This window comes from Ovis aries, chromosome 2 (assembly GCF_016772045.2).
Source record: "Ovis aries strain OAR_USU_Benz2616 breed Rambouillet chromosome 2, ARS-UI_Ramb_v3.0, whole genome shotgun sequence".
Classification (NCBI taxonomy): domain Eukaryota; kingdom Metazoa; phylum Chordata; class Mammalia; order Artiodactyla; family Bovidae; genus Ovis; species Ovis aries.
This window is the reverse complement of record NC_056055.1, coordinates 203,547,433-204,098,918: the sequence shown is the minus strand read 5'-3', so window position 1 is coordinate 204,098,918 and position 551,486 is coordinate 203,547,433. Positions and strand designations below refer to the sequence as shown.

Genomic DNA, 551,486 nt, shown 5'->3' with positions numbered 1-551,486 from the left:
ATAGGGTCCAGGCTAGATTCTCCCACGTACAATTTTGGAGTCCTTTTTTCTCTCTCAATTGGTGTGTATTTAAACAGCTATGTTTAGTTGAGCATTTGTACTTTTTATAATAATATTGCATTCTATCTTTATTTCATTTAGCCAGATTATTAGGAATTTTGGTCTAATTATAATTTTTCTGGAATATGTAGATTATCATAAACATTCAACATATATTAACATGAGAAATAATATGAAGTCTGTGTCAGAAAAATTTAAAATAATCCACATAGGTCTAATGGAATGCAGCTATAATTTTAAAAGTCTCTATATAATGAAATGCAGTGATCATCAAAATAAATTGTTAAGTGGAAAATGCTTTTGTGTGTTACTTTTTGTGGCAAAGACTTGTGGGGAAACTAGTAAGTTTTACTAATAGTTGCAATATTACTATTTCTATTTTAAAACTGTTACTGGTGTATTTTAGGATTAAACATGTAAGTGATTATTTAATGTCATTAGAAACCAAACTTATCAGCTTAAGAGAAAATAAACATAAACATCAGATTGAAGACATCAAATAAAAATTATGTACTCTTCAATTTGATTTGGAAATATTGGTACAAATGTTTTGATTTTGATTTTTTTCTCTTAAAAAAATAGCCTCTGTAAACCAAAAAGATATAGATATAATGACAACTCAATAGCAATGAGCAGTCCTGGTGCTCAATTTGTGATCTCTAAATACCATTTTCCATTAAAAAGAACCAAGGATCCATGGAGGAGTGGTGGCCGAATGTCTGGAGCATGAAATGTAGAAAGTTATCAAGAAACTCATCAAAGGCTCATCTTAAATCAATGAAGTCACGTCAAAAAGGACATAGGAACCAACCTGAAAGCATCTCATTTGGTTTAAGAGGGGACGATTTGAAAACCAAAAAAGAATAATGGCTACAAAGGATTGGCACACACCAAATACATAAAATCCATAACTTTATAGTTATTTGAAATAAAAAGGACCACTTGGAGGTTTCTAGTGCAGCAATTCATTACTTACAATATTTAGAAATAAAGGGGAAAATCAAGTACTTTCTTTGTCTCTTCTATACAGATTATTTTTCCAGGGTTATCAAGTAGTTAATGAGGGGGAAATTCTTCTTCATGGAAGAATTCAAACTAATAAATGCAGAAGAAATGACAGAATAAGAAATTTACTATTATGCAGTCCCTAATGCAATAATACTTCAAAGCAGCGATCATTAATGGATGTTAAAATGGTTAGGTGAAAGATTTCTTTTTAATGTTTGGCCACGCCAGGTCTTCGTTGCGCACTCAGGAGTTTTGATCTTTGCTGCAGCATGCAGAATCTTTAGTTGTGATATGCAAATTCTTAGTTGTGGCATGTGGGATCCACTTCCCTGACCAGGACCTCCTGCTTTGGGAGCATGGAGTCTTAGCCACTGGACCACCAGGAAAGTCCCTAGGTGAAAGATTGATAAGGAATTCTGCAATGAAGGGTCAGGTAGACACCAAGTGAGTCCTCAGATCAGTCTTAGCTCCACTAAATTTGGGACATCCAGACATTATGTGCCTCCTGATGTGATGATACAACAGAAACTGCACACCATCACTTGCGGTGTATTTTTGACTAAGGAAAAAAAAATTAACCTGAAGCCAATCAAATATCTACATCTAAAACCAGATTGCAAGAAACACAAAGAACAGAAAAGTTACATAATGCCACAAGGAAGCAAATCCCTAAATCAGAAAGGTAAGTAAAGCTGATTTCTCTTGAAGCAGCAATGGCAAAAAAAGAAAAAGTCAAGAGACAGGACAAACTAATGCAATATGTAGACCTTATTTGGATCCTGATTTGAATAAACTAACTGCAAAACAGTTTCTTTTTAAAAAATAAATTAACTGTAAAACAGATTTTCCCTCCAGCTTTACTGAGGTATAATTGACCAAAAAATCACATGTAATTAAGATGTACAAGGTGATGTTTTGATATATGTATACTTTGCAAAATGTCTACCAGAAGGAAGCTAATTAACATATCAATCCCTTCGCAACTCATGAGTATGTGAGAACAATTAAGATCTACTCTTAGCAAACGGCTCAGGCGGTAAGCGTCTGCCAGCAATATGGGAGACCTGGGTTCGATCCCTGGGTTGGGAGCATCCCCTGGAGAAGGAAATGACAACCCACTTCAGTATTCTTGCCTGGAGAATTCCATGGACGGAGGAGCCTGGTGGTCTACAGTCTGTGGGGCTGCGAAGAGTCGGACACGACTGAGTGACTTCACTTTCTTAGCAAATTTCAAGTATACAATACACTATGGTTAACTATAGACACACTGCTGTACATTAGAGCCCCAGAATGTATTTATCCTGTATATCTGAAACTTTGTACCCTTTGACCAACATTTTCCCATTCCCCCCACGTCCCAACCCGTTAATAACTGTAAAATGACATTTCTAAGACAAATATGGGTATGTAAATATGGTATTAGATGGCGTCCAAGGTAAGGAGCACGGCTGTGCTTTGCTGGAGCAGCCGTGAAGAGATACCCCACGCCCAAGGTAAGAGAAACCCAAGTAAGATGGTAGGTGTTGCAAGAGGGCATCAGAGGGCAGACACACTGAAACCATACTCACAGAAAACTAGTCAATCTCATCACACTAGGACCACAGCCTTGTCTAACTCAATGAAACCAAGCCATGCCTGCGGGGCAACCCAAGATGGGCGGGTCATGGTGGAGAGGTCTGACAGAATGTGGTCCACTGGAGAAGGGAATGGCAAGCCACTTCAGTATTCTTGCCTTGAGAACCCCATGAACAGTATGAAAAGGCAAAATGATAGGATACTGAAAGAGGAACTCCCCAGGTCATTAGGTGTCCAACACGCTACTGGAGATCGGTGGAGAAATAACTCCAAAGAATGAAGGGATGGAGCCAAAGCAGAAACAGTACCCAGTTGTAGATATAACTGGTGACCGAAGCAAGATCCGATGCTGTGAAGAGCAATATTGCATAGGAACCTGGAATGTCAGGTCCATGAATCAAGGCAAATTGGAAGTGGTCAAACAAGAGATGGCAAGGGTGAACGTTGACATTCTAGGAATCAGCGAACTACATGGACTGGAATGGGTGAATTTAACTCAGATGACCATTATATCTATTACTTCGGGCAGGAATCCCTCAGAAGAAATGGAGTAGCCATCATGGTCAACAAGAGTCCGAAATGCAGTACTTGGATGCAGTCTCAAAAACGACAGAATGATCTCTGTTCGTCTCCAAGGCAAACCATTCAATATCACAGTAATCCAAGTCTATGCTCCAACCAGTAACGCTGAAGAAGCTGAAGTTCAACGGTTTTATGAAGACCTACAAGGCCTTTTAGAACTAACACCTAAAAAAGATGTCCTTTTCATTACAGGAGACTGGAATGCAAAAGTAGGAGGTCAAGAAACACCTGGAGTAACAGGCAAATTTGGCCTTGGAATGCGGAATGAAGCAGGGCAAAGACTAATACAGTTTTGCCAAGAAAATACACTGGTCATAGCAAACACCCTCTTCCAACAATACAAGAGAAGACTCTGCACATGGACATCACCAGATGGCCAACACCAAAATCAGATTGATTATATTCTTTGCAGCCAAAGATGGAGAAGCTCTATACAGTCAACAAAAACAAGACCAGGAGCTGACTATGGCTCAGATCATGAACTCCTTATTACCAAATTCAGACTCAAATTGAAGAAAATAGGGAAAACCGCTAGACCATTCAGGTATGACCTAAATCAAATCCCTTATGATTATACAGTGGAAGTGAGAAATAGATTTAAGGGCCTAGATCTGATAGATAGAGTGCCTGATGAACTATGGAATGAAGTTCGTGACATTGTACAGGAGACAGGGATCAAGACCATCCCCATGGAAAAGAAATGCAAAAAAGCAAAATGGCTGTCTGGGGAGGCCTTACAAATAGCTGTGAAAAGAAGAGAGGCGAAAAGCAAAGGAGAAAAGGAAAGATATAAGCATCTGAATGCAGAGTTCCAAAGAATAGCAAGAAGAGATAAGAAAGCCTTCCTCAGTGATCAGTGCAAAGAAATAGAGGAAAACAACAGAATGGGAAAGACTAGAGATCTCTTCAAGAAAATTAGAGGTACCAAGGGAACATTTCATGCAAAGATGGGCTCGATAAAGGACAGAAATGGTCTGGACCTAACAGAAGCAGAAGATATTAAGAAGAGGTGGCAAGAATACACAGAAGAACTGTACAATAGAGATCTTCACGACCCAGATAATCATGATGATGTGATCACTAATCTCTAGACATCTTGGAAAGTGAAGTCAAGAGGGCCTTAGAAAGCATCACTATGAACAAAGCTAGTGGAGGTGATGGAATTCCAGTTGAGCTATTTCAAATCCTGAAAGATGATGCTGTGAAAGTGCTGCACTCATTATGCCAGCAAATTTGGACAGCTCAGCAGTGGCCACAGGACTGGAAAAGGTCAGTTTTCATTCCAATCCCAAAGAAAGGCAATGCCAAAGAATGCTCAAACTACCACACAATTGCACTCATCTCACATGCTAGTAAAGTAATGCTCAAAATTCTCCAAGCCAGGCTTCAGCAATATGTGAACCGTGAACTCCCTGATGTTCAAGCTGGTTTTAGAAAAGGCAGAGGAACCAGAGAGCAAATTGCCAACATCTGCTGGATCATGGAAAAAGCAAGAGAGTTCCAGAAAAACATCTATTTCTGCTTTATTGACTATGCCAAAGCCTTTGACTGTGTGGATCACAAGAAACTGTGGAAAATTCTGAAAGAGATGGGAATCCCAGACCACCTGACCTCCCTCTTGAGAAATCTGTATGCAGGTCAGGAAGCAACAGTTAGAACTGGACATGGAAAAACAGACTGGTTCCAAACAGGAAAAGGAGTACGTCGAGGCTGTATATTGTCACCCTGCTTATTTAACTTCTATGCAGAGTACATCATGAGAAATGCTGGACTGGAAGAAACACAAGCTGGAATCAAGATTGCCAGGAGAAATATCAATAACCTCAGATATGCAGATGACACCACCCTTATGGCAGAAAGTGAAGAGGAACTGAAAAGCCTCTTGATGAAAGTGAAAGAGGAGAATGAAAAAGTTGGCTTAAAGCTCAACATTCAGAAAACGAAGATCATGGCATCTGGTCCCATCACTTCATGGCAAATAGATGGGGAAACAGTGGAAACAGTGGCAGACTTTATTTTTGGGGGCTCCAAAATCACTGCAGATGGTGACTGCAGCCATGAAATTAAAAGATGCTTACTCCTTGGAAGAAAAGTTATGAGCAACCTAGATAGCATATTCAAAAGCAGAGACATTACTTTGCCGACCAAGGTCCATCTAGTCAAGGCTATGGTTTTTCCTGTGGTCATGTATGGATGTGAGAGTTGTACTGTGAAGAAAGCTGAGCACTGAAGAATTGATGCTTTTGACCTGTGGTGTTGGAGAAGACTCTTGAGAGTCCCTTGGACTGCAAGGAGATCCAACCAGTCCATTGTGAAGGAGATCAGCCCTGGGATTTCTTTGGAAGGAATGATGCTAAAGCTGAAACTCCAGTTCTTTGGCCACCTCATGCGAAGAGCTGACTCATTGGAAAAGACTCTGATGCTGGAAGGGATTGGGGGCAGGAGGAGAAGGGGACGACTGAAGATGAGATGGCTGGATGGCATCACTGACTCGATGGACGTGAGTGAGTGAACTCCGGGGGAGTTGGTGATGGACAGGGAGGCCTGGCATGCTGCGATTCATGGGGTTGCAAAGAGTTGGACACGACTGAGCGACTGAACTGAACTGAACTGACATTAAGAATTCATTCTCCGTGTTGCATGATGATTATGTTTTCAAAGCAATTATATGGTTAAAGATGAATACTCAAGTATTTGCAGGTGGAATTATTTAACTTCCTTGCTTTGAAATATTTCATAAAAATAATATTGGGGATAAAAATCCCAAAATTAGTAAAAATGTTGATCATTGGTTAAGCTGAGTGATGGCTATAGGGAGGTTCATTTCTGTGTGTTTAGCAATTTTCTAAACAAGACAGAAAAAGAATAACAGTTTTGCAAATACATTCACATGAAATGCACGCATTTTGATTATTTACTTATTTCCTTATATCCCTGCCTATTTTCAACAAGGTGGGGGCTAGGGGGAGGCTTTAGATAAAAGTATAGTAGTAATAGTAATGACAACAGTTACCATATCAGTGCTCACTGTATGCCAGACTCCAGGCTGATCCTGCAACTCCATGACAAAGAGTAGGTACCAGTAGTATCCTCACTTAATCATAAGGGAACTGAATCTTAGAGAGTTTAATTAACTTTCCCAAGATTAGGTTTAGGTTTAGTCACTAAGTTGTTTCCAACTCTTTGTGACCCTATGGACCATAGCTCACCAGGCTCCTCTGTCCATGGGATTTCCTAGGCAAGAATACTGGAATGGGTTGCCATTTCCTTCTCCAGGGGATCTTCGCCACCCAGGGACTGAACTCGAGTCTCCTATATTGGCAGGTGGATTCTTTACTATTGAGCCACCAGGGAAGGTCCCTTCCCAAGACTTCTAGACTACAAATAGTAGAAAATATTTAAAAAGCAGCTCAAAGACTACTAAATTCCCTAGGTTTTATTTAATGAGGACACACTGATAATTATATTTGCATAAAGAGCACAAAATCTCTCTGTTTGGTCTCATTCTTTATTAATTATTAGGCCTACATGTAAACTGGCTTCCCCATGTGGTGCAGTGGTAAAGAATCCATCTGCCAATGCAGGAGATGCAAGAGACTCAGGTTTGATCCCTGGGTTGGGACGATCCCCTGGAGCAGGAAATGGCAACCCACTCCAGTATTCTTGTCTGGAAAATTCCATGGACAGAAGATCCCTGTGGGCTACAGTCCATGGGGTCAAAAATAGTTGGGTACGACTGAGCGACTGTGCACATACATATTTAAATTAGTTATTATATTTAGAATAAATCAGTACTAGGTAAGTGACTCTAGTTTGTTAATCAGGAGGCATGTGACATCATCTTCGGTCCCGATACAAGCTAGAGTACGATTCTGAATTCTCTTGCCTTAGTTCTTCCTGGAATTCTTTGACCTGACACTTCCACATGCTGAGAGTGCGGTCTGCTGACAACAAGCAGAACTGCAAGCGCATGGCATCTGGGTTTCCTCTGCACCTTTACATGCATCTGTGATCTGTAATTACATCATACTATCATTGCCTGTTAGAGTTATTTTTTTCCTTGTACTCAGTTTTCATAATGAAGCTGATGGTGTAAACCCCAGTGTTACATTTTATTTCTACTTCCTTCAAGAAAGAGTAAATTTTAAAACTGATGAATTAACAAGGACTTTTGTGGAGCAAGATGGCCATTTTCCAAATTTCACAAGTTCTCACTGATTTAAGAAGACGACTTTGAAGCTTGGAAACTTCAGCTCAGTAATGCACAATGCCCCAGTTACAGTTTTCCAGACTTAAAATCTGTCCTGTGCTCCTGCCTCTGACACTTTTGGACTCTGCCTCACATTCAGGCTCTCCTCATATCCCAGCTTTCCCTGTTGTGGATCAAAACGGTGAGCTACAGATAGAACACTGAAGAATGCTGAGCAATTACATATGTGCAGACCCATATTCTAAAACCACCTGAAAGCAATGACAGGTTAAGAGATATTTCACAAGTAGGAAAAAAAATCTAATTGTAAGGTGTTCCTGTGACAGAATGGCTTAGCTTATGAAACTACCAAGTTACACTGAACTTTTTACCTAAGGGGCTATCCTGGTGGCTCAGATGTTAAAAAATCTGCCTGCAATACCGGAGACCCAGATTCAATCCCTGGGTGGGGAAGATCCCCTGGAGAGCGGAATGGCAACACGCTCCAGTATTCTTGCCTGGAGAATCCCATGGACAGAGGAGCCTGGTGGGCTACCTAAAGAGGTATACCTAAAGAGGATCCTTTGTCTAAAACTGCCTGAATCCTTGGGATATTTGTAGATGAAGGGAAAGTAGAATGACACTATTTCTAGTATGAGCAAAGAATAAAATTCTTCTAGAGACTAGATATTTCCCTGTTTCCCTGTTATGCATAACTAATGCATAACAAATTTGAATTTGTTATGATTGCTTGTTTGTTTTAATTTCTTGAGTCTTGATTTATTAAGGGAAAATTCCAGAAATGACTTAAACTGATGCTGCTAAGTCTGCTGCTAAGTCGCTTCAGTCACGTCTGACTTTGTGTGATCCCATAGATGGCAGCCCACCAGGCTTCCCCGTCCCTGGGATTCTCTAGGCAAGAACACTGGAGTGGGTTGCCATTTCCTTCTCGAATGCATGAAAAGTGAAAAGTGAAAGTGAAGTCATTCAGTCTTGTCCGACTCTTCACGACCCCATGGACTGCAGCCTATCAGGCTCCTCTATACATGGGATTTTCCAGGCAAGAGTACTGGAGTGGGGTGTTAAACTGATGATTTAGTGCCAAATGAAATGGGGGACATCAACAATATTATAATTTTTAAGAGGAGTGATTTCACATTATTTTTATAAAGAGTAGATCTGTATTCATACCATAATCACTTTCCATGATGAGGCAACTGTTCATATATTTAGTCTAAGTATTCAGGCTAAAGGGAGGAAAAAAATGACAATAATAAGGCAGACACATGGTTTACTTGTGTTTACTTATAACAATTCTGTAGTCAGAAACATTAAACAATTTGACCAAGGCCACACAAGAAAAGGTGGTGGAGTTCAGTTTGGTCGCTCAGTCATGTCCAACTCTTTGCAACCCCACGGACTGCAGCATGCCAGGCTGCCCTGTCCAGCACCAACTCCCAGAGCTAGCTCAAATTCAAGTCCATTGAGTTGGTGATGCCATCCAAACATCTAGTCCTCTGTTATCCCCTTCTCCTCCCACGGTCAATCTTTCCCAGCATCAGGGTCTTCTCCAATGAATCAGTTCTTCACATCAGGTGGCCAAAGTACTGGAGTTTCCTTCAACATCAGTCCTTCCAATGAATATTCAGGACTGATTTCCTGTAGGATTGACTGGTTTGATCTCCTTGCAGTCCAAGGGACTCTCAAGAGTCTTTTCCAACACTACAGTTCAAAAGCACTCAGCTTTCTTTAAGTCCAACTCTCACATCCCTACACGACTACTGGAAACACCATAGCTTTGACTAGACGGACCTTTGTTGGCAAAGTAATGTCTCTGCTTTTTAATATGCTGTCTAGGTTGGTCACAGCTTTTCTTCCAAGGAGCAAGCGTCTTTTAATTTCATGGCTGCAGTCACCATCTGCAGTGATTTTGGAGCCCCCCAAAATAAAATGTCACAGTTTCCACTGTTTCCCCATCTATTTGCCATGAAGCGATGGGACCAGATGCCATGATCTTAGTTTTCTGAATGTTGAGTTTTAAGCCAACTTTTTCACTCTCCTCTTTCACTTTCATCAAAAGGCTCTTTAGTTCCTCCTCGCTTTCTGCCATAAGGGTGGTGTCATCTGCGCATCTGAGATTGTTGATATTTCTCCCGGCGATCTTGATTTCAGCTTGTGGTAGAACCAGGATTTAAATCAAAGAAGAACAGCTCTGATGTCCATACTCTAAATCTACTTGACCATTTTCCTTCTTGATCTAAATTAAGAGTTGGGAGATAATGTCACAGCAAAGACTTTATACATCTGCTCTTGGTCTCTGTTTTTTATTAGGTATTGCCACCTAATACGGGCTTCCCTGGTGGCTCAGATGGTAAGGAATCTGCCTGCAATGCAGGAGATCCTGGTTTGATCCCTGGGTTGGGAAGATCCCCTGGGGAAGGGAATGGCTAAATATGGCTAAAAAAATTTTTAAATCTGTTCTCACCAAGCACTTCATATACATTATCTCATTTAGTTCTGTGACAGAGATATTTATTCTCCCAATTTTAAATGAGAAAACAGAATTTCCCAAAATTTCTTAGAGTATAAGTGTCAGAATTAGAATTTAAACACACTAGTATTGATTCTAGGATCCATGCTCTTAATTACATCTCCACACAGTAAGCACCCAGGTGGTATGGCTATCCTTTTCCCTGACACACAGGGGGCCCATCAACTCAGCACACTGTTCTCTTGTACATGGAAGGGAATTATGTTTCCTGGTGTCCAGAAGGGTACCCTAAACCATGTGAAAGAACATTCCCTCTGACAGGAAACATGCATCCTTGAAAGTAGAGGCTCCTCCTGTAGACTCCACAGCCATCTGCATCTCTTCCCAGTAGCCCCTCACAATTTCAATGTACCATCAGAACAACTAGTCTACTACAGAAGTGCTCATGCTGGTGATTAAAGAATAATGGTAATTTTGTATAACTCATCATTGTTAATTTCTGTGAAATGGATTAAAATGTTCTCATAACCTTCTTTAACACTGCCTTAAAGTTTCTTGCTCTGTCAGTAAAATGGTGTAGCCTTAAAACCCATCATTTTTCATGCTGAAGCATAGTACCCTCCACAGTACTAAAATTAGTAGTTTTAGAAATGCTTGAAACCCTCTCCTGCAATTCACTATCATTTTAAAATATGTGTATATTGTGGATCTGTAAATACAGATAAACACAACTTACAAAAACCTGAGTGGTCAATTTCTGATCCCCACGAACTCTGTGGCAGAATCTGAGACTCCCTCTCCCTACATCCACCCCAGGATGCCCGATCCCCTCTAGTCCTTCATTCTAGAAAGCAACCAGCCCTGTTCCAATAGCACCACTAGGTGGCCAGGATGGAAAACAGGTTGAATCGACATTTTTTCCCTCCAAACATTTTTTCCTCAAGAGAATGCCCCTCCCCAACCCCAATCTCTCCTCCACCACATACTCACCTCAAGTTTCTTTGGACTTTGTCATTTCACAGCCAAGGTGATTCCACTTCAGGTAATCTTTCTCAAATTTACACACATCCTTTTTGTTTTTGCTGTTGGCTTAGAACTCTTTTTTAAATCAATTTTTATTGGAGTACAGTCGCTTTACAATGTGTTAGTTTCTACTGTACAGCAAAGTGAATCAGTTATACATATACATATGTTTCCTCTTTTTTGGATTTCCTTCCCATTAAGGTCGCCACAGAGCACTGAGTAGGGTTCCTTGAGCTAAACAGTAGTTCTCATTACTATTTCATGCATAGTATCAATAGCATACACATCTTTCTTTTAAAAAATCTTTTTCTTTTCCTCACCCAGTTACTTCATAAGCTTTTCTCAGTCTTCCAACTGCCTTTATTACATGCATAAGGCTAGCAGTGACTAGGACTGAGTAAACCACATTTGGTCCCAGCAGGAGCCCTAACAGGCTGGGTGGGTTTATGAGGTTTGATTAACAGGGACATGCAAGAGATTGGCAATGCAAAATTTTATATCTATTATCCATCTATCTATCTCTCCATCATCTACCTATGTTTTTCCGAACTATAGGGCTTTATTAACTTTTTCCAATGCTTATAAGATATGGGAGGATATTTTGATCCAGGTATGTGTAAAAGCGCAGGTTTTTCCTGTTGCCCAGGCTCCAACATGGCTGGCAGGGGTGCTGCTTCCCGCTCTAGAACTCCACAACTTCCAACCAACTTTTTGTGCTTGACCCTTAAAACCCACCTTTCTTTAAGTACCAGCATTCATGAAAAATTATTCACTCAATACGAAGGGGTTTTCTTTCTCATTTTTTAAATTGTAAAGCATTGCAGAAGTATTGCTTATGGGTACATTTTTAATTGCAAATGCACATTATTTGAATGACATCACAAATCAAATAACATTTGTAGATTAGCCCAGGAACTAATCCATTATTTACCTCACTCTGACATGAGAAGGCCAAGTTCTAAGTTTCAAAGAACTCACTTGCAAATAAATATTTGAGATGCTGTTTTTAAATATTTATAACAATTTACAAGTTTCACTTTGTAATACACACCAACAAAGGATGCCCTTTAACTCATACTACTGCTTTTTACTTTTAAGAAAAACAGTAACCTGTGGGGCCCAGCTTGAGATCAGAAGACTAAGGTGTATCAGTAGAATGGGTTTTGTCAAGAAACTGAAATAAGGGAAGAATAAAAGAGAAAAGTATAACATTATTAGGCACATATTACATAGAAATAACTCAGATCCAGAAAAAAGCATTTCATTTAAATACAAATACTTTTTAAAAATTACACTGTGCTGTGTATGCTAAGTCACTTCAGTTCTGTCTAACTCTTTTTCACTCTAAGGGCTATACCCTTCCAGGCTCCTCTGTCCATGGGATTCTCCAGACAAGAACACTGGAGTGGATTGCCATTTCCTCTTCCAGAAGATCTTCCCAACTCAGGGACTGAACCTTTGTCTCTTAGGTACAGGTGGGTTCTTTACCACTAGTGCCACCTGGGAAGCTCCTTTTTATTATGCTTGTTCTAATGGTTACTTCTACGTCATAATATAGGATTTATCAAAATATGTCTCACCAAGTCTCATACAGCTAAGTGTTTCCATTTTAAAAATAACAACTTAGCATCTGCTTACCTATATCTGCTGGTTAGTCATTTAACTCACTGATTATTTTTGGTACGAGATGAGTAGAAGCATTTCTTTTTAAACCATTCCCCCAGATTGCAGTATGTCATCAGCAGGACTTTGCTCCTCATTTCAGTCATTATCTTCTTACATGAATTTTGGCCATAGAGTAAAATGCTCCCAGATGTCAAAGAGAGTTGGGTGCCTCTTTAACATCTCAGCTACTTAGAATCTCAGGATGCATTTCAAAACACAAAAGTCTAAGTTGTTTTAGGGCGTCCCTGGTGGATCAGACAGTAAAGAATCCACCTGCAGTGTGAGAGACGTGGGTTCGATCCCTGGGTGGGGAAGATCCCCCAGAGGAAGGCATGGCAACCCACTCCAATATTCTTGCCTGGAGAATTCCCATGGACAGAAGAGTTTGGCAGTCTACAGACCGTGGGGGTCACAGAGTTGAATACGACTGAGCAGCTAAACACAAGTTGTTTTAAACTACGCTATGGAACTTGGGAGAGAATGTGTGCAGGCAAGGGGCTTCAGTCGTGTCCGACTCTTTGAGACCCTATGGACCGCAGCCCACCAGGTTCCTCTGTCCACAGGAGTTTTCAAGCAAGAATACAGGAGTAGGTTGCCATGCCCTAAGCTGGGGGATCTTCCTGACCCAGGGATCGAACTCACGTCTCCTATGTCTCCTGCATTGGCAGGTGGGTTCTTTACCACTAGCATCGCCTGGGAAGACCTGAAAGAGAAATGCAATCTAATTCAGTAAGAATAAAATGTATCACACACATACACACACACACACACACACACACACACACATGCACTCTCTATTTTAATGGTTAAGTAAAATAAGAAACACAGACTATAACTTTTCTTTGAAAGTTCAGTAGATGTTTCTGTGGCATAGTTTAAAAATTCCTCATAGACCCTTAGTACAAAAGTACAAAGTGAAGTCGCTCAGTAGTGTGCGATCCCATGGACTGTAGCCTACCAGGCTCCTCTGTCCATGGAATTTTCCAGGGAAGAGTCCTAGAGTGGGTTGCCATTTCCTTCTCCAGGGGATCTTCCCAACCCAGGGATTGAACCCGGGTCTCCGGCATTGCAGGCAGACGCTTTACTGTCTGAGCTACCAGGGAACCCATAGACCCTTAGTTACCTATGAAATCAAGTCTAAATTCTTCAGTTTGGCTTCAGACAACCTGACTCATATCCTGCTCCACCCACCACTATTTCCCAGTCATCCCCTTCTCTAGCCACACCTGTAGCTTCAATGTGCAACAGACCTTCTTTCATGCGTCTCCCATCTGGCACATTCTTCCTTCCCCTATTCATGCCGATCCTCCAAATTGTGGCTGAGCTTCTATTTCCTCTTTCTAAACCTTCCCTTGCTTCCTTGATTCTCCCCACCTGACTCCCATCTCTTCCAAGGACGAGTTCCTGAATCACTGATTGTCTGAACATCCTAATCACTATTTTCAATGTTTTCCTAACAAGTTGAAAAGTATATTCTTGAGAGTGTGAACTTTCAGATTTCTATTAAACGGCAGGTACATTAAGTAATGACATGTACAAATTGTATGAATATACTGCCACACCCACTCATATTCACATAGGGGATGGGAGCCTAAAATCAGGGTTTATGTTATGTTATGTTCATGCTGATCCCACTCTGAGACAAGTCCCTGAAGCTTGCCCTCCCATGAGTGTTATTCTCAGTGTCTAATAGTGGCCTTCACTGGCTCTGTTACTTCTTCTCTGTCATCCTCTATCCTCCTCTTTTTGAACCCAACTTTTTAATCTTAGTTCAGTACTCTGTATTCAACATATTGGTCCAGTAAGAGTTGAAGTAGGGATCAAAACAAAGAACTTGGGGTTCGGAGGTCTAGATTAGGAGATGCGGGGCTGAGTCCCTCTGCCACTTGGAGTAGTTGGGTTCACTTGGACGAGTCAGTGGGCTTCAATTCCTTCATGTGATTCATGTCTGACTCCTTGCAACCCCATGGACTACAGCACGCCAGGCTTCCCTGTCCTTTACCATCTTCCGGAGTTTGCTCAAACTCACATCCATTGAGTTGGTGATGCCATTGAACAATCTCATGCTCTGTCTCCCTCTTCTCCTCCTGTCCTCTATCTTTCCCAGCATCAGAGTCTTTTCCAATGAGTTGGCTTTTTGCATCAGATGGCCAAAAGTAATGGAGCTTCAGCATCATTCCTTCCAATGAATATTCAGAGTTGATTTCCTTTAGAATTGACTGGTTTGATATCCTTGCAGTCCAAGGGACTCTCAAGAGTCTTCCCCAACACCACAGTTCAAAAGCATCAATTCTTTGGCACTCAGCTTTCTTTACAGTCCAACTCTCACATACATACATGACTATATAAATAGAAAAGCACTGAATAAAATAATTAACTTCAAATATCTGTTCTTTGTGGTTAGCAGTAGTCTTTTGATGCTTGACTCCATGTTTTTCCTAGCAAAAAAAAAAAAGTTAATATATGTATATACTGGCTCCTCCCTTACCTCTTCAGAGCAGTTCCTCAGAGCTATCTCAGAGGCTGGCTTCCAGGTTGTTGTCCTCAGAAAGGTTCCTCAATAAAACTTAACTCACAACTTTTACGTTGTGCATTTTTCTTTCAGTAGATATTGACAGGAGTAGGTTCAGTGGAACAATAGACAGAGGTTTTATCAAGGGTGAGTTAAAGAAAGAATAGGAGATGTGGTAGCCGGGACGTCTCATTCAGGAAGTTTTGTTGTGAAGTGGACTAGAAAACTGGGTAGTGGCTGGAAAGGAATGTGATATTAAGGCAAAGAACAGATACCCAAAACCCAAGCATTAAAAAAACAAATAGTTGATATGATGGCAAACCCAGATTTCTTATTGGAAAGAAACTGATCCTATAAGGAAAAAAAGGAAGCACATCTTTCTAGATATCATCACAGATTTAGTACTGTAATGCAAAATCTGAGTTGAATCTACTTATAAATATAAGTTCTTTTAGGATGGCACGTGTTACACTAGTTTTCAAGCCCGTATATCTCTCTTGTTAGATTTTAAGGTCCCAGACAATATGTTTCTTATTTTTTAATTCTCTAGAGACTAGCTACAGTGCCTTAAACTTAATAATTGTTCAGTAATATTGTTTCTTGAGATCTAGCAATTCAACAATTTGTTGAAGTGAAGTTCATTGAAAGCGACATAAGTGGTTGCCTCTTCTGCCAGCTAACCTGACTGACATGGGCTCTTGTTCCTGTCCTCTGACCACTGGGAAGAATTGAGGCATGATTCTCCTAATTTCCTCTCTTTAAAAGTGACAAAATAAAATCCCTATTTGATGGCAAGATGAGAAGAACTAAAATATCAAATTTTTCTTTGCTCATTTGGCCCTCCTCCATCCCCTTTAGTATGTATTGTGCTTCTGCATTAGCCAGACCTTCTTAGGGGATACGATTTCTTCTGAATCTCATTAATGGTAACAACTCCTTAGGAAATATTCTTCCTTCTAAGTATTGCAAGGGGCCGTGACAATCTATGACTCACTACTCACTTTGTACATGTAGATCTGGATTGTGTAAACTGTCAACAACATTTGATGTACATAATATAATCCTTTGTCTCAACTTGAATGGGTGGAACACTCTTCAGAGCTTTCTCAAAGACTCTCTCCCAGGTTATAATCCTCAAATTGGCTCAAGTAGAATTTTCTATTTCTTTCTTAGATTGGCTATTGATTAATTTTTCCATCAACAAAAGTCATACAAGATAAGCTCCTTCTGGGCTCAAAGGGTAAAAGGATTGAAGGCAGTGGTTTACCTGCCCTGAGGCAATCGATGGATGAGTGTGTGAATGTGTGTGTTCATGAGGTGGGTGTTATGCCCACCAGAAGGTAATGTAATTTAAATACTATTGCAATAAAATATATTTTAGAATGTACAATTTGAAAAGTGCTTTATATGTGTGTTTTCTCTTCCAAAAACTCACAAAAACCTATGATAGATATAAATAAAGGTATGACGAACCTAGTGCGTGCATGCTCACTTGCTTCAGTCATGTCCCACTCTTTGTGACCCCATGGACTATAGCCTGCCAGACTCTTCTGTCCATGGGATTCTCTAGGCAAGAATACTGGAGTGGATTGCCATGCCCTCCTTCCCAACCCACAGACTGAACCGGGCCTCCTGCATCTTCTGCTTCACAGGCGGATTCTTTACTGCTGAGCCACCTGGGAAGCCCCATGACAAACTTAGACAGTGTATTGAAAACAGAGACATCACTTTGCCGACAAAGGTCCATACAGTCAAAGCTATGGTTTTTCCAGTAGTCATGTATGGATGTGAAAGTTGGGTCATAAAGAAGGCTGAGTGCAGAAGAGTTGATGCTTTCAAATTGTGGTGTTGGAGAAGACTCTTGAGAGTCTCTTGGACAGCAAGGAGTTCAAACCAGTCAATCCTAAAGGAAATCAGTCCTGAATATTCATTGGAAGGACTGATGCTGAAGCTGAAACTCCAATACGTTGGCCACCTGATGCAAAGTACTGACGCACTGGAAAAGACCCTGATGCTGGGAAAGACTGAAGGTGGGAGGAGAAGGGGATGACAGAGGATGAGATGGTTGGATGGCATCTCCAACTTGATGGACATGTGTTTGAGCAAACTCCGGGAGATAGTGGGGGACAGAGGAGCCTGGTACGCTACAGTCCACGGTGTTGCAAACAGTCAGAAATGACTGAGCAACTGAACAACGACAACAACCCCTCCATGCTAGATATTTTTGCCTTCTTTCTATTTCTCCTCTCAGAGAAACTCGCAGGATTCTGGGCTAGATTCTCCCTACCTTCTTAGTCTCTAGATAGAGTCTGGACCTAAGACTGCTTATCTTTTCCTTGGACAGCTTCCTAAATTTTATCTCCAGCCATAATCTTTCTCCCCAACAGAAGATTTGTATCTGCAATTGTCTACCTGGCATTTCCATTCAGATGCTTATTAGCCATATAATCTAAAAAAAAAAAGAATATTTGCTACTTCCTCCCTATACTCCCAGACATACCCTTTTCTCTAGTCTTTCCCATCTCAGTAAACAACAGTGCATTTTTACCAATAACTCAGACCTTGGTGGTGGTTTAGTCACTAAATTGTGTCTGATGCCTGAGACATCATGGTCTGGAGCCTCCCAGGCTCCTCTGTCCATGAGATTCTCCAGGCCTGGAGTGGGTTACCATTTCCTTCTCCTGGGGAATCTTCCCAACACAGGAATTGAACCTGGGCCTCCTGCACTGTAGGCAGATTCTTTACCAACTGAGCTATGAGGGAAGCCCAAATCAGACCTTAATTCCTCTTTTTATCTCAAGTTCAGTTCAGTTCAGTCGCTCAGTCGTGTCCGACTCTTTGCGACCCCATGAATCGCAGCACGCCAGGCCTCCCTGTCCATCACCAACTCCCGGAGTTCACTCAGACTCACATCTATCGAGTCAGTGATGCCATCCAGCCATCTCATCCTCTGTCGTCCCCTTTTCCTCCTGCCCCCAATCCCTCCGAGCATCAGAATCTTTTCCAATGAGTCAACTCTTCGCATGAGGTGGCCAAAGTACTGGAGTTTCAACTTTAGCATCATTCCTTCCAAAGAAATCTCAGGGCTGATCTCCTTCAGAATGGACTGGTTGGATCTCCTTGCAGTCCAAGGGACTCTCAAGAGTCTTCTCCAACACCACAGTTCAAAACCATCAATTCTTCGGCGCTCAGCCTTCTTCACAGTCCAACTCTCACATCCATACATGGCCAATGGAAAAACCATAGCCTTGACTAGACGGACCTTAGTCGGCAAAGTAATGTCTCTGCTTTTGAATATGCTATCTAGGTTGGTCGTAACTTTTCTTCCAAGGAGTAAGTGTTTTTTAATTTCATGGCTGCAATCACCATCTGCAGTGATTTTGGAGCCCCCCAAAATAAAGTCTGACACTGTTTCCACTGTTTCCCCATCTATTTCCCATGAAGTGATGGGACCGGATGCCATGATCTTTGTTTCCTGAATGTTGAGTTTTAGGCCAACTCTTTCACTCTCCACTTTCACTTTCATCAATCTCAAAGCTCATGTCTAATCCATGAGCAAATACTCATGACTCCACTTTCAAAATACATCACGAATCCAACTTCTTTTCACCTTCTCCTCCAATCTAGCCAAAATATCATAACTGTTTGCCTTGATCCTCCTGTGTCTGTGGGCTCTGCATCCATGGATTCAACCAACCATAGGTTGAAAATATTCAGAAAAAATATCCAGAAAGTCCCAATAAGAAAACCTTGAATTTGCTGTGCCAGGCAACTATTTATGTAACATTTACATTGTATGAGTTGTTATAAGTAATTTAGAGATGATTTAAAGTATATGGGAGGATGTGCATAGGTTATGTGTAAATAATACATCATTTTCTATAAAGGACTTGAGTATCTGCAGATTTTGGTACCCACAGGTGTCTTGCAACCAGTGCCTAGTGGGTACTGGCTATGTGTTGCAATAGCCTCTTCCTGCTCTTCCTGCTTCTGCTCTTAAACTACTATACTTTGATCACTATGATCACAGAGCAGAAGTCATTCCTTAAAAACAGAAGCCAGATTACAGCACCCTCTGCTCAAAGCCACAGTGGTGGCTCCTATCATTCAGATAAACCTGAAGTCCTTTCCATCCTTTCCCTAGCCCAGAGGATCTGCCTCTACTTTCAGATCATTACCTACCTGATCTTATCAATCTACCCTGAAAGGGAGTCCAGGGAGGAGATCAGGAATGAGGCACTCTGTGCTCTGGGAAAAATGGGCAGAACAGGGTTTCACACAGTTAGATATTTTCAGAGAATTCTATGAACCCAAATTCTTGCATAGTCTCATCTTTTTGTTTAGTTGCTAGACAAACAACTCTTTTCAGACCCCATGGACTCTAGCCCGCCAGAATCCTCTGTCCATGGGATTTTGGAGTGGGTTGCCATTTCTTGCTCCAGGGGATCTTCTGGACCCAGGGATTGAACCCGAATCTCTTGCATTGGCAGGAGGATTCTTTACAGCTGAGCCACCAGTAAGTAGCTTACCTCCTCCCTTTCATCCTCTTCTCACTCAGCTCTAGCCTCATTCAGTCACTTTTAGTCTCTTATTCAGCTCTAGCCACATTGCCCTCCTGGCCTAAGAGGATACTCGTCTGGTTTGCCTGGAGTGTCAGATATTCACATGGTTGGTGCCTTCACTTACTTTTAGATCTCTGTTCAGATATCTTCTTATTAATAGAAAAAGAGGTTTGTCCTGTCCACCTTACATAAAATTGCACTCTTTCCTGTCTATTCCCTTACCTTTCTTTATTGTTCAAAATAACAACATTTATATAACATTTATATGCCAGGTACTATTCTAAGTAACTTATATTTAATCCTATCACCCTGTAAAAGTGACTTTACTATTTCTGTTTTTTAAAAATATTTATTTACTTGGCTGTGATGGGTCTTGCAGCATGCAGTATCTTCATTGCAAGTCATGTGAGATCTTGGACTCCCTACATCTTCCCAGGTGGCTCAGTGGTAAACAATGTGCCTCCCAATGCAAGAGACACAGGAGATGCAGGTTCGAATCCTGGGTCGGGAAGAACCCCTGAAGGTGGAAATGGCAACCCACTCCAGTTTTCTTGCTAGGATAATCCCATGAACAGAAGAGCCACAGTCCATGGGGTCCCAAAGAGCTGGACATGCTTGGCCACGCACGCATTCACGGACTCTCTAGTTGTGGCACGAGGGCTCAGTAGCTGCAGCTCTTGGGTTCTAGAGCACAGGCTCAGTAGTTGTGGCCCACAGGTTTAGTTGCTTCAGGGCACGAGATCTTCCTGGATCAGGGATTGAACCTGTGTCCCTTGCATTGCAAGGCAGATTCTTAACCACTGGATCACCATAGAAGTCCCACTATTCTTGTTTTATGGATGAAGAAACAGAGGTCCAAAGAGCTGAGATTTGAACCCAGGCTGTTTGGCTCCAGCCTGTGCTTTTAGCTACTCCACTATTTCGCCTCTTGGTAGCCCCAGTCACTGCTGTATTTATTATATCTCACTCTTCCCATATGTTTCAGTTATTGTGGTGTAATCAACCATCCCAGACTTACCAGCTTGAAGCAATAAGCTACTATTTCTTGGAAACTTGGGTCAGAAACTCAGGCAGGGCTTAACTGGGCTGTTATGTATGCTCCCCTTCACGTTGGCTGGTGTCACTCAGCTGCATTAAACTGACTGACACTGGGGAGAAGAATTGGGAGCAAAGGTAGGGAAAATATTCAATTTTCTCTTTATGCCATATTGCACTGTTTGGACTTGTAAGTTTACAAATGTAGATTAAATATGCTTTTTTAAATTTAGTTTTAGGAGGATAATTTTCACTCTCATCTTCCTTTCCCTCTTTTCTTAACTTCTGGGATACATTCCTTCTGGGCTTTTCTCCTACTTCTTAGACCTTTCCTTAACCTTTTCAGACTCTTTCACTTGTCCCTTAAATACATGGACTAAATAAACATACAGCTCTTTAGAAGGCCTTCATTCAGAAGTATCAGATCTTCATTTCTGTCGCATTAGTTGGGGAAAAAAACATAAACCTAGCCCGTATCCACAGGAAGAGGAAACAGACTCCATTTCTTGATGTCAAGAGTGGCATTTGTATACACGTAGGGAGGAACTGATGGCTGCTACGGCTGGAAACTGTCTTCCACACCACAGAGTGCAAGTTCCATGAGAGGAGGGGCTCATCTGTTTTGTCATTGTCTCTTTAGTGCCTAGAGCAGTGCCTGGCACATAATACATGTACAACAAATATTTATTTAGCCCATGTATTTCAGGGACAAGTGAAAGAGTCTGAAAAGGTAAAGGAAAGGGCTAAGGAGTAGGACCAGTAGCCCAGAAGGAATGTGTTCCAGAAGCTAAGAAAAGAGGGAAAGGAAGATAAGAATGAAAATTATACTCCTTTTTTCTCAGATTTAAAAGCTTTAAAAATAAGTTTAAAAAAGCATATTTAATCTACATTTGTAAAGTTACAAGCTCAAACAATGCGAAATGGCATAGAGTGAAAAGTGAGTTTTTTCCCTACCTTTGTTTCCAATTATCCTCCCCAGTGTCAGTCACCTTAATGCATCCTTTCAGAGCTAAAATATCAATATACAAAGACAAGGATATTTATCCTCTCTCTCTCTCTTCTAATGTATGTAATTAGTAGAATACAATTCACATGATTCAGCCTCTAGCATTTTTTCTCTTAACCTAACTTCCAGATCATTCCACATCAGTACATATAGAACATTTTCTTTCTTTCAAATGGTTGCATAGAATGGTTCCATTCTCAGGCTGTATCTTTAGCTTTCAAAATTAGAAGGCAATTACTGATTTCATTAGACCCGAAAAAGTAGAGATTGCAGATTGGGATGAAGATTGAGGGGTCAGAAAGTAAACAAGGAGAGGACAAAGGAAAAAGAAATAAAAGATGAATATGCAGGAGCAGGCTTATATCCTTAAGAATAAAGGTAACAAGGGACTGGGGGATTGAAAACACACAAAAGGGAAGCGATAAGTAATAGAGCAAGGCTCTAAGGGGACTGGAAGGGATTAACTCTGAGAGGACAGAACACTTCTAAGGAGAAAGAGAGAGAAGGAAAGGAAGGCTGGGGCTGCAGGTAGTCTTTGTAAAGGTAGCAGTTGGGAGCTAAGGAAATTCATCCTTCAGTTCAGTTCAGTTCAGTAGCTCAGTTGTGTCCGACTCTTTGGGACCCCATGAGTTGCAGCATGCCAGGCCTCCCTGTCCATCACCAACTCCTGGAGTTTACCCAAACTCATGTCCATTGAGTTGGTGATGCCATCCAGCCACTTCATCCTCTGTCGTCCCCTTCTCCTCCTGCCCCCAATCCCTCCCAGCATCAGGGTCTTTTCCAATGAGTCAACTCTTTGCACGAGGTGGCCAAAGTATTGGAGTTTCAGCCTCGGCATCAGTCCTTGCAATGAACACCCAGAACTGATCTTTAGAATGGACTGGTTGGATCTCCTTGCAGTCCAAGGGAGTCTTCTCCAACACCACAGCTCAAAAACATCAATTCTTCAGCACTCAGCTTTCTTCACAGTCCAACTCTCATATTTATACATGACTAGTGGAAAAACCATAGCCTTGACTAGATGGACCTTTGTTGGCAAAGTAATGTCTTTGCTTTTTAATATGCTATCTAGGTTGGTCATAACTTTCCTTCCAAGGAGTAAGTGTTTTTTAATTTCATGGCTGCAATCACCATCTGTACTGATTTTGGAGTCCCCTCAAAATAAAGTCTGACACTCTTTCTACTGTTTCCCCATCTGTTTGCCATGAAGTGATGGGACCAGATGCCATAATCTTAGTTTTCTGCATGTTGAGCTTTAAGCCAACTTTTCACTCTCCTCTTTCACTTTCATCATGAGGCTTTTTAGTTCCTCTTCACTTTCTGCCATAAGGGTGGTGTCATCTGCATATCTGAGGTTATTGATATTTCTCCTGGAAATCTTGATTCCAGCTTGTGCTTCTTCCAGCCCAGCGTTTCTCATGATGAACTCTGCTGTTGCTAAGTCACTTCAGTCGTGTCCAACTCTGTGCGACCCCATACACGGCATCCCATCAGGCTCCCCTGTCCCTGGGATTCCCCAGGCAAGAACACTGGAGTGGGGTGCCATTGCCTTCTCCGGATGAACTCTGCATATAAGTTAAATAAGCAGGGTGACAATATACAGCCTTGACCTACTCCTTTTCCTATTTGGAACCAGTCTGTTGTTCCATGTCCAGTTCTAACTGTTGCTTCCTGACTTACTGGTCTCATTTTCCTCAGAAACGTAGGAAGCAAACTTTTTTAATTTTTTTTAAATTTGCACCAGAACGGGTGTGTGGGTAGAGTTCAGTAAGAACTTAGCAGAGTGTGACGATTGGGAATAGCAGGAGATAGGGACAGGAGAAATTCTGAGTAGCAATATATTAAGGACAGTTCGGGGCTCACCAAGTTTGCCTTGCCACAGGCTGTATATTGTACATGGTAGTCCTGACTGAAGTTGGGACGCCCTTGGTTTGCAGTGGTACGAATCCTCGGGGTTATTTTTTTCCAGCACTGCAGCGAGTGTACAAGCTTGAATTGTTACAGGCTAACGGTTTTGCAGGTGATGGCGAATCAAGGAGGTCACTGAGCTGAAGATGTCGGAGAACACAATAGACCATTTATGCACAGGACGGTGAGACCCTGACTGCACATCTCTCGCTGATGGTCTGAATACAGGTTTGCAAGTCCAGCGATGGCACAGTGCCGAGCCGTAAAGTTTGCATCCACTCTCTGCCAAGAGTGGCGTCTCCAGAAAATCTTCACGAGGGGACTTAGGCGGGTCGAGTTGAGTCGGGGTTGGGTAGTGACTGCAAGAAGCAGATGGTCGTGAAAATGTGCGCTGGGCAAACAAGCTGGCTTTACTAAGACTGTACACTCGAGAGCCCAGTGGGAATCATAGGAGAGACCAACTCATTCCCTCCGACCAGACTCCATCCTTTGGAATCTAAATAAATAACAGTATAAACACAGTATGAACACTAGCGCCAACCCGCGCCGCATGGCGATGACGTCATTCTCGCGGGAGCAAGCGGCTACCGTTAGGGTAGGTACAGTCCATCAAAGCAGTCTGAATACATTTCACATTTTAGCCTCTTCGCCTTCAAGTGTAGCGCTTACGCTTCGGACTTCAGCAGTTTGAGGTAGCAATAAAATAACTGCGGCTCCCGACCACCCTCCTAGTCGTCTGTTACCATGGAAGCGCTCGGGTAGTTAGGCTGCGGCGACGCCACGTTACGTCACTGTCCAAGTGCATCTCAGGAGGGGTGGTTCTGCCTGGTGTTGAGGGAGAGGCAAATAGCCCCGGGGACGTTGCCCGCGGCGCCCACCGCCCCTTGAGTAATTTTGATCCCTACCAGACGCCGTTGGCATGTGACCCCACCTACTTCGGGGGTGATCTCCTCCCGCCTTCAGACTCGCAAGCCGCCCAGCCCCAGCCGAGAAGCCCCGCCCCCCATGAATCAGCTGATCTCACGGCCCGCTGAGCTGCGGGGCTCGCGCCGGATGCAGACCGCGGCGCCGCTGGTGGAGCGTCAGGTGAGCGAGCGCGGGTCCCGGGTTGGCTCGTGGCTTCGGAGGGCTGACCGGCCGGGCCCTCCAGCGTGAGGGCGGCCGGGGTCCGAGAGAAAGGCGGAGGCGCAGGCAGAGGCCCGGGAGCGCTCTGCGGGGATCCGCGGAGACGGCGCCCCCGTTTTCCCAAGCCAGCGTCCGCCCCGCTGCGCCTGCCTGTCGAGGAGCACCCAACGGCCCCGGGTTCTCCCAGTCGCCCCGGTTCCTCCCTCCTCAGACGGGGCGCCACTGCGGAGACCTCAGCCTCCTGAAATCCTTCGCGTCCCCCCTTCCCGCCTCCACCCACGCTGCCTTCCAGCCATTCATTCCGGAGGATTTATTGAATGCCCACTGTTGGCGCCGACCAGATAAACTCGGGTCCCTGGCTGCGAACCTTGGTGAGTGTCCCGGGAGGGGTTGCCCCTGGATGCAGCTCGCGGTGGACAGTGGACCAAGGGTTTCGCTGACTTGAAAAGGAGGTCGTGGAAAAAGAAAATGTGATATTAAGAATTAGGAGTTTAGGTTAATCCTTTTGCGTGTCAAGTGATCCAGCAGAGGGTGGTAAGTTCTTTTGACAAGTGAAGACAGGAAAATAACACAGGGGTTTTCGTGAGGAAATGGTCCTGACGCTGGTGTTGGTCCTCCGTGTATGTTTGGCTAAAGCGGTGGTGTATTGCTTAGGGCTTTGTTGATGAGGAAAAACACACGGGCTGAAGTGGCTTATCTAAGTACAATATTTTCTTTTGGGTTTAGAATGGAAAAGGAAATAACTGTTGAATACACACGCTAACCATTTGTCCATGGCATCACCGATGCAATGGACATGAACTTGGGCAAATTTTGGGAGATGGTGAGGTTCAGGGAGGCATGGCGTGCCTCAGTCCACGGGGTCGCAAAGAGTTGGACACGGCTGGACGACTGAACAATAGCAGGAGCAACAAACGCTCATCCTTACTCTGTTGCCTTCTGGATTTGTTGGTGGCTGTATATGTTCTTTAAAAGGCTTTAAAAAAATAAAATTGTGTAATGTGTGTTTATCTTGAACAAGTACAGAAATTCAGCAAACCTGTTGGTCCAGTATCTTTTCAGTTTATCATAGATAGGGATGATGATTTGGAGTGGCCACTTGACCTCTGAGTTAGTGAATACTTTAAGAATTTAAAAGAGCGAAAAATTTGTTTTTGCAGTAGATTACAGTGTTTTAATCTTAATAATACAAGCATAATGGTGAAGATCCTAGGCTTTAGACATGGGTGTACCTGGAGCCCCATCAACCTACATCTTTGAGTTTGGGCAAGTTGCTCATCTGTCTGAATTTCCTTATCTTTAAACTGGGGATAAAAGTACTTTCTTCATAACAGTACCTTCACATGTAATGGTTCATTTATTGTATTTTTTTTCTTTTTTACTGAACTTGGCACTGTATGTAAATATTCAATACATTTAGCCATTTTATGTCATTTTCTTTTCCACTACACCATGACCCACTGACTTACTGTTTTCTAAATGATGTGAAAGAGAACTGATTTTTTTTTTTTTTAGAAAAGAGCTATAGTTTTTAATATCAAGGGTTAGTTTCCAGATAGTTTTATGATGCAGGGGTATATTTAGAGAAAATATGATTTCAAGTTGGTCTGTAGTCAGTTTGGTGTTCCATTAGAGCCTTTTAACAGGGAAAATGCTGATGGAATCTATACCTAGTTTAAATTAATTACTTAGTTTGCAAACTGTGGCTAGTATTGGCAGATGTAAGATTCATAGTTATAAGGAGAAATGTTAAAAGCTGTTGCTGTTTCACAGTATTAAAATTTGAAAAGATAATGATGCAGAAAATAAAGTACCAAGCAAGTAATTTGAGGGGAAGAATTTGAGTGGCATTATGTAAGCCCCTTGTTTTTAAAATTGATTTGAATAATGTGAACTGGAATCCCTTCTCTTCAGATTTGAGCCTTATAGAATTTAGATCATCATTGACTTACTTTGAACATTTTGACTGTTAAAGAAGCAAAAGGTATGATATGAACCTCACTGAAAGCTGATTTTTTTCATATAATTAGATGGAAAGAGTACTATCCTCTACCTCTTCATGAAAAACATGGGTTTAGTATAGTATTGCTGGGTCCATTTTAAAAGTATTTCCAAAGAATATGACTGACTTGTAAAAACCTTTTGTAATTCTTTATTAATATGAGACTAGGTAAAGAGTGGGTTGAAAAACTATGAAGTAAGTAACGAGTGGTGACTTTTGAGCTGGTGTAAAAAAAGCCTTGCTTTAATAAAAAGTGTGAGGTTGAGCTCTTTTCTCAGACACTCAGGGGAATGCTGTGAGGATTTTAATTACTTTGTGAAATTAAACCTACCACATATTCTGATTGTATTAGGAATATACATAATTCTAGTAGACTTAGTTTTGTTTGTTTTTTTTTTTAGCAATTTTGTCTTTTAACTCTTCATGATGACCAGGTAATTCAGTCATCAGTAATATGAAAGCAGTAGGCTTAACAGGATATCAGTCCTCAAGAACATGCATGGGAACCACAAATTAAAGCAGCCAACTTGGACTTGATTCTTTTTAGCACTACATTTATTTTCCTGTTCCCACCTCCCATTCCTCTATAGATGTAATGGTGCTATCTTCACATTTTGTCCTGATATTTGCCTATATCACACAATTGATAGAACAGATGAGCAGTTGGTTAAATAGGTGAATTAATTGATCCATGTGGATAGAGCAGCTGCTGCTAAGTTGCGTCACTCGTGTCCGACTCTGTGCAACCCCATAGACAGCAGCCCACCAGGCTCCCCCGTCCCTGGGATTCTCCAGGCAAGAATACTGGAGTGGGTTGCGATTTCCTTCTCCAATGCATGAAAGTGAAAAGTGAAAGTGAAGTCGCTCAGTCGTGTCCAACTCTTAGCAACCCCATGGATTGCAGCCTACCAGGCTCCATCCATGGAATTCTCCAGGCAAGAGTACTGGAGTGGGTTGGCATTGCCTTCTCCGTGTGGCTAGAGCACAAATATTCAAATCAGTAAGGTAATGAATACTTTGTGGGGTCTCTTGTAGACTTAATCTTTTATTGTAGAGTTTTTGAAGAAAATGTAGCTTTCTCAACTCTTACGGAAAAAAGACTGGGTCAGTGTGATATGGGTAGGTTTTTCATTCTAGGGTTATTTTCTTCCACAACCTGAATTTTTGTTGAGCTGAATTCTTAACTAGGGGCAATTTCCTAAGCAAACATCTAGCAAAGATAATGATAGCAGTTCTTAAAAAATAGCAATAAGTAGAACAATCCAGCTATACTTTTGTAGGGAAATGGATAAACTATGGTTTATTCATGTAATGAAATACTATCCCCTGGTAAAAATGAGTGAACTAGATCTTTGCTTATCAACATGGGATACATCTCAAATACATAATATTGAGGTAAAAAAAACAATTGTCAAAGGATGGATACACACAGTATTATGCAACTGTGTAGAGTTTTAAAACAATATATACTGTTTATTGTTATGTGTATATCTAGTGAAAGTACATAAACGGACAAGAATATACATGGAAATAAGACATATTAACTTTAGAAATAGTGGGTAACCCTGGAAAAGGAAGGTTTGGATAGAACTCCTTCAGGTCTCTGTATAACTTTTTCTTCTGTTTTAAGAGAGCTGAAGCAGATATGAAAATGTGTTAAAATATAACATGGAATGATAGGTGGATGGATTTGTATTTTTAAAGACTTGTGTATGGTTAAGGTAGTTTGTGAAACTAGAACCTTATAATTTTTACTTATAATTGGGCTCTCTTCCGAGATGCTCTCTTTATTTTACTTTGTAGCTTCTCTCCCTGCAGCAGGAAAAGAATGTGCCAGTGCAGATCCACTGTGTAAAGCTTTTTAAAGAAAGGAGCCAGACCAATTATTCAGATTTATTTTGCTGTTTGACTTGAGCTCCTGGGAGACATGCTTTCCTTAGGATATGAGGAGTGATCCTTCTTAAGAGGCTGCAGGGGAATTCAAGTTCTAGAAACCCTTGAGAAGTGCATGATGGTGAACTCTGAGAGTGTACCGGAGTGCATTGTATCCTAAAACCCTGAAGGGAATTTGGACAGTGACTTAGATACAAAATAACTGTAGGTATCATATAGTCGTTAACGTTTACTTTTTTTCAAGTTTGCATTGGTTAAATTTAGTAATCCTAAGTTTTATACTGTGAATGCAGGTGTTCTAGTTATTGCTCAAACAAAATAATTCTCTTTCTACAGGTATTAATAAGTAAACATGATGATAATGTATTAAATGGTTGAGTTATAAATAGTCAATTTAGTGGCTGATCCCTAATATAACTCACAAGCTTAAAAAGAATATTTTCAGGCCTAATCAAGATACCTGTTATTAGCACTTTCGAAATACTCTAAGTGAAATATGTCTCCAGAACAGTATATTTTGGCATGTGTCCTCCCTGTTGTGTGTCCCCTTTTTGACCTTAAGCACTGGGTATTATTGATCGGTAAAATAAGAAATAAGTCAACATACTTTGAACTGTATTTCTAGAATGCCTATTTTTTTTTAAAAGCAGCCATTTTAATGAAAGAATAGTAGCAAACTATTAAAGGAATAAATAATTATATAAATATATATTAATATATATATACATAATTTATATCATAAGTTATACACTGTCAAGTAATAATAGGCATAAATGGTTGCAGTACCTGGGAATTTGAAATTCATTTGCAGAATTATAATATTTATCAGAATGTTTCTTTGGAATTTTAGTATTTCCAACAAATGCATTTCAAAGAGGTATGCAGTGAGTGCAAAAAAGAGCTAAGTGGATATTGCAGGATATTTATTTTACCATGTTTCCCCCCCTCCCATGAGCAATATTCATTTCAGAAGATTCTCAACAGTTAGAAGAATACAGTTTTAATAGGTTTCAGGGTAAGATTTGTTGTTGTTGTTTTGTCGCTGAGTAGTGTCGGACTTTTTACAACCCCATGGACTGCAGCCTGCCAGACTTCTCTGTCCATGGGTTTTCCCAGGCAAGGATACTGGAGTGGGTTGCCATTTCCATCTCTAGGGGCTCTTACCGGCCCAGGGATCAAACCTGTGTCTCCTGCATTGGGCAGGCGGATTTTTTTACCACTGAGCCCCCAGGGAAGCCCCCAGGGTGAGATTAGCAGGCCATAAAAAAATAAAAATAAGTAAAAAGAGAGAGACTATGAAGCCTTAATGCCCCTGATTACACCAAAAAGTCTCCATGTGCTAAGGAGAAAGGGACTGTTCTCTCCTGCGTTATCTGACATCTGTGAAGTGGCATGAAAGAAAAGCATCTTCCTTGTTAGGAAGATTATTAGCAAAGTATGGATGAGAGTTTTTATTATGAGAAGATACTTCCCTTTTGTGTCTAAAACTGACTTTTAATTATATATAAGCATAGAAACCTAATCATTTGAAAGTCTGTGGACAGGAACTTAAGATCAAGGGTTGTCTTCCACTGGGTACTCTTATGTGTAGCCAGCTTGCACCTAATGGTTCCTATCGTACAAGAGCTTACCAGTAAATAAGTCATGGTTTCTGACCTCTCTGAGTTTATATTTTGAATCAATGACTTAGTAAGTGCATTATCCCATTAGTAACAGCATTATAAGTAGTAAGTACTTTCTAGGCCATCCTACTGACTTTATTTATATGCATTAATTTACTGAATCCCTGAACTCTGGGTCAGGATTTAAGGGGTGGTCAGTTCCCATGTGCTGGTAGTGGTAAGGAACCTGCCTGCCGGTGCAGATGTAAAAGACATGGGTTCGATCCCTGGGTTGGGAAGATCCCCTGGAGGAGGGCATGGCAACCCACTTCAGTATTCTTGCCTAGAGAATCCCCATGAACAGAGGAACCTGGCAGGCAAGTCTATGGGGTCGAAAAGATTTGGACGTGACTGAACGACTAAGCACAGCACAGCACAGTTTGTCTACAGGTATTTATTGAGTACTTGTTGTAGATCAGGACTGTTTTAAGCAGCTGGGGTATAATAGAACATAAGGTGTTTTGGGCTTCCATGGAAGTTTTATATTGGTTTCATACCTGAAGTATAGTAGGTAAGAAAAATACATATGGTGTTGTTGAAATTTAAGCATTTTAAAGTTAGTATACTTTGACTAAATTATTAAGGTAAATGGACTTTGTCCAGAGAATAAAGTTTACTAAATGTGAATACATAGAATTTAATTTTCTCTTTGCATTGGGGATAATAGTTCATTGACATATTTCTGTTCCATATTTAAAATGTTTATTTATATTCTACTTTGTTCCTAAAAGGCAGTTTACAGAAATATGTAAATGTGGCAAAATAAAACGGAGAGATGGAATGAATGGAGCCCAGGTGTGAGATTAGAAAACAGCACACATACGGTGAAGTCCTAGGCACAGGTGCTGTCCTGTGGGACTCTTATCCTCCCACCACGAAATCTATAATCCTGCCTGTGTTTATACCTGCCATTTTGTTTCTTCTTGGAATGTAGACCCTTCCTCTCATGAAAGAGCAGTCCCACTGCGTGTGTGTTGTGAATGCTGTCCTTTTCCACTTTGTCCAGGATTTTGGTTTTGCCCTCTGTCCTTGTCCCCCTTCTATCTAGGATCAGTGTCATCGTCCTGCAGGCATGTTCAGTTCTCTCTCATCTTACCCTGCTCCCCCCAATACACTCTTCATCTTCATGTTTCTCTCCAGCGACTGCTCCTTTCTGTTTGCCATTTCAACACTTTTTTTAAAAGAATCATTTGCACCAACTTTATTTTCATGTCCTCACCTCCCACTTACAGTCAGCCTGCTCTAATCTGGTTCTCAGTCCCCAGCTGAGACCCCAGCTGTGCTGATCAGTCCTTTCTGCTGGAAGCGTTTTCTGCTTTGCTTTGTGTGCCCACATCTGACTCAGATTTCTTCTACCTCTCAAGCCACTTCCCACCTCAGTCCTTGCTTGTTGCTCAGTCTATCCAGGCATCTTGCAGCTTGATTCTGTGCCTTCCCTTTCTTTTGTATGGACTCCACTGTCACTATCCATTGTCTTGATCTCAGATATTGTCCATATGCTTCCCAAGTTCATGTCAACAGTTAAGACCTTTCTTCTGAACACCATACTCATATATTCAGCTGCTCACTTGATATGTACTCTTGGATTTCTCACAGGCACCTTACATTTATAGAAAAAAAAAAAATTCTTGTCTAACCAGAGTCTTACTTTCCACTTCAGAATCCTGTCCCCTCATTTTTCCTCATTTCAGTAAATGGTACCACTACATAGTTGCTCAAGGCAGAAGTCAGAGGTCGTCTTTTATTCCTCCTTCCTTATCTCCCCCCTTATATCTAATACATCACTAAGTCCTGATTGTTCTAGGACACAGCACCTCTCACCTTGTTTACCTCTTTCCACCAGATGGGTAGCCTTGTGTGAAATTAAAGAGCCCAGTCTTCCTTCCTTCACTCAGATGAAGCAAGAGAGTATTTTCAGGGAGTGTATTCCTAACAAAACTCATTTGGGCACTGTATGTGACTATTCACCGTAAAATTGACTTAAAACTTTTGAAATGAGTGATGTAAATCATTGCCATTAAAAAGTTGAGGATGCCTACCAAAATGATAGTTTTAGAATACAGGTTCCCAGTCCCTTACTTGTAACCCTTGGGGCAAGACTTGTTTTGAAACTGAGTTTTTCTGGTCTTTGGACTAAGATGCATAAACCATATATAACACTTCCTGTGGGGCTTTTGATCCCACCCTACAATCATATTAATACTTCTGTGACAGAACTTATGAAAATGTACATTAAAGGGGTAAAAAGTAAATAGCCTCACGTTAGTTCTAGTCAGGTTTTGCTCTTGGGTGAGTTCAGGTCAGATTAAGTTTTGCCACCAGAAGACTTAAATGAAAAAACTTTTAATTTTCAGAGTTTTTTCGCCTTTGGATTTCTGGCTATGGTATCATGGACCTGTCGATACTTTGCAGCTCTTCTTTCTAGTGGTAATTAGAACATTTAGACCAGATTATTTTTTTAGGCACTTCCAGATCATGGTACTAAAACCGTATCCTCTGCATGTACAAGTTAGCTTATCTCTCTGTTAAATGTAGTGGGAGGTTGTGTGTCCACCGGGATCTAACAATGGAATCAATTCATTAAGAACCAAGATTTGCTTTTTGTTTTAAAGGGTCATCTGAGAGTTTGATTACTTTACATTTCACTGTGAAGGAGATCATTTGAAGTGTTCAGGGGTATATTTAAACTGAATGTAGCTTTCTTCTGTGGCTCATAGTACTTAGTAGTTGGAGGGGATGCCAGAGTCTATTTTGCTTCTTTTACAGATGCCATTGGTGTCTGGAAAGGCCAGGTGAGTAAAAGAGGACCCCACATTATTTGACTCTGTAAATATCACACAGCTTCTGGGTCAGAGCTACTTAATATAATAAAGGCTGTTAGGGAAAGTTATTGTAACAGAAGAAAAGCAGAGTGCAGGGATCTTGACTCACCTGGGGAGAGATAGCCTCAGAAGAAGCCTCATAATTAGGCAGTTTTATAACAATTAAAAATGTTAAACAGCAGAAGAACATAAGCAAGTTTAAATGCTATTTGAATGGTTGAGGTGAGTCTTACAGATTTCCCAGAGTGCGGGGGATCATAAAAATATTAGGAAAACAAAATTTTTTAATTTATTTTTCCTGTTTGGGTACATAGTTGAGGAAGTATGTTGGGTTAACTGGATTTGGTAAATGCTACATATTTTAAGTATGTGAGGTAAAACTATAAGCTTTCCACATTTAGCTGTAATATTCCTTTTTAGTTATGTTTCCTTAGTAGTCATTTCCTTTTTTCTCATTGCCATATTTGAATTTCAGGTGGGCATATCTTCTTAGAAGTATATTAAACACCATTAAAACAAAATTAGATCTATAAATATTGATAAGGATGTCTGTGAAATAGTGTACTAGCTTTTGGTTGCTGCTTATAGCATTCCTACAAATTTAGTGCTCAAAATTACACTAACTTATTATCTTAGAGCTCTTTAGGTTAAAAGTCAGACTCAAGTCTCTCTAGGTTTCAGTGTGTCATCAGGGAAGTATTTTTTTCTGGAGGCTCTAGGAAAGAGTCCATTCCCTTGCCCCTTTCGGCTCCTAGAGGCCACCCATGTTCCTTGGCTTTTGGCTGATCCCTTCCATCTTCAAAGCCAGCAGTTTAGCAGCTCTCTGACCCTGTTTGCATCATCATATCTCTTTCTCGAACTCTCCTCTACCTCTCTTTCCCACTTTTAAGGACTCTGTGATTATACTGAGTCCACCTGGATAGCTATTAATAGAATCACCTCCCCAACTTAAAACCAGCTGGTTAGCGGCTTTACTTCTCCTTTGCATGTAACCTGATATACTCCCAGGTTCTGGACATTAGGATACATGGACATCTTGGGGATCATTATCCTCCCTACCATAGATAGAAAGTAACAAAGGAATGTTGCAAAACAGTTTGTAGAGTTTTAATTTCACTTGGATTTGAAAAAATGATTATTGGTGAGAAATCATATCGCATAAGGAGTAATCTACTTTAAGAAAGCCCTGTATTCAAAAAAAAAGGACCCCAAAAGGGCGGATATGTCGGCTGCTTCAGTCACTTTACCGAAAGGTTCTCCACAGTTTTGATTGCCAGTTCAGCCAAGAGGCAGCCAGTCAGTTGCATTAAGTGTGTCTGTGCACTGCTGCTCCCTCCCGGAGCAGTTCTCTGGTTTCTTCCAGGGCACTGTTACTTGTATCAAGGGACCAGTTACTCTGTGATCTCTGATAGATAAGCAAAGGTTAGACCTGTCCTCAGAACTTTTCTGTATGCTGTGAATGGTTCAGTTCAGTTCAGTCGCTCAGTCGTGTCCGACTCTTTGCGACCTCATGAATCGCAGCATGCCAGGCCTCCCTGTCCATCACCAGCTCCCGGAGTTCACTCAGACTCATGTTCATTGAGTTGTAGTTGTACCTTTTACTAAAAGTTAATTACTGTCACACACAAAGCGTAGTACCACTTAGTAATCATTTATTAAGTGTTGTTGTTCAGTCGCTAAGTTGTGTCCGATTCTTTGTGACCCTAAGGACTGCAGCACGCCAAACTTCTTTGTCCTTCACTATCTCTCAGAGTTTGCTCAAACTCATGTCCATTGAGTTAGTGATGCCATCCATCCATCCCATCCTCTGTCATCCCCTTTCTCCTCCCGCCTTCAATCTTTCCCAGCATTAGGGTCTCTTCCAATGAATCGGCTAAATCTATTCAAATATATCTTTCATTTACATGGTACGCTTCATCCGACTTGGAATGATTCAGAACCTTTCTAAAATAAACACTAGGTAAAGAGTAATTTCCTCCAGATACACAGATGGGAAACAGTAAGAATTCACAGGCAACCTGGAGTAAACAGATGGATCTTACATCTCTCCTGCCGGTGTGGGCTGTTTGCAGAGCATTGTGATCATGCCATATCCTTTTGCAGGACAATAATAAATTTGGCCCCAGTATTTTTATCACTCACACATCTAAAATTGCCCTTATTTTCATGAGCTTTGGTGCCCTTAAAAATGTGAATTTCTAAGTTGAAATGCATTGAGTGTTTCTGTCTGCCTGTTCCTATTGCTAACTCTAACTTTATTAAATTTTGAGTTGCTGAAATGATGGATCATGATATTGGCACTGTTATTTTCATATAACTTTTCTATTAATTGGCAGATGATATTTTAAAATTCAGATTTCTTTCTTCCAGCCCTTTGGATTATGGTTTTGAATTAAGATTGATTTGGGGAAAATACTGCTGGTTCCAATAAAGGGAGAACTTTGTCTAATGATGTAATTTTATGTGTGAGCATTGCTGGAAAATGTAAATTAAAACTGCTTCAATCTGATACATTACTGGAGAGATTGTAGAAGGTCTTGTTTATTTAATTGGTATTTAAGTGTACGTATGTCCCAGAAGCATTTTAAAAGTAGGCTTAGTGTGTTTGTAGTGAATATGTAACACACTGAGTTTTCAGATTCCACTTCTTTATAATAAAACAAACGAAAAAAGTCTGTTGCCTGACAAAGTACAGCGAGGTCATAGGTAGTCTTTTCTCACTTTGAAATTACATTTGACGTTCAACAGGCATTTTTTATAAGCTAGTGGGCAGGCTCAGTCTAGAGAGTCAACTTTGGCAGGCGGGATATGAAATAGTTTAAATAGTTTTGCTGCATATTTATTGCCCAGTGAATGTGCACTTGTTGGAAGGCTGCCTTTTTTTTTTTTTTGAAAAATCTGACTGATAAAATAGCAAAGGGTTCTTTTACTGCTCTTTGTGCTTACCTGCGTTTTGCCGTTTAGGTCTTTTCCTTTTGCAAGGAGAGAATGATTTGGTGATGGAGTGTCCCCACTGACCGATGGACTCAAAGAAGAAAAGGTAAAACCATTTTTTCCTTCTCCTCTGTCTTTCTAGGAAAACACAACAAACAGTTCCACTTATGTGTAGCTTCTCTTCAGTTTAGTTTTCTTCTTGATGGTTATTAAGTAGGAAAAACGACATTTGTGTTGATTGGCAAAGAGAGAAAGATGAGTACAATAAAGCTTGTTAGTGGTTCACTGTGTTGCTGGTCCCTTTCTTACTAAAGGCACAAAATGTCTTCATTTTATCATTGTAAAGCTTTTGAAGCCATTTTTTCCTCACATAATTTCAGTTTTTTCAAAGGTAGCCTTATTAATTATAATTATATCCTTGGAAAACTTGTCATGAACGATCGTTTGAAAAAGAGGTTAGGTTTGTGGCTTCCCTTTCATAAAACCATGGATGTGCCCAATTACAACTTACAGGAATATTATTTAGCACAAATAGAGAAAATCCTAGGTATTGCAAAATAAAGAAGTCAAAGAAAGTTTCTGAACATCATTAACATTTTGGCATCAGTGTTCTAGAAAAAAGATTATGAAAAAAGAAATGTCCTATCAGTGGTGACACAAAGGAAGACGTTATGTAAAGGAAATCCAGAGTATGTTAATGTGCCCTTTTCTTGGAAAGGGAGGCAGTTAGGATATGATCATTACTACACAGCTGTGTGTTTTATGATTTTTGAGCCAGTGTCATCAGATGAATAGAATTCTTTGGCTAAAATGTAAGTAAAGCATGAAGGATTTTACCTGTTATAAATTTAACTCTTAAAAATTTAAATAGGAATTATAGAGCTTAAACTCAGCATAAAGTGAAATAAGGATCTCTACTGCTCCTGTCTTTCTCATCAGATATCTACTTGTTGGTTTTTTTTTTCCCTCTCTCAAATTAAAAAAATTTAAAAATAAGACTCCAACTTTGGATATGTTGTAACTTTAATAGCTACGGAGTTAATGTATTGAGAAGTTAGAATTTTGAAATTTTATGTTATTCAATCAAAAAACTTCAAAAAAAAGCCCAGGTTTTGTCGGCTTCTTAGATAGAAATAAGTAATTTGTGGATTTGTCCTCAGGGTCTCACATAAATAGTTGTTTTGCCTCTGCTTCTGTGTTATAACCAAGTCATAAAATAGGTGCTAACCTGTCTGACCCAGTCACCCATGTACTGGTAAAAGGTATACATCTTCATGACAGTATTAAGGACAAGAGGTATAGTTCTGAACTACAGAAACAATTAAGCAATTTTTCTTGATGTTTGTAGTTCCACAGAGGCTGAAGGATCCAAAGAAAGAGGCCTGGTCCATGTGTGGCAGGCAGGGTCCTGCTCTGTGACACCAGAGAGATTGCCAGGCTGGGGAGGAAAGACTGTTCTTCATGCTGCCCTTGGAGTGAAACATGGAGTGCTTCTGACTGAAGGTGCTGAGAACGGCTTAGCCAGCATTAACTGAAACTCTGACCAGTGTCTGAGTGTGTAAGAACAGCTGAGCTTCCTGTGTGCCCACGGTTCTCCATGGACTTTGCTGGAGCTTGCGTTCTTTTTGTTTTCAAAATATGTTCTTAACTCCCTTTATATGAAATCAGATTAGTTCTTAAATTTAAGATGTTCCCTAGCTAGAATAAAAGGGAGAATTATAGCTTAAATTTTTTTGTAGTGATAAGTACATGAAATATTAGATTTTTTAAAGATTATGTATTCAGAGATCCTGTTGCTATACCTTTGTTCATTAAATGTATCAAAATAATAATGCTAATAATAGCAAATGTCTGTTAAGCAATTATATGTGCCAGGCACTGTGCTAAGCACTTTATATGTATTATCTCTTCGAGTCCTGACAACCACCTTATGCAGTAGCTGCTGTTATTATCCCCACTTCACAGATGAGGAAGCTGAAGATCAGGGAGGTTAAATCGTTTTCCCAAGTGCACACAGCTATTTAAAGGGAGTCGGGATGGGAACCCAGAGAGTCTGATTTCAAAGCCTTCTTTTAAAATCACTTGGCTATACTGTCTTAGGTTTTCTTAGGCATAAATGGCAGCTTATATATATAATGCAGTCTATAAATCTGTAACAGAAACCTAGGCTATAATTTATATAGAGAGCTACCTTTAATTTTGATGGCATTTTGCCAGTGCAGTCATGGCAGATTTGATGTGGGTCAGGACTGCCATCAACTCCACTAATTTATAAATTTCTGCTCTATAAGCATTTGTTAAGTATTTAATAATGCTTTGGTATTTTCCTTGTAGGAACTAAGGGAAGACAAATTCTAGGAAACAGCTTAAAGCTGACCTTGGTGGTTTTATGGGGTAAACATAGATTTCTTTCTAACTTCTTTGTTATTATGTTACTTTTGTTATTATAATACATAATACTATCATTATTATTGATTAGGCCAAAATTTGGAAAAAGCCTTATTTTTTAAATGTGAACTATATTCCGTACCTACACTATGGGCTTCAAAATCTATAGTTCTGAAGCATATATAAATGGAATTCTGTTACTGTTGTTGTTTTAGCCCTTCAGTAAGCTATTTAGGAATCCTTCATGAGCATGGTATCTTTAAACATCTAGAATCAAACCTAAAAGGCTGGGAAAACTGAGGGAAAAGTAAAAAAAAAAAAAAAGTAAATAACCTATGTTCATGTGTAAGCAATATTCTGGTTTAAGTGTCAAAGTAACAAAAAATCCCCTCTCAACACAAGTGGGTAGCTTGAAATGGCACAGAGATCTCCAGTACTTTCTTTTCTAAATGAGGAAATGGTATTGATTGAATACTAGAAATTTCAAGCTTCTTTGTCTCTATTCAAGTTAGCCATTAGCTCCTAATTCAGTGAGGAAACCTCATTGACTCACTGTTTTTGTGGGATACTATTTTTAAATGATGTCTAAATATTCATTTCTTTGCAGTTTTCTCTAGAGAGCCTATCATTCCAGTGGAATAATACCAATTGAAAGTTTTGGTGAACTGTGTGATTTGGTAAACAAGTGTGATAGGTGTATCACTTGGGAAGAAAAGTTTGAAATCTCTTAACCAGTGAGCTTATTTTCTCAGTACTCTATCCAAAGTAGAAATTCCCTAAGAAAAGCTGATCTTTCTTCTAGCCACTATTGTGTTTTTCCTTACACAGATCTTGTAGTGAGTTAATTTGAGTGTATAATTGTATCTGCCATGTATCATTAGGCCAGAGATAAAATAAGCATTTTTTTATCAGTGACTGACTTGCTGCTTGTAGAGGAAGAATAGTACTCATTTCTTTATTAATTAAAAAAAAAAAAAAAAGGGTAGGTCCCTGGTCATATAGGAAAGAAAAGATAGTGGACTTTGTTTAATATTTTTCAAAATCCATGGCCAAATCTTTGTCCCATTTAAATTTATTAGCTAATATGGATCATTTATACATGCCCCCAAATTCCTGCAGTACCTGCAGTAAAACTATGACTTGATAGCACATGTGAGCATAAATAGGTTGTCATCATTCATGTCTCCAACTCACTGGTGCCTTCCTTTTTATTTCTAAAGCTGGTCAGTTACCCTTCAGTCTAAAGCTACCCAGTCATGACTTCGTTTGTGTTTTACTTTGTTTTGTTGTGATGTGCTTTTTATATGCAACTCAGAAAGGCTGTCTAGTACACAATATATATTATATATAATATTTAAAAATTTAACATAGTATAGTACAAAACATGAGGACAGTCACATATTGTTAATATTGCTGCTTTCAGTCCAGCCTGGAGGTGTTGTATAAAGGTGATTTCATAGTTTTGGCCGAAGTGAATCTCTAGTATTTTTTATGCCATTGCATATTCATCTACTGCTCTGTTAAACATTAGTAGTGAATATTGTAGATATTAGTGAATGTGTCTGTCTTGTCTTCTGCTTATTTTATCTGATCATATCATGATCATTGTTCTGTGTTTGAACTTGGAATCCACTTCTATAATAGCCTATGATGAGAGCTGTTGGTAATGATCACTGCTAGGACTTTGTAGAATGAGGCTGAAGAAGAGGAGCACCTTCATTTGAAGTTGTAGAAATTGTCACCATATTTCTGAATGTTCAAAGATGTTCTTTGTTAAAAGATTAGTAAGTATGGAATGCTATATGTTTGAACCAAATTTCTTTAGCTGTGCTCTTGAAAATTAAGAAAAGGGAAAACAAAGAAATTCTATTTTGTTAAACCTAGAGGGGACTAAAGGTTAGTTGAGAAAATGTCTAGTTAATTCACTAACTTTTTGTTTCTGTTTTGTTTTTAAACCCTCAGATGGTGAGGTCTACAGCTTTGGGACTCTCCCCTGGAGAAATGAGCCAGCAGAGACTTGTCCAAGCAACCCCATTCTGGAGAGTGCCCTGGTTGGGCAGTATGTTGTTACCGTGGCAACAGGGAGTTTCCACACTGGAGCAGTCACAGACAGTGGTGTGGTGTACATGTGGGGGGAGAACTCTTCTGGCCAGTGTGCGGTAGCTAACCAGCCGTATGTTCCAGAGCCAAACCCTGTCAGCATTTCTGATTCTGAGACCAGTCCTTTGTTAGCGGTCAGGATCTTGCAGTTGGCATGTGGTGAGGAGCACACTCTGGCATTGTCCCTAAGCAGAGAGATCTGGGCATGGGGTACCGGTTGTCAGTTGGGTCTCATCACCACCACCTTCCCAGTGACAAAGCCACAAAAGGTGGAACACCTTGCTGGGCGAGTAGTGCTCCAAGTTGCTTGCGGTGCCTTCCACAGCTTAGCACTGGTCCAGTGCCTCCCTTCCCAGGATCTGAAGCCAGTGCCAGAAAGATGCAACCAGTGCAGCCAGCTCTTGATTACGATGACTGACAAGGAAGACCACGTGATTATATCAGACAGCCACTGTTGTCCATTAGGTGTCACACTGTCAGAATCCCAGGCAGAAATCCAGGCCAGCACCACCCTCAGCCCCTCCTCTGAAACCCTTGACAGCCAGGGAGAAGTGTTTGAGAACACTCTCGTGCAGAATGAGCCACCTGCTGCTACTGAACTGAATGTTGGAAATGTCCAGACCGCAAGTGTTCAGACCACTTCCTCCCCACAAGATATCATGGGAACAACTGAAGTTTCTTCTGCAAGAAGTATACCATCATACCCTGACACTCAGGCAGTAAATGAATATGTGCAGAAACTGTCGGATCATTCAGTAAGAGAAAACTCCGAGAACGGTGAAAAGCCAGTGCCATCTCAGGTACCTGCTAAATTTTGTAAAGGTGTTTCTGGAGTTGAACCATCTGAGTTTTTCTTGAGAAACTTTAAATACCTAAGGGTTGGTACCATGTTTATTTTTTTTATTTTGACTATAATTCTATCTCGTCATGCAAGCCTAGATAAGAAAAACCCTGGATTGTTTCAAAATTACTCTTTTTGTTCAAATTCTGGCCCTTTATGATGTTGCAAGATGTTACTCTGGTCTTGTTTTATAAGTAGCAAAATCCCATTTTTCTTGTCCAAGTACTTTTCCCACCTGGCTAAGGTGGGCTCCCAAAAAAGTTTGATCTAACATGACTGTATATTCACAAAGAATTCTCTGATCTGTACTTGTAGTACTCTTCAGGTTCTAGAGAAAAATCCTTTCCTTCTTTATCAGGGAAGCTTGTTATGTGGTAGATCCCTCAATTGAGGGCAGACTTAAAATTGACTGGCATTACGTATTTGAATTCTTTTCAGTTATATCAGTGTTCCTTACTGGGCATCATTGGACAGAGGCTTTAATTTTTTTTTTTCAACTTGTTTAAACTATTTTTAGGTGGAAAACGTGTGATAAGTGGAGAGAAGCTTTTTACTAGGGGCATATAGTAAACTGTGTCTCCCTACTTCAAACAAATTGTTCTAAAGGATACTTGGTTTTTAACTCTTAGTAGAAGGCTTTTGCTTTTCTAAAATAAATCTAAATAGAAACATCTAATCATAGGGACTTCCCTGGCGATTTAGTGATTAAGACTCAAATAAAAGAGCTACCTTGTGGCATTGTTTTCAGGTTTTTGAAACCACCTTACCTCTTAGATTCTTCCTTACTGTTGTTTACTGGCTCAGGATAGAAATGTGGCTTAGGGGTATTTTCAGAAATAGTCTTTATTTCACAGTCTACTCCCTGAACCTTGTAGATATTTTTTTTTTTTTTTTTTTAGTTAAGAAGCTGTTTGGAGAAAGAAAGAGAAATCTAAACAAAGTGAAAGTAATAATTTAACAGGACTTGTGCATGCTAATAAAAAAGTTAGATTTTGACTTATCAAAAGTCATTCATCTGATTTGTTAAAGTTGAAGTTAAAAGTTTATTTTGTACTGTTTATTTGATTAATAGATTGTCATCATTGAAATTGCACTTTTCTTTGGACCCAATCATTTGGTTAAACATTTAAAGCTTTGGTTACCTATGCTAGTTTTGGTAGTGTGTGTTTAACTAAGTGTAACTCGCCCATCTTTGTAAATAGTGTCTCAGTCATACAGCTGACCCTTAGGAATTTATGTAGCCTAGGATAAGTCTTCTGGCCAGATGTAACTGAAAGAATATCACATATTTATGAAATAAGCCAAAGTATTTGGTAATGAAGCATATATCTCATTATTGAATTTTACTGACTGGGACTACTAAAATTGTGTTTTTTGTCGGAATTTCTGGGCACGTGTTTTTGTTTTATTTACTTATTTTATGAATTGTTAAATGTAATTAAGTAGAGGGGCAAATTAAGACAATAGTTTAAAGTTTATATAAGGTAGAGTTTTTTTTTTTAAATTTTCCTGAGCCTGATGCTAAGAACTCCCGAAGTCAGTCACCCCTAAATACTATTTTAGCTTCTGTTATATGCATGGATGTTAATACCACTTCAGTCTGTCCGACTCTTTGCGACCCTATGGACTATGGCCTGCCAGGCTCCTCTGTCCATAGGATTCTCCAGGCAAGAAGTACTGGAGTGGGTTGCTGTGCCCTCCTCCAGGGAATCTTCCCGACCTAGGAATTGAACCTGCGTTTCTTAAGTCTCCTGCATTGGCATTGGCAGGCGGGTTTTTACCAGCTAGCATTCGGAGAAGGCAATGGCAACCCACTCCAGTACTCTTGCCTGCAAAACCCCATGAACGGAGGAGCCTGGTGGGCTGCAGTCCATGGGGTCGCTAAGAGTCGGACACGACTGAGCGACTTCACTTTCACCACCTATGAGTGTTTGTAAATAGAGAGTGGAAGTAGCAACACGAGTTTTTCTGAACACGTTATCATGGGAACTGTGTTACCAAGGAAGTGACACACTTTGTATGTAACTTTTTTAATATTTATTTTGTTGGATATTTTAATTAAAGACTCACATAGAAGTGGCTCTTCTGAATTTAGTATTTAATTCACCAAAATGTGTTGAGTGCCTACTACATGTCAGACACTGTGCAGGGAACAGGAATTATTTCCTGTAAGAAAATCAGAAGCCAGTGTTAAAAAAATATTGGGGGTTTGGTTTGCAATTCAGGACAAATGAAGAAATATTACACACACACACACACACACACACACACACACACGTGTGCATACCCACACCTCTGGGATATTTGGGTAGCATAGGAAACAAAATTTTCACTGTGACCTGTGTTCATAAACTAAAAGCTTTTTGTGTGGGTTAGTAGGCTTATCTTTTTCAGTAAGCAGTGGTGCTTGACAGCTCAGAGTAGATTTTAACTGATCTTTCACTAAGATACCAGAAGACTTTAGTTAGCTTTCTAATACAGCTGTGAATAACACTAAGCAGATTGGATCCAAGTGTTTAATGATTAACCTACCACATTACTCAATGGTAATGAGAGCAAAGGTAATCTTTCAGTTTACCTTGTGCCTGGGTCATGGAAAATAAGTCCTGATTAGATAGTAGGAGGACATAAACTTCAAAACATAATTTGGGGGCTGATAATTTAGAGATATAACTTATTTCTCTGCCTGTGTATGCCATATATACATTTCTGTCTATAAAATATTTTAGGAAAAGCCTAAAATAGAATTTTCTTAAAATAGAATTTTTTCTCATAAATTCTTAGTAGAAATCTGTAGTTTTTCCTAGTAGTGCTCAATAATAGTAAAGCTTACACTTTTTCACCTTCTATCCAGGGCTATTAACCCATGTTAAAGGCTTTGTTTTTCATACCTTCCCTCCCCTCTCCCCTCTACTGTGTTTTATTTTATAAAGCAGCTGGGACTGATTTTTAAATACCATGATAAAATCCCACTCAAACAAAAGGAAGTACTTTTTATAAGGAACTGTATTTCAAGTACTCTCTTCCATATCAATGTGTTAAATACATGATCAAGAAGGGATACGTTTAGGTTGGAGATGAAGACCTCCTGTTTTAGAGTCTTATATTTGCGAGTAGTGATAGATGTTACATTTTCTTTTTATTGATTACTTGTTGTATAAGGGATTATATTTTTATATGCTGTTTTATGTGCGTATATTTTAGCCTCTTGTAGAAGAAGCAATTCCTCATCTTCACAGCCCACCAACCACAAGCGCTTCAGCCCTCAACAGCCTTGTGGTCTCCTGTGCATCTGCTGTCGGTGTGAGAGTGGCTGCTACCTATGAAGCTGGGGCCTTGTCTCTTAAGAAAGTTATGAACTTTTATAATGCAGCCCCTTGTGAGTCTGGAGCTCTGGCAGGCAGCAGTTCCATAGGCCCAGAAGGTCTGAAAGATAGCAGAGAAGAACAGGTTAAACAGGAGTCAATGCAAGGAAAGAAGAGTTCAAGTCTTGTGGATATCAGAGAAGAAGAGTCTGAGGGAGGCAGCCGAAGACTCTCTCTCCCTGGCTTGTTGTCACAAGGTAGGGAGCTAGCTTTTGTGAGCTGACTTCTGGTGAATCCAAGATGCTCCTGACACCACATATCATGTTATAATAAATTTGCTTTCTTAATTACTAAAGCTAACATACTCAAATATCAAAATTTATTTCATTAATTTTTTTAAGTTACATATTACTGTGCTTTAGAAATAACTTTAGACCCTCACTTTTTCATGATACATGCTTCTGCTTATGAACCTTCGTAAGCTAGTGGCACACTCAGCAGAAAAGATTGTAATCTTAGCCAGTGATGATCACTTTCTTTGTGACCCACAACTTAGTGATCAAGTGACCGAGTCTGTACTTAGTGACACTTGATGATTTTCTTCAAAACAGTCTGTCACCAGACTGGTGTACAAGATTTGCACAATGTTACAATAACCTTTGGTATAATTTAGAACACTGTAAAAGATGTCGGCATTCTTTTTTAAAAGATGAAGTTCTCTATAAAATAAAGTTAGCAGGCAAAATACAAAAGCTTTTTAGTATTCTGATTCACAACCATTTTCTCCCTTAAAAACTTTAACACTTTATGTCTAAAGTAAATCTTTTGTTACAATATTTATAGCATGCTTGAACTTAAGACCTTCATTTGGAAAAGCTTTAATTTTAATTTTGCTTTGACATGGAAGAACTATTTCTTAACCTTAGTGTAGTACTTTGTTAAGCTTGTTCTTCAGAATACCAGTTACATAGGATGTCATATAGCTATTCTGTATAAAAAATGTACAGAAAAGAATTTTGTGGCCAAATGCTTGGAAGTGGGGTAGGACTAAACAGATTTAAACACGGCTTTTAATTGTAGGACTTGTCTGTACCTTTAGCATGCTGATGTGTGTGTGACTCTCCACAGGGGTGGGAAGGAAGAATGTAGTAGGCAGTATTTACCAAACTCACTTAATCCCCAGTTTTGCAGACCTATAGAATATGCTTCACAAATACCATGTTAGTATATTTTGAAAAGTCAACAGTTTATTAAAACGGTACCTTTCTTTTCATTTGTCTGTTCCCTCATGATATTTCTGGTTTGTTTTCAGTCTCGCCCAGGCTCCTGAGGAAAGCTGCACGGGTTAAAACTCGAACAGTGGTTCTGACCCCTACATACAGTGGAGAAGCAGATGCACTCCTGCCTTCTCTGAGAACAGAGGTGTGGACCTGGGGGAAAGGAAAAGAAGGACAGCTGGGGCATGGTGATGTTCTGCCCAGGTGAGTGCTGCCAGTGTTTACTGTTAGGAATTAGTTTAAACAAATAACTTCTATCCCTTAAAGGTCTCCAAATCTCCACTTCCTCCTGGAGGAAATCTGGTCCCTTCTAGCTCTAGATTGTAATACACCATTAACTCTGATAAGAAACCAAAACAAACACCACCTGCTCCCACCAGTCATTCTTAGTCTTGAATTTGTTCCTAACAATAAAGGACTTAAGTATCCATGGTATATTTTTCCATCTCTTCTTTGATGTTCATTCATGTTAGAATGCAGAAAGGGGTGTTTGGGATAAGATTTATATGTCACTGGAACATGTGAATGGTTTACATTTTTAACTTATAAAAAAGAGCCAACAGTTTTCTTAACCTGAACGAGGTCTATCGCTGCTGCCAAAATAACTATAACCACTGTATTAAACCATGTCCATTCATGTATATCATGGAAAAACTGTTTTAAGAGAAATTCTTTTGATATTAGCAATAAATATTTGTAAAAGTGTGTAAATAGAATGATTATCTAAACCAGTTAATATAAAAGTCTCTTTTCTTCTTAGCAAAGTGAAAGCACCTAATTCATTAAAAAGTATACTCTCTGCCATATGAATTATTTAGTTGTTTTACGATTCTTAATAGATTTCGAATTATAGTGGTGAATTAGTGATTAACAGACAAATATTAAATTAAAAGCATTTTAAATTACTTACGCTTAGGAGTAGATTGAATATAAATCCAGTATTTTTATTTTAATTTTTGGGGGAAATAATTTACTTGAAAACATTTATAATTTGAGAAAGTCCATGGTTCTTCCTAAGAATAGTTCTGACTCTGAGTTTGTGTGTATGTGTGTGTGTTTTTCTTTAAGGCTTCAACCATTGTGTGTAAAATGTCTGGATGGTAAAGAAGTAATCCATCTCGAGGCAGGTGGTTACCATTCTCTTGCACTTACTGCAAAATCCCAGGTAGGAGGCAAACTGTTAAAAGCTGATCTTGATTTCATGAAAGACCAACACGATGAGATTAGACTGTCATTTATTGAGACTCTTACCTGCTGTATGTCAGGCAACTACCCTATATCTCATTTGATCTTTTCAGTGTTTTACATTGCACTGTATTATTTCCATTTTATAGGTGAGGAATGGGAGGTTTAGAGAAATTGTGTAACTTGGCTAAAGTCACATGTGTGGCTGTAGAGTTTGGATTCAACACTGGTCTGCTTGACAAAGAAGCTTTTTATAATGTGCTCTTATGGAAAAATGGAACTCAGAGTTTTCTAAGATATTGGTAAACTTTTATTTCTTGATGAAGAAAACACTTATGTAAGACATTAAGAAAACAGAAGGTATTTCTCTCTTAAAATTGTGAGACCTGAAAGTGACCTCCAGAATCATTTAAAACCATGCCCACGTACACAAATCCTTTTGAGGAAGGTAGATTTTCAAATATACTCTTAAATATATTAATATAATGATTCTTCACCAGTCCCTTTATCTTGCTATAAAAAGTCAGTAAAAGATTCTAAACACTTTAAATATTTTAAATGACATAATAGTCTCACCAAAAAGCTGTTATAGCTCATATAAATAAATATAAATATTAGCAAAGAAAAGGATAATTTGTTATTAATGTGATGAATCATCAAAAAGGCTTAAAAATAAGAAAATAGGAAGATGGTAAGTTACAAAATAAACAAAAATTGCTAGCTTTCTTATATACTTAAAGTAAAGCAGAAAGCATGCTTAAGGAAAAAAAAGAAGCTGTTCACAATTACAACACAAGTGTTAAGGAAATAGGAACATTGTTAATAGGAAAAGTGTAGAGTTCCATATTTTTCATGCATTAGAGAGGGAAATGGCAACCCACTCCAGTGTTGTTGCCTGGAGAATCCCTGGGATGGGGGAGCCTGGTGGGCTGCCGTCTCTGAGGTCGCACAGAGTCGGACATGACTGAAGCGATTTAGCAGCAGCAGCAGCAGCAGCAGAGCCCATATGACGCAAATTCAAGACCTCTTCTAAGTTATAAAAGAAAATAGGAGTAAAGAGGGAAAAGTTTTATTTTTAGATGAGAAGACTGAACATTGCAAAAATGCCATTTCTCCTAGATTAAATTAGTAGAGTGTAAATTCAGTACAATCCCCAGAATATTCCAATATAATATTTACAACTTAATAAAATGATTCCCAAAATTATTCTAGGAGAATAAGCAAAGGAGGTGAGCCACAAAAATTCTGAAAAAGAAAGCATTAGCCTTATAAAACATATTATAAGACTACAAACAGATTATTATAACAGAAATACACTATAGACTAGAAATAGCCACAGGTATATATGAGAATTTAGTCTGTGATAAAAAGTAGGCATTTCAGCATTCTGAATCAGCCATAGGTGTACATGTGTTTGGCCACAATCAACACAATTCTGTAAAGCAATTATCCTTCAATTAAAAAAGAAATTTAAAAAAAATTTAAAGAGTAGGCATTTCAGATGAGGTGGAGAAACAAGACAGTGTTCAGTCAATACTGTTGGAACCACTGGCTTCTTATTTGCAGAAGAAAATTAAGATAACTTTACATATTCTAATTCTGGATGGAGTAAAGATCTAGATGTTAAAAAATAAAACTTTACATGTGTAAGAACAGATTTAGGTGATTTATTTTTTCAGTAATCTTAGGAGTAGAATAAGATAAGACATCAAAACCAGAAATTAGAAAGTAAAGATAGATGTTTGTCTGCATAATTCAACAGTCCCACACAGCAAAAACCTAAACACAGACCAAAAACCCCCACAAATTTAAGATACATAATATATGGGGAAAAACATTATAACATATATGACCTGATCCATAAAGAAAAATTGTTTAAGAGCTTTTATATTCCATTCACCAAAGAAAAAATAGAAGTTGACCAACAAAAGATGGTCAACTACTCAGCAAATTTAAATTAAAACAAAATTTTCTTACCTATCATATTAGCAGGGATTGCATTTAATGCTAAGTGTTGGTGAGGATGTGGGGAAAAGGTATACACATTGCTGGTGGGAATGTAAATTGGAGTTTGCTGGAAGACAGTTTGTTGGTATATAGCAGAAATCAGAATGTGTATGTTCATTGACCCAAAGTTCTTTGCTTAAAAATTTGTCCTAAGGAAATAGATACATTATATATATGAAGAATTGTAATTAATTTTTATATTGAGTAATTGAAAATAAATTAATAAATGTACTTATTTGATTAGGTAATTGATTAAACTACACCCACAGTGGAGTCTCATGTAGTTATAAATGATATTGTAGCTCTATACTTATTGACCTAGAAAGATGTCAGTGCACAGAGCATTACATAAAAACATCAGGTCACAAAGCAGCATTTATAGTAGAGGCCCACTTTACACTTTGTATATTCATTATATCTAGTAGATAATAAAATTTCTGGAATTATATATGTGTATGTTCCTAAACGTAGGAGTTGTCTCTGAGTGGGTGATTCATCAGTGGTTTTCACTTTCTTTTTGTTTCTTTGTATTGTCACAGTCATTTACAGTGGTCATGAATTCCTTTTATAATCAGAATAAACAAAATAATTTTCGTTAAGCATAGTTACTGTAATCTGGTTGGGTTTTTTTGGCTATAGTAGAGCATAGGTGCTTTGTGCTTCTCCTGCAGAGATTTTTCATATATGAAAAGCTTTCTAGTCATTCCATAGGACTCCTGTCCACAGAATAAAGAATCGTGATTCCTTTTTCTTCATAGTACTTAGCTTTATTTTTTAAAATCACTTTCTGTATAAGAGGCAGTATAGGATAGTTCCTGGGATTAAATCCTGGAAAATTTGTGACCTCTCTGGGTCAATTCCCTTATAAGTTTTAAAAAAAATAAGGATTATGTGATAGTAAAACATTAATTAATACACAGAAAGTATATTAAGAACAGGGCCTGGCAGGTAATAAACTCCTGAGAAATGTTAGTTAAAATGAAGTTTCTAAAGAGTTGAAAGGCTAAGATAAGTAATTTGTGTGTAACTGTTGGTATATATGTGTTATTATAAAAGTTCAGAATTGGCATGCAAAACTCAGTGTCACATCTCTTACCTACTTCCCTGTGGTTTTCTACTAGGTTTACTCGTGGGGGAGCAACACCTTTGGTCAGCTTGGGCATTCTGATTTTCCAACAACAGTTCCCCGTCTTGCAAAGGTACTTTTGTAATCTTGATGACTTTTATAGCAACTTATTCCAGAATTCTAAGTTATAACACTTCATATTTCTCCAATTCTTGTTTTATAAAATTAGGAGAATTGTATACTTGTAGCCTGTTTGTTATCATATACATTAAAATTTTTAAAAAACTGAAGCTGCTTGTTTTCAGGCAAAGTGTTCCCTTTTTTGATGTGTTAGTTTGTATTAATATTTCTTTTTTTCCTAGCTTCACTAAGTATTCATAGTTCTGTGTTGTTTTTTTTTTTTTCAAGTAAAAACAAACAAGTTATTTTAAAGCAAATGTTTCTTGGACTGTAAGGTTGACTTCTAAGCTTTATACCACCAAATAATGCCTACTCTTCGACTTCTCACTTAAGTTTGACTTCCTTTTAAGTGTAACTTTTACCTAACATTATTTGATGGTTTGTTTTGTTTTTATGTACACAGTAGTAAAACCTTTTTGTAACCCTTTTTGTTTTCTATAGGGAAGCTAAAAGTATAGATAATTTCTTCACTGCTGTATGAATTGGCTTTAGTTTATGTAATGGGTGCAGTTTTAGAGGACCGTTTCTCATCCTTTTTTTCTGTCATAACATTCTGAAGAAATACAGAATTCATCAGTAGTATTGACTCCTCATATGAAATCTGTTTATTTGGGGAACGGATGTGTTGTGGGCAGAGAGTAGGCATGATGACAGCCCAATAGCCTAAAAGAATGGGATATGGGGCTCATGTTTTCATAGTTTGAATCCTCTCCATCCTGATGCATGCTGTCTGCCCTGAGAGTATTAGAGACTAGGAAAGGATGTTTGCTTCAGTTTCGGGAACCTGATTCAAAATATAAGCTACAGTTAATATATATTCCAGTGATTCATGTATTCAGTGTACACTGTGCATCCACCACTACATAAGACCTTTACCTGCTGCCTTTCTTTCCAGTGAACGAATTTTACTGGGAAGGAAAGTCTTAAATGAAACATTACAGAATAGTTGTTATTTCTAGCTCCAATCTTAAATATTTTTAGCATAAAATGTTTTAGTGGTCAGCTGTTCAGTTTTGAATAATGTGTCCTGAGGAGTTGGACGTGACTTGGCAACTGAACAGCAAATTCAATTTCTGATATTTTATTACAAATAAAAATATGGTAAATCATTGTTTCTTGTTTTCTGTTCATTTGAATAAATTAGAACATGCTTATATTCCTATTAAGAAAAGTTTTATAATCGAGCATGGATATGCGGCAAATACAATTTTTATTTAGCATTTTAGAGTCGGATAAGAGAGAATAGAGTTTGTTATAAGGTTTTAGTTTCATTACTGTTTTACCTATACCTCTGAAAATGCAACATCATTATTTTGGTCTTTATTTGGGGGAAGGTTTTATTTGGTTTTTTATTTGAGAAAATTATTTTGAAGTCATTTAAATTAATGTGTGAGTTAAAATCAAGGCAGAGTGAGACCTGAATTAGTTTTGATTAGAAACTAGGAAGACAACTCTTTCCTCCTGCAAAAATTTTAGTTCATTCTTTGCAAAACCAGCAGGAAGTCAATTTTATAGATAACCTGAATTTGAGAAGATAATGTTATGCCTGAAGAGGATAACTGTAAAGTAGTGGAGATGCGCATGATAGTCAGTTACACACTTATCACCTGCTCACCCAGGATGTGAACCAGATCTGGACATGGAATCTCAAGATTAGAAATTTTTTGCTTTATTGTTACACGAGTCATGGCTGAAGCTGGGTCTGCAGGATGGGGAAGTAGTTTTCATAGCAGAACACTTCCTTCAAAGGAAACCTTGTGCTGAATCCCCTACATAAAACAGTAGGACTGTCTTAGTTGAAGGATGGAGGTGGGTGGGGATAGAACCTGGCACCTGCCTTTCCATGGTGGCCCCTGAATCACTACCTGGAATCCTGGAAACCTAAAGCCATTTGTTTAAGGAAGTGGTTCTCAAACTTTTGCATATATCAGAAACACCTGGAGAGCTTGTCAAAGCCAACTGCTCAGTCCCTCCCCTCAATGGCTCTGTGGCCTGAGTTTGCATTTCTCACGTGTTCCTAGATGATTGCTGTTGCTGCTGCAAAAGCTTCTTGTTGAGCACCATTGGTCTAGGGGATCCCTGTAGATGGGCTTCTAGGGGTTTCTGCCTGTTGCAACATCCTGGGACACAGTGAAGTCATGTGAGAATTGGTGAGTTCCAAGTCAGAAAGCACTTTTAGCACCCATGGGTTTAGTTGGCCAGAATGGAATTTAGCCTAGTTAGGTTTTCTTTTTACATTGATTTTTGTGTACATAGCAGAATATGAATGGACAAAGGTGTGTCCTAGCTGTCAGAAGAGGGCTCTAGAAGTTTTTGGGTCTTTGATTATAGTACAAGCTAAGTCCTATGATAGCTCCCCAAAATAACAATTAAAATATCAAATGTATGGTTTTTTTCATTTTGAATTCCATTTTTCAGTTTTGTATAGAACAATCTAGTTCTACATTTACTGGCTGAACAGGGTTCCTTTTCACTCCTGCATCTGTTCTGCAGTTGATTAGGTATGTTTCTAGGCGAGTTTTGCCCTCTGAAATGTGACTTTTATTCCACTTGTTCAGGTAACCTAACATTCTAGTTATCATGGACTTGGAGTTGCATCTGATTCCTTCATCTCAAACAGACATGTCTTCCTGTCATTGCAGGTGAACAGTGAAAATGGAGTCTGGAGTGTGGCTGCAGGCCAGGATTATTCCCTGTTTTTAGTGGATACTGAAGACTTCCAGCCTGGGTTATGTTACAGTGGCCGGCAGGACCCGACAGAAGGTGACAACCTTCCAGAGAATCACAGTGGTACTAAGATGCCAGTCCTCCTCTCCTGTAGTAAGGTGATCCTAAGGCCCACATCCCGTAACACATGAGAAGTCTTTTGTTTCTGTTGCTGTTTGTATGTATGCCTATTGTTAAGGTCCCTGACTAATATATTTAAAATTGCAAACCACTTCCCATCCCCCTTCACTCCTCATCTCCTTTTCCTGCTTTATTTTTCTCCACAGTGCATATCATCATCTCACCCTCTATAGAGTTTAGTTATTTTGTTTATTGTCTGTCCTCTTTAACTGTAAAATTCATTAGAGTAGGGATTTTAGGCTCTCTCATTTATAGCTGTATCCTCTTTAATAAATACCTCTCATAAATATTTGTTGAAGTAAATGCTTTTATAAATAATTGTTGACATAACACCCTCACATAGGAATATTAAAAATATTTATTTCACAGCAAAGTTTTCTGACTGTGTTTATGGAGTCCTCAGAAATGAATCAGAATAGAAATTGAATAATGAATTTTTAACTGTTGGTAGAAAGTGAAAATTACAGGGGCCTGAGGTGGGCTCGTGGCAGACCTGACAGGCCGCAAAAGTGCTGTTTTCCATTGCTTCCCCTCTTCTCCTAGCTCTTCTGTTTACTACTGGTAACTTATTTTCCCTTTGTTGATCTGAATTTATTTGCTTTCCTACTGCTTATCTCTTTCTTAAACTTAATACCATTGTTCTGTTTCTCGTTTTCTTTTTCCTCACAACATTGCAAGGAAATTCACCTTCAAAGCTTGTGCATTCTGGGTTTTTTATTCTTACTGAATAACATATCCTATGGACTGTTTTTTTTTTTTTTTTAATCCTTTGTTTTTCTGGCTAAATATGTAATTGTGGCTATATATAAGGGCAAGCTCTTTCTTGCTAAAGGTAACACGGGCCAAGATTTGACTCTTGACCTGTATATAGCCTGTTGTTCCAGACATACTAATTGACTCTTTGTAGTTCTTGGCCCTGACTCCACATTCCTCATTAAAGATTCCACAGTCCAGGTAAAGGATGAAATGGGCTGATGAAAGCGATGAGGCTCAATCTGTGTCTTTTGTTACCATGAGCTCTTAATAGTGTATTGAGCCTGCAGCTTGGTTGTCTAGTTTAATAGGGATATGTGACAAAGACATCAAATGTTTTTGTTCAGTGCTATCATGAATAAATGACAAAGTCCACTTCTAAAGAAAATCTTTTTCTGTTGTGCTTTTTTTTTTGCTTGTTGCATATCTATTTTTATTTTTTAATATAAATTTATTTAATTGGAGGCTAATTACTTTACAATATTGTATTGGTTTTGCCATATATCTGTTGTACTTTTAAAATATAGCTCCTAGATCCTTGATATTTTGACAAACAGCATAGAGATGGTCTCTGCTCTCATCTGTTACATGCAAAAAGAAGTCCTGAGACATGTATTTGTATCATTTGGATCTTTGTATATTTAGAGTATTTATGGTTCTAACTGTGTGTAAAGTGAAATAAAAGGTATTGTGGCAATAAATAATACTATAGATGTTTATAGTTATATATAGATTGTGTTATATGTATATAACAACAGTATACTGGTAAACCAGCCCTAAAAAGTAAACTCAAAACCTCTGATTTGTAATGTTTTCCAGGTTTTTTTTTTTTTTAATAAATTTCGCTATTGCCGCTTTCAAACTATGAATAATTTAATAATCAACTTGCTGCAGAATTCCTGCGTAGTTAGCTGTTGGCTCTCACCAGCTGTTATGAACTAACTTCAGTGCCCAAATTACTGCTAGTAAATTAGATTTTATCTTTAATCTCTTTCTTCTCCTGTTTTAGCTTGGGTATATAAGCAGAGTGACAGCAGGAAAAGACAGTTATCTAGCCTTGGTGGACAAAAACATTATGGGATATATTGCCAGTCTCCATGAGTTGGCTACTACTGAAAGACGCTTCTATTCAAAACTAAGTGATATCAAGTCCCAGATTCTCAGGCCTCTTCTCGGTTTAGGTAAGTACCAGCCAGTCAATTATCAGGAGTCTTGTTTTACCTCTTCTTCCTATATCACACATGAAGAAAACTTTTTGTTTGAGTTGTACTCTGCTCCTTTCTTTCTAGTCTCTTCTTTTGTGCGCAGGTGCTCAACAGCTTACAAGCCATTTCCTCTTTGCTGGTAGCCCAGCTTCCCTATCCTGGCACCCCCAGAGCTCCTGTTACTATGGAAGTAGAAACATGGAGCTTTCATAAGATCCATAGCAGAGAAGCAGAGCAACTGTGGAAAAGTTGATCCTAGGAGTCAGACTTCTTAAACACCACTTCTAGCCACACTAGTTATAAGATACCTTAAAAGTGTAAGGTGAAAGTGTTAGTCACTCAGTCATGTCCGACTCCTTGAGAACCCCATGGACCCGCCGGGCTCCTCTGTCCATGGAATTCTCCAGGCAAGAATACTGGAATGGGTTGCCATTCACTTCTCCAGGGGATCTTCTGGGCCCAGAGGTCAAACCTGGGTCTCCTGCATTGCAGGCAGATTGTTTACCATCTAGGCCACCAGGCAAGCCCCAAGATAGCTTATATAACTACTCCAAATTTTTATTTTCTTTGTTCTGCTTCTTAGAATTTTATCAAGTAGAACTTCATTTGGATTTACAAGTAGTATCTCAAAATGTGAATAACTGTAAGAATGTTAAGGATCTTACCCCCCACTTTAGCAGACATTGATTAAATCTTATCCCTTAGCTGTAACCAGTGACAATGGAGATTGAAGGTAAGGAGATAATATGGAGAAAATAGATTACAGTGGTTCTTGATGGGGTGCTACTGTCCAGAAATACAATACTGGGATCTCCAGGAGGTTATAAAGGAATGCAGAATGGAGATGGGTGGGTGGGCTTTTAAAGATTAACTTTCCCTAGTCAAAAGCTTTTGTGGGTTTGACCCTAGTCTCAGAAAACAGAAAGGACCTTTTTTCTCTTTCATTCACCTGAACTCGACCCCTTGTGAGGCCACAGAATTCAGACCAGTACTCTAGTACTCAAATTGTGCCCTGTTCATGCATCATTTTTCCACATTAGGGTGACATTGGCTTGTGTAGGTCAGTCCATTGTTTTTAATGGGAAAACATCTTTTTTTCAAACAACTAGCTTACAGTCTTTCTGAATTCAGTCCCTGTATAAACTGGAGACAGCATTTGTTTTTGTTTTTAACATGTTTTGCTTTTTTAAATGTTGTAGAGTTCCTGTTCTATAAATTCTCCTCCAGTGGGTGGGCCCAGCTCCCTAGTACTTTGGCAAGAGATAGGAAGCAGTCCAAGCTGGAAGCTTCCTGGATTGCTGTGAAAAGAAAGTGAAACCTACCCTTTTCCTGTTCTGATTCCTGATTTCTATATTGGTTTCATGTGGTCTGCTCATCAGCCTCACTTCTTAGAGAGAAGTCTTGCAAATTCGGTATTTTGGACTGGGAAAAAGTAGTAACCTCCTGATGTCCTTTATAAAGTAACCGAGGCAGTCTAAGTCAATCTTAGACTTAGTCTTAATCCCGATCAAAGGCAGTCTTTTTGGAATCTTTTTCTTTGCATGGAAGGGCAGGGCTTATCCAGGGGGCAAGCAGAGCTAAAGTCAGTGCAAAAGTGGGAAATGTTGACAAAGGTATAGCTATAGAAGTGAGTTTAATTCCTGGCTGTAACTAACCAGTTGTGTAAAGGTAGGTATTTCGCTTCCTTTCCCTTGGCCTTAGATGACTTCAAGATGAGAAGAGAGTTGAATTTGCACAGTGGTTATCAAATAATGGCTGGTCTTCAGAATTACCTGGAAAGTGCTTTAAAAACAATATCCATTCTGGTGTCTAAACTCTGGTCTGCTGAGTCAGAATCTGTAGGGGTCTCATGAATGTGTTTTTAACAAGTTCTTGAAATGACTGGACACTGATCTCTGCATTTTAAGCACTGTGATTATTTGGGTTCCATAAATTATTTGGGTTCCATAGTTGAGAGTCCATTTCAACAAATTAAGAATTTTTAGTAAAGGAAAATTCATAATCTTGATCATAAGAAAGTATTTATATAATGAGTCTTTAGGTTATGTTATCATCATCATCATCGTTTTGTTCCAGAAAATCTGGGCACTGCAAATACAGTCCAGCTGTTGCAGGAGGTGGCAAGCCGATTCAGCAAGCTGTGTTACCTAATTGGTCAGCATGGAACCTCACTGAGCAGCTTCCTTCAGGGGATAAAGGAAGCTAGGAGTTTGGTCATCCTGAAGCATGCAAGTCTCTTCTTGGATAGTTATACAGAGCAAGTATCCAGTACCGTGTCATGTTCAGTCTCTGCAGGGTTATTCTGCCAAGGAGAACAGCTCCTTAATCAGAAGAGACTAGATTAGGGAGAGTTCTATAAGGTAATAGAAATTGCAAAGCAGTGCTTTAATCTTAAGACAACTATATAGCTCCACGTCGCTAAAAGTTTAGTTTGCTCTAAGAGGGGAAAATTTTAAAAAGAAATAACGCATTCTCAAATTTCCTTCTGCATTCTAGCAGAATGATAGTATTCTAAATTTAGAAAATGTACTATAATAAAGATGGCTCTTTAGAGAACAATTTTGTACTTAAATTGTACTAAAATTTGAAGAAGTAAGTAAACAGATTAAGATCAACTAATGATTGTAAATATGGAGCTCTTCCAATGCCTGCTTTTCACTGTTGTGTAAAGGAGGGTTTAAAAGTAAAGATCTATTGTAATAAAACCTAGGATAGTGATACAAGGTTCTTCTCATGTTTTTCAAGTAAAATATCCCAACTGTATTTGAAATATCCAGTATTTCTCACTTTTTCTTTTGCATTTTGCATTTTCTTTTTCATTTTGGCATTGTGATGTGAGGCATAATTTAAGTGTTACTTTAATGTGTATTAGGTTATGCTGTTGATCTGAAGTATTGATTTTAAAGTCACTCATAATCCTACTATCAGAAACAGCCATTGTTAATAATCTTAGTGTATTTCCTTACAGACTTAGGCATAAATGTGCAGATGGATTATGTGATTTTAGTTCTAAGCAAAACTGAATATATTTGAAGCTGTTGACTGTTGTCTGGGAGGAAATACCCTCACTAGAGTCTTTAACTCATCTTTCAGACATAAAAAGTATCATAATTTGATATGAATTTACTTTTTTAAACTAGATTTTTGTATGTGTGAAGGTTTCAGCTTTTACTAGTATTAATTTTTCTGTTTTCACTTGCATAGATCTTATAGGTATTTCTCTTTTTCTGCTGTAATACTTCAGGACTTATGCTTGGAAATGCTTTTATTTTGATTTCTTGGGTTTTTAAAATGTATTCATATAGACTGGGCAGGTAAAAAACTTGATTTGTGTATGAATTTTAAAAACTATTTATAATTGTGGTAAAATACACATAACATAAAATTTCTATTGTAACTATTTTTAAGTGTTCAATACTTTAGGATGTTTTTAGTAGGAATTTGCCTTCTTTGTCAAAGTCAGTTGATTTTATTTGCCAGCCCAGGAGTGTGGAAGAAATGTATGTGGTGCGAAGCAGTATGCCACGACTTCCTCTTTAACTGTAGATCAGTACTTTACCAACACTTTCTAACGCTTCTTCGCTTAAGCTCTTTTAAACATATATTCTTACCTTTCCTATTGTTTATTTCTGAAGACTTAATTGGAAAACTTAAAGTGAAGATTAGAGAATTTTTTTTTTAAATCCAACAACTTAAATCGTATTTTCTCACATTTGTTAAATTACCAAATAACATACCTAATAAAGATACTTCGAGTATCTGCTGCATAGCTTAAAGTGTTTTTAAAAAATTCCTATTAACATCTTTCCTAAAATGGCCTTTTACTCCTGATTGTTGTGATGATCATATAATATGCCCTATGTAGTTCATGATTATTAACGTCACAAAGTTCTGAAGTGAAACTCACTCATGAGATACCAAGAAGTGTTTATTCCAGATGCTTGTTCAAAACTCTGAAGAGCAAATTTACTTTTACACTAATATCTGTGTATTTTCTTTTTTGCTCAAGGTATTGCACATCTATTACAAATTTCCTGGTTATGGGAGGATTCCAGCTTCTTGCTAAACCTGCCATGTAAGCAAATACATAGTTTCCAGTTATTCTGACAACCAAAGAACATGTTTTATAGCAGTCTGTGTTTTTGAGTGCCTAAGAAGAGCTAGTATTTCAGAGTCGAGTTCACAATAACATAAGTGAAAGCCTCTTGCTAGAGCATGGATGGATAGAAAGCAATTAACGAACTCTGGGTGACTCTGAGCCGTGGCAGCAGATGTTAAATTTGGATTTGGGCAGCCTTTCCAAAGTGGTGGTTCATGAATCCCATGGTTTTACATAGTTAAAGGCAGTAATAACTTCTTTTTAAACTTCTGTTTAGAAGATCAGAATTTTAAGATATTCATTAAAAAAGAACCATTTGAGAATCCCTAGAACATACTAGTGGGCCCACAGGCCGGTAGTGACCCTGCCCACGTTTTCCTCACTCAGCTGGCTTATCACTTAGACATTCACCTCAGACTAGCCTGGTAGTTTGATCTTCATAAAGTTTTTTTTTAAAATATTGTACTATACATACTAATATACATACTATACATACTATTTATCATTTTAACCATTCCTAAGGGTACAGTTTCTGTGGCATCAGGTACATTCACATGTTGTATAAGCCGCTTTCTACACCCCAAACTTTTTATCATCCCCAACAAAAATTCTGTACCCATTAAAAATGACTCCCCCTCCTCCACTAGCCCCTGGTAACCTCTATTCTATTTCCTGTCTCTCTGAATTTCCCTGCTCTGGATACCTCACATAAGTGGAATCATACAGTAATTGTCTTTCTGTGTCTGGCTTATCTCCCTAAGCATGATTTTTCAAAGTCCATCCATGTGATACCATATATCAAAATTTCATCTCATTGTATCTGAATAATATTCCATTTTAGGAATATACCACATTTTGATTGTCCATTCATCTGTTGACAGACACTTGGGTTGTTTCTACCTTTAATATATTTATTTTTTGGGTAACAAGTGCAAACCTAGCCATATAAAGAAAGAGCAGTATTGCCACTATTGGATTAAAAACTCCCAAGAGAAAATATGCTAAACAGAGTAGTTGAGGTTTTCTGAGAGCATACTAGGGCTCCTTTTGGGAAAATTTATAGGCAAGTACTTCAGTGAGTTCAGAAAAATAATAGGGTTCACAAGAGTTGGAATGTTCCTGGACTAGTACTGGGCATCCAGGAGAAACGTGGGCAGAGGGATTGTGTGTTCACCATGTACCATCTCCATCTCTCAGGAGCTGGTCAAAGCAGAATACTTATGTAGGGTTAAGTGAATTTCCCCAGCAGAACATGGAGGAGTAAGTAGGACCATCCAACAAGCCAAATATAAACAAAAATCTGGGCCATGTTCCCTGCAGCACACTCCAAGATCTGTTAATTACATTATATAGCAGTCCACTTTCTGCCATTGAACTTAGGGGTTCCTGGAAATTATTACATATTTCTCCATCTTTCCAAGATAATATTTTATAATTTCTGAGTTAAACATCTCTTTATTCCATAGTTCTCTAAGGGATTATAAAATTACTTATTTTTGTTTTATAGCCTTGTGTGACATTGTTTTGTTTTTGAAGCCTTGTAGCTAAAAGTTATAGTGTCGTGCTTACAAAGCAGTGAGGGCAGTACTTGGCACATAATTATTGTTCATTAAGTGGCTGCTGCTGCTGCTAAGTCACTTCAGTTGTATCTGACTCTGTGCGACCCCATAGACGGCAGCCCACCAGGCTCCCCCGTCCCTGGAATTCTCCAGGCAAGAACACTGGAGTGGGTTGCCATTTCCTTCTCCAATGCATGAAAGTGAACAGATAATGATTATTATTCTGTTCCACTGACTCGTGGACTATACAGTCCATGCAGTTCTCCAGGCCAGAATACTGGAGTGGGTGAAAGTGAAGTCACTCAGTCGTGTCCGACTCTTTGTGACCCCATGGACTGTAGCCTACCGGGCTCCTCTGTCCATGAGATTTTCCAGGCAAGGGTACTGGAGTGGGTTGACATTTCCTTCTCCAGGGGATCTTCCCAACCCAGGGATTGAACCCAGCCTCCCGCATTGTAGGCAGACGCTTTACCGTCTGAGCTGCCTTTCCCTTCTCCAGGGGATCTTCCCAACCCAGGAATCGAACCCAGGTCTCCTGCATTGCAGGCAGATTCTTTACCAGCTGAGCCAAAAGGAAGCCCTCTTACTTCTTTACAGATCTTTGTGTTTTAGTGTGGTGTGGATAATATCAATGGGTTACTGATCAGCCTTAAAATTTTACTGCAAATTTTAATCATGTATGTGTGTGCTCAGTTGCTCAGTCATTTCCAACTCTTTGTGGCCCCATGGGCTATAACCCGCCAGGCTCCTCTGTCCATGGAATTTTCCAGGCAAGAATACTAGAGCGGGTTGCCATTTCCTATTCCAGGGGATCTTCCCGATCCAGAGATCAAACCCATGTCTTTTTAGTCTACTGTATTGGCAAGAGGGTTTTTTATCCCTAATGCTGCCTGGGAAGCCTGAACTTATATATATATATATACATACATACAGTTGAATATGGGCTTACCTTGTGGTCCCGCTGGTAAAGAATCTGCCTGTAATGCAGGAGACCTGGGTTTGATCCCTGGGTTGGGAAGATCCCCTGGAGAAAGGAAAGGCTACCCACTCCAGTATTCTGGCCTGGAGAATTCCATGGACTGTATAGTCCATGGGGTCGCAAAAAGTCAGACACGACTGAATGACTTCACTTCATAATTGAGTATAAAAAGTAAATACTGGTTTCAGTTTGAAATGTTTTTTCAATGATCTCAGCTTTAAAATCCACACATATAATTTGCTTTACTGTTCGCTGTTAATTGTAGTACTGGTATATATACCTTTTAATATGCCTTTGTAATAAACTCTTACTAGATGATCACAAATTGAAAAAAAAAGAAATTAGCAGTATTTAGTATTCCATGCCAGTCTTGTTAGAGCATAGAACTTTGTTTTTCTTCTAGTATTTATGCTTAGCACAAGTATTTAGAACATTTGGTTTTGCCACTTATTGCTGTGACTTCCTACTTGGAAATTAACAGGTAACTGTGTCAGCTTGTCTGCAGTTATTCCCTGTAACTGTGGGATATATGATGTATTTCCTAGAACTTTAGGCACAAGTCTGTGATGCACCATATCTATTACAGTGTTACTGTTGTTACCATTTACTACTTTTCATACTCAAAAATCCCATATTTATAGGCAGGGAAATTGTTTTAATTATATCATGTTTATTTCATTGTATTAATCATCTGTTACTTTCTTTCATAAGCACCTAAAAATGTATATTTTGAAGAAAGTAGTATGTGGTGAAATACTTCTGTTTAATATCATGCATATTGTCAATATCAAAATGATTAACTGAATCCCTTGTTTTCTCTACCCTTCAGTGATTTCCTAAATAAAAACCAGGAACTGTTGCAAGATTTATCAGAAGTGGATGATGAAAACACCCAGTTGATGGAAATTTTGAATACTCTGTTTTTCTTGCCAATCAGACGACTCCATAGTTATGCAAAAGTTTTGCTAAAACTTGCTACTTGTTTTGAAGTGGTAAGCTCACATATATACCTCTTGTGGACACTTGGGAAGCCAAGGATCATAGTTTTTTGTTTGAATTATTCTACCCCAAGATCTAGGACTCCACTAAATTTATTTTTCTTCAGGGAAATGAAAGAAGAAAATATGACTGTAGGTTTATCTAGTGTTCTTTGCTATGGATTCAATTTCCTTTCAGGGCCTTGACAAGATTAATTTTATTCATTTTATGTCAGTCTAAAGCTGAGACCCAGTTTTGCTACTCATTCAGTAGTTGTCCAACTTTTGAGTACATACTGAGTACAAGTTACAAGTTAAACAGAGTTGTTTAAAACCCTGCTTGTAATGACACACCCTTCTAAGTCAGTGTGGCATTAGCACCTGGCCTGGATTCATGGTAGATTTAATGCCAGGTATTTGGGTCACTTTGACATATGCTGTGAAAAATCAGCAGTGTTACAGGATTTTCTCAAATGGTAACTAGATCACTTTCTGTATAAAATTAGTTAGATGGAGTCCTAGAAAATTAGCATCACTCTAGGATATGAGTGTATATTAAAGCTGGTCCTAAGACAGTCACTTCTGAAATTATGCTGAACTGTGTTGTTTTAGTTTCCATTCTGAAGGGCTCTAGAGAAGCCATAATGATTCTAAGGTTTCTTATAGTTTAGAATTTTTTATATCTTGAGGTCCTTATTTAGGACCGATCTTGTCTTCAGAATGATCTAGGAATTTATGTGGCCTTTTTATGTTTGATCCTATCGTGGTCTTGTAGGTCTTTTCTTTTGTCTGGTTTTGGTGTTACCCTGAACTGATCTGATATCAGCTATATTTCCAACTGTATAAAGCAAGATTTTCTTCATTTGTTTGAACTAAACAGTCTCAACAGATTAGATGCAGTGGCAGATATGAAAATCTGGCTGTCATCTTTTAACTCACATAATAAAAAGATTTGAAAAAATGTGGAACAGTGCCACTTTTCATATGAAACATTTTTTTGTTTTGAAATTTTTGATTTTCATTAAAAATTGTTATATTTGAATTAATAAAGATTTAAAATTTTTTAAACTTTATTTTCCGGTGTGGTATATATCAAGAGATAGAGCCCACAGAAGCGAAATAGAGGGATCCTGAGACCAAAACCATTGATAATTCCTCTCCTATCCTGAGTTCTCTGCTTTTCTCCTTACTGGTAACTGCCAGTGTTTGTTTCTTTTCCCTCTTGAGTTCTTCCCCTATTCCGTATGTGCCTGTATGTGGTTCCTGTATGTGGTAGAATTTTCTGGAGACAGTCTTCTTTTTTCTTAGTTCCCTTTAGTGTACCATGTCTTTTCTTAGGCTGGCTTCCTTCCCTAAATTTATTACTACATATCTAAGCCACAGTGAGTCTACAAATTCTGGACTGTTGTTATATGTCTGTTCTCCCCCTTAATTATTGATCTCTAGGCATCTCCAGAATACCAGAAGCTGCAGGATTCCAGCTCTTGTTACGAGTCACTTGCTCTCCATCTCGGCAGGAAAAGGAAGGAAGCAGAATACACACTGAGTTTCTGGAAGACCTTTCCTGGAAAAATGACGGTAAACCATGCCAATGGTCGTTACCCCCAAAACAGCAAGCATAGCTGTAATAGCTGCCATAATCTTCTTGACTCCTCACTTGTTTACAGTAATGGTGCTGTAGTGACCCCTTTTCTAAGGGTTATCTAAGGATCACAGCCATGGTGGGGGGTCTGAGTATCAGCACCTTCCCTCATCTCTGGGAATCTTTTCTGAATATGTCTCTTCTTTAGTTTGTTCCTGAAAGTGAAAGTGAAAGTTAGTCACACAGTCATGTCCAGCTCTTTGCAATCCCATGACTGTAGCTTACCTGCCTCCTCTGTCTGTGAAATTCTCCAGGCAAGATTACTGGAGTGGGTTGCCATTTCCTTCTCTAGAGGATGATCTTCCTGACCCAGGGATTGAACTTGGGTTTCCTGCATAGCAGGCAGATTTACCAACTGAGCCACTTTCCTGTCTTCTTTATTTTCCTTTGAGCTCTGCTTTTATGAAATGTTTGGGTCCCATCTGAATTTAAGTTTATTAACACCAAGTTAAGCTGTGACCAACAAATTCTCCTAAATGTGATTTGTATCTTTTTTTTCTTTTTCTCCTTACATAAAATAATTTTGATACTTTGATTTTGTATTTGTTTTCAATCCCAGGATTCCTTGCGGAAGCCCGAGCGTCGGCTGCTGTGTGAGAGCAGCAACCGGGCCCTGTCCCTGCAGCATGCTGGGAGGTTTTCTGTGAACTGGTTCATTCTCTTTAATGATGCCCTAGTCCATGCCCAGGTAGGCTAGATTCCTCACCTCAAAAGAGGCCATGGAAGGGGCAGTACTATGAGTATTTAATTAATCGTACCATCAGGTTATTTTACAAACTGTTGTGATTTTACTGAAACACTTGAGTGAAAGAGAATGTTTAGCTTGCTTGGTGGCACAGGCTAGACTTCCAGGAGCTCTTTTAGTTTCCAAATTGAAAATGAGCGTGAAGGGGTCCATAGCCGCAAACATGGTGAGACCACTGGGGTTAGCTGTGTTATGGGGATGTTGTTGAGGTGGACTTAACCACTTGAAAGGGGTTCTGCAGCAGCAATTTCAGGGCCCACATGGGCTTTCTCAGACGTGTCTCCATATTCTTTGTTTCAGTTCTCCACACACCATGTTTTCCCTTTGGCCACACTGTGGGCTGAGCCACTTTCTGAAGAAGCTGGTGGTGTGTAAGTGTCCCCCCTACCTCGTTCCCTTCTTGTGTTACTTACCCAGGTTGCTTCCTTAGACAGATGAAAGCTCAAGAGGCCTCCCTATTGTGTACAAGAGTGCTCACCATCCCAACACATAGATAGTAAGTGGCCTAGTGGGAAGATCATGAAGAGCCAATATGATGTGTGTTGGAAGGGCTTCTCCACTGCTGACATCCCCATTGTTTAACCCAGAGCAAAGAAACTCTGTCCTTTTCCCACTGTGGGAACCAAACCCAGGGCAAGACTGCATTTACATCTAATTGACTTCTGATCCTCTTGAAATAAAAGTTGCTTTTCATATTTGAGGATTGATGTTATAATGACAGGTTGTCATACCTACTGGCCTTTATCCTTGTGCACATTTTAGGAATGGCCTAAAGATAACTACACCCGAGGAGCAGTTCACTCTCATTTCATCAACACCCCAGGAAAAGGTTAGTCTTATGGTATTTTCTTTCTGTCTTTGGCCTGGCTGTTTCTGTCTCTTACGGTAGTGAGGAAGAAACACAAATCGTTCTTGCTTGCTTAATGATCCATAATTGTGTCTGAAAAATCTTCTTTAAACCAGAATTAATAGATTTTTGTTGTTGTTTTAATGTAACAGTTTAAAACATAAAGCAGTGAATTTTAAGAGCCAATCAGTGTTACTCAATAAAGAGAGTGTTAGGAGTCAGGTGAAATTTCCACACTAAGGAAAGCTATCAAGATTTAAAGCAATGCTTGATGAGTTGTTGCCTTAAGCTTACTGGCATGTACTTTTTGCTCTTAGACAAAGTGGCTCCGGGCTATAAGCCAAGCTGTGGATCAGGCTTTGAGGGGGTTGTCTGATCTTCCACCTTATGGAAGTGGCAGCAGTATTCAGAGGCAGGAACCGCCAATTTCACGCAGTGCCAAATACACTTTCTACAAGGATCCTCGCCTAAAGGATGCAACCTATGATGGACGCTGGCTTTCAGGGAAGCCTCATGGCAGGTTAGCATGTTCATGATTTCATTTATGTCTGGAGTCAGGATGGTAGTCTAACTACTGAAAAAGTACTGATTACCAGAAACTTTAGTTGACACATATTGTTCTTTGCTTATGTATTTCCAGAGGGGTTTTGAAGTGGCCAGATGGAAAGATGTATTCTGGCATGTTCAGGAATGGCTTGGAAGATGGGTAAGGACATTGTGAACATAAGTGTGTTAAAGTGTGTTATTTTGTGCTCACAGTTATTGTCAAGACAGTAGAATTTTATGTTTTTGGAAATGGATTAGGACTTATCATGCACAGGTATGAACATGAAGAGAGCTAGGAATCCAGGCTGCAGCCTTGTTTTACCTAAAATGAATCATTTGCTTTAACAGTTGATGACCTTAATTTACACAGCTTCTATTGACATAGGACTGCTTTTTTCTATCCATTTCTCAGTTGTAAGGACTGAGAACCTTGGGTAATGTTGATGTTGAGACTGTTGAGATCAAGTGCCCTCTTTACACAAAGGACATAGAGAAATTTTCCCTTCAGTACTTTTAATTCATCTTTAATTTCTATGATCTGTTGAAGGGGAAATCTTCTAAATGATATTTATCTTAATGATGTTCAAATGATGTTATTTTTATATAAACAAGTCATGTTTTCTAACACTATAAATGTGTTTACATGATAAATGTATGGCAGTGAAGTGTTTGTTTCATGTTAGAACTAATTTATTTTACTATATAAAAAGATTATTATATAAATTGGGTAGGTGATTTTTGTGTGTGTGAAAATATAAATTTTGATGTCTTTTAATCTCTATTTCATAGAATTTCAGAATGAGAAGAGACTTGAGATACTCTTGATTTACCTGTCTTGTTGCACAGATGAGGGAGCTGGGTACCTAGACTTACCCAAAGTGATGCTGCTAACTAGGGGCAAAAATAGGCCTAGGACACAGATTTTCTGTTTTTCATTGGACTTGGGATAAAACACCTAATTACTCTGTAATGATGTTGATGTCCCATTCCTCTAAGACTTGCCAAATAGCTTAGGTAATAGAAAACCACATAAACCAATAACCCATTTACTCTTCTAGGTAGATCTTTTCTCTGTTCTTGTTATATTTACCAACATATTCATACCAAAAGTGAGTATGTCATATATGCATCTTAAAATGTTTTTATTTTCCTTGGCAGATATGGAGAATATAGAATCCCAAACAAAGCACTGAACAAAGAAGACCATTATGTGGGCCATTGGAAAGAAGGAAAAATGTGTGGTCAAGGAGTCTATAGGTAATAGCATTGGAAAGGTTGCTGACTGTTTCCTAACGAGAAGTGGCTGTTTAACACAGGGAGCTCACAGCAGTACTCTATGACACCCTAGAGGGGTGGGATGGGGTGGGAGGTGGGAAAGAGGTTCAAGAGGGAGGGCACATATGCATACTTAGGGCTGGTTTACATTGTTGTATGGCAGAAGCCAGTACAATATCATGAAGCCATTATCTTCCAATTAAAAATAAATTTAAAAGAAAAATCATGTAAACCTGAATTTTCTGTTTGCAAGCAGTAAATTTTAATTATCCTTAATGACTGAAAATCTGTTGACTCTTCTTTGAAATATCAGCCTCTCATCTATCACAGGATGAAGATATTAGCTTATTATTTAGTTCTTAAAACTGTAGAATCATTGTAAACCATAACTTTCTCATAGAATCTCCTAGATATCTTGCTTGTGAATTTATGTAATATTTATTGCATAGCTCTAGTATGGATAAAACCTGTCATTCTTCCAGAGATCACTCGTTATTTCATTTTCCCATAAGGGACACATTTTCCTCCATGTTAGCATAAAATTCCCCCCATAACATCTTCAACTTTTTAAACTTAGTCATTCAAAAATGAGATTTTTGATTGGTGAAAAATAGTCATATAAATAAACAAATACAGCTACAAATACAGCTACAAATACAGACATGAGTGTAATTTTGAATTTCCTAAACTTTGTAAAAATGAGCATCAGAATTCAGTATGCTTGTGATCTCTATCCATTCTTTCTAACCACAGTTATGCCTCTGGCGAAGTGTTTGAAGGCTGTTTTCAAGATAATATGCGTCACGGTCATGGTCTCCTGCGAAGCGGAAAGCTGACTTCCTCTTCTCCCAGTATGTTCATTGGCCAGTGGGTAATGGATAAGAAAGCAGGATACGGTGTCTTTGATGATATCACGAGGTACAGTATTCTGCTCCTACTCTCACAGTTTAGTTGAGAGGATAAGGTTCCTATTCGTCTCTAAATAAAGATGATTTTATGAAGGCTACGTGTATTAATTGGAGAACATTTTTAGTAAGAAAACAGAGTTGTCAGGTATGATTCATTCAGTAGTGAACCAGACAACAGGTTCCTTCTGTATAAGATCTGAATCATTCAGAATTAACATTGGTATGATTTTCCTTAAAGCTTCACCTATACAAAGCTTTTCGTGTCTCAAAGGGGCCACCAAATCTATGACTATTCTACAAAGAGAAACCTTTAATATGGTCAGTAGATAATAGGAATAAAAAGTTAGGAAGATCAGTGGAAATTCCCTTTTGGGATTATGAAATAGGATCTAAACACTTTTCTGTGTAGTTGTTCCTGTCAAGCCTCTGACTTGTTACCATGCCAGCCATCCAGGAATCAAACTTGGTTAAATTCAATGAACTAAACTTTGGGGAGGAATATAGTTCTTTTGCCTCTGTATTTGGTTTGGCCTGATTTGCTTCTAGACTGAATATATAATCTCCCCCGCATGTTATTGTGGGGGCTTCCCAGGTGTTGCTGGTGGTAAAGAACCCGCCTTCAAGTGCCGGAGATGTAAGAGACGTGGGTTTGATCTCTGGGTTGGGAAGGTCCCCTGGAGGAGGGCATGGCAATCCACTCCAGTATTCTTGTCTGGAGAATTCCATGGACAGAGGAGCCTGGTGAGCTATAGTCCACAGGGTCCCACAGAGTTGGACACGACTGAAGCAACTTAGCACGCACATGTTATTGTCCTAATGTGGGATTGAAAATTGTTTGCTTTAGTTACTAAAATCCATGGTTATTTAACAGGTAGTTTGTACTCATTTGATTTTTTTAGTGGAGATTAGTAAGATTTCTCTGAGTTTGAGTAGGTGGAAGAATGAGACTTCTTTTTTGATAAACCCCATTTAAGTCAATAAACTTTGGATGAGAAAAATTGTGCATAGGTTTACGTTCACCTCTTGAGTGACATTGTTCCGAGTTGAATTCTGGCATTAATTAAATATTTTAAAATTATCAAGGAAGCCCTGAAAGTATATACAGATCTATGTCTGCTAGTATGTGTGTGTTAATCACTCAGTTGTGTCCGACTCTTTACAACCCCATGGACTGTAGCCCACCATGCTCCTCTGTCTGTGGAATTCTCCAGGCCAGAATACAGGAGTGGGTAGCCATTCCTTCTCCAAGGGATCTTCCCAACCCAGGGTTTGAACCCAGATCTCCCGCATTGCAGGCGGATTCTTTATCATCTGAGCCACCAGTTCCTGAGAGGATAGTGCTCAGAGTGGGATGTGTTTTGCAGTCACATTCTCCCATGTTGGAGGAGATAGCGTTAACACTTTAATTAGTGAAATGGGACAGATACTAACCTCGGGGTGATGCTTGGTATCTTCCATGTGATCCTTGTTTTTTCCCTACCTCATCCTTATCATCATTGATTTTTTAATTTCATGTCTTTTTTTTAATTTCTATTTTTAATTTTTTTTTCTATTTCTCTGCAGAGGGGAGAAGTATATGGGACTGTGGCAAGATGATGTATGCCAAGGCAATGGTGTAGTAGTTACCCAGTTTGGTTTATACTATGAAGGCAACTTCCATCTTAATAAAATGATGGTGAGTGGAATGTTTTGCATATAGTTACAGTTGACTTTTTAAAACTCCTACCTAATTTTTTTTGTTTGTTTGTTTTTTCTTTTTTTTTTTTTTTCCTACCTAATTTTTAAGTCATCTTTTTATTAATGTTCCACCTTCCCTAATACGATTTTTCTTATCTCTCTTTTTTTAAGATTATGTAAGGCTTTGGAGGATGTGGCTACAGATACCCTAAGTTATGTGTTACCCTAAGTTGCCCTATGTTTTATGTACTGTGATTTTCGTTTTGTTTCTTCACATAGGGAAATGGGGTTTTACTGTCTGAAGATGATACTATCTATGAAGGGGAATTTTCAGATGACTGGACCCTCAGTGGAAAGGTTGGAAACTTCTTTCTCTCTCTTAATAATCTTCTACTGATTTTTTTCTTGATCTTTAAAAAGCTAACCTCCAATAAAATTTACCTGTTTCAAGTGTGCATTTTAGCGACTTTTTAGTACATATGCAGAGTTGTACAACCATTCAGTTCAGTTCAGTTCAGTCGCTCAATTGTGTCCTATTCTTTGTGACCCATGAGCCACAGCACGCCAGGCCTCCCTGTCCATCACCAAGTCCACCCAAACCCATGTCCGTTGAGTCGGTGATGCCATCCAACTGTCTCATCCTCTGTTGTCCCCTTCTCCTGCCCTCAATCTTTCCCAGCATCAGGGTCTTTTCCAATGAGTCAGCTCTCGCATCAGGTGGCCAAAGTATTGGAGTTTCAGCTTCAACATCAGTCCTTCCAGTGAATTCCCAGGACTGATCTCTTACCATGATCCAGTTTGAGATCATTTCTATCACCGTCTCCTGCCCAGTTATAGTCATTCCCTTGTTCTACTTCCAGTCCCAGATAACCTCTGATGAACTTTATAGATTTGCCCTTTCAGGTCCTTTCATGTAGTTGGAATCATGCAACAAGGGTTTTCTTTTGTGTGGCTTCTCACACTTAGCATGTTTGTGAGATTTTTACATATTGTGGCATGTGCAATACTTTATTCCTTTTTATTGCTTTTTATTGCTGAATAGCATCCCAAAACCACATTTCGTTTGTCCTTTCACCAGTTGATGGGCATTGGATTATTTTCAACTTCAGACTGTTTTCAACTTTAGGCTACCGTGTATAGTGAAGTTAACTACAACTTCTTTTCTTCTTTTTTTAAATTGAAATATGATTGATCTATAATATTGTGTTAGTTTCAGGTGTACAGCATGACTACTCAGTATTTTTGCAGATTTTGCCCCTATTATATGTTACTGCAAGATAATGGGTATAATTCCCTGTGCTATACAGTATATCCTTGTTGCTTATCTACTGTGTACATAGTACTTTGTGTCTGTTAACCCCACACCCCTAATTTGTCCATATCCTATCCATTCCCATTTGAACACCGCAGGTTGGTTTTCTGTCTCTCTGAGTTTGTTTCTGTTTTCCATTTCCACCTAAAACTTCCTGTGTGAGCATGTGTTCTCATTTCTCCCGGTTGGACACCTAGGAGTGCAGGTGCTGGGTTGTATGGAAAATTGATGTTTAACATTAAGAAATGGCCAAACTATTTTCCACAGTGGCTGCATCATGTTATATTCCTATAGTCAATGTATAAGGATTCTAATTTCTTCACTCCTTCACCAGTATTTTTTATTTTCTTTTTTTCCTCTTCGTCATTCTAGTGGATATGAACTAAAACCTTATGGTTTTAATTAACATTTCCCTAGTGACTAATAGTCTTATTATAGAGCATATCTTCAAGTATTTACTAGCAATTCATCTGTCTTTGGTGAAATGTATATATTCAAATATTTTGACATTTTAAGAATTTACTTGTTTATAGCTTATTGAATGTTAATATCCTCTGTTTTTTGATTTTCTAATTTTATGTCTTCTCTTTCTTGATCAGTCAAGTGTTAGTCTTTTTTTCTTAGTCAATCCAGTTAAATGTGTGTCAAGTTTTTGTATCTTTTCAAAGAAGCAACTTTTGGTTTCATTGGTTTTTTATCTCTTATTTTCTTTCTCATTGATTTTTACTCTAATCTTTAGTATCTTCTTGCTTTGGGTTTAGTTTGCTTTTTTCTAACTTTGTGAGGTGGAATTTTAGATTATTGATTTCAGATTTTAGATTATTGATTTTTTTAAATAATATAGACGTTTACAGCTTTAAATTTGCCTCTAAGCACTGCTTTTGTAGCATTGCATCAATTTAGATAAGTTGTGTATTCATTTTATACAGCTCAAAGTATTTTAACAATTTTTCTTGTTATTTCTTTTTCTTTAACCCATGGGTTATTTTCATATACTCTTTTTGCACATACATGTACATACACTTTTTTTTAAGAATTAGGGACTAGTTAAAAGTGAAAATGCCAACCATGTAGTGCTTTTTCTTTTTTTTTTACACCCCTCCCTTGATTTTTAAGACTGGAAATACTTCTTGTAATTCCACATTTTCTCTACCATTACCTAGGGAACACTGACTATGCCAAATGGAGATTACATTGAAGGTTATTTTAGTGGAGAATGGGGATCTGGGATCAAAATCACTGGAACATACTTCAAGCCTAGTCTGTATGAGAGTGATAAAGACAGACCTAAAGCTTTGTGAGTAATGAATATTAATTATGGATTAATTATTGAATGTTTTGTGTTGTCTTGCTTTTGTAAAAACTGGTTAATACTTCAAATGCAGAACAAGTTTTTAAAGTCTGCTTTTGTAAGCCGTGTATAGCACTAAATTGTAAACTGACACTGTTATAGATAGCTAAATCTATAGTCTTGTCTTAGATTATAGCCTCGGAGCATAAATGTTTAAACTGATGGAAGTTCTGTGTGCAGGAAAAATCTTCCTGTTAATGGTACAGGTATCCAAATTGATCAAAAGAGAACCTTTTAAAATGGAAGCCCTGCACAACTTGATTTTGAGAAGTAAAGATCAGCCCTATAAATACAGTAGTGGAATAGTATACACTGCCTGTATGGGGAAAAATCAAAGTCTCTAAGTGTATTGTGTTCTTTCTCTACATTTTTGGCACGTTTATTTTCCTTTACTGATTCCAGCTTCCGCTTTGTTTTTTTGTATTTTGATAGCATCTCAGATTCTTTGTTTTCATGGGAGCGTGATATACTTTCTGTAGCATGTTTATTCTTAAAGAGTATTTTTAGAACCCACTGCATAATGTATTTTACAGTTCTCATTGTGAGATATGCAAGGCACAGCAACTTCTTTTTTTAGCAGGAATCAGTTTTTGAAAATCAGTTCTGTAGAAATGTTGAAAGCAAAGGAGACAAGTCTGATGTGCTTCATACTTAACAGTTCATGCGCCAGTATCTAATAAACACTAAGTAGCTAAAACCACCCCTTCACACTTTCTATTCAGTCTTTAAGCAACGGAGCCACTATCAACTTAGGCAGCTTTTGTCACAGAAGTGTTTATAGTTTGTCTATTATTAGAAAGTTTCTGTTCCTTAGGATATTTGCACAAAAATAAGTGATCAATAAAAGGTTGACCTAACCTTATTAGCAGGAAGCTTGGAAACCTGGCGGTGCCGGCTGATGAGAAGTGGAAAGCTGTGTTTGATGAATGTTGGCATCAGCTCGGCTGTGAGAACCCAGGCCAAGGGGAAGTTTGGAAAGCATGGGACAATATCGCTGTGGCCCTGACCACCAACCGGCGCCAACACAGAGACAGGTACGTGGATGCCTGCCCTGCATAGCGCCTGGTGGAAGACGAAACCTAAAGCGAGTAGGTTGTTAAGGATTTCCACATACAGTGATGTACTTCTGGGTAAGGGTGGATAAAACACACCTCCCTGTGTCTTCTCCTGAACTCAACTATTAATATGAAATGCAGGCAGAATACATGGTGAGCTATTCAAAACTCTGAAGAACACGTCAGCAGATTATTGGGGGAGAACACCTGAATTCAAAGCGCCACCCAACCAGTGTAGAGTTTACAAGTTTTTAACCTCCATGTTCCTCAGCTTGAACTTGGTATAACTTGAAACTAGAAGCACACACTGTGGTGTAGGGATCCAGAAAAACCCCTCTATTTCTGGCTCAAGATGCCAGAGACTCCTAGAGCTCAGAAAGAGTGGAGGAGGAACACTGGGTTTTCTCTCTCTCCTTCTCCACTTTCTCATGCCTCAGCCTACATGCACTTCTGTGGCAGGACAGCGATGCACCAGCTGGAGCAGCCAGGAGTACTTGGAGGAGCCAGGGCTCTTCCGGTGTGGACCCTTCTCCCTCGATGGATCATCAGGTCCAGGAGTCAGGGCCAGACCTTACTGCTGTATTGGTTTCCCTCTCTGTCTTCCACTACTTCACGGAAGTGGGTAATTTCAGGCTGAAAGACTTACCTACAAGGGGAATCAGAAAATGCTGGGGAGGTCATGGAGAGAGAGGAACTTTGGAAGGCAACCCTGATAAGTTGTTTATGAACTTCTGGACTCATCCCATACCTGTTCATGTGTGGATTTGATTCTAATTAGCTAAGCAGTTTCCACCTAGGTCCCAGACTGACACTTGAGTGGTACGCATGGAACAGACCCAGACAGGCCTGCATAGTCCGTGGGAAGTGGGCTAACACTGGAACCACAGCCCACAGACAGCAGAAACAAAAATACCAGCTCTTTGAGAGACTCCTAAGGTCACCTACACATTCAGCGATTCACTAGAGGGACTCATAATATGACTCAGCATATAGTTGTACTCTCAGGTAAGAGTTGTTCCAGCAACACAGTAAGGCTCCACAGCCGATCATAAGGGAAGAAGACACAAGCAGAGTCTGGAGGAATCCATGTGCAAGCTTCCCGTGCTCTGCCTCTTCTCTGAGGGGTCACACACAGCACACTCTCCCCCAGGCAGTAAAATGCAGCCACACAAACACAGTATTTCTGCTCAGTGAAGCCCATTGGAGATGACCTGCCTCAGGTTTTTATGGGGACTGGTCACATAGGCATCTTAAGCCTACCAGCTACCAAAATCCCACACCGTAAATTGTTAATACAGTTTACAGGCAGCGCCACAATACCCTTATGTTAGGAAATGCTTCATATTCGTATAGGGGATTTAGTTCCCAGGTGCCACCCAAGGGCCAGCTTCATAAGCAGGTCCTTGTAAAGACAACAGTTTCAATTCTGTGTTTACTATCTTTTAGATCTCAACATCCTCAATAGGATATAAACAGGACCCAGAATCTCATAGCATAATACTCAAAATGTCCAGGAAATAAACCAGAATTACTTGGCAATCAAAGAACCATGAAAATCTCAACTCATTTAGGGAAAGATAATCAACAGATACCAATGACCTGCTAATCTAGATTTTGGAATTATATGACAAGAACTTTAAAGGAGCTATTACAAAAACATTCATGTGAGCAATTGTAAGTATCCTTGAAACAAATGTTAAAATTGTAAGTACCTGAAAAGAAATAGAGGATATAAAGAAGAACCAAATCAAAAATTTTGAAATGAAAAATACAGTAAGCAAAATTTAAAGAATCACTGGGTGGACTCAGTAGCAGATAGGAAACGGCAGCAGAAGAGTCAGTAAACTCGAAAATAGACTAATAGAAATTATTTAAGCTGAACAGCAGAGTGTAGAAAAAAAGTGAACAGAGCTCTAAGGACCTGGGAGTCCTTGGAATCCCAGAAGGAAAGGAGAAAAATTGCAGAGCTGAAAAATATTTGAATAAATAGTGATTGAAAACTCCCAAGTTTGGTGAAAGGCCAGCACGTAAACCTGCACATGCGAGAAGCCGAACAAACTTCATCCTAGAAAAAACCAGATATCTGTACACAGACATGGCATATTCAAACTGGAAGAAAAAGTCTTGAAAGCAGCTACAGAAGAATTATGCATTGCATATATATGGCAGTAGCAGTTCAAATGGCTGCATCTTTGTTGTCATAAACCTTGGTGGCCAAAAGGAAGTGGCACAATGATTTGGAAGTGCTGAAAGAAAAATTACAGGTGTACTTTTCATTTCTTTCTTTTCCTTATTTTCTTCCTTTTTCCTGCTTTTGTTTTCCATCTGCCATTCTTCATATTTCTGTATGTAACTTAGCCAGTCACTTCCACAAGCACTGATTAGCATTTGACTCTAAAGAACTTGCTAATCCCTGCAGTATAGAAAGAGGGTTTGGTTTTATTTTTTCCTGTATTGGGGATCAGTGGAAATTGATTATGGTGTTTCATTCATGACGTTTATGATTTTTATCTCCTGCTGTATCCGTGAAGGAAATGGAAACTCCCAGGATTGATTAAAGCTGTGAATATGTCCTTATGGGATGTAGCTGGTCAGCCTTCGCTGATAGAGCCCCTGAGCCAAGACATTGAGACTTGAGTCCTCCAGTTAACCTTGGTTAACTTTTGTTGGGTATTGCCAAGAAGTGAGAATGAATGAACTTTTGTATAAAACCACATTGCTGCCACAAAGATCTTATTTGTTCATTGATACTATTAAAATAGTATCAATGTTAATTGTGCACTGTTTCTAATTTCTCATTGATTGTAATCTAATGATAGAGTGCCAATACGAAAAATGTCAGTTGATGACTAGTGTGTGTTTTGTCTTAACCTCTTCATCCGAAGCTTCCCTTTACCCATTGTGTGCGTATCCCACCACCTGTTGCAGTGTCTATCTTGAGCTCATTTCCATTTCATCCTTTGCCCTTTGATTTGTTTTCCTTCATCCTTTAGCTCTCCCTCTCCCCTTTATTCCATTTCTATCCTCACTAACAAGTCTGTCACCGGTTTTCTCTTCAGGCTATTACACATACTACATTACAGTATTTTACAGCAGTATTACAGTATTTTTCAACACCAGGGTTTATATTGGCACAACATTTTCATTAATTTATTGTGGCTTGTGTGGAGTAACATTAAGTGCTATTTTGAATAACTTATATAAATCTAATACAGGACAATTACAAGTTATAAGCACATTTGCCTGAACACTGTGATGGTTGCTCCATTTCATCTTTAATAGAGCTTCATGTGCGCTTAAAATTATCTTGCTTTCTTAAAATATATGATAGGCTTTCTTTTCCCTTTTTGTAGTCCAGAGATACTAAGTCGTTCTCAGACTCAGACACTAGAGAGTTTGGAATTCATTCCTCAGCATGTTGGTGCCTTTTCCGTGGAGAAATACGATGACATTAAGAAATATTTAATAAAGGTAAATGAGAATCGGAACCATTCTGGTCTTGTTAATTAATGATACAGCTAACACAGTATATCATTCAGATGTACTCACAGCTTATTGTTACTCATATCCTGTTTTTGCTTTCTTCATATGTCTTTTGTTAATTCTCTGACTGCTAAGAGCACATTTCCACCTAAAGATTGGCTGATTATGATGGTAGAAATTTATAAGTTTTGTAAATGTTCAAGGGGATTCTAGACATTTAGGGTCAGAGTTTAAAATGACTTTCTGTTTGTAACATTGCTGCTGCTGCTGCTGCTAAGTCGCCTCAGTCGTGTCCAACTCTGTGCGACCCCAGAGACGGCAGCCCACCAGGCTCCCCCATCCCTGGGATTCTCCAGGCAAGAACACTGGAGTGGGTTGCCATTTCCTTCTCCAATGCATGAAAGTGAAAAGTGAAAGTGAAGTTGCTCCGTCATGTCTGACTCTTAGCAACCCCATGGACTGCAGCCCACCAGGCTCCTCCGTCCATGGGATTTTCCAGGCAAGAGTACTGGAGTGGGGTGCCATTAGCAAACTAAAAGTTATATAAAGAAGGCACTCCACCCTCACCCGATGGTTATGCTCTCTTTGCTTCCTTCTCCAACCCTGTGAAATCAGACCACAGTTTAAAGTATGACATGCGTTGATGTAGGGGGTGCAGGAAGGAGTATTAGGAGAAATCAAGGGAACTGAACAGTGACTGTTTCAACTCTTATTATTCAGTTTTCTGCAAGGTAACATTTCATTTATTTTTCATGACATTTAAGGTATGTTATCTTTCTTTTCTTTTTCCCTTTGACTGGGCCACATGGCATGTGGGATCTCAATTTTCCAACCAGAGATTGAATTTATACAGTGCAAGTGCAGAGTCTTAGCCACTGGACTGCCAGGGAATTCCCTTAGAACCTTTCTTTTAATGATGTTATTCTATATCAGTATATCCAAAGCTATTTTTCCAAAATGTTAATAGGATTCTTTGATTAAGGATTCCTACTCCATATAATTTGGGTAGAATTAACGCTTTCAGAGAAGTTGAAGTATTTAAATATTCCTGGTCCAAAAAAGTAGACTGTTGATGCTTTGAAAATTGTTTATCATTTATGAAATTGTTTATTTTGATTGTTTCCGCTGTTGGTGCACACTGACTGGCTGCACTGGTTCTCTTCCTGCTCAGGCCTGCGACACTCCTCTGCACCCGCTGGGCAGGCTTGTGGAGACTCTGGTTGCAGTGTATAGAATGACATATGTGGGTGTGGGAGCCAACCGTCGGCTACTGCAGGAGGCTGTGAAGGAGATTAAGTCCTACCTTAAGCGAATTTTCCAGCTGGTGAGGTGAGAGAGCTTTTCATGTCAGCAGGGTGTGGAAATACTAGTTTACACTCATTCTTGGGTGGCTTCACCCTGAATCTAGAGATTACAGCTTTGCGAGGAGTCACGAATGTTCCCCTTTACTGCAGAAATTATTCATCAGGAAAATGGTTTTATGCCACAGATCCTTCAGTAGATTAGTGAAAACATTTTTACTTTGTGTTCATAGCCATTGTAACTTATTTCCTCTATGCCTTTCTTACTCATTAAGTATAATAAAAGGCTAAAAATAAATTTTTAGTACCAATTTTGGTATGACATATAGGAGTCTTATTTGGAGTTAATCTCTAGGCAAAGTTATGTCTCTAAAACCTAGCCTAACCTAAAACCTGGAGAAAACAAAGTCTAATAGGAAGTTTTATCCCTGAGTATTTATGTTCTGTCAGGCTTCCCAGGTGGTGCAGTGATAAAGAACCTGCCTCCCAGTATAGGAGATGCAAGAGACGCTGGTTCAATCCCTGGGTCGGGCAGATCCCCTGGAGGAGGAATTGGCAACCTACTCCAGTATTCTTGTCCGGAGAACCCCATGGACAGAGGAGCCTGGCAGGCTATAGTCTGTAGGGTCACAAAGAGTGGGACATGACTGAGCACACATGCATTCGTTAGCTACATTGTTAATTTTATCCTGTAAAAAGCATTAGTTAAGACTCTTAAGGGAATCGGCATTTTCATTAATAATTGATATGAAGTTTGATTTAATTGGTCCTTAAGTGGATTAAATAATGGAAATCTGTTTTTACTCTTTTTATTCACTCTAGAGATGTAACTATGATGATTTTTTTATTCTTCCTTAGGTTCTTATTTCCTGAGCTTCCTGAAGAGGGCAGCACAATTCCTCTCTCTGCCCCTCTGCCGACTGAAAGGAAGTCCTTCTGTACTGGGAAGTCAGATTCCAGATCTGAATCACCAGAGCCAGGGTGAGTAGAGCTGTGTGGAGATGGTGAAGAAAGAGGATGGGAACCAAGTGATCTTACGCAGAGAATCCCAGGAAAAATTCTTTTCTCTAGATCTGTTTCCTTCTTTTTAAAATAGTTTGGTTGGATTAGGTGATCTCTGAGGTTTCTTTTAGATCTCAAGTTCTGTTAGCCAAATGCCATGAAGCTGTAACCACAGATGACTAGGCACAAAGGCTGATGAGCAAAGTAGATCATTTTGCCCCAGTTCAACAGAGAAGTCAGCCTTAAAATGGAAACACACCGGGCTTTCATTTAGATTTTGAGCCTATGAAAAGAATTCACAGGTGACCCAAGATAAAACTCTGGGGCAGTAGGTAAACTTCTCATGTTAACTCCTTACATAAAAGAAGTAATAGAACTGCTTCTTTACTCAGAATTTCCCACTTTTACTTTCCACTTCGAGGAGATGAAGCTCCATGTTTGATTCTATATTCAGTTTTAATATTAAGGGTTCTCCGTCTCCCTGTGATGTTTTGTAGCTATGTGGTAACAGGTTCTGGGTTACTGCTTCCTGTCCTCCTGCCTCGGCTCTACCCACCACTGTTCATGCTGTACGCCCTGGATAATGATCGTGAGGAGGACGTTTACTGGGAATGTGTTCTCCGGCTAAATAAGCAGGCAGACCTTGCTCTTTTGGGCTTCCTTGGGGTGCAGAGGTCAGTACAGTAATTATGAATGGGATCTAGTGGTTTTAACTCAAAATGCAAACAGCATTATCAGGAATTTGGTACTTTGATATTTAATTAAATATATGATTTGCAGTTATTACTTTATTGCCTGTTTTTACCAAAATGGTGATGTTTAAAAATCTTTATTTCTGAGAATCTTGAGATGTGAGTTTGAAATCTGATTATTCTTCTGAATATATGTAAATAATTTGAGTTTTTCCTGACTGATATTTTGCAGTTCTTCAAAGCCAAGTACATGCATTCACATTTTCAGAAAAAGTTGATTGTATTCAGTCTCTGGCATTCTTCTTTCCCTTCTTTCCTCTTCTCTTCCCTCCCTCCCTTCCCATCTACAATTTCTAATTAAAAGTTTGGAAGTGCCCTTTTTTATTGTAAGGCGTTGTTTCCTATAATCCAAGGAAACAGTCAGTAATTATACTTTCTAGAAGTGTTATGATAAAGCTGATTACCCCAGCACCCAATGATTATAGATTTGTGCTATTAGAAAAAAGTGATTGAGCCTTAACTGGAAAGTAAATGTTTTCAGTGGACTGGTTTAATAGTAAAAACTAAGTAACTGAGATAGTTATTTAAAGTGGGGACAGGAAAGTCAATCTAGTCATTAACTGTATTTATGGGACTTAACCTACCATAAGACACAAACACATATTAACAATGTATGGATTCCATTATAGGAAATTTTGGCCAGTGACCTTGTCAGTCCTTGGAGAGAGTAAAAAGGTATAGTAGATTTTTGTTTCCTTAGCAAATATGCTTTTGTTTGTTGTGGGGGATTAGAGATAGCAAAAAAATTTCCATTTTGCTTTGATAGTATAGTATACAAGCATAAGTTATTCACTTAAGACGTGCATTCTGTGATTGGTGTCATCTATGTTTATTGTCACTGCCGAAGACAGCTTTCTTCTTTGACCTTTATCAGTCCTTTTTTTTTTTTGCAGGTTTTGCCAACCACAAAAGATGCTTGTTTTGCTTCAGCTGTGGAATGTCTGCAACAGATCAGGTGATCTCTGCTTTGTTGAAAATTACATAAATCAAAGGAGTGGTTAGTTTATTAAGATATTGATGAAATCTTATATTTACCTAAACTCTAGTCCCCCCACACCCAGCGCCCCAAGATGGTATCAAACTCAGCTTGGCTATCAGAAAGACTCTTGAGACATTTGGGTTACCTTTTACTCTACAAGGCCCTTGCATTTTCAGAAGTGCTGGAGAACCTACCCAGAAATTTATCTACATGATCATATCTTTAGCCAAAGGGAAATTAAGCTTCTTACTCAGAAGAGCATGTATTAGGACAATAAAGTTCCATGTGGGTAAAAGGAGGTGATCTATGACTTAGTGAATTCTTTCATGTGAACCATTGATGGTTGGAGGCTTCTTTCCTCAAAGAATCATAGGCATACAGATGTCATCCCTTCCAGTGACTCCTTTTGCCTTATGTGTCCAGCTTAAGGCACATGAGCCCTTAGAGTATATTGTCAAACAATGTCAAATGGCTCTACGAAGAAAACAACCCTAGGCTATATTTTGTCATTTATTTCTAGTTTTTAATTATTTTTTTGTTTGTTTGTTTACAACAGCACAACGTTTACCCCATCAGACAAACTAAAAGTCATCCAGCAGACTTTTGAAGAGATCTCTCAGAGTGTCCTGGCATCACTTCAGGAAGACTTCCTGTGGTCCATGGATGACTTATTCCCTGTTTTCTTATACGTGGTGCTCCGGGCTAGGTGACCAATCTCTTCTGACTTAAATACATTCTGAAGTAGGACGTACATATAAGCAGAAGTAACTCAATATCTCTTTCTCATTGGGGCAGGATTAGGAATTTAGGCTCTGAGGTACACCTCATCGAGGATCTAATGGACCCATATCTTCAGCATGGAGAACAGGGTATAATGTTCACTACTTTGAAGGTAAAGTATAGATATTATTTAATATTTTATTATGTTAAAGTCTCTCCTTCATTTACCATATTGTGAATCTTTCATTAACCACCTTCTTTTATATAAAACTTTAATGCAAACATTAAGTGCCTTTAGAGCACATATTGTTAATATTTAAAATATATACTATAGTAAAGAAAAGTAGAATCGGTCAGTCTCAAAATACTAAAGCAAGTTATCCAATCCTCTGACTCAGTAGGTCTATAATGATGCTTAATCTCAAGCTGTGTGTTTATCAAACACGTTGGTGATTCTGATTACACTTGTTTGTGTATCTTATACTGATCATCAACATATTCTAAATGTCCAGTTAGTAGTAGCTTAGCAAATTAAGATATTTCTGCTTAATGACAGATGTTAAACAGCTTGAAAAAAAATTTTTTTGTCTGTTTTAGAATCAGAATTTTACAAAGTTTTATTTCTATTAATTATAAGTAGGCAAAGTAGACATGGGATAGGATAGGGGGACTGGGAGAAAACAGGAAAATATGAAAGCAGCTGATTTTGTTGAGCGGTCAGTATTCATAAAGGAGTTCCTTTCTTAGTCCCATGTGCATTATTATGTTTACGTAATTTCTTTTAAAGTAAATTTTAAATGGTTTTGAACTTTTCTTTCAGGCATGTTACTATCAGATCCAGCGTGAGAAGCTTAACTAGGCTGCATAACAGCTTGACAACTGGATTATCTATTCAGAGTGTTGCAGCACCATCTGGTGTCTTCCTGTAGCAACAAAAAAGAACAGTGTTGAAATTAGGACGTTGTCTTATTTTGGTTGTTATTTCTGAGCCTTGCTAGTGATTGGAGCTCTGAGCCCAGAATAAAAGACTGTATGGTGGAAAGGGAGGACAGAAAAGGAGGTAGAAATCAGGTTAGACCAGCCCCTGGCCTGTGTTGTTTCCCAAGTATCATACATCTGCTGTTGGAAAAACGAGGCTATCCCTTCCTATGGTAAAGAGTATACCAGCTCATGAACTTGTAAGATAAAATTCTCAGTGTGGCTTCTTACATTAAAGAGGTTGATGAATATTTTTGAGTTTCTGGTTTGCCTGCAGTCACCCCAGACCCCTTTGCAAGGAACACTTTGTACTTGAACTATAGTAGCCACACCATGCCTTCCAGGATTCCTTGCAGTCATGTGTGCACCATGCTTCTTTGCTGAGGGAAGGGGAAAGAGGAACTTTTAAACTGCAATTTTAACTTTTTCTAAGCTTTTCCACCAGGGCATTTATTCGTGATGGAAAGGTTCTGTGAGGTTACTACTTCTACACCCTGACCCTAAACATGGAGCACACCCAAATAGGAGTCTGCTGCTTCCTGATGAGAAAGAACATAGGAATTGTGTTCTTGGATTCCTTACAATGCTCCAGAGTGGATACACTGGAATTCAGACACTGACTCTGAGCTGCTGTGGAACCTCATTCATCCACGTGCAAACGCTGTGTTCCAGGACCTGTGAAAGCCTGAAAGGCTTTTACATGCAAACTGTTTTTTAAAATAGGACTAGAGACTGGGAAATATGGAAGCAAAGAACTGCGTCCATCCTTGACCTGGTGTTGCGGTTCCTCCCTGTACCTTGCACTGAACTCACAGAGGGGAAGGAGGAGAAAACTCACTTTGGCTTTTCCCATCTCAAAAGTATTGTGACACCTCAGCCTTTTATTGTTTTGCTTTTCACCATTTTTAAATGTCCTATTGTAAGTGGTTGGTTTACACTGTACAAATAACACTAGTAGCTATTCTGGATAACATAGGTGCTCTTCCCCATCTCATCTCCTCTACACCAGGGTGAGCGTTTGGAGTGTCCTCCTTCTTCATGTTAACATCTGCAGATGTTAATCGATTTTGAAAAAGGATTATGGTTTCTGCTCTACTTTATAATCAAGACAAGTGTTTATTAAAATACTGTTTTGGAATGTTGGCTATAATGTAACAGCAATTTTCATAATAAAAGACATTCATATTTATGAGGTGGTTTTATGATTGTGAAAGAAATGACACTGGGCCACCTAAAAATTTAAAAGAAATCCAAGTCTAGTTATTTGGGGGTGGGGGCTTTGCCTGCTGCGTTGTAATCCATGCCTCTTTGTACAGGCCTCAGAGATCCCACGGAGTTTTAGCGCTCTCTTTCTTTAAAATAGACATAAATTAATAGCACCTTTGCTGACAAAGAACAAATTAAATTTCTGACCCTAATAAACTGAGGACAAGGGTCTTAAGAGAAATGGTACTATTATTTCTTTGAATAAGATATATTTTGATAGTTACAAGTTAAATTTTTTCCCTTCCTAAACAGATTCAGAGAAGGGAAAATGGAGGATTTAAAATTCTGGCTAAAAATATTAGGCATTAGTTAATTATATACCAGTTGTAATGTCTTCTCGGGTAGCATTTACCAGGATGGGCCTCATTATTGGAAAGAGACCAACACTTAAAGTTTATGTTAAGCACTTTACGTTTCCATTAACAATTGTTATGATTTGGGGATAAAAATGCACAAGTTTCACATTTGGCTTGTAAAGACAAATGTACTGAATGACCCCTTTAGAGGGAGAGAGAGGGATAATTCTAGAAACTGACAGACTTGAAACCTGCTACTGAAGTTCTCAAATGATAGTAGGCTATCTTAATTCTAAGAGAAGAGTTACAGTTCATTCTTTTATTGGGAGTCTTGAAAGCCAGTTATTCCATTACTTGACTCTCTTTATACTTTTCAGAAAGCATATTAAAACTTTAAATTTTCAGTCCCCTCTGAGGGGAAAACCTCAAGGATAAGTCGCCAGGCCAACGCCTGCACGTAGAGATACCTAGCCTTGATGCAGCAGCCTACGTAGGTCTGACGCGTGCATGCTGTCTGCCCACAGCCCCGTGGGGCAGGTGTTAACCCCTGGATCTTGTAGACAAGCAGAGGCTGGAATTCTCTGACTATCCGAACTGGGACTCCAAACTGGAATTTCCCTACTCTTAATTCCAGTGCTTTTTCCTACTGCAGGTGCCAGAGATGTCATTTCATAGCTGGGCTACTCCTAAGTAGAAAAGCAGTTGCAAATTTTTAATAAAGTTAAGTACTTTTGATAAAATACACTGTGCTCAAGCAGTCACAAATGTATCCCATTCCTAGCTTGAGCTTCCATCTGCAACAGAGAGTAAAGGAATGCCATCTGTCTAATTTAGGATGAAAGGGCTGGTAAACATTTCAGTTCAGTTCAGTTCATTTCAGTCGCTCAGTCATGTCCGACACTTTGCGACCCCATGAATCGCAGCACGCCAGGCCTCCCTGTCCGTCACCATCTCCCAGAGTTCATTCAAACTCACATCCATCGAGTTGGTGATGCCATCCAGCCATCTCATCCTCTGTCGTCCCCTTCTCCTCCTGCCCACAATCCCTCCCAGCATCAGAGCCTTTTCCAGTGAGTCAACTCTTTCCTTGAGGTGGCCAAAGTACTGGAGTGTCAGCTTTAGCATCATTCCATCCAAAGAACACCCAGGACTGATCTCCTTTAGAATGGTCTGGTTGGCTCTCCTTGCAGTCCAAGGGACTCTCAAGAGTCTTCTCCAAAACCACAGTTCAAAAGCATCAATTCTTTGGCGCTCAGCTTTTTTCACAGTCCAACTCTCACATCCATACATGACTACTAGAAAAACCATAGCCTTGACTAGATGGACCTTTGGTAAACCTTTAACAGCTGCCATTTGGTCTTAACTCTGCCTGGCTACCAGGGGTATGTACCCTCGCTCATCCTGCTTCCAAATATTCTTCCTGCTGTCACCTCCCTGAACATTTTTCAAGAAAGAGGTAGTTCCCACCTGAGATAGAGAATGGGCTGTTAGGATCAGAACAGTCACTTAGTAGGGACCTTCCATGAACAGTTTGAAAAGGCAAAAAGATAATCACACTGAAAGATAAACAACCCAGGTCAGTAGGTGCCCAATATGTTCTGGAGAAGAGTGGAGAAATAACTCCAGGAAGAACAAAGAAACAGAGCCAAAGCAAAAACAATGCCCAGTTGTGGATGTGACTGGTGATGGAAGTAAAGTCCAGTGCTGTAAAGAACAATATTGCATAGGAAGCTGGAATGTTATGTCCATGAATTAAGGTAAATTGGAAGTGGTCAAACAGGAGATGGCAAGAGTGAACATTGACATTTTAGGATTCAGTGAACTAAAATGGACCGGAATGGGCAAATTTAAGCCAAATGACCATTATATCTACTACTGTAAGAATCCCTTAGAAAAGTGGAGTACTCTCATAGTCAACAAAAGAATCTGAAATGTAGTACTTGGGTGCAATCTCAAAAACAACAGAATGATCTCTGTTCATTTCCAAGGCAAACCATTCTATATCACAGTAATCCAAGTCTATGACCCAACCAGTAATGCTGAAGAAGCTGAAGTTGAACGGTTCTATGAAGACCTACAAGACCTAGAACTAACACCCAAAAATGTCCTTTTCATTATAGGGGCTGGAATACAAAAGTAGGAAGTCAAGAAATACCTGGAGTAACAGGCAAATTTGGCCTTGGAGTACAGAGCGAAGCAGGTCAAAGGCAGAGTTTTGCCAAGAGAACACACTGGTCATGGCAAACACCCTCTTCCAATAACACAAGAGACAACTCTACACATGGACATCACTAGATGGTCAACACCGAAATCAGATTGATATATTCTTTGCAGCCAAAGATGAAGAAGCTCTATACAGTTAGCAAAAACAAGACTGGGAGCTGACTGGCTCAGATCATGAACTCCTTATGGCCAAATTCAGACTTAAACTGGAGAAAGGGAAAACCGCTAGACCATGCAGGTATGGCCTAAATCAAATTCCTCAACGATTACACAGTGGAAGTGACAAATAGATTCAAGGGAATAGATTTGATAAGAGTGCCTGAAGAACTATGGACAGAGGTTTGTGACATTGTAGAGGAGGCAGTGATCAAGACCATCCCCAAGAAAAAGAAATGCAAAAAGGCAAAGTGGTTGTCTGAGGAGGCCTTACAAATAGCTGAGAAAAGAGAAGCTAAAGGCAAAGGAGAAAAGGAAAAATAAAAGCATCTGAATGCAGAAATCCAAAGAATAGCAAGGAGAGATGAGAGCCTTCTTCAGTGATCAATGCAAAGAAATAGAGGAAAACAATAGAAGGGGAAGGACTAGAGACCTTTTCAAGAAAATTAGAGACACCAAGGGAACATTTCATGCCAAGATGGGCTGGATAAAGGACAGAAATGTTATGGGCCTAACAGAAGCAGAAAATATTAAGAAAAGATGGCAAGGATACACAGAAGAATTATGCAAAAGATCTTCATGACCCAGGTAACCATGATTTTGTGATCACTTACCTAGAGCCATACATCCTGAAATGTGAAATCAAGTGGGCTTTAGGAAACATCACTATGAACAAAGCTAGTGGAAGTGATGGAATTTCAGTTGAGCTGTTTCAAATCCTAAAAGATGATGCTGTGAAAGCACTGCACTCAATATGCCAGCAAATTTGGAAAGCTCAGCAGTGGCAACGGGACTGGAAAAAGTCAGTTTTCATTCCATTCCCAAAAGCAATGCCAAAGAATGTTCAAACTATTTCACAATAGCACTCATCTCACAAACTCGGAAAGTAATGCTCAAAATTCTCCAAGCCAGGCTTCAACAGTACATGAACTGTGACCTTCCAGATGTTCAAGCTGGATTTAGAAAAGGAAGAGAAACCAGAGATCAAATTGCCAATATCTGTTGGATTGTTGAAAAAGCAAGAGTTCCAGAAAAACACCTACTCTATTGACTATGCCAAAGCCTTTGACTGTGTGGATCACAACAAACTGGAAAATTCTGAAAGAGATGGGAATACCAGACCACCTGACCTGCCTCCTGAAAAATCTGTATGCAGGTCAGGAAGCTACAGTTAGAACTGGACATGGAACAAGAAACTGGTTCCAAGTCAGGAAAAGAGTACATCAGGGCTGTATGTTGTCACCCTGCTTATTTAATGTATATGCAGAGTACATCATACAAAATGCTAGTCTGGATGAAACACAAGCTGGAATCAAGATATATGGGAGAAGTATCAATAACCTCATATATGCAGATGACAACGCCCTTGTGGCAGAAAGTGAAGAACTAAACAGCCTCTTGATGAAAGTGAAAGAGGAGAGTGAAAAAGTTGGCTTAGAAGTCAACCTTCAGAAAACTAAGATCATAGCATCTGGTCCCATCACTTCATGGCAAATGGGGAAACAATGGAAACAGTGACAGACTTTATTTTTGGGGGCTCCAAAATCACTGCAGATGGTGACTGCAGCCATGAAATTAAAAGACCCTTGCTCCTTGGAAGAAAAGAACCAACCTAGATAGCATATTAAAAAGCAGAGGCATTACTTTGCCAACAAAGGTCTGTCTAGTCAAGTCTACGGTTTTTCCAGTAGTCATGTATGGATGTGAGAGCTGGGCTATAAAGAAAGCTGAGTGCCAAAGAATTGATTCTTTTGAACTGTGGTGTTGGAGAAGACTCTTGAGAGTCCCTGGGACTACCATGAGATCAAACCAGTCACTCCTAAAGGAAATCAGCCCTGAATATTCATTGGAAGGACTGATGATGAAGCTGAAGCTCCAATACTTTTGGCTACCTGATTCAAAGAACTGACTTCTTGGAAAAGACCCTGATGCTGGGAGAGATTGAAGGCATGAGGAGAAGGGGACGACAGAGGATGAGATGGTTGGATGGCATCACCGACTCAATGGACATGAGTTTGAGCAGCTATAGGAGTTGGTAATGGACAGGGAGACCTGGTGTGCTGCAGTCCATGGGGTTGCAAAAAGTTGGAGTGACTGAACTGAACTCAGAGACTGTGAGTGAACTGAACTTCCAGAAGGAAATCATCTATAAGTCTCATTATTGCTGGATGAAGAGTCTTCCATTTTTTTCCTCACCATAATGTGAGAAGATTAATAAGGCAGCTTACTCTCAAGTATCAGTTTTTCCTTAGATTTCAATAAAGATGCTATTGTCTATCATGGGGTGTCTTTTCCTGAAATAGTCAACAAAAATATTCATCTTTTTTTGGCTAGCTATGTGCTGGCCATCAGAAAATACTAAAGTGAAGGTTTGAAAATGATATGTTGGACTTTTCAGTGCAAGAAACCAGTGCTCGGAACACGTAGAAAGATTTGTAACGGGAGGCTTAAGAGTAATTTAGTGGTGAGGCGGGGTTAGGCTTCCATGGATTAGATCAAAGAGGATGCACCGAGGTTTTATCTAGAACAGTGAGGTGACTTTGGCACCTAATAGCCCACTGGTATTTCCTGCTAAAGCTTTTCTCTGCATAGGAGCAGCGTCACATGTTTGCAGTCTTGCAGGTAAGAGACCCAGCCAGATGACCCCCAGTTACCAGAAGAGATCTATTAATACAAATGTCTGTCTGTCTGTCAATTTTTAAGAGCTAAAAATTCTGAATGATAATTGAATGCTTTAGTTGCATCATATCCTAAAGTCTATGGAGAATTTTTTGATTTTGAAAGAGCAGGTTTTGCTTTGAGAAAGCCTTTCTTAAGTATGGAATAATGAATTGCTGTGGAGACTAAGTAAAGCTGAACATTTGTCTTAGTCCCAATCAGTAGCCTTTTGACCCAGAGGAAGCCAGCCATTTTTGTACAGGCTGTTTCTCATTGTTAAGTTTCAGGTGCTTTTTTCAGCTTTGTCTAGTAGAAAGCATTGTTTTGAAAAATAAGCATAATATGGGTAAGGATTGTGGCATTTAATAATAATCACTATATTTTTAAAAGTTCACATGTATTGATTTTTAAAGTAACATTAGGGCGAATTTCTTAGGTGTCAATAACACTAATGCAGCTTCTAAGTTAATGATAACTGGCCATGCTTCCTGTGTTACTTAGCTCAGGATTGCCTATGGTTGGCTATTACAGTCTCAATCAAGAATTCTCTTCCTCAAGACAGAAACAGATTAAGTCTCAGCTGACGGTCATAAAAAGGCAGGCAAGGAAAGGACATCACAATCTTTTGCCAGGGACTAGCATGTTTCAGGACTAAATATGGGGGGAGAAAAAGGAGGAAAACGTTTGTCTTTACTACTTGTGAAATCTACTGAATACCCCACTGGGTGTCAGATTCCTTATCTGTAAGATTGCATTTGTTTGCCTCAAGGATCTGTCAGCCTCGATCCAGGTCTTGACAAGGAATGAGGCTGAAGGCAGTATTCTTGCAGGGAAAATCCCATGGACAGAGGAGCCTGGCAGACTGCAGTCCTTGGGGTTGCCAAGAGTCAGATGCGACTGAGTAACTGAGCACACACACACTTCAATAATTAGAACTCACTGTAGAAACCTTCTATAAAGGCTTCTCAGGTGGCTCAGTGGTAAAGAATCTGCCTGCCAATGCAAGAGACATGAGTTTGAACCCTGGGTCAGGAAGATGCCCTGGAGGAGGGCACGGCAACCCCTTCAGTACCCTTACCTGGACAATCCCACGCACAGAGGAACCTGGTGGCCTACAGGCCATGGGGTGGCACGGAGTCAGACATGACTGATGGGGCTTGGCTCACACGCACACAGAAACCACAGTCTGTCTGTAAGTTTCTCTCAGTTTCATCTCAGGAGTCTGCAGTCTCCAGTGTCCCCATATGCTGCATGGATAGGCCTGGTTGGGCACACTGTCATCTGGGCATTAAATATGGAAGAACTATGGCTCTCCCACAGTGCACACATAGCATCATTGTCTAATTCACACTGCCTTACCAAGAACATACAATTTGTGAGAAGCATTTTAAGAAGTTGCCCAAGTATGATGGCTTGGTGTTAGACTCATCTCTTTGCTCTGAATTTTGTCTGGAAAGCACCTCATCTCCCTTTTCAAACCTTACCTTGGAAGCGCTCCCCTCCAGGGAGGAAGATGAGTCGTATAAGCAACTGTTGTGCTAAATGATTCAACAGAGGCTCAAAAATTGGAATGCAGGAACAAGGCAGGATTTAAATTGAATTGGGGCTGGGTAGGGCGGGTGGTGCTGAGCAAGGCTAAAGTTTATGATGCCAAGTTTTGGCAGAATCTAGCAAACTAGGAAACTTCAGTGTGACTGGGCAAGAATGTGTATTGCAAGTCTGTCTAAGATTTCATAACAGCTTTCTGCTTTGCTCTTCTCACTGCCTTAGAATTGAGAGACTACACAATGATCTGTCTTTTCCTAGACATCCTCCCTGAGTCAACCCCACAGTCTGTCTGGATTCTAGACAGTGGTTCTCAGCCTCATCCGATTCAATACCCACATCTTTAACAACTAATGTGAAATGCTCCTTTTAAAAAAATCCCAATTTATTCATTATTATCCTCCTGTAACAAGTGCTGGCAGTGCCCTACCCTTATCCCTTTTGGCGCATTCTGCATCTACACTCTCTGAATGCACACAGGAAGCAGGCTGGAAGGCCCAGAAGTAACGCTTTCTGGGGAAAGCCCTCAACCCGTATCTGGCAGCATTGGGGTATAAATAACCCCACTCCCTGACCCTTGTCTCTCCATGGGTTAAGCACCATAGCACCCAGAGCAGCTTCTTGCTTGATAACACCTTTTACTGTCTTTCCCTCCTTGCCCTGTCTTAATACCCCACTCCCCTGCTGATGTTCTGGATCAACTTCCAAGCAAATCACCTCACTAGAAGCCTTGCTCGGTGTTTGATTCTGGGGACCCCAGACTAATGCACTTACTTACATGAAACAAACAAACAAATCCTAGTAATAATGAGAAAGAGAAATTAAGTAAATGTGGCTGGTAAGATACTATTACAATGTATAAAAATGGGATATCATTATACCAAAAGATATAATGAAGTAACACATGTTTGCACCTATAAAAGAATTCTCTAGGGAATCAGTGGCTTTGAATGCAGATAGCCGCAGCCGCAGCCTGGTGTGTTGTAGTTTGTATTATATACTGTAAGCAGCTTTACCATTAATGACATGGTTTTTTTGAAATGATGGACTTGATAAAGTCCAAGCAAAACAAAGTAAATTCATTCTTCAGTTATGGTAGTAACATTCCAGAAAATTCAATGTACATTAAAACTGTGCAAAAATACTTTGTGTTTATACATAAAGAGAAGTTGAGTTTTGGTGTGTGTGTGCTAAGTCACTTCAGCCGTGTCTGACTCTTTGTGACCCTATGGACTATAGCCCTCCAGGCCCTTCTGTCCATGGGATTCTCCAGGCAAGAGTACTGGAGTGGGGTGCCATTTCCTTCTCCAGGGGATCTTCCCGACCCAGGGATTGAACCCAGGTCTCTTATGTCTCCTACATTTGCAGGTGGCTTCTTTACCACTAGCACCACCTGGGGTCAGATAATTATAAGTTTCTGTTTTGTTTTTCTCAGTAACACGAGAGTCCAATGGGACGTTTGAAAGTTTAGGGCCTGAAGTGATTTCCCATCATGTAGGGCAACTTCTCTCTGTCAAACTAACTCAAAGAGCAGGGAGCATGTCTCCTTTGCCCTCGTTTCCTTGATTCTCGTCCTGCTGGCTGAAATGTAGGCGTGATGGCTGGAGCTCCAGCCACTGTCTTAGAGCAGGAAGATAGGAATCACACTGCATCCTGAGGAGGCAGAGCGGTGGGCTGGAAGGAGCCTATTCCCTCACAATTTCAGGAGTGGGGCAGCCCTACTAGCCCTGGGTTGGCTCTGCCTCTGGCCTCTTACATGAGCAAGATATGAGCTACTCTGTTCAGCTACTACTGTTTGGGGTTTCTTTAAACCTACGTATAGCAATATATGAAATAAACTCTAATGGTATTTTCAGCAGCAATCCATAACTTTTGCAGCTGTGACCAGTGCCATTGTTGCGATGAGAGGGAACAGGGCCAGATGGAGAGGCTAGATGGAGTCAGGCCAGAGAAGGCCCTTCCAAGCTCAGAACAGCAGTAAAATCAACAAGACAAAGAGGTGGAAAATAAACAGATATAGCTTGGTCACTTGTTTAAAAAAAGAGGGGAACAGGGCCTTCCCTGGTGGTCCACTGGCTAAGCCTCCATGCTCCCAATGCAGGTGACCCAGGTTCAATCCCTGGTTAGGGAACTAGATCCCACATGCTGCAACTAAGACCCAGCACAGCCAAATAAATAAATTAACACATTAAAAAATAAAGTATCAAAGTATTTATTTAAAAATATATGAAAATAAAAAAAGAAGGGATAGAAGGAATGCTTTGTGAGTTATCCTGTCCACACAGCTGGTGGTGGTGAATTTAGAGAGGAAGTACCACTGGGCAGGATCATTTTACCTGATGTGGATCCTGGTGTATATGTAGCACGGAGTCCAAGGGCTGTGGGGCCAGCGTGACTGAATGAGCTGTGTGCTGTTTATTGATCTGTTCCCTAGCTCTGAATCCCGTCTGAAATCTTGGGCAAGGAGGATGATACAGTCAGACAAAGGATCAGATCTTCCAGACGAAAAAGACAAGAAGGATGAGAAGCTCTCTACAAGAACTAATCCAGAGAATGGTATGTGGTGCCAAGTTCCTTTTCTAGACCAGAAAGACCTTTCAATGTCACTCTAACAATGTGATCCAATTTAGGGGCAGAAATTCTGATAGATTTATTCTGATTTCTATATGGAACTTGTTATACACTCTGAAGTGTCCTGTTGCATCTATTAGTGATACGTCCAAGCAGTTTTTAAGGCAGAAAGGAAAGAAATCGGCATAGCAGATTAGGAATCTCTTTTTTTCCTATCCCACAATGTTTTACTTCTATTTAGAATTTTGCAACCTGTTCACATTCAGAATACCATTGCAACAAATAGGATTCTCTGAAAACACCTGTAAAAACAAGCATTTGCTAAAATCTGTCCAGTCCCTTTAATAGTGGAACCCTGAGGTTTGTATTAAAAGCCTATTTATTGGGAGAGACTTCCCTGGTGCTACAGTGGCTAAGACTCCTCACTCCCAAAGCAAGAGGCCTGGGTTCGATCCCTAGTCGGGGAACTCTCACATGCTGCAGCTAAAGACTCTGCAACCTGCAACTGGAAGAGCCTGCATGTCACAACTAAGACCCAGTGCAGACACAGACATGAGTAAGTGTTTTCCAAGAGCCTGCTGGGAGAGTTTTTCAATAAGAATTTTCATAAAGGGTAAATACAGATGACCGCATTTTTGAAGGATCCAGAAAACAACTATATAATTTTGGAATAAACCAGAGGCTGTTAGGACTGGGGAGGGGAAAGCGATACAGCTCTCATAAAAGTTTTCATCTGTATGTTGTGATCTATTAGTTCATCTAATGTTAGCAAGAACTCTATAGCAAAGAAAACATACCCTCATTTTCTGTAAGGAACTAGTTCCCAGAGAGTTGGACGGTTTTCTGAAGCACACACAGTGATAATAGAGCCAGAAGGTAGATCTTTCGGCTTTAAATGCAGTGTCCACTCCTCTCCTTTTGAGCCCCTGGAGCCTCCTCATGGTCTGAATTGTCCTTCACGTTACACCTGCCCTTCTTTCTGCCCTCATCTGCCACCCCATCTCTGCCCTCTCCTGTTCCTAGGGATCTCGCACCTCCTGAGGCTCGTGTTACAGGAGCTGAACCTGTTCTACAGCCGAGATGTGAACGGAGTGTGTCTCCTGTATGACCTCCTCCACTCCCCGTGGCTGCAGGCTCTGCTCAAGGTGAGTGCACCGCTGCTCTGAAGCCGTGGTCTTGGGAGCGGCACCTGCTCATCCAGCAGCGTCACCTGTCACATGGCAGGAAAGCTCAACAGGGAAAAAGTTCAAGGAAGACCTACACAACCCCAAGTGCAGGAAGGAAATTGCTTGAGGAGAGCAGCTCCTCTCTTTTCTGCCCCCACCTTCCTCTCTTCCAGGGGCCCCAGGGTCACAAAGCAGCCACCGAAAATGGCTATCGGCAACCCTATAAGCAGCTGTCCACGACCCCTTGTCCTTGAGGTCAACTCAGGACAAATAAAAAGGCTTTAAAAATATCATTCCTCTTTGTTTTTATAAATTTGAAAATGAAATGTCCACAGCTGTGTTTAGGTATCTTAAGTTTTTCTTACTCTGAGGCTTTCTTTTATAAGTTGGCTGAAATTTCACACTATACAATAGCGTCTACTATCTGACTATAATTTTGTTCTTCTAAACAAATGTTATTATCAAGAAAGATCCTTTTGAAGTTATCTTTGGAGGATGTGTTTCCTTCACTGCGAAATGTGGTCAGCCTATGGTGCATATTAATAGTATATTTTTAAAAGAGGTGTCAATGTATTTAGTGTGAACACAGAAGTACTCCTCACAGCACTGGCTTTAAAATACCTGATTTCTTTATCCATTGTTGGACACAGATTTTTTTCTCCCATGTTTTGGCTTTTGTGTACCTGCTGAGTTACTCAGTTATGTCCAACTCTTTGTGACCCCATAGGCTGTAGCCTGCCAAGCTCCTCTATCCTGGGATTCTTCAGGCAAGAATCCTGGAGTGGGTTGCCATTTCCTTTTCCAGGGCATCTTCCCAACCCAGGGATCGAACCCAGGTCTCTTATATCTCCTGCATTGGCAGGTGAGTTCTTACCACTAGTGCCACTTGGGGAGCCCTTGACTATTACGAATAAAGCCTCAATGAACATGGGGTGCAGATATGTTTCTGAGATAGTGATTTCATTTTACTATATCCTCGGAAATGGGACGTCCAATGGAATATTATTCACCCATAAAGGGAGGAAATCCTCCTTTCGGGGGACAGCATGGGTGGATCTCAAGGCATTATGTTAAGTGAAATAAGTCAGAGAAAGACAAATACCATGTCATCTCACTTGTATGTGGAATCTAAAAATGTGGAGCTCATAGAAACAGAGAGATTAGTGTCTCACTTGTAGGTGGAATCTAAAAATGTGGAGTTCATAGAAACAGAGAGATTAGTGGTTGCCAGGAGCTGGGGGATGGAGGAAATGGGGAGATGTTGGTCAAAAGGTACAAGCTTCTAATTATAAGGTGAAAAAGTTCTGGCAACCTAACAAACCTTATTAAAGGCTGGCACACAGGCTGCCCACATGCTGGCACACAGGCTGCCCACATGCTGGCACCATTGCCCGGGCTGCTTCTCCCCTTGGCAAGCCTTTGCTCAGTACCTCATTCTCTCCTCGCTGCCCCTCTGCAGGTTTATGACAGCCTCCAGGAATTCAAAGAGAAGAAGCTCGTTCCAGCCACACCCCATGCACAGGCGTTATCCTGCGAGGTGAGGTGCTTTTTTTCATCCAGAGAATAGTAGTTTTAACATGTTGGCATTTTACTCATAGTGCTAGTTTAAATGCTCTAAATGTTTAATTGGTGACTATGCATCTAATCCTTGCTTCTAACTGAGCTTTAAAAGAAGAAAGACAATTGGCCTCCTGCCTCCCCAAATTAAAACAAAACACTTTTCTAGAGAAATGTGTCCATTTCTCTTTTTCCCTAAAAATTCGACTCAGTTATGCTATGAAAACAGGGTAATGTTTTTCTACTAATGATCTCCAATTTTACTTCTCTAGTCTGGACTTCTCCGATAAATTATACTCTTATATCCACTGTCTCCTGCCCATTTTACTGTTTAATGGACCCCTCCAATTTAACAGGTCCCAAACTGAGCTCCTGATCATCCCCACCCCAAAGCTACTCCTCCTCCAGCCTTTTCTATCTATTTTTGTTCTTGCATGGAGCTTCCCGGGTGGCGCTAGTGGTAAAGAAGCCTCCTGCACAAAGTTGTAGGTTCGATCCCTGGTTGGGAAGATCGTCTGGAGTAGGAAATGCAACCCTCTCCAGTATTCTTGCCTGGAAACATTCCATCGACAGAGAAGCCTGGTGGTCTGCAGTCCAAGGGGTTGCAAAGAGTCAGACATGACTGAGCACAATTTTTGTTTTTGTGCTGCTTAAACCAGCATCTTTGGGATCCTTTGACTTTCTCTTTCTCTCATACCCACACCTAGTCCTTCAGCTCTGGTTTCAAAATATGTTGAAATGCGCCACCTCTACTGTGTCACTGCGTGTAGCCATCATTTTCTCTTACATGGATAACTGCAATGTAGCATCCTGCCTGGTCGTCTCCTTCTGCTCTTGCTCCCTAACTATCTATTCCTGTCACGGCAGCCATTAAGACATTCTGAATTAAAGATGAGTCAGAATGTGTCACTTCCCTGCTCAAACTCTTCCTATAACTTCTCATCTCAGAGTAAACATCAAAGTTATATAGGCAAACATAGCATTACCTCTCTTTGATGTTGACTTACCGCCCTCTCCCTTATTCACTCTGCTTCAGCCTCATGAACCACTTGTGGATGTTTGAATTAGACATGCTCCTGCCGCAGGCCCTTTGTGTTTGCTATTACGTCAGTAATGCTCTTGCCTATATATCCACATGATATGCTTCTTCATCTCCTTCCAGTTTCCACTGAAATGTCAGCTTCTCACAGAGACTTTCTCTGGTCACCCCATCTAAAATTGCAATCCCCTCATAGCACTCCCTATCCACCTTCCTTGTTTTATTTTTCTTCTTAATTCTTTTCATCATCAAATAAAACTATATTTTTTTTACTTACACATTTTACTTATTATCTGTGGCTCCTAACAAAAAGGTGAATTCTATGAGTGTGGGGGTTTGTGTCTGCCTATTCACAGCTGTATTTACATCACTTAAAACAGTGTCTAGGGACTTCCCTGGTGGTCCAGTGGCTAAGACTCTGCCCTCCCAATGCAGGGGACCAGGGTTCAATCTCTGGTCAGGGAACTAGACCCTGCATGTCAGAAAAAAATCAAAGATTTCAAGTGCTACGACTGAGACCCAGCACAACCAAGTAAATAAATACATACATATTTAAAAACAAACAAACAAAAAAACAATACCTAGCACATAGTAAATGTTCAATACATATTTGCTGAAAAATGAAAATCACTCAGTCATGTCTGACTCTTTGCGAACCCATGTACCATAGCCCGCCTGGCTCCTGTGTTCATGGGGATTCTCCAGGAAAGAATACTGGAGTTGCCATGCCCTCCTCCTTCCCCACCCAGAGATCAAACCCAGGTCTTCCGTCTTGCAAATGGATTCTTTACCGTCTGAGCCACCAGGGAAGCCCAATATTTGGATGTATAAATATAATCCATTTTATTTTTATTTATTGTCCACACCACATTAATAGAAACTTTTAAAAAGGAAAAAAAAAAAAAAAAAACCTTACAGCTGAAACTCCAGGAATCAACAACTCAAATTGTTCTTAGCTATCCATGGGGAAACACACACGTGTGATTTTATCCAACCAGTCCATTCTGAAGGAGATCAGCCCTGGGATTTCTTTGGAAGGAATGATGCTGAAGCTGAAGCTCCAGTACTTTGGCCACCTCATGCGAAGAGTTGACTCATTGGAAAAGACTCTGGTGCTGGGAGGGATTGGGGCCAGGAGGAGAAGGGGACGACAGAGGATGAGATGGTTGGATGGCGTCACTGACTCGATGGATGTAAATCTGAGTGAACTCTGGGAGATGGTGATGGACAGGTTCATGGGGTCGCAAAGAGTCGGACACGACTGAGCGACTGAACTAAACTGAACTGAACTGAACTGAACCCTAGTGAGTGGAGGTGAAGTTTGCTAAACCTCTTGTTTTCATTTGACTGGATGTGATGTTGCTTGACCAGTGAGCATTTACAGAGTTAAATTCTTGAAAGCTCTTATGTTCTATCAGAAGCCAGGTCTACACTTAAACCAAAGCAAAGGGATCCAAATTTATTCTAACGCTTTTTTTTTGTTGCAACAAACATTACAATTACTAATCAAATAAAAGCCTTAAAATACAAATTATCATTTCATTTTTTAGTTGAAAAATGGAACATCCCATGGGATTAAAGCTACTTGATTTTCCAAGTAACTGGGCCTGTACCTGGAGAACTCAGATACCTTAACTTGCCCATAAAGCATTCATGTGAGCAAACAGTCACTTCAGAGGCACTGAGGGACATTGCCTTGGCACATCTGATCTTACAAAATTAAGTTAGTCCTTCTTCCAAGTCTGTGAGGTGCCAGGACAAGGGCACTGTGGTTTAGATCTATCCCCAGTCTTGGATTCTACCTGCTGTAACGAAGTTTAGTGAATAAAGAAAAAATGCTAATTTCACCTGACTTTAAAGGTGAAGAAGAAAGCTTTAGTAACAGCTTTTCTTTAGGTAAATATCATGTCAATATACCTGTTATCCAACCTGAGTGATGTTAACTAGGTGATAAAGATTATTAAAAATTCACATGTATGTTTTCCCACCAACTAGGTAGTGAAGATACTACGTGAAACCCCCAAGTCCCCTGAGATCCAAGAGCTAAGACAGATCCTCCAGGCTCCACACTTTAAGGCAAGTGCTTGCTAAAATTGACAAGGTATAACCATTGAGCACATTGACAGAGTTGGGAAGAAGAAATAAAGATGTGCTCTCTGAATAGATGTTCTTTTACTGTATGTGGGTAACCAACAGATTATGCCAAAAGATATGGGACTCAGATCTGACTGATGGGCGACTTAATCTCATCAGTCATGGAGCCAAGCCGGCTCTATTTATATGGAGGCATTCAGTATTTCCCATGGCATCTTGTTTAGCCCCTGAAAAGCCACCATTCCTCTAAAATTCTGGGGGACAATTAAGGCAGCATACATCCTTTCCAACTGGGAAATATTTTAAGTTTCAGAGATAAAGTGCATGAAGGTATTTGGAAAAAACAGTGTAATAATGAATAGCTCTATGAGGGGGTATATAAAGAACATTGGATTGCAGAACAGAACCCTACCTTACAGGTTTTGAGGCCAATTTATCAACAAATTAGAACTTTAGGAGAATATCTGCATCTGGAGCAATGGAATTTTTGAGTCAAAAAGTTTTATTTCACAAGCTAAACCTACAGAATTTTCTCTGAGTTCCAACAGAGTTCTGTCCACCAGTCTCAGGCAGAGTTGTAGAAAGACTACTTCCCCACCCCATGAAATGAAATTTTAACATACCAGAACTATTTGATCGTACCCTAAACCAGGGGACCGCTTTTTCTCATCCTGTTTCACATGGGATCTTGGGTGTTATTGACAAATTAAACCAGCAAGATGTTTTGATTACTGCCTCTCATTCTACCTTGCCTGGAGAAACTATTACAATAACTATTTTGTAGTTCAAGTCTACCGGAGCATCATGGATTACATGGGTTTCCAGGAAATCAGACCATGACAGAATACATTTTATCAGAAATGAAAGAATAATTTGTGTGTTGCTTACCCTCTCTGCGCCTTGTCTCCTTATCTGTAACATGGGGACAATAAATATACTTGCCTCATGAAGATGTGTAGAAAAGGGAACCCTAGTAAATTAATGCAGCCCCTGTGGAAAACTGTATGGAGGTTTTTCATAAAACTAAAAATAGCGCTACCATCTGACTCAGCAATTCCACTCCTGGGTATATACCGCCCCAAAACACTAATTTGAAAAAAAATCCATGCACTCCAACATACATAGCAGCACTATTTACAGTTGCCAAGGTATGAAAGCAAAGTAAGTGTCCATCAACAGACAAATGGATAAAGACGACGTCTCACACGCACACACATACACACACACACACACACACACAATGGAATACCATTCAGCCGTAAAAGTGAATGAGATTTTGCTCTTTGCAGCAACACAGATGGACACTTTGAAAGAATTATGCTAAATGAAATAAGTCGGACAGAGAAAGACATACTGTATAATAGCACTTATATGGGGAACCTAAAAAATACAACAATCTAATATAACAAAAGGAGCAAACTCACAGATACAGAGAACAAGCTAGGAGCTACCAGCAGAGTGTGAGTGGGGAGGAGCAATACAGGACTGAGGGAGTGGGAAGTATCAACTACTGTGTGTAAGAGAGGCTGCAGGGATGTACTGTACAAACAGGGAATAGAGCCATTATTTTGTAATAACCGAAAACGGAAAGTAAACTTTAAAATTACATAAAAATAAATTTTAAAAGTTAAAAGTATACGTATACCTGCCTCAGAGTTACTGTGACGATTGAGTTAATCCACGTAAAACACTTAGAACTGTGCCTGGCACGTACGTGTTGGTTATTTGTCTCTCACAGTACTGAGTCGGCATCTTCTAGGTGGGTGCATCCTATGCGTGAGGTTCATTTGCCTTTTCCTTCTCTGTTTCCAGGCCTTGCTCAGTGCCCATGACACGGTAGCTCAGAAGGACTTTGAGCCCCTTCTTCCCCCACTGCCAGACAACATCCCTGAGAGTGAGGAAGCAATGAGGATTGTTTGCTTGGTGAAGAACCAGCAGCCCCTGGTAAGGAAATCTTCTTACTGCTATCTTTTCATTTAGGATTACACCAGGGTTAATTGGGAGCTAAGTTATCTCTAGTAGTTACTTGGGCAATATTTTTTTAATAAAAATTTTCTTTAATTTAAAATAAGCAAAATATTTCAAAGGCCATACACAGAACCACTAGCAGTTTTCCTTATGCATGTGTTATTTAAACTAATAATTTCTCTTTATTCAACTATTAACTTCCCCCACCCAATCAAGGATATATTTGAGCTACAAATTATTCTCCCTTTTGGTGAGGGTTATGTGTTTCCCCTTTTCTGCTGATTTGCAGAAAGACCTACCTGTCTTTCTGACTTTATCATAGCAATCCTAATCCCAGCTAAGCATGGTTGCCGGCAGAATTTTGTAATGCTTGTCTGTTCTGTCTCTTCAGTCTGCCAGAGGAAAGCAGTCAAAATCAGTGCTGCTGTACTTTCTCCTCGTATGATTCTAGCAGAGATCAGAGCTTCATCTTAGAATTCTCGAAATTTAGTGTGGTAGGCCGCTTGAAATAACTGTTGGGCAATATTCTTGTCTATGGTCACTTATAGTGTGAGGCACTTAGGCAACATGAGGGAATCCATGATAATGGCTAAAATATATCTTAATCAATTTTGCCTGTGATTTCAAACACTTTACAGGTTGTAATGTTTTCACCAGGAAAGATTTCTGCTTAGTATTTTTCTTTTTTAACAGCTATGAGAAAAAAGAAATTATTTTATTATTTGGCTCTGTGACATGTACATATATTTCACCTAGTTCTAATGTATTTGCCTAAGTTTTTCCCTCTGTTAAGGGGAAGCTAAGTCATGCATTGGAGAAGGAAATGGCAACCCACTCCAGTGTTCTTGCCTGGAGAATCCCAGGGATGGCGGAGCCTGGTGGGCTGCCATCTATGCGGTCGCACAGAGTCGGACACGACTGAAGCGACTTAGCAACAGCAGCAGCAGCAGCAGCAAGTAATTTTCTAAGTGTATTTCCTTTGATTAGGTTGGAATCGTGGAAGTTCTGTTTATCTCTGGAAAGATCTGAACATTATTTGATGTCTATGTGGTTGGATAGAGACTTTGGCAGACTGAGCAAAATGGCCTTTCCTTTTTGATGACACGGTATACATATGGCCCTGAGCGTGAGTGAGTGATAGTCACTCAGTCGTGTCTGACTCTTTGAGACGCTATGGACTGTAGCCCGCCTGTAGGTGCCTCTGTCCACAGAATTCTCCAGGCAAGAATACTGGAGCGGGTTGTCATCTCCTTCTCCATGTTTGACCCTTGTTGGTATGAATTCCCTCGTTTGAAAGACCAGAACGACCTTGAGGGAAGCCCCCAGGAAAGTGGTCAGGTTAGGTAAAAAGTGGGTTCCACTGTGCTCTCTTCCTAGGGAGCTACCATCAAGCGCCACGAGATGACAGGGGACATCCTGGTGGCCAGAGTCATCCATGGTGGGCTGGCCGAGAGGAGTGGTAAGCTGGAGCAGCGGCGTGCAAGCATGACCGGGGAGACAGGGGACCCCTGTCTCCTGTGTGAGGTTGAGCCTTTAATAAGTTCCATTGCTTGGTTACTAAGAAGGAAGACAGAAATATTCCAGAGAAACCAACCCCAATGCCCTTCCTCACCAGCAGCAGCAGCAGCAGCAAGTAATTTTCTAAGTGTCCCTCCATTCTATGCTTTAAATTAATTCCATTCTGTGCTTTAAATTAATTTTCTTTCACTTTACATTCCCACATAAACCTAACAAGCTGAGTATCGTCATGCCACTGTATAGATGAGGACCACAAAGATTAACCACCTAACTTGCTTGAGGTCTCACAGTTTGAGTTAGGGTTCACGTCTAGGCCTGCCTCTCTCTCTATTGCCAACTTTCGCTCTCCACTTGGTCCTTCTGCTTTCTAAAAGGCACAGCTCTTCCACATCTTCAGACCATCCCTGCTTGCCTTTTCTATCTGGGAGCCGAGTTTCCTTCTTTTCACCGCTGCGCTTCTGAAACTAGCAGGTCTGTACTTGCTGTCCTTTGTCCTCACTGCTCATGACCCCAGAAACCTGGTGTGGAATTCGTACACCAACGTTCTTAGAGAAATTACCCAGAGACTTCCTAGTGCTACGTCCACTGGCCCTCCCTTCAGCCTCAGTTCTACACCCACTCCAGTGTTCTTGCCTGGAGAATCCCAGGGACGGGGGAGCCTGGTGGGCTGCCGTCTATGGGGTCACATAGAGTCAGACATGACTGAAGTGACTTAGCAGCAGCAGCACATTTGATGTTGTTGAAGATAGCTTTCTTGAAATTTTCAAGATGCTTCTTGTCTCCACTGTCTTACCTCATAATTCTCAAGGCTTAATCTTAACCCCCAAGTTTCTCTGCACTTTCTCTTTTGAAGAATACCCCCATCCCATTTCCTTTTCATCTAACATTTACTCACGACCGTGACATCTTTATTTTTATTTTTTAAATTTAAGTGGTGCTGGGAAAACTGGACAGCTACCTGTAAAAGAATGAAATTAGAACACTTCCTCATACCATACACAAAGATAAACTCAAAATGGATTAAAGAACTACATGTAAGACCAGAAACTATAAAACTCTTAGAGGAAAACATAGGTAGAACACTTGATGACATAAATCACAGCAATATCTTCTGTGACCCACCTTCTAGAGTAATGGAAATAAAAAAATAAATAAGTGAGACCTAATTAAACTTAAAAGCTTTTGCACAGCAAAGGAAATTATAGACGTCTTTATTTTTAGTGTTATCTTCTTACCAATGTTCCAGTTCCATTTTACAACATCAATTAGCGAAAATAAAAATATCACCTATAGTTAATGCCCACTGTTGGTGAAAAGGTAGAAAAAATGCAATTCTCATGTACTTTGGTGGTGGTGTAAATACAACTAACCAGTTTGCTTTATTATTACTATTAGTTCACAGTAAAATTTAAGATGTCAGAGCATGCTTAGGTTAGTGAGTTTGTTAAGTAGTGTTGGGATGGCTACCGCCATTTTTGCGAGTTGTTTGGCATCCCTCTTTGTTTTGTGTTCCGGTTTGCCTAGGGCTGTTATACGCCGGAGACAAACTGGTGGAAGTGAATGGAGTTTCAGTTGAAGGACTGGACCCTGAGCAAGTGATCCACATTCTGGTAACAGTCTCCTCCTCGCCTTATCCATGACTCACTGCCATGTTGCATCCAGCCCCTGGCGTGTGTGCCATAACTGGAGGGGGATTCGAGTCCCTCCCAGCAGCCTACTCTCTCCAGGCCCTAGAACTTGTCTGTTTCTATGCATCTTGTCCCCCTCACCTGCTCTCTTTTCCCAGTTGATCTGGACCCTGCTGGAGATGTCCCTTCCCAAGCTGTTCTTTCAGCCTCAGGAAGACGGCCCAGGTCCTCATCACCTGGGTTGCTCTGCTGGAAACTGAGCCCAGGGTGGGCAGAGTGAGACTGTGGAGGAGAGTCTGAACTTGAGCAAACCACCCCTTGCTCCCCTAACATTTTTATGCAGTTTCTTTGAGGCAGCTTTGAGGTAGAAAAGAAGTCCCCAGAGGGCAGCATATGGGGAGGGGGACATCTTTGCTGGCCCTGCCAGTCCTTGTGGTTGAGATGGGGATTTATGACCTGATTATATGAGCTTTTGGTTTCTTTTCAGTTCTCATTCCCATCCTTCAAACCATTGCCCGGGTCACTGTTCAGCTGTCAATATAGCCATAGCGTCATGCCCTGCCCACCTCTCCCCATGCACACCCCCGCTGTGGGGCTTGAGGTCGATTATTATATATTACATGTACTAGTGGTTCTCACACTGGGTTCTTGTGGGAACTCTAGATTTTCATAGATGTGCCTTAGGGACTGAGATGAGAAGTAGTATAATAAAGAGTAAGTGTCACTTCAGTCGTGTCCGACTCTGCAACCCTATGGATTGTAGCCCACCAGGCTCCTCTGTCCATGGGGATTCTCCAGGTAAGAATACTGGAGCGGACTACCATTTCCTTCTCCCAGGGGATCTTCCTAACCCAAGGATTGAACCTGAGTCTCTTGCATCCCCTGCATTGGCAGGCGGGTTCTTTACTACTAGCGCTACCTGGGAAGCCCCCAGTAAGGAGTATATCAAGCACCTAAATATTTTGCAAAGGGCTCAGACGGTAAAGCATCTGTCTACAATGCGGGAGACCCGGGTTCAGTCCCTGGGTTGGGAAGATCCCCTGGAGAAGGAAATGGCAATCCACTCCAGTACTATTGCCTGGAAAATCCCAGAGGAGCCTGGTAGGCTACAGTCCATGGGGTCACAAAGAGTCGGACACGACTGAGCGACTTCACTCACTCACTCACTCACTCATGCAAGATTCTTTGTGGTTTAAAATGTACTGCCAAAAGAGCTTAAAGGACTGTTAATCACAGATACACGTGTCCACCACAGTCCTTTTGGTACCAGCTGTGGAGTTACCACAACAGTGGGATCATGAGATTCCTGAGTGAGAATGAGATCTTTCTTGTTCATCTCTGGATCTCCAGTGTGTGGCATGGTGTGTGTCTCAAGGGGGGTGGGTGGGTGGAGGGGGGTGTTCCTACCTCCCTTATCAAGCTAGGAGGTTCTCTGTCTCCTCCACTATTAGTTTAGAGGCTTGTCAGTAACCCCCGAGAAGACTTGGGAGCCCTTTATCTTCTTCCCCATCAGATGAGACTGCCTGATACAGAAACAAGTGTTCAGGAAAGACTTCCTGACAGAGACATGAGGAATGAAAGTCAGATCAAGAGTTCCTCTCCCTCCTCATGCCTTGGGGGGGAAAAGAGCTTGCTGAGTGTGGTGTCCTGATGAGAGCAAGGTGGAGGGTACTAGGAGAGTCCAGCCTCAGGACCCTGGACCCCCCACAGCAGGACAGAAATGAAGCTAAAGTTCTTCTAATGTCCATTTCTGGGTGGTGATATTTAGCTGTTGAGTCCTTGTAAAAGCCCCTGTGGGAGATGTCACCATTTGACCTGCACGCATTGCTTTTAACTTTCACCTGCCAACCCCTGATAACCCAGTAAAGTCTGAGATTTGCCATTCTCTCCTCTGACATTTTCTAGGCCATGTCTCGTGGCACAATCATGTTCAAGGTGGTTCCAGTTTCTGACCCTCCTGTTAACAGCCAGAAGACGGTAAGAATTAACTGAACCTTCAGACGCACACACAGTAAATCCTCCACAACAACAGCAAAAAAAAACCCCACAAAACTTTATATTTTACTACTATCCTCTGTAATGTGTTGATCATTTGTTCAATATTGCATTGCATATTTTTCAACACTGATGACATGAGATGCAAATTAGTAAAGGAACACAGTAAGAGGAGACGGGGTATTGAGAAGTTCAGAAGTAACGTCAGGACTGGTGAACATTTGAGCAGAGACTTCTCAGAGCTAAAAGATTTTATTCCCAAAGTCACTTTTTTTTTTTTTTCATGGCTCTTAGACTCAGTTCAAGAAGGGATTTCTTCTTCTTGGTGAAGATGGAGAGGAAAGATAGCACCAGTGGGTAGAAGAGTGAGAGAGATGATTTTAAGTCTTAACAACCTGGAGGTAAGGATTCTGCTGACGATGTCGTCGTGTGCCCACCATCAGGTGTATGTTCGTGCCATGATCGAGTACTGGCCCCAGGAGGACCCCACCATCCCTTGCATGGATGCCGGGCTGCCTTTCCAGAAGGGAGACATCCTCCAGATTGTGGACCAGAATGATGCTCTCTGGTGGCAGGCCCGGAAAATCTCTGACCTTGGTACCTGTGCTGGGCTAATCCCTTCTAACCAACTTCTGAAGAGGTAAGAAAAGTCATCATTCCTGGACCCAAGACAAGTCGTCAGGAAATAAAACATTTCTCTGGTTTTTGCAATCAAGGGAGATAAGCAGTGTTACTGCAGTTAAGATGAGAGGAGAGACAAGCAGATAGATGAACACACACTGGTCTGTAAATCCAAATGTCAACTTGTCAATATGCCCTAAACATCTTAAATACCAAAGGGACCAGGATGATCATATCAACTAGAAAAGAGAGAATAGTACTTGGGAAACTAGAGTTAAACAGGTAGTTCTGACTCCCTCTATTAACCTTTCAAGGCTGAGTTGAAAGCTCAGTTTCTGAATCTCAACTCATCACCATCGCCTTGGTGCTACTGAAGTCCAAGGAAGTGATTAGAGATAGAAAGAAGATAGAATAAGAGGCCCAAGACTCAGCCAATGTTAAGAGATCACAAAGAAGAAAATGGAGCTAGAAAAAGAGACTGAGAAGGAATTGCCAATGAGACAGGATGAAAATCGAGATGGTAGAGTGTCCTGATCAACTATGTTCACCACTGCTGTGGAGACTGAGAATTGACCACTGGATTTAGCAAAGGAGGTCATCGGTGATCTTGACAAAAGCAATTTCAGTGGAGGGGTGGGCCAAAATCTGAGTAAAAGGGGATTTGAAGACATTGACACCTGAGCACGGAAAAGTCTTTGCAACATTTTGTATAAGGCAGAGCAGAGCAGTGGACAAATAGCTAGAGGAGAAAGTAGAGTGGTATGAGAGTTTTCAGGTGGGGTAGATAATGCTAATGGGGGAAATCCAGTGAGAGGGAAACTTTTCTGATACAGGAGAAAGAGGAGAGAATTGCTGCTGTTATCAGTCCTTGAGGAGGCAGATGGAGAGGTGATGAAGTCTGTAAGTAGAGGGGCTGGCCTTGTACAGGATTCTGAAGAGTTTACCCACAGTGCTCGCAGTAGTAGAGAGTGCAGAGTGTGGGCACAGCTGAGGATGAGGGATATGGTGCGAGCTTATGCAAAGTCTCTTCCATCTGCTCTTGTTTTCTTACCAACCAATGTCATAGCTGAGAGTAAAGTGGGTGGAAGGTTTTGGGAAGGAAAGAGGAGAAAGCTTGAAAAGTTTCTATGAGAACAGGGGAGAAATTGATTGGGTAAATACAGTATCATCAGCATCAAGGGCCCACTTAGGCTTCAAGTTCATAAATTTACAGTCAAATTTACATAAATTTGGTCAGCTTCCTGGGAGGACAGGTCCAGACTAGACAGAGAGTCAGACTTAGCAGTAAATCAAGAGAAGGAGAAGAGAGTATTTTCATGAAGGATCGTGACATTTATGTTAAGGAGGGAGGTGACAGTGTAGGATCAGTGGAAAGGAAGTCAGGTCAGTGGATTATAGGTTCCTATGAGGTTGATAGATTATTGGAGTGGGAAGACAGAAGTTGCTGGTAGAAGAAAGGGATGCTAGAAATCGAAATTATAGAGATTGTAGTTTTTGGAACTGAAAGGTCTAGGGGATGACAGTGGGAGGCAGTAGCTAAGGTCATTGGAAGAGAGGAGATCAAGGAACCAACAGGCCAGGGTGTTGGAAGAGGCATTAATGTGCCAAATAAAATCATCATGAATTATGATGGAGCAGTGTTAAGAATATGGGAGTGAGCAGGAATCATCTGAGAATGGCTTCCAGAAGAGTCAGGAGGAGGGTATGCAAAGTGAGAGCCTCTTCTAGGGAAGAGGGAGAATGGTTTGGAGATGACAGGGCAGAGAACCCCCACCTCCAGGCCCTGTGGGGTGAGGGCCTCGTGGTATGCTGGAGCCGGCCCTCAGAGCCCATGTGTACCCTTCCTCATGGTCAGTGACATCAGGGGTGGCAGCTGGAAATCAGTCACAGTGGGAATGTTGACACGACCGAAGTCAGCTAAGCTGTGCATCAGGATTCCCCTCCCCCTCGAGTCTGGGCTGGTTACCCACACACACCTGGGAGCAGGAGATGAAAGGGGAGCAGGGACCTCCAGGGACCTGGGTTTAGTGAGGGCAAGAAGGTGGAAGTGAAAGTGCAAGTACTAGTCACTCAATCATGCCTGACTCTTTGAGACCCCCATGAACTGTAGCCTGCCAGGCTCCTCTGTCCATGGAATTCTCCAGGTAAGAATACTTCTCCAGGGAATCTTCCTGACCCAGGGATTGAACCCAGGTCTCCTGCACTGCAGGCAGATTCTTTACCATCTGAGCCATCAGGGAAGCTCCTAGAAGGTAAAGTGTTGTGAGAGGCTTCATTAAAGCTTTGCTACCAGTTCCAGAGGGTGTGTGAAAGGGTGTCAGGGAGCGGTGGGTGGTAGATGGAACAGAGATTAAAGTGCGGAGGATAAGGAATGACCCGAATTTGGGGGCTGAGGACACACACAGGGATAAAGGCCTAATGAGATTAGTCTTCATGGTCTCAGAGCAGGGAGTGGTGTGGAGGCTCTGGTGGGGATCTTGCAAGGAGCACACAGAAATGACAGGCTTATTGGATTAGTGCAGAAATAAAGGGCAACAGAAGGAGTTGAAATCCATGTGGCTCTAAAGGGACTGTGGAGAGCCTCACAGCTTGGGAGGGAAACCAGAACACGCGGTGAATATTCTGAGACCTGCTGGAGCAGGCTAACACACCGGAGACAGGGGTGCCAGGGCTCACACGCTGAAGCCCTGGGCATGCGAACTAGGGTCATGGGCTAGGTGTTAACTCTAACTCAGTTTGGCTCTGAGAAGATGCTATGAAGCAGGACAAAATAAGAAAGACTGTACATTTGGAGAACGTATTTGACAATGTGTGTGGAGGCTTCCCTGGTGGCTCAGATGGTGAAGAATCTGCCTGCAATGCAAGAGACCTAGGTTCGACCCCTGGGTCAGGAAGGTCCCCTGGAGAAGGGAATGGCTATCCACTCCAGTATTCTTGTCTGGAGAATTCCATGGACAGAGGAGCCTGGTGGGTTACAGTCCATGGGGTCGCAAAGAGTCAGACTTGACTGAGCAACTGACACTTTGGAGGTGGAAACTTGTTCACTTGGTTGGAGGCAACAGAATTCTAGAAAACTTTCTGTCCTGGGTCTATCTCACCTGGGTTAACCTGGCTTCTTCTTCTTCTTTTTTTTTCTAACGGTGTATATGTTTTTGCACAGGAAGCAACGGGAGTTCTGGTGGTCCCAGCCGTACCAGCCTTACAAACACCTCAGATCCACCATCTGTGAGTATGCTGACATCTCACATCCAGCGTGGCTTCCTGCCCAACGGAGGATCTTTAAACGTCCTCATGCCCCAGTGGCCTCCTTGCAGCCGTCTGAAATCCTACCGTAAACATTCATTCCTTGGGATTTAGAAGACTTTTCAGTTCTCAGTTTGTAAAAATGCAAATGTTCTTGTGTCTGACACTTTCAGGGTTCACTCCCCAGCTTGAAGTCCCCTGAGATGTCTATGGCTAGTCCATGCACTGTACATCTACTGGCCAGCAAGGCTGCGTGGTGGCGTAGTGCGTGTGCCTTTGACAAGTAAACGTGGGACTGAATTACTATTCAATGAGTGTAGTTTGTTCACTGCACAGTATTTTCAGATGGCAGTGAGGCAATGGTCAGCAAAGGCATCCACGGTGGCAAACGCTTGTGAACAACTTACTGCCTTAATGAGGGATGTTAGCTTGTAGAGTGCAGCTAGAACCTACTGATCAAGGCCCTTCTGATATGCTCTCTGGCAGCAGTTACAGAAGGGAAAGAGGCACCCCGAGGAGGGAGAGGGGCATGGACATAGATTTGCCCATAGAGAGTTCTCACCCACTTTATTTCTCAGTTCTCTAAGCCAAAAATTCCTATTTTTTTCCTCTTGAAAACATGACAACTATAAAGACATTTTTGGGGAAATAAATTCTTAGAATTCCTTTACACTTGCAATATCTTCATACTACCTTCCAGTTATGGAACCATATTTGACATGGTTATAGTAACAGCTGCAATACTACCTTTTATCTTTTTTCTCTAGTGTAACATTTTATCAGAAACATTTGTCATGATATCATCTTTATGGTGATATTCTAGTTATTTCCCCTGTGCTTTGAAAAAGAGTTTGTTTACCAAACCAGATTGAAGGACTTCTTTAACTCATTTTCCTATTTTGTTTATCAAAGGCATATGGAAATTCGAACTCAGCTTTAATCAGTATCTGGTGACCAGTAGGACCACTTGTTCACGTTTAATTTGCTTGCACAGGCTATGTGCCACTTCTATTAGACTTCTGCAAAGTCCATCTTGAAAAGAGTTTGCAGCTCTGTATTATTATCCTCACATATTTCTGAGTCTAAGAACCCCAGGTATGGAACCCACTGACTTAAAGGATCATTTCTCACAGAGATGTTTTTGATGGAGGACATCATTATCTGAACTATCAAGTCATTTCTTTTTAGTTTTTGGAGATGATGTTACAAATAAATATTTGTAAATATGAAATATCAAAATGAAATATTATTTCATATCATTCTGCTCTGCTTGAAAGTTACTACAGGAAAAAAAAATCTCAGGAAAGGATACTGATTCAGAAGGTGTACACAACTTTATTACTCAAGAGTTATTGAAAAATTCCAAGCATATGTTAGTTTATAGACAGTTACTAAAGAGCTATTTACTGAAGATGCACTGCGGTTGTCATCTCTTTCCCTCCCTCCTTTCTCTCTCTTCTTTCCATCTTTTCTTCCTCTTTCTCTCTTCATTTCTCTTTCTTTCTTTTCATTCAAGGTTTGAGTACTAAAAATATAATGAATGAATAATAAGTGCCTTAATTCAAAATGAGTAGAATGCAACTCTTGCAGAGTTTATTAGGACAGAAGGGAATAGGATTTGCCAGAAACAAACAGATTCCGTTTCCAGCAAGGCTCACGAATGTATTGGTTTCTATAGGATATTCACTTAGCATTTTGTTACTAAGTCTCCACTGAATTTTTAGAGAATAATTTTGGCACTTCACTTTTATTAATGTAGGTAAATTCATCTGATAAATTATAGCATAACATATTGTGCTTTCTCTCTTCTCCCCCATGCTTCAATCATCTGTACCCAGCGATTTCTATGGAAGAAGGTAGGAAACAATATTTGTGGGGAAAAAAGCTTCATTTCCAAAGCCACCTAGAAATTTCCTGTAGCTTTCTTAATTCACTTCATTTCAATTCAGCTATTTAATAAGCTCTTTCTGTGTGCCTAATAGTGTACTAATCACTAATACCCTAATTTATAAAAAGATGTCAGTCAAAAGAAAACATATACAGGGTTTGGGTTACACTGTAAAGAGTTTTGAGTTGAACAATTTTGAAAGCTATATTCTTTTATTCTCATATATATATATATCCCAACTAAAGGTCAAAATAGTTAATCTTATTGGCACATTCCATGTGTATGAGCTTTTCCTGCATTATCTCAATCTTATCCTATACAGTATACATTGTTACTACCCTCATTTATAGATAGAAAATAGAGGTAAAATCATTTGTCCAGCATTCAAAAGCCTATGCTTTTATAATTTTAACCATGTGATGTCCTGTAGCCTCCCATAATATATATATTCATTTAGTACAATAGAGTCCTTTTTATCTGTCCGAGTGAGTGATTGTCGTAAGAATAACATGATATATGATGGTCTGAGTTTCATTGCCATAAGCCTATACATAGGGGATTTTTGCTGTGATAGTAACACGTTTTAATTTCATTTTTTCCCTCTCTATGCTCTTTTATAGACGATGACATGAAGATTGATGAGAAATGTGTGGAAGCAGGTAGCATTTCTTGATAGATTTACTACTAGGAGAGATAGAAAGCAGCTCAACTGTAGATTTTCTGAAGCAGTCAGTCAAAGGACCCATGGGCCTTTTTCTCTGGAAGAAATGTGTAAATAAAATAAGTCCCCACCCCAGCATTTTTCTGTGGTTCTGACGCTCAGAAGGGAAGCACAGCTGGAAGGATGTCTCCATGCTCCAGACCAACCTTTTAGAAAGTGTTCTAGAAAGCAGTATTTTGGAAATGATCACAGAAACACACAGTAGTGCTCTAGTGTTACATTCAGTAACATTCAGGAGAACTATCTAGAACCCTAGATAGTTTCATGCTCTTTGTGAAATACTATGGAATACTGAGATATCAAAATTTTAAAAAGCAAAATATTATTGTTTGATATCATCTTCTGGTAGATTCTAGTACATATCAATAGTCATGTGTTCCAAATTTCTGAGAGATATATTAAAACTCTTCACATTTCTATCCTTACATGTTTTGAAAATTGGGAAAAGATGTTTCAAATTTAGTGGCAAAACTAAGATTGACTCAAGAATCACTAGGATTTTGTTGGAAGACTAAATGGAGAGTCTTTAGTCTGATAAGTGAATGCTTCTTGGCTCTACGGGTTGTTTTAGAAATTAAAGAATGATGTGAAATGTTTAAATACGGAGTATTTCAAAGAGTTACATATATTTCCCAGAACAACTACAGAATAATGTTGACATTATATTTATTCTTCCAAGTATACATTATGGGTGTGTGTTTTTTAACTAGCAGTAATATTCATTTCCTTTCTATAATTTTAATGAAAAGTTTTTATTAGGTTAACCAGTCACATCTTTCAAGTTCAAAAAACTACAAAAGTATATTCAGTAAAATTCCTTCCCTCTTCCTGTTTCCCTACTCAGTTTTCTTTCTTGAGGCAATAAATGCTCTGTTTCTTTGGCATCCCTCTAGACATATACTGTGCAATGATGTATGTTTTTTCCTCTCTCCCGCACACCTCATTCTCACCTCTTTTTTTTTTTCTCACCTCTTTTTAAAACACAAATGCATGTACTCTTTGATGGTATGCTATATACACTGTTCTGTTCCCATTGTTGTTTTTTGTTTTACTTAAAATTGTATCTTTGGAGATGATTCCATCATAATATATAAAAAGCCTCCTCATATTTTTTTAAATAGCTTATTGATTAAGTAAGTTGTTGTGCATTTATATAATCACTTACTGGTAGACATTTGAATTATGTCCAATCTTTTCTATTATAAACAATTTCACACATGAGTAGACCTTAGATGTAGCATCACCAGATTCAAGGATGTATTAGTAATATTGCTCTGTATATAAATTCTAGTTTCTTAACTCTTGAAAGTGAAAGTGAAGTCGCTCAATCGTGTCTGACTCTTTGCAACCTGATGGACTATAGCCCACCAGGCTCCTCCCTCCCTGGGATTCTCCAGGCAAGAGTACTGGAGTGGGTTGCCATTTCCTTCTCCAGGGGATCTTCCCAATGCAGGGATCGAACCCGGGTCTCCTGCATTCCAGGCAGACGCTTTAACCTCTGAGCAACCAGGGCTCTTTAAAACACTAACAATAATCATTTTAACTGATGAGACATTTGCTTTATCTCAGGTATTTTTCAGTCATCCTAAACAACCCTAACCTGTCAAGCTATTTGTATACTCCTTCCCCTCATCCTGCTCCCCTTGCTTGCGGACCTCCAAAGCTTCCGGCAAGCCTCTAGCAGCAAAGCTGTATAACATCCAACCAGATAATGGAGTTTACCATGACATTCCACCTTTCCCTTCCCTCTGAGTCTCTTTTTAATCTTATTTATCCTTTTCTATTTTATGATTTTATTTATTTTAAGCTCCTGCTTGTATCCCTTCTTGTCATCACAGCCCAGCTGCTTATATATCTCATTTAAGGCTTTATTGCCACAGACACACCCCTGAGTTGGCCTTGGTTTAGGAAAAGCATTTTAAAAGTGTTACGTGTGCAGAAACATAGGGTCAGGGAATTAGACTGCTGAACTATAGACTTGCTATGGATAGTAACATAACTACACTTTTGTTTTGCCTCCATGGAAAAACAACAGATGAAGAAACATTTGAATCTGGTAAGTAAGATGCGACTTAACTGAACTGAACTGAACTGAACTGAAGTAAGACGTGAATATTTGGTACTGGTTTATAAATGTATTATCCAAATTTTGGTATACATTAAACACTTTTTAGGGATGTGAATAAATACATCAATGGTATGGTTGTGAGATATAGTAAACTTCACCTTAAGAGGCACTTCTCATTAGGAACATTTTGGAACCCTCTGGGATCACTGTTTTGGTTTTCATATTGATTGGGGGCACTACTGGCCTTCAACTGCTGGGAGTTGGGAATGCCAGGTGAGCTGCTGAGTGTGAGACCATCCTGCACCATCTCCTGAATGTCCTGCTGGACAAAACTCATTGCAAATCTGAGTAAGTAATTCTTTAATACACAATAGTGATATAAGGTTTCACAAGATGTAATATGAAAAGCTCATTGGTTTAGAAGAGTGTCATTATGGAGACAGATATTTAAACAGAATAAAGACATTACCTTGAAAGTGTTGAATAATTTATTCCACACATGCTGTCTAATCTATACTGATAGAAAATAAACTGGAAAGTAAGGTATCTATACTAAATCAATTATTTTCTTTAACATGTTATTGTCATTATTGATGACACATGGTTTCATCCAATATCTGGTCCTCAAAGTACTATTGACCTTGTTAGTTAAAAAAAAAGAAATCCCACAGAATATTTAGGCATTGGCAACCTTCGGGAGCGTGTTAACCTTGCTCACCCTCTTCTAGTGTATGATGTCTCATTTTCTTCACTTCATCAGCCTATAATTACTTTGGCATACGTTACATCTACTTCACTTATCTCAAGTTCCCCCTTTCCCATATATCCAAATAAATCTAATCTGTTACTATTTATCAGAACATGTTTTTTTTCGAGTGTCCACTTATGACTTTGCTCCTCTATTTTTCTCTACTTCATAGTAGGACTATTTTCTGATCTTCTTACTTCCTTTAAAGCCATGCTTCTTCAGTATAGGTAGGTATAAGCATCATAAGAGTACTGGAGTGGGTTGCCATTTCCTTCTCCAGGGGATCTTCCCTACCCAGGGATCGAACCTGGGTCTCCTGCATTGCAGGCAGATTCTTTACCAACTGAGCCACTAGGGGAGCCCTCAATATAGGTAGGTATAGGCAACTAATAGTTTCTCATGTCTAATAGAGAAGTCATTCCCAAAGATTTATATTTTGAAATATATACTTTTAAAAAATACAGACTTTTAAAATATAAATCACTTCCTTTTACTTTCTTTATATTCCAGTTTGAGCATTGCATAACCCACTCCAGTATTCTTGCCTGGAGAACCCCACGGACAGAGGAGCCTGGCAGGCTACAGCCCTTAGGATCTCAAGAGTCAGACACGGCTGAAGTGACAGCACACACGCATGCAGAGCATTGCACTGGTTTTTAAAAGTTATATGTGTTAGATTATATCTGTGGATTTCACTTTATAAGAGGAGAGAGATTGCTGTATATATATTAGTTATGAAAGAGACAGCATTGAGGCAGATGGAGCTTGGAAACTCCTCACCTAAATTATTTACCACTTATGTTCTTTCTAACTTTCCTGTTTTCAACTAGATAATTGGCCTGTTAGGGGTGATTTAATGATCTACACTTGGTTCAGTGTTTGGGACTGGTTTAATGCTTAATTCCTCTGGATTATAGTCATCCTTCTTTGTTCTGTTCAGCTTGTCATTTTGCTGGAGACACTCTGCATGCCAAAGTTGCAGCTGAGGCTTAGAGGCACTTGAGACATCTGTGAAAGGAAAGGCAGTGTTGCAGTGGTCAAACCCATGGACTGGAGGCTGAATGTCCAAGCATGAATTCTGGCCCATTACTCGCTAACTGGGGGGCTCCTCTGTCACTTAACCTCTCTGCCCTTCAGGTTATTGTTGTTATTGTTCAGTAGCTAAGTCATGTCCAACTCTTTGCAACCCCATGGACTGTAGCGCGTCAGGCTCCTCTGTCCTCCACTGTCTCCCAAAGTTTGCTCAGACTCATGTCCATTGAGTTGGTGATGCCATCTAACTATCTCATCTTCTGTCACCCTCTTCTCCTTTTGCCTTCCATCTTTCCAGGCATCAAGGTCTTTTCTAATGAGATGGCTCTTCGCATCAAGTGGCCAAAGTATTGGAGTTTCAGCTTTGGCAACAGTCCTTCCAATGAATATTCAGGACTGATTTCCTTTAGGATTGACTGATTTGATCTCCTTTCAATCCAAGGGACTCTCGAGAGTCTTCTCCAACACTGCAGCTCAAAAGCATTAATTCTTTGGCACTCAGCCTTCTTTATGGTCCAGCTCTCACATCTGTACATGACTACTGAAAAACCATAGTTTTGAGTCGTCGGACCTTTGTCAGTAAAGTAATATCTCTGCTTTTTAATATGCTGTCTAGCTTGGTCATAGTTTTTCTTCCAAGGAGCAAGCGTCTTTTAATTTCAAGGCTGCAGTCACTGTCTGCAGTGATTTTGGAGCCCAAGAAAATAAAATCTGTCACTGCTTACACTTTTTCCCTTTCTATTTGCCATGAAGTGATGGGACTGGATGCCATAATCTTAGTTGTTTTAATGTTGAGTTCTAAGCTAGTTTTTCACTCTCCACTTTCACCCTCATCAAGAAGCTCTTTAGTTTTTCTTCATTTTCTGGCATTAGAGGGGTATCATCTGCATATTTAAGGTTGTTGATATTTCTCCCAGCAATCTTGATTCCAGCTTGTGATTCATCCAGCCCAGCATTTCACATGATGTACTCTGCATGTAAGTTAAATAAGCAGGGTGACAATATACAGCTTTGACATACTCCTTTCCCAATTTTGAACCAGTCCATTGTTCCATGTCTGGTTCTAACTGTTGCTTCTTGACCCACATATAGGTTTCTCAAGAGACAGGTAAGGTGATCTGGCATTCCCATCTCTTTAAGAATTTTCCACAGTTTATCCTTCAGGTGCCCCATGTCTAAAGTGAGAAAAATTGAACATAAGTGCATGAAGGTTAGCCAGAATTATTACAAAGAAATATAGGGGCAGTCAGCAGTCAGTTCTCTGCTAGAACTGCAGAGGAAAGCATGCAGCTGCCCTTTGTTACGGTAGAGCAGTCCTTCTAGACTCCTCTTGCTTGAAAGAGTGAGAACGCTCAAGTACATTCTGAATCCTTCTCACTTAGGAGCTCAATTAAGGAACAACTGGCTCCAGGCTGGCATTTTTTTTCTAAGATGCTTAATTCTGTTCCTTGAGCACTTAATGGGCAGTTAAGTTTCTTGTTTTGTCCCCAACTTGTCTCTGAATGAAGTATCATGTGACCTCTTTGAATACCTCTGGATGGTATAGTCTAATTAGGAATTCAGTTTACACACACACACACACACACACACACACACTCTCTCTCTCTCTCTCTCTCTCTCTCTCTCCCCCCTGCCAAAAAAAAAAAAAAAAACAAATAAAAACAGGGATGATAGATGTTTCAAGATGTCTAGAAAACAAAGAAAAGAGTACGCTCTGTGTTTAGTTACACCTGTCTTCAAGGGGCCAGCTGGAGGTGGAGTATGTACCTGGGCCTGGGATGGGTAAGGAATGAGGATGGTGTGGCTAAGGCCGCCAGTGCCCCTTCCACCACTTCCTCCACATCACAGGGTTGCAGGCAGATGGCCTCTGGCAGAGAAAGGGAGAGAAGGCTCACATCAGTTGACTTCCTATAATTTCTCTCTTTCAATCCCCATCTGTGCCAGCCGGGTAGAGGGAAGTCTGCATGGATAGAGGGCCTTCGAGGAGAGCTGAGATGAGCAGCTTTCAGGAAGTTAGAGTCTGCTGGGCAGCAGACACAGGTCCAGGGAGTTTCTGAGTCTGGTTTGTGTGCTGTTCATCTTGCCCAGCTCACAGCTTTCTCTAAGGGTAACACGAATGCCTCACTTGTGTCATTTGTTTGTTATTTGTCTTTAGTTTGCCAACTTGATCTCCTCAAAGGCTTAACTTTTTCATGTCTGTTTCTTAACTCACCGAAACATCCAGAGGAACTTTCAGAAGGTAACTAACTATTCATTTTCATGTCCTTGGTACGCCAAATAGAGCTATGTTTGAGATCTTTCAAACATGCCTCAACATGAATACTTCACTGGAAATGTTTAAGATATGATATTTTAAGGATGAAATCAATTATGACATAATCAATGTCATAGAAAATATATTTAAATGAACAATGAAAGTAGTTGGTTTTATGACTATATCCCTAAGTAAACATTTTCTTTCAAACTTATTGTCAATTTTAAGTTAGGAAAATGTGCTTGCTTACCAGAAGATGGAATTGATACTTGTGTGTTTTCTTTATATTTTAAAATGTGTGTTTAAACACCAAAGTTAAGAAAGATCTATGTCATTTCATTCTATGAATAAATGCTCTTTCTATATTATTTCAATGATCAGAACAGAGTTGTATAAGTGAAAAGGAATACGTTAGTAAGAAGTAATTTCAAATGACAGTTTTATAACATTTTTCACCATAGTTTTGGATAATTTTTCTGAGACCCCAGTGGAAGCAGAGACAGAAGTTTAAACTAGCTCTAGATGTTACTAGTAGGCACAGTTTCCCACTCTTTTGTCTCTCAGAGTCAGAAAGAATTTGCATCTATTAAGCAAATACTAATTTTCTACAGAATGAACCATTTCATAAGGGAAGAAATAACATCCCATTTCTAACACAGAAATTAATTATTGGGCCTACAGAACACCATATTTATGAGTTAAAGCCAAAACCAGTTTATATGTTTCCTTTTTAAAAAATCAGTTTTCCTTGGGAACATTTATTTTATTTTATTTTATTTTTATTTTTTTTATTTTTTTAATTTTAAAATCTTTAATTCTTACATGCGACTTGGGAACATTTAAAAATGTATACCCAAATATATGTTTTCACTATGACTCAGTATTTCTTATAACTTTTAAGAAGCCTATAATAGATTTTTTTTTCCAACTATACTAGACAGAATATATCCAGTGTGTTGCTAAATTTCTGGAGCATGTCTCTATATAGTTCAGCGCATGTGATAAAATGGAAAGTGCTTAGGACAGTTTTGACTACTGAAATAGTGTCACTTGAAGATTCAAAGATTTATTTATTTAAAGATTTATTTCATGTACCCCTTCTAAGTAGACTTCTCTTTCCCCTTCACATATTCTGTTCCTGCCATTTGCTGTGTTCCAGACAAGGAGGAATTTGTTGGCTATGGTCAGAAGTTCTACATTGGTAGGTAATGATTAATAAAAGGTGGTTCTTTGTCACTTGCTAAGTTATATTCATACCATTATGGATAAGCCTGGCTCTTATGAAAGCTTCTTTTGCTGATGGGTGTTCTCAAACTGGTTTCTTTTTTTTTTTTTTTAACTAGTCAGTGGCCCCATTTTTTTTTTATTTTAAAAGCTCCCAGATGATTCCAGTATGCATCCAGGCCTGGGGACCAACATTCTGCTTTCCAGACCCTGCAGCCTTTCTACTGCTTCCTATCTTCTACCTTCAGACACACATATGTCAACTCTTTCCTGGACTTCCCTGGAGGTCCCTCTGTTAAGACTCTGCCCTTCCTCTGCAGGGGGGCACGTATTCCATCCCTGCTCGGAGAACTAAGGTGCCACGTAAAAAAATAAAATGGACTGTTTCGAATCACAGTCACTGCCTGTTTCTCCAGGCGAGAGGCAGGAAGCGAGTTCCCTGGCCCTGGATCTCACTGTCCCTCCGTTTCCACCCTGGCAGCGGGTTTCCGCCGCAGCATGCGCTTGTGCCGCCGCAGGGCCCACCGAAGCCAGCTGCGCGCCCCGGAATGCGGCGCCAGCAGCTGCGCCGGCGCGGTGGGCGCCCCGTACGAGGAGGTGGTGAGATACCAGCGACGCCCCACGGACAAGCACCGCCTCATCGTGCTCGTGGGTATGTGCCGAGGGCAGTCTCCCCATCCGCAGCGAGGTTCCCCTGCCTTCATTAGTCTTGCACTGGGCGTAGTAGTAAAAGTAGGACTCTGTGGGTCTGCATATTTTTTTTTTTAAAGACAAAACCGTTTTTTAATGTGTGTTTATAAATAGAACGTTATTAATTACGCTTTTAATGTCTACAGTTGAATGTGGTATGCCAAGGTGTATATGAACCTGTGTAACAACAAGGTGTGATATGATGAGGTTATAACTACGATTTTTTTTTGTCCTGTTTAGAATTTCTTTTAGAAGCATGGATGAGATGTTTCCCATCCCCCACCCACCATCATTAGTCTATATTAGGAACAAAAATGCTTAAGATCCATTTGTCTAAGAAGTGTGTAACTGTCTCCTTTAGGAGAGTTTCTAAAAAGCTTCTGGACTGTATCTTTGGTGCTAAAGAGCAGGGCAAATATAGCACTGGGATGACCTGCCTTGTGACCCAGATGTCTACAAAGCTGGTCCCTGCCATGGTAGTTGCTGTTCAGTCACTCAGTTGTGTCCACCTCTTTGTGACCCCATGGACTGCAGCACACCAGGTTTCCCTGTCCGTCACCATCTCCTGGCGCTTGCTCAAATTCATGTCCATTGAATCAGTGATGCCATCCAGCCACCTCTTCCCCTGGGTCCCCTTCTCCTCCTGCCCTCAGTAGCAGTAACTTCCTCTTGCTGCCGTCTCCTCTGTGTATCCCAGCTGTGGTGAAGGCAGGCCCCTTTGAAGCAGAACAACATACCTCATAGCCAGGACCAGCTACAGAATTTTCAGGACACAGAGCAAAATGAAAACCCAAAAGCCCCTTATTCAAAAATGAAGACAATCTGTGTGGCAAAAGAAGAGCATTAAGCCAAGTGCAGCATCCTAAGCGTGGGCTTGTGGCTTGCACAGTTCTCTGCCCATGAAGCCAGCCCTGCCTTCACTTGCACATGGGGGTGTTGACTTCTCCACTTGTGGTCAGGGATGTGTCCCTGAATTCTATCATTGTGGAAGCCAGTTTCTGGGTTGTGCTGTGATAGGAACTTCATGGGAAGAGGAAAGGCAGCTTGTCTCGAATGATCTGACATGAGGCTAGAGACTTCTCAGAGTAGCCAACATTAGGCAGTGTTCCTGGGTGACACGTTCCTGCAATTCCCTACTTCTTTTCTGAAAGTGTGGGTTACTCCACAGGTCATCAGATGAAGTATGGGTTACTCCACAGGTCATCAGGAAAATTCCCAAGAATTTTCCGGGGTTATTTCAATTCATGGGAATGGAAGTTATGTTATTTTCCCTGCAAAAACATGTGCTCTCAAGTGTCTTCAGCGGAAGGATCAAAGTGATGGTTTCACCACGTACCTCTGCTTATCCGCTTCTAATCATTTCCATATATGATGTTTTGTTTAGGACCTTCTGGTGTTGGAGTAAATGAACTGAGGAGACAACTTATTGAACTTAATCCTGACCGTTTTCAAAGTGCTGTGCCACGTACGTTTACTTTTTCTTTCATAGGGGTTCATACTGGAGTAAGATTTTCTTTTTACAGGTGCAAAAAGATCTGCACATGTACTGATCTCAACTATTTTATACCATCTTTGTTGTAAGAATGTAAGACACAGATAGTCTTCAGCATTTCTAACCAAACTTATTTTAATAGAGGAAATTGACTTACTAGCATGTAGCTAGCTAGCTAGGCTTTTGAAAAGTAAATCTTTTTTTTCCATTGCTTAGCGATCATATACATAACCTTTTAGGAAAACTAAATATTTAATAATAATGGCTAGCATTCATTCAATATTTATAATCCTCCCGGGAGTGTGCTTGGCTCTTTGAAAGCTTTATCATATTTTTTATTTTAATATATGCACATATAATTTTAAATCAACTATAGACAGGCAAGTCTGGTGTGCTGCAGTTCATGGGATCGCAAAGAGTTGGACACGACTTAGCGACTGACCAAAAAGAACAATAACTATTGTACCATCCAAGGTGAAGGAGCCTGTGGATGTGGGTGCTTCCCCTTTACCTCAGGGCAAGAGAGAAGAAGTTAGGAAAACCACTTAAAGAGCTTAATATGTGTTTCGTGCTTTTGGGAATCAGAATTATATCTGGAATATCTAAAGCATGCGAGTTTAGAAGTGGCCAAAGGCTGTTTGGGGGAGGTAGCTGCCATTTTGAGTCTGTCACTGCAAAAGAGCTGGAATTTTTTTTCCCCCAAAGACCAGATCTGGGTGGATAATGTGGAAGAAAGTCTGCCTGGGGTTGTCTTGGTTCCTGCCCAAGAGGAAGCGTCAATGAAAGGAGACCAAACCTGAAGCCCTGGGTACCTGAGGGTGTGGAAGAAATCACAAATGACTAGGTGGAATAGAGATGGATTTGAGATATCCAGTAGTGGTGGTAGAGAGGTAGGCTTTGCAAAATAATCCACTGAATCCTCTGGGAGATTAAGAGCCAGATTTAAACATCTGCTAAGTCTAAAAGGAGCCATGAGAAGCCAGCATCAGCATCAGTTAAGTAAGAGTTTTCCTGCCCTGCTTGCTCCTCCTCTCTCTCTGCGCTTAGGTTTGGAGAGTTATAAAACTGGAGGAGCAGTAGGAATGCAATGAAAGGGAAGAGAAGAGAATCAAGCTCCCTCTCCTGATTTCTGCCTTCTCTGATGTCAGGCTTCCCTTGGTGTAGCAAGTCTGAGCCAGCTGTGGGGAGAAGAAGCCTGAAATATAAATAAAGTTCATAATTTTGATTATTACATGGAAACAGAATTGAAATTATTGAGACTGAGTTTCAGGCATAAATGATATTGAACCTTTTTTTAAAAACAAACAAACCTAAGAGTAATCAGAAGAATTTGAGAATTCTATCCAGGGCCGAACAAATGAAGTTGTTTTATGATCACATCCCATAGGTTGTGCTTTCCAAGTACTGTTTACCTATGTAAGAATGGGCACTACAAAGCAAAAACTAATAAAGAAATCACCACTTGCAATAATCTGGATAAAAATAAAATGCCCACAGAATGTAGAATTGTATGTTGTCTGGATAACCATCATTCAAAATGGGAATATGTTGCCCATATTTTGCTCTTTAAATTGAGCAAACAGTTTTAAGCTCAGAATGAACACCTCAAGTCATGCACCAATTCACAGACCTTAGCCTACCATATATAAGATAGTAGGATAGAAGCCAAGGAGAAGGGGTTATCTTGGGCTGATAGTAACATAATTTTCTATCACCTGAGAATTAGATTTTTTTTCAGTACAAAGCTATAGGGGGGTAGCATAACTGTAGGAACTCTGAGGAACTAAAGAGAGGCTTGAATAAAGAAAAAAATTTTGCTTTTTGAGCTTCTTGAAATGTTCAGTTAATTCAGTTCAGTAGCTCAGTCATGTCCGACTCTTTGCAACCCCATGGACTGCAGCACGCCAGGCCTCCTTGTCCACTGCCAACTCCCAGAGTTTACTCAAATTGATGTCCATTGAGTCGGTGATGCCATCCAACCATCTCATCTTCTGTCATCCCCTTCTCTTCCTGCCTTCAATCTTTCCCAGAATCAGGGTCTTTTTAAATGAGTCAGTTCTTTGCATCAGGTGGCCAAAGTATTGTATCTTGAAATGTTGGGAACTCCTTTCATCATTTAGGGTCTATTTCAAGTTCCTTTTTGGTCATTTCCATGTGTTGGTATCATCATCTGATCTATTGATCTATTTCATCTTTCAACTTTATCAAATGTAAATATACATCTTTTATGAACAAGGAGAATTTATTGTAATGCAGGTTAAGGGACTAGCAGCTTTATAGTTTATACAGGTCACAAAGCTAGAACCATGTCTTATTCATCTTTGTGTTCTAAGAAATTAATATGATAGCTGGAATATAGGCACTCAGTATATGTTAGTTGAACAAATGGGTAAGCAGACTAGAATCACTTTTAGGTAGTCAGTGAACTCCTGTGTTCTATACCAGGTACTATTTAGGCTGAAGAATCTATGAACAACGTGGTCATATCAAAGAATCAGATTGAATCTAGACTCTACCAATCTTTTCTTTCTGGAGATCCCTAAAACTGATCACCAGCTTACTTGGATGTTAATGTATCTGAGCAAGACTACAGAGTGTCAGGGCTTTATTTCAAATCTGACACAATCTGCTGTGGTAGAAGAGATTAGTTTGGGAAGAGTCAGGACACCTAGGTGCTTGTTTACAACTTTGGTTTTCATTAGTTTTATTCACATGAGCAAGTTAGTTACTTTCTGAAATCTTTAGTTACTTATCAGTAAGCTACAGATAACAGCATTTCACCTAGCTAGGAATATGAAGGATGAAATGAGATCTTGGGAGATGCATTATCTAAACGTAAGATATTGCTGGTTTCACCACCTGAGGGCCTTTAGGCACCTTGTGTGTGCATGCTCAGTCATGTCTGACTCTTTGTGATCCCATGGACAATAGCCAACCAGGCTTTCCTGTTCATGGGATATTCCAGTCAAGAATACTGGAGTAGGTCGACATTTCCTCTTCCAGGGGATCTTCCCAACTCAGGGATTGAGCCCACGTCTCCTGTGTCTCCTGCAGTGCAGGTGCATTCTTTACCACTGAGCCACCTGGGAAGCCCTTAGGCACCATGGGGCTCACAAATAACTTACCACTTCCTGTCCTGATGTAACAGCAAGAGTTCCTTTATAGCCTCTTTAGGCTTAAATACGATATATTCTGGTCTAGTCTACACCACAAACACTTAACAAAGGTTTATGATTAGCTCATTTTGATATGGGAACTTCTACTTTCTTATCACCAATCAGGCTCCCTTATTTTGTTCTAGCATTTTATTTATCTGCTTATGTATTAATATATTTATTTTGATCATCTTTATCCAAATGCATATGGGTAATAAGTCCAAACATTTTGTAGATTCTAAAATCTTAAAAATTCCCTATTTTGACAGATACTACTCGTTCCAAAAAGAGTTATGAAATGGATGGTCGTGAGTATCACTATGTGTCAAAGGAAACATTTGAAAGCCTCGTGTACAGTCACAGGTAAGCTAGACATTCGGAATCTGGTTCTCTCCTCTCGTTGTTTTATACTTAAAATAGATCTCTTATTTTCATGCTTTGTCCCAAACTTCTGGGACACATTTTTTTAATTCTGAAAAATTAAGTAAGAAAATGTATATTGATTTACTAGTACACTAACTCATTGAGTTTGGAGAAGGAGCTGAACTGAGTTGCAAATTTCAGAGAATTTGGAGTAGTTAAGTCTTATATCTCCTAATATATATTTTTCCTGTTGAATATCCACTAATTCATTTATCAAGATCCACATATTTTACTCTCTTCTGTTGGGATTTATCTCTGTGTTATTGCTAATAATAATTTCACCTGTACAAACAGTTCTTGTTGTCTTTATCTCACCCTTGCAGAATGCTCGAGTATGGTGAGTACAAAGGCCACTTGTATGGCACGAGTGTGGATGCTGTTCAAGCAGTCCTTGATGATGGAAAGATCTGTGTTATGGACCTAGAGCCTCAGGTGGGTCTGTGGTGGAATATTTCCCTTCTCCCCAAAGTAATGAATGCATGCCATCCATTCTTTGCACATGCTTTCTTCTGTTAGGATAAGACTACTTCCCATATATAAGGACCAGGGTCTTACTTGAAAAATCAATTGTCATTATCTTGTCTTTTTAGTTGGGGGGAAAAGAAATCTAGTTTCTCAGACCTGCGCCCCCCCCCCAAAAAAAAAGCAGCAACAACAGAAAATAAAATTTAAAAAAAATTAAAAAAAAAAAAAACGAAGTGAAAAACCCCCAGAAATGAGCAGACAACCATAAAGAAAACTGAGGATCTTTTTTATTTTTTTAAGGTAACTTCTTGTGGAGGGAATGAAATGTTGCTTTATGTAAGGGGATGAGGTTCCGATGTTCTATCAATAGCTGTCTCCCTGAGACCATATGTGGAATAGAGCAGGAGTGAGTGAGTTGAGGTGAGATAAAGAACATACAATGTGTTGTCAAAATTTTTATGAACCTTGTGTTTACTTTATGTTTTCTGTAGTCACGTAAAAATAATACCTTGTATGCTAATCAGAGGACAAGAGGGTTGTTCTCTCTTGGATTGAAGCTGTGGTCAGCATGAGGATGTCAGTATGATCTGTTAGGAGACAGTGGCAAGAGGAAAGGGAAGTGAGGGGGACCTGATTGGCCTTGAGAGTTGAGTCTGTCTTTGTCTTTTGCCCATGAGATCATGTGTAGAATCCTATTCTCAGGTTTCAATAAGGGTGTCATGGCTAGTAAGAGGAAGAGCCAGGATTTGAACTTAATTTTGATTCCAGAACTCCATCTCTTAATTATTAAAATGTCTTTTAGAGTTGAGGACTTGGGAGCACATGAGAATATACTCTGGCTAAAAATAACTGCTAATATATGGTCTTAGAAATTTTGAGAACATTCATGTTGACTCTAGAAAATTAGGACTTATGTTTTTAGATTCTCAGTTTAATATTCTCTCGAGATATTTCAGCTACTAGGGCTTCTTTTTTTCTCATTTTTTTCTTCATTATTGTTTTCCCCAAACTTTATTTCTTATTTGTACTGGGATAGAGCTGATTAACAATGTTGTGGTAGTTTCAGATGGACAAGGAAGGCACTCAGCCATACATATCTATGTAAGGACTTCTGTTTTAAATGTGTATTTAATTTTTCTGTGTAGGGTATTCAAGTGGCTCGAACCCAAGAACTGAAGCCCTATGTCATATTTATAAAGCCATCTAACATGAGTTGTATGAAGCGATCTCGGAAAAATGCCAAGATTATTACAGACTACTTTGTGGACATGAAGTTCAAGGTAAGATACAGAGGAGATAGATGAGTATATTATTTTTTCCCCAGTCAGAAAATTACTGTATTATTCCACAGTATCCCTATATTAAGGAATGTGATTTTTGTTTCTAATGAATATTACCCTTATGAGTTATCCTTATTGAATGTCATTTATAGATATTAAAATAAAGTTTAATAACTACTCTTATTTTTCTCCTCTTTTTGGGTCTAGCTTTAAAAGAAAAGGCCCTCAAGTCACAGTTTGCAAAACCACACAGAAATTGGGTTTGTGTACTTAGAATGGATTATTTATTTTGCAAAGTATTTGAATTTACTTTAAAATACATACAGATGGCTAACAAACACATGAAAAGGTGCTCAACATCACTCATTATCAGAGAAATGCAAATCAAAACCACAATGAGGTACCATTTCACGCCAGTCAGAATGGCTGTGATCCAAAAGTCTATAAACAATAAATGCTGGAGAGGGTGTGGAGAAAAGGGAACCCTCTTACACTGTTGGTGGGAATGCAAACTAGTACAGCCACTATGGAGAACAGTGTGGAGATTCCTTAAAAACTGGAAATAAAACTGCCTTTTGACCCAGCAATCCCACTGCTGGGCATACACACCAAGGAAACCAGAAATGAAAGAGACACATGTATTCCAAAGTTCATCGCAACACTGTTTATAATAGCCAGGACATGGAAGCAACCTAGATGTCCATCAGCAGACGAATGGATAAGAAAGCTGTGGTACATATACACGATGGAACATTACTCAGCCATTAAAAAGAATACATTTGAATCAGTTCTAATGAGGTGGCTGAAACTGCAGCCTATTATGCAGAGTGAAGTAAGCCAGAAAGAAAAACACCAATACTGTATACAAACACATATATATGGAATTTAGAAAGATGGTAATGATAACCCTATATATAAGACAGCAAAAGAGACACTGATGTATAGAATAGTATTTTGGACTCTGTGGGAGAGGGCGAGGGTGGGATGATTTGGGAGAATAGCATTGAAACATGTATATTATCATATGTGAAATAGATTGACAGTCCAGGTTTGATGCATGAGACAGGGTGCTCGGGGGTGGCGCACTGGATGACCTAGAGGGATGAGATGGGGAGGGAGGTGGGAAGTGGGGTTCAGGATGGGGAACACATGTACCCCCATGGCAGATTCATGTCAATGTATGGCAAAACCACTAGAATATTGTAAAGTAATTAGCCTCCAATTAAAAAATAAATAAATTTATATTTAAAAAAGTAAATCTGAAAAATAAAATAATTGATTATATCATCTATTATATGAGATCTCTTTATAAATATATTAAAACATAAAAGATGTTTATTAATAATTATAGTAATAATAGAGGGGCCAGGCCAGGTGGGATTAATCAGTGATTTTCCCATATATATGTATAGTTTTAATTAAATATACTTTAAATATTTTAAGTCATAACATACACTCAGTAAGGTGTATAAATCTTAAGTGTACGGTTCAAAGAATCTTTTACAGTGTGTATGCACCCAGGTAACCATCATCTAGATCAAGACATTATATCCACTTGGGTGTGCATGCACGTGCACGTGTGTGTGTGTGTGTGTGTGTGTGTGTGTGTGTGGTAAAAAGCATATAACATAAAATAAGACTTACCATCTTGCTCATTTTAAGTGTACAGTTATGTTAATTCTGTTCATATAGTGAGGCAGATCTCCAGAACTTTTTAAACTTGTAAAACAAGGTAAATATATGGATTACTTCATGAATTTGCATGTCATCCTTGAGAAGGGGCCATGCAAATCTGCTGCTGCTGCTGCTGCTGCTAAGTCACTTCAGTCATGTCCGACTCTGTGCGACTCCATAGACAGCAGCCCACCAGGCTCCCCCATCCCTGGGATTCTCCAGGCAAGAACACTGGAGTGGGTTGCCATTTCCTTCTCCAATGCATGAAAGTGAAAAGTGAAAGTGAAGTCGCTCAGTTGTGTCCGACTCTTAGCGACCCCATGGACTGCAGCCTACCAGGCTCCTCTGTCCATGGGATTTTCCAGGCAAGAGTACTGGAGTGGGGTGCCATTGCCTTCTCCGATGCTAATCTTCTACATCATTCCAATTTTAGTATATGTGTTGCTGAAGTGAGCATGAGTTATCTTTGTATTATCCTTTACCTCTCATTATTTTTATCTTCATTATTTTTTCAAAGGCTACTGTATGGAAGTTTGATTCTCCAGTTAGCATTTCAAACAGTGGAGTCTATGGATATGTTCTCTGAGTCTTAATTAAATTCTGTTCTCAGTTTCATGGCGATCTGAAAAGTTAACAAGATTGTTTCTAGGTCTTGTGTATGGTCACCTTGTAAAGGAGTACTGCCATAAGATCTCAGTGCCCATGTTTATATTTGTATTTATGACAAGTTGTACTAATTATTGTAGACAAATAAGAAAATAATAGCAATGAATTTAATGTATTAGTGCCAAGTGAAGGCCAAATGATCTTGACTAAATAAACTTTCACAGTCATAGAAGTAGACAATATTATAGGTGAAGTCAGTCATCATGAAGAGTAATTTAGAAATGCCTCATTTGAAGAACCATGTCGTACCATCATGTTCAAAGTGGCCATTTGTGTCTACAAAATAATGTCATTCTTATCAGATTAATGTTCATTTGAAATTTATGTTTAATTTTTATTTATATTTAACTGATAAAATTTCTTTGGTTTTATGTTGTATGTGGTTTGAGAGCTCCAAGTGTTTAGATAATAGAATAAGATAATTTAAGTCCAAATAGGAAGTTGAGAGGATTGGTTGTCTACAAACTATTAACTCAACTTTATGAAAACTTGGTGTGGGAGACAGTAAGTAAGACTAAACACAGAAATATAAGTTTTGTGGTTTAGAGTGGAGAACATTTACATGACCTGTTTTTATAAACAGCTACAGTTCTGAGTATAACAACATAACTGCCTGTTATTTCTATTCATCTCATTAAGTTTGCTATTTGTATTTTTCTATGTTTCCTAAAGGATGAAGATCTACAAGAGATGGAGGATTTAGCCCAAAAAATGGAGACTCAGTTTGGCCAGTTTTTTGATCATGTGATTGTGAATGACAACTTGCAAGAGGCACGTGCCCAGTTGTTGTCTGCAGTTCAGAAGGCTCAGGAGGAGTCTCAGTGGGTACCAGCAACGTGGGTTTCCTCTGATACAAAATCTTAAAGAGGCCTTCTGCTTAATACTGGAGTTTTAACAATGTTCACCTGTTCCCTAGAGCTGGAAAAACAGCTACAATCTAAAACATCGGTGTCATATTTGCTCTATTATAATATGTGCAACTGCAAAAGTGCTGCAGTTTGTTCATCTTATTTGGAAGAAATTTGTATGGTTATGTAGAGTTATCTCTTTGGATTTCAGGGGAAAAAATGTTTTCCTTTACCTTATATGCAGCAATTGGTAGGGAACAATGTTAAGTCACCGAATATGAGGACCTTTCATAGATTTCACGTGGCCTTTGTGTGATTCAGATAAAAAAGAGCTTTCCTAAATAAAATACGTTGTATTTAATTTCAGAAACTGTATTTTACCTTATGAAACTTGTTTTATAACCATGGATTTTTCAAAAAGTACACAGTTTAACTGCAAGAAGGAAGGATTAATATACAAATCACCTCTAACATCAAAACTTACTGAAACAGCACTGTTCTCATTTTACACATTAAGCTACAAGGAAAAATTATTCTTTTGATCAGGGCTGTAGCAATCATTAATTTCCCCAAAAGCCGGTATCTATATTTATGCCTAAATTAGGAAAGAGCAATGAATTTTAGTGCTAAACACCAACGTCTGAGAAACAAGGGGATAAGGATGTTATTCCACGAACTCGAGACTTCCAGTCACTCTTCCTGCCTTTATATATGTTCACCCTCTGGATCACTCCCTTGTTGTTCAGTCACTCAGTCATGTGGACCCCACGGACAGCCAGGTTCCCCTGTCCTTCACTATCTCCTGGAATTTCCTCAAACTCTTGTCCACTGAGCCAGTGATGCCATCCAACCATTACATCCTCTGTGGCCCCCTTCTCCTGCCTTCAGTCTTTCCCAGGGTCTTTTCCAATGAGTCTGCCCCTGTCATCAGGTGGCCAAAGTATTGGAGCTTCCACTTCAGCATCAGTCCTTCCAATGAATTGATTTACTTTAGGACTGACTGGTTTGAGCTCCTTGAAGCCCAAGTGACTTTCAAGAGTCTTCTCCAACATCACAGTTCAAAACCATCAATTCTTTGGTGCTCAGCCTTCTTTTATGGTCCAGCTCTCACATCCATACAGGACTACTGGATCATTCCCTAACTTTTCCCATATCCGTGCCATCCATCTGCTCTTCCTTAACCATTGAGCAAATTGAGTGTATGCTTCAAAATATCTGTAGTTTTTTATTTAAAGTGACCAAGCATTATTTTTCTCAGAAACCCAACCAAACAAAACGAAGAAAACTGTCGTTTTTATTTTTAACACTTATGTGAGCCCAGATTTTATGTCGTGCGTCTTTGGATGGAGGGTAAGCAACTGGAGAAAATCTGAGAATTGCCTGTTTCGACACACACTCATACCCGAACCTAAACATTAAGTCTGGTGGCTAAACGCTTGCGTCTCAACCCTGAAGCCTCGGAACGCGAAGGCTGCCAAAGCGGAGGCGGGCGGAGACGTGGCCCGGGGGCGGCGGCCTAGTCCGGCACTGCAGAGCCACCGCCTCCGCTGGTCCCGAAGGCTGCAGCGTTGCGGGGAACCAGGCTCCCGCAGGCAGCAGTTGCGTCGAGGGAGCCCAGGCGGGCACAGCGCCATGAGGGCCGACTCCAGGCTCGGGGTGGAAGAGGACCATCGGGTGAGCGGTGAGGGGCGTGTCGGCCGCTGCCTTAACGCGGCCGCTACCTCTGGGGTAGGACCGACACCGATCTGCTGGGGACAAGAAGGGGCGAACCCCAGTCTGGAAGCTCGCGCATCCGCCCCTTCGGCGCTCACAGGATAGGGTTTGGGAGCGGGGCCTAGAAGTTCTTCCCAGGGCCGGACCCGAACTCCAAAAGCCTGGCAGAGAGCCAGGCGTGAAGTTTCCGGGGGTCTGAGTGAGGGTGTTGCCATGACGACGCCTAACTCACTCCGACCCCGCCCCTGCGGGTACGGGGGCTGCCAGCGAGGCCCTTTTTATCGACTCCTAGAGAGCATTTTAGCTGCTCAGCAAAGAGATTTGTTTGCCAGCAGGGATTTTTAATCCTGGTCTTCTCTCACTTCTCTCGAACAAATCACTGCAACCACTTGGGAAACCATGGGAAAAATCGTGATTGCTACTCCGCATCCGCTGGAGTCTCCTCTCCCGGGGCTCCGACTCCAACCCCCACTTTCCCGTAAGAGTAGCCCAGAAAAGCCACACAGGGTCTCCATGCCCCGGCTCACTCCCACCCTGCTGCGTCGAGCCTGGGGGTCAGAACGGCCTGTGCGGCGCAGCTTGATGACGCATTGCGCCTGCGCGCGCGGTCCACTAGGCGGGTGTGAACCCCGGAGGGGTGTGAGTTACCCGCGCCCGGGAGCCGGCGGCCGGCGGAGAGCCCAGCTTTAGACGCAATGGGAAAGAAGCAGGTGGTAAGCGAGCCTTAGTTACTTTCAGTTCAGTTGAGCCGTTCTACTTTTGAGGAACGTAGAGGTTGAGTTTTGGATGAACGACACGTCATTTTTGCGGGACTTTTGAAATGAGTTGTCGTCTGAACTGTATCTTTGGTTGGAACACGGTCCATAGCATCTTTAGAACAATACTGTTTGTAGACTGATGGAACAGTACCTATCCTTTGCCAGTTCAGTTTTGGGTACTGGATAGTGCTAAGACAGCCGGCGATGTCTTAGTCTTGTAGCGTTTTTATTAACACACTTTTTGAACGAATGGATAGCTAAATGGGACAGTTGTGGAACAAGCAATGAGTTGTTTAAAATTTAACCCTTCAAAATCAATGTCTTCTGCTAGCAGCTTGAGATACTTGGAATATTAAACTGATTACTAGACAAATTTGTTAGTGTTTTATTTTGAAAGATTCCAGAGTGCTGCTTAACTGTAATTTCTGTGACCTACAAGCACTTCTTAAAAAACGTGTTATTTTATATTGGCCTATAGCCAATTAATGTTCTGAACACTTTTCTTGTTCATGTAAAGTAGGAAATTTATAGTACATTTAGAATTTTTTTCTTTCTGCCCTAAATTGGGTGTTTCACATTGTATTCAGAGTATACTTTTTAAAAGGTTACTATGTTGTGTTCAGTTCAGTTCAGTTCAGTCGCTCAGTCGTGTCCAACTCTTTGCGACCCCATGAATCGCAGCATGCCAGGCCTCCCTATCCATCACCATCTCCCAGAGTTCACCCAGACTCACGTCCATCGAGTCTGTGATGCCATCCAGCCATCTCATCCTGTTAGTAACATTTTAAAAACGTTACTATATAAATGTTAGTATTTTACTCTGTGATTTAAAACCTCCATTGGCTTCCCATTGAATTAAAGCAAAATCTAAGTTCTTTCTGTTGGTCTTCCTAATTAGTTTGCCCATGCCTTGATAACCCTGCTTCACCTTTATTGGCCTTCTTTTATCTGAAACTCTCCAAGTCCAATCTCCAGTAAAAAATTTTGTATTTGCTCCCCTTTGGCTCCTTTCTTATTCAGGTCTCAGTTCAAATACCTCAGAGAGACTTTTCCTAACTAAAGCAGCATTCTTCATTCATATATATATAAATATATATGCTTAATGTTATCTTCTAATATTTAACCATTAGGATGTACTTTGCATAAAGCAAGGATCTCTCAGTTCTGTTTATTAATGAATGTATCCCTAACGCTTAGTGCAGTGCCTGGCCTGAAGATAGGAATATAGGAAGGAAGGAATTTTATGTGAAATTTAGAAGTGATAGAAAAAATTAAAATTGCCCATCTGATTCTCATCTGTATCTCTTGGGTTTCATTTGATGAACAGGTTTATCAAAAATTTGAAATACATGAAGTAAAGATGCTCCTAGGCCTTTACTTACAAGCAGTTTTCTGTCTTTTTCCCATAGCGTCCTCCACGAGCCCTTCCACCTGTGCCAAGGTAAAAATAATTTACAGTAATTTTATTATCTAGTTTAAAAAATGCAAAATGAATAAAGTGAAAAAATTTGACTAGTACCATTGCACAATTATAATAATTCAGAAAAGACTTCCTCAAGTTTAAAGATGAAAAATCCTTGAATCATTAAGATAACAGTTGTAATTAAACATTCTGTTTCAAAGACTGAATGTCCACATATTATCATCTTGGGTCTGTTCTGAATGTTTTAATGACTTGTTGATCAGAATTCTGATCCTCTTTTGTTTGCGAGAATAGTTTCCTCAGAGTTTAAGCTGATTTTAATCAGTGGCAACATAAGAGTTCTTAATCTGTTTAATCCACTTTATTAATAGACAGGGAGTACGTATATGTAGGTTCAGAAAATATTGGGGTTATTTTGTTAGTCTTATTAAACAGCTTATTACTTATAAATGATAAGCTTGTTTGTAAACTAGCTGATTTTCTGTGAAAGCTAATTTTATTTTAAATTTGTAATGATATAAGTCAATTTACAGTCTGACAGTTTAATAGATTTCTAATTAAAAGAGTTTCTCTTTTTGTCTCTGTCCTGATTAAATTTGTTGGTGTCATGTAAAGTGCTATTCAAGGTGAGTTAGTTTTCTGTTAATGTAAAATTTTCTAAATACAGTATTTGATGTTTGAAAGTTTTTCCCCCCTTAATTTTCCCTTAAACTTAAATCTAAATAGTATACTTTATAATGTCACAATTTTTTTATCATATTAATCTCCTATGACTGCCATTTTTAAAGGATGGCTGATACTATGTGACACTAGTTATATGGTTGATATTTGACCTTAGAAGTTAAAAAGTGTTCATCCTTGAATGGAGTCACCTAGAATATAACTGTTGTCTTGCATATAGTTCTGTGATAGGGACTACATCTTCTTTTGTCTCATTTCATCAGGATAGAGTGGGTTATGTCACGCTAACCCCCAAATCTCAGTATTTAATATCATAAGGGGTTTTTCTGGTTAATGCAAAGTCCATCGTAGAAACAATCCAGGACAGTTACCTTCCTCTGCCTCTTCACTAATGATGCAATGATCTCAGCTACTTCCATGCTGAAGTTCTGCCATCTTAACGTGAGGCCCCCTCAGTTGCCACAGCAAGGGGTGGGGAAGCTGGAGGGTTACTCACTGGCTCTTTCAATGTCTTGGCCCCCAAATGGCACAGAACACTTCTGCTCACAGCCTCTTGGTCAGGACCAGTCATAGGGCCCAGTGCAAAGGGGCTGGGAAATGTAGGGGATCAGATGAATATTTGATGAGCCCACTTTCTGTCACAGTTTATAACTTTACCGACCAGCCGTGAGCTACTTGTATTACACTATGGGCTTCCTTTAACTTTGGCAATTTCTCACCTTCTTCCCCTAATGTATAGAAGTTGACTGGACCCAGGGAAGGGAAGGGAAAGGTCTTCCCCACTAAAAGTTCCCTTTTCACTCTTCCTTGCATTGGCTTTTAGGCAGCCTTTTCTAGTGTTCTTTCTCTTTTATAGATGATATTCCACTTAGTCGTCCTAAGAAAAAGAAGCCCAGAACGAAAACACCGCTTGGTAAGAAGTTGTTCTTTGTTGTGTGGGATCACGAGTTTTTCCAGGACCTCGGACATGATAAACATCACAGATCAGGAAGAGGCAAGGCCCTAACAGTCCTAAGTCACTGCTGCGTTAAAGATAGGATCAAGTTCACTCTGAAGCAGTGGGATTCTGATGGTAATGAGGGATAAGGCAATGGGCAGGCTGAGGAGTATCTAGAAACATTTGTGGAATAGAGGGTAGTGCTGCCCCAAACCTTAACTTCCACAACTTTCTTGGACTCTTTGAGGTCTTTTATCCCCAGATAACGTAAGTTGTCTTAAGCTGTGATCAGTTCCAGACCCTTGAACAGGATACTGGATTTAGAGACACAAGGTTCTTGTATCCCTCATTCCAGTCAGAGAATCTACATTAAAATATGAGTCCCAAGTCAGGGCCGATCATCCAGGTACTGAAACTCCCATAATGAGCAAATTCATGAACTTTTTTTGTCTTATTCACTGATAATCTTGGATGTTCTGCTGGTAACTTGAACTCAGCATGTTCAGTATTTATTATTACTTCCAACGGTAAGTTTTACTTCTTTTTTTTTTAAATTTTATTACTTTATTTGACTGCACTGGGTCTTAGTTGTGGCATATGGGATCTCTGTTTTTGACTCTGCTTGGTCCTTGTTACTCCATGTGGACTTTCTCGAGTTGTGGCAAATAGGGGCTACTTTCCAGGTGCAGTGTTTAGGCTTCTCACTGCTGTGGCTTCTCTGGTGGAGCACGGGCTCTAGAGCACACAGACTCAGTAGGTGTGGTGCACAGGCTTAACTGCCCTGCAGCATGTGAAATCTTCTGGAGCAGGGATCGAACCTGTGTCCCCTGCATTGGCGGGCAGATTCTTTACCACTGAGCCACTGGGGAAGTTCAAGTTTTACTTCTTACTTACTTTACTTTTTTACTTACAAGGTTTGTTCATGAACGCCCCTGCTCTCCCAGGGACTAGGGCTGGAAACCTCAGAGACCCCTTTGAATTTTGTCATTTTCACTCTACTTTCTGCCTCTCACAAACCTGGTGCTGCTTCTTTCTTCCTTTTTATTTATTTAGTTATTGTTGGCTCTGCTGGGTTTTTGTTGCTGTGCATGGACTGTCTCTCATTGCCGTGAGCAGGGGCTACTCTTCATTGCTGTGCGTGGGCTTCTCATTGCAGTGGCTTCTCTTGTCTTGGAGCACAGGCTTTAGGTGCATAGGCTTCAGTAACTGCAGCACATGGGCTCAGTAATTGCGGCTTGTGGGCTCTAGAGCACCGGCTCAGTAGTTGTGGTCCATGGGCTGTGGTCCACAGCATGTAGGGTCTTTCTGGACCAGGGATTGAACCCATGTTCCCTGCATTGCAAGGTAGGTTCTTAACCACTAGACCACCAGGGGAGCTCAAGCTTGCTTTTTATATAGTAGATTTAATGCATTTTTCCTGCTGTCATTTCCACTGCCACAACTATGGTTAGTCTAGCACCTTTCTTCCTCTCACCTGAAGTATTGGGGTTGCCTCCAACATTGCTGTGTACCTATAGCTTCCTTTCACCCTACTTTGTCCTGTCCACCACTGCTGGATGAACGTCCTAAAGCTCATAGCTGGTCCTACCTTATGCCTGGTCGGAAACTTATATTAGCTTATCATTGCCTAATAAATGGAGTAATACATGGTGAGTGTAAGAAAAGAGAAAAATGGAGATGGATGTGTACAGAAAGGCATATAGACATGGAACGAAAGGAAAAGAGAGGCAGAGAGACTTAGATTCACAAAGATACTCGCTGAAATGCTAGGCTCTAAAAGTATACTCACAATTAAGTACAGACATGTCTTACCTATGGACTTAAAAAGGTCACTGGTGAAGAATGTAATAAAGACTGAATTGTGGGAACAGAGGTACAGCTCTATCCCAGCTACCAACTATTTTTCTTGTAAAAAAGAAAAAATCAGTGCTCTCGACAAAAGGGATATATTGCTGGCTTTTATTAAAGTTGTTGTTCAATTAGGTTATTTCAAGTTTTTCACTCCAACAATTTGCAGTTCTACATAAAATAGTGTATGATGGGGAAGAAGAGATATTTCTCTAAGATGGATTGCTAGCAGTGAAACTGATGAAAGGACCTGTGCATTATTAAGATAAGTTTCTACTAAATTGCCTTTAACAGAGCCTTAGTTATCTTAGTACCAGCAACAGAGTTTGAATGTCACATTTGCTAAGTCCTTGAGAACGCTGGAAAATATCAACTTAAAAAAATTTTTTTTTGTTAACCTAGTGGACAAAAAGTAGCTTTAGTGTTTCCATTTCGCTAAAAACTATTGATAATACTAATATACTAATACGTCTGTTCATTTGTTCACTCATTTGTATTCTTTCGTGAAGAAACTGGCAAGGGAATGTATGAAGCAGAATTCAGATCTGCCAAAATGAGTCAAAATCTGTTCAAAGATTTAATGAGGGGAGAGATTTATAAGTTCTCTGTTAACTCCAGCTATCCATGATGACTTTATCGTGTGTTAATTTATAAATGAAGGACTAAACTTGATATTTAGAGGCTGGTAATCCTCAAGGCGTAAGAGAGTTCCCTGTGGTGATGGTTTCTATAATGTTTTCACTTTTTTGACAGTCAGAAGCGGTTTTCCTCCTCCCTGTCTTTTGTTCTTCTTTCTAGTCCCAGGTTTCTTTCTTCCTCAGTCTTCCTTGCTCCCTCATTTCTTTGTTTTTTCAACTTGAAGCCCAAAGTTACAGGTAAGGGGGTAGGAAATCAAGACTTGGGGCACAATTAGTTTTGTGAGAGAAGAGGATATTAGATAGGAAACGTTCCAGTTCCCCTTTCCCCATATTTTTGAGAGTTAGCAGTCTCTGCTCAAGTTATCCTCATATCCCCTCATATCTGTTTCTCTGTAGCTAGCACTTCTTCGGAAGGTCTTGTTCAGACTGCTGTTGACAGGCCACCTGAAGGCAGCGAGCCACCAACCAAAGACTCCATAGAACATCAAGAAGCCCCTGTTCAACGGAGGCAGAAGAAAGCAAGGCTACCTCTTGGTATGTAAAGAAACCAAGGTTAGGTTGTGACAACAGTTGTGGTTTGAGGGATATGGTTAAAAACCTGTTTCTATTTTTCCCCACTCATATCCAGTTTTTTTGTTTTTTTTTTTTGCTTAAAATTTTTATTGCTAGGGTAACTCCAGAGGGTTAAGTCAGGAATATTTTAGAGGATCTCTTTTGATCATGAAGTGAAGTGAAGTGAAAGTTGCTTAGTGGTGTCTGACTCCTTGTGACCCCATGGACTATACAGTCCATGGAATTCTCCAGGGCAAATACTAGAGTGGGTAGCCTATCCCTTCTCCAGGGGATCTTCCCAACCCAGGTATCGAACTGGGGTCTTTTGCATTGCAGGCAGATTCTTTACCAACTGAGCTGAAAAGTGAAAGTGAAGTCACTCAGTTGTGTCCGACTCTGTGACCCCTTGGACTATAGCCTATCAGGCTTCTCTGTCCATGGAATTTACCAGGCAAGAGTACTGGAGTGGGTTGCCATTTCCTTCTCCAGGGGATCTTTCTGACCCAGGGATCGAACCTGGGTCTCCCACATTGCAGGCAGGTGCTTTTACCCTCTGAGCCACCAGGGAAGCTGCCACCAACTGAGCTATGAGGGAATATATGTACAGATTATGAGAGAAGGGATGCAATTTCAGAAGCAAAATAGAAAGTTTAGATCTCAGCGTGCCTTCCGATGGACAGTGTCTCTTGACAATTCTGGAGGCTAGAAGTCCAAAATCAAGGTGTCCACAGGGCCATGTTTCCTCTAAAGTTTGTAGGAAAGAATCCACCCTAGCCTCTTCCAGATTCTGGTGGTTGTTTGTAGTTCTTGGCATTCTTTGGCTTGTAACAGCATAACTCCATTCTGTGTCCCCATCTTCACTTTTTTCCCTGTGTTTCTGTGTCCAAATTTGGCCTTTCTTATAAGGACACCAGCCATTGAATTTAGGGCCCATCCTCATCCAGCATGACCTCATATTAACGTGATCACATCTGCAAAGACCCTATTTCTAAAGTCTCATTCACAGCTATTGGGGATTAGGACTTGCATATATCTTTTTCAGGAGACACAATTCAATCCAGAACATGTACATACACACACATACAGTAAAAAGAATGGAAGGATATAGCAAAGTGTCAACAGTGGTAGGATTTTTAGAAGGCAGAATTAGGGATGATTTTAAAAAATTTTCTTTCTTTATGTTTACTAAATTTTCATATATTATATGTGTAACTTTTATAATAATTAGAAAATGACAATAGATTTTATTAGAGTAAAAAAAGAAAGGACCAAATATTGTAAGATTAACTTTTTCCCATTAACATTAGCCCCAATGAATGGTTTATTACAAAATAGTTCCCAAGACTATTTGTTTTCTTAGAAAACAATAGATTCTTATTAGATGAAGAGATTACAGGAGTAGAGAGCAGGAACTAGAAAAGTCAGGAGAATGGAACACAGTTTTGAGAGGCAAGTCAAAGTGGGATACCACAGTGCCGGGGAGCAGTAAGAGGAGAAGCAGAGGGCAGAAGAGGGGAAAAGAGACAGAAATGATCCTCAGACAGTTTTACCAACGGTTTATTTCCTTTCATTCAAGAATAGTTGAATTAAAACTACTCTCTCAGTAATTCAGTTAGGGTACAAAGTTGAAAATCAAGATGGATACCAAAATACCTACTTTTATAATTCAGGAGAAAATTTATTTATAAAAGTGATAGTTTTTAGAAAATTAAGATCCCAACTAAGTCCTGGGACAAAGAGTACCTTTACTGCCATTCTAGAATGCACCTGCCACTACAGGCCTAGCTTCCTACGTTTGTTTCATTTTTGTTTAGTCCAGCACATCTGTGGTTGGCTGTACTGCTTCTATTTCCAGCCCAGGCTATAAGTGCTTTTAAAAATAGATTTCTAGGGTCTTTGTGGGCATTCCAGGGAGCCATTTCCTGTATTTCCAGATAGGAAGGGTTGCTAATGGGTTAGAAGGCTCCATTGACTTGCCTGAATTTAATGCTTTGTGTTTAGAAGAGTTAACTTGCAGGACTGGACAGGCCTACTTGCTCTAGGGCCGCTTGACTAGAATCTGGGAACTTGGCAGGTAAACAGTTTTCTCAGTTCGGTTCAGTTCAGTTCAGTTGCTCAGTCGTGTCCGACTCTTTGAAACCTGATAGACTGCAGCACGCCAGGCTTCCATGTCCATCTCCAACTCCCAGAGCTTATTCAGACTCATGTCCATCAAGTCAGTGATGCCATCCAACCATCTCATCTTCTGTCATCCCCTTCTCCAGCATCAGGGCCTTCAATCTTTCCCAGCATCAGGGTCTTTTCAAATGAGTCAGTTCTTCACATCAGGTGGCCAAAGTATTGGAGTTTCAGCTTCAGCATCAGTCCTTCCAATGAATATTCAGGACTGATTTCCTTTAAGATGGGTGGTTGGATCTCCTTTCAGTCCAAGTGACTCTCAAGAGTCTTCTCCAACAGCACAGTTCAAAAGCATCAATTCTTTGGCATTCAGCTTTTTTTATAGTTCAATTCTCACATCCATACATGACTACTGGAAAAACCATAGCTTTGACTAGACGGACTTTTGCTGGCAAGGTAAAGTCTCTGCTTTTTAATATGCTGTCTAGGTTGGTCATAACTTTTCTCCCACGGAGCAAGCGTTTTTTAATTTCATGGCTGCAGTCACCATCTGCAGTGATTTTGGAGCCCCCCAAAAATAAAGTCTGTCACTGTTTGCATTATTTCCCCATTTCCCATGAAGTGATGGGACCGGATGCCATGATCTTAGTTTTCTGAATGTTGAGCTTTAAGCCAACCTTTTCACTCTCCTCTTTTACTTAAATCAAGAGGCTCTTTAGTTCTTCTTCACTTTCTGCCATAAGCGTGGTGTCATCTGCATATCTGAGGTTATTGATATTTCTCCCAGCAATCTTGATTCCAGCTTGTGCTTCATCTAGCCTGGCATTTCTCATGATGTGCTCTGCATATAAGTTAAATAAGGAGGGTGACAGTATGCAGACTTGACATACTCCTTGCTCAATTTGGAACCAGTCTGTTGTTCCATGTCCAGTTCTAACTGTTGCTTCCTGACCTGCATACATATTTCTCAAGAGGCAGGTCAGGTGGTCTGTATTCCCATCTCTTTAAGAATTTTCCATACTTCGTTGTGATCCACACAGTCAAAGGCTTTGGCTTAAAGCAGAATTAGATGTTTTTCTGGGACTCTCTTGCTTTTTAGATGATCCAGTGGATGTTGGCAATTTGATCTCTGGTTCCACTGCCTTTTCTAAATCCAGTTTGAACATCTGGAAGTTCATGGTTCACGTACTGTTGAAGCCTGGCTTGGAGAATTTTGAGCATTACTTTACTAGCATGTGAGATGAGTGCAATTGTGCGGTGGTTTTAACATTGTTTGGCTTGCCTTTCTTTGGGATTTGAATGAAAAGTAACGTTTTCCAGTCCTGTGGCCACTGCTGAGTTTTCCAAATTTGCTGGCATATTGAGTGCAGCCCTTTCATAGCATCATCTTTCAGGATTTGAAATGGCTCAACTGGCATTCCATCACCTACTAGCTTTGTTCATTGTGATGCTTCCTAAGGCCTACTTGACTTCACATTCCAGGATGTCAGGCTCTAGGTGAGTGATCACACCATCATGGTTATCTGGATCATGAAGATCTTTTTTGTATAGTTCTTCTGTGTATTCTTGCCACCTCTTAATATCTTCTGTTTCTGTTAGGTCCATACTATTTCTGTCCTTTATTGTGCCCATCGTTGCATGAAATGTTCCCTTGGTATGTCTTAATTTTCTTGATGAGATCTCTAGTCTTTCCCATTCTATTGTTTTCCTCTATTCTTTACGTTGATAACTGAGGAAGGCTTTCTTATCTCTCCTTGCCATTTTTTGGAACTCTGCATTCAGATGCTTATATCTTTTTCTTGTTTGCCTTTAGCTTCTCTTCTTTTCTCAGCTATTTGTAAGCCCTCCTCAGACAACCATTTTGCCTTTGTGCATTTCTTTTTCTTGGGGATCGTCTTGATCAATGCCTCCTATACAATGGCACGTAGTTCTTTAGGCACTTTGTCTATCAGATCTATTTCCTTGAATCTATTTTTCACTTCCACTGTGTAATCGTAAGGGATTTGATTTAGGTCATACCTGAATGGTCTAGTTGTTTTCCTACTTTCTTCAATTTAAGTCTGAATTTGACAATGGGGAGATCATGATCTGAGCCACAGTCAGCTCCCTGTCTTGTGTTTGCTGACTGTATAGAGCTTCTCCATCTTTGGCTGCAAAGGATATAATCAGTCTGATTTCGGTATTGACCATCTGGTCATGTCCATGTGTAGAGTCTTCTCCTGTGTAGTTGGAAGAGGGTGTTGGCTATGACCAGTGTGTTCTCTTGGCGAAACTCTGTTAGCCTTTGACCTGCTTCATTTTGTACTCCAAGGCCAAATTTGCCTGTTACTCCAGATGTTTCTTGACTTCCTACTTTTGAATTTCAGTCCCCTATAATGAAGAGGACATCTCTTCTGGGTGTTAGTTCTGAAAGGTCTTGTAGATCTTCATAGAACCATTCAACTTCAGCTTCTTCAGCATTACTGATTGGGGCATAGACTTGGATTACTGTGATATTGAATGATTTGCCTTGGAAATGAACAGAGATCATTCTGTCATTTTTGAGATTGCATCCAAGTACTGCATTTTCGACTCTCTTGTTGACTGTGAGGGCTATTCCATTTCTTTTAAGGGATTTTTGCCCACGGTAGTAAATATAATGGTCATCTGAGTTAAATTCACCCATTCCAGTCCATTTTAGATCACGATTCCTAAAATGTCAATGTTCACTCTTGCTATCTCCTGTTTGACCACTTCCAATTTTCCTTGATTCATGGACCTGACATTCCAGCTTCCTATGCAACAGTTGTCTACACTGATACAAAGCTTTCTCTATAAACTGTCAGGGTGGCTCACTGTGCGCTATGCTCACAGTGAGATTTATGCTGAGCACCTGCTTTTCTTCTGGGAGTCTAGAATTTTGGTATGTGTTTGGCACGAGGTGCCTCTGTGATCACTCCCCAGTAAAATTCCTGGCTGCTAAGTGACTGATGAGCTTCCCTGGAAGAGAAAGGAACACATATGTCGTTACAACTTGTTGCTGGAAGAATTAGCACATCCTGTGTGACTTCATTGATAGAGGACTCTTGGAAACTTGGACTTGGTTTCTTTGGGACTTTGTTCCATGAGCTTTTTCCTTGTTCTGATTTTGTTTTGTGTCTTTTTCCTGTAATAAACTGTAACTGTGAGTGTAAATGACTTGTGAGTCCGTTGAGTGAATCATAGAACTTGGAGGTAATCTTGGAGTTCTGACACACCCTCGATGTTGGATGACTTGATTTTTCTTTTTTCATGTTGTTTGGCATCATGATTTCAAATTGTCTGTTGAGTGTTTAGAGGTGTAAAATTTTAAAAATTAATAAGATGGTGAAAAAGATTGGGGGCCAATTAGAATTCTTAAAGTTCTTTTGTCTTACAGAAGTCTTACATGCTACTTTTCTTTTTTGCATCATAGTTATTTAAAAACTTAATCTGCTTTATTTTCAGAATTGGAGACTGCCTTTACCCAGAAGAAGACAGCTAGTCCATCTTTATTACCAAATGAAAACGGTATCAATGTGGAGCCAGATGAGGAGCCAGTTATTCAGAAACCTCGAAGGAAGACGAAGTAAGGATTTATTTGTCCTTCTAAATATTCTGCAGAGACACCCTGATGCTTAATTTGGAGCTCCCAAACAGCAGCTTCTAAGTCTTATTAAATGCTTGTAGTTGTGTATCTCTAGGATAAGTAGTATTACGAATGTATTAGTTAAACTAATCTAAGGATAACTTTGAAAAGAGTAAGCCCACTGAGAAAAGTAAAATATTATATTTAAATAAATAAAATATTTTAGGAGCTGAATCTAAAGAAGAGGAACACAAATAGAAGATTTTATATAAGTAGTAAAAGTATTACATCAGTTCAGTTCAGTCGCTCAGTTGTGTCCGACTCTTTGCGACCCCATGAATTGCAGCACGCCAGGCCTCCCTGTCCATCACCATCTCCCAGAGTCCACTCAGACTCACATCCATCGAGTCCGTGATGCCATCCAGCCATCTCATCCTCTGTTGTCCCCTTCTCCTCCTGCCCCCAATCCCTTCCAGCATCAGAGTCTTTTCCAATGAGTCAACTCTTCACATGAGGTGTCCAAAGTACTGGAGCTTCAGCTTTAGCATCATTCCTTCCAAAGAAATCCTAGGGTTGATCTCCTTCAGAATGGACTGGTTGGATCTCCTTGCAGTCCAAGGGACTCTCAAGAGTCTTCTCCAACACCACAGTTCAAAAGCATCAATTCTTCGGTGCTCAGCCTTCTTCACAGTCCAACTCCCACATCCATACATGACCACAGGAAAAACCATAGCCTTGACTAGACGGACCTTAGTCGGCAAAGTAATGTCTCTGCTTTTAAATATACTGTCTAGGTTGGTCATAACTTTTCTTCCAAGGAGTAAGCGTCTTTTAATTTGATGGCTGCAGTCACCATCTGCAGTGATTTTGGAGCCCCCCAAAATAAAGTCTGACATTGTTTCTACTGTTTCCCGTCTATTTCCCATGAAGTGATGGGACCAGATGCTATGATCTTCGTTTTCTGAATGTTGAGCTTTAAGCCAACTTTTTCACTCTCCTCTTTCACTTTCATCAAGAGGCTTTTTAGTTCCTCTTCACTTTCTGCCATAAGGGTGGTGTCATCTGCATATCTGAGGTTATTGATATTTCTTCTGGCAATCTTGACTCCAGCTTGTGCTTCTTCCAGTCGATATTAAGAATTAAAGGTGATATAATAAGGTAGGCTATTATTTATTTTCTTGTATTAATAGAATTCAAATTATGATTATTCTAACAATACATAAAATGTTTATTTCATAGGAAATTAAGTCCCAGGTAAAATAGAATGGTATACTTTAAAGAAGCATACTGGAAGTTATATAACGCTATTGTTCATATTTGGAAATGACCCTACACATAGTGATCAGTATCTATATAGAATCATATAATTTTAAGTCTATAAAGAACCTTTCAAATCTAGTTCAGTTACTTCATTTTCCAGATGAGAAAACTGAGGCCCACAGAAAGGTAAGTGACTTGCTGTACATAACAGTTAATAACTGATCCATTTGAGTAAAAACTAAATTTTCTGACTCCAAATCCAGGGTTCTTTCCATTAGACTTGCAAGAACCTCCTTATTTGGGTCTATAAAAGGTCAGAAATCATCCATTTTTCTTAATTCTCCTTGATTACAGGAAAACCCAGCCAGCAGAATTACATTATGCCAATGAACTAGGAGTTGAAGATGAAGACATAATTACTGACGAGCAGAGTAGTCCAGAACAACAGTCTGTATTCACTGCACCCACGGGCATTAGCCAGCCTGTAGGCAAAGTGTTTGTGGAAAAAAGCAGTAAGTAGGTCCTGATTTTGGAACATGACCCCTTTAAGAATTATATAAGGATATCCTTTGACCTAGTAATTATACTTCTGGAAATCTGAATTAAGGAAATAAGTAAAAATATGGATAAAAATTTATACATAAAGCCCATCATCATATTGTTATTAATGAGAGCAAAAAACTGGAAAAAACCTAAATGCAAAACAGAAGGGGAGTGATTTCAGACAGTTTATGGCATATCTATACAATGAAGTCTTCTGCACCACTAAAAATAATGCCTAGGGAGAATTTTTCACTTCATGTTAAGATGCTAATGAAAAGTAAACATACATGCTTGTAGTTAGAGTTGAACTATAGAGAAATGCATAGGACAAAAGACTAGGAGAAAATACGTTAAAATGTTAATGCTGGTTGTTTCTAGGTTATGAGATGATTGGTAACTTAAAAAACCTCCCTCCCCCCCACCCATTTCTTTATTCCCTATTGTACTTTTACCAGTTTTCTGCAATTGGTGGTGATATTGGTGGTGGAGCAAGAAATGATACAAATTCTATCATTAAAAATAAATAAGAGAAAATACAGGATAGTATTGCCATATTAAATGAGAAATACAACATTATAGCTATATTTTCTTTTAGAAAAATAGTTCTGACATTGTATATAGCACATTGTATGTAGTGTTGGTTATAACACTACATTTGTGGTATTTAAGAAAAACCGACTGAAAGCATGATCATAACCATATATTAGTCCCATGGATATGCTGTGAACATGCTCCCTAAAGAACTCATCTAAAACATAAAGATTAACCCTTAAAATTTATAACTTAGATTTTGCATAAATTGTTTTAGAATTCTGATTCCTTAAGAGCCCACTTTAGGGATCTTGGCATTGTTGGCCAATGAGAAACCTGTGACCCAGAGAGGCGGAGTCACCCAGGGGCTCACAGTTGATTAGTACAGAATTGGGACTCGAACCAAAGTTTCATGACTTCTAGTTAAGGGCTGTTAGAGGAGGCTGGCAGGCTCCAGTCCATGGGGTTGCCAAGAGTCAGACACGACTGAGCATGCACGCAGCAAGCAGCAGGACTAGTATACCATGTGGCCATTTAATTTGCTTCAGTCTGTTTTCAAGCATTGGAGGGCCTGATGTTGAAGCTGAAACTCCAATACTTTGGCCACCTGATATGGAGAGCTGACTCATTTGAAAAGACCCTGATGCTGGGAGAGATTGAGGGCAGGAGGAAAAGGGGACAACAGGATGAGAGGTTGGATGGCATCACCAACACAATGGACATGGGTTTGGATAGACTCTGGGAGTTGGTGATGGACAGGGAGGCCTGGCGTGCTGTGGTTCATGGGGTTGCAAAGAGTCGGACATGACTGAGAGACTGAACTAAGCTGAACTGATTTTCAAGCGATATCACTCAATCCTCATTTTTATTCTTGCTTCCTGTAGCACAGAAACTTCCCTTAGTAAAGTAACTGACCATGGAACGTACCAGTGATTTGCCCAGCAGTTGCTTTTTCTTTGGGAACATTAGGTATCTCACTTCTGTCTTCCCTTCTCCAAAGTGCATGACAGCCAGGTTTGCCAAAGATAAGGGAACTTTTCCAGTTTCCTGAGGTCCATTTGTGGATTGACTGATGAATGAGAAGGAGGCTTCTTGTCTACAGAGGAAGCATAAAGCTCTGCTGACCTTTGAACTAACGGTTTCCATGGGGATCTTCTTAAGACCAGTGTATGAAACAATCTGTTTCTTTTCTGTCATCACAGAGTGCCATACTACATATGCTGGCATCTTTTCCTGAGAAATTTGAAGTGTTTTCAAATATTGACTTACCTTTATAGTAGTAGGATTTATACTTTAATACTTGTAAAAATCTCTAAATTAGAATATTTTAGACTGTATCATGTTAAAGGTTTACAGACTTCATTCTGAATTACAAGTTCATTGTTGTATTTCACTAAATAAATTGATTTCCAAGACTGCTACTTTAACATCTGTTTCGGGTTGAGAAGAAAGTACGTGGACATCATTTACTTCTCTTCAAGATTAAAACATTGTATGTTTTTAGCAACTGACAGAAAAGAGACTTCTGAAGTAGGAGCCGAATCAGGGAGAATTTTTAGACAAGAAAACAGTAAAATTTCAGTCTCAACATGAGGGTTCTTAAATGTGGAATAACAAGAAAGATCCTCAGAGTTCTCTGTTGTGAGTTGTTTTTAATTGTGTGTTGTGTTCTTAGGGCGATTCCAGGCTGCTGATCGTTCAGAGTTGATTAAGACCACAGAAAAGATTGATGTGTCAATGGACATGAAACCTTCCTGGACGACCAGAGATGTTGCACTGTCGGTGCATCGGGCTTTCCGGTGACTGATTTTGTTGGACTTTTCTAAAGACAAATGTTCCACAATTTTTTAAGTATTGATTGTTCAATACTGTTAAAAAATTGACAGCTTAAAATGGTGGGTGCATATATTTTTCAAACATTCAATTAGAGTTAAATGATCTGCCTATTAGTATAGAGAAAAGAAAAGCTTGTTTTTACCTTTTGTGAAATGTTGAACTTTGTTCTTACACATGAATAGATTCAAAGAATGCACTTTTTGCTTTAGTCTTTGGTGTATGTTAACAAAACCGTTTTCCATTCAGGATGATTGGTGTCTTCTCCCATGGCTTCCTGGCTGGCTGTGCTGTGTGGAACATTGTTGTGATCTATGTTCTGGCAGGAGATGAGCTTTCTGACCTCTCAAACCTTCTGCAACAATACAAGACATTAGCATATCCATTCCAGAGTCTTCTCTACTTGCTTTTGGCTCTGAGTACAGTTTCAGCCTTTGACAGGTAAGACTGTTGTGACCGTAGGCTCCTCTAACTTTCTTCAGAGGGAAGTGTTGAGCAAAATGTGTCCCTGAAAAACTATGACATTTTCAAAATAGAATTACAGGATATTAATATTATTTTGACTTTTTAAAGAGCCATTCTGTTTCTGTTCTTTTTGAGGGGAGGAGATGGGACTATTGTGAGCAAAAACATACCCCAGAGTCTTAACCCATTCAGCATCAACTCTAAATCCAAAATTTCATCCAAATATAATCAACTCAAAAAGTCCCAAACATACACATTGCTGTATCTATAACCAAAAGGGACCTATTGTATAGACCATGGGACTCTGCACAGTGTTATGTGGCAGCCTGGATGGGAGGGGGGTTTAGGGAAGAATGGATACATGTATATATATGGCTGGGTCCCTTCTCTATTCACCTGAAACCATCACAACGTTGTTAATTGGCTATACTGCAATACAAAATAAAAACTTAATTTTAAAAAAAGACCCAAATATCTTCCAGTGCACTGAATCAGGTATAGTCAAGACTCTGGGTACCCCAGTTTCCTAGGGCTGCTGTAACAAAAGTACCACAAACTGGGTGGCTTGAAACAATAGGAATGTGTTCTCTCACAGTTTTGGAATCTGAAAGTCTAAAACCGAGGTGTTGGCAAGGTTGGTTCCATTTTAGAGGGATCCATGGAGAGTCTATTCCTGCCTGTCCCTTAGCTTCCAGTGGTTTCTGGCAGTCCTTGCTGTCCCTTGGCTTGTAGACGCGTTACTCCAGCCTCTCCCTCCGTTATCAGATGACAGTCTTACTTGTGTGTCCACGGATCTGTGTCTCTTCTTGTAAAGACACCAGTCTTCCTGGATTAGGGCCCCTTGTAATGGCCTCATCTTAAGTTGACTACATCAGTAAAGATTCTGTTTCCAAAGAGGGTCACATTCACAGGTTCCAGGGTTTAGAAGTTCAATATGTCTTTCTAGGAACACAATTTAACCCACTAAGAAAACAACAGCTTATCACTCAATAGTATGAGTAATAAAGGGAAGTAGAATCTAATAAAATGGCTGATCACGTTTGTTTCTTCTTAATGCTAAAGGAATGATAACTAAAATAGTCTTTAGTTAAATGTTTTATGTGGCCTTTGTAGATAAGATTTTTTCATGTGTGTTAAGTATAAACTGTAGCTACTTAAAGCTTCATAATAATGTGGTAGCATTAAAATAGAGAAGAAAGAAACTGTTGTCTAGAGACTACAGTTCTGTACAGTTTTGTAAGAAGTTTACAACTACACTGTGACAAGAGGCTTTTGTATTTTCTAGGATTGACTTTGCTAAAACGTCAGTAGCAATCCGAAATTTTCTTGCTCTGGATCCAAGAGCTTTAGCATCTTTCTGTAAGTAAATAATTTGATAACTGTGTAAATTTGAATCAGAAAAAAAGTATAATTTTATTTAAAAAATGATTTTATATTATTGCTACCTAAAACAATTCACATCAATATTCAGTGGAATTTGTAATTAAACTATGGTAGGTATAATTTTGATAGAATTATTTTTTAGTGGAGGTTTAGAATTATTTTTCAGTGGAGGTTTAGAATTATTTTTCAGTAGAGGTTATCTAACTTTTTAAAGTTTATTGTTCTGTATTACTTTTGTGTTTTCTACTTGACAGTAAACAAATAGGGCTGATAGGGCATTTTAGTAACAAATACTTTTTTTTTTACCTTTTTGGTAATTTGGTGTAAATTTTGTTCTAATTATGAGAATATTAATAAAACTAATTTTAGAACCTTGAATCATTTAATTTCTTAAGTGATCTTCTAGATTCTTGTCAGTCTAATGATAAAATAGTGAGTATCTAAAGCCCCTTCTCTACCTGTATTGAAAAATAATGTAAGACTATCCAGCCTATTGAAATTGACCAAATGAAAATTTTTTATGTCATCATTTCCCAAAGCTCAGATTATTTTGACCTTAAAGTTATTTATAAATTCCAAACAAACTGGGTTGTTAAAAATACATTATTAGTAATTCATTTGTCTTTTCTCAGTGTACTTTACTGCTCTTATATTATCTCTGAGTCAACAAATGACAAGTGACAGAATCCACCTTTACACACCTTCTTCTGTTAACGGTAGCCTCTGGTAAGAATTCATAGTAGCACTAGTAATTGTTGATCGTAATAATAGCAACAGTGGGCGGAATGGTGCTATTCTTGTCTTTTCACTCCTTTACTTGTTTTCACCTATAAATAGTAATGAGGGCCTTGTTTTTGTTTCTAAAATTGTGGCCAAAAAAGCCCCCTATTCCTTTGGTTAATGGATAACTATTGTTATATACTCTTGCATTTTTAATGAAAATGTTTTGTAAACAATGCTTTAAATCTTTTTAAGTTATGGTTTTAAAATTCTCATGATATATATAGTGTATTTCATAGGGAAGTTATATTTTATGCTTGTTATTCCTCTAGATAAGGATGGCTAATTTTTTTTTAAGTTTATAAAATAGATATATCTGGATATTTGGATCACAATGAAGACGTTTCTGATGAGTATTTCTTTACCTCTAGGGCAGAAGGAATTGAGGAGCAGGTTCTTCAGCCATGGATTGTGGTGAACCTGGTGGTGGCCATTCTGGTTGGGTTATCTTGGCTTTTTTTGTCTTACAGGCCAGGAATGGATCTTAGTGAAGGTATTAAAGAAAAAAATAGTATAAATACATCATAAAATCTTCTATAATGACTTCATAAATCTTCTTTTAATGGATATAGCATTATGTCATTTATACTTTATAGTATTATAACATTTCAATAACAAAGATGCATTTAAAGTAACCCAAGAAGTATAACAATAAAGTGGTGAAACTGAATGCTGCAAAAAACAGGAGTGTGTAGGGGAGCTGGCGTCTTGGAGCACTTAATGAGGGTTTGCGCATATTTTGGAGATATTTCTCTTCTTGGACCCTTTCAGGTATTGTATAGAAAGTCTTTGCTCTTCCTTTCTCTTAGTCTCTTTCTGATCAAAGTATCTCTTGCTACTCAGTCGCTAAGTCGTGTCCGACCCTTTGAGAAACTATAGACTATAGCCCTCCAGTCTCCTCTGTCCATGGGCTTTTCCCAGCAAGAGTACTGGAGTGGGTTGCCATCTCCTCCTCCAGGGCATCTTCCCGACCCAGGGATTGAACCTGCAGTTCCTGCAGTGCTTCCTGCATTGCAGGCAGATTCTTTACCGCTGAGCCTCTGGGGAAGCCCATAAATTTGAAATAAATGATATGCTTCATCTGTTAGCCTCTGCTAGATACATATTCAAGTGAATTTACTCTTACCTCCTCCTCTGCCCAGCACAAATTCTTAACCCTTCATTGTCTAATGAAGTGCTTAGCGATCTTTAGTGTGCCCAGAGTAAAGTGAGATTTACTACTCTGTAGTCTCAGACCCCTTTTGGAACACCTGAAGGAGAATCACATTTGCAAACTGCTAGTCTTTCAGCATTGCTCTGAGAACAGCTTAGTGTTTGTATTGTAAGTTGTGTTTCCTGGTAGATGTTCCACAGTTTCATCCTTGAATCTATTTGCTGTTTTCTGGACTTTGGCTATTATTTTTATTCTTGATTTGTTAAGCAAAACATTTAACCACAATTTGATCAACTGATTACAGTCTGTGTCTCAGAAATCTTGGAACTGAGAATCTTTCCAACATTTCCATTTGTAAAAACCAAGACAAAAAATGTAATCTTGTGTGTTTTCATTCATGAATGTATCTTTTCTTGTGTTATTCACTAATTATTCCTTTTAGATATATTTAAAATATTTTAAAAATCTTCTTAGGCTTTAGGTAGTTCACAGTTTTTCATTAACTTGGTTGTAGTTTTTCATCATTCAAAGATTTTATTTTTCGTCTAATGTTTATATCAGGGGACTTTATTTTACTAAATTCCTAAGGTTTTCTTTTTTTAATATTTCTTGGTATTTTAGTAAATTATGGGACTATGCTTAGTGATAGTTTAAATTTCAAAATGCCAATTAATAACATTCTCCACTGGGATTGAAGCTACTTCAACTGGCTAATGCAGTATTCAGTCTTAATCACACAGTATATGTTACTTATATTTCCAGAATCCTGCTCTCTTTCAGGGTTATGTGAGTCAAATAACATTTCATATGGATAAAAAAATGGAAATATAAAATGAGGAAGATAATACTCACTTAAAGGGAGTTTATGGTGATTAAATGGGGTCACGTATTTAAACTTTCCTGGCACACACCTAATCTTAGTTCCAGGTCCTCCGCTATGTCTCTGTCCTATATTTTAGGCTATCATGATCACTATAGAATTAGACTTCTTTAGCCGTTTAATGATCCTGGATTCTCTAAGTGAATTAAACTTCCTGGTATGAGTTATTATATTGTCTCTACTATATATATTTTATTTTTCAGGAGTTTACAATGCATTAAAAACTTGGACGTCTCAAAATGCAAAACTCGTACATTTGTCAATAGCTCATCTTTTAAAACTCAGAGTTCACTATCAAGAAATCTTACTTGTACTCAAGTAAGAATTATATAATACAAAGAATTTATAATAATTCTTTATAACATAAAGAATTATAATTCTATTATATAATATGTCAATATTTTAAGACTGTTTATTAGTAAGTTATAAAATTCTTTCTGAGTTGCTGGGAAATCATTTTAAGTATGATTTGTTCATTTTCTCTCCCAGAGTTGATGTTCTCTTCGGATGTGGAAGAATATCCTGATAAAGGAATCAAAGCCTCTTCATAGTGCCAACTCACCTTCTGAGTAACGACCTAGTATTTAGAATTTTTCCCATTCTTGTTTTTAAATGTATTTTTATATATGTACAGATGTATTTGGAATTGATTTTTGATTATATAATACTGAAAATTTTCTCAGGATTATGGAAAATGTTAAAATTGTATCTGCAATTTATACCCAAACATTAATTTCTATAGCATTATCATCTTTATGATGAAGAAGATAATGAACTAGAAACCAACAGGTGAAAGTGTTTATTTCCTGTTTTTTCAGATTAGTTGCATTTATAATCATTATCATTAAAAGCAGTAATACAGTGCTTTTAAAAAAGCCATAACTTTAGTGTTACAAAATATCTATCAAGTTTAAACATAAATTTAGAGAATAGAGAAGAAGGGGAGGAAAAGGACCTCCATTATTTATTTTTCATGTTTCCTGACTGAATAAATTGAAATATGAATTTTGTCATTTTTGAAACTGGTTCAGTGGTTGTGTATCATGTAATAAGTAAAATATAATTTAGCTTGAAAGATGGCTAATAAAAAGGAAATGTAACTTTCATTTGAGAAGTTATATAATTGTAGAAGTTTATTTTTTTAAAGACCTATACCAGTAGTTCCCATATCTGGTTGCACATCAGAATCATTTAGGGACCTTTAAGAAACATATACAGCAAAAGAGAAGCCAAGCTGGCCAAGAGTTCGGGAGAGTAAAGGAGAGGCCTGTGCGCTTATTAAGTTAACACTCATTTGACCTCTGCAGACCTTTTCCCCTGCCTCTTTTTTTAAACGACAAGAAGTATGAGTAGAAATTCACCATACCTGTTCCCAAGTTCTTTGTCAGAGAGATCTTTGACCTTCACGGAAATCCCACTCTTCATGTGGGTCCTGCCATGGAAGAGATCTCTTCAGAACTGTATCTATTGGTGCCTCAACTGATATGAGACTTAGAGCTCAAGACATGAAGGCTTACTGTGGGAAAAGATATCTCAGAGTCTCTTGAGCACCTCAGTAAAACTGAACCTGCCCTGATTAGCAACCCACTGAATGTTGTGGAACAGAAGAGGATTGATAAGTTGATGATGGAGTTGGATGGTGCTGAGAATAGGTCTAAATTTGATACACATGCCATACTAGGAATATCTTGCTTGTCTATAAGGTATTCTCCAGCTGTCAGGAGCTGCTGAAAAGGGAATCCCCCTACTGTTACATGCGTATCTCTATGTATATATTAAGTTCTATACAGTTTTATCAATTGTGTATGGTTGTGTATCTACCAAGTCTAAAAGCTGTAAGAATCTCTCATGTTGCCCTTTTATAAACAGACAATATCCTTCCTACATCCTTTCCCTGTACCCCTAACCCCAAGCCCTGGCAATTACTAATGTCTTCTATTTCTTAAATCTTATAATTTCAATAATAAGTTGAATTATACAATATGTAATCTATTGGGATTAGCTTTTTTCTGCTCAGTGTATTCCCTGGAGATTCACCCATGTTGTAAGGCCATAGTTCATTCCTTTTTATTGCAAAGTCACATTGCAAGTTATTGAAGTTTAACCATTTACCTGTCAAAAGACATCTGAGCTGATTCCACTTTTATTTATGAATAAAACTACTACAAAAATTTGTGTATAGGTTTTTGAATGAATGTGAGTTTTACAGATTTTATTTTCTTGGGCTCCAAAATCAGTGCAGATGGAGACTGCAGCCACAAAATTAAAAGATGCTTGCTCTGTGGAAGAAAAGCAATGACAAACTAAGACAGCCTATTAAAAAGCAGAGACATCGCTTTGCCAGCAAACGTCCATATAGTCAAAGCTATGGTTTTTTCAGTAGTCATGTACGGATGTGAGAGTTGGACCATAAAGAAGGCTCAGCACCAAAGAACTGATGCTTTTGAATTGGAGTGCTGGAGAAGACTCTTGTGAGTCTTCTCACAAGGTCAAACCAGTCTATCCTAAAGGAAATCAACTGAGAATATTCATTGGAAGGACTGATGCTGAAGTTGAAGCTCTAATACTTAGCTACCTGATGCAAAGAGCCAACTCATTGAAAAAGACCCTGATGCTGGGAAAGATTGAGGGCAGGAGAAGAAGGGGACAACAGAGGATAAGATGGTTGGATGGCATCACTGACTCAATGGACATGAATTTGAGCAAACTCCAGGAAATAGTGAAGGACAGGGAAGTCTGGTGTGCTCCAGCCCATGGGGTCACAAAGAGTCGGACAAGACTTAGTAACTGAACAGCAACAAAAATACCCAGGAGTACAACCACTGGGTTGTATGGTAGTTTTATGTTTAGTTTGTTAAGAAGTTGCCAAAGTCTTTTTCTAGGGTGACCATACCATTCTACACATTCTGATGACATTTTGTGTGCGTATGAAGAATCCAAATCAATTTTTTTTAATGTCCCACCTTTATTTTTATTTAATTTTTTCTCCTGAAGGTATCATCCAATTTGTATCTCCTGAATTTCCTATAGCCCAGAAGTTAGGGCTAGAGATTTGGTTAGATTTAGGTTAGATTTTTGTTGCATCACATGAACCCTAAGGAAGTTGGAATGTGCTGGAGGACAGCAAGTCTCTGAACAGTCATTAAACATGACTCAAAATGACAACAAACATGTCAAGGATGTGGAGCTATTGTGTGGTGAGCCCTGAAGAGTGAAGAGTGAGGATCAGATTTTTACCTCCAAGAACTCTACTTTTTGAAATTAACAACTAATTCTAATAGTGTGAGTCCACTAATAGGAATATGCCAAGTAGAAGCTTGGAGATAGCAGTTAATTCTGCTTTGGGGTTATGTGTATGGGGTTATAAAACTTTACTAAAGGCTAAACTGTGAGGTGGCCGTTGAATAAAAGAAAACCTGATTCCATATAGAATATCCATAAGAAATGATCCTGAGGTGGTATAGAGCATTTTGGAGTCTCTTGTTTTCTGTATTGAAGAATATTTTGTGGCTGATTAAAGAAACTCTGAACATTTCTGATTTTGTGTGCTTTAAAAGGTAAGCTGCATGAACACTGGGGCAGTGGGAAGAGTGGATGATGGTAGGCCAGGGACCCCTGCAGCCGTCTATGTGAGATACCCTAAATGAGGTGCCATAAAGAGGAAGAATCGGGTTCAAATATTTAGGGTTTGAATTCAAAACAGAAGTTTTAAGATTTTGTGGATATGACATTGCTACACGAAATGTGTTTGGAACATAGACGTCTGAGAAGGAAGATGAATATTAACGTGTTGGGTTATGAATCTGTGGGACAGTCGAGTAAAAGTATCCAAGTAAGCTGTTAAAAATATAGCATCTGGAACTCGGGATAGTATTCGGAGGTGTACGGAGAAGAGAGAAGGTTTATGATGGATTAAACGGCAGATAGGAAACGAACTAAATTCAGTCACCGTGCTGAGGAGCTTTGCTGTCAGGCAGCAAGCTCAGACTTCCTTCAAAGGGAGGCTGAAATGGCAGTTGGAACTAGCACAGCCCCTGTTCCAGCCTGGGGCAGAGGCCGGCCTGAATGTGCAGGTCACGTGGTGTGTGTGCGTGCACAGGAAAAGAGCGGGAAAGGTGGTGAGAGGGCTGCGCTTGCGCAGTAGCAGGCAGTCGGTTAGTGCGCAGACCTGCCCAGCCGAGGATGGAGGGATGGAGCCGCCCCAAGACATGGCTGAGGTTTCCAACACAGAAGATAATCACAACAGGCGGATCCATTCCCTGTACGCAGCACCGTTATTTCAGAGAATTTCCCAAACCAACTTGGAAAATAGGCAAGCAAGGGGATTGGAATTCTCTTCTACAGCCTGGAACGTCCAGGGGCGGGACAAGACCCCTAATCTGTCCAAAGTCGAGTCTAAGGAGGGTCCTGGGTACCGGCTGCTGAATGTAAGTGGGGGGTCTGGGGGGTGGAGTCTGTCCCCTGACCCCGTAGAGGATCAGGCAGGACCAAGGGCTCAGTGTGCCAGTGGGAGGGAGGGAAACCTGCCCTCGTTTAGAGAGTTGTATCACTTCATGGGAAATAGATGGGGAAACAGTGGAAACAGTGGCTGACTTTATTTTGGGGGGCTCCAAAATCACTGCAGATGGTGACTGCAGCCCTGAAATTAAAAGACGCTTACTCCTTGGAAGAAAAGTTATGACTAACCTAGATAGCATATTCAAAAGCAGAGACATTACTTTGCTGACTAAGGTCCGTCTAGTCAAGGCTGTGGTTTTTCCTGTGGTCATGTATGGATGTGAGAGTTGGACTGTGAAGAAGGCTGAGCACCAAAGAATTGATGCTTTTGAACTGTGGTGTTGGAGAAGACTCTTGAGAGTCCCTTGGACTGCAAGGAGATCCAACCAGTCCATCCTAAAGGAGATCAGTCCTGGGTGTTCATTGGAGGGACTGATGTTGAAGCTGAAACTCCAATACTTTGGCCACCTGATGTCCAGAGCTGACTCATTTGAAAAGACCCTGATGCTGGGAAGTATTGAGGGCAGGAGGAGAAGGGGACGACAGAGGATGAGATGGTTGGATGGCATCACCAACACAATGGACATAGGTTTGGGTGAACTCCAGAAGTTGGTGATGGACAGGGAGGCCTGGCGTACTACAGTTCATGAGATCGCAAAGAGTCAGACACGACTGAGCGACTGAACTGAACTGAACACCTGAGGAAGAGTTTTCTTGTGGGGCACTGACAGTTATTTAACTTGTTAGAGTCCCATTTAATTACTGCCTACCCTGAAGGGTTGTCTGAAGAACTAAAAGAGGTAATAATATAAAATACTTAATGCAGTGTGAAGTAAAGCATTAACAGATGTTAGCTGCTAACATCATCATAATCATCACTGGGAATCATTTGTCCAAAGGGCTCAGCTCCAGAAACATCAGTTAGCTATCCTTTCAATGCCTGAGGTTCTTATACATGGACCTGCAGGGGCAAAACTGTATCATGTCTACAAAATGAATTATTGGTGTCCTGTTCTTAATTAGCTAAATTTGTATGTAAAGTATGTGAAACTCAAGTTTAATTTCCATTTAGAGAAGGCAATGGCAACCCGCTCCTGTACTCTTGCCTGGAAAATCCCATGGACAGAGGAGCCTGGTAGGCTGCAGTCCATGGGGTCGCTAAGAGTTGAACACAACTGAGTAACTTCACTTTCACTTTTCACTTTCATGCATTGGAGAAGGAAATGGCAACCCACTCCAGTGTTCTTGCCTGGAGAATCCCAGGGACGGGGGAGCCTGGTGGGCTGCCAACTATGGGGTCACACAGGGTCGGACAGGGCTGAAGCAACTTAGCAGCAGCAGCAGCGGGGGTACTGCCGAAACATAGAGGAAATGGAAAAGGGGAATCAAACTGAAACTAACATTTTCAAAGTTTGTTAGAGTGTTATTAGGAAATTTTCCATTCTTTGTTGTTCTTAAGTTATTAAAAAAAATAGTACAGTATTTATCAGGAAACAATTTGTATACATAAAGATATTGTCCTATCAGGAAACAAATGGTATACAAATTTAAGGAATTGAATTTGCCTTCTAATGCTTGTATATCATTTTTATATTTAGATTCCTGATTTATTTGTAATCTGTGGTATGCAGTCTGGATTTAATTTATTCTTTTCCCAAATAGATGTCCCAACACCATTTATTTTAAAAAAAAAATCTATCTTTGCCCTAGAGTTTTGAGATGCCATGTTTATGCATAAGATTTAAGCTTCCATATGTTTTTTTTTCTGGACTTCTATTCTATTCCATTGGTGTTTATCAATTCAAGTGCCAAGACCTTACAATTTTTTTTTTAAGAAAAGATAAATCCTTTGTTGCAGCAATCTTTAACATGCTAAATGCCTTGTGAATATTCAAGAAGGGAATATGAAATACAGCATTTCCCAAGGTCAATCATATTTAGTAGGCATTTCCCATATATTTCATGACTCTACCTTGGGAAAAGTCCTTAAGACCATTCTCTTTTATTTAAAGACTTAGAGTATGTTTTGAAGTCTGGTAGGGCTGGTCCCGTTCCCTCTTGTAGTTTTCTTTTCCTGTAACTTCCTGACTATTCTCACTCTTTATAAAAACTTTAACTTGTTGATCTCATAATAAAAGCCTTTTAAAAAACTAAAGATTGCATTACATTGATAAATTAAGTAGAACTGACATCTTTATGATGTTGATCTGACCTATCCAGAGATGTTTTTTCATTATTCAACTCTAATTTTGTGTCTTTCAGAAGTGTTTTAAAGTTTTCCTCTTAAGAGTTTTGCACACTTCTTGTTAAGATTATTCCTCAGGTGGGGCTTCTTCTACTTTATATACTTCAATTATTTATCTATATTAAGGCTATAGATTTCTGTATGTTAATTTCATGTCCTGCTTCCTTATTGAATTTTTAAAATATTTGAGTTAGTAGTATTTTAATTCTCTAGGTTTCAGATATACTATCAGACCATCTTCAAATAGAGATAGTGTTACTTCTTTTCTTTCAGTTCTCTTGCCTCTATTTGATTTTTCTTACCTAGCTGAATGGACTAATGCTACCAGTTAGTAACATGTTGAGTCATAGTAGAGACAGTAGACAACTTTGCTTGTTCCTGATCTTAGTAAATGTTTCCACTATTTCCCCACCAAATGAAATATTTGAAGCTTCAAACTTCAAATACTGGCTTAATTGCTATTTTTGTGAGTGTTTTAACAGGAAAAGTTGTTGAATTTTGCCAGGGACCATTTATTAATAAAGATATATGGAGATAATTGCATAATTTTTCTCCTTACATCATAAGGAGAAATTCATTATTAGTGAATTTCCTATTATTGAACCAACTTATTGCATTCCTAGAATTAGTCTCACTTGATTTTTGCATATTATTTTCTTTGTGGTATTAGACTCTGTTTTTATTATTTAGTATCTTTATATCAATATTTTTGTTATATTCATCTATTGGAGAAAGAAATGGCAATCCAATCCAGTATTCTTGCCTGGAGAATCGCATGAACAGAGGAGCCTGGTGGGCTACAGTCCGTGGGGTCGCATAGAGTTGGACACAAAAAACCTGTTGATGAAAGTGAAAGAAGATAGTGAGAAAGTTGGCTTAAAGCTCAACATTCAGAAAACGAAGATCATGGTATCTGGTCCCATTGCTTCATGGCAAATAGATGGGGAAATAGTGGAAACTGTGTCAGACTATTCTTTGGGGGCTCCAAAATCACTGCAGATGGTGATTGCACCCATGAAATTAAAAGACACTTGCTCCTTGGAAGGAAAGTTATAACCAACTTAGATAGCATATTGAAAAGCAGAGACATTACTTTGCCAACAAAGGTCCATCCAGTCAAGGCTATGATTTTTCCAGTGGTCTGTATGGATGTGAGAGTTGGACTATGAAGAAAGCTGAGTGCCGAAGAATTGATGCTTTTGAACTGTGGTGTTGGAGAAGACTTTTGAGAGTCCCTTGGACTGCAAGGAGATCCAACCAGTCCATCCTAAAGGAGATGAGTCCTGGGTGTTCATTGGAAGGACTGATGCTGAAGCTGAAACTCCAGTACTTTGGCCCCCTCATGCCAAGAGTTGACTCATTGGAAAAGACTCTGATGCTGGGAGGGATTGGGGGCAGGAGGAGAAGGGGACGACAGAGGATGAGATGGCTGGATGGCATCACAGACTCGATGGACGTGAGTCTGAGTGAACTTCGGGAGTTGGTGATGGACAGGGCGGCCTGGCGTGCTGCAATTCATTGGGTCGCAAAGAGTCGGACACGACTGAGCGACTGAGCTGAACTGAACTGAACCGAAGTGCCTTCGCATTCATCTCTAATTTTCTTCATGGGTTTAGGTATCAATGCTATGCTTGCTTTGTAAAAAGAATAAGAAAATTTTCGTTAATGGTGCCATTGCTATTGCTATTGCTAAGTCACTTCAGTCGTGTCCGACTCTGTGCGACCCCATAGACAGCAGCCCCACATGCTCCCCCGTCCCTGGATTCTCCAGGCAAGAACACTGGAGTGGGTTGCCATTTCCTTCTCCAATGCATGAAAGCAAAAGGTGTAAGTGAAATCACTCAGTCATGTCTGACTTAGCAACCCCGTGGACTGCAGCCCAGCAAAATTGATGCTGTTGGTGGTAAACAGTTTGAACAGACCATTTTCTATTTTAAAGAGAGAGAGAGAGAGAGAGAGAGAGAGAGAGAGAGAGCTAGCAATGAGCTATCACCAATGAAAAGCACCGGGCCCAGATAATTTCACAGGGAATTCTACCAAATTCAAAAATTAAGTATCCCATGGCACCATTGGAGAAGGCAATGGCACCCCGCTCCAGTACTCTTGCCTGGAAAATCCCATGGATGGAGGAGCCTGGTGGGCTACAGCCCATGGGGTTGCTAAGAGTCGGACATGACTGAGCTACTTCACTTTCACTTTTCACTTTCATGCACTGGAGAAGGAAATGGCAACCCACTCCAGTGTTCTTACCTGGAGAATCCCAGGCATGTGGGAGCCTGGTGGGCTGCTGTCTATTGGGTTGCACAAAGTCGGATGTGACTGAAGCAACTTAGCAGCAGCAGCAGGAGATATACATTATATTTAGGTTTTAAAATACATTTGGAGGTCTGCAAAGTAGTCTTTTATGGTTTTTCAAAAATCTTATTTCTTGTTTGTGTTTTATCCTTGTATAGTGATTAAGCTAGCTAGTGTTTGTATATTTTGTTGGCTCTGTAGATCAATTTGGGCCTCCTAGCAGGTCAGTGGTAAAGAACCCGCCTGCCGATGCAGGAGACCTGGGTTCAGTCCCTGGATTGGGAAGATCCTTTGGAGAAGGAAGTGGCAACCCATTCTAATATTCTTGCTGGGAATATTCCATGGAAATAGGAGCCTGGCAGGCTACAGTCCATAGGGTCTCAAGGAGTCGGACTCGGCTGAGCAGCTGAGCACACACACAGTCATAGATCAGTTTGAGAATCAATTCTTTAACAGTATTGAATCTTTCCAGTCATAAACATGGAATGTTTTCCATTCATTTAAATCTTTAATTTCACTCAGGAATGTTTTATAGTTTTCATTGTACTAGTCTTACATTTCTTCTTTTAAATTTACTCCTATTTTATTATTTTGATGCTATTTCTAATGTAATTGTTTTCTTTTTATTTCCAGATTTTTCATTGCTAGTATATAGAAATGCAGTTCATTTTTATATTTTGTTCTTATAGCCTAAGACTTTGCTGAACTAAGTTGTTAATTATAGTAGTTTCTCTCCTTCTTCCTCTTCTTTTTTTGGTGGATTTTTAAGGAATTTCTGTATACAGAACTGTGTCACCTGCAAATAAAGATAGTTCTAGTTCTTTTTATCAAATGTGGATACCTTTACTTCCTTTTTCTCATCTGATTGCCCTGAATAGAACCTGTAGTATGATGTTGATAAAAAATAGAGTGAACCAGAAATATAAAGTAATGCTCAAAATTCTCCAAGCCAGGCTTCAGCAATACATGAACTGTGAACTTCCAGATGTTCAAGCTGGTTTTAGAAAAGGCAGAGGAACCAGAGATCAAATTGCCAACATCCGCTGGATCATGGAAAAAAGCAAGAGAGTTCCAGAAAAACATCTATTTCTGCTTTATTGACTATGCCAAAGCCTTTGACTGTGTGGATTACAAGAAACTGTGGAAAATTCTGAAAGAGATGGGAATACCAGACCACCTGACCTGCCTCTTGAGAAACCTATATGCAGGTCAGGAAGCAACAGTTAGAACTGGACATGGAACAACAGACTGCTTCCAAATAGGAAAAGGAGTACGTCAAGGTTGTATATTGTCACCCTGCTTATTTAACTTCTATGCAGAGTACATCATGAGAAACGCTGGGCTGGAAGAAGCACAAGCTGGAATCAAGATTGCCTGGAGAAATACCAGTAACTTCAGATATGCAGATGACACCACCCTTATTGCAGAAAGTGAAGAGGAACTAAAAAGCCTCTTGATGAAAGTGAAAGAAGAGAGTGAAAAAGTTGGCTTAAAGCTCAACATTTAGAAAACGAAGATCATGGCATCTGGTCCCATCACTTCATGGGAAATAGATGGGGAAACAGTGGAAACAGTGTCAGACTTTATTTTTCTGGGCTCCAAAATCACTGAAGATGGTGATTGCAGCCAAGAAATTAAAAGACGCTTACTCCTTGGAAGAAAAGTTATGACCAACCTAGATAGCATATTGGAAAGCAGGGACATTACTTTGCCAACAAAGTTCTATCTAGTCAAGGCTATGGTTTTTCCAGTGGTCATGTATGGATGTGAGAGTTGTATTGTGAAGAAAGCTGAGTGCCGAAGAACTGATGCTTTTGAACTGTTGTGTTGGAGAAGACTCTTGAGAGTCCCTTGGACTGCAAGGAGATCCAACCAGTCCATTCTGAAGGAGATCAACCCTGGGATTTCTTTGGAAGGAATGATGCTAAAACTGAAGCTCCAGTACTTTGGACACCTCATGCGAAGAGTTGACTCATTGGAAAAGACTTTGATGCTAGGAGGGATTGAGGGCAGGAGGAGAAGGGGATGACAGAGGATGAGATGGCTGGATGGCATCACCAACTCAATGGACATGAGTTTGAGTGAACTCCGGGTGTTGGTGATGGACAGGGAGGCCTGGCATGCTGTGATTCATGGGGTCGCAAACAGTCAGATATGACTGACAACTGAACTGAACTGAATCTTAAAGTGGAAAATATTCAGTCTTTCACCATTGAGTGTGATGTTGGAGAATTTCCTGTCTATTCCTCATCTGTTCAAAGTTTTTATTTAGAATACATTTCAGAACTTCCCTGGTGGTCCAGTGGTTGAGACTCTGCACTCCCATTGCAGGGGGCCCAGGTTCAATCCCTGACTGGGGAACTAGTCCTACATGCTACAACTGAGATCCAGTGCAGCCAAATAAATAAGTAAATATTTTTTTAAAAAAAGAATATATCTTGATTTTGTCAAATACATTTTCTGCATCTAGCCAAATTATGTCATTTTGTCCTTTATTGGACAAACTTACTAATATGACTTATTATATTTATTTTATTACATTGATTTTTCAGATGAAAAAAAATCCCACTTTGTCATGGTGTATGGTTCTTTTTAATATGTTGTCGAATTTAATTTACTAATATCTTGTGGAAGATTTTTGCCTCTGTATTTGTAAGGAATAATGATTTATTGTTTTTTCATCTTGTGATGCCTGTCTGGCTTTGGTTTTAATGTAATACTGACCTCATAGAATAACTTGGGATGTGTACTTTCCTCTTCTTTTTTTTCTTTTTCCTTGAGTTTGTTAAAGATTGTAAGTATTTGATAGAATTCACCAGTGAAACAGTTTGGGCCTAAGTTGTTTTTGTTTGGTTTGGTAGGAAGAGCTTCAATAAGTTATTTAATTTCTTTACTTGTTATAAGTCTCTCCAGATATTCTTCTTCAGTTCAGTTCAGTTGCTCAGTCGTGTCCGACTCTTTGCGACCCCATGAGTCCCAGCACTCCAGGCCTCCCTGTCCATCACCAACTCCCGGAGTTCACTCAGACTCAAGTCCATCAAGTCAGTGATGCCATCCAGCCATCTCATCCTCTGTCATCCCCTTCTCCTCCTGCCCCCAATCCCTCCCAGCATCAGAGTCTTTTCCAATGAGTCAACTCTTTGCATGAGGTAGCCAAAGTACTGGAGTTTCAGCTTTAGCATCATTCCTTCCAAAGAAACCCCAGGGTTGATCTCCTTCAGAATGGACTGGTTGGATCTCCTTGCAGTCCAAGGGACTCTCAAGAGTCTTCTTCAACACCACAGTTCAAAAGCATCAGTTCTTCGGCGCTCAGCTTTCTTCACAGTCCAACTCTCACATCCACACATGACCACTGGAAAAACCATAGCCTTGAGTAGACAGACCTTTGTTGGCAAAGTAATGTCTCTGCTTCAGTTTTGATAATATGTGCCTTGATAGGAATTTTTCCATTTCATCTACATTTCTAATTGGTTAACATAAAATTGTTTGAGGTTGTAAGTAGTTACCTTGTATGGCAATAAACTTTTGCAGATGCAGTGTAGTTTAGGATTTGTGATGGAGGCCATTATCCTGGATTATCTCATGGGTCCTATGTGTAATCACAAATGTCCGTATAAGAGAGAGATAGAGGGATATTTGGACACACTCAGAAGAGAAGGCAATGTGATCACACAGGCAGAGGTTGGAGTGATGTGACCACAAACTAAGGAATGCTGGCTTGTTGTCAGAAGCTATAAGGCATAAGACTGGATTTTTCCTTAAAATTTTGGCCCAAGGGGACTGATATTAGACTTCTGGTCTACACAACTGTGAAAAAACAAATTTTTGTTGTTTTAGGTCACCAAGTTTGTAGCAATTTGTATAGCAGCTACAAGAACTAATACAATGCTATTTCTTTATAATCCTTTTAATTTTGTAAGATCAGTGGTATATCCCTTTCTTTTTTGGTTTTGGTAATTTGTAACCTCTATCTTTTATCTTCATCAGTATAGCTAAAAATTTGGCAGTTTTGGTGATCTTTTCAAGAACCTACCTTTAGTTTCATTGATTTTCTGTTTTTTTTTTTTTTAATCTTAATAATTTCTATTCTAACCTTTATTTTCTTCCTCTTCCTTGCTTTGAGTTGAGATTGCTCTTATTTTTCTAAGTATGTTTAATGCTGATTTTTAGCTGAGCACTGCTTTAGGGGACTTCATGAATTTTGTGTTGTGTTTCATTTTTATTCAGCTCATAATACATCTGACTTCTGTTGTTTTTCTTCTTTGGCTCAGAGCTTATTTACAAATGTTTTTAATTTCCAGGATTTGTGTATTTCCCACATTTCCTTGTGTTCTTATAATTTATTCTGTTGAAGTAGGAGAACATTCTTTGTTTGATTTCAATTTTGCCAAATTTTATTGAATCTGGTTTTATGGGCTAGCATATGGTACATCTTACAGAATGTCCTATGTGCAGATAAAGATATGTATTTTGGGGGGTTTTGTTCAATATTTTGTTTGTGAGGTTCATTCATGCTGTTTGTACATGTACTCATTTTTCTTGCTTTGTAATATTCCATTGTATGAACATAACACATTATATTTATCTATTCCATTGGTAAAGAATATTTGGGTTGTTTCTATTTTTTGGCTATGGTGAATAATACAGCTGTAACTGTTCTTGTATATGTCTTTTGATACACATGTTTTTACATTCTGTTGGGGATATATCTAAGAATGGAATTTCTGGGTCATTATTATGTATATATTCAACCAAATACCAAATGTTTTTCAAAGAGAATATACCAATTTATATTCCCACTGGCAGTGTGTTAGAGTTCTAAATAATCTCCATCCTTCCATTTCATACTGCCCATCTTTTAATGGTTGGACATCTCAGGAAAGTGTAGTGGTATCTCTTTGTGGTGTTAGCTTTCATTTCCCTGATGACTGATGAGAGTGAGTTCCCTTCCAAATGATTATGAGTGATCTTATAAACTGTTTTGTGAAGTGCTTGTTCCCCATTTTTCTGTTGGATTGTCTAACTTTTTCTTACTAGTTTGTATACTTTTGTGTATCCATTCTAGTTATAGGCCCTTTGTCAGTTATACTAAACATGTTGCAAAAATCTTCCAGTGTCTTATCTTTTCCCTCTGTGTGTGTATGTGTGTTCTCAGTGGTGTCTGACTCTTTGTAACCCCATGGACTGCAGCTTGCCAGGCACCTCTGTCCATGGAATTTTGCTGGCAGTAATACTGGAGTGGGTTGCCATTTCCTCCTCCAGGGATTGGAACCCGTGCTTCCTGCATTTCCTACATTGACAGGTGGATTCTTTACCACTGCGCCACCTGGGGAGCCCCTTCACCTTCCTAATGGTGTCATTTAATAAAAGTTATTAAGTTTAATGTAGTTTAATATTCCAAACTTTTTTTGTGGTTATTGCTCTGTGTTCTGTTTTAGAAATCTACCTATATCATCTTCTAATTGTTTATATCATGAAAACGTCATGAAAATCTTCTTCTGTATTATCTTTTAATTGTTTTTCCTTTCACATTGAGATCTACAAATCACTGTACCTGATTCTGTGTGTGTATGTGAGGTATGAGTCAGGTTTTCTATTCTTTTTTCTCTCTTTTTTTCCCTTTTGTTCTTCATTCTTTTCTCTCCTTTCTCTCTCTCTTTCTGCTTTTTCTTCTTTCTCTCTCTTTCTTCTGTGTGGCAATTTCTACTTACTCATTTGAGAGTGTTTTTTTCCCCACTATTCTTTAGTTCTGTCTTTGTCACAAGTGGTTTGCATAAATGTTTGTTTCCGGACTCTCTAATGAGTTTATTTGGTGCATTTATCTATTGTTATGCTAATACTAATTCCATTCTCCAAGGGCTTCCCTTGTGGCTCAGCTGGTGACCAATACGCCTGCAATGCCAGAGACCTGGCTTCGATCCCTGGGTTGGGAAGATCCCCTGGAGAAGGGAAAGGCTACCCCCACTCCAGTATTCTGGCCTGGAGAATTCCATGGACTGTATAGTTCATGGGGTCGCCAAGAGTTGGACACGACTGAGCAAATTTCACTTCACTTCACCTTATGCTAATGCTGTTAGACATTAATAAATAATGTCTTTATTTCTTTAATTTTTAAGTATGTCAACCTGTTTTTCTTCAAGACTGTCTTGGAAAAGCTCATCAGTTTCCACAGGAAGACATGTTGGAACTTTGATTTTGATTGCCTATAACTATAGCTCAATTTGAAGAAATGAATTACATATCTTTATATAGATATATATAATATAAAATAATATATGTAGATATGTATATTTATTTTTATATATGCATGTGTAAAGTATATATAACATACTTATGTATAATATATACATATTATATAATATAAATATATATATAAATATATATAATACAACTTCTTTATGCTTTTACACTCATTTATTTTGTCTACGCTCCTCTTCCCCTAGTCTTTTTTACTTCTTCAGACCCGCTTGAAACATTGTCACCTCCTGTGTTTATGCAGTGGTTTATAGGCATCCTGAATGGGGTTTGGTACCGGATTCATAACCCTTGCTTCTCTTTAGCTCCAGAGTTGTGACCGTTAGTACTTTCAGAAAAGGGGACAAGCAAATAGGGAACTAAGTATTACCTTCATCCAAGGCATTCTGGTGATGAGTCACAGTTGAAAACTATTATGGAATTCTTACCTCCATATCATATTGAAGGCAATGGGCATATCAGATGGAGCAGTTGTTCATTCTGAGCAGACTGTGCTGAGGTGGGCATACATGTGGGAACTGGCAGCTTCAAACCTCCAGAAAGATAGATTTGGAAAGAGAGACATAGTCATCTAAATGTGACTTCTTAGCAGTATTCTCCAAATTTCTTTGACTGCACAATATTATCAATAAAAATATGTGAACATCTTTAACCAATATTTTGAATATTTATTTATACTTTATAAAACGCAATGCAATTTACTTTATAGATTCTACAATATACAAAAATTAAAAATTATAAATAAGCAGTATTTCTAAAACTGATTTTTAATTCATTTTGTTTATTAGTAGTACAGAACTCAATAAGTATCACTATTTTTGAAAAACATGATTTAATACTTAGTGATGTAGTGGTTTGAAGGTCTGGTTTGAGGCAAATTTATTTCAGTATTCGGTTTCTAATGCTGTTATATTTAGAAAAGATACCTTTAAATATTCTAAATTCCAGTTGGAAGCAATGGTTTTTTCTTGAGCCTGTTAAATCACAGTACTCATTTTTCATTTCTGGCATGTTATTTAAGTTTTCAGCTCACATGTTTTGCATAAAATATTACTTCTCTGATTAATTAGTTCTGGTAAACTCTGGGAAGGGCTTTCATTTTTTTACATTTAAAAGGAAAAATGGTCTCAAGCTGCTGGTGGGCTTCCCTGGTAGCTCAGCTGGTAAAGATCTGGAGACTTCTCATGAACAGAGGAGTCCATGGGGTCGCAAAGAGTCAGACACAACTGAGTGACTAAGCACAGCACACAGCGCACAGCACACAACCTGCTGAAACTCTCCATTTGTGAATTTTTTAAACAAAAGTGTTTCTAAATTTTTAAAATGTGATACTGTAAGCTTCTAGGGCGCTCATAACACATTTGCATACACATAAAGTAACATTAGAAGGAAATATTCCAGTAGTTTTTAAAATGTTCTCATCTTAACATGAGTTTATTTCAAAAAGATAGTTATTTTCATACTCATTAAAATGTCACCACCTTACTCTGAAAGGACAGATTAAGAAGTATATATTTTAAAATATTTGCTAGTTTGTGTACTACTACTGACAGCCATTGAAGAAAAGTTTAGAAGTTGAAACATTTCTTTTTGTAAAACCAAAGTGTATGATGCATCTTTATGTTTACCAACTTTTTAAAAGGGCTTTGCCATGAAATTTCTTGTGATCAATGTTTATCTATTTGCAAAGCAAACTAAATATTCTACTACTCAAGGTAATGTAATTGATTGACCTACTTAACTAGCAAACGCAATACCCAAACTGTTTTAAAGAATTCCATGTACCTGTAGCTTGTACAATGAATGACAGTATCTGACCAATTGAATAAATTATTGTTTTTCCATGTATAAGATATGTGCAGAGAATGAGTAAAGATAAACTCCCTCTTCTCAGCATTTGTTTTTCTTATAGTGAACTGTCATTGTTTTTTTACTTGTCTTCAACACTGGCCTGAACTTCTCAAGGGCAGGAACATTACAAGCTGAAATCAGCACAATGCCAGGCATATAATCCTGCCAGTACACTAGTGAATGCTAATTGACGTAAGGATAGTGAGGTTGCCATTCGCGCTAGGAGGGGGAGAATGCTAGGAGAAGGTAAACCTGTAGGCTGGTGGGTTTTCAAAGAAAACTGTGGAATGAGGGAGAATGGTCCAGAAAGGCCATTGGAAACAAAGTGCAGAGCAATTTAAGTGAATGTAGAGGCTTTTAAATAGAAGTGCCAGGAGGGACTTCTGTTCAAGGTGGGGCCAAAGGCAGCAGAGATGAAAGGCAAGTGGAATTAATTGGAATTAAAATTCTCTGCAGGTTCAGGAGAAATTCTACGTGGTGTCAGAGGCTTTATGAGACTAGTCTTTAGAAGTTTTGTTCAAGGTTCTAAATAGAATTTTGGCAAAGAGTTGTTTTGCTCATGCTGCTGCCATTGAAGAGAGCTCTGCTCATATGAGGAAGGAAAAGTAAAAAAGATAAAATGAGGGATTGTTAAGTAAAATGCCAAATTGTTAAGGCTAAATTGAGTATTAGTATTCTAAAGAAGTTTTTCCTAATTATTTTGTAGTTATTAAGATGCACTTTCAAAGTAGACTTCCATAAGAAGATCATTAAAACAGAAAGTATGGTGTTCCATATTAAATACACATAGACTGTACACAGATTGATATTTTTGTAACAATACAGTAATTGTCATTCAGTTAGCTTAACCTATGAATTAATCATATATAAAAAGCACATTAAACCAGACAGATGCAACAATAACAAAATGATCCAAGATAAATATTAAAAAAATGTTTTCAGTACACCTCAAGTATTTGTTCTGTCCTTTAAAACAAAAATGTCAACATGACTAAGGATTTATGCATATTATAAGAATTAAACAAGTGATTCTTAAAAGACACATAACAACAAATCTTTTGGGAAATTTTTCCTTATAGATAAGACCATGTTGATTCAAGTTCAGCAATGGTTGAGAATAAATATAATTCTCCTTTTTTCAGGTTAGACTTTTAATAGACCATTTGTTCACTATTCCCCTCACCTTTCCTCTCTTTCCCCTTCCCATCCCTTGCTCTTTACTTTAAAAATCTACATTAAAATGTCTTGTAATTTTTAAATGCTAACCATTATGTGTAGTGACTAGAGCTTTTAAAAACAAAATTAAATATCAACCCACATATACCAATTGATTGAGTTATTCTGGATGAAATCACACAACAAAAAACCAAAAGCCATCTATTTATTAGTCCTTTCCAGGGTACCTACTATTCCAAAGGATGTAATTGCAGTCCCTGCAGTGGCTGATAACTGAAGGAATATTGAAATAATTTGCACCAGGATTACTGTTTGTGAGATACAGGATCTAGTCCACATTAGATTGAGATGATCATTTTTTGTTATCAAGGAGAACTCCCTGTTCATGCTGTTATGTACTTCTCTCCTATCTCACAACACATTTTGTTTCTCTGCTAACTTAATAATAAACTTGGGGTAGAGATGAGGTTTCAAGTCATAAAATATATAATACTAAAATATATAGTATCTGATACTAGACACTCATAAAATACTTGTTGAATTGAAGTGATATCTTATCTGATTATATTCTTCTTTGCCTTCTAAAGTCTCAACTTATTTACATTGTAGATGCTGAGAAAAACTCTTAAAGGGTCTGAAAATAAAGAACCAGAAGTAACACATGAGGCACCAAGTTTGGTGCCATTTGGGGATGTGGTATGTATGACTAAGTCTCAATAAACCCATATAAATGATTTATTTCATATGAAGACAATTTAATGTTTATTACATGGTATCAAAAAGCATGAATAGAAAATGGCTGTCTCTGATAACCATATTCATGAATTTTTCACTTTTATGAGTCAGATAAGCATTCTAATAATCACTGAAATTATAGAAAACATTCTGATTGGCAGAAAAACTGTTATCTGTACTAGGGATTCCCAAGATGTTATGTTTTATCAGTCCTCACCTAATGTAAAATGAAAGTGATTCAGAGAGTGACAGCTGTATTGAAGTTAATAAATGAACCATTTTGGCTTTGTATTCTTGTTTATTTTAGGTTTACTTTGAACAAATCTTGCCTATTTTTCTTCTGTATTTCTGCTTTATATCTGTGACTAGATATTGCTAATAAAAAATTTCTAATGAAAAAAATTAACAAATTGAAACTTTAAAAAATATAGTTTGGTGACAGTAAAATGAAAGAAAAATTAACTTTAAAAAAGACATTCTCTGTGTTTTTATTTTGATTGTTATAGGTCGGCTGCCTGGCCATTCATGTAAGAAACTGCAAACATTTTACGCCTAAGAGTATCCTTTCTTTTGATTTTAACGATCATACTATGATCATATGTCACTGTTTCAGTTATATACTGCTGCCTTACAAAACACTCAAAGACTCAGTAGCTTGAAACATTTACCATTTTACTACCAATCATTATCTGTGCGTTCACTAAGTGGTTCTTCTGCTTCACATTTTCACAGCTGGGGCTGTAGTTCAAAAGGGCTGGTATGTCCAAAAGAACTCATTTAAGTGTCTGGTGCCTTAATGAGAATGCCTGGAAGACTGGACTTAGCTGAGAGGCTGAACCTTTCTTCCCATGTAGTCCCAGGGTCATGTCTTTCATCATTAATTTTTATTTTAAAATATTAAAATTCTATCTTGATTACTGAAGTTTCTGGTGTCCACTTGACTTTGTACCCTGGGTGGTGCCTCTCTCACCTTGTCCTTGTCTCAGCCATGGTCGTGTCCATTGCATGTTAAAATTGTCACAGGACTAGGCCAGATTCAAGAGCAGAGGAGAATATTAAGTTCACTTTTTGAGGCGAGTGACAAAAGATTTTTAACTATCTGTAATGCACCTCAATCATCGTGTAAGTTTAAGAAAAAATATTTATCTTCTTGGATGATAGTACTAATTTATTTCTGTGTCTCTTAAACATTGTATAAAGAATTTATTTTTCTCGGTGACTTTAAGTAAGTTGAATGCTTATCATTTGATTTATTGTGGCATAAAACCAGCCTTATTATGAAGGCTTGATGGTTCTTTTTTATGTAAAGTGAATTATTGAAGAGAATTCTATATAAGCAGAGTTTTAAAGATAAAACATAAAAACAAAATTGTTTTAATTCATGGAGTGCTATGAAAGATAAAAATACTGACCAATATAGTATATGTGAAGTAGATAGTGAAGTGAATTACAAGATAGAGTGCTGCTTTAAATTTTGTTGTCCTAAAATTAAGAATAGATTATTCTGAATTATTTTATTTTTTGAATTTCCACATAATTATTAGAAAAAGTTTTCAAGTATGTGTTTTGAATGGTTACCTTAAAAATAATATATAGGAACATTTTCAAAATAATTATAATGAAAATGTGAGGATAAAAATATGAGAAGTAATCTAATGAAGAATCAACCATCTTTTCCTGATTGTGCCTACCACCAATGGGGAAAAATACTATTTTAAAATGCTTTCCTTATTGTTTAATATGCTCTATAACTTCTTTCTTTATTTGATTGAGTCTTAGGTTTTGGCCTGAATTGTTTAATTGGTTAATTTTAACAATGTGTTACTGTCAATTACAACAAAATTTGCTTCCTAAATATGTGTTTTCAGTCATTTCCCAGCATTACAGTAATTTGTTCATTCGCATCTCTATTAACAATGTGGTGAAATGTACAAAAACTTGTAGCTTGCTATCCCAAAACACTGAAAAGGACTTTATGATTACATTTGATGAAGTGAAGTATTTTTCTGTACAGGTAACGTTAATTTTCTCTTCTAGAAAAAGTAATGTATTTTTTATAATTTGAAATATTCTACACTAATATGTTTTTTCCTCAGAGGATAGGAAAAATACAAAAGCAGTGTTCTTTTATTTGATATTTTACAGTATTTATTTCTATATTATGGGCTATATTGATGTTTTTGCAGCTTACTGTAAAATGTATAATTGTGGTGTTCTCTGAGAGCTTGTTGTTGGTGATTCTCAGTGTTTATCACACATGCATGCATTCTTCTCTATCTCACTCTTTCCCTCCCATCTGCCCTCTTCCACCTGTCTTAGTCAGGGTGGGCTTTAGTGGCAAATTACCACAGACTGGGTGGCTTAAAAAACAGACCTTTATTTCTTGCTTTTCTGGAAGGTAGCAAGTTCCTTCAGTTCAGTTCAGTAGCTTAGTCATGTCCGACTCTTTGAGACCCCATGAATTGCAGCACGCCAGCCCTCTCTGTCCATCGCCAACTCCCGGAGTTCACCCAAACTCATGTCCATCGAGTCAGTGATGCCATCCAGCCATCTCATCCTCTGTCATCCCCTTCTCCTCCTGCCCCCAATCCCTCCCAACATCAGAGTCTTTTCCAATGAGTCAACTCTTCGCATGAGGTGGCCAAAGTACTGGAGTGTCAGCTTTAGCATCAGTCCCTCCATTGAACACCCAGGACTGATCTCCTTTAGAATGGACTGGTTGGATCTCCTTGCAGTCCAAGGGACTCTCAAGAGTCTTCTCCAACACCACAGTTCAAAAGCATCAATTCTTCAGCACTCAGCTTTCTTCACAGTACAACTCTCACATCCATACATGACCACTGGAAAAACCATAGCCTTGACTAGATGGACCTTTGTTGGCAAAGTAATGTCTCTGCTTTCCAATATGCTATCTAGGTTGGTCATAACTTTTCTTCCAAGGAGTAAGCGCCTTTTAATTTCATGGCTGCAATCACCATCTGCAGTGATTTTGGAGCCCCCCAAAATAAAGTCTGACACTGTTTCCACTGTTTCCCCATCTATTTCCCATGAAGTGATGGGACCAGATGCCATGATCTTCTTTTTCTGAATATTGAGCTTTAAGCCAACTTGTTCAATCTCCTCTTCACTTTCATCAAGAGGCCTTTTAGTTCCTTTTCATTTTCTGCCACAAGGGTGGTGTCATCTGCATATCTGAGGTTATTGATATTTCTCCCAGCAATCTTGATTCCAGCTTGTGCTTCCTCCAGCCCAGAGTTTCTCATGATGTACTCTGCATAGAAGTTAAATAAGCAGGGTGACAATATACAGCCTTGACGTACTCCTTTTCCTATTTGGAACCAGTCTGCTGTTCCATGTCCTGTTCTAACTGTTGCTTCCTGACCTGTGTATAGGTTTCTCAAGAGGCAGGTTAGGTGGTCTAGTATTCCTTTCTCTTTCAGAATTTTCAACAGTTTCTTGTGATCCACACAGTCAAATGCTTTGGCATAGTCAATAAAGCAGAAATAGATGTTTTTCTGGAACTCTCTTGCTTTTTTCCATGATCCAGCGGATGTTGGCAATTTGATCTCTGGTTCCTCTGCCTTTTCTAAAACCAGCTTGAATATCTGGAAGTTCATGGTTCACATATTGCTGAAGCCTGGCTTGGAGAATTTTGAGCATTACTTTACTAGCGTGTGAGATGAGTGCAATTGTGTGGTAGTTTGAGCATTCTTTGGCATTGCCTTTCTTTGGAATTGGAATGGAAACTGACCTTTTCCAGTCCTGTGGCCACTGCTGAGTTTTCCAAATTTGCTGGCATATTGAGTGCAGCAGTTTCACAGCATCATCTTTTAGGATTTGAAATAATTCAACTGGGATTCTACCACCTCCACTAGCTTTGTTCATAGTGATGCTTTCTAAGGCCCACTTGACTTCACATTCCAGGAGGTCTGGCTCCTTAGAAGGATACTATCAGAATTCACAAGGCTCCAATTCTCATGACCTAGTTACCTCCCGGACATCCCATGAACAAATACCATTGCATTGGAGATTTAGGCTACAACATGACTTTTGAGAGGACCCAAATGTTCAGGCCATAAGCACACCTTTTTTTAAATCTCCTTTTTCTTTACCTGTCTGCTTTCTTCTTATGGAGACTCTCTCTCATTCCTTTTGCACAGATTAGCTTATTTAGTTTTTATAACAACCCTTTGCTATACTCTTATATATATAGTCTTATTATCATCTTTGTTTTGCAGATGAAGAAATAGGTTCTGTAAGGTTTAAAGAAATTTCTTAAGGTTATAGAACTAGTAATTGGTGGAGCTGAGAATGCAGTCAGTCTGGCTTCAACTGGCTTCATTAAACTGTCTCTCACAACAGCGCTTGCTCTGCTGAGTTTACTTCTGTTTACAGCTAAGCTTTCTAGAATCCAAATGTATCTCAGAGCTGTCTTTAAAATGAGAGATACTATTTCATTTAGCTGCAGGATTCCTTGATTAGTCCAATTGTTTCCTGATAGTTTTATTATATCTGTTGAATTTTAGTGAAATCCTAAAACATTTTCTCTATGTCATATATATGTATATGTGTGTGTGTGTGTGTATACATATGTGTGTGTATATATATATATATATTTCAAACTTCATTTTGCTTAAGTGTTGAGTATTGAAAATATTTCTTTAAACGTGTTTAAAAAAGCATTATTTTCCTAGATGGAATCCATACTATTTATTTTACTTTGCAAATAATTTTCCTATGCTTTATTGCCAAATTTTCAGGAATTTTGTAGATATATGTTCATTTAAATAAAACTTGCAAGTAATACTGGAAAAATATAAATTAATAGAGTGCTTATTTTCATTAGATAATCAAAATATTTTTCCTATGTTTAATAGGAGATATTAGTTTGATCATAATAAGAGGAGAGTTTTAGTGGAACTCTAATGGAAAGTTTTGGAATTATCTAGTAATATTAACATAGAAAATTGGACAAGCAAAAAAAGAAATGTGAACAAAAAGCAAGACATTAATTCCAGGGAAATTAAAAAAAGTTTACAGGACTAGAAACATAATCATTGTAAGTGTATTATTAAATCCTAAAAATAGTTACATGTACATATTATAAATACTAACTGTTAGTTTAACAAAAAAGTATGAAATATATTGGAGGACTAATGGGAAAAGAAATGTGAAAACTGTGGGACGAGGCTCCTGACAGCTGATATTTTTCTTCCACAATAAGCAGTCAATAGATTGTATCTATATGACGTCAGTGTTCATAGTAGCATTATTTATAGTGCCAAGATACGGACGCAACCTAAGTGTCCATCAAAAGATAAATGGAAAAAGAAGATATAATACATATATATATACACAACAGAATACTACTCAGCCATAAAAAAAAAAAATGAAATTTTACCATTTGCAGCAACATGGATGGACTTGGAGGGCATTATGCCCAGTGAAATATGTCAGAAGGATAGACAAATACTGTATGATATCACTTATATGTGGCATCTAAAATATACAACAGATTAGTGAATATAAGAAAAAAGAAGATTTACAGATACAGAGAAGACAAAAATAATGGTTACCTGTGGGGAGATGGAAGGAGGAGGAGCAAAACAGGGATAGAGAATTAAGAGGTACCAACTATTAGGTATAAAGTAAGCTACATGGATATATTGTACACATGGAGAAGATAGCAGATATTTTATAGAACTACAAATGGAGTACAACCCTTAAAAATTATGAATCACTATATTGTACATTGTACATTGTATATTGTACTTTATATATTACACATCTGAGACTTCCTGGTGGTCCACTGGTTAAAAATACACCTGCCAGTGCAGGATCAACCATGGGTTTGATCCCTGGTCTGAGAAGATCCTACATGCTCACGTAGCAACTGAACCCACGTGCCACAGACGTTGGAGCCCACACACCTAGAGCCCATGCTCTGCAGGAGAAGCCACCTCAGCAAGAAGCCCTCAAACTACAACTAGAGAGTAACCCATGCTCTCCTCAACTAGAGAATGCGCTCGTGCAGCAGTGAAGACCCAGCCAAAGTAAATAAACAAATACGCCCTGCTGTTTGCAGCAACATGGATGGATTTTGAGGGCATCATGCTAAGTAAAATAAGTCAGGGAAAGACAAACGCTGTGTGATCATTTATATGTGCAATCCAAAAAATGAGGAAATTCCATGATGGTCCAGTGGTTAGAATCCTGTACTTTCACTGCCCAGGGTGTGGATTCAATCTCTGATCAGGGAACTAAGATCTTACAAGCCATGTAGCACAGCCAGAAGAAAAAAAGGGAAATGAACTCATAGAGAACTGATTGGTGGTTGCTAGAGGTGGGGTTTGGGGGTGAGCAACATGAATGAAGGTAATCAAAAGGTGCAAACTTCCAGTTATAAGATGAGTAAGTCCTTGGGATCTAATGAGTAGGATGGTGACTGTCGTTAACAACACGTGTGATCAGTCACTCAGTCGTGTCCGACTCTTTGCAACCCCATGGGTCTGTAAGTCGTCAGTCTCCTCTGTCCGCAGTACTTGAAATGGGTGTTTCAAAAAATGGATGCTTCAAAAATTATATTTTATGGGTGTTTTTATTCAGAAATTATGTCTGAAATTCAGACTGAAATTTTATTTTTTCTTTTCATATGTATTTTGTGTTAAGGTTCCCAGATGTCAAGATGATGAGAAGAATAATATTCGCTTAGAACTAATGCAACATGACAGTACAAAAAAGTATCTTCTCTTGTTAGGGAGTGTTCAGGTACATCTTTATGAAGTAATTCAGGTATGTATCAAATCATTTTTTCACCTTGGTATCACATTGTCCAGTTGGTGTTTGTTTTCAAGATTTATCTGTATTTAATGGACTTCTTTTGCTTATTATCTGTCTGATATGCTTAGTAAATTCACATGTGTAGTAAACAATATTTCCCTCTGGCTCAAAAAAAAAGAAATGGTTAGTTTGTAACAGCATAATGTTTTTTTAATTTTATTTCCTGGAGGGCAATAAGTAAGTGAGTGTCCAACTCTTTGTGACCCCATGGACTGTAGCCTGCCAGTCTCTTGTGTCCTTGGGGATTCTCCAGGCAAAAATACTGGAATGGGTAGCCATTTCTTTCTCCAGGGGATCTTCCCCACCCAGGGCTCACACCTGGGTCTCAGGCATTGCAGGCAAATTCTTTACCATCTGAGCCGCCAGAGAAGCCCTGAAGGGTAATGATACAACCTGAAAGACTAAGCATGCTTTTTGTTTGTTTTATTTTGTTTTCTGAAATGTTTCAAAACAAGACTCAGACCACAAACTCTCTTGTCAGTTCCAGTTTCAGTTCAGTTCTTTTTTCCCCTAATTTATTTATTTTTTATTGAAGGATAATTACTTTACAGAATTTGTTTGTTTTCTGTCAAACCTCAACATGAATCAGCCATAGCTATACATACAGCCTCTTCCTTTTGAAGCTCCCTCCCATCTCCCTGCCCATCCCTCTAGGTTGGTACAGAGCCCCTGTTTGAGTTTCCTGAGCCATACAGCAAATTCCTGTGGCTGTCTATTTTACATATGGTAATGTTACTCTTTTCATACATCTCACCCTCTCCTCCCCTCCCCGTAAGTCTGTTCTCTATGTCTGTTTCTCCATTGCTCTTCTGTAAGTAAATTCTTCAGTCCCATTTTTCTGGATTCCATATATATGCGTTAGAATACAACACTTATTTTTCTCTTTCTGACTTACTTCACTCTGTATAATAGGTTCTAGGTTCATCCACCTCATTAGGAACTGATTCCTTTTTAATATTCCATTATATATATATGTACCACAACTTCTTTATCCATTCATCTGTCGATGGACATCTAGGTTGCTTCCATGTTCTAGCCATTGTAAATAGTGCTGCAGTGAACAGTGGGATACATGTGTCTTTTTCAATTTTGGTTTCCTCAGGGTATATGCATAGGAGTGAGATTGCTGGGTCATATGGTTGTTTTATTCCAATTTTTTTTTTTTTTTTAAGGAATCTCCATACCATCTTCCGTAGTGGCTGTATAAATTTATATTCCCACCAACAGTGCAAGAGTGTTCCCTTTTCTCCACACCTTCTCCGGCATTTATGGTTTGTAGACTTTATGGTGATGGCCATTCTGACCAGTGTGAGGTGATGTCTCACTGTAGTTTTGATTTGCATTTCTCTAATAATGAGCAATGTTGAGCATCTTTTCATGTGTTTGTTAGCCATCTGTATGTCTTTGGAAAATGTCTGCTTAGATCTTTTTCCCACTTTTTGGTTGGGTTGTTTGTTTTTCTGGTATTGAGTTCTATGAGCTGCTTATATATTTTGGAAATTAATCTTTTGTCAGTTGTTTCATTTGCTATTATTTTCTCCCATTCTGAGGGTTGTTTTTTCAGCTTGCTTATAGTTTCATTTGCTGTGTAAAAGCTTTTAAATTTAATCAGGTCCCACTTGTTTACTTTTGTTTTTATTTCCATTACTCTAGGAGATGGGTCATAGAGGATCTTGCTTTGATTTCTGTCATCGAGTGTTCTGCCTGTGTTTTCTTCTAAGAGTTTTATAGTTTCTAGTCTTACATTTAGATCTTTAATCCATTTTGAGTTTATCTTTGTACATGGTGTTAGGAAGTGTTCTTTTTTTTTTTTTTTAGGAAGTGTTCTAATTTCATTCTTTTACATGTAGCAGTCCAGTTTTCCCAGCACCACTTATTGAAGAGGCTGTCTTTGCCCCATTATATATTCTTGCCTCCTTTGTCAAAAATAAGGTACCCATAGGTGCATGGGCTTATTTTTGGGCTTTCTATCTTGTTCCATTGGTCTATATTTCTGTTTTTCTGCCAGTACCATACTGTCTTGATGACTGTAGCTTTGTAGTATAATCCGAAGTCAGGAACGTTGATTTCTCCAGCTCTGTTCTTCCTCAAGACTGCTTTTGCTATTCGGGGTCTTTTGTATTTCCCTATGAATTGTGAAATTTTCTGTTCTAGTTCTGTGAAAAATGTCATTGATAATTTGATAGGGATTGCATTGAATCTGTAGATTGCATATGGTAGTATAGTCATTTTCACAATATTGATTCTTCCTACCCAGGAACATGGAGTTCTCTCCATCTGTTTATGTCATCTTTGATTTCTTTCTTCAGTGTCTTATAACTCTCTATAGTTCATTTCCTCAAGTAAGTTTATTCCTAGATATTTAATTCTTTTTGTTACAGTGCTGAATGGGATTGATTACTTAATTTCTCTTTCTGATTTTTCATTGTTAGTATATAAAAATGAAAGTGATTTCTGTGTATTGATTTTGTATCTTGCAACTTTGCTAAATTCAGTGATTAGCTCTAGTAATTTTCTGATAGTATCTTTAGGGTTTTCTGTGTACAATATCATGTCGTCTGCAAACAGTGACAGATTTACTTCTTCTTTTCTGATCTGGATTCCTTTTATTTCTTTTTCTTCTCTGATTTCTTTAGCTAGGACTTCCGGAACTATGTTGAGTAATAGTGGTGAAAGTGGACACCCCTGTCTTGTTCCTGAAGTAAGGTGAATGCTTTCAGTTTTTCACCATTGAGAATAATGTTTGCCGTAGGCTTATCATATATGGCCTTTACTGTGTTGAGGTAGATTCCTTCTGTGCCCAGTTTTTGAAGAGTTTTAATCATAAATGGGTGCTGAATTGTGTCAAAGCCTTTTTCTGCTTCTATTGAGATTATCATATGGTTTTTATCTTTCAGTTTTTTAATATGGTGTATCTGGTTGATTGATTCGTGTATATTGAAGAATCCTTGCATCCCTGGAATAAACCCAACTTGATCATGGTATATGAGCTTTTTGATGTGTTGCTGAATTCTATTTGCTAAGATTTTGTTGAGGATTTTTGCATCTATGTTCATCAGTGATACTGGCCTGTAGTTTTCTTTTTTTCTATTGTCTTTCTCTGATTTTGGTGTCAGGGTGATGGTGTACTTGTAGAATGACTTTAGAAGAGTTCCTTCCTCTGCAATTTTCTGAAAGAGTTTTAGAAGGATAGGCAAGAGCTGTTCTCTAAATGTTTGATAGAATTCTCCTGAGAAGCCATCTGGTTATGGGCTTTTGTTTTTTGCGAGATTTTTTTTTTTTTAATCACAGCTTTAATTTCAGTGCTTGTAATTGGGTTATTCATAATTTTTATTTCTTTCTGGTTCACTCTTGGAAGATTGAACTTTTCTAGAATCTGTCCATTGCTTCCAGGTTATCCATTTTATTGCCATACACTTGTTCACAATCAGTCAGTTGAATTCAGTCACTCAGTCGTATCCAACTCTTTGCAACCCTGTGAACCACAACATGCCAGGCCTCCCTGTCCATCACCAACTACCGGAGTCCACCCAAACCCATGTCCATTGAGTCAGTGATGCCATCGAGCCATCTCATCCTCTGTCGTCCCCTTCTCCCACCTTCAATCTTTCCCAGCATCAGGGTCTTTTCCAGTGAGTCAGCTTTTTGCATCAGGTGGCCAAAGTATTGGAGTTTCAGCTTCAGTATCAGTCCTACCAATGAATATTCAGGACTGATTTCCTTTAGGATGGACTGGTTGGATCTCCTTGCAGTCCAAGGGACTCCCAAGAGTCTTATTCAACACCACAGTTCAAACATCAATTCTTCGGCACTCAGCTTTCTTTATAGTTCAACTTTTACATCCATACATGACCACTGGAAAAACCATAGCTTTGACTAGACGGACCTTTGTTGACAAAATAATGTCTCTGCTTTTCAATATACTATCTAGGTTGGTCATAACTTTCTTTCCAAGGAGTAAGCGTCTTTTAATTTCATGGCTGCAATCACCATCTGCAGTTTTTGGAGCTCAGAAAAATAAAGTCAGCCACCGTTTCCACTGTTTCCCCATCTATTTCCCATGAGGTGGTGGGACCAGATGCCATGATCTTCGTTTTCTGAATGTTGAGCTTTAAGCCAACTTTTTCACTCTCCTCTTTCACTTTCATCAAGAGGCTTTTTAGTTCCTCTTCACTTTCTGCCATAAGGGTGGTGTCATCTGCATATCTGAGGTTATTGATATTTCTTCTGGTTCAGTTCAGTTCAGTCGCTCAGTCGTGTCTGACTTTTCGCGACCCCATGAATCGCAGCACGCCAGGCCTCCCTGTCCATCACCAACTCCCAGAGTTCACTCAGACTCACATCCATCGAGTCAGTGATGCCATCCAGCCATCTCATCCTCTGTCATCCCCTTCTCTTCCTGCCCCCTATCCCTCCCAGCATCAGGGTCTTTTCCAATGAGTCAACTCTTTGCATGAGATGGCCAAAGTACTGGAGTTTCAGCTTTAGCATCATTCCTTCCAAAGAAATCCCAGGGCTGATCTCCTTCAGAATGGACTGGTTGGATCTCCTTGCAGTCCAAGGGACTCTCAAGAGTCTTCTCCAACACCACAGTTCAAAAGCATCAGTTCTTCAGCACTCAGCTTTCTTCACAGTCCAACTCTCACATCCATACAGACCACTGGAAAAACCATAGCCTTGACTAGATGGACCTTAGTCAGCAAAGTAATGTCTCTGCTTTTGAATATGCTATCTAGGTTGGTCATAACTTTTCTTCCAAGGAGTAAGCATCTTTAATTTCATGGCTGCAATCACCATCTGCAGTGATTTTGGAGCCCAGAAAAATAAAGTCTGACACTGTTTCCACTGTTTCCCCATCTATTTGCCATGAAGTGATGGGACTGGATGCCATGATCTTTGTTTTCTGAATGTTGAGCTTTAAGCCAACTTTGCCCAGCAATTCTCATGCTGTTCACTGTATAGAAGTTAGATAAGCAGGGTGACAATATACAGGCTTGACGTACTCCTTTTCCTATTTGGAACCAGTCTGTTGTTCCATGTCCAGTTCTAACTGTTGCTTCCTGACATGCCTATAGGTTTCTCAAGAGACAGGTCAGGTGGTCTGGTATTCCCATCTCTTTCAGAATTTTCCACAGCTTATTGTGATCCACACAGTCAAAGGCTTTGGCATAGTCAATAAAGCAGAAATAGATGTTTTCTGGAACTCTCTTGCTTTTTCCATGATCCAGTGGATGTTGGCAATTTGATCTCTGGTTCCTCTAAGCCTTTTCTAAAACCAGCTTGAATATCTGGAAGTTCATGGTTCATGTATTGCTGAAGCCTGGCTTGGAGAATTTTGAGCATTACTTTACTAGTGTGAGATGAGTGCAATTGTGTGGTAGTTTGAGCATTCTTTGGCATTGCCTTTCTTTGGAATTGGAATGGAAACTAACCTTTTCCAGTCCTGTGCCCACTGCTGAGTTTTCCAAATTTGCTGGCATATTGAGTGCAGCACCTTCACAGCATCATCTTTCAGGATTTGAAATAGCTCAACTGGAATTCCATCACCTCCACTAGCTTTGTTCATAGTGATGCTTCCTAAGGCCTACCTGACTTCACATTCCAGGATTTCTGTCTCTAGGTGAGTGATCATTGTGAAGATCTTTTTTGTACAGTTCTCCTGTGTATTCTTGCCACCTCTTAATATCTTCTGCTTCTGTTAGGTCCATACCATTTCTGTCCTTTATTGAGCCCATCTTTGTATGAAATGTTCCCTTCGTATCTCTAATTTTCTTGAAGAGATCTCTAGTCTTTCCCATTTTATTGTTTTCCTCTCTTGCATTGATCACTGAGGAAGGCTTTCTTATCTCTCCTTGCTATTCTTTGGAACTCTGCATTCAGATGCTGATATCTTTCCTTTTCTCCTTTGCGTTTCACTTCCCTTCTTTTCACAGCTATTTGTAAGGCCTCCAGACAGCCATTTTGGTTTTTTTGCATTTCTTTTTCTTGGGGATGGTCTTGATTCCTGTCTCCTGTGCAATGTCATGAACCTCCGCCCATAGTTCATCAGGCACTCTGTCCATCAGATCTAGTTCCTTAAATCTATTTCTCACTTCCACTGTATAGTCATAAGAGATTTGATTTAGGTCATACCTGAATGGTCTAGTGGTTTTCCCTACTTTCTTCAATTTAAGTCTGAGTTTGGCAATGAGGAGTTCATGATCTGAGCCATAGTCAGCTCCCAGTCTTGTTTTTGTTGACTGTATAGAGCTTCTCCATATTTGGCTGCAAAGAATATAATCAATCTGATTTCGGTGTTGACCATCTGGTGATGTCCATGTGTAGAGTCTTCTCTTGTGTTGTTGGAAGAGGGTGTTTGCTATGACTAGTTCGTCTCTTGGCAGAACTCTATTACTCTTTGCCCTGCTTCATTCTGTACTCCAAAGCCAAATTTGCCTGTTACTCCAGGTGTTTCTTGACTTCCTACTTTTGCATTCCAGTCCCCTATAATGAAAAGGATATCCTTTTGGGGAGTTGATTAGAAGGTCTTGTAGGTCTTCATAGAACTGTTCAACTTAAGCTTCTTCAGCATTACTGGTCGGGACATAGACTTGGATTACTGTGGTATTGAATGGTTTGCCTTGGAAATGAACAGAGATCATGCTGTCATTATTGAGATTGCATCCAAGTACTGCATTTCAGACTCTTTTGTTGATTATGATGGCTACTCCATTTCTTCTAAGGGGTTCCTGCCCACAGTAGTTGATATAATGGTCATCTGAGTTAAACTCACCCATTCCAGTCCATCTTAGTTCGCTGATTCCTAGAATGGCAATGTTCACTCTTATCATCTCCTGTTTGACCACTTCCAATTTGCCTTGATTGGAAACATCCCAGGTTCCTATGCAGTATTGCTCTTTACAGCATCGAACCTTGCTTCTATCACCAGTCCCATCTACAACTGGCTGTTTTTGCTTTGGCTCCATCCCTTCATTCTTTCTGGAGTTATTTCTCCACTGATCTCCAGTAGCATATTGGATACCTACCGACTTGGGGAGTTCATCTTTCAGTGTCCTGTCTTTTTGCCTTTTCATATTGTTCATGGGGTTCTCAAGGCAAGAATACTGAAGTGGTTTGCCATTCCCTTCTCTAGTGGACCACATTCTGTCAGACCTCTCCACCATGACCTGCCCTTCTTGGGTGGCCCCACCGGGCATGGCTTAGTTTAATTGAGTTAAACAAGGCTGTGGTCCATGTGATCAGATTGGCTACTTGTCTGTGATTGTGGTTTCAGTCTGTCTGTCCTCTGATGCCCTCTCTCAGTGCCTACCATCTTACTTGGTTTTCTCTTACCTTGGACATGGGGTATCTCTTCATGGCTGCTCTAGCAAAGCACAGTCACTGCTCCTTACCTTGTTCACAATAGTCTCTTATAATCCTTTGTATTTCTGCCTTGTCTGTTGTAACCTCTCCTTTTTCATTTCTAATTTTGTTGATTTGGTATTTCTCTCTTTTTTTCTTGATGAATCTGGCTATATCAATTTTATCTTTTCAAAGAACCAGCTTTTAGTTTTATTAAGCTTTACTATTGTTTGAACTCCTTATTGCCATATTCAGACTGAAATTGAAGAAAATGGAGAAAACCACTAGACCATTCAGGTATGACCTAAATCAAATCCCTTATGACTATACAGTGCAAATGAGAAATAGATTTAAGGGACTAGATCTGATAGACAGAGTGTCTGATGAACTATGTATGAGTGTAACGTACCGGTTTGTCAAGTCGGTTCTGAGCCTTTAGGCGGAACCTACTTGAAGGCAGAGTTTGGGGTAAATACGTAGCATATTAACATAGCTTAAGACAAACATTTCCATAAGAAAAATGCATTGGTTAGCTCAAGGTTGGAGAAAAGTTAAGTTCAGGTGGAACCAGGTATCACTATGGCAGCATAGAATTTTATGAGAAACCTCTTTTTAAATTTGTATAGAGAAGGGGAAAAAATGTAACACTAGTTTGTTTCATCCTGCCGCTTATGAGTGAGAGAAAAAATGTCTGACACTTTGCAGCCTATTTCCTCCGTTTGGAGACTCCTGGCCTTCCTGCCTGTTATCCTCTCAATACCAAAGGTTTTCTTGGGTAAAAAGATCCCAACAGTCCCCAAGAGATGAGAGAAGCACTCAGTTCTGTCATGAGTCAGCCTATCATATAGAACCATGTTTACCCCTCAAAAGGTGTGTAGACCTGGTGGTTCCTCTAAGTAGAAGTAGTAGGGACATTTTTCTTTAAAACACAAATGTAAATATTAACATTTATTTCTGGTACAACCTGGAAGTTTTATTTTTTCCAAACATTCATTATTTTTGTATTTTAGCTATTAGATCATATATGCATTAAAAATCCTTACCTGATTTTTTTAAATTTATGAAATGATTTAGAAATTTACAAGTGACACCGTGACTATATCAGTAATTCTATATTTAATAATTTTCTTGTTTCTTTTTTCTAGAAAGGGTGCTTTACTGGAGAACTCCAAATGTTGAATAAAAACACAGTAAGAACTTTACTGAAACTTCCAAAGCCTTGTGTGCACATTTCGTGTAACTTTGCTCTGATATTGTTTTTATTTTTTCGTACACTTCCAGTCACTGTTTGAGTTAATGTAAACATATTAAAGAGAAAGTATAATATTTGCTCAAAAAACTTCATCTCTACTTTAAAAAAAAATGCTGCTATCTTCCTGCTAAATGGTGAACACAAAAATTAGAAATCATTGGGTAAGAGAGTAAAATGCCTCTTGTTGCTGCTTTGACTGTATAGCCTCAGGATCCTCACTTGCTGAACTGAGGAAGAATTATTTTCCTCCTTGAGCAGTCTCTAAATTGGTGTTTACAGTTCTTACTGAATTTCTTTCTAAGTACTTAAAAATTATCTTGATTAACTGATCATGTACTCTGAGAGGCTTCTCCTCCCAAAAACCAAATTGAGGACAAGGAACATTAAAGAAAGAATGAAGAACATTTGAGGTCATAACCTCTGATTCCTTCCTTCATTTCACATATGAGCAAGCTGAGGTTCAGAGAGATGAACTCACTTTTTCTAAATAAAAAATATATCTTAAAATGAAAGTGGAGATGGGAAAAGTGTGAATAAATACTTAAAACATATATACATGTCTATGAATACATATGTATGTATGTATCTCAGCATAATTGTTAGCAATTTTAAATTGATATTTTTCATATCTTAATCATATAATATTCCTTAAGTCGCTTTTTAAAAAATTTTTAAATATTTCCAGAACACCATAAATTCCTACCTAGGAATTACTTCTGTAAAAATTTTTTTAATGAAGCGATTCATGCTTTGGTTTTTTCTAATTTAAAGATTTGTGAAGTAAAAATATCACTTGCTATAACTCTCCATTCAAATATCTTTCTGATCAAATAATAAAATAAATTTGGCACGTTTAGTTTATCTGCAGGGTGGAGGTGGAATTTATGTTCTCCTATGGAAACTTTGGTTATGGATTTTCACATCAGGTTAGTTTCTCTCTTTTAAAAATAATTCTATTGCAGCTCTTTAGTCATATAATCCTCCTGAGCCTCTTCCCTTTCCAGTTTGATATGTTCTTTAAAATAAATATTTTTAAAAAGAATGACATTTTTCTCTAGTCTAAAGAAAAATGAAACTTCACCATTGTTTGTTTATACATTTTTAAACAATGATAATCTATTCAGGATGTCTTTATTTTAAAACTTTTGTGTGTTAGTGTCTGTGTACAAACATACTTATGTGATTGAAAACAAAATTAAATATTCAAGAAGTGAGTGTATTTTTATATCTAAAAATCATTAGAATGGAGTCATTTATGTTATTCAGATATTTTGTACTCTAATCACATAGAGTCCTTTCTCACCATGATTGTTTCACTGTCAACTCTTCTTGATTCATCAAGAAAGTAATATGCCCAACGAAGATATCTTTCTAACTTAAGCCTACCTCTTTAAATTTGCTGTGTATAATCCAAAGTTGCAGTGAAGATTTTTATACATTAACCTTTATCCTTTTCTTTCATTTTGTCCTTAGGCTGGATTCCTATAGTGGAAATTATTGTCAGTAATGACCTTTTCAAGGAATTGGTCTAGAAAAATCTACCCAATAATCTACCAACATATATTCTCATTAAGTATTTGAAAGAACTATTGATATCTCTGGGTATTGTCACAGCTTTGGGGCATTTATAAATCCGGTCTCATTAGTACTTCTGTTTTATAGAAGAAAGAACCCCTATACTTTACATATAATCTTTAATTTTCAGCTTTTACTACTTTTTATACTCTTGGTTTTTTAAATTAGGAATTTAGAGTCAGTAGATCAGTTTGATTAAATAAGTCTACTGCTGGTTAACTCAGAAATCCCTATAAAATGCATTTTAAAATTTTACCTATGGTATATCATAATTTTTTAAATACATTTTGGATCACAAATATGTAATGATGAAAGCTGCTAGACACGAGCTTTTTTTCTTTTCCCCCTTGATTTTTCTTCTGTTCATTCTGCCTATTTTCTTATCATGAATTGGGCCATATAGGGATCCTTAATTTTTTGGTCCTTTTGTTACAGTCACAGTTCATGAGCACTAACTTCTGAGGTAGGTATTGTGTGAATATAACATGTAACAATCCCAGAGATAAGTCCTTTTCAAATAAACTGGGCAGGTATTGCATTTTATTTAGGTGGATTCTACTAAAAACTAGGAATGAAGGCGTTATAAGGGAAAGAGTGGGAAGTTTAATAAAAGTTCTACTTGATTTTATGTCTATGAACTTTTCAGTTGCATATCCCCTGCTTACCTATCATGGTAATGTATAAAGAGTACTTGCACTGGTGAGATGAAGTTACATTCAAACCCTGACTCTCATGCCTATTCGGTAGCCCTTGAACAAATTACTGATCGTTAGTATTACCTGTACAATAGAGATACTTACCTACCTCATAGAATTATTGAGAGGATTACAGAATATTGAAGATGTAAAATTCTTGGCAGACACTTAGTGCTCAAAATTAATTCTTTCTTTCTCTCTTAATTAATTTCCTCCTTTTATATATATGGGCTTCCCTTGTGGCTCAGCTGGTAAAGAATCCGCCTGCAATGCGGGAGACCTGGGTTTGATCCCTGGATTGGGAACATCCCTTGGAGAAGGGAAAGGCTACCCACTCCAGTGTTCTGGCCTGGAGAATTCCATGGACTGTATACTCAGTGCTCAATGTTAATTCTTTCTTCTTCTCTTAATTCATTTCCTCATTTCATTATATAAATAATTATATATATATATATATATCATATAAGTCCAGGAAATAGTCATACTAGGATGAACTGAAATTGTGACTAAACAGTGTTAATATGTACTTATTACTTTTTTCAGTTAAAACCACTTCAGAAAATTATTAAGCCATCTATGTTTATGGATATTGCACCACCTCCAGAAAGAACAGACCCTGTGACGTGAGTATTAAAGTCTTATTAACAGTCATTTAAAACATGTAATCCATTTGGTGGAACATCTTTATTGTCTTAAGACATGTCCAGAATGAGCTAGTCTCCAAGGTAAAGAAAGCAGTGAATTGTTTTTGCCTCAAGTGGAAGATATTTTGAGTTTCTGGATGTAGCCCTGGAGAGAGTAGTTGAGGAGGTCTGGAGATAAGAAAAAGAAGAGAAGCGTTGCCAACTTTGTGACTAAAGGAGGGAAAGGAGTGGAACCCTAATGAGGAAGTTGGCCAGTGCAATATTCCTTTTGCAGAAAGAGGTGAGGAATTTTTAAGATCAAGGTGCCTAATAGTTGCATTTTCTGTTCTGCAGTATGGTAGCATTACGTCCATTTCCACACACTCCGTTGGTTACTTCTAAATTTTCAGCAAAAAGCTTATGGTCAAAAAATGCCATTAGTGGGCCAAAAAGTAACTTAAAATATAGTATGTAAATTAGTCTTGAAATTTCAGCAGTAAAGATAGATCAAAGAAAAATGAGCACCTGAGAGAGATATTTAATGTATGGTGCTATGCAAGAATAAGGAATAGAAAATACTTGAAATGGGATTGAGGAAATTAGGTATAGAATAGGAAATTATATTCTGAAGAGCTGATTGTCCTGTCAACACTGAGCATTATCATTAAAAATAAATTTTGTTCATTTGATATTGGTGATTTGTTAAAATGGTAAAGTTTAATGTTTTTCTTATGTTTATTGACTTATTTTGTATCCATCCATTGATTCAGTAGACACTTATTGAATGTTTACTGTACCCCAGGTTTAATGCAAAGGTAGCATGTAAAAAATATGGTAATATGAATGAGGTGGAGCCCTCCTAGAGATACACATGAGGTCTGTGGGACACAGCCAGGGAGCTTCCTATACTTTTTAGGGGAGTTAGGAGGAAAGTATGAAGAAAGGATCCGCAAAAGAAAAAGCGCTGGATGTAAGGCTTGAAACATGAGTAGTGGTGCACCAGGCTGATTTTGTAAGGGTGGTGGGAGCCATAAGAGGCTATGTTATGATGGAGAACAGTGAGTGGTGAGTTGTGGGTTGCAAAGTACACAGGAATAAGGAGGGGAGCAGTAGGAGATGAGCTGGAGCAGCAGTCAGGGCAAGATGTAGCAGTCAAGAGGTCAGGCTCTAGAACCAGACCATGTGGGCTCTCCCACGTACTAGCTGTGCAACCTTGAGCAAGTTATTTCAGCTGTTTGTGCTTCATCTATTGAATGGAGTAAAAATAACAACTACTCAGGTGAGTTATTGTAATATTAAATAAGTTATGTATAAAGCATTTGGAACATGGTAGCAAATAACAAAATTCTCAGTTGTTAACTACTTACTGAAGTAATAAATGTTTTATCATCACCATTATCATCATTGTAAGTTTATACTTCTCAAACGTGAGTAAATTTTACTGTTTTGAGTCCTCCCATGTGTGGCAGGGAACAGAAAGGCACTGGAAAATATGGTGCATCTTTCTGGAGTATTACTTTGCTCAAAGATTTTGAAAGGGAAAATGTTATCTTAAAATTAACATCTACATATTATATAGTAGAATTTAAACGTCACATAAATTTTCAAGATAGCAAAACGATTCCAGGAAATGATGTGGTTTATGTCTGATTGCATTAAGCTACACTTCCAGATACCTTCACTGTCCTCTACCCACAGGAGTTCTTTATTGGGAAAATTTGGAAATACTTCAGATGTAGAGCCGTTGAAGAATTTTAAGTGAGGGAGTCAATAGGATTGCATATAGACAGAATTAGTTTGGTATTGGAGATCAAGGACTGGAGGAAGCTGTGGCAGTAGTCTACATGAGAGGCACTGACAGTCTGAATGAAGGCAATGGCTAGATGGGTATGACAGTTAATTCTGTGTGTCAGGTTGACTGGGCCATGGGGTTCCCAGATATTTGGTCAAACATTATTCTGGATGTTTTTGTAAGAGAGTTTTGAATGAGATTAACAGTTAAATCAGTAGACTGAGTAAAGCAGATTGCTCTCATTGGGTAGGCTTCATCCAATCAGTTGAAAGCCTGAATAGAACAAAGAAATCTGCCCTTTCCGCATGTAGGAGAGAATTCCTCCTTCTGAATAATAGCCTTTGACTGAAATGGCAGCTTTTTCCTGGCTTTGGACTTGAATGGAAACATCAGATCTTCCTAGATCTGGAGTCTGAACTTCTCTCTCTCTTTCTCCACCCCGCACCGCCTTCCCCCAGCTTACTTGTTTTGTTTCTCTGAATACCTCTCACTAATACAGATTTTGATACTGAGAGTGGCTTGAGAGAAACAGAAGATTAAGGATGAGTTTTCTGAATTGGTTCTGAGTTTTCTGAAGTTATCTCTCTAATCTGATTAGATTTAAAGACTCTAATGACTCCATTTCTAGTGGTAAAAAGACCCTGATACTCCTCAGCATGACCTGGCAATAGTGATGTGAAAAATATCACCATTGGATATCCTTAATCAACAATTTATAAGCAAAGATATGAGTGACTATATATTTGATACTTTCAAACATTTTTGTCAAACTAGTGAACATAATGAGTTTGCTCAAGGATTCAAATTCCCAGCTCAAGCCTTGTGTAAATGACCTGAAATCTTCCATGTGTGTTCTGAAGGAGACCCTGATCTCCTGTAGCCATAATACTAAGATTACTAAGAATCAAAGGCAGAATTTCATCTTGCAGCTGGCTGAATTACAAGGCAAACTGAGCTCCCAGCTTCAGAAGGTGTCAACTTTTAAAGTGAGAATATTGATTGGGACTAAGTGGAATCTTCAAGTTAGAATGGGAAAATAGGAGAAAATCTTGATGAAACTGGGGACACTGAGCCCATAAATTCTGATATACCTCCTTTGCCAGTGACGTCTCTATCCTTAGCAAAGTGAAGGTGGGCTTTCTGCCTCCATCTCAGAAGATTAACTCATATTGCTTGCGGAAATAGTAATCGCCTCTTCTGAGGCAGTTGCCATGCAAGATGATGTTGATTCTCCGTAAGACTCACCCTCGCAACCCCTCTTTACTTTTAGGCTTATAACTAGATGCAAGTCCCAGCAAGCTCCTAAAGGTGAGGTTCAGAGTGTGACCCATGAGGAAGTGCATTACACTCTAAAAAGAACTGCCTGAGTTTTTTCATTTATATATCCAAAAATCCAGGGGATGTGTAGCGGTAAGGATATTTAAGGTATGGTATAATGGCGGCAGGACCATTAAGTTGGGTCATATAAAAAATTTACTGACATGGGCTAACTAAGTAGAGATTGTATGTTTAGTTTGCAGCTTGAGGGGTTACATAGAACTCCTTACAGTGTGTTGGTTACTGAAACATGGACCAAATGATAACCCACTATGAGTGAATTGAAAAACCAGACCTAGTTTAGTTTAATGTAGAGGAAGGGATTCAGAGGTTTAGGGAGATTATAGTGTTAGAGAGGATTTGTCATTTAAGACCTACTTATTCTGAGAGGCTGCAGAAGGCACACTGATTTTTATGAAGCTGAGAAAAAAGTTTGTGAGGGAATCCCCACGCTTGAAGATCCCTGTGATTGCTCTTCTCTGAGTAGACCTTGCAGTGGGAACTGCAGTCACCAGAATGAAAAGCCTAAATGAATTGGGAGGAATTGGATCCCGAGTCACAAGGTAGGTGTGGGTACAATGCTGGACAGCAGAGTTGAAGCGGCAGAGTAGTCTGTCTCATGCAGAACCACGGCACTGGATAGTCGATCATGATATTCCTGGAAACAGAATATACAGGAAGTCTACTAAATTCTTGCTTGATCTGTATTAGCATTGAAGTTCTAGGTCAAGTGAACAAAAGTAACCTGAATCATAAAAGATGATACCATGAAAATGCCACACCCAATATGCCAGCAAATTTGGAAAACTCTGCAGTGGCCCCAAGACTGGGAAAGGTCAGTTTTCATTCCAATCCCAAAGAAAGGCAATGCCAAATAATGTTCAAATTGCCGCACAGTTGCCCTCATCTCACACGCTAGCAAAGTAATATTCAAAATTCTCCATGCTAGGCTTCAACAATACGTGAACCAAGAACTTCCAGATGCTCAAGCTGGATTTAGAAAAGGCAGAAGAACCAAAGACCAAATTGCCAACATCCATTGGATCATAGAAAAAGCAAGAGAATTCCAGAAAAACATCTGCTTCATTTAAAGCCTTTGACTGTGTGGATCACAACAAACTGGAAAATTATTCAAGAGATGGGACTACCACACCACCGTACCTCCCTCCTGACAACCCTGTGTGCAGGCCAAGAAGCAACAGTTAGAACCAGGCATGGAACAACAGACTGGTTCCAAATTGGGAAAAGAGTATGTCAAGGCTGTATATTGTCACCCTGCTTATTTAACTTATATGCAAAATACATCATGTGAAATGTCGGGCTGGATGAAGCACAAGCTGGAATCAAGATTGCCAGGAGAAATATCAGTAACCTCAGAAATGCAGATGACACCACCCTTATGGCAGAAAGCGAAGAGGAGCTAAAGAGCTTCTTGATGAAAGTGAAAGAGGAGAGTGAAAAAGCTGGCTTAAAACTCAACATTCGAAAAATGAAGATCATGGCATCCAGTCCCATCACTTCATGGCAAATAGATGGGTAAACAATGGAGAGAATTTATTTTCTTGGGCTCCAAAATCTCTGCAGATGGTGACTGCAGTCATGAAATTAAAAGACTCTTGCTCCTTGGAAGAAAAGCTACGACCAACCTAGACAGCATATTAAAAAGCAGAGACATCACTTTGCCCACAAATGTCCATCTAGTCAAAGCTATGGTTTTTCAGTAGTCATGTATGGATGTGAGAGTTGGACCATAAAGAAAGCTGAGTGCCGAAGAATTTATGCTTTTGAACTGTGGTATTGGGGAAGATTCTTGAGAGTCTCTTGGACTGCAAAGAGATCAAACCAGTCAATTCTAGAGGAAATCAATCCTGAATGTTCATTAGAAGGACTGATGCTGAAGCTGAAACCCCAATACTCTGGCCACCAGATGTGAAGAACTGACTCATTGGAAAAGACCCTGATACTGGGAAAGATTGAAAGCAGGAGGAGAAGGGGACAACAGAGGACAAGATTGTTGAATGGCATCACTGACTCAATGGACATGAATTTGAGCAAGCTCTGATAGATGGTGAAAGACACGGAGGCTTGGCATGTTGTAGTCCACTGGGTCGCAAAGAGTCAGACACAACTGAGCAGCTGAACAACAAAATGTCACTGTTGTCTACCACTTAGAATAGTGGCTTAGGGAGATCAGGTGGTCAAGGAAGTTTTAACTCTGATTCATCTCACAGGGGGCCCAGTTGGTCCCCAAATCCATCCTGTAGTTATTTCCTCAGTTCTAGAATGCAGACATATTCAGCAGTTGGTGAATACCTCGCTTGACCTGTGAAATGAGGGATGTTACAGTGGGAGAGACCAAATGGAAGTCACTAGAGGTTCCAATGGTAAACCAAAAGTAATACCATATTACTGGAGGGATGGCAGAGATTTGTGCCACCATAGGGATTTGAAAGATGCAGAGATGGTGGTTCCCATCACATCCCCATTCAACTCACTTATCTTGCCTGTGCTGAGACAGATGTATCTTGGAGAATGGCGGTAGATGATTGTAAGCTTAACCAGGTGGTGACTCCAAATGCAACTGCTGTACCAGATGTGGTTTTATTGCTTGAGTAAATTAACACATCTTCAGTACCTGGCCTGCAACTCTTGATTTGACAAATGCTTTTTTTCTCCATATTTGCTAATAAAGACCATCCATAACAGTTTCTTTTCACAGGCAAGACCAGTAGTACACCTTCACTGTCCTACCTCAGAGATATATCTCTTCCCAACTCTATAATTTAGTAGACAAGACTCTTGATTACTTTCTCTTATATAAGGTATACACTGTCCCTTCCAGTGATGACATGCTGATTTGACTTAGTGAGCAGCACTACTGTAGACCTATTGGTAAGATATTTGCATATCAGAAGATGGGAAATGTTAATCAAATTTGAGGGCTTTCTACCTCAATGTAAGTCTGATAAAATTTGAAGACTTTCTAGCTCCCTGGTGGCTCAGATGCTAAAAAAATCTACCTGTGATGCAGGAGACCTGGGTTCAGTCTGTGGGTTGGAAAGATCCCCTGGAGAAGGGTGTGGCTACCCACTCCAGTAATCTTGGCTGGAGAATTCCGTGGACAGAGGAGCCTGGTGGGCTACAAGTCCATGGGGTTGCAAAGAGTTGAACACTATTGAGCAACTCGGACACATTTTTACTACTAAAGCGAAATTTTAGGGATCCAGACATGTGGCTTGTTAAGATATTCCTGCTGAGGTGAAGGGTAAGTTATTGTGTCTGGGCTCTCCTACAACCAAAAAAGAGACATACCACCTATTGGGATTCTTGAGTTTTGGAGACAACATATTCCTTTGGGTATGCTGCTCTGGCCAATTTACTCAGTAACCTGGGAAGAAAATTTATGTATATATATATATATATATATATATATATATATATATATAATTTATTATTCTCTCATTTCCTTATCATGTAACATAACATGTATTCACTTTATATCATAATACTTAAGTATTGTTAACCTTATGTCATAGTTATTTAAGTTTCAGGATATTAAGCAGAGAGTAAACATCACCCAAGGACTTTATGTCCTCTTACAGGGAAGGAGCTAGAGTTTTTGGCTACATGTATGAAGGAGAGTTGTATCATGTAAGGTGAATTATGACCTTTTTATTTTCTCATTTGTAAATAAAGCATGCTGTAAGGAGATGTTTATGGGTGCCAAGTTGACAAGGGGATGAACTTGTGATGGTTAATTTTTGTGTCCACTTGACTGGGCCATGGCATAAAGATTTGAACCTAGAGATAAGGAGAGAAATCTGGGCTCAAATACTTTGTACATCTCCTTAGAACTTCAGATCCTTCTCTCCTTTCTCATCATTGCTATCCATAATCTTAGTAGTTGCTGCTGTTGCTGCTGCTGCTGCTAAGTCGCTTCAGTCGTATCTGACTCTGTGCGACCCCATAGATGGCAGCCCACCAGGTTCTCCCATTCCTAGGATTCTCCAGGCAAGAATACTGGAGTGGGTTACCATTTCCTTCTCCAATGCATGAAAGTGAAAAGTGAAAATGAAGTTGCTTAGTCATGTCCGACTCTTGGCGACCCCAAGGACTGCAGCCGACCAGGCTCCTCCGTCCATGGGATTTTCCAGGCAAGAATACTGGAGTGGGGTGCCATTGCCTTCTCCAAAATCTTAGTAGTAGGAGTACTCAAAAGGCCACTCTCTCAGTATTTCTGACTTCCTCTTTCCTAGCTCTGTTCTCCACCGGTCCAATGTGGATATGTGAGCTTACAGTTTAAAACAGAGAATGATTCAAAAGTAGTAGCTAACATTTATTTTAGAAGAGTACTTTTGTATAATTTTGATATTTAATTTTATTACCATTTTCCAGAAATGTTATTATACCACAGCCAATAGCATATCCAGCATTCTTATCCCCAGACCTGAATGTTACTGTTGGGGCGCCAACTACCGCATCCCAGTCCAACCAGCCAGCTGTCGTGCAACTTGAAAAACTTCAGCAACAACCCCGGGAAAGGTAAAAAACCAGACCATAACAAAACAAAATTTTCATCTGAGTTATGTGTTATGTATATATTAATTTTTTCCTTTGAGACATGGGCTTGCTATTGGTCCAGAAAACTTCATCATGGTGATATTTCATATGCCCAGAGGTTATTCCAGAGTTTTGCTTTAGCATATTTAAGGGTTTGTGGTAAAAAGTCATTGACATGGGAAGAAAAGGGGTGAGAATTCATTATAAGGGAGAAAGTACAATATTTGCTCTGCCTCTTCACTCAACAATATATTTTATAGATCTCTTATGGTCTTTTCTACATTTCCTATCTTTCTTTCTCTATGCTTTAGATATTTCTTCTGATTATCTTATAATCATTGAATCTGTGTTCTTTATCTGTTGTTAAGCCAACTGAATTCTTAATTTCAGTTATTTCCTTTTCAGTTATGGAATTTTCATAATTTATTTCATAGTGCCACTTTTCTGCCAAAATCCTCAATCTTATCTTTTAGTTCTTTGAACATAATAATCATTGTTATTTCCAAGTTCATCCCTGATAACTTGATTATTTGGATTTCCTAAAAGTCTGTTTCTGTTGTTGGTTTATCTTCTCATAGTTTTTAGTCATATTTTCTGTTCTCACATGTCTAGTTGTTTTTATCAAGTGCCAAAGATTCTATTTGAAAATCTGTAGAACTACTTTGAGGATCTTGATTATATATTTTTTACAGATAATATATAAATACATTTGCATCTGGTTGCCAACTAGCCTAGGAACACTAAGCAATCCTAGATCGTTTTAATTCAGTTGAGAATGAAGTGATTTGGGCTTTCATTCCTTTTAAGGGTTTGTGGTAGAAAGTCATTGACATGGGAAGAAAAGGGGTGAGAATTCATTATAAGGGAGAAAGTACAAAAGAACATTAGTCTTTTTATGGTTTACTATAGATAGCTGGTGAGAAGTTGCTATAAAGCACAGAGAGCCCAGCCTGGCACTCTGTGATCACCTAGAGTGGTTGGATAGGGAGAGGGGAGGGAGGCTCAAGAAGGAGCAGATATATGTGTAATTATGGCTGATTTGTGTCATTGTATGGCAGAAATCAACACAGCATTGTAAAGCAATTTTCCTCTAATTAAAAAAAAAAAAAAGAGTGACACTAGTGTGAGGCAACCAGGGTACACTATTTAAGGAGGCATTTATTCTTGGGGAAGAACCCTTTAGGGTCCCAACTGAAAATCTAGGTGTTTACCATGGCTTCTCATCCTTAGCAGGGTCTGAACTCTGGTTTTCCCTCATTCTTACATATTTATCTCAGAGCTCTGAACTCTTCATCACCACAAATACTTGAAGGAAAATGGCTCCAAATTATGGGCTCAAAGTCTCCAGACTTCTTTTCTGTCTGCAATTTTGGCTCTGAAAATCCTTGCTGCCTTTATAACTGACTAATGCTTCCAAACAAAAAATTTTTAAATATTTTGTCCAGTTTTTTTCAGTTGTCCAGTGTGATGGTTTGTCTGAAATAACCTATTCTATCATTGCCAGAAATAGAACTCTTGAATATTTTAAAAATAGTGTTTATGTGTATGCATAGCTTACTGGACTTATAGATTAATTCACAAACATTGAGTTGAGTCATCAAGAAACCCCTTTTCCCCCTAGTCATATGTTTTATTCTTTTAATAATGTTTGTGCATGTGTGCTCGATTGCTTCAGTTGTGTCTGACTCTCCAAACCTATGGACTGCAGCCTTCCAAGCCCATCTGTCCATGGGATTCTGAAGGCAGAAATATTGGAGTGAGTTGCCAGGGGTTCTTCCCCACTCAGGGATCAAACTCGCATCTCTTATGTCTCCTGCATGTAGGTGGATTCTTTACCACTTATGCCATCTGGGAAGCCCTCCATAAAGTTTATTTATTTATAATTTTTATTGGAATATGGTTGATTTACAATTGTAAATTGATTGTCAACAAAGGTCCATCTAGTCAAGGCTATGGTTTTTCCAGTAGTCGTGTATGGATGTGAGAGTTGGACTGTAAAGAAAGCTAAGTGCCGTTGAATTGATGCTTTTGAACTGTGGTGTTGGAGAAGACTCTTGGGAGTCCCTTGGACTGCAAGGAGATCCAACCAGTCCCTCCTAAAGGAGATCAGTCCTGGATGTTCATTGGAAGGAGTGATGTTGAAGCTGAAACTCCAATACTTTGGCCACCTGATGCGAAGAGCTGACTCATTGGAAAAGACCCTGATGCTGGGAAAGACTGAGGGCAGGAGGAGAGGGTGACGATGGAGGATGAGATGGTTGGATGGCATCACCGACTCAATGGACGTGGGTTTGGGTAGACTCCAGCAGTTGGTGATGGACAGGGAGGGCTGGCATGCTGCGGTTCATGGGGTTGCAAAGAGTTGGACATGAATGAGTGACTGAACTGAACTGATTTACAATGTCTTGTTAGTAAACATGACATTTTTGTCTCTTGTTATGGTCTTTGGCTGATTTATTTAGTTGTCCATTTTATTCTTTTAGCACTTTGGGTGTAAGATTGCCACTTTCTTCTGGCCTACAAAGTTTCTGCTAAAAGATTTGTTCATAGTCTTATGGTGGCTTTTTTGTACATAGCAAGTTGTTTTTCTCTTGCTGCTTTTAAGATTCTCTCCTTGTCTTTCATTTTTAGCAATTTAATTTTAATGTGTCTCAGTGTGAGTTATTTGAATTACTTTTATTTGGAACCGTCTGGACTTCCTTGATCTGGTATCTCTTTCCTCTGGTTGGGGAAGTTTTCAGTTATTATTTCTTTGAGTAAGCATCTGTCCCTTTCTTTCTCTCTCCTTCTAGTTCCCCTGTAATAAATATATTGGTCTACTTGATGGTTTATTGTAAGTTCCTTAAGCTATCGTCTCTCTTTTTTATTCTTTTCTGCTTCTCTGATTGGATGAATTTCATTACATTGTCTTCACATTCCCTGACCCTGTCTTCTGAATCATCTGGTTTGTTCTTAATCTCTCTGTTGAATTTTTGTTCAGTTATTGTATTCTTCAGCTCTGTGATTTCTGTTTGATACTTTCTAGTATTTTCTGCTTCTATGTGAAATTCTCACTTTGTTCATGCATTTTTCTTCTGACCTTGATGAACATCTTTATGAGCATTATTTTGATTTCTTTATCAGGCAAGTCACTTATCTCTGTGTCATTTATGTCTGTTTCTAGAGTTTTATCTTGTTCTTTTGTTTGGAACTTATGTTTCTGGAGTTTTATTATTTTGTTTAGGACTTACTCCTCTCTTACTTCATTTTCCTAACTCTCCATATTGGTTCCTGAACATTAGATAAAACAACCACCTCTGTTAGTTTTGGTATTGTGGGCTCATGTAGGAAATGAACCTTATTATCAGCCTAGTCCAAGTTCTTGGTTGTCCTTCACACCTTTGTGACTATCCCAGTCACCTTCTTTGTTTTTAGTGACCCTCCCAAGACTTGAGGGTGTGTCAAGACTTGTCAGTGTCCCAAACGGGAGGACTTCAGTCAGCACCTACATTCAAGCTGATTGGAAGGCTGAACCCCCAGGTAGATGCTGGAAAAGTATGTAGTTAGAACCCTTCCAAGGAGAAACTGGTAAGACTTTTTTTTCCTGTTCTCTCTGTGCTGGGTCTGTGTGTATATGCACAGGGTTGGTAGCTCTTGTACCCATTAAGAACTTCTTTGTGTGCTGTAGTCCTGTGGACCGGAAAATGCAAACCCTGTTGACTATGACGTCAGGCAATCCGGGGACCTGTGCCTCCGATGGCAGCCACAAAATCTGGGATGCCGGTTGTGTGTACAAGCTCTTTCCTTGGAGACACTGGTGATCTGGGTCAGGCTAGGAGAGAAGGGAGCTATGGAGTCTGCTGACTTCCCTGCTTTCCTGCTGCTGCTGCTAAGTCGCTTCAGTCATGTCCGACTCTGTGCGACCCCATAGATGTAAGCCCACCAGGCTCCCCCGTCCCTGGGATTCTCCAGGCAAGAGTACTGGAGTGGGGTGCCATTTCCTTCTCCAGTGCATGAAAGTGAAAAGTCAAAGTGAAGTCGCTCAGTCGTGTCCGATTCTTAGCGACCCCATGGACTGCAGCCTACCAGGCTCCACCACCCATGGGATTTTCCAGGCAAGAGTACTGGATTGGGGTGCCATTGCCTTCTCCTAGAAGCATACTAAATTAGAGGCCTGACCCTCAAGCAGCAGCTTTTACAGAATTCAAGTAGGCTTTTTTTGGGGACGGACTGGGAGATGTACCAATTTGCCTATACTGTGCTGAGCCTTGGGCAAACAGGTATGGCAAACCCTTAGTGAACCCATTAAGAACTATTTATTTATTTTTTAACCTTGTGTGTCTCCTGGTCACAAGGTGTGACCTAGCAAGGTGTTTTCAGGGCCTGTCTTTAAAGTGACAGTCTTGAACTTGGAGCACTAGATGTAGAGTCCAAACTTTTCTGTCCTCAAGTAGATTCCTTCCCAATTGTATGGCATTATGTCAGGGTTAGGTTTATGATGAAAGTGTCTCAGCCTCTCTTACCCATTTTGTTGTGAGTTTTCTTTCATTTGTCCAGTGTTTCAGAGTTGCTCAGCTATTTCTAGATTTCTTTCAGCAGGATTTCTACTTCTGGATTTCTTTCTTGCACAGCTATAGATTAGGTGCATCTTTGGGAGGGGATGAATGAGTTCAGAGGCTTTTTCACCATCTTGAATAGAAATGCACAAATTTCTTCAATTCTTGGCTTAGTAAAACACACCTAGATCATCATAACAGCTTCTCCACTCAGAGTAGCTCCCTGAGCTCCACCTGCTGAACCTCAGCTTATTTGGATTCCGGTGACATGGATGGCTGTTGCTCTGTCTTCTCTGGAATGGCAGTACCACCCAACCCCCTTCTTTCTAGAAGAATGGGTCCCCCTCTGCTCACTGACTCCCAGATTTGTGATATCTTTCTTGTGTATTTCGGCAATCTAAGAATGTTATTTTGCTCTGTATTATCTTCTTCTTATAACTATTGGATTGGCCAAAAAATTCCTTTGTTTTTTTTTTTAATGTAAAAAATAAGAGACATATTTTTCATTTTTACCAAGAAGTTTATTGAACAATGTATTCACCATTTTGTTCTACTACCTTCTCCAATTTTTTAGACGACTTCATAATTCCATCTTCCCAACTCTTTTATCTTTTTGAGCAAAGAACTGTTCCAGGTGCCTTTTACAGTCTTCTAAGGAATTGAAGTTTTTTCCATTAAGAGAATTTTGTAAACTGAAATAAATGGACATTCGAAGGTGCGATGTTTGGTGAATACAGAGGATGAACCAGAACTTCTCAGCCAAGCCGTGACAGTTTTTTCCTTGTCATCAAAGAAACATGTGGTCTTGCATTATCCTGATGGAAGATTATGTGGTTCTGTTGATTAATTCTAAATGCTTTCTGTTGAGTGCTGCCATCAGTTGATCTAATTGGAGAGGTACTTATTAAAATTCATCATTTGGTTTTCCAAAAGGAGCTCATAATAGGGAACTTCCTTCCAAACCCACCATATACAAAAAATCACCTTCTTTGAATGAAGACTGGCCTTTGGTGGTTGGTTGGTGGTGGTTCATTTTGCTTGCCCCATGATCTTTTTTCTATTCCATATTATTATGCAGTATTGACTTTTCATTGCCCATCACAGTTTGTTTTAAAAATGGAATATTTTTGATGTGTTTTAAGTAGGGAATTGTGTGTGGAAATACAGTCTAGGATTTTTTCACTTAACTTATGTGGAATCCAAACATCAAAATGATTAACATAACCAAACGTGTGGATTTTCAATGCTTGATTTGGATGTTTTGAGTATGTCAGCTACCTCCCACATGATATAATATTGATTAATTTATGTCTTGATTTGATTACTATCTACTCCAACTTGTCTACCCAACTGTGGTGCATCATTGGCAAGAAATCTCTAGCACAAAGTTTCTCAAACTGCTTTTGACATGTTCAATCAGTCATAGCACCTTCTCCATATACTGCACAAATCTTTGTGTTTCTGTTGTGTTTTTACCTTTCTTGAAATAATGAAGCAGAATATGCTGAAAATGTTGCTTCTTTTCTTCTGTCCTCAATATTAAAGTGGGTACACAAAAGTTCACCAATTTTGATCATTGTTTAAATGCATACTTATTTAGCAACTGTCACAATACAGTCTAACAAAATTGTTTTGAGTGAAGGTAACCAAAGCCTTTGACTGTGTGGATCACAATAAACTGTGGAAAATTCTGAAAGAGGTGGGAATACCAGACCACCTGACCTGCCTCTTGAGAAACCTATATGCAGGTCAGGAAGCAACAGTTAGAACAGGACATGGAACAACAGACTGCTTCCAAACAGGAAAAGGAGTACATCAAGGCTGTATATTGTCATCCTGCTTATTTAACTTCTATGCAGAGTACATCATGAGAAACGCTGGCCTGGAAGAAGCACAGCTGGAATCAAGATTGCTGGGAGAAATATCAATAACCTCAGATAGGCAGATGACACCACCCTTATGGCAGAAAGTGAAGAGGAACTAAAAGCCTCTTGATGAAAGTAAAAGAGGAGAGTGAAGAAGTTGGCTTAAAGCTCAACATTTAGAAAACTAAGATCATGGCATCTGGTCCCGTCACTTCATGGGAAATAGATGGGAAACAGTGGAAACAGTGTCAGAATTTATTTTGGGGCGCTCCAAAATCACAGCAGATGGTGATTGCAGCCAAGAAATTAAAAGATGCTTACTCCTTGGAAGAAAAGTTATAACCAACCTAGATAGCATATTGAAAAGCAGAGACACTACTTTGCCAACAAAGGCCCGTCTAGTCAAGGCTATGGTTTTTCCAGTGGTCATGTATGGATGTGAGAGTTGGACTGTGAAGAAAGCTGAGCATCGAAGAATTGATTCTTTTGAACTGTGGTGTTGGAGAAGACTCTTGAGAGTCCCTTGGACTGCAAGGAGATCCAACCAGTCCATTCTGAAGGAGATCAACCCTGGGTGTTCTTTGGAAGGATTGATGCTAAAGCTGAAACTCCAGTACTTTGGCCACCTCATGCAAAGAGTTGACTCATTGGAAAAGACTCTGATGCTAGGAGGGATTGGGGGCAGGAGGAGAAGGGGACGACAGAGGATAAGATGGCTGGATGGCATCACAGACTCGATGGACGTGAGTTTGAGTGAACTCCGGGAGTTGGTGATGGACAGGGAGGCCTGGCGTGCTGCAATTCATGGGGTCGCAAAGAGTCAGACATGACTGAGTGACTGAACTGAACTGAACTGAACCACTAAGTGCTGCTTGAGCCATCTTATGGGAAAAAATGAACAAACCCTTTGGTCAACCCAATACTTCGGCCCTGATAATTCTCTATTGCTTGTCTTATATGAAATTATTTTCATGAATTTTTTGTAGAAGACTTGGTTTAAAAAACTCTTCTAGTTTCACAGAGCTCCCACTTCTGAAGTTTTTATTTGGTGTTTAAAAATACAGTGGGGCTTCCCTGGTGGTTCAGATGCTAAAGAATGTGCCTACATTGTAGGAAACCCAGGTTTCTGCAAGCCCTGTCTCAAAGCAGTGACCTGGGTGGTCAGTTTTGATTATTCTCAGTGGTTAGACTACTCCAGTCCTCTTAGTTCTTATCATGAATCCTTTGTACTCATCCACTAACGGAATGAGCAAAACCCTCCCAGTTTCAACTGCTATTCTCAAACTGGCTGGCTGGGCTTTCTTGTGACTGCCTGTTGGCTGTTTGGGGATGACTTATTCTCACGTTCATCAGATGCCCCTGTTATACCCGTTGCTTTCTCCCAGATATTCACTGATACCATGGAAGTCTTATGTGTATGGGGTTAATAGGAAAACCTTGTCACATGATTTTGTTGTAAATGTTGCCTGTAAGTTTTGGGGTATGCTGTCCAGATACTGTGAGTTTTTATGTAGATATTTGGGAAGATTCAAAAACTATACTGTCACTGCTTCTATCACCATCTTGGAATTTTCCTTGTTTTATAAAACTTTTATATTCATAATACTTTACTGTGGTATCATTTGGGGGGATTTATTTAAACAATCATCTGTAAGTAATAACAGCTGTTTCTTTGTTCCCAATCCTTAATCCGTAACTTTGTTTTCTTGTCATTCTGTGCTGGCTAGAAGCTCCAGTTAATGTCTGTTATAAATAGTGGATATCTTTATTTTGTTTAGGATCTTTCATGGCAAAGCTCATAGCATTAAAAAGCCAAACACATTATTTATGTAGTTTTTTTTTCTGATGTCTTATACCAAATAAAGTAAATTATTCCTTCTCTTCTTTGTTTTCTGTGAGTTTTTTATTTTAATCATAAATGGCCATGGGATTTTGTCAAATTATTTTTCTCTTTTAATCAGCTAAATTGTATGTAAATTATATGTTTTATTGTTAATGTCAAAATATCCCTATATTCCTGGAATAAAGCCACCTTGTTAATGGTATATTATCTTTTCCTTATACCACTAGATTTTTTTGTACTAAAATTGTATTTTATTTGTAAGATTTGCATCTATGTTTGTGAGTGAAATTAAACTAATTTTCCTTTTTTGTAATGTCCTTGTTATGCTTTATTATCAAGATCAGTGTCCTCATGAAAAATTGAGAAACATTTCCTCTTTTCCATTTAATTCTTGACAATTATAAATTTCTTGGATTAGGAACAAAATTCTTGTCTTTTTATTTATTTTAATACTGAATATATATATGTACTGAATAATTTAAAAAATACGTATATCTTGGTTACATAATGAAACATATATATAGAATAATTTCTAAAATATATGTGTATAACTTAAAAATAATAAGACCATTGCCTAGATATTTACAATATAGGGTTAAGAAATACAACATTACCAATATTATAATGTGTTTTATATGCCCTTATATGATTACATCCCTCTCCAGGAAACTACTACTCTGAATTTTATTGTAATCATTCTTTTTCCTTTGTATCCTTAAACAATATATTGTTGATTTTTTCTTTAAGAACTTTATATAAATGTATCATACTGTATATGTTGTTCTTTGATTCATACCATATATATTCTTCTGTCACTTTTTAAGTCTGTGACTGATTCTTTCTTTAGGCTGGAAAAAATGAAAAAAGAATATAGACATCTAAGTACATGGGCAGAAAAAGCTAGCTATTTAGAAGGACTTCTTACCCCAGGATTAGAACATAAGGAACCTAAGGTAATTAACACACTGCATTGTTTCATATATAGAGTTTTATTTTAAAATTATGATAGTTAAAAATAATGATCAAAAGCCTGTTCTTTATGTCTGTGTCTCCTTTACTGCCCTGTACTCACAGATGGAAAGAACAGACTTTGGACTCAGTGGGAGGAGGAGAGGGAGAGATGACTTGATGGAAGAGCGCTGAGACACATACATTACTATATGTAAAACAGAAAACTAGTGCATGAAGCAGGGCACCCAAAGCCAGTGCTCTGTGACAACATCGAGGGATAGTGTAGGGAGGGAGGTAGGGGGGGAGTTCAGGATGGCGGGGCACAGGTATACCATGGCTGATTCATATTGATGTAAAACCATCACAATATTGTAAAGTAATTCTTCTCCAATTAAATAAATAATGATCAGACACTGCTTATTTTTCCCTCTCTTGTTGTTGTTCAGTTGCTATGTCTGACTCTTTACAACTCCATGAACTGCAGCACATCAGGCTTCCCCATCCTTCTCCCAGAGTTTGCTCAAACTCTTGTTCAGTAAATCAGTGATGCCATCCAACCTTTTCATCCTCTGTCATCCCCTTCTCCTCCTGCCCTCAGTCATTCCCAGCATCAGGATTTTTTCCAATGAGTGGGTTCTTTGCGTGAGGTGGCCAAAGTGTTGGAGCTTCAGCTTCAGCATCAATCCTTCCAATGAATATTCAGGGTTGATTTCTTTTAGGATTGACTGGGTTGATCTCCTTGCTGTCCAAGGGACTCTCAAAAGTTTTCTTCATCACCACAATTCAAAAGCATCACTTCTTTGGTACTCAGCTTTCTTTGTGGTCCAGCTCTTACACCCATGCATGACTACTGGGAAAAACCATAGCTTTGACTATATAGACCTTGGTTGGCAAAGTAATGTTTCTTCTTTTTTAATATGCTTTTTAATATGCTGTCTAGATGTAGATATAGCTTTTCTTCCAAGGAGCAAGCATCTTTTAATTTCATGGCTGCAGTTACCATCTGCAGTGATTTTGAAACCCAAGAAAATAAAGTCTCTCATTGTTTCCATTGTTTCCCCATCTATTTGCCATGAAGTGATGGGACCAGATGCCATGATCTTTGTTTTTTGAATGTTGAGTTTTAAGCCAGCTTTTTCTCTCTCCTCTTTCACTTTCATCAAGAAGCTCTTCACTTTCTGCCATAAGGGTGGTGTCATCTGCATATCTGAGGTTATTGATATTTCTCCTGGCAATCTTGATTCCAGCTTGTGCTTCATCCAGCCCAGCATTTCACATGATGTACTGTGCATATAAATTAAATAAGCAGGGTGACAATATACAGCCTTGACGTACTTCTGTCCCAATTTGGAACCAGTCCATTATTCTATGTCCAATACCAACTGTTGCCTCTTGACCTGCATACAGGTTTCTTAGGAGGCAGGTAATGTGGTCTAGTATTCCCATCTCTTTAAGAATATTCCACAGTTTGTTGTAATCCATGCAGTCAAAGGCTTTAGCACAGTCAATGGAGCAGATGTTTTTCTTTAGAATTCTCTTATTTTTTCTATTGTCTAGTGTATGTTGCGGAGAAGGCAGTGGCACCCCACTCCAGTCCTCTTGCCTGGAAAATCCCATGGACAGAGGAGCCTGGTAGGCTGCAGTCCATGGGGTCGCTAAGAGTCGGACACAACTGAGTGACTTTCTCTTTTCACTTTCATGCGCTGGAGAAGGAAATGGCAACCCACTCTTGGTGTTCTTGCCTAGAGAATCCCAGAGACAGGAGAGCCTGGTGGACTGCCGTCTATGGGGTCGCACAGAGTCGGACACAACTGAAGTGACTTAGCAGCAGTGTATGTTGGCAATTTGATCTCTGGATCCAGCTTTTACATCTGGAAGTTCTCAGTTCACACACTGCTGCAGCCTAGCTTGAAGGATTTTGAGCATAGTTTCTATACTTTCATATTCTGATAGTGTGACATTCAGTAAATATTGATTACTTATAAGGTTTAGTTTTTAACAGCTTTGTTGAGATATAATTCAGATACTATACCATTCACCCATTTTAAGTGTACAATTCAGTGACACTAAGTATATTCATACAGTTGTACATCCATTGTTGTAATAAATTTGAGGGTATTACTATTACCCCTAAAAGAAACCCCATACCTCTTGGCCTATAACCTCCAAACCCTCCATGCCCCACCAGCCCTAACAGTAACTGATGTACTTTATGTCTGTATAGATTTGCTTGTTGTAGATATTTCATACAAATGGAACCATACAATATACGGTCCTTTGTGACTTACTTCTTTCACTTAGTATAGTGTTTTCAAGTTTTATTCCTATTGTAGCATGTATTAATACTTCATTTCATTGCCAAATATTTTATTGTATGGATATACCTCATTTTTTACCCACTCATTAGTTAATGGACATTTGGTTGTTTTCACTTTTTAGCTATTATGTATAATGCTGCTATGAACAGTCATGTGCAGCTTTTTGTGTAAATGTATGCTTTTGATTCTTTTGTGTATATACTTAAGAGTGCAATTGCTAAATCGTATCATAATTCTGTTTAACTTTTTCAGAAACTGACAAACTTTTCCACAGCAGCTTCATAATTTTACATTTAACCAGCAATGTATGAGGGGTCCATGTCTTCTACAAAACTTGTTATTTTTTTTTTTTTAATTATAGCCATCCTGGTGGGTTTGAAGTAGTATCTTATTGTAGTTTTCATTTGTATTTCTTTAATGATCCATGATGAGAACAACTTTTCATGTGAATACTGGTCATTTGTATATCTTCTCTGAATAAATTTTTATTTATATTTTTGGTTATTTTTTAAATTTAGCTATTTGTATTTCTATTGTTGAGCTGTAAGAGTTATTTATACATTTTGGATACTAGACCCTTATCAGATAGATAAGTAAGGCTTAATATTTAGAAGTACAATCTAATATATACATTTTGATCTGGCTGTAAAGGATTCATGGGGATTTCAGTGAATAAAGAAAATGTTAACTAAAATCACAGCCTTGAAATGGTAATTAAACATATTTTTTAAAACATATTCATGTTTTTCAAAGCCTCTGAGATAATTGGGCAGGATTGTGCTATAAGATGAATCAGTTAGCATTTGCTAATACAGAATTTGCATTTTAGGGAAATTGGGAGACTTTTCGGTTAAGGGACTTTGGACTTTGGGTTCTCATTGAAAAGTCAGTATTTTATTAGAGCCAGTGGTCACTCCACTTTATAATTCTCCTTAAAATTTTTTAAAGATCCATAGCACTTTGCAGTTGATAGACTATAATGAATTCCAGTAAACAACTGATCTATTTCCTGGGGATATCCTCTCACACCCCCTGAAATTAAACATAATGTCATTTATCTTGTAATCTTTTTCTCTCATGCATTCAGCATTCAGAAACCCTATCAATTCTTGGCTCTCCTCTCCCTGGAACATCAACTCCTAGCCAGGGTGTTAGTACTATTTAAACAGTACTATTTAACATAGTACTGTTTGCTTTTCTCACAAACCCATAGTCTTCTTGTCTTCTATAATTTTTTAAGTGTTAAAAGAAGTTATGAAGGCAGAGAAAAATGTTTTAGCTCTTTAAACATTTCTCCAATATGTTTCCTTTTTTTTTTTTTCCTTCTAGGAAAGTAATATCAATGAGATACTAGAAAGCCAATTGGAAGAGAGACCTACAGATACTGTAACATCAGGTTATATAACTAATTTACTTTTGTATTTATTATTAAGATAATTAAAACAGGGTGGTTATATCACAAAAAAGAAAACCAGTAATCTGCTTTAAGTAGATTTCATTTTTTGCTAGGGAATAAAAATACATTTCATTATAGTCTTGGTATATAGTATTTATTTTGTAACACTCCAAAGAAAAGAATTAGACCCAATAAAGAATTATTTTTATTTTTGATACTCCTTTCCTCCTTTAAGGACAAGAAAAAAGTTAAATCTTATCTATAGTCTATGAAAAGGTATGTTGTTGAACATTGTTAACTGTAGACCTACTGATTTCTTTTATGTGGAGGGTGTGTGTGTGTGTGTAAGAGAAAGGGAAAAGGGAAAAAGTTGGACAGGAAATAAAGTTAGCATTAAATCTGGGAATGTCATACAAATTATCAGTGCATGTGTGCATGCTAAGTCGCTTCAGTTGTGCCTGATCCTGTGGGACCCCATGGACTGCAGCCCACCAGGCTCCTCTGTCCATGGGACTCTCTAAGCAAGAACATTGGAGTGGATTGCCATTTCCTTCTCCACAAATTATCAGTAATATATTTAATTAATAAAAGATACTGTTCATGCAGCTTTAAGACAAATCTATTAAAAGATTCACTTAGTAAGTTAAAAATAGATGCATGATACTCTATCTTTAAAATCTTGGATTCTGCTGATGTGGATTAAATGATTTATTGTTATAAGTTTTTGCCACAGGTTATTTATCTAATTCTACTTCTCCAGCTACCTCAGACTTTGGTATATTCATTTCCTAACCTCTGAGGATCAACCAGCCTAGCAGAGCTATTTCATCTTTAATCTGCCCTTTAACTCAAGTTTTAGGTTGTAGCAGAATCATAGCTTCCCTCTTTAATATCACTGTTGCATGTTGGAGGTTAACCTTTCTCACTCACTAGTGGTTGCTATCTTTATTTTTCTTTAAGTTTTTTCAATTATCCTAGGAGTTTATTTCAGGTCCCATTGGATCCTCTGGTGACTTTCCTTTTGGCATTCCAATAGTTTCCTATAGTTACAGCTAAGTGATTTACTGATCACTATGTTCCAGGCATGTTACTTGGATTATATAAATCAGTCCTCACAGCAGTCAACTGAGGATGCTATTATTATTTATCCACATTTTTACAGATGAGAAAACTGAAGATCAAGTCAGTGAGAGATCACATAGCCATTTATTTGAACCTTGTCTGTTTGATCCAAGAGCTCAAGCTTTAAGCCACGTTGTTGCCCACATTATGTATACTTGTACCATTCCTATAAGATAAACTGTCTCTAGTCTGATTTACTTGTGAGAAAACCAAGGCTCAGAAAAATGAGCTGACAGTAGTCATGCAGCTAATAGTGACCTTAATAAATTCTGTTTTTATTAGACTTGGGCATTCCATTTTATCTCTGTATTTAATCCCTTTCCCTTTTAGACTTTTTTGCTTTGCTAAATATGTATTGTTTCTATCTCTAAAGTGAAAGTGAAAGTGTTAGTCACTCAGTTGTGTCTGACTCTTTGTGACCCCATAGACTGCAGCCCACCAGGCTCCTCTGTCCATGGAATTCTCCAGGCAAGAATACTGGAGTGGGTTGCTATTTCCTTCTCCAGGGGAATCTTCCCAACCCAGGAACTGAACCTGGGTCTCCCGCACTGCAGGCAGACTCTTTACTGACTGAGTCATCAGGGAAGGCCTGTGTATTTCTAGGAATATTTTATGTTTCTAGGAAGATTTTGTAAGTGCTTCAGTTAGCCTCTGTTGAAAGGTCCTAGTTTTTTGGTTATATACAGCCTTATTCTAATCTCTTTTTCCAGTCCCAACCTTATCACTAACCATCTGGGATTTATTTTATTTCCTCTTGATTTTTACCAAGATATACTCAGTTTTCATTCCAGTCCCAAAGAAAGGCAATCCAAAAGAATGTTCATACTACCGCACAATTACACACATTTCACATGCTAGCAAAGTAATGCTCAAAATTCTCCAAGCTAGTCTTCAATAGTACATGAACCAAGAACTTTCAGATGTTCAGGCTGGATTTAGAAAGGCAGAAGAACCAGAGATCAAATTGCCAACATCCATTGGATCATAGAAAAAGCAAGAGAGTTCCAGGAAAACATCTACTTCTGCTTCCTTGACTGTGCTAAAGCCTTTGACTGTGTGGATCACAACAAACTTTAGAAAATTCTTAAAGAGATGGGAACACCAGACCACCTTACCTGCCTCCTGAGAAACTTGTATGCAGGTCAAGAAGCAACAGTTAGAACTGGACATGGAACAACAGACTGGTTCCAAATTGGGAAAGGAGTGCATCAAGGCTGTATATTGTCACCCTGCTTATTTAACTTTTATGCAGAGTACATCATGTGAAATGCTGGGCGGGATGAAGCACGAGCTGGAATCAAGATTGCCAGGAGAAATAGCAATAACCTCAGATATGCAGATGATACCACACTCATAGAAGAAAGCAAAGAAGAACTAAAGAGCCTCTTGATGAAAGTGAAAGAGGAGAGTGAAAAAGTTGCCTTAAAGCTCAACATTCAAAAAACAAAGATAATGGCATCTAGTCCCATCACTTCACGGGAAATAGATGGGGAAACAATGGAAACAGTGTCAGACTTTATTTTCTTGGGCTCCAAAATCACTGCAGATGGTGATTTCAGCCCTGAAATTAAAAGACGCTTGCTCCTTGGAAGAAAAGCTATGACGTACTTAGACAGCATTTTAAAAAGCAGAGATATTATTTTACTGACAAAGATCCATCTAGTCAAGTCTATGGATTTTCCATTAGTCATGTATGGATGTGAGAGTTGGACCATACAAAAGGCTGAGCACCAAAAGAATTGATGCTTTTGAACTGTGGTGTCAGAGAAGACTCTTCTCCGACTTTGAACTGTGGTGTCATTCTTCAAGGAGATCAAACCAATCAATCTGAAAGGAAATCAGTCCTAAATATTCATTGGAAGGACTGATGCTGAAGCTGAAGCCCCAGTACTTTGTCTACGTGATGCAAAGGGCTGACTCATTAGAAAAGACCCTGATGCTGGGAAAGATTGAAGGCAGGAGAAGGAAATGACTGAGGATGAAATGGTTGGATGGCATCACCAACTCAATGGACATGAGTTTGAGCAAGTTCTGAGAGGTGGTGAGGGACTGGGAAGCCTGGCAGGCTGCAGTCCATTGGTTTGCAAATAGTTGGACATGACTGAGTGACTGAACAACCAATATTATATGCCTGTTTCAATGTCTTATATTGATGTATCTGAAGTGTTATCATATTATACTTTTTCACTTTATACTTGTTCATTTACTCCTCCATCTTCCTAGAGATTCATCAGCCTGTTTTTATGACTATGTAGTGTCTATGTTTGAATAGCTGCTTTGATTTAAATTGCTCTTATTCTTGGTGAGAAAAATTGTAATGATGTTTTATTAATCCATAATGTTATTTTATATATAATAAAATACTTCTATAAATTTCTTAACAGGTATCTCTCTTATAAAGGAGGAAGCCGAGACTATTCCAAGTGAGGTAAGGAACCTTGAAAGAGAACTTCTAATAGTTACTGTTTATAAAGAGGTGAAATATTTATAAACAGAAAATATTTATAGATGGAAGGAAAAAAGCACTCAAGAAGTTATTTAGTCTTCATGGTTATTTCTGATAAGCAATATTTGTACAGTTATGTGATTCATTTAAGTTAAATTATACTGTTAAAGGGGAAGTTTCAGCATTAAATTGTAACACTTTTAAGTATATATGACTATAGGGGACAAAAGGTGTTTACAAACCAGGGGGAAACAAGTTTAAAAAAAAACACATGAAGTTCTATATCTCAGATATGGATGCCACAGACCTAACTACATTCTGTACTTTTTCTCTGTAACTATATACTCCCTGTAATATGCAATCTCCATAATAATAGTCTATATTTTATAATATATTTCAGTTCAGTTCAGTTCAGTCGCTCAGTCGTGTCCGACTCTTTGCGACCCCATGAATTGCAGCACGCCAGGCCTCCCTGTCCATCACCATCTCCCGGAGTTCACTCAGACTCACGTCCATCGAGTATTATTTACTTTTAGCTAATTTTACAGAAGGTATCAATTCCAAAAGCCAGTGGACCCCTATGGAAACCAATAAATATAAAAGGTTCTTTTGTACTCCTTGACAAATAGGATTTAATGATTTCTATTCTTGGGCCACTGGCTCCCCAAATACCAGTTGAAGAGTCAATATACACTGTTTTCCATAGTCCAAGAAGAGACAAAAAAGGCAATATAGGGAACTTCTCATACAGCTAAATTTACTTGTCTTAACAGACTTTTATCCTTTCTTTTATGATACTATTACTTGTAATATTTTACTATTAAAATTTCTTTTATTATATAATTGTGATTTTTATGATATTGTTATTTGTATTATTTTGCTATTAAAATTTCTTTTGTTATGATATATTGGTGATAGTATAGTAACAGTAAAATATCAGACACCTTGATTTTCCTTTTTTGAGATGTTGCTGATTTATAAAACATGAATATATGAGAACTACTACTTTATAATGCAATATGATCATTTTATGGATAATCTCTGTAGTCCATGGCGGCAGGCAAGTAGAGAATTTCTCAACTCTTAAGGAATGTAATAATTTACAAATATCGATGGTAACTTTTATAATAAAGGATAAAAGTATAAATGACTTTAAGTCCAGTTTTGTTAGTTTTAAATATTTTTAATTGGTAATGATTAATTGGTAGCTTGTCTTATTGATATATTTTCCAGTTACTGGATAATGATGATAAGAAAGGCCTGACTCTACCAACTTTGAACCAGTCAAGTAAAGATGATTCAAGTGTTGTTGCTCCTAAAACTGACATGCCATCAAAGGAAACAGATACTCCACTGTCCACTATTCCTAGGCTGTCAATAACAGAGGAGAACCAAATACCACCTTTAGAGGAACACCAACAAGAAGCCATGCCAGTGAAAAAAATGAAAAATCTCTTCTTTCTACCAGAAGAAAAATTAAAAGATAGATACCCAAGCCTTTTGAAAAGTGACTCCTATCCATTAGAGGTAAAGTTGAAAAATATCCATATGAATCCAAGTAGAATAAAAAGGAGGAACTTGGATTTATCTCCAACAGAAATTCAGAGGCGTAGCAAAAGTCTAAGCTTAGCTTGAAAGAACACAAGCTTAGTTTCCCCAGATTCAAAATCAAAAGGTAGCTTTCAAGGCAGGGATGCAAAGAAAGACTTTGAATGAAGGTATCTGCCATCATATTAGAAGTATAAAACTAGGAAAAACAAAAATTCATTAATAAAAATTAAATACAGATAAATTGGAAATGCATTCAGATGTCTCCAAGTAGAAGTGTGTCTAAGTATATTAAATATTACTACCATACTTATAATCATCAAGTAAAGGAGAAAAAGCCCCTGAAGGAAAACTGATGTGAGAAACCAGTAATACAAACTAGTCTCATCAGTTCAGTTGCTCAGTTGTGTCTGACTCTTTGTGACCCCATGGACTGCATCATACCACGCTTCCCTGTTCATCACCAACTCCCGGAGCTTGCTTGGACTCATGTCCGTCAGGTTGGTGATGCCATCCAACCATCTCATCCTCTGTCACCCCCTTCTCCTCCTTCCTTCAATCTTTTTCAGAATCAGGGTCTTTTCCAGTAAGTCAGTTCTTCGCATCAGGTGGCCAAAGAATTGGAGCTTCAGCTTCAGCATCAGTCCTTCCAATGGACATTCAGGACTGATTTCCTTTAGGATGGACAGGTTGGATCTCCTTGTTGTCCAAGGGAGTCTCAAGAGTCTTCTCTAACACCACAGTTCAAAAGCATCAATTCTTTGGCACTCAGCATTCTTTATGGTCCGACTCTCACATCCATACATGACTACTGGAAAATCCATAGCTTTGATTAAACAGACTTTTGTCAGTAAAGTAACATCTCTGCTTTTTAATAGTCTGTCTAGGTTGATCATAGCTTTTCTTCCAAGGAGCAAGCATCTTTTAATTTCATGGCTGCAGCCACCATCTACAGTGATTTTGAAGCCCAGTAAAATAAAGTCTGACACTGTTTCTATTGTTTTCTCATCATTCTGTCTTGAATTGATGGGACCAGATGCCATGATCTTTGTCTTTTGTATGTTGAGTTTTAAGCGAGCTTTTTCACTCTCCTCTTTTCCTTCCATCAAGAGGCTCTTTAGGTCTTTGCTTTCTGCCATGAGGGTGGTGTCATCTGCATATCTGAGGTTATTGCTGTTTCTCCTGGTGATCTTGATTCCAGCTTGTGCTTCATCCAGTCTGGCATTTCACATGATGTACTCTGCATAAAAGTTAAATAAGCAGGGTGGCAATATACAGCTTTGATTTACTCCTTTCCCAATTTGGAACCAGTCTGTTGTTCCATGTCCAGTACTAACTGTTGCTTCTTGACCTGCATACAGAACACTCAAGAGGCAAGTAAGGTGGTCTGGTGTTCCCATCTCTTTAAGAATTTTCCACAGTTTGTTTCGATCCACACAGTCAAAGACTTTGACGTAGTCTGTAAAACAAAAGTAGATGTTTTTCTGGAACTCTCTTGCTTTTTCAATGATCCAATGGATATTGGCAACTTGATCTCTGTTTTTTCTGTCTTTTCTCAATCCAGCTTGAACATCTGAAAGCTCTTGGTTCACGTACTGGTGAAGAATTTTGAGCATTACTGTGCTAGCCTGTGAGATGAGTGCAATTGTGCAGTACTGTTAACATTCTTTGGCATTACCTTTCTTTGGGATTGGAATGAAAATTGACCTTTTCCAGTCCTGTGGCCACTGCTGAGTTTTCCAAATTTGCTGGCATATAGAGTGCAGCACTTTAACAGCATCATCTTTTAGGATTTGAAATAGCTCAGCGGGCATTCCATCCCCTCCACTAGCTTTGTTTGTAGTGACGCTTCCTAAGGCCCACTTGACTTTGCATTCCAAGATGTCTGGCTCTAGGTGAGTGACCACACCATTGTGGATATCTGGGTTGTAAAGATCTTTTTTGTGTAGTTCTTCTGTGTATTCTTGCCACCTCTTCTTAATATCTTCTGCTTCTGTTAGGTCCATACCATTTCTGTCCTTTATTGTACCCATCTTTGCATGAAATAGTCACTTGGTATCTCTCATTTTCTTGAAGAGGTCTTTCCCATTCTGTCATTTTCCTGTATTTCTTTGCATTGATCACTTAGTAAGGTTTTCTTATCCCTCCTTGCTATTCTTTGGAACTCTGCATTCAGGTGGGTATATCTTTCCTTTTCTCCTTTGCCTTTCACTTCTGTTCTTTTCTCAGCTATTTTAAGGCCTCTTCAGACAACCATTTTGCCTTTTTGCCTTTCTTTTTCTTGGGGATGGTCTTGGTCACTGCCTCCTGTACAATGTCACGAACCTCCATCCATGGTTCTTCAGGCACTCTGTCTATCAGATCTAATCCCTTGAATCTATTTATCACTTTCTCTGTATAGTCATAAAGGATTTGATTTAGGTCATACCTGGATGGTCTAGTCGTTTTCCCTACTTTCTTCAATTTAAGTCTGAATTTGGCAATAAGGAATTCATGATCTGAGCCACAGTCACCTCCCAGTCTTGTTGTTGCTGACTGCATAGAGCTTCTCCATCTTTGGCTGCAAAGAATATAATTAATCTGATTTTGGTATTGACCATCAATACACATAGATATCGGTGATGTGTATGTGTAGAGTCATCTTTTGTGTTGCTTAAAGTGGGTGTTTGCTATGACCAGTGCGTTCTCTTGGCAAAACTATTAGCCTTTGCCTTGCTTCATTTTGTACTCCAAAGCCAAACTTGCCTGTTACTCCAGGTATCTCCTGAGTTCCTACTTTTGCATTCCAGTACCCTACGATGAAAGGAACTTTTTTTGGTGTTAGTTTTAGATGGTCTTGTATGTCATCATAGAACTGTTCAGCTTTGATTCTTCGACATTTGTGGTTGGGGCATAGACTTGGATTACTGTGATATTGAATGGTTTGCCTTGGAAACAGAGATCATTCTGTCATTTTTGAGATTGCACCCAAGTACTGCAATTTGGACTCCATTGTTGACCATGAAGGCTACTCCATTTCTTCTAAGGGACTCTTGCCCACAGTAGTAGATATAATGGTCATCTGAATTAAATTCACCCATTCCAGTCCATTTTAGTTCACTGATTCCTAAAATGTTAATGCTCACTCTTGCCATCTCCTATTTGACCATTTCTAATTTTGATTCATGGACCTAACATACCAGTTTCCTATGCATATTGCTCTTTACAGCATTGCACTTTACTTCCATCACCAGTCGCATCCACAGCTCGGTGGTGTTTTTGCTTTGGCTCCATCACACCATTCTTTCTGGAGTTATTTCTCCACTGTTCTCCAGTAGCATACTGGGCACCTACCAACTTACAGAGTTCATCTTTCAGTGTGATATATTTTTGCCTTTTCATAGTGTTCATGGGGTTCTCAAGGCAAGAATACTGAAGTGGTTTGTCAGAACTCTCCATCATGACCCATCCGTCTTGGGTGGCCCTACACGGCATGGCTCGTAGTTTCACTGAGTTTGATAGGGCTGTAATCCATGTAATCAGTTGGTTAGTTTTCTGTGTTTGTGGTTTTCATTCTGTCTGCCCTGTGATGGATAACGATAAGAGGCTTGTGGAAGCTTCCTGATAGGAGAGACTGACTGTGGGGGAATCTGGGTGTAGTTCTGATGGGTGGGGCCATGCTCAGTTCAGTTCAGTCTCTCAGTCATGTCCGACTCTTTGCAACCCTGTGGACTGCAGCATGCCAGGCTTCCTTGTCCATCTCTAACTCCCGGAGCTTACTCAAACTCATGTCGATGCCATCCAACATTCTCATCCTCTGTTGTCCCCTCCTCTTCTTGCCTTCCATCTTTGCCAGCATCAGGGTCTTTTCCAGTGAATCAGTTCTTCACAATTTCAGCTTCAGCATCAGTCCTTCCAATGAATATTCTGAACTGATTTCCTTTAGGATGGACTGGTTGGATCTCCTTGCAGTCCAAGAGACTCTCAAGAGTCTTCTCCAACACCACAGTTTAAAAGCATCAATTCTTCAGTGCTCATATTTCTTTATAGTCCAACTCTCACATCTGTACATGACTACTGGAAAAACCTTAGCCTTGACTAGATGGACCTTTGATGGCAAAGTAATGTCTCTGCTTTTTGATATGCTGTCTAGGTTGGTCATAACTTTTCTTCCAAGGAGTAAGTGTCTTTTAATTTCCTGGCTGCAGTCACCATCTGCAGTGATTTTGGAGCCCCCCAAAATAAGGTCTCTCGGTTTCCATTGTTTCCCCAATTATTTGCCATGAAGTAATGGGACCGGATGCCATGGTCTTAGTTTACTAGGCTATACTCAGTAAATCTTTAATCCAATTTTCTGTTGATGGGTGGGTGTTTGGCCTGAGGCCAAACTTTGTAGGAGTAATGCCAGCAATGCCTTCTTCAAAATGACTTATGGCTACAGGATTGTATTCAGTGCCCCTAACTCTGCAGCAGGCCATTATTGACCCACACCTTTGCCGGAGGCTCCTGGACACTTATAAGCAAGTCTGGCTCAGTCTCTTATGGGAACATTGCTCCTTTCTCCTGGGCCCTGGTGCACATAAGATTTTGTTTGTGCCCCCCAAGAGTCTGTTTCCCTAGTCTTGTTCAAGTTCTGTAATGAAATCCCACTGGCCTCCAAAGTCAAATTCCTGGGGGTTCTCCATCCCTTTGCCAGATCCCCAGGTTGGAAAATCTGTTGTGGATTCTAGAACTTTCTTAACAGTGCGAGAATTTCTTTGGTATAATTTTTCTGCAGTTTTTGGGTCATCTGCTTGGTGGCTGTTATGGTGGGGCCATATGGTGGGGCCCAACTAGTCTCATGGGTTGGTATAAAATTCAATTGAAAGTATAACAGCGATAGCAAAATCTAAATTCAAAGGAAAACCTGAGAGGTTGTCTCAGTGGAAAAAACAATTTTTTAAGTTGTATGTTATTTCTTTCTTTCAAAAAAATTTTTATTGGCATATAGTTTCTTTACAATGTTGTGTTAGTTTCAGGCGTACAGAAAAGTGAATCAGCTGAGTGTATACATGTATCCACTCTTTTTTGGATTTCCTTCCCATTTAGGTCACCACAGTGCATTGAGTAGAATTTTCTGTGCTATACAGTAGGTTCTCATTATAGTGTCAGTTCCAATCTCCCAATTCATCCCACCTTCCCTCTCTCCCCATTGGAGTCCATACATTTGTTCTCTATGTCTGTGTCTCTATTTCTGCTTTGCAAATAGGTTCATCTGTTCCATTTTTATAGATTCCACATGTATGCATTAATATGCAATATCTTTCTTTTTCTGACTGACTTCACTCTGTCTGACAGTCTTTAGGTCCATCCGCATCTCTGAACACGGCACGGTTTCATTCCTTTTAGTGGCTGAGTGATATTCCATTGTATATAAGTGCCACTTCTTCTGTATCCATTCCTCCTGCTGATGGACATTTAGGCTGCCTCTATGTCCTGGCTATTGTAAATGTTGCTGTAATGAGCATAGGGGTGCATGTATCTTTTGGAATTATTGTTTCCTCCAGGTGTATGCTCAGGAGTGGGATTCCTGTGTCAAGTGTAATTTTAATTTTTGTTTTTTTAAGGAACCCCCATACTGTTCTCCATAGTGGCTGCACCAATTTACATTCCCACCAACAATGTAGGAAGGTTTCCTTTTTACTACATCCTCTCCGGCATTTGTTCTTTGTAGGCTTTTTAACAATGGCCATTCCGACTAGTGTGAGGTGGTACCGCGTCATAGTTTATATATTTTGTTTCATTAGATATTAGTGCAAAGGCTTATTCTCCCATTTTACCTGGAAGTTTCTGTAGTTCAAATGCAGCTTCAATAAATAATTTCTGGGTTTTAATGAAATATTAGTAAAATTCTTTTCAGCGACTGCTAAACACTTCCCTAAGTTCAACTAAATCACTTTCCTTCCTGAATGGGGGGAAAAAAAAAACTTCCTAAACTTACTGCTGCTTCTAAAATTAGTACTGTTAGTGTCCTAATACTTGTTATTAATCTCTTCTAAGAACCCATTATACTTTTTCATCACTCCCTTTACAATATATTTGTCTTATACTGAAGTACACATACAGAAAAGTACATAAAATGTGAGCATTTTAATGAGTAATTATAAAGCAACAACCATTGTAATCTCTACCTGCTGCTACTGCTAAGTCACTTCAGTCGTGTCCGATTCTGTGCGACCCCACAGATGGCAGCCCACCAGGCTCCCCCGTCCCTGGGATTCTCCAGGCAAGAACACTGGAGTGGGTTGCCATTTCCTTCTCCAATGCATGAAAGTGAAAAGTGGAAGTGAAGTCGCTCAGTCGTGTCCGACCTCAGCGACCCCATGGACTGCAGCCTTCCAGGCTCCTCCATCCATGGGATTTTCCAGGCAAGAGTGCTGGAGTGGGGTGCCAGTAATCTCTACCTAGGTCAAGAAATAAAACAGTGCAGTTACGTGAAAAGTACTTCCTCAACCACGTGCTCTTTCCTGACGACAGTCCCGTTACATCCTCTCCAGAGATAAGCGCTGTCTTGACTGTCGTGATAACATTTCCCTCCTTTGTAGTTTTACTGATTATTTTTACATCCCCAAATGACAAAGTTATGCAAAAACTTATTACATTATTGCTTATTATTTTTAACATTGAATTTGTGAGATTCAATTGTATTTTTGTATGGATGTAGCTAAGTAATTTTCCTTGCTATAACATAGTCAGTTGACTGGAACACAATTTAAATGTTGTTTGAATGTTATTTATTGTGTGTGTGTGTGCTTGCTCAGTCAGTCATCTGTTATAAACATGCTGTTATTAATATAAACATTATTGTAGCATGCAACTTTCTAGGGTGTATACATAGAGTTGAAATTGCTGATTCCTAAATAGATAATATACCCAGTTAGCCACATTGTTTACCAAGATGGTTGTTCTTGTTGTTCAGACGCTAAGTCATGTCCGACTCTTTGCAGCTGCATTGACTGCAGCATGCCAAGCTTCCCTGTCCTTTACTATCTCCCAGAGTTTGCTCAGACTCATGTCCACTGAGTTGGTGATGCCATCCAACCATCTCATCCTCTGCTGCCCCCTTCTCCTTTTGCCTTCAATCTTTCCTACTATCAGGGTCTTATCCAGTGAGTCGGCTCTTCACATCAGGTGGCCAAAGTATTGGAGCTTCAGCTTCAGCATCAGTCCTTCCAGTGAATATTCAAGGTTGATTTCCTTTAGGATTGACTATTTTGATCTCCTTGCTGTCCAAGAGATTCTCAAGAGTCTTCTCCAGCACTGTAATTCAAAAGCATCAATTCTTCAGTGCTCAGCCTTCTTTACAGTTCAACTCTCATATCTGTACATGACTACTGCAAAAACCATAGCTTCGACTAGGCTGACCTTTGTCAACAAAGTAATGTCTCTGCCTTTTTTGTGCTATGTGTGTCATAGCTTTTCTTCCAAGGAGCGTCTTTTAATTCCATGGCTGCAGTCACCATCTGCAGTGATTTTGGAGCCCAAGAAAATAAAATCTGTCACTGTTTCTACTTTTTCCCCTTCTATTTGACAGGAAATGATGAGACTGGATGTCATGATCTTCATTTTTTGAATGTTGAGTTTTAAGACAGCTTTTTAAAAAAATCTTTTTTTATATACATTTATTTATTTTAATTGGAGGTTAATTACTTTACAATATTGTATTGGTTTTGCCATACATCAACATGAATCCACCACAGGTATACATGTGTTCCCCATCCTGAATACACTTCCCTCTTTCATCCTCATCAAGAGGCTCTTTAGTTCCTCTTCACTTTCTGCCATTAGAGTGGTATCATCTGTATATCTGAGGTTGTTGATATTTCTCCCAGCAGTCTTGATTACAGCTTGTGAACCAACCAGCTCATTATTTCGTGTGATGTACTCTGCATATCAGTTGGATAAGCAGAGTGACGGTAAACAGCCATGATGTACTCCTTTCCAAATTTTGAACTACTTTGTTGCTCCATGTCCCATTCTGTTGCTCCTTGGCCTGCATATAGGGTTTTCAGGAGACAGGTAAGCTGTTCTGGTGTTCCCATCTCTAAGAATTTTCCAGTTTGTTGTGATCCACACAGTCAAATGCTTTAGTGTAGTTAGTGAAGCAGAAATAGATTTTTTTTAAATTCCCTTGCTTTTTTGATGATCCAGCATATGTTGACAATTTGATCTCTGGTTCCTCTGCCTTTTCTAAATCCACCTTGTACATCTGGAATTTCTCAGTTCACATACTGTTGAAACCTAGCTTGGAGGACTTGGAGCATTACCTTGCTCACGTGTGAAATGAGCACAGTTGTATGGTAGTTTCAGTGTTCTTTGACATTGCCATTCTTTGGGATTGGAATGAAAATGGACTTTTCCAGTCCTGGCCACTGCTGAGTTTTCCAAATTTCCTGGCATATTGAGTGCAGCAGTTTAACAGCATCATCTTTTAGGGTTTGAAATAGCTCAGCTGAAATTCCATCACCTCCACTAGCTTTGTTCACAGTAATGCTTCCTAAAAGGCCCACTTGACTTCACATTTGAGGATGTCTGGCTCTAACTGAGTCACCACACCATCATGGTCATCTGGGTGATTAAGACCTTTTTTGTATTATTATTCTGTGTATTCTTGCCACCTCTTCTTTGTCTCTGATGCTTCTGTTATATCCTTGTCATTTCTGTCCTTTATCATAGTCATCGTTTCATGAAATATTCCCTTGGTATCTCCAGTTTTCTTGAAGAGATCTCTAGTCTTTCCCATTCTATTGTTTCCCTCTATTTCTCTGCATTGTTCACTTAAGAAAGCTTTCTTATCTCTCTTTGCTGTTCTCTGGTGCTCTGCTTTCAGTTGGGTATATCTTTCCCTTTCTCCTTTGCTTTTTGCTTCTCTTTTCTCAGCTATTTGTAAGGCCTCCTCAGACAACCACTTTGCCTATTTGCATTTCCTTTCTTGGGGATGGTTTTGGTCATCACTTCCTATACAATGTTAAGATGGTGGTACCAGTTTACCTCTTACCTATAGTGTGTAAGTTTTCCTATAATATTTCCTGAATATCATGTTGATACTCTTGGACTATTAATTTTATCAATGTGAAATCTTATGGTACTTTTCTTTTTCTTTTGTTTTCTATAAACTTTATTGAGGTATTACTGTAATAATTTCCTAATTATGATTTTACTAATTATAACATTGTTATTTTCCTCTGTTCAGTTCAGTCGCTCAGTCATGTCCAACTCTTTGTGACCCCATGAATCGCAGCACACCAGGCCTCCCTGTCCATCACCAACTCCCGGAGTTCACTCAGACTCACATCCATGGAGTCGGTGATGCCATCCAGCCATCTCATCCTCTGTCGTCCCCTTCTCCTCCTGCCTCCAATCCCTCCCAGCATCAGAGTCTTTTCCAATGAGTCAACTCTTCACATGAGGTGGCCAAAGTACTGGAGTTTCAGCTTCAGCATCATTCCCTCCAAAGAAATCCCAGGGCTGATCTCCTTCAGAATGGACTGGTTGGATCTCCTTGCAGTCCAAGGGACTCTCAAGAGTCTTCTCCAACACCACAGTGCAAAAGCATCAATTCTTCTTATTTTCCTAGGGATGCCATTGTAGTTGTTGTTGTTCAGTTGCGCAGTCATGTCCAACTCTTTGCAGCCCCATGGGCTGCAGCATGCCAGGCCTTCCTGTCCCTTACCATTTCCTGGAATTTGCTCAAGTTCACATACATTGCATCAGTGATGCCATCCAGCCATCTCATCCCTTGATGCCCTCTTCTCCTTCTGTCCTCAATCTTTCCCAGCATCAGGGACTCTTCCAATGAGTCTGTTTGCCTCAAATGACCAAAATACTGGAGCTTCAGTATCCTTCCAGTGAATATTCAGGGTTGATCTCCCTTAAGATTGGCTGGTTTGATCTCCTTGCTGTCCAGGGGATTTTCAGGAGTCTTCTCTAGCACCACAGTCCAAAGGCATAAATTCCTGGCATTCTGCCTTCTTTACAGTCCAGCTCTCACAACCGTACATGATCACTGTGAAGACCATAGCCTTCACTATACAGACCTTTGTCAGCAGAGTAATGTCTCTGCTTTTCAGTACATTGTCTAGGTTTGTCATATCTTTCCTGCCAAGAAGCAGCCGTCTTCTGATTTCATGACTGCAGTCACTGTCCACAGTGATTTTGGAGCCCCCAAAGAGAGAATCTATCACTACTTCCACCTTCCCCCCTTCTATTTGCCATGAAGTAATGGGGCCAGATGCCATGATCTTAGTTTTTTCTAATATTTAGTCTTAAGCCAGCTCTTTAACTCTCATCCTTCACCCTCATTAAGAGGTTCTTTAGTTCCTCTTCCTTTTCTGCCAGAGTAGTAGTAGTGATTAGAGTGGTATCATCCGCTTATCTGCAGTTGTTGTTTCTCCCACCTGTCTTGATTCCAGGTTGTGACTCATCCAGCCCGGTATTTCTCATCATGCACTCAGCATATAGGTTAAACAAATAGGGTGACAGCAGACAGCCCTGTCATACTCCTTTCTTGATCTTGAGCCAGTCAGTCGTTCCAAACAGTGTTCTAACTGTTGTTTTCTGACTCACATACAGGTTTCTCAGGAGACAGGTTAAGATGGTCTGATATTCCCATCTCTAAGAGCTTTGCACAGTTTGTCATGATCCACAAACTAATAGATACCTTAAAACAACAGAAATACATTGTCCCACAGTTACGGAGACTACAAGTTTGAAACGAAGGTGTCAGCAAGGTCTGGCTCTCTCTGAACCCTACAGGGGAGAATGCTTCCTTGCTGCTTCTAGCTTCTGGTACTGGCCAGTACCCTTTGGCATTCCTTGGCTTATAACCATATCATGCCACTCTCTGCCTCTGTTATCACATGGTCATCTTCTCTTTGTGTGTGTCTCTCCTTTTATGAAGATATCAAAAATGTTCAATTAAAGCTATTTTATGTTCAATAGCCTTATGTTCAATGTTCAGTCCAGCCTATTTTGATAGGACCTCATCTTAATTTATTATATTTGCAATAATTCTATTTTCAAGTAAGGGTACATTCTAGCTACTGGGGCTTTGAACTTTTTTGAGGGACTTTGTGTCTCAAATCTTTTTTAGAGACTAAGTCAACCCATAACATTTACATACCATGAAATATAACCAATTTTATATGGACAAATCAATGAGTTTTGATCATGTATATTTCACTATATGAAGATCTAGAATATTTTCATCACTACACCATTAAGTATGATAATGTTTTCCTCCAGGTTTACTGAGATTTCATTAACAAACGAAATTGTATATATTTAACATGTATACCAGGCTTCCTGGGTGGCTTAGATGGTAAAGAATCTGCCTGCAATGAGGGAGACCTGTGTTTGATCTCTGTGTTGGGAAGATCCCCTGGAAGAGGGCATGGCAACCCACTCCATTATTCTTGCCTGGAGAATCCCCATGGACAGAGGAGGCTGGTGGGTTACCGTCCAAAGGGTCCAAAAAGTTGGACATGTCTAAGCAACTAAGCACAGCACAATGTGTATACAATGTGATGATTTGATATAAGGTTACCTTGTGAAATAATTATCATCATCAGGTTAATTAACATATCCATCACCTTCCAGAGTTACCTGCATGGGTGTGTAGTGGGAAAACTTAAGATTTACTCTTTTAGCAAATGCCAAGTATAAAATGCAATATTACTGTTAATAACTATAGTAACTATGCTGTATGCGGAATTATGTGCTATACTCTAGAACATTTTCCATCTTATAACTACAGTCTTGAACCCTTTGACCAGCATTTCCCTATCCCTTAAACCCTAGCTGCTGGTAACTACCATTCTACTTTCTGTTTCTACAAGCTTGGCCTTTTTTTTTTTTTTTTAAGACTACACTACAAATGAGATCTACAGTATTTTTCTCTATCTGACTTATTTCACTTAACATAATGCCTTCAGATTTCAGCCATGTTGTCACAAGTGGCATTATATCCTTATTTTTCACAGCTGTATAATATTCTTTTGAGATAGATACCACATTTTCACACATTCATCTTTCTATAGACATATAGGTAGTTTCCATACCTTGGCTGTTGTGAATAATGCTGCAATGAACATTAAAGTGCACATATTTCTTTGATCTATTGTTATAAACTCTGGTATATGGCCAGCAGTGGGAATGCTGGATCATATAACTCTACTTTTAATTTCTTGAGGAACATCCATACTGTTTTTCATAGTAGTTGTTATCAATTTACATTCTCACCAACACTGCATAAGGAATCCCTTTTCTTTACCTCCTTGAAAAATGTGTGAACTCTTGTCTTTTTAATAAGAGACAGTCTAACAGTTATGACTGTGGTTTTCAGTCTATCTGCCCTCTGATCGAGAAGGATAAGAGGCTTATAGAAGATTCCTGATGGGAGAGACTGACTGAGGGGGAAACTGGGTCTTGTTCTGATGGGCAGGGATATGCTCATTAAATCTTTAATCCAATTTTCTGTTGATGGATGGACCTGTGTTCCCTCCCTGCTATTTACCTGGTGGAGGTAATGAAGATAATGGCAACCTCCTTCAAAAGATCTCATGCATGTCCTGCTACTTTCAATGCCCCCAACCCTGCAGCAGGCTGCTACCAACCCATGCCTCCTAGACCCTCACAGGCAAGTCTGGGTCAGTCTCTAGTGAGGTCACTGCTCCTTTCTCCTGGGTCCTGGTGCACACAGGTTTCTGTTTGTGCCCTTCAAGAGTCTATTTCCCAGTCCTGTGTAAGTTCTGGTAGCTCTATGGTGGGGTTAATGGTGACCACTTCCAAAAGGGCTTATGCCATACCCAAATCTGCTGCACCCAGAGCCCCTGTCCCTGTGGCAGTCCACTGCCGACCCACACCTCTGCAGGAGATGCTTAAACACAGTTCTGTCTCAGTCTCTGTGGGGTCCCTGGATCCTGATGTGCACAAATCTGTATGCAGGTCAGGAAGCAACAGTTAGAACTGGACATGGAACAACAGACTGCTTCCAAATAGGAAAAGGAGTATGTCAAGGCTGTAATTGTCACCCTGCTTATTTAACTTATATGCAGAGTACATCATGAGAAACGCTGGACTGGAAGAAGCACAAGCTGGGATCAAGATTGCCAGGAGAAATATCAATAACCTCAGATATGCAGATGACACCACTCTTATGGCAGAAAGCAAAGAACTAAAGAGCCTGTTGATGAAAGTGAAAGAGGAGAGTTAAAAAGTTGGTTTAAAGCTCAACTTTCAGAAAACAAAAATCATGGCATCTGGTCCCATCACTTCATGGCAAATAGATGGGGAAACAGTGTCAGACTTTATTTTGGGGGGCTCCAAAAGGACTGCAAATGGTGACTGCAGCTATGAAATTAAAAACGCTTACTCCTTGGAAGGAAAGTTATGACCAACCTAGACAGCATATTAAAAAGCAGAGACATTACTTTGCCAACAAAGGTCCATCTAGTCAAGGCTATGGTTTTTCCAGTGGTCATGTATGGATGTGAGAGTTGGACTATAAAGAAAGCTGAGCACCGAAGAGTTGATGCTTTTGAACTGTGGTGTTGGAGAAACTCTTGAGAGTCCCTTGGATTGCAAGGAGATCCAACCAGTCCATCCTAAAGGAGATGAGTTCTGGGTGTTCATTAGAAGGACTGATGTTGAAGCTGAAGCTCCAATAGTTTGGCCACCTGATGTGAAGAACTGACTCCTTGGAAAAGACACTGATGCTGGGAAAGATTGAAGGCAAGAGGAGAAGGGGACGACAGAGGATGAGGTGGTTGGATGGCATCACCGACTCAATGGACATGAGTTTGAGTAAACTCTGGGAATTAGTTATGGACAGAGAGGCCTAGCATGCTGCAGTCCATGGGGTCACAGAGAGTTGGACACAACTGAGCGACTGAACTAAACTGAACTGAACAGTTATGAGGTGATCTTGTGGTTTTGATTTGCATTTCCTTGATGATTTGTAATTAGTAATTGGAGCACTTTTTCATGTTGGAGCATGAAATTAGTAATTGGAGCACTTCCCCTGTTGACTGTGGATGTCTTCTTTGAAAGACTGTCTATTCAAGTCCTTTGCCCCCTTTAATTTTTTTTCTTAATGTATATTTTATTGAAGTATAGTTGACTAACAATGTTTCAGGTGTACAGCAAGGTGATTCAGTTTTATACACGTACACATGTGTATATTATATATATGTATATACTATACGTATATATATATACACACACATATATATTATTTTTTAGATTGTTTTCCATTATAGGTTATTACAAGATACTGACTATAGTTCCCTGTGATATACGGTAAACCTCTGTTGCTTGTTGCGTATCTAATTTTTTAAATTAGAAATCTAGCATTCTATTCATACCAGTCAAACAAGTGGAATCAAAATGTCATAAATTTTTTAGTTAAGCAGAAGTTGGTAAGTTTTCTAAAACATATATATATTATACATACTATTTATATATATGTATGCACTTGATAAAGCCTTGATAAAGAACATCAAAAAGAAGAGATGGAGAAGTTGGAAAACAAACTAAGTGAAATGGGAGCACTGAATGTGAAATAGAAAAAGTGAAACAAACTGGATAAAAGTAAAAGATCATCATATAGTCCAGTGGTTTTTAAACATGACTGCTCATCAGAAACTTATCTGGAGCTTTGGAGAGAAAAAGCAATACCTACTGAATTCTCTTAACTTTTGCTTGTCTGGAAAATTTTTGATTTCTCCCTCAAATCTGAATGAGAGTCCTGCTGGGTAGAGTATTATTGGTTGTAAGTTTCTTCCTTTTCATCACTTTAAATATATCATGTCATTTCCTCTGGCTTGAGTTTTCTGTTGAGAAATCAGTTGATAACCTGATGAGAGTTTCCTTGTATGTTGTTGTTTTTCCCTTGCTGCTTTTAATACTTTTATTTGTGTCTTTAATTTTTGTCAGTTTGATTACCGTGTGTCTCCATGTGTTCCTCCTTGAAGTTTTCCTGCCTGGAACTCAGTGCTTTCTGTACTTGGTTGAGTATGTCCTTCCCCATGTTAAGGAAGTTTTCAGCTATTACCTCTTCAAACATTTTCTCAGGTCCTCTCTCTCTTTCTTCTTCTTCTGGGACCCCTATAATGCAAATGTTGGTGCATTTAATGTTGTCCCAGAGGTCTCTTGGGCTGTCTTCATTTCTTCTCAATCTGTTTTCTATTTTCTGTTCTGCAGCAGTGATTTCCACCTTTCCGTCCTCCAGATCATTTATCCATTCTTCTGCCTCAGTTATTCTGCTGTTGATTCCTTCTAGTGTATTATTCATCTACGTTTGTTTGTTCTTTAGTTCTTCTGGTTCAGTTCAGTTGCTCAGTCGTGTCAGTTTCTTTGTGACCCCGTGAACCACAGCACGCCAGGCCTCCCTGTCTATCACCAACTCCTGGAGTCCACCTAAATCCATGTCCATTGAGTTGGTAATGCCATCCAACCATCTTGTCCTCTGTCGTCCCTTTCTCCTCCTGCCCTCAATCTTTCCCAGCATCAGGGTCTTTTCCAATGAGTCAGCTCTTCGCATCAGGTGGCCAAAGTATTGGAGTTTCAGCTTCAACATCAGTCCTTCCAATGAACACCCAGGACTCATCTCCTTTAGGATGGACTGGTTGGATCCTTGCAGTCCAAGGGACTCTCAAGAGTCTTCTCCAACACCACAGTTCAAAAGCAGGTTTGTAGTAAACATTTTTTGCATCTTCTCCACTGTTTTCCTGAGATCCTGGATCATCTTCACTATCATCGTTCTCAGTTCTTTTTCTGGAAGGTTGCCTATATCTGCTTCATTTAGTTGTTTTTCTAGGATTTTATCTTTTCCCTTTATCTGAGACATAACTGTCTGCTTTTTCATCCTGAAAAGACCTTCATGCTGGGAAAATGATTGAAGGCTCGAGAAAGGGATGACAGAGGATGAGATGGTTGGATGGCATCACTGACTCAATGGACTTGAGTTTGAGCAAGCTCCAGGAGATGATGAAGGACAGCGAAGCCTCGCGTGCTGCAGTCCATAGGATCACAAAGAATAGGACATGACTGAGTGACTGAACAACAACAGCAATATCCTGATTAACTTTCTGTAATGTGGTTTCTGTTCTAGCCGCTGTGGGGTTGTGGGTTTTGGCTAAGAGGCTTTTGTAAGCGTCCCAATGGGAGGGACTGGTGGTGGGAAAAATTGGGTCTTGCTCTGGTTGGCAGGGCCAATCTTGTTAGTTGTTTGGCCTGGGGCAACCCAGCCATCGGGTTTACTGGCTCTCTGGTAGGGTTAATGGTGACCTTCCAGAGGGCTTACACCAAAGGGGACTTTCCAGGACTGCTGCTGCCAGTGCCACTGTCCCTGGTGTGAGCCCCTGCCAATCCACAGCTGTACAGAAGACCCTCCAACACCAGCAGGTTTTGGTTCAGTTTTGGTTCAGTCTCCTGTGGGGTCACTGCTTCTTTCCTCTGGGTCTTGGTGCACACAACATTTTGTTTGTGCCCTCCAAGGTTGGAGTCTCAGTTTCTCCCCAGTCTTGTGGAAGTCCTGTAATCAAATCCTGCTGGCCTTTAAGTTCAGATTCCCTGGGGATTCCCAGTTCTTTTTGTTGGATCCCCAGCCTGAGAAGCCTGATGTAGGGTTCAGAACTTTTACAATAGTGGGAGAACTTCTTTGCTATTACTGTTCTCTAGTTTGTGGGCCACCCACCTGGTGGGTATGGGATTTGATTTTATCGTGATTGTGCCCCTCCTACCATCTCACTGTGGCTTCTTCTTTGTCTTTGGATGTGAGATATCTTTTTTTGGTGGGTTCCAGCATTCTCCTGTCGATGTTCAACAGCTAGTTGCAGTTTTGGTGCTTTCTCAGGAGGAGAGGCACATATGTCCTTCTGCTCCACCATCTTCCTTTGCCCCTTTTAAAAATCTGGTTATTTGTTTGTTTGCTATTGAGTTGTATAAGTTCTTTATACAGTTTGACTATTAGTCCCTTTAGGGATGTATGGTTTGCAATATTTTCTCCCATTACTAGATTGCCTTTTCGTTTGTTGACTGTTTCCCTACTGTGCAGAAGCTTTCAGTTTAACTTGGACTCACTTGTTTATTTTTTATTTCATTGCATTTGCTTCTGGGGTCATATTTTGAAAAAATATCATTGCCAAGATCAATTCAAGGAGTTTTTTCCCTAAGTTTTCTTTTAGGAGTGTTATGTTTTCAAATCATATATTTTAACCTTTAATCCATTTTGAGCTAATTTTTTGTGAGTGATATCAGATAGGTGTTCAGTTTTATTCTTTTGCATGGAGATATACAGTTTTCCCAACTCCATTTATTGAGGAGACTATACTTTATCCACTGAGACTTTGTGGCTGTCCTATCAAATAGTAGTTGGCCAGATATGTGGCAGTTTATTTCTGGGCTCTCTATTCTGTTTTATTGGTCTTTTTTTATGCCAGTACCATACTGTTTTGCTTACAAAATAGCTTTGTAATACAGTTCCAAATCAGAAATTGTGAGACCTCCAATTTTATTTTTCTTTTTCAAGATTGCTTTGGCTGTTCAGGGTCCTTTGGAGTTCATACATTATTTTAGGATTTTTTTTTCTGTTTTTCTGAAAAATGTCATTGGAATATACAGGGATTTAATTGACTCCATAGGTCACTTTGGTTAGTTGGACATTTTATCCATAGTGATTTTTCAATCCATGAACATTAGCTATCTTTCCGTTTACTTGTGTCTTTGTCAGTTTCTTTCTTTCAGTGTTTTACAGTTTTCAGTGTAAAGGACTTTCACCTCCTTGATTAAATTTATTCACAAGTATTTTATTTTTGATATCACAGATTGGTGGTTGCCAGAGGTGCATTTTGGGAGGTGGGTCAAATGGGTGAAGGTGGTCAGAAAGTACAAACTTCCCAGTTATAAGATAAACAAGTCCTTGGTTTGTGATGTATACTATGGTTAACAATACAATGAGTATATTTCAAAGTGGCAGAGAATAAATCTTAAAAGTTCTCATCACAGGAAAAAAATTATAAATATGTGGTGATGGATGTAAACTAAAATTATGTAATCATTCTATAATATATACATATATAAAAGCATTATGTATACTTAAAACTAATACAGTGTTGTACACCAGCATGTAGGAAATATTAGCAGTTACAAACCAAAAGTATGATAATGATGGCTTTTATATTTACCTACATAGATACCTTTTCCAGAGTTCTTTGTTAATATAAGCTTGAGTTACTGTCTAGTGTCTTTTCCTTTTATCCTGAGAGACTCCGTTGTGATTTCCTGTAACAAAGAAATAATAGTGACAAACTCCTCTAACTTTTGTTGATCCAGGAATGTCTTAATTCTTCATTTTTGAAGGATGGTTTCGCTTGTTATATAATTCTTGGTTGATGGTCTTTTTCTCTCCACTTTCTACTAATGTGGTTTCTTGACAAGAATTTGGCTGTTAATTTTACAGCCAAAAACTGAAGAGTTTTTACACATGATGAGTCAGGTTTTTTCTTGCTGTTTTCAAGTTCCCTCTTTGTCTTTTCAGAGTTTCACTGTGTCTTAGTATATATATGTCTTTGAGTTTATCCTTGAAATGTGTTGAGCTTTTTGCGTGTGTATATTCATGACTTTTACTAAATTTGGGAAATATTTGGCCATTATTTCTTCAAATATTCTCCCTGACTCTTTCTCTCTCTTCTTCTTTGACTCCCATGTGTATGCTGGTACACTTGACTGTTGTCCCCAGGGTCCTTTAGGTTCTGTCATTTTTTTCATTCTTTTTTTCTTCCTGCTTTTCAGGCTCAACAGTTTTATTGTCCTATCTTCAATTCAGTGATTCCTTCTTCTATCTGCTCAATATGCTGTTGAACTTCTCAAGAGTTTTTTGTTTCAGTTATTGTACTTTCTGATCCAGAATTTTTATTTGGTTCCTTTTTATAATATCTATCTCTTTATTTACATTTTGTTCATATTTTTTCATTGATTTCCTTTAGTTGTTTGCCCATGGTTTCCTTTTGCTCTTTGAGCATATTCAAGAAAGTTTGCTTTTAAAATCTTTGTCTATCAAGTCCAATATCTGGGCTTCTTCACAGGACATTTCTATTAAATTTTTCCTATGAATGGGCTGTAATTTCCTATATGTTAGTATGCTATGTTATTTTTTGTTGAAAATTGAGCTAAATATTATATTGTAGCTAGAAATTCTCCTCTTTCTCTAGGGTATTGATGATTGATTGGTTTTTGGCTGCTCTGTGTCTTCTTGCTCTGTGTGGGCTTTCTCTAGTTGCAGCGAACAGAGGCTACCCTCTAGTTGCAACGTGCAGGCTTCTTATTGCAGTGGCTTCTCTTGTCACAGAGCACATGCTCTACGGCACATGGGGTGCAGTAATTGCAGCACTCAGGCTCAGTAGTTGTGGCACATGAGCTTAATTGCTCCACAGCATGTGGAATCTTCCCAGAGCAGGGATAGAACCCATTTCCCCTGCATTGACAGGCAGACTTTCTCTGCCTGTAACACTGTACCACCAGAGAAGTTCTGTTTTGTTTTGTTTTTGTTTTTTTCTCTTTTGGGGTCTTTGGTCACATGTTTCTTTAATGACCATCCAAATGGTTTTTGTTGTTGTTGTTGTTTTTGTTTCTGCAAAGACTGTATTCCTTGTCATTTGTGGTCAGTCATCAAAGTCTTTCTTCCATTATCTCAGCATCCAGTTAATGACCTGACTGATTTCTTAAAACACCAAAATTTAACTGCCCTTTTTTTTTTCATTAACCAGTCCCTTGTTGCTTTAAGTTTTGTATTGAATTATGAAGTTTGAATTAGTTCATCTTTCAACCTTTTGACAGTTTATTATATTTGTTTCAGTGAATGGACTAATTCTTTGAGCAATCTACCATTTTCTATGATATCACTTTTGCATTCTCTTCTAATATATGCTTTATTTTATGCTAATCCTATGAGTTGACTCATTGGAAAAGACCCTGATGCTGGCAGGGATTGAGGGCACAAGGAGAAGGGGACGACAGAGGATGAGATGGCTGGATGGCATCCCTGACTTGATGCACAGGAGTTTGGGTGAACTCCAGGTGTTGCTGATGGACAGGGAGGCCTGGTGTGCTGCAATTCATGGGGTCGCAAAGAGTCGGACATGACTGAGCAACTGAACTAAACAGAACTGGTTTTTATTTTAAGTTATTGTTTTTGTTTCCTGGGGCTTAGGGGAATAAAAAGAGGTCAATAATATACAAAGTAGTATCATGTACTTTTTGTGATGTTTGCCATTTCCTATCTCAATAAACTATTATTACCATGTTTCAAGTTCTCTCACTACCTCTATTGTACTTGTTAAATTATCAGTGAATTATTTTGCTTATTTAAGATAAAGCCAAATAGTAACACTAGATCTCATTTTATTATTATTTATAGCTATCAATAATGCTAAGTTTAAAAATTATATTGATACTTATTTTTTCTATTCACCTTCTCTGGTCTGTTTTTACTTCAGAGTTCATCTTCTTACTGTTGCACAAAGGAAAATTTAAGTAGACCTTGTAGTTTAGGTAAGTTATTATTTGTATATATACTTGTAATTTTCAAATATTTAGTGAAACTGAGAACATAAACTCATGTAAAACAATTATTATCAAGAATTTTTTTCAAAATATTAATTACATTGTGATGTTTGTGATTACTGACATGACAAAAATATGGAATTACAGTATAGTGGGAAATCAAGCAAAGCAAAATACAAATGGCCGAAAGATCCTAGATAATATTTATTTTACACGCATTATAATATTGCTAAACCATTTATTACATTTCTCTGTGTTTACAAACATTCTGGCTATGTGTAGATACACCTAATGAAGAACCTTTTCTAATTCAACGAATTGTTCTGTGATATCATTATGAAGACATACTTGACATATCAGTAAATGAGAAGGTAATAATCAAAATTGCATTCATCTCATACACTAGTAAAGTAATGCTCAAAATTCTCCAAGCCAGGCTTCAGCAATACGTGAACCGTGAACTTCCAGATGTTCAAGCTGGTTTTAGAAAAGGCAGAGGAACCAGAGATCAAATTGCCAACATCTGCTGGGTCATCAAAAAAGCAAGAGAGTTCCAGAAAAACATATATTTCTGCTTTACTGACTATGCCAAAGCCTTTGACTGTGTGGATCACAATAAATTGTGGAAAATTCTGAAAGAGATGGGCACATATCAGACCACCTGACCTGCCTCTTGAGAAATCTGTATGCAAGTCAGGAAGCAACAGTTAGAACTGGACATGGAACAACAGACTGGTTTCAAATAGGAAAAGGAGTATGTCAAGGCTGTATATTGTCATCCTGCTTTTTTATTTTTTTTATTTTTTTGTTTGTTTTTTTTTCCTTTTCATTCTTTGTCATTTTTATTTTTATTTATTTATTTTTTTTAATTTTAAAATCTTTAATTCTTACATGCGTTCCCAAACATGAATCCCCCTCCCACCTCCCTCCCCATAACAGCTCTCTGGGTCATCCCCATGCACCAGCCCCAAGCATGCTGTATCCTGCGTCAGACATAGACTGGTGATTCAATTCTTACATGATAGTATACATGTTAGAATGTCATTCTCCCAAATCATCCCACCCTCTCCTTCTCCCTCTGAGTCCAAAAGTCCGTTATACACAGCTGTGTCTTTTTTCCTGTCTTGCATACAGGGTTGTCATTGCCATCTTTCTAAATTCCATATATATGTGTTAGTATACTGTATTGGTGTTTTTCTTTCTGGCTTACTTCACTCTGTATAATCGGCTCCAGTTTCATCCATCTCATCAGAACTGATTCAAATGAATTCTTTTTAACGGCTGAGTAATACTCCATTGTGTATATGTACCACAGCTCTCTTATCCATTCATCTGCTGATGGACATCTAGGTTGTTTCCATGTCCTGGCTATTATAAACAGTGCTGCGATGAACATTGGGGTACATGTGTCTCTTTCAATTCTGGTTTCCTCGGTGTGTATGCCCAGCAGTGGGATTGCTGGGTCATAAGGTAGTTCTATTTGCAATTTTTTAAGGAATCTCCACACTGTTCTCCATAGTGGCTGTACTAGTTTGCATTCCCACCAACAGTGTAGGAGGGTTCCCTTTTCTCCACACCCTCTCCAGCATTCATTGCTTGCAGATTTTTGGATCGCAGCCATTCTGACTGGTCTGAAGTGGTACCTCATTGTGGTTTTGATTTGCATTTCTCTAATAATGAGTGATGTTGAGCATCTTTTCATGTGTTTGTTAGCCATCCTTATGTCTTCTTTGGAGAAATGTCTATTTAGTTCTTTGGCCCATTTTTTGATTGGGTCATTTATTTTTCTGGAATTGAGCTGCATAAGTTGCTTGTATATTTTTGAGATTAGTTGTTTGTCAGTTGCTTCATTTGCTATTATTTTCTCCCATTCAGAAGGCTGTCTTTTCACCTTACTTATATTTTTCTTTGTTGTGCAGAAGCTTTTAATTTTAATTAGATCCCATTTGTTTATTTTTGCTTTTATTTCCAGAATTCTGGGAGGTGGATCATAGAGGATCCTGCTGTGATTTATGTCGGAGACTGTTTTGCCTATGTTCTCCTCTAGGAGTTTTATAGTTTCTGATCTTACATTTAGATCTTTAATCCATTTTGAGTTTATTTCCATGTGCGGTGTTAGAAAGTGATCTAGTTTCATTCTTTTACAAGTGATTGACCAGTTTTCCCAGCACCACTTGTTAAAGAGATTGTCTTTACTCCATTGTAAATTCTTGCCTCCTTTGTCAAAGATAAGGTGTCCATACGTGTGTGGATTTATCTCTGAGCTTTCTATTTTGTTCCATTGATCTATATGTCTGTCTTTGTGCCAGTACCATATTGTTTTGATGACTGTGGCTTTGTAGTAGAGCCTGAAGTCAGGCAAGTTGATTCCTCCAGTTCCATTCTTCTTTCTCAAGATTGCTTTGGCAATTCGAGGTTTTTTGTATTTCCATACAAATCTTGAAATTATTTGTTCTAGTTCTGTGAAAAATATGGCTGGTAGCTTGATAGGGATTGCATTGAATTTGTAAATTGCTTTGGGTAGTATCATCCTGCTTTTTTAAATTCTATGCAGAGTACCTCATGAGAAATGCTGGGCTGGAAGAAGCACAAGCTGGAATTAAGATTGCTGAGAGAAATATCAATAACCTCAGATATGCAGATGACACCACCCTTATGGCAGAAAGTGAAGAACTAAAAAGCCTCTTGATGAAAGTGAAAGAGGAGAGTGAAAAAGTTGGTTTAAAGCTCAACATTCAGAAAACGAAGATCACGGCATCTGGCCCCTTCACTTCATGGTAGATAGATGGGGAAACGGTAGAAACAGTGGCTGACTTTATTTTTCTGGGCTCCAAAATCACTGCAGATGGTGACTGCAGCCATGAAATTAAAAGACGCTTACTCCTTGGAAGAAAAATTATGATCAACCTAGACAGCATATTAAAAAACAGAAACATCACTTTGCCAACAAAGGTCTATCTAGTCAAGGCTATGGTTTTTCCAGTGGTCATGTATGGATGTGAGTTGGACTATAAAGAAAGCTGAGCACCGAAGAGTTGATGCTTTTGAACTGTGGTGTTGGAAAAGACTCTTGAGTGTCCCTTGGACAGCAAGGAGACCCAACCAGTCCATCCTAAAGAGATGAGTCCTGGGTGTTCATTGGAAAGACTGATGCTGAAGTTGAAACTCCAATACTTTGGCCACTTGAGGTGAAGTGCTGACTCATTGGAAAAGACCCTGATGCTGGGAAAGATTGAGGGCAGGAGGAGAAAGGGATGACAGAGGATGAGATGGTTGGATGGCATCATCGACTCGACTTAGGTGGACTCTGGGAGTTGGTGATGGACAGGGAGGCCTGGTGTGCTGTGGTTCATGGCATCGCAGAGAGACATGACTGAGTGACTGAACTGAATAATCAAAATATTTAACAACCAGTACAGCATAAGCATGGAACAACTAGATTAGACAATGCTGTTGGATCAAAGTTCTGGAAGTCCCCTGCTGTGCCATACTGGGGTTGAAGGAAATGGGAAATTCCTATACTTTGGCCACCATTGAAAAATATCCTGATACTGGGAGAGATTGGCAGAGAGGGTGGCAGAGAATGAGATGGTTAGATAACATCACTGACTCAATGGACATGAATTTGAGCAAACTCTGGGATTTAGTGGAAAACAGAGGAGCCTGGTGTGCAGCAGTTCATGAGGTCACAAACAGTCAGACACAACTTGGCAACTGAGCAACAATAACAACAGAAATGTTTTAATATTTAACAATTGGGACAGTTATATGACTGTGTAATAACTGAATATACATCCAGAGGAGACTGTAGAAATCTAATTAAAATAAAGAGAGAATAAGAATATAACTCAAACACTTGACAGAAGATGAGCAAGCAAGAACATTTTATTGTAACATGAAAGCATCCTTGCGTTGTAGAGAGTGTTCAGCAATTAGGAGCTTATGGAGAAATAGAAGATGAAAAAATGTATTTTAAAAAAGACAGGGAAAATACCAGATGAAATTGTGATTAAGGAGTATAATTCTAGAAGAAAGTTTCCAAAGTGGAAATTTGACTTACCTGAGTGGTTGATGTGGCGAAATGAAAATTATTACAAATTAATGTTTTAGCCATATATGTTTTTGCATTTATCCATATGAATATATATGTATGTGTATATATGTTCTACACAATAATAACAATTCTAAGAACATATATTGTGGTACAGGTAACTACTTTAGAACATAGTATGTCAGTGTCTGGAATACTTTAAATGTCAGTAAAATTTTAAAGTACACCTAAATTATTATTTATCCTAGAAGAAAAAATGACCATTTGGAATAACATTCAGGAGTAATAAAACATCCTGGAAGATTAGGATATTTGGAAACCCGTAATGTGATTCCTCCAAAACTTTAATTCTAATATCCTTTGGAATATTTTAATCATAAAATAACTTTTGGAGTAAATCTGATAGAACAGCAAAGCAAGCTCTTCATTTTATTATTAATACTTCCAAGTATTTCTTCAAAGGGAGAAATAATGTATCAAGTAATAGAAAATATTGATGAGGGGGTAAACTGATTAGCTATGGAACTTCAGTTCAGTTCAGTTGCTCAGTCGTGTCCTACTCTTTGCGACCCCATAGACTGCAGCACGCCAGGCTTCCCTGTCCATCATCAAATCCTGGAGCTTGCTCAAGCTCATGTCCATCAAGTCGATGATGCCATCCTACCATCTCATCCTCTGTTGTCCCCTTTTCCTCCTGCTTTCAATCTTTCCCAGCATCAGGGCCTTTTCCAATGAGTCAGTTCTTCCTATCAGGTGGCCAAAGAATTGGAGCTTCAGCTTCAGCATCAGTCCTTTCAATGAATATTCAGGACTGATTTCACTTAGGATTGACTAGTTTGATCTCTTTGCAGTCCAAGGGACTCTCAAGAGTCTTCTCCCACACTACAGCTCAAAGGCATCAATTCTTCGGTGCTCAGCTTTCTTCACAGTCCAACTCTCACGTCCATACATGACTACTGGAAAAAATCATAGCTTTGACTAGATGGACCTTTGTTGGCAAAGTAATGTCTCTGCTTTTTAATATGCTGTCTAGCTTGGTCATAGCTTTTCTTCCAAGGAGCAAGCATCTTTTAATTTCGTGGCTGCAGTCACCATCTGCTCTGAAACTTCAGTTCAGTTCAGTTGCTCAGTCGTGTCCAACTCTTTGCGACCGCATGAATCGCAGCACGCCAGGCCTCCCTGTCCATCACCAACTCTCGGAGTTCACTCAGACTCATGTTCATCGAGTCAGGATTGCCATCCAGCCATCTCATCCTCTGTCGTCCCCTTCTCCTGCCCCCAATCCCTCCCAGCATCAAAGTCTTTTCCAATGAGTCAACTCTTCGCATGAGGTGGCCAAAGTACTGGAGTTTCAGCTTTAGCATCATTCCTTCCAAAGAAATCCCAGGGTTGATCTCCTTCAGAGTGGACTGGTTGGATCTCCTTGCAGTCCAAGGGACTCTCAAGAGTCTTCTCCAACACCACAGTTCAAAAGCATCAATTCTTTGGCGCTCAGCCTTCTTCATAGTCCAACTCTCACATCCATAAATGACTACTGGAAACTTAGGCAACCGTTTATCTTATAAAAGACTTGATTTTTCCATTTTAAAAGTGAAAGAACAAAACTAGATACCATCCCCTTGCAGTTACCTTATATTGCCTTGTAATCTTCATAACTTTGTAGACATTTCACATATATTTATTTAGTCTTCATACAGCCTTGTTAGGTTGACATTATTATCCTAGTTTTATAGATGAAGCAACTGAGGCATTGAATCGCTGAGTCATTTGACAATTCTGGAATAGAAGTCTATGAAAGAAGCCAGTGGTCCAACCTCCTGAAGAGTGAAGAGTCTTTATAAGCAGTGCCAAGTCAATTGGAAAGAACAAACAGAATTGGAAAGCACAAACAGAATTGGAAAGCGCATCTATGGTATATCTTTTAAAAAGTAAATGCTTAGGGAGCAAAACAGGGCTTATTTTCGTATTGTTCACTCCAGTTTGCTCTTGAGTAGGTTGTTAACTTTTCTGGATTTTTCTCATTTTTAAAATGAGAAAAATGGTTTTAAGACTATTCAGTCTCCAATTTTTCTAAAATTCTATATTTCTAAGTTTATATGTGAATAGTGTCTTTTAAAAATGATTCAATTCCTAAATACATATTTTATATGATTTTGTTATACTTTGCTTTACACTGTTCAGTGTATTCATGTAGATTAGTCTTATATAATTAACCTAATTCTTCTATGGATACATTATATAAAATAAAATGCAATATATATTAAAGAGTTTATTTAGTAAGATTCACATAGCACTCTTGCTAATAAATTCCTTGCATGATCATTACCTTTAAGCAAATTAGAGACATATGCTAGCCCAGTTCCTTTGCAGCTGCTTTCATTGATACCCTCTGGCTACTGATATGTGTGTACATATATTTCAGCATACTACCACAATTCACTGAAGAACGTGATTGTTCCACTCCATGCTTTTTTAAGCTCTTTAAGTTTATTATGTAAGAATCTTCTCTAGTGTCATGAATTGAGGAAATACAGACCTATTCATGAAAGGTATCTAGAATGTAGGGTGTGTGTCCACACAGCTTTACAGAATTGGGTTTGTATAGCAAATGTATGATGGAAGATCACCCAAATGACTGCCAGAGGATAGGCTAAAGTGAGGCTCCAAGAAGGATTGATAAAAGTGATCTTTTAAACATTGTCAAGCACTTATGGGAAGAAGGCGATGGCACCCCACTCCAGTAGTCTTGCCTGGAAAATCCCATGGATGTAGGAGCCTGGTAGGCTGCAGCCCATGGGGTTGTGAAGAGTCAGACACGACTGAGTGACTTCACTTTGACTTTTCACTTTCATGCATTGGAGAAGGAAATGGCAACCCACTCCAGTGTTCTTGCCTGGAGAATCCCAGGGACTGGGGAGCCTGGTGGGCTGCTGTCTCTGGGGTCGCACAGAGTCGGACACAACTGAAGCGACTTAGCAGCAGCAGCAAGCATATATGTGATAAGGTGCATAACAGCCAGAAAATATTCAGAATCACCTGGAGTAAAGTGATTTTTTTTTTTTTTTAGTTTTTACTTCATGTTTTGAACTGGCATTAAGATCCAGAAAAGTAGAAGTATTCAATATATTGACTACAATGTGATTAAAAAACAATCTTTTATGTACATAAAGTACAGTGCAAGTACAGTGTATGTTGACATTTAAGTTTAAAAACAATGCATGCATTTTAACAATTCTATTCAAATTAGTAGAGTTACTAAGTGACAAACTTAAGGGTGCAGTGTGTCAGGGGTTAGAATAGAAAGAGTAATGGTCAGTTTTCATTCCAGTCACAAAGAAGGGCACTGCTAGAGAATGTTCAAACCGCTGTACAGTTGTGCTCATTTTACATGTAAGTAAGGTTATGCTCAAAATTCTTCAAGCTAGGCTTCAGAAGTACATGAACTGAGAAATTCCAAGTGTATAAATGGGGATTAGAAAAGGCAGAGGAACCAGAGATCAAATTGCCAATGTCTGTTGGATCATAGAGAAAACAAGGGAATTTCAGAGAAACTACTTCTGCTTCATTGACTACACTTAAGCCTTTGACTTTGTGGATCACGACAAACTGGAAAATTCTTAAAGAGATGGGAATACCAGACCAGCTTACCTGTCTCCTGAGAAACCTGTATGCGGGGTCAAAAAGCAACAATTAGAACCAGACATAGAACAACCGACTGATTCAAAACTTGGAAAGGAGTACAACAAGGCTGTGTATTGTCACCCTGTTTATTTAACTTATAAGCAGAGTACATCGTGTGGAATGCCAAACTGGATGAATCTCAACCTGGAATCAAGATTGCTGGGAGAAATATCAGCAACCTCAGATATACAGATGATATACCACTCTAATGGCAGAAAGTGAAGAGGAACTAAAGAGCCTCTTGACGTTGAAAGAAGAGCGTGAAAAAGCTGGTTTGAAACTCAACATTCATGAAATGAAGATCATGGCATCCAGTCCCATCACTTTCTGGCAAATAGAAGGGGAGAAAGTGGAAACAGTGACAGATTTTATTTCCTTGGGCTCCAAAATCACTGCAGAAGGTGACTGCAGCCATGAAATGAAAAGATACTTGCTCTTTGGAAGGAAAGCTGTGACAATCCTAGACAGTATGTTAAAAAGCAGAGACATCACTTTGCCGACAGAGGTGCATCTAGTCAAAACTATGGTTTTTCCTGTAGTCATGTAAGGATATGAGAGTTGGGCCATAAAGAAGTCTGAGCACTGAAGAATTGATGCTTTTGAATTGTGGTGCTGAAGAAGACCCTCAACAGTCCCTTGGATTGCAGGAAGATCAAACCAGTCAATCTTAAAGGAAATTACCCTTATTGGAAGGACTGAGGCTGTAGCTCAAATACTTGGGCCACCTGATGCAAAAAACTGACTCATTGGAAAAGACCCTGATGCTGGGAAAGATTGAAGGCAAAAGGAGAAGTGGGCAGCAGAGGATGAGATGGTTAGAGAGCATCACCAACTCAATGGACATGAGTCTGAGCAAACTCTGGGAGACAGTAAAAGACAGGGAAGCCTGGTGTGGGGCAGTCTGTGTGGTTTCAAAGAGTCGGACACCACTTAGCGACTGAACAACAACAATGATGGTAAAATTAACATCAAAACTTACATTCATTTGTGCTTATTATGTTCCAGACACAGTGTTAGATGCTTTAGCCTTTAAATGACACAACCCTGTGAGAGAGGATCGTCACCCTTTGACAGATGAGGAAACTGAGAAAGAGTGAAGCAGGATAACATGTCCAAATTTAGGTGGCTAGTTAGTTGCAGAGGCTGAGTCTAGGCAATCCAGGCTTAGAGCCTGTTCCCTTAACTGTTGTACTACACAGTCACTAGAGACGTGTGTGAATAACATGTTTATCAAATACCACAAGTGCTGACTTAATTATATGATTTTTTTCATTCTTTTTCAGATGAGTTAATGCAAGACAAAGCCTGTGGACAAAAAAATACAAATAGAAAAGGAAAATCAGTAAGCATATTGATATATTCTTTAAAATTCATTGTTAACATTTTATATTATTTTGAATTAATTAATATTTACTGTGTATCCTGTCATCAAAAGGCATATACTATTATCAGTATAGTTCAGTCACTCAGTCGTCTCCGACTCTTTGCGACCCCATGAATCGCAGCACGCCATGCCACCCTGTCCATCACCAACTCCCGGAGTTCACTCAGACTCACGTCCATCGAGTCAGTGATGCCATCCAGCCATCTCATCCTCCGTCGTCCCCTTCTCCTCCGGCCCCCAATCCCTCCCAGCATCAGAGTCTTGATAAAGTCTTGGGAACTTGAATAGAATTTGTATCCTAGTTTTGTGAAAATTGTATAAATCTTAATTATGTTAAAAAAATAAAATAAATACCTTTAAATAGACAATTATTAGGCAGAGAAATGGAAAAGTATATAATACCATGATAACCATAGGATTAACTAGATAAAAGACTCACTAAATTAATCAAGATATTAACACAATCATCTCAAGAAGAATTGAGTACAGACAAGAGAGAAAGTGTTCATTTATATGAATAATTGTACTTAATTCATTATATTAAAAGTTCTTTCCACCTAAATAACCTAAAGTTTACTTACATCTTATGGAAAGATTTTAGCATTCTATGAGTAAAATATTTTCATTAAAGCTGTCTATTGGTGAAAATCATTCAAATAAAAAAAGAAAGCATATACTCTATCACTATGAATTTACTACCTTATTATAAGTAAAGTTTGCTTATGTCATGGTTTATTATAAACTTATAAATTATTATAAAGCAATATAAATAAATATAACATTAATTTTAACAAGTTATACTGTTTAATTCTGCCTCTCCCAAATTGTTTTACTAGGCAACTCACAGTAGCACCAGGAAAGCATAGACCATCTCTGCCCAGCTACCTACATAGTTTCAGTTCAGACTGTAGTAAATCCAGATTAATTTCTGGATTTCTATTATATATTTCTTCTAGTAGGAAAGGACAAGAGAAACAAGCTCTACTTTAAAAAAGTATCTTAAAATCTATTATTGATATAATCTTAATTTAATTATTTTATAAATGTACTACCCAAAACCAAGATTTTTTAGGGATCTGCATAAAACTTAAACCTTTATAACCGCGGTTCAACTCCTCTCCCTAACTAAATGTTTGTAACTTACATTGTAATACTCACTGGCCCAATTCTTCTAGCTGTGGCATTTCTCATATTAATTGAAGAAAAGTTTTGGGTCTCATGTAACTTCAAAAAGGACCAAACATTATTGGACCATATGGTATATTATATCCCATTGCCAATGCAATCAAACTGTTCATTAAAGAACAACTATGACCAGCTATTTTAATAAATACTTAATTTATTAAAACAAATATTTAAATCTCTATTTAAATATTTAAATCTCCATTTAATAAACATGGAGACAGATACAACATCTATCTCCATATTTATTATTCTACCATCTTAACGCTAACCTTAGCCTTAGCCATATGAATCCCTCTACCTATTTGTTATCCTCTCATCAACAAAAATCTAGGGATATTCTTACTAGCTGTGTCAAACCTAGCCATCTATTCTATTCTGTGAGGTGGATGAGCTTATTATTCAAAATATGCTCTAATTGGATCCCTAGGAGCAGTGGCACAAACAGTTTCGTGTGAAGTAACACTAGAAATTATCCTTTTATCAGTCCTTTTAGTAAATAGATCTTTTACCCTCTCAACTTGTATCACAAGAACATCTATGATTGATTTTTACATCATGACCTCTAGCCATAATATAATTTATTTCAATAAATTGTATTTATTCTGTAAAAACTAATTGAATCCCTTTGATCTAACAGAAGGAGAATTAGAGCTTTTGTCTGCCTCTAACATAGACTATGCAGCAGGCACATTCATTATATTTTTCCTATTAGAATATGCCAACATCCGTCATAATAAACATTTTCACAACAGTCCTATTTCTAGGAACATTCCATAATCCCCATACACCAGAACTATATACAATGAATTTTATTATCAAAACACTACTATTAATACCCACGATTCTCAACACCCAACTCATACATCTACTTTGAAAAAACTTTCTATAACTAACACTAACCTTGTGTATATGACACGTTTCACTACTGAACATAACATCAAACATCCCTCTACAAACGTAAGAAATATGTCTGAAAAAGAGTCACTTTGACAGAGTAAATAATAGAAGTTTAAATTATTTTATTTCTAGAATTATAGGAATTGAACCTACCCTTAAGAATTCAAAATTCTTCCTGCCACCACATTTCACTATATTCTATAGTAAGGTCAACTGAATAAGCCATTGGACCCATACCTTTAAAATGTTGGTTTATATCCTTCCTTTACCAATAAATCCCATTATTTTATCATTATCTTAATAACCATTATTTCAAGGACCATAATTGTAATAACTAGTTCATACTGATTACTTATTTGAACTGGATTCGAAGTATATTAGCTGTCATCCCTATTCTAATAAAAAACTTTAACCCACGAGCCATAGCAGCATCAACTAAATATTTCTTAACATAGGCCATCAGATCAATATTACTTATAAATAGCCTACCATATTGTGGTCAATGAACCAATGTAAACATTTTTAATCCAACAGCATCAATAATCATAACAATAGCTCTAGTCATAAATTAGGACTATCCCCATTCCACTTCTGAGTACTTAAAATCACACAGGACATTTCACTAACAGCAGGCTTAATTCTATTAATAAAACCAAAACTTGTACCATTATCCACATTATAGCAAATTACACCATCCATTAACCTAAGCTGACTACTAATCATATCCACACTATCCGTCATAATTGAAAGATGAAGCAGACTGAATAAAACCCAACTACAAAATATCATAGTTTATTCATCAATCACTCACATAGGAAGAATAACAGCTATCACATAATCCAACTCTAATAACCCTAAACCTACTAATTTACATTATAATAACACTCATTATATTCACATTACTCATTCACAGCTCAGCCTCCACTGCATTATCATTATCACACGCATGAAACAAAATACCCATCATTACAAGTCTTATCCTCATCATTCTATTACCAGTAGGAGGCATCCTGCCACTATCAGAATTCATACCCCAAAGAGTAATTATTCAAGAAATAACAAACATAAGCACGTTATGTTACCTACACTATTAGCCACCATAGAACTACTTAACCTGCATTTCTATATACAACTTACATATTCTACATTACTAACCATAGTTCCATCAGTCAATAACATAAAAGTAAAATGACCATTTGAATATATAAAACAAAACAACTTTTCTACCAAGAATAGCTGTAATATCTATATTACTTTTAGCCCTTACACCAATCCTTTCAGTACTGGAATAGGAATTTAGGTTAATACAGACCAAGAGCCTTCAAAGCTATAACCACATATAATTTCTTTAATTCCTGTACAGTAAGACTTGTAAAGCTCTATCCTACATCAATTGAATGCAAATCAAACACTTTAGTTAAGCTAAATCCTCATGAGATTACTGGGATTATGCACCCACAAAATTTTAGTAAACAGCTAAATAGTCTTGGGGCTTCCTTGGTGGCTCAGTTGCAAAGAATCTGCCTGCTAATGTAGGAGACATGGGTTTGATCCCTGGGTTGGGAAGATCCCCTGGAGTAGGAAATGGCAACCTGTTCCAGTATTCTTGCCTGAAAAATTCTGTGAACAGGGGGGCCTGGCAGGCTATAGGGTTATAAAAGGCTGTAGGGTTATAAGAGTTGGACACAAGTTAGCAACTAAACAATAAAATACTCTAGTCAACTGGCTTCTGTCTACTTCTGCCATGGGGGAAAAAGGCAGGAAAAGCTCCTGCAGAATTGAGGCTGTTTCTTTGAATTTGGAGTTCAGTATGTTTAATCTCCACAGGACTTCACAAAGAGAGGACTCAACCTCTGTCTTTAGATTTACCATCTAACACTTACTCAGCCATTTTTGCATGTGTTCATAAACCACTGATTATTCTCAATCAATGATAAAGAAATCAGCCACCTGTATTTATTATTTGGTGCCTGGGCTGGAACAGTGGGTACTGCCAAAACCTACTAATTAGTGCTGAATTAAGTCAACCTAGAGCATTACTAGTAATTACTGTTGCTGCTGCTGTTAAGTCACTTCAGTTGTGTCCGACTCTGTGCGACCCCATAGACAGCAGCCCACCAGGCTCCACCATCCCTGGGATTCTCCAGGCAAGAACACTGGAGTGGGTTGCCATTTCTTTCTCCAATGCATGAAAGTGAAAAGTGAAAGTGAAGTCGCTCAGTCATGTCTGACTCTTTGCGACCCCATGGACTGCAGCCCACCAGGCTCCTCCATCCATGGGATTTTCCAGGCAAGAGTACTGGAGTGGGGGTGTCATTGCCTTCTCCAAGTAATTACTAGTAATGCTCAAAATTCTCCAAGCCAGGCTTCAGCAATACGTGAAGCGCGAACTTCCAGATGTTCAAGCTGGTTTTAGAAAAGGCAGAGGAACCAGAGATCAAATTGCCAACATCCACTGGATCATCGAAAAAGCAAGAGAATTCCAGAAAAACATATATTTCTGCTTTATTGACTATGCCAAAGCCTTTGACTGTGTGGATCACAATAAACTGTGGAAAATTCTGAAAGAGATGGAAATACCAGAGCACGTACCTGCCTCTTGAGAAACCTATATGCAGGTCAGGAAGCAACAGTTAGAACTGGACATGGAACAACAGACTGCTTCCAAATAGGAAAAGGAGTACATCAAGGCTGTATCTTGTCACCCTGCTTATTTAACTTCCATGCAGAGTACATCATGAGAAATGCTGGGCTGGAAGAAGCACAAGCTGGAATCAGGATTGCCAGGAGAAATATCAATAACCTCAGATATGCAGATGACACCACCCTTATGGCAGAAAGTGAAGAGGAACTAAAAAGCTTCATGATGAAAGTGAAAGTGGAGAGTGAAAAAGCTGGCTTAAAGCTCAACATTCAGAAAACGAAGATCATGGCATCTGGCCCCATCACTTCATGGGAAATAGATGGGGAAACAGTGGAAACAGTGTCAGACTTTATTCTTTGGGGCTCCAAAATCACTGCAGATGGTGACTGCAGCCATGAAATTAAAAGACGCTTACTCTTTGGAAGAAAAGTTATGACCAACCTAGATAGCATATTCAAAAGCAGAGACATTAGTTTGCCAACAAAGGTCCGACTAGTCAAGGCTATGGTTTTTCCAGTGGTCATGTATGGATGTGAGAGTTGTATTGTGAAGAAAGCTGAATGCCAAAGAATTGATACTTTTGAACTGTGGTGTTGGAGAAGTCTCTTGAGAGTCCCTTGGATTGCAAGGAGATCCAACCAGTCCATTCTGAAGGAGATCAGTCCTGGGTGTTCTTTGGAAGGAATGATGCTAAAGCTGAAACTCCAATACTTTGGCCACCTCATGCAAAGAGTTGACTCATTGGAAAATACTCTGATGCTGGGAGGGATTGGGGGCAGGAGGAGAAGGGGACAACAGAGGATGAGATGGCTGGATGGCATCACTGACTCGATGGATGTGAGTTTGAGTGAACTCTGGGAGTTGGTGATGGACAGGGAGGCCTGGCATGCTACGATTCATAGGGTCGCAAAGAGTTGGACACGACTGAGTGACTGAACTGAACTGAACTGAGAGCATTACTTGGGGATGATCAGATTTACAATGTAATTTTAACAGCCCACACATTTGTAATAATTTTGTTCATTATATATGATATACTTCATAGGTATCCCCTGGAGAAGGAAATGGCAACCCACTCCAGTATTCTTGCCAGGAGAATTCCATAAACAGAGGAGCCTGGTGGGCTACAATCTATGGGGTTGCAAAGAGTCAGACACGACTAAGCAACTAATACACACACACACACACACACACACACACACACTTCATAGGTATATCATCTATACCTGTGATAATAGGAGGCTTTGGAAACTGGTTAGTTCCACTGATAATTGGATCACACAATATAGCCTTCCCTCATATGAACAGCATATGCTTCTGACTACTTCCACCCTCTTTCTTACTCTTATTTGCAGCTGGTGCAGGTACAGGCTGACCTGTATACTCACCTCTAGTTGAACACCTTGCTCATGCAGGAGTTTCAGTTGATCTTACCTTTTTCTTCCTTTATATTTAGCAGGTGTTTCTACAATTCTAGGTGCTATTAATTTTATTACCACAATTATAAACATAAAAGCACTCCCTATACCTCAAACATTATTATTTGTGTGATCTCTCCTAATTATAGCTGTATACTATTATTATCATTGCCAACACTAGCACTAGAATTATACTATAAACAGACCAAAATCTAAAAACAACCTTTTCTGACCCTGCAGAAGGAAAAGACCTCATTCTTTATCAATACTTGTTCTGATTTTTTGGTCACCCTGAAGTTTATATTCTTATCTTACCTGGATTTGGAATAGTCTCACATGTTGTAACTTATTATTGAGGAAAACAGAGCCTTTGAGGCATAATATATGGGTATACGGGCATATTATGAGCTATGATATCTCTTAGGGTTTATCGTATGAGACAATCATATGTTTATTGTTGTTGTGTGCTCAATCATGTCCGATTCTTTGCAACCCCATGGACTGTAGCATGCCAGGCTTCCCTGTCCTTCACTATCTCTCAGAGCTTGCTCAAACTATGTCTATTGAGTCAGTGATGCCATCCAACCATCTTGTCCTCTGTCCTCTCTTCTCCTGCTTTCAATGTTTCCTAGCATCAGGGTCTTTTCTAACAAGTTGGCTCTTCGCATCAGGTGGCCAGAGTATTGGAGCTGCAGCTTCAGTATCAGTCCTTCCAATGAATATTCCAAGGGACTCTCAAGAGTCATATGTTTATAGTAGGCATAGATGTTGACACATGTGCATATTTTACATCAGCTACTATAATTATTGTTATTCCTGTAGGAGTACAAGTATTTAGTGAAAGTGAAGTCACTCAGTTGTGTCTGATTCTTTGTGACCCCATGGACTGTAGCCTACCAGGCTCTTCCATCCATGGGATTCTCGAGGCAAGAATACTGGAGTGGGTTGCCATTTCCTTCTCCAGGAGATCTTCCCAACCCAGGGACTGAACCCAGGTCTCCCACATTGTAGGCAGATGCTTTACAGTCTGAGCTACCAGGGAAGTCTACAAGTATTTAGCTGATTGGCAACTCTTCACAGGGTAATATCAAATGATCCCCTGCTATATTATAAGCCTTAGGCTTTACTCTCCTTTTTATAATAGGTAGTTTAATAGGAATTGCTTTAGGCAACTCATCCATAGAAACCACTCTTCATGATACATATTAGGTAGTTGCACAAATCCGTTATGTCCTATCAATAGAAGTGGTATTCGCCATTATAGGAGGCTTCAGACATTGATTCCCACACACTTAACACAGCATGAGCAAAACTTCATTTTGTAATTATATTTGTAGGCATAAATATAACTTTTTTCCCATAACACTTCCTTGGTCTATCTGGAATATCACAATGATATTCTTACTACTCCAATATATACACAACATGAAATACTGTTTCATCAATAGGCTGATTCATTTCACTAACAGCAGTGATACTTACAACTTTTATAATCTGAGAAGAATTTGTATAAAAATGAGAGAGCTAACCACTGCAAACTTAGAATGATTACATAGATGTCTATGATATCACACATTTGAGGAACCCACTTATATTACTTTAAAACAACTAAGAAAGGAAGGAATCAAGCCCTCTTTTACTGGTTTCAAGCCACCACCATTATGTCTTTCTCAATAAATGCAATATTAGTGAAATATACATAACTTTGTGGAAGTTGTAGGTGAACTTGTATATACCTCTATGGCATATCCTTCCCAACGAGGCTTTCAAGATGCAGTGTCACCTGTTATAGAGGAACTTCCGCACTTCCATGATCACGTTAATAATCATATTTTTAATTAGCTCCTTAGTCCTATGTATTATTTCACTCATGTTAACAGCTAAGCTAATACATACAGGCACAATAAATGTACAAGAAGTGGAAAAAGTTTGAACAATCTTAGCAGTCATTATCCTAATTTTAATTCCCTTGCCATCACTATGAATTCTTTATATGACAGATGAAATAAATAATCCCTTTCTGACTATAAAAACTATAGGACACCAATGATATTGAAGTTATGAATAAACAGACTGTGAAGACTTTCATATATGATTCATACGTCAGATCTAAAACCAGGAGAGCTGCAATTATTAGAAATAGATAACCAAGTAGTACTATCCATAGAGATAACAATCTAAATATTAATTTCCTCCAAAGATGTTTTGCACTGTTGAGCTGTTCCTTCTTTCAGCCTAAAAACAGATGCTACTCCAGGATGCGTAAAACAAGCAACCCTAGATTATGGACAATGCTCTAAAATTTGTAGATCAAACCACAGTTTCATGACTGTTGTCCTTGAATTAGTTCCATTGAAATACTTTGAGAAATGATCTTCATCAATATTATAAATTCATTAAAAAACTAATTAAACTTTTAAGTTAAAGACTGGGTGTTAACTCTCCCCTTAATGATATGCCACAACTAGACACATCACCATGGTTTATTTCTATTTTTTTATTGTTTTCTTTTTAAAATTTATTTATTTTAATTGGAGGCTACTTACTTTACAATATTATAGTGGTTTTGCCGTACATCTATTTTATCAAAAATTCTAGTCCTAATCATTATATTCCAACTAAAAATTTTAAAAATATACTTCAAACCGAGAAGTAAAAATATACTAAAATGAAAAAACAACTCACCCTTGAGAAGCAAAATGAATGAAAATTTATTTGCCTCTTTCATTAACCCAACAATAATGTAACTTCTTATTGTTGTATCAATCATTATATTCTCAAGTATTTTATTCCCCACAGCTAACTCACTAATCAACACTGCATGGTTTTATTCAATAATGATTAGTCCAACTTACATTGAAACAAATAATAGCTATTCACAACCACAAAGAACAGACCTGAACACTAATATGTATATCATTAGTATACATATAACACTAATGTATACACTAATGTATATACATATAACACTAATATATGTATAAGTATAATATGTATAACACTAATATGTATATCAGTTCTCCTTATATTTATTGTTTATTGGATCAACAAATATATTAAGACTCATACCACATTCATTTACACATGCTATACAACTGTCAATAAGTTTAGATCTAGCAGTCCCTCTGTGAGCAGGAAATGTAATTACTGATTTCTGCCATAAAACCAAAATTTTATGGCAGAATTTTGGCAGAATTTATGGCAAAACCCCAAAATTTCTGCCATTTTTTAACTGCAAGGAACACCAGTTCCTCTTTTATTCGACCAGCGGGCTTTGCTGTATGATTAACACCTAATATCATAGCAGGTCATCTATTAATTCATTTAATTGGGGGAACAACTTTAGCACTACCAAATATTAGTAACGCCACAGCCTTCATAATATTTAAGCAGAAAAGGAAAGATATACTTATCTGAATGCAAAGTTCCAAAGAATAGCAAGAAGAAATAAGAAAGCCTTCTTAAGTGAACATTGCAGAGAAATAGAGGAAAACAATAGAATGGGAAAGATTAGAGCTCTCTTCCAGAAAATGAAAGACACCAAGGGAATATTTCATGCAAAGATGGGCACAATAGGACAGAAATGATATGGACCTAACAGAAGCAGAAGGTATTAAAAAGTGGCAAGAATACATAAAGGAACTGTACAAAAAAGGTCTTAATGACCTGGATAACCACGATGGTATGATCACTCACCTAGAGCCAGATATCTTGGAGTGTGAAGTCAAGTGGGCCTTAGGAAGTATCACTATTAACAAAGCTAGTGGAGGTGATGGAATTTCATCTGAGCTATTTCAAATCCTAAAAGACGATGCTGTGAAAGTGCTGCACTCAGTTTGTCAATGAATTTGGAAAACTTGGCAGTGATCATAGGACTGGAAAAGTCAGTTTTCATTCCAATCCCAAATAATGCCAATACCAAAGAATGTTCAAACTACTGCACAGTGCACTCATTTTAAAAGCTAGCAAGGTAATGCTCAAAATCCTTCAAGCTAGGCTTCACCAGTACATGAACTGAGGACTTCCAGATGTACAAGCTGGATTTAGGAAAGGTAGAGGAACCAGAGATCAAATTGGCAACATCCACTGGATCATCAAAAAAGCAAGAGAATTCCAGAAAAACATCTACTTCTGCTTCATTGATTAGGTCAAAGTCTTTGACTGTGTGGATTACAACAAACTGGAAAATTCTTCAAGAGATGGGAATACCAGACCACCTGACCTGCCTCCTGAGAAACCTGTGTGCAGGTCAAGAAGTAATGGTTAAAACTGGACATGAAACAATAAACTGGTTCAAAATTGGCAAAGAAGTACATCATGGCTGTATATTGTCACCCTGCTTATTTAACTTATATGCAGAGTACATCATGTGAAATGCTGGGCTGGATGAAGCACAAGCTGGAATCAAGATTGCTGGGAGAAATATCAATAACCTCAGATATGCAGATGACACCACCCTTATGGCAGATAGTGAAGAGGAACTAAAGAACTTCTTGATGAAAGTGAGAGAGAATAATGAAAAAGCTGACTTAAAAGTCAAATATTCAAAAAACAAAAATCATGGCATCTGGTCCCATCACTTCCTGGCAAATAGATGGGGAAACAATGGAAACAGTGATAGACTTTATTTTTTTGGGTTTCAAAATCACTGCAGATGGTGACTGCAGCCATGAAATTAAAAGATGCTTCCTCCTTGGAAGAAAAGCTATGACAGACCTAGACAGTGTATTAAGAAGAAGAGATATCACTTTGCAGGTCTGTATAGTCAATGCTATCATTTTTCCAGTAGTCATGTATGGATGTGAGAGTTGGACCATAAAGAAGGCTGAGTGCTGAAGAATTGATGTTTTCACACAGTGATGTTGGAGAAGACACTTGAGAGTCCCTTGGACAGCAAGGAGATCAAACCAGTCAATCCTAAAGGAAATCAACCCTGAATATCCATTGGAATGACTGATGCTGAAGCTGAAGCCCCAATATTTTGGCCACCTGATGTGAAGAGCCAACTCACTGGAAAAAACCCTGATGCTGGGAAAGATTGAGGGTAGGAGGAGAACAGGGCAACAGAGGATGAGATGGTGGGATGGCATCATCAACTCAATGGACATGAGTTTGAGCAGACTCCAAGAGATAGTGAAGGACAGGGAAAGCTGGTGTGCAGCCCATGGACCCACAAAGAGTCAGATACAACTGAGCGACTGAACAACAACAACAACAATCCTTGTTTTACTTACTGCCTTTGAATTTGCCATTGCCCTAATTCAAGCTTATATATTCACCTTTCTAGTAAGTCTTTGCTTATATGACAATACATAATGACCCTCCAAACCCATATCACATAGTAAGTCCCAGTTCTGACCCCTTACAGGAGCTCTCTCAGTGCTTCTAATAACCACAGGCCTAGTAACTTGATGTCACTTTAATTCAGTAATATTATCATCATTAGGCCTATTAACTGATACCTTAACATTATAACAGTTGTCCAAGAAAGCACTTTCTAAGGCTACCATAGACCAGTTGTTCAAAAAGGACTTCAATATGAAATAATCTTATTTTTATTTCAGAAGTCCTCTATTTTTACTGGCCTTTTTCTGAGCCTTCTATCACTCAGGTCTTTTTCCTACACCTGAATTACGTGGATGTTGACCACCAACAGTTATCCATCCTCTAAATTCACTAGAAGTGTAGCTTCTTATTGCCTCTGTCTTCTTAGCTTCTGGAGAATCCATCTGAGCCTGACACAGCCTTATAGAAGGAAACCAAAAACATACTCCAAGCTTTTTTAAAAAAACAATAAGCAAAATTAAAATGTCATCAATTCGAGTCAGTAGTGGAGTGGAAATGATAGAGGACAGAAGTAGTGAGCTTGAAAAAATATCAGTAGGATTTACCAATCTGAACAACAGAATGAAGATAAACTGAAAAAAAAAAAAAACACACATACAGAATTTCCGGGATCTGTAGAACAATAGCAATATGGCAATATGAGTTGTCAATATTGTCAATAACAATATTGATACTCATTAGAATCCTAGAAGAAAAGGAGAGAAGAGGAGAAGGAGGAGAAAGAGAAGGATAAGGCAAAATTATTCAAATAAATATTGGCTGAAAACACCCCAGCATTTGTGGAAAACGTAAACCTATGGATTAAAGAAGCTGACCAAAGCCCAAAGAGGGTAAACCCAAAGAAATTCAAGGCACACAACCATTATACTTCTAAAAATTAAAGAAAAAATGTCTTGAAAGCCACCAGAGGGAAACAGTGAAATCTATAGGGAATAAAAACATACCATGGAATATCTATTTGAATGATAGTGATTTTCTCATTTAAAATCATGGAAACCAGAGGATGTGGCCCAATATTTTTCAAGTATGAAAAGAAAAGAAGTGGCAACTGTAAATTCTATACCCAGCAATAATTCATGAGTGGGGCAAAGAAGATATTCTTAGACAAAGGAAAACTAAGAGAATTTGTTGCTAGCAAACATACCCCTAATGAATACCTAAAAGAAATTCTTTAAAAGAAAAGAAAATGATAACAGAAAAAGGCTTGGCGCTATAGAAACAAAGAAACAGCAGAATAGGCAAATATAGCCTATTCTAATTCTCATGGGTTTTTAAATAATATGTAATCATTAAATCAAAGATTATAGCACGACCTCCTGACCAAAATAATCTGCAGATGTGAAATGTAAGTAGGGGAGATACATAGGACAATTATTTTTTAAAAGTTGGGATGATTAAAATGCCTAAATGGAAGTAAGATTTCTATACTTCACTCAAAGAGGTAAAATATCAATACCAGTAGATTGAAGTAAGTGAATATGTTATAATACCTAGCACAATCACTAAGAAAACTGTAAAAAAAAAAAAACCCTAAAAAACTATAAATCAGTGTGGAATCCTAAAAAATATTCGAATAACCCACAATGAGGTAAGAAAGAAGAAAAAAAGAATGAGAAATAGCGGAAACAAACAGGAAAAAAATAACTAAATGGCAGACTGGAGTCCCAACATGTCAATAATAACTGATTTAAAAGACATGGTTGGGAGAGAGCAGCCAAGATGGCAGAGTAGAAGGGCCCTAAGCTTACCACCTCTCATGAATATACCAGTCAAAATAATCTGCAGAATAATCATCACTGAAAAAGACTGAAACCTACCAGAAAATAACCTTCTACAGCTGAATACATAAGAGCAGAACCACAGTGAGACTGGTAGGGGAAGCAGACTGTGGATATAATCAAATCCCATATCCTTTGGTGGGTGATCCACAAACTGGAGATAATCATATTACAAAAGTTCTCCCCAGGAGAGTTCTGAGCCCCATGTTAGGACCTCAAGCCCAGGGTCTGGAACCAAGGAGAGAAGCCCTAGAGGATTTGGCTTTGAAGGTCAGTGGGGCTTGATTGCCTGAAGCTCCATAAGATTAGGGAATAGAGACTGCATTCTTAAAGGGTGCACACAAAATCTCACACACACTAAGAATAAGGGGAAAAGCAGTAATTTGGGACAAGGCTGGGCCAGACCTACCTGCTGGTCTTAGAGGGTCTCCTGGGGAGGAAGGGAGCAGCTGTGGCCCACCACAGAGATATAGACACTGATGGTAGATATATCGAAGAACATTCATTTGCATGAGTTTTCCAGGCTGACATTTTGGTCCCATGATCTGGCCTTACCCAATAGACCGCAAGCTTCAGTGCTGTGATGTCTCAGGCCAAACAACAAACTGGATAGGGACACAGCCTTTCCCATCCACAGACAGGCAGCCTAAAGATTTCCTGAACCCAAAGCTGCCTCTAGACGTGCCCTGAGACATGACCCTGCCCACTAGGGAACAAGACCCAGCTTCACCAGGGAACAGTCACCAGCCCTTCTTTCCAGGAAACCTGTACAAGTCTCTAGACAAGCCTCACCCACTGGGAGGCAGACATTAGAAGCACAAAACCCGCAGTCCTGTGGACATAACATATTCATGAGTTGGAAAACTCAACATAGTAAAGATGTCAGTTCTCCCAGATTGACCTTTAGATTTAATGTAATTTTTATCTAAATACCAGTTCTTTGTAAATATAAACAAAACCATTCTAAAATTTATATAGAAAGCATAGGTCCTAGAGTAGCTAAAGTCATCTTTAAAAAGAAGAAAATGGGAGGAATCACTTTACCCATATTAAGGCCTACTAGCTGTAGTAAACCCACTCCAGTACTCTTGCCTGGAAAATCCCATGGACGGAGGGGCCTGGTAGGCTACAGTCCATGGGGTCGCGAAGAGTCAGACACAACTTCACTTTCACTTTCACTTTTCACTTTCATGCATTGGAGAAGGAAATGGCAACCCACTCCAGTGTTCTTGCCTGGAGAATACCAGGGACCGGGCAGCCTGGTGGACTGCCGTCTATGGGGTCACACAGAGTCGGACATGACTGACGCGACTTAGCTGCAGCAGCAGCAGCAGCAGCTATAGTAATCAAGCTACAGTAGTTAAGAGTAAAGATAGTGTGGTACTAGAAGAGAGACACAGAGATCAATGGACCAGAATAGACACCCCTGAAATAGGCCCACAAAATTACACCCAACTGATTTTCAACAGTGATGCAAAAGCAATTTAATGGAGGAATGATAGCCTTTTCAAGAAGAAGTGCTGAAGCTACTGGGACATCCCTGGGCAAACAAAACCAAACCCTGTCCTAAGTCTCTTACCTAAGATAAAAAACAGTAATAAAATTAAGTGCTGGTGAAATGTGGAGAAATTGCTGATGGGAATTTAAAATTATATAACAACTCCTGAAAACATTTTGGCAGTTTCTCAAAAACACTAACTATGCAACCTCCATGTACCCCAACAATTATACTCTTAGGCATTTACCCTAGAAAAATTAAGTCTTACAATCACACACACAAACACCCTGAACAAAATGTTCATAGAGCCTTATTCATAGTAGCCGAAAAGTGGAGACAACACAAATATTCTTTAATTGGTGAATGGCTAAACAAACTGTGCTACCTCTATGCCATGGAATAATACTCAACAATTTAAAGGAACACTGATACATACAACAACCTGGATGAAATTCCAGAGAATTATGCTGAGTGAAAAAAAAGCCAATCCTCAAATATATACTGTATGAATTCTTTTATATGACATTCTTTAAATTATAAAACTACAGAACAGGTTAGTAGTTGCCAGGCCTTAAGTAGGAGATGGAGGCAGGAAAGAAATGGCTGTGACTATAAAAGGACATTAGGGATCCTTGTGGAAATATTCTACATCTTAATTGTATAAGATGTTACTATCCTGATTGATATTGACATTAGACAGTTTTTCAAGATGTTACTATTGAGGGAACCTGGATGAAAGGTACATGGTCTCTCTGTGTTATTTCTTACAACTGTGTGAATCTACAGTTATTTCAAAATAAAGTTTAATGTTTAAAAAAGAAAAAACTTACCTTAAATATTTTTCTTAAGGGTGATAGTCACACCTGTGTATGAGAGATAAAACTAAATTAAGTTAAACAAGATAAATTCAGTGGGTAACCTGTAAAACATAGGTTACATAAAATCAACAGATTTAGAAAGTTGAAAGAATCTATCACCTAAGGCAACAGGATTGTAAATTGAAAGCTGGAGTTCTAGAACAAATTCCTTAAAGCCTAAGCTAATTGCTTCATCAACAAGTCACAAAATCTTCAGAACTCTACGGTAAAATAAACTTGAAGTTTGAAGTTCAGAGAAGAATTTTTTATGAACCAAGGTAGACAATGTGTTAAAGAAATGCTGTATTTTGAGACAAACTTCTGGAATGCTTATCTGAACTGGAAAGGACTAACATCTCTTTCAATTCACAGCTGATTCAGGTGACAGTCTTTCAATAGTTCCTTCACATTTTGAGAGTCCCTTCCTAAATTAAGATTATTTAAATATAGTATAATAAATTTCTATCTAAACCCTGACAGTGACAGAATGTGAAATCATTTCCCCAAAGGTCAGGATTCAAGAAAGGTAGGGGAAGGGAGGAGGGAATTTACCTACCAATGAAAGGCAGTGTTTGGTGATGGTAAGAGAATTAGGAATAAGAAATTAGGATATGGGGAAAAGAGCTTGGATTTTACAGGAAGAAATACCTAGGTTCAAACCCAAATTCTTCTACTACGATGGTCAAATAAATTTAGGCAATTTACATCTGACTTTCAGTTTTCACCTGCAAAATGATTATATTATCAAATATTTCAAAGAATTTAAAGGATTTAGAACATAATAGTCACTTGCTAAATGGTATATATTATTTTTTCACTTGTACAAGTATATGATAGGATAAATGTGAGAAGCAGAATTGTTGGATCAAAGTGAATGAGCATATTTACTTTTGATAGATAACTGCAAGATTATCCTTTAAACCAGATTTACTTATTTACCCAAAATGTAGGAAAATATCCATTATCTCACAGCCTGGTCATTTTTGTTTTTGTTAATTTGATGCACAAAAATAATATTTCATTGATATTTTAATTTGCATATTCCTGAGAATTAATGAGTGAACAGTTTTCATGTGTTTATTACCCATTTGTATTTCTGTTATTTGACTATTTATAATCTCTGCTCATATTTACAAATTGGGTTGTGTCTGTGCTTATTTATGTGTGAAAATGCTTTTTATTTTTGAATAACAAGACTTTGTTATCTATACTATTTGTTATCTACATTTGTTTTTACTTCTTCATGGTCCTTATAGAAATTTGAAATGTTTATGTAGTCAAATCTGGCAGCTTTTCCTTATGGCTATTATGGCTATTCTATTGTTTAGAATATCCTTCCCCTCTCCGAGATTATGTCAGCATTTTCCTAGATGATTTTCTATGTATACTTTCTATATTTAAATATTTAATCCATCTATATTTGATGTTTCTGGTACGAGGTAAGGATCTATTGATAATTTTGCTGAAATGGATAGATAGTTGTCTCAGTGCTATTTATTAATTGTCCATATAGTTAACAGGTTTTTGTCTGTCAGTAACCCTTCTTAAGGATATCCTGTCTGCCCCAACTCTAATTGTTGGTATATTTGGCAAACTTGACACTACACCTCTGTGGCAACAAGGATGATCATGTAATTTGATGTAAAAATATTTAGAGGTACTTCCCTGGTGGGATCTTCCCAGCCCAGAGATTGAAACCATATCTTTTGCATCTCCTGCATTGGCAGGTGGATTCCTTACTACTCTGCCACCTGGGAAGCCCAATAGTTAAATGCATACTGACTTCCACAGTGGCTGCACCAATTTATATTGGTTTGTTTCCCTCATTTTGTTTTCCCCTTTATTGAGGTATTATTGATATAACATATGTAAGTGTGAGGTGTACAATATGATAATTTGATACATGTATATATTGCAAAATGTTTACCGCATTAAGTTTAGCACCTCCATCCCCTTATATATTTACCTTCATATGTGAGTATGGTGATAACATTTAAAATTTACACTTTTAACAACTTTCAAATATATAGTACAGTAATGCTAATTATAGTTACCATACCGTACATTAGATCCAAGAACCTATTATTCATCTTATAGCATAGAGTTTGTACCATTTGACTAGTTAGAATCCACATGTAAGTGAGAAAATGTATATCTGTCTTTCTCTATGACTTATTTCACTTAGTATAATGCCTTCCAGGTCCATGCATGTAAACCAATAGTTTCTTACTTTTTTTTATCCATTCGTCAATGGACACGTAGTTATTTTCATGTCTTGACTAATGTGAATAAACCTGCAGTGAATGTGGAGTGCAGATATCTCTTCAAGTTAGTGTTTTCATTTCCTTCACATATGCCCACAGGTGGGATTGATGGATCATATGGTAACTATTTTTAACCACCCCATAGTTAAATCCATGTGTGTGTGTGTGTGTGTGTGTGTATGTGCCCAGTCACTGAGTCATGTGTGACTCTTTATGACCCCATGGACTGTAGCCAACCAGGGTCCTCTGTCCATGGAATTTGCTAGGCATGAAAATGAGCAAGTTGCCATTTCCTACTCCAGGGGATTTCTCAGCCCAGAGATTGATTGCATGTCTCTTGCTTCTCCTGCATTAGCAGGCAGATACTTTACCATTGTGTCACCTGGGAAGCCCAATAGTTAAACTCATACTGACTTCCATAATGGCTGCACCAATTTACATTCCCACCAATAGTGCATAGGGGTTCTTTTTTCTCCACAGTATCACCAACACTATTGTTCCCCATTGTTAACATCTTATATTACCATAGTACATTTGCCAAAACTTAAGAAACCAACATCAGTACATTACTAATAACCCAAATCCAGATTTTATTTGGGTCTCACTATTTTTTCCATTAACATTCTATTTCTGTTCCATGTTTCAGTACAGAGCACCGCATTATATTTAGTTGTCATGTCTTCCCAGACTCCTTGGGTCTACAACATTTTCTCTGCTTTTCCTTGATTTTGTTTCTTTTTATGACTTCAAAAATCATGATAAGCTCTGGCCAAGTATCCTGTATAATGTCCCCCAATATGTGCTCGTCTAATCATGATCAAGAGGCAGGGCAGGTGTTCTGGTATTCCCATTTCTTGAAGAATTTGCAACAGTTTATTGTGATCCACACTGTCAAAGGCTTTGGCATAGTCAATAAAGCAGAAATAGATGTTTTTCTGGAACTCTCTTGCTTTTTTGATGATCCAGCAGATGTTGGCAATTTGATCTCTGGTTCCTCTGCCTTTTCTAAAACCCGCTTGAACATCTGGAAGTTCATGGTTCACATATTCCTCAAGCCTGACTTGGAGAATTTTCAGCATTACTTTACTAGCATGTGAGATGAGTGCAATTGTGCAGTAGTTTGAGCATTCTTTGGCATTGCCTTTCTTTGGGATTGGAATGAAAACTGACCTTTTGCAGTCCTGCAGCCAGGAAGCAACAGTTAGAACTGGACATGGAACAACAGACTGCTTCCAAATAGGAAAAGGAGTACGTCAAGGCTGTATATTGTCACCCTGTTTATTTAACTTCTATGCAGAGTACATCATGAGAAATGCTGGACTGGAAGAAGCACAAGCTGGAATCAAGATTGCTAGGAGAAATATCAATAACCTCAGATATGCAGATGACACCACCCTTATGGCAGAAAGTGAAGAGAAACTAAAAAGCCTCTTGATGAGAGTGAAAGAGGAGAGTGAAAAAGTTGGCTTAAAGCTCAACATTCAGAAAACAAAGATCATGGCATCCAGTCCCATCACTTCATGGGAAATAGATGGGGAAACAGTGGAAAGAGTGTCAGACTTTATTTTGGGGGCTCCAAAATCACCTCAGATGGTGATTGCAGCCATGAAATTAAAAGATGCTTACTCCTTGGAAGGAAAGTTATGACCAACCTAGATAGCATATTGAAAAGCAGAGACATTACTTTGCCAACAAAGGTCCGACTAGTCAAGGCTATGGTTTTTCCAGTGGTCATGTATGGATGCAAGAGTTGGACTGTGAAAAAGCTGAGCACCAAAGAATTGATGCTTTTGAACTGTGGTGTTGGAGAAGTCTCTTGAGAGTCCTTTGGATTGCAAGGAGATCCAAGCAGTCCATTCTAAAGGAGATCAGCCCTGGGTGTTCTTTTGGAAGGAATGATGCTAAAGCTGAAGCTCCAGTACTTTGGCCACCTCATGTGAAGAGTTGACTCATTGGAAAAGACTCTGATGCTGGGAGGGATTGAGGGCAGGAGGAGAAGGGGATGACAGAGGATGAGATGGGTGGATGGCATCACTGACTCAATGGAGGTGAGTTTGAGTGAACTCCGAGAGTTGGTGATGGACAGGGAGGCCTGGCGTGCTGCGATTCATGGGGTCGCAGAGTCGGACACGACTGAGCAACTGATCTGATCTGATCACATTGATTGATTTGTGAATATTGAAAAATACTTGCATCTTGAGAGTCCCTTGGACTGCAAGGAGATCCAACCAGTCCATCCTAAAGGAGATGAGTCCTGGTTGTTCATTGGAAGGACTGATGTTGAAGCTGAAATTCCAATACTTTGGCCACCTGTTGTGAAGAGCTGACTCATTGGAAAAGACCCTGAAGCTGGGAAAGATTGAGGGCAGGAGGAGAAGGGGACGAAAGAGGATAAGATGGCTGGATGGCATCACCAAGTCAATGGACATGGGTTTGGGTGTACTCAGAGAGTTGGTGATGGACAGGGAGTTTGGCATGCTGCAGTTGTTGGGGTCACAAAGAGTTGGACACGACTGAGTGACTGAACTGAACTGAACTTGCATCCCTGGGATAAAGCCCACTTGGTCATGATATATGATCTTTTTAATATGCTGTTGGATTCTGGTTGCTAGAATTTGGTTAAGGATTTTTGCATCTATGTTCATCAGTGATATTGGTCTGTAGTTTTCATTTTTTGGCATCTTTGTCTGGTTTTGGTATTAGGGTGATGGTGGCTTCATAGAATGAGTTTGGAAGTTTACTTTCCTCTGCAGTTTTATGGAAGAGTTTGAGTAGGATAGGTGCTAGTTCTTCTCTAAAATTTTGGTAGAATTCATCTGTGAAGCCATCTGGTCCTGGGCTTTTCCTTGCTGGAAGATTTCTGATTATGGTTTCAACTTCTGTGCCTGTGATGGGTCTGTTAAGATGTTCTATTTCTTCTTGATTCAGTTTTGGGAAGGTATACTTTTCTAAGATTTCATCCATTTCTTCCAAGTTGTCCATTTTATTGGCATATAATTGCTGATAGTAGTCTCTCATGATCCTTTGTATTTCTGTGTTGTCTGTTGTGATCTCTCCATTTTCATTTCTAATTTTGTTGATTTGATTCTGCTCCCTTTGTTTCTTGATGAGTCTGGCTAATGGTTTGTCTATTATACTTATCTTCTCAAAGAACCAGCTTTTAGCTTTGTTGATTTTTGCTATGGTCTCTTTTGTTTCTTTTGCATTTATTTCTGCCCTAATTTTTGTGATTTCTTTCCTTCTACTCTCCATGAGGTTCTTTATTTCTTCCTTTTCTAGTTGCTTTAGGTGTAGAATTAGGTTATTTATTTGATTTCTCTCCTGTTTCTTGAGGTAGGTTTGTATTGCTATGAACCTTCCCCTTAGCACTGCTTTTACTGAATCCCATAGGTTTGGGGTTGTTGTGTTTTCATTTTCATTTGTTTCTATGCATAGTTTGATTTCTTCTGTGATTTGTTGGTTATTCAGAAGTGTGTTGTTTAGCCTCCATATGTTTGTATTTTTAATAGTTTTTTTTTCCCTGTATTTGACATCTAATCTTACTGCATTGTGATCAGAAAAGATGCTTGAGATGATTTCAATTTTTTAAAAAAAATTTATCAAGGCTAGATTTGTGGCCCAGGATGTGATCTATCCTGGAGAAAGTCCTGTGTGCACTTGAGAAAAAGGTGAAATTCATTGTTTTATGGTGAAATGTCCTATAGATATCAATTAGGTCTAACTGGTCCATTGTATCTTTTAAAGTTTGTGTTTCCTTGTTAATTTTCTGTTTAGTTGATCTATCCATAGGTGTGAGTGGGGTATTAAAGTGTCCCACTATTATTGTGTTACTGTTAATTTCCCCTTTCGTATTTTTTAGCATTTGCCTTACATATTGCTGTGCTCCTATGTTGGGTGCATATATATTTATAATTGTTATATCTTCTTCTTGGATTGATCCTTTGATCATTATGTAGTGTCCTTCTTTGTATCTTTTCACGGCCTTTATTTCAAAGTCTATTTTATCTGATATGTGTATTGCTACTCCTGCTTTCTTTTGGTCTCCATTTGCATGAAATATCTTTTTCCAGCCCTTCACTTTCAGTCTGTATGTGTCCCTAGGTTTGTGATGGGTCTCCTGTAGACAATATATATAAGGATCTTGTTTTTGTATCCATTCGGCCAGTCTCTGTCTTTTGGTTGGGGCATTCAACCCATTTACATTTAAGGTAATTATTGATAAGTATGATTCCGTTGCCATTTACTTTATTGTTTTGGGTTCGAGTTTATACACCCTTTCTGTGTTTCCTGTCGAGAGAAGATCCTTTAGCATTTGTTGAAGAGCTGGCTTGGTGGTGCTAAATTCTCTGAGCTTTTGCTTGTCTGTAAAGCTTTTGATTTCTCCTTCATATTTGAATGAGATCCTTGCTGGGTACAGTAATCTGGGCTGGGCTGTAGGTTTTTCTTTCATCACTTTAAGTATGTCCTGCAATTCCCTTCTGGGTTGAAGAGTTTCTATTGAAAGATCAGCTGTTATCCTGATGGGGATCCCCTTGTGTGTTATTTGTTGTTTTTCCCTTACTGCTTTTAATATTTGTTCTTTGTGTTTGATCTTCATTAATTTGATTAATATGTGTCTTGGGGTGTTTTGCCTTGGGTTTATCTTGTTTGGGACTCCGTGGGCTTCTTGGTTTTGGGTGGCTATTTCCGTCCCCATTTTAGGGAAGTTTGCAACTATTACCTCCTCAAGTATTTTCTCATGGCCTTTCTTTTTGACTTCTTCTTCTGGGACTCCTATGATTTGAATGTTGGGGCATTTAACATTGTCCCAGAGGTCTCTGAGGTTGTCCTCATTTCTTTTAATTCTTTTTTCCTCTCTGCTTCATTTATTTCCACCATTCTATCTTCCACCTCACTTATCCTATCTTCTGCCTCAGTTATTCTACTGTTGGTTCCCTCCAGAGTGCTGTTGATCTCAGTTATTCATTGTTGATTGACTCTTTTTTATTTCATCTAGGCCCTTGTTAAACTTTTCTTACATCTTCTCAATCCTTGTCACCAGACTGTTTATCTGCAACTCCATTTTGTTTTCAAGATTTTGAATCATTTTTACTATCATTATTCTGAATTCTTTTTCAGTTAGACTCCCTATCTCCTCCTCTTTTGTTTGGATTGGTGGGCTTTTATCATGTTCCTTTCCTGCTGAATATTTCTCTGCCTTTTCATCTTGTTTAGGTTGCTGTGTTTGGGGTGGCCAGAATTTCTGTATGCTGGGAGTTTGTGGTTCCTCTTTATTCTGGAGGTTCCTTCCTGTGGATGGTGTTGGATGAGTGACTTGTCAAGGTTTCCTGGTTAGGGAAGCTTGCATTGGTTTTCTGGTGGGTGGAGCTGGATCTCTTTTCTCTGGAGTGCAATGAAGTGTCCAGTAGTGAGTTCTGAGGAGTCTATGGGTTTGGTGTCACTTTTGGCTGCCTGTGTTTTTGTGCTTATGGTTATGTTCCTTCTTTGTTGGAGAATTATCTTGGTATGTCTTGCTCTGAAACTTGTTGGCTCTTGGGTGGAGCTTGGTTTCAGTGTAGGTATGGAGGCTTTTGGATGAGCTTTCGTCAATTAATAGTCCCTGGAGTCAGGAGTTTTCTGGTGTTCTCAAGTTTTGGATTTAGGCCTCCTGCCTCTGGCTTTCCATCTTATTCTTATAGTAGCCTCAAGACTTCTCCATCCACACAGCTTCAATGATAAGTCATCTAAGTTAATGGTGAAAAGATTCTCCACAGTGAGGGACACCCAGAGAGGTTCACAGAGTTACATGAAGAATAGAAGAGGGAGGCGGGAGATAGAGGTGACCAGGAGGAGAAGAGGGGGAATCAAAAGGGAAGAGAGCAGTCTAGCCAGTAATAAATTCCCTATTTGCTCTCCACAGTCTGGAACACTCAGAGAGCTTCATGGAGTTCCATAGAGAAGTGAAGAGGGAGAAAGGAGATGTGACCAGGAGCGGGAGTCAAAAGGAGAGAGACCAGTCTAGCCTGTGATCAGTTCCCTAAGTTTTCTCCATAGCTTAGAACACCCAAAGAGATTTACAGAGTTAAGTAGAGAAGAGAAGGGGGAGGGAGGAGATAGAGGTGACCTGGGGGAGAAAAAAGGAGAGTCAAAAGGGGAGAGAGCAATCAAATCAGTAATCACACATCTAAGTAAAAATGGGTACTGAAGATTGGATTCTTAAAGGTATAGAATTGATAACAAATACCAAAAAGCAAAGATTAAAAATCTAGAGCAGAGGTTAGACTCTCAAAAATACAATATTAAAAGATAAAAAAAGAAAATTGCAAAAGTTATATATAAAAAATATGAAATCTGCTTTAAAAATAGGGTCTTTTTTCAAGGTAACAGAAGGTTTTAAAAATGAAAATTAAAGGAGTAATAAAGAACTTAAAAATAAAAATTTTTTTTTAATTAAACAATGATAATAGTAAAATATATCTAGGAATTACTCTGGAGCTGTTGAGGGCAGTGTGTGGTCAGTTCAGTTTCAAATAGTTCCTTGTTCCACCTTATACTTCTTTTCAAGGTCTGTAGGTCCCTTCCAATGCCAGTGCTAACTATAGGGTTTTAAGCTGTTGCACTTGTCACTTCCAAAGCCATTCCCTCTTCTTTGTTTATTTTGGCTTTGTCTGTTTGCAAGTCTCTTCAGTATCTAACCTCCACCCTGACACAACAGTGCAAAAGTGTGCAAAAGTGGTCATTTATTTAGGCTCACTTGTTCAATTGTGCTGTGGGGAGGGAGGAACACTGCAAACAAATATCACTGGCGTGTGTGGGGAGTGCTCACAGTGTCTGGGCCACACTAGGTTTGCTCCCGCTCACGGCTTGTGTGCTTTCCCAGTCTACACTGCTCAGGCTACAGGTTGCTCTGTGGGAGAACTGCCTAAGGCGAGCCCTGGGCTGTGTGCACTTCCCAGATCTACACCGCTCAGGTTCAGGTTCTCAGGTACTCCACAAAGGCACAGACTCAGTTGGGCCTGCGTTTTGTGCCCTTCCCAGGTCGGAGCAGCTCAGGCAACCAGGTGCTTGGCAAGTGCAATCTTCCAAGCTGGGTGGTGCATCTTATCACCTCCCAGTCCCAGCCTCTCGGTTTCCTGGGTGTGCAGCAGGATCACAGGTATGTTGTGTGTCTCTTCTGGGTTGCTAATCTCTGGCTGCGACCCTCCTGATGGATGTCAACCGTCCAGGACCCCAGGAAGACTTGGTTAACAAATGGGAGCCTGCTCGCAGTTTGGTAGGGGATGCCATCTCTGGAGCCGAGTTTGCCCCTTTTCTTCTGGCTCTGGCTGTCACCTGCCTGCCTCCCAGCCTCCAGCGGGGGATGGGCCGGTCCGCAGCCAGCTAACTCTCTTCTGGTATTCGCTCGGTCCTTTGTTCTGTAAGAGGGCCGGCAGTGCCTTAGGTTAGAGCTTTTCATGGGAAAGTTCACTCTCTCTCTCTTTCTTCTTTTTCTTTTTTTCTTTTTCCTCTCTGGCTATCCCATGGTTTGGGTTGCTATCTCACGTTAGCTCCCTCAGATTGCCCTCAGGGCATTCAGGCCCGGTCTTTACCCTAAGCAATGCAGCCCAGGCCTCCCTGTTCAGCCCCTGCTTGCTGGTGGTGGACGTGAGCATCTGGGCTACTCCTCTGCTGGGAGTTGCAGTTAGACGTTTAATCTGTGGGTTTTATTATTTAATTTTTTCCTCCTGGTTATGTCACCCTCTGAGATTCCAAAACTCCCCACAGACCCGCCAGCGAGAGGATTTCCTGGTGTTTGGAAACTTCTCCTCTTTTAAGATTCCTTCCCCGCCCCAGACGGGTCTCCATCCCTAACTCTTTTGTCTCTTTTTATCTTTTGTCCTTACCTCCTTTTAAAGACAATGGGTTGCCTTTCTGGGTGCCTGGTGTCCTCTGCCAGTGTTCAGAAGTTGTCTTGTGGTATTTACTCAGTGTTCAAATGATTTTTCGATGAACTTGTTAGGGAGAAAGTGGTCTCCCCATCCTATTCCTCTGCCATCTTAGGACCGCCCCCCCCCCCCCACCTCGTTTAGGTCTTGATTGCCAGGTTTCTCCACTGTGCAGTGACTGTCTTTTTTGCTTTCACTGTTCAGATTTTTTGAAGTAAGTCCCTAACTCTAGCCTACCCTCAAGGGTGTATGTGTGAGGGTGGTGGGCGGTGGGCCAGAATTAAGCTCTACTTCTTGGATGGGGGAGTAGCTACATGTCTTAATTCTTCTGTGAGAAAGATTTGTTTTCCTCATTTATTTATATAATTTATTTTCATGAGTATAGTTGTGTATATATATATATATATATATATATATATATATACACACACACACACACACACATTGGATTATAATCTATGGTATTATTTTGTTGTATTAATTTTTCCGGCTTTGGCCATTGGGACTTTCAGTGTGTCCTGTGTCCCAATGACATGCCCCTGTCCTTTTATTTTTTGAGCATATTCATAGTTTTTAGTGCTCTATGATGTTCCAGGCTTATACTGAATTTTTCTTACCCAGTCATAATATCAATAGTTTCTACATGGAGTCCTGGTTATTTTACTAGAGCATATTTGTAAATCAAGCTCTGGACACTGAGTGTACTTATGGCTACAAGTGTTCACTTTCTTCATATTTGTTATTTTTTCAGTTTCCTTCTATTATTGATTTCTAGCTTCATTCCATTGTGGATGAATAGACTCAGTATGTGTGGAAGTTATTGAATCAGTTAAGAATTATAAACAAAAATTTAGAAACACTGCCTTAAATAGTAGTGCAGTGGTTTTCATGATGTCATCCTGGACCCACATGTCCTTTCTTTTTGGAATCTATTGTCAGCATATGCATGTTAGTATAGAGTAACACTAAATGAACTTTGTACTTCTAGGAATCACAATGTGTTCCAGATAGCACGAAGAAAGGAATAAAGGTTGACTAAGTACCTGTCAGCTCAGTCTGCCTCTGTTTTAAGATATACTCTTAAAAGCGTCTTCCAACAGTTTTTAGTTATATGTAGTTGGCCAGAACCTTGTTACATGGCCACTCCTGTCTTTTAAAGGGGGCTGGAAGATGTAGCTTTTTGAGTAAGGGACATTTTTGCTCCTAAAAAATTGAGGTTCTTGAAATAATATGTATTTTGGGAAAGTAACTCTCAGTCTGTGTCACAGGGAGCAAGAGACTAGTTAAGAGACTCTTGCTGGGAAGAGATGATGGTGACTTGTGCTGCAGGGGTAGTAGGTGGTGGTAGGATATGATTGGATATTTAATATATTTTGAAGGCAGTAGCCATAGGACTTAATGCTGGCTTACACATGAAGAAGAGGAAAGAAAGGTTGACACAAGTTTCTGGTCTAACAGTTCAGTAGAGATGGCACCTACCTGAGATGAGGAAAAATAGAGAAAAGCCAAGGTTTTGTGTCTTTTTTTTTTTTTTTTTTTTTTTGAGGGAGGCGGAGAGCAAGGAGGTAATCTAGAATCCTATTATGTATACATTAAATTTGATGTGCCTATTACATAGGACTGCAAGAAGATCCAAACAGTCCATTCTAAAAGAGATCAGCCCTGGGTGTTCTGCAAAGAGATGGTGTCATTTTCTCTAAATGAGTTGGAAGTGTACATGCATCTTATGATATTTTCAAAGCACCATTGTCTTACACTGCAGTTTTCATTGTGCGGTAGTAGGCACATTGGATGAAAATTTAGAATGCCTAGGATTTAATCTGGTAATTTATGGCAATAACTTCAACTGCAGATTCTTGTGTAAAACAGAGAGTAGGTCTTGATTATCTCTAAAGTGTCTTCTGGGCTTCCCAGGTGGTGCTAGTTGTTAAGAATCTGCCTACCAATGCAGGAGACACAAGAGATGTGGGTTCAGTCTCTGGGTTGGGAAGATCCCCTGGAGTAGGAAATGACACCCTACTTCAGTATTCTAGCCTGGAAAATTCCATGGGCATAGGAGCCTGGCAGGCTACAGAGCAGGGGGCCACAAAGAGTTGGACGTGACTGAGCACACACGCATCCAAAGTGTCTTCCATCTCCAAAACTTCAGTGTTTCTGTAATTTTCTTGAACACGTTGATTTAGCATAAAGTGTTTCCTTAGGCAGTAGTTACCTATTTAACAATTACAGGTTGAGAGTCATTGAAATTGTTGTCTCAATATAATATCAGATGCCACTTATTATCTAAAGCATTTCACAACCTTTTACTTTTTAATATAAATTTATTTATTTTAATTGGAGGTTAATTACTTTACAATATTGTATTGGTTTTGCCATACATCAACATGAATCCGCCACAGGTATACACGTGTTCCCCATCCTGAATGCCCCTCCCTCCTCCGTCCCCATACCATCCCTCTGGGTCGTCTCAGTGCACCAGCCTTTTAAAACTAGATTAAATTTGTTTTAACAGTTCTGTTTTCTTTTCTACTTTTGTTTCTGCTTAAAGTTGTTGAGCATTATTTTGGTTTTACAGATTCAATAGAGTATTGTAGTGTCAGGGAAGTGAAGATTATTATATATGTCTGATATAAACTTCTTTTGATTATTAGCAAATTACAGTAGTTATGAGGAAAATATTTCTTTATTTTTTAAAATGTTTAATATCTTTAATAACTATTGAATGAGTAAAATTATCTTGGGAAATATCCTTTCATTACAAGCAGTCTAAAATTAAAACTTCTCTTTTTATAAGGTGGTTTTCTCACCAAAAGAATACATTTCACCGTGTTTCAAACCAGAGTATACAGAATTCAAACCAGCATATCAGGTGAGTCCTGAGTTTTCTTATCCCAATAGCAATTATACTTAATAATAGGTTTCTCTAATACTTTGTGTAATTCAGTGGTTCCAAAACCAGACTACCCATTGGAAACACTCACCGATCTTTACAAAAATACACATTCCCAGGTCCCACCTCTGACCTAATAAATCTCAATTTGGAAATGGAGCCTGGAATTTGTATTTTAAAAAAAAAAACAACAAAAAACAGGGATTCTGATGCTGTCGCCTAGGTATCAATTAACATTTGAAAACCATATGAACTAAAACAAATACTAGGTTGATTATTTCACATTTTGCCTTTTAAATTGAATAATGGAGTATGAACAAAGAGTTTGAATAAGAGACTTCATTTTGAAAGGCTATTTCAATAATAGAATAGCCTAATCTCAGAGCTACAAAATTGCCTGTAACTATTACACTGACATTTCACTGTACTTTAGAACTTTTTGTACTGTTTTCTACAATTTCTGAGGGAGGCATATATGATATTAATCAAACAGCAAGATTCTACTGTAACATACTAAGGACATCATTGTTTAAATTCTCAAATGATCTATGCTCCCCAAATCAATCTTTAGAGAATACTTTTAATGGAATATCTATTACTTGATTTACATTTTAATAAAGTTACCCCCATTGCTACTAAAATATTTATATGGATAGGACTTAGATTATGATGTTAGCTTTTGTCTAAGCAAATTCAGCTAACACTGGAAATGGAGTTCTTAAAGAAAAACTACTGATGAGTGCCTTTTAAGTGTTCAAAATCTTTCAGATAGCAAAAAGCTCTTGAACACAACATAGTATAAGATTTAGAAATTTGAAAAATTTGCACTATGATTCTCATTATTATTCCAACTTTAAATATTTTTAAATAATTAAAGTTGGTTTTCTCTTGGTAAAAAGGTAGGAAGATGAATAAATTGGAAGATTGCTCAAAGACAGTTAAGTAGAAATCTTATTATAAATTTCAAATGTTTCAGAATTTCTTACCTTTTTTTAAATATTATAATTCCAGAAATTCAACATCAAGAATGGTTTTGATCCTTTTCTAAAGAATATAAACAACAAAATGTCAGTTCAAAAAAGGAAAGACCAAGATATGTTCAAATGTAGAAATATTTTCAGTGCAGAGATTATAGAGCATGAAGATCAAGATCCACCTTACCCAACACATTCAAAAACTGCAAGATCTGCTAGTAAAACCTGGCCCCATAATCTTGACATCATTTCAATAGAGGCTTTAGACACTAAGAATAAGTTAGCTGGTGATCCTGGTATCACCACAGTAAAGACTTCAGACCCTAAGAATAATGTGGCCCATGATCCAGGTATCATCACAATAAAGACTCTAGACACTAGGAATAATTTAGCTCATCATCCTAGTATCACCGCAATAAAGACTTTAGACACTAAGAATATGTTACAAGAAAGACTACCACATGTTTCTTTACCAGACTTTCAGGGAGACTCATCAGTGACTGGAAAAGTAACTGTACATAAATGTCGCCTCTCAAAATCATTAAGTCTTACTTCCCACATAGAAAATTTAAAACAATCAATGGTGCTCAAGTCAATTTTAAGTAAAAATCTGCAAGACCTTTCAGATAGATTATTTTCTACACCAGGTGTTTCTATGGACCGTGAAGCAAGAAAGAAAAGTTACAGCTCTCCACTTCTGGTTATCCATGATGAACAACCAAGTAGTTTGGAAGATAAAGTATTTGAAAAAATTCAAGATTTAAGTAATCGGCTTTCAGAAGGAGGCATTTTAAATTCAAAGTCACTTTTAAGTCAAATAATTAAAAATATTCCCCCAGATTCACTTTCAGAAGGCAGACCAGGAAACTCTCCTGAGGCAGAAGAGGAACCTGTCTCTGAAAAACACTTACAGCCTGGTGAGATAGATTTTCCAATTAAAAAAAAGAGTAGTTTCAAAAAGAAACATTCAAAAAGTGAAATATCTAGCTCCAAACCAGATTTGAATGGCCTTGTATATGATTATGTTATAAAGCAAATATTCACTGCACCGATCTTCTCAGAGTTGGCGAGAGGAGTGAAAGGAGCGAGTGAAACACAGATAGACTCGCAGAGGCAGTTACCCCCAGCATGGGAGACAGACTCGCAGAGGCAGTTACCCACAGCGTGGGAGAGTCCGCTCTCTCCCAGTGTTCTAGTTCCCCACTATGAAGAAAGCAATAATGAAACAGAGTTTCCACCAGCCAATTCTGTTATAAGCCAGATAATACAGGCATTTCCTGTAGATGCTCTTTTAGAATCAGGGATAATCAAAGTTATAGAATTAGATAAAGAATACCAGAAAGGTTTTTTGCTGGATACAGAGGCAGCTTTTGCTGAAGAAAAGCCAAAGGATTCCACAGAGTATTATTCAGAAATCAGAGGCAAAGCAGAACCTCTTTCAGACCAGAATTCAGCCATCATTCACCAAGAAACCACTTCTTCTTTTAAAAGAGTTGAATTCATAGACAAAGGCCAAAATACATCCCCACATGATTCAAAATACCAGTTGACATCAGATAAAAAATCAGATTTGCCAAGTAATGGTCAGAGACTTGATAGAGAAGAAAATGATACAAGTTCTACTTTAGAAAACTTAAGTACCTCATTAATGGGTAAATTTAATGACTGTGATGTAATAATGTTAAAATCTTTTTTGAAAAACATATTTAACTTTTTTTTCAAATATAATCAATCTGAAAACAGACCACCAGAAAAAGAATTAGAAAGACTAATTCAACATCCTTTTCCAAATAAGACAGAAGACCTTGAAGAAATTGAAGAGAATTTTGATAAAGCAGATAAATTGGACAGAAAACCTGTCTTGAATCCAAAGCTGCGTATATTTCTAGAAGAACTCTCAGAGTCAGAAATAAAAAATTTAAAATCTGAATTAAGTAAACATGTCCAGCATTACCTTGTAGAAAAGCTTTCAGAATCAGGACATATCACCAAAGAAGACTTACCAAAAATCTACCAAAATCTGTATTTGATGAATGAGAAAGTAGAACCAAAAGGACAAAATATTTTTCTGGAGAAATATTCAGAAACTGTAAAAGAAATCATGTCTTTTGTTAATAATTTTAATCATCATTTCATAGATAAACATTTGGAAATAAAACTAAGATCTTTTTTAAATGAAATTCTTCAAAACTATTTCCTGAAAAACCTTTCAGACAACAGTTTATTTAAAGAGAAAGAATCTGACCCTATGTGCTCAAAAGTATCTTCTCTAAGAGCTCAAAGTGCCTCAATATCTTTCCAGGAGTTAGGACAAGATACTTTAAGCAGGAGTTTTGGCAGTAGACTTGAAATAAACATGAAATATCCCTTAAATAAATCTCTACAAAGCTATCTTATAGCTTTATCAGAAAATGAAATCTTAGATCTAAAAGCCGATTTAAGCAAACACCTCCAGAGCCTTTTTATAGAAAAACTGTCAAAATCAGGACTAATCACAGAAAGGCAATTAGAGGGGATAAGCCAGCACATAAATTTGGTTAATTTTAGTTCCACACCACTAAAATGTATAAAACCAGATTTGTCTTTAAGAGATGAAAATCAGTTTGTGGCAGAGCATTCAGAAAAGCAAAATAAATATTCAAAAATTGCTCAGAAAACCACTTTACAAAAAGTTCCTGAGGATAGACTTGTAGAAACAGAGTTGACCAAAAAGGAAGAAAAAGAAGTTTTTTCCTTAGAAAATATTAAAGAAAATCCACCAATTATTCAGGAACAGAAAAGACATTCTCAAGAAGCTAAAACACTGAGATTAATTAAAGTCCAACCCTGTTCCAATGAAAACACTCAGGTGATTCCACTAAATAAGTCTTTAGAAAGACTTACAGACACAGTGCCTAATAAAAAAAAGAAAGAACATGGTTTCATGCAGTTTCCTCATGAAGAAAATTTTGAATTTAAAACAGAGACTCAAGACCAACATAATTGGAGTGGTAAATCAAAAACAACTCAATCAAAGGCTTGCTTTGAAAAGACACTAAAAGTGAAGTCTCTTGACAAAAAGGATCACAATAACACCTATAAGGTGATGGTACAGGAAAAACCTGAAGCAGTATTGTCACCAAAAAGAATTCCTGATTACAAGATGCCAAATGAAGATGAGGAATATGTAAACAAATTCACCTTTCCTTCCAGGCAAAATAATAATCTAACTTGCCTCATTTCAGAGGCTAGAGAGAAATCAAAGTTAGAAGACCAGTATCGTCAGAGATTGAAAGGAAATAATAACAATAATAAAAAACAACATTTAGAAATATTTGCACATTACAAAGAAGAAATACAAACCCTTTACACCAAACCAAATGAACTTTGCAACGAAAAATATGCCTGGGTGCCTGAATCACAATTGCTTAAAATTTTGGTAGCTGAGAAAAACTCAAAACCATCTCTCTTCCCAGAAGTACTAAAGAAAGAAAATCTAAAGCCCAAGGTCCGAAAAGAAAGAGATCGTGTCAGCAAACAAAAAAAGTCTTTTAACAAGATAGTTAATGTATTACCAACTATACCGCCCAGCACAGGAATCCATCTAAGAAAATCTGTTCCAAGGACATTGCTTCATTGGACTGCAAGAAAAACTACACATGTAATAATATTTTTCTAAGTCTTTTATTTCTTTATTTGGCAAAGTTCTTTAGATAACATAGAGTGTATGTGTCTTCATGCAAGTATGTGTGTAACCTTAATTGCCCTAAAATATACAGACCTTCAAATTTAAAAAAATTCTGACATTCAGATATCACCTTGCCTCATTCAAAAGGTAGTTAGAAAATCAAAGGACTGTTAACATACTTAGTGCCTTTGTATAAAATAGATAAAAGGGACTCCCTTGCCCCAGATCATGAATTAAAAAAAAGTACTCTTTCCTCCAGGCCAACACAGCCTGAGCAGGGTACACAGTTATGTGTATGGAACACCAGCTGTTTCAGCCCTGACTGACCCCTCAGCCAGGGGCTGTTATCCAGCCACAACCTGTGCAACCACGGGCAGTGGCTGTATACTACAGAAAGGCTGGGATTGTCTTTTCATGCAGATATAAGTATATAGTCTTTTTTCAGATCACTTTTCTTTGTTTTTAAAACAAATATGAAGCTCCTATTACATGCCAATTATTCTTCTAAGCCTTAGAGATATGCAGAATTTGGTCTCTTGAATTATGAATTACAGTTTAATTTAGCTTCTACTCTTTTCTTTTTTCCATCACCACCCCTCTGCCTTGTGCTGAGAAACATGGGAATTCAAAGCTATTTTTGATACGAACATAAAGCAATTAGGAAGGTACCTCTGCTACCTGACTTTATACAAACCATTCAAAAGCAGAGTTAAAATCTAGGAATGGAAGGGACTTACTTTAATTTTCTGGAACATTGCTCTTCTCTGTTAGTATATATAAATAGGCATGACCCACAGTTGGGAAAACACAAATTCTAAAATGACATAATATTGATAATTTGATGTGCATAACTATCTTTGAATGAGAAAATAGAAAGCAAATTATTAGCTTTAGTAAATAGTAAGGGAAATCAGTCGCAGGGTAAATATTATCAACATAGCTTATTCTCTCAACTTTGGATTTCTCTTTTCTAAATTCAGTAATTTAATGAGTGTGTGTGTGCATGTATAGGAAAAAGGAAGTAAAAGGTGTTCATAGTTTTTGGAGAGGGAAGACTTTCTGAAGTTCCTTCAGATAAGTGGAATCTTTAATATCACTTTTCCAAACAAAATAAGAAATTATGTTTACGTTTGTGTTAGGTTGCCCTAATTCTTCTTGGTCCTGCCTAAATTCTTACTTGCCAGCTGTATTAATCTACTCCCACCTTCTCACCAGATCAAAGTAGGCTTATTCCCTTGGGGTGGCCATTCCCTTGGGGTGCAAGGTTTTAAGTGACAAACTGCTCAAACTGCAAAGTTTATGCTAATCTGAGAAATGACTAATAACTCCATATGCTCCTATGGGTACTTATAGATTATTATATTTTTAATATAATCATATTATACAGATTTGAAGAAAAAGGAAAACAAAGACCATAATCCCACCACCCTAAAACAACCATCATTTAAAAAAAAATTATTATGGCATATTTCCTTCCAGTTACTTTCTTAAATGTAAAATTTGTTTAGTCTTAGAATATACACAAAAATTTTTAACATTTTAGACTCAATGGACATCAGTTTGAGCAAACTCTGGGAGATAGTGAAGGACAGGGAAGCCTGACATCCTGCAGTCATGAGGTTGCAAAGAGCCAGACATGACTTAGCCACTGAATAACAACAAAAATCACAATAAACGTAACCATATTGATGCTGAGCTCTGCATATGTGTGTATGGATATATCAAAGAAAGTGTTAATTTTTAAAGAATGTTTAGATGATTTAAAAAGTGAAATGAGTTCATAATTTATATTTGGGGTTGGGGAAGAGCTAATTTAGAGAATTAAAGGAGGGCTGGCTTTGCCTAGGAGTCTGACCCCTGAAGACAGCTCCTTTAAGATTTCTGGTTTCCAGCTCATATCTTGCATCTCTTTTGAAACAACAGATTCTTTGAAACAATAAGATTATTTAAAGTATGGTTTCTATGGTATCTGATGGCAGGTGTTGAATGTAGGGTCTGAATTTAGGGACCATCTATAAAACATTTGAATGCTCTCATTCATTATTGATATTATAAACTTTAGTCCTTGTAAATCTAAAATGTACTCAAGAAATCTAACTCACCAACTTGATCTTTTATTTTAATGTTTAGGATTGTTCGGATAGATTTGAGGAATTACATGTGACTTCATTTAAGCATCTTGAAAATGCAAAATCAAGAGCAAGGCTTTTAGAAAAGAGCCCAGATGATAGCCATAATCAGTTCAAACGCTTTGCAAGACCATATACTGCTCCAGAGGTTAACAAAAGAGGAGAAAGCTACACTGGAAAATTTACAAGTCCTCGAATGGTTTCAGCAGGCTTAGTTCATATAAATGATTCAATCCCAGAGTATGAAATCCATAAAATGCGGCCAAAAAAAAAAATTAAAAGAGAATATTGAAAAATGTTCGCTCATTTGTGATATTATCCAAATGTTAAACAGTTCAGAATGATATGTGAGGCCAAAAGAATAGCATTTCTCCAATTAGCAAAATGGTTTGGAGATCAGTCCTTTTTGTGTGATAGGAATCAGTAACCAAATTTCATCTTGTTAGAACCATTTTGTTTTAATTAAAATGAAAAAGAAACACTTTTGATGTAAATGTGTTTTTGTTTATGAACCTTAGGGAATAAACTCAGAAATACGTATTCATTAGTAAAGTTTTATTTCCCAGCTTTTCCCCTTTCCACTATTCTCTTATTTCCCAAATCTTTGCTATGCTCTAAATTATCCCTGATCACCCAGTTTCAGGGTCTCTATTTGCAGTTTAGCCTTTGGTATGAATATACTTTAACTCTTGAGCTCTAGATTCAATAGTATGCAAATCCCTGGGCCTGTAGAACATCTATTAATTTCAATATCATCTGATACTACAACTTTTTATACTATAAAGATAATAAAAAACAGGTTTAATAGTACTAAGACCTGAGGCATCTAATACACTGGAGTGACTTTCTAACTTTGACTATGAAACAGCCTCTTTGATAACACAGAACTCAGGAAGAAACTGTATAAAACAGAAACTGCATTAAAGTATCTAGCTAATCACCATAGGATTTAAACCAAGAGACTGGTTCTATTCTTACCAAATAAAATGTCTGAATATTGTTAAACTTTGGTTTACTCTTGAAAAGTAAGAATTTCAATTTATAGAATTTTTGTCAGTTTCCATTTTCTACCATAAATCATAAAGTCTATGGAGTTCAAATAGAATTTGCTGATAGAAAACATTAATTCCCTGATCACTCATTTAATAGCATAATCAAAGTAGTAATTTTGGGAGGGAGACCAAGAATTTCTAACAATTCTCAAAGTTGCCAGTGCATGTATCAATCAGAGTATGACTGGGAAAGCACAAATACCCTTGGATCTTCCAAGTAGAAGGAACATAGGGAATTGGTTTCATGGGTAATGGAAAACAAGGCTAAGAAACTAAAAGGGATGATGTGGCAATCCAGAGATTGGCAAGAGGAGAAAATACCACCCTCAGGACATCAGGAAGAAGTGTTGTGACCCAAGTCCTAAAGCCAGAAGTCAAAGAAGATACAACCAGTGAGAGACACCACAAGAAACAGGGGAGTGGGGCAAGGAGAACTGTTCTCTCCCTTTCTGCCCTCTGAAAGTGTTAGCTGCTCAGTCATGTTCAACCCTTTGCGACCCCATGGGCTGTAGCCTCATCCATGGAGTTCTCCAGACAAGAATACTGGAGTGGGTTGCCATTCACTTCTCCAGGGAATCTTCCCAACACAGGGATCGAACCTGGATCTCCCGCGTTGCAGGCAGATTCTTTATTGTCTGAGCCATCAGGGAAGTCCTGGAAACTGGGAGTGAGGGAGCATGGGATGTGTAGTTTCCAGTGAGGCAGAGCAGGGGAAGCATGGAGAAATGTATTTGACAGCTAAGAGGCAACTAAACACTTATTGAAAAAACCATTGATCTAGCTTGCAGTAAGGTCTTCCCTGGTGGCTCGGCCAGTAAAGAGTCTGTCTGCAGTACAGGAGACCCTGGTTTGACTCTTGGGTTGGGAAGATCCCCTGAAGAAGGGATAGATTACCCACTCCAATATTCTTGGGCTTCCCTGATGGCTCAGACGGTAAAGAATCCATGTGCAATGCAGGAGACCTGGGTTGGGAAGATCCCCTGGAAAAGGGAACGGCTATGCACTCCAGGATTCTTGGCTGCAGAATTCCATGGACGAGGAGCCTGGCAGGTTACAGTCCCTACAGTCAGAATCGGGCATGACTGAGTGACTTTCTCTACTACTAGCTTGCAGTAAAGGAGGAAATAACTTACTAGATGGAAATCTCAAATCACTTTGCCTCATTAAACTTTTAATGGCAATACTGTGACATAAATAAATAAAAAATCTCCTACCATGGAAATACATTTTTTTCAAGTCTTTTTAAAAAACAGCAAAAGCAGAAGACCTATGCCCTTTATTCAAAGAATCCCTTAAATATTTATTAAATGTCTAATGCCAAACATTTTGCTTAACACTATATACTCATGAATAAGACAATGTTCTCAAGACATACTCAGTATACTGGGGACATAAACACAGAATTAGAGTCACAAGTGTTGTTGGGGAAAGTACTGTAGAAATTCATGGGGGGACATTTTGGCCAAAGTGGCTGGGCTAGGTTGGATCCTTCAGAAAGCAGATACCAAGATTAGGTCACGTATGGTAAACAGAATAATAACTGTCCCCCCTTACACCCAGTCAACAACATATCTACAACCTAATCCCAGGAACCTGTGACCATGTTACCTTACATGGCAAAAGGTACTCTGTAGCTGTGATTAATGATCTGGAGATAGGCTATCCTAGAAGCTGGAAAAGGCAGCAAATTCTTGAGAGCTCGCAGAAGGAATGTAGCCCTGCCAAATCATTTTACAATTCTAACCTCCAGAACTGTAAGATAATAAACTTGTGGTTGTTTGAAGTCACTAAATTTGTGTTAATTTGTTATAACAGTGATGAAAAAAACTGATACAGCATTCCAGGATCCTCAGGAACAAAATTTAAGGCATTCACTCTCAGGGTGAGGCTGTTAATTACCATATCTACTTCTTTTGTTGTTCAGTTGTGTCTGAGTCTTCGCGACCACATGGACTGGGAACCAGCGTGAGGAATTCCACCCGTGACAAGGTCATGCGGCAGAGCTCTGATGGCAAGGCTAATTAGACCTCAGGTTTTCCCCCTGGAATTTCCTGAGCATCCACCCCCCAAAAAATAAGAATCTGCCTGCTTTTCCACTCTTCTGACATTCTCTGGAAAAAGTCAATTCAGGGCTTTAGTCTTCTGCATTTGAAAGAGTGTTTCAATCCAAAAACCCCTCTGATGGCTTTCTAGCCTGCCTGCAGGACTCATACAGCTGCGTACGTGACTGTTAGAGGCCTCCTGACCGCTGGAGGCACAGGAAGCTTAAAACATCCTAGGAATGTAGGGGCTTCCGAAGAGTCAAAATCATTAGAATAGGACTGATTAAAAGTTTCATTTGTTGAGCCAATACTGGCTGCCAAGTTTTCATATCCTTTATTTTTAGATATAGTTGGTATATAGAAAAATAAGTAGTAGACCTGGTATTAGCAACATTAGATCTTTGAGTTAAGTAACTTCTTTGTTATAACGCACTGCGCCTTTGTTCTATAGAGATTTAACTTCAGCGCTTTAAGGAGATGCAGATTAAAGAAAAACACTTCAGGGGAAACGAAATTAACATTCATTAAGGAAGAGAGCCAAAAGTGTTAACAAGCCTCTTGGCCAGAAGATAATGGATATCACCTGAGACCTTTTGTATACAAAAAGATACACAGAAAGAGTCTGAGCTGTGAACGCTACATAATTTTGTATTACCCATTGATCTCTCTGTATAATCAAAAGTATAAAAGGCCTTGAAGGACAATAGAAGGAGAGCCAGTCGCTGGACTGGTTTCCCCCGTGTCTCCTCTTTACTCTAATTTCAGGCTGAATTCCCATCTGGGGCGTGGAGGCTCACTATGTCTACTTACTTGTCCCGGCTTCTAAGATCCGTAAGAGAGAGAGCCCAAGGCGGGGCACTCTCCGATATTCAAATGGGCGCCGGCAGCCTAACGTAGATGGTGCAAGCTCCTTGTCTGGAACTTTATTGGTTTTCCACGTAACCCAAGTTAATCAGCCTCTTCTCTCCACTTAATCTTCCTACTACACTATTTCTTCCTAATCCAATCTTATATTAATAAATAAATAAGTCTTTCTTCGCCGACTCCATCCACCCTTCGAATTCCCTGTATCCACCGGGGCTGGACCCCGGCACCCTGTCCTTCACTATCTCCCAGAGTTTGCTCAGACTCACGTCCACTGAGTCAGCGATGCCATCCAACCATCTCATCTTCTGTCGCCTCCTTCTCCTCCGGCCCTTAATCTTGCCCAGCATCAGGGTCTCTTCTAATGAGTCAGCTCTTCACATCAGGTGAGCAAAGCATTGCAGTTTCAGCTTCAGCATTAGCCCTTCCAATGAATATTCAGGGTTGATTCCCTTTAGGATTGACTGGTTTAATCTCCTTGCAGTCCAAGGAACTCTCCAGAGTCTTCCCCAGCACCACAGTTCGAAAGCATCAGTGCTCAGCCTTCTTTGTGGTCCAACTATCACATCTGTACATGACTACTAAAAAACCATAGCTTTAACTGGTTATGGGATGTTTTTTTGTTTTTTAAAAAAGTTAACCATTTTTTTTTGTTTTTAAAAATTCTTTTCTTTTTAATGGGTGTACATGTGTTCCCCATCCTGAACCCCCCTCCCACCTCTCTCCCCATCCCATCCCTCAGGTTCATCCCAGTGCACAAGCCCCAAGCAACCTTCCCATGCATTGAATCTGGACTGGCGATCTGTTTCACATATGATAATATACATGTGTCAATGCTCTTCTCCCAAATCATTAACTACAAAAGTTAGCAATTTTTTAAAAATTTAATTGGGATATAATGGCTTTACAATATTGTGTTAGTTTCTGCTGCACAACAACGTGAATCAGCTGTTAAGTATCCGTATGTCCCCTCCCTCCTGATCCTTCCTCCCACCCCATGCCCCATCCCACCCTTCTAGGTCATCGCAGAGCACTGAGCTGAGCTCCCTGTGTTACATAGCAACTTCCCACTAGCTATCTATTTTACACATGGTAATGTATGTATGTCAGTGATAACTCTTTCAATTCGTCCTACCCTCTCTTTTCCCACCATGTGTCCACAAGTCCATTTTCTATGCCTGCATCTCTTTTTCTGCCCTGCAAATAGGTTCATCGATACCATTTTTCTAGATTCCATATATATATATATATATGCATTAATATACAGTATTTTTCTTTTTCTGACTTACTTCACTCTATGACAGATTCTAGGGTCATACACATCACTGTAACTGACCCAATCTCATTCAATTTCATTGCTTTTTTGTTCCTTTTAAGCTCTGTGATGACCTAGAGGAGTAGGATGGGGAGTTGGGGTGGGAGGGAGGAGATTATATACACACACATATATACCTGATTCACAGTATTGTACAGCAGAAACTAACAACATTGTAAAGCAATTATCCTCCAATGAAAAAAAAAAACACCTTATAAATACACAGAACACCTACAGTTACCAAAGGGATAAGTAGAGTAGGTGGAGGGATAAATCAGAAGTTTGGGATTAACAGATACACACTACTATATATAAGCAAACAATAAGGATCTACTGTATAGCACAGGGAACTATATTCAATATCTTTTAGTCTATACTAGACAAGAATCTGAAAAAGAACATGAGAGAGAGAGAGATACATATATCACTTTGCTATACACCTGAAACTAACACATTGTAAGTCAACTATATTTAATACTTAAAAAAAATCCACTGGCTTTGTTTCTCTGGAGAACCCTAATACAGTGAAACTGAGGCACTGTACCTTGGCCTCCAGTCACCTTTTGCAGTACACATATTGACTCTCCACACAGATTTTGGAGAATTTCTTCTATGGTTCCTGTGTCTCTTGCTGAGGGGAATTTAGATGGTTAGTGAAATGAACTATAGCTCCCCACCCCAACTACAGCCCCAGCTCAAGGCCTCAGTTGGTACTTGTCTCCTCTCTCTCCTCCACGTTGGCAAGTCTTGGAGCCTTCTTGATGGAGTAACACCCCAAACATTCTTGAGGGAGACTGGCCAATAAACATGAAAAGGTTTGTGTTTTTAACTATTCATTTGTATATTATTTATCTCATTAGTGTCAAGTCTTAAAGCAATCATTTAAAAATAATTTTTAATGTAATGTCAAGTGTGTGCAAGTAAAATCTGCTAACTGAGGTAAACCCAACTTATCACAGTCCAAAATACATACTCCCTTTAAGACAGCATATCCCCTTTGGCTAATACGGTAAAACCTCAAGTTCTCTATGTCCTTATATGTTGTACCCCCTACAGGAGCAAGAATAATCATATAAAGGTCTGGAAGATCTGCTTCCACTGAATCAAATACCAAGTTGTCCCCAATTCAAGAGTTATATATCTATTTCTCTGAGTAAGAGCTTTCCTTGGCAAAACAAATTAGAATCTATGTTTTAGCTCTGTCAAACCACACAAAGTTATTAAGTATAAACTCAATTCAATAAATCTTTATTGAGCTCCTATGGGGTGCATGAATTTAGGATCTATAATTTACATAAGTAGAAAAGTGTTACTTTAGCCCCTTTTAAAAAAAGCAAATTACAACTTCTGTGTGTATTTCAAGTGAATCATTTAATGTGAGTGAGGCTCAGTTTGATATTAACAGAAATATTAACAGAAGAAAGTGGGAAAGTATAAGCATTTTCCCTTCTAACAGAAAAGGGTTTGATGCCAGGATAAAACCCTGTTGTTTTAACAATGGCTGATCAAAAAGGCTAGGATCTGGAAGTAAAAAATGTACTTAGAAGCACTGTCCTCTGCGGGCTCATTCCCCTGAAGGCAGCAAAATACTGAAAAATTTAACTGGCTCAAAAATCATACTGAGAGATCGAAAAAGAGTTAGTCACAGCTTGGGGAAGAATTTTTTTTTCATGTCATCTGTCATCCACAGATGATATTAAATGTAGTTAGAGTAATAATTCCAAAGTTTCCCTGGAGTTGTCAGAGCACTCTGAGCTAACCGAACGGGCTATAAACTCCTGCTCCTTTGAACAGAGTGGTTTCAAATGATAGATTCTCCAGTGCACCAACTGTATTTTCAAGTATAATTCTAGTATTTGTACCTAGCAATACAGAAGAAAAAGCAGCAGGGAGAAAGTGTCAAGTATATAGGACATAAAAGGATCCGGCAGCCCTAGAATTCCCAGTTTAAGTCTTTTTCATCAGGAAAATCACATTCTGGCTCAGTCCAAGGTGATGCTGGAGACAGTGATATTGATGGCTTGTGACAAGGAGGAGGCAATAGTGAAAGTATTGAACTCTGGTTTTCTTCTTTCATCTGTTAAATAAACTCAAAATAAGGTTGAAGGCACATAAATTCAATACATTAATTTCTTAAAAAATAATAAATAACTTTTAAAGAAGTCATGTTAGAAGTGTTTAAATCATTTTAGGTATTTTCACTTAAACATGCCTTTGATTCTGATCATCTGAAAACAAGAAGTAGTACTAAACCAAATAAACTGATTTTTATCAGAATTATTTTGCCCCTCCATCATTTCTAGCCAATATAGAAAAATACCTCTAAATTAATCAAAATATAAACTTAGAATAAAGTAACACGTGATGATATTCCATTTGTTTTATTTTAGAAAGTCTATAAAATGTTTTGTTTTTAATTTTACCTTGTAAGAAAGTTATTATTAAGAATCTCAGTAACCAAACTGTCCCATTAAGCTAACAAAATGATGTGACTTTAATAGTATTAAGAAACATCTAGACAACAAAGATAAATCAGCTCACCTGTTTGAAGAAAACATGGGACAGTAAGCTGCTTGCTGATGGCCTGAAATTTTTTTGAAAAAATTATAAAAAAGAACCTATTAGAATGTAGATATTTTGCTTTAAACTGTTAGAACATAAGTTTAAAGCTATAAAACTCAATATACAAAAATTGAAAGGAAAAAGAATATATATAAAGAGGCCCAATTCTTAGCTTCAACCTTGACTAATTAATTCTAGAGATTGTCTTCAACTACTCCATGATTTCCCTCATAGCTCAGTTGGTAAAGAATCCGCCTGCAATGCAGGAGACCCCGGTTCAATTCCTGGGTTGGGAAGATCTGCTGGAGAAGGGATAGGCTGCCCACTCCAGTATTCCTGGGCTTCCCTTGTGGCTCAGCTGGTAAAGAATCCGCCTGCAATGTGGGGAGACCTGGGTTCGATCCCTGGGTTGGGAAGATCCCCTGGAGAAGGGAAAGGCTATCTATCCTCTCCAGTATTCTGGTCTATGCAGTCCATGGTGTCAAAGAGTTGGACATGACTGAGTGCCCTTCACTTTCACTCCATGACTTAACATTTATTAGGCACTAAGTAATTATAACAAACTATCCTAGGCATTAAGAAGCTAAAAAAAAAAAAAAAAATGACACACACCTTATTTCTAAAATATTAATGCTAATAGTTATCTATGATAATAATTACTTTAATACTAGCAACTAACACTCTTGTACTGCTTGGAAGTTTCTAAAATGGCTTAACATAAGCATAGTAACTAATGTCCAAAAACATTAACTGATTTTTGTAAGGGGATTCGGTTAGGAAATGATACAGTGGAGACTGAAGCCCAAGTATTCTGACTTCAAACCTAGTATTCTTCGCATTTCTTCACTGTTTCTACTTGCTTTAGGCACTGGTATTTTCTGGACTAGTCTATAGTTTTTTGAAAAAAAGACTGATAGAAGATTTGAATTTGGCATGGAGCAAATATCACATAAACTTTTATAAAAAACGGATGTTTTATGCTATTTAGATCTGACCAGTATTACCTTTTCTCAGGATCCTGTTGCAAACAGAGCTGTATCAAGCTGAGGAAGGCAGGAGAGAATGTTTTTGAGGAAGGTGTTTGCAATCTGTCACTATTTACTGTGCGAGTTCCACTGGAGACATGTACACTTTCTCCAATCCCAGAGTCTACACCTGACCGCGAATTTTTCATTCTGGATTCTGACTGAGGAAAAATACTGGCATCCAATGGACTGTAGGGAGGACCTTTCAGTTTCTGTAATAACATCTAAAAGATGAAAATTTTCCTTCAACCTTTTTCAGGCAAAATATTAAAACAATAACAATGACAGTAAGGATCCTAAGAGTTTAAAAGATGTTTAAAAGAAATTATCTAGACTGTAAGGGATCTCATGAAGGGAAAGTAGTTCAGGAATTTTGGCAGCACTTACCTGTGTCCTGTGCATGTCTTGGAAAGGAACCTGCCCACTGGCCAATTCACAGGCTGTAATCCCAACGCTGTAAATATCTGACTTTACATTATATCCATGTAAATCCTATAGAACAATTAATTTGAAGTCCTTTAGTGTAAATACCCTTTAAAAAGTTACATACATATGCTCTTTTTTGACAAAGGATGGTGAATAATAATAGAAAAAACTCATGAGAAATCAAGATACACCTAATATTTGGTATACATTTAAAAATTCCTAACAGAATAAATTTGACAAGAAAGAATAAAACAGTCTTGCAGTAGGCCTTTCATCAGTCTGAATATAAGGGCACAATTGTCTTTTTGTCAAACTCAGAAAACACTTAAGACGCATAGACAACCCAATGCAATGGCCACACCTGACCTGTCTCAGCAGTTCTGGACTCAGCCACGGCTGCACTGATGTGCTGAACTGTGGGAAATCATACACAGCCCTATGCCTCTGTCCGTGCTTAACCAAACTATGCAGGTGGAACAGGCCAGAGAGGGTCACTAGGCCATCACCAGAAATGAGGATATGGCTGGCTTTAATACTCCTAGAACAAAAAGAAACAATCCTAAATACTAAGAAATTGGCCAAGAAAGAAAGAATAGAAATATGGTCAGAATAAATTCATGTATTCCCTTGGAAATTAAATACTATTTATAAAATAATATTTAAGCATGAAGTTATAATTTAAAGTTAAATGTAATATTATCCAATAAAAGATAGCCTCTGATGGTATTAACAAAATTTATAAAGGCATGTCTAATATAAAAATTTCCTTTGTCAAATAAATTATAGAAGAGCCTTGTTTTTCATTTGAAACATGGAAAATTGGAAACTAATAGAGCAGGATGGCCAATAGTCTGGTAAAGTATAATAAAAGCTTGATTAATTAGAATACTGTCTGTTAGAAATCTTCAGTTAACCAGAATGCTGCTAAGAAACAATAAACAGTACGAAAAAAAGCTTTAAGGAGGTAAAATAAACAATAAGAAAACAAGCTTATTTAAAAGTAACTTAATTAAAAAGGAAAACAAATTTCCCAAGTATCTCAGAGGCAGCACTGTTTTCAACATTCAGCAGATTACTTCGGTACCTACAGTTTGGCAACTAGAGAACTGATATTTAGTATGATAATCTCAATGTGCTACATACAAAAACACTTAAGAAATCAAAGGTTTAGTTACACCTGTATACGATATAAACATGACATAAAGCTGAAAAGCAGGTAAAGAAGCTCTTTATTTGCTTAAGAAAAAACAAACACAAGAGCTAACTAGGATCCCACTCCTCACAGCTTATAGTTGAAACAGGCAGGTTCTTGTATCTCTCATCACTGAGACCTGAGCTCAACAGAGGGCAGGCATTCCACCCAGTGCTGAGCAAAGCACTTGGCAGAGAGGAGGTGGCCTGAACGTTTCTGGCGAATGAACCATAAAATGTTAAGCATCTACGGTAACTACTGGTCCTTTCCTCCCCCAATATTCATTTGCAAATTTCCTATCCTTCATTTTAACACTCAACTGTTTCTTCCTAAAAGCTCCCTAAAATATTTCTTCCTCTCAAATTCTTTCATTTTGTAAAATACAAATACATAAATACCTGTGAATACAGCCATTTTGATGCAGATAGTTCAACCCTCTCACTGCTCCAAAGAGAATGTTCCTTATTAAAGTTTCACTCATTCCTTCAGGAAAGTAAGTCCTCAAGAGTTGACTTGCTGAACCTGAAAAAGACCCTTGAAATCCTCAGATGAACCCTAAAAGTGACTCTGTTTCTATGTTTTACATGTTCTTATCAACAATCAACACATACACACATGCTACATTTTAGAGTCTAACCATTTTCCTATGCAAAGGTAATTTCCCTTCAAGAATCTTTAAAAAGACTTCTCTAGTGACATGCTAGAGATTAGGACAGTGAATTAATAATACTCAATATTAGTGAAAAAATACATACTGTGTAAGAATATATATATTTTTAAACCCACAGGCAATCCACAAAAGCATTCTAAAAGAATCAAACCTCTAAAATCCATTTATTTATTCAACACACCTACTGAACACTACTTCACGCTAGGTATTTTATGAGCACCTGGGGACACCAAAATGAAAAATACATACATGATCCTGCCCTTGAGAAGCTCAAATCCAGAGAAGGGAGACATACACAGATGTTTACAATGCAGTTAAATAAATTTACAAATGCAGAGAAACAAAGACAGGGATGGTGTACACAAGTAGGAAAACTACCTCTGCTTGAAGAAAAATAGCAGCTCTTCATTGAGAGAGAGAAAGGAAACAAAGGAAAAAAGACAGCTTGTTCAAAGGCATGGATTTCTTGGAGAAATCAGTGGTGGTTTCACTGATCATGAGAGCCATTCTACCTTTTTTTCTGAAGACTAAAATTCACCGTGAACCAGATATAGAAATATATCATGAAATCTAGAATTGGCCAGGTTTATAAATTAAAAGTAGCAAACCATAAATCTAAGATCACATTCATCCTTATAATTACATCATCCAGGCTAAACCATGAGTTATTTTACCTAAAATGAGTTTTCTTACCATAGGCCATAAAAGGAGAAATAACCCAAAGCCAGCTGCCAACAGTGAAAACAGTCCAGTAAGTTGTAATATTGGGATGCCGGAAAAAGTGGGATAGAATCACTGCTTTCTAGTATAGACACACAAGAGACAAGACATTTAAAAACAATGGTTTTTTCTTCATGATGAAGATAACAGCAGTGGCAGCTTATTAGTACTAATAATGGAGTTTTTTAGTACTAAGCACTGTTCTTGTACTGTCATGTCTTTCAATCTCACAGCCACTTACACAGAGTATGTGGCATTATAATTCCCATTTTATAGAAGAGAATATTTAAAAACAAGATAGAAAATTTGTTCAAGAGCACATAATTAATGAAAGTAGGACAGTCTGACTACAGAGGTCATATTCAATAACTGTTCTGTGTTATGATAGAAACATTTAAAAAATACATTAAAACATGAAGATAAAAGTCCCTTCTAACACTAAATGATAGAACCACTGTTAATATTTCAGTATAATTTCTTCCAATCTTTTTCTGTTCAATGTACATGTGCACAAATATGTTAAATACATTAAAAATTGAGATAATATCAAAATGAAATCCTTTCTCTCCTTATATCAAAAATGATTAGTGACAATGGAAATAGTATTATAATATTCCTGAAATGCAATCTGTTAAAATTTATCAATTCAGAAGCTAATTTAACTTAGCTGTATGAAAAAGAAACTGTTTGCTTTTGTTTTTTTCTATTTTCCTATTATTTGTGACTGGACTGATGAGGGATATTTAAATTAATTTCAGACCAGAGTTTCAAATATGACATTCATTTGAAGGAACTTACAGTAGATACCAAAGTTTGAATTTATTTGTTCTTTCATTGATCTGGCTTCCTTTCTTTCCAATTCTGTAATTTTATGTTTATTAAAAGAAAGAAATCTACCTTTTTCTAACAGAACTACTAATATGTGAAAAAGAAAAGTTCTTACAAATGTATCCCCTCAAATAGACATTAAATTAGACGTATCTTTTTTTTTTTTTTGTATTGTTACCTGTAAAGCTTTTAGGCGTTCTTCAGTGCAGTTTTCCAGATTTGTAATTTTTATAGTGACCAGTGTTCCTGTAGGGGTATGCCGTGCAAGATGGACAGAAGTCAAGTTGTCAAATCCTCTTCCTAAAATCAGACGTAAAACTCATGTTAAAAACCAAAGAGAGAAACTGATAGCCTGGACTTTATCAAAATTAACTTTCACTCTTCAAGAAAACACTAATAAGAAAATGAGAAGGCAAGCCACTGACTCAAAGTATTAACAATATTTGTATCTGATAGGACTCACATCCAGGGTACCACATGAAGAACTCCTACAGTTCTATAATAAATGACAAACATCCCAATTAAAAATTAGGCAGAAGATTAAACAGGCAAGCCAAAAAAGTAGAAAAGAAATGGCCAATAAGCACATGAAAAAATGCTCAAGATAGAGGAGCACAAATTAAACTCAGTATACCATTATATACCTATTGTAATGGCTAGTACTGTGACTTGATAAACAAGTCATGACATACTCCAACAACAGAATGTTACTCAGCAATCCCCTACTCCCAGTCCCTGGCAATCACTGATATAATTTGTTTGTTATGTAAATAGTATCATAAGGAGTACAGTTTTTTAGGGTCTGGCTTCTTTCACTTAGCATAATGCTTTTAGGATTCATCCATGTTTCAGTAGTTAATTTCTTTCTATTGCAGAGTAATAATAGGACTTCCCTGTAGCTCAAACAGTAAATAATCTGCTTGCAATGCAGGAGACCAGGGTTCAATCCCTGGGTTGGGAAGTTCCTCTGGAGAAAGGAATGGCAATCTACTCCAATATTCAGATGGTAAAAGAATCTGCCTGCAGTGTGGAGACCCAGATTCGATCCCTGGGTCTGGAAGATCCCCTTGAGAAGGAAATGGCAACCCACTCCAGTATTCTTGCCTGGAAAATCCCAGGGACAGAGGAGCCTGGCAGAGTAATAATCCATCAAATGTACATACCACAATTTATTTATCTGTTCATAAGTTGATAAGGTACTTGGGTTGTTTTCAGTCTTTGGTGACTATAGAAATAAAATTGCCAAAAACATTCTTTAAGTAGACACGTTTTCCTTTTTCTTTGGCAAATACCTTCAAGCAGGATTGCTGGATCACGTATGTTTAGCCTTATAAGAAGTTCCAAAAGTGTTAGCGGCTGAACTACTTCGCATTCCCACAAGCGATGTGTACGAACTGCAGCTGCTTGACATACTTATCACATTTGTTGCTATTAGTTTTTAAACTAAAAACATCTAGAATGGTAATCTATTAACAGACATCTAATAAATATTAGTTTTCTCCCTCTCTCCAGTCACCAAATTCTGCCACTTTTATTGTTGAAGTGAAGTTAATCTGAGGTTCATCCCTTTCTCCCCAGTATCAGCACTCGCCCAAGTCCTGTCCTTATTCTCCGGATAGACTGACTTCCTCACCTGCCCTACATTCTGAACCAGCACTGCACCAAAACCACTGATGGAGCTACTTCAAAAGCCTGTGCCAAGGTCCTATTCACCAGAAATGTTGATTCATTAGGTCTGATGGGATTCATACACTGGATTCATACTCAGGTGATGAGGATAATACTTCTGGTTTTAAACCACTGATCTTCTCTTTCAGGTTATTGCCTGGAACTGCTGCCAGTTGTCCTAAATTTAATGTTTTATCAAAAGAAAGGTACTACAGTGCAGCAGCTGAGAGCTTAGACCTTACAAGGACAAAAGTCTGCTTTCAAATTACTTAAATTCTCAGAGTCTCAGTATCTTCATCTATTAAATGGGAGGAGTAAACAAGTGAGATGAAAAAAATTCATATAAAATGTTCAGCCTAATGCCTACTGGATGCTATTATTATCATCATCACTATTCCACAATGTCTCTCTAGCACAGAGTGTGAACCTCTATACACCCCACATAAGGTCTTCCACAATATGTTCCAAACCTCCTTTTTCAGATGTATCCATTTATTTTTCAGATTTCTCTCCTTACTGCCTACGTTCTCTTTGTTCCTGAATCTAGGCACAGAGCAACCACCTTGACAGTCCTTCCTCAGTCACCTACTGGAGTATTTTTTTAATCTTTTTTTATTGACATCATCTGAAAGTCCTTTCTAATTTGGGGAGCATTTTCTACCAGTGCTATTTTATTGTAGAAAAAGTCAAATCCTTATTCTTTGTCACCTTGACCCTAGCAGGTGAGGGTCAATGATCTAAGCTTAGTCAACTGGAAGATGAAGTGAACAACAAAGGAAGCAGGAGCAGTCAGAATTCACTTAAAACTTACCTGCTGCCACTGCTGCTAAGTGGCTTCAGTCGTGTCCAACTCTGTGCGACCCCATAGACGGCAGCCCACCAGGCTGCCCGGTCCCTAGGATTCTCCAGGCAAGAACACTGGAGTGGGTTGCCATTTCCTTCTCCAATGCATGAAAGTGAAAAGTGAAAGAGAAGTCACTCAGTCGTATTTGACTCTTAGCGACCCCATGGACTGCAGCCCACCAGGCTCCTCTGTCCATGGGATTTTCCAGGCAAGAGTACTGGAGTGGGGTGCCATTTTTAGTAGAAATTTTTTCAGTTAAGTGTGGAACTCCCCAGTGGGGTCCAACGTCTGGTGGTAAAAGCACCTACTCATATACATTAGCAAGACTGCTCTTATGCTATGACTCTTCTTGTGGTTTTAGTCACAGAGCTTCTCTTGGCTTTTTCCAAGTATATTTTTCTAGCCAATGATTCTGTGAGTTAGCAAAATTGCTCAAAAAATTCCTTCTTTGATTAAGTAGTCAAGACTTCTTTCTGTTGTTTGAACAAAAACCGTGACTAGAATATTTAGTAAACTTTCCCTCATGCTTCAGGATCCAGCCCCTTTTTTGCTGTCTTCCTTGACTCCTAGAAGAGTCAAGATGAACAGTTGGATGCTCCATCTTCTCTATTTCCATAATGCTTAGCATAGCTCTACTACAGTACTTTCCAGTGCATAAGACAAAACTGTCTTTCATGTTTATCTTCCCAGAGAGGACGTGAACTCAAGTGTTTTACATGGCTTTATATCCCTGGCACCTAACACAGTACCTCTTTGCAGTGCTTAACAGATGTTTCTGAATAGTCAAAAAAATTTTCACATGTATAAGACTATAAACGATAACTCAGCCTGTTCCAAGCCTAACTGAAAACAGTTTCTACTACAAATGGAATTTTAGGTAAGGTTTTAAGTTAAAAGAAAGTAATTTGGTTAAAGGACTGTGACTGAAAAGATTTACATGATTTGATTTAATTCAGACAAATGATTAGAGGTTTCCTACAATAAAGTAGGAAACCTTTAATAAGTACAAATAAACCTCTAATAATACAAATAAGTATTTGTCCTACAAACAAATACTTATTCAGTGTCCTCCTCCTCTACAAGTACTTCAGTGAAAAAGTAAAAATTCTAGGAGGTAATCTTGAAAAAAATCTGGCTACTGTTTTAGGACAAATAAAATTAATAGATCCATTTGACTGACACAATTAACATTTCGTTTTATGCTGTGGGTAACAACAGAAAAAGACTGCTTACAAAATAATCATTTGTCATCAATTTCATTTCTAACGATGAGTCAAATAATTGCACTGTAGAATTATTACCTATTTCCACTTGGAGTTCATAGTGAGAAACATTGGTGGAACAGATCACTTCACTGGCTCTAGTGGATGAAGGCAGCAAGGAAAGGGTTGGCTCATCAACCTGCATTGTTTTGAAAATATGAAAACAAAATAGGTATAAACTTTTTTGGTGCCGCAACTGAGTCCCTTACTCCAATATAAAATAGTGATATTGTCTTTTCAAACATACAAATGCTCATTAGGAAGATACTGAAAGGTGGCTTAAGAGACTATTTTAAGATCCAAAAAGTATTCACAATAGCTAACAAGTTATGCCTATCAGCCTGTGAAGCAGGGTAGGGCTAGAGAAGCAGATTTATAGGTAGTGAAGAACACTTTTCAGCTCAATTTTCAGGAAGCATTGTCAGGAGCTGCTAAGAATGGCTGTTGAGCCCTTGGGGTATCTAACAAATATATCAAGGGAAGAGATGTAAAGACCTATGAAAAATATCCTATTCTGCTGTTCTTGCTTCAAGTGGTTGCCAGTTATAATCATTACACATACAGCTATTCTGCTCAACTAGTGGAGATGTTAACAGTCAAGGAACAATTTCTGTACCGTGGCTTATTAAAAGAAGCTGAAGAAGTTTTTCACAAGATGAGATGAATCAGAAGGGAGGTCAGAAATAAAAATAAACCTCAAGAGATGGGAGAAAAGAATAGAGTATAGAAGTCCTGAGTTAATGACCAAGTACTACTGAGGCCTTTCACAGGGTACTATGGAGTCAAGAGTCCTAAGTCTGCACCAGATCCCAGGGGCAGTAAAATAACATGCATGCAGGAGAAAGAAGCAACCAGCACCACTGGTGTCATATGATAGCCAAGAGGATTTCCAAAAGACACTTAGCCTTTATAGGCACCAGCAGGTGGCAGGAATCTTGTTACTACCTCCAAGGTAAAGAGAATGAAGAAAGCAGTTAGAAATAACATTACTATGTACTAGGAATTCTGCTAACCACTTTTTACATTTGATTCTACATGTTCCCTAAACTTTTAAGAGAGCAGAATATAATAATAAGAGCCTGGCAAAAGGTGAATAAAGGTGAATAGTCTTCAAGAGGGATAAAAGGCTGTAAAAAAGAAATTCTACCATATGACTGGAAATAATCCCAATGAAGAAAGAAATCTAAAAAACCAATTCAATTTCTTTAGAATAGTAGTCTTATTAAACTCAGATTTAAAGAACACTATAAGAGAGAGAATGAAGAGCATATAGCAATTAAAAAAAAATTCAAAGTGATAAGTTGTAAGTCTGTCAGGAAGGCTAGAGCACAGAATGAACTGAGACTTACAGTTCATCACTAGAAAAAATCTGGCATCAGATTATCAGATGATGGGTTGAAATCAGGCTAATAAACCTCTACTTTGCATCCATCAATTCCATTAGGGAACAGTCTTCTTTAAATTAGAAGATGTACATAATTTGTAATTAAGTAGCTGAAGACCAAAACAGATTGTTTTAAATAGGTTCAAACCTCCAGATCAAATATCCTATTATATCTAGGATATTAAGTCTACAAATACAGTAGAACTCAGATGAGAAACCAGAATGGAAACAGTCAAACATTAACTCAATTTTGAGAAAAGGGAAAAATTATAAAAGGGAAAGCTTGATGCTATTGCCCAGTAAGGTCTGGTATCAAATTACTACATACACAGTTATGGACACTTAAGAAAACAACATTAGCAGTCACAAGAAGACAAAATAGGTTTACTAAGAGTAAATCATTTTTAACCTCAGGACTCTTTTTGATTTGATAACTAGTTAGAGAATTAAAAGCAAAAATCATAGCAGTGTCCTTGTCCTTCTCAAACTTTTTAAAATAATTTCCTAAAAATTCAAAAGACTCGGCTAATGAATAGTCTAGAAAAAAGTGATGAAAACAATACCATTTATAATAGCATCAACAAGAATAAAGTACTTAGAAATTAACTTAGCCAAGGCAGTGAAAGGCCTGTACAATGGAAACTACAAAATGTTGCCAAAAGAAATTAAGAAGACATTACTGAATGGAAACATACCTCATGTTCAAAGACTGTAAGATTTAATATTATGAAAACGCAAAGCACCTCAAATAGCAAAAACACCTTGAAAAAAAATTGGAAGACTCACTCTTCCTGATTTCAAAATTTACTACAAAGCTACAGTACTTAACACAATGCGGTAATGACAGAAAAGACAGACATATAGGGCAACAGAACAGAGACCTCAGAAATCAAACCTCATATATATAGTCAAATGACTTTGACAAGTGTGACAACACAATTAATAGGGTTAGGTCAGTATTTTCAACAAACAGTACTAAGAACACTGGACATCCAAATGCAAAAGAATGGAGCTGGACCGTACTTACCAAAAAACTAACTCAAGATGGATCAAGAATATATGTGCAGGTCATATTTCTGATAAGAGGTTAATCAGAATACAAATTGAACTGAAACTCAAAACAAAATAAAACTCACCAACAACCCAATTCAAAAAAGGGCAAAGAACCTGAACAGACATTTCTCCAAGAACACATGTATATGGTCAATAAACACATGAAAAGGTGTTCAACAGCACTAATCATTTACTAATCACTTAGTTGCTCAGTCACGTCCGACTCTTTGCGACCCCATGAACCGCAGTACACCAGGCCTGCCTGTCCATCACCAACTCCTGGAGTCCACCCAAACCCATGTCCTTTGAGTCAGTGATGCCATCCAACCATCTCATCCTCTGTCGTCCCCTTCTCCTCCTGTCCTCAATTTTTCCCAGAATCAGGGTCTTTTCAAATGAGTCAGTTCTTTGCATCAAGTGGCCAAAGTATTGGAGTTTCAGCTTCAGCATCAGTCCTTCCAATGAACACCAAGGACTGATCTCCTTTAGGATGGACTGGTGGGATCTTCTTGCAGTCCAAGGGACTCTCAAAGAGTCTTCTCCAACACCACAGTTCAAAAGCATCAATACTGCACTCAGCTTTCTTTATAGTCCAACTCTCACATCCATACATGACCACTGGAAAAACCATAGCCTTGCTAGATGGACCTTTGTTGGGAAAGTAATGTCTCTGCTTTTTGATATGCTGTCTAGGTTGGTCCAGTACTTTGGTCACCTCATGCGAAGAGTTGACTCATTGGAAAAGACTCTGATGCTGGGAGGGATTAGGGGCAGGAGGAAAAGGGGACAACAGAGGATGAGATGGTTGGATGGCATCACTGACTTGATGGATGTGAGTTTGAGTGAACTCTGAGAGTTGGTGATGGACAGGGAGGCCTGGCGTGCTGCAATTCATGGGGTCGCAATGAGCTGGACACGACTGAGCGACTGAACTGAACTGAACTGAGGTTGGTCATAACTTTCCTTCCAAGGAGTAAGCGTCTTTTAATTTCATGGCTGCAATCACCATCTGCAGTGATTTTGGAGCCCAGAAAAATAAAACTGGCACTGTTTCCACTGTTTCCCCATCTATTTCCCATGAGGTGATGGGACCAGATGCCATGATCTTTGTTTTCTGAATGTTGAGCTTTAAGCCAACTTTTTCACTCTCCTCTTTCACTTTCATCAAGAGGCTGTTTAATTCTTCACTTTCTGCCATAAGGGTGGTGTCATCTGCATATCTGAGGTGATTGATATTTCTCCTGGCAATCTTGATTCCAGCTTGCGCTTCCTCCAGCCCAGTGTTTCCCATGATGTACTCTGTATATAAGTTAAATAAGCAGGGTGACAATATACAGCCTTGACGTACTCCTTTTCCTATTTGGAACCAGTCTGTTGTTCCCTGTCCAGTTTTTTTTTTTTTTTTCCAGAAAAACATCTATTTCTTTGTTGACTATGCCAAAGCCTTTTTTTTTTTTTTTTTAACTTTACAATATTGTATTGGTTTTGCCATACACTGACATGAATCTGCCACAGGGGTACATTTGTTCCCCATCCTGAACCCCCCTCCCCCCTCCCTCCCCATACCATCCCTCTGGGTCATCCCAGTGCACTAGCCCTGAGCACCCTGTATCATGCATCAAACCGGGACTGGCGATTCGTTTCACATATGATAGTATACATGTTTCAATGCCATTCTCCCAAATCATTCTACCCTCACCCTCTCTCACAGAGTCCAAAAGACTGTTCTGTATCTCTTTGGCTGTCTCACATACAGGGTTATCATTACCATCTTTCTAAATTCCATACATATGCGTTAGTATACTGTATTGGTGTTTTTCTTTCTGGCTTACTTCAATCTGTATAATAGGCTCCAGTTTCATCCACCTCATTAAAACTGATTCAAATGTGTTCTTTTTAATGGCTAAGTAATACTCCATTGTGTAAAGGACAGAAATGGTATGGACCTAATGGAAGCAGAAGATATTAAGAAGAGGTGGCAAGAATACACAGAAGAACTGTACAAAAAAGATCTTCACGACCCAGATAATCATGATGGTATGATCACTCATCTAGAGCCAGACATCCTGGAATGTGAAGTCAAGTGGGCCTTAGAAAGCATCACTACGAACAACGCTAGTGGAGGTGATGGAATTCCAGTAGAGCTGTTTCAAATCCTGAGAGATGATGCTGTGAAAGTGCTGCACTCAATATGCCAGCAAATTTGGAAAACTCAGCAGTGGCCACAGGACTGGAAAAGGTCAATTTTCATCCCTGTCCCAAAGAAAGGCAATGCCAAAGAATGCTCAAACTACCACAATTGCACTCATCTCACATGCTAGTAAAGTAATGCTCAAAATTCTCCAAGCCGGGCTTCAGGAATACATGAACCATGAACTTCCTGATGTTCAACTGGTTTTAGAAAAGGCAGAGGAACCAGAGATCAAATTGCACTGGATCATGGAAAAAACAGGAGAGTTCCAGAAAAACATCTATTTCTGCTTTATTGACTATGCCAAAGCCTTTGACTATGTGGCTCACAATAAACTGTGGAAAATTCTGAAAGAGATGGGAATACCAGACCACCTAACCTGCCTCTTGAGAAATCTGTATGCAGGTCAGGAAGCAACAGTTAGAATTGGACATGGAACAACAGACTGGTTCCAAATAGGAAAAGGAGTGCGTCAAGGCTATATATTGTCACCCTGCTTATTTAATTTATACGCAGAGTACATCATGAGAAATGCTGGACTGGAAGAAACACAAGCTGGAATCAAGATTGCCAGGAGAAATATCAATCACCTCAGATATGCAGATGACACCACCCTTACGGCAGAAAGTGAAGAGGAACTAAAAAGCCTCTTGAGGAAAGTGAAAGAGGAGAGTGAAAAAGTTGGCTTAAAGCTTCAGAAAACGAAGATCATGGCATCCGGTCCCATCATTTCATGGGAAATAGATGGGGAAACAGTGGAAACAGTGTCAGACTTTATTTTTTTTGAGCTCCAAATCACTGCAGATGGTGACTGCAGCCATGAAATTAAAAGACACTTACTCCTTGGAAGAAAAGTTATGACCAACCTAGATAGCACATTCAAAAGCAGAGACATTACTTTGCCGACTAAAGTCTGTCTAGTCAAGGCTATGGTTTTTCCTGTGGTCATGTATGGATGTGAGAGTTGGACTGTGAAGAAGGCTGAGCACCGAAGAATTGATGCTTTTGAACTGTGGTGTTGGAGAAGACTCTTGAGAGTCCCTTGGACTGCAAGGAGATCCAACCAGTCCATCCTGAAGGAGATCAGCCCTGGGATTTCTTTGGAAGGAATGATGCTAAAGCTGAAACTCCAGTACTTTGGCCACCTCATGAGAAGAGTTGACTCACTGGAAAAGACTCTGATACTGGGAGGGATTGGGGGCAGGAGGAGAAGGGGACGACAGAGGATGAGATGGCTGGATGGCATCACGGACTCGATGGACGTGAGTCTGAGTGAACTCCAGGAGTTGGTGATGGACAGGGAGGCCTGGCATGCTGCGATTCATGGGGTCGCAAAGAGTCGGACACGATTGAGCAACTGAACTGAACCACAGTTTTCTTATCCATTCGTCTGTTGATGGACATCTAGGTTGCTTCAATGTCGTGGCTATTATAAACAGTGCTGCAATGAACATTGGGGTTTACGTGTCTCTCTCAATTCTGGTTTCCTTAGTGTGTATGCCAGCAGTGGGATTGCTGGATTATATGGCAGTTCTATTTCCAGGTTTTTAAGGAATCTCCACACTGTTCTCCATAGTGGCTGTACTAGTTTGCATTCCCACCAATAGTGTAAGAGTGTTCCCTTTTCTCCACACCCTCTCTAGCATTTATTGTTTGTAGACTTTTGGATAGTAGCCATTTTGACTGGCATGAAATGATACTTCATTGTGGTTTTAATTTGGATATCTCTGATAATGAGTGATGTTGAGCATCTTTTCAAGTGTTTGTTAGCCATCTGTATGTCTCCTTTGGAGAAATGTCTGTTTAGTTCTTTGGCCCATTTTTTGATTGGGTCGTTTATTTTTCTGGAATTCAGCTGCAGGAGTTGCTTGTATATTTTTGAGATTAATTCTTTGTCAGTTGCTTCATTATTATTTTCTCCCATTCTGAAGGCTGTCTTTTCACTTTGCTTATTAGTTTCCTTTGTTGTGCAGAAGTTTTTGATTTTAATTAGGTCCCATTAGTTTATTTTTGCTTTTATTTCCAATATTCTGGGAGGTGGATCATAGAGGATCCTGCTGTGATTTATGTCAGAGAGTGTTTTGCCTATGTTGTTCTCTAGGAGTCTTATAGTTTCTGGTCTTATTTTAGATCTTTAATCCATTTGAGTTTATTTTTGTGTATGGTGTTAGACAGTGTTCTAGCTTCATTCTTTTACAAGTAGTTGACCAATTTTCCCAGCACCACTTGTTAAAGAGATTGTCTTTTCTCCATTGTATATTCTTGCCTCTTTTGTCAAAGATAAGGTGTCCATAGGTGCATGGATTTATCTCTGGGCTTTCTATTTTGTTCCATGGATCTCTATTTCTGTCTTTGTGCCAGTACCATACTATCTTGATGACTGTGGCTTTGTATTAGAGCCTGAAGGCAGGCAGGTTGATTCCTCCAGTTCCATTCTTCTTTCTCAAGATTGCTTTGGCTTCAACGTTTTTTGCATTTCCATACAAATTGTGAAATTATTTGTTCTAGCTCTGTGAAAAATACCATTGGTAGCTTGAAAGGGATTGCATTGAATCTATAGATTGCTTTGGGTAGTATACTCATTTTCACTATATTGATTTTTCCGATCCATCAACACAGTATATTTCTCCATCTATTAGTGTCCTCTTTGATTTCTTTCACCAGTGTTTTATAGTTTTCTATATATAGGTCTTTTGTTTCTTTAGGTAGATATATTCTGAAGTATTCTTTTCGTCACAATGGTGAATGGAATTGTTTCCTTAATTTCTCTATTTTCTCATTATTAGTGTATAGGAATGCAAGGTATTTCTGTGTGTTGATATTATATCCTACTACTTTACGGTATCCATTGATTGGCTCTAGTAATTTTCTGGTGGAGTCTTTAGGGTTTTCTATGTAGAGGATCTTGTCATCTGCAAACAGTGAGAGTTTTAGTTCTTCTTTTCCAATTTGGATTCATTTCTTTTTCTGCTCTGATTGCTGTGGCCAAAACTTCCAAAACTATGTTGAATAGTAGTGGTGAGAGTGGGCACCCTTGTCCTGTTCCTGACTTTAGGGGAAATGTTTTCAAATTTTCACCGTTGAGGATAATGTTTGCTGTGGGTTTGTCATATGTAGCTTTTATTATGTTGAGGTATGTTCCTTCTATTCCTGCTTTCTGGAGGGTTTTATCACAAATGGGTGTTTAATTTTGTCAAAGGCTTTCTCTGCATCTACTGAGATAATCATATGGGTTTTATTTTTCAGTTTGTTACTGTGGTGTATTACATTGATTTGTGGATACTGAAGAATTCTTCATCCCTGGGATAAAGCCCACTTGGTCATGAGGTATGATCTTTTTAATGTGTTGTTGGATTCTGATTGCTAGAATTTGTTAAGGATTTTTGCATCTATGCTCATCAGTGATATTGGCCTGTAGTTTTCTTTTTTTGTGGCACCTTTGTCAGGTTTTGGTATTAGGGTGATGGTGGCCTCATGAATGAGTGTGGAAGTTTACCTTCCTCTGCAATTTTCTGGAAGAGTTTGAGTGGGATAGGTTTTAGCTCTTCTCTAAATTTTTGGTAGAATTCAGCTGTTAAGCTGTCTGGACCTGGGCTTTTGTTTACTGGAAGATTTCTGATTACAGTTTCAATTTCCGTGCTTGTGATGGGTCTGTTTAGATTTTGCATTTCTTCCTGGTTCAGTTTTGGAAAGTTGTACTTTTCCAAGAATTTGTCCATTTCTTCCAAGTTGTCCATTTTATTGGCATATAATTGCTGATAGTAGTCTCATGATCCTTTGTATTTCTGTGTTGCCTGTTGTGATCTCTCCATTTTCATTTCTAATTTTATTGATTTGATTTTTTTCCCTTTGTTTCTTGATAAGTCTGGCTAATGGTTTGTTAATTTTATTTATCCTCTCAAAGAACCAGCTTTTGGCTTTGTTGATTTTTGCTATGGTCTCTTTTGTTTCTTTTGCATTTATTTCTGCCCTAATTTTAAAAATTTCTTTCCTTCTACTAACCCTGGAGTTCTTCATTTCTTCCTTTTCTAGTTGCTTTAGGTGTAGAGTTAGGTTATTTGACTTTTTCTTGTTTCTTGAGGTATGCCTGTATTGCTATGAACCTTCCCTTTAGCATTGCTTTTACAGTGTCCCACAGGTTTGGGGTTGTTGCGTTTTCATTTTCATTCGTTTCTATGCATATCTTGATTTCTTCTGTGTGCTGGTTATTCAGCAGTGTGTTGTTCAGCCTCCATATGTTTGAATTTTTAATAGCTTTTCTCCTGTAATTGAGATCTAATCTTACTGCATTGTGGTTAGAAAACATGCTTGGAATGAGTTCAATTTTTTTGAATTTACCAAGGCTAGATTTATGGCCCAGGATGTGATCTATCCTGGAGAAGGTTCCGTATGCACATGAGAAAAAGGTGAAATTCTTTTTTTTTTTTTTTTAAACATTTTTTTTTTTAAATTTTTGTTTATTTATTTGGCTGCTCTGGGTCTTAGTTGTAGCATGTGGGATCTAGCTCCCTGACCAGGGATCGAACCTGGGCCCCCTGCACTGGGAGCTCAGAGTCTAGCCACTGGACCACCAGGGAATTCCCAAAAAAGGTGAAATTCATTATTTGGGGGTGAAATGTCCTATAGATATCAATTAGGTCTAACTGGTCTATTGTATCCATTAAAGTTTGGGTTTTCTTGTTAATTTTCTGTTTAGTTGATCTATCCGTAGGTGTGAGTGGGGTATTAAAGTCTCCCACCATTATTGTGTTATTGTTAATTTCCCCTTTCATACTTGTTAGCATTTGTCTTACATATTGCAGTGCTCCTATGTTGGGTGGATATATAATTGTTATATCTTCTTCTTGAATTGATTCTTTGATCATTATGTAGTGTCCTTTTTCATCTCTTTTCAAGCCTTTGTTTTAAAGTCTATTTTATCTGATATAGTATTGCTACTCCTGCTTTCTTCTGGTCTCTATTTGCGCGGAATATCATTTTCCAGCCCTTCAGTTTCAGTCTGTATGTGTCCCTTGTTTCCAGGTGGGTCTCTTGAAAGATCCCTATATATGGACAACATATATATGGACCCCTATATATGTCCCCTATATATGGACAACATATATAGGGGTCTTGTTTTGTATCCATTCAGCCAGTCTTTGTCTTTTGGTTGGGGCATTGAACCCATTTACATTTAAGGAAACTATTGACAAGTATGATCCCGTTTCCATTTACTTTGTTGTTTTGGGTTCGAGTTTATACACCCTTTCTGTGTTTCCTGTCTAGAGAAGATCCTTTAGCATTTGTTGGAGAGCTGGTTTGGTGGTGCTGAATTCTCTCAGATTTTGCTTATCTGTAAAGCTTTTGATTTCTCCTTCATATTTGAATGAAATCCTTGCTGGGTACAGTAATCTGGGCTGTAGGCTATTTTCTTTCATCATTTTAAGTATGTCCTGCCATTCTCTCCTGGCCTGAAGAGTTTCTATTGAAAGATCAGCTGGGAATCCCCTTGTGTGTTATTTGCTGTTTTCCCCTTGCTGCTCTTAATATTTGTTCTTTGTGTTTGATCTTTGTTAATTTGATTAATATGTGTCTTGGGGTGTTTTGCCTTGGGTTTATCCTGTTTGGGACTCTCTGGGTTTCTTGGACTTGGGCGATTATGTCCTTCCCCATTTTAGGAAGTTTTCAACTATTATCTCCTCAAGTATCTTCTCATGGTCTTTCTTTTTGTCTTCTTCTTCTGGGACTCCTATGATTCGAATGTTGGGGCATTTAACATTGTCCCAGATGTCTCTGAGATTGTCCTTATTTCTTTTAATTCACTTTTCTTTTTTCCTGTTTCATTTATTTCTACCATTCTATCTTCTACCTCCATTATTCTACTGTTGGTTTCCTCCAGAGCATTTTTGAACTCATTTATTGCATTATTCATTATATATTCACTCTGTTTTATTTCTTCTTCTGCTGCTGCTAAGTTGCTTCAGTCATGTCCGACTCTGTGCGACCCCACAGACAGCAGCCCACCAGGCTCCCCTGTCCCTGGGATTCTCCAGGCAAGAACACTGGAGTGGGTTGCCATTTTCTTCTCCTAGGTCCTTGTGAAACCTTTCTTGCATCTTCTCAATCCTTGTCTCCAGCCTATTTATCTGTAACTCCATTTTGTTTTCAAGATTTTGGATCATTTTTACTATCATTATTCAGAATTCTTTATCACGTAGATTCCCTATCTCTTCCTCTTTTCTTTGGTTTGGTGGGCATTTTTCCTGTTCCTTTACCTGCTGGGTATTTCTCTGCCTCTTCATCTTGTTTATTTTGCTGTGTTTGGGGTGGCCTTTCCATATTCTGGCAGTTTGTGGAGTTCTCTTTATTGTGGAGTTTCCTCCCTGTGGGTGGGGTTGGACAGGTGGCTTGTCAAGATTTCCTGGTTAGGGAAGCTTGTGTTCATGTCTGATGGGTGGAGCTGGATTTCTTCTCTCTGGAGTGCAATGAGTGTCCAGTAATCAGTTATGAGATGTTAATGGGTTTATGTCAAGGCTGTATATTGTCACCCTGCTTATTTAACTTTTATGCAGAGTACATCATGAGAAACGCTGGGCTGGAAGAAACACAAGCTGGAATCAAGATTGCCAGGAGAAATATCAATCATCTCAGATATGCAGATGACACCACCCTTATGGCAGAAAGTGAAGAGGAACTAAAAAGCCTCTTGAGGAAAGTGAAAGAGGAGAGTGAAAAAGTTGGCTTAAAGCTCAACATTCAGAAAACGAAGATCATGGCATCTGGTCCCATCACTTCATGGGAAATAGATGGGGAAACAGTGGAAACAGTGGCAGACTTTATTTTGGGGGGCTCCAAAATCACTGCAGATGGTGACTGCAGCCATGAAATTAAAAGACGCTTACTCCTTGGAAGAAAAGTTATGACCAACCTAGATAGCATATTCAAAAGCAGAGATATACTTTGCCGACTAAGGTCCATCTAGTCAAGGCTATGGTTTCTCCTGTGGTCATGTATGGATGTGAGAGTTGGACTGTGAAGAAGGCTGAGCACCGAAGAATTGATGCTTTTGAACTGTGGTGCTGGAGAAGACCCTTGAGAGTCCCTTGGACTGCAAGGAGATCCAAGCAGTCCATTCTGAAGGAGAGCAGCCCTGGGATTTCTTTGGAAGGAATGATGCTAAAGCTGAAACTCCAGTACTTTGACCACCTCATGAGAAGAGTTGACTCACTGGAAAAGACTCTGATGCTGGGAGGGATTGGGGGCAGGAGGAGAAGGGGATGACAGAGGATGAGATGGCTGGATGGCATCACTGACTTGATGGACGTGAGTCTGAGTGAACTCCGGGAGTTGGTGATGGACAGGGAGGCCTGGCATGCTGCGATTCACGGGGTCACCAAGAGTCGGACACAACTGACTGACTGATCTGAATGGGTTTGGAGTGACTTTGGGCAGCCTGTATATTGAAGCTCAGGGCTATGTTCCTGTGTTGCTGGAGAATTTATGTGGTATGTCTTGCTCGGGAACTTGTTGGTCCTTGGGTGGTGCTTGGTTTCAGTGTTGGTATTGAGGCTTTTGATGATTTCCTATCGATTAATGTTCCCTGGAGTCAGGAGTTTTCTGGTGTTCTCAGGATTTGGACTTAAGCCTCTTGTCTCTGGTTTTCAGTCTTATTCTTATAGTAGGCTCAAGACTTCTCCATCCGTCACTTTCAAGGCGGTTCCCTCTGTTTTGGCTTCTTCTGTTTGCTGGTCTCTTCAATGTCTAATTTCTGCCCTGACACAAGGGTACGGTGGTGGACACTTTTTTAGGCTCCCTTGTTCAGTCGTGCTGTGGGGAGGGAGGAACATTGCAAACAAATAACACTGGCGTGTGCTCGCAGTGTCTCGGCCACACTGGGTTTGCCCCTGCTCACGACGTGTGTGCTTTCCCTGTCTACACTGCTTAGGCTCTAGGTTGCTCTGCCAGGAACTGTCTGAGCCCAGCCCTGGGTTGTATGCATTTCCCAGGTCTAAGCCACTCAGGTTCAGGTACTCAGGTACTCCTCAAAGGTGCAGACTCGGTTGGGCCTGAGTTTTGTGCCCTTCCCAGGTCTGAGCAGCTCAGGTGACCAGGTGTTTGGTGAGCATGGTTGCTGTAACTTATCACCTCCCCTGTCCCTGCCGCTTGGTTTTCTGGGTGTATAACCGACGCACCTTCTCAGGCGGATTCGACCATCCAGAATCCCAAGAAGTCTTGGTTAGCAACGAAGTCTGCTTGCAGTTTGGTAGATGATGCCTCTCTGTGGCCGCAATTGCCCACTTCCGGCTCTGGCTGCCCTCACCTGCCTGTCTCTTGCAGGGGATGGGCCGGTTTGCAGCCAGCTCTCTGCTCAGCCCTTCGTTGTGTGTAGGGCCTGGCAGTGTCTTAGGTTAGGGCTTTCCGTGGGGTAGCTATTCCACAGTCTGGTTTGCTATCTCAAGTTACTTCCCTCAGATTGCCCTCAGGGCATTCAGGCCCAGTCCTTACGCAGCAGCCCGCACCTCCCTGCCCAGCCCCCCTTGCTAGTGGTAGATGCGGGCGTCTGCACTGCTTCTCTGTTGGGAGTTACCATTGGGCACAGAATCTATGGGTTTTAATTATTTGTTTATTTTTCCTCCCGGTTATGTTGCCCTCTGAGGTCCCAAGGCTCGTCACAGACTTGCCAGCGAGAGTGTTTCCTGGTTTTTGGAAACTTCTCTCTTTTTTTAAGACTCTCTTCCTGGGATGCATCTCCGTCCCTACCTCTTCTGTCTCTCTTTTTATCTTTTATATTTTTTCCCACCTCTTTTGGCTGCTTTTCTGGGTGCCTGATGTCCTCTGCCGGCATTCAGAAGTTTTGTGGAATTTACTCAGTGTTCAAATGTTCTTGTGATGGATTTGTGGGGGAGAAAGTGGTCTCCCGTCCTATTCCTCCACCATCTTAGGACTGCCCCCTCCTGCCCTGCCCCCCGCCATGTCCAGTTCTAACTGTTGCTTCCTGACTGTATATAGGGTTCTCAAGAGGCAGGTCAAGTGGTCTGGTATTCCCATCTCTTTCAGAATTGTCCACAGTTTCTTGTGATCCACATAGTCAAAGGCTTTGGCATAGTCAAAAAAGCAGAAAGAGATGTTTTTCTGGAACTCTCTTGCTTTTCCATGATCCAGTGGACGTTGGCAATTTGTTGTCTGGTTCCTCACCTTTTCTAAAACCAGCTTGAACATCTGGAAGTTCGCAGTTCACATATTGCTAAAGCCTGGCTTGGAGAATTTTAAACATCACTTTACTAGCATGTGAGATGAGTGCAACTGTATGGTAGTTTGAGCATTCTTTGGCATTGCCTTTCTTATCTAATCACTGAAAACTGAAAGTGAAGTCACTCAGTCGTGTCCAACTCTTTGTGACCCCATGGACTGCAGCCCACCAGGCTCCTCTGTCCATGGGATTCTCCAGGCAAGAATACTGGAGTGGGTTGCCATTTCCTTCTCCAGGGCATCTTCCCAACCCAGGGATCGAACCCACGTCTCCTGCATTTCAGGCAGACGCTTTAACCTCTGAGCCACCAGGGAAGCCCGATCTAATCATTAGGGAAATGCAAATCAAAACTACCATGAGATACCAACTCCCATCCTTTACAATGGCTGTTATCAAAAAGCAGAAAATAATGAGTTTTGGAGAGAATGTAGAGAAACTGGAACTCTTACGCACTGCTGGTGGGAAAGTAAAATGGTACAGCTACTATGGAAAACAGTATGGTGGCTCCTCAAGAAATTTAAATAGAATTACCATATGATCCAGCAATTCCGCTTCTGGGTATGTACCTAAAAGAACTGAAGTCACAATCTCAAAGAGATTTGTATACCCATGTTCATAGAAGCAGTATTCTTCATAAGAGCAGCAATGTGGAAGCAACCCAAGTTTTCAACAGCAAATAAATGAAGAAGCAAAATGTAGTGTACACATATAATGAAGAATTATTCAACCGTAAAGATTAAGGAAATTCTGCAATATGCTGCAATACCAATGAACCTTGAGGGTATTATGCTAACTGAAAATTCTCAGTCAGAAAATAATAAATACAGTACTTATATTGGTACTTAGAGTAGTCAAATATCAGAGACAGAAAGTGGTTTCCAAGAGGTGGGGAGTTATGGAGATGAAGAGCAGTGATGGTTGTACAATATTATGAATTGTTTGATGCCACTGAACTATATACTTGAAAATGGTTAAGATGGTAAATTTTATATTGTATGTATCCTACCACAGTATTTCCCCTACTCCTTGCCCCTGCTGGAAAAAAAAAAAAAAAGCAGCACTTCTGGAAGTTCCCTGAGTTCTAGGCATCTCTCTTGGTAACAGCAAAGAGTCAACAACAGACACTTTACTTTCTAAACTCTACCTCAGTCTGAAGGGTAATACTTGAATGAAAACTAGGACTGGATACTGTATTCTATTGTACAAAAGGGTATGTAACTAGAAGACTTAAAGTATTAGTGAGTAAAAAGTGAAATGACAAAAATGACAACTGAAGATAAGATCAGGATAAATTTATAAACAAAACTAAGTAAGATCACTCTATTTTGTAGGGCTAAGGTATTTGCAAGGCAGGTTCTATTTTATAGAAATAATTATATAATAAAGATTTAGAGATTAAAGGTGGAAGATCCCAGAGAAACATTTATTTATTAGCATGTTTCTTTAAATATTATTTAATGTATCAGTTATTACCCAGGGATGATAAAGAAGACAGGATGCCTATTTTGGTGGGTTCATGTGGCGAGACATATACATCAATCATTGTGAGATTAACATAGTAAATGCCTTTTTATGAGGATGTCTAAGATCTGCAGGAGCATAACAGAATTAAAGATACAAGAGCAAAGGCTTCAGATGTGATATTTGAGCCAATTCTTTAAGCAAGAGGAAGAATTTTTGAGGCAGAAAATCAAAAAGGGTATTTCAAGCAGAAATAAAAGTATGTGCTAAGACTCAGTAATAATAAATGAAACTCAAAAATCAGATATATTCCATACCATTAAAAGTCCTTATAGCGCATTAAGAAATTTAGGCTTTATGCCACAGGATTTAGGAAATCAATGGCAATTTTAAAGCTGGAAAGTGGCACAAACAGGCCTGTTCAGGTAACAGTGTTGAATACTGACCTAAGTGGGAGATCATAAGAGGTTATATGTATGACTAGGAAACTACAAGCAATGAGTTTACCTACAATAGTCCAGGTGAGAGATGATGAGATCTGAGTATTAACAGCGATCAGGTGAAGGAGGGGATGGACTCATGGGCATTTCAAAGACTTGGTATATAACTAGATGTGAGGGCAAAGGAAGAGGCAGTGTGAGGATAACTACAAAGTTCCCAGTGAGGGTGATTTAGCAGATGAATTTTCATTTGCCAAAGCTGGAAATTCAATAGGTCAGTGAGGTCTAAGAGAAGATTAAGGTTTTACTCAAATTGCTATAGAGATAGCTTTCAAAACTCTAGCCAGAGGTATTCTATAGACACATCTGATACCCAGGAAAGAGTCAAAGCTGCCGGTAAAAATTTGAGAATCATCAGTCCTGCCTGATGACCAGGTCCCCTATCAACCTGAAGGATAACCTTAGGTACCTGTAGACAATCTGAAATCTGACCAACTGAAACCACAGGAGCCTGTGAGACTGCTTAGGGAGAGTCTGTTTAGGCAGAAGAGCAGAGATCAATTATAGACTTCTGGAGAACAGCTTAAGTAGAGGTAGAAGAAAAGAAAAAGAGGTAAAGGAGAACTAAAAATTATATTCTATAAAATAGCATTACAGGAGGCAGAAGAAGAACATTTGTACTCAACCATTTTCTTACCAAATTTTGATGGGTACTGGTTTCAGACTGTTTTTCAGGTCTGAGTGATTCAACTTGTGTTCGTGAAGTGCAGAAACAATCCTGTAAAGTCAGAAATATATTAAATAAGTGAAAAATCAAAAACACTGTATGGGTGGCACATGGATACAAAGTGAGGAACAGAGAGAAGGGGCAACATGCAGGAGCCTGAACTAGAGCCAAGATTCATACTGGGGGAGAAGGAAGCAGCAGCTGGGTATGCAGAAGACAAACTTCATATCTGCTGTAGTGTTACTTGGTGCTACCTCTGACTCTTGCTCTCTACCCTGGAGGAAATACCTATTCATTCTTACTGCAGGTGCTAGTATTTAACTTTTTCATCATCTTTGCAGTTTTCTTCTGAGTGTTTAGCTAGAGATTATTTTGTTGTACTCATATCATTTTTCTTGATCCTCAGATTTTTTTTCCCTCAGGTGTAGTAACCATGTTTATCTATATTTAAACCACATATTGAGTATACTTGGAACCAATGCTGTTTTCTAAAGTGATAAAGATCTCTAACCAACTCAAATCAAATTAAGAAACTTAGTTCCATTATCACAATTTACATTTTCCTGCATTTTAACTCAAGGTTCTATTATCACATACTGTCAATAAAGAAATGTAACACCTAAACATGATAGCAATGTGAAGCTGATGTTACATTATTTAGGAAGAAAATGTGCCCCCCAAAAAAGTATAAACAAGCTATATGAAAGAGATTTTTAATTAATGTCAAGCATCTCATGAACATTCATTTTTATATGAACATTAACGTATAATTGGGTCCCTGGTGGCTCAGACAGTAAAGAATATGCCTGCAATACGGGAGACCTGGGTTTGATTTCTGAGTCCTGAAGATCTCTTGGAGTGGGGAAAGGCTACCCACTCCAGGATTCTTCCTTGGAGAATTCCATGGACAGAGGAGCCTGGTGGGCGTCCATGCGGTCACAAAGAGTCAGACATGACTGAGTGACTAACACTTTCACTTTTCACTACTAAAGCATAATATCAACTGAGTCTTTAAGATAAATCCATCCATGTCTACTTAATGGTTTCAGTTACTTACTTAATCAAACCAAAATCCTTTCTCTAAAAATATGCCATAATTTCTCACTAATCAAATTAATAATTTTCTCAGCCTAAATTACTGATTAAACTGAATTCCTATAGTATGTATATTATTGATCTTACTACAATAATCTTAAATAGATCCCCATCATTTTATGTAAAATGTGCCCTCAAAGAACAGGAGCTAAGAGTGCCTAGATAGCTGTAGAATCATTTCCTTTGCAAAGTTCTATTGGTTTGTATAGAGTGAATAAAATTTATAATAAAACAGTTTTTGAAGATACTATTGTTGTTCATATAAAAAATAATCACCAGTTAGGTCATTCATATGTTATTTGGTACTTAAATATATTTTCCAACATTTACCCTGGATCTTTCACAATAATCATTAATATTTTACTTAATCAAAAGTAACTGTGAAAAAGGGTTAACATAGCAGGCCTAAAACTGCTATCCTTGGAAAGGCCTGCTTGCAAGGCTGACACTTGGCTGGTATCTAGGAACTCGGATTTTGGGAGGGTTCCCACCATTCCTTGATAAGAATGGATCACGGTGCCTAAACTGTTTGTGCAAACAACATGCTTTATGCTGAACGCCTGCTCTTTTTCTAAGAGTGTGAAATTTTGTTACTTGCTGCTCCTTTGAAAACACCATTTCCTACCTGTTAAACAGACAGTAAACTTTGAACAGGGAAGAATCCTTCCTTAACTTTATCTGAGTTGCACAAATATCTCACTGAGGAGAAAACATAAAGGTTTTGATTCAAAAGAGTCTAAATATTTCATCATTGCAAGAAGAATATAAACTGAAATTATTAACAAACTGAACAAATATAAATGACCCACTATCAAATTCTATTTTTCCAAAAAAAGCCATAATTATGAAATAATAGAGTAAGTAAGATGTCTTTCCCCCCAAATTTGGAAACCTAGGCAACCACATAGCCCTTTGAACCTCAGGATCTTCATCTATCAAATACCCCTTTACATCTCATCCAACCTACAAATCATAAAATTGTTAAATCTTAGATAATCCATTAGAGCAGAAACTATGGTCCATGAATCAAATCTGACCCACCACCTGTTTTAGTGTGTAAAGTTTTACAGAAACACAGATATTTGCATTTAACTCATATTGCCTACGGAGAAGGCAATGGCACCCCACTCCAGCACTCTTGCCTGGAAAATTCCATGGACAGAGGAGCCTGAAAGGCTGCAGTCCATGGGGTTGCTAAGAGTCGGACACAACTGAGCGACTTCACTTTCACTTTTCACTTTCATGCATTGGAGAAGGAAATGGCAACCCACTCCAGTGTTCTTGCCTGGAGAATCCCAGGGACGGGGGAGCCTGGTGGGCTGCCGTCTATGGGGTCACACAGAGTCGGACATGACTGAAGCGACTTAGCAGCAGCATACTGCCTATGGCTGCTTTGGTAACAAAAGAGTAATTTAATGGAGATCATATAGCACACAAATCCTACCTGACCCTCTAAAGAAAAAGTCTGCAGATCTTGCTTTGGAAAAATGAGGTAATATTTCACCTCAATGTATTTTCCAGATATATAAAGCTCCCCTTTTAGGTAGATAAACTTTACTTTAAACACAAAGTAAATGCATTCTATATTTTCCAAATAACCAACAATATAGTCTCCTAACTTCACAGTCCTGCCTCTCAGATTTGGCAACTGATGGAGTGAATTGGCAGATATGAGTTTGATCCTTGCCTCTAATTCTTTGCAATCTTAGACCAAACTCTAAATGAGGATTATACCACCTGCCCTGCCAATCACTAACAATTTTGAAGACTAAGAGAGATATATTAAAGTATTTGAAAATTACATATGCACCCACCACTTTTTAAAAGATCACTGCTTTAATAATTTAAATATTCAAATAAAGTATTATATTCTATATTAAGACACAATGGAAGTCCTAAAACTACTTAATCTAGACTAGATACCATGAACTTCGTACAAAACAGAAACGAAGTTAGTATCTATATATCATATTATACATTGATCCAAATGTATCTTGTCTTGCTAAGTCAAGGGGCTTATTTTTCATACTGTTTTGCTTGCTGCTGCTAAGTCGCTTCAGTCGTGTTCGACTCTGTGTGACCCCATAGACCGCAGCCCACCAGGCTCCACCGTCCCTGGGATTCTCCAGGCAAGAACACCTTTAGTCAAATGGTAATCTGTAAAAAGGGATTTCTGAAAGATTTAAAGAATAAGGCTGGATGGAAGAGGAATATCTAAGGATAGTAAATGTATGAGAAAAAGTGTGTATGGGACAAAGGAATAGAGGGAGTATATCTGAAAAGTATAGGAGAAGCTCTTTTTTAAAGAGACAAAAACTCAGTGAGAACTTATGTTTAAAGACCAGAAGTCATTCAGATCAAAATAACATTTCAGAGCATAAGAATATTCCATCAGATTACTCCTTCTCTTATGGCTTTACACTAATATCTAACTATTCTGTTGATACAAAATTAGATCCACATTTATAAAAACTTACCAAAAGAGACATTGAATCGCTTTAGTTCACAGGAAGTAACAAAAATCCATCTACTCCAAAGATTTCTGCTTTAATCTTCAAGATACTGAAATATCCTAGTATGAAAAACAGAAGCAAAATAACATATTTACATAACAATTCCTTAAAGATCTAGTTGCCAAAACCCACCACTATTTGGGCAGCTGTTCCCTGACACAAGGACTACCGACGTTTCTGAAAGGTGTTCTTAAAGAGCGTTTCTGTTTACCAAATGCCATTTCGGACCTGATATCACAAGAGATACCAGATATTACCCACTCCAGTATTCTTGGGCATCTCTGGTGGCCCAACTGGTAAAGAATCCACCAGCAATGCAGGAGATCTGGGTTCAATCCCTGGGTTGGGAAGATCCCCTGGAGAAGGGAAAGGCTACCGACTACAGTATTCTGGCCTGGAGAATTCCATGGACTGCATAGCCCATGGGGTTGCAAAGAGCGTGACAGGACTGAGCGACTTTCACAGATTTCCATCACAAAGGCAAAGTGCAGTTGAAAGGAGGTTCTGAATATTTCCAAAGCCTTGATTACCTGCATCTGTTCTTCCTTATCTGTACTACTTTTTTCAAGAACCCTAAGCAAAATGTAAAAACAATACAAAAAGGCAATTTGGGGCCCACTTTTACTACAAATGATGCCCAAGAATTTCCAATAGTTCTACTTATAAGTAAACTTTGAATCTTCCAAAGCTTCCTTATCAATTCATTACCTATTAAATCATTTAGGGTCACTAAATTTCCCAAATTTAGCAAATTTGGGAAAGAATCAGGATTAGTAACAGACTAGCAATTAATAACATTTTCTTCTTGCCATATGTTTACAATTTTTTTTTTAGTTTTCATGTGAAAATATTTTCTGTAGGTTGAATTCTTTACCTTATGATTCTTAGTGCTCATTTCCATTCTTCTTGGAATTTATTGACAGATATGAAAAATATGCTGATTATTATGCAAATAATTCCTGTCCAGTTTCACTGATGGCATATTAATCTCAATAGTTTATGAAGACTCCAACAGATGCAGAGGTTTTTAAACCTCTAGTAACTTACTAGATTTACATTCAAGAAGCTACAAAAGAGGTTTTTAAACCTCTAGTAACTTACCAGATTTACATTCAAGAAGCTACAAAAGCACCACCAAAATTTCCCAGATCTTTCTGCATAGAAAGGGTGGCAATGTTCTAAACTTCCTAGTGAGAGGTATTCCCTTACACCTACCCAATTTCTCTTTCACCTTAATTGTGACTCATTATTTCATTTTAATGAAATTCCCAAGTTCGATCAAGCCATCTGCAAACATCTGAACAAATGGCAAAGAAAAGGATTTTGTAAACCACAGAAGTTATAGACCAGCATCTAATTTTATCGTTAAGGAAAGAAGTCAATTTGCTCATGATATTCTCTACAGACCTAAGGTAAAAATGGGTGTGTTGGTGGGGGGGAGGTCCCTGACAGGGTTTGATTATTTTTGTCTCCTGCCATTCATTATAAATATAAGGCACTGATATTTGTTGTGTTACAAAAGGGATAATGCAACACCTGCCCTGCCCAGTTTCCAGGTGGTTCAGATCAAATGAAATGCTTCATCTGAAAGTGGTTAGAATTACCAAATACCGTATCCATATAAAAGCTTAAGAAGATGCTCTGAAAGGTACACTCAGTTATTACTGTTGGCAGTACCAAACGGTAGGGCTCATTTGGAAAGCAAGTTGGCAATGTTTTGATAACCATAAAAACATTCATACCTTTTGATCCTATAAAATTCTTACTTCTAGTAATCTAAAAAAATATTTAAGTAAATGAAGAAACCATTCACATGCAGAAAGTAATTACACTGCTATCTGAAACAATCAAGTATTCTTACCACAGTGTTTAATGAATGGCTGTCATGGGTCAGGTTCTGTGCTGGGCACTGGAGACACTCACTAGTGACCCAGGCAAACAAGGTCCAGACCACTTGCAGCATACATTCCCACAAGCCAAGATTAGAGATGTGGTGATTAACTGAATTTCCTAGTTCTCATGATTGTTTCCTACTTTTTCCACATAATAATAGTAAGCTCTTTCTTACACAAAAAAAATTTTAACTACATTATCTGCTACTGCTGCTGCTAAGTCACTTCAGTCGTGTCCGACTCTGTGCGACCCCAGAGACGGCAGCCCACCAGGCTCCTCCGTCCCTGGGATTCTCCAGGCAAGAACACTGGAGTAGGCTGCCATTTCCTTCTCCAGTGCAGGAAAGTGAAAAGTGAAAGTGAAGTCGCTCAGTCGTGTCAGTGACCCCATGGACTGCAGCCTTCCAGGCTCCTCCGTCCATGGGATTTTCCAGGCAAGAGTACTGGAGTGGGTTGCCATTGCCTTCTCCAACTACATTATCTATTTTTCAGGAAAACTCAGAAGAAACACACAATCTGTGAAAACTGTTAGTACTAAAGGAGTTGCCCCTGTACGGGGCTTAATCCCAGAGGATTTTGCTTCAGATGTGACAGACTATTAAGATATAAGACATTTTGAGGTCAAGGCAGCAGTTGCCCCCGGTAAGGGTGGGGGAAGGGGGCAAATTTGCTGTTATAATTTTCTCCTGCATGCTTTCACTAGGTATGAGTATCTTTTAAAAAGAATTCATAGTTGAGACTTGTATTTCTGAATGTATTCACACGTACATCACTGTGATCTCTCATACTTGTATCTAAAAAGCTAATCAGGAAAAAGCTTTGTAAATAAATTTATTCTAGGTGATTCAGATCAAATGAATCACTTTATCTGAATGAAGAATGAATGAAAAATGGTTCCTCTGAAAACTTTAATCTGAAAGGTTAACACTTTCTGGAACAATCAGAATGTGCAAATTACAGAACTCGGGTTTTGAGTTACTTTAATCATCCAACAGAGGCCCTTGTTACAGGGAATGTAAAAAAGCCCGATTTCCACTCCAGTAGTCTTGCCTGGAAAATCCCATGGACGGAGGAGCCTGGAAGGCTGCAGTCCATGGGGTCGCTGAGGGTCGGACACGACTGAGCGACTTCACTTTCACTTTTCACTTTCCTGCACTGGAGAAGGAAATGGCAACCCACTCCAGTGTTCTTGCCTGGAGAATCCCAGGGACGGGGGAGCCTGGTGGGCTGCCGTCTATGGGGTCGCACAGAGTCGGACACGACTGAAGTGACTTAGCAGTAGCAACTCTTTGTGGAGCCTTAAAATTACTGTACTTTTCAAAGCGATGCTGGGAACCCATAAAATCTTAACTATAGCGACGCACAACTCGGTAGAATTTTCCAAACTTAGCATCGTGACTCAAGCTTTCAAAAAATATTTACTAAGCGCCTACTGTGGGCCAGGCTTTTGCTAGGTACGCGCTGTCACAAATTCCAATCGCGTTTTGAGGGAAAAGGTGCTTGACACAACAAATCCACGAAGGAAAAACACAATCCTGAACTTAACTAACGAGGAGAAAACATAGCTTGCATTCAATTATATAAAAGCTTCCTTGCGAGTCCTGCTTTGGGGGACTTTGCAGCGAACTCGGAGAAGGTGGCGCACGGAGCGGGGCCGGAGGGCGTCTCGGGTTTGGGAATGCCACGCGTGGGTGAGTGTGGCCAAAGGTGAGAGCAGGGCTGGGGGTGCTGGGAACCGGGAGAGCACCGCGGGCGGCCGGACCCGCGCACCTGGCGCCGCCGACCCCAGCAGGCGCAGCCTACCCACACGCAGGTGCTCTCCGCCGCTCGGCCCGGGACGCAGGACAGAACCGGAGCTGCGCGGGTCGCAGGGGCCGCTCTTCAGGCGGAACCGGACCCCCGCCACGGCTCCGCCAGCCGCGCGGGCTCCGGCTGGAGGCATGACGGCGAGTTCTAGCCTCGAGCTTCCCGAGGCGCGCGCGGACTAAGCCGCGCTCCCTCACTTCGCGACCGGCCCCTAGCCCTTCCCCTCCCTGCCCGGCCTCCCCTCATTACCCTGGCGGCGACCACGGCCAGCGGTTCTCTTCAAGCGGCCAGCGGTACGGGGCCTGGGCGCCCGGCCCGCCCAGGGGCAAAGCGAGAGCGCAAGGCCCGCTCCCAGCGCGGGCCGCGGAGCCAAAGGGGCGGTGCGACCCGGACTGGGGTTGTGGGCCTGGAACTCTGCCCCAAACCCCCGCAGCCCGCCGGGACTGGACTCGCCCCACTCCGGCCCCAGGGTCGCTGCCCCGCCTCCCGCCTCCCGCCTCCCGCCTCCCGCTTCAGGGCTAGCAGGGAGGGGCGTGGCCTTCGAGTTAAGGGGGCGTGGCCGAGATTAAACTACAATTCCCAGCAGGTCGTGCGCTGGCGCCGTGCAGGCTGCTGGGAGAATGGGTCTCCTCCTCTCTTCCCCGATTGTGTGGGGGCTGTCATTGACCTGGCGTCGCTGCAAAACCGAAGTCGCTGAATGATGATGTTGTGAAGTTGCCCGCCCGTCCCTGCCACGCCCAGATAGTTTTTGGCAGCGGCGGCTGCCCAGGCTGCTGCTCTCCAGCTGCCGCTTCATTGGAGACTTTTCCCTGAGGGAGCTTGGGCGCTGGATGGAGGACGCCGGGTCATTCCTGTGAGTAACCTTTCCGTTTACGACCCGAACTTGCCCTTGCCATCTTCCCTTGAAGGCGGAGGAGCTTCCCCTACCCGCGCTCCTCCCGGTTCTCGGAGGTCACGCGCGGACCCCGGAATTGGGGTATCCGAGGACTGGGTCTTCCCCTTGTCTCAGCCCCGCGATGGGAAGCGGGTGGTTTCCCAAGTGTAAGTGCTAAGTGATGGGCATTAGGCTCTGGCCTCGGGGTTCACAGGAGCTGCACCTCTCAGGATTGGCAGCATCCCATCCTGTGCCGGACAGCACCCACCTGGTGCCCCATCGTTGACCGATGAGCCGCTTTAGTGTCTGGATGTTAAATCTCAAGCCTTGGTTGCCATCTGTGATGTGAGCGAGACGAGAGGGTGTGGAAAAGAGCTCTTTCTGTGTTGAGTTGGGCTTTTCTTGCAATTGATTTTGAGCCGGACACCGCACGTCTTTTAAAAGAAAGACGCTTGCCTTCAGTTTGAAGCGTAAGTAATGGATATTAGACTACGTCCTTTTAGTACCAGAGTAAAGGTAGTCTCCTAAACACTTCAGAGATTTCTAGGTCATTATAATTGTCGTGAACTCAGTTACTTGCCCAAGGACCTTTTATTTAAGCCTGCAGTTTCTGCATCAAAAACTAACTTTTCACTGGAAATTCATCAAGCAATAATGGACTATAGGGTAAAAAAGGAAATGAATTCTTCCAGTTTTGTTTATCTATTTCAGTGATTTTTCCCCCCTGGCCTTCTAATCTTTGCTATAGAATTGGAAGTCTGAGCTAAAGTGATCTCCAAATAGCATGTTTCTGCTTGGTGTGGTGATACTTGGGAAGAAATTGTGAAAGACACTGGTGAGGAGAAAGGCCAGGGATGAAGACACTTATTTATCTCAGCCGTTATCCCAGCTTTCTGTTGTTTTATCTTCTAATCAGGCAGATTTCTTTTTTTGTTGACTTCTGTCTATGTGATGGAGAAGGCAGTGGCACCCCACTCCATTACTCTTGCCTGGAAAATCCCATGGACAGAGGAGCCTGGTAGGCTGCAGTCCATGGGGTTGCTAAGAGTCAGACACAACTGAGCAAGTTCATTTTCACGCACTGAAGAGAGAAATGGCAACCCACTCCAGTGTTCTTGCCTGGAGAATCCCAGGGACGGGGGAGCCTGGTGGGCTGCCATCTATGGGATCGCACAGAGTCGGACACAACTGAAGTGACTTAGCAGCAGCAGCAGCAGCAGCAGTCTGTGTGAAGGGGAGACCTGTTGACAGCTACTTGGGGAAGATTCCAAGGTGTTTCCAAAACTTGAAAGTCCCACCTACCTTCTTCACCTCACCTCGATGACCAGAGGAGCCTCTGTCATCCCACGCTCCCTACGCCCTGACCTGAGGCTCTGCAGTTTGGGGAGAGTTTTTCCTGATGAGAATATGTCCTTGCAGACTTTCTGTTTGATGTTCTCTCCTCTCCCTGAAAGTCTGGATTTCTTGCAGCAGAGTGAGCAGGATGATCGGGACTCAATTTCTGGAGGAGATGTGGAGGCAGGGGCTCTAGCTGGAAGGCTGCCTGGGTGGCTGGGGGAAGCACTGGCCAGCTTTCTGTTTTTAAAATTAAGTCATTTTCAGTAAGCCTCAGGTACTCAGCAAATACATACTATGTGAAAGATGGTTTTAAGTTATTTTGCAGGTGTTTATTCATATGATTACAGGTGTGAGAAAGACAAACATTTGATTACTCTCAATCAGCCAGGCATATCAGTTATAAGCTCTTCATACATTTGATCCATTAATCACTAATGGGGCTTCCCTGGTGGCTCAGATGGCAAAGAATCTGCCTGCAATGCAGGAGACCTGGGTTTGATTCCTGGATCAGGAAGAATTCCCCTGGAGAAGGGAATGAATACTCACTCCAGTATTCTTGCCTGGAGAGTTCCATGAACAGAGGAGCCTGGCAGGTTACAGTCCATGGGTTCACTGTGTGGCTAGGTACCTCCCAGGCATCTCAGTTATGAGCTCTATGTGCATTTGATCAGTTAATCACTATAATAACCCCCTTGCATAATCTAAGGCTCTAAAACTGTGCTTATGTAACAAATGGAGATTCATACCTAGATCTGCCTTACTTCAAAGTTATAGGTCAGATAACTTTTACCTACTTCAGAAATTGCTGACCTCAAAGGTTGGATGATTAAAAAGCATTTTCCAGCATTATTTTCTAATACTAGTTCCTACTACATACCTTGAATATCTAGAATAATTCTTGAACCCTGCTTTAGTACTTTTGAACCAGGTGTTCTCTCTGCTTGCAATGCTTGTCCTTCGCAGAGCTTTGCATTAAGACCCTAAGAGCCCATTACAAATCCACCTGTTTACTTAGGTAAGCCTTGATAGGATTGGCCTTTCTAGTTCAAAGGTTTAGTGGTTCTGAAATTGAAAATTTGAGCCAGGAAGTGGTATTCTCTATTACAAATGATTAACATCCATAGTCACAGAGAATAGAAAAACTTGTTTAAGATTTTTTACTTCAATACCCAAGATGTTTAAACACCAAAATAAGGAATGAGACACATGAAAATTTATTATTTCATGTTTATTTTGATCTTTACTTATATCATCCATACCAATTTTTGAACCTCTTTAGTTACTATCTTGTGTGATTGGTAAGAAGTCTGAGGCATTTAAGTAATATTCACATTTAAAGTAACTATAATTGAAGGAACTAAATTACTCATGATATCCAGCCATATTTTTTCAGATTTTAAGTGATCATATAATAGTAAACATCCCCACATTAGCAGTGAGAAATGTTTATTTAGATAAGCAACTGAAGCAGAGGGGAAGTTAACATACCCGAGGTCACTCAGCTACTAAGTGGGGAAATTGGGTCTCAAACCCAGGCAATCCCAGAATCTGTACTCTAATGTTTAGTGAGCACCTACTATGTACCACCAGCTTCCCTGGTGGCTCAGACAGTAAAGCGTCTGCCTACAGTGTGGGAGACCTGGGTTCAATCCCTGGGTCGGGAAGATCTCCTGGAGAAGGAAATGGCAACCCACTCCACTATTCTTGTCTGGAAAATCCCATGGACAGAAGAGCCTGGTAGGCTACAGTCCATGGGGTTGCAAAGAGTTGGACACGACTGAGCAACTTCACTCACTTACTATCTACCAACCCTAAAAATGGATGCTTTTATTATAATTAAGTCATTTATGTCTATAACTACCTTATGTAGAATGGAAGATCAACATTTAGTGACTTGTTTAAAATCATAGGTGCATATTAGAACCAGGATTTGAACTCATGCCTGCTTTATTCAAAGCTCATATTCTTTCTTCTATGTTCCCTAAATAAGCAAATCTTTAGTAAATCTCTTCAATGGGACAGATACTGTGCTAAGTGCTAGAGATTTATTCTCTGCTCTGAAAGAATACAATCTGAAGAAGGAAAGAGACAATTGGGATAGTGTGTTTATGAGTGAGCAGCACACAGAAGTACTGTGGGAACACAGAGACAGGGCAATGAAATCTTCCTGGATAGGAAGACTTGGGCCAGTCTTGGAAAAATAAATAGGAATTAGCGTGACCAAAGAAAAGAAGAAGGCCTTATTGTGGGCTCAGTTGTGTTTCTCCAAAATTTGTAAATTAAAGCCCTAGCCCCCATAACCTCAGAATATGACTATATTTAGAGATAGGGCCTTTGAAGAGGTAAGTAAGTTAAAATGAGACCTTTAGGGTATAATTCATTCTTACCGGTATCTTTATGAAAGAGGAACTTTGGACACAAAAGAGACATTGAGAACATGTGCACATAGGAAAAAGACCACGTGAGGACACTTCGAGAAGACAGCCATATGCAAGCCTCGGGAGAAGCCTGTCTTGCTGATACTTTGATCTTGGACTTCTAGCCTCCACAACTGTGAGCAAATAAACTTCTGTTGTTTACGCTGCCTAGCCGGTGCTTGTGCTTAGTTGCTGAGTCATGTCTGACCCTTTGTGACCCTGTGGATTATATAGCCCGCCAGGCCCCTCTATCCATGGGATTTTTCAGGCACGAATACTAGAGTGGGTTGCCATTTCCTCCACCAAGGAATCTGCCTGATGCAGGGATCAAACTCACATCTCCTGCTTTGCAGGTGGATTCTTTATCCATCGGTATTTTGTTACGGTGGTCCTAGCAAATGAATGGAGAGATGTTCTAACAAAGGAATGATATACAAAAAGTCTTTGAGGTGTGGCCAGGTGATTAGATTTCATGGTAAAAAAGTGTTGAGAGATGATTCTGAAGACGAGGCAGGGGCCATTTTGGATGAATGTGTATGAGACTCTAAGGATTTTAAACTTTATCCTAAGGGAGGTAGACTGGAGGGGATTTGCAGCCATGGGGAAACATTAAGTCTGCATGTTAGAAAGATACTCTGTGAGCCATGGAAGGATGGATTAAAGAGGGTAAGACTCGAGGCAAGAAGATCAACTGGGTGTCTTACTGTCATAGGAAGCTGAACTAAATATTTTCTCAGAATATTGAAATGTCAAACTAAGTTGTTTGACATAACAAGACCATTGTTAACATGAGGAAGATTTAAAAGGGCACAGCTAACCCTTAGGGCATACATAAGATTTAAGAAGAATCTGTATATACCTATTTTGTACCTAGAGACTGGCTTTGCTTTTGACATTTTGCTTTCTGTAAATAAAGCTTCACTCACCTATCACAGAATATTTAGTATTTTTCCACTGTATTTAATAGACACTTTTATAGTACTTGTTCTATTCTAAGCCAAGTCCTCTGACAGCTTTATGAAATATCTACTCTTGCTGTGGTGGTTTAGGCGCTAAGTCGTGTCCGACCCTTGAGACCCTATGGACTATAGCCCACCAGACTTCTTGTCCATGGGATTTCCCAGGCAAGAATGCTGGAGTAGGTTGGCATTTCCTTCTCCATGAACTACTGTTATTATCTCTACATTATGCATAAAGATATTGAAACACAGAGAGACTAAGTAGCTTATCCATGGTCACGTAGCTAATAAATGGCAGTGTTAAGATTCAAACTCAAACAGGCTGTCTTCAGAGTCTGTGCTTTTAGCCATATATAATTGCCATATATTATTTATCAAGATCATTACTGTTGCCATGTATTATTTATTAAGATCTTCAGTTACGTATGAAACGAGGAGGAAATAAATTGGGTATGTTTGCCATGGAGAGTACAGTTTGTCAGAAGAAATAAGTAACAAGGTTTTTGAGGTAAGGTTTTTGAAAAACGTGTTTTAGAGGAAAATGAAGAGTATTGGGAGGCAATGCTTGCTCTGAGTTGGGGCTTCTGAGAGAGCTAGACAGGAAAAGTAGCGTTGACCTCAGATGTGAATAATGTCTAGACTTTGGATACATAGAATGGGGAGAGGACGTTAAAGAAGACATAGCATGAACAAAGTCATTGGTTTGGGAATTTCCTGGTGTGTCTAGGGAACTAATAAATACACTCCTTTGTTTTGGCTGGAATATATTATGTGATTGGAGAGGCCAGTTTGGGGGATGGGAGACAGATAATAGCAAATGTCTGAGAAAGAGAAGTCTTAGGGAGTGAGGGGCAAGGAAAATTGTATAGGTTTTTAAACCAAATGATTGAGGTATATATTAGAAGTAATAATCTTTTAGGAGAGGATAAAGTTAATCTAATCCCTACTTAACAGTTAAGTCCTATTTTACCATTTCACAAATTGCATACATCCTTCTTACTGCTTCTATATACATAGTTTATGCCTTTATTACAATAACTCAGGCATAATAATAAAATTTCTTAATTTTCTGCCTCTAATCTCTCCATTCCTGAAATTTATCCTATATTCTGACTCCAAATTTATTTTTCAAATGTCATTTTCCACTTAGAAACTTGCTCCCCCTCCTGCATTGTTGGTGGGAATATAAATTGGTGCAATCACTCTGGAAAGCAGTATGGAAATTCCTCAGAAAACTAAAAATAGAATTATCATATGATCCAGCAATCTCACTTCTGGGCATACATATGGACAAAGCTGTAATTCAGAAAGATAAAAGCACCCCTTTGATCATAGCAGCACTATTCACAATAGCCAAGGCGTGGAAACAACCATGTTTATTGACAGCTGAATGGGTAAAGAAGATATGATATATACATGCAGTGGAATACTACTCAGCCATAAAAAATAATGAAATAATACTATTTGCAGCAACATGATGAAACTAGAGATTGTCCTATTAAGTCAGAAAGACAAATACCATATGATATCACTTATATCTGGATTCAACACAAATGAAACTATCTATGAAACAAATAGAATCAGGACATAGAGAATAGACTGGTAGTTGCCAAGGCGGAGGGAGGTGGGAAGGATTTGGATTGGGAGTTTGGAATTAACAGATGCAAACTGATATATATATAGAATGGATAAACAGCAGAGGTCCTACTGTATAGAATAGGGAATTATATTCAGTATCCTGTGATAAACCATAGCAGAAAAGAATATGAAAAAGAATATACATATATGTATGATTGAGTCACTTTGCTGTATAGCAGTAATTAACATTGTAATTCAACTGTATGTCAATAAAAAATAAGTTAAAAAAAAAGAGTTAGAACACAAATGTGACCAACTGACCAAAAAATATTGTTTCATGGTAGGGGAAAAAAAAAAAGTTTTAATAGAAAAAAAGAAAAAAGAAAGAAACTTGTTCCCTGAGGGATCAAGTTCACACTTCCTAATCTGAACTAGTCCAATTTAAAACTCCAAGTACCTTCTTCATAATCATTCCCACTTCAGTTGGTCTTCACACTGCTGCCAAATTGGCTCTGTCTGCTGTTTGCTTTGGGGCCTCCTTTTCTTTAACCTTTACCAGACACCCCCATTCTCGGTACTGAAATCTTTCCATCCTTGAGGAACCCTGTGTTCCTTGAGTAGCCCTGTACTAAATGTTACTCCTGTGTGAAGTCAGGCCACTTCAGCTAGAAAAGAACTCGCCCCACTCACTATCTATACACCAGTTCTGTTCCAATACTCATTAAATACTTATTTCTTATCTGGCGGTGTTATCTTATATTCTCAGATTTCTTAAATCATCAAATCTTAGATCTAATCTAGATCATGGAGCTCATTAGAACTCTTCCCATTAGAGTTCTTAGATCTTTATCTTCCCTTCAAGACGGAGACTGTTGTATATTACTTTTTATCTCTTTTCAGTACTTGTAGTTTAATTCAAGCAGCATTTATTGAAAGCAGTCCAATAAGCAGCTTGTTGACCAGTTGTTTATAGTGATCCTTTTATTAAAATTTCTTTTATAACTGGCTTCTTACTATGTAATGTTCTGACTTTATTGTAGCTTTATTACTGACTCACATAACCTTGGGGACATTCTGATTAATTACACTCTGTATTATGGCTTATTCATGCTAGAAAATGAGCATACAAAGTCTACCTGTGGTATAGAAGTGGAACTAATTCATGCTGTAAAGATCACTGAGGTCTTTGAAGCTTATCCATATATCTCTGTCAGCTTGCCAAACTGCGAGTTCTTTTTCTTTAGAAAGCTTTCTGACAAGTCAGGAAGAATGAAGGAATAGTTCAGATAAAATAGAGTCTAATTTAAGAGTGTTAACACTATGTTGTATAACAATGAAGTTGATAGTTATGCAAGTTAGTGGTGAAAGAATTCACCCACCAGGTTCAGTTAATAGTTCATTTCAACAACAAATATTTATTGAGTTGCTTGAGCTCCTGCTATTATATATCCATCCTGGTCAGCAAGTGAGAAGAAAAGGAGAAGATAGCACCTTTCTCCTTCCTGTCTGGAAGAGGACTTCCAGGATGTAAATTGGAATACATGTTGTGAAAGAAACATTAAATGCAAAGTTAGAAAATAAAGGTGGCAGGGAGTCTACTTTAGATCAGGTGAACTGGTAAAAGTAGTTAACATGGAAGAGGGAAGAGTATTCTGGGTACCGTGAACAATTGCAAAGGCCCAAGATAGGAGACAGTGTGATGAGGAAGTGGAAGGAAATGACAGAAGGCCTGTGGCTGAGTATGAGCAAGGAGGAGAGTGGTGCAAGATGAGGGAACAGTAGTAGTCAGGGGCCAGGCGGGCCGGATCTTGGACATCTGAAGCGTGAATTTTATTCTGTATATTATGGACATCCTTGATTTTTTTTTAAAGGAGTTTAATTTTTAAAGCTTTATTCTTTTGTCTTTTGGAGAATACAGAGGAGATTAAGAATAGAGTCTGTTAGGTTCTTCATATTCTAAGAGATGATGATGGCTTGAATTAGGATGGTGGAAGAGAGGATGAAGAGAAGTGAGTGCACTTGAGATATATATATGTGTGTGTGTGTGTATATATATATATATATATATATATATATAGGTATTATACTACACAGGGATTGATAATGGATTGAATGCAGCAAGGTTAGAGTAAGGAGGTATCTGTGGTTCCGTGGGTCACTTCATGGATCATGATCAGCTGTGAGAAATGTGAGTGGCACTCAGGAAGAAGTCTGGTCTGAAGAGCCTGTTTGGGAGTTATTAACATGAAAGAGATGGTTTAATCTGTGGTGGTGAATGGTTTGTACAAAGATACATGGGAAAAAAAAATGAGAACATGGTCAAAACTGGAATTCTGGGGAATACCAACATTTAAGGATCAAAAGAAGGGAGCTGGGTGATCCAGTGGAGGCATTTGAGAAAGAGCATTCATTGTAAAATTGTAGGCTCCAGGAGAGCCACAGGAGGAAAGTTCAAGGAGGAAGTGGTCAGTAATATTGAATCAGAGGTAACCCAAGATAACACCTAAGAAGGTAGATTAGATTGGTTAGCAGAGACTATTGACAACTGAAGGGAAACTGGTTTCAGGAAAGATCAGATTGTAGTGGGGTTGAGATAACAATGAGAGATGAGGGGAAGAACATGAGAGTGCATACTCTGTAAAGAAACTTGGCTGAGGACAGAGGGCAGCAGCTAGAAAGGACCTCAGAGTCTTGGGGAAGGGAGATTTTCAAATTTTTATTTTATCTGTTTTTAATGAAATGGAAGACTTGGGGCATGATAATAGGCCATGGAAGAAGGTGAAGCTCATGGAGTATAGGGATAACCAGTAGAACAGTTTAGGCAGGAGGAGAGACTTGTAATGTACGTTTCATCATTTTTTAACGGGTTGAAATGAAGGAAATGATGAAAAATAAGTTTCTTTCCCCCTTTTGTCTTCCAGCCACACAGTTCCTCTTCTTAGAGGATTGCTAATTTGCACTGCCATCAACAAGTGTGTAAATGTATGGTTGGCATTGTGCTTGTACTAAATTCTCAGAGTTTGGAGAGACAGCTACTACAGGTTATGTGGGTTTATTGGTGGGAGGAATGAGAAAGAGATGGAACACAGATAGGGATTCAGAGAAGACTGAGAAAGATATGATTTGGAATTGTTGTTTAAGAGGATAACAGAGGGCATGTTTATGGTGTGATCTCTGTAGCTGAAGAACCTGCAACAGCCTCTCCCCACAAGGTGCTGTGATCTTTTCAGTACTTAACTTCTTCTTTACAATCAAAATGTATGTCAGCTTCGAAAAGGGATTTCTCAAAAATCCATCACTTGTGGAAAGTAAGTACATGTTTGGGTTCTGAGTGCCAAAACGCTGCCTTCAGCTCTTAATTGCTTTCACTCATAGTCTTCCATTTCACGCCACACCATGTTATGTGGTGCTTTGGGGTTATTCAGCTAGTGATATAAATCAAAACAAAGGGAGGCTTGTTGGTTAAGAAAGAACAGTCTGTCTGAAGGAAAGGAAGAGGAGACTGGAAACCAGCTACAGTGTCTCTGAGATGGCACTACTTACTGTTCCTAAAGCACATAATTTAACACCTTAAAAAAAACAAATCTCCTTTCAACCATTCTCCTCTTTTTAGCTACAGTGGCACCCCACTCCAGTACTCTTGCCTGGAAAATCCCATGGACGGAAGAGCCTGGTAGGCTGTAGTCCATGGGGTTGCGAAGAGTCGGACACGACTGAGTGACTTCCCTTTCACTTTTCACTTTCATGCATTGGAGAAGGAAATGGCAACCCTCTCCAGTGTTCTGGCCTGGAGAATCCCAGGGACTGGGGAGCCTGGTGGGCTGCCATCTACGGGGTTGCACAGAGTCGAACACGACTGAAGTGACTTAGCAGCAGGCTAAAGCACTGAGTGTGACTTTGTTTTATTTTTAGTCACAAAATTGAAAGATTACAAATGAGACTTATATTAGTAGCTAAGTTTTTTTAAAGAAGATACTCAGTATTTCTTGTTTGATACAGGACTCATTTTAAATGTGTTCATAAACAGCTGAAAGTGCTATTTGTGGAAAACATGATAAAACTAAGCAGTGAGTCAAAGGTTCAGGTTTAGCTTTCTGACAAAACTGACAACTCATTCTTTTTAGTTATTACAAGGAAAGTGGGTACTGTGTTATTGCTATGAAGATGATAAATCATCCGTTTACCAACAAACCCTTATACAGAGTTTTTCATAAAACAAATATAGTGTTTTCTTTCAAATATTGAATCTTAGCTTGGTTTTGCTTTCCCAAGCAATTCATTTAGTTGATGTTGGATTGACATGTACCAATAATCAATTTCGTTCATTCAATTACATCTTTAATTCAGTGTGTTGACATTTTTAATCATTAAGTTATATTTGGGCATGTACTGCAAGAATACTGTGTGTCAGTTTGGTTTGGGGCATACAAAAGTAAAATAGCTTCATTCAAGGAGCTTGTAGTATAGTCAGGAAAGAATTGAGCATGTAGTCTGCTGGGGGTATCCAAGTAGAGCAGTCAGTAAACACTGATTAAGTAGCAAAATCACAATAGAGATTTTATAAGATTTCCTGAACCATTTTCTCCTTGTTTCCACTGTATTACTCTGTAGTGATTCATAGTAAACTTCTCACAAGAGACAGACCTATGCTTTTCAGAGGAGACAGTAAAGATTAAAGACAGAACATATTCATAGCCAGCCTAGAAAAAAGAGCACCGGATTGAGAAAAGCACTTGGCAACAGTGTCAAAGGAAGAGAAGCCAGCCAGCTAAAGCCCTAGTGCTGGAGGGGTGAAAAAAGAGGTGCTTGAAGAGTGAGCCAAGGGTCAAAAAACAGGTCCTAGGGTTCAGTCTCAAGCAGACACCTTCTGGGTTCTCTGATAACCTGGTTATCTGGTGTCTGAGCCAACAGCAGGTTAGAAAGGGAGAGGCACACTGGCAGCAAAGGTTGATAGCCTCCCAGTGAGGGAGAAGAGAAGATTAGAAGTGGATTTCATAGCTCAAAAAAATCAGCCACTTGAGACCATTTAGCATAGGGAGAAAGAAGTCTTTAAAAGCTCGTAATCCTGGAGCATATCACCATGTGTGTGCGTGCTAAGTCACTTCAGTCGTATCCAACTCTTTGTGACCCTATGAGCTGTAGCCCGCTGGGCTCCTCTGTCCATGGGATTCTCCAGGCAAGAATACTGGAGAGGGTTGTCATGCTCTCCTCCAGAGGATCGTCCCAACCCAGGGACAGAACCCACATCTCTCATGTCTCCTGCATTGGCAAGCGGGTTCTTTACCACCACTGTCACCTGGGAAGCCCACATATCACTATAGTCACCATAAATTGCTGGTCATAGTTATGCCCCTGCATCATCAAATTCTTTTTATCCTATTCTAGTCTAACGACTTTTCTCCCAGCCCATTGCAGTTTGTTGGACCTTTCTTATTACTGTGTATTAACTTTAGGGGGAAAACATCTTATTATCAATATTTCTAAGAGAAGAAAATGAGGGTGCTGTGGGAGAGTTGGATACAAGAGTCCCCTGATATCAGAAAGTAGAGTACTCGTGTGAAACCTTTTAGAAAGCTGGAGTAAAGTGAAGCAGTTACCTTAGGACACATCTTGCTAACAGATGCACAGAATAAATCAGGATGAAGCACAGATGGTCACAAACACAGTTCAAAGCCATAGTGGCTGGATGATGAGATGCTGAATGTAGTTCCCTGGGAAGGAGCTGGATGGTGCCCCGCTCACTGCCTGGGATGCCCACTGCCTCTGTAATGGTTCTCAGGAAAACAAATGCCTTTTTTCATAAAAGCAAATCCTCTTTGAATTTTTTTTGTTTGTGAAAACAGGTACTTATGTAGGTCTTCATAAAAGCAAAGTGATGTAAAGTCAACTTTCAAGAAGCAGGGGATACAGGTATTAAAGGTTTTGTGGTTTTTTGCCATACTGCTGTCAAACCCATCTCTAGGGGATGTTTTCAACTTCAGTGTAACTGATGGGTTTAACTGATAAAGCCCTACTTATATGCTCACATTTCTTACGGAAACCCAGGAGAGACCTATGCAGATCTTTGTAAACTGGGCTAAGAAAGCCTTCCGTTTTCAAATGCTCCTAGTCCTCTGTTTCTCGTGTGGCTCCGTTTTCTCCCTACTGCAGATTGCAGAGATGTACCTTGACTACACATTGATTCATTCACTTAATAGACGTTTATTGAATGCCTGCCATTTGCAAAATATTAAGATAGAGGTGGACTTAATTTTTTGGAATAAGGATTTATTTTGATCTATTGTTCACTTACTATCTTTAGCAGCTCAGAATAAGAAACTGAAGTATTCCCAATTTATGGTAATATGTTTGTGTTCTTTTCTTGATACTGTATACTGGCCCATTTAAAGGCAAAATCAGTCTCATATTTGGAGTTGTCTTAATAAAAAAATCATGATAGACTTGGAAACACAGGTCATTTTGCTTCATTGTAAATACAGCCAACTTTGGGATCGGATGACTCATTTCTAAAAGCAAATGTAAACCACCACTGTGGTGAATTTATGATGCTGATTATAAGTTGATATTTGGAAGTCCAGTTTAAAGCTAAGAAATGTCAATTTGGGCTGAAAATAGGGCCTTCAGGACCAGTTATTGTATAATTAGAAGGTAAGTCCTAGAAACAGATGCAATTTCCGAGGAGATAAAGGAGAGGAGGGTTTTTTCCATGATAAAATCCTGAAGAACTTGGGATATTAGCTATTAAAGATAGATGGAGGAAGATAATTCCTGAATTTCCTCAGCCACCTAGTTACTGTAGGCATCAAACTCAGAATCTAATGGTCTATCTGTGTTGCAGATAGCCAATAGTCAACCCCGCCAAAAAATGTACTTGTTCTTATTTGATTCCTGAATTTCACAGCGAATCAAAATCATCCACTACATGTCAGTTCACCCTCAAAAGGTAATCTTATCTCAAAGACCTGGAGTTGACCGTAACAACTGATTTGGAAAATAATGACTGTTATGTCTAAACCATAATATAATTTGAATGTCTCTTGTGCAGTAGAATTATATTATTGAAATTGTTACATTTTAGATATGCAGAATTCTAGAATTATATATGTTTATAAATATATTTATGAGAAATATTCTGTCCTGACTGTCACTCACCCCTATTTTAAGTTATACCCTATTCCTGGTCAAGTAAGCTTGTGTGTCCCACTGATTACTTCATTGATCTGAAGAGCTGTCTTAGCTATGGTTTTTCTTGTGGCAGCTTTTGAAAACGTTTTGCTTCAAAAGGCTTTAAGTAGTTAAGTTTAAAATAACTGAAGGATTTAGGATCATCTTAAAGCCACCAAAAGCAAATTTATATTTTATTGTCAGAGGAGACAGAAATGAGGACACAAAAGAATCTTAAAAAGAGTGGATATGTATGTATATGTATAACTGATTGACTTCACTGTACACCTGAAACTAACAATATTTTAAATCAACTATACTCCAGTAAAAATCTTTAAAAAAGAAATGACATAGATTTTTTAACCTCTCCTTGAATTTCTGTGTTTAAAGTTTGAATTTACCTCATTGCTCTATGAAAGTCTGTTTCAAGGTGTCTTCTTGGCTGTTTCATTTGAAGATAAGTCTGGAAGAGCAGATTATACAGGAATATTCTTAAGTTGCCAGCATGATTATATCTGTTCTGTTTATTTCTTAACCTTATGTGAAACGTTTGTAGATTTTCAGGTGATGGTATCTTTTGATTTAATCTACTACCTAAATTTTACCAGTCAGCCTTGAAAGAAAATGCTTTCTGATTTGTTAGGGAAGGATTTATTTGGTTCTCCAAGTATCATACATCTTTTGGTCCCTGCAGAATCTATTATATAAAATGCCTCTGCTTGAGGTGTTTCCCCTCATTTTTGGTTAAGAGAACAGGAAAACCACAAACTCTATCATGCCATGTACTCTGCATTATCCATCTTTGAAGCCCTATAATTGTTTTTAATCTTTTTATAGCCATTACTTTAGTCAAAAGGGCTTCTCTGGTGGCTCAAACGGTAAAGAGTCTGCCTGCAGTGCAGGAGACCTGGGTTTGATCCCTGGGTTGGAAAGATCCCCTGGAGAAGGGAATGGCTACCCAGTCAAGTATTCTTGCCTCTCCATGGACAGAGGAGCCTGGTGGACTACAGCCCATTCAGTTCAGCTCAGTCGCTCAGTATTGTCCGACTCTTTGTGACCCCATGAATCGCAGCACACCAGGCCTCCCTGTCCATCACCAACTCCCGGAGTTCACTCAGACTCACGTCCATTGAGTCCGTGATGCCATCCAGCCATCTCATCCTCGGTCGTCCCCTTCTCCTCCGGCCCCCAATCCCTCCCAGCATCAGAGGCTTTTCCATGAGTCAACTCTTCGCATGAGGTGCCCAAAGTACGGGAGTTTCAGCTTCACCATCATTCTTTCCAAAGAAATCCCAGGGCTGATCTCCTTCAGAATGGACTGGTTGGATCTCCTTGCAGTCCAAGGGACTCTCAAGAGTCTTCTCCAACACCACAGTTCAAAAGCATCAATTCTTCAGCGCTCTGCCTTCTTCACAGTCCAATTCTCACATCCATACATGACCACAGGAAAAACCATAGCCTTGACTAGAAAGACCTTAGTCGGCAAAGTAATGTCTCTGCTTTTGAATATACTATCTAGATTGGTCATAACTTTTCTTCTAAGGAGTAAGCGTCTTTTAATTTCATGGGTGCAATCACCATCTGCAGTGACTTTGGAGCCCAAAAAAATAAAGTCTGACACTGTTTCTACTGTTTCCCCATCTATTTCCCATGAAGTGATGGGACCAGATGCCATGATCTTTGTTTTCTGAATGTTGAGCTTTAAGCCAACTTTTTCGCTCTCCTCTTTCACTTTCATCAAGAGGCTTTTTAGTTCCTCTTCACTTTCTGCCATAAGGGTGGTGTCATCTGCATATCTATAATGTCCTTTTCATTATAGGGGACTAGAATGCAAAAGTAGGAAGTCAAGAAACACCTGGAGTAACAGGCAAATTTGGCCTTGGAATGTGGAATGAAGCAGGACAAAGACTAATAGAGTTTTGCCAAGAAAATGCACTGGTCATAGCAAACACCCTCTTCCAACAACACAGGAGAAGACTCTACACATGGACTTCACCAGATGGTCAACAACACCGAAATCAGATTGATTATATTCTTTGCAGCCAAAGATGGAGAAGCTCTATACAGTCAACAAAAACAAGTCCAGGAGCTGACTGTGGCTGAGATCATGAACTCCTTATTGCCAAATTCAGACTCAAATTGAAGAAAGTAGGGAAAACCGCTAGACCATTCAGGTATGACCTAAATCAAATCCCTTATGATTATACAATGGAAATGAGAAATAGATTTAAGGACCTAGATCTGATAGATAGAGTGCCTGATGAACTATGGAATGAGGTTCGTGACATTGTACAGGAGACAGGGATCAAGACCATCCCTATGGAAAAGAAATGCAAAAAAGCAAAATGGCTGTCTGGGGAGGCCTTACAAATAGCTGTGAAAAGAAGAGAGGCAAAAAGCAAAGGAGAAGAGGAAAGATATAAGCATCTGAATGCAGAGTTCCAAAGAATAGCAAGGAGAGATAAGAAAGCCTTCTTCAGTGATCAGTGCAAAGAAATTGAGGAAAACAACAGAATGGGAAAGACTAGAGATCTCTTCAAGAAAATTAGAGATACCAAGGGAACATTTCATGCAAAGATGGGCTTGATAAAGGACAGAAATGGTATGGACCTAACAGAAGCAGAAGATATTAAGAAGAGATGGCGAGAATACACAGAAGAACTGTACAAAAAAGATCTTCACGACCCAGATAATCATGATGATGTGATCACTGTCTAGAGCCAGACATCCTGGAATGTGAAGTCAAGTGGGCCTTAGAAAGCATCACTACGAAGCTAATGGAGGTGATGGAATTCCAGTTGAGCTGTTTCAAATCCTGAAAGATGATGCTGTGAAAGTGCTGCACTCAATATGCCAGCAAATTTGGAAAACTCAGCAGTGGCCACAGGACTGGAAAAGGTCAGTTTTCATTCCAATTTCAAAGAAAGGCAATGCCAAAGAATGCTCAAACTACCGCACAGTTGCACTCATCTCACATGCTAGTAAAGTAATGCTCAAAATTCTCCAAGCCAGGCTTCAGCAATACGTGAACCGTGAACTTCCTGATGTTCAAGCTGGTTTTAGAAAAGGCAGAGGAACCAGAGATCAAATTGCCAACATCTGCTGGATCATCGAAAAAGCAAGAGAGTTGCAGAAAAACATCTATTTCTGCTTTATTGACTATGCCAAAGCCTTTGACTGTGTGGATCACAAGAAACTGTGGAAAATTCTGAAAGAGATGGGAATACCAGACCACCTAACCTGCCTCTTGAGAAATCTGTATGCAGGTCAGGAAGCAACAGTTAGAACTGGACATGGAGCAACAGACTGGTTCCAAAAAGGAAAAGGAGTACATCAAGGCTGTATATTGTCACCCTGCTTATTTAACTTCTATGCAGAGTACATCATGAGAAACACTGGACTGGAAGAAACACAAGCTGGAATCAAGATTGCCAGGGGAAATATCAATAACCTCAGATATGCAGAGGACTACAGCCCATGGAGGCATAGAATTGGAGAGGACTAAGCGACTAAGACTTTCACTTAGTCAAAAGGACGTAATTTTCTATGTTAAAAAGAAAAGATTTAAAATATGGTAGCTCTGATGACTTTATTAATATCCTAGAATATAAATTCCTGATGGCAACTGCTCTTGTGAATGAATATTTTAATATATCTATACCCAAATGTTATCTGAGTGTCCAGACAGACCCTTTAAGAACTAAACAATTGGCTCACGAGCCTTCAGTTTTATGTTATTAAGAAGCCTAAACTTTCCCTAAGATTTCTGCAGATTCTCGTGTTCTGTGACCTCTGAGTTACTGCCATCTGGATGGGACTTCTTTTCCTTCCCTTCTCTCTCTCCTCCAGAGGAGGGAAAAATATATAGTTGCTTCCCTGGGGTCATGCAGAGCCGCTTTGCCTTCCTTTGATGCTACAAGGCCTTACCTTCCACCGTAACTGCATTTTCCATGTGTTTTCCTGAAGAAAAAGCATTTCTTTCCTAAGAGGAGCTCTGCTGTTGTATGTTAAAATGATGAAATGTGTGCCTTATTAGGTTTAATTTGATAATAATAATCCTTCCAGTAGCTTATTTTCTCCATTTATAAAACTTTACAAAATTTCAGTAATTCATATCAAACTTAGTCTCCACTGTTTACAGAAGTTATAAGAAAACCTATCTTGAAAAGACTTTTGCAGTGTCAGAATTGATTATAGTATGTAACCTTGTGTAGTTCTTTTGCCAGGTAGTTCAAAGATGGTGCGCTCTTAAAAAAGATAGAGTTTCAGATAGAGGTTAAGTATCAAGTTGCTCTTTCTCTTAGAGAACAAAATCACTAAATTTTGTGAATGTGAGCAGTCTACCCTTTTGAGGTAAGCATTTAGTAATTTTGAGCTATTCATCAGATGGTAATAGGTTTGTTTAAGAAATATAAACTTATTATATGCCACTTTTAAACTCTTGTCATCTTTGAACTTTAAGCATTTTTCCCTTAAACTTTTTTTTTTACCAGATAACCAAACACCTGAAGATGTCAACATCAAGGCTTAATCTTACTTTGTATTTTTTAACCACTTTTTTGGTTGAAATCTAATTATACTGCTTTAGAGCAGCTAGGTAGTAATAGAAAAGTAACATGGCCTTTTAAGAAATTGTCAGGAATTGTGCCCCACATAGTTTACATTGCAGAGATTGCTAGTTCTGCATATACTCTCTCCAGCAAGTGTTTTCATGTCCAGGTACATGTTCAGACATTAAGGACTGAAGAGATGGAATAGTAATGATACGATAAGTAGTCTGCAAAACAACAGTAGGATTTCATAGATTTAAAAAATTTTTTTCCTTGTATCTCTATACCTTGCTCCAAATTCTCCCACTCTCTTCTCATCAAGGCAAGCATTTTAATGTTTATAGTACAGAAAACATTAATTTACGTGAATTGCATTGTGGTATCTCTCATTTTGCTTCCTGCTTTATTCACTCAGCACTGTATGCTTAATGCTGTGTTACTCCATGGGATGTATCCACATTTTACCTGTTAGTCTCCAGGGAGCAGGCCCTCACCTTACTATCACAAATAGCAATGCAGGAAACAATCTCTCACCTGTCTCTTTATGTGCTGATATGAGAATCTGTTCGAGATAGATATACCCAGGAGCAGAACTGCTGGACTGAAGGGTACGTATGTACTTAATTTTCAGCACGGTTTCTAGGGGTCTTCTGAATGGCTGTACTAGTTTGCGTTCTCACCAAGGGCTTTTTATTTGGGTAAATTTTTATAGGATTAGAAGAGTTCCTCTAAGGCCAGTAATTAGTGACAAGAAAGGATTGCCTTTGGTAAGAATAATTGTTAATAACTCCTGAATTATTGCTAGGTGGCACTCCCAGATAGATACAGAGAGATATAGAGCAATGAGATATAGAGCCATACTTTCTTTAAAAGCATGTTCTTCTTGAGAGCCAGGGCTGCTGACCATGTGGAGGAGATCTGAGTCCTGTTTCTTTTAAGTCTGTGTGCCATGACCAGGTACCATGAAATGGTGTGATTTGTATTTTATAATTCTACCTCCTTATCTATTTAGCTTTTACATTTTGTTAAACACATAACTAATGCTTACTGTATACCAAATACTACTATGTATGCTTTATAAACATTAACTCATTTAATCCACATAAAATAGGTCCTATTATTGCTCCCATTTTATAAATGAGAAAACTGAGGCACAGAAAGACTGTTTTAATATTACCAATTGGGGAATGTGGATAATTAATGAAAAGCCTGTAAAAATAAATGGAGTATATAATTTATTTTATTTCATACTCCATTATAAATAGAAAGGTGTTATTTAACTTTTCTGACTTTAACTTTTGAACACCAATGTGTGTAACTCATTGAAATGCCAAATGGAAAAAGAAAGCACATTTACTAATGTGTTTAATTTTTTTTTTAATTAATTATTTTTTTTACTTTATTTTACTTTACAATACTGTATTGGTTTTGCCATACATTGACATGAATCCACCACGGGTGTACATGCGTTCCCAAACATGAACCCCCCTCCCACCTCCCTCCCCATAACATCTCTCTGGGTCATCACCGTGCACCAGCCCCAAGCATGCTGTATGCTGCATCAGACATAGACTGGCGATTCGATTCTTACATGATAGTATACATGTTACAATGCCATTCTCCCAAATCATCCCACCTTCTCCCTCTCCCTCTGAGTCCAAAAGTCCGTTATACGCATCTGTCTTTTTTCCTGTCTTGCATACAGGGTCATCATTGCCATCTTTCTAAATTCCATATATATGTGTTAGTATACTGTATTGGTATTTTTCTTTCTGGCTTACTTCACTCTGTATAATTGGCTCCAGTTTCATCCATCTCATCAACTGATTCAAATGTATTCTTTTTAACAGCTGAGTAATACTCCATTGTGTATATGTACCACAGCTCTCTTATCCATTCATCTGCTGATGGACATCTAGGTTGTTTCCATGTCCTGGCTATTATAAACAGTGCTGCGATGAACATTGGGGTACATGTGTCTCTTTCAATTCTGGTTTCCTCGGTGTGTATGCCCAGCAGTGGGATTGCTGGGTCATAAGGTAGTTCTATTTGCAATTTTTTAAGGAATCTCCACACTGTTCTCCATAGTGGCTGTACTAGTTTGCATTCCCACCAACAGTGTAGGAGGATTCCCTTTTCTCCACACCCTCTCCAGCATTTATTGCTTGTAGAGTTTTGGATCGCAGCCATTCTGACTGGTGTGAAGTGGTACCTCATTGTGGTTTTGATTTGCATTTCTCTAATAATGAGTGATGTTGAGCATCTTTTCATGTGTTTGTTAGCCATCCGTATGTCTTCTTTAGAGAAATGTCTATTTAGTTCTTTGGCCCATTTTTTGATTGGGTCGTTTATTTTCTGGAATTGAGCTGCAGGAGTTGCTTGTATATTTTTGAGATTAGTTGTTTGTCAGTTGCTTCATTTGCTATTATTTTCTCCCATTCAGATGGCTGTCTTTTCACCTTGCTTATATTTTCCTTTGTTGTGCAGAAGCTTTTAATTTTAATTAGATCCCATTTGTTTATTTTTGCTTTTATTTCCAGAATTCTGGGAGGTGGATCATAGAGGATCCTGCTGTGATTTATGTCAGAGAGTGTTTTACCTATATTCTCCTCTAGGAGTTTTATAGTTTCTGGTCTTACATTTAGATCTTTAATCCATTTTGAGTTTATTTTTGTGTATAGTGTTAGAAAGTGATCTAGTTTCATTCTTTTACAAGTGGTTGACCAGTTTTCCCAGCACCACTTGTTAAAGAGATTGTCTTTACTCCATTGTATATTCTTGCCTCCTTTGTCAAAGATAAGGTGTCCATAGGTGCGTGGATTTATCTCTGGGCTTTCTATTTTGTTCCATTGATCTCTATTTCTGTCTTTGTGCCAGTACCATACTGTCTTGATGACTGTGGCTTTGTAGTAGAGCCTGAAGTCAGGCAGGTTGATTCCTCCAGTTCCATTCTTCTTTCTCAAGATTGCTTTGGCTATTCTAGGTTTTTTGTATTTCCATACAAATCTTGAAATTATTTGTTCTAGTTCTGTGAAAAATATGGCTGGTAGCTTAATAGGGATTGCATTGAATTTGTAAATTGCTTTGGGTAGTATACTCATTTTCACTATATTGATTCTTCCAATCCATGAACATGGTATATTTCTCCATCTATTAGTGTCCTCTTTGATTTCTTTCACCAGTGTTTTATAGTTTTCTATGTATAGGTCTTCAGTTTCTTTAGGTAGATATATTCCTAAGTATTTTATTCTTTTCGTTGCAATGGTGAATGGAATTGTTTCCTTAATTTCTGTTTCTACTTTTTCATTATTAGTGTATAGGAATGCAAGGGATTTCTGTGTGTTGATTTTATATCCTGCAACTTTACTGTATTCATTGATTAGCTCTAGTAATTTTCTGGTGGAGTCTTTTAGGGTTTTCTATGTAGAGGATCATGCCATCTGCAAACAGTGAAAGTTTTACTTCTTCTTTTCCAATTTGGATTCCTTTTATTTCTTTTTCTGCTCTTCCAAAACTATGTTGAATAGTAGCGGTGAAAGTGGGCACCCTTGTTCCTGACTTTAGGGGAAATGCTTTCAATTTTTCACCATTGAGGATAATGTTTGCTGTGGGTTTGTCATATATAGCTTTTATTATGTTGAGGTATGTTCCTTCTATTCCTGCTTTCTGGAGAGTTTTTATCATAAATGGATGTTGAATTTTGTCAAAGGCCTTCTCTGCATCTATTGAGATAATCATATGGTTTTTATTTTTCAATTTGTTAATGTGGTGAATTACATTGATTGATTTGCGGATATTGAAGAATCCTTGCATCCCTGGGATAAAGCCCACTTGGTCATGGTGTATGATCTTTTTAATGTGTTGTTGGATTCTGATTGCTAGAATTTTGTTGAGGATTTTTGCATCTATGTTCATCAATGATATTGGCCTGTAGTTTTCTTTTTCTGTAGTATCTTTGTCAGGTTTTGGTATTAGGGTGATGGTGGCCTCATAGAATGAGTTTGGAAGTTTACCTTCCTCTGCAATTTTCTGGAAGAGTTTGAGGAGGATAGGTGTTAGCTCTTCTCGAAATTTTTGGTAGAATTCAGCTGTGAAGCCATCTGGACCTGGGCTTTTGTTTGCTGGAAGATTTCTGATTACAGTATCAATTTCCGTGCTTGTGATGGGTCTGTTAAGATTTTCTATTTCTTCCTGGTTCAGTTTTGGAAAATTGTACTTTTCTAGGAATTTGTCCATTTCTTCCACGTTGTCCATTTTATTGGCATATAACTGGTGATAGTAGTCTCTTATGATCCTTTGTATTTCTGTGTTGTCTGTTGTGATCTCTCCATTTTCATTTCTAATTTTATTGATTTGATTTTTCTCTCTTTGCTTCTTGATGAGTCTGGCTAATGGTTTGTCAATTTTATTTATCCTTTCAAAGAACCAGCTTTTGGCTTTGTTGATTTTTGCTATGGTCTCTTTTCTTTCTTTTGCATTTCTTTCTGCCCTAATTTTAAAGATTTCTTTCCTTCTACTAACTCTGGGGTTCTCCAACTCTTCCTTTTCTAGTTGCTTTAGGTGTAGAGTTAGGTTATTTATTTGACTTTTTTCTTGTTTCTTGAGGTATGCCTGTATTGCTATGAACTTTCCTCTTAGCACTGCTTTTATAGTGTCCCACAGGTTTTGGGTTGTTGTGTTTTCATTTTCATTCGTTTCTATGCATAGTTTGATTTTTTTTTATTTCTTCTGTGATTTGTTGGTTATTCAGAAGTGTGTTGTTCATCCTTCCATATGTTGGAATTTTTAATAGTTTTTCTCCTGTAATTGAGATCTAATCTTAATGCATTATGGTCAGAAAAGATGCTTGGAATGATTTCGATTTTTCTGAATTTATCAAGTTTAGATTTATGGCCCAGGATGTGATCTATCCTGGAGAATGTTCCATGAGCACTTGAGAAAAAGGTGAAATTCATTGTTTCGGGTGAAATGTCCTATAGATATCAATTAGGTCTAACTGGTCTAATGTATCATTTAAAGTTTGCGTTTCTTTGTTGATTTTCTGTTTAGTTGATCTGTCCATAGGTGTGAGTGGGGTATTAAAGTCTCCCACTATTATTGTGTTATTGTTGATTTCCCCTTTCATACTTGTTAGCATTTGTCTTACATATTGCGGTGCTCCTATATTGGGTGCATATATATTTATAATTGTTATATCTTCTTCTTGGATTGATCCTTTGATCATTATGTAGTGGCCTTCTTTGTCTCTTTTCACAGCCTTTGTTTTAAAATCTATTTTATCGGAAATGAGTATTGCCACTCCTGCTTTCTTTTGGTCTCTATTTGCATGGTATATCTTTTTCCAGCCCTTCACTTTCAGTCTGTATGTGTCCCTTGTTTTGAGGTGGGTCTCTTGTAAGCAGCATATAGAGGGGTCTTGTTTTTGTATCCATTCAGCCAGTCTTTGTCTTTTGGTTGGGGCATTCAACCCATTTACGTTTAAGGTAATTATTGATAAGTATGATCCTGTTGCCATTTACTTTATTGTTTTGGGTTCGGGTTTATACACCCTTTTTATGTTTCCTGTCTAGAGAATATCCTTTAGGATTTGTTGGAGAGCTGGTTTGGTGGTGCTGAATTCTCTCAGCTTTTGCTTGTCTGTAAAGCTTTTGATTTCTCCTTCGTATTTGAATGAGATCCTTGCTGGGTACAGTAATCTGGGCTGTAGGTTATTTTCTTTCATTACTTTAAGTATGTCCTGCCATTCCCTCCTGGCCTGAAGAGTTTCTATTGAAAGATCAGCTGTTATCCTTATGGGAATCCCCTTGTGTGTTATTTGTTGTTTTTCCCTTGCTGCTTTTAATATTTGTTCTTTGTGTTTGATCTTTGTTAATTTGATTAATATGTGTCAGGGTGTTTCACCTTGGGTTTATCCTATTTGGAACTCTCTGTGTTTCTTGGACTTGGGTGATTATTTCCTTCCCCATTTAAGGGAAGTTTTCAACTATTATCTCCTCAAGGATTTTCTCATGGTCTTTCTTTTTGTCTTCTTCTTCTGGGACTCCTATAATTCGAATGTTGGAGCGTTTCATTTCATCCTGGAGGTTTCTGAGATTGTCCTCATTTCTTTTAATTCGTTTTTCTTGTTTCCTCTCTGATTCATTTATTTCTACCATTCTATCTTCTATTTCACTAATCCTATCTTCTGCCTCCGTTATTCTGCTATTTGTTGCTTCCAGAGTGTTTCTGATCTCATTTATTGCGTTATTCATTATATATTGACTCTTTTTTATTTCTTCTAGGTCCTTATTAAACCTTTCTTGCATCTTCTCAATCCTTGTCTCTAGGCTATTTATCTGTGATTCCATTTTGATTTCAAGATTTTGGATCATTTTCACTATCAATATTCGGAATTCTTTCTCAGGTAGATTCCCTACCTCTTCCTCTTTGGTTTGGTGGGCAACCCTCCTGTTCCTTTATCTGCTGAGTATTCCTCTGTCTCTTCATCTTGATTATATTGCTGGATTTGGGGTGGCCTTTTTATATTCTGGTAATTTGTGGAGTTCTCTTTATTATGGAGCTTCCTCACTGTGGGTGGGGTTGTATCAGTGGCTTGTCTAGGTTTCCTGGTTAGGGAGGCTTGTGTTGGAGTTCTGGTGGGTGGAGCTGGGTTTCTTCTCTCTGGAGTGCAGTGGAGTGATCAGTAATGGGTTATGAAACATCAAAGGTTTTGGAGTAACTTTGAGCTGCCTGTATATTGACGTTCAGGAGTGTGTTCCTGTGTTGCTGGAGAATTTGTGTGATATGTCTTGTTCTGGAACTTGTTGGTCCTTGGGTGGAGCTTGGTTTCAGTGTAGGTATGGAGGCATTTGATGAGCTCCTATTGCTTAATGTTCCCTGAATTCAGGAGTTCTCTGATGTTTTTAGGCTTTGGACTTAAGCCTCCTGCTTCTGGTTTTCAGTTTTATTTTTACAGTAGCCTCTAGACTTCTCCATCTATACAGCACCAATGATAAAACAGCTAGGTTAAAGATGAAAAGTTTCTCCACATTGAGGGACACCCAGAGAGGTTCACTATTTTTGAAGACAATGGTCTGCTTTTCTGGTTGCCTAATGTCCTCTGCCAGCCTACAGAAGTTGTTTTGTGGAGTTTGCTCAGTGTTGAAATGTTCTTTTGAGGAATTTGTGAGGGAGAAAGTGGTCTTCATGTCCTATTCATCCGCCATCTTAGCTGTGTTTAATATTATACTTCCAAAAATTGGAAAATAAAATCCAGTGGTAATGATAACCTTTATTGGATGCCATAGTTTTTCAAACTAGGGGGTGGGGAAGGGGTTCAAGACAGAGGGGACATACATATCTTTATGGCTGATTCACGCTGTTGTATGGCAGAAACCAACACAACATTGTAAAGCAGTTATCCTCCAATTAAAAATAAATTTTTTAAAAAACTTGAAAAAAAAGATGCCAGCACACCTGGGTGTATGAATTTTCCAGATAGGTAAAACTTACTTATTTAAAATGCATAAAATATTATTTCTTAATATTTTCTTTTAAATCTTGCTTTCCTAACTTATTGAAGAGTGGGCATGAGAGCATGATTTAACATTTTCCTCATGATTGGGGTCATATTTTAATAATTGTCATTGTACTTTGATAAGGATGTAGGTGTCAAACATGAAACAGAAGGCTTCTAATAATGACTAGACCTGGCTTTCTTGAAAAAGTCCCTAATGTTTTTTTCTTTTGGATTATTTGTCTAATTTTGTAAAAGGTACTGTATGGAATATACAACTACAGTTGTATAATATGACTGCTGTAAAATTAATCATTGACTCACAGATGGTTCCTTGCCTGGAAAATCTTCTTCAGTATTGCTGTGGTGGTTTTCAGTCAGTTCAGTTGCTCAGTCATGTCTGACTCTTTGCAACCCCATGGACTGCAGCACGCCAGGCCTCCCTGTCCATCACCAACTCACAGAGCTTGCTCCAACTCATGTCCATCGAGTTGGTGATGCCATCCAACCATGGTGGTTTTAGCTCTTAGCGATTTGATGTCCCTGGTGAATCAGATACATATTAGCAGTCACCCATTCTCTTGCTATTTACTGTTTGGTGAGGAAGGATAGAGAAACAGTATCCCTTTCTGCTGCCATAGTTCAGACTGGATTATTGAAACATAAATTCATTATCTTTGCAGACAAGACAGCAGACTAATTTTTTCTTTAAACCTTCTTCAGTATTTGGCTTGAAACCAAATGTCAAGTATAAGCGACATCTAAAATTACATCTCTCCAATCGCTTCTTGGCCTTTTGGCTAAGATCAAGTGGAAAATTACATCTCTAAATGTATAGGAGAGAAAGTCCTGTCCTTGCATGGTAGAGTTTCTTTCTTATATATATTTTGAAACACAAGCTTGTCTGCTTAAAACCTGTAACTTCTGAAAGTTTCTGGATAGGAGCAATGGATGCTACAGATCAAGTTCAGCTCCGCCAATCACCAGTAGATGAAATCATTTACAACTCAGCCATTGTTATTTATGGCATGTTTATTTTATATGTGTATACTTTTGAGGTATCTTGTAAATTTTATAAAGCCCCATTTTGTCTCTGAAAGCAGTACTGGTGATAGATGGATCAACATGAAAATACAAATTGTGTAAAAAACTGAAAGTGAAAAAATTACGCATGTTAAATTTATGACTGGATAGTAAAAATGATTATTAAGGACAGTCCCAGGGTGTGCCTGTGCCTTTGACAGGCAGCCAAAGGTGAAGAAATATGAATGTCTAAAATGGGATGCCTGTTTAGTCAAAGTTTAATTCCGGTTAAAGTTGGAGTTCAAGAACCTGAAGGCTGGGTATGAAGAGTGAAAGTGGCCCTGTGGAAACTTATCAAACACCACAGATGGCACTGTGGGTTCATGGCCATTTCTAATCTGCAGGTGGAACTCTAGTGTGGATTCCTTAGCTGCCAGAGGTTCCCTCCCTTCTGTTGGTGGAGATTGTGGAAGGGAGGGATTGCCTGCCTCAGTAAATGTTCATTGTAAACAAAACAGAACACTTTTTTATTTTAATGCCAAAAATATACCAGCTCAGAGGAAATGTGGACCCCAAAAACCTAAATCTCACTCATAGTTTTGGACTTTTAGACTAATGGATTTCACAGTCTTTTGGAATTCATCCTGTTTGTAAGTAGAGCTGCCTCTCTATATCTTATACTCTGGAAACCCTACTGGTCATCAAATTGAATGACACGCAAAAAAGGGGTCAAAATTTTACCAGGACCACGTAGCTCCTGGGGTGAACTCGACAGCTGCTGGTAGCGTAGGTGTGCTGGAGGTAGTGTACTGTGGCTCGCCCGTGCAGCTGGCCCTGGCATTGTGTGGTCTCTGCCTTTGTGAGATCTGTTGCTCACTATCCAGGGTGGATTTCAGAGGTACACCCCTCCACCGCCACCCCTTTTTCAGCTTTTAGCACTGAAACCTTCCTATAGACTTTCTTGTAGTTTAGTATCTGACTTTAAAATTATTGCGGGGTTTTTCAGTAAGTTTTATCTTTTGATGTAGCCAGAAAATTAGTGAGTCTCTTGAAAGTCTGTTGTTTAATGTAGGAACATGGTACATTTATTTTATGTTTGAAATTGTGCACTCTATCTTTGGTCTGGATTAAGGTTCTCACTGCCTACCAGAGCTGCTGCTGGAATTAGTGATTGTCACTGTTCCCATTTCTGCAGGCAGATCAGCAGCCAACATGTATTTTAAATTAATCCCCAAAGTATAATTTGTACAATAAAAATTTTAAGTGTATTTTTTCAATTTAAATATTTGCCACATCATTATAGTTACTGTAATTGTAGACTCTGCAGTCTTATCCAAGTGAAGTGTCCCTGAAATGCTTTAGCCTACACTGTAAGGCTGTTTTGGCCAGAGTATCCTGTTTTAAGGAAGTAGCAAGATTTTTTTTTTTTTTTTTTAAGGCACAGGACCTATATTTAGGACCTCACTGTTGACCATTTAGTTTCCATGGCTAGGCTAAACTAAGTCATCCGCCTGTTGTATTCTGCCAGCCGTATTTATATCAATGACATGTTTTGTTTGTTCTTTTTATGTCTCATTGTTAATAAAATAAGTCACTGGGCCGGTTTAGTTTATTTTCTCCTAAGTGTGCAGGAATTACAAAAGCTGGCTTCTTGTTAAATAATGCATGCTTGGTTGATTGTTTTATGAAGAAAAGTGGTGAAGTTGTTCCTAAAAAGAATGAATATAGATCCAGCATAGCAAGTAGAAAATACTCAAGGAAGCGTGTGTGTATGAACTAGGAAAGACACTGGATATGTACTGTTTGTGCTTGCCAGAGTTTAGTTTCAGCTGCATTTAGGACTGTGACACTGCAGGCTTTCTATTTATGCATCACAGAGGTAGAGAGAAAATGATAAAGGGCACTAAACTAGCATCACTCATCAGATGACAGGAAGTAAATGTGACTTCTTAGTTGCAAGAAGATATCATAAAGCGATCAACAGTAGGCTTTACAGTGTGTACAGCTTTCTGTAGGCTTGAATAATTGTAATGATAATGATAAAATAGTACTATTTGATAGTGATAGAAGTAATAATAACTAATATTTGCATAGCATTTACTTTATTCTGAGGTATTGTTCTAAGAGCTTTACATGTAGTAACTCATGGAATTTCCCAGTGACCATCTGAGGCAGATTCTTCTATTATCCTCTTGTAACTCACTTAATCTCCATAAAGGAGACATGTTATTAAGGCCACTTTACAAGTGAAGAAATGAGGTTAAGTAACTTGTCCAAGGTCATGCAACTAGTAGTAGAACTGAGGTTCAGAATCCATGTTCTTAACCTCTGTGCTAGGCTCAATAATGGCCCTCCAGGTACCTAGACCTTAGTCTCCTGGAACCTGTGAATATTACCTGATATAGCCAAAGGGATTTTGCAGAAAGGACCACATTGAGGATTTTGAGAGGGGGAGATTATTTTGGCTAATCCAGTTGGGCCTTAAATAAAAGTATGGGTGTCGATAAGAGGGAGATAGCAGAAGATTTGGCAGAAGACATGATGTGATGGGGAAGCAGAGAGAGAGAGAGATCCGGAGATGCTGGCTTTGAAGATGGAAGAAGGGCCCCTGAGCCAAGGACTGCAGCTCTAGAAGCTAGACAAGACAGGGAGAGGGATTTCCCCCTAGAGCCGAAAGAGGAAGCGTAGCTCTGCCAATACCTTGGTTTTTGGTTTTGATCCACTGAAAGTTTTTCATCCCTTGAGGTGCAGAACTGTAAGATAATAAATTGATGTTGTTTTAAGCCACTGAAATTTGTGGTGATTCATTGGAACAGCAATAGGAAGCTAATGCTGCTACTATGCTAGTTAGTTAAGCTTTTTATGGTCAGCAGCCCTTCCCCAGAATCCATGAAGGAATCAGCTTCCGGAATAATCTCCTTCAGTGATTTATGGCACTTGTTGCTTTATTACTTAATCTTTATCTCTTTCTAAATGAAGATTTTTCAGAGGTAATCTTTAGACTACATCTAATACATACTTAAACAAAGTAGCCATTCTGAGCTCAGAGTTGACTGTTGGGTCAGAAACCTAGAAATATTAAGAAGAAATCATTTTTTCTTCAGGCCCAAGTTAAAGGGGGTAGCTGGAGGGGATGAGTGTCACATTTCAGTGTCCACTGTACGTCTTTACCAAGTTAGGAATTTCTGTTATTCATTTTGGTGCTCATCATACTTGACCCTCCCTATAAAGAATAGTTGATTATTACTTCCGCCTCAACAATTATGAACTGGGAAGTAATGTGCTCAGAGTCAGAAAACCAGTAAATGAGATAAAATTCAGGCTTGTCTAATGCCAAGGTGCATACATTGTCCTATATTGCTATATATATATATGTCCTATATATCAGAATTGCTGCTGCTGCTGCTGCTAAGTCACTTCAGTCGTGTCCGACTCTGTGCGATCCCACAGACGGCCGCCCACCAGGCTCCACCGTCCCTGGGATTCTCCAGGCAAGAACACTGGAGTGGGTTGCCATTTTCTTCTCCAATGCATGAAAGTGAAAAGTGAAAGTGAAGTCGCTCAGTAAGTGTCCGACTCTTCGTGACCCCATGGACTGCAGCCTAACAGGCTCCTCCGTCCATGGGATTTTCTAAGCAAAGTACTGGTGAGGGTTGCCATTGCTTTCTCCGGTCAGAATTGCTATTCTAAACTAATCCTAGGGAGGAGTTCAGATCTAGACCAGGGCACATCCTACGGGTTTCCTTAGTTCTAAAGAGTCATAAGGAAGAACATACTGCTTCCAGATCACCCCTGACCTGGTGCACAGTGTGTAGGTTGGTCAGGTTCCTGAACTGCCCTGGGGACCTAGATTCTTCCTGCATGACTCTGGAGATGGACTTAGTTCTGTGTTCACCTGGGTTTTCTCTATTCTTGTATATAACAGTTAAGACCAAATCATTAACAAAACCTCTAAAACTAATTTAAAAGCAATTCTCTACACTAAAGATGGATGCTAGCATCCATAGTGAACACCCACATACAGTTTTTTGTGTTCCTGTGTGCTATAGTAAATATAAAAAACAAAAAATGGGAATCATAATGAAAATATGAGATTAAACCAGCCAGGGTATAACAAAGTAGCAAGCAGAAGATCCTGAAATTATCAGTAGATTTCCACAGTGGTCTTTGATTACAGTATGATTAACGACCACAGTTTTGTTTAAGAACCCATTTGGACCATATGAGAGGCATTTGCTTTTATTCCTTATCATCCTCCTCCTCCTCTTCCTCCTCCTGCCTCTCTTCTTTCTCTTTCTTCCTTCTTTCACCTTCCCTTCCCTCTCCACTTCTTCACAAGCAATTTGTAACTTGCTGCTGCTGCTACTAAGTCGCTTCAGCTGTGTCCGACTCTGTGCGATCCCATAGACAGTAGCGCACCAGGCTCCCCTGTCCCTGGGATTCTCCAGGCAAGAACACTGGAGTGGGTTGCCATTTCCTTCTCCAATGCATGAAAGTGAAAAGTGAAAGTGAAGTCGCTCAGTCATGTCCAACTCTTCTCAACCCACGGACTGCAGCCTACCAGGCTCCTCTATCCATGGGATTTTCCAGGCAAGAGTACTGGAGTGGGATGCCATCACCTTCTCTGAATTTGTAATTTATGACTTTTAAAAAATATTTTCTTAGAACTTGAAAATAACTTTTAAATATACTAGTAGGTATAGAAAATAGAAGTCTGTTCCTTACTGAAATTCTTTAGAGATAGTGATCTAATTACAAGTATACCTAAATGTAGGTGGTTCCCTATGTTAGAAGTTTGAACTAGGAAACTGTTGATTTATACAGATGGTTATTTGATGTCTGAATTATTTTACTACTAGATTAGGAGTCTGAAATCTTTTTCTATGAAAGGTCAGATAGTAAATATTTTAGGCTTTGGCTGACTATAAGGTTTTTGTCACAGTTACTAAGCTCTGCCATCGTAGCATGAAAGCAACCAGTTGATGACACATAAACAAGGGAGCGTGGCTCTGCTCCAGTAAAACTTCACTCATAGAAACTGAAATTTGAATTTCACATATTTGTTACACATCCATGAAACATTTTAACTTTGATGTTTTTCTTTCTCCCAACCGTTTGAAAATGCGAAACCTGTTCTTGGCTCACAGGTTACAGAGAACAGGTGGCAGGTCAAATTCAGTCAGTACATGTGCTGACCCTGAACTGGATGACCTATTAGACAGTAGCATGTTTATTCTTATATTTTCATTACCATTCTATTTTTTGAAATATAGCACTGTATTCATAATCTATAAATTCAGATTTCTGGAGTATTATAATTTGAAAGAACTTGATAAAAATTATATGTGCCGTAAGGACTTACATAACATGTGATTCTCAGTTGCCAGCTCAACAGTTGTCGCTTCTTTGTGGACAGAACTCTTAGCTGAGATTGTGTTCGGGTTCCTGGTGGTTGAGTTCTTCAGGGAAGGTGCTTTCTTCCTCCCTTCAACTTCAGGGGGTGGGTGTAGGCAAATCTTAATTGGTTTGATCCCATTTTAGTTCCATTGCCCTTGCAGTGGTTAATTTGGAAATGACAGATTGGACAGTAAGATAGCACATGGGGAAGAATTTAATTGCATGCAATAGACTGAGCTTGGATAGGAAAATGAGTTTTTGACAACTGGAATTAAAATTAAAGTACCTAATAAATACTTTTAGCTTTACATCATGTTGCACTGGCTTGTACAGATTACTATATTGACAAACATATTTCAAGAATATAATTGTTTATATAAGATGGAATTTTAAAAATTTATTAAAGTTTTCTGAATTCAAATATAGGAAATTTTTTCATATACCAACATAAAATTATAAACTTTTCTGGTAAAGACTGTTGTTTTTTTTTTTCCTTATACATTTTTTTCCATTTATGAAGTATGAAAACAGCAACCCTATGCCAATAACCACAGAAGTTTTTTTAAATTTTACTTGTCCATGATAATCAGAAAGCCTGGATATTACAAACCTTGGTGTATGCTCACTATACTCCATTCTTCTTCATGATTACTTACAGCCTGGCTTTGGGCCTAACCTTTTGGTTGGACTGCTTTCTAGATCATTACTGTTGATTTTATGGTCTCTGTACCCCCTTTTAAAAACCAAATATCTTTTTTGACATTTCTATATGTTTAATTCTTTTGCCCATTCTATCTCTGAAATTTTCTTTCCTAGTATTTGGTGGGATTGTGTCTCTATAGCACCTCAGTGACCATTTTCCGTCTCCTGCTGCTGCTGCTAAGTCACTTCAGTCGTGTCCGACTCTGTGTGACCCCATAGACGGCAGCCCACCAGGCTCCCCCGTCCCTGGGATTCTCCAGGCAAGAACACTGGAGCGGGTTGCCATTTCCTTCTCCAATGCATGAAAGTGAAAAGTGAAAGTGAAGTCGCTCAGTCATGTCCGACCCTCAGCGATCCCAGGGACTGCAGCCTACCAGGCTCCTCCGCCCATGGGATTTTCCAGGCAGGAGTACTGGAGTGGGGTGCCATTGCCTTCTCCCTTTCAGTCTCCTCTACTGCTTTTATTTTGGTCTTCTCTATTTCTTGGCAGTGATGCTTGTTAAAAAAAAAAACACACACACACACACAGTGTTTATGATGCCTGTAAATAGTAGGCATGAGAACGATTTAGCCATAAATAGAAGCTGCACGTTGCTAAGTAGACACTATTTAGTAGAGACTGTATTTTGATATAAAGCTAGGCTTAATATTAAACAGTTTTTTAATTGACAACAATTGGTTTTTATAAGTATGTATTTACATGTATGTATTTTACATGTATTTAATGCATTATATTGTTTTGTGTTCCTCTATAAACTGGTTCTTTATGAATGTTTTGATTCCAGTTGTGTGCATATTTTTTTTTTAAGAAAATACTATATGAGCATCCCTATGCCTACATCTTGGCATGCTCTGTGAGTATATCCATTGTATAAATTCTTACTGGTAAAATTGTTAAATTATGGTGTATATGCATTGAAAAGTGTAGTGGGCATTGCTGAATAGCCTTTCTGAAAGCTTGTATCAGTTTGCACTTTTATCAACAGTATGAGTACCACTTTCTCCATATCCCTTCCAACAACAAACATAATGTTTGTTGATCTAATGGATGAAAAATATTTTCTTTACATTTTAATTTATTTTAATTATAAGTAAGGTTGAGCATCTTTTATATCAGTAATTTTCAACTGAGAGCAATGTACCCCTGTGCCCAGGGGACATTTGATACTGTCTGGAATTGGGGGGGCTGTTAAAATTGGAAACAGGTCTGGGGACAAGATTCCTCTCACATGCTGCTAAACATCCTACAATGCACACAACGAAGTATTATCCAGCCCTGAATAGCAGTAGCACCAAGGCTGAGAAACTCTGCTTAGTATTATTCCATTTCCTCTTCTTTTTTGATTTATTATCTGTAATTCTCGAGTTATTGTTTGCTTTAGAGTTTATAATATACATTTTTTGAGTTCAACTTTGAGTAGTATTTTACTGTTTCCTATATGGTATAAACACCTTGCTATAGTAAATTTCCATTTTTCTCTTCCTGGCCTTTGTGCTATTGTTTTAATACATTTTACTTCTATATATATGTTATAGACCCCACCGTATATTGTTATTATTTTACTTTAAACAGTAGGTTACATTTTTTAAACAGCTTTAATGAACTATATTTACATTTTATGTGTATGTGTGCTCAGTCACATCTGACTCTTGTAACCCCATGGACTGTAGCCCACTAGGCTCTTCTGTCCACAGAATTCTCCAGGCAAGATACTGGAGTGGGTTGCCATTTCCTCCTCCAGGGGATCTTCCCAACCCGGGGACTGAACCCGTGTCTCTGGTGTCTCCTGCATTGGCAGGCAGATTCTTTACCACTGGCACTACCTGGGAAGCCCTATAATTTACATTAGGTTGCACATATTTCAAATATACAATTTGGTAAGTTTTGACATGTATATACCTGTGAAACCATCACCATCAAAATAATGAACATATTTATCATCCTCTAAACTTTTCTCCTGTCCCTTGGTAATCCCTCCCTAGCCCCAGGCAACGAGTGATCTGCTTTCTGTCACTGTACGTAAGTTTATATTTTTTTGATTTTATATAAATGGAATCATAAATTATGCACCTTTTTTGTCTGGCGTCTTTCATCCAGCATAATTATTTTGAGATTTATCCACGTGGTGTGTGTATCATTAGGAAAACATTCTTAATGATATATATTCCAGGTAATTGAATTGCTGTTATTAACAAGCATGCTGAATTCTAAAGTCAGTTGATGTGTTCTTTGTTTTAGGTCATGACCATCCAAGGTGTGATAATCACATGAGATCACTCTGCTCCAGATGTCATTTGACTCATCAAACAAAAATCTATTTAAAAGCAAATATCCCTTTGACCAGAACCTTTCTTTATTCAATGGCTTGATGGATTTCCTTTACTCTGATTCAAACCAAAGCTATCCTTCTCAACCAAAACAAAAAAGGATCTTGCATGAGTCAGTCCCAGGATGCCACTTTTACAGCACTGATGGGTGAAGAAAACCTCATGAATATCAATCACAGAGACTCAGAGAGCATCACCGGTGAGTCCAGTTTAATAAATGAAGTGCTCTTGCCTATATGACAAAATGCATTTAAGACCCCCATGATGAAACTCAGCCTCTCTCTCCAGCCTCGTCTTCTCAGAGACTGCTGAATTAATCTCTCCATCCTCAGGTCTCCTATCACAGTGGTCCCCAAACATTTTGGTCCACAGCTGGTTTCATGGAAGACAGTTTTTCCATGGATTGGGGCAGGGGTAGGGGGTGGTTTGGGGATGATTCAAGCATGTTAAATTTATTGTGTGCTTTATTTCTATTAATATTACATCAGCTCCTCCTCAGATCTTCAGGCATTAGATTCCAGAGGTTAGGGACCCCTCTTACTGCATTATCAATATCTGCCTTGGGTGTTGTTCCTTGTCTATGTCTGATTCCCTATATCTGTGAGCCCTGATCAGTAGAAACTGCGTCATACTCATCTCCCTTATCTCATTTTCCTATTCCCATCTTCCTATCTCCAAAAAGACAGAGTTGCTATCTATACCCTGCAGTCACTTAACAACAGTATATGCACATAAGGCTCGCAGGACATATAAGTTTGCAAAACAGGTACAACCCTGTAAGTCCTCATCTGCAAGACTAAATTTTAAAAACTCTGTATACCCAACTTTTTTTCTACACTTTGGTTCTAAAACTCATTGGTCCACAAAACCTGACTTATCCAGTTATTTCTAGATTTATCCCACTTTGTTTGAATGTTTGTTTGCTGAAAAATGTATTAATGTGTTTAAATATGGAATACTGCTACAAAACCAGTTGGAGGTGTTATATAACACAGAGTAAATGCACAGGACTACTTTTCTAAAACTCGATAAAATTCTGAAACTCATCTAAATCTGTAGGGTTTTTTCCCTGTTTTTTATTCACCAGTACTGAGATATGTGTATTAAGATGCACCCATTTTAAGTGTAGTTTGGTTTTGACAAATATGTACACTCATGTAACCACCAGTAAAATCAAGTTATAAGATATTTTTATAATCCCCCCAAAGTTCTCTCATACCCAGATCTCTCCACCTCTCAACTGCTAACTCCAGTCAATGTGCTTTTTGTTACTATGGTAACAGAAAAAATTTGCTTGTTCTGGAAGGTCATATAAATTAATCTGTCTTTTGTGTCTGGATTTTTTATGCAGCAAAGTGCTTTTGAGATTTATCAACATTGTGGTATCTGTCAGCAGTTCGTTTTTATTGCCGAGTTACAACTACTAAACTCTGCTGTTATAGCAGTAAAGATGTCATGGATGATACATAAAAGAACATATATAATTGTTTCAATAAAACTTAATTTATCAAGCCAAGCAGAGGCAATAGGCTAGAGTTGGCTTCTGGGCCATAGTTCCCTGACCTCTTCACAACAACATAACACTTGGTAACAGCAGTGTTTTTTATTTTAACCATTCTAGTAGGTGTGTATCTGGTATCTCTGTGTGGTTTCAGTTTCTTTTTCCTTGAAGACTAATGATTTTCAGTCTCTTCTTGTGCTTATCGGCTATTTCTAGGTATTTGGAATTTTCTATTTAAATCATTTGCTCATTTTTATATTTGCCCTACTATTGAACTATAAATGTTCTTTAAATATTCTATGTAAATTCTTTGTTAGATAAAGGGGTACAAATATTTTCTTCCAGACTGTGGTTTGCCTTTTCATCTACTTAATGGTGTCCTTTGAAGAGCAAAAGTTTAAAATTTTGGTGGAGCCCAGTTTATCAAGTTTTGCTTTTATAGTTCATATTTTTTGTGTTATTTCTAAGAAATCTTTGCATAGTTCAGAATCACAAAGATATCTCTTCAGTTTACCTTTAAGTTTTACAGTTTTTGCTTTTACGTTAAGGTCAACTGCCCATTTTATAATTAATTTTGAATGTATAATCAAGTTAGGGTCCAGATTTTTTTCCCCAGTTAAATGTTTAATTGTTCCTGCACCATTTGTTGAAAACATTATCTTTTATGCTGTTGAATTACTTTGGTAATTTCATTGAAAAATCATTTGATTTTTATATGTGTGGTCTGTTTCTGAACTCTCCATTCTGTTTCTTTAATCCTCAAGTCTATCTTTACATAAATACTACTATGTTTTGACTACTGTAACTCTATAGTAAATCATTTTATTACTATTTTTGTTTCTTTTCTTTCTTTTTACTTAAACTTTTATATAAATTATCCAATGCTAATTGTTACTTTTTGGAATTTAAGAAGTTATTAACAAATGAAAAGACAACACAGTGTTTGTACAATCTGGATTTTAAAGGCATTAATTTGGATTGGTCCTGTACAGAAATCTATAGTAAATCTTGAAATCAGGTAGTATACATTCTCCAACTTTGCTCTTCTTTTTAAAAACTAGTTTGGGCCATTCTTGACCTCTCACATTTGTATATAAATTTTAAAACCCTTTCTATATAAATTTTTAACCCTTTTGTCAGTTTCAGCCAAAAAAGAGTGATGGAATTTTGAATGGAATGATACACACTTGATAGAGAATTGACATCTTAAGACTGTTAAGTCATTTTAATCCATGAACATGATGTATCCCTCCATTTATTTAGGTCTTCTTTAATTTCTCTAAATAGTACTTGCAATTTTTGTTACACAGGTCTTCCACATACTTTGTTAAATTTAATCCTACTTTTTTTTCCCCTGCTACTATAAATGACATTGTTCAATTTTATTTGCCAGGTGTTATTACTAGTATATAGAAATGAAATTTATATATTGACTTTGTATTCTGCAACTTTGCTTAACGTAGTTTTATTAACTCTGTCTACATAAGTCAGTGGTGCTCTGGGTTTTCTCCCTAGTCTTTTTTCATTTGAGATAGTTACCATTGCTGTGCCTTCAAGTCTTACTTTTCTTTTCTTCTGGAGAGTGTCTAATATGTTAATGTTATCCAGTGAATTTTTAATTTCTATACTGTACTCTAGTTCTGGGGGGCTTCTCTGGTGGCTCAGACAGTAAAGCATATGCCTACAATGCAGGAGACCTGGGTTCAGTCCCTGGGTTGGGAAGATCTCTTAGAGAAAGAAATGGCAACCCACTCCAGTGTTCTTGCCTGAAAAATCCCATGGATGGAGGAACCTGGTAGGCGACAGTCCATGGGGTTACAAAAAGTCAGACATGACTGAGTGACTTCACTTTCTTTCACTCTAGTTCTATTTGAAATTTAGAAGTATACTTTTCGTTTCTCTTTTCATCAAATTCAAGTTTTCCTCTTAAATCTTTGAGCATATTTATAATGGCTTTTTAAAAATTTCTCTTTACTAATTTTATCATTTTTGTCATTACTGGACTTGTTTCTGTTGATTTATTTTCCAACTGGTAATGGATTACAAATTGCTTATTCTTTGCATTTCTAGTAACTTGTTATCAAATATTTTCAGTGTTACATTGATGTTTGAATTTTGTTGTCTTATTTGGAAAACTGTTATTTTGGCAGGTCCTTAAATTACTTGCTGATAACATCAGTTCTTTTGAGTCTTGTTTTTAATCTTTGCTATCTGAGTTTGTAGATCACAAGATCATATTCCATTATGCTTTATTCTAGCATTAATTTAATTCCACTACTAGCAGGTACAACCCTTCTAGGATCTTTTGATTGTCCCAACTTGTCATTTTCTTGGGCTCCAGAATCACTGTGGACAGTGACTGCAGCCATGAAATTAAAAGATGCTTGCTCCTTGGAAGAAAAGCTATAGCAAACATAGGCAGCATATTAAAAAAGCAGAGACATTACTTTGCTGACAAAGGTCCATCTAGTCAAAGCTATGGTTTTTCCAATAGTCATGTATAGATGTGAGAGTTGGACCATAAAGAAGGCTGAGCACCGAAGAATTAATGCTTTTGGACTGTGGTGTTGGAGAAGACTCTGGAGAGTTCCTTGACCAGAAGGAGATCAAACCAGTCCATCCTAAAGGAAATCATTCCTGAATATTCATTGGAAGACTGATGGTGACGCACCAATACTTTGGCCACCTGATGTGAAGAGCTGACTCATTGGAAAAGATCCTGATGCTTGGAAAGACTGAAGGTGAGAGGAGAAGGGGACGACAGAGGATGAGATGGTTGGATGGCATCATCTACTCAAAGGACACGAATTTGAGCAAGCTCCAGGAGATGATGAAAGACAGGGAAGCCTGGCATGCTGCAGTCCATGGGGTTGCAAAGAGCTGGTCATGATTGAGCGACTGAACAACAACACCGTTCATTAGGTTTTTACCTCTGTCTAGATGAAACTCAAGCCTTTCTTAGCTTTGCATAGGAGAGTAACATAAGAAAGCTATGAAGATGTGGAGGAAAATATGAATGTAATGAGAACAGATCACTTCGAAGCTGAGAAACAAGAGGAAACCTTGAATCTAAATGAGGCAGTGTGGCTAGAATTAAGTGAACACAAGAAAAGAACATCTGAAGGATAAAAATGTTAGGATTGGACAATTAGGAAATCACTAAATAGTACCTTGTCAGAAATACAGAAGCAAATAGGAGGTGCTAGTCTGGAGGATATTATTCAAACCTACTAAACCTTGAGTGTATACTCATTTTGCAAGTAGGCAACTGGTAATCTTGAATTTTCACAGAATTTCATTAATGCTTATTAAAATAAAATGTATAGGGAATAGTAGTTATTTTAATGAATATTAATTTTGTTCATCATTTGCATTATACCTTTGAGTGTCTAAGAGTTTGTTTTTAGCTCTGCATGTATTTATAGTCAACTTCTCTTCCTGCATATATGATGATAATAATAATATGTATGTCATATATTCATGGCAGGAAAAAAATTTGAATAGTTGCATAGAATTCGTAGTATTATTATTTGGATGTATTTGGAGTTCTTATTTAAGTGATCTGCTAAGGGTTGAGAGGAGCTTCTTCGTTTAAGGTTTTAAATGTACCTCATATCTGTGATTATATACCTCATGTTTTGGTTATGAAGCCACTGCTTGTCTTTCTATATGGATAGAATTTTCTAATATGGTCAGCCTCCTCGTATTTGATTAATGTCAGGCTCCTCATTTTTTAATTAAAGTCAAGTAGTTGAAATTTACTTTTTTAAGGTACATTTAAGGTACATTTTTAAGGTACATATTAAGAAGAGGTGGCAAGAATACATGGAAGAACTGTACAAAAAAGATCTTCACGACCCAGATAATCATGATGGTGTAATCACTAATCTAGAGCCAGACATCCTGGAATGTGAAGTCAAGTGGGCCTTAGAAAGCATCACTACGAACAAAGCTAGTGGAGGTGATGGAATTCCAGTAGAGCTGTTTCAAATCCTGAAAGATGATGCTGTGAAAGTGCTGCACTCAATATGCCAGCAAATTTGGAAAACTCAGCAGTGGCCACAGGACTGGAAAAGGTCAATTTTCATCCCTGTCCCAAAGAAAGGCAATGCCAAAGAATGCTCAAACTACCACAATTGCACTCATCTCACATGCTAGTAAAGTAATGCTCAAAATTCTCCAAACCAGGCTTCAGCAATACATGAACCGTGAACTTCCAGATGTTCAAGCTGGTTTTAGAAAAGGCAGAGGAACCAGAGATCAAATTGCCAACATCCGCTGGATCATGGAAAAGCAAGAGAGTTCCCGAAAAACATCTATTTCTGCTTTATTGACTATGCCAAAGCCTTTGACTATGTGGCTCACAATAAACTGTGGAAAATTCTGAAAGAGATGGGAATACCAGACCACCTAACCTGCCTCTTGAGAAATCTGTATGCAGGTCAGGAAGCAACAGTTAGAACTGGACATGGAACAACAGACTGGTTCCAAATAGGAAAAGGAGTACATCAAAGGTGTATATTGTCACCCTGCTTATTTAACTTGTATGCAGAGTACATCATGAGAAACGCTGGACTGGAAGAAACATAAGCTGGAATCAAGATTGCCAGGAGAAATATCAATCACCTCAGGTATGCAGATGACACCACCCTTATGGCAGAAAGTGAAGAGGAACTAAAAAGCCTCTTGATGAAAGTGAAAGAGGAGAGTGAAAAAGTTGGCTTAAAGCTCAACATTCAGAAAACGAAGATCATGGTATCCGGTCCCATCACTTCATGGGAAATAGATGGGAAATAGTAGAAACAGTGTCAGACTTTATTTTGGGGGGCTCCGAAATCACTGCAGATGGTGACTGCAGCCATGAAATTAAAAGATGCTTAGTCCTTGGAAGAAAAGTCATGACCAACCTAGATAGTATATTCAAAAGCAGAGACATTACTTTGCCAACTAAGGTCTGTCTGGTCAAGGCTATGGTTTTTCCAGTGGTCATGTATGGATGTGAGAGTTGGACTGTGAAGAAGGCTGAGCGCCGAAGAATTGATACTTTTGAACTGTGGTGTTGAAGAAGACTCTTGAGAGTCCCTTGGACTGCAAGGAGATCCAACCAGTCCATTCTGAAGGAGATCAATGCTGGGATTTCTTTGGAAGGAATGATGCTAAAGCTGAAGCTCCAGTACTTTGGCCACCTCATGCGAAGAGCTGACTCTGGCAAATACTCTGACGCTGGGAGGGATTAGGGGCAGGAGGAGAAGGGGACGACAGAGGATGAGATGGCTGGATGGCATCACGGACTCGATGGACGTGAGTCTGAGTGAACTCTGGGAGATGGTGATGGACAGGGAGGCGTGGCGTGCTGTGATTCATGGGGTCACAAAGATTCGGACACGACTGAGTGACTGAACTGAACTGAAGGTACATTTTCTTAAAATAAACTTTGTTCTTTGCCAGAGTTAGAACATGTTTCTCTGTGCCACCCACAAAGGAAATACCCGATGTCTTTAAAAAATGAGAGGGTTGAGATGACATCCTGTATTTTCTGTATTTTAAGCCCTAGTATTTTAAGCATATTAAAAAGGGAAACTTTTTTTTTTTTTTTGTAAACTGCTAAATTTGGAAGGTGTTAAATGATGAAAAGCATTTGGAATAAGAAGCCAGGAGCAAACACATAAAGATAGAGAAGCCCAAGTGTGTTCAGAGAAGTGTATGCAGGGACAGTTAGAGACGTGCAGGTGAGAGCAGTGATGTAAAAGATATTCAAGACTTTAAATGTATCACATCTTTAAAGTAAAAGTGAGTAAGTACTTATTCTAGTACCAGTGTAGGACACTGTGCTGGAATGTTAACATTACTGTTTAGCATTTAACCGGTAAATATTAATTTTTTTATATCTAGCTTCTGGGAGAATATAGTAGAATGTAACTTTTCCATATTTTGAAGAATCCTCCCACAGAGGTCAAATTCTACTATTGAAGAACAAATCGTTTTATTCCTTTTGAACTCACTATTTTCTGCTGATTCTCTGGTTGCCTTTTTTCCCCCTCAAACATTATGAGTTATTTGAGATCACGTGTCTTTTAAGCGGCTCTAAATAGGTTGATAAGGGGGAAATAAATTGAAACCTAAAGCCATAGTTATATTCCCTAAGCAATATAGAGTATAATTAAAAGTCATGATATTATTTTTACTGTGGAAGTTCTTATAGAGAAAGACCAACTGGAATTCCAGGATACAGCAATAAAAATCATTGGCGACATGATCTTGACTAATGTTTCTTGATTGTCTTATTTTCAGAGAACTAATTTCACTGATTTTTCTCTGTAGCCTAGTAAATTGGAATATATTGGATTCATTTACATGGAATCTTCTCCTCAGATGTCTGCTCCAATGAAGATGTCCCTGAAGTTGAGCTTGTAAGCCTGCTAGAAGAACAACTACCCCAGTATAAACTCAGAGTGGACTCTCTCTTTCTTTATGAAAATCAAGATTGGACTCAGTCCCCTCACCAGCAGCAACATGCATCTGATACCCTCTCTCCAGTACTTGCTGAAGAGACTTTCCGTTATATGAGTGAGTATTTGAATTTATCCATTGAACTAAAGATCATGAGTGTCTTGTTGATTTTTACAATATTTGACATCCCTAAATGTTGTTTAGTTTGTACCTATTTTAATTCAAACTGCTTTAACAACATGAAGAGATGACTCTAATTGTGTTGTGTATGAACACAGAAAGTGTATCGTTTCTAAGAATCTGAGTGTCCAGGGTTGCGAGCATACCCAGAGGTTTCCATTTCTCTCCTCTTTTCCTTCGTACTTTCCTCAGACTGAGTAGAAAAGGAAACTTTTTTTAAAAAGTAGTGAACGTGTTTCAAATTTTAATATCCCTTTATATTTGTTATCTTAATAGTTTAATATTTAGTCTGTTAAACTGACATAGTCACAGGAACTTGTCAAGTCATTAAGAAGCATAGTTCCTGGATACATAAGTAGTTTTAATGATGCCGAGGAGAAATACATGCACACTATATAATCATCTTCATTATTTACGTAAGGATTCAGAGAGAATATTTCAGTGAGAAACTAAGTCAGATATGTCCTAAATATAGATCTGTTTTATCCCACACTCTTAGAAAATGACAAAATTAAATAGAACACTCTTTAAACTTTAAAATATAGAGATTTTGTTGTTGTTGTTGTTGACCTTATTCCAAAAATCTGCATTCAGGCTGAGCTTACCTTTTTTTAATGCATTCACTATAAAGATGTTGTATGCATAATAGCTATTAGAATACAGAGTAAGTCTCTGAGTTCAATATTGATATATTTGTAAAGCTATTTTCATTTGAATTATATATGAGATTGCATCAGCTCCTAGATATTTGCCCAGTGAGTCCTTCCATGTTTTTGAAGATTCTAGCTGGAGAATGATTGTTGTGAAATCCTCATTTTCATAGCAATCATTAACTTTTAATGGTACTTTCCTACAACCATGTTACTTACTGCTCAGAAAAAGAATTTTAAACTTTGTTTACACTTGAATTAAGAACTCAAATAAAACTGTTTTTGTACAGTTTATTCTTTTAAGTAGCTGAATATTGGGGCTCTTAAGATTTTCTTAACTTTCTAGTTTGAGAAATTACTTACTTGAGATTTCTGGAGAATGCTTTTTAAAAGGAACATTTTTAGATTCCATTTTCCTTTGTGCCATGAGTTTTGAGATTTGTGAGAAAATTTCAAACTGAAATTTCATCGGGATAAATTTAGTTTGTCATCATTTTCATAAAGTGGTACAGAAAGTGCCCTTAGTTTACATGTTCTTTGTTCTATACATCACTGGAGGGGAGACTAGCTAGAAAGATGTTTTAGGTTATGATTTAATGGAGTTGGTGTTAGGATGAATTTTACATAAAAAGACTAGAAAATAAAAGGTAAACAGATTCTAAAATACTTGGTTTATAGGTAAACAAGAGTGTAATTAAAACTAGAGGTTAATAGGATGTTACAAGATCCATACTTTCAGGATCTGGAAAACTGTCCTATTCCTTTCATCTAATGGTACTATTTTCACTTCAACAGTTTGAAAATTAAACTACATATGATTTACTAAGATCATGAAGCAAATAATTAGAATTATCATTGGTTCACTAATACTTTTTCTGTGTACGTGCATGTTTAGTTGCTAAGTCATATCCGACTCTCTGCAATCCCATGGACCGCAGCCCTTCAGGCTTCTGTGTCCTGGGATTTTCCAGAGTAGGTTGCCATTTTCTCCTTCAGGGCATCTTCCCAACCCAGGAATTGAACGTGTGTTTCCTGCATCTCCTGCATTGTCAGGCAGATTCTTTTTAATCACTGAACCACCTGGGAAGCCCACTTTTTCTCTATATTGTATTTTAATTTCACTGTTATTTTAAAGTTATCAATTCTTTGGGTTAACAGTTCACACAAATATAAATAGACTTCATTATGAATTTGTATCTTATGAATGTAGAAGATAAGTGATTTACTTTATTTAGCAAATTGACCAAGGTCTTAAAAAGCATGATACAAACCATTCTGTCATCCTTTTCCACTGTTTTCTGTCCCCCCTGAGATGTCAAGATTTTTTGGTTTTGAATATTTACTATGGACACTGGCAAGTGATCCTAGGATTCAGCTCCCTGGTTCTGTTTCAGCCCCTTCATGTTCCTAGTTCCCTCACATGGTAATAGACATGTGCTCATTAAAATGAATTATGACAACTAGTAAAAAGAGGTGCCAAGCAGAGGCACTTTCTTAGTTCACACAAAGAAGCTGAAGGTACCACAAGAAGAAAATAATGAAATTTGGAAGGAAACGGGCAAAAGTTTTGTGATAGGAGCCTGTCTCACATGAATAAAAGGATACTGGTTGTTCTCTGAAGCCCCTTCCAAACCAGAAAGAGATTGCTTTCGTGTGTTTTAAAAGTAAACAGTGGATGGATCCAGAAAAATAATTCCCTCCTAGTCCCTCCCATGGGCTTCCCTGGTGGCTGAGTGGTAAAGAATCCACATGCAATGCAGGCGACACGGGAGATTCAGGCTGGATCCCTTGGTTGGGAAGATCCCCTGGAGGAGGACATGGTAACTCACTCCAGTATTCGTGCCTGAAGAACCCATGGACAGAGAAGCCCGGTGGGCTACAGTCCATGGGGTAACAAACAGTCAGACATGACTGAAGCGACTGAGCACACATGCAGTCCCTGCCATACACACGCAGTTTAAGATACTCAAAGAAGGTTTTGCTTGCAGGGTTTTCTAATTTTATTAAGAGAGTCCCACAGTGACATGTGAGACAAGCAGTGCAATCAGATCACACCATGACAGAAAGTACCATTTGTTCATGTGAAGGCTCAAAGTAGAAACCTAATCTGCTTTTCAGGGTATTTTTTATTTGGGAATAAAAGATCACCTTAGATTAAAGGTTAATCTAATAAAAGGTTAATCTCCAGAGTAGGTTAAAGGTTTAAAGGTTAATTAATTAATTAAAGGTTAATCTAATAAAAGATCACTTCTAATGCATAAGGAAAGGGGGGGATGGTTATATAAGTTTATTTAAGGCATCAGAGGAGAAGGGGACGACAGAGGATGAGATGGCTGGATGGCATCACCAACTCAATGGACGTGAGTTTGAGTGAACTCCAGGAGTTGGTGATCGACAGGGAGGCCTGGCGTGCTGCAATTCATGGGGTTGCAAAGAGTCAGACACGACTGAGCGACTGAACTGAGCTGAACTAAGGCATCAGCGTCACTTGGTACTTGTTAAAAACACAGGTCCTGTGTCCCCATCCCAGATCTACTGATTCAGAAACTCTGGGGGCAGGGCCTAGTCTGTTTAAATTAAATAAGTCCTCCTGCTGGTGCTGATGCACACAGATTTGAGAACCAGTGATCTGAAGCATCGTCACCAAAACGGGCCACTTCACAGTGACGTTAATTGGAGAAGTTGAGAAACAAGGGAGGGTGCAGAATTTTGCAAAGAAGTACAGTTTTAGAGATTATTACTTTTGGCTGGTAGTTATACTTTTCCTCTGCCCTTGAAACTCATTAACCTTTACCTGCAGGAAGGAAACACAACAGGTAATTCTCAGGAAGCAGTAACCATAAGTCTAGTCGTAGAGGTGAGCGGATTTATAATTCCTTTTGACCAGTTCCATGGAAGAATTAAGCCATTTGCCCTAAGACATCTATTGTAGAATGAGTTACCTTATCACTTACACATCATGTCCTATCTAAGTATTATTAGTGAGAAAATTGTCTCTCAAATCATTATCTATGGGGCTTAATTCTCTCTTGGAACCCCATTGAGAAAGGCTGTCCTAGATGTTACATATGATCAGCCTCCTTTTTGTTTCATCTCAGTTCTTTTGAAGGCAGTTTTTTGTATTGCAGAAATATTCTCTGTATTATAGTAGCAAAAAACACTTCTCTGGAGTTAAAACCTCAAAACATGTCTGTAGTTACCAGGAGCTATTCCAGCTTTTACTCTGTCATGCAGGAAATGTTTGCGTTTCATTTTTGCTTTTGTTTCTTCATGTGGAAGAATTGGAGAGTGATGAAAGATCAGAAATCTTTTAAAAATTAAATAATTGTGGTAAAAACTCTAACCTTGAAAAAGGATATTTGAGAGAACTATTCAGGCACCATCTCATGTAAATAACAGGGATGTCAAAATGGGTCAACATTGGCATTTTCCATCCTGAAAATGACTGGGGGGAGTTGGTGTAAAACTATGTATTATAAAGTAAGAATTAGTGGAAAAAAATAGAATTAGTGAAGAAAAAACATCTCCCCCATGTTTTTTCAGGAACATTAGATTCTCTGAATATTAAACAAAAACATTGAACATTAATTAACAATCTTCATAAACCAAAGCTGTTCTGTAAAAATGTTTATCATCTCTCTGATGAATAATTCTTTCTTAGGCTGGAAACAAGCACAGAACATTGGTAATTTCTGTACCATTTTGCATTTTTATTTTAACCTCTGAGAACTGAAGGGAAAGTAGAATTTGATAGGATTAATTATAATAAAGTTAGTCTGTTTGGCCCTGCATTCGTGGTCACAGAATTAAAGTGAAGAATTAGTCTATTGCTTTGAAAGCATTTAATCATCACGCCTAAATGCCAAGAGAACACTCAAGAACCTTGCCCTGAGTGCTTTTGGAATCATTCCAAGCAGCCTATCTTTATCAGGAGTATTGTGTTACCGAAAAGAAGACAGAACTGATTAGGCTACAGAGAAGAATCCTTTGTGTTCCTTTATCAATTGAGCAACTCTGTGCAGTTGAGGTAGCCCAGCCATTGGCCTTGGTGGTCTACAGACTAAACAAACTAGAGAATTCTGGTTGCTTTATCTAACTTTTTTGTCATAATAAATACTTAAGCATTTGAAAATTCATTTTTCCCTTTTGGAGCCTTTTAAGAAGAGCTGCTGATTTCAGTGTTGACCATCTGGTGATGCCCATGTGTAGAGTCTTCCTTGTGTTGTTGGAAGAGGGTGTTTGCTATGACCAGTGCGTTCTCTTGGCAGAATTCTATGAGCCTTTGCCCTGCTCCATTCTGTACTCCAAAGCCAAATTTGCCTGTTATCCAGGTGTTTTTTGACTTCCTACTTTTGCATTCTAGTCCCCTATAATGAAAAGGACATCTTTTGGGGGTGTTAGTTCTAGAAGGTCTTGTAGGTCTTCATAGAACCATTCAGCTTCTTCAGCGTTACTGGTCAGGGTATAGACTTGGATTACTGTGATATTGAATGGTTTGCCTTGGAAACGAACAGAGATCATTCTGTCATTTTGAGATTGCATCCAAGTACTGCATTTCAGACTCTTTTGTTGACTATGATGGTACTCCATTTCTTCCAAGGGATTCCTGCCCACAGCAGTAGATATGGTCATCTGAGTTTAATTTACCCATTCCAGTCCACTTTAGTTTGCTGATTCCTAGAATGTCGATGTTCATTCTTGCCATCTCCTGTTTGACCACTTCCAGTTTGCCTTGATTCATGGACCTAACATTCCGGGTTCCTATGCAATATTGCTCTTTACAGCATCGGACTTTGCTTCTATCACCAGTCCCATCCATAAGTGGGTGTTGTTTTTGCTTTGGCTCTATCCCTTCATTCTTTCTGGAGTTATTTCTCCACTGATCTCCAGTAGCATATTGGACACCTACCTACCTGGGGAGTTCATCTTTCAGTGTCCTCTCTTTTTGCCTTTTCATACTGTCCATGGGGTTCTCAAGGCAAGAATACTGAAGTGGTTTGCCATTCCCTTCTCCAGTGGCCCACATTCTGTCAGAAACAGTGGCTGAGTTTATTTTGGGGGGCTCTAAAATCACTGCAGATGGTGATTGCAGCCATTAAAAGACACTTACTCCGTGGAAGGAAAGTTATGACCAACCAGGATAGCATATTAAAAAGCAGAGACATTACTTTGTCCATAAAGGTCTGTCTAGTCAAGGCTATGGTTTTTCCAGTAGTCATGTACGGATGTGAGCATTGGACTATAAAGAAACCTGAGCACCGAAGAATTGATGCTTTGAACTGTGGTGTTAGAGAAAACTCTTTAGAGTCCCTTGAACTGCAAGGAGATCCAACCAGTCCATCCTAAAGGAGATGAGTCCTGGGTGTCCATTAACTGATGTTGAAGCTGAAACTCCAATACTTTGGCCACCTGATGCGAAGAGCTGACTCATTTGAAAGGATCTGGATGCTGGGAAAGATTGAGGGCAGGAGGAGGAGGGGATGACAGAGGATGAGATGGTTGGATGGCATCACCGACTCAAAGAACATGGGTTTGGGTAGACTCCAACAATTGGTGATGGACAGGGAGGCCTGGTGTGCTGCAGTTCATGGGGTCACAAAGAGTCAGACACAACTGAGTAACTGAACTGAAGAAGAGCTGCTACTTTTTATTGCAAAGATAACATTTGTTCTTCATTGAAAATTAGCAAAAAGCTGACAAGAGAACAACAAATCAACTATAATCCATACTCAGAGATCATCACTATTAACATTTTAATGTATATTATTTCAGCCTCTCTTGTATATAGATATGTATAGATATGAGTACCTACGCTAGTGTTCTTGCCTGGAGAATCCCAGGGACGGGGGAGCCTGGTGAGCTGTCGTCTATGGGGTTGCACAGAGTCAAACATGACTGAAGCAACTTAGCAGCAGCAGCAGCATAGATTTGAGTGCGTGCTAAATCACTTCAGTCATGTCCGACTCTTTGTAACCCACCAGGCTCCTCTGTGCGTGGGATTCTCCAGGCAAGAATACTGGTGGGTTGCCATGCCTTCCTCCAAGGAATCTTCCCAATCCAGGGATCAAACCCACCTCTCTTAGGTCTCCTGCATTGGCAGGCAAATTCTTTCCCACTAGCACCACCTGGGAAGCCCATGTATAGATATACCCACACCTTAAAAACAAAATCAGGACCTATGTTGTTTTATAACTTGTGTTCACAGATAAGTACTCTAATATTTCATCAGATAAGAGCCTTTTGATCTTGGTGGTACTATGGTAGAAAAAGCAACATGGTGTAAAGAGCCCATCATTGAGAATGAGCAGACCCAAGTTTTTTCTTAGGACCTTGTGAGGTGCAAGCTGCTATCACCTCCTTATTATATCTTGGCTTTGCCACTAATAGTTTGCTTTGCTGTCTTGGATGTGTCACATAATTCCTCTCAGTCAGGTTTCCTCGTATAAGAAAATGAGAACATTAAACGAGATATCTTCTTAAGGTTCAGCTTGTAATTATCAGACTATGACAGATGGTTAGCATTTATAGGAAATATATTTTAGTTTCTCCTCACTAAAACATATGTTATTCCAGACATTTCTGTAATTACTGGGTCCTTCATTTTCAATTCCCCTTTTATCATGTGTGACTTGTATCTCACAGTGTTATTACATTCTTAATTTACAGGTTTTACTTCAAATTAAATTTTCCACTTCATCAACTCTTGTCAGTCATATAATATAAGCCGTGTCCTGCAGTTTTTAAATTAGTAGTCTAATTAAAAACTGTCTTTAACTGAGTTTCCAGGATTCCTGGTTCTTGCTTTGAGTGTTAATCCTGGCTTATTGGTTTTCATCCCTAGCTTCACATCAGAACATCTGGCCTGTTTTCCTTACTACTTGTGCCCTGTGGTCCCTCGAAATGAACTCAGTTAGAATCTGCAATTGAGACTCACTGCACTGTGTTACATTTGTCTTTGCAAACATTGGCTAGTTTTTTGTAGTTTAGAGTGTAGTTATATTGACTTGATTTTTCCCCCCTCTATTATTGAGACCGGAAGTAGAAGAGACCACACACTGTATGTATCTGCCTTAATTTTTAATCTTTGTTCCTGAGCTATGCTACCAAGTTAAACTGTGAAGATTCCTTAGGCCCAAAAGCCTATTTCTTTTATTCCTGTGTGGTTAAATTACAGAGCCATTTTATCTACTTGTAAATAAAAATTCTTTTGTAATAAAAATGTTTCTTTCCAGTTTTTTTTGTTTTTGTTGCTGCTGTTGTTAGTTTTCTTTTCAGTTTAAAACTTTTCCAGCAATCTCTTAATACTGACAACCCAGCGCTTTGTTTTACTTTTAACTAGAAGTAAGACTATCATTAATAATTTGCTCTGGGTAATGGCTATTTTCATTTTGAGCAGTGAAGCTGGGAAGAAAAATTAAAGGCTCAGATTAAAGTAAAACTTGCCTACTGGTGTCTTTTGAGCAATCTTAAGTGTTAAGATGGGTCCAAGGAACTAAAGATAACTCAGTTTCTGCTGCCTAGTCAGTGTATTGTTTACAGAGAATTTTAAATCGGGGCTGTTTCATACATACCAGTTGTGTTTAAAAAGTATAGCTATGAATAGTTATATGATACCTAGCAGTTTATTAAATAATACTTAGTAAATTATCATATTTGAGCCTCCTAATGGCCTTGTGAGATGCTGTCACCTCCATATTATAAATATGAATCTGAATCTCAGAAGGGGTTCAAGATCACTCAAATACATGAATTCCACTTCTCTGCTTCAAATCTCTGCTTTTTCACATTTCATGGCAAACAGATTATAAAATCAGTCTAAATCAAACCCAATTCTGTTTCATTAATGGTCTCCAAAGTCAAAAGTTCCTGTTAGGTAAAAGACCAGGACACCAAGAGAGTGTCTAACAGGCTTTTTAATGGTGAAGCGCTCCCGGGCGGGGTTCCTGGACCTGAAGGAGGCAGGTCGAGGAAGTCCGCGCCCGGACCGTGTTGGGGGTGGTTTTTATACATTCGTTGCGAGGGATGGTCAGGCTAGATGGACGAGGGTTCGGATAGGTCGCCAGGCCAAGGCTTAACGGGCTGACAGGTCCTTCTACATGGCTGGGGTGGGGTGGCTTTAGCTGGCGAAGTGTGCTGTCATTGGTCCCCGGGATCTGGGAGTCTCCTTCCATTAGAGACCTCCCCGCCGGCGGAGGAGAGAAAGGGGCGGCCCAGCATGGCCCCCGGGGTCCGACCTTACCATTCCCTCTCTTATTATGCTTCATTGGCTTTAAAAAGGTATTGCTTATTGTGTTTTTGGAATCATTAGGGTCCTATCTGTTCTTTTCTTTGGAGCTAAATTAGTCAAGTGCAGGTCCTGAATTTATGGAGTGAAATAATGGATTTGAGTAATACAAGGAATATAATAGTATACAGTTCATTTTATAGCAAGGGCCTACCTGTGATGAAGTTTATTATAAAGAAAAATAATTTTAAAGCTAAAAAGGGTTATGATTCACAATAAAACTACAAAAAGTCCTGCAAGTCCTATTCCTTATTTATTGATATTAACTCACATGATAGCTGATCACAGATGTTCAAAATAATCACAACAGAATTCTAATTAATTTCCTTTTACATTCAGTTCAGTTCAGTCACTCAGTCGTGTCTGACTTTGCAACCTCATGGACAGCAGCATGCCAGGTTTCCCTGTCCATCACCAACTATTGGAGCTTACTCAAACTCATCCATCAAGTCAGTGATGCCATCCAACCATCACATCCTCTGTTCCCTTCTCCACCTGCCTTGAATCTTTCCCAGCATCAGGGTCTTTCCCAAGAAGTCAGTTCTTCACGTCAGGTGGCCAGAGTATTGAAGTTTCAACTTCAACATCAGTCCTTCCAATGAATATTAAGGACTGATTTCCTTTAGGATTGACTGGTTTGATTTCCTTGCAGTCCAAGGGACTCTCTCAAGAGTCTTCTCCAACACCACAGTTCAAAAGCATCAGTTCTTTGGCACTCAGCTTTCTTTATGGTCCAACTTGCACATTCATACGTGAATACTGGAAAAACCATAACTTTTAACTAGATGGACCTTTGTCAGCAAAGTAATGTCTCTGCTTTTAAATATTCTGTCTAGGTTGGTCACAGCTTTTCTTCCAAGGAGCAAGTGTCTTTTAATTTCATGGCTGCCATCACCATCTGCAGTGATCTTGGAGCCCAAGAAAATAGTCTGTCACTGTTTCCATTGTTTCCCCATCTATTTGCTGAAGAGATGGGGCCAGATGCCATGATCTTAGTTTTTTGAATAACTCCTCACAAACTCATCCCTCAATAACTTTAGATTAGGGTATAAAATGATTGGTAGTTCAGTTAATTCTCTGGCCTACATCTTCTAAAATGAGTGAGACAAAATTCCAGTCTTACCACAGAAAGAGAAGATAGTCAGGAGGTGACTACCCTGTGACCAGTTGATACTTTCTTAATTCATTGTATGATATACATTTTGTTTGTAGTAATTGGTCTGTCCTGACTGTCTAACGTGTGAACTATTTCTTTTCTTTTTCTTTTTTCACCTGTATTTTTATTCTCAATAACTTTTTGTAAAAGCCTGAGTTGTTTGTTGTGTTGTTATCTTTCAATTCTTATGAATATTTAAAACTTTGTGTTATTTCTATATCCTATAAACAGTTGTTTTAACTCTCTTAGTTCTAGGCACAGACAGAGTGGAGCAGATGACCAAAACTTACAATGACATCGACATGGTTACACATCTCCTGGCAGAGGTAGGAATGTGTCCGTTTTCTCCAGTACAAAAAGTAAACCTTGAAGATCATTTTGGAGCTATTAAATTTGCACATCAATGAAGAATGATGATGTCTTTGCCCTAGATTGTTCTGTATAAGGTTGTTACAGCTAGAATAGCTCAAACCAACTGGCATTCCAAAGTAGAATGGCTCCTGAAGTTTATTTTTATAAAGTTGCACAGCACTTAATTGTTTATTGTTGTGTTATAATGATGCTGGCTGGCTTCACTGTCTTAGAAAAGCAATCTTTAAAAAAATATGTTTTCTTAAATAAATCCTTGCTGTCACTTACCCTGAAACAGAGCTCCCATTCAAGAAGCAGCTCGTTTGCAAATAAATACCAACAGTTTGGAGCACCTTCCCTTTTCTACTTTCTTTCAGGCTATTATCTGAGCCCTCTTTGTCCATGACATTTTTAGTATATATAGTGTATCTCTTCTGAGTGGTGGTCTTAGAGAGCTCTCCCTATGCTTAAAGTTCAGTTGATCTTATGGGAATTATCTTTCTCTTTGAAGTACCCGTCTCCTCACATGTCCCCCTCACCCTTGGCAGCTCCCCAGAATAATTTTGTATATGTCACTTAGCCTATATTGAAAATGAAATAAGTGGGCCTTGAAATTTAGAGATAACCCATCTACCAGTTTTCATGTTACTACGGAACAAAAAGAAGCTTAATTTTATTTGCAGTGATTAATGTGAGCATAACCATAAACCATAAGGCACTTAGATATTTTAATATATTGATAGTTTTCCATCCTACAGAATACAAGCCTCACCCCTACCATATAGAGGGAATCCCTATGCCCTTGCTAAGTTATTACCATCTACCCAGACAGAGTAACTCTTGGCTTGGGCCTCCCTTCATCATTACCACCAATTTCTTTAGACTCCTTTCTTCTCTATACTCTAAGAAGAACCCTATAGCCTTGAAATGTCCAATCTGTTATATCCCCTATTTTATTTCATATCATGATCTTATACCAGTTGACAATAGGCTTCTTGATTATGCTTTCTTCTGAGCCTCTGGCTCTGAATGCATACAAGCTTTGCCTTGATTTTCAACATGCCTACTGTATCATTACCCTGCTCAAAGACAAATGCATTCAACAAATATATATTGGGCTTTTACTGTGGGTCAGACCCTGTCCTCATTTTTAAAGACTATATTGGTTTTCTAAGTTTCCAAAGTCATAAGTTTAAAGAGAGTTGCTGTATCCTGATTAATATGATGATCAATAAATCTCACTTAATATTAAGAAATACTCTCTTGCATTTATAACTATGGTGGTCATCCATTTGACCACATATTTTAAACACCATTTGTGTGTCAGGCCCTGTATTCGTTTGTATGTCTGGGCATTAAAATGGACCTTGATGCTTTCTAGGACATTGCTTTTAATGACTGCAGGATTTCTAAACTACTACTTAATTTTGTCTGTACTCAAGAGATGTATTTGGTGTTTTAACAGAGGGATCGTGATCTGGAGCTAGCTGCTCGAATTGGACAAGCTCTCTTAAAGAGGAACCATGCCTTGTCTGAGCAGAATGAAACCCTGGAGGAGCAACTGGGACAAGCCTTTGATCAAGTATGTCTTGGATCAAGTATTTGCAGCATGAAACAGTTAGATTTGGGAAATGGAGAATTTATTTTCCCGGTGTCCCTGAAATGATGACAATAGGTAGACAGATAATACCAGCACATATTAACTGTTGGTATCCATTGAAGTAACCAGTAGAGAAATTAAATGTTAATGTACAGAGGAGTACTCATGTGACTCTACCTTAGTCTATAAAGTCTATATTGAGTACCTACAGTACTTGTGGCATCCTATTTAGATTCTAATGGCTTCCCTGATAGCTCAGTTGGTAAAGAATCTGCCTGCAATGCAGGACACCCTGGTTCAATTCCTGGGTCAGGAAGACCAGCTGGACAAGGGATAAGCTACCTATTCCAGTATTTTGGGGCTTCCCTTGTGGCTCAACTGGTAAAGAATCCACCTGCAATGCAAGAGACCTGGGGTCGACCCCTGGGTTGAGAAGATGCCCTGTAGAAGGCAAAGGCTACCAACTCCAATATTCTGCCCTGGAGAATTCCATGGACTGTATAGACCATTGGGTTGCAAATTCTAACACTTTATCCTTACTCCTTCATGTAGACTTTTTGTATTATCTTATCTTAATGTTTTAAAATACACCCCAAAGTAATAGAACCCAAAGAAAGTATCTTTATTCAAAAACCCAAACAAGAAAAGGAAAAAAATTTTAATTTGTTATCTAGTTTCATTTACATTTTATATAAACACATCGTGTTTAGTAACAGTCAAGCCTTTGAGTTTAAACTACAAATTCCCTAGAATTAAAGTTGGTAAGTCATATAGAGTTACACAGCATAAAAATACAAACCTTTAGAGGTGGTTGGAAGATGGTGGAGGAATAGGACGGGGAGACCACTTTCTCCCCCACAAATTCATCAAAAGAACATTTGAACGCTGAATAAATTCCACAAAACAACTTCTGAATGCTGGCAGAGGACATCAGGCACCCAAAAAAGCAGCCCATTGTCTTCAAAAGGAGGTAGGAAAAAATATAAAAGATAAAAAGAGAGACAAAAGAGGTAGGTTCAGAGATCCGTCCCTGGAAGGGAGTCTTAAAAAAGAGAGAAGTTTCCAAACATCAGGAAACACTCTCACTGGCAAGTCTGTGGCGAGCCTTGGAACCTCAGAGGGCAACATAACCTGGAGGAAAAATAAATAATTAAACCCACAGATTCCATGCCCAACGGTAACTCTCAGCAGAGAAGCAGCGCAGACCCCCGCATCTGCCACTAGCAAGCGGGGGCTGGGGAGGGGGGTGTGGGCTGCATTGCTTAGAGTAAGGACCAGGCCTGAATGCCCCAAGGGCAATCTGAGGGAACTAACATGAGATTGTAAACCAGACTGTGGGATAGCTAACCCGCAAAAAGCACTAACTTAAGACACCGCCAGACCCACTCACAGAACAAAGGACTGACTAGAGCTACGCGAAAAGCCCTAACCTAAGACACTACCAGGCCCACTCACAGAACAAAGGACTGAGCAGAGCTAGCCGGCTGTGGACTGGCCCATACCCTGCCAGAGACAGGCAGGCGAGGGCAGCCAGAGCCGGAAGGGGGCAATAGCGGACACAGAGAGGCATCCTATACCAAACTGCAAGCAGGCTTCTTTGCTAACCAAGACTTCTTGGGATTCTGGACGGTCGACATCTGCCTGAGAATGTGCGTCAGTTGTACACCCAGAAAACCGAGCGGCAGGGACAGGGGGGGCGATAAGTTACAGCAACCACACTCACCAAACACCTGGTCACCTGAGCTGCTCAGACCTGGGAAGGGCACAAAACGCAGGCCCAACCGAGTCTGCACCTTTGAGGAGTACCTGAGTACCTGAACCTGAGCGGCCTAGACCTGGGAAGTGCATACAAGCCAGGACCGGCCTCAGACAGTTCCCGGCAGAGCAACCTAGAGCCTAAGCAGTGTAGACAGGGAAAGCACACACGCCGTGAGAGGGGCAAACCCAGTGTGGCCAAGACACTGTGAGCACATGCCAGTGTTATTCGTTTGCAGTGTTCCTCCCTCCCTACAGCACAACTGAACAAGGGAGCCTAAAAAGTGTCCACCACCGCCCCCCTTGTGTCAGGGCGGAAGTTAGACACTGAAGAGACCAGCAAACAGAAGAAGCTAAAACAGAGGGAACCACCTTGGAAGTGACAGATGGAGAAGTCTTGAGCCTGCTGTAAGAATAAAACTGAAAAACAGAAGCAGGAGGCTTAAGTCCAAATCCTGAGAATACCAGAGAACTCCTGACTCCAGGGAACATTGATCGATAGGAGCTCATCAAACGCCTCCATACCTACACTGGAACCAAGCACCACCCAAGGGCCAACAAGTTCCAGAGCAAGACATACCACACAAATTTTCCAGCAACACAGGAACATAGCCCTGAGCTTCAATATACAGGCTGCCCAAAGTCACTCCAAACCCATTGACATCTCATAACTCATTACTGGACACTTCATTGCACTCCAGAGAGAAGAAATCCAGCTCCACCCACCGGAACACCCACACTAGCTTCCCTAACCAGGAAACCTTGACAAGCCACCCGTTGAACCCCACCCACAGCGAGGAAACTCCGCAATAAACAGAACTCCGTAACTGCCAGAATTCAGAAAGGCCACCCCAAACACAGCAATATACACAAGATGAAGAAGCAGAGAAATACCCAGCAGGTAAAGGAATGGGATAAATGCCCACCAAACCGAACAAAAGAGGAAGAGATAGGGGATCTACCTGATAAAGAATTCCAAATAATGATAATGAAAATGATCCAAAATCTTGAAAACAAAATGGAGTTACAGATAAATAGCCTAGAGACAAGGACTGAGAATATGCAAGAAAGATTTAACAAGGACCTAGAAGAAATAAAAAAGTCAATATATAATGAATAATGCAATCAAAAACACTCTGGAGGGAACCAACAGTAGAATAATGGAAGCAGAAGATAGTGTAAGTGAGATAGAAGATAGAATCGTAGAAATAAATGAAACAGAGAGGAAAAAAGAAAAACAAAAGAAATGAGGACAATCTCACAAACCTCTGGGACAATGTTAAATGCCCCAACATTCAAATCATAGGAGTCCCAGAAAAAGAATATGAAAAGAAAGACCATGAGAAAATACTTGAGGAGATAATAGTTGAAAACTTCCCTAAAATGGGGGGAGGAAATAATCACCGAAGTCCAAGAAACCCAGAGTCCCAAAGAGGATAAACCCAAGGCGAAACACCCCAAGACATATTATTAATCAAATGAACAAAGATCAAACCCAAAGAAGAAATATTAAAAGCAGCAAGGGAAAAACAACAAATAACACACAAGGGGATTTCCATAAGGATAACAGCTGATCTTTCAATAGAAACTCTTCAGGCCAGGAGGGAATAGCAGGACATACTTAAAGTGATGAAAGAAAATAACCTACAGCCCAGGTTACTGTACCCAGGCAAGGATCTCATTCAAATATGAAGGAGAAATCAAAAGCTTTACAGACAAGCAAAAGCTGAGAGAATTCAGCACCACCAAACCAGCTCTCCAACAAATGCTAAAGGATCTTTTCTAGACAGGAAACACAGAAAGGGTGTATAAACTCAAACCAAAAACAATAAAGTATATCAACGGGATCATACTTATCAATAATTACCTTAAATGTAAATAGGTTGTATGCCCCAACCAAAAGAAAAAGACTGGCTGAATGGATACAAAAACAAGACCCCTACATATGTTGTCTAAAAGAGACCCACCTCAAAACAAGGGACACATACAGACTGAAAGTGAAGGACTGGAAAAAGATATTCCACGCAAATAGAGACCAAAAGAAAGCAGGAGTAGCAATACTCATATCAGATTAAATAGACTTTAAAACAAAGTCTGTGAAAAGATACAAAGAAGGACACTACGTAATGATCAAAGGATCAATCCAAGAAGAAGATATAATAATTATAAATATATATGCTCCCAACATAGGAACAGCGCAATATGTAAGACAAATGCTAACAAGTATGAAGGGGGAAATAAACAATAACACAATAATAGTGGGAGACTTTAATACCCCACTCACACCTATGGATGGATCAACTAAACAGAAAAATAACAAGGAAACACAAACTTTAAAGGACAATAGACTAGTTAGACCTAATTGATATCTATAGGACATTTCACCCCAAACAATGAATTTCACCTTTTTCTCAAGCGCACATGGAACCTTCTCCAGGGTAGATCACATCCTGGGCCATAAATCTAGCATTGGTAAATTGAAAAAAAATTGAAATAATTCAAGCATCTTTTCTGATCACAATGCAGTAAGATTAGATCTCAATTACAGGAGAAAAACTATTAAAAATTTCAACATATGGAGGCTGAACAACACGCTGCTGAATAACCAACAAATCACAAAAGAAATCAAGAAAGAAATCAAAATATGCATAGAAATGAATGAAAATGAAAACACAACAACCCCAAACCTGTGGGACACTGTAAAAGCAGTGCTAAGGGGAAGGTTCATAGCAATACAGGCATACCTCAAGAAATAAGAAAAAAGTCAAATAAATAACCTAACTCTACACCTAAAGCAACTAGAAAAGGAAGAAACGAAGAACCCAGGGTTAGTAGAAAGAAAGAAATCTTTAAAATTAAGGCAGAAATAATGCAAAAGAAAGAAAAGAGACCATAGCAAAAAATCAACAAAGCCAAAAGCTGGTTCTTTGAGAGGATAAATAAAATTGACAAACCATTAGCCAGACTCATCAAGAAACAAAGGGAGAAAAATCAAATCAATAAAATTAGAAATGAAAATGGAGAGATCACAACAGACAACACAGAAATACAAAGGATCATGAGAGACTACTATCAGCAATTATATGCCAATAAAATGGACAACTTGGAATAAATGGACAAAATCTTAGAAAAGTACAACTTTCCAAAACTGAACCAGGAAGAAATACAAAATCTTCACAGACCCATCACAAGCATGGAAATAAAACTGTAATCAGAAATCTTCCAGCAAAGAAAAGCCCAGGTCCAGATGGCTTCACAGCTGAATTCTACCAAAATTTCGAGAAGAGCTAACACCTATCCTACTCAAACTCTTCCAGAAAATTGCAGAGATAGGTAAACTTCCAAATGCATTCTATGAGGCCACCATCACCCTAATACCAAAACTTGACAAAGATGCCACAAAAAAAGAAAACTACAGGCCAATATCACTGATGAGCATAGATGCAAAAATCCTTAACAAAATTCTAGCAATCAGAATCCAACAGCACATTAGAAAGATCATACCTCATGACCAAGTGGGCTTTATCCCAGGGATGCAAGGATTCTTCAATAACCAATCAATGTAATACACCACATTAACAAACTGAAAAATAAAAGCCATATGATTATCTCAATAGATGCAGAGAAAGCTTTTGACAAAATTCAACACCCATTTGTAATAAAAACCCTCCGGAAAGCAGGAATAGAAGGAACATACCTCAACATAATAAAAGCTACATATGACAAACCCACAGCAAACATTATCCTCAATGGTGAAAAATTGAAAGCATTTCCCCTAAAGTCAGGAACAAGACAAGAGTGCCCACTCTCACCACTGCTATTCAACATAGTTTTGGAAGTTTTGGCCACAGCAATCAGAGCAGAAAAAGAAATAAAAGGAATCCAAATTGGAAAAGAAGAAGTAAAACTCTCACTGTTTGCAGATGACAAGATCCTCTACATAGAAAACCCTAAAGACTCCACCAGAAAATTACTAGAGCTAATCAATGAATATAATAAAGTAGCAGAATATAAAATCAACACACAGAAATACCTTGCATTCCTATACACTAATAATGAGAAAATAGAGAAATTAAGGAAACAATTCCATTCACCATTGCGATGAAAAGGATGAAATACTTCGGAATATATCTACCTAAAGAAACAAAAGACCTATGTATAGAAAACTGTAAAACACTGGTGAAAGAAATCAAAGAGGACACTAATAGATGGAAAAATATACTGTGTTGATGGATCGGAAGAATCAATATAGTGAAAATGAGTATACTACCCAAAGCAATCTATAGATTCAATGCAATCCCTATCAAGCTACCAATGGTATTTTTTACAGAGCTAGAACAAATAATTTCACAATTTGTATGGAAATACAAAAAACCTCAAATAGCCAAAGTAATCTTGAGAAAGAAGAATGGAACTGGAGGAAACAACCTACCTGACTTCAGCCTCTACTACAAAGCCGCAATCATCAAGACAGTATGGTACTGGCACAAAGACAGAAATAGAGATCCATGGAACAAAATAGAAAGCCCAGAGATAAATCCACGCACCTATGGACACCTTATCTTTGACAAAGGAGGCAAGAATATACAATGGAGAAAAGACAATCTCTGTAACAAGTGGTGCTGGGAAAACTGGTCAACCACTTGTAAAAGAATGAATCTAGAACACTTTCTAACACCATACACAAAAAATAAACTCAAAATGGATTAAAGATCTAAACATAAGACCAGAAACTATAAAGCTCCTAGAGGAGAACATAGGCAAAACACTCTCTGACATAAATCACAGCAGGATCCTCTATGACCCACCTCCCAGAATATTGGAAATAAAAGCAAAAATAAACAAATGGGACCTAATTAAAATTAAAAGCTTCTGCACAACAAAGGAAACTATAAGCAAAGTGGAAAGACAGCCTTCAGAATGGGAGAAAATAATAGCAAATGAAGCAACTGACAAAGAATTAATCTCAAAAATATACAAGCAACTCCTGCAGCTCAATTCCAGAAAAATAAATGACCCAATCAAAAACTGGGGCAAAGAACTAAACAGATATTTCTCCAAAGAAGACATACAGATGGCTAACAAACACATGAAAAGATGCTCAATCAATATCATTCATTATTAGAGAAATGCAAATCGAAACCACAATGAGGTACCATTTCATGCCCGTCAGAATGGCTGCTATCCAAAAGTCTACAAGCAATAAATGCTGGAGAGGGTGTGGAGAAAAGGGAACCCTCTTCCACTGTTGGTGAGAATGCAAACTAGTACAGCCACTGTGGAGAACAGGAGATTCCTTAAAAACCTGGAAATAGAACTGCCATATGACCCAGCAATCCCACTGCTGGGCATACACACCGAGGAAACCAGAATTGAAAGAGACACATGTACCCCAATGTTCATCGCAACACTGTTTATAATAGCCAGGACATGGAAGCAACCTAGATGTCCATCAGCAGATGAATGGATAAGAGAGCTGTGGTACATATACACAGTGGAGTATTATTCAGCCATTAAAAAGAATACATTTGAATCCGTTCTAATGAGGTGGATGAAACTGGAGCCTATTATACAGAGTGAAGTAAGCCAGAAAGAAAACACCAATACAGTATAGTAACGCATATATATGGAATTTAGAAAGATGGTAACAATAACCCTGTATGCAAGACAGCAAAAGAGACACAGATGTATAGAACAGTCTTTGGGACTCTGTGGGAGAGGGCGAGGGTGGGATGATTTGTGAGAATGGCCTTGAAACATGTATATTATCATATGTGAAAGAAATCGCCAGTCCAGGTGCTATGCATGATACAGGATGCTTGGGGCTGGTGCACTGGGATGATCCAGAGGAATGGGATGGGGAGGGAGGTGGGAGGGGGGCTCAGGATGGGGAACACATGTAACCCCGTGGCAGATTCATGTCAACGTATGGCAAAACCAATACAATATTTTAAAGTAATAATTAAATAAATAAATGGAAATTATGGGAAAAATAATGCAAACCTTTAGAATGAGAATTTGAAGTAAGGCTCTATTCTGATATTTTGAGGTTTCTTTTGTTTTGTTTTGAACCCTGAATATGTCACCTTATGTGAAATTTCCTCCTATATTCCTATTATATTGAATATGGAAATTGACCTTTCTTTTCACCTACTATAGAAAAAACTATGTTCATTGAGTTAGTGCTCTGAAATTATAGCTCAGGAAATATATGAGGTTTTTCACTCTCTTTTTAGCTCTTATTACTTTAATCAATAGAACCTAGAAGCTGATTTTATGATTTTGTTTTATGGTGAGAAATAGTTGCCCCATGAATTAGAAGGTATATTACTTGTAAATAATGTAAAATAAAGACTGTCTTGTAAATCAAGCCCTTTTGATGTGCAGGTTAATCAGCTGCAGCATGAGCTGTCCAAAAAAGATGAGTTGCTTCGAATTGTCTCCATTGCTTCTGAAGAGAGTGAAACTGATTCCAGCTGCTCTACACCTCTTCGCTTCAATGAGTCCTTTAGCTTATCTCAAGGTTTGCTGCAATTGGACATGCTGCAGGAAAAGCTCAAGGAACTGGAAGAAGAGAATATGCTTCTTCGATCCAAGGCACAGTCAAATTATTTCTCACTCTCCTTTACCTTAAAGGCTATAAAGTTTAGGTAGTATTGGGGTGAAATATGGCATAACTAAGGACTTGCTATTGACATTCCAGTGGGGGTGGGGTGGGTGGCAGCTAAGACACAAGTGATTGATTACCTTCCACTGTTACTTAGAGCCCACTGAAAAATGAATAGTAAGCTGACAGGTGAAAGAGGGGAAACCACAGCATACAATATATATGTTGTAGAGTTTACACAAATAACTAAATCATTACACCCAAGGTAAGAACTGTATTGGAAAATGTTTCATGAGCTTATATAATGGGGGAGGGTCAGAGAATGGATCAAAGCAGTGCTACTTAAACAAGTGACATTTTAGTTGAGGCTGAGGATTAGCCTATCAGAAATATATGATGGAGAGCAGGGGCTGGAGGTGGAGATGTGCAAAGGCCCTGTAAAGAATAAGGGGGAAATGTTTGTCATGTCCTATTCCATAGTCTTTATTTTGCGATAGATAAAGCTTTATGAGTTTTTGTTTTCCTTTGCAAGTGATGAACTTTTATCTTAAATTAGTATTAAAAGTTTTCTTTAGTTAATACTAGAAAATCATTAGAAGATATTATCACATACTGATATTTTTTCCCTTGAAGGCTTGTCACATAAAGACAGAAACTATTACCTATGAAGAGAAAGAACAACAGCTTGTCAGTGATTGTGTTAAAGAACTTCGTAAGTATTCATGTGTTCTGTTTTATAGCCTCTGCGTTATTCTCTGGTAGGGTATCACTAACTCAGAAATTAAATCAATGATTTCAATAAAAGCATGTCAAGAAACAATTTAAATAGTTACGGAAAATCTTGAAATATAACATTGAGCCCACAACTCTAAATAAAGTTCCATTTATATTTTTAAGAAATATATTTGTCATCATTAAATAAAGACCTATATTTCTGCCTGTTACAGCATATTAAAATGAAAGGAACCAAAACTCTTATGTTGTTGGGGCAGAAATAGTCCTGTAGAGAATATGATTGCCAAAGTCAGGAAACTGATTAGTAGCACAACTAGAGCTTAAATGATGGTGTAAAATATAACATTCAGTGAGTATTTGCTAAATGCGAACTGTGTTTCTATAAAGGAATATATTTTGCTTTCATGTATTATTACCTAAAAAAAGTAAATCAGTTGGAAAAAGATCAGCTTTACTAGAGAAAAAGTTTGAATCTCTCTATAAATGTATATAGCCTTTGTTATATTTGTTAAGTTTGATTTTCATTTCTTTGGGGATCTTATTTATATCCCTGACGATTATTCAAAAACATAGTGTCTCAGCACTTGGAAACATATATAATTCACTTGTCTTTTTTCAGCTTTATCCTTCATAAAGAAAAAGACAGAGGCAAAATCTTTAGCTTGTTTGCCTTTGCAAGTTATCTCTTTTTGGCTTCAGTGCCTCTTATTAAATTCCCAGCATTTGTCTATTTCAGAAGAACCTTCAGTTTTCTCTGTTGGTTTATTCAGGTTTATTATTTTAAATTTATGTTAAAGAAAAATCAATTCATGATAGCCCAATGCTTGTTACAAAACAGGATTTGGCCCACAAGCCATAGTTTAATGTCCTATGTTTATATTAATTTTAAAATTTTTGTTTTCCAGGTGAAACCAATGCTCAGATGTCCAGAATGACTGAAGAATTGTCTGGGAAGAGTGATGAACTGATTCGATACCAAGAAGAGATTTCCTCTCTCTTGTCTCAGATTGTAGATCTTCAGCACAAACTTAAAGAAGTAGGTTCATTCATTCAACAGATGTTTGTTAAGCACTGACCCAGTACTTATGCACTGTTAAGTGCTAACCAAAGTAAACATAGTCCCCCCCTTTTACAGTGCTGTAGTCTTTCTGACTGCTGTTTTAGTCTTCTGTCATGAAATAACTACTTTCAAATCATTATTTCTTTCCATTAAATGGAATTCTCTTTTCCTCAGAAAGTTGTGATATGAACTACTGACTCATGTTCTTTGTCCTTTAAACACCTTGATAGATTTTGTATTCTGCCCATTTTATTGCTATTGTTTGGCTTTTGAAAGGTTAGCTTTTGCTATTCCTCTAGACTGTCCCCTGGAAAACATTCTCCAGATGTCTTAAAAAGAGAGTAACCTCTATTTTATGTGGGAAGGCTTCATATGTCTCTTTTAATATGTTGTTAGCATGTGATTGAGAAGGAAGAACTGAGACTTCACCTCCAAGCTTCCAAAGATGCCCAGAGACAATTGACGATGGAGGTAATGAGATCTTCCTTTATCTTGTGTAATATGGGCGAGAGGAATGAATAGTTTCTTTCTTCTTTGTGAATAAGAATGATTAAAGATGATTACCAGGTTTGAAATAACCACAGAAGATTAAAATGCTATTATGAGATCTACAAAATAAAGCTTTTGAAAAATTCTGTCTCTAAAACTAATAATAACATGACAACATCTTTCTTAGCAGGGAAACCTTGAGATTATAAGATTTTTTAGGAATGTATGACCCCTTTACAGGTCTCTGTTAACTAACCCAACAGTTTTTAAAATAAGGCAATCTCCATTTTTAATGGGCACCTCTAGCCCTAGTGATGCTGATCATCTAGTCCACATAATACATACACTTGAAGAAATTTTTGAAGTTAAAATGTACTCTGAAAATTATGTACTGTTTTAACATGCTTATGTATTCTAACTATAAAGGAAAGTTTCTGAAACAAGGGAGAAGAAACTACCTGTTTTATGTCGATTGAGTACCCTGACATCTTTTTTTTTTTTTTTTAAAGATTGTATTTATTTATTTATTTTGGCTGTGGTGAGTCTTCATTGCTGTTTATGGGCTTTTCTCTAGTTGCAGTGAGCAGGACCCACTTTCTAATTGCTGTTGCTTGCGTCTCATTGTGGTTGGCTTCTGTTGTTATGGAGCATGGGCTTCAGTAGTTGCAACTCATGGGCTCTGGAGCTTGGGCTCAGTAGTTGTGGCACATGGGCTTAGTTGCTCCATGGCATGTGGGATCTTTTTGGACCAGGGATTGAACCCACTGTCCCAGCATTGGCAGGTGAATTCTTAACTGCTGGGCTACCAGGGAAACCTGCACCCTGACCTCTTATAGACTTGATAGACTTGATCTTGTCATTTGCAAAATTCAGAGAGATGTTGAAAAATACACATATCTAATGTTGTGCTAAACTAACTTGACCATAGCTATTATACTTCCTCTACAAGTTGTTTTTTTTTTTTTAATAAGCATTAAATACTGAATTGACAGCTATGGCTGTCTCAGTTACTTTTCACATTTTTAGGAAATCATGTTTGTATATAATTCTGGCCAAGACACCTCTAAATCTGGCAGCTGGAAATATATATACTTTCCTTGCTTAGGCTGTTTCAGAGTCTTTGTAGAAAATTTAAATTCATAAAGTTGGTCCTCTGGGTAAAATTTAAACTTATCTCAATTTTTTTTTCCTATTGTCACTTTGGAATATAATAAGGTACACTAATCGCCCTCCAATCTTTCAGCTGCATGAGTTACAAGACAGGAATATGGAGTGTCTGGGAATGCTACATGAATCTCAAGAAGAAATAAAGGAACTTCGCAGTAGATCTAGCCCTGCAGCTCATCTCTACTTCTCTCAGCCATATGGAGTTTTCTCTGGGGTAAGGGACTAAGATGTATTTAAGGAAACTTGCGTAAGATTTGATGGTCCTTGAGAGTAACAGGGTTGTAGGTAACCCCATTACCCCTTAATACTTCAATGTGTATGTATTAAAAAAAAGGACCCTCTCAAGGACATTCTCCTACCTAACCACATACAACCATCAACTCCAGGATATTACCAATGATACAATACAATCACTGTCTCATCCACAGAGCCCATTTAAATTTCGTCAATTGTCCCAACAATGTCCTTTGAAGGATACATTGCATTGGGTTGTTACAGTCTGGGACAGTTCTTCTGTCTTTGTTTTGTCATCTATGACCTTTGTAGAATGTCTTCAGTTTTTATTTGTCTGTTGTTTCCCCACAATTAGATTTAGGTAATGCATTTTCAGCAGAAATAATGCCATGTTCTCCTCAGTGCATTGTATTGGGAGGCGCACGTTGTCTTTTTTTCCCATTACTGATGATGTTAATTAACTTTGATCCCTTGGTTAAGGTAATATCTGCCAGTTTTTTTCACTGTAAAGTTAGTCATTGTTAATTAATTACTAGTTAATTGAATTAACATTACTAATTAACTTTGCAGTGATGAAAATTGTCAGATGCTACCTTAACCAAGTGATCAAAATAATTATTTTGGGGTGATACTTTGATACTGTTTAAATATTATGTTCCCCATCAAGCTTTACCCACTAGTTTTAGCACCCATTAATGGGGATGTATCTGACTCAGTTATTACTATGATGGTTGCTAAATGGTGACTTTTTCGTTCCATCATTTTTTTTTCAGTTTTTTAAAATTGGCATTCTTTTGTCAGTTAGAACTTTTCTGTCTCATTTATTTATTCATTTGTTCATTTAGGTTATGCAGTATAGACCCATGAATTCCTATTTTCATCAATGGATTATAAGCCATCATTACTCTTTTTTATTTTGATACTTAAATTGTCCCAGATGTGGTCAGTAGGATCTCCTTCAGGCTCTTGCCCTTTCCCTGGCCCAGCCCTGAGATCAGCCATTCTCCAAGGAGCTCTGGTTATTTTTAGTGAGGAATGATACTTAGAATCCAAAATCTGGGTGCTAGGTATGCCTTGCCACTATAGTTATTATTGCTTTCAGTCCCTCTCAACAGATAGAGGTAGGAAATATGTGTATGTTCATATGCACCCATATAAACACATGTATATCTATCTTTCTATTCATATCTTATGTTTATATGCATATTTAACATCATGAGTTCACACCAGTATCTCCAATTCTAGTCATTGTCAGCCCCATTGAGTCTACCATCCATGCTAATTGAGTCTTCACCTTTGACCAGGGGAAGGAGAGGATTGCTGATTTTTATTTTAAACAATTTTTATATTGTAAAAGCTTTACATGTTCATTATAGAAAAGTTAGAAACTACAGAGAACCAAAAAGAAATTGTTAAATACTATCAAATCCTGACCTCCACAGAATCACTATTAACATCTTGGTTTATAGCCTTTCAAACCTTTTATTTTTGTGTATCTGTATATGTAATACTTTTATGTATCATAATTGGCTTTTCCCATTGCTTCCTGTAAAAATATATGAAGAAAAAGTAGTCATTTCTTATATAAAAGCTGCATTTCCAGAATGTCTGTTTTCTTCCCCTGCATTTTAGCCTATAACTGTTTTCTTGTGTTTTCTTTTACTATAACACTGAAAGTATTGAATTCTGGGAATTCTACTAAATAATTGAAAGGTCGTTTATTTCTCTTAACAGACTTCTTAGTTAATCACTGTTAGTACCCTCAAACTCTTTTCTTAGGAATCTCTGGCAGCTGAGATTGAGGGGACCATGCGTAAGAAGTTGAGTTTGGATGAGGAATCTTCTCTCTTTAAACAAAAGTAAGTACAGATCGCATGTGTTGTTACTGGACCATTGGGATGGAAATTCAAAAGAAGCTACAATCCAAAGTGACCAGTATTATGAGATTCAGTAGTATATCTTCTTACTATTCAGTTCTTTCCTGATAGTGCTCCCATCTGTGAGAGCATTCTCTTATTCTGAAATTTATTTTCTAATAATTTCTCTCAAACTTCAGAGGCTTTTCAGGGTGGCTTTGTTTTTATTGAGCTGCATTTACACGCCTCTTTTCTAGAGTGCTCCAGTGGTAGGCGGTGGCAATAATAAACACTTCTTTTTTGACAGAGCCCAACAGAAACGGGTATTTGACACTGTCAAGGTTGCCAATGACACCCGGGGTCGCTCTGTCCCGTTCCCAATTCTGCCCATCCCAGGCTCCAACCGCTCAAGTGTCATCATGACAGCAAAACCATTTGAATCTGGCTTAGAACCAACAGAGGGCAAAACAACCCAGAAGAGTAACTTGGAGGAAGATCCAGGGTAAGAAACATGGATTCACACACAAATTCCAGCATTGTTCTGTGCTGTCTGAAGACAACACTGAAAGGAACCATCAGTTCTCATTCAGTAATGATGCCTTGTATCATTATTTGTTAGACAGATCACTGGAGTGAAAAGGTTTAATTAATTATATTTAAAATGAAGTTTGCATTGAACTGTAAAATTCTTTACTTCTTTCTTCTCTGGTTTGGCAAAATTTGAGTCTATATCTTTGTGTTCAGAATCAAATTTGTTTGAATCTGTTTGGTCATTGGCAGTTATGCATAGCATTAGATGATAGTTCCTCATAACCCGTGCTCATAATTTCAGCTTCTTTGGTGCCTTTACAATAAACAATAATCTTGAATACCTATTAATGAAAACTAGATTGCTCTTAATTTCCTATTTGTTTAAATTGAGATTTCTCTTTCTGTTTTTTTATTAACTCAGTTCATTGAATTTTGTTTAACTAGAAATTAAAGAGAATTACTGGAAAGTCAACTGAAAGTTTTTGAAAATTAGATGTTTGGCACCTGAGAGAAGTCTTTCCTAATGCAGAAATCCATTACCCTGGGTTTTTGATTGTATTGTCTGGTCTTAGGGGTAGATTCTGTACCCATGGTAGCCTTATGTGTTGATACTACCTCATTGTACACAGTTACCTTAGGAAAAGATCTAACAAGAACATCTATGTGAATTCACACATGGAATGCCTAAAACTTGGCTTACTACTCTTTCCTTTGGTATCAGTTGTAAGATATCTCTGAATAGTTTAGTCTTGAGAAGTGAAAAACTGTGTTGCAGAGCTATGAACATGCTGTATTTATGAATCTTGTTTTCTTTTAAATGTCTGCAGTATTCATAGAGGATTCTATGGCCTAAAGTAAATTTTTTCACATTTTAATATTTTTGAAATTGTTTATCTTTTGCAGCTAATGATATGTTGTAGTATAATGAGTAGCATTTTTAATCTCTTAGTATTACAGAAAATAATGATGCCTCTTTCCCTCAATGGTATTATAGATTCAGTGAAATAAGATAATATTTAGTTTTTTGAATACCTACACTGAATTTATAAATGGTCATTATCTATAGCTTCATAAATTAAGTGAAACAGAAATTTTAATAAACACAACATAATATAGCCTATCTGAAGTCATCTGAAATGATCTATAAAAATGTTACAGTGTAGTATTAGAGATTTGGGTTTGTTACTACTTCTGTATTCCAGCTATCTAAGAAAAATATGTTTTTAAGATCAGTCTCTTGAACATTCACCATTGTGGAAAGGAGAGCTCTTTGCTGTGTTTCTGACCCTCACAGATGTAGTCAGTGAATGTGATTTTCCCATAGGAACATCCAGAAGGCAGATCAACCAGGACCCTCTACAGAGAGCGATTTGGCAACAGCACTTCATCGCCTGAGTCTGCGGCGACAGAACTACTTAAGTGAGAAGCAGTTCTTTGCAGAAGAATGGCAGCGGAAGATCCAAGTTCTGGCTGACCAGAAAGAAGAGGGTAGTGGCTGTGGCACGCCCACAGAGAGCCTGGCCTCCCTCTACACCGACCAATCAGAGATCACAGACCTAAGCAGTGCCAGTTGCCTTCGAGGTTTTATGCCTGAAAAATTACAAATTGTCAAGCCCCTTGAAGGTAATAAATGAGGGCCATTTCTAAGCAATGTTGCTTATCGTTTTGCCTTCCCCTGGAAATGACATGTCTCTTGTAATTATAAAAACTATGCTCTTATGTGCAGGAGCTATCTTTATTATCCCTAAATCTTCACCGTTATGTGACCATGCACTGCAGAACTTTGTGGAAAAGTAATGAAGAGATTTGCATTCTCCATGCCATCAGCTGTCAGTTCTCTTCTACAGATGTTGTTTTTATACAAATGTGGGGGAGGAGAAGTAATCTTTTCTTGTCCTTTGCTGAGGAATATCCTTGATAGCGGGGCTTTCCAGGTAGCACTAGTGGAAAAGAACCCACCTGCCAGTGCAGGAGATGTAAGAGATGTGGGTTCAGTCTCTGGGTTGGGAAGGTCCCCTGAAGGAGGGCACAGCAACCCACTCCAGTATTCTTGCCTGGAGAATCCCATGGACAGAGGAGCCTAGCAGGCTACAGTTTATAGGGTTGCACAGAGTTGCGCATGACTGAAGTGACTTAGCATGCATGCACACATCCTTGATAGCAGTTTTCATGATAAGATAAATGAGATATGACAGATGAATAAAAATAATCTAGATGGAATATTTCATCTCTACCTTTTGTTTCAAGAAAGAGTTCTTTACTCAAAGAGTGTCTTTTACTTAGAGGTATGTGTGCCTGTATTTTTCTTTTGTTCAGTTAGAAAATGTTGTTAATTTCAGGTCAGTTTCTATTCTCTCTTAAAATGGGACTTGAATTTAAAATAGATTTCTTTGTTTTATGGAATATTGACAATCTTCAAATGACCCTCTGCTGTTACCATAAAAGAGTCTGCATTAGACAGAATTTTGAGTTGATAACCTAGAAGGACCTCTCAAACTCAAAGGTGTTATGTTAGTTTTATTAATGGTCAGTGCAGATATTTGCAGCTATTTTTAGGATTAAATGACTCTCAGTGACAAGTAGCAACTGCATCTGGTGCAGGCACTTGGGATGATCATTAACCTGCTTTGCAGACAGAAACAGTGGGGATATGTCCTCCTTTTATCATTTCCTTAGCTTTCCTACTCTCCCTGAGATCCTGGTGAAAGGACATTAACACAGTAGAGAAGTATACAAAAAATCACTGTAATTCAAGATGCCTTCCAACCTAGGAGCCTAGCTTTTGATTTCAAAGTTCATAAGCATAGTTCCAAAACAAAGGAATATTGATTTTTGTCACCTGGAAAAAAACAACCCCACGTTGTACATATCTTTCTTCTCATCACTGCCTCAGCATCCTAGTTCCTATTAAGCATGTTGACTTGTTTTTTTCACCCCTGCTTTAGATGTCCTTTTTGAAGTTAACTTTTGAAATAAAAAGATGATTATTCATACCTTTAGCATCTTGTTAGTTTTCCACAGAGAACTTCAATGTACAAATTTTACCAAAATATTAAGACCGAAAAAGCAGTTTTATTATTATCATTACTTTTTTACACACGTAATTTTAGCTCCTTTCAGGATTTAATATTTGTGGGAAATTTAAAACATGTTCCTTTTTTTGTTTGCATACTCAGGATCACAAACTCTGCATCAATGGCAGCAACTTGCTCAACCAAATTTAGGAACCATTCTTGACCCACGACCAGGTGTCATCACTAAAGGCTTTACCCAGTTTCCCAAGGATGCCATCTATCACCTCTCAGATTTAGAAGAAGATGAAGAGGAGGGTATCACTTTTCAGGTTCAGCAACCTCTTCAAGTGGAACAGAAAACATCAATATCCCAGCCAGTAACAGGAATCTTCCTGCCACCCATGACTTCAGCTGGTGGTCCAGTTACAGGTGAGAAGAGTATAGCTTGTAACCAGTAGTACTTTGCTTTCTGCATCACTGTATGGTCAACTGACTGTCTCTACTTAAGTCTTACTGGAGTGTACTCATCTTGAAAATAGGGTAGTAGAAATGTATAGCGTAAGTGCCTCTTCTGATTCTCTCCATGTCTTAGCCAACCTGCATAAATACATCAGGAAGAGAGGACAGCAATTCAGTCAATGGTTCACAAACCTTTAGGACTCAGCGTCTCTTTAAACTCTTTTTTTTTTTTTCAATTGAAGGATAATTGCTTTATAGTATTGTGTTGGTTTCTACCAAAAATCAACATGTATCAGACATAGGTTAACCCATGTCTTCTCTCACTTGAACATCCCCTCTACCTCCCTCCCCATCCCATCTTTGCATTCTTAAAAACCATGAAGAATTCCAGAGAGCATGTCTGTGTGGGTTGTTCAGTTCAGTTCAGTTCAGTTGCTCAGTCGTGTCCGACTCTTTGCGACCCCGTGAATTGCAGCATGCCAGGCCTCCCTGTCCATCACCAACTCCCGGAGTTCACTCAGACTCACATCCATCGAGTCCGTAATGCCATCCAGCCATCTCATCCTCTGTCGTCCCCTTCTCCTCCTGCCCCCAATCCCTCCCAGCATCAGAGTCTTTTCCAATGAGTCAACTCTTCGCATGAGGTGGCCAAAGTACTGGAGTTTCAGCTTTAGCATCATTCCTTCCAAAGAAATCCCAGGACTGATCTCCTTCAGAATGGACTGGTTGGATCTCCTTGCAGTCCAAGGGACTTTCAAGAGTCTTCTCCAACACCACAGTTCAAAAACATCAATTCTTCGTTGCTCAACCTTCTTCACAGTCCAATTCTCACATCCATACATGACCACTGGAAAAACCATAGCCTTAACTAGATGGACCTTAGTCAGCAAAGTAATGTCTCTGCTTTTGAATACACTGTCTAGGTTGGTCATAACTTTTCTTCCAAGGAGTAAGCATCTTTTAATTTCAGGGCTGCAGTCACCATCTGCAGTGATTTTGGAGCCCCCCAACATAAAGTCTGACACTGTTTCCACTGTTTCCCCATCTATTTCCCATGAAGTGATGGGACCAGATGCCATGATCTTCGTTTTCTGAATGTTGAGCTTTAAGCCAACTTTTTCACTCTCCTCTTTCACTTTCATCAAGAGGCTTTTTAGTTCCTCTTCACTTTCTGCCATAGGGGTGGTGTCATCTGCATTTCTGAGGGTATTGATATTTCTCCTGGCAATCTTGATTCCAGCTTGCATTTCTTCCAGTCCAGCATTTCTCATGATGTACTCTGCATAGAAGTTAAATAAGCAGGGTGACAATATACAGCCTTGACGCACTCCTTTTCCTATTTGGAACCAGTCTGTTGTTCCATGTCCAGTTCTAACTGTTGCTTTCTGACCTGCATACAGATTTCTCAAGAGGCAGGTCAGGTGGTCTGGTATTCCCATCTCTTTCAGAATTTTCCGCAGTTTATTGTGATCCACACAGTTAAAGGCTTTGGCATAGTCAGTAAAGCAGAAATGGATGTTTTTCTGGAACTCTCTTGCTTTTTCCATGATCCAGTGGATGTTGGCAATTTGATCTCTGGTTCCTCTATAATTTACCATATTAGAAATAAAAACTGAGAAATTATTAAAATATTTACTAACTCATTATTTTAAAATAGTTACATATTAACACAAATAATATATTTTATGAAAAACAGCTGTATTTTTTCAAGTAGTGAGAAAAATGGTTTAATTTTATAATTTTGCAAGTCCCTAATTTACATATTAATAGAAGATAGCAGGATTCTTGTGTCAGCATCTACATGCAGTCTATTACAATATGTTGTTTTGATTGAGAGTATGAAGAAAATACAGGCTTCCCAGTTGGCTCAGGGGGTAAAGAATCCACCTGCAATGCAGGAGACACAGGAAATATGGGCTTGATCCATGAGTTGAGAAGATCCTCTAAAGGAGGGCATGGCAACCTACTCCAGTATTCTTGCCTGAAGAATCCCATGGACAGATGAGCCTGATGGGCTGCAGTCCATAGGATTGCAGAGAGTTGGATGTGACTGAAGTGACTGAGCATGCACACTTGAAGAAAATACAGCCTTGCCATCATCAAAAAATCTGCAAATAATAAATGCTGGAGAGGATGTAGAGAAAAAGGAACCCTACACTGTTGGGAATGTAAATTGGTACAGCCACTATGGACAGCAGTATGAAAGTTCCTTAAAAAACTAAAAGTAAAGTTACCATATGATCCTGCAATCCCATTCCTGGGTATGTATTTATATAAATGTTAATTTGAAAAGCTACATGCACCCCAGTATCCATTGCATCACTGTTTACAATAACCAAGACATGGAAGCAACCTAAATATCCATCAACAGATGAATGGATAAAGAAGATGTGATACATATATATTACATAATACAACAGAATTATTCAGCCATAAAAAGAATGAAATAATGGTGATGGTGTTTGCAGCAATATGGATGGACCTAGATATTATCATACTAAAGGGAAGTATGCGAGACAGAGAAAGACAAATATTATATGACATTGCTCATATGTGGAATTTTTAAAAAATTAATATAAATGAACTTATATACAAAACAGAAATAGATCCACAGATGTAGGAAACAAATTTATGTCTACCAAAAAAGAAAGGAGGGAGGGAGGGATAAATTTGAAGTTTGGAATTAACAGATACACACACTACTATTATATAAAATCAATAACCAACAAGGACCTAAGGACCAAATTTACAATACAGGGCACTCAATATTTTGTAATAATTTATAAGGGAAAAGAATATAAAATAATGTATGTTTATATATATAACTGAATCATTTTGCTATATACCTGAAACACAACACTGTAAATCAACTATACCTCAATAAAATAAAAAGAACTTAAAGTTTAAAAAAAGAAAGAAAGTACAGCCTCACACAGATATCTGGTTGGAAAAGGAAAGTGTGTTTTAATAGCCTCTTCAGATATTTGTGAATATTACACCAAAACTTGATAAGTGGTAGTTTCTTTAAGGTTTATAACAATGTAAATCTAAAACTTTTCATACTTTGTTACATTAAAATCTATTAGTCTGTTCTATACTCTGAATACATCTTTTACCCATGTATGATTTTATAACATCATACACTGGTCATTTGGAAAATATTGATTCACTAAGTTATGCATATCTTCCAAATGTTGACACATTTCATTATATAATACAATAAAATCATGTAATATTACCCACCTATCTAATTGGGTAAGTCTTTTAGTACTAGGAAGCTTTCATGCTCTCAGTGGTGGGTTCAAGTCTACCAAAACAGTCATTTTCACTTCAAAGCTCAAATTTTGTCACCAGCAGCAAATCCTTTCAGCTATTTTCTTGAAGAGACAGGCAAACTACATTTTTTTTTTTTTTTGGAAGAAAATGTTGTCATGCTGTATAACACAGGGAATTCTGCTCAGTGTTATATGGTCTGAATGAGAGGGGAATTTGGGGGAGAATGGATACATGTATATGTTTGGCTGAGTCCCTTTGCTGTCCACCTGAAACTCCCACATTATTAGTCAGCTATTCCTCAATATAAAATAAAAAGTTAAAAAAAAATGTTGCCACATATTCAAATCTGAATAACTGTAGTTTTTGTATTAATTGTTCTTTTAAGTAAAAATGGTGTTCTGTCAAAAAATATAAAACTTAATTGCACTTGTGCTTTTCCTTCATGTAAGCATTGTATCTCTGTATGCTGCAAAGAAGTACTTAATACTTACTTCCCATTTCATCACATAGAATATTAAAAAAATTCAAGGGCCAAGATTTAATAATTTATACTGCTTCATCAAGGGCATTTTAATGTGGATTTGGCCTTTTATTTTTTGTTACCATAATTGGACAGCAGTGAGAAATGCTAATACCACTTGATGGTTTTGCCCTGTTTTGTGCTCAGGAGCCAATAGCTTTACCCAGTGTCACCTTTGTGTCAGCAGTGCAAATGCCAGCCCAATAGGAAAGACAGACAGCATCTTAATGTTGCTGTGAAAGTAGTTCTGACCTGTAGATCCCATCAGTTCAGTTCAGTTCAGTCGCTCAGTCGTGTCCAACTCTTTGAGACCCCATGAATCGCAGCACGCCAGACCTCCCTGTCCATCACCAATTCCCGGAGTTTACCCAAACTCATGTCCATCGAGTCGGTGATGCCATCCAGCCATCTCATCCTCTGTCATCCCCTTCTCCTCCTGCCCCCAATCCCTCCCAGCATTGGGGTCTTTTCCAGTGAGTCAACTCTTCGCATGAGGTGGCCAAAGTATTGGAGTTTCAGCCTCAGCATCAGTCCTTCCAATGAACACCCAGGACTGATCTCCTTTAGGATGGACTGGTGGGATCTCCTTGCAGTCCAGGGGACTCTCAAGAGTCTTCTCCAACACCACAGTTCAAAACCATCAATTCTTCGGCGCTCAGCTTTCTTCACAGTCCAACTCTCACATCCATACATGGCCACAGGAAAACCATAGCCTTGATTAGATGGACCTTTGTTGGCAAAGTAATGTCTCTGCTTTTTAATATGCTATCTGGGTTGGTCATAACTTTCCTTCCAAGGAGTAAGTGTCTTTTAATTTCACAGCTGCAATCACCATCTGCAGTGATTTTGGAGCCCAAAAAAATAAAGTCTGACACTGTTTCCACTGTTTCCCCATCTATTTCCCATGAAGTGATGGGACCGGATGCCATGATCTTCGTTTTCTGAATATTGAGCTTTAAGCCAACTTTTTCACTCTCCTCTTTCACTTTCATCAAGAGGCTTTTTAGTTCCTCTTCAGTTTTTGCTATAAGGGTGGTGTCACTGCATATCGGAAGTTATTGATATTTCTCCCGGCAATACATGGTACACATCACACATTGAGAACCACTGGAGTAGTTTAGCTAGAAAGTTGGATGACTAGTTCTTAGTTTGGTTTGATTTTAATATTTTTTTTTTTCAGAATGTGTTTTTCTCCTGTTTCTAAGCTGTTTTAAATCCATTTGAATTACAGTTTCAAATTCTTGAAGGATTCAGCTATGTACTGATCAGTGGATACTATTACAGTGTGTATATTTCATTTCTAGATTGTAGAATTTTTGTATAAAAGATACTTGATAAATGTCATATTATTAATAATGAACTTTCTACATTATTAACCTAGTCTTTCAATTTTGTGTTTGATTCTCTAAAATTCTCCACTTCAGTTGCAACCTCAAACCCAGGCAAGTGTCTGTCCTGCACAAACTCGACATTTACCTTTACCACCTGTAGGATATTACATCCCTCTGATATCACTCAGGTTACCCCCAGGTAAGAGGGGCTGAGCAGTTGGAATCTTTACTTCTTTCTTCAAATATGTTTTACTAAATTTCTTTTTTTAATTACTGTCTTTTTAATTCTTAGAATTTTAATGTTCTGTGATAATTTGCTTTTAGAATATTTTCACATTGTATTTTCTCATTTGATGATTATAACTCTTTCAAGGAGACAAAGAGGGAGTAGGTAGTGTCTAAATGAAGAAAGTGAGGCATAGAACGTTTGGGTGACTGGTCCAAGGATAGAGAGGTAGTAAGTGACCCAACTGAGCCTATACAGAGAATTAGCCAGACTGAACAACTGGAGGAACTGGTTCTCTGTACAAGACTGCCCTCGGTTCTGATACCACCTGCAGGTTCAGGAGCTTCCCAAAGCCATGCTCTCGTTTGATTGATATTCTAGGAGGACTCACAGAACTCTCTTAAAGCTATCATGCACATGGTTACTATTTATTACACGGAAAGGTTACAGGATAAAATTAGCTGAAGGAAGAGACTCTGACAAGTCAGAGTCTGGGAAGACTCTACACATGAAGCTTCCTTAGGATTCGTTACTTTCCTGGAATTGATGTTTGACAGTGCAGTACACAGAGTACTGCCAACTAGGGAAGCTCACTTAAGCTTCAGGGTCCAGATCTTTTACTGAGGTTTCACTGTGTAAGGCATGATTGACTATCCATATGGTTATAACTCACTATAAATATAATAACTCATCTCCAGGTCCACTGCCCCAAAGCTTCGACCCTGAATCACAGGATTTTTCTGGCATAGCCAGTCCCCACCCTACAACTATAGGCTATGGCCAAGTCCACCCCAAGATCTAGCTAGTGTGGCCAGCCTCCTTCCTGAACAAACATACTTCTAGCAAACATGGCATAGATTACCTCCCAGAAGCTGAGGGCAAAGGCAGAAACCTCTGGGCAGTCCAAATCATGTACTACACAGGCTAGAACAATAAGCAGTATTGCTGCAGTTTCTATCCTATGAATTCCCAAAAGAATCTACGGTAGTTTCCAGAGATACCTAGAACATTGCAGGGATAATGTTAACTAGAAGTAGAGAAGAATAATTATTAAAATAATTTTAAAATATTTAATTATTTAGAATAATTAAAATATTATGAAGAATGAAGTTTCTCCTTCAAAGAGCATCTTAGATTTAATTTTGAAAAATTGTATTTTCTAAAGGATTGAAGAATTGTTAAACTGTGTGCTATCATCTTTTGGTATATTTTGCTTTACAAAAGGGATATATTAATAAAAATTTCTAGAATTTATTTTCTTCAGTATTTAAATTTCTTTGATTTTTTAATCATAAATTTTAGTTATATTTCCACCGGTAACATATTTTAGAGTTAAAATTTAAGAATAAATTTATCTAAGAGTATAGTAAACTTTTTCCTATTCTGTGAAAATAAATATGTTTCAGTAAGTTAATGACTAAATTACAAATAACTGATCTTTGAAGTAACACATCAGAATTTTCATTCCTCAGATACTGATGTGTTACCTGTTCCTCTTCATTTGCTATGGGTCACTACTGTAATTACCTTAAATGCTCACTTCGGATTACTTTTTATTCTCAAACACTCCCTCCTGCCTTTTTTTTTTTTTTTTTCCTTTGTAAAGCTCTGGCTTCCCTTCCTTATCCTGTGCAAGCAGTGGTAGCAGTTCATCAAACACGGAGGTGAATTCTCCTGCCGTGTCCTACAGGCTCAGCATTGGTGAATCTATCACTAACCGACGAGATTCCACCATAACCTTCAGCAGCACCATGAGCTTGGCCAAACTTCTACAGGAGCGAGGCATCTCTGCTAAAGTGTACCACAGCCCAATTTCAGAGAACCCTCTCCTGCAGCCTCTCCCTCGAGGCCTGTCTACCCCTTCCACACCACCAAATTCACCATCTCATTCACCTTGCCCTTCTCCTTTGCCCGTGGAGCCTCAAGTGCATCTCTCTGAAAATTTTTTGGCCTCCCGACCAGCGGAAACATTCCTCCAAGAGATGTATGGCCTGAGACCATCCCGAAACCCTCCTGATGTTGGCCAGTTGAAGATGAACTTAGTGGACAGGCTGAAGAGACTGGGGATAGCCAGAGTGATCAAGACCCCCCAGGCCCAGGCAAATGGAAGAAGCCAAAAAGCAGAAAATGGTCTTCAAAGACCAAACTCTGCTGTCTATTTAAATTCAGGGAGCAATTTACTGAGTGGACTGAGGAGGAATCAGAGTCTTCCAGTCATGTTGGGTAGCTTCAGTACCCCAGTTTGCACATCATCCCCCAAAATGGATATCCTGAAGGAGGATTGAAGTTCAGCAGTTGACTGACCTCTTATCAAGTTAGCACATGAAGGAAAGATTTGCACTGTTTATATGTAGTCTTGTCTGAGAGAAAAGGAATGTCGCAGAAGGGCTGTGAATGTAGAAAGGGGAGGATGAAAGAATGGAAAACAGGATTAGCCTGAGGTCTGTCTGATACCTTGGAAGTATAAATGAATGGGTCATGAGTATTTGGAGGCAAGGGAAAGAAGAAAGTTTGAATGTAGTCCTTCAGTTGGTTTTTCTTGTCTTGAAAATAAAGTGACTAGAAAATAAATCCAGTAATATTGAAACACACCAGAAATACTGAACTTCCTAGTACACTTACTTCTGGTGAGCGTAAGCAGGAAGGACCTAGGTTAGGAGATGGGATAGAAGAAGGAGCAGTTTGGACCACTGCCTTTAGAAAGCTGTTCCAGATGGTTGCTGGGGTAAACTCGGTCTGTTACTGAGACGACAGTGATGTGGCTTTTATGTTGGCCCCTGTTAACATCTGGTTAAATTACACATCCATCAGAAAGTAAGCTCACTGCATTATCAAACAAGGAATTTCACCTTTTTCATAAGATCAGAGTAGTGGAGACTCCCTTTTTGCTTTCTGTTTTCAGGCCTTTGAACCCCTGGGAGCCCAAACGTCATCCACATTCCTTTTGCATTTGTAATTAATAAGTGTTCAGTTTTTTAAATTGTATTTTTATACAGTATCCCCCTCAAACAGTGTAAGTTGGGGATGGGGTAGGAAGGATTTATTTTAAGAAGGGAAGTGTGGGTACATTGGAACCAAGGAATCTCGTTTTCAGAATATTTCTTCTGAATAAATGCAATGACCAAGGTGTATGAACATAGTTACATGTCTTTGAAATTTCCTTGGAGGCTGGAAGGGTTAAGCCAGAAGTGCAATCAATAGGAATTTGAGAATGTTATGTGTTTATGTCTGTAAGGTTTTTTGTAAGGAAAGCTGATTGCAAGTAAACTTTTCCCAAAATATGCTATGCATGTTTTTAATGAAGAATGACATGTATTTGCACAAAAATTCTCAGGCACAGTCTATTATTATAAACTGAAGTAAAACCCAGGTGCTTGCTTTGAGATTGTTTTTTAATATAAAATAAAATTTGCCTTTTTCTTGATTTCTGTAGAATTAGAGAATGAACTTTTTAATGGTAAAGTCAAAGCTTTTGTTTTTTTCTCTGGGATTCTGTTTTTGTTTTTAACTATGTGAAATGGCAAAGTGAAACTTGGGGATTAGGTTTCAGCTTCCAGCAGTGTGATGCAAGGCTGTGAATTAGGAAGAAACAGACCTGTTTTTTGAGTATTGCTTGCCTAGATCTTTATCTCGGCTGTGAAGTTCAGAAAGAAATGCCATCACATAAAAGGCATAATGGAGAGAAGCTAGAAGGGGGCTAGGTATTTTTGAAAAGGGGAGGCATGTTACTTGATCTTTTCAGTGTTTCATTAGCAGATGTTTTGCCCCTTTGTTCTGACTTAAAGTGAAAGGCCATTTTCTGAAGAATTCTTGATGCGAGTGTTGCTCCCATCTGTACACCTGTTACAGACCAGAGGAGGGCCTTCTCTCTTCTAGAGCTGCTTCATGGGCTCAAAACGCACATGCAGTAGTAAAATGTGTGGGTTTTATGTACTTTTTAAAGATCTTTTAATAAGACTTTTCTAAATAAATTTCTCAGAATTATAAGTGAGAGTGTCCTCTCCCTATTCTCTCTCCCTTGCTCAGTCCTTCTGAAGTCAGAAGACTGTATACGTAAATGTTCAGAAAGGATTCCAGCTGGTATATAAGTGAATGTCAGTGTCCTGAATGTGAACCAGAAGAATTCCTGATGTTTCAGTTTCTAAAATACTCCCATTTTAAGTGATAATATTTGAGTTTCTAATTCGTAAAGTAACTCTGGGGTGCTTATTTTAGACAATTCTGTAAGCTTTTTATTTATTCTCTAAGAGAGTAATCTTCCTATTGCCAGTTGCCAAGAAACATCAGGATCTAGGAAAATGTAGGGCCAGAGAGTAGTACAAAGTGTTAAATTATCAGAGTTTATGTATATTATATAAACAGCTATAAATTAAGCAAGATTTGGGCATGTTGTGTATAATTAGTATATTTGTAAAATAACTGATGCTAAAATGATCGCTTTAGAGGCAGGGCAAGAGTGTATTCACAGCCAAATAAGCCTGTCTGATTAAAGAAAAGCATACTTTGGTTTTTGAAAATTAAACTGATGTTGCTGTTCCACCAGAAACACAAGGATTATAAACTGATGCTTGTCTCTAGAAATGAATCCTGTTTTGAAATTGGGTTTTGTTGTTTTCGAAATTTCCATCTAAAATCATTTTTGAATACTGCCTGAGACTCTCTATTATAATGAAATAGTGTGTAGAGGATAGTAAGAACTGGAGCCTTGTAGCAAGTTCTTTCTTAATTTATCTGTTATGCTTTAGGACAGTTCACATTTTAATTTTCTTGTATCCACTATGTAGGTACTATAATGCCAGTTTGGAAAACGCCAATCTTTCTTTTTTCTTTTGAAAGTTCTCAATGATTATACCTCAGGTATTTCTGAGTATCCTGTTGCCTACTAGGAGGGATACCTTCCCTGTGAACTCAGAATTAAAAGTTCTCCAGAATTATCATGATCCCAAATCTTATGTAAATAGCTTTACCCATGGGTCTTGGAAAAAAGTTAATGACCATTGTTAAAGTAGTTTTTAAAAAAAAATTTTGTACTCTATGTCCTTGATTTGACCTGAATAAACAGACTTTGACAAAGGGAGGCATGTTATCGGCAGCTCACAAGAGCCTGTCCTCTAGAAAAGGTGTATTTTTATACAGTATTCAAAGCCTGTTATTTTTTTCTGGTACTTAATTAGTACTTGTTGTTCAAACATTGACTCTTGACATCTGCAACCAGAGCTCTCGGTGTTCAGTGGCTCACTCCTCTGATGTCGGATGCCTGCAAGCCTGTACCCTGAGCGCAGCACAGCGGAGTCAACACTGAGTGGCCCCTTTGCCTCCACAGCTATCAGTGAGTGGCGTGGGGCCCTCTGTGGCTGCCAGCGAGATACTGTAGTATGATATCTGGGGCTTGACTTTGTCAAACAGCTCTTTGTGCACCTACCTTTGCTTTGTCGAATGTAAATCAGATAATAAACATGAGTATCTTCTTAAATTTTCCTTTGTCTTTCTGTGGTTTTGTCCCAGTTCTTTTCACAGATAATCCTGCATTGTCTTTCCTTTCTGTTATGTTGTTTTGGGTACAGAGAACAAGTTCTATTTGCCAACAATAGTCATGAGTAGTAAGTAGATATTACTGTATTTTCTTAGATGTTTTAAATAGAATCCATACTGTTTCCTCAGCAAAGCATCAGCAACAAAAAAATAAAACCTAAAGTTGTTGATATGCATATCCTTAAGACTCAGGAAGTATGAGGCAATGCATTTCTGATGGTCCACAACTGACTATTGATACTTAACTATTTAGAAACTGTTTCCAAGAAATTAAATTTGAAAATTGTTGGATTTTAATAGAAAAAATTCTTTGATGTTCTTTTTTCTCTGTCACATTTTAACTGCTATATTTTTTTAAAGCTCATATGAGCATTTTGTGAGAAATGAGTCTCCACTTCTTTGATATATAATTTAGTAATATTCCAAGCATCGTTGATTGTGTTTTCTTTCACAAATGATTATCAGTGGATGTGTCTGAAGTTCAAAAACCTAATGAAATAAGGCTAAAGATTTGAGGCTTTCAGCATTCTGTTGCCTTTTGTTTCTGTTTTTGTCATATGTTTGAGTTATGCTAGTATTGGTTTTTCTTTTTTTTAATTAGTTTTTATGAAGTAAGGCTAAAATGCCAAAAAAATACTTTTTGTTAATGAAAAAATGCTGGACAGATTTGCCAAAGATGCCAAAACACAACTGTCAGGCATGAAGTGCTTTATTCTTCAGCATAAGAAAGTGTGAGTGAAGCACATCAAAGGTAATGTGAGAAGTTAGAGAAAAAGTATAAATGTCAAATATGTTAAAAAGTTTAATTTTGTTAAATTAAATTTTTTTTTTTACCTTCTCAGCAGAATTGTTTAAAAGCAAGAATTTCACATCACATTCAAACAGTACAATGGGCCAGAAAATTACAAAGTATTTTGATTTCATTTAATTCACTACCACTTTTACAGCTATTTCATCATCTCTCAAAGCAACCACAAAATTCATGCAATAATGTGAACAATTCGCACCATGACTCATTTGCATTCCATCTAGACCTTTATACATAAATATATTTACAGATAATCAGGACCCATACTGCAAAATGCTCTTCAGCCACAATATGTAGTTCCTGCCAAGTACCACTCCGATATATGAGCACCTGTGGAATTACAAATGAAAACATGAAGCAAAAATGAATGCTCAGTATCACTGGGAAACAGTATCTCATTATGGGTGAATCCAAGCATTCTAGCTTTCTAAGAGTTTTTGAACAAGTTCCCTTTCCTCTCACCTCACTGCTCTTGCCCCAGTCCTTTCTGCATTCCAAAGCAGGGTCTCTGACCTTAGCAGCAGAACAACCCAGAAACATTGATAGCATGTGGTCACGGGTATCTTTTGTTCTGAAGATAAAGGGCAAGAGATGGCTAGAAGTGTTGCCCTGGGTCCTGATGATGTTTATGATGAGAATGGATGTTTAGGGTTGCAGATCTCACTATCCCAAAACCGAGTTCAAGATCAAGTGCCCATGTGCTCTTTAACAAAGTTAGGTGTTTGAGCATACCTGTGATATACAGAGCCCTCTAAAGTCCAGGGCTCAGGACAGCAGCCTCCCTGTCTAGGTGTGAGGGTGGCGTGCAGGCTTGTGCATGATTCCGGTGGCTCCCTGGCTAGGGGCCATTCAGAAACTACTGAACGAGTCTCTGGGGTTTATCTTGGCACCCTTAACTCATCTGGAAAGACAAGGAATGATCAAAGAGAAATGAAAATAATGACGAGCTCCTTAAGAGTAACACTGACTTTTCCACACTGGGAGTATTCTCTTATAGCCACCAAACAGAGCGACATGAATGGGAAGGAAGCTTGTAAACGATCACCAGCTGATCACATTTGCCACTTCATGAGGTCTGCAGTGTTACAGAAGATGGTGCCCATGGAGAAGGAAATGGCAACCCACTCCAGTATTCTTGCCTGGAGAATCCCATGGACAGAGGAGCCTGGCAGGCTACAGTCCATGGGGTCCCAAAGAGTTGGACACGACTGAGCACCTTCACTTTCTTTCTTTCACTTTACATTTATTCCTAGTTACTTTATTTTTTGTTGTTGACACTTTTGTCCATTATTTTTCATTGTTGATACTTTTGTCATTGCATGATACTTTTAAAAATTGATACTTTCTAATTGACTGCTGGTGGTATATAAAAATGCAGTGGATTTTTGTGCAATGATCCATTTACTTTAATAAATTATTTTAAGTGGTAAAAAAAAAAAAAAAAGATGGTGCCCATTTCCCCAACCAATGTGCAAACTAATTTTGATGATGTGTGAATTAAGTCACTGTTTCTCTCATTCATTTATTCAGCTTATTCTTGGTTATACTGTTGGTATTCTAGCCTCTTTCACCTCCATTCCAAGTACTAAGACAGATTGCTTTGGGGAAAGTTGCTGAGAACTTTAGTAGCTTCAATCCCTTTATGGGTCTTTTGGAAAGAGCCTTTTATGCAATGCCAAAGTTTCCCTAAATTCAACCAAAAAGAGAGCAGTTAACTCTTAGCTCCTAGAAATTCTAGTTAACACTTAGCTCCTAGAAGCTTTCATTTCTGTCCCTTCTGCTGTTTTAGAGCTGTTAAAGTTGTCCTCGTGTCTAAAAAGAGGAAAGGAGGGAAAAAAACACAAAGTTATCAGTGCTGAACCTCAAACAAATGGCTGGGGTTTTCCTTACTCACTTCATTTGTGTCTTTGTTTTTAGCCACTCTCCACACAAGACCCAAATCCTGTATTTAAAGGCATAAGACAGCCTTTAAATATAAACTTTCACCCAATAAACAGACTCAAAGTAAATCTCCAATCCCCTAAATCCAATCCCCTTTTTCTCTTGGTAATTTTTCTCCCTCCCTTTTAGCTTTTGAAGTCATCCCCACCCTATCTTGGGACTTCCTTGGTGGCTCAGATGGTAAAGAATCTACAGGCAATGCGGGAGTCCCAGGTTCAATCCCTGGGTTGGGATTATCCCCTGGAGAAGGAAATGGCAACCCACCCCAGTATTCTTGCCTGGAGAATCCCCATGGACTGAGGAGCCTGGCGGGATACAGTCCATAGGGTCACAAAGAGTCGGACATGAATGACCATCTAACACACACGCACCACCCAGTCTGCTCATGGTACTTGGAGTCGTGGCAGCTATCATGCAACCATGAGGCTCCCCTCTGTCAGCACACTGAGGGTAGCAGGACAGAAAGATGGAAAGAACCCAGTTCTAAAATGATGTTTCTGAGTCTGCACAAACCCTAGTAGCATGACCAGCAGAACTTGTATTTCATGAAATTAATGAACATCTTTGATTTAAGCCACAATCATTCACATGATAGTTGTACATATTTTAACTAATACCTGGCCCACAGTTTGATAAGCACTGTCATAAATATTGTTTCTCGGGGCTCTGTTCTAGATCCTCTTCTCTTCTTACACACCCCCTTTCCCTGTATGATCTCACCCACTACCTTGGCTTAAAATATGATCTACTTTGAAGACTCCTAGTGTTTCTGGCCCAGACTCTTCTTTCGAACACCCCAAACATGTAACAAACTCTGTAACAGATCTTACCTCTTGGATGTCTTCCTGGCACCTCAGACTCAACAAGTCCAAGAAACCATGACCTTTTCCCCTGAACTTGTTTGTTCCCCAGACTTTCCCATCTTGATAAATGACCCCACCATCTGCTCAATTGCTTGAGCTAGAGACCCAGGAATCATCACCACCTCCTTCTCCTTCAATCACCAAGTCCTATAGTGTCCTCTTTCTCTCCATCTCCACTGCTTCTCCCTCAATTGAGGCCACTGTTGGGTCTCATTTGGCCACTGCCACAGACTCCTAACCGGTTTTCCTCCCATGGCCCCTCCAATTGTTTGTCTACACTGCAGTCAAACTTATCTTTCTAATATGCAAAGCTAGTTAAATTCTTTCTCTAGTTAAAACTATTGCCTGACTCATTAAATTAGAAAGGGATCTTTTCTATCCACACCCAGTACATGAGGTAAGGCCCTCAATAAAAGCTTCATTGTGCTTTTATTGAATTTATTAATTGTCTGTTTCCCTCAGTTCAGTTCAGTCGCTCAGTCGTGTCCGACTCTTTGCGACCCCATGAATCACAGCACGCCAGGCCTCCCTGTCCGTCACCAACTCCCTGAGTTCACTCAGACTCATGTCCGTCGAGTCAGTGATGCCATCCAGCCATGTCATCCTCTGTCATCCCCTTCTCCTCCTGCCCCCAATCCCTCCCAGCATCAGAGTCTTTTCCAATGAGTCAACTCTTCGCATGAGGTGGCCAAAGTACTGGAGTTTCAGCTTTAGCATCATTCCAAAGAAATCCCAGGGCTGATCTCCTTCAGAATGGACTGGTTGGATCTCCTTGCAGTCCAAGGGACTCTCAAGAGTCTTCTCCAACATCACAGTTCAAAAGCATCAATTCTTCGGCACTCAGCTTTCTTCACAGTCCAACTCTCACATCCATACATGACTACTGGAAAACCATAGTCTTGACTAGACGGACCTTAGTCGGCAAAGTAATGTCTCTGCTTTTCAATATGCTATCTAGGTTGGTCATAACTTTTCTTCTAAGGAGTAAGCATCTTTTAATTTCATGGCTGCAGTCACCATCTGCAGTGATTTTGGAGCCCCAAAAAATAAAGTCTGACACTGTTTCCACTGTTTCTCCATCTATTTCCCATGAAGTGATGGGACTGGATGCCATGATCTTCGTTTTCTGAATTTGAGCTTTAAGCCAACTTTTTCACTCTCCTCTTTCACTTTCATCAAGAGGCTTTTTAGTTCCTCTTCACTTTCTGCCATAAGGGTGGTGTCATCTGCATATCTGAGGTTATTGATATTTCTCCCAGCAGTCTTGATTCCAGCTCGTGTTTCTTCCAGTCCTTTTGATCAGGGGAACTAAAGTATCTTCCACACCTCACAAACAGTGCCTGGCATGCAGATAGTAAGGACAAGATGGAAGAGTAGAAGGACATGCCCTCATCTTCTGCTGCGAGAACTCCAAAATTACAAGTTGCTGCTGAACAACCATTGACACGAAAATGTTGGACCCCACCAAAAAACAAAAGATACCCCATATCCAAGGGCAAAGGAGAAGCCTCAGCAAGGTGATAGGAGGGGCAAAATTGCATTTAGGATCAAACCCCAGAGACATTCAGAGGGCTTAAACAAAACCTTGTGTGCACCAGGAGACCCCACGGAGACTAAGCCAGACCTGCCTGTGAGTGTTTGAGTGTCTCCTGCAGAGACACGGGTCAGCAGTGCTCTGCCACAAGGGCAGGAGCTCTGGGTGCAGCACACCTGGGAATGGAATAAGCCCTCTTGGAGGAGCTCGCCGTTAACTCCACCACAGAGCTGACAGAACTTACACAGGACTGGAGAAATAGACTCTTGGAGGCCACACACAAAACCTAGTGCACACCAGGACCCAGGAGAAAGGAACAGTGACCCCACAAGAGACTGACCCAGATTTGTCCATGAGGGTCCAGGAGTCTCCGGAAGAGGCGTGGATCGGCAGTGGCCTGCTGCTGGGTTGGGGCACTGAGTGCTGCAGTGTATGCATGGGACCTTTTGAAGGAGGTCACCATTATCTTCATTACCTCCACCGTAGTTTGGCCTCAGGTCAAACAACAGCACTGCCCATTAACAGAAAATTGGATTAAAGATTTACTGAGCATGTCCTCACCCATCAGTTCAGTTCACTTAAGTTCAGTCACTCAGTCCTGTCCAATTCTGTGTTATCCCATGGATTGCAGCATGCCAGGCCTCCCTGTCCATCACCAACTCCCAGAGTTTACTCAAACTCATGCCCATTGAGTCGGTGATGCCATCCAACCATCTCATCCTCTCTCATCCCTTTCTCCATCTGCCTTCAATCTTTCCCACCATTGGGATCTTTTCCAATGAGTCAGCTCTTTGCATCAGGTGGACAAAGGATTGGAGTTTCAGCTTCAACATCAGTCCTTCCAATGAATATTCAGGACTGATCTCCTTTAGGATGGACTGGTTGGATCTCCTTTCTGTCCAAGGGACTCTCAAGAGTCTTCTCCAACACCACAGTTCAAAAGCATCAAGTCTTCAGCGCTCAGCTTTCTTTATAGTCCAAACTCACATCCATACATGACTACTGGAAAAACCATAGCCTTGACTAGACAGACCATTCTTGGCAAAGTAATGTCTCTGCTCTATAATATGCTCTCTAGGTTGGTCATAACTTTTCTTCCAATCAGTAAGTGTGTTTTAATTTCATGGCTACAGTCACCATCTGCAGTGATTTTGGAGCCCAAAAAAATAGTCAGCCACTGTTTCCACTGTTTCCCCATCTATTTGCCATGAAGTGATGGGACCAGATGCCACGATCTTAGTTTTCCAAATGTTGAGCTTTAAGGCAACTTTTTCACTTTCATCAAGAGGCTCTTTAGTTTTTCTTCGCTTTCTGCCATAAGGGTGGTGTCATCTGCATATCTGAGGTTATTGATATTTCTCCCAGCAATCTTGATTCCAGCTTGTGCTTCATCCAGCCCAGTATTTCTCATGATGTACTCTGCCTATAAGTTTAATAAGCAGGATGACAATATGCTGCCTTGACATATTCCTTTTCCTATTTGGAACCAGTCTGTTGTTCCATGTCCAGTTCTAACTTTGCTTCCTGACCTGCATATAGGTTTCTCAAGAGGCAGGTGAGGTGGTCTGGTATTCCCATCTCTTTCAGAATTTTCCACAGTTTATTGTGATCCACACAGTCAAAGGCTTTGGCATAGTCAATAAAGCAGAAATAGATGTCTTTCTGGAATTCTCTTGCTTTTTTGATGATCCAGCAGATGTTGACAATTTGATTTCTGGTTCCTCTGCCTTTTCTGAAACCAGCTTGAACATCTGGAAGTTCATGGTTCATGTATTGTTGAAGCCTGGCTTGGAGAATTTTGAGCATTACTTTACTAGTGTGTGAGATGAATGCAATTGTGTGGTAATTTGAGCATTCTTTAGCATTGCCATTCTTTGGGATTGGAATGAAAACTGACCTTTTCCAGTCCTGTGGCCACTGCTGAGTTTTCCAAATTTGCTGGCATATTGAGTGCAGCACTTTCACAGCATCATCTTTTATGATTTGAAATAGCTCAACTGGAATTCCATCACCTCCACTAGCTTTTGTTCTGTCCATCAGAACAAGACCCAGTTTCCCCCTCAGTCAGTTTCTCCCATTAGGAAACCTCCATATGCCTCTTATCTTTATCCATCAGAGGGCAAACAGAATAAAAACCACAATCAAAGAAAACTAATCAAATTGCTCACATGGACCACAGCCTTGTCTAACCCACTGAAACTATGATCCATGTCATGTAGGGCCACCCAAGACGGACAGGTCACGATGGAGAGTTCTGACAAGACATGGTCCACTGAAGAAGGAAATGGCAAGTATTCTTGCCTTGAGAACCCCATGAATAGTACAAAAAGCAAAAAGATAGTACACTGAAGGATGAACTCCCCAGGTGGGTAGGTGCCCAATATGCTACTGGAAAAGACTGGAGAAATAACTTAAGAATGAAGAGATGGAGCCAAAGCAAAAACAACACTCAGTTGTGGATCTGACTAGTGATGGAAGTAAAGTCTGATGCTGTAAAGAAAAATATTGCATTGGAACCTGGATGTTAGGTCCATGAATCAAGGTAAATTGGAAGCGGTTAACAGGAGAGGGCAAGAGTGAACATCAACATTTTAGGAATCAGGGAACTAAAATGGACTAAAATGAGTGAATTTAACTCAGATGACCATTATATATACTACTGTGGGCAAGAATCCCTTAGAAGAAATGGAGTAATCCTCATAGTCCACAAAAGAGTCTGAAATGCAGTACTTGAATGCAATCTCAAAAATGACAGAATGACCTCTGTTCATTTCCAAGGCAAGCCATTCAATATCACAGTAATCCAAGTCTATACCCCAAGAGTAATGCTGAAGAACAGTTCTATGAAGACACACAAGACCTTCTAGAACTAACACCCAAAAGAGATGTCCTTTTCATGATAAGGGGCTGAAATGCAAAAGTAGGAAGTCAAGAGATACCTGGAGTAACAAGCAAATTGATCTTGGAGTACTAAATGAAGCAGGGCAAAAGCTATCACAGTTTTACCAAAATAACACACTGGTCAGAGCAAACACCCTCTTCTAACAACACAAGAGAAGACTCTACACATGGACATCACCAGATGATCAACACTGAATCAGATTGATTATATTCTTTGTAGCCAAAGATGGAGAAGTTCTATAAAGCCAGCAAAAACAAGACCCGGAGCTGACTATAGCTGAGACCATGCACTCCTTATTGCCAAATTCAGAATTAAATTGAAGAAAGTAGGGAAAACCACTAGACCATGCAGGTATGACCTAAATCAAATCCCTTATGATTATACAGTAGAAGTGAGAAATAGATTCAAGGGATTAGATCTGATAGACAGAGTGCCTGAAGAACTATGGACAGAGGTTCATGATATTGTACAGGAGGCAGTAATCAAGACCATCCCCAAGAAAAAGAAATGTAAAAAAGCAAAACAGTTGTCTAAGGAGGCCTTACAAATAGCTGAGAAAAGCTGCTGCTACTGCTGTTAAGTCGCTTCAGTCATGTCCAATTCTGTGCGACCCCATAGATGGCAGCCCACCAGGCTCCCCCGTCCCTGGGATTCTCCAGGCAAGAACACTGGAGTGGGTTGCCATTTCCTTCTCCCATGCATGAATGTGAAAAGTGAAAGTGAAGTCACTCAGTCTTGTCTGACTCTTAGCAACCCCATGGACTGCAGCCTACCCAGCTCCTCTGTCCATGGGATTCTCCAGGCAAGGGTACTGGAGTGGGGTGCCATTGCCTAGCTGAGAAAAGAAGAGAAGTTAAATGCAAAGGAGAAAAGGAAAGATATACCCATTTGAATACAGAGTTCCAAAGAATAGCAAGGAGATAAGAAAGCCTTCCTCAGTGATCAATGCAAAGAAATAGAGGAAAACAATAGAATGGGAAAGACTAGAGATCTCTTCAAGAAAATGAGAGATACCAAGGAAACATTTCATGCAAAGATGGGCACAATAAAGGACAGAAATGGTATTGGCCTAACAGAAGCAGAAGATATTAAAAAGAGGTGGTAAGAATACATAGAAGAACTATACAAAAAAGCTCTTCATGACCCAGCTAACCACGATGGTGTGATCACTCACCTATAGCCAGACATCCTGGAGTGCGAAGTCAAGTGGGCCTTAGGAAGCATCACTACAAACAAAGCTACTGGAGGTGATGGAATTCCAATTGAGCTATTTCAAATACTAAAAGATGATGCTGTGAAAGTGCTGCACTCAATATTGCTAGCAAATTTGAAAAACTCATCTGTGGCCACAGGACTGGAAAAGGTCAGTTTTCACTCCAATCCCAAAGAAAAGGCAATGCCAAGGTATGTTCAAACTACTGCATAATTGCACTCATCTCACAGGCTAGCAAAGTAATGCTCAAAATTCTCCAAGCCAGGCTTCAGCAATACGTGAACCATGAACTTCCAGATGTTTAAGGTGGATTTAGAAAAGGCAGAGGAACCAGAGATCAAATTGCCAACATCTGCTGGATCATCAAAAAAGCAAGAGAGTTCCAGTAAAGTATCTACTTCTGCTTTATTGACTATGCCAAAGCCTTTGACTGTGTGGATCACAACAAACTGTGAAAATTCTTCAAGAGATGGGAATACCAGATCACCTGACCTGCCTCTTGAGAAATCTGTGTGCAGGTCAAGAAGCAACAATTAGAACCGGATATGGAACAACAGACTGGTTCCAAATGTGGAAAGCAGTATGTCAAGGCTGTATGTCATCACCCTGCTTATTAAACTTATAGGCAGAGTACATCATGAGAAATGCTGGGCTGAAGCACAAGCTGGAATCAAGATTGCTGGGAGAAATATCAATAACCTCAGATATGCAGATGACACCACCCTTATGGCAGAAAGCGAAGAAAAACTAAAGAGCCTCTTGATGAAAGTGAAATAAGTGAGTGAAAAACCAGGCTTAAAACTCAACATTCAGGAAACTAAGATCATGGTATCTGGTCCCATCACTGCATGGCAAATAGATGGCGAAACAGTGGAAACAGTGAAAGACTATTTTCTGGTGCCTCAAAATCTCTGCAGATGGTGACTGCAGGCATGAAATTAAAAGATGCTTGCTCCTTGAAAGAAAAGCTATGACCAACCTAGACAGCATATTATAGAGCAGAGACATTACTTTGCCGACAAAGTTCCTTCTAGTCAAAGCTATGGTTTTTCCAGTAGTCATGTATGGATGTGAGTTTGGACTATAAAGAAAGCTGAGCGCTGAAGAATTGATGCTTTTGAACTGTGGTGTTGGAAAAGACTCTTGAGAGTCCCTTGGACTGCAAGGAGATCCAACCAGTCCATCCTAAAGGTAATCAATTCTGAATGTTCATTGGAAGGACTGATGTTGAAGCTGAAACTCCAATACTTTGGCTACCTGATGCGACGAACGGACTCATTGGAAAAGGCCCTGATGCTGGGAAAGATTGAAGGCAGGAGAAGAAGGAGACAACAGAGGACAAGATGGTTGGATGGCATCACCGACTCGATGGACATGAATATGAGCAAGCTCCAGGAGTTGGTAATGGACAGGGAAGCCTGGCGTGCTGTAGTCCATGGGGTCGCAGAGTTGAACACAACTGAGTGACTGAACTGAACTGATCTGATGGAGTAGAATGAATGGATGAACTTATACCAATGTTCTAAAAGCTCTGGCTTATGACAAATCATGAAATCAATAAAGTAGATTTATAATCAGCTTTCATTTTAAATAGAAGAATTGTTAAAAATAGTAAAAGAAGGAACAGATTGGGAGTCTGGTCTTAACATGTACACACTACTGCATTTAAAATAGATAATCAACAAGGACCTACTGTATAGCACAAGGAACTCTGCTCAATATTCTGTAGTAACATAAATAGAAAAAGAATTTGGAAAAGAATGGGCATATGTATATGTATAACTGAATTACTTTGCTGTACACCTGAAACTAACACAACATTGTTAATCAACTCTGCTCCAATATAAAATAAATTTTTAAAATAATTTTTAAACATAAATGAAAATTTAAAATTATTTTAAAAAGAAAGATAAAATAGTATGTAATAAGGGTATTATTTCATGCAATTTTTTAAAATAAAATATGAAGGAAATGGCAACCCACTCCAGTATCTTGCCTGGAAAATCCCAGGAACAGAGGAATCTGGTGGGCTACAGTCCATGGGGTCGCGCAAAGAGTCGGACACGACTGAGCGACTTCACTTTCACTTTCATGTACAATACAGTGAGGTGCGGTAGAATAAAAATAAAAGTTACTGGTCTTTGATAAACAAGCTTCTTTTTTTCTGTAATGAGTAAAAGCAGTCTTCTTTTCCGGCAAAAAAAATCTGAGCTTCTTGGTAATTGAAAAGGACTCCTACCCCGGGGTCCTGGCACTTTAACAGATTTCAAAGCCTAAAATTCAAGGAAGAAAGTGCCTGCTTTAGAGTTTTAGGTTTTTGTGAGCAAATGACAAGAATTTAAAACCCACCACAGATCCTGCGACAGCCTACTAAGCCTAGGAGTGCTACTTAATTCTGTTTCCTCCGGTAGTATGTCTTAAACATACCTTGTCTCACATCTTGGAGAGTTTCTTAATGGCTGCTTCTCCAGACTTCTCTCTTAAGAGCTGAGGGCCTGAGCCAATGAGATGCTGCCGTTCTGTTTCCATAGCAATAAAAGAAACAAACCTTCCCCCACCATCTGCTAAGGAAATATCTCACAACTCCAACTCTCACTGGAGAGTCTGAGTGAAGGAGTGACTTTCTCCTCTGGTTTGACTTACATTGCAATACTAGAAGACTCAAACTGGATTGTCTTCAGAAGGGAAATTCATGCTCATGCCAGGTCAGCCTTTGTGAAAGACTTTGACTGGATTCCCTGGAAAACTGTGGATTTTCTGCTCTGGCATTTCAATCACTTGGAATGACCACTAAAGTCTCGCATCCTGGAACCCTCCGGATTTGACCTAAAATTAATTCTGATTTTGCATTGATGAAAAAGAGCTTCTCTAACCTTATGGTGACTTTAAGACTCTTGAATTGAAAAGAAACTACATGGGGAAAACGAATCTTTGGGCAGTCCAAGGTAAGCTCTTTGGAAAAATGTTTCATAAAAATTTTTTTCTTCTGATTATTAATGTGAGGCTCAGCTGCACACTGGTGACTACAGGGTCACCAATTGGCACATTCAGTCCATGAGTCTCAGGTAAAATCATCAGAAAGAGATATAGGAAAGGAAAAGAGTGAGGAGCAAGATTCTAAAACATACACACACCCCTATAGTCTTGGAGCCATAAAATGCACATCCAGCCACTGTGTATGCATTAGATCTATCCATGCTGATATGGAAATATCTATTAGATACCCTGTTGTTGTTTAGTTGCCAAGTCGTGTCCAACTGTTTTGTGACCCCTTGGATTTGTAACTTCCCAAGCGGGTCTGTCCATGGGATTTCCCAGGCAAGAATACTAGGGTGGGTTGCCATTTCCTTCTCCAGGGGATCTTCTTAACCCAGGGATCAAACTTGAGTTTCCTGCCTGGCAGACAGATTCTTTACCACTGAGCCACCTGGAAAGTCCAGATATACATACACCAAAAAAGGCAAGGCATGGTGTAGTGTGTAAAAACTTTTTAAATATTATAGAATATTTCTGGAAAGATACCCAAAAAGCTGTTAACAGTGATTCCCTCTTGGAGGAATATGAAGGCAGAGGGGTGACATTTAGCTTGTATGCACAGTTATTGAAATATAAAATACTGCCATACTGGCTGTTCATATACATTGTTCAAGCCCCTCAAATGTCATGCCTGCCTCCTTGGTTACCTCCACAATTCTCCTGGCACCCCCAGACCTCCTCAGGATTCAGCGAGTGGTTACTACCTGGTATGGGGATGGGAGTGGGGTCCTCTGTCACCCTGTTACACTCCATAACCCTCAACTATTCTGCTTGTTCCATACCCTTGTCTTACTGGTTGTTAATAATTTTGAGTATCATTCCCATGGGTATTTGGAAGCCTTTACTTTTTAAGAGCAAAAGAATATGCACCAAGGCATTGCTCATAATTGGCATAATCGGGAAAAAAGGAAACAAGCAAATGTTTATTTACAAAGCTAGCTAAAACTATAAATGGGTACATTCATAGAAGAGAAATTTACAAAGTCATGATAATATAGAAACAAATTTCAGGCTTTTTAATTTTTTTTTGTTGTTTACTTTTTGTTCCCTTGGGTCTTTGTTGCTGCACGTGGGCTTTCTCTAGTTGCAGTGAGCGGGGCCACTCTCTTGTTGTGGAGCATGGGTTCCAGGGTGTGAGGGCTCAGTACTTGTGGCACGTGAGCTTAGTTTCCCTGCAGCACGTGGAATCTTCCTGGACCAGGGATGAAACCTGTGCCCCCTGCTTTGGCAGGCAGATTCTTAACCATTGGACGACCAAGGAAGTCTTCAGTCTTGTTTAAAAGGTTTGTTTTAAATAATTAAAATTATAGATTTGCTTTAAATTTTCTTTAAAATAATCTAGTGTTAGAAAAGTGGATTAACTCAGTTCACTGCTCTGTGATGACCTAGAGGGGTAGGGTGGGGGAGGGGCAGGGAGTCTCAAGAGGGAGGGTGTATATGTAAACTTACAGTTGATTCACATTGTTGTACAGCAGAAACAAGCACAACATCTTAAAGCAATTATTCTCCAATTTTTAAAAAGGTGAGCTAAGATGGACGAGACTAGCCATAAATTGCTAGTTATTGTAGCTAGGTGACAATACGTGTGAGTTCACTGTACTCTTTTCTCTACTTCTGTACATTTTAGGAATTTCCCCACAGTAAACTTAAGTTTAAAAATAATTCTATGATTGTATATGTATATAGTTACTGACTATATGTTTAAAAAGTCATATCTAGGATGTAAGTAGAATTTGCTTTCATTTATGGAAAATTATGCATCTGTTTCTCTAGACTAGAGAGAATTCTAGAGGGCACTCACCAAAATATTTTCAGTGGTCACCTCTAGATGCTAGTATTTTGGATTATTTTTACTTAGTTGGGCTTTTCTGTGTTATTTTCTTTACAACAAACATAATTCAATTTAACACATATTTTTTTAAAAGCCTATTCTCCTACAAATTTAGAAATAAAAGCTTCTGTAAACAAAATACCTTCTTCATAATGTTCCTAAACTCAATTGCCAGTTTTAGAAACCCTAATGTATGCAAGGCAGTGTGCTGAGAACTTTCATGACATGGTCTCATTTCATGTGCCTGAGAGCCCAGTGAGGAGGCATGAATTTTTTCCCCATTTTGCAGATGAGGAAGCTGAGACTCATAAAAATGAAAGTACATTTATTGATGTCCCACAGATGATAAGCAGATTTCCTGTGCAAAATCAGACCCAACTGATTCCAAACCCAACGGAAATTTTAGTAAAGAATGTTGTGAAGAGGGATATAATGGAATATTACTAAGTCACAAAAAAAGAATGAAATCTTGCCATTTGCAATAATATGAATGGACCTAGAGACTATTATGCCAAGTGAAACAAGTCAGAGAAAGACAAACAGTATGATTTCACTTATATGTGGAATCTAAAAAACAAATCATCCCTTTTCATTTTTGCAAACATTCCAGTATATTCTATATCTTTAGAACAAAATTTCTAATTTTAATATAACATTTTAAAACATTTTAATTATTTACACTCTTTTAAAACTCAGTTTCCTTTCAACTTTTCCATATGACTTTTTAATCAGCCAATCAACTCTGATTTACTCTATTCTGATAACACACCATATTGGCCTTTCCTTTTGAATGTGAGTTATTTTCAACAAAAACCTTAACAATGACTTTTAAATTTTTTTAAAAAAAGCAAATGAACAAACAAGACAAAACAGAAACAGACTCAGATACAGAGAACAAAGTGGTTGCCAGAAAGAAGAAGGGTAAAACCTTGGGCAAAATAGGTGAAGAGGATCAAGAGGTACAAATTTCCAGTTATAAAATAACTATCATAGAGATATAATGTATAGCATAGGGAATATTCTCAATATCATAGTAATAACTTTGCATGTGACAAATGGTTACTAGACGTTTATTAGCTTATAATGTATATAAATGTCAAATCACTGTGTTGTATACTGGAAACTAATATATTGTATCCCTTAGAAGAAATGGAGTAGCCATCATAGTCAACAATATAGTCCGAAATGCAGTACTTGGATGCAATCTCAAAAATGACAGAATGATCTCTGTTCATTTCTAAAGCAAACCATTCAAAATCACATTAATCCACATCTATGCCCCAACCAGTAATGCTGAAGAAGCTGAAGTTAAACAGTTTTATGAAGACCTACAAGACCTTCTAGAACTAACACACAAAAAAGATGTCCTCATCATTATAAGGAATGCAAAAGTAGGAAGTCAAGAAATACTTGGAGTAAAAGGCAAATTTGGCCTTGGAGTACAGAATGAAGCAGGACAAAGGCTAACAGAGTTTTGCCAAAAGAATGCACTGGTCATACCAAACACCCTCATCCAACAACACAAGAGAAGACTACACATGGACATCACCAGATGGTCAACACTGAAATCGGATTGATTATATTCTTTGCAGCCAAAGATGGAGAAGCTCTATACACTCAGCAAAAACAAGACCAGGAGCTGACTGTGGCTCAGATCATGAACTCCTTATTGCCAAATTCACAATTAAATTGAAGAAAGTAGGGAAAAATTACTAGACCATGCAGGTATGACCTAAATCAAATCCCTTACAGTTATACAGTGGAAGTGAGAAATAGAGTCAAGGGATTAGATTGGACAGACAGAGTGCCCGAGGAACTATGGACAGGGGTTCATGATAATGTACAGGAGGCAGGGATCAAGACCATCCCCAAGGGAAAGAAATGCAAAAAGCAAAATAGGTGTCTCAGGAGGCCTTGCAAATAGCTGAGAAAAGAAGAGAAGCTAAATGCAAAGAAGGGAAGGAAAGAAATAAACATCTGAATACAGAGTTCCAAAGAATAGCAAGGAGAGATAAGAAAGCCTTCCTCAGTGATCAACACAAATAGAGGAAAACAACAGAATGGGAGAGACTAGAGATCTCTTCAAGAAAATGAGAGATACCAAGGGAACATTTCATGCAAAGATGGGCTTGATGGAGGACAGAAATTGTATGGACCTAACAGAAGCAGAAGATATTAAGAAGAGGTGGCAAGAATACACAGAAGAACTGTACAAAAGATCTTCATGACCCAGATAATCATGATGGTGTGATCACTCATCTAGAGCCAGACATCTTGGAATGTGAAGTCAAGTGGGCCTTGGAAAGCATCACTACGAACAAAGCTAATGGAGGTGATGGAATTCCAGTTGAGCTGTTTCAAATCCTGAAATACGATGCTGTGAAAGTGCTGCACTCAATATGCCAGCAAATTTGGAAAACTCAGCAGTGGCCACAGGACTGGAAAAGGTCAGTTTTCATTCCAATTCCAAATAAAGGCTATGCCAAAGAATGCTCAAACTACTGCACAATTGCACTCATCTCACACACTAGTAAAGTAATGCTCAAAATTCTCCAAGCCAGGCTTCAACAGTATGTGAACCGTGTACTTCCAGATGTTCAAGCTGGATTTAGAAAAGTCAGAGGAACCAGAGATCAAATTGCCAACATCTGCTGGATCATTGAAAAAGCAAGAGAGTTCCAGAAAAACACCTATTTCTGCTTTATTGACTACACCAAAGCCTTTGACTGTGTGGATATCAGCAAATTGTGGAAAATTCTGAAAGAGATAGGAATACCAGACCACCTGACCTGGCTCTTGAGAATTCTGTATGTAGGTCAGGAGGCAACAGTTAGAACTGGACATGGAACAACAGACTGGTTCCAAATAGGAAAAGGAATACATCAAAGCTGTATATTGTCATCCTGCTTATTTAACTTATATGCAGAGTACATCATGAGAAATGCTGGGCTGGATGAAGCACAAGCTGTAATTAAGATTGCCGGGAGAATATCAATAACCTCAGATATGCACATGGCACCACCCTTATGGCAGAAATCGAGAAAGAACTAAAGAGCCTCTTGATGAAAGTGAAAGAGGAAAGTGAAAAAGTTGACTTAAAACTCAACATTCAGAAAACTAAGATCATGGCATCCGGTCCCATCACTTCATGGCAAATAGACAGTGGAAACAGTGGGAGACTTTATTTTTTTGGACTCCAAAATCTCTGCAGATGGTGACTGCAGCCATGAAATTAAAAGACACTTGCTCCTTGGAAGAAAAGCTATCACCAATCTAGACAGCATGTTAAAAAACAGACATATCTTTGCCAACAAAGATCCGTCTTGTCAAAGCTATGGTTTTTCTAGTAGTCATGTATAGATGTGAGCGTTGGACTATAAAGAAAGCTGAGCACTAAAGAATTGATGCTTTTGAACTGTGGTGTTGGAGAAGACTTGGACTCCCTTGGACTTGGACTTGGATGTGCTGCAGTCCATGGGGTCACAAAGAGTCAGACACGACTGAGCAACTGAACTGAACTGAACTGAATATATTGTATGTCAAATATACTTTAATAAAAACTAGAGGAAAAAAAATATGGTTAAGGTGAATCCTTGACCACAGCTACAGAGCCCCTTTTGGCATGGAAGGTAACATATTTACTCAGATCATGGGGGAGGGGAGGAAGGGGAGGGAATACCATTTGCCCTACCATGTGCTCCAGCAGATGTCGAATACCCATCCGAAACATCGGATAATCTACCAGTTCCAACCCTGCATCTTGGGGGGCTTTCTCCTGGAAATTGGCTTCCACTGGTTTGTATGTCCTTTGCAGGCCCATAAGCTGTAGTTTCTATGGTGAACTAAGTGAGGGAGTCACAGTGCCGAGCCCATATGGACATCACTTGTGCAATATTGTCTCCTCTCTCCCTCTCTCTGTTCTTGTGGAATTAAATATCTCTTAATCTGTACTCTCATTTTAGCGGAGTTCTGGAAAAGAAATAAGATAAACAAGTATGATTAAGCCTCCATGTTTACGTGATAGTTGTTTTTCATGCAGACCTTTGTTATAGAGTTTTTTGTTTTTATGAAGCCAAGAAGAAGAGTTTTGGCTGTGCAATTCAGGCCAGTGACCAGGAAAGAGAACCTGAAAGGTTCCCTTGCACTGTAATTTGAGTAACAGAGCTGCTTTTCTAGGAAGGTCTGTGCATGACCTACCTGTTACAGGCATTTCTCTGCACTTCAGAGATAGCTAGTGTGACCTGATGGAAGAGAAAATGCTCAGGAGTCAGATAGACTTGTGTTTGTTTCCAACTTTGTGACTTGCTTCCTCCTTGCTTCCGTTACCTTTCTGAGCCTCACTATCCTCATCTGTCTAGTTGGCATAACAATAACTGATCATTTATTGTGGATCTGGCTCATAGTAACCACTCAGCAACTCCTTCCCAGGTGGCTCAGTGGTAAAGAACCTGCCTGCCAACGCAGGAGATGCAGGTTTGATCCTGGGTCAGGAAGATCCCCTGGAGAAGAAAATGACAACCCGCTCCAGTATTCTTGTCTGGGAAATCCCGTGGACAGAGGAGCCTGGTAGGCTGCAGTCCATGGGGTTGCAAAGAGTCGGACATGACTGAGCGACTAAATAACAACAACATCAAATGTTAAACAGCGTTCAAGTCAGATCTCCTGGGTGGCCAGAGGTGAGGTGTTGCGCTATGTTCGAGACCCTGTACCACCCTGACAGCTTCCAGAATCTGTCATCTGTGCTTTGGGCTTTCCCTGGGTTCTTCCCAATTCATCTCTAAGCGTTGTTGCTCTGACTCTCAACAGTGTAACTCTGCTGCTGTTTTCCCCCTTCGGTGAGGGCCTGCCGACCAAGCAGCCAAGACAGCCCCTGACCTGCCATGTACCCCAACCCCCTCATCTACTGCACCTGCTGGGATCCCTGGAACTTGGGGCCACGAAAGCTAATCAAGACCCCTCAGCCACCAAGCAAGACCTCCTCGGTGAAGCCCAAGTAAGGATTATCCAGGATGGAGTGTGGCCTGAGGGCTTGGGTTCTGTGGAGTAGGGCAGCCATCTTTCTCTCAAAAGATTTCCAAAACAGTCAGCTTGGCAGCAAAATCCCAAAGCGGCCAGAAAGCCCGGCTTTGCTCACCTGTTGGCTGCACAGCACTCTGGACAGGGCAGCAGGGGCGGAGTGCGGTTTCAATGAGGAATCTGCAGAGTAAGCACAGGAGGGAAAGGGCCATGGCAGGGCCCCCCACATGCGGGTCAAAGAGCTTCTGGAACTAGAGGACTGCAGCCCAGGAACCCCTGGTCAGTGAACAAGTGCCAGGGTCATCGGCCTGAGGTTCCCCAGACCATCCTGATTATAAAGATTCCCATTGGCAGACTGTGTCTTCCAATTTGGGGTCACTGTGGGGGTCTCCCTTTCCTGAGAGTGCTAAAGCAGTTTCCTGAATTTCCAATTTTCTCTTTCTCATGATTTCCTTTTTCACTGTCAGGCTCTCTCCTCTTCCTCCAGCTGGAAAAAAACAAAATTATGCCCAACCGATAACCAAACCTGTTGTCTCCCCAAAGTAAGTATTTTCACGTCCATGGGACAGGAACGGTTTGAGGTATGTGAATAAAATAATCTCCCTTCTGGGCCTTTACAACGTTTCCTGACTTGAGGTAACCGCTCTCAAGTGTGTCAGAGAAATGCCGGAATGCCCTGGGATTTCCCCCAAACCTCAGCTCCTACAGGTGGATTCTGTGGCCCTTTGCCCTCACTGCTTTCAAAGTCACTTCCAAAGAATTCTCAGCAGGGTGCCCCAGAGAGCCCCTCCCTGCCCTAAAAGCGTTGAATGCCCACTCACGTCCTTGACCAAAAGCCTCCCATGGATTTATGGCGTGCACTCATCCTTTTCTTGATTACTTTGCTATGTCTAAGGATTTCTGTAGATTGCAGCTCTGTTTTTATTCATCAATTAAAATTTTCATTCACATTTTTAAGCTTATCTAGTGTAATTTAGGTTTAGGCCTTTGCATCACACTTTGTATTCTATTTACTTATTTATTTGGAAACCATTTACTGAGCACCTGCTATTTGCTAGACTTTGAATTACGTGCAGGGGGACAGCAATGAACATGGCCAAAGTCTCTGCTCTCTTGGACTTGCATTCTAGTGGGGAGGCCTGGGGAGATGACCATGAACATACACATCCATCCAAAGACTGCAACCACTATGTGAAAAAATAGTGCAGGCATAGGGAGGAGGGGATGGTGAGGGTGGGGTTGTAATTTTGCACAGAGAGATCAGGGCAATCCCTGGGTAAGAGGTCAGTAGGCACTGCGCTGACCACTGGGGTCAAGCACTCCTGGCAAAGGAAACAGTGAATATAGAGGCCCTGGGTGGGAATTTGCTTGGCACATCTGATGTTTCCTGGAAAGCAAAAGGCCCACGTGGGGCCAGTGGAGGAAGGGAGGAGAGAGTGCAGGGAAATAAGCTCAAAGAAGTTGCAGGGATGCTGAATGCAGTCAGTAGAGTAACAATCACCCTCCTACCTCCCCGTAGAAGTCCACGTCCTAATCCCTGGAAACCGTCACTTTGTTCTGTTACTTGCTGAGGGGAATTGAAGGTGGCGGGTAGAATTAGGTTGCTCAGTAGCTGATAGATCATGCTGGATTATCCAGGATGTAATGTAAAGGTGGACTTACTGTAAATGTAAAATTCCTTACCTATGAAAGAGGGAGACAGCGTACCAGAGAAGGAGAGGTGATGACAGAAGCACAGGCTGGACTGATGACCTTGTTGGCTTTGAAGACAGAGGATGAGGCTGCTAGGAGCAGGGGCAGCTTCTAGGAGCTGGAAAAGGCAAGGAAATAGATTCTCCCCCAGAGCCTCCAGGAGGAAGACAGCCATACCAACACCTCGGTTTTAGCCCAGGAAGACCCGTTTCAGACTTTGACTTCAGAACTAAACATAGCAAGGTGTTGTTCTAAGCCACTAAATTCATAGTAATTTGTTACAATAACAGTGGGAAACTCACAGGGAAGTATGCTGGCCACTATAAGGACTTTGATTTTCACTCCAAAAGGGATGGTGTATTCACTGCTGGGGCCACCCACAACAAAAACCACAGACTTAAGTGGCTTAAGCAGCAGAAATGTATTGTCCCATAGTTCTGGAAGCTGGGAGTTCAGGATCAAGATGCTGGCAGGGTTGATCTTTGGTGAGGACTCTCTCCTTAGCTTGCAGATGGCTGCCCACTTGCCACCCCCTCACTGGGTCTCTCCTTTGTGTGTACACATCCAGGGTTCTGTGTGTCCTAATCTCTCTTGCAAGAACACCAGGAAAATGGTATTAGTGCCCACCTTAATGGCCTCATTTTAACTCAGTCACTTCTTTAAAGTTCATAAATCCAAATATAGTCACATTCTGGGATGGCAGGTATTAGGATTTCAATGTGGTGAATTATGGGAGGGACACAATTTAGTCCATAACACATAGGAAGCCGTCTGAGGATTCTGAGTAGAGTGATAGAATCCAGTTTGCGTTGCTTGCCACCATAGCAGAAGGTAGTTACTCTTATTCGACTCTTCCAACATCCCAGGTAAGCTCCCCTGCAAATACTCTTATGACATTTGAGTACCTGACCCTATGCTCATGTTTCTGTATCTGGAAAAAAAATATTAATTATAATCAGGGTTAACACCAGGTCTCGGAACAGTAACACTTTGCTTACCCTGAATTTATTTAACCCTGGGCACTTTCAGGTTCCCAGAACACCAATCTCCAGTACAAACAGGAAGAAAGGCAGTTCTGCAGACACAGCAATGATGTCACTAAAAAGCACGTGCATTGAAGTTTAGGCACCGGCTCATAGAAGAGTACTTGGATCTTCATATCAAGTTTCTAGGCCCTTGTTTTAGGAATGGTTCTACTATTAGGCTAGTGATGGGTTGATTTCCTACTTTTTTACTACCTATCATTTCATCACAATCTGTGTACCAACCTTCCTTTTTCCCCCGACTGCTTTCTAAGCATGCCTTTCTCTTACAGAATGAAAGTCCATTTAGGAAAACAAGAGGAGAGCAATAAATTACCTAATGTGAGTAAAACTGGGAAGAGGGCAGTGGGGCTAACATTTATTGAGACCCGCTATGTGAAGACATAGATCTTTTACACACACTCACCTCCTCGAATCTGTGCAATGATCCCCTGAGGAGCATCTGTCAAGATCACATTTAATGTGTCACTGGTAAGGGGTAGAACCAGGGCTTGAACTCAGCTCAGCCGGATCCTAGAGAAGGCATTTCATTAACCACTTTCGGCTGCCTTGTAGGGTGTAGGGTGAGGTGAGTCTCCCGCAGAAACCAGATGGTGGTAATCAGTCTGGGCCAGGGAACAGCTTAAGCCCAGATGCAGGAAACCCTCTGCTGCGCTTGGGAACCCACAAAGACAAGGGGACAGACCACCAGGGCACCTGAGAGGAGCCGGGATGGGAGGATGAGAGGAAAGGAGCAGGGACAGGAGGGTGCTGGAGAAAGAGATGGGACCAAACCCGGAAGGACGTGACACCTGCCTGGGAGTTTAGACCTAGTTCTCTTGGTGTCTGGAAGCCTTTAGGGGTCTGACACAGGTCAGGTTTACATTTTTAGAAAATGCCCTCCAGTGGGGTATGATTGGCCCTTTTCACACTCTCTGCTTATATCTATTTTCCTTGCCTCTCTTCCCCGGCTCCACCTGTCTTATATGAAGATCACACAGTCTCTTGATGGTCAGGAAAAAAAAAAATAAACAAAAATACAATAGCCCTCTAGGTGGAGAGGATGATGAACTTTAGGGGAGCCAGACTAAAGGCAGAGAGGCCAACTGAGAAGAGATCAGCAGAGCCAAGGAGCAAGATGACAGCGGCCTTGGACCACATGAGGGGCAGGGGTGTGGTGAAAAGAGGATGAGGTTGAGGCAGAGTTAGGAGGTAACAGATGCTACAGGGTGTCCTGCACAGCTCAAGACAGTACATCTGGGACCAGCCCTGCAGTCCAGTGCTTGAGAATTCACCTTGGAATGCAGGGGGTGCGGTTCAATCCCTGGTCAGAGAGCTAAGATCCCACATGCCTTGGGGCCAAAAAACCAAAACATAAAACAGAAGCAATACAACACATTCAATAACTACTTTTTTTATTTTTAAAAAAATGGCCACATCAAAAAATCTTTTTAAAAAAGACCGTACATCTTATCCTGGTCCACACTGGATGGTTGCCCTGCCCAGATGAATGATTTGGTGGAACTGACTAGAATTTTGAGGGTTTTGTTTTGTTTTGCTCACAGTTGTGCTAGGTATTTTCTCATGTGTTATTTTGTTTATTTATCAAAAAAGCCCTTTGATGAAGAGTTATTACCTTCATTTTCTGATAAGCAAACTGAAGCTCAGAGATGCTGAATAACTGTGGCTACTGGCAGAATCAGGGTTTAAACTCAGGCCCATCTAATTCCAAAACCTGAGCAGCGTCCATAACGCCCAGCTGCCTCCTGGCATCTGGAAGGAGATTACAGAAGAGGAGCAGGGCTCAGAGGCAGAGGGGGGGAGCAGGGGTCAGCATTTGGGTTTTGCACATGTTGGGTTTGAAAAAGCCTATGAGGACACCCAGGGACCAGCTGAGTCTTGCGATTTGGTTTCAGGAGAGGGGGAACTAGGGGAGGCTACAGGGGAACACCCCACCCCGTGGGTCTAAGATGTGAGTAAGGCCCTAGAGGAATACTGGAGCAATCCCAACACTCCAAGTCTGCAGTATGACCTCACATTCTACCTTGATGCCCAGGAAGTGATAAACGTGTCACCTGGCTACCGCCTCGTTCGGAACAGGGAGCAGATTTCTGTCACCTTGGGAGATGAGATGTTTGATAGGAAAAAACATTCAGAATCGGAGGACATGGGCAAAGTCAAAATTTCCAGGTAATGCCCTTGAACTCCCTCCAGCTCCCCAGACTTCTCCCCTCCTGTCCCAAGGACAAACCCTCACTTGCCACCCAGTCCACAGTGTCCCTTCACTCAGCCCTGTGCTGGCACCTCTCTGTACCCACCTCTCTGCTCAGAGCCCACTGGAGTCAGGAGGATGGACGGACGAGTCAGGCAGCTGATCTGGAAAATGACTGGGTTGGTGTCACTCATCCTAAAGGAGAGTAGTTGTTCCTGAAGGTAATGAGTAGATGAAATAGTCATACAATTGTCTGAATTTGAAGAATGAGAACTGAGAGTAAAGTCAGGACTTCTGGGAAGCCCAAGTCTGCATCTTTTTCCTTATGTCCAAAGACAACACTCAGTAATGCCTCTGAGAGATGCGGTGTGTAAGACTCTGGCCTAATTCCATTCCAGTTGAGCCTACGCCACCCCCTCTGTCATTCAAGGCTCACCCACTCCCCATCCTCCAGGACCATATAAAGTCAGTCCCCACATCCTTTTCATTTTTCGTCCTGAATCTCTAACTCATATCTCATCTTTCCCCATCTCCTCCCACATCCTCTTTCTTCTTTTCTCGACCTGTTGAATTAAGGACCTCATGTCTGCTGCACTGCCTGCCACCCTGTTAACTCCAGCTCAACCAAAGAGCGCCGAATAATCTTACAGATTTCATGAATAATCTTACAGATTTCATGGGGGCCCAAGAAACACAAATATCCATAATCTATTCTGAAAGCCACACTCTAAAATCCCTTCTTTATCCTGTTTCCAGCCCATTCCTTGTCTGTGAAGACCATTCAGGTCTTCCCTTAGTCAGTAAAGAGTCTGCCAGCAATGCAGGAAACCTGGATTCAGTCCCTGAGTCAGGAAGATCCCCTGGAGAAGGGTATGGCAACCCACTCCAGTATCCTTGCCTGAAGAATTCTGTGGACAGAGGAGCCTGGTGGGCTACAATCCATGGGGTCACAAAGAGTTGGACAAAGCTGAGTGACTAACACTTTCACTTTCACTTTCTTCCAGAAACACAAAAATCCATAATCTAGTCTGAAAGCCACACTCTTAAATCCCTTCTTTGTCCTGTTTCCAGCCCATTCCTTGTCTATGAGTCACTGTCAGCATCAATTCTATTCCCCCCAACTCATTTCCTAATCCTCTGATCTTCTCCCTCCTCCATTTCAACTATCTTTACTGAGTCAAGGTCAAACCCTAATAGATTTCTGACATCCTCCTCTTTCTCTTCTAATCTAGTGAGTCACCAAATTACCCCTACTCGCTTCTGGCCAGTCTACCCAAAAGGGCTGTGTCTGAGCTCAACAACCTTACTGCCAAATTTCCTTCTCCCAGCCCACCCTCTGCCTCTGCACCCCTACCCCATGATGATGGAGGAAGTGCAGAACACAGCCTGGCTCTCACTGGGCCAGAGCCGGTCATGCTCAGGGAGAGCCCTGGCCGGCACAGCCTGGAAGCTCTGTGGGTGATGGGTTACTTGTCCCGCAGGACTGATATCATTGCCGACCTCAAAGAACAGATCTCAGAGCTGACAGTGATCATAGAGCAAATGAACAGAGACCATCGTTCTGCCCAAAAATTGGTGAGTGGTCCTTGAGTGAGCTATGGGAAGGGGAAAGACCAATAGCTTCAGATGACCTGCTATGTTCCAGGCAAGGGGCCAAGTTCTTGACTCATGGGAGCCAGGTTGCCCAAGCAACAGCTCTGCAGATAAGATTGTGGTCACCCCGTTGTATTTCTCTGACTCCATCCTCATCCATAATTGCCAAGAACTCAAGTCCTTCCTCTAATTGTTCAGTCACTCAGTCATGTCCAACTCTTTGCAATCCCATTTATCTGCAGCATGTCCATCACTATCTTCCAGAACTTGCTCAAACTCATGTCCGTTGAGTCAATGATGCCACCCAACCATCTCATCCTCTGTTGTCCCCTTCTCATCCTGCTCTCAATCTTTCCCAGCATCAGGGTCTTTTTCAGTGAGTTGGCTCTTCACATCAGGTGGCCAAATTATTGGAGCTTCAGCTTCAGTGTCAGTCCTTACAATTAATATTCAGGGTTGATTTCCTTTCAAGACTGACTGGTTTGATCTTCAGGCCTAAGTCAATTTCCAGGAGCTCCCTGGGTATCTCTGGCATGCTCAATGCTACTATCTTTTCCACTAGGAAAAGAAAGAAAGTAAAGTCGCTCAGTCGTGTCCAACTCCTTGCGACCCCATGGACTGTAGCCTACCACCCTCCTCCATCTATGGGATGTTCCAGCCAAGAGTACTGGAGTGGGTTGCTCCACTAGGGGGCACCAGCAATTTCCACCAGAGCCTGCTATGCCCTGTGTGGTGAGTTTAATTTCAGACCTTGCTGAAACCCTTGCTAATGGCACCAGCGTGACCACTACTTTAGTTTCACTCAAAAACTGCCCAGAAGCCTCCAGTCCCACTTCCTGTTGCTATTGAAACTGTTGAAGCCCACTCTCCCGAATCTGTTGATTTCAGTTTGCAGTCATCTTGTCTCCTGGGGATTGTGGTGACACTCCCTTTAGATTTTACCATCTGCTTTATCATGGACTCTTCTTCCCCACCCCAAGCAGGGGTGCCTGGTGTCCTGAGCTGGAGTGATAAACCAGAGCGACACTTACATCTCTTTCCCATCCGCTCATGCTTGCTGTTACTGGAACCCATGTGTGAAGGGTGACTTCACACCAGGCAGCCCCTCACCTTCTGACACACCCCAGGTGTGTCTGAATCCTATAGTGACCCAACCTAGGACTCAGGCTGAGACCTTCCCTTCTGGTGATTCATCCCTGTATTTCTCTGAAAACCCTGTTTTTGTGGTCACCTTCTACAGAGAGGAAATTGAGACTCAGGAAGTTAAATAATTTGCATGAGATCACTCAACTCATCCTTGGTGGGTTATTGGGCAAAACACACGCTTTCAAAACACCAGCCCTACTGAAGACATATTTAGATTATTTCGATGAAGAGACTTCACACTGTGATTCTCACATTCCTCCTGTCACACCCCACATTGTGTGACTGCACAAAGGGGAGAAGTGCTGGCCCCCCAACCCTTATCCCAGCTGGCAGTGTCCATTCCTCCTGAGACACCAGCCAGAGGACCCAATGTGTTAGAACAGAGGGTCACCTGCAACTGAGCACTCCCTGCCTCTGGAAACACAGTCATTCTGCCAAGGACTTATTAACATGGTCTTTAAGTTCATCGAAGACAGGGCCTGAGTCTTAGGCCTGTTTGATGTTTCCAGGTCAAGCTTTTTGCACAATAAATGATTGCTCAATTGAGTTACATATTCCCAAATCCAAAGGCCATGACCTTATAGAGATTACATCCAGCCAAAGGGGGAAAAAAAAAAAAAAACAGTGAAAGGAATGGTTTCCATGTACCAACATCATGAATTGGTTTCATACCAAATGACAGAGGCAAGACTTGTTTCATTCCTTCAGTAACTATGTAGGAGAGGCGAGGGGAGTGAGTGGTACCCCATGAATGGGAAGGCTTCTCAGAAGTTGCAAGTTGAAGTGGAAGTGGGGTCCTCATTCCTGTCGTGTTAATACTGGCCTGGCCTCATTTCCAGCTCTCTAATGAAATGGATCTCCGCTGTGCCGAGATGCAGAAGAACTTTGAAAGCAAGACGAGGTATGCTTTCTGGCACAAGTTCCTGTATACTGCAGGTCCTAAGGTTCCTGTATCCTTGCAGGATTTCAGTTCACTGGGATTTCAGACAATGGGGTGGCAAGGGGTGGGGGAGATGAGAGACATGTCTTTGGAGAGCAGGGTGGTTTGATCTGAGGCCACTGAAACATAGCACAGAGGTTATTCCTGACTTTGTGCTTTATCATCCAGTTATTTCGATTATAATCTCCCTTTCAGTTGATTGCTAAGAAGAAACAATTTTCAGTTCTCTATGAGATTTCCATGGTAAACTACTATTGTTCTCAGCCCAGTCTCTCCCTGCCCCCCTCTTCTTCCTCTCCTCTCCTCAAACCGTCTTGGCTGCTAGCTCAAGGCTGGGCAAAATGGGAAGAAAGTATGGGAGGGCAGGAGCCAGAGCTGCAGAGACAAACCAAGGGGAAGAGAAAGGAAATGTGTTGTCTGTGTGAATGAGAAGACCCACAAAGTCCCTTTCTTAGTCCTGCTGGAGAAAAGTCCTCATAGGTGTTGCAAACTTGCTTTTAATTTTTTTAATTAATTAATTAACTTACATATTTTATTAATAGACTATTTTTTAGATTCACAGTAAAACATAAAGTACAGAAAATTTCCACATACCCCCTGGCCCCACACCTGCACAGCCTTCGTCATCATTGACATCCTGCCCCACCACCATGGGGCATTTGTTACAATCAATGAGCCTCTCCCAAAGTCTTCATTTAGGTTAGGGTTCACTCCTTTTCTTTTCTTTTGGCTGTGCTGGGTTTTCATTGCTGCATGCGGGCTTTCTCCAGTTGCAGTGAAAGAGCCTCTCTAGTTGTACTCGGCCTTGATTTCCCCAAAACATGGGGGATCTTAGTTCCCTGACCAAGGATAGAACCCGTGTCCCCTGCTTTGGAGGCAGATTCCCAACCATTGGATCATCAGGGAAGTCACTTTTGATACTTCAGATTCTATGGGTTTTGATACATGTTTAGTGTCATGTATCCACCATTCCAGTATCATACAGAATAATTTCATTGCCCTAAAAATCCTCTGGGCTCTGCCTGTTCATTGCTGTCTCCCCACTAACCTCCAGAAACCACTGATCTTTTGACCACTTCTATAGATGTGACTTTTCCAGAATTTCATACAGTTGGAATCATACAGCCTGTAGGCTTTTCAGACTGACTTCTTGTACTTACCAGTATGCATTTAAGGTTCCTCCAGGTCTTTTCTTGGCTTGACAGCTCCTACAACCTTGTGTTTTAATGCCCTTCTTGAACAGTGCCAACATCTGCCTCCTGGAATGGAGCCTGGCAAGAACTTAGGCTCTAAAATTATCCTGGGTGTTAATCAGCTCACAGTTTCTTTGCTGTAAGCAAAGACCCTGTTGTTGGGGGTAGTCTATGGGCCCCAGTGACTCCATTCAAAATCGTGGATGGTGAAAACAGAGGTCTCCTCAACCGTTTCTGGATGGATGCCAGAAGAATGTGTCAGGAAGTGAGGGCCCCACTGCCTGCCCACCAGCTGCCTGCATGAGGAGGGGAGCTGAGATCAGGTAAACCTTCCACAGGTGACTGTGGTCTTCTCCTGGGGCCCCACAGGGAGCTCGAGGAAGCTCACGCAGCACAACTCAGTGAGTTGGAGAAAAACTACAAGGCAGCCTTGAAGGCAGAAAAGTTGGCTGCCCAGGACAAACTAGGTAAGGTTTTGGGAGATGACCCTGGTAAGGGGGCAGAGGCTGACCATGCAGGTCGAGGGCAAAGGAATTCCCATAGCCATGGCTGCACTCTGGGTAGACTTTCAAAGTTTGCTTCTAAAGCCCAAGAAGAGGGAGTGATTGAGAATGAAACTGAAAAAAGGGAAACCATGTCAACAAACAACCTCTCTACCCTGAGAAGTTAGAAGTGTCTGCAGCCAAGTTTTGGGATTTGAACAAGTCCCTTCATCTCCTTGAGTCTCAGTTTCCCCACCTGGGAATTGAGGACAATAATACCTGCCTTTATCACAGCAGTAAGAATATGAAAGCACTTTTTAAAATATATCTAAAAGTTCTACAAATATAATACTGTTCCATCATTTTGGTGCTTCATCAAATGCTAACAGGCACACTGTGATTTGTATGACCTTATAACCTTATAAGGGTTGTGTGGGCCACTTATCCCATTGTTTATGCTGCCCTTGGGAAGGGCAAAGTGTGTATCATTCAGAATTCTGAGTTTATAGAGTAATCTCTACAGGCAGAAGCAGAAATTCTTCCCTTTTTATGTTATATTTTTTAAAGATGATATTAGTATTAATACCTTGCCAGTTTTCCAATTTTCTAAAGAAAAGATTTTTTTCTATGTTATTTTTATTTATTTTTTTAATATAAATTTATTTATTTTAGTTGGAGGTTAATTACAATATTGTATTGGTTTTGCCATACATCAACATGAATCCGCCACAGGTATACACGTGTTCCCTATCCTGAACCCCCCTCCCTCCTCCCTCCCCGTACCATCCCTCTGGGTCATCTCAGTGCACCAGCCCCAAGCATCCAGTATCATGCATTGAACCTGGACTGGTGACTCGTTTCATATATGATATTATACATGTTTCAATGCCATTTTCCCAAATCATCCCACCCTCTCCCTCTCCCACAGAGTCCAAAAGACTGTTCTATACATCTGTGTCTCTTTTGCTGTCTCGCATACAGATTTTTGTTTTAAATAAAAGATAATTGTTTTCAAAACCAGGATACACTAGGAATGTTATTTTAAAAAGACAGAAGGTTTTGCTTCTCTTTTACCCTCAGTTGTAGGTTTGCCCCCAGGGATTAGTTCTCAGATTTGAGGGTGCCTCAGAATCATCTGACTTCATATTATCAACAGATACTGAGCCTTGTCTCTGAGACCTTGACTCAGTGGGTTCAGGGTGGGGTCCAGGCATCTGATTTCTGATAAGCTTCCAGTACAACTGCTGAGGCAGCACCATGGTTTCACCACTGATGGGATGAGTTCAAGGTGTGGATGGTGTGTAGGAGGGCTCTCACATGAATTTGAATGTATTTCAGAGGAATAATGATGACTCGACTCTGTTGTTTTCCTTTTGTTCTCAGAGGAGATGGGAAAAGAATATAAATATTTGAAGAATATGTTTCATATATATCAGGTGAGATTCAGAGCTCCTTGGTGGATTATGAGAGAGAAGCAAGGCTCCTTCTTGGCTGATGATGTTGAGATGAGTCTAGAGTGCTTGCCCAGAAAATAATTTCCTGAAATCCCCGGTCTTCTTGAACCTAAGTGACCCTCACTGCACCCAGGGAGAAAAGTGAACCTACGGACTTTTATGGCATGCTTGCAGGATGATTTGGCCTCTGGACCCTAAAAGACTCCATTGATGAATGTGTTTGTCGTGACCAAATTAATACCTGCTCATTGTTTTTTTTTTTTTAAAGAAATTCAAAAATTAACAACAGCAACAGCCAAAAGAACTATCGCCACTCTAAAGAAAACCACTTTTTAAGATCTGTACTTTGTACGATCTTTAATTTTAGCAGAACACTGGGTCAAAAGGAATAAACATTTAAAAGGTCTTCAACACATTTGACCAAATTGCCATCCAAAAAGGCTGTATCACTCTGCACTAACTTCAGCAAGTGGAGCAGGGGGCACCCCAGAACATAGCCCATTTCATCAGCCAATTTGATGGGAGCCCAGGAAGCCAGAATTAGGGTACAATTCCATTCTAGGGGAATGAGAGAGTAGGAAATGGGAAGTGGATGGGGGAGGGCTGGGGCAGCAAGCCCCTACTATGGGTCCTAGGTAGCCAGGGACTTTCCAATTCTCAGCCTTGATAGTCTAGAGTCCCAGGAAACAGCTCAGTCCCAGGCAAACAAGGACAGCTGATTTAAAAAATTAGCATATTGACATTTCCCTTGTTTCCTACTGTGCTATTAATGAGCAATTCATGATTCAGAGGGAGCTGTCATGAACACATGCAGTGTGCTCAACTGCCTGTCTTCAAAGGAAGCCCCATTCCAACAGGGTAAACGCCACACAGAGTCTGCTTTGATCTTTAGGGTCTTGGGTCCCAGGGCTGGAATCATCGCCCACCAGTTAATGTATGGAGGCCCACAGCCAGGGGCTCTGGTGAGGGAAGCTGCAGAGAGCTCAGTACTGGGCCTCAGGCTGGGGTGCAGCCTTTCAGGATGCTTTTCTTCATGGTACCTGTGTCCCCCCAACAGGACAGCATTTATGATGAAATGGAGGACAAGTGGTCAAAGAAGAAGGCAGAGTGGGAGAAGGATGAGAAGCTGGAGCGGGAGAGGATACTGTTACAGCAAAGTGAGTTCAGAAACTTTGGGCTTTTGATGACAGGTGCCCAAAGAAACTGGCATTAATGTTGATCTCGACTCGAGAAAGGTGGCCTTGGTGTCTTGAAAGATGATGTGCTGCAGGGCTGGACTCCTGAATGGAAAGTGTGGAGATTTCAAGAAAGTGCAACAGGATGGAGTCTTTTAGGGCGTTTAACCACCCGAGGGGCTAAACTGTACCATCCAGAACTGTCTGGTTGCAAGTTTGGCAATCACGAGCTGGACTGAGCTTGGGGACATCTGTAGGATTGCAGACTTGTCCGACGTTCTAGGGAAAAAAAAAAAAAAAAAAAGCTCTTGAATTAGTTTCCAGTACTTTCTGGGAGAGGGGCAACATGATCCATTACATGGAGAGTCTCTATACTGCCATGTCCCCTCCAAAGGAAGCCATGTTTGATGTATTTTTCAATTGAGGTTTTTTTTTTTTTTTTTTTGAGATAAAGTGCACAGCGTGTTGATTTGATATATTCATATATTGCTATGTATTCTTAACATTTCCAACACTTAGCACAGAGCCTGGATCACACAGATTGCCCTATAGGAGACTCTCCTACCTGCACTGAGCTTTTTCATAAGTGGAAAAAGGAGAGGGAAATCTCTGAAGATTCTGCTTCCTGACCTAGAGGACTAGTTGAGGCAGAAGTGGGGCCTCTATAAACTTATTCCACATCCTAGCCCAACTTAGCTGACTTTAACAAAGGAAAGGAAAGTGAAGTCATTCAGTCATGTCCGACTCTTTGTGACCCCGTGGACTGTAGCCTACCAGGCTCCTCTGTCCATGGGATTTTCCAGGCAATAGTACTGGGGTGGATTGCCATTTCCTTCTCCAGCAGATCTTCCCGACCCAGGGATGGAACCTGGGTCTACCGTATTGTAGACAGATGCTTTACCGTCTGAGCCACCAGGGAAGTCCATGACTTTAACAAACTGCTCATTAAATGCAAATACTCCCTGGGAAAGCTCATCCTCAAGTCCCTTCCCTCCCTGGATAACCAGGAGATAGCATGAAGATCCTGGAGTCAAGGCTGGGGAATGGGGCATGGGGACTGCTCCTGCTTGAGGCTTTCCTGGAATCTTGGTGTAGCCCAGGTCATTGGAGAAGGCACTGGCAACCCACTCTAGTACTGTTGCCTGGAAAATCCCATGGACGGAGGAGTCTGGTAGGCTGCAGTCCATGGGGTCACTAGGAGTTGGACACAACTAAGCAACTTCACTCACTTTTCGCTTTCATGCATGGGAGAAGGAAATGGCAACCCACTCCAGTGTTCTTGCCTGGAGAATCCCAGGGATGGGGGAGCCTGGTGGGCTGCCGTCTATGGGGTCACACAGAGTCGGACAGGACTGAAGTGCCTTAGCCGCAGCAGCAGCCCAGGTCGTTGCCCAGACTCCCAGCTACTCATACTACAATGATACCATGTTGTCAAAGTCTATGCTAAGATGCTACAACCGGTTTTGGAAGACCAGATGTTAGCTGCTCACAGTGTACCGCAGTCCAGGCTTATCTTGTGATCCCAGGGTTTGCCTCCCTACCCAACCCCAACACCACGATGCTGAAGAAGAGATTTGTGTGAGACTTTCACCTGTCCATCATCCTGTTTAGTATTACAGTTCTATTGGCAGCTCTCCCAGCCCCTCAAAATGATTTAAGCCTAGCTCTGCCTCAGGGCTAAGTACAGAATACATTTTATTGCTGGAAAAGTCACGTTAGCCAAGAGCTGTATTTTAGGATTCAAGTATCCAAGAAAACATAGTGATTATTTCAGCAGAGGCAACGGACAAAATAATAAGTAACGGATCCAAAATAAGCTACACAAGAAGAACCAGAGGTATTAGAAATAAGGGGCTTCCCAAGTGGCACTAAGGGTAAAGAACCCACCTGCTAATGGAGGAGACGTAAGACACAGGTTTGATCCCTGGGTGGGGAAGATCCCCTAGAAGAGGGCATGGCAACCCACTCCAGTATTCTATTCTTGCCTGGAGAATCCCATGGACAGAGGAACTTGGCAGACTACAGTCCATAGAGTCACAAAGAGTCAGACATAACTGAAGCAACTTAGAACACATGCATGCACTCGAAGTGAATCCCATGCGGCTGATGTGATGGAGAACCATCGCCGCATTCACCTCATTCTCAGGCGTCTCCAGGTGAATGTCAGAGGTTCAACACCAGGCTGAAAGGACCTTGAGTTTGACCCAGTCTGGAATTTCTACTATCTTCAGATATTCTGGTTTTCTTGGTGTGTCTATTTTTCCCACATTTACGCATATATGTCATTTCCTCATCTCCACAGAACATAGGATAACCAGAAAGTTTGAGTTAGAATCAGAAGAAGAAAGGAAGAAAATAAATGAGTCCTACACAGCTATCTTTGAGAACTTCAGTCAGGAGAAGGAGGTAACTCAGTGCAAACACATCAGTGGTTGAATGTGCAGTCTGGGTGGGATGTCCAGTTCCCAGGGGTGCCTCTGTAATGAGGCAAACTCTTTGTTTTTGGCGGGTATGGTCCTACTTTTCCAGCTTCCCTGGAAACTTCTGCAAGCAGACTGTCATTATGTGGTTCTTTATCTAGACAGTCTTACCACAGGCTTATTGGAATGAAAATAGTAATTTATAAGAAATAATAGAATGATAAAACATATACAAAGCCCTATTTGCCAAAGTTCCCTATTTGCCAAAATGTCAGATTCTGAATGATCTTCTCATCCTTGACTGTAACTGAAGGGAAATGGCAGTTTGCAAACTAAACTGAGCAAGTTTGGACATGTACAACTCATGTTTGATGAGTTTTGACAAACGTGTTCATCCCTGTAGTGAAGTCAAGTGTTAGTTGCTCAGTCATGTTCAACTCTTTGCGACCCCATGGACTGTAGTCCACCAGGCTCCTCTGACCATGGAATTCTCCAGGCAAGACTACTGGAGGGGGTAACCACTCCCTTCTCCAGGGGATCTTCCCAACCCAAGGATGGAATCCAGGTCTCCTGCATTGCAGGCAGATTCTTTACCATCTGAGCCACCAGGAAAGCCCCATGTAACCAACATCCAAATCAAGACCTACGACATTTCATCAGCCCAGAAAGCATGCCTGTGCCCCTTTGCTGCTAACCCCTATCTACTTCAAAACCTGCCCCAAGACAACCACTCTTTTTATTCATATAACTATAAATTTCATTTAGTCTAATTCAATTGCTGTCATGTCCAGCTCTTTGCAACCCCATGGACTACAGTACACCATACTTCCCTGTCCATCACCAACTCCTGGAGCTTTCTCAAACTCATAACTATCGAGGTGGTGATGCCATTCAACCATCTCATTCTCTATCGCCCCCTTCTATTCCCGCCTCCAATCTTTCCCAGCATCAAGGTCTTTTCTAAGGAGTCAGTTCTTTGCATCAGGTGGCCAAAGTATTGGAGTTTCAGCTTCAGCATCAGTCCTTCAATGAATATTTAGGACTGATTTCCTTTACAATTAACTGGTATGGCTCCTTGCAGTCCAATGGACTCTCAAGAGTCTTCTTCAATACCACAGCTCAAAAGCATCAATTCTTCGGCACTCAGCTTTCTTTATGGTCCAACTCTCACATCCATACATGACTACTGGAAAAACCACAACTTTCACTAGAAGGGCCTTTGTCAGCAAAGTAACGTCTCTGCTTTTTAATATGCTGTCTGGGTTGGTCACAGCTTTTCTTCCAAGGAGCAAGTGAACAGGAGAAACAAGTATAGATTAATTTCACCTGTTTTTAAACTTCATATAAACAGAATCATACAGTATATGTGCTTTGTTGTGTAGCTTCTTTCCCCTCAATTATTTCTGTGAAATTTATTCATTCATTGTTCATATCAGTATTTTCCTTTTATTGCGCAGTAGTATTTCTTTGTAGGAATATAACACAATGTGTTCACCATTTTCCTGTTTTTGGAGATTTTGATTGGTTCTATTTTTTTATTTTTACAAACAAAGCTTCTACAAATACCATGTGTAACTATTTTTGTAGACTTACACTCTCCTTTCTCATGAGTATATACCTAGATGTGTTATTACTGGACTCTAAGATAGGGATTTATAACTAAGTACTAAGATATTTTCCACAGAAGTTATGCCATTTTTCTCTTGCATCTCATCTATATGAAAATTCCAGTTATTCTATATCATCAACAACAATTAATATTTCTAATGTCTTCCTTAAGAAGCTTTTTTTTAAACTTTGTCTTTTGGTTGCACAATGCGTCTTTGTTCCCTGACCAAGGATTGAACCCAGGCCCTCAGACCCTTAGTGAGTGTGGAGTCCTAACAACTGGACTGCCAGGGACTTTCTAAGTATTGCCAATCTTTTAATTTTGGCTATTTCAATGGGTATGACCCTTGAAAAGGGCATGGAAACCCACTCCAGCATTCTTGCCTGGAGAATCCCATGGCCAGAGGAGCCTGGTAGGCTACAGTCCATCAGATTACAACGAGTTGGACATGACAGAAGCCTCTGAGCACAGCACAGCTCAGCAATAGGTATAAAGTGCTATTTCATTATTATTTTAGTTTCCCTGATGACTTATGTCAGGCAAATTTTCATATGCTTATTGGACCGTGTATATGTCTTCTTTTGTGAAGTTTGGTTCAAGTTTTTTGCCAGTTAAAAAGAAATTGCGTTATTTACTTCTTTATCATTGGTATGTAGGAGTACTTTTTATACTGTGAATACGGTTCTTTGTCAGATATACATGCTGTGAATTCTGTGGTTTGCCTTTTCATTTTGCTCACATTGTCTTTCCACGTGCAAAAGTTTTACTTTTGATGAAAAGTTGGTTATCAACTTTTTCCTCATATGGTAATAGCTTTTTGTGTCCTCTGTGAAACTGTTGCCTATTTCAAGAACATGAAGATATTCTAGTTTTTAGAAAGTTTCATAAGTTTAGCATTTATGATTCTGTGATCTATTTTGAATAATTTTTTATATTAAAGGTCTCAGGTCATTTTTTCCATATTTATATTCATTGTTTCAGAATGATTTGTTGAAAAAAAATGTCCCTTTCTCCACTAAGTTACCTTGCTGTCTTTGTTGTATATGAGGGGGTAGAGAGCAAACTCTCCAGTCTGTTCCATTCAACTATCTGTCTATATTTAGGCCAACAAAACAATGTCTTAATTTCTGTAGCTTGAAATCAGGGAGAAAAAAATCTTCCAACTTTGTTCTTGCTTTTCAAGGTTATTTTGGTTCTTCTTCAGCCTTTGAATTTCTATATAAATTTTATAATTATCTTGTCAAGAAAGCCTAGTGGTATTCTAAGTGGGATTGCAATGAATATAAAGCTCGGTCTGTGAAGAATTGGATATTTAACAGTATTACATCTGTACCCTAACAAAAGAATACTCTTTAATGAAAACATGATTGCTTTTAATATTTCCTGATACACTAAGGTTGAGTCTGAGTAAGATTTTCATCATTTAACTTCAACATGTCATGTCACTACTTTATAATGTATGCTTTATTAAAGCAACATCTGAGCTTTGGTGAATATTGCATTCCTGAATCCTATTCTGGCTTTCTTAATTTTCTGAAAGAAGTGCCAGAACCCCAGGTGCTGACCTTTTCTAAATAAAATTCTTTTTAGGAGCTCTTAAAACAACATGAAAGGGATACCTTGCAATTAGAGGAGCTTAGAAAGACAAAAGAGGTAAGCTTTTTCATTTTTCCTGTGGAATTAGCCTCTTACAAATATATTGCTAAAATGATACATTCTCAATAAAATGGAATCTATGATAATTTTCCCCAAACCATTGAAAAACAAGAGAACTAAAGCTGAGTTAGAGCTTCCCCAGTGGCTCAGCAGTAAAGAATCTGCCTGCAGTTCAGGAGCTGCAGGAGACACGGGTTCAATCCATGGGTCAGGAAGATCCCCTGGAGGAGGAAATGGCAACCCACTCCAGTATTCTTGCCTGGAAAATCCCATGGACAGAAGAGCCTGGCCAGCTATAGTCCTTGGGGTCATGAAGAGTCAGACACGACTGAAGCGACTTAGCACATATACACACAAAGCTGAGTTCGCTGGATTCACTGTCAAAAAGGATTTTAGAACTATCTGAAAAAAGAAAGCCATTGCTGTCTTTTTAGAGCCAGATCTGAACAAATATATGAACAATATACTGTGAGATCTTCAGTGTTAAATGCCTTGCACTTCTCATAAGGCTCTAACAACAAATGGGCCTTAAAAGGTAAAATGCCAGATTCTTCCATTTAGACTCTGAAAAGTACAATACTGCCTCTTGGGAACTGTGAGTTCAAGTCTTTCCTTAAAACTCTGAGTGTATTTACCTCACCCCTACAGCCTCTCTAGGAACTTTTTTTCTGGAACAAATTATAGCACTTCCATAAAGGAGATATCAGAATGGAAATTGTTCAAACCTACAAACTGCCTTGTGGTTCTTCTTCCACTGTGAATTTAATTTGAATTCAGAATGGACCCATTTGGGGAAAGATTTGCCATTCCGAAAGCATGGCATGACATCGTAGAGCCCAGGCAGGACTTCAGCTTTGTTGGGCAAACAGTCATAATGTCCTACAAGGTAAACGGTGGACTTTGGTATGAGGTAGACTCAGTGTGTTGTAAGAATGGCTTTAATGAGCTTGACTACTAATTCTATCACTGTGTCATTTCTGGGTCTATTTCAATTAATTTATTTTGCTCCTCATGTATGGTCATATTTTCTTGCTTATTTGCATGTCTGGTAATTTTTTTATTGGATGCCAGCCATTGTGACCTTTACCTTACTAGGTGCTGAATATTGTTGTACTTCTTTAAATACCATTAACCTTTCTGAGATTCAGTTAAGTTACTTGGAAATGGGCTTCCCTGGTGGCTCAGTAGTAAAGAATCTGTCTGCCAATGCAGAAGACAGGAGTTCAATCCCTTACCCAGGAAGATCCCACATGCCAGGGGACAACTAAGCCCATGTACCACAACTGCTGAGTTTGTGCCCTAGAGCTCAGGAGCCAACAACTACTGAGGCCACATGTCACAACTATGGAAGCCCATGAGCCCCAGAACCTGTGCTCCAAAACAAGAGAAGCCACCGCAATGGGAAGTCCACACACAGCAAGTAGAGAGTAGCCCCCACTCACTGCAACCAGAGACAGCCTCCTTGCAGCAACAAAGACCCAGCACAGCCAAATAAATAATAAAAACTTAAAAAAAAAACATACACACACACAAACCCTTCAAAAAAAAAAAAAAAGAAGTTACTTGGCAACAGTTTGATTTTTCAAGCCTTGATTTTAAGCTTTCTTAGGCAAAATTAAAGCAGTCTTGATCTAGGGCTAGTTTTTCCCCAATGCTGAGTAATCTCTGTGTTTTAACAGGGTTTTTGTATTCTGGCTAGAGTGTGGCAGGCTACAGTGTATGGGGTCGAAAAGAGTTGGACACGACGGAAGTGACTAACACACGTGCATGGTGGAAACGTGAATTTCCCCAGTCCTGTTTTGGTTTAGGGACTGTTCTGCCTGCTGGTGGTTCCTTCTCCTTGCCTCGTCTCCCTCTGCTCCTTCTCGCCATTGTGTAGCTCCAGTGGCGCTGGACTGCTTACTGTTTCTTAACAGGCCAGACTTCTCCCACCTCAGGGTCTTTGCACTCGATCTTTTCCCTTCTTGGAAAGCTCTTTACCAGATATCCACACAGCTCACTTTCCTACTTTCTCCCAGTCTTTCTCCAAATGCCAACTTCTCAGAGGCTGCTCTACTTAAAGGCTCAACAACCTGCCTGACACTTTATTTTTCTACACTGACTTATAACCATTCAACCTGATAAACTCAGTGAAGGGAGGGATTTTTGTCTACTGCTTTCCTTGCCACTAATCCTCAGTTCCTAGAATGGTGCCTGCCATATCACAGACATCCAGTGAACTGCAAATTTTTAAATGAATAAATAAATTAATTTTATTCATTTTTAAATAAATGCTTCAATGAAAGAATGCCAAATGACCTGGTACAGTGCTTTGCCCAATGCCATTGCAGTAAAAGTGATGGTGCATGCATTCTCAGTCATGTCTGACTCTTTTGGGACCCCATGGACTAGCCCACCAGGCTCCCCTGTCCATGGAATTTCCAAGGCAAGAATACTGGAGTGGCTTGTCATTCCTTTTCCAGGGGATCTTCCTGACCCAGGGATAGAACCCACGTCTCCTGCATTGGCAGGCAGATTCTTTACAACTGAGCCACTGGGAAGCCCCCTGATGAATCCATATCAATACATTATTATTAACTAAAATCCAACTTACCTTAGCATTCCTTCTTTGTGTTGTACAGTAAGTCCCTACGTATGAATAAGTTCCATTCTGAGAGTGTATTCAAAAGTCCAACAAAGTTAGCTTAAGTACCCAACTAACACAATCGACTATATAGTACTGTAATCTAATAGGTTTGTAATACCTCTCATACAAATAATATGTACATAAAAAACAAGCAAACACAACAAATAAAACATTTTTAATCTTACAGTACAGTACCTTCAGAAGCACATAGCACAATACAGCAGCTGGTGTACGGGGGCGGGCATGCCTGTGTGCATCCTATAGGCTTCGTCACGTGCATCATGCCACGCAGCCTCCACTGCAGCATCATACAGAATGGTGTCTCTGCCCTAAAAGTCCCCCCCCCCATTCATTCCTTGCTTCCCTTCCTAACTCCTGGCCACCACTGGTCTTTTTACTGTCTCTATAGTTTTGCATTTTCTGGACAGTCATGTAGTTGCAATTCATACTAGATATTTAGTAAACACTTGTTTAATGAATGGATAATTGGTAGCTATTTTGACAACCCATGTGAGCTCTGGTGAGGGCTGGCTCTGGGGCCGTACCAGTGAGGTTGTTGAGAGGGGTATAGACTAGTGAGACATAGAGGGGTAGAATGAACAGGGCATAGTAACAGAGCAGGAGAAGGAGTGGCTAAAGTTGATGCTTTCACATTCTAATCCAAATGTCCTGAACAAGAGGATGAATGGGTAGACATCAGTGCAATGTCCTGAAACAATTTCTTCTTCTTACCCAGGTCATAGAGGAAGAGTTGTATGCTCAAGCTCTTATCCTAGAATCACTTAACACAACCCTCTACCAAACCCAGATGGAACTCCAGAGAGAGGTGAATCTTGGCTGGAGTGGGGGTGGGAGCTGGAGGGAGGAACCCTCTGCCATGTAGCTCTGCCCTGGGTGACTCTAATTTAGGAAAGATGGCTATTAACATGTACCTGTCTTTCAGAAAGCTGCGGTAGCAACTCTGGAGAAAACACTCCAGATCAAGCTTACTGAAGCTGAAGACAAGCTTAAGTACACCATACACTACCTGACAGAAGAAAACATTCATCTAAGGTATGAATGAGGCTGCTCAAAAAAGACGTGGCTGAATTATCTTCAGAAAGTGACAATAGGAATTCCCTGGCAGCCCGCTGGTTACAACTCTATGCTTCCGCTGCAGGGGGCCTGGGGTCAATCCTTGATCAGGGGACTATGATTCCACATGTTGTGTGGTGATGGGTGAGGAATGGGTGGAAATGAACCTAGGTATTCCCTCATGAAGTCAAGGCACAGACACTGTCAGGAGGGGGATATTCGCTGGCCACAGAAGTTACCTTCTGAGGTCAGCACTTTTAAAGTGATGTTGGGAGACTCCTCTCCCTTTCCTATGTTAGTTTTTAATGCAAAACAACATATGAGGTTTATCTGAGACTCTCTGGGTTTATTCAGTTTTATGACTGAGGATTATTTTTAAATCCATGACCTTGAGTCTTGTGATTTTCTATTAAGGGCTTTTATACCTTGAAGGCCTTCTTTATTATGGGGTGTTAATAAATGCTAGGAAGAGGTTCTGAGGGATCTATTTGAATATCTTGATGGCAAGTGCACTGTGAATTTTGCCAATATCAGTTGGAGATTTTGCCCATAAGGAAGATAGTAGTTGATTCAGGAGGAATGATCAGTGTTTCCAGAATAAGTTTTAGGTCCACGACAGATGGAGCAAACAAAAGATGTCACAGGGTCTTTTAATTCACCTAATTGGCTGTTTTGATGATTGTAGTCAAATTCTAGAATTATTTTATAGGAGGAGAAAGAAATTCCAGCAAGAAACTTCTCTAAGAAGTCTCAGCTTAATAAATGGGGAGAGATGAGGGAACTAAGGAGAAAGGGACGTGTGTCTCAAAGGACCTAAACAAAAGAAAGTAAGTGCAGAGACAGGCCCCTCTTGTGGCTCATTAGAGATCCCCACTCTTTGAAGTGTTTTAGAACTCTGAGGCAGGGGCTGCTTTATTGTAATGGGGCTGAGCACTGAGAATGTGGCTCTGATGTCCTTTAGGACTGAAAGAGATTCATCCCCAACTTGGGGAAAATTTCTTCAAACCAATTGGGAGGGAGGATTGGGAAGAGCCCCTGGAGTTCCTTGGAGCCCTATCACTGAGAACTGAAAGGATGTTGGAAAGGCTGGTTAAGAGGGCTTGAAGCAACCTGAAGTGCTAGACTCTGTAAAATCTCTTTTCCAATGTTCTGGCTCTTTGCAACAACAGGAGAAACTAAGAGGATTCTGGTCTGGGTTAGGAAATTTAATTTGTGAAACTGAAGATAAGAATTTTGGTGGTCTTATTTATGGGTGACTCATCCATGCGTGGCAGAGAGCTGGTTTGCCAGATGAACTAAATCTGAAGTGGATGTAAATTTACCATTCTATCTGGTCCTTTTAGCAGGGAAAGATTTCAGTTCAACCCATTAATAAGTAGAGTTAAAAGCTTCCTGGGTAGAATCAAACTCTTTAGGAGGACCAGAATTTTCTTTAAAAACAATCTGAAGTCAATTATAATTTGTCATGAATAGGTTTGTTACATTTTTATGTGCAAGCCTGAATTTTCTTCTAATCAACAAACTTTGGAAAAGCCCTAGGAATCATGGGGTGAAGTCACCTAGCATTTGCTCAAGCCATATAAGTTAGTAGGTCTCCTGGTTGTAATTTCTGAGATCTGTTAGGATTTTCTTAATTAGCAGGTTTCATCCAATACTGGGACTGGCTTTCACCAACAAGCATATATATAAACTATATAAGTTAGAGAAACCAGGTCAGTAAGTTTGAATGACTATAGTAAACTCCTAAGCAAATCTGTGAGGCTCTTTGGTTACTCCGAATCTTTATGGCTCACAGTTCAGCTTTAATCCAAGGAGTATGAGAAATTAAGGATTTGGATTCTCAGACTACTTAATTTTAAAGGGACAGGTTCTGACAAGTTCAGAGGGAGAGGGAGTGGGGAGAATTCCAGAAAGAAGGGAAAGTTCAGTAAAGGAATTACTATAGGGGAACAAAGGATATAAAGATGTGTAAGCAGCATAGACGGGAAGGAGGGAGATGGTGCCAGAGGCAGAGTCTGGTCACGAAGAACCAAAGAAGAGACTCAAGATGGAAACAGAGATGGAGCCTGAGACAAATAGGCCAAAGAAGATGAGCCAGAAGCTTCAGCAGCCATTTTATCTTTCTTTATTTTCCTCAGTTAACGTTAAAAATCTTATTTTTGCAGAGAGGAAATTTTAGACTCATGACATTTACCAGGCTCAAAATAAGCATTCCACACAGTTCTGGAAATTTTTGAACTATTGTGGTCTAATTTGGTTTTAAGAAAATTAAGTTTGGAGATTTCAAAAGCTCCCCATAAGGGCCATTGAGACCCTAATCTGCCTTTGATTTGGACTAGTCCATTTATCTAGAAATGCACATGAAGAAGGACCACCGTTTTTTGTTTTGTTTTGAGGACTATAGTTTCTAAACATAAAACTTGTTGGAATCCCTGGGATTGGGATTTCAAAATATCTAGGTAACAGGGGTCCCCTTTCTCAGAGGTTTCTCTGTGGAATAAAAGAATAATTTTCAAATAACTGACAGCTTGAACAGCTCAAACCAAACAGCTTTCAGCTCAAACAGCCTACCAGCTAATACCAGCCAGTTCTAATGAAACAGCTTGATCCCAAAGTAGCCAGTCCAGAGGGTTTTCAGCCAGTTTCCAGGAACCAGCCCATGTTCCAAAGGACAGGGCCAACAGCTTCAGCTTCAGTGAAATAGCTCCTGTTCCCAAAGGAATGGGTTGACAGCTTCTCAGCCAGCTTTAGTTGAAACAGTCTAATCACAAAATCAGACCAAAGTGCCAAATGAGTACTCACAAATAGAACAAGGCCTTAACCAGAAACACAAAACCTTAAAGTAGATTCTGAATAAAGTCAGAGAGCGTCAAGTGCAAAGAGGGCATGGGTTCAGATCCAGGAGAAAGATATACCTTCAAACTCCAGGGTGATTGAGAAAAACAGTGAGCTCAGTGGGCTCAATTGTGAGCACCACACCTGTTTGCTCACCAGTCCCAGAGCCACTGAGGATCATCTTTGGTCCCTGTATTGGCCACCAAATGTTGACATAAAAGAAATAGACTGCCAGTTATTCTCCAGCAATGATAGGTTTATTTGGAATCACCAGTGAATTTCAATTTGGGGTCTATAAACACAGTCTACACATGGATATCACTAGATGGTCAATACCAAGATCAGACTGATTATATTCTTTGTAGCCAAAGATGGAGAAGCTCTATATAGTCAGTAAAAACAAGACCAGGAGCCAACTGTGGCTCAGATCATGAATTCCTTTTTGCCTAATTCAGACTTATATTGAAGAAAATAGGGAAAACCACTAGACCATTCAGGTATGACCTAAATCAAATCCCTTACGATTATCCAGTGGAAGTGAGAAATAGATTCTAGGGATTGGATCTGATAGAGTGCCTGAAGAACTATGGACAGAGATTTATGATATTGTACAGGAGGCAGTAATCAAGACCATCCCCAAGAAAAAGAAATGCAAAAAGGCAAAATGTTTGTCTGAAGAGACCTTACAAATAGTTGAGAAAAGAAGAGAAGTGAAAGGCAAAGGAGAAAAGGAAAGATATAAACATCTGAATGCAGAGTTCCAAAGAATAGCAAGGAGAGATAAGAAAGCCTTCCTCAGTGATCAATGCAAAGAAATAGAGGAAAACAACAGAATGGGAAAGACTAGAGATCCCTTTAACAAAATTAGAGACACCAAAGGAACATTTCAAGCAAAGATGGGCACAGAAGATATTAAAAAGAGGTGGCAAGAATATACAGAAGAACTATACAAAAAAGATCTTTATGACCCAGATAACCACGATGGTGTGATCACTCACCTAGAGCCAGATATCCTGGAATGTGAAGTCAAATGGACCTCAGGAAGCATCACTATGAACAAAGCTAGTGGAGGTGATGGAATTCCAGTGGAGCTATTTCAAATCCTAAAAGATGCTGTGAAAGTACTGCACTCAATATGCCAGCAAATTTGGAAAGCAGCCATGGCCACAAGACTGGAAAAGGTCAATTTTGATTCCAATTCCAAAGAAAAGAAATGCCAAGCAACGTTCAAACTACCACACAATTGCATGCATCTCACAGGCTAGCAAAGTAAGGCTCAAAATTTTCCAAGCCAGGCTTCAACAGTGCATGAACTATGAACTTCCAGATGTTCAAGATGGGTTTAGAAAAGACAGAGGAACCGGAGATCAAATTGCCAACATCCATTGAATCACTGAAAAAGCAAGAGCCCAGAAAAAGCTCTACTTCTGCTTTATTGACTATACAAAAGCCTTTGACTGTGTGGATCCCAAGAAACTGTGGGAAATTCTTCAAGAGATGGGAATACCAGACCACCTGACCTGCCTACTGAGAAATCTGTATGCAGGTCAAGAAGCAACAGTTAGAACCAGACATGGAACAGCAGACTGGTTACAAATTGGGAAAGGAATATGTCAAGGCTGTATATTGTCACCCTGCTTATTTAACATCTATGCAGAGTACATCATGTGAAATGCTAGGCTGGATGAAACACAATCTGGAATCAAGATTATTGGGAGGAATATCAATAACCTGAGATACACAGATGATACCACCCTTATGGCAGAAAGTGAAGAACTAAAGAGCTTCTTGATGAAAGTGAAAGAGGAGAGTGAGAAAGCTGGCTTAAAACTCAACATTCAGAAAACTAAGATCATGGCATCTGGTCCCATCACTTCATGGCAAATAGATGGGGAAACAATGGAAACAGTGAGAGACTTTATTTTGGGGGGCTTCAAAATCACTGTGGTTGGCAACAGCAGCCCTGAAATTACAAGACGCTTGTTCCTTGGAAGAAAAGCTATGACCAACCTAAACAGCATATTAAAAAGCAGAGACAAGCCTTCTTCCAGGCCCCCTGGCTGTGCTGCTCCGACCCCGGCACCACGGGAGCGATCTGGGCTAGCCCAAGCTCCCTGTTAGCCTGGGGAAGCCGGAAGAGACCGGGCAGCGCAGCAGGGGAGAGCAGCAGAGGGTGGCGGGGCCCTCCCTGCACGCCCAGGGAGACCAGGGGAATAGAGGGAGCGAGGCTGAGTTAAGCGAGGGTTAGGTGAGCTTGGGTGCAACTTGAGCTCGGGGCTGATGGGCCAGGCCCCCACGCCGCCGGCATCACACCCTGTCCGAAGATGACAAGCAGATTCATGGCCTTGTCATTCCTGCCCTTGGGGGCCACCACGGGCGACAGTGGCGGAAAGCTGAGCTCGGGGGACGACTCTGGGAATGTGGAATCCCTCCAGAGCTGGGAGATCGAGGCATCCAGGAGCCTGGCAGAGCTGTTTGAGAAGGCTGCAGTGCACTTCCAAGGCCTGGTGCAAGTGGCTTGCAGGGAGCAGCTCTTGTATCTGTATGCCAGGTACAAGCAGGTCAGAGCTGGAAATTGCAATACACCTAAACCAAGCTTCTTTGACTTTAAAGGAAAGCAAAAATGGGAAGCATGGAAAGCACTTGGTGATTCAAGCCCCAGCCCAGCAATGCAGGAACATATTGCTGTAGTTAAAAAATTAGATCCAAGTTGGAATCCTCAGTCACCAGAGAAGAAAGGAAAAGAAGCAAAAACGGGTTTTGGTGGGCCAGTTGTTAGTTCTCTGTATCACGAAGAAATCATCAGGGAAGAAGATAAAGACATATTTGATTACTGCAGGGAAAACAACATCGACCATATAACCAGTCTTCAAAACAAAAAAAATGGATGTGAATATGAAAGATGAAGAGGGCAGAACTCTACTCCACTGGGCCTGTGATCGAGGACATAAGGAACTAGTCACAGTCTTGCTACAATATAGAGTTGATATTAACTGTCAGTACAATGAAGGTCAAACAGCTCTACATTATGCTGCTGCCTGTGAGTTTTTGGACATTATGGAGCTGCTGCTCCAATCCGGGGCTGACCCCACGCTCCAAGACCAGGACGGCTGCCTGCCAGAGGAGGTGACAGGGTGCAAAGCAGTTACTTTGATGTTACAGCAGCACACGACAGGCAAGGCTTAATCAAAAGACTGGAAAACTACGGTCGACAACAGCACAGGGCTCCAGTGGTGAAAGAAAACTGCAAAAATGACACGTCTTTTGCCGCCCATCTTTGGTATATGTTGGCTAATAAAATCAGTTGTGAGGAACTGGGGGGAAAAAAAAGGCAGAGACATTATTTTGCCAACAAAGGTCTGTCTAGTCAAAGCTATGTTTTTTCCAGTAGTCATATATGGATGTGAGAGTTGGACTATAGAGAAAGCTGAGAGCTGAAGAGTTGATGCTTTTGAACTGTGGTGTTGGAGAAGACTCTTGAAATGCCCTTGGACTGCAAGGAGATCCAACCAGTCAGTTAATCCTAAAGGAAATCAGTCCTGAATATTCATTGGAAGGACTGATGCTGACACTGAAACTCCAATACTTTGGCCACCTGATGAGAAGAACTGACTCATTGGAAAAGGCCCCAGTGCTGGGAAAGATTGAAGGTGGGAGGAGGAGGGGATGACAGAGGATGAGATGGTTGGATGGCATCACGGACTCAATGGACATGAGTTTGAGTAAGCTCTGGGAGTTGGTGATGGACAGGGAAGCCTGGCGTGTGACCATGGGGTCACAAAGAGTCAGATATGAATGAGCAACTGAACTGAACTGAACTGAAATATGGCAAGCCATGTGCAAGGTCCCACATAGCAAGGGAAGAAGAATGCTTTTATAGAGGGGAAAAAGTAATAGGGGAGGGCTATAGTAAACAGAGTCCATGACTTTTCTTTGCCTGAGTTCTTCCTAGGAAACAGGAGGAGTCTTTCTTCCTTTGGGGCTCTGCTACCATCTCAGGGCATGAGAGCTTCCCCTTCTGGCCTCCCTACTCTATTTAATGAAGACTAGTAAAGTTCCTCAGTCGTGTCTGACTCGTGACCCCATGGACTGCACCGTCCATGGAATTCTCCAGGCTAGAATACTGGAGTGGGTAGCCTTTCCTTTCTCCAGGGGATCTTCCCAACCCAAGGATTGAACTCAGGTCTCTCACGTTGCAGGTGGATTCTTTACCAACTGAGCTATCAGGGAAGCCCCATTAAAGAGTCTTCTGTTGGTATCTTTTTTTTTTTTTTACATGGGATTTAGGTGTCAGTGGTTTACCTATGCAGATGCGGCTGCATTTGGTTCTTATGAAAATCAACCTCAGGTCAGAAATTATACTGTTACTTGAAGATGCATCTTAAATCATTGAAGTAACTTTTGATCAATACTTTAACAGAGGGAAATTGTTCACCGTGTTAATTTTGTCATAAATTCTTCATATGGGAATTTGGTAATCCAAATTTCATGTCTCCCTAAATTCAAAATCATTGCAAATATTGAAAGAGACCACTCCCAACCAGTGAAGGAACAAAACCACATTTCTCTGCCTCCCAGATGTCTTATATCCCTTTCTACCCTTTACCCCTATAAATCTTCTCTTTATAGGCAAAAGATACTTGCCAAAAATGAAGAAATTTATGATGAACAATTTGGGAGATCTACCTCTGTTACTGTTTATGAGCATATTTCTGACACTTCAGAAGATGGTGACAGCGAAACACAAGAAGCATGAGAAGAAGAGTCGGTCTCTATGACCAAAGATGTAAGGAACCAAAGATGTTAGGAACCATCTCTGGTAGGCGTAAGAACTCCTGTGAGGTTTTCTCGAGAAATGTATATGGCCTTGCCTTGATTCTACTTGTGACTTTTCACAATTTGTTTTCTTCTGAGTGGCTGAGAATGTTTGAATTCTCACCTCAATTACATGGACATTCATGACTCGTCATTGAAAAGTGATCGTCTCTATACCTAGAGCTGAGGGTCTCTAGGCTTTGTACTATTTTCTCTTCCACCTTTACATATTTCATTACCAAAGACACTTATCTGAAGAACTTCTATTAAATGTTGACAATATTTTGGGGTGTGCCTTTTGTCCCCCAGACATTTCACTAGCAAGAATGATAATTTGTTGAATTGATCCCCCAAACCTTTTCTCTCTTATATGTGTCTCCACTCCCCTACTTCTCAATATGTTCCCAACCCTATGATTTGGGAAGAATTTCTGATGATTCCTGTCATCATCTCTAAACTATTCCCAGAATTCAAATGTCTAGAAGATAGGCAACATAAATAAGGGAACTGGGCTTAACATAAGAAAAAATAACCACATAAGCACAGTGATAAATGGTAACTGGCAGCAGTCTCAATGCCGGAATTGGACAGAATGGTGTGGGGATTGGGGGTATGGGGTAAGGGTTGTGGAAATTCGGTGAACCCATTTCATTGTTGCCAAACAGGAGCATGGTGTAAATGTGGTCAGATACTCTGGTCTTCAAAAGAAAGTATTCTGGTTTTTATGTGACAGCTTCCAATTTTTAAATATGGAGAAGAAGTGGGGTGTTTTTAGACAAGAAATGTTTAAAAAATACAGCTATGTGAACCAATATTGGAAGGCTCAAGGAAAACATATCTATGACCCAAACATTTTCTACCTGTAAGACTAGGTTCTATTGGCAAAAAAACAAAAACAATCTCCAAGGCATAGTATGATAAAATTATATTTTATTCTGTTAAAAATATTTATTACATTACTAATTATTAATTACTAAAGATTTAAAGTGAATTGAACATATAAAGAAAGAGCAAACATATAAAAGGCATACTGCATTTTTAGTAAAAAAGCAAATCATGTTCAGCACTGCAGAAGCATGTATATAAAAACTTTTCAGTTTGGAAAGAGTCTTTAAAAAACAAAATCATTTGGTATTTTTAAAATCTTTAATATATGAATTTTAAAATTTTTTTATTTTACAAAATATTGCAAATTAGTATAAAGGACAGCTTGGGAAAAGATCTACTGGAAGTATAAAACGAGTTAATATTAACATCATTTCTCTTAAAAGTATGTTGAATGCCGCATTTATGAATAATTCTTTTAAAAAAGGAAAATAATCTCTAAGCTTTTGAAACTGAAGTCTAAAGAGTGGTGGTTTTCACCACTGAAAATCAGAGTCTGCTCATGGCTAAGGAGAGGAGGGTCACATGTTTCCAGGACAGCTTATCATACACATCAGTAGCAATCAGGCTGGATGTGGGAACTTTATACCCTGAACCTCAATAGTCGAGGGGATTTTTCAGCTAGGTCAGATCACAAAAATCTCCCTCCATGATCTTTGATATTTCTTTTAAACTTACTGTGTTTTTTGTGTTTATTTTAGTTCATTTTTAAACCTTTTCATCAAATTAAAAATACAATTGAAATCAAGACCACAGCTATGACTGTTATTGTCTACAAAGCCAGAGATTTAGGCTTGAATTTGCATAAAAATTATGTTGTCCTGACTCTCATGATATGCCAGCTATTTGAAAATAAAAAGAAGAAGAAAGAGAATAAAGTAGCAGCATTTTAACTATTGTTCAGTTGCATAACTATTGTCTAGTTATACAACTAAACAATAGCATCAATTAAGAGGAAAGAAGAGTTTTTTTCGCAGTGTGAAAGTAGGTTGCGGCATCTGTTTGCCCATGTTTTGCTTGTCATCCTTTTTGCTTACTTCGAAGTTCACCTTGGTTAGGATGGTCAGAATGTCTTCACCCCTGAAAAATGTAACAGAACCTTGTTATTACATATCTATGGGAGGAAATCACTATCATCTACTGTGGTTAATGATAATTATTTCCCTCAAAACATCAGGCATTTGAATTCATAAGGTGTTAAACCAAGGCCTACCCCAGCTTTCTCGGTAAAGAAGTTCTCAGAGCTTCATAACTTACCTTTGGTTTATTTGGGATCTTAAGACCATCCGAAACCTCAGTGTCAACACTGGATTTGGTTTCTTTCCCTCCTGACCTATTCGTACCTTACTCACGCATTGGAGAAGGAAACGGCAACCCACTCCAGTGTTCTTGCCTGGAGAATCCCAGAGACAACGGAGCCTGTTGGGCTGCCGTCTTTGGGGTTGCACAGAGTTGGACATGACTGAAGCGACTTAGCAGCAGCAGCAGCAACTCCAAGTACTATGTCACTTACCCACTAATCTCCCCAAGGCCCCTCAACATCCTCTGCCTCAAATTGGCATTGCTTCTGTGGATTCGTTGATGGCCCCATCAAACTTGAAGCAAGTAGAAATAGAATGTCTCCTGCAGCAACTCCACCCCTTTCTCACCAGCACCTCTTATCAGTTTAGTTGGGCAACCTGTTCATTCACCTCTGTAGCTAGCTCCCTGGAACCTTGCAGGTTCATTCACTGTCTAAGTTGCAAAATGAAAATATAGCCTAGATGTTATGGTTCCCTCTCAGTCCTTTCTCTGCCATGGACAATTCTTGCTCTTCACACACTTAAAACATAATAAGACACAAAACTAGAAGCAACTTGCAGAGGAGTTCTTGCTATTTATTCGCTGGTTGTATGTCCATTAGGTGAACTAAGCCATACAAAACTATCATTTAACTATGGAAACATAAGATAATAAATGAGAAAAAGATATTTTCCCACATGTTGTGAGCTTCAAAGCAGTCAAATTATTGGCAATATAAAAGGTTTCTACTCTTGGCTCTTAACTCCCACAAAAGGGTTTGAGGTTGGTGAGCTATTATAGAAGTCTTCCCTGGTGGCTCAGATGGTTTGAAAAAAGAAAAATCCACCTGCAATGCAGGAGACCTGGGTTCGCTCCCGAGTTCGGAAGATACCCTGGAGGAGGAAATAGCAACCCACTCTAGTACTCTTGCCTGGGAAATTGCATGGACAAAGGAGCCTGGTGGGCTACAGTCTATGGGGTCATAAAGAGTCAGACACAACTGAGCAACTAACACTTTCACTTTTGACAGAGTAAGAGAATGTTAAACATTGAAATTCCAAACTTGTTGAGTGGGTTCAGTCATGTTTCTGCCTAAAAACAGAGCTGTACTATATGATTTTGCCATCTCTCCAGCTCTATGATATACTGATGGCCCTTTGTGCTAAATAAAAGAAAATCCTCTGTAAGCATCTCAGGTTCTTCCATCTGTGAACTAAAGATCTTAACACTTGCTGTCTCTTTCACTCTGCAACTGACCTGAGAATCAGCTACGTGATCCACAACTAGACATTTGGAGATGAATGTAGGATTGAATAAGCAAAAATTACCTAGGACATCTTTCTCTCAGGTTCTGACAAAGCGATTGGATATACCAGGTCCCCTTCACGATGCTTCGGTAGGAAACACAGTTGTTCACAGTGGCCATCCCCAGCAGAAAGTCAGCCTCATCTGGGATATATCTCTTCTGAGGTGACGAATCCGCTTCTAAATAGGCTTCCCTCTGTTCTGAGTCGGTCTCAACAGCTATTCCTCTCTGGTACTTATCCCCTTGACAAGCCTGAATAAAAAAGATTTTGGGTTTGCCGACAAGGGAAGGGCATTTTGATCCAGTGAAGTAGGAGGTCAGCTCATAGATGGGGGCTTCTTGCCCATCGGAGCCATAGATGGTGCCCTTGTTTCCATGGGTAAGGATGCAGCAGATGAAGCAGTCTTTGGTTTTGTGGTCCTTCTTCTGGTAGGATTTCAGAACCTCACAGATTCCCTTTGCTGTTTGGTCTCTGTAGTGCACTATCTCAAAATGAAGTTCACGAAAGGTCTTGTCCAAAGCCTCTGAAAAGTGAAACAAGAAAAATCATATTGGGCCTCCCTGGTGGTCCAGTGGTTAAGAATCTGCCTGCCAGTGCAGAGGGTATGGGTTAGATCCTGGTCCAGGAAAGTTCCACATTCCTTGGAGCAACTAAGCCTGGGGCATAGCAACAACTGAAGCCTGCATACTCTAGTGCCCATGCTCTGCAAGAAGAGAAGCCACCACAATGAGATACCTACACACCAGAGAGAATAGCCCCCACTCACTGCAACTAGAGAAAGCCCACACACAGCAATGAAGACCCAGTGCAGCCATAAATAAATAAGTTTATTGAAAACAAAAGAAAGAAAAGTCAATAGTATACGGCAGTAATTCCTAGACCACAACCTAGAACTAGAGAGAACATTGATCAGATAAGAATTTGAACCAGAATTTAAGAACAAGACCCACTATGTTAGTGGCTGGATTCCATAGGGTTCTAATATTTACTGCCACTAGCTGCAAACATTTCCCAGTTCTCAGGCAAATGAGAAAGGGGAGACTGCTATTGTCTTTTCTCAACTAGTCTACAAGATGGATAAACTATTTTTAAGGCTTACTACCTAACCAGTCTAAAAATTAACTATACTACTTACATAACCAGAAAGAAAGCAAAACAAATTTTTAATACAAAATCCATATTTATTTTATCCTGTATCTTCTCAGAGCTGTTTATCAAAATACAAGATATGAATGCTTAAAAAGTCAAGTAGAACTAAAAGACTTATTACAAAAAAGTTACCCCTTCTCTACTCTTTCCTACTACCCAGTTATATTCTGTCCAGCCACTTCTGTGAAGGCAACCACTTTCAACTTTTAACTATTTGGGGGAGGGGGGTATAAGTCTCCATTTTGTAATGAATTTGGGTACATTTCTATTTATTTATTTATAAATTTTAGACTTTTGTATTGAGTTTCTATTGTGGATGATGAGCACTTGGTGTTCTTAAACATTTATAACATTTAGTTGAAGCAGTAGAAATCTATATATTACCAGTACTATGTAAATATAATATTCTTTAATATGCTTCCTTTCTAATTAAAATAAACCAAGCTATATGATGATAAATGATGTAGCCAGTGAACTTAAGCTCTATGGCTGTTTAAAAACCTTAGCATAGACTTGCTTGAATAAATAAATGTTAACAGAAAACATTCACAGAGTCCTGATGATTAAAATCAACCTATCTCAATTTTCCAAGTGCTACTGTATTTAAAAAAATAAGTCATTACCTGATGTTATGACTCATAAACACCATTTTCAAAAATTCTTTCATCAAGTTGAAATTCTTAATATCACTATGGATTGAGTTGGATTGTTTACTTTATTGCTTTTAGTTGTCATCATATCTACATTCACATGATGCAAATTATTTTTCATTCAACCTGTAAGATCTCAATCTTAGCCGGAAAAGACTGAGCCAAAGAATTTCTGGTTAGTTTAACATTTGAAAATGCTATTTATGTTAAGAACTCAACTTCTGCTGCACTCAGAGCCCAACTTCCATAAACGGTTTATACCAAAGCAATGTCTTCACCCAACACCTAATACATTCTCCAGAAGCTCTATGCATTTAGTTGTATTAAAAATGAAGTTTAGGGACTTCCCTGGTGGTCCAGTAGATAAGAATCCACCTGCCAATGCAGGGGACCCAAGTTTGTTCCCTGGTCCCGGAACTAGGATCCCACGTGCCCCTGGACAACTAAGCTCATGAGCCACAACTACTGAGCCCTCACTCTAGAGTCCTCAAGCCACAACAAGAGAAGCCACCACCACAAGAAGGCCACTAGCTGCAACTAGAGAAAGCCTGCATGCAGCAACGAAGACCTGGTGTAGCCAAAAATAAATAAAAATAAAGTTTATTGTTGCTTATAGCCTTTTAGTAAGAGTTAATATTTTATCCTTATAAATATATTGCTTTGATTTTAAAAATTAATTTTAAAAAAGGCAGAAAACTAGCAAATATATCAGAATGTTCTTCGTGTCCACAGGGAAATATGATTATATTCACCTTTTTGAAACATGTGGCCCTGTTGATGCAGCTTTTGTTCTCCCTTTTCAACAAAAACATAGGTATTAGAAATATTTCTTTTCTGTTCTACTGTACCTGCATCCAAGTGTGTTCCATTCCTATCCTTAAGGCTGTGAAGTTCGGGCACCTGCTCCCGTGCTATGCTAAAATCATAATTGTTAAAGATCAAACAGTATCCCCGAGGTTTGCTTGTCATTCGGTAAACTGTGTCGGATGTCTGGAAAACAAAAATCCAACCCAGGAGCTGACTCTCTGGGTCAGCTTTGGTTAGGCATCACCCAAGCCCAAATGGGATGCGAATGCACTTTCCATGGCCCCACCCCAACTTGGCACTGCTCCCCTAAGGAACTAGTTTCCATTCATTCCCCTGACAAAGGATCCCCAGACTTCTTCCCCACAGTTTAGTGTATAAGTCAGTGTCCCAATATTTGAGTCTCCTGAGCATTCGTACTTATATTAATAGTGTTGTTGTCATATAATTGTCATATAGTGTTGTTGTCAAATAATATTAGTATTATTTATTCTCATCTCTGCCCAAGGCACAGAACATCTGTGTCAGGGGCTAGGATTTATTATTCATTTGAGAGAGCTCAATCAGGAGTTGCGGGACTAAGGACTATAGTAGTGCTGTCTTTAGGCTGCCCCTTTGTGACCTTGTGATTCTCTTGGCTCTCTGATCATCTCATCCACGCTCTGGGCTAGCAGCTGAGGACCTATCCATCACACAACACAGCATGGTCCCAGGATTTTTAAAGCCGATGGCTTAACTTGGCTCTGAGGACCACAGTGACTGGAGGAGACAGACAGGTTATTCTATGGGTTACAATATCTAGGTTCTAGTACTTGACAGTGACCCGGGGACCTCCTGATTTCCCCAGGGCTGTTTTAGTGCTGAGATATTTAGCATTTACTGGGAAATCCATGCAGTTCCTCAAGGTAGAGGAAAGGGCCCCAAACTAGGGGGCTAAATTCCTGGCTCAATAACCTCAAGACTTGGGACAAGTTATTGAATCTCTCTTGCCCTTGGGGTCATTGGCTGATGGGTGGGGATGACGTCAGCAGAGTGCTTTACTGTTTACAAAGTGCCACATGACTTTGGCTAATCCTTGATGTTCATACCAAGAGAGATCTGGTGATTTGCTCAGAAGTCCACTAATGAATGGTCTCTCCTAAGCTTAATTTCAAGTTTTTCTCACTAGAATTTTGGCTAATAGCAATTCCTCTGCTTCCCTGGGAAGAGTGAATGGGCTGATGAGTAAGAAGGTGGTAAAGTGTTGAAGGCTACAGAAACATAAGTGATACCAGGAAAGGCAATTCTTGGGCCTGCTCAATGGGAGGAGAACATAGAGATGACTAGATTGTGAACATTTGCTGCTTAACGCCTAATCACAAAGGAGAAACAGTTCTGAAATACCAAGCTAAACGAAGACTTTGCTTCTTCCAGTCCTGCTCAACTTTCCCCCCAAAAGCCCCCTCCCATTTAGGCTGAGGCAGCTGCTAAAGGGATCAGGTTAGAGGCTCCCTACTCCTCTGTCCTCCAACTCTTCCAACATCTTTGGTTTTAAACTAGACATTTAACACACGGGAAACCAAAGAAGATCACCTTTACCAAATTCCAAAGTCACATTTTAAACTTGTGCTTTTGTGGAATTTTTCTATAGTTCTCAACACTTCATTAAGTTTCTGTCCCTTATTAGTTTATTTGAAAAAAAAAAAAAAAAGCTCAGGAACACAGTAACTAGAATCTGCAGCACAAAAGGGAAAGAAATGGGGATTTCCTGGTACCTGCAACTCACTGCCCTGTTCTCCTGGAGAGTCTGACATGGCCAGCATCTCAGAGGAGCCCTCCTCTGGAAGCGATTGTGACATATCTGGAATGAAATGTGACAGGGAAGATATTGGTTAAGAAAGAGGTGGCACCCAGGACAACATAAGGTCCCTTTTAAAATGTAAATTCACTGACTGCCTTGAACATAATATACTGCAGTCCACAGAATAAGGGAAAATCTTACTGCTGACTCATTCTGCCTGTATTTCAAACTTGCCAGCCTGAGGTTACAGGGTCTCTGCCTTTTGACAATTCCTTTTACATCTTCCCATGTGCAGAGAAGGTGACTAGTAGTCACCGCTATTAGGAGAGCAGGTCCATTAAGATGCAGATGTGGTAAAGGTTGTAGAGAGGAGACAATGAGGCTTGTAGTTTAGTCATTGTCTGACTCTTTGAGACCCTGTGGACTGTAGCCTGCCAGGCTCCTCGGTCCATGGGGTTTTCCAGGTAAGAATACTCGAGTGGGTTGCCATTTCCTTCTCCGTGGGTTCTTCCCGACCCAGACATTGAACCCACAACTCTTGCATCTCCTCCATTGGCAGGTGGCTTATTTACCACTAGAGCCACCTGGGAAGTAAATTAACTAAATAGACCTTGAAAACATATCTGCAAGTATTACCATTTGAAAATTCATCTGGATCTCTTTCAAGTCTCATTATTCTCTCTGAATCTTAAAAGAAACATACACATATTTGATTAGAAACAGTTGTGACATAGAAGCACCTGTCAATTTAAGACTACATTTTGCTGATTCACAGCTCTCAGGTTATTTATACCTTTTCTTAATTCTTCATAATCATAGATTTTCTTCAGCAAGCTCTTGTTGACCTGCTCACAGATTCTTTTCAGGGTGTCCAAGTTATTTTCCCCTAGGATGGTCCTCTTCTCCATCTCCACGAAAATATCAAGCAAAGTCTAGAGGGAGGAGAAATCAAGTTAGAAAACAGGATGGAGTTTTACTGACTTTTAGATTATTTTTTTTTTAATTTCCACTTCCTCCAAATTAGACACCCACCTAGCTTCCCAAGCTGATCCTCTTAAGTGGACATCCTGGTCTTATAAAGTCAATCAATAAACTATCAGGGAGGGAATTCATGTTTTCTGGCCCAAAAAGACAGAAATAAGACAGAGAAGAAGTCACCTCAGATGTCACCCAGTCCCCAGGCCCAACCATCTATGGACACTTTTATGTGAAGACAGTGAAGCAGCCCAGGCACATGGCAACAGCCCTGGGAACGGCCTCACACCCTACATTGCCTCTGGCACCCACGCACCTCCAGGCTGTTGAGGGTCCTCAACAACAGCTCAGTGACCAGTGCACTGCAACACGCACACACAGACAAACACACACACATACAGCATTACACCACAGCACAGACACACATACGTACAGACACACCATACCATATACACACACACACACACACACAAACACACACACATACAGCATTACACCACAGCACAGACACACATACGTACAGACACACCATACCATACACACATACACACACAAACACACACACATACAGCATTACACCACAGCACAGACACACATACGTACAGACACACCATACCATACACACACACACACACACACACACAAACACACACACATACAGCATTACACCACAGCACAGACACACATACGTACAGACACACCATACCATACACACACACAGACACACACACACACATACAGCATTACATCGCAGCACAGACACACATACATATAGACATGCCATACCACACACACACAGACCCACACATACAGCGTTACATCACAGTACAGACACACATACGTACAGACACCATAACACACACACACACACACACACACACACACACACACACACACAGAGTTCCAGGTCCCAGGTTTTTCAGAGACTGCAGAAGTGGGGAAATGGTCTCAGGCCCACCAGTGGCTCTCCTGGCTCTGCAGGCCCCCACACTGACCTGGGCTCCCACAACCAGCCTTTGTTCCTCACTCTGTCTTGTCCCTGATAATTAATGTGAGCAGCACCTTATATTATACAAAGGCATCATATCTACAGCATTCATTCCAGACAGCATTCTTCTCCCTTGGTTAAAAAGTGAGAATTCCGGTTGCTTTTACTGACAAGAGCTCTCTTTAGTCTCAGAAATCCCCACCAGCTGACTCACCGTCAGGGCTACACCTCGGGTGAGACACCAGGTCTTACCATGTCATCATCCAGCTTACATTTGGCAATCTCCTGGCTCAAAAAAAACTTAAAGTCCTTCAATTCCACTTTGTTCACATCTTCTGAAATCTGGAAAAGCAGGATCCTATAGGGGGAAACAGAAACACTCTAACTTTCTTCAATTATTTCCCATCTGATATATGGAGTCACGTGGACTTGGTCCTCTGGCCTCCCTTTAAAATAAAACCAGCTAATGACACGATTTATGAGCTGAGTCCTTGGAAAGAGGCTCGTGTTGTGACACTGAAGACTCATGGCTCAAGCTCAACTGTCCCACTCTTAATGGAATTTAAATTCCCCAGGGACTTCCTTGGTGGTTTAGTGGTTAAGAATCCACCTGCTCATGCAGGGGACACAGGTTCAATCTCTGGTCCAGGAAGATCCCACATGCTGCAGGGTAACTAAGTCTGTGTGCCACGATTACTTAGCCCATGCTCTAGGGCCCAAGAGTTGCAACTACTGAAGCCCACAAGCCCCAGGTTCAGTGTACCATAACGAAGAGTAGCCTGTGCTCTCTGCAACTAGAGAAAGCCTGTGTGCAGCAATGAAGACCCAGCACAGCCAAAATAACTAAATAAATATTTTTAATTTTTAATTAAAAATTTTAAAAGTTCCCCAATTTTAACTTTCAGTTAATATCAGTTGAGTGAATTGTGTTTTTCCCTTGTCCTTCGCTATAGGATTAAGATCTTGTTGCACAGAAAGAAAGAAAAGCTTTGATTTTGGATATTATTCTTTTCAAAACACACATCAGTTTTAATTATTCAATTAAAACTAGTCAGTGTTCTCCCAGCCACTCCCTTCAATAGGAAGGCCAAACACCTCCTCTTGGAACACAGGCTTTTGTGAACTGAGCCTAGTCTGCCTCTTCATCTCTGGCCATGCCTTACCACCATCTCCCCATTCCTCTCCGAACATACCCAGTTGCCCAGCCCCTCACCCTTTGAATTTGGGCCCCTCATACCCTCATTACCTTGTCCATCTGTAGACTGGCTTAAGGTGGTCCTAACCCGATGGTTGGTGTCTTTAAAAGAAGAGGGAACTTTCTCCCTTAGAGCCTCCAAAAGGGAACCCGTCATGTTAACACCTCAAGTTCAGGCCCATAGGCTCCAGAACAATTAGAAAAATGATTTCTCTACTGTGTTAAGCCTTTGGCAGGACAGACAGCCCAAGCCAGTGCCGTTCTTCTGACAGTATCTGGAGTCATGGGGATTAAGCAGTCATTGGGTATTGCAGACTGGCTTATGAAGTGAAATTGTGGAAGCTGTTTAACCTTTAGGATGATTGGTTATTACAGCGGGTGTTTCCACTGTATGGCCAGGGATAGATTAGAAATGATTATCTTAAGACTTCTCTGGTGGAACAGTGGGTAAGAATCCACCTGCCAATGCAGGGAGCACGAGTTCTATACCTGGCTGGGGAAGATTCCACTTGCTGTGGAGCAACTAAGCATGTGCAGTGAAACAACCAAGCCAGAGTCTTGCAACAACTGAAGCCCACATGCCTAGAGCTGGCATTCCACAAAAGAGAAGCTACCACAATGAGAAGTCCGTGCACTGCAAGACAGAGTGACCCCTACTCGCCACAACTAGAGAAAGCCCAGGCGCAGAACTGAAGACACACCCAGCACAACCGTTAGTAAGTTAATAGATGAACATTTTTTTTTTTAAATGGTTATCTTATACCATTAAAAAAAAAAACACACACAATTATTGTGGGGGTCCAGCCTGGCCAATCCAGAATGACTGGCAGCACACACCTCACTGAAGAACTTAGTAACACAAGCCTTAAAGTGTATAATAAAAGCCTAAAACCCTGTGGAGAATTTCATAGTCATCCACAAGTAGATGGGAGGGGTTCTCGAGTGGGGAGCTGCAATGCTTTATTTAATAATAGGCAAAGTTGAGTGCATGGTATGAACATCAGCAAAGCAGAGGCATCAAGATAACAGACATGTAACAGAAAGGAGAATTAGAATGCTTAAAGCATGGCTATTTGAGTTTCAGTGGCTTCCCAGGTGGTGCTAGTGGTAAAGGACCCGCCTGCCAATACAGGAGACATAAGAGACACAGGTTCGATCCTTGTGTTGGGAAGATCCCCTGGAGGAGGAAATGACAACCCACTCCAGTATTCTTGCCTGGAGAATCCCCATGGACAGACGAGCCTAGAGGGCTACAGTCCATAGGGTCACAAAGAGTCGGACATGACTGAAGCAGTTAGCACATGTACCTATTGGTAATGTTTCACTCTGTAAAGAAAATTTTACTTTATTGGTTTTAGCATTTTTTTCCTCTGAATTCTGCATAAAGTCTCTACATTTCTTATCCTGGCCTTGGTGAAACTTCTTACCAGAGCCTCCAAAGTCACTCCATACAGACAACCTATATACAATATCAGCCCTGCCCATAAAGATGTATCCATTCAAACCCACAGCTCCCAGGTCCATACCACGGAGGTTCTCCCCACCTGTAGGCAGAGATCTGGGCCCTGCCAGGTATCTGAAGCTCCCTCTTCATCTCTTCCTCGCTGGTGTCCAAGTAGTTAAGCAGCAGATCCAGTCTATTCACTTGGAAAAGCAGCTCCTTCAAGAAGGACAGATTGCTTTCCTCCAACATTCTCTTTTCTTGGAGCCTCTGGAATAGCATCAAGGCATCCTTAATGGGTTCCTGCTTCCTATATGGGATGTGGTCCCGGCTTAGGAACTTGAGGGCAGCCAGGTCGTCACTGCCCAGCTGCTCTCCAATTTTATAGAGACATTGGGTGAGATCCATGCTTTTCAAGTGTTAGGAGAATGTAGTTGTTACCTAGGTTAAAACACAATGTTATTTTCAGATGAGGAAGAAAACTACCACTTACTGGTTTGTTCCTTCATCAAATGCTATTACATCTACTATATGCCAGACATTTTGCTAAAGATACAGGGAAGAAGAAAAACAAAATTAAAAAAAAACATACAAACAAACAGGTTCCCACTCATTATCATCTTGGAACATAACACTGTTTTGGAAAATAGATTTACAAACTAATCAGTGGTCAGAGAGTTGTAACCAGAGCACAGGAGAAATATAGAGTCTTAACTCAACCTGGGAGAAGGGCTTCCTGGAGAGGAGTCACCTTTGGGGAGAAGATGGTGAAGGACAATTCTTGAAGGAAATAATGTATGCAAAAGATGGAAGCAAGAATGTTCAAGTCAGTTCAGACAGGCATGGGGAGCTCAAAAAGTAACCCTGAAGAGTCTGAAAGAGGGAATGGTGAGACAAAGGGATGGAACTGTGGCCAGGAACCATTATAAAGGGCCCAGACCATGGGTCAAGGGGGTCAGGCTCTGTCCTGGAGATAACGGGGAACAAAGAAAGCATCGTAAGCATGACAATGATGTCATCCAATTTAGTATTAACATTTAAAGTGTGGGGGACATACATATATGTATAACTGAATCACATTGCTGTACATCTGAAACTAACACAAAATTGTAAATCAACTAGACTCCAGTATAAAATAAATATTATACTTTAAAAATAAAATGAAGTGTAGAGGACAGATTGGAAGGGTTGGAGGTGGGAAAAGTGATATGATCTGGCAGAAACAATGGTGGTGGGAGGACACGATGCAGTGTTGTCCCCCAAGGGCCTCAAGACTGGCTCTCTAGTCAAGAACCCTAGACTGGAAACGGAACTCAGAAGAACTTGGTCAGCCTTTCCACTCAAATTATGGGGTATTTTCACACGTTGCTATTGTATAGTCGATAAGTCGTGTCTGACTCTTTTTTGGCCCCACGGGCTGTAGCCCGTCAGGCTCCTCTATTCATGGGATTTCCCAGACAAGAATACTGGAGTGGATTGCCATTTCCTTTTCTAGGGAATCTTTCTGACCTAGTGATCGAACCCAGGTCTCCTGCATTGGCAGGCAGATTTGTTACCACTGAGACTCCAGGAAAGCCCTATTTCCACATATTGACTTGTTTGAGTGGGCTTCCCTGGTGGCTCAGATGGTAAAGAGTCCACCTGCAATGCAGGAGACCTGGGTTTGACCCCTGGGTCAGGTAGATCCCCTGGAGAAGGGAACAGCTACCCACTCCAGTATTCTGGCCTGGAGAATTCCATGGACAGAGGAGCCTTGCAGGCTATAGTCCATGGGCGTCTCCTAGAGTCAGACACAACTGAGTGACTAACACACACACGTTTGAGCAGATAAGAAAGGGAGAGGGTAGTGTTTCAGGAAACCACAGACAGGCTTCACACAAGTAGCCCTGAATCTGGAGTTTTCCCCCTTGAGCCCCTTGAGTCACCATGGATTTCTCCTTCACCTTCCCTGCTCTGATAAGCCTATATTCTAGGCACAAGGAACCCTTGGAGCAGGGTTCGTGTCAGACACAGCATAGTAACAAGACTGGGACATAACTACACGAGGCGGGCTACACGGTCACCGTCAAAGCCAGGCATCTCACCAGCACCTAAGTGTCTAGGCAGTGGGGCTGTGGGGTCAGACAGAACTTAGACCAGAACCCACGGTGGGCCTGGCCCAGGCCTGGGCAGTTCAGAGCCTCTTAGGGTGAAATTCTCCTCTGTAAGGTGAGATCAAAAGAACAACCTCTCCTGCAGTGTTGTGAGTATGAAAGAAAGTGAAAGTGATAGTCGCTCAGACATGTCTGTCTCTTTGCCACCTCATGGACTGTAGCCCTCCAGGTTCCTCTGTCCATGGGATTTCCCAGGCAAGAATACTGCAGTGGGTAGCCATTCCCTTCTCCAGGGGATCTTCCCAAACAAGGGATCAAACCCAAGCCTCCTGTACTGCAGGTAGATTCTTTACCTTCTGAGCAACCAGGGAAGCCCCACTTTGAGTATGTAACACCTATAATGTTTGCAGAGTAACGACCAACAACTACTGAATAAAGGCATGTTTACCTGAAAGAAGGGAAACACCTTAGCTGTGGGGCTGGACACTACCGGCCCCACAGCAGGTGGTTATAAGTGTCCGTGTAACCTGAACACTTCTCTTACCCTCCTAATTTTCCTGCTTCTTCACTGGAAACCAGTCGGAAGCAGCAATTTTCAACCTCTCCATAGTTAAAGAACTTTTCCTTGAAGGCTTACTCAAATACTCCCTTACCTCAGGGCTACTGTCTGCAAACCTTGAACTAGAAAACCTTTAACCTCAGCTCCATCACTTGCTTGTTCCCACAGACTCTGTGCCCCTGGGCATTTTGCTTGACATCAAATAATCTTAACCTGTTTGGATCTCTTTCCTCCCTGAAGCAAGGCTCCTGAATTTTTAAGCTCCCTGCATTCACTGACATTCTTGGATGAAACCACGAATCCTCACTATCACTTGAGGGCTGATAGAGTGAACCAGGACCTGTGTATTTTGTACATCAGATACTAAAATAGAAACATTAAGATAAATTTTAGTATTTTTTAAAAGTGGCCCACAGAAAAATAATTTCTTTTAAAGTAACCCTAAAGATTTTGAAGCTTTTTAGCTTTTCTTTTTAAAAACACTTCCAACCTCCCAATGCTGATTATAGAACAGTGGGGTTTTTTTGAAGGGGAAGGGTAAAAATTGAAAATATAATAAATTATAACATGTTCACAGTTGTCATTATCATACATCACATGCACATAAAGATACATTTATATAAAAAACAAACATGTACACCTGGGTTTTTTTAAATCCACTTAATAATTAGAATGAACGTTTACTCTTACCATAAACATTCTTCTTTGGCATATTTTAAATATTTCTTGAATTCCAGCATGTGAAAATAAAATTTATTTTAAGCAATTTTCTGTTTTTTTACTGTTAAAATGATATTGCACTGAGGGACTTTTTCATATATCCTGGGCATACCTCTGATTATTTCTTTTTTTAGAATTGGAATCATGGCAAAACTTTTTTTCACACTTTTGGTCTAGAGCTGGCATTACTGTTTAGACACAGTGTTTTCTTGATTAGGGAACTGTAGGGACAGTTTCTTGGGAAGACGCATTTTGTTTTACATTGGATTCATAAAGACTGCAGAGCCTAGATCATTCACTGCAAAAGCAATCAATTATCATAAAAATATTTTGATATCTTAAATATTTGGCCAGCACCTAAAAGCATAAATTCAAAGTTCAACAAATAAAACTGCTGGACATTCCAGGGAACAGACTAGTGAGTTCATTCCTTAAATCACACTCTATCGGAGCACACATGTGCTCTACAGGGTTTGTACATATCGACAGCATGATATGTAAGCTTGAACAGCTAGAAACATCCCAAAAGTCCTCCAATAAAGGAATGGCTAAGTCAACTACAGTATGGTCACACACAGAAAGTTGTGCAGCACTTAAGAAGATGTCCTCCACCTTCTGAAATTAAAATGCATAGATATTTAAGATGTGTTATGTCAGTGAAGATATAATAACCAAGAATCATATAGCTACTTTTCAGAAACACTCAAACAATACGATTAGATTTTCAGTGATTATAGACATACCTATAAAAGCAGAAAAAAAAAAAAAAAGATACAGAAATTCTGGAAAGTGACATACCAAACTCATAAAGTGCCTAGTTTTTGTGTTCACAGATCTTTGAAGAAAATACATTGGTTGCCTGAGAGGAGAGAAACTAGAGGTCTGGGTTTGGGGGAGGCCCGGATGTGGACAGGAAGAGACTTACTTTACATTCTATACCCTTTGCACAGTGTGAATCTTTACCATTTGCGTGTGTTACTTATGCAAAATGTACATGAACTTAAATTAAAAGCTCTACTTAGAGTTCTATTTTTATTCCAGTATATGAATCTGGAAAGGATATGAACTGGGTCCAGCTCTGCTTAGTATCATTAAGTCCAGTGTCCTTAGATCTTTTAACCAGTTCTAACCATTGCTAAAATATCATTTTACAGAATAAAATCAACCACAGAATCAAATGAAAGCAGAATCTCCTTTTTTCCCCTCTGCAGTTGTTTTCTGATATTATAACAATTATTTTCTGACATGATTTTCTGACTATGATAACAATGCTTTTTGTATTCATCTTAGAAAATACAGGAAAGATAAAAGAATAAAAATCACCCATAATTCTATCATCCAAAGTTAAAAGCCCTAATCAAAACATTCCAGACATAAATTGTACCAATGTTTTCAGTCTCCCAAGGCAATAGAAATAAAAACAAAAATTATCAAATGGGACCTAATCAAGCTTACAAACTTTTGTACAGCAAAGGAAACCAAAAACAAAATGAAAAGACAATCTACAGAATAGGAGAAACTATGTACCAATGATGTAACTGACAAGGGCTTAATTTCCAAAATATACAAACAGTTCATACAGTTCAACAACAGCAAAAACCCCAACTATAAAATGGTCAGAAGACCCAGAGAGACATTTCTCCAAAGAAGAAATAGAAATAGCCAATAGGCACATGAAAAGATGCTCGACATCGTTAATTATTAGAGAAAATGCAAATCAAAACTACAATGAGGTACCCCTTACACCAGCCAGAACTGCCATCACTAAAAACTCTATAAATAACAAATCCTGGAGAGGATGTAGAGAAAAGAGAACCTTCCTACACTGTTGGTGAGAATGTTGCTGCTGCTGCTGCTAAGTCGCTTCAGTCGTGACCAACTCTGTGCGACCCCATAGACGGGAGCCCACCAGGCCTTGCTGTCCCTGGGATTCTCCAGGCAAGAATACTGGAGTGGGTTGCCATTTCCTTCTCCAATGCATGAAAGTGAAAAGTGAAAGTGACGTCGCTCAGTTGCGTCCGACTCTTCACAACCCCATGGACTGCAGCCTACCAGGCTTCTCCATCCATGGGATTTTCCAGGCAAGAGTACTGGAGTGGGTTGCCAGTGCCTTATCTGAATGTAAGTTGGTACAGCCACTAATGGGATTCCCTGGTAGCTCAGATGGTAAAGCATCTGCCTGCAATGAGGGAGACCTGGGTTCAATCCCCGGGTTGGGAAGATCCCCTGGAGAAGGAAATGGCAACCCACTCCAGTACTCTTGCCTAGAAAATTCCATGGATGGAGGAGCCTGGTGGGCTACAGTCCATGGGGTCGCGAAGAGTCGAACACGACTGAGCGACTTCACTCACTCACAGCCACTATGGAAAATAGTATGGAAGTTTCTCAGAAAACTAAAAATAGAATTACCATATAATCTAGCAAGTCCACTCCTGGGCATATATCCAGACAAAACCTCTAATCCAAAAGGATACATTCACTCCTATGTTCATAACAGCACTATTCACAATAGCCAACACATGGAAGCAACCTAAGTGTCCATCAACAGATGAACAAATAAAGAAGATCTGGTATATATATACAATGAAATATCACAGCTATAAAAAATAATGAAATAATATAATTTACAGCAATCAGACATTGTCGTACTAAGTGAAGTAAATCAGAAAGAGAATGATGAATAAGATATGATATCACTTATCTATGGAATCTAAAATAGGACAAATGAAACGGATTTATGAAACAGAAACAGGCTTGTGGTTGCCAAGGGAGAGGGGGTAAGGGGCAGAGATGAAGCGGGAGGTTGCAGTTAACAGATGTAAGCTCCTATAAATGGAATGGATAAACAACAAGGTCCTGCTGTACAGCACTGAGAACTATATTCAGTATCCTATGATAAAGCATAATGGAAAAGAATATTGAAAAAAATGATGTGTGTGTGTGTGTGTGTGTGTGTGTGCGCGTGCGCGTGCGCATGTGCGTGTGTGACGGAGTCACTAGCTGTGCAGCAGAAATTAACACAATATTGAAAATCAACTATACTTCGATTTTTTAAAAAACTTAAAATAAAAAACAAAGATAGGACTTCCCTGGTGGTACAGTAGATAAGAATCTGCCTGCCAATGCAGAGGACACAGGTTCCATCCCCGGTCCAGGAAGACTCCACATGCCTCAGAGCAACTGAGCCTGTGCGCCACAACTACTAGCCCGCGAACCTAGAGCCTGCGGCCTGCAATAGCAATGCGAAGCCAGCGCACCGCAACTGGAGAGTAGTCCCCACTCGCCGCAACTGGAGAAAGCCCAAGGCAGCAGTGAAGACCCAGCGCGACCAAAAGCAAACAGATAAACAAGTAACTTTTTAGAAAAACAAAGATAACTACCTAATAATATTTTACTGTCTTTCCTACCAAATATTTTAGTACTGTTTATACATTTTCCCTCCTATTTGAACACACTGTACTTCTGAGGTATAAGTGTATTTTTCCACTGATAATATTATAAGTACAACTTGACGTGTTTTTTTCCCACAACATGGATTTGAAAATCTGTAAGTTATCTAATCATACACATAGCCAATAATTTATCTAACCAGTCTCTGATGACATTTTTTGTTGTTGTTCAGTTGCTTAGTCGTGTCCGGCTCTTTGCAACCCCGTGGAATGCAGCATGCCAGGCTTCCCTGTTCTTCACATCTCCTGGAACTTGCTCAAACTCATGTCCATTGAGTCAGTGATGACATTTAGGATGATCTTACAATACAAATCTCCAATGCAACTCTGATTATTTTATTAGAATAATTTCTTAGAAATAGCATTATTGAGATGAAAGACATAAAGCTTTTTAAGGCTTTTGTTACCTATTCAATAGCACTTTCTGACATACAAAAAAATTCCAATCCAAAGCCAGAATGACATGAGTTTGAATATAACATGATTGGCTCCTGTCCTCTATAACCAGGTCATTTCATTTTCTTTGTAATAGCTTGGCAGTGCTTTCTAAGTGATTTTTACATCACATTAAAATGGACACTTAGTAGGGAAAGTACTGGTGAGGCTTCTTTCCTGACCCAGGTTTTCCAAAACACATTGTGGTATAATATTGTCTTTGTTTAGGTCACCCATCTCTCTGCTCGTAGTACCTGGGAAGCACTATTACCTGCTCCAGATTTTATACCATTAACCACGGACCACCTCTAGATTAAGATCTGTAGGAAGAGGAACTAAAAGGCACTTTTTTTTTTTATGGGACCTGGCTTTATTGCATGAGCTCATAAGCCAGAAACTTTATTAGAGTAATATTTTAAAAAGAATAGTCATTGCTCTATTTTTCTCATCCTAAAGTAGTAAAAGTAACACTTTTTCCTTAGAGAACTTTTAAAAGAAAAATACCACTTGGAAAAATTTAGAAGTAATTTTGGGGTCACATTTGTGGGTTCTTTCCCAATTTTATTCACATATATGCATATATAATGTATGCATATACATATGTAGAATATATCAATTTGAATATATTGATTTATATTGCATGCAAGATAGAGGAGAGGGGTGGGAATGGAAAGGCCTTCAGAAGTTTTCTTTTACTTTCAATTATACAATATCTAAGCAATAAGCCCACATACATATATTTGTATTATATGATATGTAACTATATCTATTATTTTTATAATGTGTGCCCCAAAGTATTTTTATATAGCCAAATATTTGTATTATGATATGTAAATGTTTATAACATATAACGATATAAACATAAAAATATTTTTCTTGTCTCATTTACTGCAATCCTCTCTAGAAATTGCTATTATCGTCTTCACTTTATTACCATGAAAAATCAGTTCAGAAATAAACTAGTGAGAGGTATCAGGCCCAGATTAGAGCATCTCAAGAGGCTTAGTGACAGACCCTGCAAAGATTTAGATTTTATTCTAATTGCAGTTGGAAGCCAGTGAAGAAATTTAATAAAGACACATAATCAAAATATTTTTAAAGATTATGAATTACTTAAAATTTTAAAAGACTAAGTGAAGTGAAGTGAAAGTCACTCAGTCATGTCTAACTCTTTGTGAACCCATGGACTATACAGTCTTTAGAATTCTTAAAGAAACCCCCCAAAGAAACAACAAACAAAAATTCTTAACAAATCCACTAAAGCAGAGAGAAGATCAGAACCTTACAACCAAGCTGGTATGCGCTGGAGCCTGGATTTAAACCTCAGCACCTCATCCCAGAGTCCCGAATTAGCACTGCCTGTTACACCACAATTAAATTGCAAATAAATCTCATCTAATCACAAACAATCCTTCTAACAATATTCTAGCAGCATCTTAGCTCTCTCAGTCTAATGAAAAACTACCTCAAAGCTGGAGAAAATAAACCCAAAATTTGTATTCCTCTTCTGAGACAAAAATATGTGTCTCATTCACAGCTTAAGAGTACTGGAAAGTTAGTCTCAGGCCTGAAAGCCCTAGGTAATAGGATGGCCATTCCCTCCAGTCCAGGAGGATCACTCCGAATTGGGGTTCCCATTCCGAATCAGGATTCCCACTCCAAATTGGGATTCACCCAGAACCTGCCAGAGACCCACACAAGCACTGTTCACTGCAGGGCCCCAGCCAGCACTATCACACAGCCCAGAAAAGGTATCCACATTCCAGCCAAATTAAAAACCTACCAAACTGAACGAAGGTATAACTTCACCTGTAAATGCTTAATCTCACACTTCCAAACCAATGCTGGAATGAAATTCATAATTCCACCTATGAATGGTTAACTCCACAAATACTGATTATCAATCTATTGCCATTATATTACTCCCTGTACTGTTCTTTACCCTTTTAATCCCCCCACCCCCATCCCGCAAAGATAAATAAATAAACAATTGAGTGTTTAGCACTGTGTGTGTGTGTTTCTATGTGTGTCTGTTTAGGTGTGTGTGTGTTTATGTTGGTGGTCTGTGGGTCGACAGACGGGTAGCTACAGCAGCAAAGTCAGTTGAGATTTGAATTTTGGTTTCTATTCTTCGATAAGTCTGGCTGGCATAAGGGTGAGGCCTCTGTAAAGATGAATATATTTGGAGTATTCCCCCTCTAAAACTCAGGAATGCATCATCTACCAAAGCTGGAGGGGCACGGACATCTGGGATCTCTGAACCCTCACCACGGCCTTCAGAGGCACGGCTAACTCTCCCAGTTTCTTCATCTACACTCAAATACTAGGATTACCCTATGGGCCCTTGAACCTGCCAGATCCCATTCTCAGTAGCCTAGAGAGTTCTAGATTCAAAGGCCTTCCTCTCCAAAGTCCCATCAGATCTTACCAGAGGCGAATCCTGGAACCTTCACAGCAGCAGCCACTTCACGGGCCTCTTCTCTCAGTACATCTAAGACAGGAATTAGAGTCAAATGAAGAACCAACAACGTAGCTCGCTTACTTCCTGTTTTCAAAACTCCTGAGTCACCATAGGCTGAGTGAGGCAGGCCAGCCTCCAGGCAGCACCCGCATCCTCATCTCCAAGAAGGAGCCCGTGGAATAAGAGGTAGGTGCTGGATGGGGACGCTGGCCATCTGAGACTTGCCTCTGGCTATGTGACTTTGGGCAGGTCATTTTCTCTTCGGGGCTTCTGTACCACATTCCAAAAGGAAAAAGGAACTGAATGATAGCTAAGAACCCTTTCTTTTCCTTTTCAGAAATATACAGATTTTTATGGGTTCATTATTAAGACTTCAATGGTTTCCTTCAATAATACTCATTGAGCACTCCTGAGTGGTCTTGAGTTCTGGAACTATGGGCCCTCACTATGGTTCAGAGGGTCTACTGACCCCCACAGAAATTCTCATGGTTTCCCCCACCTACATTCATATACAAGATCTCACCCTCAGCAGTCTAGGTCTAGAAAACTCTAGAATCATATTGTTTCCTCCCAAAAGGCCCAGCCAAACTCACCAAAGGAAAAATAAAATCCCAGGGCCCTCACCATGGACTGGGACCTGGAGATAAAACAGAGAACAAAACTCACTTTAGCCCTGCCTTTTGGCTCTCATCAGTTGTTTTCTGATGATTAAAGTAGAGGAAAAAAAAAAAAAAAAACCTCTCTTCTTTGAAACTACATGTTCTCTTTCCCCAAATGGAGTATTAGCTTTCAGAGGGCAAATTTCACAGCCGAGAGGATTAACAAGATAGCTGAAAATGCCCCTCCACCTGCAGAGAGCTAGGTAAGGGTTCTGTGTTCCTTTTGTGCCCTTAACTTCCCTTGACTCTGCCCTGAGAACTCCGAGTGAGAAGGCAGCCACAGAATGAAAACCTGTTAGTGGCTAAATCCTATCCCAGGAAGTGCCCCCTTGCTCTTTTCTTGCAGCCTCCTAAATACATCCACCCAATATCTGTCCTGCTGTTTTATGGCTGGTTCCTATCCTAGGCTGTGATCTTCACAAAGGCAGGGACCACATCTTTCATGTCCATGTTTCCAGTTTGTGCCACAGGAGTAGAAATACCTCGAATATACAAAGGTCTCCTGCAGATCAACAAGGAAAAGAAACCCTGACGAAAGACAATGGATCTGACTATAGAGTTCCTTGACAGAGATACTCAGATGGCCAAAGTGTGCGAATGATACTCAAATTCATGACTAAGCTGGGGAATACAACGCAGGTATGAGCTACCTACTTTGTACCTATCAGAATGGCAAAGGTTTGCAAGCTGGAGCCAGCCAAGTTCTTGGTGGGCCAGTTCTTCTATAGCCCTTATATAAGTTGTAGAGACTGTCCGTCATGGAATAATAAGCAGCGGTTACAAAGTGGGAGCAGGCAAAACACATAGAACTTAAAGTACAGAGTGCTTACTTGCAAAAAATAAAAAATAAAAAGTCAAAAACAGAACAAGCAAATTACAATATGAATACTAATACATAACATGTAATAATAATTGCTAACACTTACTGGGTACAGAGCAACACCAGTCACTAAGTGGCTAAAGCTGTTATTATCAAATAAATCCTCACAGCTACCTGTTGAGGGAGTGTTAATCCCACTAATGATGAGGAAACAGAGGTACAGAGAAATTATTTTCTTGCTCTGGTCACAGAGTTTAAGACACAGTGTACACACACAAAACAATGGTACATTTCACAAAGATACAGAACAATTAAGGATATGTATCATAAGATGCGGAGGGTTGTCTTTGGGAGCCGGCTTCTCGGGTGGCTCAGTGGAAAAGAATCCAAGTGCCAATGCAGGAAAAGCAGTTTCGATCCCTGGATTGCAAAGATCCCCGGGAGACAGGAGTGGCAACCCATTCCAATATGTTTGCCTGGAAAATCCCATGGGCAGAGAAGCCTGGCGGGTACAGATTCTAGGGTTGCAAAGAGTCAGACATGACTGAGCGACTAGCAAACACACACACTTTGGGAGCCAGCGAGGAGGATAGGAGATAGGTTGGGGAGTGGGGAGATCCAAGAAAATGGATAAAGCAGGGCAGGGTCGGGGGGCCCATGGGTCCCCAAGACCAAGGGTTTATAGGGAATCGGGATCTGATTGAGTGATCAACTCAACCCTCTGCCCCAGGACAAGTGGTATAGAAAATAAACATAAAAAGGTAAATAAAGTCTTCTGGGAAATCTAAAGTAAACCAGCAGGAGACAGTGTACCTATACTCGAGGCAGCAGAGGAACTGGCGCGTCCTCAGATTAAAAAGTAGCAAAGCCAGGGGCTGTGGTTCAGATAGGAACCCACTCAGAACCTGGCACTCTGGCAGGACTGGGAGGTGACTTCCCCGGGAAGTCCTCGAGTGAGAAAGGCGGCATCCAGAAGCCAACTGGGCACCAGGCACTCACCTGCTCCACACAGTCCTGGCAACATCCCAGCCACCAAACTCTCGACGACAAGACCCCACACTGCCTAACTTCACACTTCGTATTACTGAGGCTCGTTCTTAAAACCCAGCTGGAGATAAATCCCTGGAAATGAGGCAAGCGGGAGGGGGAGACAGGAGGTGGGGTTGGAAACGCCTCCAGGAAGAAGTTTACTTTTACTTTCGATGCCTCCACCAGGCTTTTATGCCTGCCCCTGGAAGACTCACTTCCTGGTTCTCTCCTCTCTACGTTCAGAATTTGCTACCAAATTCCGCAGGGCTTTAAAAAATCTTGAGATAAAAGAAAGAGAACCTGTGAAACCATTGCCTTCCAGCAGAAGGGCAAACTCTGGTCTTCAGGAAGAGAGAAAGAAAATTCCTGAAGAGAGAGAACTAGAAAATAAACTTGATTTGGAAAGCTGGAAAACTGAGGTGACTCACTTGAACAGAAAATGTTTCTTATTTAAAGGAACCGAAGCCCAATTTCCCTACATTCAGAAGTGACCACAGACATGCAACTAAACTGCATGTCAACATGCAAACTAAAAACCAGGAAGCTGGACGTGTTTTATTGGAAAGCATTTTACTCACTGCATTTAGTGTTTATCAGCTCTCTAATTTTTAAAGAGACTTGAGACTGCCTGTGGCCAGTAAAATGTCATTCTCGCTTGAAAGGGGTCTGCAGAGAAAAATGCTTCCTCTGTTCTGTGGCCTGAATCTTAGCACTGCAGCCGTGGACAAGCTCCCCAGATCATCTGGCAAGAACTCTTCCTGGGTCCAAACAGATCTCTAGCTGAGTTGTGAGGAAATTCAGCACCAAAAGGGGGTGAGGTCCTGCCCAGCCCTAAGCAGGGGTAACCATCCTTGTCCAGTGCTGAGCCCCTGGTGGGGAGGGGAGTGTTGGGGGGAGGGGACAGTGATGTGAAGACCTCTCCTCTGGGAGTCTGAACCTCCCCAGCTTTTCTTCATCCTCCACCCTCTCCCCACCCTCTGCCTCTGTTAACTGTTTGAATTTTTTAAAGAGTTTTCTGCCTTTTTGTTTTCACATCTTCTAGATTTTAAAACTACGACACCAATAATAATGCAATATCTGTACGTTGCACCTTTACATCAATTATTTCTCATTCTCCCAACAATGTAGAGGATCCCGCATGTCATGGAGGAGGAAGCGGAGGCTCAAATGAATATATGAATTCGAACTCAGTCCAGCTGGATCCAAAACAAGGATTTTTCCACCATAACACACTATTCCCTCCCCCAAAAGTTAGGATTTGAAATGAACCATGTGGATGGAAGAGTGCTAAATTTAAACTCACATGATGACCTATGTGCAGAGGTCAGAAGGTCACCTAAGAAAAAGGAGGCGGCCTACAGGCACCAGCTAACAGCATAAAAATTCTGTGTGTGCCACATGTATAACCACCCAAACTGGTTCATTTCACTTTCTGAGTAATTCGCAGAAGTGGATGCTATTTTTGCTCTCATTTGAGCAAGGAAGCTGAGGTTTGGAGAGGTGAAAGACTTAGACAAATATCTTCAGCTAGTGAGTGGCAGGATGAAGTTTTTGTGCCTCTCTAAAACCCTGAAAGGTTAATCAGTGTCTGAACATTAGTACACACCCATGGCTCTCAACTTGATTGATCTGAGGGTTAACTGATTAGGTTTCTAAATTGCCAGTCTTCAGGCCCCAGCTCTGAAATTGCTATCTGAGCAGAATTACAGGAGATAAAACAGATTGAGCACTTAACGGAATGCCTGGACCTCCCACAGTTCTTGGTAAGTAATCAGTACCACTGTTACATAAGCTCACATCTGTACAATGGCTATGAATTACTAGACATATAGTGCAGTTGAGGAAGCTAAGTTCAGTGTCGATCAACTGACAAACTGCATGGCCAGCACATGATCCCAAGATTGTCGCACTTGAGCGTTTACCCCCGTCCCCCAATCCCTGGCTTGGAGGAAATGGATGAGCCACCACAGGCATCTACGGAGCAGTACTGAAGATGAGTGGGGAGGTTCAGGGCTTCAGCCTGTCATTTGCAAGGCACTGATCCTGTGCTCTCTTAGTCTTAAATCTGTTTTTAAAAGGAAAACCTATAAGGACTTCCCTTGCAGTCCCGTGGATAAGACTTCCTGCTTCGAATGTAGGAGGCACAGCTTTGATCCATGTCAGAGAACTTAAGATCCCACATACCTTGGAACATGGTCAGAAAAACTAAAATAAAATATTTTCTTTAATGAATAAAAGAGGACAAATAATTAACAAGTAAATTGTAACCCTCAAGTTGGTTAAATTCCTTTTGTGATTTACTTGCTCTAACCAGGTTCTTAAAACTCAACATTCAGAAAATTAAGATCATGGCATCTGGTCCCATCACTTCATGGCAAATAGATGGGGAAAGAGTGAGAGACTTTATTTGGGGGGGCTCCAAAATCACTGCAGATGGTGACTGCAGCTGTGAAATTAAAAGACGCTTACTCCTTGGAAGAAAAGCTATGACCAATCTAGATAGCATATTCCAAACCAGAGACATTACTTTGCCAACAAACGTCTGTCTAGTCAGAGCTAAGGCTTTTCCAGTGGTCATGTATGGATGTGAGAGATGGACTATAAAGAAAGCTGAGCGCAGAAGAATTGATGCTTTTGAACTGTGGTGTTGGAGAAGACTCTTGAGAGTCCCTTGGACTGCAAGGAGATCCAATCAGTCCATCCTAAAGGAAATCAGTCCTGAATATTCATTGGAAGGACCGATGCTGAAGCTGAAACTCCAATACTCTGGCCACTTAATGTGAAGAACAGACTCATCGGAAAAGACCCTGATGCTGAGAAAGATTGAAGGTGGGAGAAGGGGACAACAGAGGATGAGATGGTTGGATGGCACCATCGACTCCATGGACATGAGTTTGAGTAAGCTCCAAGAGTTGGTGATGGACAGGGAAGCCTGGTGTGCTGTAGTCCATGGGGTCACAAAGAGTTGGACATGGCTGAGTGACTGAGAGACTGAGCTGAATTCAACCAGTTTTCTTGTTTCCACCTTGAGCTATGTGTCTGCGTGATTTTAACATCAAAATGAACAGTGTACTTGGTTGTTATTCCTGAGGAAGCTGGAAAGGCTGGATGTGTTGCAGTTCAGCATGACATGGCGGAGCTGTTCCCTGCCCAGGACAGGCAGAGGACCGCCTAGTTTGACTTAAAAGCCAAGAGGTTTCCACTTTCCTGAATCACAGCTCCTATTGATGGCCTGCTCCAGAGACTTCTGGCTACTAACCAGCAAAAAACAGACTTGAACCTGAAAGTTTCTGTAAGAAAGCTAGGAATGACTAACCCTCCTGTTCACCAACTGCAGTACACTGATCTGGACTAACCTCAGGACATTAGTCAAGGACAAATACTGACAGTGAAACAAAAATCCCCTGAACAAGCATCTTCTGTGGTCGGTTACTTCTCTATTGAGTTATGTACAACTGATCCACAGGCCAGGTGGCTGCAGGCCAGGTAGTCTGCTGTGTGGATTCAACAGGGCCCCTCCTGCCCCTTTCTCAAGTTGGCCTTGGCTCTGGCCCTAGAGTCTTGAAGAGAGTGGTGGAGGGAAAAAAAGATTGCATTCCAAGCCAGCTGTTTCACCTCCTCCAGGCCGTGCAGGGAAAGACTCAGCCAATTCTCTAATAAAAGTTTTTAATGGCTGGGGTTTTATTAATAAGTTTTCGATTTTCGTTTTGGTACTGAAATGACTAGACAGTCATGAGCAGGTAGAAGAGTTTACATCAACTGGCCCTGAAGTGTCTATTGCAAAATTTACTGAGTGATGGTATTTGCCCCCTCTACTTCCACAAAGGTAACTACTGCAAACCGGAACCCATCCCACTGATCTAGAAAGGAAGAAATTGAAATAATTATTGGGCTGCGATGCCAATATTCATGTTGCCAACTTAGTTTTTTAAATTTTCTTGAAGATATGAGTGCAGTCAAGGTGAAAGTCCTTCAAGTTCCTGCTTCACCCTATGCCCATCCCCAGGAACCATTTTTTGGGAACCATTCTTTTGGTATCTCTTGTTATTGTCCAGTCACTCAATCATGTCCAGCTCTTTGTGACCCCATGGACTGCAGCATGCCAGGCTTCCCTGTCCTTCACCTTCTCCCAGAGTTTGCTCAATCTCTTGTCCATTGAGTCAGTGATGCTATCTTACCATCTCATCCTTTGTTGTTCCCTTCTCCTCCTGCCTTCAATCTTTTCCAGCATCAGGGTCTTTTCCAATGAGTTGGCTCTTCCCATCAGATGGCCAAAGTATTGGAGCTTCAGCTTTAGTCCCTCCAATGAATATTCAGGACTGATTTCCTTTAGCATTGACTGCTTTGGTCTCTTTGCTGTCCAAGGGACTCTCAAGAGTCTTCTCCAGCACCACAGTTCAAAAGCATCAATTTTTCAGCACGTAGCCTTCTTTATGGTCCAACTCTCACATCTGTACATGACTACTAAAAAAGCCATAGCTTTGAATATATGAACCTTTGTCAGCAATGTGATGTCTCTACTTTTTAATACACTGTCTAGGTCTGTCATAGCTTTTCTTCCAAGGAGCAAGGATCTTTTAAATTCATAGCTGCAGGGTGTCTCATACCCTAAGAACAAATGTCAAGAGCCATTAAAATTTTTTTATTAAGATAAGATATATATAACATAAAATTTACCATTCCAACCATATTCAGCTGTACAGTTTAGTGGCATTAAGTACTTTCAAACTGTTGTGCTACCATCCTTACTATCTAAGAGCCGCTATATTTTTTAAATTGAAGTATAATTGGTTTACAGTGTTGTGTCAGTTTCTGGTGTATAGCAAAGTAACTCATATATATGTGTGTGTATATATATCCTTTCATATTCTTTTCCATTATGCTTTGTCACAGGATATTGAATATATTTCCCTGTGCTATATAGTAGGGCCTTATTGTTTATCTATTTTTTATATAGTAGTTTGTAGCATGAGGCAGTTTTAAAGTGTTCTCCCTACTGTATCTCATTTATCTCATTGGCAAACACATGTTTTAGTCTAGGGCAGGCACAGCAGGTTTATGAAGACATTTAGGACAACAAAGTTAAGAAAGGTGAAGTGACTGAGCTAGGACTACCCAGCTACTGTATCTGCATGCAACGCGAGTAACTCCTTCTTTTAAAAAACATCAAAAGATGGGAGGACTTTTTTTCCTCCCATCAAATATATTTTTTCCCTTTTAAAAGAAGTCACTCCTCACTTTCTGCAAGGGAAATTCATTCCCCCCCCCCGCCCCCCACCCAGTGCAAAAAGGATTTCAAGAATGTCCACGGTAGTAACAGTTACACACTTTCACTTTAAAAATTTGGCAATGACTTTTTTCCTCAAAGCTATTTGTAAAAATAATTACAATATACCCATTCTCAGTAGGACAGCCAGTGTACAGACACAGATAAGCCCAGGTGAGACAGCCAAGCAGGCAAAGTGCGTATTTGGTGTTTTCCCTGGATAGGACATTGTCTCTTCCTCAAAAAGTGTCCTCAAAGTCTCACTTGGATTCCTACAAAATCCAGTTCTCGACAGACCCTGAAACAAAATGATATATTAGGAGGGTTAACACAGTTTCTTCTTTACCTTTCTTGTGATATTCTATCCAAAAGGAAAAGCAAACATGTATTTGCACTGACTTTAATTTTTGCACAAATGATTTCTATCTTTGTATACACATTTGTGTGTGTGTTCTATAATTTTTCATCTAACTTTATCATATAGCTATTTCTACATCAGTAACTTATGAACTGCCGCTGTCCTCTATTATTACTCAGTGCCTCTAAGCTAGAGTTTAACACTGCCTGGGACATAGAATATTTTACCCAGTGTTTCTGCAAACACACTGGGATTTCTCAGGAGATGAATTTGAAGAGAAAAATGGCATGTTGAACCTGAGCTTGACCCCGAGAGCCAGGCTATTTGATTCCCCCAATAGGCAGGGACAGTTAGCTAGTGAGAAAAAGGCCAGATTTTAGGAATGGGTCTCCTGCCACAGGGGTTAGGCATGTTATAAACTCTCCAAATCAGACTTTTTTTTTTTTTCTACTGCCTCTTTAAAAATATTCAAAAGGAGATTAAGTCAAAGAGCCCTGATAATAGTCATTCCAACAAACACCTTGAAGTGAAGTGAAAGTCACTCAGTCGTATCCGACTGTTTGTGACCCCATGCACTATACAGTCCATGGAATTCTCCAGGCCATAATATTGGAGTAGGTAGCTGTTCCCTTTTCCAGAGTAGCTTCACAACTGAGGGGTTGAACCCAGGTCTCCAGCATTGCAGGCAGATTCTTTACCAGCTGAGCCACCAGGGAAGTCCAAGAACACTGGAGTGGGTAGCCTATCCCTTCTCCAGCAGATCTTCCCAACCCAGGAATCAAATCGGGGTTTCCTGCAGTGCAGGTGGATTCCTTACCAACTGAGCCACCAGAAGCCCTTAGAGGTGTTGATAAAATCTATACTCACTCATATTAAACATTAACAAACTGCCCAGTGATTATGTTTCACAGAACAAAAAGAGAGGGTTATGAAGAAACACCAAAACTGGGTGATATAGTTAACTTTTTGGAGATTTACAACATTATGATACAAACTTTCAGTTTCTGAGAGAATGAGTCACCCTTCATCTGACGCAGCATGTTGTCAGGGCTCTGAATATGCCAACTCAAAATATTCCACTTTGTCCTACAGATTATTTTGAGTTGGATGCAAATGAGGATTAGCAGATACAAAAAGAAGCCTTTTGTGGTATCCCTTACCTGACTTAAAGTAGAAACTTCTGAGAAATGAAGATTGCCATGAATCCTTCTCCAGGGGAAGTCTATGACCATGAAAAAGACTAAACGTCTGCACCAACATGGACCTGCATGAACAAATTAGAAATGGGAAAGACTAGAGATCTCTTCAAGAAAATTAGAGATACCAAGGGAATATTTCATGCAAAGATGAGCTCAATAAAGGACAGAAACGGTATGGACCTAACAGCAGAAGATATTAAGAAGACGTGGCAAGAATACACAGAAGAACTATACAAAAAACTCCTAATGATGCAGATAACCACGATGGTGGGATCACTCCCCTAGAGCCAGACATCCTGGAGTCCGAAGTCAAGTGGGCCTTAGGAAGCATCACTTCGAACAAACCTGGTGGAATTCCAGCTGAGCTATTTCAAATCCTGAAAGATGATGCTGTGAAAGTGCTTCTACTCCATATGCCAGCAAACTTGGAAAACTCAGCAGTGGCCACAGGACTGGAAAAAGTCAGTTTTCATTCCAATCCCGAAGAAAGGCAGTGCCAAACAATGTTCAAACTACCTCACAATTGCACTCATCTCACAGGCTAGCAAATTAATGCTCAAAATTATCCAAGCCAGGCTTTGACAGTATGTGAACCAAGAACTTCCAGATGTAAAAGCTGGATTTAGAAAAGACAGAGGAACCAGAGATCAAATTGCCAATATCTGTTGAATCATGGAAAAAGCAGGAGAGTTCCAGAAAAACATCTAATTCTGTTTCATTGACTACACTAAAGACTTTGACTGTGTGGATCACAGCAAACTGTGGAAAATTCTTTAAGAGATGGGAATACCAGACCACCTGACTTGCCTCCTGAGAACTCTGTAGCCAGGTCAAGAAGCAACAGCTGAAACTGGACATCAAACAACAGACTGGCTCCAAATAGGGAAAGGAATACATCAAGGTTGTATATTGTCACTTGCTTATTTAACTTATACGCAGAGTACATCATGTACAATATCAAACTGGATGAAGCACAGGCTGGAATCAAGATTCCTAGGAGAAATATCAGTAACCTGATATGCAGATGACACCACCCTTATGGCAGAAAGCAAAGAAAAACTAAACAGCCTCTTGTTGAAAGTGAAAAAGGAGAGTGAAAACACTGGCTTAAAACTCAACATTCAGAAAATTAAGATCATGGCATCTGGTCCCATCACTTAATGGCAAATAGATAGGGAAACAATGGAAACAGTGACAGACTTTATATTGGGGGGCTCCAAAATCACTGCAGATGGGGACTGCAGCCATGATATTAAAAGATGATTGCTCCTTGGAAGAAAAGCCATGACTAACCTAGATAGCATATTAAAAAACAGAGACATTACTTTACCAACAATGGTCCATCTAGTCAAAGTTAATTCCAAAGAATAGCAAGAAGAGATAATAAAACCTTCCTCAGTGATCAATGCAAAGAAATAGAGGAAAACAAGAATGGGAAAGACTAGAGATCTCTTCAAGAAAATTAGAGATACTGAGGGAACATTTCATGCAAAGATGGGCTCAATAAAGGACAGAAATGCTATGGACCTAACAGAAGCAGAAGATATTAAGAAGAGGTGGCAGGAATAAACAGAAGAAATGTACAAAAAAGATCTTCACTCTCCAGATAATCACGATGGTGTGATTCATAACCTAGAGCCAGACATCCTGGAATGTGAAGTCAAGTGGGCCTTAGAAAGCATCACTACGGACAAAGCTAGTGGAGGTGATGGAATTCCAGTTGAGCTCTTTCAAATCCTGAAAGATGATGCTGTGAAAGTACTACACTCAATATGCCAGCAAATCTGGAAAACTCAACAGTGGCCTCAGGACTGGAAAAGGTCAGTGTTCATTCCAATCCCAAAGAAAGGCAATGCCAAAGAATGCTCAAACTACCGCACAATTGCACTCATCTCACACGCTAGGAAAGTAATATTCGAAATTCTGCAAGCCAGGCTTCAACAATACATGAACTGTTAATTTCCAGATGGTTTTAGAAAAGGCAGAGGAACCAGAGATCAAATTGCCAACATCCGCTGGATCATGGAAAAAGCAAAAGAGTTCCAGAAAAACATCTATTTCTGCTTTATTGACTATGCCAAAGCCTTTGACTGTGTGGACCACAATGAACTGTGGAAAATTCTGAAAGAGATAGGAATAATAGACCACCTGACCTGCCTCTTGAGAAACCTATATGCAAGTCAGGAAGCAACAGTTAGAACTGGACAGGGAACAACAGACTGGTTCCAAATGGGAAAAGGAGTACATCAAGGCTATATATTGTCACCCTGCTTATTTAACTTCTATGCAGAGTACATCATGAGAAACGCTGGACTGGAAGAAACACAAGCTGGAATCAAGATTGCTGGGAGAAATGTCAATAACCTCAGATATGCAGATGACACCACCCTTATGGCAGAAAGTGAAAAGGAACTAAAAAGCCTCTTGATGAAAGTGAAAGAGGAGAGCGAAAAAGTTGACTTAAAGCTCAACATTCAGAAAATGAAGATCATGGCATCTGGTCCCATCACTTCATGGGAAATAGATGGGGAAACAGTGGAAACAGTGTCAGACTTTATTTTTGGGGGCTCCAAAATCGGTGCAGATGGTGATTTCAACCATGAAATTAAAAGACGCCTACTCCTTGGAAAGAAAGTTATGACCAACCTAGATAGCATATTGAAAAGCAGAGACATTACTTTGCCAACAAAGGTCCGTCTAGTCAAGGCTATGGTTTTTCCAGTAGTCATGTATGGATGTGAGAGTTGGACTGTGAAGAAAGCTGAGTGCTGAAGAATTGATGCTTTTGAACTGTGGTGTTGGAGAAGACTCTTGAGAGTCCCTTGGACTGCAAGGAGATCCAACCAGTCCATTCTGAAGGAGATCAGTCCTGGGTATTCTTTGGAAGAAATGATGCTAAAGCTGAAAGTCCAGTACTTTGGCCACCTCATGCGAACAGCTGACTCATTGGAAAAGACTCTGATGCTGGGAGGGATTGAGGGCAGGAGGAGAAGGGGATGACAGAGGATGAGATGGGTGGATGGCATCACTGACTCAATGGACGTGAGTCTGAATGAACTCCGGGAGTTGGTGATGGACAGGGAGGCCTGGCATGCTGCGATTCATGGGATCACAAAGAGTCGGACATGACTGAGCGACTGAACTGAACTGAGTCAAAGCTATGGTTTTTCCAGTAGTCATGTATGGATGTGAGAACTGGACCATAAAGAAAGCTGAGGGCTGAAGAATTGATGCTTTTGAACTGTGGTGTTGGAGAAGACTCTTGAGAGTCCCTCGGACTGCTAGGAGATCCAACCAACCCATCCTAAAGGAAATATGTCCTGAATATTCATTGGAAGGACTGATGCTGAAGCTGAAACTCCAATACTTCGGTCACCTGATGCGAAGAACTGACTCACTGGAGAAGACTCTGATGCTCGGAAATAATGAAGGCAGGATGAGACGGGGACAACAAAGGATGAGATGGTGGGATGGCATCACCAACTCGACAGACATAAGTTTAAGCAAGCTCCAGGAGTTGGTGTTGAAGACGGAAGCCTGGCGTGCTGCATCCATGGGGTCACAAAGAGTCAGACACGACTAAGTGACTGAACTGAACTGAAAGTATCACACTTGGAAACCTAAAGCCCTTTAGGGTTGTAGCTTCTGTGCATATTTATTGTTCTTTGATAAGATACTATACAAACTCAAATTCTAACCACCCTTTCAGTGCCCCATCCTGAGAGTTCTCGCACTTGATGTGGTTTGCATGCATGATAAACTGTTTTTCTCTTGTATTTCTGTTTTTGGTCAGTCTAATTTTCAGGGTCTCAGGCAAAGAGCTTAATGGGGTAGAGAGAAAAAGGTTTTCCTCCTCTACAGAGCCAAGGGTTATCCCAGTGACAGAGCACAGGAGGGGCAAATTATTGCCAGGCCCATGGTCTCTTCTCATTTCTCACTCTCTTTTGTGCAAGGGTGATGAATGAACTTTTCCTGGTGGCTCAGAATTTCAGCTGAATCTCCACTGTTAAGGACAACTGTATCCCCATATATTAAAGAGGAAAGGCTAGCCACATTCTGGTGGGAGTAATAAAAGACAGTGGATTAATCATAGCTTTTACTTTGTACTTTTGGTGCTTTGATGTTTTGAGGCCTTGCTCATCCTGAGAGAATGCCCTCCCCAGGGGTCTCATTCCTAGAAAGAGCAAACACAGTGCTTGCTAGCGAGCCTTTCATATGCAAATCAACCCATCCAGAGTCCCTACTCCCAACTGCCTTCTTCATCAAGACTTGATGCACCGGCCCACTATACCCCTGCCCGATCAGTCTAGAGACAAGTACCAGACAACTAGGGGCACCCCCTACATCCCAGAGCCCATTGAAATGATGCAGACTAACTCAGCATAAGCCTGATTACCGTGGCTGGTCGATTCCTTACCACAGAAACCACCATGATAGCTCTTGCCCACATTTCCCCTTCACATCATCTGCCTCCTGATCATACAAATGGTTCTTCCCTTGCAGTCCTGCTTCATGTGCCCCTCCTCCTGGATGTGTGAGTATAAACTTCCTCAAGACGGTCATTTCCATGTCAGTATGTATCACTAACCAGTGAATTTGCTCAGTCGTGTCCAACTCTTTGCAATCCCATGGATTGTAGCCTACCAGGCTCCTCCATCCATGGAATTCTCCAGGCAAGAATACTGGAGTGGGTTGCCATTTCCTTCTCCAGGGGATCTTCCCAACCCAGGGATTGAACCCAGGTGTCCTGCATTGCAGACAGACGCTTTTACTGTCTGAGCCATCAGGAAAGCCCTATTTATCACTATATCTACCTAAAGCAAATCCCAGGAACCCTGACAACAGAGAGCCACACCTGGGTTTTTTGACACTTTCCACCCCATCCTGCATAGCCTACAAGAACAGAAGATGGAGTTTCTTGAGAGAATCAGGGCAAAAGGAGAACTGAAATTTAAGCGAGACTGGGTCTGGTGGGAGAGGAAGCATAGCCATGCATATCTACAGTGTCCTAGTGAGGAGGGAAAAGAGAAAACACACCTACTGCAACATTTTGGAACTTAACACTTAACCTGTGGGATCTGATACGATCTCCAGGTAGGTGGTTCAGTTCAGTTAAGTCACTCAGTCGTGTCCGACTCTTTGTGACCCTATGAATCGCAGCACGCCAGGCCTCCCTGTCCATCACCACCTCCCGGAGTTCACTCAGACTCACGTCCATCGAGTCCTTGATGCCATCCAGCCATCTCATCCTCAGGCGTCCCCTTCTTCTCCTGCCCCCAATCCCTCCCAGCATCAGAGTCTTTTCCAATGAGTCAACTCTTCGCATGAGGTGGCCAAAGCACTGGAGTTTCAGCTCTAGCATCATTCCTTCCAAAGAAATCCCAGGGTTGATCTCCTTCAGAATGGACTGGTTGGATCTCCTTGCAGTCCAAGGGACTCTCAAGAGTCTTCTCCAACACCACAGTTCAAAAGCATCAATTCTTCGGCACTCAGCCTTCTTCACAGTACAACTCTCACATCCATACATGACCACAGGAAAAACCATAGCCTTGACTAGACAGACCTTAGTCGGCAAAGTAATGTCTCTGCTTTTGAATATACTATCTAGGTTGGTCATAACTTTTCTTCCAAGGAGTAAGCGTCTTTTAATTTCATGGGTGCAATCACCATCTGCAGTGATTTTGGAGCCCCCAAAAATAAAGTCTGACACTGTTTCCCCATCTATTTCCCATGAAGGGATGGAACCGGATGCCATGATCTTTGTTTTCTGAATGTTGAGCTTTAAGCCAACTTTTTCACTCTCCTCTTTCACTTTCATCAAGAGGCTTTTTAGTTCCTCTTCACTTTCTGCCATAAGGGTGGTGTCATCTGCATATCTGAGGTTATTGATATTTCTCCCAGGAATCTTGATTCCAGCTTGTGTTTCTTCCAGTCCAGTGTTTCTCATGATGTACTCTGCATAGAAGTTAAATAAGCAGGGTGACAATATACAGCCTTGATGTACTCCTTTTCCTATTTGGAACCAGTCTGTTGTTCCATGTCCAGTTCTAACTGTTGCTTCCTGACCTGCATACAGATTTCTCAAGAGGCAGGTTAGGTGGTCTGGTATTCCCATCTCTCAGAATTTTCCACAGTTTCTTGTGATCCACACAGTCAAAGGCTTTGGCATAGTCAATAAAGCAGAAATAGATGTTTCTCTGGAACTCTCTTGCTTTTTTGATGATCCAGCGATGTTGGCAATTTGATCTCTGGTTCCTCTGCCTTTTCTAAAACCAGCTTGAATATCAGGGAGTTCATGGTTGACGTATTGTTGAAGCCTGGCTTGGAAAATGTTGATCATTACCTTACTAGCATGTGGGATGAGTGCAATTGTGCGGTAGTTTGAGCATTCTTTGCATTGCTTTTCTTTGAAATTGGAATGAAAACTGACCTTTTCCAGTCCTGTGGCCACTGCTGAGTTTTCCAAACTTGCTGGCATATTGAGTGCAGCACTTTCACAGCATCATCTTTCAGGATTTGAAAGAGCTCAACTGGAATTCCATCACCTCCACTAGCTTTGTTCGTAGTGATGCTTTCTAAGGCCCACTTGACTTCACATTCCAGGATGTCTGGCTCTAGATTAGTGATCACATCATCACGATTATCTGGGTCGTGAAGATCTTTTTTGTACAGTTCTTCTGTGTATTCTTGCCACCTCTTCTTAATATCTTCTGTTTCTGTTAGGTCCATACCATTTCTGTCCTTTATTTAGCCCATCTTTGCATGAAATGTTCCCTTGGTATGTCTAATTTTCTTGAAGAGATCTCTAGTCTTTCCCATTCTGTTGTTTTCCTCTATTTCTTTGCATTGATTGCTGAAGAAGGCTTTCTTATCTCTTCTTGCTATTCTTTGGAACTCTGCATTCAGATGCTTATATCTTTCCTTTTCTCCTTTGCTTTTCACTTCTCTTCTTTTCACAGCTATTTGTAAGGCCACCCCAGACAGCCATTTTGCTTTTTTGCATTTCCTTTCCATGGGAATGGTCTTGATCCCTGTCTCCTGTACAATATCACGAACCTCATTCCATAGTTCATCAGGCACTCTATCTATCAGATCTAGGCCCTTAAATCTATTTCTCACTTCCACTGTATAATCATAAGGAATTTGATTTATGTCATACCTGAATGGTCTAGCGGTTTTCCCTATTTTCTTCAATTTGAGTCTGGATTTGGTAATAAGGAGTTCATGATCTGAGCCACAGTCAGCTCCTGGTCTTGTTTTTGTTGACTGTATAGAGTTTCTCCATCTTTGGCTGCAAAGAATAGAATCAATCTGATTTCGGTGTTGACCATCTGGTGATATCCATGTGTAGAGTCTTCTCTTGTGTTGTTGGAAGAGGGTGTTTGCTATGACCAGTGCATTTTCGTGGCAAAACTCTATTAGTCTTTGCACTGCTTCATTCCACATTCCAAGGCCAAATTTGCCTGTTACTCCAGCTGTTTCTTGACTTCCTACTTTTGCATTTGTGGTATCAGAAGTGAATTAAACGGTAGGACATCTGGTCAGTGTTTGTGGAGAACTGAGTTAATTACTAATTGGTGCTGTGAGAATAAAATACACAACAGAGTTAGAGAACAGTCTACAAACCATCATCACTTCTGACATCAACTACAAGTTCAAGAGGTTCCCCAAACACCCTGAGATTTGATAACTGAAGGCTGTTACACTCATAATTGGGAGCTCTCCAGGTGGCCCTAGTGGTAAAGAACTCACCTGCCAATGCAGGAGATGGAAGAGACACAGGTTCAATACCTGGGTCGGGAAGAACCCCTGGAGGAGGGCATGGCAACCCACTCCAGTAATCTTGCCTGAAGACTCCCATGGACAGAGGAGTTTGGTGTGCTTCAGTCTGTGTGTTGGCAAAGAGTCACCACTGAAGCGACTTAGCAGGCACACACACATACACAGTCATAGTTATTATGGGGAAAGATATAGATTAAAGTTATTACCGGGAAAATATACATATTAAATAAGCCAAGGGAAGAGACAAGTTGGGCAGAGTTCAGGAAGGTTGCAAAGCTGAGCTTCCAGTTGTCCTCTCCCCATGGAGTCATGGAGGGCAATTTTCCATCCCAGCAATGAGGTGTGATGACACACACTAAGTACTGCCAGTGAGGAAATCTCACAGAAGCCTTGGTGTCTGGTCTTTACTGGGATTCTGTGCCAGCTGCCTGCATGCTGACCTCAGTTTCTAGCCCCTGTGGAGGTTGAGCTGTTACCCTGTGTCCTAAATCCCCCAACATAAATCACATGTTAATACTTTCTGGGGAAGGACTTCCCTGGTGGTCCAATGGCTAACATCCTGATCTTCCAAAGCAAGGGGCCTGGGGTTTAATCCCTGTTCAGGGAACTAGATCCCATATGCCACAACTGAGAGCTCGCATGCTCCAACTAAAGATCTCACAAACTGAGTGTTCACACACCACAATGAAGATGGAAGATCCCATGTGCCTCAAATAAGACCTGGGACAGCCAAATATATATATATATGTATATACACAGAGGCCTTGCATGCTGCGATTCATGGGGTCGCAGAGTCGGACATGACTGAGCGACTGACCTGAACTGAACTGAACTGAATACACAGTAGATTATATGAGAAAACAATACAATTCTGAAGAAAGAAATCAAAGGTCTAAATAAATAGAGAAATGTCCCACGTTCATGCATAAGAAGACTCAGGATTGTTAAGATGTCAGTTCTTCTTAAACTGATCTATAGATTAAACAGAATCCTAATCAAAATCCCAACAAGATGTTCTGTGGATATTTACAAATTGATATTAAAGTTTGTATGGAAAAGCAAAGACCCAGAATAGTCAGTACAAAACTGAAAAAGAACAAAGTTGGAAGACTAGTGTTGTACAGCTTCAAGACTTATTATAAAGCTACAGTAGATAGTGTGTTACTGGTGAAAGAATTGACCAATGAAACAGAATAAGGGGCCCAGAAATAGAGCCACACAAATATAGACAACAGATCATTGACAGAGAAAAAAGACAATCAAATGGAGAAAGGATAGTTTTTCATCAAATGAAAACTGGCACAATAACATCCACATGAAAAAAAGAAAAAACCCTAGATTTTGACCTTACACTTTTCACAAAAATTAACTCAGAATGGATCTAGATATAAATGTAAAACACAAATTTCTAAAACTTTAAAGAGGTAGCATAGAAAAAACTTGGATAACCGTGGGCTTGGTGATGAATTTTTAGATAGAACAATGAAAGTGTAATCCATGAAAGAAATAATCAACAAATTGGACTTCATTAAAATTAAAAACTCTGTTCTTCAAAAGAGAATGAAGAGTTATAAAATAAACAACCCAATTATAATGTGGGCAAAAAACACCTCACCAAAAAAGATACACCAGTGGCAAATTAGCAAATGAAAAGATGTCCAACATTGTATGTCATTAGCAAATTGCAAATTAAAACAGCAGTGAAATACCACTATATGCCTTCTAGAATCAACAAAATCCAAAACACTGACAACACCAGATACTGGTGAGAATGCGGAGTGATGGGAATCCTTATTCATTGCTGGTGGGAATGAAAAATGGTACAAACACTTTAGAAGACAATTTGGTAATTTCTCCCTAAACTAAACATACTCTTGCCACACAATTCAGTAATTAAGCTCATAGGTATTTGCCCAAAGGAGTTAAAAACTTATGTCCACACACAAAAGCCTGCATACAAATGTTTATACCAACTTTATTCATAATTCATAACTGCCAAAACTTGGAAGCAATCAATCTGTCCTTCATCTTGGTGCATGAATAAACAAAGTGTGGTACATCTATATTATGGAATATTTGGGCTTTCCAGATGGCACAGTGGCAAAGAATCTGCCAATACAACAGACACAAGAAAGGCAGGTTCAGTCCCTAGGTTGGGAAGATCCCTGGAGAAGAGAATGGCACCCATTCCAGTATTCGTGCCTATACAATCCTATGGACAGAGAAGCCTGGTGGGTTAGAGTCCATGGAATATTCTTTAGCAATAAAAAGGAATGAACTATCAAGCCATGAAATTACATGGAGGAACCTTAAGTGTACATTATTAAATGAAAGAGACCAGTCTGAAAAGACTGCGTACTGTTTGATTCCAAAAATATGACATCTTGGAAAAGGCAAAACTAGAGAGACAGGAGAAAGAACAGTGGTTGCCAGAGGTTAGGAGAGGGAGAGTGAATAGATGGAGCCCAGGGGCTTCTGCACCACCCTGTAATGTCATGGAGGATACATGACGGCTCACATCTGGCAAAACCAATAGGAGGAACAACAACAAACAATAGAGTATGTACAACCCAAAGAGTGGACCCTAGTGTAAACTATGGATTTTAGTTAATACATTAATGTACCAGTATCGGTTCATCAATTGTAACAAATGTACCACACTAATGCAAAATGTTAATAATAGAGGGAAATGTGTGGGGAGAGGAAGGATGGGGGAGAGGCATATGGGAACTCTGTACTTTCTGCTCAGTTTTTCTGTAAACCTAAAGCTAGTCTAAAAAATAGCCTATTATTTAAAAAAAAAAAAGTCTCACACGTATAAGACCACCTGGTTAATAAAGATGACGCTGCAGTGAAGTGAGGAAAGAACGGTCTTTACATGAACAATGGCAGATCAGTTGGATGGCCATTTACAAATGAATCTTTATCTCCTACCTATAGAAAATTCAAATCTAGAGGATCATAAATCTAAATATGAAAAGCAAAGCAACCAAGCTATAATAAGAAACCCTAAGAGAATGTCTTCGTGAAGTTGGACTCTTATCTAGGATACAAAAACTGCTAATCCTAAGCGGGGGAAAGGTCAACTGGACTGTTAGAATTGGGGGGTTCTGTTCAAAAGAGAAGGGAATGGCAACCCACTCCAGTATTCTTGCCTAGAGAATCCCATGGACAGAGGAGCCTGGTGGGCTGCTGTCCATAGGGTCACACAGAGTCAGACACGACTGAGGCGACATAGCCTGCATGCATGCACTGGAGAAGGAAATGGCAATCCACTCCAGTATTCTGCCTGGAGAATCCCAGGGACAGAGGAGCCTGGTGGGCTGCCGTCTATGGGGTCACACAGAGTCGGACACGTTCAAAAGAGAAAGCCATTAAGAGAGTAAAAAGGCAATCCAGAGAACAGAAGAAGAAGTTATGATCTGAAGCAATCTCTAAAATGTGCTAGTGAGTGCTGTAGAACAGCATGACTAGGATGATAAACAGATGCACCAGGGCTACCACTAGACATCACAATGGCTCCTCCTCTGCATTTCAGCCTCTTCAGCATCATGGATCAACACCTCACAGGTGAAAGTCCTTCAAATCATTCTCTGAAGGAAAATTTTCATCTTGTTTTGAAATGAGCACTAACTGAAAGACTTACTAAGACTGAGTACTAACTCAGCCCCAAAACCTAGATCAGTGATGTGGCCACTCACGATCGTCCACTTGGGCTGGTTCAGTCAGCTGTGTCCCCACCAGGCCCAGCTGGACATTCATTAAGTGCACAAGCTGGCTATGTACACACCAGGATTCCTTAAGCACACTGTCACTGTTGTTCAGTTGCTAAGTCATGTCTGACTCTTTGCGACCCCATGGACTGCAGCACGCCAGGCCTCTCTGTCCTTCACTATCTCCTGGGGTCTGCTCAAGTTCATGTCCATTGAATCAGTGATGCTATCCAACTATCTCATCCTCTGCCACCCTCTTCTCCTTCTGCCTTCAATCTTTTCCAGCAATCAGAGTCTTTTCCAATGAGTCATCTGTTCACACCAGGTGGCCAAGTATTGGAGCTTCAACTTCAGCTTCATGAATCACTGCCTTCATGAATCACTCAAAATGGTCGGGTAATAGTGGAGAATTCTGATAAAATGTGGTCTACTTGAGGAGGGAATGAAAAAACACACTCCAGTATTTTCGACTGGAGAACCCCATGAACAGTATTTAAAAAGACCTTCATACAACTTGGCAATTCCTAACTACCCCTGCATTTGGTCAGTCCATGGGGTAAGGTTCCTCATGATTTTCCTACATCTCCCATTATATTGTTCTGGAGTATTTTTCTTTGTCTTGTTAATTATCTAAGCAGTGAGAAAAGAGAGAATTAATCACCATGACTAAGGAAGTCGGGTGTTTGGATCTCAAAAACTGAAGATGTTGTTCATTAACAGGTTGGGCCAAGGAAAATTCAAAGAAATCCAGCAACATCTGGTACAAAGCAGAGCTGAGGGGAAAGGACAGAGCCAGGAAAAAAGGATGTCCAACCTGAAAGCTACAAGGACCCAAATGGGCTCTTGGTTGATTTCAGAAGAAAGTTGTCATTTTATATACATTTGCTTAGAAGAACGTGCCTGGGGCCACCAGCCTAGACAACTCCAGAGACAAATCAGTTCCTTCCTATTAATAAAATTCCAGATAAATCTTATCAGAAGGTCAATAAGATGCTTCTTTGGGGGATGTGTTCTTGCCAAGAGACACCCCCAAAACATAACGAAAGTCAAATAAGGAACACATTGCTAGTGCTCCTGTGAACACAACAGCTGGAGTTTCCACAGGCAGAGCAGAATCAGCAAATCAGTGTGAGAGTGTGGGGAAGGGCAGTCAGCAGCAAATGAGACACACCCTCCTCCATGTCTTGGCTGCATGATTGCTCATGTTGCGGATAGGAAAGAGAACTTGCTGGGAAGTGAGGTCAGACTGGTTGATTAAGCCCTCAGTCCAGTTTCTACATTCCAAAAGAAGGGAATTAGGCTGGACAATCTCTAAGAATACTTTCAGTTCAAGCACTCAACGAGTACATTTAATATGTTCTTTTCTTCGTACAAGTCCTCGACTATTTTTCTCCTAGGATTCTAGTTAATTAGAACATTCATTCATTTAAATATATATAGAGTATATATATGATATGTATAGATATAGAGAGAGACAGGGACAGAGAGAGACTCTAATTTGAGCCAGACACTGTTATGGCAGAAAGCAGTAAAAGAAACAGAAAAAGTCCTTGCCCTCGTGATGTGATTCAGTTTGAATTTTTTCTTATATTACAATGAAGGGGAGTGATGGCAACAGGCACATGAAAAGATGTTCAGCATCACTAACTGGGACTTCCTTGGTAGCCCAGTGGTTAAGAATCCACATGCCAATACAGGGGATATGGGTGTGACCCCTGGTCCAAGAAGATTCCACATGCCTCACAGCAACTACTGAGCCTGGATGCAGCAACTATTGAAGTCTGCACGTCCTAGAGTCCATGCTCTGCAACACGAGGAGCCACCACAATGAGAAGCCTGTACACTGCAACTAGACGGTAATCCCAGCTTGCCGCAACTAGAGAAAGCCTGCATGCAGTGATGAAGACCCAGTGCAACCAAAAATAAACTAATGAAAAAAATTTTTAATCCTTTTAAACAATCACTAATTATTAGAGAAATGCACGTGAAAACTACAATGAGGTACCATCTCACACCAGTAGGTGCAACCACCATCAAAATGTCTACAAACAACAAATGCTGGAGAGGGTGTGGACTGAAAGGAACCCTCCTGCAGTGCTGGTGGGGAAGTAAGTTGGCAAAACCATTAGAGAATAGTATGGAGATTCCTCAGAAGACTTAAATAGAGCGACCATTTGATCCAGCAATCCCAATCCTGGGCATGTATCTGGAGAAAACCATGGTTTGGAATGATGCCTGCACCCCAGTGTTCATCTCAGCACTGGTTACAGTAGCCAAGACGTGGAAGCAACCTAAATGTCCATCAACAGATGAATGGATAAAGAAGATGGGGTACATATAAATGATGGAATATTACTGAGCCATTAAAAAGAATGAAACAATGCCATTTGCCATAACACTGATGGACCTGGAGATTATTATACTAAAGTTGAAGTAAATCAGGCATGGAAAGACAAATATATATTATTGATTATAGGTGGAACCTAAAAAAACAATACAAATGAACATATTTACAAAACAGAAACAGATTCACAGATTTAGAGAATGAATTTATGGTTACTGGGGGGCAGAGCGGGAGGGAGGGACAGACTGGCAATTTGAGATTGATGTGTACAGACAGGGAGGCCTGGTGTACTGTGGTTCACAGGGTCACAAAGAGTCGGACACAACTGAGCAACTAAACTGAACTGAGCTGTAGAGACTACTATATTTAAAATAGATAAGCCACAAAGAAGGCACTGAGCAACTAAACTGAACTGAGCTGTAGAGACTACTATATTTAAAATAGATAAGCCACAAAGAAGGCACTGAGCAACTAAACTGAACTGAGCTGTAGAGACTACTATATTTAAAATAGATAAGCCACAAAGAAGGCTTCCCTGGTGGCTCAGTGGTAAAGAATCCACCTGCCAATGCAGGAGACATGGCTTCAATCCCTGAGTCAGGAAGATCCCCCTGGAGAAGGAAATGGCAACACACGCCAGTACTCTTGCCTGGGAAATCCCATGGACAGAGGAGTCTTGCAAGCTACAGTCCATGGGGTTGCAAAAGAATTGGACATAACTTAATGACTAAACAATAACAACAACAGGCAAGAAGGACCTACTGTATAACACAGGGAACTCTGCTCAATATGCTGTGATAACCTAAATGAGAAAAGAATTTGAAGAAAAAATAGATATATGTATGTGTGTGAGCACTAAGGTGCTTCAGTCATATTTGACTCTTTACAACCCTATGGACTGTAGCCCACCAGGCTCCTCTGTCCATGGGGCTTCTCCAGGCAAGAATACTGGAATAGGTTGTCATTTCCTCCTCCAGAGAATCTTCCTGACACAGGGATGGAACCCACATCTCCTGCACTGGGAGGTGGGTTCTTTACAACTAGAGCCGCCTGGGAAGCGATGGACTGTAGACCCCAACTAAATATCCTGAAGGGACTCTCAGGGGTGCCAAGAAGTAGGCAGACTGGGGAGGGATCTGGAGATTTGAGGAAGGACACCCTGTTTTGTCCCCTAGGCTTTCTTTCTATCTCCCATGCCAGGCTGAGAACTAGAAAGGCCTACAGCACGGAGCTGCCAAAAGGCATAGATTAAAAAGAACAAAATAAAGAACAACAACAAGAACAGAAAAGCCTGCTCTCTCTAACTGGGAAGAGAGTGGCCAAGCAGAAGGCTAGCAGGGAAGCTGCCCTTGATTCTCAAGCAATGCAGTGACAGCAAGGAATCCCCCGCCTGAGACCTGGGGCCACTGATGGAACAGCAGGCGCAGCCTGGGACCCATACTTCTCTTCAAACTCAAGGCAAGAGCAGGCTACCCTGGTGGTCCTTGGGTCTGCACCAAGGAAATATGAATAGTAGATGATGAGATTGTTAACCACATTCAGAATTCCAGGTTTGTTTGTACCCTTCCTGCTGGTTATTGAATACAAGTAAATTTCCAGAAGCCCAGGGTTTTTTGTGTGTTTTGTTTTCGGAATTGGGCCTTTTTTTTTTTTTTTTTTAACTAAGCTGTGTCTTCATTTCTCTAGTTTTGGAGAGCAGAGGCTACTGTCTAGTTGTGGTGTCCTGGCTTCTCACTGCAGGGGCTTCACATTGTGGAGTACAGGTTCTGGGGCACCAGCCTTCAGTAGTTGCAGCGCATGAGCTCAGTATTTGTGCCTCCAGGGCTTAGTTGCTCCACAGCATGTGTGATCTTCCCAGACCAAGGATGGAACTGGTGTCCCCTTCATTGCAAGGTGGAGTCTTAACCACTGGACAACCAGGGAACCCCTAGGTCCGGTTTTTAGCTAACAAATCCCCAGGCATGGAAAAAGTGGCTTCCACCAAGTAGCACAACAGAAAGATCAACAGAAAGCCTTAGGCAAAAAAAAAAAAGGTGTCTTAGGCTGGATGACCAAGCAAGGGCTTTTCCTCTAGAGATCTCTGAGTCGAGTTACTCAGTGAGTAGGTCTCAGAAGAAGAAATCAATGAGCTATCCACCAAGGAACTCGTGGCCATGAAAGGCTTGACCAGCATCCTGCTGGGTCTACACAATCTATGACTAATGTTTCTGAAAGATGACTGACCTATGACTAATGCACCTGCTAATCTCTTCACCTCTCCTGATGAACTAGAGATGAATCAGAACCTTGGAGACCTTTACCCAGACCCCTCAACTTTCAAGAGTAAACAAGAGTAGGGGTTGGGCTGAGACCTCTCTGTCCCAGTGGGGACTGGAAGCCAGGGGCTGAGGTTAGAGATCAATGGTGGGGGAAGAAGTGCACTTCTTGGGCCTTTTTAGATACTTGTACATCTGTGACTGTGGTCTTCCAACCCCAGGCACCAAGATGAACAACAAACGTACAATATGCTCTGTTTGGGGGTTGAGGCCACCTCCCCAGGACCTTTGCCCAAACTTGACTATGGATATATCCCTCCAAGCCCCTGTAAACCTGTCTTGTTATGGCCCCCACCATAACAAGGGAGGTTTATGATTTGCCTATGTGCAGCCCCAGTCACCTTCACCCTCTACCTAGGAGCTGCTGTAGTTAGGGTCATCTTACTGGGACACATGGAAGACCGTGTACCTGTCTGACAACCAGTGCTTCGTGCTATTGGATCCCCAAAGAGTGCTGGCAGCTTGGAGAAGCAAAAGAAATGACTGCCCTCACTGCTGAGCCCCAGGAAGCCAAAGCGCTATGTGAAACTCTATTCAGCAGTCCTGTCTGCCTGTGCACAAAACTTCTGGTACTTGGAAACTTACCATTGATTAGACAGGGCTCAATGCGGTGACACTTCCCTGTGCCAGCCATACTTGACACTATGACTGTCACAGACTCTATTGCCCAAGTCACAGGAACTTGGTATGTGATGGTTAACATTGCAAATGCTTTTTTCAGCATCCTTCTCACCTGATCATAAGGATGTTTCCCTCCATGTGAAATGGGTTACATTGCACCTTCAGCATCCTTCCACAAGGCTACCTAAGTTCCCTGGGCTATCCACCATCAGGTGGATCCTTACTGAGGAAAAGCTCTGCTCCTGGAAGCTTTTAATGCCTCCTCCTGGTAGGCTCAGACCAAGGCACCACCCAGCAAGGACTGGACCTATTTGTTGGTCCACATGCAGCAACACAACTAGGCTGTTAATACAGACATGTCAAAGAGTCCTAGTACCCAACTGAAATCCCTGGACATAACCTGGGTAGGAGCGTGGCTTCTCATTCCAGAGGAGACAGTTGCCAAACTTTTGGTCATCTCTGCCTCCAACAAATAGAAAGAAGGCCCAGTGACTTGTGGGACTACTCAGCTACTCGCTTGTTCACGTTCCCCATGTGGGATCTTGATGGCATGTATCCATCATTTTAAAAGAAAGGATACTGCATTTGAGTGAGACTTCCAATCAACGGAATACTCTGGAAACCCTCCAAAAGGTCACTGTGGCAATCCTTCCACATCTGCCATTTGATTCACAGGGTTCAGCAATCTCCCTGTTTGTAAATTGGAGCCTCTGGCAGAAGTTTAGAGCCCCACGTCATAGGTCCCTGATGGGTTTTTTTGACATATAAACTCCTGCAGTCAGCTGGAAAGCACACACCCTTTGAGGAATAACTGTTGGCCTATTACTTGGCATTGGTGTGTACTAAGTGCATGATTCATGGCTGAGGAGGGAAACATAGTCATGTTGTGGATTGAGCAGAGGCCTCAGACTCCTGGGTAAGAGTGACTCAGGATCACCCATGGGAAAATAGAGATACAGAAGTGGGCAGACCCTGCCTGGCTGGGCTCTCACAACTCCATGAAAAGGTCTCAGGAATACCCCTGTGCCTACCAGGCATCTTGCTGAAGAAGATACCACCTTCACCAGCCCAGGACGGGTATAGATATGAAGACTCCTTGGGCCACCCAGTGGCTCGGTTCCTGATGGCTCCTCCTCCTTAACTTCTACTTGGCTGGTATCTGATGCACCTGCCATCCAAATGCTCACCAAACTTTGGAGAAAAATGGATGAACACAGTGAGAGCTTCAAAGAGATAAGATGTATAAGAAAGTGCCAAGTAGAAATTATAACTGAACTGAAAAATACACCAGAGGGATTCAATAAGAAACTGGATGGGGTAGGAGAAAGAATCAGTGAGCTAACGGAACTCAGAGCAGCAAAACAAAAAAGGAATCTTATAAAGTGAGGATGCTTTAGGGAACTCCCTGGCAGTCCAGTGGTTAGGACTCCGTGCTGTCTCTGCTGAGGGCACAGGTTCGATCCCTAGTAAGGAACTGAATCCCACAAGCAGTACAGTGTGACCAAAACACAAACAAACAAAACAGAACAAAAAAAACTTTAAAGACTTTTGGAACAACATTAAGCAGAATAACATTCACATTTTAGGGGTCCCAGAAGGAGAAGACAGAAAAAAAAAGGCCAGAATCAAACTAAAGATTCTGTACAGCAAAGGAAACCATCATCAAAATGAAAAGACAATCTATTGAATAGGAGATGCCTGCAAACCTTATGTCCAACAGGGAGGTAATATCAAAACTACACAAAGAAGTCATACAGGGACTTCCCTCATGATCCAGTGGCTAAAACTCCTTGTTTCCACTGCAGGGGGCATGGGTTTGATTTCTGGCCAGGGAGCTAAGATCCAACAAGCCACGCAGTGTGGCCAAAACAGAATTCATACAAGTCAACAACAACAAAACAACCCTATTAAAGAATGGACAGAGGCTCTAGATAGACATTTTTCCAAAAAAGACCTACAGATGGTAAACAGACACATGAAAAGATGTTCACCCCTACTAATTATTAGGGAAATGCAAATCAAAATCACAGTGAGATAGCTCTCATAACTATCAGAATGGCTAAGACCATAAAGACAAGAAATAGCAGATGCTGGAGACAAAGTGAAGAAAAGGGACTCTTTGCACACTATTAGTGGAACAGTAAATTGGTGTAGCCACTATGGAAAAGAGTATGGAGATGCCTCAAAAATTTAAGAATATAACTACTATATGACCCAGCTATTCCACTTCTGGACACTTATCCAAAGAACACAAAAGCATTAATTGACATATATACACTACTATGTATAAAATACATAACTAATGAGAACCTACTTATAGCACAGGAAACTGTACTCAGTGCTCGGTAGTGACCTAAATGGGAAGGAAGTTCCAAAAAGGGGGATACATGTGTATGCAAAGTTTATTTACTTTTCTGTGCAGTAGAAACTATCACAACATTGTAAAGTAACTACCCTCCAGTAAAATTTTATTTAAAAAGATATATACACTCATATGTTCATTGTAACTTTACTGGTAATACTCAAGGTATGGAATCAACCTGCCAACAATGGATGAATGGATAAAGAGAATGAAACACTGCTCAGCCATATAAAAAAATGAAATCCTGTCTTTTGTAATAACATGCGTAGACCTTGAAGGTATTATGTTAAGTGAAATAAGTCATGCAGAGAAAGACAAATACCATGTGATTTCACTCATTTGTGGAATCTAAAAAAAAAAAAAAAAACAGATAAAACAAAAACAAACTCATAGATAAGGTGAACAGATTAGTGGTTACCAGAAGGGAGGAGAGTCAAGGGGTGGGGGAAGAAAGGGGTCAACTGTAGGAGAATGGATGGTAATTAGATTTGTGGTGGTGGTCACTTTGTAATATATGTACTATGCTGTGAGTTCAGTCTCTCAGCAAACTAAAATGGACTGGAATGGGTGAGTTTAATTCAGATAACTATTATATCTACTACTGTAGGCAAGAATCCTTTAGAAGAAATGGAGTAGCCATCTAGTCAAGAAAAGAGTCTGAAATGCAGTAATTGGATGCAATCTCAATGACAGAATGATCTTTGTTCATTTCCAAGGCAAACCATTCAAGATCACAGTATTCCAAGTCTATTCCCCAACAAGTAATGGTGAAGAAGCTAAAGTTGAATGGTTCTATGAAGATGTACAAGACCGTCTATAACTAACAGCCAAAAAAGATATCCTTTTCTTTATAGGGGACTGGAATGCAAAAGAGGGAAGTCAAGAAACACCTGGAATAACTGGCAAATTTGGCCTTGGAATGCAGAATGAAGCAGGACAAAGGCTAATAGAGTTTTTCCAAGAGAACACACGGGGTCATAGCAAACATCCTCTTTCAACAACACAAGAGATGACTCTACACATGGACATCACCAGATGGTCAACACCGAAATCAGATTGATTATATTCATTGCAGCCAAAGATGGAGAAGCTCTATACAGTAAGCAAAAACAAGACCAGGAGCTGACTGTGGCTCAGATCATGAATTCCTTATTGCCAAACTCAGACTTAAATTGAAGAAAGTAGGGAAAACCACTAGACCATTCAGGTATGACCTAAATCAAATCCCTTATGATTATACAGTGGACGTGAGAAATAGATTCAAGGGATTAGATCTGATAGACAGAGTGCCTGAAGAACTATGTGGAAGGTTGTTGCTGAATCACGAAAAGACTCTGGGATTCTTGCCCTCCAGAAGAGAAGAACTCAATCTGGGGCCAGAGACAAGGCTTGATCGCTAAGAGCTTTTGTGTAATAAAGTTTTATTAAAGTATAAAGGAGATAGAGAAAGCTTCTGACATAGACATCAGAAGAGGGCAGAAAGAGTGCCCCCGCCCCTGCTAGTCTTCAGCTGGATGTTATATAGTCACTAGCAGTCTGTTCTAAAAGGTCTTGTAGGTCTTCATAGAACCGTTCAACTTCAGCTTCTTCAGAGCTACTGGTTGGGGCATAGACTTGGATTACTGTGATATTGAATGATTTGCCTTGGAAACGAACAGAGATCATTCTGTCGTTTTGAGACTGCATCCAAGTATTGCATGTTGGACTCTTGTTGACCATGATAGCTACTGCATTCTTTCTAAGGGATTCCTGCAAACAGTAGTAGACATAATGGTCATCTGAGTTAAATTCACTCATTCTAGTTCATTTTAGTTCGCTGATTCCTAGAATGTCAATGTTCACTCTTGCCATCTCCTGTTTGACCACTTCCAATTTGCCTTGATTCATGGACCTAACATTCCAGGTTCCTATGCAATATTGCTCTTTACAGCATCAGAACTTGTTTCTGTCATCAGTCACATCCACAACTGGGTATTGTTTTTGCTTTGGCTCCATCCCTTCATTCTTTCTAGAGTTATTTCTCCACTGATCTCCAGTAGCATATTGGGGACCTACAGACCTGGGGAGTTCCTCTTTCAGTATCCTATCATTTTACCTTCTCATACAGTTCATGGGGTTCTCAAGGCAAGAATATTTAAGTGGTTTGCTATTCCCTTCTCCAGTGGAAACCACATTCTGTCAGACCTCTCCACCATTACCCACCCATCTTTGGTGGCCCCACATGGCATGGCTTAGTTTCATTGAGTTAGACAAGGCTATGGTCCGTGTGATCACATTGGCTAGTTTTCTGTGATTATGGTTTCAGTGTGTCTGCCCTCTGATGCCCTCTCACAACACCTACTGTCTTAGGGGACTGGAATGCAAAAGTAGGAAGTCAAAAAACACCTGGGGTAACAGGCACATTTGGTCTTGGAATATGGAATGAAGCAGGGCAAAGGCTAATAGAGTTTTGCCAAAAGAATGCACTGGTCATAGCAAACACCCTCTTCCAACAACACAAGAGAAGACTCTACACATGGACATCACCAGATGGTCAACACCGAAATCAGATTGATCATATTCTTTGCAGCCAATGATGGAGAAACTCTATACACTCAGCAAAAACAAGACCAGGAGCTGACTGTGGCTCAGATCATGAGCTCCTTATTGCCAAACTCAGACTTAAATTGAAGAAAGTAGGGAAAACCACTAGACCATTCAGGTATGACCTAAATCAAATCCCTTATGATTATACAGTGGAAGTGAGAAATAGATTTAAGGGCCTAGATCTGATAGATAGAGTGCCTGATGAACTATGGATGGAGGTTCGTGACATTGTACAGGAGACAGGGATCAAGACCATTCCCATGGAAAGGAAATGCAAAAGAGCAAAATGGCTGTCTGAGGAGGCCTTACAAATAGCTGTGAAAAGAAGAGAAGTGAAAAGCCAAGGAGAAAAGGAAAGATATAAGCATCTGAATGCAGAGTTCCAAAGAATAGCAAGAAGAGATAAGAAAGCCTTCCTCAGCGATCAGTGCAAAGAAATAGAGGAAAACAACAGAATGGAAAGACCCTTATGGGAGAAAGTGAAGAGGAACTAAAAAGCCTCTTGATGAAAGTAAAAGAGGAGAGTGAAAAAGTTGGCTTAAAGCTCAACATTCAGAAAACGAAGATCTCGGCATCTGGTCCCATCACTTCATGGCAAATAGATGAAGAAACAGTGGAAACAGTGGCTGACTTTATTTTTCTGGGCTCCAAAATCACTGCAGATGGTGACGGCAGCCATGAAATTAAAAGATGCTTACTCCTTGGAAGAAAAGTTATGACCAACCTAGATAGCATATTTAAAAGCAGAGACATTACTTTGCCAACAAAGGTCCATCTAGTCAAGGCTATGGTTTTTCCTGTGGTTGTGTATGGATGTGAGAGTTGGACTGTGAAGAAAGCTGAGTGCTGAAGAATTGATGCTTTTGAACTGTGGTGTTGGAGAAGACTCTTGAGAATCCCTTGGACTACAAGGAGATCCCACCAGTCCATTCTGAAGGAGATCAACCCTGGGATTTCTTTGGAAGGAATGATGCTAGAGCTGAAACTCCAGTACTTTGGCCACCTCATGCAAAGAGTTGACTCATTGGAAAAGACTCTGATGCTGGGAGGGATTGGGGGCAGGAGGAGAAGGGGATGACAGAGGATGAGATGGGTGGATGGCATCACGGACTTGATGGACATGAATCTGAGTGACCTCCGGGAGTTGGTGATGGAAAGGGAGGCCTGGCGTGCTGCAGTTCATGGGGTCGCAAAGAGTCGGACACGACTGAGCAACTGAACTGAACTGAACTGAACTCCAGGTGAAACCAGGTGTCATTATGACAACACAGTATTTTAAGAGAAACCTCCTGTTAAATTTGTATAGAGAAGGGAAAAAGATATCGCTAGTTTTTTTCCTCCTGCTGCTTAAGAGAGATTAAAATATCTGACTGCTGCTGCTGCTGCTGCTGCTGTTGCTAAGTCGCTTCAGTTATGTCCAACTTTTGTGCGACCCCACAGACAGCAGCCTACCAGGCTCCCCTGTCCCTGGGATTCTCCAGGCAAGAACACTGGAGTGAGTTGCCATTTCCTTCTCCAGTGCATGAAAGTGAAAAGTGAACGTGAAATCGCTCAGTCATGTCCGACTCTTTGAGACCCCATGGACGCAGCCTTCCAGGCACGTCACTTGCAACCTATTTCCTCCGTTTGGAGACCCCTGACCTTCCTGCCTGTTACCCTCTCATTCCCCCGTTTTCTTTTAGGAGAATTATGTTCCCTAGTGAAAAGGGGCGTTGTTCTTGTTCCATAACTTCTTCCAAGCTCACAAGGGGTGTTATCCCTAAATTGGTGAGGCAACATATTTTCCTAACCCTCATACTGAGGCTTTCTGATCTAGGGGCCCCAAGTAGTAGTTGGAAGAGGCTGCAGCAGTAGCAGGAGTTTGAGCAACCATTTGTAACATAAATGCTTTCATGTGACAAGAAACAAATCCAGTTACACAGTTACAGATGCAGAGAGCAAACAGCAAAAACAAAACAATCAGAATTATTATGAGTAAGATAGTTTTCCACCATGGAGAACTAGTTAATGTCTGCCAAAGTGAGGCAGTTGAGGCTTCAGGAGTATCCATAGCCCCAATCATCTTGTTCATGTGTTTAGTAAAATGAGTAACATTAGTGCTCATATCAGGTATATATGTATAGCATTGGGTATGAATAATGGCACAAGTTCCTCCTTGTGTAACTGTCAGAATATCTAAAGCCAATCTGTTTTGTAAAACCACCTTTCTAATTTGTGCTTGTTCAGCATTAAGAGCTGAAATAGGCTTTTGAGAATCTTGTAATGCCTGTTGAGTAAAATTAGTCAAAGCATCCACTCTTAGCATAACATCTGTAGTTTCCAAAGGGGGAACAAACACTGCAGCCAGATAATCATACCAGTGAAATACAGACCTTGCCCACCGAATTTTAAGGTGGAGTAAATTAGCAGGGTTTTCTGGAAGCTCTGAAAATATAAAGCCGTAAGTAAAGGCTAGACCTAGGGTGCAGCTCCCTATCCAACCAGGGGGAAGCCATGTCCATAGGTAAGAGCCACATGTTCAATAAGTCCCATTTGGAGCAAGCCAGCGTGACTGAGATATCCAGTCCCAATTAGTGCCTGGCCACACAAAAGGAGGACCCGGACTGCAGTTGGAAAACACGGGAATGATTATGTTGCATATTTCCTGAAGCAAAAATCCCAATTGTTTCCAATCACTGTAATTAAATTGTTGGCTAACTTTTGGGAATAGCTCTGTTTGTTCCCAGCATATAGGGGCAGTAGCTATTAGACGTCTTTTTTCAGGAGTTAACCATATAATCTCATCCCATATTTGATAAAGGTCAGGTAAAAACCATTAGATCTAGACCCATTTGCCTTATGTGTAGTGAAATAGTCATTAAACCAAGACAATGTATAATCAAAATTAAAAGTCATGTTATGTCCATAGTTAAAGTACAAAGTGTTGCACCAGTCCATTTTAGGGTTGTTAGACGTCATCCAATGAAGAAGAGTCATCACATATGATTGTCGTCAAAGGTATTCACAGACTTGGAGAAAGTCTTTTTTTTGGAGTGGAGATGTCCACCATGGGAAGCCTTCCACTGATGAAGAGGGGAGCACTCCACAGACCTAGCAGTTAGACTGATTGTGGAATTCAGCATAGGAATAAGCCCAGGACAGGAAGGCAGTGTCTTGAGGATCAAATGGCAGACTCAGGACTTTTTGGCGTCAGCAGAAGTAGGCTCACATAGGTTATCAGGCCCACCTGAAAGGTCCAAAGTCAGAGCATAGAAAGTAAAGACATAAAATGAAGTCACTTAGTTCCGGTCAGGGTGCCACCTCTTAACTTGAGTCTGATGTACCCACGAATCAATTCCTGGCACTTTGACAGCTGTGGGAGAAGAAAGAATAACCTGGTAAGGGCCTTCCCAGAGGGGCTCAAGGGATTGGCCCCCAGATCCCAATGTTTTTATGAGGACCTCTGTTCCTGGCTCAAATAGAGGCTTGCTTGACTCAGAGCCTGGGTCAGGAGTTGTCTCCCGGAGTTCTATTAATGCCTGTTGAAAAGCTGAGAGCTGAGTTACATAACTAGTTAATTCCAAGGCTTCAGGGTCTATAACAATGTCTGTGCATAAGAAAAGCCGTCCATAAATATGTTCAAAGGGGGACAGTCCCTCCTTTTGGGGGGCAGTTTGAGCCCTCATTAAATCTGTGGGTAAGACTTTAATCCAATTGTCCTGCGTCTCTTGAGTTAATTTGGCCAGATGTCTTTTGATAATGTCATTAGCTTTTTCAACCTTTCCTGAGGATTGAGGTCTCTAGGAACAGTGTAAGTGATATTCTATTCCTAGAGCTTTAGATACTCCCTGAGTTACAGCAGCTTTAAAGGTGAAGCCATTGTCACTCTGAAGGCTCCGTGGCAGCCCAAACCTGGGGATAATTTCATGGATTAAAATCTTTATAACCTCCTTAGCCTGTTCACTATGACAGGGAGAAGCCTCAGTCTGTTAGGGGAAGCACACTGATTGAAACCGCCCACCCTGGCCAGGCACCATGGTAACTATTTACATGAGTTGTTTCATGACAGGAGGTCCTGGTAAGGAATAGGGAACTAATAAGCCTCCACCAACCAGAAGAGTTCAGAAAAGGTCAAAAGGAGACACCACCTGTCCGACCACCTCCCAGAATCCTTCTCTCTGGCATCCATCTTGGCTGAACAAGACGTCCACCACCAGGAAGGACTCTGAGTCAGAATGATTGGCTAAGGACAACCCAGAAACTAATCCCATCACCGTAAAACCCGAGACTGCAAGCCATGTGGCACAGCAGTTCTCCTGGATTCCCTTACCCTACTGCTCTCTGCCTGGGCGCCCTTTCCCAATAAAATCTCTTGCTTTGTCAGCACATTTGTCTCCTCGGACAATTCATTTCCGAGTGTTAGACAAGAGCCCAATTTTGGGCCCTAGAAAGGCTCCCCCTTCCTGCAACAAATAGCGACTCTGGTGGGATTCTTCTTTGTTGAGACTGACATCCTGACCACTTGAGGTACTCAGAGGCCAGCTTGCCCACCAATAGACCAGACCCAGCGGCCGCAACTGAGACCCTTTGTCCCTGGTCTCCTCCTGACGCGGACAACTGGCCAGAGGGCCCCGACTGGAAAGGAATAAGAGACTTTATTGACCTCTCTCCCCTTCCCTCTCTCTTTCCTCTCCTTAACCCTTCCTATCCTTCCCCTTTTTTCTAGTCCCCCGGTCCTGGACACAGGAATCTGGTCGAAGGGCCTCAGCCTGAGCTGAGGATTGAAGACTGATCACCTCCCCTTGGCAGAGAACTTGAATTCTGGTTCTGGTCTGGTCTGATTTCTGGTAGGGCTGAGTTCCAGTCCTCCCTTCTCTGGAGGCCCAGGGTAAAGTGCCATAATGCCTCGGTATCTGCAGGTGGCAAGAAATGTCTGTAAGGCCACCCCTTTTGCCCCCCTCTCCCTCCTCCTCCCCCTTCTTCTTTCAACCTGGCTTCCTTTCCTCCCTTTGAAATCTTTGAAGATCTGAAATATTTTCCTTTACTCTGTTAGTACTTAGATCTGAAGTTCTGTGCCTCTATAGGAGGTTTTCTGAGAGAATGTATTCTTGTATTTAAGGGAGTGTCTGATGAGGACTGCCAGGTTTGGTGTGTGTGTTTTAACTCTATGTTCTGTGTTGTGATTTTTGATGACCATTTTGCTTTGTCTGGCCACCATTTGGTTTAGACCTGCCTCCATTTTGTTGAAACTTGATTTTCTTTCCCTGTACCTTGAAACCAGGGCTCTCAAGAACACTTATCTAGACCATGTCTAACACTTGAGAATGAAAAAAAAAAAAGGAAAAAATCCTTTTAAAATTTTATTTATTCCAACAGTTTTTAATAAACTACTAAATTTTATATTGTAATATCTAATTCATGACTAAGCTTAGAAAATGAAGCTGGATCTTACATGTGTCTGTCTAAATATGTCTTGGTATGTCTTTGTCTCTGGGTAATATTTTTGAGGTTAATCTATAAATGAGCTTTATTTAATTGGCTTTAAAAAAAAGTAAGTGCTTACAAATCAAATAATTCTAAATTAAACAATAAATTCCAGGTTCATGTGAACTGGAAAATAGTCAATATTAAATACCTTATATTAATGTTTGCTTGTTGACCTATCTAATATAGAACATGTCTTAGAGTAATTAACATTAAGTAAAATATTTTTATTGTACCTAGGATTAATATAAGTTAAATATTATCATATCTGTTACAAGTTTGTCAACAAGGAAATTACCTAGAGTGAAGGAACTTCTCAAATATGTAAATGAGATATGAGGTTTTATATAAACTCTATAAAAATAATTATTCTTCAGGAATATCTGTCTAAAATAGTCTCTCCAGATTGGCATAACTTGAATTTCTAAGGGTTGTGCTGAGTGTTAGAAGTCTATTGAATAGTTAGATCATTTCCAAATAAAATAAGATTTTGAAATATTTACTACTAAACACTAATTTCCTTTTACAGAGAAACTAAAAAGACTTGGGACTATAAATGAATAATGTTTGGTGCTGTCCTAAAATGTTCTAAAAAAAACAAGGGTTTTAAAAATTATCACTGGTATTTATGCTCACCAATCTATAAAATGCTAATATAAAAGTTAGTTCTTGGTTGCTAAAGGAAAGTAAAAAGTATGTTTTCAGTAAAAAAGGTATGAAAAAATACTAAAAAGAGTTATGCATAGTCAGGCTTTTCTAAAATTGGATTAGAATTAGTTAGATAAATGGATTTTTTTAGAAATGACACAGCCATAGGAAAACTGGTTAGAGCCAAAACTGGTTAGGTCCAAGATGGCAGAGTCAACTTTCACTAGACCTTGAGCCTCTGTATATAATATGCCCATCCTGACATATCAACAAGCTAAATGATACACCCATCAACATTGACTAAATCTGACCAAATGTTCTAAACCCTTTTAATTGATTTTTTTGACAAAAGTTCCTAAATCAAATTCTGCCAGGGTCCAACCCCCGCAGGATCCAGGGAAACCCGAAGGAGAAATGGTATCGGCGATTGATTTAGAGAGAGATAAGGAAATAATGTTGAAGATAAGAAAATAGAGGAGAGAAAGAGGCTGATACTCCTTGGTTTACATAGAAAACCAATAAAACTCTGAGACAAGGAGTTTGCCCTGTTCACGAAGGCCACAGGTGCCCTCCTGGTCTCCCAAGGGAGTGAAGACGCAGAACGTCTTCCCGTTCAGGTCTTAGAAACCAAGGGAAGATAAGTGAACGCAGGGAGCCTCTATGCGCCAAGGGATCAGCCTGAAAAAGAAAGTAAGAGAGAGAAAAAAAAACATGGGGTGACCAAGCTTCTTCAGCGAGTGAGACCCATTTACTTTATTTTCAACTTCACTTTTATACCTCAACTTGTACATAGAGGGGAATGAAAGATGCAAGGTCATACAGAGTCAGCCCAAACATTCCAGCAGTTTTGCCCTTATCGAAACCAGGATTTTTTCTGCAAACCTTTCCCACAAATAATGTTGTGTACATTATCTTCTGGCCTTGGAGGCCTGTGAACATTTTATGACCCTCTTTTGATAAAGGCTGCTCAACCAGAAAACTTATTTTCCCTCAAAGTGTTTTTTCTTTATATTTCTAATCTATGCAGCCTCAGAAAATATCAAACAGAGTTACATTCTCACAAAGCAAAGGTGCAGTGAGTTACAAGAAAGGACCAATTAGCTCAAAAGTCTGATGTGGTTAATTCAAGACTACTCTTGTTTTTCTTACATTCCAACTATGTTAACTAATGCACTCCCAGGTGCACAGTGGATAAGAGATATGGGAACTTAGCAAGAAACATTGGCCCAATAATGAAATCCTACACCGGCACTACTCTAATAGTTTTTAACTCTTTGAAAGGCTCTAAGTTGATTTTCTCCAGAGAAAGGTGGTTGGGGATAGCCCTCTGTTAATGTCAGGAGAGTTGGTGAAAGGCACAGAATAGTAAGACAGACAGATTCTGGTTTGCGGGTAGATGCTCTAGCAGTCTAGGGAGCCCCTCGAGTCCTGAAGCCTTGCTTAACTGTTCTCTTCCACATGACCTTTGCCATGGGTGGGATCTCCTGTGCTGGCTCCCGGCAAAATTCTTTTGAAGTTCCTTCGACTTCTAGCTAACTTTGGAGTTAGAGGGCCCATGAAACATCCCAAAGAGAGATATTAAACTATGTTTATTTGGTTGGTTAAAATACATGAAAATGTTATCAAATGAGTAATAAATCCTCTCATGTTATAATGTAAATATTACTAATATAGATATCCTAGAAATTATATGGAGCTCTTAACCATCTCATATGTCCTGGTATTCTAATGAAAAACCTGATGATGTCACAAAAGTTAACAAAGGACTGAATGAACCAGCAAATATGCTTATAACTTTTATGGTTTCTGTCTGAAAAATTACAGGTTTGAATCTTGTGTTTTCCAGGAGTAGAGAAAACCTTCCTCTCAAACTAATTATGAAAGTAATTTGGCAAAATTATACATTATAAACAAAGCAGTTATATTTTCTCTCTATCTGACTCCTCCAGAAATTTGAAACTCTTAGATTTCCAGTAAGTTTATCAAATGAGCTAAGAAGGTTATCTCACTAACAGGTACAAAAATCTCAAGGAATTTTTGAGACCTTAAAAAAGAAAGAATTCACCTAGATTTGTTAGACAAAATCTGTGATAAGCCTGTGGTGTGAGTTTCTCAGCCCTGTTTTATTTTAAAAGTTCAGTCTGAGACTCTATAAAATGTTTCAGCAAAATAAAAAGTCTATGATCAATTATGGTTATATAAATCATCAGACCAAAATTAGTGAGAACAGACTTATTTTCCAAACAAGCTGACCTTAATTTGGTTATATTTGATAAAAATGAGGGTAATTTTAGGGAGAAAAGATGTTTCAATAAATGTTAAATCCCAGTTTTTAATGAAAGTCTGCATGTAGTAAGACTCATTTCTTAGATAGTTCTTTGCTGTTATGTGATATTAATGTAAAATTAAATTGAATTCTTAAAAAACACCCTAAGTTTCATTCTAAAGCTTATCCAAAGTAATCTATCTTTGGATAAAGATCAGATGCCTCATGACCTACAGCCAGGACTGAAAAAAGACATAATTTAAGAGACTGTCTCCAATCTGGATGAAAGGACTTTTTAATCAAGCACTCTTAACTAGCTCATGCACAATAAAACTGAAGGAAAATTAACTCTTAGATTAATTCCCACTTCCAAAGGCCCCTACACTAGCTTGGTCTATAAAGAAGACAGCTGACATGATCTCACCTTAAAATGATGCTCAAACAGAGAGAAAACTACAATACACCAGGATGAAAAGACGACGACATCAGAGGTAGACAGCTTGCCCAAGATGCTGGACCTGATTTGTATGATCATTTATAAGGATTTCTTCACTTCTTAGACCTTTGCATATAAATCAAATACTTTTCTATCACAGGCCTGATCCTATGCTATTTGTAGAAATCAATCCAATTGTTGGGTTTGTGGCCAATTATCTGTGTCTAGCTCTGGGTTCAGTTCAGTTCAGTTCAGTCACTGGCCAAAGTACTGGAGTTTCAGCTTTAGCATCAGTCCTTCCAAAGAACACCCAGGACTGATCTATTTTAGAATGGACTGGTTGAATGTCCTTAAAATCCAAGGGACTTTCAAGAATCTTCTGCAACACCACAGTTCAAAAGCATCAATTCTTCAGCACTCAGCTTTCTTCACAGTCCAACTCTCACATCCATATATGACCACTGGAAAAACCATAGCCTTGGCTAGATGGACCTTTGTTGGCAAAATAATATTTCTGCTTTTGAATCTGCTATCTAGGTTGCTCATAACTTTCCTTCAAAGAAGTAAGCGTCATTTAATATCCTGGCTGCAATTACCATCTACAGTGAATTTGGAGCCCAAAAAAATAAACTCTGACACTGTTTCCACTGTTTCCCCATCTATTTCCCATGAAGTGATGGGGCCAGATGCCATGATCTTCGTTTTATGAATGTTGAGCTTTAAGCCAACTTTTTCACTCTCCTCTTTCACTTTCATCAAGAGGCTTTTAGTTCCTCTTCACTTTCTGCCATAAGGGTGGTGTCATCTGCATATCTGAGGTTATTAATATTTCTCCTGGCAATCGTGATTCCAGCTTGTGCTTCTTCCAGCCCAGCGTTTCTCATGAGGTACTCTGCGTATAAGTTAAATAAGCAGGGTGACAATATACAGCGATGTACTCCTTTTCCCATTTGGAACCAGTCTGTTGTTCCATGTCCAGTTCTAACTGTTGCTTCCTGACCTGCATATACATTTCTCAAGAGGCAAGTTAGGTGGTCTGATATTCCCATCTCTTTCAGAATTTTCCACAGTTTATTGTGATCCACACAGTCAAAGGCTTTGGCACCTTGCTAAATTTCTCTACTACAAGGCTCTAACTGGTTGGCCCTGAGAAAATTCACTTAAAAAAAAATTATAGTCATATTCAGGTCACTGTGATATTACTAGATGGGATCCCCTCACTGGGCCAATTAATAATGCCTGCTCTGACTCTGGCCATAAATTTGAGCTTTCTTCTATTACTCAAGCTCAATCAGAGCAACGAGCAAAGTTTCAACAAAAGAAAAAAAATCTCCCACAATTATGGGATAGATTTATATAAATAACACCAGGCTATAAGAAATAGAGGAAAACAACACAATGGGAAAGATGAGAGATCTCTTCAAGAAAATTAGAGACACCAAGGGAACATTTCATGCAAAGATGGGCTAAACAAAGGACAGAAATGGTAGGGACCTAACAGAAGCAGAAGATATTAAGAAGAGGTGGCAAGAACACACAGAAGAACTGTACAAAAAGATCTTCACAACCCAGATAATCACAATGGTGTGATCACTCACCTAGAGCCAGACATCCTGGAATGGGAAGTCAAGTGGGCCTTAGAAAGCATCACTATGAACAAAGCTAGTGGAGGTGATGGAATTCCAGTTGAGCTCTTTCAAATCCTGAAAGATGATGCTGTGGAAGTGCTGCACTCAGTATGCCAGCAAGTTTGGAAAACTCAGCAGTGGCCACAGGACCGGAAAAGGTCAGTGTTCATTCCAATCCCAAAGAAAGGCAATGCCAAAGAATGCTCAAACTACCACACAATTGCACTCATCTCACACACTAGTAAAGTAATGCTCAAAATTCTGCAAGCCAGGCTTCAGCAATTCGTGAACCGTGAACTTCCAGATGTTCATGCTGGTTTTAGAAAAGGCAGAGGAACCAGACATCAAACTGCCAACATCTGCTGGATCATGGAAAAAGCAAGAGAGTTCCAGAAAAACATCCATTTCTGCTTTATTGACTATGCCAAAGCCTTTGACTGTGTGGATCACAATAAACTGTTGAAAATTCTGAGAGAGATGGGAATATCAGACCTCCTAACCTGTCTCTTGAGAAACCCATATGCAGGTCAGGAAGCAACAGTTAGAATTGGACATGGAACAACAGACTGGTTCCAAATGGGAAAAGGAGTACATCAAGGCTGTATATTGTCACCCTGCTTATTTAACTTCTATGCAGAGTGCACCATGAGAAACGCTGGACTGGAAGAAGCACAAGCTGGAATCAAGATTGCCGGGAGAAATATCAATCACCTCAGATATGCAGATGACACCACCCTTATGGCAGAAAGTGAAGAGGAACTAAAAAGCCTCTTGATGAAAGTGAAAGAGGAGAGTGAAAAAGTTGGCTTAAAGCTCAACATTCAGAAAATGAAGATCATGGCATCTGGCCCCATCACTTCATGGGAAATAGATGGGGAAACAGTGAAAACAGTGTCAGACTTTATTTTGGGGGGCTCCAAAATCACTGCAGATGGTGATTGCAGCCATGAAATTAAATGACACTTATTCCTTGGAAGGAAAGTTATGAGCAAGCTTGACAGCATATTCAAAAGCAGAGACATTACTTTGCCAAAAAAGGTCCATTTAGTCAAAGCTATAGTTTTTCCTGTGGTCATGTATGGATGTGAGAGTTGGACTGTGAAGAAAGCTGAGTGCTGAAGAATTGATGCTTTTGAACTGTGGTGTTGAAGAAGACTCTTGAGAGTCCCTGAAAGGAGATCCAATCAATCCATCCTAAAGGAGATCAGTCCTGTGTGTTCATTGGAAGGACTGATGCTGAAGCTGAAACTCCAGTACTCTGGCCACCTCATGCAAAGAGTTGACTCATTGGGAAGACCCTGATGCTGGGAGGGATTGGGGGCAGGAGGAGAAGGGGACGATAGAGGATGGGATGGCTGGATGGCATCACTGACTCAATGGATATGAGTTTGAGTGAACTCCGGGAGTTGGCATGGGACAGGAAGGCCTGGCGTGCTGTGATTCATGGGGTCACAAAGAGTCGAACACGACTGAGCAACTGAACTGAACTGAAGTGAATGGTAATTTAGGTTTAAAGTCTCCTCTGTGTTGAAAACAATTAAATCATACTAAGGACAACCAGTCTATTAACACTAGAAAACTGGGCTATGTGCCTCATAGACAGTGCCAATATACAATTTTCCTGAAAGATAAAGATTCTACAGAGTAGACTAATCAGATGACCTGAGATATTGGGCTACATCTAATAGAAGCTCTTAACTTAAGACTTACTTGTGACTTTACTAATACTGCTGGCTATGTTATTTGTAGTTCATCTGTTTTACAAAATTGCTGTTTCTTGGACTGCCAAATGTGTGTCTGAGGCCTCTGATAGAATAATATATAGTTCCATATGAGATCGTTGATGGTAACAGTATAACTAGATATGGAAAAAAGCAAAAAGAGAAAATATTTTCCTGGACCAAGAGGCTAGTAAGACAGGTGGTCCAGAGAATTTTAGATACTGTTTTATAGCCTAGTCCAGTAACAACACATTGAGTGGCCTGTCAACAAAATCTTTGGCAAACCTGAGAATGGATATTCTCAGCACCATGAGATAAAATGGTCATGAAATGCCCCCTTAAAATCATGGTCAAGTTTATGAGCAAAAAGGGGCTCTGCCAACTGAAGACTGACACTTACCATCTACATCTACAAAGATTAAATCATGGCCACAGCAACTGCTGACCTTCAATGCCCCTGAAAGGAATTCAGGGTGAAAACCAGAAATGAGGTACTCTGTGCTCTGAAAAAAACTGGCAGAACAGGTCTTCAGATAGTTAGAGCTTTTCCGGAAAAGATTTTATGAGTTCCAATTCTTGCATCTTCTCATACCTAGAAAAACACTGACGTCATTAATGGTGACATCTGCTTTGCCTATTAAAAAATTTTTTTACAATTAAAAGTCGACATAGAGTAGCTATGGTTCAGACATCCTGAAAAATAACTATTTCCCAGATATCCTGAAAAATGATATTGCTAAACACTTAAGTTTTCTGAGTCGTGTCAGGCTTAGATGCCACCATTCTCAAAACAATGTCTGCTAAAAGCTAGTGACTGCAACCTTACATTTTATAAACTAGACAACTGGCTACCTGGCTACAAGTCTCCCTGAAGTGCCAGGTCCAGACTGGGTTTCAGGCCTATTCTTCTAAAAAGAAATGAAATTTATTTTGTCTATTAAAATTCCAGTTATCCCTCCTCCAGCTGTTTCTAATTGGGTCTGTTACAACAAAATGGCAGACCAAGAGATTGAGATTTTAATCATACAAGGCTCAGATCTAGGACTTGGAACTCAGAAATACTTCCAATTCAGTGTCTATTCTCCAAGCTGAGACAGTCCTAGGCCCCATTTTGACAGGAAGTTATTACAGTCATATTTGCCCAGTTTCCTAAATTACAACTGAGCAGGACTCTGTGGGGCTCTGGAGTACAGATCTGCTGTGTGTCCTCCATCTCTTATCTGTAGGTTATAGGCTTCATTCAGCCTCCTTGACCTTCCCTGATTTCCAAAGGGTGGATTCAAACAATCGCTAATAAGGGAAGGGAGGGGATACAGAAACAAAGAGAAACAGTCAAATGGTGGTACAGCCTTGAGACAGGGTCTTGGTTCCTAACAAAGAAATATACACAAGAATGTCTTTGAGATCCTCTACAAAACTGGAGACCCCACCGAGGTGAAAAGATGGTAACTTCAGATGAAACACAAGATTCCTGGAATACACCTCTGTTGCTTCACCATCAACCATCAAAAAAAAAAAAAAAAATTCACAAACCCTGCAGCCCTCACCCGAAATGTGGCTTCCTCATACTGGGGACCAGTGATGACCATCCTCTTGTTTCCTGTTTGGCCCCTTTCTATTTCATCTCTGAGAGGAGCCAACAGTTTCAAACTAAATTGCTGTTATTACTAAATTGCTGTTACAAACAATGCTCAGTTCAATTCAGTCGCTCAGTTATGTCTGACTCTTTGCGACCCCATGAATCTCAGCACGCCAGGCTTCCCTGTCCATCACCAGCTCCCGGAGTTCACTCAGATTCATGTCCATCGAGCCAGTGATGCCATCCAGCCATCTCATCCTCTGTCGTCCCCTTCTCCTCCTGCCCCCAAACCCTCCCAGCATCAGAGTCTTTTCCAATGAGTCAACTCTTCGCATGAGGTGGCCAAAGTACTGGAGTTTCAGCTATAGCATCATTCCTTCCAAAGAAATCCCAGGGTTGATCTCCTTTAGAATGGACTGGTTGGATCTCCTTGCAGTCCAAGGGACTCTCAAGAGTCTTCTCCAACACCACAGCTCAAGCATCAGTTCTTTGGCACTCAGCTTTCTTCACAGTCCAACTCTCACATCCATACATGACTACTGGAAATACCAAGCCTTGACTGGACGGACTTTAGTTGGCAAAGTAATGTCTCTGCTTTTGAATATGCTATCTGGGTTGATCATAACTTTTCTTCCAAGGAGTAAGCGTCTTTTAATTTCATGGCTGCAATCACCATCTGCAGTGATTTTGGAGTCCAAAAAAATAAAGTCTGACACTGTTTCTACTATTTCCCCATCTATTTCCCATGACGGGATGGGACCAGATGCCATGATCTTCGTTTTCTGAATTTTGAGCTTTAAGCCAATTTTTTCACTCTCCTCTTTTCACTTTCATAAAGAGGCTTTTTAGTTCCTCTTCACATTCTGCCATAAGGGTGGTGTCATCTGCATATCTGAAATTATTGATATTTCTCCCGGCAATCTTGATTCCAGCTTGTGCTTCTTCCAGTCCAGCACTTCTCATGATGTACTATGCATAGATGTTAAATAAGCAGGGTGACAATATACAGCTTTGACATATTCCTTTTCCTATTTGGAACCAGTCTGTTGTTCCCTGTCCAATTCTAACTGTTGCTTCCTGACCTCCATACACATTTCTCAAGAAGCAGGTCAGGTGGTCTGGTATTCCCATCTCTTTCAGAATTTTCCACAGTTTGTTGTGATCCGCACAGTCAAACGCTTTGACATAGTCAATAAAGCAGAAATAGATGTTTTTCTCGAACTCTCTTGCTTTTTCCATGATCCAGCAGATGTTGGCAATTTGATCTCTGGTTCCTCTGCCTTTTCTAAAACCAGCATGAACATCTGGAAGTTCACGGTTCATGTACTGCTGAAGCCTGGCTTGCAGAATTTTGAACATTACTTTACTAGTGTGTGAGATGAGTGCAATTGTGTGGTAGTTTGAGCATTCTTTGGCATTGCCTTTCTTTGGGATTGGAATGAACACTGACCTTTTCCAGTCCTGTGGCCACTGCTGAGTTTTCCAAATTTGCTGGCATATTGAGTGCAGCACTTTCACAGCATCATCTTTCAGGATTTGAAAGAGCTCAACTGGAATTCCATCACCTCCACTAGCTTTGTTCGTAGTGATGCTTTCTAAGGCCCACTTGACTTCACATTCCAGATGTCTGGCTCTAGGTGAGTGATCACACCATCGTGATTATCCAGGTTGTGAAGCTCTTTTTTGTACGTTTCTTCGGTGTATTATTGCCACTTCTTCTTAATATCTTCTGCTTCTGTTAAGTCCATACCATTTCTGTCCTTTATTTAGCCCATCTTTGCATGAAATGTTCCCTTGGTATGTCTAATTTTCTTGAAGAGATCTCTAGTCTTTCCCATTCTGTTGTTTTCCTCTATTTCTTTGCATTGATCGCTAAGGAAGGCTTTCTTATCTCTTCTTGCTATTCTTTGGAACTCTGCATTCAGATGCCTATATCTTTCCTTTTCTCCTTTGCTTTTCACTTCTCTTCTTTTCACAGCTATATGTAAGGCCTCCCCAGAGAGCCATTTTGCTTTTTTTGCATTTCTTTTCCATGAGGATGGTCTTGATCCCTGTCTCCTGTACAATATCACGAACCTCATTCCATAGTTCATCAGGCACTCTATCTATCAGATCTAGGCCCTTAAATCTATTTCTCACTTCCACTGTATAATCATAAGGGATTTGATTTAGGTCATGCCTGAATGGTCTAGTGGTTTTCCCTACTTTCTTCAATTTGAGTCTGAATTTGGTAATAAGGAGTTCATGATCTGAGCCACAGTCAGCTCCTGGTCTTGTTTTTGTTGACTGTATAGAGCTTCTCCATCTTTGGTTGCAAAGAATATAATCAACCTGATTTCATCATTGACCATCTGGTGATGTCCATGTGTAGAGTCTTCTCTTGTATTGTTGGAAGAGGGTGTTTGCTATGACCAGTGCATTTTCATGGCAAAACTCTATTAGCCTTTGCCCTGCTTCATTCCACATTCCAAGGCCAAATTTGCCTGTTACTCCAGGTGTTTCTTGACTTCCTACTTTTGCATTCCAGTCCGCTATAATGAAAAGGACATCTTTTTCAGTTGTTAGTTCTAAAAGGTCTTGTAGGTCTTCATAGAACCGTTCAGCTTCAGCTTCTTCAGCGTTACTGGTTGGGGCATAGACTTGGATTACTGTGATATTGAATGGTTTGCCTTGGAAACGAACAGAGATCATTCTGTCGTTTTTGAGATTGCATCCAAGTACTGCATTTCGGACTCTTTTGTTGACCATGATGATTACTCCATTTCTTCTGAGGGATTCCTGCCCACAGTAGTATATATAGTGGTCATCTGAGTTAAATTCACCCATTCCAGTCCATTTTAGTTCGCTGATTCCTAGAATGTCGACGTTCACTCTTGCCATCTCTTCTTTGACCACTTCCAATTTGCCTTGATTCATGGACCTAACATTCCAGGTTCCTATGCAATATTGCTCTTTACAGCATCAGACCTTGCTTCTATCACCAGTCACATCCATTGCTGGGTATTGTTTTTGCTTTGGCTCCATCCCTTCATTCTTTCTAGAGTTATTTCTCCACTAATCTCCAGTAGCATATTGGGCACCTACTGACCTGGGGAGTTCCTCTTTCAGTATCCTATCATTTTGCCTTTTCATACAGTTCACAGGGTTCTCAAGGCAAGAATACTGAAGTGATTTGCCATTCCCTTCTCCACGGACCACATTCTGTCAGACCTCTCCACCTTGACCTGCCTGTCTTGGGTTGCCCTGCCGGCATGGCTTAGTTTCATTGAGTTAGACAATGCTGTGGTCCTAGTGTGATTAGATTGACTAGTTTTCTGTGAGTATGGTTTCAGTGTGTCTGCCCTCTGATGCTCTCTTGCAACATCTACCCTCTTACTTGGGTTTCTCTTACCTTGGACGTGGGGTATCTCTTCTTCACAGCTGCTCCAGCAAAGCGCAGCCGCTGCTCCTTACCTTGGATGAGGGGTATCTCCTCACCGCCGCCCTTTCTGACCTTCAAGGTGGAATGGCTCCTCTAGGCCCTCCTGCGCCCACGCATCCATCGCTCCTTGGACGTGGGGTTACTCCTCCCGGCCGCTGCCCCTGGCCTCGGGTGTAGGGTAGCTCCTCCCGGCCGCCGTCCCTGGTCTCGGACGCGGGGTAGCTCCTCTCGGCCGCACTTAGTGTGCCGGCCGCAGCTGTCTGCACTGGTTTCAAGCCAAAAAAAAAAGACCTTGGCTTAGATCAGATAGAAAGAGACTTCTGCTCTGCTAGGCAGGCCTACTCCCATGCACATCAGAAAGAAGTTACAGAAGAAAGAGACCTCCGCCCCAATTCCCAAGAAGAATCCTGAGTATGAAATCTCTCAGGGGAGAGTTGTTAGGGGAAGCACACTGATTGAAACCGCCCACCCTGGCCAGGCACCATAGTAACCATTTACATGAGTTGTTTCATGACAGGAGGTCCTGGTAAGGAATAGGGAACTAATAAGCCTCCACCAACCAGAAGAGTTCAGAAAAGGTCAAAAGGAGACACCACCTGTCCAACCACCTCCCAGAATCCTTCTCTCTGGCATCCATCTTGGCTGAACAAGACGTCCACCACCAGGAAGGACTCTGAGTCAGAATGATTGGCTAAGGACAACCTGGAAACTAATCCCATCACCGTAAAACCCGAGACTGCAAGCCATGTGGCACAGCAGTTCTCCTGGATTCCGTTGCCCTCCTGCTCTCTGCCTGGGTGCCCTTTCCCAATAAAATCTCTTGCTTTGTCAGCACATATGTCTCCTCAGACAATTCATTTTTGAGTGTTAGACAGGAGCCCAATTTCAGGCCCTGGAAAGGGTCCCCCTTCCTGCAACAAATCCATCCAGTAAAAATATCCACCCAAACTTGCAAACAAGAATATCCATTAGCTTTTGGCATATGAGTAAAATCAATTTCCCAGTTCTCTCCAGGATACTTTCCACTTCATTGTAATCCAGATTTTGCTAGCTTTTCAGTCTTTGGGTTTTTTTTCTGACAAACCTCACACCTTTTGATAATGTTCTTTAAAGTTTTCATTACATTTTTACCTTCAAACAAATGAGAAGCCATCTGGTAAGTACTCTGCACCCAAATGAAAACTCTGGTGTAAACCCTTAAGAATTTTCCACTGAGCATTTTCAGGAATTATTAATCGTCCATCTTCTGACTGTAACCATCCTTATCAGTAATCTATGCTCTTCTTTTCTCATATCTTTTTAATTCTTCCTCAGTATATTGTGGTTTTTCCTGTTCCACAGGACCTGTCCAGATCAAAGGCAGTCTGCAGTGAAGGGGTTTCATAAAGTGCCGCTTTTCCGGCTCGACAGTCAGGCAACTGATTACCTTCAGCTACTTTACTCCCATCCCTGCTGTGCCCTTTCCAATGCATAACAGCTACTTCTTTAGGACAATATATAGCAGTTAAAAGACTCTCGATCTCTCTGAAATGCTTAATAGGTTCTCCCGTTGCTGTTTTAAACTGTCTTTCTTTCCATATTGCAGCATGAGCATGTAAAGTCAAATAGGCATACTTAGAATCAGTGTAGATATTTACTCGCTGCCCTTTGCTTAACTCTAGAGCTCAGGTCAGAGCCACAAGCTCCACTAACTGAGCACTGGTTCCCTGGGGGAGAGATTTTGCCTCTAAAACCTGTTCAGCAGTCACCACAGCGTAACCTGCTTTACGCTATCCATCTTGAACAAAAGAACTACCATCTGTAAATATTTCCATGTCAGGATTGTCTAATGGGGTATCCATTAGATCTTCCCGAGCTGCATAAAGTTAGAAATTGGGAACAATTGTGATCAGGTGTTTCATTTTCCTTCTCAGGAAGGAAAGTGGCAGGATTTAAAATTCCACAAACTTTAAGCTTAGTTACTGGTCCTTCTAACAACAATGACTGATATTTAAGAAGCCTACTGTCTGTCATCCAAATATTAACCTGAGAATTTAAGATTCCACTCACATCATGAGAAGTCAGTACAGTAAGGTTTCATCCACCAATTATTTTTAAAGCTTCAGGTGCTAATAAAGCCGCTGCCCCAATTACTTTTAGGCAGTGGGGCCACCCACGTGAAATTAAATCTAATTCTCTGCTTAGATAAGCAATAGGTTGCTGGTGAGGCCCTCAGAGTTGTGTCAAAACTCCCAAGGCCATATCTTATCTTTCAGTGACAAATTAAATTCTGACCCTATGGATAAGCTCAGCAGTCTGAAGAACCCTAAAAGCTTTTTGAGTATCTAAAGACCAAACCAGTTTGTCAATTTGGGCCTGCAGAGTTTCAGCTATAAGTTTATATAAAGGCCGAGCAAGTTCCTCATATCCTGGAATCCAACTGTAGCCTGTGATTCCCAAAAGTCCTCTCAGTTGTCTTAAAGTCATAGGTAGGGGATGATTCCAGTTCAGTTCAGTCGCTCAGTCATGTCTGACTCGTTGCGACCCCATGAATCACAGCACGCCAGGCCTCCCTATCCCACGCCAACTCCTGGAGTTCACTCAAACTCACGGCCATCAAGTCGGTGATGCCATCCAGCCATCTCATCCTCTGTCGTCCCCTTCTCCTCCTGCCCCCAATCCCTCCCAGCATCAGGGTCTTTCCCAATGAATCAACTCTTTGCATGAGGTGGCCAAAGTACTGGAGTTTCAGCGTCAGCATCAGTCCTTCCAATGAATACCCAGGACTGATCTCCTTTAGGATGGATTCATTGGATCCCCTTGCAGTCCAAGGGACTCTCAAGAGTCTTCTTCAACACCACAGCTCAAAAGCATCAACTCTTCAGCTCTCAGCTTTCTTCACAGTCCAACTCTCACATCCATACATGACCACAGGAAAAACCATAGCCTTGACTAAATGGACCTTTGTTGGCAAAGTAATGTCTCTGCTTTTCAATATGCTATCTAGGTTGGTCATAACTTTTCTTCCAAGGAGTAAGCATCTTTTAATTTCATGGCTGCAATCACCATCTACAGTGATTTTGGAGCCCAAAAGAATAAAGTCTGACACTGTTTCCACTGTTTCTCCATCTATTTCCCATGAAGGGATGGGACCAGATGCCATGACCTTCGTTTTCTGAATGTTGAGCTTTAAGCCAACTTTTTCACTCTCCTCTTTCACTTTCATCAAGAGGCTTTTTAGTTCCTCTTCACTTTCTGCCATCAGGGTGGTGTCATCTGCATATCTGAAATTATTGATATTTCTCCCAGCAATCATGATTCCAGCTTGTGCTTCTTCCAGCCCAGTGTTTCTCATGATGTACTCTGCGTAGAAGTTAAATAAGCAGGGTGACAATATACAGCCTTGACATACTCCTTTCCCTATTTGGAACCAGTCTGTTGTTCCATGTCCAATTCTAACTGTTGCTTCCTGACCTGCATATAGGTTTCTCAAGAAGCAGGTCAGGTGGTCTGGTATTCCCATCTCTCTCAGAATTTTCCACGGTTTCTTGTTATCCACACAGTCAAAGGCTTTGACATAGTCAATAAAGCAGAAATAGATGTTTTCCTGGAACTCTCTTGCTTTTTTGATGATCCAGTGGATGTTGGCAATTTGATCTCTGGCTCCTCTGTCTTTTCTAAAACCAACTTGAACATGTGGAATTTCATGGTTCACGAACTGCTGAAACCTGGCTTGGAGAGTTTTGAACAATTTTACTAGTCTGTGAGATGAGGGCAATTGTGTGGTAGTTTGAGCATTCTTTGGCATTGCCTTTCTTTGGGATTGGAATGAAAACTGACCTTTTCCAGTCCTGTGGCCACTGCTGAGTTTTCCAAATTTGCTGGCATACTGAGTGTAGCACTTTCACAGCATCATCTTTCAGGATTTGAAAGAGCTCAACTGGAATTCCATCACCTCCACTAGCTTTGTTCGTAATGATGCTTTCTAAGGCCCACTTGACTTCCCATTCCAGGATGTCTGGCTCTAGGTGAGTGATCACACCATTGTGATTATCTGGGTTGTGAAGCTCTATTTTGTTAGTATAGGTTTAATTCTCTCAAGGCCTATGGCCCTAGTCCCTTCTGATATGATTAGGCCCAGATATCTAACAGATTGTTGACAAAGCTGAGCCTTTTCTCTTGATGCCTTGTAACTGCAGCCTGCCAGTAAGTTTAAGAAATCTTCTTAGGCTCATGAACAAGCTTCCTCTGTCTCATCACAGAGCAGAAAATCATCTACATATTGTGACACCACTGCTTCAGAGCTATTAAAGTTTTATAGATCCTGTGACAAAGTCCAAATGAGTGAGGACTGTCACGAAATCCCTGGGGCAAAACTGTCCAGGTTAACTGAGAAGCTGGCTGCGGAGGGTCTTCAAAGGCAAATAGAAATTGACTATCCTCTGCCAAAGGCACCAAATAGAAGACATCTTTCAAATCAATTACTGAGAAATATTTGGCTAGTTCAGGAATTTCAGACAATAGAGTATAAGGATTAGGCACCACGGAGTGTAAAGGAACTACAGCCTCATTTTATTATTTGTAAATCTTGAACTAGTCTCCATTTACCATTTGATTTCTTTATACCCAAAATAGGAGCGTGGTGGCTCAGAGGTTAAGGCATCTGCCTGCAATGCAGGAGACCTGGGTTTGATCCCTGGGTCGGGAAGATCCCCTGGAGAAGGAAATGGCAACCCACTCCAGTATTCTTGCCTGGAGAATCCCATGGACAGAGGAGCCTCATGGGCTACAGTCCACAGGGTCGCAAAGAGTCGGGCATGACTGAGTGACTTCACACATGGACTGTTACAGGGAACTAATAGTCCCTGCTCCTTTAAATTTTTGATGATGGGTTTTAACCCTTCCTTAACCTCAGGTTTCAGTGGATACTGCTTCTTATGTGGAAATAAGTGTGGGTCTTTGAGCTTGACAACTACAGGAATAGCATTTTGTGCTCGACCCACAGATTTTCCATCAGCCCATACTCTAGGATTTACATTTTGTTCCATTAAAGGGAGAGAAAGGGAGGGCTCCATATTCATAAAAACAGACTCATGGACCTTGCTCAGTATATCCCTCCCCAAAAGGGGTGAGGGAAACTCTGGCACGATCAGAAACTCGTGTGAAAATAGCACAGGATCCCAGTTACGACTTAAAGAATAACTGAAATAATACCTTTTGGCTCGTCCAGACAGTCCCGTTACAGAAGTGGATCGGGGAGAAAGTGGGCCAGGAGCTTCAGTAAACACGGAGTAAGTGCCCCCGTGTCTAAAAGGAAATGGATGGATTGGCCCCCCACTGTTAGTAATACCTGGGGTTCCTCAGGTGTAATTAGGATGAGAGTTTGTGTGGGGCCCCCGGGGCACCTTCAGTCCTGATTGTCTTGAGAGTCTGACCCCTGAGACCTACATCTCTGAGGGCAGTCTCTCTTTCAGTGTGGTCCTTTGCAGACCAGACAGGGAGCCAGGGGTGGCTTAGATGCCTGAGGGCAATCCCACTTGAGGTGCCCCTCCTTTCCACAGTAAGAGCAAGCCCATCCCTTTTTACCTGGGTCCCTCTGGGCATTTTTCTCAGGCTGTTTAAAAACAGTTCTCATGGCCATTGTGAAAGCTTCCACCTGTTCCTTTGTGTTTTTTCTACCTTTGTTTCTTTTCCTCATATTCCTTATCATAATAGACTGTCTGAGCCAGTTGTAACAGATTATCTAAAGACTGATTTAGTCCATATGCCCATTTAAATAGCTTACAGCAGAGAGCTGAAGCCAACTGAGTGAAAAATCTATCCTTTAAGATCACTTTTCCCTCTTCACTTTCGGGATCAACCTCAGTGAATCTGCGAAGGGCTTCTCTCAGTCTATCTAGGAATTTACCAGGAGCTTCCTTCTCCTCCTGTTCTATGTTTGCCAATTTGCCATAGTTTAAAGGCTTAGAATGCGCCTGCCTGAGTCCTTCAAGAATACGTCTGACAAAATGACTCTTACCCCACCTTCCTTTAGCTGTGTTGTAGTCTCAAGCTGGTTCTGTGATTGGAACCGCCTGATTCCCAACAGGGAGGGCAGTTATCTCATCCTCCTTCTTCCCTACTGGTTCATTACCAAGCCATTCATCTCCATAAGCAACTGCTTTTCCCAAAACTTGACTTTTTGAGTTGGGAGTCAGTGTTTGTCCCAAGATATACAACACATCCTTCCAAGTAAGGTCATAAAGCAGAGTAACACCTTTAAAAGCTCTAATATATTTTCCTGGGTCCTCTAAATAGTCTCCCAGATCCTCACTGATTCTTTGTATTTCTTGATTATTAACTCTCATAGACTGATCATTTCTCCTGGTGGGTGCTTCATGAAGAGGCAACAGCTTGTATGGCTGTTCCTCAGCCTCTGGCTGCTCTGCACATGTGATCCCAGGGGTAGATTGAGAAACCTGCTTTTCTTTATCTGTCTCCTGTCCTCCATCTCATCTTTTACTTCGATGGTCTGAGTCTCTATTGAAACCAGAGTAGTCTGAGGTCGTACTGAGACAGGAGTTGTTTGGACCTCTACTTGGGCCATTTGAATCTCAGTTTGGGTTTCCACTAAGACCAAGGCAATCCTTCTTGGGGCGGGGGGGGGGCGGTTCTCTCTCACTTTCCATTTGCTCAGTTGGGAGCCCCGGGTATGGGGGCAAAGTAGGAGGGCAGGAGGAAGCTGGAGGTGTCACACCCAAATGTATATCCTTATGACACAAGCCTGGCATATTTCGCAGAGAGAAAAAGGGCAGCACATATGCTACCTCTACCCATTTCCCTTTTTTTCTACAGAACTGATCTAATTGTAAAACAGTATTTTACTTAAGAGACCCTCCAACTGGCCACCGTTCACCATCCTCCAGTGGGTACCGCGGCCATGCAGTATCACATAGGAAGACCAGGTGTGTCTTCTTTAAGCCCTGGGGATCAAATCTATCCCAGTTTTTCAGGATACAGTTCAAAGGAGTGAGGCTGGAATTGTTAGCTCCCATCTGTAAGAAAAAAAAGCAACCAGCACCATCTTCCGATGGGGTATAGATAGACTTCACACCAAAAGCTTTTCTTTCCTGGTCAGACTTAGTCTGTCCCTTCCCAACATAGGCGTCATACTCGTCCCTCCTGGTTCTACCACCGAGACAGGGTGGGGATGCCCCAGGGGTGGACCTGATAGCATCCCTGACTGCCGTCCAGCTCCTCACCATTAAAACCTTGCTTGTCTCTGATGCCAAAAGGGGTGCAATCAGAGCAACCTTCCGGAATGCCTCCCAGGCTAAGACTGCTGGGGGAAACATTTGTCACCTGAGTGCCTATGCACGACCCTGAGTATATTTCTGACTACAATAAGACCGATACAAACATAAAACTGAGATGTTCCTTCCAAGTGTCACCACACCAGTATAACAGCCTCCTCTGGTCCACTGAGAGCCAGCGTTACCAAAGGAAAAAACCCATTGTAGTTCCAATCTGAGTAACCTTTAACCTCAGAGATGCTCTTGGAGCTAGAGCTTCATCTAGCTTCTGAACTTACGATTCCCAGCGAGGCTAGGTGCTTCATGACTACCAATCCAAGTTTGGGACCTAAGTAAGTACACGGTAACAGCATAGATCACAAATCCCTTCTAAGTCTATTATCTGGTAGATTAGGTTAGTTCTTCTAATTCCCAAGGAGTTATGAAATGGTCAAAGAAACCAAAAAGTTTGACCAAGAAAGGAGAGTTCAGTCCACACTCTTTGCCCATTTCTGGTTGGTCCCTGAAGGAGACGTTGGGTGCCTCTTGGCATTGGTAGATCGGTATAAACCCCCGACAGGTTTCTGCCATAAGCCGTATGAGATCACCATGGAACCGCAGAGCAGGGCTCTTCACTTGCTTCGTGCAGGGTGTTTCATTCATTCACACAAGCACACCGTAGAGTTAGTAAAGTACAGCAGAAAATGTGTTCACTAGGAGAACAAAGAACTAGAGCTCCAAGCATCCTTATCTAGTCCTGAAGGATCCCAAATGAGCCCCCAAGATGAATGGTTGCTGCGGAACCATGAAAAGACGCCGGGATTCTTGGCCTCTAGAGGAGAAGTATTCAATCCGTGGCCAGAGACAAGGCTTGATCACACAGAGTAATAAAGTTTTATTAAAGTACAAAGAATATAGAGAAAACTTCTGACATAGGCATCAGAAGGGGGCAGAAAGAGTGCCCCCCGCCCCCGCTAGTCTTCAGCTCGATGTTATATAGTCACTGCTGCTGCTGCTGCTGCTGCTAAATCGCTTCAGTCATGTCCAACTCTGTGCGACTGCGTAGACGGCAGCCCACCAGGCTCCCTGTCCCTGGGATTCTCCAGGCAAGAACACTGGAATGAGTTTCCATTTCCTTCTCCAATGCATGAAAGTGAAAAGTAAAAGTGAAGTTGCTCAGTTGTGTCCAACTCTAAGCGACCCATGGACTGCAGCCTACCAGGCTCTTCCATCCATGGGATTTTCCAGGCAAGAGTACTGGAGTCGGGTGCCGTTTATAGTCACTAGCAGTCTGTTAATGAAAGAAAGGAATGTCTTAAAACTCAGAACGCCACCAGGCCCCTCATCCATAAGATGTATTTTGGGATAATCTTGGCACCAGACACGCCATCCTGGACCATAAAACGATTGATTTGAATCTTGTAGAAGGGCAGATCACCATACAAATAGTTTTGTTTACATAGATTAGGGGAACAATGTCTGAGTATAACATACTGGTTTGTCAAGTAGGTTCTGAGCCATTAGGCAGAACCAACTTGAAGACAGAGTCTGGGGTAAAGTCATATTATATTAACATACTTTAAGACAAACATAGGGAAATAGATGGGGAAACAGTGGAAACAGTGTCAGACTTTTATTTTGGGGGCTCCAAAATCACTGCAGATGGTGATTGCAGCCATGAAGTTAAAAGATGCTTACTCCTTGGAAGAAAAGTTATGACCAACCTAGACAGCACATTCAAAATCAGAGACATTACTTTGCCGACTAAGGTCCGTCTAGTCAAGCCTATGGTTTTTCCTGTGGTCATGTATGGATGTGAGGGTTGGACTGTGAAGAAGGCTGAGCGCCAAAGAATTGATGCTTTTGAACTGTGGTGTTGGAGAAGACTCTTGAGAGTCCCTTGGACTGCAAGGAGATCCAATGCTGAAGCTGAAACTCCAGTACTCTGGCCACCTCATGTGAAGAGTTGACTCATTGGAAAAGACTCTGATGCTGGGATTGGGGGCAGGAGAAGGGCACGACAGAGGATGAGATGGCTGGATGGCATCACTGACTCAATGGACATGAGTCTGAGTGAACTTCGGGAGTTGGTGATGGACAGGGAGGCCCGGCATGCTGTGATTCATGGGATCGCAAAGAGTTGGACACGACTGAGCGACTAAACTGAACTGAACTGAACTGAAAACAAACATTTTCATAAGAAAAATGCATTGGTTAACTTGAGGTTTGAGAATAGTTAATTTCAGGTGAAACCAGGCGTCATTATGGCAACGCAGTATTTTAAGAGAAACCTCCTTTTAAATTTGTATAGCAAAGGGAAAAACATATCGCTAGTTTGTTTCCTCCTGCTGCTTAAGAGAGATAAAAATGTCTGACACTTGCAGCCTATTTCCTCTGTTTGGAGAACGTTGGCCTTCCTGCCTGATACCCTTTCATATTGACAGAGGTTCATGACATTGTACAGGAGACAGGGATCAAGACCATCCCCAAGAAAAAGAAATGCAAAAAAGCAAAATAGTTGTCTGAGGAGGACTTACAAATAACTGAGAAAAGAAGAGAAGTGAAATGCAAAGGAGATAAGGAAAGATATACACATTTGATCAGAGTTCCAAAGAATGTCAAGGAGACATAAGAAAGCCTTCCTCAGTGATCAATGCAAAGAAATAGAGGGAAACAATAGAATGGGAAAGACTAGAGATCTCTTCAAGAAAATTAGAGATACCAAGGAAACATTTCATGCAAAGATGGGCACAATAAAGGACAAAAATGGTATGGACCTAACAGAAGCAGAAGATACTAAGAGGTGGCAAGAATACACAGAACTATACAAAAATGTTCTTCACAACCCAGATAATCAAGATGGTATGATCACTCACCTAAAGCCAGACATCCTGGAATGTGAAGTCAAGTGGGCCTTAGGAAGCTTCACTACGAACAAAGCTAGTAGAAGTGATGGAATTCCAGTTGAGCTATTTCAAATCCTAAAAGATGATGCCGTGAAAGTGCAGCACTCAATATGCCAGCAAACCTGGAAACCTCATCAGAGGCCACAGGACTGGAAAAGGTCAGTGTTCATTCCAATCCCAAAGAAAGGCAATGCCAAAGAATGCTCAAACTACCACACAATTGCACTCATCTCACAGGCTAACAAAGTAAAGCTCAAAATTTTCCAAGCCAGGCTTCAGCAGTACATGAATCATGAACTAGATGTTCAAGCTGGATTTAGAAAAGGCAGAGGAACCAGAGATCAAATTGTCAACATCCTTTGGGTCATAGAAAAAGCAAGAGAGTTCCAAAATAACATCTATTTCTGCTTTATTGACTATGCCAAAGCCTTTGACTGTGTGGATCACAATAAACTGGAAAATTCTGAAAGAGATGGGAATACTAGACCACCTGACCTGCCTCTTGAGAAATCTGTATGCAGGTCAGGAAGCAACAGTTAGAACTGGACATGGAACAACAGACTGGTTCCAAATATGGAAAGGAGTATGTCAAGGCTGTATATTGTCACCCTGCTTATTTACCTTCTATGCAGAGTACATCATGCAAAATACCAAGCACAAGCTGGAATCAAGATTGCTGGGAGAAATATCAGTAACCTGATATGCAGATAACACCACCCTTATGGCAGAAAATGAAGAAAAATGAAAGAACCTCTCCTTGAAAGTGAAAGAGGAGAATGAAAAAGTTGGCTGAAAGCTCAACATTCAGAAAACTAAGATCATGGCATCCGGTCCCATCACTTTATGGAAAATAGATGGGAAAACAGTGACAGACTTCATTTTGGGGGCTCCACAATCACTGAAGATGGTGACTGCAGCCATGAAATTGAAAGACACTTACTCCTTGGAAGAAAAGTTATGACCAACCTAGACAACATATTAAAAAGCAGTGACATTACTTTGCCAACAAAGGTCCATCTAGTCAAGGCTTTGGTTTTTCCAGTAGTCATGTATGGATGTGAGAGGTGGACTATAAGGAAAGCTGAGCACCAAAGAATTGATACTTTTGAACTGTGGTGTTGGAGAAGACTCTTGAGAGTCCCTTGGACTGCAAGGAGATCCAACCAGTCCATCCTAAAGGAAGTCAGTCCTGAATATTCATTGGAAAGACATGCTGAAGCTGAAACTCCAGTACTTTGGCCAACCGATGTGAAGAACTGACTCATTGGAAAAGACCCTGATGCTGGGAAAGATTGAAGGCAGGAGGAGAAGGGGACAACAGAGGATGAGATGGCTGGATGGCATCACTGACTCGATGGACATAAATTTGAGTAAGCTGCAGTCCATGGGGTCAAAAAGAGTTAGACATGACTGAGCGACTGAACTAAACTGAACTGACTATCTCAGGGCATGACAGTGCCCCTCTTCTGGCTTCCCTACTCTATTTAATGAAGAATAATAAAGTCACTCAGTCGTTTCTGACTCTTTGTGACCCCATGGACTGTACAGTCCATGGAATTCTCAGGCTGGAATACTGAAGTGTGCTGCCATGCCCTCCTCCAGAAGATCTTCCCAACCCAGGGATTGAACCCAGGTCTCCCACATTGCAGGTGGATTCTTTATCAGCAGTATCTTTTGATACTGATTTCTAACATAATTACACAGTGATGAGAGAACATACTCTGTACAATTTCAATATCTTTAGAACATTAAATGTTTGCACCTTGTTTTATGTCCGTGGATATGTTCCAGTGTTTTCTAGTTTACAATCTGTGGGAACTTGAATAGAAATTGTGTCCTACTGTTGTGTGAAAATTGTATAAATCTTAATTATGTTGAAAAAAAGTTTACATTAAAAAATTACATTTCTTGTCTCCTGATTTTCTCTTTCCTCCTAGACCTTGCTAGACATTTCCATAAAGATAGAGAAAAGGATCCTACAAGAGAAAAGAAACTGAGACCTATTGAAAGACTCCAAATGCTGAAGAATCTGATGAAGAAAGTCAAAGACTATGAAGATTTAAGTGAAGTGTAGCAGTAACTGATGCTTTTTTAGCTCAATTCATTCTTTCATTGAAAAGTCACCTCACATTGTTCTTTGGTGTTTGTTTTGTATTGATTTTGTATATTTTTTCAATTTTTACTTCATTTATTATAATACTACCTAAGTATTTATATATAAACATAAAGCTACATACAGATGCATTAGGTTTATAGCTCTTGCACATGGATAAAACTGAAACGTTACATATCAAACACAAGGAAAACACAAAACTCCACATAAATTATAAAAGCTATGCATATTATATAAATGAGTACATTAAACAGAGATGGACTAAAAATTCTAATTTTAAGAAAAGACTTACAGGAGCAGATTTTGTTTACACAAAAACAAACAAAAAACAAACTGACAATACACTGCTTATGACAGACAGAGGTCAGATATAGACACTGAAACACTAAAAGTATCAGGATGTAAAACTGGTATCATTATATAACATCAAAGTAAACATAAAGCAAAAGTGATCAGAACTAAAATAAGAAGTAGAAAGTCCACAGTGAGAGTATGAGATATTTGTGTGCCTCTCTCACAACTGACAGGGCAGAGAGAAAAGGCAGTAGGGCTGTAGGAGATTCAAATAACACAATTAATGATCGTGACCTACACAATAAAATTGATTAATTAAAAGACAGACTGTAAGTATGCTGGATATAAATGCGGAGTTAAATACCAGGAGAAACAGCTTTAAATGTCCCAAGGGGTACCGTAGGAAGAAGAACCAGGAAATGGGGGGCTTTGGGATCTCCCACTGGTAAACAAATGTCTCCTTGGCTACCAAACACTTCCTTGCATCCAAATAGAAAAGTCAGGCTTCCTGTCCACTGTTGGTAGTCTGTCTGTTCCCACACATCACAGTCTCCCAGACTGAAGAAGAACATGTGCAGTGAGACTCAGATATAAAAGAAGTCCTATATTACACTAAAGTCACTGATCTCTAACCAAGCCTCATTCCAGAACTTTCACAAAAGAGTCTGGGCTTCCATAGCTGATCATCAGCTGGGCCATTTAGGTGCTGCCTCTCAGAGCAGCCTGGCTTCCTCATGAACGGCACCACATTGCCCACTTCAGCCATTCCTGAATGACTTCAACAATTTCTTTCCTATTCCCCATTTACTCACTCTTTTATTTATCTAATTTTTAACTGATTCCTTCTTTACTTAAATAAAATTTGACCCAAATAAATATTAAAAGGAAATTTTATGTCACTACTGTAATCAAGATTGCCAGGAGAAATAGCAATAACCTCAGATATGCAGAAGACACCACCCTTATGGCAGAAAGTGAAGAGGAACTAAAAAGCCTCTTGATGAAAGTGAAAGAGGAGAGTGAAAAAGTTGGCTTAAAGCTCAACATTCAGAAAACGAAGATCATGGCATCTGGTCCCATCACTTCATGGGAAATAGATGGGGAAACAGTGGAAACAGTGTCAGACTTTATTTTGGGGGGCTCCAAAATCACTGCAGATGGTGATTGCAGCCATGAAATTAAAAGATGCTTACTCTTTGGAAGAAAAGTTATGACCAACCTAGATAGCATATTCAAAAGCAGAGACATTACTTTGCCTACTAAGGTCCGTCTAGTCAAGGCTATGATTTTTCCAGTGGTCATATATGGATGTGAGAGTTGGACTGTGAAGAAGGCTGAGTGCTGAAGAATTGATGCTTTTGAACTGTGGTGCTGGAGAAGACTCTTGAGAGTCCCTTGGACTGCAAGGAGATCCAACCAGTCCATTCTAAAGGAGATCAGCTCTGGGATTTCTTTGGAAGGAATGATGTTAAAGCTGAAACTCCAGTACTTTGGCCACCTCATGTGAAGAGTTAACTCATTGGAAAAGACCCTGATGCTGGGAGGGTTTGGGGGCAGGAGAAGAAGGGGACGACCAAGGATGAGATGGCTGGATGGCATCACGGACTCTATGGACGTGAGTCTGAGTGAACTCTGGGAGTTGGTGATGGACAGGGAGGCCTGGCGTGCTGCGATTCATGGGGTCGCAAAGAGTCGGACACAACTGAGCGACTGCACTGAACTGAACTGAACTGTAAATGTAGAAGCATTACATTTGCTGCAGAAAAAGAGCTGTAAAAATGAATAAAATTAAAATGTGACACTGTTTACTAACCTCTAATTAGATACCACTGCCTAATTTTTTCCTTGAGGAAAAGAGAAATGAGGGACTTCCCTGGAGGTCCAGGGGTTAAGACTCCATGCTTCCAAAGAAGGGAGCACAGTTTTGATATCTGGTCAGGGAAGTTCTGCATGCTGTGTATGCACAAAAAGGGTGGGGGGGGGGGGGGGGAAAACAGCAAAGTTGGAGACAAAATAGGTAGTTTGGCAGTGACAATGGGTTTTTGTTTTTTGGGTTTTTTGTTTTTGTTTTGACTGCATTGGGTCTTCATTGCAGAGCTCTGCACACAGGCTTAGTTGCCCTGAAGCTTGAGGAACCTTAGTTCACCAACCAGAGATTGAACCCATGTCCCCTCCATTGGAAGGCAGATTATTAACCACTGGACCACCTGGGAAGTCCCAACAATGGATTTTTTTCCCCAATGATGTAGGAGAACTATAAAGAGAATAACTTTTCACTTTGTAGTCCCCTGGTGTTTAATGTATGACTATGCACCATCCAGTATCACTGGTGGTCCCTCCTGTGAGGTTGGGGCTCACACTGTAGGTGACTAGTTCCTACAAGAAGTTGGCTAAACACTGCCCTTCTCCATGCATACCCAGCCTGCTGGTAACTAGAGTGGACTAATAACCAAAGGCAAGGTGTTGTTGTTCAGTTGCTCAGTCATGTCTTATTCTTTGTGACCCCATGGACTACATACAACACACCAGGCTTCCCTGTCCATCACCAACTCCTGCAGCTTGCTCAAACTCATGTCCGTTGAGTCAGTGATGCCATCCAACCATCTCGTCCTCTGTCGTCCCCTTCTCCTTCTGCCTTTAATCTTTCTCAGCATCAGAGTCTTTTCCAATATGTCGGATGTTTGCATCAGGTGGCCAAAATATTGGAGCTTCAGCTTGAGCATCAGTCCTTCCAATGAATATTCAGTGTTGATTTCCTTTAGGACTGACTGGTTTGATCTCCTTGCTGACCAAGGGACTCTCAAGAGTCTTCTCCAGCAGCACAGTTCAAAGGCATCAGTTCTTGGGCACTCAGTCTTTTTTATTGTCCAGCTGTCACATCTGTATATGACTACTGGAAAAATCAGTTTTGATTGTACAGACCTTTGTCGGCAAAAAGAGCGTGAGTGGGTCCCAACTGGCACCAACTCTAGTCAGTGCATCTGTGTCAGGACTGAGCACCGCTGTGGCGACCACCACTTCTCTTCCCCTGAAACTTTCTCTGGAAATTCAAAGCTCACATCCACGTTCCCAAAGTTCAAGGGGCCAGCTGTGCACAGCCTGCCCAGGTCCAGCTCCACACAGTCTGAACATGGACATAGCTCAGGAGCAGCTCCTAGAAGGAAGGACAAATGATGGTTCATTGAAAGCCAATGTCAGCACCTCTGGCCTGGCTCTCCCTCCACTGACACCTTAACCTGCAGCCCTCAGTCCCCGGGGAAGGATCTAAATCTTCTGGGTCAGCCACCAGCGTCAGCCTTCTAGAGGCAGGCAGCTAGGGGAAAGAAGCCTAGCCTTTCACTACCTAGAAAGCGGCGGGGTGAGCCTGAACTTTGGAATCAGATGGATCAGCGTTCAACCTGGCCTGTCGCTGAGGACCTGGACACCTTTCTTTGCTTCCCAGGCTGGGTCTTTTCATGTGGGAAACAGAGATAAAAATGACGATCTGATAAAGTTGCCCTGCAGAGTGGTGCTGATGGATATTACCTTACAAGTGCTCCATAAATACGCGTTCCCTCAGGCAACCTACTCTCTGAGGCTGTAGGGCTGGGGAGGTAGGCAAGAAGCCAGGCACAGATCACACTGCACACAATGCGAACCAGCTGCCAGGGCTCATGGTGACTCAAACTCTTCCCATCTGTCCCTCGGGACACTGCCACTCCCTCCCACACACGCTGCCTGCCCTTCTCCTAGACTGTTCCTTCCTTACTGCCTGGCACGGGGAGTTGTTACTTCCTAATTATTTTAGTTACTTCTTGGAAAAATACAACCCTGACCCCTCAGTTCAGTTCAGTTCAGTCGCTCAGTCATGTCCAACTCTTTGCGACCCCATGAATTGCAGGACGCCAGGCCTCCCTGTCCATCACCACCTCCCGGAGTTCACTCAGACTCACGTCCATCGAGTCCTTGATGCCATCCAGCCATCTCATCCTCTGTCATCCCCTTTTCCTCCCACCCCCAATCCCTCTCAACACCAGAGTCTTTTCCAATGAGTCAACTCTTCGCATGAGGTGACCCTCACCCAGATACAAAAACAAAATTAAAAAGCAGTCATTTTATCACTGTATTTAGTTATTTAAAGCACCAATAAAAAAGTGAAAACCTCTCCTGTGGCCTTTTCGATGCCACCTTGAGAGGTCACCACTGATAACATCTTGATTCTTTTAGTCTTTTTTCTTTGCTTGTAAAGTCATCGTGATTCTTGTTATGCTACTTGCTAGCTGTGTGACCTTGGGAAATGATGGAACAACTTGATGCTTCAGTAAAGATATTAACAACCTTTGTTGGCTCAGACAGCAAAGAATCCACCTGCAATTCAGGAGACCTGGGTTTGATCCCTGGGTTGGGAAGATCCCCTGGAGGAGGGCATGACAACCCACTCCACTATTCTTGCCTGGAGAATCCCCATGGACAGAGGAGCCTGGTGGACTACAGCTCATGAGGTCGCGAAGAGTTGGACTTGACAGCAACTAAGCATATACAAAACTTGCAAAATGTTTAGAACAGCTCCTGGCACTCAGAGTAAACACATAATCCTTGTGAATAATTATTATTATAGTATCTATGTGCATAATATGTCACATATACCATTTTGTTTACAGAAGCAGGATCAGTACATCATGCCAGAAGCAAACAGTCTTTTGCCTCTCAGTTCAAATCCACTCTTATTAGCCTGGCTTGATGATTCTGTAGCTACATCTAGTAAAATACCTTTGCCAGCCGGCACACTCTTAGGCTTTGTAGGTAGAGGGCGCTGGAGGGACAGGGCAAGCGAAAGCAGAGAGAGAGAAACCTCTCTTCCTAGTGGGGCTGCTATTCTTCCCCCATCAGGCACAGCTGCTGGAGGCTTGCAGAGGACATGCGGGACCTGAGAACTGGCTGGGCACCCAGTGGGCAGTCCCCTGCTCGCCAGCCCTGCTTGCCAACTGTAGAGGAGCTCTGGCTCGTGACACACACACACCCTCCGCCCCTCTGTGCCCTCCAGGGAAATTCTCTGTCATCTGTGGACACAGCATATCTTCAGCCAGTTCTGACTCCCAACCCTGGGGTCGTGGGGAGGAGTCTTCCAAATTTCTTCCCTCCTTGGGTACTCACCCTCAGCCCTGGAGACATTTTACCTTGAGCAGCTAAACTTTTCAACTAGTTAATCATTCTTCCTATTACATTTTCCCTTTCAAATTAAATTACAGATGTGGTTTCCATTTCTGACTGGGCTGTAATGTATAATGTATATGTTATATGTATATTTGTATAATATATGTACAATATATACATGTATATCGGAGAAGGCAATGGCACCCCACTCCAGTACTCTTGCCTGGAAAATCCCATGGGTGGAGGAGCCTGGTAGGCTGCAGTCCATGGGGTCGCACAGAGTCAGACATGACTGAAGCGACTTAGCAGCAGCATATGCGTGTAAGCTCAGTCATGTCCAACTCTTTGTGACCCCGTGGACTGTAGCCCTCCAAGCTCCTCTGTCCATGGGAATCTCCAGGCAAGAGTACGGCAGTAGGTTGCCATTTCCTCCTCCAGGGGATCTTCCTGACTCAGGGATTAAACCTGCATCTCCTGCATTGGCAGGCGAGTTCTTTACCACTGTGCCACCAGGGAAGCCCATATATATTTGTATGTATGTTAACATATAGTAATATTTAATTGGGGCTTCCCAGGAGAAGGAAATGGCAACCCACTCCAGTATTCTTGCCTGGGAAATCCTATGGACAGAGGGGGCTGGCAGGGCTACAGTCCATGGGGTTGCAAAGAGTCGGACATGACTGAGTGAACAACAATATTCAGTGGGGGCTATAATCATACATATTACAGCTCACCTTCTTTTTACTTATCAAGATATAATGGGCGTCATTCCAGGTCTGTACGTAGAATCGTAATTCATTCTTTCAATTCATACCTAGCATATCATCGTATACGTGTAACATTTACTTAGCCATTCCTCTCTGTAAGGAATAATTTCCAACTTGAGGAGTTTATGGGTAGTTTCCAACTTGGGCTACTATACATGGTGCAGTAATGAACATGTGATTTTGGTGAACATGACTGTTTCTGGGGAAAATTCTTGGAAGAGTAATGAATCACTCTGTCCCAGAATTGTGCAACTTTTGAAAGATGTGGTGAAGTTATTCTCCCTAACAGGTTAAAATTCCTCCTCAGTGTGTTCCTAAAGTACATTTTGGTTTGCAAATTTTATTAGAGATTTTCATCCTTAGTTACTTATGTACTGAAAAAAAGAAAAAGAAATAGGACTTTTAAAAGGATGTTTATGATGAAAGGAAAGATAAACACTTACACATGTGTAACAAAAGTAGGAACAATGAGAGAGCGTATAGAAGAGAGACAAGTTGAGAATTCTAAACTCTATGTCTTCAAAATAGAAAAATGCTACTTGCTGTAAGCGAGTAGCAGCAAGTCCACGGGATTTTCCTGGCAAGGGGCCAGGATGACATCTTGCTTCAGGACATGCTAGCCCTCAAGTACCTTGGTCTTTAGGCAGGACTATTAAACACTGCCCTGCCTGTACCCTGGGAGGCCAGGCATCAGGGTGCTGCAGCAAAAAACAGAAATGAATGAACGGCCTTTGGCATACACCAGCCAAACAGGCCTATAAGAGTTAAACAATCTTGGTTATTCTTTAGCCGTTGCTACTAACAAACACTTGTAGCTAGACTTGTCCTTCACAAAGCTAATCAAAGCTAATTACTCTCTGACTTCATGTGAGTTGTGCTCTGAACCTGGCATTCTTCCCCCCGTACTCTTTTGTACCATTCTGTGTTTCAGAAAGAAGGTCACGGGCGGGTAACTTCAGGGACACCAGATCCCATTGCTGAGTTGCCTGATGCCAGCTATGGCTGTTTTGAACATTTGCAAAAAGAAAAAATGCAAGACCTTCACGAGGCTGTAAAACCTCTCCCTTTTCCTGAGAGAGGAGGGGCACACTTCTTGAGGCATTAGTCTACCGTGTTTCCCTTTTGCCTGGTGTAAGTAGTAAGGCTACTCTTTTCTGTTTCCTCCAAACTGTTTTCGTATTTCTGTTCGGCATCGCTGGGCAGGCAGCCAAGATTTTGGCAACAAGGTGCAGGTGGACCCGGAAGGTGTGATTGTTGAGCTCTGAGAGCCTGTTCAGTGCTCCTATATGTGTTCTCTTCCAGCTGCTGAATTATTTTCATCAGAAACTTCCTACTGAACACAAAGAGCAAACAAGGGGGAGTGGCTATATCACCCGCAGGGATGGTAGACCTAAGGGGCCAGTGCTAGAGCCTGAGGAGGTTGAACCCACCTACTCTTCTACAGACAGTTGTGCTTCCAGTTACTGGCAGGATGAATCATGTTTCCTATAAATATCAGAACTGTCCTTTTTCATATTCTATCTTTAACCTGGGTGAAGTCATTTCTCACAGGCTTGAAACTGTGGATTAAATTGTCTTGTCCTAGACCATTTCAGGGTGATAACTCAAGTGGAAAGGCAAGGCTTCCATTTCCAAGAACAGAGTTGTTGTTATTGTTGTTTAGTTGCTAAGTCATACTGACTCTTTGCAACTGTAGCCCACCAGGCTCTTCTGTCCATGGGACTTTCCAGGCAAGACACTGGAGTGGGTTGCCATTTCCATCTGCAGGGGATCTTTCCGACTCAGGTATCAAATCTGAGACTCCTGCATTGTCAGGCATTGGCAAGCGGATTCTTTACCACTGAGCTACCAGGAAAGCTCCCAAGAAACAAGATAGGATGTAAATTATCCAATGCAGGCTTCTGTCCTTCAGGAAATATTTTCACAAGAGCGGTGTACTGCACTCAGGAAGGTCAGAATCATAAACTTGGAGCTCAACTGAATAGAGTTGAAATCTGGTCCTCCCTACTTTCTAGCAGTGTGACCTTGTTTATTGCTTAGCATCTCTGAGCCTTGATTTTCTGTTCTATAAAATGGGAACAGTAACACCTCTCTATCACTGTTACAGAGTCCTCATTTTTAGCCTCAGCAAGTGGCTAGACCCAAGGCCTGGAGTTGCTAATTTGGCAGCAGCAGCAAGAAGCCCCTAGCCAAAACAAACTCACTGTCTCCTGGCCGCGTGCCTGGATCTGGGGTGCCAGGAAGGCATGAGTGAGGATAAGGTGGGGAATGGTGAGGATTCTTTCAAATGATGAAATAAGCAGCAATGCAGAGTGATCAGATATAGTACTGAGCTTTCGATTGTGCGTTTGGAGGCTGGAGAAAAGCAGCAGCCATGGGTGGGGGTGGGGTTCACAGATGTAGAAAATTAGGTCTGCATTTGAACTCCTTGGTTTATGCTAATTTATCAGAATAGGCTTGGAACACTCAGAGGCATCTCAAGGGAGTTTCCCATCTGCAGACATCCTGTTCCAGGCTATATATCAGAGTGGTTACTTTGCCATAGGACGGCTCAGGACAATAAAAAGTGAGCCAACAAAATTACCTCTGCCTTGGCAATGTTAATTACATCACCACCCCAGAAGCAACTACCACCGAAACTATAGCAGGTACTGCTACTGCTAGGTCACTTGTCGTGTCCAACGCTGTGCGACCCCATAGACGGCAGCCCACCAGGCTTCCCCGTCCCTGGGGTTCTCTAGGCAAGAACACTGGAGTGGGTTGCCATTTCCTTCTCCAATTGATGAAAGTGAAAAGTGAAAGGGAAGTCGTTCAGTCGTGTCCGACTCTTTGCAACCCCATGGACTGCAGCCTACCAGGCTCCTCCGTCCGTGGGATTTTCCAGGCAAGAGTACTGGAGTGGGATGCCATCACCTTCTCCAATAGCAGGTACTTGTTCCATGTATTTCTGTATCCCTTTTCAGACTTATCTATATATGTAGATAGATGGATATATGGCACATATCATGTCCCAGTTTGTGGTTTACTCTTTAGTTTTTCAATGTGGGGCCCTACATGGGAAACCTTAAAAAAGAAGGGCTAGCTTTGCGGTTTAGAACTAAGATGACGCCTGGCAGAAGAGATGAGGGCGTGGCCTAAGTTTGTTAAAACTTTTGATTGGCTCTCTTGATTTCTGTGCACCTGGACAGCGTGTGATCACCATAGATTCTTGTTACAATGAAGCACGTGACAACTTGACCTTTAACGTGATTGGTGCAACTATGCTATATTAAGATTTGACCTTTAATGTGATTGGTGCAACTATGGCATATTACAATTTGACCTTTAACGTGATTGGCCCAACCCTTGCCAAACCCCCTTGCTTGCCTATATAAACCAAGAGCTTGTAGCAATAAAGCGGAACTGCTTAGACACAACCTCTGTTATGTCTGGTTGTCTCTCATTCACGGAGGGGCTGGGTTGGCAGACAGCAGGCTCACCTCTCGGGACCCCTCGGCTTTGCTGAGGGAAGTTCCACTGCCTCTCTTTTTCTGTGGAGCGCCCCCTGCATTTCAACATTGTTTTGATATATTTAAAATAGTCCGGAGAAGAGAGTGTTTCTGCTTAGATAAATTCACAAATGATAGATCTGGAATGGGTTAGTAAAGAAAAGGTAAGGCTTTTTAAAGAAACAGCTCTGACCTTTCAGTTTGAGAGCATAGAAAATTCTTCCACAAAATTCTGGGCTTAAGGGAACACTGAGCTAACTGTGACATTTTTCATGTTCCTTTGTATGTATTAGGGCTTTGGGTCATCTGGAAGGAGCTGAGGGTAGGCAGAAAAGGGGCAGGCTGGGGACCAGGGGCAGACATGCTGCACACCACAAAAATAATAAATCCTAACCTGGCCTTTGAAGTCATTCCAAAGAAGCAGCAGGAAAAGAGGATAGTTTATTGGGTATTTATCTTCATACATATGATTTACGGGCCCCAGATTTTACTGTGGCCCCATGCAAACACTGGGCATACCTGAGGATGCCGGCTCACGAGGGATGCAGGGGGTGCTGGCAGCGCTCTTCAGAGGTCTCCTCTCACCCTCCTTAATCCCCTTCGGCTCCCCACCTTGCCCCCTACCTTCCCCTACCCCCATGAGCTTGCCAGCTGAGAGGGGATATTCTAAAGGTTCACACCTTTGTGTGAGGGGCTATGTTAGGGACTGCCATCTACTTGGAAATTTTAAGTTCCCCGACCTGGGGCCAAGGATGGGGGTTCTGAGAGAAGATGAAAGCCTGGCTCCCTGGCCCCTGGTAGAGTGGGACTCTACAGATGATTTCCAGTCGAGAGTTCTCCAGCCAGACTAGGCTGAGATAACAGGCATGGCCTCAGTTTTACCTGCCTCCTCCTCTTCCTTATCATGCTCCCCTCTTCCTGCTGGTGTCTCAGAGAGCACTTCTGAGCAAACCTCTGGTGTCCCAGGGAGCACTTCCTGAGCAAACCTGTGGTGTCCCAGAGAGCACTTCCTTCCTGAGCAAACCTGTGGTGTCCCAGAGAGCACTTCCTTCCTGAGCAAACCTCTGGTGTCCCAGAGAGCACTTCCTTCCTGAGCAAACCTCTGGTGTCCCAGAGAGCACTTCCTTCCTGAGCAAACCTGTGGTGTCCCAGAGAGCACTTCCTTCCTGAGCAAACCTCTGGTGTCCCAGAGAGCACTTCCTTCCTGAGCAAACCTGTGGTGTCCCAGAGAGCACCTCCTTCCTGAGCAAACCTGTGGTGTCCCAGAGAGCACTTCCTTCCTGAGCAAACATCTGGTGTCCCAGAGAGCACTTCCTGAGCAAACCTCTGGTGTTTGAGAAAATACTTCTGAGCCTCCTACAGAAGATAGGCTTTGGTGATGGGGCGGGGCGGGGGTGTCAGTGGCGGGTAGGGTGGTCAGTTTTGTTTTTGTTTTGAAGGAAGGAGAAATTACAGCACGTTTTGTATCCTGAGGGGAATGATCTGGGAAGGACTGGGGGTAATGGAGATGGGAGGGAAGGTTGTGGAGGTGACAGCTTTGAGTAAGCAGGAAGGCACAGTCCCTATACAAGTCATTAACTCTTGGGAGTAACAAGCGAAGCTCACCCATTGTTGACTGGAGAGAAATCAGCAAAGGAGGCTTAATGTGCAGGTGGGCAGGGAGACTTGATGGTAGAGGGTAGAAGTCTTTTCCAATCACTTTCCTTAAATTAATGAGACCGTCACATGAATGTGAGGGACATGAGGATGATAGAGGTCTGAGCAGACCAAAGAAGGTATAAAATAATCTGAGAAAGCAAAAGCCTGTCAGAACTAGGAAGTGTCACAGGATTTCCAGGACACACTGAACATCTATCTGAGGTTTGTAGTCATCGGCTTCAAATGAGACCAGGTCTGTAATGTCTTTTTACACCAGCCACAGCCAAGAATTTTAGGGCAAACCTGGAGTGAACGGACTTATGGGATCAACCAGAGTTTGGATTCTAGAGTTTAGATTCTAAAGGCAAGGGTGTTGAGGATTGGTACAAGAGAGTGAGTTTAATGATGACACATAGGAAAAGAGGGAGAGAGGGAGGGAGGGGCAATGTTAACATTGGAAAGATGGCAGACAGGGCCAGTGGACTGACTGGAGGCCCTGGTAG

The 551,486-nt window shown here is 39.8% G+C and overlaps 8 protein-coding genes, 2 long non-coding RNA genes, 1 other non-coding gene and 1 pseudogene across 49 annotated transcripts; 9 read left to right on the top strand and 3 right to left on the bottom strand.

Moving 5' to 3' along the window:
- Positions 1 to 24,673: 24,673 nt before the first annotated feature.
- On the top strand, positions 24,674 to 84,583 carry ALS2 (alsin Rho guanine nucleotide exchange factor ALS2). Of its 20 annotated transcripts, none has more exons than XM_060410253.1 (36): positions 24,674 to 24,702; positions 25,034 to 25,112; positions 31,029 to 31,139; positions 36,084 to 36,159; positions 37,402 to 37,556; positions 40,404 to 41,341; positions 44,587 to 44,944; positions 46,000 to 46,168; positions 47,033 to 47,129; positions 50,278 to 50,355; positions 53,045 to 53,227; positions 55,012 to 55,183; positions 57,284 to 57,464; positions 59,217 to 59,282; positions 62,674 to 62,836; positions 64,268 to 64,399; positions 65,023 to 65,151; positions 65,509 to 65,579; positions 65,971 to 66,037; positions 66,373 to 66,575; positions 66,696 to 66,761; positions 67,760 to 67,858; positions 68,630 to 68,794; positions 70,348 to 70,459; positions 70,741 to 70,818; positions 72,937 to 73,070; positions 73,991 to 74,158; positions 77,533 to 77,650; positions 78,834 to 78,991; positions 79,822 to 79,944; positions 80,463 to 80,639; positions 81,347 to 81,392; positions 81,611 to 81,672; positions 82,253 to 82,402; positions 82,492 to 82,588; positions 83,237 to 84,583. In XM_060410253.1, exons 4-36 carry the CDS (start codon positions 36,140 to 36,142, stop codon positions 83,273 to 83,275), a joined length of 4,974 nt encoding a protein of 1,657 aa, XP_060266236.1. In that variant the 5' UTR covers positions 24,674 to 24,702; positions 25,034 to 25,112; positions 31,029 to 31,139; positions 36,084 to 36,139; the 3' UTR covers positions 83,276 to 84,583. The 20 variants fall into 20 exon arrangements, 19 of the variants coding, with proteins under 19 accessions (XP_060266236.1, XP_060266242.1, XP_060266237.1 ...); XM_060410259.1 differs by having other exon boundaries at positions 24,953 to 25,112; positions 73,994 to 74,158; XM_060410254.1 differs by having other exon boundaries at positions 24,953 to 25,112.
- Positions 84,584 to 94,006: 9,423 nt separating this feature from the next.
- Positions 94,007 to 131,936, top strand: MPP4 (MAGUK p55 scaffold protein 4). Its single transcript, XM_004004829.6, has 21 exons — positions 94,007 to 94,094; positions 95,133 to 95,254; positions 96,735 to 96,812; positions 99,867 to 99,947; positions 101,778 to 101,909; positions 103,311 to 103,392; positions 104,976 to 105,061; positions 106,985 to 107,056; positions 107,518 to 107,714; positions 110,856 to 110,920; positions 112,777 to 112,794; positions 113,447 to 113,485; positions 115,583 to 115,603; positions 119,620 to 119,634; positions 120,809 to 120,850; positions 121,355 to 121,525; positions 122,948 to 123,028; positions 126,480 to 126,573; positions 126,957 to 127,065; positions 128,244 to 128,378; positions 131,391 to 131,936. The coding sequence occupies exons 1-21, from the start codon at positions 94,007 to 94,009 to the stop codon at positions 131,580 to 131,582; spliced, it is 1,920 nt and encodes a 639-aa protein (XP_004004878.3). The 3' UTR covers positions 131,583 to 131,936.
- A 1,134-nt stretch (positions 131,937 to 133,070) lies between these two features.
- TMEM237 (transmembrane protein 237) lies at positions 133,071 to 158,182 on the top strand. 2 transcript variants are annotated; one of them, XM_027965093.3, is made up of 13 exons: positions 133,071 to 133,240; positions 135,447 to 135,478; positions 136,076 to 136,086; positions 136,998 to 137,054; positions 139,961 to 140,098; positions 145,700 to 145,820; positions 147,435 to 147,592; positions 149,830 to 149,953; positions 150,237 to 150,428; positions 151,738 to 151,811; positions 152,468 to 152,561; positions 152,987 to 153,108; positions 155,138 to 158,182. In XM_027965093.3, exons 1-13 carry the CDS (start codon positions 133,199 to 133,201, stop codon positions 155,197 to 155,199), a joined length of 1,227 nt encoding a protein of 408 aa, XP_027820894.2. In that variant the 5' UTR covers positions 133,071 to 133,198; the 3' UTR covers positions 155,200 to 158,182. The 2 variants fall into 2 exon arrangements, with proteins under 2 accessions (XP_027820894.2, XP_004004877.3); XM_004004828.6 differs by lacking the exon at positions 133,071 to 133,240 and adding an exon at positions 133,891 to 133,992.
- Positions 158,183 to 158,838: 656 nt separating this feature from the next.
- C2CD6 (C2 calcium dependent domain containing 6) lies at positions 158,839 to 283,177 on the top strand. The gene is made up of 18 exons (XM_060410242.1): positions 158,839 to 159,075; positions 173,577 to 173,663; positions 174,209 to 174,260; positions 175,571 to 175,716; positions 180,372 to 180,494; positions 189,029 to 189,073; positions 189,993 to 190,061; positions 191,949 to 192,028; positions 199,533 to 199,679; positions 208,788 to 208,893; positions 212,539 to 212,605; positions 216,112 to 216,155; positions 217,407 to 217,700; positions 238,235 to 238,289; positions 247,317 to 247,375; positions 276,003 to 276,077; positions 277,110 to 280,712; positions 282,870 to 283,177. The coding sequence occupies exons 1-18, from the start codon at positions 158,839 to 158,841 to the stop codon at positions 283,158 to 283,160; spliced, it is 5,580 nt and encodes a 1,859-aa protein (XP_060266225.1). The 3' UTR covers positions 283,161 to 283,177.
- TRNAG-CCC (transfer RNA glycine (anticodon CCC)) lies at positions 165,974 to 166,046 on the top strand. Its single transcript has one exon. It is a non-coding gene; the product is annotated as a tRNA-Gly (tRNA).
- A 6,316-nt stretch (positions 283,178 to 289,493) lies between the features above and the next one.
- Positions 289,494 to 323,574, bottom strand: STRADB (STE20 related adaptor beta). Of its 2 annotated transcripts, none has more exons than XM_004004826.6 (12): positions 323,379 to 323,574; positions 319,396 to 319,490; positions 315,794 to 315,874; positions 299,378 to 299,477; positions 295,743 to 295,864; positions 294,710 to 294,818; positions 293,745 to 293,868; positions 292,521 to 292,692; positions 292,116 to 292,220; positions 291,708 to 291,952; positions 290,683 to 290,725; positions 289,494 to 290,218 (listed from the first exon to the last, which is right to left on the bottom strand). In XM_004004826.6, exons 2-12 carry the CDS (start codon positions 319,405 to 319,407, stop codon positions 290,075 to 290,077), a joined length of 1,257 nt encoding a protein of 418 aa, XP_004004875.1. In that variant the 5' UTR covers positions 319,408 to 319,490; positions 323,379 to 323,574; the 3' UTR covers positions 289,494 to 290,074. The 2 variants fall into 2 exon arrangements, with proteins under 2 accessions (XP_004004875.1, XP_060266219.1); XM_060410236.1 differs by lacking the exon at positions 323,379 to 323,574 and adding an exon at positions 321,293 to 323,349.
- Positions 323,575 to 323,790: 216 nt separating this feature from the next.
- TRAK2 (trafficking kinesin protein 2) lies at positions 323,791 to 407,859 on the top strand. 5 transcript variants are annotated; one of them, XM_060410196.1, is made up of 17 exons: positions 323,791 to 323,982; positions 327,791 to 327,894; positions 358,866 to 359,153; positions 366,828 to 367,022; positions 377,425 to 377,501; positions 378,992 to 379,108; positions 387,269 to 387,478; positions 388,122 to 388,200; positions 389,129 to 389,259; positions 389,680 to 389,754; positions 391,016 to 391,153; positions 392,953 to 393,032; positions 393,337 to 393,531; positions 394,885 to 395,183; positions 396,737 to 397,003; positions 402,254 to 402,359; positions 403,993 to 407,859. In XM_060410196.1, the coding sequence occupies exons 3-17, from the start codon at positions 359,063 to 359,065 to the stop codon at positions 404,669 to 404,671; spliced, it is 2,739 nt and encodes a 912-aa protein (XP_060266179.1). In that variant the 5' UTR covers positions 323,791 to 323,982; positions 327,791 to 327,894; positions 358,866 to 359,062; the 3' UTR covers positions 404,672 to 407,859. The 5 variants fall into 5 exon arrangements, with proteins under 5 accessions (XP_060266179.1, XP_004004874.3, XP_060266180.1 ...); XM_004004825.6 differs by lacking the exon at positions 327,791 to 327,894; XM_060410197.1 differs by lacking the exon at positions 327,791 to 327,894 and having other exon boundaries at positions 323,791 to 324,473.
- Positions 407,860 to 408,609: 750 nt separating this feature from the next.
- On the bottom strand, positions 408,610 to 419,661 carry LOC105610222 (uncharacterized). 3 transcript variants are annotated; one of them, XR_009599385.1, is made up of 4 exons: positions 419,607 to 419,661; positions 413,405 to 413,575; positions 409,459 to 409,627; positions 408,610 to 409,056 (listed from the first exon to the last, which is right to left on the bottom strand). It is a non-coding gene; the product is annotated as an uncharacterized LOC105610222 (long non-coding RNA). The 3 variants fall into 3 exon arrangements; XR_009599384.1 differs by having other exon boundaries at positions 409,459 to 413,575; XR_006058969.1 differs by lacking the exon at positions 413,405 to 413,575.
- Positions 419,662 to 419,758: 97 nt separating this feature from the next.
- Positions 419,759 to 457,288, top strand: FLACC1 (flagellum associated containing coiled-coil domains 1). Of its 4 annotated transcripts, none has more exons than XM_027965088.2 (15): positions 419,759 to 420,124; positions 426,853 to 427,039; positions 427,530 to 427,604; positions 430,070 to 430,118; positions 431,833 to 431,966; positions 433,470 to 433,563; positions 435,567 to 435,628; positions 437,230 to 437,327; positions 438,726 to 438,778; positions 439,854 to 439,953; positions 442,274 to 442,377; positions 445,591 to 445,653; positions 449,019 to 449,108; positions 449,226 to 449,335; positions 456,821 to 457,288. In XM_027965088.2, the coding sequence occupies exons 2-15, from the start codon at positions 426,927 to 426,929 to the stop codon at positions 456,945 to 456,947; spliced, it is 1,272 nt and encodes a 423-aa protein (XP_027820889.1). In that variant the 5' UTR covers positions 419,759 to 420,124; positions 426,853 to 426,926; the 3' UTR covers positions 456,948 to 457,288. The 4 variants fall into 4 exon arrangements, with proteins under 4 accessions (XP_027820889.1, XP_027820890.1, XP_060266217.1 ...); XM_027965089.3 differs by having other exon boundaries at positions 419,759 to 426,722; XM_060410234.1 differs by lacking the exon at positions 445,591 to 445,653.
- On the top strand, positions 449,375 to 456,811 carry LOC101108024 (acyl-CoA-binding domain-containing protein 6-like; annotated as a pseudogene).
- A 628-nt stretch (positions 457,289 to 457,916) lies between the features above and the next one.
- On the bottom strand, positions 457,917 to 481,852 carry CASP8 (caspase 8). Of its 8 annotated transcripts, none has more exons than XM_012142477.5 (11): positions 481,657 to 481,852; positions 479,772 to 479,815; positions 479,146 to 479,208; positions 469,565 to 469,902; positions 467,078 to 467,183; positions 465,656 to 465,794; positions 465,499 to 465,549; positions 464,837 to 464,922; positions 463,127 to 463,268; positions 460,501 to 461,002; positions 457,917 to 458,971 (listed from the first exon to the last, which is right to left on the bottom strand). In XM_012142477.5, the coding sequence occupies exons 4-11, from the start codon at positions 469,867 to 469,869 to the stop codon at positions 458,836 to 458,838; spliced, it is 1,467 nt and encodes a 488-aa protein (XP_011997867.1). In that variant the 5' UTR covers positions 469,870 to 469,902; positions 479,146 to 479,208; positions 479,772 to 479,815; positions 481,657 to 481,852; the 3' UTR covers positions 457,917 to 458,835. The 8 variants fall into 8 exon arrangements, with proteins under 8 accessions (XP_011997867.1, XP_042100893.1, XP_042100892.1 ...); XM_042244959.2 differs by lacking the exon at positions 463,127 to 463,268 and adding an exon at positions 463,031 to 463,073; XM_042244958.2 differs by lacking the exon at positions 465,499 to 465,549.
- LOC121818832 (uncharacterized) lies at positions 479,271 to 485,370 on the top strand. Of its 2 annotated transcripts, XR_009599386.1 has the most exons (3): positions 479,271 to 479,364; positions 480,296 to 483,449; positions 484,001 to 485,370. It is a non-coding gene; the product is annotated as an uncharacterized LOC121818832 (long non-coding RNA). The 2 variants fall into 2 exon arrangements; XR_006058970.2 differs by having other exon boundaries at positions 480,296 to 485,370.
- Positions 485,371 to 551,486: the final 66,116 nt, after the last annotated feature.

Bases quoted from the DNA above. Each gene is read 5' to 3' on its own strand.
- ALS2 (XM_060410244.1), top strand. From the start codon at position 36,140: ATGGACTCAAAGAAGAAAAG. The intron at 65,152-65,508 runs GTAGGCTAGATT...TCTTTGTTTCAG, and splicing joins ATGCCCTAGTCCATGCCCAG to TTCTCCACACACCATGTTTT. The intron at 66,762-67,759 runs GTAAGGACATTG...TTTCCTTGGCAG, and splicing joins AGGAATGGCTTGGAAGATGG to ATATGGAGAATATAGAATCC.
- MPP4 (XM_004004829.6), top strand. From the start codon at position 94,007: ATGATACAGTCAGACAAAGGATCAGATCTTCCAGACGAAAAAGACAAG. The intron at 120,851-121,354 runs GTAGGTAATGAT...CCACCCTGGCAG, and splicing joins TGGTCAGAAGTTCTACATTG to CGGGTTTCCGCCGCAGCATG. The intron at 121,526-122,947 runs GTATGTGCCGAG...TGTTTTGTTTAG, and splicing joins CCGCCTCATCGTGCTCGTGG to GACCTTCTGGTGTTGGAGTA.
- TMEM237 (XM_027965093.3), top strand. From the start codon at position 133,199: ATGAGGGCCGACTCCAGGCTCGGGGTGGAAGAGGACCATCGG. The intron at 147,593-149,829 runs GTAAGTAGGTCC...TTGTGTTCTTAG, and splicing joins AGTGTTTGTGGAAAAAAGCA to GGCGATTCCAGGCTGCTGAT. The intron at 153,109-155,137 runs GTATTAAAGAAA...TTTCTCTCCCAG, and splicing joins AGGAATGGATCTTAGTGAAG to AGTTGATGTTCTCTTCGGAT.
- C2CD6 (XM_060410242.1), top strand. From the start codon at position 158,839: ATGGAGCCGCCCCAAGACATGGCTGAGGTTTCCAACACAGAAGATAAT. The intron at 217,701-238,234 runs GTAAAGTTGAAA...TTTTTACTTCAG, and splicing joins GTGACTCCTATCCATTAGAG to AGTTCATCTTCTTACTGTTG. The intron at 276,078-277,109 runs GTGAGTCCTGAG...TTATAATTCCAG, and splicing joins AATTCAAACCAGCATATCAG to AAATTCAACATCAAGAATGG.
- STRADB (XM_004004826.6), bottom strand. The intron at 294,819-295,742 runs GTAACAATACAA...TGTCTATACTAG, and splicing joins AACGCCTAAAAGCTTTACAG to AAAGCAGTGATTCTATCCCA. The intron at 292,221-292,520 runs GTCAGGTGTGGC...ATTGTTCTATAG, and splicing joins GTCCAGAACTGCTGAGACAG to GATTTACATGGATATAATGT.
- TRAK2 (XM_004004825.6), top strand. From the start codon at position 359,063: ATGAGTCAGTCCCAGGATGCCACTTTTACAGCACTGATGGGTGAAGAA. The intron at 379,109-387,268 runs GTATGTCTTGGA...TTTGATGTGCAG, and splicing joins TGGGACAAGCCTTTGATCAA to GTTAATCAGCTGCAGCATGA. The intron at 402,360-403,992 runs GTAAGAGGGGCT...TCCTTTGTAAAG, and splicing joins ATCACTCAGGTTACCCCCAG to CTCTGGCTTCCCTTCCTTAT.
- FLACC1 (XM_027965088.2), top strand. From the start codon at position 426,927: ATGTACCCCAACCCCCTCATCTACTGCACCTGCTGGGATCCCTGGAAC. The intron at 433,564-435,566 runs GTGAGTGGTCCT...CCTCATTTCCAG, and splicing joins ATCGTTCTGCCCAAAAATTG to CTCTCTAATGAAATGGATCT. The intron at 442,378-445,590 runs GTAACTCAGTGC...AATTCTTTTTAG, and splicing joins ACTTCAGTCAGGAGAAGGAG to GAGCTCTTAAAACAACATGA.
- CASP8 (XM_012142477.5), bottom strand. From the start codon at position 469,869: ATGGATCTCACCCAATGTCTCTATAAAATTGGAGAGCAGCTGGGCAGT. The intron at 467,184-469,564 runs GTGGGGAGAACC...TTCCCCCTATAG, and splicing joins GCCCAGATCTCTGCCTACAG to GATCCTGCTTTTCCAGATTT. The intron at 458,972-460,500 runs GTAATTTTTGCT...TACATTTTTCAG, and splicing joins CTGAGAGAAAGATGTCCTAG to GGGTGAAGACATTCTGACCA.